The sequence below is a fragment of the Sorex fumeus genome, unplaced genomic scaffold (genome assembly GCF_029834395.1).
Source record: "Sorex fumeus unplaced genomic scaffold, SorFum_2.1 ptg000013l, whole genome shotgun sequence".
Lineage (NCBI taxonomy): Eukaryota > Metazoa > Chordata > Mammalia > Eulipotyphla > Soricidae > Sorex > Sorex fumeus.
The window spans coordinates 5,437,753-5,972,845 of NW_026606070.1; the positions used below are offsets into that span (position 1 = coordinate 5,437,753).

The following is a 535,093-nucleotide window of genomic DNA, read 5'->3' on the forward strand; positions in this document are numbered from 1 at the left end:
CGTTCTATTAAGAAAAAAGTAAGTGCGCCGTGGTGCGTTCTTGAAAGCCTTCTGCGATAAAAGGACGGAACTTCGCCCAGGAAAGTCACAATGTCAAGCTTAAATGCGTTCTCTGCCGGTATACTTTAGGGGGAAAAAAATACAAGCTGGAAAGCTGGTCGGGCAATTATATTACTGACAGAATTTTATGAGACAATATCAGAGGGGAAGTGCAGCCAGGCTCTGTCAAGCCACAGACTGCACAAAAATTATATATATATATATACGTATGTATATATATATATATATATATATATATATATATATATCCAGGGAAATAAATAAAGTTAGCAATGAAGAGGGTATTCACTGAATTGAATAAACTGCAGAAAAATGTCCTGGGTGGATACTTGTAGGCAGCTGTTGCTTTTCTTTTTTTTTTAATATTTTTTGTGTGGGTCACACCTGGCGATGCACAGGAGTTACTCCTGAGTGGAGATCCAGGGGTTACTCCTGGCTCTGAACTCAGGAATTACTCTTGGAGGTGCTTGGGGACCATATGGGATGCTGGGAATTGAACCCGGGTTGGCCACATGCAAGGCAAACGCCCTACCTGCTGTGGTATGGCTCCAGCCCTAAGGCTGGTGCTTTTACAGGAGAATAAGAACCTCAGTAATGGGTGAGATCAATTCCTCAAATGATGTATTTCAGCCTTCCACCCCACCCTAAAGGGCAGGTAGTAAAGTTTTGACCCCCCCAAAAAAAAACAATTTGTACTATTTGCACTGTGGGGAGAATTCAAGGAAGAACGGTGACTTTTGCTTCATGTCAGCTGTCACCATTAGTCATCACTGAGAAGAGACGCCTGGGGAAAGGATGCTTGGGTCTGGAGGTATCTCCAGTCTGGAATCTTAGGGAGATGGAGGCTGTGAACTCTGATTTTCCCTTTTCTGCTCTTTGCCCAGACCTTAAAAGGATGTATGTCCTCAGTATCTTAGACCCCATTCTCTTTTGGGAAAGGTGGACGTGGACCTTATCAACATGTCCTTTTTTTTTATTGGCTTGAAATACAAATTTTATTTGCACTCCCAAAAGGAATTTATCACATGGAGTTTTTTCCAAGAATAACAAATTTTAAATGTTCTAGGAATAATCACACTTCAAAAGTCAAAATATAAGCCCGAGACAACACAAGGGTTAAGGTGTTTGCCATGTATGCAGCCAATCCTACTTCTAGTCCCAGAATCCATATTGCCCCCTGAGCACTGCCAGGAGTGACCCCTGAGCACAGAGCCAGGAGTAAAAACTGAGCACAGCCAGAATGACTCAAAAACCAAATCAAACTATTAACATGATAATAGATGGATGTTTTTATTTATATTTTGCCGTAATGTTCAAAGAAGGAATGTTTTCACCCAAATAGTAAAGAATTCTATAAAATAACATTCAGGGCACACAGAGACAGGGGGGATGGGGGGATGGGGGTGGGAGGGATATTATCCATGGTGGTGGAAAATGGGCACTGGTGGAGGGATGGGTATCTGATCATTGTATAATTGAAACCAAAGCACAAAAAATTATAAATCTACAACTTTAAAAAAAATAAAATAAAATAAAGGGAAAAAAAAAACATTCAGGGCAGAAGAAATAGTCGAGTGGATAGGGCACTCGCCTTGCACATGGGTGACATGGATTCAATTCCTGGCATCCCATACGGTCCCTCAAGCCTGCCAGGAGTGATCCCTGAGCACAGACCAAGGAGTATGCCCTGATCACTGCCAGGTGTGGCCCCCAAATAAATAAAATAATACCTCAAGTCTCTTGGAAATAAAAAAAAAGTTGAGTACTATTATTCAGCTCTAATCTCTTGTCATTATTCCAGAGGTCCTCCTGAAATTGTTGATAAGCTAAACCCTAGAGCTGCCTGCCTCTCCTATCCCCTAACTAGACTTTTGCTTTATCCCATGTTTATTTATTTAGCAAGTACTTTGCTTGTTCCTGGCACTATGAATGCAAACACTCACTGTAGCCAAAAGCCAAGCCCTGCACTGTAACACTGTAGCACTGCCCTCCCGTTGTTCATGGATTTGCTCGAGCAGGCACCAGTAAAGTCTCACAACAAATTGTGAGACTTATTGTTACTGTTTTTGGCATATCAAATAAGCCACGGGGAGTTTGCCAGGCTTTTACCCTGCGGGCAAGATACTCTCAGTAGCTTGCCCAGCTCTACGAGAGGGGCAGAGGAATCGAACCCAGGTCTACTGCGTACAAGGCAAACGCTCTACTTGCTGTGCGGGAACAGGCAAATTCACAAAGGCAGGAAATAGAGCGTAGCTTCCAGGACTGAGGGAGTGAGGTGGAGACTTCATCCTTAAGAGGACAGAGTTTGTGTTGGGGGGATAGAAACTTTTGAAATGTAGCATGATAAGAGCCATTCACGCTGTGCATGTGTTTAAGGCTGCCGACAAGTATGCTTGAAAACAGCCAGAATGGAAAGTATCATGTTAAGCAAAATGACTCAGAAAGAAAGGGATAGACATAGAAAGATTGCATTCATCTGGGGAACATAAAGTAACAAAATAGGAAACTAACACCCAAGAATGGCCGAGATTAGTACCAGAAATTTTACTCCATGACTTGGAGGTCAACCACACTTACTAGGGGAAAAGGGAGCTCAGATAAAGAGGGAACACCAAATAAAGGTGTTGGGAGGATCCTCCCAAGATGGGAGAAGCATGCTGAAAGTAGACTGTAGACCAAACATGATTGCCACTCAATGTTTCTTTTGCAAACCACAACACCCAAAAGGAGAGAGAGAACAAAAGGGAGTGCCCTGCCACAGATGCAGGGTGGGATGGGGGGGTGGGGGTGGGAGGGATACTGGGATCCGTGGTGGTGGGAAATGGGCACTGGTGGAGGGATGGGTATTTGATCATTGTATAATTGAAACCCAAGCACAAAAATGTGGAAGTCTGCAACTGTACCTCATGATGTCTCACTATTAAAAATTTTTTTTAAATAAATAAATAAATAAATAAAATAAAACAGAAAGCTACCTGGAAAAAAAAGTGTAAGCTCTGAGGCTAAAGCTTTTTCCCAAGATCCTAAAAGGTTTCATGAAGCAGAAAATGTGTACCCCCATTTTAAAAAAGCACCGTGAGAAGTAATTTTGTGTAAATAAAATAATGGTAAAATTAAAAAAAAAAAAAAGAAAACAGCCAGAATGACAAATTTCAGGTGAGATGTATTTTCCCACAATTTTTGCAAAGGAGTTCAAACAAACCGAAAAGAAATCCTGGTGTGTTTGCTCACTCTCCCTCCCAGAAAGAAAACTGGGGGTGAAGGTTCTGTGGCGCTCTCTCTCTCTCTCTCTCTCTCTCTCTCTCTCTCTCTCTCTCTCTCTCTCTCTCTCTCTCTCTCTCTCTCTCTCTCGCTCCCCGGGAAGTTTTCTCAAGGTTCTTTATCATCTTCCATCCTGACACTAAGAACCTACTCCAATCGGGTTATTTCCAGAATATGGAGTATTATCAAACTTTCATTATCTTGGATGTTAACTGAAGCTCACTCCTCACAGCTGAGTAAATATCGCTCCAACAGGAAGCCTGATAGATGAATTGTCTTGGCTCCGAGATGTATTTGCATGTCAGAACTCAGACAAGTGTGACAGTTTCTTCCTCTAAGCTCCGCTTTTGAATAGTTTAGCGTGACTCAGGGCTTTATCTCTTTTCCTTCCCCTTCGGGATCTTCTTTCTCAAGAGTATTTGCCAGCTCTGGGAAGGAAATAACTCAAAGGGCTGGAGAGCGTACCTTGCATGCTTGAGGTTCCAAGTTCAATCCCTGGCCTCACCTACCCCTCCAAAACCCCCAACTCCAGCCAGTACTTCCTGGTGTAGCCCTGGTGAATCCCAGCTAAACTGGGCAGGAACTACGCCTCAGGGCCAAGCCAAGCACCCAACCCTCAGGCCTCCACAGCTGAACTGAGATTACTGGGCTTGACCCTGAGCACAGCTTGGCTCTTCCTCCCCATCCCTGAGCGGAGAGTCCATCTCTTCACAGACTCACGATGGAGTGAAGGGGGACATGTCTTAACTTGGACACTCAAGCCGGCTGAATTCGGTTTATGTTCTGTTTCTAACTTAACCAGATGTTCAAAAATTTATTTCAATTCCTCTCTATGCAAAAGGAGAGATTTTAGCATGCTCACTGTCAGAAATGAATTCCTCCCAACGTAGCACATTTCCAAAAATAAAATTTAACCAAGGGACTGGAGAGATGGCATACCAGGTCAGCTCTTGCCTTGCATGCAGCTAACCCGAGTTTGATCCCTGGCATCCCATAAGGTCCTCCAAGCCCTCTCGGGAGTATGTCCTGAGCACTTACATCCTATGTGGCCTCAAAACAAAAAATTTAAACCAAGCAAAATTACTTTGGTATTTCAGATATAAAATCACTTTATTGGGATACGAAATGAACCCAATTTACACTGTATCTACTTAAAGTCATATGTATTCTAGTCAAGTTGTTGAATTTATAGTTCATGTGACATTAAATTGGATGATGAGCATGTCATAATTATAAGAATTATAAAACTATAATTAAGACTTCTTTTTATGCAGTCATCTTATAATTCACATTATATCACGTTTGTCACTGATTCACTATTTTGCTGATCTTTTTGATTTTTTATTATATTACCTTTAACTATACAACATAATTATATATACGTATACATAAATAGTAAAATCATCATCACAATATGTTTAGTTAACAGCCATCATTACATAGCTATAAAAATGTTTCTTTCCTTGGTATGAGAACTTTTAAGAACTAATCTCTAAGAGACTTTCAGATATGCAATGCAGTGTGATTAACTGGAGTCTCCTTCCTGTCCATTCCATCTCCATGAAATTTATATTTAACATATAAACCTTTTGATTCTTCACCCACTTCCCCGCATCCCAGCAACCTAATCTGTTCTTAGTATTTCGGAGTTTAGTATTGTTGGATTGTTTGGCTTTCATATACGTAGAAGTGGGATCTTCATTATTCGTCTTTCTCTTTCTAATTTTACTTGACAAATATGCCCTAAGTGTCCATTCTTGGTCTTGCAAATGGAAAAGACTTTCTTCTTTTTTATTTAATTTCATTATTTTATTGTTATTGAACCACTTACAAAGTTGTTCATGATTGGGTTTCAGTCTTGCCATGTTCCTTCTTTTTATGGCTGAACACAATCCCACTGTATGTGTATGTTTGGCCACCATCTCTACATTTTACTCATCCATTTATCCATGATAGGCGAAATGGCTGTTTTCTTATCTTGACTACAGTAAAGAATGTTACGGTAAACATATAGGTGTGTATATCCTTCCAAATTCGTGTTCTTGCATTCTTCAGATATGTCATTCATTAAATTCCGGCCTCCACCTAGACCAGATCTAATATAATTTAAACTGGATAATTCAGAAATACTCTATTGGATTGTTCTATGCCTTCTAGGGTGTTTGGCAGCATCGCTGGTTTCTACCCACTGTGCTCCAGTAACTTGCTTCACCAAAAGTTGTAGCCATCCAAAATGTCTCTAAACATTATCAGATATTAGCTGGGGGCCAAACTGCCATGCCTGCCCTCACTGAAAATGCAGTTCCAGCCCTTGTTTCTAGTCATAGGACCAGCACTGAATCCTTCTGACCACCTCACATTCACCTCATTATCTCTAAACGATAACGGTTTATCCCATCTTCTGCCACTCTGTTTTTGTGGGTTTTATTTGGAGGCCAAACTCAGCAGAACTCAGACAACTGCATGTGGTGCCAGGGCTCAGTCAAGGTCAGCCTCATGCAAGACAAGCACCTTCACCCCCGTACTGTTTCTCCAGCCCCGCCTCTGCGTTTCAGAACACAGCTTTGGGGAATGGTCATTTTTGTCAAGTCTTCCCAATGTAGATAGTCCGTGCACATGATATTTTGAAATGTATCTGGAAGAGACTTGGTCCCCTAAAAGCCTCTTCATTCCTGAAAATATTAAACTAGAAATGCTGAAACAGATGACTTCGAGGAAGACTTATAGAATAGGTCTAGCTAAAATCTAAAGTGACTAGAAACTTTCACATCTCCAAATGTGCCTTTCCAAAATTCATTTAGAAATGTGGTTTTTAAAATTTTAATTTAAAAAGTGAGGCCACAGAGATAGTTCAATGGGTAAGGCATTTGCTTTGCATTGGCTGACCCAGGATCAATTCCTGGTTCCCCCAAGCTGACAGTGTGATCCCTGAGCACAGAACCAGGAATAAGTTCTGACCATCACTGAGTGTGGCCCAAAAAAACCAAAAAAAAAAATTTTTTTTTTTAAATTAAAAGCAAAATACGTAACCTTAAAAAAAAAAAAAAACCTTCCTGTTGTTTTAATGTGATTTCACTGAAAATTTTTTTTATCGATTTATTTCATTTTCTTGGTGTTTGGGCCACATCTGGCAATGCTCAGGGCTTACTCCTGGCTCAGTGCTAAACGTTCACTCCCCGTGGCACTCAGGGGACCATATTTGATGGCAGGGATTAAAATGGGGTCAGCGGTGTGCAAGACAAGTGCTTTAACTCCCATACTATCCTTCCGGATCTTTCAGTGAGAATTTAAGAGCAGAAAAATAACGTTTGTGTCACATCCTATATCCTAACCCTCTTGAACTTTACTAGCAAAAGTGAATCCTTTGTATAAACCATTTCTGACTCTGACGGCAACCTTGTCTGATTTCAGTCTGACTGAAAATATTTCTCACAGACTTGCCTCCACTGGCCTCCTCATCAACCTCATAAATCTCAGAGGACCCTTGAAAGACTACAATGTTATTTAAAATATTGGAAAAATCCTGATTTCAGGAAGCTGAGGCAAACTGTTTAACGTTTACCCCTCCCTGTCAAATTTCCCAGACTATCTAATGAGCTTTTCTAGGTGTTTCTTCTAATGTCCTGCCAAAGTAAACGTGTCTCCATTGACGGGGAACGAAAAGAAAGATTTCTACAACTTGATGCTATGCATTTCTGTCACTTGCAAATAAAGGGAAAGTCTCTACTGCAGGGAAATTAAAATCCATCTTCTTGTTTTAAACACTCACTACATGATTTAAGGAAGTATAATTTTTTAATACGTAAAAATTAACTGTGTCCATTCTTCCCATTGCTAGTAGGTATCCATTGTGTTTACCCAGGAAAGAAGTAGACAGAGAAAGGTCCAGAAGCTAAAATTGCAATTCTTTCGTCTCTACTACCTATCACAAGGCATTAGCGAACAAGGGCTGAAGCTGTGTGCTTAAGCCCAGACATGTATTGTTAAATGTGACATGCTCAATTTATCATTAGTTATGAAGTGAAAACGGATGAATACACATTCAATTTAGTTCAGCTGCTTTCTTCATTTATCACACTGTTTCATCATCCATCATCTTCCCCCACCCTTTTGATTTGAACAAATAACACACTTTCATAAGTTTAATCTAATTAATCATAATTGTAAGGTAATGTTCCCTTAATGAACCATACATCTGATTTTATAAAGTTTGTTGCAATTTTAATAAAATGTGTTCCAGATAGCATCTACAAATGTTCTCTTTGAAGCCCAACAAGCTAATCATTCCTCTGCCTAGCTCTGGTCTCTCAGCTGTGGGGATGTGTGCCTGGCCACACACAAACACACACACACAAACACACACCTCTTTCTAAGGTGGATGAAGAGACAGACAGTGACGCTGAGGGCCACTGGAGCGTGTTGGCCTTCTACAGAGCAACTCTTTCTGTACATTCAAGGGCGTTGCAGCATTTGGAAGTGAGCTAGAGAGCTAGAGAAAAAAATGGAGAGGAAAAAAAAGTAATGAAGAATGGAAAGGATTCCTTCTCTGTTAGGGTGATGAATATGAAGTCAGGCTTAGGTGATGACAACATAGACACAGAAATAGAAAGAATTGTCATTGTGGGTAGTAAATTATGCCCAGAATCCTCTCTTGGGAATATAATTGAATGGAAAATCTCATAGTAGAAACGGTTGTTTGAACACTCTTGAATGAGACAGAGAGAGAGAGAGAGAGAGAGAGAGAGAGAGAAAGCCCACTGGAGCACCACAGGGAGTGATCCCTGAGCACAGAGCCAGGAGTAAGTCCTGAGCACAGCCAAGTGGGGCCCAAACAAAATGTAATAATAATAATAATAATAATAATAACACAAATAACAATAACAACAATAGCAACAATGACAACAACAATAATAATAATAAGTAAGCACTGTCACAGTCATACCTTATTGCCTGAATAGGGCAGGAGGAATAGATTGAGCTTCCATTTGAACCTGCTTTGGTTTCGATGACAAAGGGCCAGGAGTAGCAAAAGCACCATTCATTCAAATCCATCACTCTGAAAATGACTGATGCCACAAGTGGCCCAGGAGCTGGCTCAAGGTCATGGGAGTTGATGGCAGCAGAGTAAAGACTGCGCCAGAGATCCCGAGTGGCAATGCAGTGTGGCCCACCTGGTTCCACCTTCACCTCCACTTGCAGGAAACCCATCGGCCTCAACTCTGCTTCTTCCCAGCCCTTCCCCTTTTTTTTTTTTTTTGCTTTTTGGATAACACCCGACGATGCTCAGGGGTTACTCCTGGCTCATGCACTCAGGAATTGCTCCTGGCGGTGCTCAGGGGACCATATGGGGTGCTGGGAATCGAACCTGTGTCGGCCATGTTGGCTGCGTGCAAGGCAAACGCCCTACCCGCTGTGCTATCGCTCCAGCTCCGCCCCTCCACTTTGTCTTGGAGAAGAGCAAAACCTCCGGAGAGCTCAGACCATCCTACTGCTAAAACAGCAGTCCCGTGGCACTTGACAAGACATGGGTCCCAACACTAGGAGCAGTGGCACCTGCTTCCAGAACACACCCTCATTTCTCCCTGCCTCCTGCAGAAGACGGAGCCCTGTTTGCTCCTGGGAGTCTCCTTAGACACCTCACCGGTGACTCTCCTACCACTGTCCCTGGCTCTCCCCTTGAACCATCCAGCCCGTGACGTTTCTATTTACAGGGGGTCGGGGGAGAGGTGGAAGCTCTATCCAGTGGTGCTCAAGGGCTCAGGAATTCTTCCCAGCTCTGTGCTCAGGGGTGAGCCCTGCTCAAGGGGTCCTACGCAGAGCCTGGATGGTACCAGTTGGTCACTAGTAAGGCAAGAGTCTTACTGCAGGGACTATGTCTCCAGCTCAGGGTGTGTTTTTTTTATTATTGATTGAGGTTCTGTGATTCACGGTCACGGTCACTGTCCTCCCGTTGTTCATCGATTTGCTCGAGCGGGCCCAGTAACGTCTCCATCATGAGACTTCTTGTTACTGTGTTTGGCATATTGAATACGTCACAGGTAGCTTGCCAGGCTCTGCCGGACAGGCGAGATACTCTCGGTAGCTTGCCTGGCTTCGAACTCGAGTTGGCCATGTTAGCTGCTTGCAAGGCAAACGCCCTACCGCTGTGCTATCGCTCCAGCCCAATACTGTAAATCTTTTGATTTCCTATGCACCACAGCCATCACCCCTGTATCTCCCTCCCTTCTCCAAGGACCCCAAAGCCCTGCCTTTTCAAGCCCCCAACCCCCATCTACTCATTGTGTGGTGGTGGAGTTCTCCAATTGTGTTGCCTTTGACCTTTTGTTGCTACCTTGCTGGATATCTCTAAATTGCTCATAGGAGACCCCAGGACACTTCTTCAATGCCTTTTGTCTTTTGATGACAGGCCATTGGCCAAAGTGAAGAATCAATTAACATAAATATAAAGAATAGGGATGATTAGTCATTCCCTCCCTATATGGTTTAAGGGCTGAAACCAGCCGCTAGCTCTGACATTGCCCTCAATAGAATTGGGTCCCTGCCCTAAAACTGATTGCAAATCTCATTCATTATCTACCTGGGAGCCCATCTCATTAGAGATCGATGCCCAAGAAATGATTCCACACTCACCAACCAAAGCATGCAGAGCAGGCTAAGATATTTTTAAGTGAAAAAATAAGCAGTTCTAATAAGCAGTCCTCTCTGCAAAGGGGCAGAGGGACGAGGCGAGGGAGATGGGCACGGAAGCAGCCCGTAGGTAGATGAAGACAAAGCAATGTCAGTGGTAAGTAAATAATCACGTAGTATAGTTTGAAAGGTTGGAACATCATTAAAGCAAAACTATTAGTGGTGATTTAAAAATGATAGTGTAGGGACTGAGAGAGCTTAGCGGGCTGGGGCTGTCGCTTTGCATGCAAGAGGTCTGTCTGGTTTTCCTCACACAGAACGGGCACTGCTGGAGGCGACTCCTTTAAGCACTGATGTAGGCAGGGGAGAGGAGGCCCCTCCCAAGGCGATGGCAAAACTTCCTGGGAAGAGACAGCCCAGTTGCTTCGAGAGCCTGATAAGACCCTCAGAAGAAAAAAAAAAAAAAGAAAAAAACAGGAACTGTTCTCACCCATCTATAGCAACTGACCCAGAGAAGCACTTGCAGACACAAAAGGCCAGAAAAGGAATTTCAGAGAAGACCATCACCACTCCCAATCCCCCTGGCCATGGCAACAGACTTAGACCGAGGTAGAAGCCACACACGGGGACAAGTTGGAGAACTGGCCTATCAAGGCCACCTTGAACAAAGGGAGTGTGCACATACGCTGCCCGAGTCCACGTGCTGCTTGCACCCATCTGGCCGAGCACATGCAGTTCCTGAGCACATGTGTCGCCTGCATCTCCCCTCTTGAGATGTGGACTTTCATGCTTTCGTGCCTAATGCTGGGATGTGTGTAGGGGCTTTCTCCACTCTTGAAGGAACCCGTGTTCTCTCTTGAGCACCTTACTCTCCACTCTCTCTCCCACTTTCTCTCCCTCTGATATAAGCAGGTAGACAGGGAAGGCCCCCTCCCAAAGCAATGACAAAAGCCAACCCTGCAGAAAATAGGAAAACAGGAACTAAGGCTTAATTAGACCCTCACCTGGCTCCAGCAACAGACCCAAAGAAGCTCCTGCAGGAACAAAAGGCCAGGGAAGGAATTTCAAAGGAGACCATCACCACTCCCATCCTCCCTGGTAACCTCCTTAGCAACGGACTTTTATCTGAGAAGAAGCCCCACATGGGGGCAGGTTGGAGAAACCTTATAAAGGCCACCTTGAACAAAGGAAGGGCGCCCATATGCTGCCCGAGCCCATGTGCTGCTTGCGCCCACATGACAGAGCACGTGTGGTGCCCGAGCACATGCGTCGCCCACATCTCCCCTCTTGAGATGTGTACTTTCAGCTTTCATGTCTAATGCTAGGATGTGTGTAGGGGCTCTCTCCACCCTTGGAGAAGCCCATGTTCTCTCTTGAGTACGTTTCTCTCTCACTCTCTCTCCCTCTCCAAAAATCCTCCAAATAAAATCTATTTATTTCACTGCTTGTCTACTTCTGAAATTCCTTTCTGCGAGGCTAGACAAGAACCCAGTAACCCTGGGTCACGGGTGGCAGAGGCGGGTGGGGAGAAAGTGACCGTCTTTCTCCTCCCCACTTCACATAAGTCACCCGTGGGGCCCACCCGACATCACCTCCTTCCCTTCAAAGCCTCCAAATAAAAACTATGTAATTTCACTGCCTGTCTACTCCTGAAATTCTTTTCTGTGAGTTGAGACAAGAACCCAGGAACCCTGGGTCCCGGGTGGCAGAGGGGGATTAGAGAAAGTGACTGTCTTTCTCCTCTCCACTTCACATGAGCCACCTGTGGGGTCCACCGACTTCAGCAAGAAGGCAGTAGTCCCAGAACAAAAATAAATAAATAAATAAATAAGTAAAATGACATTGTAGAATGTTAAAGATATTTAAAGGTATATTATTTTAAAATCACAGATGGAGCTGTAGAGCTAGGTAATAGGATGAGCACACACTCAACACGCAGGAAACCCAGGTAGGATCCTCACACTGCTTGGTCCCCAGAGCACTGCCAGGAGCAAACCCTGAGCACTGAGCCAGGAGTATCTGATGAACACCTCTGAAAGTGCCTCCCCACCACACAGCAGTCGGGGGAAAGAACTAGAGATACGCCTTTAATGGCAAAGCACATGCCTATTGAGGCAGACGATACTGGGTCTCTGTTCATGTGTGATTCCTACACTCTTTATTTCCAAGAAAGAAAATATTGAGTTAGAAAGATGCTCAGACTCAGAGTTATTGGAAAGTTTACTGGAAAGGAAAGAAAGGAAAGGAGAGAAAGGAAAAGAAACTCCCCATGGGGGGAGGACTTAGTATAGGACTAAGTAAAAAGTAAAAGTTTAGTATCAACTTTTTCAAGGCCCTTTGTGTTTCTTATTAATGGATAAACATTACAGAGAAGCAGGGAATCCCCAGGGTGGTCAGACTGATTGGAGTATTTCTGCATCTGCCTCAGATATTTTCCATTATCTCAGTCTCCCTGGGAGCCTAAGCTCCCGGGCAGAATTTTACGATGGAAGATTGTCAACTGCTGTTTATCAGCAAAGCCCAGGAATTTGTAGGAGGTCAAAAATGTAGGGAAAAAAAGGGACTGCTCACATCATCACAGCAGCTGGCAAGGGTAAACTGAGGCCTTCTGTCACTATCATGGTCAAGGCCCAGAGCCTGAAGACAGCACAAGGCCCCCATGGCTTAACTGTGTGTGGTATCACCCTACCACCCTAGCACACTGATCAATATCCTCCTTAAAAATAGATAATGAGGGCCAGAGAGAGAGTACAAGAGTAAGGCACTTAGACCCCCATCACCATGGATGATTCTCCTGAGCACCACCAGGAGTGATCCTTGAGCACAGAGCCAGGTGTAAGTCCTGAGCACTGCTAGGTATAACTCACAAACCAAACAAAAAATAAATTAGAAAATAGTATTGCAGAATTGCCTCATTTTTAATTTACGTAAATATGTTGCTCTTATAGATTGGATAAAAATACACTAAAATGTTAGCATCACTCTCTTCATATCTAAGAATTATGGTATTATAATTTATTGATTGTGTTCATAACGATCATGTGTTATAATGATCTGTTCGTTTCTCTGTAAAAGCAGGATTTGATCTATCTGGATTATTGCTATAGTCTCAGTGCTATTTATGTACTTATAACAACACTTGAGATATTTTTTAATGAATATTTTATGTTTGTGCTCATTAATGGTATTTTCTTACACTGAGAAATGAAGCAATAAGTATATTTTATTGTTATTTTATTGTTGTTGCTGTTCCTAGGGTCTCTGATTATTCCCTTCAAAAGCTTTCTTTTTGAAACAGTAGTCACCTAATGGTATAAGGAAACTAGTGGAAATACCATGTATCCAGAAATCAATACAGAAACGTACATATTTGCAAGTCAGATATCAGCACGGAATCAGTTTTGTGGTATTTTTCAATCAGTAGTTAACTGAACAACTACTAGGTACCAAGCTTCTAAAGTTCTTTGGGAAAGACGGGAGATGTATACAGTGAAGAACAAAGTGAAAAAGAACCTCCCTACCTCCAAAGAAATTGCCAATTTTATGAGAAAAAAAAAAACAGTGCTCATAAGCCTGTAATGCCACAGAAGACAGAATGAAATGTGATACAACAGAGCTACAAATTAAATGCCATGGAAGAAGAGAAAGGAGGGGTCAGATGCAATTGGGTAGGAGGGAGGGGAGAGGGCTCTCAGAGAGAGGCTGACACCCTTAAAAGAGCTAGAGTTGAATTTTGATAGATGAAGGAGAGGGAGGTCTCTTCTACATTTAACCTTGAATTAGAATAAAACTAATTCCCAATAGCCTGGCATTTAATCACTGCAGAATCAAAAGGCCACGCGGACTTGCTAAACATTCAGGGACAGATTTTTTTCCTCACCTAGAGGGCATGCAACAGCGACAACAAATTACAAACTTTGCCCCCTGGTTGGATGCTGGTCCAGCCCTCATCAGCCCAGCCTGAGCAAAAGCAGGGACAGGTTCTGGGCATTCATTTTTTCCCAAAGCGTTTATGACCATTTGAGCAGCTTATCATAATGTCTTCATTGTCCGTCTCTCCCTCTCTGGAATGAAAGTTGAAATAAGGCAAGGTCATTGGCTTACTCTGCTCACCTCCTTATCTGCATCTCCTACAGCAGTGCCTAGGACTTGGTAGGCGGTCATTAAATAGCTGTTTAATCAACAAGACTCCTACAAAGCAACCTGCATTCTAGATGAACGCCAGGCTTCAGACCCATTATAGGATCAAATGCCGTAAAGCATTGCTATAAAAAGCAAAGACCCAAATATATATAAATATATATTTATATAATAATTATATATAATAATAAATATATATAAATAAATATTTATTATATTTATTTACATATATTTATGTTTATGAGAAACAGCCTCGTTCCTGATGCCCCATTCGCTCTCAACGGGATGACCATCTCCGAATGCAACAGCTATGTGTACCTAGGTTGAGAAGTCAACACGACAAATGACCTGGCACCCGAGCTGCGCAGGAGGAAGAGAGCGGCTTGGAACGCCTTCAAGAACGTCGAAGAAATAGCTAAGAGGACGAAGAACCTCCGGCTCCAGGCACATCTCTTTGATTCCACTGTTCTTCCTGCATTAACATCTGCCTCAGAGACCTGGGCCCTACGCAAACAGGATGAGAACGCTATTTGGGTCTCCCCAGGAGGAATTGAAAGAGCTATACTTGGAATATCACGTTTCACTCAAATGAGAGAAAGAATCCGGAGTTCTGACCTTCATTGATGATCAAGAATCAGGGACGCTGTCTCGTTTGCCAAGGTGTCGAAAATCAGATGGGCTGGTCACGTAATGAGTTTTAGAGATGACCACTGGACTAGAGCTGTTACCAACTGGATCCCTCGGGATGTCAAAAGACTGCGTGGCCGCCCACCTAGCAGATGGTCAGACTTCTTCATCAAGATCATGAATGATCGGTTTGAGGCTCTTCGTGTTCCTAGAGCGAACAGACGCCATTGAGCTACACTAGCACGCGACAGGGACGAATGGGGACGTTACTGGTGCCCGCTCGATCAAATCAACGATTAACGGGAAGTCAAGTGATCAAGTGATATAAATAAATAAATTTATATATATTTATATATAAATATATATAAATATATATATAAAGCAAAGACCCAAATGCCTTAAAGCATTGGTATAAAAAAAAGTGGGAGCCGTTTGAAAATATGCTTACCCTCGGTTGGGTGTGGGTTATTGATGCAATATAACCAAGATCTAAGTTGAGTTTACTACTTTTAAAATAAGTTACTATATATCTTACCTACTCATTATGCCTCTCCTACTCTCTGAGCAAAATGTGTAATGTTTAAGGTCAATAGACAAGATTAAATTTTTTTTCAGACTATCAAAAAGAAATGGAAGATTTAAGTTAGGGATAATTGAATTAAGCCCCTGAGCTAAAATATTTTGATAAAATTTTCTTTTTTTTTTTCTTTTTGGGATACACCCAGCCATGCATCACTCACAAATTTCACACTGTTACTCCTGGCTCTGCACTCGGGTATTGCCTCTGATGGCGCTCAGAGGACATATGGGTTGTAAGGGATTGAACTCAGATTGGCCATGTGCAAGGCAAATGCCCTACCCACTGTACTCTTGCTCCAGCCCTCTTGACAAAATTTTCAGTAAAAACTAGAAATCGGATGAATAACAAGGATACTATATTATGAACAATATTTTTTGGTCTTGTTTTGGGGTCATACATGGTAGTGCTCAGAAGTTACTCCTGGCTCTGCACTCAGGAATTACTCCTGGTGGGCCTCAAGGGACCATAAGGGATGCCAGGGACTGGACCTGTGTTGGCCATATAAAAGGCAAGAGCCTCACACATTGTACTGTCTCTTTGGCCCTGAGATGAACAATTTGAGATCATTATAGGTATAGTTAAATAATTCATCCCTCACAGACTCCACACTGATCTCTTTTCAGCCTTCCAACAAAGCTCTTGAAAATATGATGCTGTAGATATAGAATTGCTGATAATTTACCCAAGGTCATAGAACTAGCAAGTATCACCTTGCTATTGTGAAAGTAGCTGATCATAGACTACCAAAAAAAAAATAATTAACTTATATTTTTCTCAGTACTTACAATGGCTGGAGCACAGCTCTATGTATTTCACACAGTTAACTTGTATAACCTTCCCCTAAAATCAATAAGATGATCCTGTTGCCTTTTTAAGAAACTTGAGACAGGTCGGCAACTTCTTCACAGTAACATCACTAATAAATGAGAAAACTTGAGGCCAGCAAGATAGCACAGTGTATAGGGCATTTAGTTTGCATGCAACAGGCCCAGGTACAATCCCCGGCATCCCATATTGTCCCCTGAGCACTGTGAGGAAAGATTCCTGAGCACAGAGCCAGGAGTAACCCCGAAACTTCAGGTGTGCCCCTCCCCACCAAAAAAAGATTAGGTTTCAAACACAGGAGCACACTTACCACTAACCTCCTCAGTTAATAGCTGTTATCACACATTGTAGGACTTTAACAGGTCACGTATGAGGAGCTGCAAAATCTACCACAGCTGGGACCCATGCATACCAAGAAGTGTTACCTGAACTTGCTGTTGCAGAACAAGACCTCTTCATTCTTGAGTCAAGTCCTCCCTCCACCACACTATCTCTCATTATTAGGGGGTGGAGGGTGTCCCAAGATGCCAGGAATAATTTACCAAGATGATAAAAAAAATTTAAATGCAGAGCAAACATCCAATTAAATCTTACCCTAAAAACTGAGTCAAAACTATAGGGCATGAGCCCTATAGTGATTGAGTGACAAAACTGTGCATAGAACCAAACACTTGTTGGGGAAGGAAACAGAATTCAGGACCAGCCAAGATGGTGTGGCTATAGAATTATGCTCAATGCATATCAGTATTCTGCTTACCATTTCTATCCTTGCAAAACTTTTGCAAAATTTTCCAATGCTACAAAGAAAAAATGGAAACAGATTCAAGAAATTTTCTTGTGGATCTAAAAGCTAATAAGTTCCTATGTTTTCTGTGTTTTGGTTATTGGAAATGAGCAGAAGAAGAACTCTGAAGGGTCTTAATCATAAGTAAAAAGATTTTATGCTCTCCATCTATTTCTTCTTGTTGCTGGAATTGAAAATCCTCAGAATATTAAAATTAGTCTGTGAAGGGCTGGGGCAGGTAGGGTGCTTACCTTGCATGCTGCTGACCCAGATCCAAAGCCCAACATCCCAAATGGTCCCCTGTGTACTTCCAGGAATAATTCGTGTGTGCATAGCCAGGAACAACCCCTGAGCACAACTGGGTATGGCCCAAAAATAAACCCCCAAAATTAGTCTTTGGTAAACTCAATGAATAGATAGTCAGGATTCAGCTTTCTAGTGTGTCTTCTTGTACAGCGAAGCCTCAGGAGAGAGCAAAGCACAGTTAGAAGACAACTGGGGTTCTACATGATTTGGTCTCACCTATCCAGTAACTATCTGGATGGTGGAAGTAGTTAAAACCACACTGCTGTTTTCTTTGGCCATTTCAACTCTTGCTGAGAGAGAGAGAGAGAGAGAGAGAGAGAGAGACAGACAGACAGACACACACACACACGCACACACACACACACACACACGCACAGAGAGAGAGAGAGAGAAACCACCTATTATGATTGTTCGTCCAACGTCTCCAGAATGTGAGAAATGGGTCCAAAATACTCAACTCCAGAAAACGCACGCTGGCATTATTATGAGCTGAATATCTTGACAGAAGCAAGCCCACCCAACTAGGCAGCTGCATCATTCTGAGGTTCCGGGTGCATAACCAAAGCAGGTTCTGTTCCCAGTCAAGCAAAGTATCCACAGTGGTGACTATTTCTCCAGCTTTCCAATCAATGATAATTCCCAACAGTGGCAACAATTCCCAGAATTTCCTGATTAGTTGGGACTCATCTTGATAGGCTCCCTCCAGCATGATTGGGATGTGCAAAGTACAAAGAAGCAGGATGCAACCCTGTGCCTCCTTCTTTCTCTTCACGAGTCTGGATCTTCCTGGCCTTCCCCTCCCCTCAGTCCCAGACACCCCAAGAGACATAAGGGAAGTTATCCTACTCCCATTCTCAAATACGGCTGGGTGGAGGATGGCAGCCGCCTTTTACAGCATTTATCTATTTGTGTGGGTATGCACTGCATCATCTCTGATGGTACTGGAGTTGATTTGTCACAACTATACAGAGAGATCTCCTGTCACAGTCTTTACAGAACTAAAGAAGAAGCGAATAAGCATCCACATCCACCTTGCCAGTGTAATAACTTAACACTTAACTTCCCGTTAGTCGTCGATTTGCTCGAGCGGGCGCCAGTAACGTCTCCATTTGTCCCTGTCGCGTGCTAGTGTAGCCCAATGGCATCTGTTCGCTCCAGGAACATGAAGGACCTCAAACCGATCGTTCATGATCTTGACGAAGAAGTCTGACCATCTGGTAGGTGGGCGGCCACGCGGTCTTTTGACATCCCGTGGAATCCAATCAGTAACAGCTCTAGTACAACGGTCGTCTTTAAATCTCATTATGTGACCAGCCCATCTGATTTTCGACACCTTGGCAAATGAGACAGCGTCCCTGATCCTTGATCGTCGACGGATGTCAGAACTCTGGATTCGTTCTCTCATTTGAGTGAAACGTGATATTCCAAGCATAGCTCTTTCTATTCTTCTTTGGGAGACCTGAATGGCGTTCTCATCTTGTTTGCGTAGGGCCCAGGTCTGTGAGGCATATGTTAATGCAGGAAGAACAGTGGAATCAAAGAGATGTGCCCGGAGCCGGAGGTTCTTCGTCCTCTTAGCTATTTCTTCGACGTTCTTGAAGGCGTTCCAAGTCGCTCTCTTCCTCCTGCGCAGCTCGGGTGCCAGGTCATTTGTCATGTTGATCTCTCGACCTAGGTACACATAGCTGTTGCATTCGGAGATGGTCGTTCCATTGAGAGCGAATGGGGTGTCAGGAACAAGGCTGTTTCTCATAAACATTGTCTTCGTAAGATTCAGCTGTAGTCCTACCTTTCCACACTCACGGTCAAAGTCGGCCAGCATTTGTGCCGCTTGGCTGATGTTTGGTGTTATTAAAACAATGTCATCAGCAAAGCGGAGGTGGTGTAGTTGCCGACCATCTATCTTCACTCCCATTCCTTCCCATTCCAGTCGTCGCATGACGTTCTCGAGGGTGGCACTGAAGAGTTTTGGTGAAATGGTATCACCCTGCCGCACCCCTCTCTTGACATCAACGATCACTTCTTTGTAGAATGGTGAGATCCTGGTAGTGAATCCGCAATACAGCTCACGGAGGATCCTGATGTATTGGGCTTGAATGCCCTGATTGGCTAGGGCTTCAATGACCGCTTCCATCTCAACAGAATCAAAGGCCTTCTTTAAATCAATGAACGTTAAACAGAGCGGCATCTTGAACTCCCGAGAAACTTCAATGAGCTTGGTTATCGTGTGGATATGGTCGATGGTGCTGAATCCTTTGCGGAACCCTGCTTGCTCGCATGGTTGTCCTTCATCTAGTGTTCTGCCAAACCTATTTAGGATGACTCGAGTGAACAACTTGTAGATGACAGACAATAGGCAGATCGGGCGATAGTTGCCAATGTCATGGATGTCTCCCTTCTTGAACAGTAGTACGGTCCTGCTGGTTTTCCATTGGGATGGAACCTTGCATTCAGACAGGTAGCGAGTGAAGAGCTGAGCCAGTGTATTGATGAGTACTGACGGCAGGTTCTTCAGGTGTTCAGGTCTGACCTTGTCTGGGCCGGGTGCTGTTTGTTTCTTTACCGATGAAATGGCGTGTTGGATTTCGGAACGGAGAACGTTGGGAATGACATATCCATCCTTTGGAATTTGGTATGTCGGCAAGTGGACATGGCTATCGAAGAGATTTGAGTAGAAGTCATGGATAATCTTCTCCATTGCCGTTCTGGAGGATGTGATGGATCCATCAGGACGTCGGAGGGCAGTCATCTTGGTCTTGTAGTTGGCGAAGGACAGGCGGGCGTTACGAATACTTTTCCCGGCTTCTGCCGCATCTACCAGTACTTCTGCTCTTCTCTCTTTGAGGTCTTCCTTGATCGCATCTCTGCACTGCTTTGCGAGCTCGGACGTTAGCTTGCGGTTGCCTGAGGCATGCGCCAAACCACGCTGGCGAATTAGCTCAAGGGTTTTCAAAGATAGGCGATTTTTTGTGGCTATCTCTCTCTTGGCGTTCCTCGCACATTCATGGAGGTGCTGAACCAGTCGATCGTATTCCTCATCAATGTTGTCAACAATGGCATCTTCCCATGTTGCTGCAATAGTACCAAAGAGTTCCCAGTTGGTGGTCATTCTGGGAGTTCTCTTTTCGAACTTTGCAGCCCTTTCTCCCCGCTCTGTGAAGTAGAATTTTGCACGAAGGAGACGGTGGTCTGATCCCGTTTGAAATTTTGGGACAACAGCGACATCAGTCAGGCAAAACCGTCGATTGAATATGATGTGGTCTATTTTGTTGTGGAATCGTCCACCGGGAGACTCCCATGTCCAACGTTTAGATTCTGCCTTCTGGAACTGTGAGTTACCATGAATGGTCTTGGTCGACATGATGAACTCAGACAGTCTCTCACCCTGTTCGTTCCATTCTAGGCCATGGGTCCCGATGTGAAGTTCTTCAGCTGATCTTCTCGGTCCTATCTTGGCATTAAAATCACCCACAATGATCTTGTAGAAGGTGTGGTCTTCTTTATAGAACTTCTCTAGCTCCATGTAGAACTTCTCGATTTCTCTTTCATCATAATGAGATGTTGGTGCATAGACAACGAAGATGGAAACTGCAGGCAGTGAGCCACATCTATTCAAATGTAAACGTCTGATTCGGGTTGTTAGGCATTCGAAAGAATCAATGCTCTTGGCCAAGTTTGTGTTGATAAGGACACCGACGCCTCCAACACCTCTTTTATCGCATGTTCCGAGGAAAAATTCTTCTCCAGTGTTGAAAACGGCATGGTGATATTCGTGCCTTCTTGTCTCGGTCAGACCAATGATGTCGTACTTGATCATTCGCGCTTGTACCATCAGGTCCTCGATGGATGCATCTGATGCTAGCGTACGTGCATTGAAAGTACAGACGATCATTTTTGTCTTCCTTCGTTGTGGCAGCCTAGGTCGGCCTTGAGATTTTGTCGGCCTCTCCTTTCTCATCCTTCTCAGTGCTGCCATGTCGGTGAAGCCTTCAGGGTCAGGTGAATGAGACCAGTTGTTACTGGTTTTGGCATATCGAATACACAGCGGATAGCTTGCCAGGCTCTTCCGTGCGGGCGGAATACTCTCGGTAGCTTGCCAGTCTTTCCGAGAGGGATAGAGGCTTTTGGGGTGACCTCTAATCACCCTTGTAGGTGTTGCCAGTGTAAATCACAGGAAATGTAATGTGTAGCAGACAACCCAGTCATGGGGCCCCATCAAGGCGATACCAGCAGGAGAGTCCCACCCCCTCACCAAACCATTTCCCTTGCCTTTTCCGTGGCCTTATTTTTATTGCCACAGTTTCATCTGCAGGTTTTATATACTTGCCCTAAGCAAGCAGCAGCAAGTCAAAGCCCTACTTCACCAATTACCTAAATTAGAAATATCTACAAAGAGAAGGGGACCCTCTTCAGTTCTAGACCTCCGGCACAAGCAACAGGGTTTTCTGGGCACATTTTCCCCACAGAATAATTATATCATCAAGAGTTACTCTTGGTTTCATACTTCTGCAAGGAACTTCTCTTACTTGATTGAACTATATGAAGTTGCCATTTTGTAGGGCAAAGATGGTCAAACACTGGCAATTTTATAAATTCAACTTCATATTTTTTTTTATTTTTAGTGAAACACCATGAGGTACAGTTGTAGATTTACAATTTTTTGTGCTTGGGTTTCGATTATACAATGATCAAATACCCATCCCTCCACCAGTGCCCATTTTCCACCACCATGGATAATATCCCTCCCACCCTCATCCCTCCCATCCCACCCTGCCTCTGTGGCAGGGCATTCCCTTTTGTTCTCTCACTCCTTTTGAGTGTTGTGGTCTGCAAAAGAGGCTTTGAGTGGCAAACATGTTCAGTCCATAGTCTACTTTCAACATGCATCTCCCTTCCTGGGAGGATCCTCCAAACACCCTTTATTTGGTGCTCCCTTCTCTAGCTGAGCTGCCCTTTCCCCTAGAATGCCTGGCTGGCCTCTAAGCTATGGAGTAATCCTCCTGGTATTGATCTCAGCTATTCTTGGGTATTAATCTCATTAGCAGTCCATCGCCTTAACCACTCGGCCACCTCGTCTAATCTCATATTTTGTTTCTTTGTATTCCCCAGATGAATGCAATCTTTCTATGTCTATCCCTCTCTTTCTGACTCATTTCGCTTAGCATGATACTTTCCATATTGTACCACTTGTATATAAATTTCATGACTTCATCTTTTCTAACAGCTACATAGTACTCCATCGTGTAGATGTACCAAAGTTTCTTTAACCAGTCATCTGTTCTTGGGCATTCAGGTTTCTTCCAGGTTCTGGCTATTGTAAAGAGTGCTGCAATGAACAAACAAGTGCAGATATCACTTCGACTGTACATTTTTGCCTCTCTGGGATATATTCCCAGGAATGGTATTGCTGGGTCAAATGGGAGCTCAATTTCTAATTTTTTGAGAATCATCCATACTGTTTACCAGAAAGGCTGAACCAGTCGACATTCCCACCAACAGTGAAACAGTGTCCCTTTCTCGCCATTTTGCCTCTCTGGGATATATTCCCAGGAATGGTATTGCTGGGTCAAATGGGAGCTCAATTTCTAATTTTTTGAGAATCATCCATACTGTTTTCCAGAAAGGCTGAACCAGTCGACATTCCCACCAACAGTGAAACAGTGTCCCTTTCTCGCCATATCTGCGCCAGCATCGGTTGCTTTTGTTCTTTTGGATGTGGGCCAGTCTCTGAGGTGTGAGATGGTATCTCATTGTGGTTTTGATCTGCATCTCCCTGATAATTAATGATGTAGAACATTTTCTCATGTGCTTTTTTGCCATTTGGATTTCATCAGACCAGAAACCATAAGGTACATTGAAGACAAAGTTGGCAAAACCCTCCATGACATTGAAGCTAATGGTATCTTCAAATATGCCACGCCACTGGCCGAGCAAGTGAAAACAGAGATAGATAAATGGGACTATCTTAAACTAAGAAGCTTCTGCACCTCCAAAGAAACAGTGACCAAAATACAAAGAAAGTCTACAGAATGGGAAAGGATATTCGCCAAACACGCATCTGACAAGGGGTTGATATCAAGGATATACAAAATACTGGTTGAACTCCACAAGAAGAAAACATCCAACCCCATCAAAAAATGGGGCAATGAAATGAACAGAAACTTTCTCAACTTCATATTTTGATATTTAATTTTTGTTATATGTTTTACATACACTTATATATGTAAATAGCATATATATAATTCAATGTCTATGTAATACTTTGGAACATATACAATATAATTCTAAATGACAGGCTCACAAAATAATTTCTAACAAACATTTCTTTATAATTTGTGAGAGTAGCTATAGAGTTTATTCATCTTTGCATTCCTTATGTCACTTATCATAATAATATACACACTTAGCTTCTCAATAAATGACTGTTAAAGAAAGAAGGAATGTTTATTTATATCTATAACTTGTTCCTTCAAAATACATAATGCTTCAACTTAGAGACTGAACTCATTCTAAAAAGGACTCATTATGTTTTTTAAAGCAACCAAAAATTTCCCCAAAAAATTATAAAAGGAAATTCTGGCAGGAGACAGTCACTTCAAAATATTTTAATGCATATCAACTTAAAATTCCAAGCTGCTCTAGCTCAATAGTCTGTCAAACTTGCTCTTCAAGTCCATAGTTTACCCTTGAACAAAACACTTGCTCACTTGTCTCTTTGCTTGCTTTTTCCACTCCGGTGAAGTCTGTGTTCTCTCTTGAACATGTATTTCTCTTTCTCTCTCCTCACATCTCAGTAAACTTCAATGAAAACTACCTTGCTTCACTAAAAACAAACAAACAAAAACAACAACAATAATAATAATAGTGATCTTTCAAATCTCTCTACTTGTTTAAGAACTGATGTGTCTGGGTAGCCAAATCAGGCTGAAATCCCCAATTCTATTCCTCTGATTTGGGCCAGTCTGAGTCATCTCCTTACCTGAGAGGTAATCATTCACCTTCTCAAAGAAGGATAATTAAAGTTAGTATTCACCCAAATTCAAGTAACTCATGGAAAACTTCAAAAACATTGAAAGATGAATGGATGAATTCAAGGATGTGTGTGTTTGTGCATGTTTATGTATATACATATATATATATATATGAAAAGAGCTACACAGTTGGATAAGAGACTCATGAGAGAAAGAAAAAGAAGGACATAAGTATATGATGGGTTCCTTTTGTTTCTACACAGATATTTATACCCTGTTGCCTCCAGTCTGATCCGGTGTCTGTAATAATACCTCATGCAATAGTCTTTTGTGCAAGATTCTGTTCTGCTGAGCACATTCTCCTGCTCAGAAGCAGTCTGAGCCCTGATGATTACTAAATAAGAACATAATTAATTATTTCTTCAACTGAATAGTCCTGGATTCTACCACAAATCAATCAGTTCTTCTAGCCTAAGAAGCTCTGACTCTATTTTAGCTCAATGAAAACAAAATCAATGAAGGCCAATTATAGCCCATCTCGTTAGAGTATGCAAATGGTGTGACATACAAATGAGAAGCCTTTGTCCTCACTGCATCAGGGCCTTCGGATCCAAGTGCGAGCTGCTACTGGCCCCTAGCTGTCCAGGGTGGCCATATCTGGGGTCTGCAAGTTGGAGGTTAAAAGGAAGTGCCCGAGTGATTTGGAAATCATCTGCCCCACAGGTAGGGGAAGGGTGTGGGATGGGGCTTTTGGTGGTGGAGAATGGGCACTGGTGAAGGTACAGGTGTTTCATTGTATGACCTAGACTTAAACCTGAAAGCTTTGTAACTGCTCTCACGGTGATACAATAAATACAATTAAAAAAAATGAAAAAAAAAAGTAAGGTGGAGTTCATGCAAAAGTCAATCAGCCTAATCAATGGCTGAATAAATAGCAGTACTCCTACATAAAATAAAAAAATAAAAATAAATAAATAAAAGGAAGTGCCCTTCACTCATGCCTATATCAAAATTGGGGGTGGGGGACGTTTGCTAAGTCTCAGGGCAGATTCCTTAGTTTTGATCTATAGTCCAGAAAACAAAAAAAAAAACTGCGTCTGAAAGTTGGTTTCCTTAAAAATCACAAACTTTGCAGCCTCAAAATTTGTGTCTACCTTCAACAGCAACAGCTGTTGTCTCAACGCTGGGTCTCACACACTTAGTCACAGTGCTCTCTGAGTTCACACACTTAAATTGTGGAACCAGCACACACTTCACTGTCCTTTGTCAGAGATTATTCACTTTTGCTGGTGCCACCACGTGTTGCTCAGCCTGATGGAAGAAAGACCAGAAATCAGCCTAAACCACTAACTAAGTCACATCCCAGGGGCCCCTCATGCCCAGAAAATTCATTCTTAATCACTTAATCACTTAACTTCCCGTTAGTCGTCGGTTTGCTCGAGCGGGCGCCAGTAACGTCTCCATCTGTCCCTGTCACGTGCTAGTGTAGCCCAACGGCATCTGTTCGCTCCGTGAACATGAAAGGCCTCAAACCGATCGTTCATGATCTTGACGAAGTCTGACCATCTGGTAGGTGGGCGGCCACGCGGTCTCTTGACATCCCGTGGAATCCAATCAGTAACAGCTCTAGTCCAACGGTCGTCTTTAAATCTCATTACGTGACCAGCCCATCTGATTTTCGACACCTTGGCAAACGAGACAGCATCCCTGATTCTTGATCGTCGACGGATGTCAGAACTCCGGATTCTTTCTCTCATTTGAGTGAAACGTGATATTCCAAACATAGCTCTTTCAATTCTTCTTTGGGAGACCTGAATAGCGTTCTCATCAATAGCGTTCCCGAGCTGGAGCGGGAGCGTGCCCGGCGGCAGGAGGAACGGCACAAGCGCTTTGGGATGCCCAGAAAATTCATTCTGAACAAGGAAAACATTTCTGTCACAAATCTCTAGGCTAGACATGTGGTTGATAAGCATGGCACACAGGGAAATGTAAAATAAACTCACTTACTCCCTGGGATTCCCAGACATCTCCCAGAGTCTGGCCTTCGGGCTGGAATTCCTAGGAAGATGGTTCTTTGGGGCCAGACTTTGTGTCTCTGGGGCTCCTATTAAAATGTAAAGCCATGGGCTGGAAAGAGGCCAGCAATTCCTGGTATTTACACACGTCTCCATCATCTTCCTATCAGTACTACTGGCACTATCATTTATTTGCTGTATTTCGCTGAATCTAAAAATGCTCTGACATTTATCTTTCTGGATTTGACCCCAGGTGAGAGCTGATGGTTTAAACCACTGCTGCAGTGCTGTAAGATTCCTGGCCCAGGGGCTGACAAACAGGACCCCCGCAGCGGATTATCTCCTGATCCCAGAGAGCTGAAAACATTGAGGGCAACCATGACTCTTGAGAACCTATGCTACGAAGTCATAGTTCTCTCTTTAAATCATCTCACTTCTTTTACTCAATAAATTTCTTTTTAAAAGAGAAATTTTTTCACCACCTTCTAAAAGGGAACTGTGTACATTGCAACAAGACTTTAAAAACGAGTTTAAATTCTAGATACTGTAACGAATCAAAGTCTAGTTTTAATTTACACCCCTTACTAGTGTATATATTATACTTCAATAAATTTTTTTGTTAAGTCTAAGAATTCTAACCACCAAGTCTTTGAGCCTACAGTTGCTTTCTTACGAAGGGAGGTACCAGATTTTTTTTTATTTGGTGTGGTTTGGTATGATTTGCAATTATTCAAGGGTTGTGTAATTGGTCAGGGAGGAAGTTGGACACAGAGAGCACACATCTTGCATGCAAAAGACCCTGAGCTGGCGCTTTAGAGTGTGGCCCCTGAGCAGTGCTGAGCGTGGCCCTTGGGGTTCTCAGCATTGCTCACCCAGAGCACAGGGGATGTGGCTCCCACTAAAAATAATCCAATCAAAGCACATTTTTTTTTAATTTTTATTAGTGAGACACCATGAGGTACAGTTGTAGACTTACAAATTTTGTGCTTGGGTTTCAATTATACAATGATCAAATACCCATCCCTCCACCAGTGCCCGTTTCCCACCACCACGGATCCCAGTATCCCTCCCACCCCCCATCCCCCCCACCCCACCCCGCCTCTGTGGCAGGGCATTCCCTTTTGCTCTCTTTCTCCTTTTGGGTGTTGTGGTTTGTAAAAGAGGCATTGAGTGGCAATCATGTTTGGCCTAAAGCACATTATTTTTTAAAATTTTTTTAATTTTTAAATGAATCACCGTGAGGTACAGTTACAAACTTACAAACTTTCCTGCTTGCGTTTCAGTCATACAATGGTCGAGTACCCATCCCTCCGCCAGTGCCCATTCTCCACCACCAATGATCCCAGTATCCCTCCCACCCCTCCACTCCATCCTCCCTACCCCACCCTGCCTCTGTGGCAAGGCATTCCCTTTTGCTCTCTCTCTCCTTTTGAGTGTTGTGGTTTGCAGTAGAGATATTAAGTGGCCATCATATTCGGCCTATAGTCTACTTTCGGCCTGTATCTCCCATCCTGAGCAGGTCCTCCAAGCACCCTTTACTAGGTGGTCCCATCTCTGTCTGAGCTGCCTTTCCCCCCAGCATGTGAGCCCCGCTACCAAGTCATAAAGCACATTATTTTCAGAACAAACTTTTCTTCTCAATTTCCTTTTCCTTTGAAGAAAATGTTCAGGGTCTCTGATTCCGTACGATGTGATGCCAAGTTCACGTGCCTCCTCAGAGGAGGGTTCTAACTCACCCTCACTCAGAGACACTGACAAACTACCACTACGTAGTTCAGGAAGAACTAACAGGTTATCAATTTGGAAATCTGAGGTGGGACCCAAGGAACCAAGAAGCAAGGAAAGACTCATGATGACAGGGAGGAAGTGTCACTATCGGAGAGATCTCCCCAGTCAGCTCAGAACAGGTCAAGACCTGTCACTTGGCCATGCCCATTGCTGAGAGCTGATGGCAACGGAAAGTTCACAAGGAACTTTCTACAACTCCCTGGATGAATGGGAACTGGGAGTCTTCCCCAGGATTTGAGTTTTCACTGAAATAACAATTTCTAGTTTAAAAAATATTTTATGGGGCTGGAGCGATAGCACAGCAGGTAGGGCATTTGCCTTGCATGCGGCCAACCCAGGTTCCATTCCCAGCATCCCATATGGTGCCCTGAGCATTGCCAGGAGTAATTCCTGAGTGCATGAGCCAGGAGTAACCCCTGTGCAAAGCCGGGTGTGACCCAAAAAGAAAAAATAAAAAAATAAATAAATAATATTTTATCTAGGATCTACAAGCTGTTCACTCAAGTCATCCTGAATAGGATTGGCAGAACACTAGATGAAGGACAACCATGCGAGCAAGCCGGGTTCCGCAAAGGATTCAGCATGATCGACCATTACCGACTGGATTCCACGGGACATCAAAAGACAACGTGGCCACCCACCTACAAAATGGTCAGACTTCTTCGTCAAGAGCCTGAACGATCCATTTGAGGCCCTTCATGTTCCTAGAACAAACGAACAGACACCATTGGGCTACACTAGTACGCGACAGGGACGAATGGAGATGTTATTGATGCCCGCTTGAGCAAATCAATGAGTAACGGGATGTCAAGTGATCAAGTGATCTAGGATTTGCAGAGCATCAGCTGAATGAAATGAGTCAGTGGGAGAGGGAGAGACACATATCTGGCTCATATATGGGCTACACATGAACAGAGTGAAGAAATAACAAATGTCCAAAGGCAGCAGAATCTGAGACCTGGTCTTCATAGGAAGCAAATCACTGCCAGATGGGTTAGGAAATAAGAGCAGGGGACACCAGGACATCAGAGGAGAGAAGCAGACACTGGTGGTGGGGGTGGGGTGGGAGAGTGGCAGGGGATATGCTGGAATATTCTAAGCCGGAGACCCTACTATTATCAGTATTGTAAACCATGATGCCTAAAGCAAAATTGAATTGAATAACTATGCATGTGAGAGGGCAAAAACATCAGGACATCTTGTTCTGGTGATCTGAGTTGCCTCCACTCAATATGCGAGCTTCCTCCTCTCTCTTGGAAGCTGCAGGCACTGATCCCCTCTCCTCACTCGGGATCAAAATACCACCAAGATGCCAGTATTTCCCCCATGAACTTAGAATTCTCGTCTCTATATGGATTTTTATTATTGTGTAATTAAGCGTGTTCCTTCTTTCTGACTAATGGGATGCTAATATGATTACTTGAGAAGAATAGAGGCTGGGGGCAGAAATCTCTTCATCACTACATGAATGTCCGTCACTGAGAAAGCAGCACAGGGAAAGTACCAAACTGAGGGAGGAGGAGGAAGAGGAGGAGGAGGAGGAGGAGGAGGAGGAGGAGGAGGAGGAGGAGGAGGAGGAGGAGGAGGAGGAGGAGGAGGAGGTGCTAGACTGCTGGGAACTATCAACATAAACATATCTAAGAAAAGGAAGGCTTGAACTAAAGCCATGGAAATTTGTTTGTAATTTCCCAAGTTAGTAGGACCCACAGCTCACTAGCCGCAGAGATAAATTCTATTTTGGTTGTTTTTATGGTTTGTTTTGGTTTTTGGTTTTGGTTTTTTGGCTTTTGGAGTTTGTTTGTTTGTTTGCGTGTTTGTTTTGCTTTTGGGCCACACCTGTGTGCAGGGCTTCTGCCTGGCTCTATGCTCAGAAATCATTCCTGACATTGTTCAGGGGGACCATATATGGTGCTGGAATGGAAGCCAGGTTAGTCATGTGTAAGGCAAGTGCCTTTACCTGCTATTCTGTCTCTCTGGCCCAAATTCTGAAAGATGTGAACCTTCAAGTCTTCTTATTTCCCCACATACAACATTGCAACCAAAATTTGCTTATAATATACTTTTTTTAATTAACAGGTATTATAAGAAACAGTAGATAGTAGAATCGGATTCAAAACTTCAGATACAGAAAGTGCAGTGAATATATTTAATCTTTTTTTTTTCAAGCAAATGATTTAACCAGAAAGGTTTTGAGGATAATTCTTTGACACTAAGTGCACCTTATTGTATCCTTATATTTTATGGGTACCATGCCCATCAGTGCTCAACCCAGCTATGTCCAGAAACCTCCAGTGCTCCACCCACTGTCCTTGGGGATACAGGCAGCACCTGAGATGGAACCTGGGGCCTTGAACTTGCTCGAATGTGAGTCATTGCTCCAGCTGTATCTCCTTTTTTTTCGGGGGGTGGGGGGAGTCACACCCATCAATGCACAGTGATTACTCCTGGCTTACGCACTCAGGAATTATTCCTGGTGGTGCTTGGGGGACCATATGGGATGCTGGGAATCGAATCCAGGTTGGTTGCATGCAAGGCAAATGCCCTCCCTGCTGTGCTATCGCTCCAGCCCCAGCTGTATCGTCTTTTTTTTTTTTTTTAAGACAAAAGCCACACACTTCCGTTAACATGATGTGTGACTTCTGAGCTACTGAATCCTTAGGAAGCAAGCCTGGGTGTGCTCCCATACATGGGATCTGAAAGCTGGTCTCCTTTTGCTTATGCGGGGAATGATACCCAGGGCCTCACACATGCAAAGCCTGCGCTCTACCCCTGAGTGATGTATCTGGCCTGTGGAAGGAAGCCGGTCTTCCTAACCCAAATGATGGAGTGGTGAATTAAACCTTTGGCCCACCACTCATCTTGTTCACTTCTTTTTTATTCCATTCATCATGTTGTGATTCTTTCCTTGAACCTATTCATCTCTTTTAATATGCAGCAAGCAAAATTGGTAATCACATTCTAAATAACAGTTGGTCAGTGCCAAGTGTACCCTTGCCCTTTTCATGTCATATTCCTGTTAATACATCTCTCAATTGTGTTCCCTGTTTTAAATAATAGCATTACAAATTGCTGACTCATATCCAATTTATGGTCTACAATATTTCAGCCAATTCTTTTAGTATCCTTGGATGCAAATCACCAGGGCTACACTCTTATATAGATGCCACTTATTTAAATGACCTTCCTCCAACTCTTCTTTTTTCCTTATCATTCTCCTGAAGTATGCATTACCTATTTCCAAAACTCCATTCACTTGAGCATGCAGAAAGATCTTTTTAAAAGACACCGAATATCCCATGGCCTTTTGATGTCATCATTGAATCTCTTTCCTATCTAACTAAAGGACAACACTCTGCTTCAGGCCTTTCTTAGTCCTGATAGAGGAGAAAGAAACCCTCGACCTGGAATTTGGAATTTGCAACTTGCATCTCATTTTCTGCTTTAGTAATTCCAACCTTCCTTTTTGGTCTTTTCTCCTTGAAGCTCCAGCTTTCTCTAGAATGTTTTTTTTTTTTATTTTAGAAGTTTATGTGCTCCTTTTATAAATCACTTCTATTTTAGCCTATCTTCCCAACTATTTTAGACATGCATATGAACCTGTCTTCCCTCTTGCCCCTGACAAAGTTCTAAGAAAGCATTTAAGAGAGCCGTAGCAATAGTAGAGTGGGCAAGACGCTTGACTTGCATCCCACCAGCCTGGATTTGGTCCCTGCACCTTATATAATCCCCTGAGCCTCACCAAGACTGAGCCCTGAGTGCCACCAGGTGTGAACCAATAATAAAAATATTTTTAAAAAGCAGTTTAAAAGATGTAGTGTCAGGGCTGGAGCAATAGCACAGCGGGTAGGGCATTTGCCTTGCACGCGGCCAACCCGGGTTCGATTCCTACCATCCCATTTGGTCCCCCGAGCACCGCCAGGGGTAATTCCTGAGTGCAGAGCCAGGAGTAACCCCTGTGCATTGCCGGGTGTGACCCAAAAAGCAAAAAAAAAAAAAAAAAAAAAAAAAAAAAAAAAAAAAAAAAACCTATGTTGGGGTCCAGAAGAGCAGTTTAATGGTTTATAAAATTTGCAGAAATTCCCACCAAAAGCAAGTGAAAAACCAAGCAGCAGACCTTGTAAGGTGGAAAAGCATGGTCATATTACACTAGTGGACTAGTGGAGTCTGTGCCCCAGAACACAGGTGAAAGCTATATTTTCTGATATCTGGTGGGGTTTGGGGGCAATTGCAGTCAGGAGTGTACAAAAGGAGAAATTTCAATGCCTGTTCTTTTGCAAAGCAGGATCTGGACAATCTCAAGGACACTAGTACATTTTGGCATACATTCCCATGACACGAACGTTGCCAAGAGAGACTCTGACATCTTGAATGCTCTCCACGCTATGCTGCGTCACAGACTCAGCTAACCCTTAGCAGATCCTGTTCTCTCATGTTAGCCTGCTTGATGCTAGAGTATTTGAAACACAGACAGGGACCTTTTTTCCTTATCAGTAATACCTGTCTTGTGAGCAAAGGTCACGAGTTCCACACCTGGTTATCACCACATGCTCTGCACATGACCCTGGCAGCTCTGTTGTCTATGGCACCAACGCCAACTTCTGGCCACACTGTAGTCAGGTATTCTTACCACATCCCAAGGGGTCAGGCCCTAGTGAGCACCGCAACTATATGGACACCCAAGGCTTCAGAAGTTCAAATCCTGGGGAGGTGGATGCATTTGGGAAAGTCACGGCAACCCTGGAAAGCACTTCAACTGGAATGTGTGTGAAGGTGACTTTGGCAAACACCACAGCCAGGCAACTATGCAATCTCCAGTCACCACAGCAAAGGGGAGAGAGGGGAAGGATTTAATAGACTCCAGGCTAGAGCGATGGTACAGCAGGTGGGGTACTTGCCTTGCATGGGGTCAATCCAGGTTCAGTCCCCGGCAACCCGTATGGTCCTCCAAGCACCACCAGGAGCAGATCCTGAGTGAAGAGCCAAGAGTTACCCTTGAGCATCACTGAATGTGTCCCCCACAAACACAAACAAAGAGGAATAGGCTGGAAGGTGGCCCCGAGGACTGGAGTATATGCTTGAATGCAGACATTATCATTCAGTCACTTGTGTGGTACCCCATGACTGAGCTTGGGAGAAGCCTTTTGAAACCACCAGGGAAAGCCCTAAATTAAAAAATATATTTTTATATAAATATATATATAGGGTGGGGGTAGGCCAAGACCCAGAGACTACAAAACCCAGCTCCCGGAAGCTCTTATTATCTCATTCTTACTTTGGACAACCTGGCAGGCTACTGAATATAACCGCCCACATGGCAGTCTGGCAAACTCCCCGTGGTGTACCCAATATGCCAAATACCAGTAACAAAGATGGGTCTCATTCTCCTAACCCTGAAAGAGCCTTGAATATGGCACTTTAAAATCTCAGGGCTAGGATGAAGGAGATGTTACTGGTGCCTGCTTGAGGCAATCAACGAACAATAGGATGATGGTGATTGTGATATATATGGGGTGGGGGTGGGGTGCTGTGCTCCTGGCAGCTCTTGGGAGGATCATGCAGAGGCAGTGATCAAACCTCGGCCCCTGTGTGCTTGGAGCCATCTCCCTCGCCCCATGCATGCTTGCTTTTACTGAAAATATTTTCTTTCTTTTTCTATATTCCCCACAACTTCACTTTTCTAAGATATCTCAGAGAAAGATTTTATATTGTCACCATAGGATCAATCTCCCTTAAAAAGGTCCCATAGGACGGGAGATGTGTGCTGAAAGTAGATAAAGGACCAAACCTGATAGCCTCTCAGTATCTATAATGCAAACCATAATGCCCCAAAAGTGGGTTGGAGCCATAGCACAGCGGGTAGGGCGTTTGCCTTGCATGCAGCCGATCTGGGTTCTATTCCTCTGTCCCTCTCGGAGAGCCTGGCAAGCTACTGAGAGTATCCCACCCGCAAGGCAGAGCCTGACAAGCTCCCTGTGGCGTATTTGTTATGCCAAAAACAGTAAAAACAAGTCTCACGATGGAGATGTTACTGGTGCCTGCTCGAGCAAATCGATGAACGATGGGAGAACAGTGCTACAGTGCTACAATACCCCAAAGTAGAGAGAGAGTATGGGGGAAATTGTGTGCCATAGAGGCAGAAGGAAGGCTGGGATGGGGTGGGGGGATACTGGAGACATTCGTGGTGGAAGATGCGCACTGGTGGAGGAATGGGTGTTGGATCATTGTATGACTCAAACTCAAACAGGAAAGCTTTGTAACTGTATTTCATGGTGACTCAATTTAAAAAAAAAAGGTCTCGTGGCTGGAGTGATAGCACAGTGAGTAGGGCGTTAGCCTTGCACACGGCAGACTCAGGTTCGATTATCAGCATCCTTATGGTCCCCCAAGCACTGCCAGGAGTAATTCCTAAGTGTAGAGCCAAGAGTTACCTCTATGCATCACCTGGTGTGACCCAAAAAGAAAATAATAATAATAATAATGATAATAATAATGTCTCATAGGCTTTGCCCAACTTTTCCCAAAAAAGACTATGGGCAGGCACTTGCCTTGTATGTGGCCCATCCCAATAAATACCCAACACTACATATGATCCCCCAAGGAGCACTAGGAATGAATCCTGAGCACAGAGTCATGAAAAGAACCCTGAGCACCACTGCATATATATATAAAAAAAAACAGAGAGGAAGAGGAAATTAGAGAGATGAACAGAGAGACCAGTGCAGTCAGTCTCCTGCCCCTGCGCCTGGCTGTTCCTCACCGGGGTCCCTTGGAGGGGAGCGGGTTGAGCTTTCCTCCCCACCCCGACCAGGGCTCCAGCAGCCGAAGACCTCCAGGACCAGCCACCACCATGCTGAGACCACTCTCCGCACACATGAAGGTACTGGCAGAGAGACAAAGCCACGTGGGTTCCGGGGCCGAGATCTCCAAGCCTACTCGGATTGGAGTCGAGCATCCTCCACCCAGATCCTCCAAATTCCAGTAGGCGGGGGTCACACCCACCACCTGGCCCCCTGGCGCCGTGTAATCCCATCAGCGGCCAAGACTCAGAGACTACAAAATGCAGCTCCCGGAACATCTTATCAGAACATCTGGACAAACTTGCAGGTTATCGAATATAGCCTGCCCACAGGGCAGAGTCTGGCAAACTCCCCGTGGTGCACCAAATATGCCAAATACCAGTAACAATGATGGGTCTCATTCTCCTAAAAAGCCTTGAATATAATCTCAGGGCTAGGATGAAAGAGACGTTACTGGGGCCTGCTCGAGGCAATCTACGATTAACAGGATGATGAATGAATGAATGAATGAACAGAGAGAGAGGGAAAGAGAGACTGGCATAGACATGTGGCTTACACTCTTGGCTACCCTTCATACCTGAAATAAAATCCTTCCAACTCCCACTCATGACCTTTCATTCTCTGACACATCAATACCCTCCTTCCTTCTCTTTTTGGTACTCGGACCTTGAACCTTGCTGTCCCCTGGAACACTCCTTGACCCTCTCTATTTTCTTTATTCTTATGAACACACCTGATATTTTTCATGCATGTAAACCTGACTACAATGAAAGCTCTTCAAAGGCAGGCTTCGTCTGTTCTGTCCTCTGCTGTAACTCCAGAAACAGTGCCCTGTGTCCAACTGGTACGCAAAAATATTTTTGAATGGCTTAATGATGAGATGGGCTGGAGTGATAGCACAGTGGTAGGGCGTTTGCTTTGCACATGGCTGGCCGGCCAACCCAGGTTCGATTCCTCCGCCCCTCTTGGAGAGCCCGGTAACCTACCAAGAGTATCTTGCCCTCACGGCAGAGCCTGGCAATCTCCCCATGACATATTCAATATGCCAAACACAGTAACAAGTCTCACAGTGGAGATGTTACTGGGCCCGCTTGAGCAAATTGATGAACAAGGGAAGGACAGTGCTACAGTGCTAATACTGAGATGGTCTCAGGTCTTTTTACCCAGTAATGTAGCACATTCCTTTGGGCACTCAAACTAAACCCCGAAGTGAGAAGAGACTGTGTGGAACACTTGCCTCTATGTGTATGCTACATTCTTGTGTACTTTATTCAAAAGAAAACATTTCGCCTTATCATGAATAATGCAACTTAATATCTGATGTGGAATACTACTTCGAACCTTTCATTGTCAGGTAACTGGGAAAATAATTTGCAGTTTACCTACCAAAAATTTATTTTGCTTTTCCCATGCTCTTTGCAAAGGTCAGAAAGGACAGCATTTGTCTGGGTTCCAGAGAGAAAAGAATTCCCATGGAATCATCGTTCTGAGTTGAATTATGAAACCTGGAAAAGCTGGAGAAGTAGGCCGAGAGGAAGGTCACTGCAGGATGTGCTTTTTCTCTTGGATTCACAACTGCATCTTCCAGAGAATGAAGTGACCACATTATAAACACATTGCAAATTCAATTAACATTGAGTCTAGACTGACATGTAAGCTAGGGGAAGGAGGCAGCAGAAAGGTAAGGACAGGGATTGTCTATGACACCCAGGAACCATTTTCCTAAACAGGGATACTGGGATCATTGGTGGTGGAGAATGGACACTGGTGGAGGGATGGGTACTCAATCATTGTATAACTGAAACCCAAGCACAACAACTTGTAAGTCTATAACTGCACCTCATGGCATTTCACTAATAAAACAAAAAATAAATTTAAAAAAACTCAAAAATGAAAATAAATAAATAAATTTAAAAATATATCTTTCCAAACCTGAAAATGCCTATTTCACTATCATTAAAAAATCAAGATTCCTTGGAAAAAAACCTGAGTGCCCGAGAACAGATGACTGGTTAAAGAAACTTTGGTACATTTACACAATGGAGTACTATGTAGCTGTTAGAAAAGATGAAGTCATGAAATTTACATACAAGTGGTACTACATGGAAAGTATCATGTTAAGTGAAATGAGTCAGAAAGAGCAGAATAGACACAGAAAGATTGCATTCATCTGAGGGACATAAAGCAACAAAATGGGAGACTAATACCCAGGAGTGGCTGAATTAGTGCCAGGAATTTTGCTCCATGACTTGGAGGCCAGTCACACTTGCTAGGGGAAAAGGAAGCTCAGATAAAGAAGAGAGCACCAAATAAAGGGTGTTGTGAGAATCCTCCCAGGGAGGGAGAAGCATGATGAAAGTAGACTATAGACCAAACATGACTGCCACTCAATGCCTCTCTTGCAAAACACAGGACCCAAAAGAAGAGAGAGAAAACAAGGGGGAATGCCCGGCCACAGAGGCAGGGTGGGATGGGGGGGATGGGGGGTGGGAGGGATTCTGGGATCATTGGTGGTGGAGAATGGGCACTGGTGGAGGGATGGGTACTTGATCATTGTATAACTGAAACCCAAGCACAAAAATTTGTAAGTCTATAACTGTACCTCATGGTGTTTCACTAATAAAAATTTTTTTAAAAAATCAAGATTCTAGAGACTCAGAAACAAATCTTGGAACCCAGCGGCTTTTGGCAGAAATCCCTCCAGACTTAGTTATTAAAATTTCAGAATTTCAAAATTGCACGGCCTCAGTCATAATCACTTCACTTAATCACTTAACTTCCCGTTAGTCGTCGATTTGCTCGAGCAGGCGCCAGTAACGTCTCCACTTGTCCCTGTCGCGTGCTAGTGTAGCCCAATGGCATCTGTTCGCTCTGGGAACACGAAGAGCCTCAAACCAATCGTTCATGATCTTGATGAAGAAGTCTGACCATCTGGTAGGTGGGCGGCCACGCAGTCTTTTGACATCCCGTGGAATCTAGTTGGTAACAGCTCTAGTCCAGCAGTCGTCTTTAAATCTCATTACATGACCAGCCCATCTGATTTTTGACACCTTGGCAAATGAGACAGTGTCCTTGATTCTTGATCGTCAACGGATGTCGGAACTCCGGATTCTTTCTCTCATTTGAGTGAAACGTGATATTCCAAGCATAGCTCTTTCAATTCTTCTTTGGGAGACCTGAATAGCTTTCTCATCCTGTTTGCGTAAGGCTCAGGTCTCTGAGGCATATGTCAATGCAGGAAGAACAGTGGAATCAAAGAGATGTGCCCGGAGCCGGAGGTTCTTCGTCCTCTTAGCTATTTCTTCGACGTTCTTGAAGGCATTCCAAGCCGCTCTCTTCCTCCTGCGCAGCTCAGGTGCCAGGTCATTTGTCATGTTGACTTCTCGACCTAGGTACACATAGCTGTTGCATTTGGAGATGGTCCTTCCGTTGAGAGCGAATGGGGCATCAGGAACGAGGCTGTTTCTCATAAACATTGTCTTCGTAAGATTCAGCTGTAGTCCTACCTTTCCACACTCACAGTCAAAGTTGGCCAGCATTTGTGCCGCTTGGCTGATGTTTGGTGTTATTAAAACAATGTCATCAGCAAAGCGGAGGTGGTGTAGTTGCCGACCATCTATCTTCACTCCCATTCCTTCCCATTCCAGTCGTCGCATGATGTTCTCCAGGGTGGCACTGAAGAGTTTCGGTGAAATGGTATCACCCTGCCGCACCCCTCTCTTGACATCAACGATCACTTCTTTGTAGAATGGTGAAATCCTGGTAGTGAATCCGCAATACAGCTCACTGAGGATCTTGATGTATTGGGCTTGAATGCCCTGATTGGCTAGGGCTTCAATGACCGCTTCCATCTCAACAGAATCAAAGGCCTTCTTTAAATCAATGAACGTTAAACAGAGCGGCATCTTGAACTCCCGAGAAACCTCAATGAGCTTGGTTATTGTGTGGATATGGTCGATGGTGCTGAATCCTTTGCGGAACCCGGCTTGCTCGCATGGTTGTCCTTCATCAAGTGTTCTGCCAATCCTATTTAGGATGACTCAAGTGAACAACTTGTAGATGACAGACAATAGGCAGATCGGGCAGATTGGACTACCTCCACTACCCAGCCACCGCCACACTCCAGGACGCTTTCCTGACCCGTGCGGCCACAAAGCCGCACAACACATCATAAGTCACTAAATACCCATCTTCCAGAATTGTCGTAACATATTTGATAGGGTTCAAATATGGTAACACCTACAAGGGGCGATTAGAGGTCGCCCCAAAAGCCTCTATCCCTCTCGGAAAGACTGGCAAGCTACCTAGAGTATTCCGCCCGCACGGAAGAGCCTGACAAGCTAGCCTTTGTGTATTCGATATGCCAAAACCAGTAACTACAACTGGTCTCATTCAGTCATAATAAGCAATAGAAAAAAAATTGTCTAATGTTGCCTTTTAGGCAGATCTGAGTGTTGGGGTAAAATCCCAAAGAATAATGGTGGAACTGATGTTGAAATATTGAATTCAATCAAAGTAGAGAGAGAGTAATGTGGAAACCATCTGCCTGCCCCACAGGTAGAGGGAGGGTGTGGGATGGGGGGGATACTGGAGTTTTTGGTGGTGGAAAATGTGCACTGGTGAAAGGACAGGTGTTTCATCATTGCATGACCGAGACTTAAACCCAAAAGCTTTGTAACTGCTCTCACAGTGATTCAATAAATAAATTTATTTAAAAAAAAAAGAAAAGAAAAAGGGGGGAAGGCATTTTTAGAGCAAAAGTTTAAAAAAAATCAAGATGTGATGTTTGATCATAATCCAGTTATGTGTGCCATTATTGTGAGGAAAAAAAGGTCAAGATGTATTGGTCTCTGGTCATACTCTTATAATGTCCATGGTACTAGGGAAAGGACATTAATGGCAGTGGGTGAAGAGCTGAAGGGGAGAAAGATGCATTTCTGGACCTCATGAAGATTACACTCTAGGCTTCTAACACAATTAGGCTCCTGACTATTGCCCTCCTTATATTGGTTAAAAGCAGAGTTGAGGGCTGGAGAGAGAGCACAGGGGCTAAGATGCTTCCCTTGCACGTAGCTGAATCCCAGTTCAGACCCTAGTACCTCATGGCTCGAGCGAGCACCACCAGGAGAGTGATATCTGACCACATAACACAGGACTAAGACTTGAGCACCACCATGTATGGCCCCATAAAACAAAAATACAACAGAGAGAGAGAGAGAAAGAGAGAGAGAGAGGAGGAGGAAGAGGGAGAGACAGAGACAGAGACAGAGACAGAGACAGAGACAGAGATGATTATGATCCAAGCTTCTGGAAACAATAAGGAGTCTAAAGAGTCTAAAGAGAACATAGACTCTGAAGATAGTTTTTTTTAGTATATTACAAAATAAACAGCCCCATTAAATTCATTATTACTAAATATTCCTGTCTGTGTGTGAGAGTGTGGGTTTTTTTCTTAATGAAATTTTAATAGGTGTGGTTTTTAAGAAATTCTTTTAAAGAACAGGAAGATTTTTTCCAGTAAGATTCCAGCACTGAAGGGAAATTGCCCTTCTAAGTAGTCTGGGGTTCCCCAGGTGCTGCCTTCAACATAACACAGGCTCAATAAACTACTCTTAGGATCAAGGCTAGGGCGATAGCACAGTGGGTAAGGTGTTTGCCTTGCATGCGGACAATCTGGCCGACCTGAGTTCTATTCCTCCGCCCCTCTCGGAGAGCCCAGCAAGCTACCAAGAGTATCTCACCCGCATGGCAGAGCCTGACAAGCTACCCGTGATGTATTCAATATGCCAAACACAGTAACAACAAGTCTCACAATGTTACTGGGCCCGCTTGAGCAAATCGATGAACAACGGGAGGGCAGGAACAGTGACAGGATCAAGATATGGAGGTAGCATGGTTTATGCTTCCAAACACCGATCTAGAGCAAGTTACCAGAGTTGCTCAACATTCACTCCAACCTCTACTTACCACAACTCTCTACAGCTCAAAGAAGTTACGGAGAAAACTTCATTTTCCTGTTTTACTTAAAGGTACGCTTAGGCTAGCCCTAGAGCCCAGCCTGAGCAGAGTGGAGGAGATTCTCGCCTGCTGGAGCGGACACAGCAGGCAGATGCTCTGTGGGCCCCATATTGGAGCAGTTTCCAAGCTCCTAAAATAGGGCCCTAGAGGAACCGAGTCTCCGCCCAGCCAAGACGAGGCAGCGGCTCTCTGACTGGCTCACAGCTAAGATCCTGGGACCTGAAAACACCAGAGAGCCTGCTGGCCTCCCGACCCCTCATTTCCTGATGCTGACAGAGACACTGGTCTCTCATCAGATTGGCTTGGTTGGTGTTTTGGTGATAGTTCTCAGGACACCACCACCTGCTCCTCTGAGCCTTCCTTTTTTTTTTTCTTTTTGGGTCACACCCAGCAATGCTCAGGGGTTACTCCTGGCTCTGCACTCAGGAATCACTCCTGGCAGTGCTTGAGGGACCATATAGGGTGCTGGGAATCGAACCCGGGTTGGCCGTGTGCAAGGCTAACTCCTTACCCGCTGTGCTATCGCTCCAGCCCCCTGAGCCTTCCATTTCTAAAGACATACAATTTACATTTCTTTTTCTTTTTTGCTTTTTGGGCCACACCCAACATTGCACAGGGGTTACCCCTGGCTCATGCACTCAGAAGTTACTCTGGGCAGTGCTTGGGGGACCCTATGGGATGCTGGGAATCGAACCCTGGTCAGCCGCGTGCAAGGCAAACGCCCTCCCCGCTGTGCTATTGCTCCAGTCCCAATTTACTTTTCTTATGCTAAATCTCCTGCTTAAACATAACTGAATTGTTGAGGCTAGAGAGATATTACAGCTGGTAAGGCAGTTGGACCAACCCCCGAGCACTGCTGGATGTGGGCCCAAACTCAAAGTAAATAAATAAAATAACTAAATTGGTTCCTCCTGTATTCAAAGAAATGCAGATTAATAGGGACCCTAACCCACAACTCTACTCAGAAGTTTACCCATCCCATCACTTAGTCTTCGTTTTATCCCTCTGTCAATAGAAAACATTCTCTAGGTCTTATCAAAACATTATTTTGTGTAGTAGTTTTAAATTATTTTTTTTTCTATGACACTACTTTAATGACTCCTAAAAAGGCACATAAAACCCCTTTTATGTCCTGGTCCTCTGTCTCTCCTCCATTCTTAGTCAGCTTCCATTTCCTGGGTCATAGTAAGCTCTTGAAGTAGAGCTGCTAATGCAACAGTAATAAAAGCAAGACGTGCCTTGAAAACATTGAACAGCTCTGGGTGTGGCACGTTGGAACCGGGAAACTCCATTTTAACTTTATTTAAAATGATTTTGGGTTTTTTTTTTTAAAAAAAAGCAACTTCATGCCTGAAAAACGTTCAAATCTAAGATTTTATACTTCAGTTTAACACAAGAGTACTAGAGACAACTGGTGAGATGTACATCAGACAGGGCCCTTGCCTTGCTTGCACGTAGTCCACTGGGGTTCGATCCCCAACAACCCATATGGCCCTGTGATCACTGCCAGGAATAACTCCTCAGTGCAGAACCAGGAGTAATCCCTGAGCATCAAAGGTTGTGGCCCTAAAACAAAATCAAACGCCATCCCACTTACCATGACTCCTCCATTCATTTAGACAGAGAGCTAGAGATAACTGAGTCAAACCCTGCAGAGCTGACTGAGAGAAAGAGGCCCCTAGTTCTCTGCAACTTTAAGTCAACAGCCACGTCCCGGCATGTGAAACGAAAATCACTATAATAACAACAATAATAATAATAATCACCGCTACTTGTTGAAAGCTTATACTATGCAAGATTAAACGCTGGAACAACAATATATTTCCAAATCTCAAGTCCCCAGAGACATCACTTCCTTCCCATGGAGGAAAACCTGGGGCAGTCAGTAAGTAAGTGGCTCAGGTTCTGACTCAGCTTCACTCCAAGTATAATCACCCCCCTAGCGTGTTGGCTCAGCCCACCCGGGAATTGGTGCCGCTCAACTTGGAGGGCTGATGGGGCGCCCAGAGCACTGCGCCTCGCCCGCTGGGAAATCTCGCTGCCCGTTCGCACACCTGGCTTTCTCCCTTCTGCTTTTTGTACTTGAGTGCGCCTCCCAGCTCTGCCACCCATTCTCTTGAATCTTGCGAAAACAATTTTGACTTCCTGAGCCTCAGTATCCTCGCGTATTATGGGAGCAGAATTGAGCCTGTCTGCGTCCTAAGAGTTATTGTAGGAGCTAAACCACAGGTTACCTTTGGGGGAGGGATATTGGCATTTGGGTATAAAGTGGAATCCATGAAGCATCCATAGCGACACTTTCACAAACCCATGTTAAAGGTAAAAATGGTAAAGGCCCTCCCGTTGTTCATCGGTTTGCTCGAGCGGGCCCAGTAACGTCTCCATCAGAGACTTTGTTGTTACTGTGTTTGGCATATCGAATACATCACGGGTAGTTTCCCAGGCTCTGCCATGCAGGCGAGATCCTCTCGGTAGCTTGCCGGGCTCTCTGAGAGGGGCAGAGGAATCAAAGTCAGGTGGGCATGTTGGCTGTGTGCAAGGCAAACGCCCTACCCTCTGTATTATTGCTCCAGCCCCAGTTATTGAATTTTTTGAGTGCTTTATAAAAATGGTGGCTGGTCCTGGAGGTCTTTGGCTGCCGGAGCCCTGGTTGGGGAGGGGAGGAAAGTTCAACCCACTCCCCTCCAAGGGGCCCCGGCGGCAAGGACAGTCAGGCGCCGGGGCAGGAGACTGCACTGTTCTCTTCCGGGAACTGGTTTTTATAGTCTCTGAGTCTTGGCCGCTGATGGGATTACACGGCGCCAGGGGGCCAGGTGGTGGGTGTGACCCCCGCCTACTGGAATTTGGAGGATCTAGGTGGAGGATGCTCAGCCCAAATCCGAGTAGGCTTGGAGATCTCGGCCCTGGAACCCGCGTGACTTTGTCCCTCTGCCAGTACCTTCATGTGTGCGGAGAGTGGTCTCAGCATGGTGGTGGCTGGTCCTGGAGGTCTTTGGCTGCCAGAGCCCTGGTCAAGGCGGGGAGGAAAGCTCAACCCACTCCCCTCCAAGGGGCCCCGGCGGCGAGGACAGTCAGGCGCGGGGGCAGGAGACTGGCAGAGGGACAAAGTCACGCGGGTTCTGGGGCCGAGATCTCCAAGTCTACTCAGATTTGGGCCGAGCATCCTCCACCTAGATCCTCCAAATTCCAGTAGGCAGGGGTCACACCCACCAACTGGCCCCCTGGCGCCGTGTAATCCCATCAGCGGCCAAGACTCAGAGACTATAAAAACCAGCTCCCGGAACTGCGCGGCCGCATTCGCAGCCGTGCGACATCTTATTATGACATCTTATTATCTCATTCCTACTTTGGACAAATTGGCAGGCTACCGAATGTAGCCTGCCCACATAGCAGAGTCTGGCAAACTCCCCGTGGCTTACCCAATATGCCAAATACCTGTAACAATAATGGGTCTCATTCTCCTAAAGAGCCTTGAATATAATCTCAGGGCTAGGATGAAGGAGACGTTACTGGGGCCTGCTCGAGGCAATCGACGAATAACAGGATGATTTGTGATTTGTGTGATTTTTATAAAAATGGGAAATTACTCTTTGTACAACGCATGGTGTGAAATGTTTTCTCCTATCCAGCAAGACATCTTCGGTTTTAGTGATAGCATCTTTCGCAGAGTGTTTTAGTTTAATGTGATTTTACTTGTTTGTCTTTGTTTTTGTTCCCCTTACTCTTGGAATCAAATCTCTGAATAGATCACAGGAGCCAACAGCATGAGATGCTTGGCCTATGTTTTTCTTTAAAGTGTTTTCTGATTTGATTTAAAGCTTATAGATGCAAGTCAGTTCCAGACTCCCAAAACTAACAGTTATATAATTTGATTTGATATCCCACGCTGATTTCTACCTCCCTGAATCAGAAGTACTTCGGGACATTCCACTGGTCCTGAGGCAAAGTCCCCTTGTAATAAACCGTGTTGTGCCACCACCCAAATCCCAACTTCAGAATGAAGGGAGTGTTGTCCACCAAGTCTGAGCTGTTGACCTCCAATATAATCACCTCAGGGTCTCCCCTCTTCCCAGGGTCAAACACATTCAGAGTGGATGCAGGGACCCAGTAGTCCAGTGTCTAACACCCAGTTAGCATCAATCCAAAGGGTTATGCAGCAACGGAAATGCTCCCCCAGGAGTTTGCCACTTTGAAGCCCCATTTGTCTTTTACCCAATCCCCACCCAGCAGGTTGTTAACCCCAACATAAGCTCTAATAAATTTTTAGACACTAGCGTTGGGTTGGAGCGATAGCACAGCAGGTAAGGCGTTTTCCTTGCACGCGGCCCACCCAGCCGACCCAGGTTCGATTCCTCTGCCCCTCCAGGAGAGTCCGGCAAGCTACCGAGAGTATCTAGCCCACACAGCAAAGCCTGGCAAGCTACTTGTGACGTACTCAATATGCCAAACACAGTAACAAGTGTCACAGTGGAGACGTTACTGGGCCCACTCAAGCAAATCAATGAACAATGGAGGACAGTGACAGTGACAGCATCTAGCTGGGAGTCCAGTTCTCAGAGAATCCGTTCAGTACCACAAATTCCAGAGCTTACATTCAAGTCTCTTCAAGTCAAAAATGCTACTTCCCAGATACCACAGTATTCTCTAAGTAGAGAATCATATCACTCAACCCAGTTGACAGCTGTGATTTTTATTTTTATTTTTATTTTGCTTTTTGGGTCAGACCTGGCGACACACAGGTCACTCCTGGCTCTGCACTCAGGAATCACCCCTGGCAGTGCTCAGGGGACCATATGGGATGCTGGGAATTGAACCTGGGTTGGCCGCGTGCAAGGCAAACACCCTCCCCACTGTGCTATTGCTCCAGCCCCGACAGCTGTGATTGTTATAAGGCTGAAAAATTCTTTAGTTCCCTAAAAAAGCAAAATTATTTTTAGGCCAGAAGAAAAGTACAGGGGTTAAGGTAATTGCCCAATTAGGACACTGCATCTGGTCCCTTGAGAACTGCCAGGAGTGACCCCATGAGCATAGAGCCAGAAGCCCTTAGCACATCCAGGTGTGGCAAAAAAAAAAAAAAAAATCTGCCACAGCAGCAGAACCACGCAGTGAAGAGTGATGAAGAACCAAATTATTTTCTAGCTACTTTGGTGCTGTTCCCAGCTTCCCCGTTAGGAAAGGCTGTAATTTTACTCACTTTCCAAGACAGGTGCTACAAATACATCTCTCTTCTCCTTGAGCACAAACCTGTCCCTAAGCTGAGTCTGCATCCTGACAGCGCACTGAGGGGTGATTCATCAGTCCCCCGGGATGCAGAAAATTGGTGAAATGGCCCCACGGAGAGGATTAGCAGAACCACCTGAGCAGGGCCACCGCGGGTTCGTGCAGGCAAGGCAGTATAGATGTAGCCCTAGTGGGCCAGTCTCACCCCCCACGGTGCTCACAGTGCTCCTCTGTCTTGTCAGAAGTGTAGTGATCGACCTCCCACTTCCCAGCCCTATCTGTGGGCAAGCAAGCAAAGACCCTGTAGGGGAAGTGATAAAGTCCCCATAGGAAACTCAAGATCTCTCCTGGGAAACATAATACAAATAAAGAAACACTGGCTTGAGGCTGGAGCAAGAGCACAGTGGGTAGGGCATTTGCCTTGCACACGGTCAACCCGGGTTCGATTCCCAACATTCCATAGGGTACCCTGAGCACCGCCAGGAATAGTTCCTGAGTGCATGAGCCAGGAATAACCCCTGTACATTGCCAGGTGTGACCCAAAAAGCAAAAAATAAATAAATAAATAAATAAAAATAAACGCTGGCTTATTGTTTTTTTAATTTAGGTCAAATTTTAACTCTAAGTAATTCATCAAATGGTTGTTTTATGCTTTAAATGGTGTACCGCTAGAAGAAATCAGTTGCCCTTCTCACTATCATTAAAAGGGCAGTTTTCATTCAAAAGGAAGAAAAGACAGCACAATTTAAAAAAAAAAATACTATTATCTGAGGCTGGAGAGATAATACCATGGGTAAGTTTCTTGCCTTGCATGTGGCTGACTAGAGTTCGATCCCTGGCACCCCATATGGCCTCCCCAATTTGCCAGGAGTGATCTCTGAGCTCAGAGCCAAGAGTAACTCTTGAGCATCACCTGGTGTGGCACAAAACAACAAACAAAAGGGAACTATCACCTACTATTTCCTCGGAGCACATTAACAAAAGAGCTATCCTGCCATCCCTGGTAGCAGCCTTCACCACTGTTAGCCACCCAGCACTACGTAGCAGCCATGGTGCTAAAGCTTGACATTATCTGACTTCATCCTAAGGACTAAACCACAGTGAAAGAACTAGAGGATGCCAGGATGAAGTAGATGGTCGTAAATTACGCAGTTAGAAAGAAATAGGAAAAGGGATTTCAATGAAGGATTAACTCGGCCCTAAATCTCTTCTCAACAGACCTCTTTTGACCTTCATGACAAAAACAAGGATTGCCCTCCTGTTGAGTTTCCCTCCCCGCCCCGACCAAGGCTCCGGCAGCCGAAGTTCTCCAGAACCAGCCACCACCATGCTGAGACCACTCTCCACACGCATGAAGGTACCGGCAGAGGAACAAAGGCATGCGGGTTCCCGGGGCTGAGATCTCCAAGCCTGCTCGGATCGGGGCTGAGCATCCTCCACCCAGATCTTCCATCTTCCAGTAGGCAGGTGTCACACCCACCGTCTAACCCCCAGTGCCATGTAATCCCATTGACAGCCAAGACTCGGAGACTATAAAACCCAGCTCCTGGAAGCGGATAATAAGACATATTATTATCTCATTCTTAGTTTGGACAACCTGGCAGACTACCAAATGTAACCTGGCCACACGGCAGAGTCTGGCAAACTCCCCGTGGCGTACCCAATATGCCAAATACCAGTAACAATGATGGGTCTCATTCTCCTAACCCTGAAAGAGCCTTGAATATGCACTTTTTAAAAAATCTCAGCCCTAGGACGAAGGAGATGTTACTGGGGCCTGCTCAAGGCAATCAACAAACAACAGGATGGTCGTGATCATGATCGCCCTCCTGTCTGGGCCAGCCTTTCTCTTTCCTCTGCTAGCTTTCTTTCGTAGGCCAGGAGGCTGGAAGGCAGAGACCTCCCAGTGCCAAGCTGGTTTCTCTTCAGACCCGGTGCTGCACTGGCCCAGCCCAAGTCTCCCTTCCATCTCTGGCAGGACCATTTCCACCTAGACACGCTTCCCAGTTACTACAGGCCCATTTCCTCTGTCTTGGATTCGAAAACAGGGCAGTCAGGGCTCCAATATACTCCCCACCTTTAAAGGTTTTGACTGAGTCTCCAATGAAGCCTGAGACACTAAGTTTTTCTCATTTACGAGCTGACCTTGCTCTCCATAGACACACAGTCACTACTGAGTAACTTGCTCAGTATTTCCGACTTCTAGAGGTTCTTTGCTTTTTATTTCCCCTTTGGGATAACCAGTTCTTCCTCGGACCCCTCTGCCTCCAGCACTGCCTCATGCAGTTCTCTGGAGAGTTGATCACCCCACAACATCGGGTAGAAAACTCTGAGAAAATATTGTCTTCTGCTAATCTTCTGTTCATGAAGGCCTTTGAATGTAAGTACTGTTCATGACACAACAGAAGGGCTGCCTAACTGCAGCACTAAATTACCTGCCTCTCATTCAAAAACAAAATCCAACCCCCCTCCCCATCCTCCAGAGCAGTTTCCCAGCGCTGAGTGATACCAGGGGTACCCTCAAGCGGTGGTGGCCAGAGGACCCAGAAGGACCCAGGGCAGCTGTAGCCTTAGGACACAGCTGGGGGGTGGGGGGGTGGAATTTTTTGTTTTTTCACTTAAAGAGATAAATTGTACAGATGGGGGCAGGGGTGCTGAATGATTTTTTTTTTTCCTGGTTTAATGTCATTCTCCCTTCTGAGAACTGGAAGTGCCCTGTAGCATTGTAGCACTGTCCTCCTGTTGTTCATTGATTTACTCGAGCGGGCCCAGTAACGTCTCCATTGTGAGACTTCGTTGTTACTGTGTTTGGCATATCGAATACGTCATGGGTAGTTTGCCAGGCTTTGCCATGCAGGCGAGATACTCTCGTAGCTTTCCGGGTTCTCTGAGAGGGGCGGAGGAATCGAACTCGGGTCGGCCAGGTCAGCCGCATGCAAGGCAAACGTCCTACCTACTGTGCTATCGCTCTAGCCCTATCCTGGGAAATTTGTCAATTGGAGGTAAAGGTAGGCGGTTATCATCCTACTGTTCTCTCACAGTCACCCACAGACTTCCCAACACTCTCCCCCCTCACACACACACAGACCACCAGTCTGAGCCAATACACCAAGAAAAAACAAAATTACCACATGTCCATACTTAAAATTCTTCTGAAACACGTAAAATGGAACCTAACATGATAGGTATAGAGGCATAATTGACTGACAGACAAGCTAAAAGAAAATAATATTTTGACATTAAAATTCTTTCTTTTCTATTTTCTTCCAAGAATTTTACTGCCATATCATAGCCATGGAAAGATACAATGGAGTGATGGAATTATCGCAGAAAGAAGACACATGCTCCATGTATATTGTCTTATTTTGGAACTAAAGTGGACCTGTATAATTTTAGCAGCATATTGTGTCCATGTTTTTTTTAAATCAATTTTTCTTAAGAGACAAAGGGTTAAGGAGAGGTTGCCAGCACAATTGGAGAACCTAAAAGCCAGATATTATTTTTGAGAGACTATAATAGCCTGGTGATCAGTTCAAGAAAATCACAGTCATTCAAGATGATGTCTTACATGTACTGGCTTCTCTGTAAAATGAATTTACCTTTTCATTATTATTTACTGAGTGAGACAGTATTTCATTTGTATGGATTTTATCCAGCAACTCAGGAGAAAAAAAAAACACAGAAAATCTAATAAAAAGATGAAGCTGCTCTACAATATTTTGAGTCTGTATCCTGCCTTTTGAGGTCATGTTTCTGTGTTTTTTATGATGTTCATTTTAAAAGATGAAAAAAATGTATACATTGAGAGTTATGCATTTCATGTATTTCAATTGGCAGCAAATTCAACATGACAAGTATGGAGACATACTTATGAAGAATGACAGCAACAAAATAGTGGCAAAAATAAAATCACAGTCTCACAAGCAGGTTGGTCTCATTGGTTTATCATTTGAGTAATAATGTAGAATCAATCCTGTCTGCCTAGTACAAGCATTTCAATTCTGCCATTTCAGGAATGGTGATGGGAATATAATACAGTTAGATCTGGCATGTGCTGCCATTCCTCATGCAGAAAGCAAACCCCTAGAAAGAATATTCATTAGTAAGTCACCCTCTCCAGAAAGGGATCTTTACTCACCCCACCTTTCCATTTCTCATCATCCCCTGTCAAGTCCTGGGGGACAGGGAACTTCATAATTAAACACCTTGTTTAGAGTACCATTTCATTATGAGCACATTGAGTCAGAGGTCACCAAAATCCCCAAAAGAACCATCTCTTGTGTAATCATCCTCCAGTACATGTGCCCCGAGGAGCTACAGAATCATTGGCAAGGCTCTATGGATCTATTGTAAATTTTCTCAATTAATAGAGACTGGAAGATAACTACTGGGAGCAGCCCAAGTCTCCATCAATGATGGAATGGATAAGCAAGATGAATTATACATACTGGAATATTACCCATTCTGAAAAGGAAGAAAATCCCAATATACACTAACCCTGGACAAACTGTGAAGGTCTTAGGCGAAGGGAAATAAACCAGCGACAAAGAGATGAATATTTTGTGAAAAAAGGAAAAGAAATAAGTACTTATGTGAGGTACTTAGAGTGGTCAATTCATAGAGATAAAAATTATAATATTGGTAGTCAAAAATTGAGGGGATCAGAGAGATGAAGAATTATTACAATAAATATGGAATGTCTGGTTCACAAAATGGAAAACATTATGGCAACAGATGGTAGGGTGGTACACCACCATAAATGCACTTAATACCACTCAACTATACATGTAAAAATGGTTACACTTTTATTTTATGGGTTGGTTTATTTGGGGAGAATGGGCTCCCAAGCATACTTAAGAAGTCCAGGAGCTGGGACCAAAGAGGTAGAGAGCTTGCCTTGTACATGGCCGACCCAGGTTCAATCCTCAGCATCCTATATGGTCCCTCAATCCCCACCAGGAGTGATTCCTGAGTGCAGAGCCAGGGGTTCCCCCTGAGCACAGGGTATGACCCTCAAAAAAAATTTTGAGTAGGGGGCGGCTGGAGCGATAACATAGCAGGTAGTGTGTCTGCCTTACCTGCAACCAAACCAGATTCGATTCCCAGCACCCCACATGGTCCCCTGAGCACTGCCAGGCATAATTCCTGAGTGCAGAGCCAGGAGTAACCCCTGTGCATCGCTGAGTGTGAACCAAGAGCAAAAAATTAAAAAATTAATCTTTTAAAAAGTGCAGGAGCCCCACTAGCAACTGTTGGCCAATCAGGTCACTGGTTCGAACAAGGCAAGGATGTGATGCTACTCAGGGCGAGCCTTGCCAGGGATATCTAGGCAACTTCTGTGGCACTCCAGGGCTCTACCAAGGAATTCTTGGGAAACACATAACACCCGTAATCAAACATGGCTTGGATGTTGTGCCCTAACCACTGTACTGTCTCCCAGTCCCCAGTTGTATGGATTTTTAACTTACGTATTTTTTTTTTATCGCAACTTAAATTGTAGAGAGGAGATGGGAACAATTCATGGTAGACCATGAGGTCATGAATTCCACCCCTGGCACCACCATATGCTGAGGACTGCTCAGGGCACTGCTGCTTTGATCCCCAACAACACAAGTACCATGCACCAAAGAACTCATCATGTTCTCTGGTGCACAGTAGGTACCAAGTATGTGCAAGTGCCATGCCCAAGCTTGAGTGAGCAATCACTGGTGAGAAACAACAACAACAAAACAGAAGCACCACTGCGAAGTGTGTCTGAGCCCAAAGAGAAGGGAAGTGGGGATTAAGATTAATTTAAATTAGAAAAATTAAAACAAAGAGGGAAACATAGCTTCTATCATAGAAATTTTTCTTGACTTTTTTTTCAACTTTTGATTTTGGGTTTTCATGATGGAATTTTTTTTTTTTTGCCATACCCAGCAGTGCTCAGGACTTACTCCTGACTTTGTGCTCAGGGAATCACTCTTGGTAATGTTTAGGGAACCATATGCAGTACCAAGGATAGAACCTGAGTTGACTGGAAACACAGCAAGTACCTCCACCTCTGTACTATCTCTTCGGCCTTAAATTCTAAGTGATAGTTTGAGCTGCAAATCAATATTCGAATTAAAATCAACAATAAAGCCTGAAGTAATTCTGAAAAAAATGACATTTGAGGCAACATAGCATCTCTCCACTTTAATTCAGAGATAATTTCAAAAAGTCAGTCCTAAAATCCTACTGGAAAGCACTGCTCCGTGGCCCACTTTGATATTTATTCAATGACATTAGCATTGCTATAAAATACACTAAGAAGAAAAAGCAAGATAGTATTTCAGAAAAAAATAATTTGTAGATTGCAACAACGCAAAATGTTCACTCAACATTAAGAAACCTAGATTATTTTAAATCCTAAAAATGGCTAATAGTTCATTGGAGTGGCAAAAGTATTTGTTTGGAAGAAAATAGCTAGGAAAGGAGAAATGTGCAGAAAGTTTCAATTTAATTTCAGTGGAATCCATTTTAAACAAGTGACCTGCGACACTTGTCCGCTACCCAAAAAATACCTCCCTTAGAAACCCCAGAGGCTAGAGAGATAGCTCAGCTCAGTGGGTTGTGTGCATGCTTTACATACATGAGACAATCCCCCCACCTCATGGAACCCCTAACATGCTGAGGGCAACCCCCAAGCCCAGAGAGAGGTGTGGACCCTAAAGACTCCAAGGCGTGGCCATGAGCAAAGCCAAAACAACAAACAAAATGAATAAAACCCCTTAAAACTTGGGGATCAGGGGCTGGAGCGATAGCACAGTGGGTAGGGTGTTTGTCTTGCATGCGGCCAATCTGGGTTTAATTCCCAGCATCCCATATGCACCCCACCCCCCACCCCCCGCCCAGCACTGCCAGGAGTGCAATACCACTCCTGGGAATATACCCTGGAGAGGCCAAAAAATATAGTTGAAGTGACATCTGCACTTGTTTGTTCATTGCAGCACTGTTTACAATAGCTAGAATATGGAAAAAACCTGAGTGCCCAAGAACAGATGACTGGTTAAAGAAACTTCGGTACATCTACACAATGGAGTACTATGTAGCAGTTAGGAAAAAATGAAGTCATGAAATTTACATACAAGTGGTACTACATGGAAAGTATAATGCTAAGTGAAATAAGTCAGAAAGAATGGGACAGACATAGAAAGATTGCATTCATCTGGGGAACATAAAGTAACAAAATAGGAGACTAACACCCAAGAATGGCCGAGATAAGTACCAGGATGATTACTCCATGGCTTTGAGGACAGCCGCACATGCTAGGGGAAAAGGCAGCTCAGACAGAAAAGGGAGCACCAAATAAAGGGTGCTGGGAAGATCTGCCCAGGATGGGAGATGCATGCTGAAAGTAGTCTATGGACTGAACATGATTGCCACCCAATGTCTCTTCTGCAGACCACAGCACCCAAAAGGAGAGATAGAACAAAAGGGAGTGCCCTGACACAGAGGCAGGGTGGGATGGGGGATTGGGGGTGGGAGGAATACTGGGATTGGTGGGGGTGGAGAATGGGCACTGGTGGTGGGATGGGTACTTGATCATTGTATAACTGAAACCCAAGCACAACAACTTGTAAGCCTACAACTGTACCTCATGGTGTTTCACTAATAAAAAAAAATGAATTGATTAAAAAAAAGAAAAGAAAAGAAAGATGAGTAAATCACCAAAAGATCTAGCGAACAGATGCAAAAAAAAAAAAAAAAAGATTCCCGAGTGCAGGGCCAGGAGTAACCCCTGAGCATGGCCAGGTGTGACCCAAAGAGCAAAAAGAACCTTTGGGATCAGGTGTCCGTGACTCAATGGTCATTTCATACTCAAAATCCAGAGCATCCTCCCCACGAGCCTTGAGGTCACCTGTATTTCCGCTGCTCTTTACTCTCTGCTCAAATCAGAAGTGCACCCCCCCCCACTCCAAGAAACGTGCCACGGCCCCCAATGTTTGGTGTTCGGGGAACTGATCCTATGAGTCAGAGCCGCAAGGCCACACCAGAGGCGAGTACCTGCCGTATGTTAATGTGACCTTCTCCGGAGCCACACGCTCTCTAGCTCCGACACATGTCTAATCACCAGGGAGTCGTGGAGCTACACGAATTTTTCACATTTGTCAGCTAAATCAGCGCACCAAATGCACAATGCAGCACTTAGAAACATTATGTGAATTTATTAAATTCTCTGGAGGACTTGGGGTCCATAAAGCAGTAAATTGATTACGGGGAACGGAGGCCATAATATTTTCATCAGCAACAAAAGCAGTCGTGTCCCCATATTGTTCGTGGCAAATGAAAAGAAGCTGTTCCTCGCTTCACCTAAGTCCATGGGCTGATCATGTAAAATAAACCTGGCACGGGAGAAGTTTCCGGAATATTCCAACGCGACCAATCTTTCCTGGGTCTTTTTTTTGAATGCCAAGTTTCCAGCACACTGATATATGAAAACATGTGAGATGTATAAGTGAGTTCCTGAATGCTTCCAGAATTTAACCCCTGCGAGCATCAGTTGATTGTCTTTCCCAAGTAATCGCTTCTTGGCATTGCCATCAAAATGAAGGACGTTCTTAGAGAGTCAGGGGATATGACAGGCTGGTGCAGATGCATTATTTTAACACTGAACATTCTTATAGCGGCTTCATGACCATGTGACTGGCAACCAGAACACATTCCAAAGCGAGGGCTGACAATTCTAATGTCTTCTAAACTGCCTTGCACACCAGGACTTATTGTGGGTGTTTACCTGCTGTAGGATCCTACAGTCTGCCCCTTGCTCCTTTTTTTTAAATTTTATTTATTTATTATTATTATTATTACTGTCACTGTCACTGTCCTCCTGTTGTTCATCGATTTACTCAAGCGGGCCCAGTAACATCTCCAGTGTGAGACTTTGTTGTTACTGTGTTTGGCATATCGAACACATCATGGATAGCTTGCCAGGCTCTGCCATGCGGGCGAGATCCTCTTGGTAGCTTGCCGGGCTCTCCGAGAGGGGTGGAGGAATCGAACTTGGGTCGGCCATGTTGGCTGCGTGCAAGGCAAACGCTCTACCCACTGTGCTATCGCTCCAGCCCATTATTATTACTATTATTATTATTATTATCATTTGCTTCTTGGGTCACACCTGGCAATACACAGGGGCTACTTCTGCCTCTGCACTCAGAAAATACTCCTGGTGTGCACAGGAGACCATATGGGATGCTGGGAATCAAACCCCAGTTGGCCAGGTGCAAGGCAAATGCCCTACCCACTGTACTATCACTCCAACCCCTGCTTCTTTCTTTTAAAGGCTTTGGAGTAATAACACCATGGGGAGGGCATTGGCCTTGCATGCACTGACCAGGTCTGAGACCCAACATCTCAAATGGTCCGCAGAACCCCACCAAGAGTGATGCCTGAGTGCAGAGCCAGGAGTAAGCCCTGAGCACTGCCAGATGTGGCCCCCAAACAAAAACAAAGAAACAATGAAATCTTAGAACGGAGCCAGAGAGATAGTTCAGGGGGGTAGGAACCTATTTGTATACAACCAACTCTGGTTCTATGACACTTAGTCACCACTGGTTCAATCCCTGGCACCATACATGGTCCCCTGAGCACTGCCAGGAATGACAACTGAACACAGAGCCAGGAGTGAGCCCTGATCACTGCCATGTGTAGTCCTAGAAATGCAAAGATAAAATAAACTGAAAACTTAGACTCTTGCAGAAAATAATTGCGCATCTTTCTATTGCTGCGAGAAACATCTTTCATATCCCGGATGTTTCTGGATATTGAGGAAAGAGCAAATCTAGATGTCACCCAGCAAGGGGGTTGTCAAAGGCTCTGGCGACACACGGTGTGTCTGAGACTCTGCAGGCATTCTGGAAAAGAGTAACACTCTAAAATACAGATATGGTCGGTCAACACGATCACGATCATGATCATCCTGTTGTTCGTTGATTGCCTCGAGCAGGCATCAGTAACGTCTCCTTCGTCCTAGCCCTGAGATTTTTTTAAAAGTGCCATATTCAAATATTCAAGGCTCTTTCAGGGTTAGGAGAATGAGACCCATCATTGTGTTTTTTTGTTGTTGTTATTTTTATTTTTTATTTATTTATTTTTCTTTTTTTATTAGTGAAACACCATGAAGTACAGTTATAGACTTACAAATTTTGTGCTTGGGTTTCAGTTATACAATGATCAAGTACCCATCCCTCCACCAGTGGCCATCATCCACCACCACAGGTCCCAGCATCCCCCCCACCCCCCCATCCCCCCCCCCCCCCTGTCCCACTCTGCCTCTGTGGCAGGGTATTCCCCCTTGTTTTCTCTCTCTTCTTTTGGGTACTGTGTTTTGCAAGAGAGGCATTGAGTGGCAATCATGTTTGGTCTATAGACTACTTTTAGCATGCTTCTCCCACCCTGGGAGGGTCCTCACAACACCCTTTATTTGATGCTCTCTTCTCTATCTGAGCTTCCGTTTCACCTAGCACGTGTGGCTGGCCTTCCATTCATGGAGCAAAATTCCTGGTACTAATCTCAGCCATTCCTGGGTGTTAGTCTCCCTTTTTGTTGCTTTATGTTCCCCAGATGAATGCAATCTTTCTGTGTCTATCCCGCTCTTTCTGACTCATTTCGCTTAACATGATACTTTCCATGTAGTACCACTTGTATGTAAATTTCATGACTTCATCTTTTCTAACAGCTACATAGTACTCCATTGTGTAAATGTACCAAAGTTTCTTTAACCAGTCATCTGCTCTTGGGCACTCAGGTTTTTTCCAGATTCTGGCTATTGTAAAGAGTGCTGCAATGAACAAACAATTGCAGATGTCACTTCGACTATACCTTTTTGCCTCTCTGGGATATATTCCCAGGAGTGCTATAGCTGGAGACCCATCATTGTTACTGGTATTTGGCATATTGGGTACGCCACGGGGAGTTTGCCAGACTCTGCCTTGTGGGCAGGTTACATTCGGTAGCCTGCCAAGTTGGCCAAAGCAAGTTGTCGGTCATCACCTCTTTTAAATCCATCTCTAGATTTTGATAAATCCCTAAATGGCCCAGGATTGTTTCTTCTGTGTCGGAAGCTGGTAGTGGGGGGTACAGCATCAGAGAAGAAGCAATGCAACGTCTTCTCCACTCATCTCTGGACAGGACAAGATCTCCGTGAGGCAAACAGGAGCTGGCAACAGAACTCCTCAGGTTTCTGGGGAGATGGAACCCTTTCTCACACCACAGTCCTTACGGTTTTTAGCTCTGAAGGAAAGCTGGGCCCCCATCGGTCTGAAAACAGATGGGCTAAAGGCTAACGGAGTCGGAAAGACTCGGCTTTATTAATTTGTGGATTCCCGGTGCTTGGCAGACTGCCTGGTACATAGTAGACCCCCAATAAGTGTTTATTAAACTCAATTGAAATATTAAGACAGCTCAGCAGTTTGTCAAGTTCTACCTATCAAAGTATTAAGAATTACTTTGTGAGTTGTTTTTAAACCTAGCAAATTGTACGCATAATTGTATTTCATAAGTAGTAAGTCACAGAGCTAAATCTAACCCTTCCAGTACATCTTAAAACTATATATTCAATCAACGCTTGACCCTGAACAAAAAAGTATCAACAGGGTCTGATTTTTTTCTTAGCATATGTGCTTACCCGTAATACCCGTAATGGTTTTCAGAACTAGGATTACCCAGGACACTGTGCCACCTCAGACATCTAATCTACTGGAGTTATTGATTTATTTGGTATATTTTTCTCCATATTGGTCACTGTTAAGATATTTTACAAAGAACTTATCTCCCTCTTTTTTCCTTGTTTTCATTTTATATGTAGGGTGTGGCTGCCTCCCCCATTTGTCTGGTGCCAAAATATCCTATCAATTACTCAGAAATTCATTTGAGATGAAAGCCATTCATCTCACAGTCACGCAATTCCATTTTTTTTTTTGAAGTCTTGTTACTATGTGAAACAGCACCACCTACCGGCATTTCTATCACATTGCACCCATGTATTAGGCCTGAAATTCATTTAAAATTGTCAACCTTTAGGAAACGTTGACAATGAACCATGAAAAAAACAATGGAAAAGTCTTCAAATAGCATGAATATCTAATATATATTACCTGAATATTCAATGAGGTGGATGAGACCAGTTGTAGTTACTGGTTTGGCATATCGAATACACAACGGATAGCTTGCCAGGCTCTTCCATGCGGGCGGAATACTCTCGGTAGCTTGCCAGTCTTTCCGAGAGGGATAGAGGCTTTTGGGGCGACCTCTAATCACCCTTGTAGGTGTTACTATATTTGAACCCTATCAAATATGGTACGACAATTCCGGAAGATGGGTATTCAGTGTCTTATGATGTGTCGCGCGGCCGCGAAGCGTCCTGGAAACCAGTAACTACAACTGGTCTCATTCACCTGACCCTGAAGGCTTCACTGACATGGCAGCGCTGAGAAGGATGAGAAAGGAGAGGCCGACAAAATCTCAAGGCCGAACTAGGCTGCCACAACGAAGGAAGACAAAAATGATCATCTGTACTTTCAATGCACGTACGCTAGCATCAGATGCATTCATTGAGGACCTGATGGTACAAGCGCGAATGATCAAGTATGACATCATTGGTCTGACCGAGACAAGAAGGCACGAATCTCACCATGCCGTTTTCGACACTGGAGAAGAATTGTTCCTCGGAACATGCGATAATAGAGGTGTTGGAGGCATCGGTGTCCTTGTCAACACAAACTTGGCCAAGAGCATTGATTCATTCGAATGCCTAACAACCCGAATCGGATGTTTACATTTGAATAGATGTGGCTCACTGCCTGCAGTTTCTATCTTCGTTGTCTACGCACCAACATCTCATTATGATGAAAGAGAAATCGAGAAGTTCTACATGGAGCTGGGGAAGTTCTATAAAGAAGACCACACCTTCTACAAGATCATTGTGGGTGATTTTAATGCCAAGATAGGACCGAGAAGATCAACTGAAGAACTTCACATCGGGACCCATGGCCTAGAATAGAACGAACAGGTTAAGAGACTGTCTGAGTTCATCATGTCGACCAAGACCATCCATGGTAACTCACAGTTCCAGAAGGTAGAATCTAAATGTTGGACATGGGAGTCTCCCGGTGGACGATTCCACAACAAAATAGACCACATCATATTCAATCGACGGTTTTGCCTGACCGATGTCGCTGTTGTCCCAAAATTTCGAACGGGATCAGACCACCGTCTCCTTCGTGCAAAATTCTACTTCACAGAGCGGGGAGAAAGGGCTGCAAAGATCAAAAAGAGAACTCCCAGAACGACCACCAACTGGGAACTCTTTGGCACTATTGCGACAACATGGGAAGATGCCATTGTTGACAACATTGACGAGGAATACGATCGACTGGTTCAGCACCTCCATGAATGTGCGAGGAACGCCAAGAGAGAGATAGCCACAAAAAATCGCCTATCTTCAAAAACTCTTGAGCTAATTCGCCAGCGTGGTTTGGCGCATGCCTCAGGCAACCGCAAGCTAACGTCCGAGCTCGCAAAGCAGTGCAGAGATGTGATCAAGGAAGACCTCAAAGAGAGTAGAGCAGAAGTGCTGGTAGATGCAGCAGAAGCTGGGAAAAGTATTCGTAACGCCCGCCTGTCCTTCGCCAACTACAAGACCAAGATGACTGCCCTCCGACGTCCTGATGGATCCATCACATCCTCCAGAACGGCAATGGAGAAGATTATCCATGACTTCTACTCAAATCTCTTCGATAGCCATGTCCACTTGCCGACAAACCAAATGCCACAGGATGGATATGTCGTTCCCAATGTTCTCCCTTCCGAAATCCGACACGCCATTTTGTCGGTAAAGAAACAAACAGCACCTGGCCCAGACAAGGTCAGACCTGAACACCTGAAGAACCTGCCATCAGTACTCATCAATACACTGGCTCGGCTCTTCACACGCTACCTGTCTGAATGCAAGGTTCGGTCCCAGTGGAAAACCAGCAGGACCGTACTACTGTTCAAGAAGGGAGACATCCATGACATTGGGAACTATCACCCGATCTGCCTATTGTCTGTTATCTACAAGTTGTTCACTAGAGTCATCCTAAATAGGATTGGCAGAACACTAGATGAAGGACAACCATGTGAGCAAGCAGGGTTCCGCAAAGGATTCAGCACCATTGACCATATCCACACAATAACCAAGCTCATTGAGGTTTCTCGGGAGTTCAAGATGCCGCTCTGTTTAACGTTCATTGATTTAAAGAAGGCCTTTGATTCTGTTGAGATGGAAGCGGTCATTGAAGCCCTAGCCAATCAGGGCATTCAAGCCCAATACATCAAGATCCTCCGTGAGCTGTATTGCGGATTCACTACGGAATGGGAAGGAATGGGAGTGAAGATAGATGATCAGCAACTACACCACCTCCACTTTGCTGATGACATTGCTTTAATAACACCAAACATCAGCCAAGCGGCACAAATGCTGGCCGACTTTGACCGTGAGTGTGGAAAGGTAGGACTACAGCTGAATCTTATGAAGACAATGTTTATGAGAAACAGCCTCGTTCCTGATGCCCCATTCGCTCTCAACAGAATGACCATCTCCGAATGCAACAGCTATGTGTACCTAGGTCAAGAAGTCAACATGACAAATGACCTGGCACCCGAGCTGCGCAGGAGGAAGAGAGCGGCTTGGAACGCCTTCAAGAGTGTCGAAGAAATAGTTAAGAGGACGAAGAACCTCCGGCTCCGGGCACATCTCTTTGATTCCACTGTTCTTCCTGCATTAACATATGCCTCAGAGACCTGGGCCCTATGCAAACAAGATGAGAACGCCATCCAGGTCTCCCAAAGAAGAATAGAAAGAGCTATGCTTGGAATATCACGTTTCGCTCAAATGAGAGAAAGAATCAGGAGTTCCGACATCCGTCGACGATCAAGAATCAGGGACCCTGTCTCATTTGCCAAGGTGTCAAAAATCAGATGGGCTGGTCACGTAATGAGATTTAAAGACAACCGCTGGACTAGAGCTGTTACTGACTGGATTCCACGGGATGTCAAAAGACCGCGTGGCCGCCCACCTACCAGATGGTCAGACTTCTTCGTCAAGATCATGAACGATCGGTTTGAGGCCCTTCATGTTCCCGGAGCGAACAGATGCCATTGGGCTACACTAGCACGCGACAGGGACAAATGGAGACGTTACTGGCGCCCGCTCGAGCAAATCGACGACTAACGGGACGTTAAGTGATTAAGTAATTAAGTGAATATTCAATATATAACACTCATCATGATCTTTGTCAAAAAAACTAAAACACTTGGAGGCTAGGGAGACACTCCACACTCCAAGTTACTCTTTCTTTTTTTTTTTTTTTTTTGCTATATTGGGTCACACCCATCGATGCACAGGGCTCACTCCTGGCTCTGTACTCAGGAATTATCCCTGGAAGTGTTCAGGGGACCATATGGGATGCTGGGAATAGAACCCGGCGTCGGCCACGTGCAAGGCAAACACTGTGCTATCGCTCCAGCGCCCCCAAGTAACTCTTTTTCAGTCCCCAGCGCTGCATTTCCCCCAAGCTTCATTGGCTGCAGCCCCAGAGGCCCCCCTGAAGCACCACGAAATTCTAAAAGACAAGTCTTCTTCTGATAACAGTGGTCCCCACGGGTGACTTATGTGAAGCAGGAGGAAAAAGACCGTCACTTTCTCCCCATCCGCCTTTACCATCCGGGACCCAGGGTTACTGGGTTCTTGTCTCGCCTCGCAGAAAGGAACTTCAGGAGTAGACAAACAGTGAAGTAAATAGATTGTATTTGGAGGGTTTTTGAAGGGGAGAGAGAGAGAGAGAGAGAGAGAGAGAGAGAGAGAGAGAGAGAGAGAGAGAGAGAGAAATGAGCTCAAGAGAGAACCCGGGGTTCTCCAAGGGGCGGAGAGAGCCCCTACACACATCCCAGCATTAAACACAAAAGCATGAAAGTTCACATCTCAAGAGGAGAGATGCAGGCGACACATGTGCTCGGGTACCACATGTGCTCAAGTACCACATGTGCTCGGCCACGTGGGCACAAGCAGCACACGGGTTCAGGCAGCATATGTGAGCCCTTCCTTTGTCCAAGGTGGCTTTTATCGGGTTTCTCCAACCTGCCCCCATGTGGGGCTTCTTCCTAGGTCAAAGTCCATTGCTAGGGAGGTGACCAGGGAGATTGGGAGTGGTGATGGTCTTCTTTGGGCTGAATCATGAACATTAGGATATTTGAGGAATTTTCTTTATGGGGAGGGGTCCAATCTCCTCAGGGTCAGTTGCTGCTCAAGGTCTTATCAGGCCTTACTTCCTGTTTTTCCTGTTTTCTACAAAATCAGCTTTTGCCATTGCCTTGGGAGGGAGCCTTCCCTATCCTGCCGACATCACTTCCATAAGATTATTGAAACGAAGTAATCTGTGTACTTGTCTTTAAAACGTGTTCAGCCATACTATGGCATATATAGCAAATTTATTTCCTACAAAACACTGATTGAGTCCGTGGTAAAGCACAAAGGGAGAAGGGGAGGGAAGAAAGGAGAAGAGAGGAGAGGAGAGGAGAGGAGAGGAGAGGAGAGGAGAGGAGAGGAGAGGAGAGGAGAGGAGAGGGGAGGGGAGGGGAGGGGAGGGGAGGGGAGGGGAGGGGAGGGGAGAGGAGGGGAGGAGGGGAGAGGAGGGGAGGAGAGGAGAGGAGAGGAGAGGAGAGGGGAGGGGAGGGGAGGGGAGGGGAGGGGAGAGAAGAGGAGAGAAGGGGTGTGTTTTCTTGAGGCACATAATTTACAAGCTAGAAGTGCCAGGAATCTACGCCCTCAGCCACTGAGGAGTTGGAATTGGTGGATTAAAGCCCCGGATTCTTGCAGCATCTTTGAGAAAGGAATTCTGAAAGGGCCCTTCCGTGCATCTCTCCCCAACCCATCCAGGGCTCTGGGTGGAGCAGGTGCACAGCCTCGTGGCCAGATCACGGGGGTTTTTCAGGCTCCTGCATGAAGCCGGGCCAGGATCAGCGTTGAAGTCCAGGTCAGGCAACACAGAGGCTGTGGGTACTGCCAGCTGCTCACATGCCCGGCAGATACTCCCACACATTCCACTACCAGACAAACACTCACACCCCCAGGGTCCTGCCCCTCCGCCCCCAGGCCCAGGCAGAGGGACTGAGTGACCGAGAATTAGCCTGGCTGCTCTTGGCATCCCCCTGTGTCCCCTATCATATGACTGGTGCCACAGGACTTAGCACATGACCCAAATCAAGCTCGAGTCCTTTTATTTGAGCGTCAAAGGGGTGAAGTCGCTTCTTATGTGGCTCACACTGTGTTCCATCTCTCACACTGAATATGGTTCCCTGAGCACCACCAGGAGTATAGCAAATTTATTTATCCGCAGTACCCCTGAGCCCACCAGAAGTGATCCCTGAGCACAGAGCCAGGAGTAATCCCTGAGCACTGTTAGCCATGACCCCAAGACATAGCAGCATTTCCTCTTTATGATGCTGGTTCTCTGGTGAGTTTTCTTCAAACCCAAACATCCAAATAGTCACAGGCGCTCTTAAACTTTTTTTATTTATTTTTTTTTTTTTGGTAACTTTTTCTGGCTCTGAGCTCAGGGATCTCTTCTGGTGGACTCAGGGGTACTGGGGGTTGAACCTGAGTCAGCAATATGCAAAGCAAGTAACATGTCCGCTGTACTATCTCTTCAATCTCAAACCTACTTTTTAATACCCATAAACTCTTTCAGCGGTCCCTGTCAAATCAAGGACAAGTTGAATCCAACATATTCATAATGCCAGCCACAAGATGGCACCTGAAGCATTCTTTCAGAGTCTTCTCAACCAAACCCGAGGGAGAGAAGAGTTCTAATGGCATTTCTGCCCCAAATGAGTCTGTAGTTTGCACCATTGTTTCGTTCCAGATGAATCCACACACTCTCCGGGGCCTACAGAACCACCTGGCACTTAGCAGTTGTTAGCAGACGGTGAGATTGATAACCAAGAGGCTGAAGAACAAATGTGAAAAGTGAGTTTTAGTCATTTCTTTTAGGATAGCAGACCTGCAGAGTATGCCCCAAATTTAGCCCTTTCAACATGCAGTACAATAGTTGAGCGCACCAAGAAATGAACCTACCCTACACCCATTCTTCCTGAAGAGCCAAACACAACTTCACCTTATTTTAAAACAGTTCTTCCCATCGACAACCTACAGTTACAAGTTTATGTCTCTGTCGGTAATCCAGATTTTACATCCAACAACTGGCCCGGGAAGTCTCCTGAAAAGGTGCTTTCCACTTTCTGTGCCAATCTACCACACATAAAGGCCACACGGAAACATACTCCATCTCACAGACTCTGAGTTTTATTTTAGCATAAGTTTAGGAGAGAGAACAAGGCCTCCTGAGAGAAAAACAAGACTCTGTCTACCAGAATGATAATGTGAACCCTTATTTCTTATCGGGGCCACTCCCCGCAGTGCTTGGGGGAAGGTCACTCCCCAAGATGCACTCGCTAACTAGTCCCACTAACTCTAGGCAATCCATTAGGCTCCTGGCTCGAACACCTGCTCGTGGGGGGTGGGGGCAGCCCCCTCAGCCATGTGACACTCCTCCAGGCAGACCTGGGAGGGGAAATGAACTCAATATCTAAGGATGCCTTTGCCTTCTCAGAAACCTGACTTTCATTAGAAAGCCTGGTTTTCAATAGAATAATTACATATGGATTTTGCTTGTAGGTTTGTCTGGAAGGTATACCCAGTGGTACCCAAGGCTTATTCCTGGCTCTATACTCAAGGAATACTCCTGGTGAAATCAGGGGACTATCTGGGGGACCAGGGATCCAACCCGGGTCAGCTGTGTGCAAGGAAAATGCCCTACTGGCCATACTATCACGCTGACCCACACATAGTACATTTTAAACCAACTCAGAACTAAATTTTTGTCTGTGTGTTTCAGGACCAAAGTAACAAATGCTATCAAGAGGAAACCATCCAGGGCAAGAAGAAAAATCACAGGAAAGAAATGCCTTAGGTATTATTTTGCAATTGTATCTCGTCACACTAGTTTGTGTATTATAGGAAAGCTTAGAAATAAACAATAGTGTTGGGACACGGTTTTTTATGTAGGAGTACTGCTATTTATTCAGCCACTGATTAGCTGATTGAATTAGGCATGAACTCCACCTTACTTTTTTTTCATTTTTTATAATTTTATTTATTGAATCACCGTGAGAGCAGTTACAAAGCTTTTGGGTCTAAGTCTCGGTCATACAATGAAACACCCGTACCTTCACCAGTGCCCATTCTCCACCCTCAACAACCCCAGTATGCCCCTATCCCACACCCTCCCCCTACCTGTGGGGCAGATGATTTCCACATTACTCTCTCTCTACTTTGATCACATTCAATATTTTGACATCAGACCTACCATTATTATGGTTGGGATTTTACCCCAACACTCAGATCTGCTGAAAAGGCAACAGTAGACAATTTGTTTTCTATTGCTGGTTATTAATAACATATGATGTCGTGCGGCTGCAGTAGTGGCCACGCGATTTTGAAATTTCAAAATTGTAACAATTAAATCTGGAAGGATTTCTGTCAAAACTTGCTAGGATCCGAGATTTGTTCCTGAGTCTCTTGGATCATGGCTGTTAAGCAGCTTGATCAGGAACCCGAAAGGCCGTTCATGGGCGGCAACTCGGGGTATCATTGGTATGGGGGAGGAAAGGGCCGGCTCCACCCCCATCTCGTGAAGCCCCAAGTATCTTGTCACTGCGAGTCCAAACCTGACTATTCAGTGGCCTCTGGAGGATGGTGGCCACCGGCCCGCCAGGAGGAACAGGCCAAGGCACGAAACCTATTCCCACCTGGGTTGGCCCAGCACCAGTAACCTATTGCAGGGACTGGACGCATTTCTGCCAAAAGTCGCTGGATTTCAAGATTTCTTTCTGAGTCTCTGGGATCATGGCCATTAAACAGCTTGACCAGAGTCAGAGAGGCCATTCGTGGGTGGCGACTCAGGGTCTCGTTAGGGTTGGGGGGGAAGGGCCGGCTCCACACCCATCCCGTGAGGCCCCATGTTTCTCGTCACTGCAGGCCCAAACCTGACTGTCCAATGGATGATGGCCACCGAGCCTTTTAGGGGGAGCAGGCGGAGGGACAGCACCCTTCCCCCCCTGGAATGGCCTGGAGACAGTAAACTTCTGCGGAGTCTGGACACCTTTCTGCCAAAAGCCACTGGGTTCCAAGATTTGTTTCTGAGTCTCTGGGATCATGGCGTTAAGCAGCTTGATCAGGAGCCAGAGAGGCCGTTCGTGGGCAGCGACTCGGGGTCTTGTTGGGACGAGGAGGAAAGGAGGACACAATTTTTTAAAGTCAAATGAATTTCACTGAGTTGAAGACTTTTTTTTTTTCAATTCTGGTATCTAAATTATATTACATTACATTTTATTTTATACTTGGATCTTGTTACGGTAATAATCATGTCTCACCTGCCATTAATAAATCTTTTAAAGCAATTCTGTTAATATGTTTTGGGGTTTACATGTTATAGGTAAGACCTACCTATGTAAATTTCCCCCTTGCACTTTGTATAAACACTGTGGCTTACAAAGTTGCTCATGATGATTTGTGATATTGATAAGTCATTCAATATTCAAACACCAGTCCCACCACCATTACACCTTCCCTCCACCATTGTCTCCAATTTTCCCAGCCACCTCTTAAGCCTGCTCCCATAGCAGGGCCTCAATAATTTATTTAAGTTGCTTGCTATCAATAATTTACCAACAGAATAATCAAAATATATTTCCTTAGAAGAAAGTTAACGAAAATTGTTGTATCTCACCATAGAGTCAGTAAGTCCTTGTATAAGAGATTACTAAAATGTTGTTGCATGTTAAGCCTTCTGTGTTTAGGTTTGTTAATTGAGATTGCCTTCTATGGGCTGGAGAGATAGCACAGCAGTAGGGCGTTTGCCTTACAAGCGGCCCACATGGCCGACCTGAGTTCGATTCCTCCTCCCCTCTCGGAGAGCCTGGCAAGCTACCGAGAGTATCTCACCCACATGGCAGAGCCTGGCAAGCTACCCATGACGTATTCAATATGCCAAACACAGTAACAACAAGTCTCATGATGGAGACATTACTGGGCCCGCTCGAGCAAATTGATGAACAACGGGAGGGCCGTGACTGTGAATGTGCCTTCTATATTATATCCCATCCAATCTGGTGTGCTACTACTGATCTATCAGTGTTGTAGAGTTTGAGGTGTTACACAGCCACAATTGCAGCTGCACACTCATAAGTACAGAATTTTCAAAGGAATGATACAGCTGGAGTTAAATTTTTAACTGGATGGTGGCTTTGGGGTGTATACATGACTGTTGGGGCTTCTGGAAATACAGGGAAATGGGGGGAGGTAGTTCATTCTGACTCAGTGAAGGCCTGGAGATTGCAGCCACAACGCCCACAATACCTGAATCTTTGAGCAGACTAATTTCTGGGAGAGGCTCAGCCTGAGACAGTGGAACCTGGCCATGGACATGGCAGTGATTGGAGTGTGGGACCTTTGGGCTGCTGGGGCCCTGTTTGGGAAAATCTGCCCCCCTCCGGGATGGCCCCAGATAACTCAGCCGTGCATGGGTCTCCAGAAGAACTTTCTGCTAATTGTTGATCTCTTTCAAGATTTATTTATGAGTCTCTGGATCATGGTTGATGAATGAGCTGACATGGCATTGGAGGAGGTTCCATCTAGGTTGAAGTCTTGAGAAAAAAATCTAGCATCACTAAATATTAGAGTAAGAAGTATCTAGAAAATTCCGCTTTGATCCCCTCCCAACAAACACGAGGCATTCAGTGTGGTGAAACGCACAACAGGTAGAACCAATGACTTACCCCAGGACATTGAAACTGACACCTCCCTTTCAGCTTCAGCCCTCCGCTATTTTGTGTTCCCCCACACCAAAAACTCTGCCATCCCCACTCATCGTTGTTTCACAGATTCTTCCCAGCACTCTTGTATAATTAAGCTGATTTTACGAAGGAATATCTGGCTTTGACACGGGTAAATGTCCCTGCCCCATGTCTGGAGAATGAGAGGCCAGTTTTCAATCCCAGGGTGTCTGACGCCAGAACTAAGTCTGGCACCCCCAACCATCAGTATCAGAGGCCACACTGAGGGCTGGGAGTACAAGGAAGAACAAGACACCGTGTCTGACCCTGAGGTGCTGGCCCTACTAACAAACAATACAAGCTCCTATTAGTCCTCTATTGTATCCTGCTGTCATACTCCTATCAAGTGAGAGACATGTCATTCTCCTTTGGAATCCACTGAATAGCTTATGCTCAAGCAATGTGACTTAGTGCAAAGATCACAGGACTGAGCGAACTCAGACCAGTTCTAGCCTCCACTCTGCTACCCCCTTATCAGTCCGGAGACTTGTATTGGCCCCTTTCTTATCTGCAGAATCCTCAGATACCCACCTATAATGCTCACAGGTCTACTGTGAACTTCTAAGAGCATTCTTTTTTTTTTAAACTGAATCACCATGAGCTACAGTTACAAAACTTTCATGTTTGAGTTTCAGTCATACAAAGATCGAACACCCATCCCTCCACCAGTGCACATTCTCCAGCACCGGTATCCCCCGCCTCCATCCTAACGCGCCCCCCCCCCCCCACCTCTATGGCAGACAATTTCCCTCTTACTCTCTCTCTACTCTGGGGCATTATGGTTAAGAGCAGGCTTTCAAGCCCTCAATTAAAGGATAAGAAATCATGAGATTATTCCATCAGATTTATATTACATTTTCCCCCACAAAGGTTTTCAAGTCTTTTTACAGAGAATTACAACCAGGGGCAGGAGTGATAGCACAGCAGGGAGGGCACTTGCCTTGCACACACAGACCCAAGATCCAAGATCAACCCCTGGCACCATCTATGATTTCACAAGCCCTGATGGGAGTACTGGAGTGACCCCTATGCAAAGAGATGGGAGAACCCCCTGAGAACTTCCAGGTGTGTCCCACAAATCAAAAAAAGAAATGGGGGTGGGGGGCTGGAGCGATAGTACAGTGGGTAGGGGTGCACGCGGCCAACTTGGGTTCAATTCCCAGCATCCCATATGGTCCCCCAAGCATCACCAGGAGTAATTCCTGAGTGCAGAGCAAGGAGGAATCCCTGAGCATTGCTGGGTGTGACCCAAAAACCCAAAAGCCAAACAAACAAATAATAACAAAAAACAAAAAGAGAAATGGAATCAAAGATCATAACATGGGGTCTGAGCAATAGTCCAGTGGGTCTGGCACATGTCTTGCATGTGGCCCACCTGGGTTTGATTCCCAGCACCTCATGTGAACCCAGGAGCCCACCAAGAGTGACCCATAGGTCCAAAGCCAGGAGTAAGCAGTGAGCACCACTGGGTGTGGTCCAAAAGCAACCTCCCACCACCAAAGAAATGATTATAACCAGAGACAACTTACAAAAGTAAGGCATAGGCTCCAGGTGGAGGAAAGAATGAGAAAAGGCAGGAAACACAAACCAACACAGCAGCACGGATCACGCGACGTTTAGGCTTATTAGTGGAGACACAAGAATTCAGCGCACAGGTGCACTCATGCGTTTGGAGGGGTCCACATCTGCAGCTGTGCCATGGAGTCCAGGGTTCGCCTCCGGTGATACTTAGCCTGCATCCTTGCTGCCCAGACCCAGAAGTCCTGGGGGTCCACCAAGGCCATGAGCAGTGGTGCTTAGGGCTATGTGGTACCAGGGGTATAACTTGGGCCTCGCACAGAAAGCAATGAGCCCCGGGGCTTTGTGTTGTCTCCCCTCCCTGTAACTATGCCTCTTATTTGAAAATGTGATGTATAAATCAATGATGGTTGGAGGAATCATTCATGATGGAAAATGTGTGCTGAAAGTAGATAAAAGTCTAATTATTTCTTTGTGGTCGGTTCTCCTTAGGTTTTAATTTCTTAACCTTGAGGTATTTCCAAGAATAGATTTTGGTCTGATTATGTCGGCTGCTAAAGCATTAGAACAACTTTGGTCTAATGGACTCTTTCATTTAATTAATTTTAGCAAAATAAACCTAGAAATTTCTTCATAACATTTGCTTGATGCATGATAAGTAATATTAAAAGAACAGTAGACTTTAAAAGATATCAAATCGTCTGCCATAGAGGCAGGGAGAGGGTTTCATGGGGGAGGGGATTGTATACTGGGGACATTGGTGGTGGAGAATGGACTCTGGTGGAGGGATGGGTGTTTGATCGTGGTATGACTGAAACTCAAACATGAAAGCTTTGTAACTGTTTCTCACAGCAATTCAATTAAAAAGAAAAGAAATTGTGTAGCCTTCTTGTTTATAAATCAAGTTTTAAATGATAAATGCTTGGTTTCTCCAACAAAGAAAGTCAGGCAGTACTCAGTATTCCAACAGTTGACAAGTGAGAGCTTGCAAAGCAAGAAAACAGAAATTTGTGGACTGTCCTCAAGGGAAAATTTCTATTTGCAGTTTTTTGTTTTATGGGCACATGGGACTTATGGGCAACAGGGCTTTTAAAAATTACACACTAAACGTGCTGATCGGTGGGAGAAGGGTACTGGGGATTAACCCGGGGTCTCACGCGTAGGAGGCAAGTGCCCCCTCACCACTGAGCTGTCTCTCCAGCCCCCTGTTGAGTTCATCAACCCCAGTTCCCACCAAGTTTCAGCCTTCGGAGTGTTTGGTGCCTTTCTTTTACTTTTTAATTATAGGAAAGTGATTCTTCTCTCAAGAAAGAACTCCCATCTAAGTCTAGAGAGAGAATGCATTTGTCATAACTATAAATTTATTTGAAGGAACAACTGGGCTTTACACGGGCCATCTGGAAAAGACAAATGTTCCACGCAACCATGTGGGAAATTTCACTGACAACATATGTAGCTAAATGGGCTGCCAGAAGGAGGAACTTGCATTACACACAAGGAAAGCATGTCAAGAATCACCTCAAAATAAATATAATCAATCTCCTACCCTAACCGAAATGTATGTAGATAAAGCATGCCATGCGCCTGTGAATGAAGTCAGCCACGAACACAGGCTCACAGGGAGATACACTGGATTCAATGCCACCGAGACAGCCTGAATCCTACCCTGATCAGCTCATGTTTAAAGAAACGTGTCTGCAACCTCCTTTGTTCCCACATCTGATTCTTGCTTGAAGGCTTGCTGAGGCACTGTGGACGAGTATTGGACAGGAAATCAAAAGATCCAGTCTCACCCACACACCCCACCACCACCACCTTCACTTACTTACTTAGCTTTGAACAAATCTAAATTTCAGAGGGGTCTAAAGTTTCTTCCCTATTGATACCTGTAGGGATTCACTGAACACACCATTAGCAGTTTGTATTAGCAGAATATTCTACAGCAAAGTAGAGTTCCAATAGACCATAACCATGGGATTCTTGAAACATCAACCATTTTTTATTTTTGGTTTTTGCTTCCACATTCCGTAGTGCTCAGGGTTTACTGTGGTTTTGTGCTCAGGGATCATTCCTGGCAGGGTTTGGAGGGCCATATGGGGTGCCAGGAAGTGAACCCGGATGGGATGCATACAAGGCAAGTGCACTACCCACTGTACTACCTCTCTGGCCCTGAAACATAACCCTTCTAACATATGCTCCAACAAGCGGATCTTCATGCATCTCAGCCCTCATACCTCATCCTAAGGAAAACCATTAGCCAACCTGGAAATCCAAAAGTCAACACCACTCTGGCCTTTTACCTTTATCAAAAGTTTGAAAACCATGGGCCCAAGACCTGAGAAATATTTTCAGACAACCTTATCACTTACCCCAAGACCACAACAGAAAACCTGAGATTTCCCAAGATGGGAGAAGCATCCAACATTGGAAAAATAAACATGTGTTTCTGCCTAATCAGAGGGCTCGTAGAAAAAGTGCTCCTTCAGTGACTTATGAGTGAATGAATGAATGTCCCTAAAATTTATGCTCAGAAATCTGGGTTATGAACTAGGTCTGAAATGTCATCAACAGGTTCACTCTGTTCGTTTCATCCATATATATAACATGGCCAAACAAAATCTAAATAGGAATTTATTAAGAAAGCAAAGAAATATAAAACCTGTGGTCAATTGTAATTTCCCATTCTTGTTCTATTTTTAAGCTGCTAATGTGGCATTATCTACTGTCTAAGTAAAAGATGAAGTTGAACTTTTGGTCTTCAGACATTGGCTAGTGTCTACGAAACAGAATTTTCTTCTAGTGATGTAGGCAGCTATTTCATGATTCCTTTAGGAGGAAGTGAGAGCAGAACTAGGAAATAGTGTTTCTTGGGCCAAAAGAAATCTCTGAAGAATTCACATAGAAATCTCTGAAGAATTCACATATCCACTGGGAAATGTGACACTTAAAAATATATATCTGATGCCAACATGGCTTCAGTGATTACTGTGCCTATCAGCTGAGTGACTTGTGCTGCCAAGGGACATGGTTCTAATCCAAACTACCTCACAGTACATTAAAAATAGCAGCTGGAATGAACCACGGGCTACCAAGAACACGGCAATGTTGAAGGAGAAAGACTATAAATAGAAGTGAGGATGGAAAGAAAACAAGTTCAAAGAAAGAGCCAACTTGCTTCTCTTCGATAAAGACTCGGGTTCTCCTTCCTAGGGTTCAATGGGAAATGAACTGCCTCTTCCACAGTCCTCCCCAGACCGGCCCTTTATACTCAGCTACCATACTGTTTTCCAAAAAGGGTGAACCCATCCACATTCCCACCAGAAGTAACGATGATTCCTTTTTCTATTTCTTTTTTGCAATTGAAAGCTTCCATAGTCTAAGCAGTCTCAGAGGGTTGATTTCAATGAAGCCACAGTTTTTCCCAACAGTTGAGTTGGAAAAAAACAGATACAGATCCTCCTGTTTTGCACTGACACCCCCAAATGTGGCTGTGGTGATGTGGAACCCCTTACTCCCTAACAGTGTTCCTGCTTTCCAAAAGAGCGGTCTTCTTCCAATTCCTTTCCTAAGCTGGAAAAACAAGACAAGTGAGAAAGCAATGACAGGAAACAGAGACAGCTTCTCTGGGGTTTCCTCCCACAGTTAGCTCACCAATAACACATTGAAGCCCTACAGCACAGCCATACATAGGAAAAGCAGGAATGTCCGATGAGTAGCCCAGCTGTGGCCATGGAGTCCAGGGCAGCAGCCTGGCGGAGATCTTTCACTGCCAAGGTGTGGAGCCCTCTCTTACAGCTGCCGGGAGGGTTTTTTTAAACTTGATTATTTTAATTTTTTAATTTATTTTTTAATTTTTTTAATTTTTTTATTTTTTTTAATTTTTATTAGTGAGACATCATGAGGTATAGTTGTAGACTTACAAATTTTTGTGTTTGGGGTTCAAATCAATACAATGATCAAATACCCATCCCTCCACCAGTGCCCATTTCCCACCACCATGGATGATTGTCACCCATTGCCTCTTTTGCAAACCACAACACCCAATAAGAGAGAGGAAACAAAAGGAAATGCCTTGCCACTGGGTGCCGGGAGTTTTTGCCTTTTGCACTTTCTTTTTTCTTTCAGGGTCACACCCGGCAATGCTCAGGGATTACTCCTGGTTCTACACGCTGGAATCACTTCTGGCGGGGCTCAGGGGACCACATGGGATGCCGGGGATCGAACCCGGGTCGACTGCATGCAAGGCAGGCATTCTACCCACTGCACTATCTCTCCAGCCCTGCATGTTCTTGTAAAAGTAGAAATAGATCCTCTTTGAATTTCTTTCATGGCGATAATAGAGATAGAAATGTTGGTCTTTCAGAACCTGAGTGGTGTGACATGAATTTTCAAGACGTAGGAGACACCTGCATTTATAAATTCCCTTAGGAAGCTCTAAATTACCCCTGTTGGGTTCAGATTCCCAAGTTCTCTGTTGAAATTTCCCAGAGTGCCTCATTAGATAAATTTGCATGTTCAGCATTGAACCTGGTGCTTCCCTTAGGCTGCGATGGGGAGGGTCAGGAAAAGATGGAGTAGAGATTTTGGTACCCAAATGTTTCTCCTTGTCACTAAACACAGAGTGAGATTCCTGCCGCGTTCCCCACCTGCCCCTGTGTGCTTACAATAGTTTAGCCTTGCCGGGGACGCCTTGGCTCCCCGCCCTGGCACTGACCAGAGATTTTATGCCTCACAGCTGCTGAAGGAAACCACACCTCTGAACATTCCGGTATTTATAGTAATTCCCACAGTGATTCGTCTGCTCTGTGCAGGAGTTTTTCATCAAGTAGAAGTTTCCAGAGGTTTATAGGCACAATTACCTATCTCTTTTTGTCTGAGGCTTGATTTTGTTATTATTGGATTTAGCTGAGTAGGTGGTACAGTCCAAAAAACTACTTTGAGGGAGACATTTGAGCATATAGACATTCAATAATAAAATCTATTGTAGATGTTGGTATTTAAATGACTAAAATTCAGTCCTACTGGGACTGCGAGATGTCTCAAGTGGTAGAACACAGTGTAGCATATACCAGGCTCAAGTGGACTGGGAGATACATACACTGGGCTCAGAGTGTCATCCCCAGCACCACAAGGGTCCCATCATCACTGTTGCGGGGTGTGTCACTATAAATAAGAAATTTTAAAAATTTAAAAAAATTTTAAAAAGTAGTACAAGGGTTAGGTGAGTAGTACATGGTAAGGAGCTTGCCTTACACAAAACTGATTCCAGTTCAATCTCATTCATATATGATCCCCTGAGCATCACCAGAAGTGATTTTTTTAATTTAATGAATTACCGTGAGATAGTTACAGACTTACAAACTTTCATGATTGTGTTTCAGTCAAATAATGTTGAAGTGCCCATTCTCCACCACTAATGTTCCCAATATCCCTCCCCTGATACCCTGCCTCTGTGGCAGGCATATCCCCTCTTACTCTGTCCCTCCTTTTGGGTGTTATGGTTCACAATACAGATACCAAGCATCCAACATGTTTGGTTCGTAGTCTACTTTCAACATGCATTTCCCATCCCAAGCGATCCCTCCAACCATCATTTACTTCATGGTCCTTTCTCCATCCCAGCTGTCCTTTCCCCCAGCACACGAGATCCTCTACTGGGGTTATTCTTGGGCACTAAGTGTGGAGTAATCCCTGAGCACTACTAAATGACAGAAGGAAGTAAGGAAGAGAGTATGATTATAGAAGAAACCAAACTAGTTAACATCTGGGTCTGAACTCCCTGTCTCCAGAACTATGAGAAAATCACCTTGCTCAAGCCGTATCCTACGGTGACCCTAAAAACATCCTAAAAGTTGACTACCTTCAGTCTCCAAGTAGCCATCATTCATAATGGGACAGATTCAGGCATGTTCACCAGATAGGAGGCAAGAAATGAATAGACAGACTTACTTCTTGATATGCCTCCCAAAGCAGAACTTATAAACAAAATCAGAAATAAATAGGACTGCATCAAATTAAAGAACTTTGGCATGGAGAAGAAACATGGGCTAAAAATAAGAGAGCAAATTGAACAGAGAAAATAAATATTTGCACTCAACATATCAGATAAAGGTTTGATATCCAGGATATAGAAAGTACTCACAAAGATCAACAATAACAACAAAATTCAAAAACCCCATCAAGAAATGGGGAGAGGAAATGAATAGAAAGGTGGATGGCCGGTAGGCATATGAAAAAAATGTACAGCATCACTTATCATCAGAAAAATTCAAGTCAAGGCAACAATGACTTGCTATCTCACACCAGCAAGAGTGGCACATATCAAAAATAGTAGGAACAATCTGTGTTGGCAGGGATGTAGTGAAAAAGAAACTCGTATCCACTTCTGGTGGGGATGTTGTCTGTTTCAACTCCTAGGAAAACAATATAGAGAGTTCTCAGTAAACTTAGACTTGAGCTGCCATATGACCCAGCAATTCCATTTTGGGGCATCTACCCCAGGGCATAAAAGCACTCTCTCAAACGGACATATGCAGATCACTATTCATTGCTGCACTCATCATAATAGTTATGGAATCAAAAATCAACCTAGGTGTCCAATATAGAGGAATGTATTGTGAAAATGCAATATATATGTACACACACAATGAAATAGTATGCAGCTGCAAGTAATGATGAAATCATGCGATTTGCTGCAATGTGATTGGAACTAGAAGATAACACGTTGAGTAAAGTAAGCCAGAAGAAAAAAGACAAACACAGGATGATCTCACTTGTCTGTGGTACATAGAATACTGGATGAGGAAATGTACTGTAGTAAAGCAGGGATACCCAGATCCCCTTGACCCCGTGTTTAGAGAGAGAACAGAGAAGGAAAGAAATGGAGGGAAGAAGAGAATGGGTGAGTGGGAGTGGGTGAACAGGCATCAGAGCTTCAGTTATATTCGTGTTACGGGCAAGTGGTAAAGACATATATCCAAAAGGCAGAGTGAACAACACTGAGATCTAAGCTGCAACCACTGAAACTCTGTAACGTGCCTGCCGAGTTGACGGGCAGGGATGGGGTGAGGGTTGGAATGGGGAAGGAAGATGGGAACACTGAAAGAGGGAAATTGACTGGTGGTAGGATTGCTCTTGGAATATTGTATGCCTAAAACTCAACTAACAATAACTTTGTAAATCACAGTTTAATTTTTCACTTGTTCACTTGACTTCCCGTTAATCGTCGATTTGCTCGAGCAGGCGCCAGTGACGTCTCCATTTGGCCCTGTCGCATGCTATTGTAGCCCAATGGCGTCTGTTCGTTCTAGGAACACGAAGAGCCTCAAACTGATCGTTCATGATCTTGATGAAGAAGTCTGACCATCTGGTAGGTGGGCGGCCACGCGGTCTTTTGATGTCCCATGGAATCCAGTCAGTAATGGCTGTAGTCCAACGGTCGTCTCTAAATCTCATTAGGTGACCAGTCCATCTGATTTTTGATGCCTTGGCAAATGAGACAGCGTCCATGATTCTTGATCATCGACGGAGGTCAGAACTCTGGATTCTTTCTCTCATTTGAGTAAAACGTGATATTCCAAGCATAGCTCTTTCAATTCCTCTAGCATTCTCATCCTGTTTACATAGGGCCCAGGTCTCTGACCCTAACCCTAACCCTAACCCTAACCCAATGGGCCCAATGTTCTCCCTTCCGAAATCCGACATGCCATTTCATTGGTAAAGAGACGAACAGCACCCAGCCCAGACAAGGTCAGACCTGAACACCTGAAGAACCTGCCATCAGTACTCATTAATACGCTGGCTCGGCTCTTCACACGCTACCCGTCTGAATGCAAGGTTCCGTCCCAATGGAAAACCAGCAGAACTGTACTACTGTACAAGAAGGGAGACATCCATGACATTGGCAACTATTGCCCAATCTGCCTATTGTCTGTCATCTACAAGTTGTTCACTCGAGTCATCCTGAATAAGATTGGCAGAACACTAGATGAAGGACAACCATGCGAGCAAGCCGGGTTCCGCAAAGGATTCAGCATCATCGACCATATCCACACGATAACCAAGATCATTGAGGTTTCTCGGGAGTTCAAGATGCTGCTCTGTCTAACATTCATTGATTTAAAGAAGGCCTTTGATTCTGTTGAGACGGAAGCGGTCATTGAAGCCCTAGCCAATCAGGGCATTCAAACTCAATACATCAGGATCCTCCGTGAACTGTATTACGGATTCACTACCAGGATCTCACCATTCTACAAGAAGTAATCATTGATGTCAAGTGAGGGGTTTGGCAGGGTGATACCATTTCACCAAACTCTTCAGTGCCACCCTCGAGAACATCATGCGACGACTGGAATGGGAAGAAATGGGAGTGAAGATAGATGGTCGGCAACTACACCACCTCTGCTTTGCTGATGACATTGTTCTAATAACACCAAACATTAGCCAAGCAGCACAAATGCTGGCCGACTTCAAACGTGAGTGTGGAAAGGTCGGACTACAGCTGAATCTTACGAAGACAATATTTATGAGAAACAGCCTTGTTCCTGACGCTGCATTTGCTCTCAATGGAATGACCATCTCCGAATGCAACAGTTACGTGTACCTAGGTCGAGAAGTCAACATGATGAATGACCTGGCACCTGAGTTGCGCAGGAGGAAGAGAGTGGCTTGGAACGCCTTCAAGAGCATTGAAGAAATAGCTAAGAGGATGAAGAACCTTCGGCTCCGGGCACATCTCTTTGATTCCACTGTTCTTCCTGCATTAACTTACGTCTCAGAGACCTGGGCTCTATGCAAACAGTTTAATTTTTAAGTAATATTTTTAACAGAAGCAGAGCTTGGGTCTGATCACAAAAATATACTAGACCCATCCAAATTAAAGAACATACCCCCTCCCCCAAAAAAAGTTGTTGATATACACTTCTCAAAATATTCAGGCATACCAGTTAAGGAAGAATTGAGGAATGATGATAAATGTAGCCACTCATTTGACAACATTAATCAAACAGTGTGGTGAGCAAAGGATGAAAGAAACAAAGAGGGAATGTTTGAGAATCGATGCAAATGAACACCCAGGAAGGAGGACAGGGAAAGAGCTCAGGCTCAAGAGCATACGCTTGGCATGTGTGAGGCCCTGAGTTCGATCCTCAGTCCAGCCCCCCAGCCCAGAGCCCCTAGTAATTTTTTTAAAAGAGGAACAGAGAGTGACAGGGCTGCTATTCCAGGTGGGAAGGGCACGGAAGAGCTCTGATGAGGGATGTTTGAGCAAAGGAAAGGGGGTGGGAGGGCTGGGGTGTGGCTCAGTGGTGCTCAGGACTTGCATGCATAAGATCTGGATTCTTTCTGGAACTGCAGCAGAAAGCGGGAGAGCACCTCGCAAATCTTTAGGAAATGCTTCTAATCAAAGCAACAAGACCCCTGAGACTAAAAAAAAAAAGTATAGATTATTTAAGGTGGATAGGGGGGTGACCCACACCCCGTGGTGCTCATGGCTTTCTCTTGGCTCTGCAATCACTCTTGGTGATGTTTGGGTAGTCATAATACAGTGCCAAGGGATTAAACCACACCTGCCGCATGCAAGTCAAGCACCTTACGCCTGGTCCCACTTCTGTTGCCCAGAAAAGGTTAGGTTTGTTTGTTGTTTGGTGGTGGTGGTGGTGGTGTTGGTTTGTTTTTGGTTTGGAAGCCCACACACAGTAGTTCTAAGGGGTAACCCCTGGCTCTTCACTCCGGAATCACTCCTGGAGGGCTCACGAGACCATACACGGTGCCCAGGATTGAACGTGGGTTGGCTCCATACAAAGCAGGTTGGCCCCTACCTGCTGTACAATCACTATGGCCCCAGGAAAGTTTTCTTAATCTCAGGAAAGAGTGAAAAGTGCAGAGAGTCCCGGCGGAAGAATTGCTGAGTGAGGAAAGCCAGCAGCCAGGCTGCTCGGGCCCCGGGCTGGGGTAAGGATTCTGGGTGTCACACTCTGCGCTCAGTGGGATGGAGCCCCCGGGAAGGCTTGCGAGTGGAGGCAACGTCATTCTGGTTAGGGCTTGATGTATTCAACTCATTGCTCCTGCCCAGACTCGCTGATGGTCAGTGTAGATCAAGGCTGGAAGGTGCTCCCACTGCTCAGGGGAGAGGTGACAAGGGCCAGAGGAGAGATGGGCTCGGAAGGCAGGAAGAGCGAGTGGGTCCAAAATAGAGACAGAGGGGGCTGGAGCGATAGCACAGTGGATAGGGCGTTTGCCTTGCACGCGACCAACCCAGGTTCGATTCCCAGTATCCCATAGCGTCCCCTGAGCACCGCCAGGAGTAATTCCTGAGTGTGGAGCCAGGAGTAACCCCTGAGCATCGCCGGGTGTGATGCAAAAAGCAAAATAAATAAATAAATAAATAAAAATAAATGTAGCCCCTTCCTCCACTGCCCCCAGAGCAAAGGAATCTCTTTGCTGTCTTTTTATTTTATTTAATTATTTTTTGGTAGGGCCACACCTGGAAATACCCAGGGGTCACTCCTGGTGGTGTTCAGGACCCTATGAAATGTGGGGGATCGAATCCAGGTCAGCCGCATGGAAGGAAAAGACCCTACGTGCTGTATACTATTGCTCTAATCCCTTCAGTGTCATCTTATATAATTAAATTTCCCCCCTTCTCTCCACCAATCCAACAGCAAGAATAGGAATGATTTAAGTGAATTGGTCTGGTTTTAAGACCAAACAACAGTAAAAATACAGCACTTCAGGGGCTAGAGTAATAGCATAGCGGGGAGGGCATTTGCCTTGCACGCGGCCCACCTGGGTTTGATTCCCAGCATCCCATATGGTCCCCTGAGCACCGCCAGGAGTAATTCCTGAGTGCAGAGCCAGAAGTAACCCCTGTGCATTGCCAAGTGTGACCCAAAAATGCAAAAAAAATAAGGACAGAAAGCCTCAAGGACAGCCAGGACTATGTGACGCTCCACCCTCTCCTCTAGGGGTTGGCCTGATTTGCTGTTTGTGTCCTCACACAGCCTGTCCAGGTCAGTAAGAACACGCTGATAGTGCGATGCCAGGCCTGCATTGGTTAAGGGATGCCTGCCCAAAGGTCACTGGCAAAACAGCCACGTCAATGACTTTGCTGAACAAGGAGGCCACAAAGTCAGAGGCCAACAGCCAGGTTGCAAAAATAAAAAGGTAAAATAAAACAAACCCACCCGTAAGGGCTCTCACTTCCCCGATGGTCCGGTCAAGACTAAGCATACTTTGGAAGCTGGCCTCACATGCTGGGGGGAAAGGCAGCTGAGACAGAGAAGGGACCACCAAGTAAACGATGCTCGGAGGGCTTGCTCGGGATGGGAGATGTGTGCTGAAAATAAACTACAGACCGATCCAGATGGCCATTTAATACCTGTATTGTAAACCACACACCCAAAAAGAGAGAGTAAAAGGGAATGCCCTGCCACAGAGGGGGGATGGGGTGAGGGTGGTGGGAGGGATACTGGGAACACTGGTGGTGGGAAATGGGCACTGGTGGAGGGATGGGTGCTTGATCATTGTATGGCTGAAACGTAAGCATGAAAGTTTGTAAGTCTGTAACTATACCTCATGGTGATTCATTAATAAAATACGAAATAACATAAAATAACAAAATAGGAGACTAACACCCAAGAATGGCCGAGATTAGTACCAGGAATTTTGCTCCATGGCTTGGAGGCCAGCCACACATGCTAGGGGAAAAGGGAGCTCAGACAGAGAAGAGAGCACCAAATAAAGGGTGTTGGGAGGATCCTCCCAGGATGGGAGAAGCATGCTAAAAGTAGACTACAGACCGAACATGATTGTCACCCATTGCCTCTTTTGCAAACCACAACACGCAATAAGAGAGAGAGAACAGAGGGGAATGCCGTGCCACAGAGACAGGGTGGGATGGGGGGATGGGGGGTGGGAGGAATACTGGGATCCGTGGTGGTAGAAAATGGGCACTGGTGGAGAGATGGGTATTTGATCATTGTATAATTGAAACCCAAGCACAAAAAATGTGTAAGTCTACAACTGTACCTCATGATGTCTCACTAATAAAAAATTTAAAAAAAAAATAAAAAGACTAAGCAAATTGCTGCAACAGAAAACAACCAATCTTGTGTGTGTGTGTGTGTGTGTGTGTGTGTGTGTGTGTGTGCCATAACAAAGCATAACAAAGAACTTGACTTGTTCCAGAACCAACAGAGGGTGAGGGTGAGGGGGGTCAAAGAAGGCCAAACACCTTTAGAAATATAGAATTTATTTAGTCACTGTAAAACAGTTTCACATTCTGTACATGGTTACCAGGAGATACAACGGTCCTAGCGTTCACGACGGCATCCCCATTGCTAGCAGACAGCACTTCTGCCGCGTGAGTCGGAAACATTTCCCCCCCTCGGAAAGAAATTAAGGCTCAGTTTCCAAAGGAATCTTCTGCCACTAATTCCTCTGGGTATGGAACTGGGAACATTTCCGAGTCAGCCACAAAGCGGTGGAGGGCGAGAGACTGGCCTTGCCCCGTCACCTGGCCATGCTCCCCACCCCACCCCCACCCCCAAGAGGCTCAGTGGGATTTGCTGTTGCTGTTGTAAACAAAAAGGCTCTTCCAGTGCGGGTGCGAGAGCCAGCGACAAACGCAGACAAGGCCGCGGAGAGAGACCTCTAGCAAACAGACAAGGAAAACTAAAGGCTTGAATCTGGCTGAAATGTGTTTATTAGACGTTACCTACATGTAAACGCACACGCTGGGACGTGGGCTGGGCTTTTCTTTGGTAACGCTTGCCCAAGGTGATTTCCCTGCTACCTCGCTTTGGGTGGGGGGCCTGGGGGGGGGGGGGACCTAGACAGACGCTTCCACTTTCAGATCAGGTGGTCGCAAAGCTGGGTGTCCTTCGAGGCACCCGCCCTCATTTTTCTTCCACCTGTGCAAACAGAGCCATTGGTGGGCACCTGGAACTAGAGGTCATCACACTGTCCGAGGGGGTGAAAGTAGTTTGTGTGTGTTTGGGGGGGGAGGGGAGGGTCACTGGGAGGGAAGTAAGGAAGCAGGAAATGTTATGGAGAGGAGAGGCCGGGGTCATTGCTTTTCAGAATCGCCGCCAGCTCACTGACTTCCTAACAGGACGGGTTCCCGTCAGGTTCTAGAAGCACTTCCTCCTGTGCCAATACTCCATTCCATCAAGCACAGCGCAGCAGGAAGAGTATCTGTTTTAAACTCAGTACACAACCTGGCAATTCCTGGGGTGAGGGCAGCAGAGACCCCCAAAAGCCCCGAGGGCACCTGTAGGTCCACCTCTGCATGATGAAGAGGTCAAGGAAGCATCCTGTAGACAAGATCAACAATAGCAATAATAATAATAATAAAATGGCGAAACAAAGTAAGGCTGCTCCCCCTTCACACACACACACACACACACACACACACACACACACACACACACGAGAAAAGCAGCACGTTCCAGGCCCAGGCTAAGAGCGAGTCATGGGAGCTGGGGTGTGCACAGGGCGGCCTTCAGTCTGATTCTGCTTTCGGGGAGGCGTCGCCCACGATCATCTTGCTGTAATTCTTCTGCTGCTCTTCCTTGAAAGTGTCCTTCACCTTTGCTCTCTTTAAGCCTCCATCCCTGGGAAGAGAAAGGCAAATTCGTAAGAGATGCACCCAATCAGGATCGCAAAGGGGTTCACTGTCACTGTCCTCCCGTTGTTCATCGATTTGCTCGAGCGGGCCCAGTAACATTGTGAGACTTGTTACTGTGTCTGGCATATCGAATACGTCCCGGGGAGCTTGCCAGGCTCTGCCGTGCGGGCGAGATACTCTCGGTAGCTGGCCAGCCTCTCCGAGAGGGGCGGAAGAATCGAACTCGGGTTGGCCATGTTGGCCGCTTGCAAGACAAATGCCCTACCCGCTGTACTATCGTTCCAGCCTTGCAAAGGGGTTACTTAATAAAGCTGCCAGCGGCCCTGGCACTTAACTGAAAGGTCAGCACAGGAGCAAAGAACATTGATTTGGCAGGAGGAGTGAGCCTGGTTTCCAGCATTCTGTGTCTGGGACTTTGAGAGAGGCCCAAGCTCTCTCGTTTTGGGGTAACAGTAAGTCCACTGCTTTCGTGACATAAAATTTTGTTACTAATAAATGAAACTGAGGCCGGAGTGATAGTAGAGTTGGGAGGGTGTTTGCCTTGCACGCAGCTGACCTGAATTGGATCCCTGGCATCCCATATGGTCCCCAGAGCACCGTCAGGAGTAATTCCTGAGTGCAGAGCCAGGAGGAACCCTTGAGCATTGCCGAGTATGACCCAAAAAGCTACACAAAACAAAACAAAAACAAAAACAAAAAACTAATAAATGAGGGGCTGGAGCCATAGCACAGCAGGTATGGCCTTTGCCTTGCATGCAGCTGACCTGGGTTCAATTCCCAGCATCCCATATGGTCCCTGGGCACCATCAGGAGGAATTCCTGAGTGCAGACCCAGGAGGAAGCCCTGTGCATTGCTGGGTGTGACCCAAAAAGAAAAAAAAAAGCCTAATAAATTAAACTGGGTCCAGAAGGGAAAGCTTAGTGAGTAACATCAGAAAGAAGAAGTCTTGAGAGTCTCAGTCAGATATGGCATGGAAAGCACATAGACCCACAGAGCAAGAACGAAATCAGGGCTGGAGCAACAGTATAGCAGGTAGGTCATTCGTCCTGCACACATCCTGTGCAGTCCTCAGAGCACCACTAGGAGTGATTCCTGAGCACAGAGTCAGGAGTAACCCGAGTACTGCTGGGTGTGTCCCCCAAACCCAAAATAAATAAACAAGCAAACAAAATTAAACGCTGAGATTTCTGGGAACAGACTAATGCAACCAGGGGGAAGAAGGTGGGAGGAGGCTGGGAAGTGGGAGGCTGGTAGGAGATGACCCGGGTCTGCGCGCAAGGAGTTGGGAGCTCCTACTGATGAACATCTAAGGCTGTCCTCCTGAAAGTTAAGCAATGCTGTCAGTCAAATGCTGGCAGCCAATATTACAGCGGCATAAATCAATGCTATAAGCCAATGTTATGTCAATAAATATAAAGACAAATAATGCAAGAAGTAAGGCCTTGACTCAGCATTATTTATTTATTCAGAAGTAAGGACTGCTGTAATCAACATTTGAACGCCGTATTTTAAAGAAGGAGCAAGAGAGATAATACTCCAGGTCGGGCTCTTGCCTGGCATGGGGTCAGCTCAGGTTTGAGCCCCAGCACCCCATCTGGTCCCTTAAGCCCCTCCATGAGCGATCCCTGAGTTCAGAGCCAGGGGAGAGCCCTGAGCACTGTCAAGTGTGGCTCAAAAATCAAAAATTGAAGACTGGTGATCACAGATCACCCGACTAGATAAAAGTAAATAAAATTTTTTTTATATTTACTTATCTGTTCCTTCTAGGAAAGAAAAATGTCAAGAAAATGTCTAGAAAATTTTTCTAGAAAAGAAAAATCTGGGTTTTTGTTGTTCATGTTGTTTTACTTTGTTTGCATCAAATTGACCTAGGTCATCCTAGAAAACAAGAAGCACAGCTTTAACTATGCATCCTAAAAGTGGTGAGGGCAAGGTAAGTGAGTGGGTCTGTTCTTTAAGATATCTGGATTCGGGGTTGAAGTGACAGCACAGCGGGTAGGGGGTTTGCCTTGCATGCGGCCGACCCGGGTTCGATTCCGAGCATCCCATATGGTCCCCTGAGCACCGCCAGGAGTAATTCCTGAGTGAAGAGCCAGGAGTAACCCCTGTGCATCACCGGGTGTGACCCAAAAAGAAAAAAAAAAGAGAGGAAAAAAAAAGATATCTGGATTCATTCGTCATTATTCAAGCATAACCTCAACGAGTTCCATTTCCTTTGAAAGCACTGCATTCTCTGAGGACCTATAACCGTCCACATTGCCGAACTGGCTCAGAATGAAACAGCAGAACTTGAAGTCGCCCGGCTGTGCTGACGTAAGCAGCATTCCTGAACGGTGAATCTCTGGATGAGAATCTCTGGACTCGTGAATCTCCAGATTGTCTCCAGGGCAATGAAAACAGGTCTGCCCGGGTTCTGAGGAAGCTGTTCCTTCTCTGGACAGTCCGGCGGGGTGGGGGGGGGGGGGGTCGGGGGGGGCGGGGAGGGAGAGGGGCAAAAAGCCCCAGAAAACTGGAAGGCTGGAAGCAGCCTCAAATCCCAGGGCTGCAATTGTTTCCTAATCCGGGGCCTTAGTAGTGTTCACTGCCCGGGAGCTTGGAGAGAACTTGCTTACTGCAGGTTGGCTCTTTAATTTTAACTGCACTGAGCACAGATGTTTACCGGGCGACGCTGCTGAACTGACCCTAGATCAGCTGGTGAACCCATTGCCACGCAGACAGCACTTGTGGCCTCCGGAGTTCTGGTTTCTGGAGTCCAGTCCAAGGTGCGGCCCCGCAGCAAGTTCTTAAAAACAGACTGCGGTGTGCAAATCTCCCAGTGCCCACGGGACGGGGAGGGGCTGTTGTGAAACAAGGCTGTAAACTGTCATATGCGCTCTCTTTATCTTTACCTCCCTCTTTCTTTCTTCTTTGCGTTGGTGGGGGAGCAACACCCAGCTACGCTCAGGGACTGCTCCTAGCTTTGTCTCCAGGGATGACAGAATTGCCAGGGGACCATGCAGTGCCAGGGAGTGACCCAGCAGCTGGCACGTGCCGTCACCCCCGTGCCTGGTCTCTGTCCCTGGCCTCTTGGCCAAAGGAGCTACATTCTGAACACCGAGACCTGAGGAGCAGGGAGGGAGACAGGAAGACAGTCGCCCCACCTGGCTGAGGTCCAGAGCGACACTTCCAACACTGGCCCCTGCTCAGTCACCGGATTCCCATCCAGGTCTGCAGCCCAGGCCCCCGAGCACAGCGTTCCTCAGGGGCCATATGGTCTCCGGGAGACCGCCAGGATATTCCAGAGGGGGCACAAATGAAAATCAGGGAAATGAGCTGCCAACTGGGGGCGGCACACAGGGAGGAACACAACTGGAAGGGGCCGGAGCCCAAGGAATCTGCTCACCGAGCCCCGGGGACTGAGGAGACCTCAAGTCTGTTTTCCCCAATTCCCTTTGCCGAGAGCAGGTGGAGGAGGTGGGCGGTAGCCATGTTAAAAAGCCAGTTTAGGGGCCGTGATCCAGAGACTCAGAAATAAAGCTCCCGGAAGAGGATAACATAGAACATCCAGAGCCCGCGCCAGGCTGTCTTTACTGGGAGCAACGTGTGTGTGTGTGTGGGGGGGGGAGTGGGGGGACAGTTGGGGGGGCAGCAAGGTCCCTCCCAAGCCCAGCAGAGCCCCGGCAGTTGGAAACTTCCAGAATCCAACTGCCGCCATTCTCATGGCTGCCCTCCACTCGCCCAGAAACCTCCAGGGACGCAAGTTCTGTGACTGAAATCTCCAGGTTCACATGGAGTCAGGACTGGGTGGTCTCCCCCCATCTCCCTGTGCTTCCGGGAACCTGGCAGTCACACCCACAAACTGCCTCTGGCACCATCTAAACCCATCAATGGCCATGATTCAGAGACTCACAAATAAATCTCGGAAAAGAGCAACACACTGCAGAGATGCCACCAGACCCCAAAGTCACCATCCAGTTAAAAATCTAACTCCAGGGCTGGAGCGATAGCAGGGCAGGTAGGACATTTGCCTTGCTTGCGATGGACCCGGGTTCAATCCCTGGCATCCCATATGGTCCCCTGAGCACTGCCAGGAGAAATTCCTGAGTGCAAAGCCAGGAGTAATCCATGTGCATCACCGGATATGACCCAAAAAGAGCCAAAAAAAAAAATTAACTCCAGCTCTAGCACCCTATTAAAAATTTTAGAATTCCTAAAGTGCATGACCACTTTCGTGGCCAGTTTTGTGACGTTTCGCACTTTATACCAAGAGTAGCACACCACATTTGATGGGGTATAAAGTAGAAGGCAACCGATCTTGATTAAGGTAGATAGAAAGATAGATAGATAGATAGATAGAAAGAAAGAAAGAAAGAAAGAAAGAAAGAAAGAAAGAAAGAAAGAAAATTAGCACACAGGCTCACCCTGTAAAATATGTTAGTGATCTCTTATACAAGGACTTATTGACTCCAAGGTGAGATACAACAATTTTCATGCATTTTCCCCTAAGGAAAACTTTTTGGATCAATTTTAGCAGATTACTCTTAACCAGCAATACAAAATTGATTATTTAGCATCTGCTTTTGAGGCAGGCTTGAGTAGTGGTGAGAAAATTCAAAATAATGGTGGTGGGAAGTAGTGGGATTGGTGTTGAAATACTGAATGTAATAAATTATTGTGAACAACTGTCACGATCACGATCACAACCATCCTGTTGTTCGTCGATTGCCTCGAGCAAGCCCCAGTAACGTCTCCTTTGTCCTAGCCCTGAGATTTTTTTTTTTTAAAGTGCCATATTCAAGGCTCTTTCAGGGTTAGGAGAATGAGACCCATCATTGTTACTGGTATTTGGCATATTGGGTATACCACGGGGAGTTTGCCAGACTCTGCCGTTTGGGCAGGTTACATTCGGTAGCCTGCCAGTTTGTCCAAAGTAGGAATGAGATGATAAGATGTCACGCTTTATTATTATTATTATTATTATTATTATTAATTTTTTAATTTTCAACTGTATGAAAATAAAATTTAAAAAAATACTTGGGGCAGGGACTACAACTCAGCAGTCAAGTGTAGGCCTGTCAGTGAGACCTGCACCACAGGAAAAATAAATAAGTAAATAATTAAATAGAATTACATATGACTTGACAAAGGAAATTAGAAATTAAGACAGTTGAGTTTTGTGAGGAGAATTTTTGTTGTTTGTTTTGTTGGCTTTAGGGTCAACAAAACTAAAGAAATTTTTCTCTTAATTTAAAAAAAATGATGGTACTTAGAAAAAATTATCCTACCATGGAAGTTCAGTCAATCCGCCTTGAACAGCAATTGCAGACTTGACTCTGTTGGCAAACTGAACTGCATCTTCACCTTCCTGGAAAAAAAAACAATTGACAAGAATATCCTGAGCAGAGAGTTTTCGAAATATCGCAGTATCATTTGGATTTGGTATAAATATAAGATTCGCGTTTCAGCTCAAATATGTTGCATTTTCAGTCAGTCTTAACAAATAACAAATAATTGTTTTTATCCAAAAAAAATGTAGTGTTAGGGTCAGAGTGAAGGTACCCACAGTGAGTAAGGCACTTGCCTTGCACACTACAGATCCAGGTTCTATCCCCAGCACCCATAGGGTCCCCTAAGACTTGCACGAGTCTCTGGGCACAGAGACAGGAGTAAGCTCTGAGTACTGTTCGGTGAGGCCCCAAAACAACAACAAACAGAAAAGAAAACACAGTGCTATATTATTTAATAATATGTGTTTTTTCGGCCATACCAGTGCCTGGGGATCACTCCCAGTCCTGTGTTCAGGGATCACTCCTGGTAGAGCCTGCTGGACTCTATGCTGTGCTATGTTCTGTAGCTTACCTCTCGGGTCATCGAGGACTGAACAGGGGTTGACCACAGGCAAAGCAAGAACCTTGATCTCTGGACAATCTCTCTGGCCCTGACTTAACTTTTCATCAGGCACACACTCTGATACTACTCTTTCTAAATATTATCCAAGAGATAAGAATCCCATCATGTTCCAGAAGTAATGAAAAACAACCTTTAATATCTAAAGTGATCTGATTTAAAGAGAGTGGCTCACTCAAACGCCTTCATCACTTAAAAATGACTTTTGTTGAGAAAGCAATAAAAGAAGTTGGGTTTCCCCTGATACAAAGAAGGGGGACCTAGTGACTCTGGGAAGAGAATGAATGCCTTGACCGCCTGAGACCAGAGCACCCAAGGGCAATGCTCTCTGAGGCTTACCTCTCGGGTCATCGGGGGCATGTACCACACGTCACAGACGATGGCCCAGCTGGTCATCATTCGGAGCAGGTAGCTGACCATGTTGTACTTGCTGCTGTTCCAAAACGCATCCCCAAACTGAGGATTATACTGAGGAAGGAGAAAGGGAAACCCATTCAGGTCATCTGAGCTGAGAGGCCCCGGGAAGTGACGTGGCTCTTCTGGACACACAGAGTTGGTGAAGTCCACCCAGCCAGTCACTGCCCCTGCTTCAGTGACTCTGCAATGTCAGCCTCGCCACGTAACCGGAAGTGGGGTGACAACCCGCACAGGGCCTGCTTTGCTTTCCCCTTTTCCTCTGTGTCCTCTAGGCTCAGTCCCCGGGTACACAACCATGCCCAGAGACGCAGAGAGGGGAGGGGGCCACATGGCCGAACATGAGAGGCGAAAAGTTCTCCTTAAAAATTCGTCAGTGCTATAAACCGAACATGATTTCCACTCAATGCCTTTTTTGCAAACCACAGCACCCAAAAGCAGAGAAAGAACAAAAGGGAATGCCCTGCCACAGAGGCAGGGTGGAATGGGGGGATTGGGGGGGGAGGGATACTGGGATCAGTGGTGGTGGGAAATGGGCACTGGTGGAGGGCTGGGTACTCGAACATTGTATAATTGAAACCCAAGCACAAAAATTTGTAAGTCTACAACTGTACCTCATGGTGTTTCACTGATAAATAAATAAGTAAATAAATAAATAAATGGGGGAAAAAAAAGAAAATTTGTCAGTGGAAGTTGTGTCCAAATAAAATTTACTTGGCCAAAGTGAGAGTATAATAGGTAGAGAATTTGCATTGCATGTAACTGACCCAGGTTCCAATCCAGGCATCCAATTTGGTCCCCCAAGCACCACCAGGGATAATTCCTGAGTGCAGAGCCAGGAGTAAGCCTTGAGCACCACCAGGTATAAGCCAAACCCCCCCTAAAAAAAATTACATATATGTGTGTGTGAGTGTGTGTATGTGTGTGTGTGTGATGTGTATGTATGTGTGTATTTACTACGCCTACTTTGGGCTGGAGCGATAGCACAGTGGTAGGGTGTTTGCCTTGCACACAGTCAACATGGCCGACCCAAGTTCGATTCCTCCGCCCCTCTCAGAGAGTCCAGCAAGCTACCGAGAGTATCTCGCCCGCACGGCAGAGCCTGGCAAGCTCCCCGTGATGTGTTCGATATGCCAGACACAGTAACAACAAGTCTCATAATGGAGATGTTACTGGGCCCACTCGAGCAAATCGATGAATAATGGGGGGATAGTGACAGTGACAGACCTTGGGTGTGGGGCAGGGGAGAAGTGTCACTGTACCTTGATCGCCACTGGGTGAATGGTCCCCCCGATCTCAAAGCTTCCCTTCTTGAACATCATAACCGAAGTGTTGTTGATGCAGGTTCCTGCAGAGAAAGGGGCACGTGCCTGAGCGTCTCCAGGGTCGGCCCATTTTAATATCCGAGAGAAATCCTTTTGATGTTAATGATTTAAAACACTCACATCCTATCAGACGGACAGACATTTTTGCTACTGTTTCACAAACCAATTCCTGCCCACCCACGGAGTGAGATGGATTTTGTTTGCTTGTCTGTTTGTCTGGGGCTACAAGTCGAAGCGCTGAGGGCTTTCTCCTGACTCAGCGGCTTCAAGGTTTCAACTCGGAACACGCCTTTGCCCATCCTTCTGTCTTCCTGACAACCTCTCTCAGACACGGCTCACCAGGTGGGACCGACCACTGCTGTGGAGGTGGGATCACCTGCCTCATGCTCATGGGGCCATCTGCTTCCTTCACACCATCACCCTCACGGCCTGTGGTCTAGCACCCACCCCCGCTGACTGAGCCCTGCCACATGGAAACCCCTCCTGACACCGTGTCAGCCAGCCTGTCCACCACGAAGAGACCCCAACTGGGTGTTTTTATAGCACGCACTTTATTTATTACTATAATACTATAATACAGCACAGAGAGTTGCTGTTTCATGTTTACATATTTATATATGCTATTTAACATTACACTTATCATATACTCATGCTATATCAAACTATAATTCTACCATTTTCATTTTAATGATTTAATATGTTCGTCTGTTGGTCTAATGTATACCTATTAATAATTCTTAGTTATTAATAAATAATACTATTATTAATGGTAAATATATTATTTTTATATTCTAGAAATGCAACTTCTTTACACAAGACCTTTCAAAAGCTGTGGGCAATAAATTCATTGCCCAGAAATGAGCCTTAAAACTTAAGAGGCATCATGCTCTCCTCCAAATCTCAGAAAAAAAGCAGCCAGAGAGTGAATATATTCAGAGAAGGGGGCGTCTTTCCTACACAGAGACCTGGAGTGCCAACTCTGCACCTGGCAGGTGGAATGCACACTCTGTTGGCAGGAGGCCTGGGTTCAACCTCCAGCAGAGCTCAACAGCCTGAGTACTGCGGGGAGTAGTCAGAAACCAAACAACCCAAAGAAGAATGCTCATTCTAGAACAATCCAACTCCTCGCACGCTGCTGCTGCCCACCGTTTGGGATCGACCAGTGTGTGGCAGGTAGGAGCCCGTCTCACCTTCAGGAAAGATCAAGATGGGTAGTTTCTTCTTATCAGCAATGTGTTCTTGTAGTCTGGGGAGAAAAATAAAAGATCAAAATTCTATACTCAAAGAGAGAAAGAGAGGGCAAAACAATTACCCTCTTTCGCCTTTTATACCTTCTGCTATATAGCACGGGATAAAATTTTAAAATGCTAAAATATAAAACTCTACGGCAAAAAAAAAAAAAGGAGGAAAAAAAGGGGAAAAGGGGGGAGAAAAAAATCCTCAAATTGGTCCCTTTCTTAAAAGGCGCCGACACTGGCCTTGGTTCCACTCCTCCTTGGTTCCACTCGACCCCCAATGGATACTGGATAATGCTGCCACTTACCTCTTGGTGACCAGGTGTCGGTCCTTCATTTCAGAGCGTTCGAACCACACATGGGGACAAGCCTTGACCATCGCCCTCTGAATGATTCCCATCAGTCCACCGTGCACTTGACCCACCTACAGGGTCCAGGAGATAAAGAGAAGAGTGTGAGGCTCAGCTGGCCACAGACGGCTTTTGTTTGGTCCTGCTCTGTTTTCCAGTACGTGCAGGTTCCTATTCTCCACTAGGAAAAAACAACCAACCAACCAACCAACAACAACAACAACAACAAAAAAAAAAAGAGTGACTCTCTACTCACTGGAGTTCTTGAAATTCTATTCAAAGGCCACGGACAGCCAAATGTCACCAAAAGTGTGGCCAAGTCACTTCACTAGCCGACCTCCACTGTTAGAAAGCAGACATTCTCCGGTTTAGTCAAGATCAGAGAAGTGCCAATGAAAATGACAACGAAACGCCCCCTTCTCACTGATGAAACTGGCACAGATTTGAAAGGCTGACAACATGCTCTGAGTGAAGGCAATGCAAAAGAGGACAACCTCTTCCCTCCTCCCCCCACACCCCCCCCCCCCCACACACACACACCACTTACTTGCTTGGAATAGGAGCAATCATAACACTTCTAGAAGGAAATTTGGCAACACCTATCAAAACTACATCAATTACATACTCTTTCATCCTTCAATTCAAAACCCTATTTTCTAGTAATTTACCCTGAAGATACACCTTCCAAAATATGAAAATACATGAGCACAGGGTTTTTCTTGTAGCACCATTCATGAGTGAAATATAGTAAAAACTCCAAACATAAAGAGAGTTAGACAGAACCATGGCACAGGGTCCCCAGCACAGGGCCGGGAGGAACCCCTTTGAGAAGGCTGGGGGTTGTCCAAAGACCAAAACAGAATAAACCTGAACACTACAATGACAGTATTTGATCATATATCCTGCCCATTTTAGTAAGAACAGCAGGAACTTCCAACTATACTGAATTCTCCCACAACTCTGCTTTCAGAACAAAGAACAGTTGCCTTTTTGAACTCAAGGAGAACTCTGTAGCTGGGAAAAGAACAATGGTAATTTCCGAGACTGATCAGGAGTAGTTTCACACACACACACACACACACACACACACACACATATAACACATATATATATATTATATCTGTACATATATATAGCCATTATATATGGTCAGTATATATAATATATATAAATGGTCACGGTCACGGTTGTTCATTGATTTGCTCGAGCGGGCCCAGTAACGTCTCCATTGTGACGATTGTTACTGTGTTTGGCATACTGAATACATCAGGGGTAGCTTGCCAGGCTTTGCTGTGTGGGTGAAATACTCTCGGTAGCTTGCCAGGCTCTCCGAGAGGGGTGGAGGAATTGAACCCGGCTCAGCCAGGCCAGCTGCGCGCAAGGCAAATGCCCTACCGCTGTGCTATTGCTCCAGCCATATATATATATATATATATATATATATATATATATATACACAACAATAAGAATCAGAAACCAATGACTTTGGAAACATGTGTGGGTAGGAGGGTGTGGGTAGGATGGACAAGGAAGGCAGTGTTATTTCTATAACTATTTTGACACTTGAAAGCATGTTAATGTCCTACATGTTCAAGCTATAAACCAGTAAGAATATAATACAAAAAAGAAAAAAAAACAGAAACAAATGAACTGACTCTATTTGGGTTGGGCTCAAATACATTAAGAACAAGCCTGAAAGAAGCGGGGAAGAACAATCCCATGAAAATGACAAAGACAGGGCTAGGGAGAGTCCAATGGGTGGAGCACTGTTTGGTTTTCGTGCCTGAGGTTGGGTTTGATCCCGAGCTCTGCACAGGGCTGGGAATGGCCCCGAGTCCTGTGCCAGGTGTGATCCAAAAGCCAAACCCAAACCAAACAAACCCAAACATCACAGAGACAGCTCTTGCTCACGCCTCCAGCCCATTTCTGGAAGGGGAGCAGGAGCAGAAAAATGCCCTCGAGCAACTGAGCAAAAATGCCCTTCCACAACTCAGCTGGTAGCCCTAAAACAGGGGAACCCTCTAAAACAACCGTGGGTAGAGAATTACGTTACTCGGACTGAGAGAGGAAGGAAGCAGGCTGACAGCTTAAGAAAACAGGGGAGGGCTGGAGAGATAGCACCGCGGGTAAGGCGTTTGCCTTGCACGCGGCCGACCCGGATTCGATTCTCAGCATCCCATATGCTCCCCTGAGCACTGCCAGGAGTAATTTCTGGGTGCGTGAGCCAGGAGTAACCCCTGTGCATCGCCGGGTGTGACCCAAAAAGAAAAAAAGAAAAAGAAAACAGGGGCACCGCCTATACTTTCAGGGATGCTTTGTTCCTCGAGAAGTTGCTCTGTTGGCGTGGAGCACCCAAAACACGAGGAAGCGGGAAGCCGGGTCCCAGGCTTGCCCCTGCAACTGCCTTTCACCGTTGAAAAATAACCAACGGAGGAGAAAGAGAAAAGGAGGCTGGCGTGAAGGGGCGGTGTGGACACACCAGGGGAAACCCACAGAGTCTGGAAGTAGCTGTGCTGGTGGGACTCAGATTTGCATACTGTGTAAACATTAAAGAGAAAAGATAGAAGAGTTTCCACGGTGGTGGCTTAGGGAGGTGATTGGGCAGAGATGCTGGGGCCTTTCTGATGCCACAGGCCGCAGGCACTGAGGCTGAGAGGCAAGATGAGACACAGCTCTGCAGGCCCTGCCAGGGACCCCTGGGGACCCCCGGCACTCTGCACCACACCCTGTCATGTGCTCGCCGGAGAACAGTGCTCCAGTGACGCACACGGAGAGGGGATGGAACAAATCGTTGGGAAAAAATTGTGGCAGAAAGCAGATCAAACAAGTGCCAGCCCCTGGAAAGGGTCTCTGGAGGCGCCTGATTTATCAGGCTGGGGTTTCAAGTGGCAGATTTTGGTTTCCGATCACATGTGACGTTCTTGAGAAAGCGCGGATGAAAAGGCAGGCGAGGGATTTAAAGAAAGGAAGTGGGGAGGGGGGGCTGGAGCGATAGCACAGTGGGGAGGGTGTTTGTCTTGCACGAAGCCAATTTGGGTTTGATCCCCAGCATCCCATATGGTCCCCTGAGTACCCTCAGGGGTAATTCCTGAGTGCAGAGCCAGGAGGAACCCCTGTGTGTGATTGCCGGGTGTGACCCAAAAAGCCAAAAAAGAAAACAGATTAAAAAATAAAAAAATAAAGGGAGGAAGGTGTTGATGTTTCCTGGTGGGACTAATTTAGTCCCTTGGATTTTGGGACTAAATCCGAGCAGCATCCTGGGGCTACTCCCCGGACGCTCGGTGGGGTCTTGCAGACTAATGGTTCCTGCTCTGGTCAACAATGGGTGGGGTGGGGGTGGAGCGGGGATGAGAGGGGACTTCAGGTGCCACGGCAACGGGAACTATGAGAACCACGGAGTGCCAGGGACCAATTTCAGGGTCCACGTGCCACAGCAAGTCCTCCAGCCCTGAGGGCTTCATCCTGGGCCCCCTGCAGTTGGATTTACGATGCCCGAGTACCACCTGTCCCCTTGTCAGAGCCCCAAGAGGAACTGAACCCTGGACACTGAGCAGCGGACCCAGAGAGGTCAGTGCTTGGCACGGACCCCCCAGTCCTGCGAGCTCCCCTGGCTGGGGCGGACACCGCACAAGGCTGGTCCAGTCAGGGGGCGCAAGGCAGGCTTTCAGGAGCAGGTGCACTTCTGAGGGGAGGAGGCCAACAGGACTGCCCAGGGCACAGCCCTGAGCCCGGTCGAGCCCGGAGGCAGGAACCAGAGGGAGTCTGCCTGACCTCCACGGGCCCGGAGAGAGGGTGCAGTGGGGAGAACATTGCCCTGCACATGGCAGACCCAGGTTCCGTACTGGACACCACAGATGGGTCCGCGAGCACGGAGCCGGGAGGGGGCCCTGAGCACTCGGGGAGTGATCCAAAAGCAAACGGAGCCAACACACACGGAAATCTGGAACAGAGCCATAGTACAGCGGTGAGGCACCTTGCCTTGACCCGAGTTGGATTCCCAGCGCCCCAAAGGGTCCCCCAAGTCCCGGCAGGAGCGATCCCTGAGTGAGAACCAGGAGGAAGCCCTGGGCACAGCTAGGCGTGGCCCCAAAGCAAAACAAACCAAAAAGACACCAGAAACAAAGACCTGGAAGTGAGAGAGGCCAGAGGGCAGAGGGCAAGGAGGCCCCCGGGCCGCTCACCCCCACCCCCACCCCCAACACCACCCTCGCAGCCACACCCCTTCTCCTCCAGCTGTCGCCCCCAGGAGAGCAGAGGCTCCTCCTACAAGTGGCCAGGCCCCCTGGGCGTGCAGCTGCCTCATGCCTCTGAATGCCAGACACACCCAATGACTAAGGGTGTATGTCAGGCTTAACGCAAACCTCTTCCTGCTTCCAGGGCGGGCTGTGGTACACAGGGATCTGAGAAGCAAGGTGGAACCAGCTTTATAACGAACTGCCAAGTGCAAATGTGTCCACATTCCAGACAGCTGTAACTACCTTCAATGTAGTATCTGTGTTCCGGCTTTGGCTTCAGTTTGGAGAAGCCACATCCCACAGTGCGTGGGGCTGACTCCTGGCCTCTCACTTCCGGGCAGAGCCCCGGGGAGCCAGGTGGAGCCAGGGATCGAACCCGGGCCTCCCTGAGCAGAGTCCGTGCTCTCTCACAAACAGACGGTGGAACTTACAAAGCTACAGCCACTGCTTTTGGAGGTGGCTATGGATATGAAACTACGAGTTCATGCTGAAAGTTTCTCACACACACACACACACACACACACACACACACACACACACACCTCGAACTATCAATGTGCATCTCTTACCATTGCATAGCACCCATCCGTGGTCAAGATCAAAACGTCTATCGGGGAGGTGTGGTTGGCCACGCAAATGCCTCCCTTCTGGGGTCGGTACTGCCTGCAATTACAAACAATCGTCAATACCGAGGCCGGAAGAACAACACAGCAGGACCCACCTGTTTCATTTCTCTTAATTTTTTTTTCCCAGGCTGGAGCTCAACCCCAGGGCCTCAAACACATGAGGCAGAAGCTTGTCCCACCTGCACTGGGACATGGCCTCAAAATCAAAAGCAAAGTCAGAACATAGACATTGTGTCAAGGTAGTTAAAAAAAATAAATAAGTAAAATGATTCAATTTGAACTTGGCTGCTCATTATCTCTACCAGTCCCCTTAAAATGATAATTTTTGAAAAACAGATTTACAGAAAAGTAAGGTAGAAAGGATTAGAATTCCTTTCCATTTTCGGGAAACTCCCCCTCACTCCTTTCACCCTCGGAGGAAGCAGGAAGCAAGACGCCCGGGGACTCTGGGGATCAAGGGGCCCAGCGCAGGACCCAGGCTCGCGAGTGAGTCCTTCCATGCTACGACCCCTGCTCTGTTCGCCCCATTCCCAAACTGCGACAAGGCCCTTCAGACTCTGACTCACGAGCCTGACGTCACCTCACCTGCCAGCTGGGGTGACTGTGACTCCCTCAAGGGGCAGCCCGAGACCACGGGCAGTGATGAAGTGTCGCCTGTTTACTAGGACACCTCCACATGTCCATGTTGCTCTTCAGAGGCGTTTTTATTCGCCTGTCTCTGGGGCACCTGACGGGGCTCCTGGCTCTGTGCTCTGGAATCCCTCCTGAAGGGGCTCAAGGGGCTCCACGAGGCTGGGCATGAAGCCCGGACTGGCACCTTGCCTGCGGGCCCACCCCCTTGGCCCCAGGAGCAAACACGTTGCGTGTCTTTCATGGGCGAGACCGTCGGCGTGGGGCATGGGCACACCGCAGGGTTCTCCTGCCACACTCCCTCCCACCCACCCACCCCCTGCCCATCCAGAGGCAGGTGCCTGGGGCTGGCGCTCACTTGTTGTGGTAGTGGATGGTGCCCGAGAGGGCGCGCACGCAGATCCGGCAGCACGTCAGGTGCACCAGCTCACTCAGCCGGTCTTTGAGCCTGTGGGAGAGAGAAGACGGGTCAAGGCCCGGTCCTGGGCCGTCCCGGGAATGAAGCACCCAGGGGCTCCTTCCCAGCGGCTCACACTGCATCCCGGGCCTGGCTCTCGCCTCGGGAAAGGCACTGAGAGCAAAGCTCACGGCAGGGGGCCTCCAGACCATCAGACCGTGAGATGCTCGGGGACCAGCAGGGTCAACTCTGGACCAACAGAGCCCAGAGTCTCTTTGGTCCTGGCTGGACGGACCTGAGGGTACTGAGACTCTCTAGCTTTGCTCTAAGTGTTTCTCCCTTCCTTTCCCACTTTTCATCTCTCTCTCTCTCTCTCTCTCTCTCTCTCTCTCTCTCTGTTTTTTTTTTTAATTTGCTTTTTGGGTCACACCCGGCGATGCTCAGAGGTTAAGTTCTGGCTCTGTACTCAGGCATTATTATTCCTGGCGGTGCTGACAGGACAGTATGGGATGCCTGGGATCGAACCCAGGTCGGCCGCATGCAAGGCAAACACCCTCCCCGCTGTGCTATCGCTCAGGCCCCTCTTCATCCCTTTATTGCTCTTTGACAAAGTAAGTTCCTCTGACTTAGAGGGAAGTATGAGAGATACGTGAAGACGAAGTGAGCAGAATTTGGAAACTGTGCGTGGAGGCCATAAATGTGATACGTTACACAGGAATCAAATATTCTCTCTGGGAGCATCACTCAGAAAAGGGGTGACCCCAGGTAAGGGTGGGGGTGGGGAGGCATGATGTTACCTGCTGTCTGGCAGCTGCCCGACCAGCGTGGTTCCTATGACCAACAAACTGATCCCAATGGAAGCCAAGGTAACCCTGGAAAAAAAAAAGAATTTTTAGATAGTAAAGCAAAGGTTAATTGCACCAGAGGTGGGAAATAAGAGTCTAAAGGTTCAGGGATGGGGCCGCCAAGGAGAAATCTAGGGACAGGGGTGGAGGACGTGGGCACCGCGGTGGTGGGTACAGGAATAACATGTGCCTACAGCAGCAAAAGGCGAAAGATAAATGCGATCTGAAGAGAAACGGGCTGGAGCGATAGCACAGTGGGAAGGGCTTTTGCCTTGTATGCAGCCGACCCAGGTTCGATTCCTCCATCCCTCTCTGAGAGCCCGGTGAGCTACCGAGAGTATCTTGCCCACACGGCAAAGCCTGGCAAGCTCCCTTTGGCTTATTCAATATGCCAAAACCAGTAACAACAAGTCTCACAAGCACCCCACTTGGTTTTCTCCACTTTTTAATAATGGGGAAAATTAAAAAAATTTGTTTTTTTGTTTGGTTTTGATTTGGGGGCTACACCTGGCAGTGTTCAGGACTTATTCCTGCATTAAGGAATCACTCCTGGCAGACTCGGGGGACCATATGGAAATGCCAGGGATCAAACTCAGCTGGACCGCATGCAAAGCAAGAATTGACCAGCTGTATTATCGCTCCAGCACTGGAAAATCAGAGTTTTATCAAAGTAGTTTCAAAGTTCTAGCCAATAGCAAGAGGCTGCCGGTTGATGGTTTTTCACAGTAAGACCAGCAAGGTCTATCACCACGTGGGCATCCCATAATGCTGTTCACTCTGCCGTGTTCACAGAACACAGAACTCAGCAAACAAGATCCCAGCAACTCCAGTCACCACTCAGGAATGACGGCGTGCTTTCTCATTTTCAGAAAGTGCTCTTAAGGGGCTGGAGCAATAGCACAGCGGGTAGGGCATTTGCCTTGCACGCGGCCGACTTGGGTTCGAATCCCAGCATCCCATATGGTCCCCTGAGCACCGACAGGAGTGATTCCTGAGTGCAAAGCCAGGAGTAACCCCTGAGCATCGCCGGGCGTGACCCAAAAAGCAAAAAAAAGAAAAAGAAAAAAGAAAGTGCTCTTAATATATGTCGAAATCAACTCAAAAGGAGAGAGCTATTTTCATAAATAGAATTACTCAAAAAGAAAAAGTAAAGTTTTAAAAGTCTTTTAAAATAAAGGAAACTTCCTCATACACCTTGTCAGGGCATTACATCTTGTTGGGCTTGGTTTAACGTTTGGTCGGAAATTGGTGGCTTTTCATTGGTGACAACTTTCAATAACAGTTTTGACCACTTTAAAATTGTTCCTGGGGGCTGGAGCCACAGCACAGCGGGGAGGGCATTTGCCTTGCATTCAGCGGACCCAGGTTCGATTCCCAGCATCCCATATGGTCCCCCAAGCACTGCCAGGAGTAATTCCTGTGTGCAGAGCCAGGAGTAACCCCTGTGCATCGCCAGGTGTGACCCCCCCCCCAAAAAAAAAGAGATTGTTTCTGAAATAATTTGAAGGTCGTGTTCTGATTTCTTAAGATTTTTTTATTGGTCACCAATTCAATAACTAGATCATTATTTAGTCCTATACAACAACCACACAAAGGCCTTAAACTCATGTTGTGAGGGGATGTAGCTCAGTAGCAGAGGGAGCACAGGCCTTGCATGTGTGAGGCCCAGGGTTCAATTCCGGGCATGGCACACATTCATACATTCACACAGACGCACTGTAGCACTGTCCTTCCGTTGTTCATCTATTTGCTTGAGCAGGCCCAGTAATGTCTCCATTGTGAGACTTGTTACTGTGTTTGGCATATCAAATACGTCACAAGTAGCTTGCTGGGCTCTCCGAGAGGGGTGGGGGATCGAACCTGGCTCAGCCAGGCCAGCCACGCACAAGGCAAACACCCTACCCGCTGTGCTATCGCTCCAGCCCCACACAGACACAACTTTGAAAATAAATATTGTCTCACCGTGTTGCTCTAAAAAGAATCACTTGTTCCTATCCATTAAATCAGAGATGGTTGTACTTTAATATTCAACAATCAGACTCAAAACTATCAATAATTTTTATTTGCTAGAGTAACAGGCCAGGAAATTCTGTTTTCCAGTCAAGTGAGCCACTTCTCATGTGACACAAATTTTCACTGTCAATCCATCTTACTGAGAGACTTGACACATGCAATTCACCCATTTCAAGTGTACAATTCAATGGCTTGGGGAACATTCAGAGTCGCATAAGCACGACCATCAAGTGGGATACAATCTAAAGGCTCGCTTCGGGAGCCAGAAAGAGAACTCAACGGACTGAGCTCATATTCTACATGCTGGAGGCTCAGGTCTGATCCCTGGCACCGTATGGTCCCCTGAACACAGGAGTGACCCCTGGGCAGAGGCAGAAGTAGCCCCCAAGCACTGTCAGATGTGGTCCCCAACAACCATCACCCCAAAATAGCTATTAAGAATCATTTAACAAAGCAATTCTCTCATATTAAACTGTTTACTCTTGAGGGGGAGCCTGATCTGCCCTTCAGGACTCTTTTCTGTCATGTCTGTCATTCCTCAAGCTACAACTACATACGAGAGGGACCGGAGCGATAGCACAGCGGGTAGAGCATTTGCCTTGCACACAGCCAACCGGCTTCTACCTCCACATCCCACATGGTCCCCCGAGCACCTCTAGGAGTAATTCCTTCCTGAGTGCAGAGCCAGGAGTGACCCCCAAAACAAAACCAAAACTAGACAAGAGAATCATGAAACCATCCAGCGGGCCCCCCAGCCTGGTGAAAGCTCACCCCCCCGGGAGAGCAGCTCAGGTACGTGGGCTGAGGAGTCCTCGTTCCTTCCTCAGGGGCCAAATGACAACTTTTTTGAAAAGTTTATATTTGTATATAATAGATAGGATGCACGTGAAGTGAAATATACATACTTAATCCTTATGAATGATAAAAGAGTAAGTGGAAGCTCTGAATAAATAAGATTCTAATCATCGAGACCTCAAATTCTGCCTTCCTGGATACCATGGATGACCGCGTGCGTGGACCCCACTCTGGGATCTCCAAACGAAGAGCCGACAGAGGCGTCTTTGACAGCCTGAACTTCGCATGGCGGTCACGGCTAAAACCATCATCCAAAGAGATGGGTCAGAGAAATAGTGTGGCAGGTAGGGCGTTGGCCTTGCACACTGCCGACCCAGGTTCCATCCCCAGCAACCCCTACAGCATCCCCCCAAGCTCCGCCAAGACTGATCCCTGAGCCCAGAGCCAGAAGTAAGTCCTAGGCACTGCCAGGCATGGCCAGAAATTAAAACGAGAGAGAGAGAGAGAGAGAGAGAGAGAGAGAGAGAGAGAGAGTCAGAGAGAGGAAGTCTGGGTCACTATTTCCCAAAGTGGAGGCCATTACCATCCTGGGGTGCACTGGAATAGCCCAGGAGGTGTGGGGGGGGGGGGGGGAGTAGTCGTAGCCTTGGGTGCAGTTGCTGGGCGGGAAGGCACATTCTCCCTATAATTATTCTCTTTCAAAGCGTAGATTTCCAGGGAGCTCCTGAGTAATTCTTTTTCTGAAAGGAGGGCAGGAGGCCAAAGGAGCCTGGAAGCCTCTCGTCTAGACTCCGGGAACACGAGCAGGAGCAAAGAGAAGAGCTTCTTAGAAATGTGTGCTTGCCCATCTTTAAGCAATCTTGTCCTTTGCAATAAATCTACAAGCGGCCAGCAGGGCCACCCTGGGGACCCGCAACGCGGCTTCAGCGCCTGCGCCAATTCCCATTGGCTGGTAGCAACTGCCTGAAGAGCGACACTGAGAGCACGCCAAGGCTGCGACCAGGGCAGTGAGGCCAGTGGCAGCTGTGATCTGGGCCCAGGCCCCCTCGTGCCACCACCATGCTGGCCAGACTGTGACTGCTGGCAGCTCCTCCCACGGGCTGTCACCTCTCCCACACCATGGCTGCTGGGAACGGGACTCACGTCAGCAGAAAGGTGCGATTTTAAAAATCATCCAGAATCAATGCGACTTCCTCAGACACCTTGTTATGTTGCTAAAACGCATTGCACTTGGTTTAATGCTTGTTGAAACTTGATGAACTTTCATGGGCAACAACTTTCTACCACATTTTTTTTTTTTTTTGCTTTTTGGGTCACACCTGGATTACTCCAGGCTCATGCACTCAGGAATTACTCCTAGCAGTCCTTGGGGGACCATATGGGATGCTAGAAATCAAACCCGGGTCGGCCAAGTGCAAGGCAAACACCTTACCCTCTGTGCTAACTCTCCATCCCCAGGTATTTATGTTTTGAAGACTTTTGTCTAATGACAAGAATTTCTTGGTGCCCAAACAAATATTTCTCCTATTGTTATTTGGTTTGAGTACCTGTGTATTCAATATCTAGTTTAGTAGGCGGAATTTTCCAGAAACTTCTGTGTATTCTTGCCTGATTCCTTTACCTCCTACCCACTAAAGCAGCTGCGCTGATTTTACTGTTTATTTTATGTCTATATTGATAACAAGGTTGTTTTTGAAATGATTTGAAGGTCTTGTTCGGTTTCATTAAGGTGCCAAGTCAGTCACTGAGTCAGCAAGTAGGTCATGGTTCAATCCTCTACACCAGTTCTGCGAAGGCTTTACACTCTTATCTTGATAACCTCTCAGTCTCTGTATTGCAAACCATAATGCCCAAAAGTAGAGAGAGAGTATGGGGGATAATTGTCTGCCATAGAGGCAGAGGGAGGGTTGGAAAGGAGGAGGGGTATACTGGGGACAGTGGTGGTGGGGAATGTGCACTGGTGGAGGGATGGGTGTTTGATCATGGTATGACTAAAACACAGACATGAAAGCTTTGTAACTGTATCTCACGGTGATTCAATAAAAATAAACAAAAACTAAAAAAATAATAAACTCTTATTTTGAGGGGATGCAGTTCAGTGGAACAATAGAGGTCTTGCATGCATAGTGCCCCAGGTTCAATCCCTAGCTTTGCAAACACCTGTGCGCGAGCACATGCACACACACACACACACACACACACACACACACACACACACGTTTAAAATTGAAAAATGATGTCTGGCCGTGTCCCCCTAAAGAGAAGCGTGTTTCCTCATCAGGTGGCACCACACTTAGACCCAGAAACCAAGCCCACGGCGGGGGAAGTTTGGTAAGAAGAGTGATTGATCCTAACGGAAATGGGCAGAACAAGGTCACTCTTCCCAGCAGTCCTTTCCAACCTCAACGTCTACTCTCAGGAAACGTTTTCCCGCCTGGTGTCACCACCGTGAGCAAAGCTGGTTTGGTGGGCAGGGAGCCCGGCGGGGGGTGGGGGAGGGGTCTGTAAGTCCTCTCTCTCCTTCTTCTGTTTTATTCCCTTTTTCTATGCTTCTCCAGGCATCAACAACAACGGGGAGGGCCAGAGGAGATGGAAGTGGGTCCTGTGCGCTGGGAACGCACTTTCCCTGGAGACGAAAGGCAAAGGGGGTCCCACTTCCAGGGGCTCACAACAGCGGTGCCCCTCGGGAGCGGGTAGGAACGCTCACCCGGGATTAAACCCCGCGCCCAGCACCCTACCTGAGCGGGAGGAGGATGCAGTAGCGCACCACGACGCCCAGCACCCACACCAGCGTGAGCCGCAGGCTGATGTACTGGAAGTTGATGTTGGTCCTCGTGAGGAGGTTCCAGGACACGAGCTCCTCTGAGGAGAAGCGCTGGGTCACCTCGTCTTCCACGATGGCTTCCAGCCCCTTCTTGGAGAAAAAGAAGACGTCGGACAGCTCAAAGTCCCTTCCGCTCAGTCCCTTCTCCATGGGCGACTCATCTCGTTGGATGATACCTTGGGAGAAGGGAACAAGCATCGAGACATGAGAAAGGCCTCGGGTCACAACAACGGACGGGTATGACTCTGTACAGAAGACAGCAAGTAAGTAGAGGAAGCGGTTCAATGTCACGTGGGCCCGGGCTGCCCTTTCCACCGGGCACCTTTCAGGAACAGAAGCCACTGTGGCAGGCAGGGGGTGACGTCACTAGGCGGCACCATGCAGACGAGGAACCTGGGCCCTCACGAACTCTCCTGTGTCCAACCCCCTCCACACCCCCAGCGACACGACATACGGAAGGACACACTCCCCAAGAACAGATTGAGAGAATAAATAGCAATACTCCTACTGCACTGGAGCACTGTCCTCCCGTTGTTCATCGATTTGCTCGAGCAGCCACCAGTAACGTCTCACAACAAATTGTGAGACTTGTTGTTACTGTGTTTGGCATAGCGAATACATCACGGGGAGCTTGCCAGGCTCTGCCGTGCGGGCGTGATACTCTCGGTAGCTTGCCGGGCTCTCTGAGAGGGGCGAAGGAATCGAACCCAGGTCAGCCACATGCAAGGCAAATGCCCTACCAAGTGTGCTATCACTCCTACATAAAAAAAAAAAAAGAACAGGTTGAGAGTGTGTAAAAGCCGACTTGTTCCCCCCTTATCCAAAGCAGAGGGGAAAGTGAGGGAGGTGAATTAGTATATTCTAATAACTTGAAAAGGGGAAACACAGGGCTGGAGAGGTAGCACAGCATGTAAGGTGCTTGCCTTTCTTGCTCAAGGCCCATTCAGGTTCGATCCTGGGCACTGCATGGGATCCTCTGTGACTGCCAGGAGTGATACCTGAGCACAGAGCCAGGGTAAGTCATGAGCACTCCCTGGTATGCCCCCAAAGGAAAAAAAAAAAACTAAAACTAAAATTCTAGGGAAAAAAAGTGATTACTGACACGGCTTTAAAAAACGAAAAGAAAAATTCATGAACAGAATTCATAGAAGAAACCTAGTAAATGACAAATTTACAATAAAGAAATGGAAAAAGGATAAAACTGTCCTCTTTGGACCGGAGCGATAGTACAGTGGGTAGGGAGTGTGGCTTGCCGGGTTCAACCCCCAGCATCCCATATGGTCCCCCGAGCCAGACGAGGGGTGATTCCTGAGCACAGAGCCAGGAGAAATCCCTGAGCATTATCAGGTGTGACCAAAAAAACTGAAAAATAAATAAATAAATAAATAAATATAGTTAAAGAGCCTCAAATTGGGCCAGAGCTTAATACAGTGGGAAGGGTATTTGCCTTGCACACAGCCAACCTGGGTTCGATTCCCGGCATCCCAGAGGGTCCCCCAAGCACCACCTGGAGTGATTCCTGAGTGCAGAGCCAGGAGTAATCCCTGAGCATTGCTGGGTGTGACACCCCACCCCCGCAAAAAAAGAGCCTCAAATCATCATTTTTTTTTTTTGCCTGCGACTATATGGTCGTGAGTTCGAATCACAGAGAGCACCGGCGCCAAGCACAACGCTGAGAACTCTGCTGTTTGGACTCATCTGTGCATGATCCCCAACACCACAGGGGTGGATGAGCATCAGACACAGGGTGCCACCCCCACGGCGCATAAGCTTTAAAAGATGTGTGATGTGAGCGCCACAGCCAGGAAATTGCGCGTATCTACCCCAAAACACCAGCTGGGTGAACAGCACAACCAGGACCGGGACCCTCAAGGGAGAGTGTGAGCCGTGGGGGCCCAAGCGCCAACCCCACAACTCGGGGGGTAGGGGACAGCCTCAATGAGCACCATGGACAGGGCGGGCACGAGTCTCACCGCTGCAGAACATTCCCAGCAGCTGTGAAGGGAAGGGAGCCAAAGAGAGAACGGGAGGAAGGAAAAGAAATGACCCAGATGCTCCGGTCCTCGGTGTGGGCGTGAGTGTGGCAGCAACTTTCTCCCAGATCGGTTTGCACAGACTGAAAGCGTCTCTGATGCGTCAACAGCTCCCACGCTGCGAATTCACCGAAGGAAAATAATCACCAAGGAAGGCAATGGTATTTGTGCCTGATTTTCCGCGATAACTGATTCAGATGACTGAGATATCATATACCATTAGGAGATGTTTGGGGGAGGAAATGGGATCAAGAGGGCTGGAGCGATAGTACAGCGGGTAGGGTGTTTGTTTGCCTTGCATGTGGCCGACCCGGGTTCTATTCCCAGCATCCCATATGGTCCCCTGAGCACCGCCAGGAGTAATTCCTGAGTGCAGAGCCAGGAGGAACCCCTGAGCACTGCCGGGTGTGACCCAAAAGGGAAAAAAAAAAATCAGTCGATACTAATAGCTTGATCTACCTACAAAATGCATCTATCTACACAGAGGGAAATGTTAGGGGGAATACGAGTGGTTATCTCTGGGCTATGTGATTATTTTCTTCTTTAAACTGTCACCATATTTTCCACAGGAGAAAAAACTTCAAGGTGTTTTAAGATGCACAATTATTTGTAAATTTTTAAAGGAACAACTGCCACCCAATTGCCCTAAATAAGAGTAATAGATAAGACGATCTCCAAAGGATGAAGAGTAGCCAGAATGTGACTCCCCAGTGGTCTTTTGGGGTGTCCGAAAAATCTTCCCCTGTTGGAACCAGCTTACTTCTTCATGAAAAAATTGAGATGCTGAGCTCACAGGACTGCGGCTTGTGTTTTGTGTGTGGGAGATGCCTGACATGGTCTCTGAGCTGTTGAGTGGCCCCTGAGCACCACGGGGGATGCACCGGCTCCGCCCACACCCCCCAAAAAATATTAAGGGGTTGGAGCAATAGCACAGTTGGTAGGGTGTTTTATCTTGCACTCAACCAACCGGGGTTCAATCCCCAGCATCCCATATGGTTCCCAGAGCACCGCCAGGAGTAATTCCTGAGTGCAGAGCCAGGAGGAACCCCTGAGCATTGCCCAGTGTGATCCCTCCCCCCAAAAATATTAAAAGTTAAAAGAACTTTGATTTCTCTCCTAGCCAGCTTGCTAGGAAATCAGTAAGTGGAGAATGGTGTGTCCTGTGAAGAAATTGCATGTGTCCCCATGGAAGGAGCAATGCTTTATGGGGGCGGGAAGGAGTGGCAGGAGAACGTACTGAGTAGGAAAAAGGGATCTGAGAGCAACGGAGCGACTGTGAGTAACAGCCAAGTCACTGGACTCGGTGTCTTCCTTGATTAAGATGGGCGGGACAGGGGGACGTGGGGGAGCACCACACCCAGCAGTGCTCAGGGGCTATTTCTAGCTCTGTGATCGGAAGTGATGCCTGCCAGAGTTCGGGAGACCATCCGTGGTGTCGGGGATCTTAGCCAGGGCCAATGCTGCCAAGACAGTCACACGCGGTGGAACCGCCTTCCCTCCCTCGGTCTCTCCAGCCCCGAGAACTATTTAGTTCCCTTGAGAACCTAAAGTTTTGTAAATTTAGTTTTGATGATTTTTGTTCGTCCCTACATGCAGACTTGATACCAAACACACTCTCCTCTAAGGAAAGTTTTTTTGAGCATTTTTAACGGTTTATTCATAACAAACAATACAAAATAAATTATTTTCATTCTGCTTTGGTACAGGGGTTGAGGTTCGGGATGGAAACATCCAAAAATATGTGGTGGGGAGGTGTAATGGGGGGCGGGATTGGTGTTCAAATATTAAATGTAATCAAATATTGTGTACTACTTTATAAAAATAAAATTGAATAAAAAAAAAAAAGAATCCGTGAAAACCACCAGAGAGATAGTGGCAGGGATGTGCCTTGCATGTGGCCAGCCTAGGTTCTATCCCCAACACTTCCATGAGTGATTCCTGAGTGCAGCAAGGAGTGATTCCTAAGCATCACCAGGTATGGACACCTCTCCAGCACCCCCAGAAGGAAAACCCTAAGAAAGGGAATTCTGCCCGAGGGATTAGTTTTATCCCTGGCACCCAATGTCATCTCCTAAACACCACCAGGAGTGGATACCCTGAGCACAGAGCCCAGGAGTGAGCCCTGAGCACTTCCGGTGTGTTACAAAACCCCCTCCAGCTCTTGGTTGAGTCAACGCAGAGCAGCTGACTTAACCCAAGGCACTGCCATGATTCAGCACTGCAAGAGCTTCGTTATTTAGCCCAAATAGAGATGTGTCTTTTGCGTCTAGATTGGGAAGGAAAAACAAGATTAGGCAAATCTCTGAATGAAATGCACTGGAGACAAGTGTCCAAAAATAACCTTGCTCAGGGAAAGCAGAGATCAGGGAGCAAGTTCAAGTTGCCTCACGGTATGGAACCGAGCCAGGAGAGACTGAAGTGTCACCAGAGCAAGGCCCCCAGCCTCTCACACACTTGGCAGACAACATGTTCACTTCTCCCCGGCCAACTTGACTCTGAGCAAGTCACATAAAACTGAGGCCAGATTTATATCTTCATTAATTTATGTGGGTAACTGCAATACTGCTAAGTAACAAGGAGTTAATTTCCCCAACAGAGCACAGAAAAAAATTACATGAAAATGTCAGGGGTTTGGGAGCACAGAGGTGAAGGCGTTTGCCTGGCATGTGGCAGACCAAGATTTGATCCCCAGCCTTGCATATGGCCCCCTGAGACCCAGTGGGAGTGATCCCTGAGCACAGAGACGAGAGCATTGCCAGGTGTGGTCCCCTTCCAGAAAAAAAAAAAAGGAAAAAAAAAAACCTTCTCCTTTTGTTTTGGGGTCACACCTTTTGATGCTCAGGAATTACTCCTGATGGTGCTTAGGGGCTGGTAGCACAGCGGTAGGGCGTTTGCCTTGCACGCAGCCAGCCTGGCCGAGCTGGGTTCGATTCCTCTGCCCCTCTCGGAGAGTCTGGCAAGTTACTGAGAGTATTCAATATGCCAAACACAGTAACAAGAAGTCTCACAATGGAGACGTTACTGGGCCCGCTCGAGCAAATCGATGAACAACGGGAGGACACTGTTTGTTTGACAGTGTTTGTTTGGTGCTTAGGGGACAATATGGGATGGTGGGGATCAAACCCAGGTCGGCTGCATGCAAGGCAAGGGTCCTACCCACTGTACTATCTCTCTGCACCCCCCCAAATACTTAAAAATAAATAAATAAAATTGGCCAAGACTATGGCAAGACAAGCCACCCCAGGTGGGAATAGGTTTCGTGCCTTGGCCTGTTTCCCCTGGTGGCTCAGTGGCCACCATCCTCCAAAGGCCATGGGACAGTCAGGTTTGGGCCCAAGACCCCCAAGTTGCCGCCCACAAATGAACTCTCTGGCTCCTGATCAAACTACTTAATGGCCATGATCCCAGAGACTCAGAAACAAATCTCAAAACCCAGCGGCTTTGGGGAGAAATAGGGTACCGGCACCAGGCCACCCCAGGTGGGAATAGGTTTTGTACGTTGGCCTGTTCCCCCCACCCCGGTGGCTCGGTTGCTGCCATCCCCCAGAGGCCACTGGAGAGTGAGGTTTGGGCCCACAATGACAAGACACACGGGGCCTCACGGGATGGGGGTGAGGCCCTCTCTTCCCCGCCCCATCAAGACCCCAAGTTGCCACCCACGAATGGCCTCTCTGGCTCCTGATCAAGCTGCTTAACAGCCATGATCCCAGAAACTCAGAAACAAATCTCGGAACCCAACAGATTTTGGCAGAAATCCCTCCAGATTTAATTGTTAAAAGTTTGGAATTCCAAAATTGTGTGGCCACTATTGCGGCCACGCGACATGATATGTTATTCATAATCAGCAATAGAAAACAAATTGTCTACTGTTGCCTTTTCGGCAGATCTGAGTGTTGGGGTAAAATCCCAAATAATAATGGTGGGCCTGGTGTTGAAATATTGAATGTGATCAAAGTAGAGAGAGAGTAATGTGGAAGCCATCTGTCCCACAGGTAGGGGGAGGGTGTGGGATGGAGGTTATACATGGGGTTTTGGTGGTGGAAAATGTGCACTGGTGAAGGGACAGGTGTTTCATCATTGTATGACCGAGATTTGGCTGGAGCGATAGCACAGCGGGTAGGGCGTTCGCCTTACAAGCGGCCAACATGGCCGACCCGAGTTCGATTCCTCCGCCCCTCTCGGAGAGCCCGGCAAGCTACCGAGAGTATTCGATATGCCAGACACAGTAACAACAAAGTCTCCAGTGGAGACGTTACTGGGCCCGCTCGAGCAAATCAACGATCAACGGGAGGGCCTTTACCTTTACCTTTACCTATGACCGAGATTTAAACCTGAAAGCTTTGTAACTTCTCTCATGGTGATTCAATAATTAAATTTATAAAAAGAAAGAAAAAAAAAGTGAGATGGAGTTCATGCCCAATTCAATCAGCCTAATCAATGGCTGAATAAATAACAATACTCCTACATTTAAAAAAAAGGGAAAAAAAGACTATGGCAAGCAACAAAAGAGTAAGACTCAATGACTAAGCATTTGAAATAACGTTTAGTTTTACTGTAATCTGAAAAACACACATTAAAACCACAGAGCAATATTGCTTCATACCCAAGAAACTTGATTTGAAATGTTTAATTTGACCAAAAAAAAATCAAAAAATCATATGGGGAAGATATGAAGCAATGATATAATTAGTGCAGCCACTTGATTTGTAGATATTCATGTCCAAGGATCGGAGAGATAGTTCAAATGGTAAACACAAGCCAAGCATGTATATGGCCCCAAGTTCAATCCTTAGCCTCACCAAAATAAGAAAATAAAAGATATTCATGAGACCCAAGACACAAAACAATTCCACTCCCCTGTATAGCTCAGAAAGTTTTTTTCTAGTAATTTCAAACATACAGAAAAACTGCATCATTAGGTCACATTATCAGGATTCACTCATTGTCAATATTGCATCATGTGATTTTATACTTCTATCTCTAGTATAAATAAATTTTTGTGAACCTCAAAAAAAAAGTGCAGACATTCTGCCTTTAACCCCTAAATATTTCACCATAGAGTTTCTTAGCAAAATCAAGAAAGCTGACATTACTGTTGACATTACTGCCACTTAAATATCTAATCTATAAGCCTTCCTCAAAAGTTGACAACTGTACAGCTGATAAAGTACTTGGTTTGCATGTGGCCATCCTGGGTTCAATCCCCACTGCTCCATATGGTGTCCTGACCCTGACCAGGAGTGGTCTCTGAGCCCTGAGCCAGGAGTAGGTCCTACGCACCACCGGGTAATGGCTCCCAAAACACCCAAACAAAACAATTACCTTCAAAATTTGATCACTGCGTCAAATAACCTTTTCAGCATAGGTTTCTGATCCTGGCTTCAACTCAAGCTGGCACATCACCTTCACAATGATCTCTTTCTGTATCGTTTCCTGTGATACAAAAAGCTTGGGACTGGAGTAATTGCCTTGCATGTGGTCAACCCGGGTTCGATTCCCGGCATCCCATAGGATTCCCCGAGTACCACCAGGAGTAATTCCTGAGTGCAGAGCCAGGAGTAAGCCCAGAGCACCACCTGGTGTGGCCCAAAATTCAAAAACAAAAAGAGGGGGGAAAAAGGGAGGGGAGGAAAGCTTCCCTCCTCAGACTCTTTGTTTTTCAAGACACTGGTCCTTTTTCCCAAGGCACACCATGAGGGGAGATGCTCAAGGGATGAAGGGCGGCTCTGCATGCTGCAGCTCTGGGCTCCATCCCCAGCCCCACAGTTTCCCCAAGAAACCCCTGAGCACAGCAGGAATGGCCCCCAAGCACCACCAGGCCTGGTTTCAAAACCGAATCGAAGTTTTCAGAGTAGATTTTATTTCTAGAACATCTCTTCGTCTCTTCTCTTGGGTTAATCTGCCGTTTCCTCTCGAACGGCTGTAGACAGCACATGAACAGGAGCTATGGAAGTGAGGTGACACCCAGGGCCATTTGCAACCCAAAGACCCTGGAGATGTTCAACATCACTGCGTGGTCTAAGGTGGTCCCTAAGGGTAGGGGTAATAGTATGGCAGGTAGGGTGCTTGCCTTGCACGCGGCTGAACTGGGTTCCATCCCGGGCATCCCATATGGTCCCCCAAGCACCACCAGGAGTAACTCCTGAGTGTAGAGCCAGGAGTAACGCCTGAGCATTAAAAAGCTACATAATCAACGTGCACAAATAGAAATCAGAATGACATTTCGCCAGGGCCAGAGCTAGTTCAAAGAGCAGAGCATATGAGAAGCCTGGCATCATCTGATCCCTGGCACATGGTTCCCTGAGCACCTCCAGGAGTGACCTCTGAGCACAGAGCTGGGGGTAGCCCCAGGCACCACCGAGTTGGGCCAAAAGCAAATACAAAAAGGATATTTCAGGCAGGAACCGTAGTACAGCTGGGAGGGCATTTGCCTTGCATTGGCTGACCCAGATTCAACTCTTGGCATCCCAGATGGACCCCGAGCACTGCCAGGAGTGAGCCCTGAGTACAGAGCCAGGAGTAAGCCTTGAGCATTGCCAGTTGTGGCGCAAAAGCAAAAATAAAACAAAACAAAAAAGATATTTGACCACACTGATGGCAAGAATAAAACAGAAGAATTCACTGAAATTATCACGATCACGATCACGACCATCCTGTTATTCATTGATTGCCTCGAGCATGCCCCAGTAACGTCTCCTTCATCCTAGCCCTGAGATTTTTAAGAAAGTGCCATATTCACGGCTCTTTAGGAGAATGAGACCCATCATTGTTACTGGTATTTGGCATATTGGGTACGCCATGGGGAGTTTGCCAGACTCTGCCTTGTGGGCAGGTTACATTCGGTAGCCTGCAGTTATATTTTGTATTAAATCTAGTCTATTAAAGGAGACACTAAATAAATAGCTGCAGAGAGAGGGGGAGAGATTAACTCACATTTAATTTGCCAAAAACGGAAGGAACAAACAACTCAGAACAGTATTGGAAGGTGTCATGGTAGATCTTGAATATTGGAAGACAATGCCACGTATGTGTGGAGAAAGTATCAACATAGACTTAAACAGTAAAATCAGAGTAGCTGCTTCAGTAGGTAGGGGGTGAAGGAGTCAGGCAAGAATCCACAGAAGTTTCTGGAAAATCCCACCTACTAAACTAGATGCTGAGTACACATATACTCAAGCCAAATAATAATAGGTGAAATACGTGTTTGGGCACCAAGAAATTCTCATTATTAGACAAAAGTCTTCAAAATATAAATACCTATCAGATTTAACGAGCATGACCATAATTCTGAGACCAGTTTTTCTTGTCAATAAAGCAACCCAGTCATTCATCATTTAATGCTGATCCTTCAGAATCACCCACAGATCTTAAATGGGAAAACTTTGGTTCCAGGGCTGGAGCGATAGCACAGCGGTAGGGCATTTGCCTTGCACGCAGCCAACATGGCCGACCCGAGTTCGATTCCTCCGCCCCTCTCGGAGAGCCCAGCAAGCTACCGAGAGTATCTCGCCCGCACAGCAGAGCCTGGCAAGCTCCCTGTGACGTATTCGATATGCCAGACACAGTAACAACGAAGTCTCCAATGGAGACGTTACTGGGCCCGCTCGAGCAAATCGATGATCAACAGGAGGGCCTTTACCTTTACCTTACCTTTACCTATTTCAAGTCAGAATTGAATCGAGTCTCTCCTATCACAAGTCAGCTTTAAAAAGAAAAAGATTAAAAAAAAAAAAAAGTAAAGTCGTAAATACGTGAACTTTGTTCTTACACCGAATACTCTGGCCAACCAGACATGGTCTGTGCATGAATGAAAGCAAAATTAGAACAACAGTTTCTATCAAACGCAAGAAATAAATTGCACAAGCTGCCCTGTGCCCCTGTTGCTTGCATCAAGATACTGGCACACAAGTAATGCCACTGTGAAAGGCCTGTTTGAAAAAATAATAATAATAATAATAATAATAGTAAAAAAAAGTAAAGGCCCTCCCGTTGATCATCGATTTGCTCGAGCGGGCCCAGTAACGTCTCCATTTTATATATTTATATATATATATGTACATATATATATATGTATGCAGAACCATCTCAAGCACAATTAACTACAAATTAGTTGAGTCAACTCTTGAAATAACTGCCCGTGTATAAATCACCTTCATTTTTCTAACCTCTAGGTACAAAGTCTTTCCCGACCCAGCTATGAAGCAATGGGGCGGAGAGGCAAAACTTGCTTTCTAGGCCAGCAACTGGGGACATCGTGGCCCACCTCAGACCAAAGTCGATCTAATACGCTGATAGGCAGAAGTTGATCCCTGATCTACCTTAGGCCAGATTCCAAAAGTCAGAAGCCCAGAGTTCAAAACACTTTCTCTCCTAGAAAGTTCAAGAAACAAGTGCCTTACCTTGCCCTAGCTCTCCAATCCTCGCCTAGCAACTTGTAAGCATGCGACACAGGTCTGAGGAGACCGCTCAACCTGCTGCGGTTCCTGCTGCTTCACTCTGAAAGTCCTGGGTTCGATCCTCAGCCCCGCATCTCCAGGAGTGACCCCAAAGATTGAGAGCCAAGCACTGCCAGGTGTGGCCCCCCAAACCCAAAAATTTAAACCAAGATAAATATAAGCTGTTAACTCCAGTTAGCTGTTTCCCCTTCCTGTGTATAGCATCCCCCAGACTGACCCCTCATGGCGGGGGATGGGGGTACACCTTCTCTCTACCCCCCTCTGCCTGCCTCTGGCCACCACCAATCAGTTCTGGCTCTGAGTTACGCATCCCCCTCCATGGAAGAGGCATCTGCCTTTCTCTGTCTGACTCATTTCTCTGAGCATAAAATGGAAGGGGTGGGGGTACTATTTTTTTTCTTTTTGGGTCACACCTTGCGATGCTCAGGGGTTACTCCTGGTTTGTGCACTCAGGAATTAGTCCTGGCAGTGTTCAGGGGACCATATGGGATGCTGGGAATCGAACCTTGGTCGGCCTCATGCAAGGCAAATGCCCTACTCGCTGAGCTATTGCTCCAGCCCCTCTTTTTCGCTTTTTTGTTGAATCACTGTGAAATGGATCCTTACAGCCATCTTATACTATTATAAGCAGTACAAAATAAATGATCTAGCATCTGCCGGTGGGGCAGGCTTGAACGGAGGTGGGAAACTTCTAAATAATGGTGATGGGAAGGTGTCATGCTGGTGGGATTGGTGCTGGAACACTGAATGTAATCAATCATTGTGAACAACTTTATCAAAATGAAAATTAAAAATTAAACAAAACAAAACAAACACAAGAAATCTTCCAGAGCCTGGAGCACACCTGATCTCCACTGGGTTAAGTTTCTGCCCTTCCTCCAATAAGCTCAAGCAAAGGCACCCCAGGCCCGGTCAGCTCGTGGGGCCCAGTTTGCTGGCTCAGTTGCAGTGATCCAGGGAGCGAGTCTGTCCTAGGACCACTCGGACATCAGCAGAGCCGTGTCCTGCCAGAGCCTTGTTCCAGTCGCATCCTGGAGAATGACGGCTAAGAGAATGATGACCCATGGAGCGTGCAGAGGCTTTCCAGTTTGTTCTGTTTTGTTTATTTATTTATTTATTTATTTTATGTAGGAGTACTGCTATTTATTCAGCCGCTGATTAGCTGATTGTTCTGGCTGCCGAGAGACATTCTAAAACCCAACCCTTCCTAGGGACCGCAGTGACAGCACCACGACGGGCAGGGCACATGCCTTGCATATGGCCGACTCCGGTGCCATCTCGTAGGGTTCCGCAACCCCGCCAGGAGTGAGCCGGAGTGCAGCAGAGCCAGAAGAAAGCCCTGAGCTCAGCAGGGTGTGGCCCCAAAACAAACCAAACCCCAACCCTTCCACCTTCATTAACCTGCACCACCGTCACCCCCAGCGTGGGCAGGAAACAGCCTCTGTCTCTGCGGCCTGTCAGCTGCCCGTGGTCGATTACTCAAGGTCTGAGTCCAGGTTCACTGGTGCAGAGAGACTGACCATGGAGCTAATGAATAAGGTTAAGTCTCGGGGCCCTCATCTGCCTGGCTCCTTCCCGTATTCCTAACCCGGGAGATGTGCGGGGGCGGGGGAAGCAGGGCCGGGGTGGGGGGTCCTTTAGCTTTTTCATCTTTGCTGATTGCACAATGCCTGTTCCTCCCTCTCCTTGCGTATTCTCTGATACCCATGCTGCTCCTCTGCCGGAACCCTGGGCAGGGTGCTCACTGTAAGAAAGATCACGAGCATCAAAGGCTATACACAACGTCACGCTCTGGGATTCCGCAACGCCGACTGGCACCACCAGCTCGGCCATGGGTGTGGCAGACCACATTTGGGCTCACATTTCGGGGACGCGAGTCACTGAAAATGAGGATGTTCTCTGGCTAGGGCAGGCCTGTGCCAACATCACTGCAGGGCAGGAAGAGGAAGGGATGTGCCCGACACGTCTCAAGACACCAACTTAATAAACAAACACTTACCACACTGGGGGAAAAGAGGAACTCAGAACACCCGCGGCTCACAAAGACGTGTGCTGCTGTCACCCCAAGAGAGAAACGCTCCTGGTGATGCACAGTCAAAGCCCGCACGGCTCGCCCCTGAGTTATCCTGGGGCCACGTCCGGCAGTACCCAGCCTACGCTAGAAATCCGGAGACGTCAGCTCCAAATCACTGAATGCCACAGTGTAGCTCACCCCCCCCCCCCCCCCACCAGGGAAACACACTCAGAACTCACGTTCACTGGCAGTTTGTCAAAAGCCACATTAACCACCACCTGTCTGGAGGGGAGAAGGGATGTGCCAAACCCAGTTCTCAGGAGCTTTTCCCACTCTGTGCTCGGGGGTTCCTCTGGGCAGTGCTCGAGGGACCATGTGAAGAGGCTCGAACCCGGACCTCTTGCATTGAGCTCTGGCCCTGCCCCCAACACGTTTCCTATCTGACCGCAGTATTGAATAATACGTCCTGTAACCCATCCGCCCCTGCACGGCAGGTCAAACACAGCCCACAGTCTAGGGGGTCTCTAACTTGTTTGGCTCATCACCCCCTTCACAGGAAAAAAAAAAATTCACAACGCTCAGTGGCCCCCTGGAAGTCAACCTTCTTCACACAAACAAACAACCAAATAACGTACCCCCAGCCGCGCCCAGGATACTGCCCTTCCCTGGGTCATTCCTTGGCTGATTCTTTCCACATTCACCCTGCCTGGGAAGCACCCCACCCTCCCCATCACAAAGCTGCTGACATGCCTCGAGTTTCCTACTATGAATGGTCCCAGTTCTAAGAAACTTCTTAGAATATGTGTTACTTTTGCATCACTGTAAAGACCAAATGTTGCAGTCCGACAATCTTTCGGAACCACCGTGTTCTCAGTTTACTTCCTAATCTCCTTTCTGGTTTTCTGTGGTAGGGGCGGGAGCGCTACACCAGTGGTGTTCAGGGGGTCCTCAGGGGATCCTCCTGGCTCTCGATCAGGGGACCATGTGCAGTGCCAGGGAACAAATGTGGGTCACCTACCAACGAGGCAGCAAGTGCCATGTCTCTTATACTATCTCTCCAGCCCCTTATCTTAATCTCTATCCCTTTGTCCTTTTATTTCCTTTAAAGAATGAGCTCTTTCATTCTTTAAAGAATAAATTCATTCTTTAAAGAATGGATTTATCAGCAATCCCCCCACCCCACCCATGCATAAATCATGATAATGATATGGGTTGTGAAGGAATTCCAGAAACCACTACCCAGAACTGATTTCTTTAGTAGCCTTCGCTGGGCTAATGCATTCTCCCAAAGAACTTGCACTTATTGGGGGGGTGGGGGGGGGGGGAGTCAGGAATGGAGAGACCCTACAATGAAAAGGTAAATCCCCACCAGGAATGATCCATGAGCAGAGTCAGAACTAGACCCTGAGTACAGCCAGATACGGGCCCCAAACAAACAAACAAACAACCAGCAGTAACAACAATGGCCTGGCCCAGTTTCCTGATCATATTTTGCTGACAAGTTATTTCTAACATAACTCTGACCTCAATTTCCACTGGGCTTGGAAATCTTTGGGGCGGGGGTGGGTGTTTGGGGATTTTTTTGGGGGGAAGGGGTTGTTCTGTTGTGGGTCACACATAGCGATGCTTGGGGGTTACTCCTGGCTCTGCACACAGGAATTGGTCCTGGAAGTGCTTAGGGAACCATATGGGATGCCGGGGATTGAATCCATGTCAGCCGTGTGCAAGGCACGTGCCCTCCCCGCTGCACTATGGCTCTGGTCCCCTGCCTGGAAACCTTTCTTTGGTGGATGCACAGAAACACTGGATAATGTCCTCCTTCGCATTAGCAACCAACTTTAATGTGAGTCATTCCTGGATTCCTTTTTCACGTTTTTTTCCTTTCCTTTTGGGTTACACCCAGCGATGCTCAGGGGTTACTCCTGTCTCTGCACTCAGGAATTACTCCTGGCAGTGCTCAGGGAACCATATGGGATGCTGGGGATGGAACCTGGCTCAGCTGTGTGTGCAAGGCAAACGCCCTACCTGCTGTGCTATCAGTCCAGCCCCAATTCCTGGATTTCTTCTAAATCCACTGATCAACCTTGGTCTCATTTACCAACATATCAGCCCTTCTTATCTTCCTCGTGACCATCCTTATCAATTATAAACTGGGCTACAGGTGGCTTGTGTTCTCCGGCACAGTGTGTCACGTTTGGGACCTCAATGACCTCATCTCACTCTTTTAGTCACCACATTCCTGTGCTTTGTCCCCCTTCTATCAAGCAAACAGGCTCTGGGCTGTGCCCGAGACCACCCCCTCCCAGCTCTGCCCGGGGCTGCCTTAGCCTCACGGCTCGTGTGTTCACTGAGTCGTTTAGGGAACAGATTTCCCCTCTCTCTCTCTCTCTCTCTCTCTCTCTCTCTCTCTCTCACACACACACACACACACACACACACACACACACATACACACACACACTCTCTCTCCCACTCTCTCTCCCTCTCTTTTTCTCTCTCTCTCACACACACACAGTTCTCCCGCTCTCTCTCCCATACTCTCTCCCACTCTCTCTCTCTTTCTCTCTCTCTCTCTCTCACACACACACATACACACACACTCTCTCTCCCACTCTCTCTCCCTCTTTTTCTCTCTCACACACACAGTTCTCCCGCTCTCTCTCCCATACTCTCTCTCTCTCTCACACACACACACACATACACACACACTCTCTCTCTCTCCCACTCTCTCTCCCTCTTTTTCTCTCTCTCTCACACACACACACACTCTCCCGCTCTCTCTCCCATACTCTCTCCCACTCTCTCTCTTTCTCTCTCTCTCTCTCTCACACACACACACTCTCTCTCTCTCCCAGTCTCTCTCCCTCTCTTTTTCTCTCTCTCTCTCACACACACACACTCTCCCGCTCTCTCTCCCATACTCTCTCCCAGTCTCTCTTTCTCGCTCTCTCACTCTCTCTTGCTCTCTCTCTCTCTCTCTCTCTCTCTCTCTCTGTGATCATGTGTCCTCTGAGTGGCCTCCCTCACTATAACTCTTGTTTCTTCATTTTAGGGCCGTCACCAGCAGTGCTCAGGAGCTCAGGAGCTACTCCCATCTCAGTGCTCAGTGGCTGCACCCAGCAATGCCTGGGGACTGTGTGGTTCCAGGAATTGAACCTGGGGTTCCTACATGCGAAGCATGCACTCTAGTATGTTGAGCGATCTCCCTGGCAAATAAAACTCCTTCACACGTAAAATAAAATAAAAACGGCCAGGGAGAGAATTCAACAGGCTGAGCACGAGATTCCCCCAAAACAGCCTGGAAGAGAAAGTCCCTCCAGCACGGAGGCAGGAGCAGCCCCGCGATGCACCAGCACGGGTGGGTCAAACAACGTGACCAAGATCAAAACAGGGGCCAGGTTTTGTTCTGGGGGGACGGGCGCAATATTACAGTGAATAGGGCACTTGCCTTGCCTGAGGCTAAGCCGGGTTCGATCCCCGGCATCCCTGATGGTCCCCGGAGTCTGCCAGGAGCCATCCCTGAGAGCAGAGCCAGGAGTGAGCCCTGAGCACAGCAGGGTGTGACCCCCAACGCTAAAATAAATAGAAAAGAGGGGCTGGGGGGAGCCGGCGTGAGAGCAGCTCCCCCCACAAAGCCCTGGTTTGATGGCCCACAGCCTCTGTGATCAATCCCCGAAGCCCTGCCAAGAGTCACGCCTGAGCACTTGTCAGGTGTGGCGACCCCCCAAAAGCAAGGGCCAGGAGAGAGAACAAAGGCTCTCTCAGGTTTCGTTCCCAAATCCACCTGGTCCCCGGCAACACCTGGGCCTTTGCACTTGAAGCACTGGCCCAAAGGGTCGAGAACCAGCGCGAGGCCTCCAGACTCTCCAACACCACTTGGGAGCCCCGGCCCCGCAAAAAAAGAAAGGAAAAAAAAAAAGATTTAAAATTAAGTTAAAATAAGCGCACTCCCATTGCCAAATAAGCCGTTCCTTCTTTCCCCATTCCCGAATTCCTCCAGATCCTCCTCCACAAGTCTGATTCAACACTGGCACCACCACAAAAATACTGGGCCAGAGAGAGAATCCAGGGAAGGCTCCCGCCTCGTACTCAGTTTACCCTACTTCCTCCATCCCTGACTCCTCACTGGGTTCCTGAGCGCCACCAGCCATGATCTCTGAGCACAGAGCCAGGAGTAAGCCCTGAGCAATCGCCTTCCTCTGCCAACGAAAATAATTCAGTGGCCTTTTCCTCCTAGGTAAAGTGAGGATTAAGGAAACCTCCCCTGCCTCCACGACGGGGTGTGGGAGCCAGTGTTTGACAGATCGTGGCGTTATTATTGCCAGCCTATTATTATTATTGTCCCTAAGACAGAGACGGAATGGAGGGAGTTTGATTGACGGGGGCCGTGGGCTGTGCGATGAGTCACGGCCGAGGGGGGAGGCTGGTCTGGGGAACAATTCCAAAGGAACGAGTTGGAGTTTTAATTTGAGAGGAACCTGATGCAACGTTTGCTCCTCTCAACCAACCAGAATGCCAGAATGAGCATTTCTTTTTTTTTTTTTATGTAGGAGTACTGCTATTTATTCAGACACTGATTAGCTGATTGAATTGGGCATGAACTCCAACGAAGGAGCATTTCTTGACGGAAACAGGGGACGCGTGGCTCAGTAGACCCTATCGTCTTGCCCCAGTTTGGGGACTGGCACATTTCTCCTCGACTCACGGATTCAAACCCTAGTTCCGAGACGCGAACCGCCTCCTGCAAAATGATGAGGAAACTGGGACAACGGGTGTGAAATCAGGAACACCACAGACCATTAGTGATGGCAGGGAGAAGGCTCTAACGCCCGCTTTTTTCTAAGCGTGTTCCTTTTTTTTTTCCTTTTGGGTCACACCTGGCGATGCACAGGGGTTACTCCTGGCTCTCACTCAGGACTCACCCCTGGCGGTGCTCAAGGAACCACATGGGATGCCGGGAATCGAACCCGGGTCAGCCGCATGCAAGGCAAACGCCCTACCCTACCCAAACGCTGTGCTATCATTCCAACCCCCTAAGTGTTTCAAAAAAAATTTTTTTTTCACCAAAATATAGAGCACAGGGTATTCATCCGCTGTTACTATTACATTATTCATCCGCTGTTAGTATTACATAAAAAAAAAAATAGAACAAGGTGAAGCAATAGTACAGAGAGTAGGGCAGTTGCCTTGCACATGACCCACATGGGTTTGACCCCTGGCATCCCATATGGTCCCCCAAGCCTACCAGGTGTGATCCCTGAGTACAGAGCCAGGAGTAGCCCCTGAGCATCGCCAGGCCCCAAATTAAGAAAAGAATAAAGACAAATAATAAACAAAATAATAAACCCGCTATTCGGGTCTCCCAAAGAGGAATCGAAAGAGCTATGCTTGGACAGTGTTTGCGGCGAGCACTGCAGGGTGAAGAGGAGTAGCTTCTTCATTTTCACTCAAATGAGAAAAAGAATCCAGAGCTCCGACCTCCGTCGACGGTCAAGAATCAGGGACGCTGTCTTGTTTGCCAAGGCGTCGAAAATCAGATGGGCTGGACACGCAATGAGATTTGGAGACAATGGCTGGACTAGAGCCGTTACCGACTGGATTCCACGGGATGTCAAAAGACCGCGTGGCCGCCCACCTACAAGATGGTCAGACTTCTTCGTCAAGACCCTGAACGATCGGTTTGAGGCTCTTTATGTGCCTAGAACGAACAGATGCCACTGGGCTACACTAGCACGGGGAAGAATGGAGACATTACTGGTGCCCGCTAGAACAAATCGATGATTAACAGGAAGTCAAGTGATCAATAAACAAAAGCAATAGAGCGAGGGCAATAGTATAGCAGCTATGCACTTGCCGTGCATGCAGCTAATCTGGGTTCGATCCCTGACACCCCAGATGGTATCCCAAGCACCACCGGAAATCATCTCTGAGCACAGAACCATGAGTAAGCCCTGAGCTCTGCCAGGTGTGACCCTCCCGACCAAAACAAAACCAAACCTCAAAAGACACAATATTTTGTTTGATGAACAGGTTTCATGAACCCTCCAGTCGGTAGGCTTCTTCCCCCTGCCTTCTGGATAGCAGACCCAGGACTGCACTCATGTGAAACAAGTGCTCGGCTGTGACTACCTGTTTTCCTGGGTGGGGAGCTTAGTCCCAGCAATTGAGGGCTTCCAACGTTCTTTGGCCCCATCTTATCCAACTGCAGTTACAACCGTCCATTAGTTGAGCTGACCTCCAACTTCTCTTCCTTTCCTGCCTGAGCCACCCCTTCCTGCTTACTCACCGTGGGCCAGAGGTAAATGCTGTGTCATTTCTTTTCAGCAGTTTAGAGCCTCTAGCGGCAAGTACCTGGCCCGCTGTACAAGGGTGTCCAAAGACAGCACAGGGCAAGCGGAGCTTCAAGAGCCAACAGGGCCGGAGCGATAGCACAGTGGGGAGGGCGTTTGCCTGCATGTGGCCGACCCAGGTTCGATTCCCAGCATCCCATAGGGTCCCCTGAGCACCGCCAGGAGTGGTTCCTGAGTGCAGAGCCAGGAGTGACCCCTGAGCGTCGCAAGGTGTGGCCCAAAGAGCAAAAAAAGAAAAAAGAGCTGAGCACATGCTTTGCACGATGGCGGGCCAGGTTCTGCCCATCCCCCCCACTTTGCTGACCCCTGAACACAGTGGGAATATGAGGCTTGGTTTGATGGAAGATCCTGTTGCCTTGCTTCCGCCTCTCCTACGGGAAGCTCCTCCTCTTCACCCTGCAGTGCTCGCCGCAAACACTGTCGTTCAGAGCGGATCCTACACAGTGTCCATCTCTAAGCCACCACAAAAACACAGACAGGGGCCAGAGAGACAGCACAGTGGGCGAGGTACTCGCCTTGCGTGTGGCCAAAACTAACAAACAAACAACAAATACAGACATCACATTCTGCCCCTGCAAGGACCTACCCATCAGAAAATGAAAATAATTATACCGATGGGAGTGGTGGTGGTGGGGGTGGGGGGGTCAAGGGGTTCATGTTTACTCTCTACGAGTCCTGGTTCCCAAAGAAGGAAAGAAAAATGAGAAAGGGCAGAAGAGGGCTTTTGCCTCCCAGAAGACAGCTGGCCCTGTCAGAGGCACTGCTGGAGGTCACCAGGGCACTGGTGAATGCCAGGCAATGCACACGACTTCTCCCTATCACGAAGCACCCAGAAAGCCCTCCATAGTGCCAAGGCTGAGGAACCCAGCCCAGAGAGAGAACAGATTCCAGTGGGAAACCTTCTTCTTGGCTCCCCTCCATCCCAGAGCTTCCCCCACACGCATGTCCAGCTGAGAGGGGGTCTCGCCTCTTTCCTCACCAGAGAAGCTGCATGCTTTCCTGCACACATCACTCTCGTCTCTCTTTGTCCCCACTCAACATTTTTCTAAGTATATTCATGTAAATGAAACTTGGCGGGGGGGGGGGGGGTGTTTTCTTCAGGCCACAGTTGGCAGAGCTCAGGACTTACTCCTGGCTCTGTGCTCTGGGATCACTCCTGGCAGGTCTGTGGAACCAGAGGGAGTGCTGGGGATCAAACCCAGGCTGGCCATGTGTACCATCTCTCCTACCAGTGAATAAATCTACTTTATTTTGCACGAGCACACACACACACAAACACACACACACACACACACACACACAAAACCTCTATTGGTTTTTGTTGTTGTTCATTTGGGTTTGGGGTTTTGTTTTCAGTGGAGGGGATGGCCGGGGGCTCCACCCGACAGTGCCCAGGGGTTACTCCTGGCCCTGCACTCTGGCAATGCTCAGGAAGGACCATATGAGATGGCCAGGATGGGACTCGAGTTGGCCACATGCAAGGCAGGCATCCTCCTGGCTGTGGGTCCAGCCCCACAGACTCTACTGTTTTGAGGCCGGAAGTGTCGCTCCGTGGGAAAGAGCTTTGCCGGACACGTGAGAGGCCCTGGGCTCAATCCCCAGCCACACTCGGAAAATGAGAAGGAAAAGAACACATCACTAACACGTCTCGAGTTCTGTGCTGGGTGTCTCGTCCACACACGTGTGGGTTCCCCGCCCCCATGAAACTAGTTCCCGGCTAGTGCGTGCTCTGCGTTGCTGGACCCCTAAGGTCCATCCCAGGACCACACAGTCCGTCCAGTAGGACCACTGGGCCCAGCCCCAAGAAACAAAGCAGCAAAACTAATGCCACTTGCGCTGAGAACGTCACCCACAGTCCTTGTCTAGCAAGGGCGAGGCCTGGGTTGGCGTCCGGGCACCAATGATGCAGGGTGAGGAGAACTGAATCCATTGGCCAGGCTATAAACTCGAGCTAAACGATTATGAGTATTTTATTTGGTTGGGCTTTTAATTTTTTTGTTTGAGATAAAACCTGAAAATACAAGTTTAACAAAAAAAAAAAAAGATACCACTGCCACAGGTCCTCAGAGATTTCTTATTAAGTTAAAAGATAACTACACTACTTTCGGCAGAAAAGTGAATGGACTATGCATTAATCCACAGCACCATGCCTCCCCAGGAGGGAAAGGGTGTCGCTCCCTTCCACCTTGCCATCGCCCCTCCCCCCCTCCTCCCTCCGGCAGCAAGGTGGCCGCCGCCTCAGAGCTCATTGGAAAGCCAGGTATGAGCCTGTGGTGATGGGACAACTGCAACCTCATGGGAAGGGGGGCATTCTCGGCTCGTCCTTCACGCCCTACCAAGGTCACAAGTTGCCCCCCATGAGCGGCAATCTGGCACAGCCATGGCTCCAGAGCCACAGAAACCAATCTCGTAATTATCTGGCTCTTGGCAGAAATCTCTCCAGACTTAATAAGTAAAATATCAGAAATCCAAAAATCGCAAAAGCAGCCGCGCGACATCATATGGTCCTCATAACCAGCTCTAGAAAACAAATTATTTCACTATGCCTTTTCAGCAGTTCTGATTGTTGGGTGGAAACTCTAAACAATAATGGCGCATCTTTTGTCGAAATAACGAATGTAATCAAAGTAGAGAGAGAGTTAAGTAGAAATCATCTGCCTCACAGGCATTGGGAGGGGTGGGAGGGGGGTATATTGGGGTTCATGGTGGAGAAAAATAAATACTGGGGAAGGGAAAGGTGTTCGATGATTGTATGACTGAGACTTAAACCTGAAAGCTTTGTAACTCTTCCCACAGTGACTCAATAAATAAATATAAAAAAAATAACTTAATTTAAGAAAATAAAAAATAACTACACTACTCTTTTGCTCGTGTACTCTTTGCCTTTATCCATATACATAAACCAAATCTGTTTGTGGTACTAAGTTTTAAATAAAAGTCACGTTCACTCTTCTCAACCCCGGTGACAGTTTCCCCGCGTGCTTCACACCAAGTAAATGCAGTTATTTCACTTAGGCTGCCGCCCAGGATAGACAAACCAGCGTCCACAAGCATTTCCCTCCAGGTGGATGACCAGGCTGCCTCATGCTGTTGGCTCTGTGTAAACACCACAACTGGGCAGGCCGCACACAGGGAGAAGGAAGAATTGTGGGACTAGAGTTTAGTAGGACGCGACTGCTATGGATTGCTAAATTGCTGTACAAAGTGGTTGAACAGCGTTTTCATTAGATTGCACTTAAGACAAGTAAAATTGACTCATCGTAGAATTTTCAGGGGCTGGAGCAATAACACAGCAGGTAGGGCGTTTGCCTTGCCCGTGGCCGACCCAGGTTCGATTCCCAGCATCCCATATGGTCCCCTGAGCACCGCCAGGGGTAATTTCTGAGTGCAAAGCCAGGAGTAACCCCTATGCATCACCAGGTGTGACAAGAAAGAAAGAAAGAAAGAAAGAAAGAAAGAAAGGAAGGAAGGAAGGAAGGAAGGAAGGAAGGAAGGAAGGGAGAAAGAAAGGAAGGAAGAAAGAACGAAAGAAAGAAAGAAAGAAAGAAAGAAAGAAAGAAAGAATTTTCAAACAAACTAGCCAAAAAAAAAAAAATCAAAACCAGAACCTGCTTCAATGACCATTAAATAGAAGGAAGAGGTAGGATGGAGCAATAGTGCAGTGGGTAAGGGTGCTTGACTTGTATGTGGCTGACCCAGGTTCGAGCCCTGGCATCCCATATAGCCCCTGAGCACCACCAGGAGTGATTCCTGAGTGCAGAGCCAGGAGTAACCTCTGTGCTCCGCCAGGTGTGACCCAAACACACACACACACACACACACACACACACACACACAACAGGAGGGTCAGAGAGACAGTACAATGAGTAGGAAGGGCACTTGCCTTGCATGCAGGAAACTGGCAGCCCCTGTGATCCCTGAGCACTGCCAGGAGTGGTCCCTGAGTGCAGAGCCAGGGTCAGTCTCGAGAACCGGGTGTGGCCCGAAAACCAAGAGGTGGGTGGAGCAAAGAGAGTGCCCACTGGGCTGCCCCATGCCATGCGTGCAGGAGGCCAGGTTCAGTCCGTCCCTGGCACTGTATGATCCCGGACACTGCCAGGAGGACCCACGAACCCAGTACCTAGAGAGCACCCCAACACCACTGAGTATGGACCCCCCAAAAAAGTAAAACACAGGCACACAAGAGGGGTGTGGGGGTAATTCAGTTAGGTCCTGACACTGGCTGTGGAGAGAAGGCTGGAGCCATAGCACAGCGGGTAGGGCGTTTGCCTTGCACAAGGCCCACCCGGGTTCGATTCCTCTGTCCCTCTCAGAGAGCCTGGCAAGCTACCAAGAGTATCCTGCCCGCACAGCAGAGCCTGGCAAGCTCCCGGTGGTGTATTCGATATGCCAAAAACAGTAACAACAAGTCTCACAATGGAGACGTTACTGGTGCCCGTTCGAGCAAACTGATGAACAACGAAGAGGACAGTGCTACAGAGCCACAATGCCTGGCACTGGCTGTGGAGAGATGACACCAGGTCCCAGGGCGGGGGGCAGTTTTTATGCTGTAGGAATGTGTCCCAGCACCCTCCCTCCTCAACTCCGGATGCCAGACAGGGGAGAGCTGTCACCTGGACGCTGAGGAACCAGCTAGGGACAGGGGGGCCCAGGAAGTCCTTTCTGAGTTCAATGCCCTCGCCAGAACGCAGAGGAGCATGTGCTGGGTGACACCTAGCAGCTCCCCATCCAGGAGAGCCACATGGAGTCCACGCCCAGGGCCAGGTGTGGATGAGGGCAGCCCCCTCCCCCATCCCCGTCCCCTTCCGGTCCCCTCCAGGAGTGCCACTGTCTCAGCACCAAGCACACTCAGCACCCTGAAATGCCTCCAGTTCCGGATTTTTGTTTGTTTTATGCCTCACCGGGCAGTGCTCAGGGCTTCCTCCTGGCAGGGATCCAGGGACCACAGGGGATGATGTCAGGGATCGAACCCATGCCAGCAGCAAGCAAGGCAGCATGCCCCCCACCCCACCTGCAGCACTATCTCTCTGGTCCCTCTTTAGGGCTTTTCCAGATACTTCTTTACAGGGCAGCGAGACTCTTTCATCACCTCCCTGCACTCGGGTCACTGAACTCCATCCTGATGCCCTTACAGGGACAGAGGGACCCTGGGCAAGGCCTGAAGTCCACCCCTGCATGTCGGAGAGAACAAGAGAGAAGTGCCTGGGTGCCATCAGGGCTGGTCCCTTGCCGAGAGGCTCCATCCTTAGTGACCCGGAGACTTTAACCGTCACCTAAGGTACCTTTCCGCATTCACCATCAAAAGCTTCTAGGCTGGTAGAAAGAAACCGTGGGCCCCCCAAATGGGAAGGAAACCCAGATACAGATATCCTGCTATAAATCACAATATCACAGACATGCACAGAATTACCTGCTCTGAGACCATTTTTTGTCCTACTAAGGACAAAAAGCCTGTATTCCTGCCCACCAAAAACTTTCAAGTGTCCAATAAAGCTGGTTCAAAAATAAACCTGCATTTGTGGGCAGGGAGAGATTCTCAATGCAGATGTCTTCTGTAAAAATGTTTTGAAAACATTAGGGAAATTTCAACATCGACTATGTATTACGTGGTGTCAAATCAATATAACTTTTAAAGAGACAGTGACACTGTGGGATTTGTGGTTGTTATGTTCTTTTTTTCATTTGGGGGCTTTATACCCAGCAGTGCTCAGGGGCTACTCCTAGCTCAGTGCTCCGGATCCCTGTACCAACGCATGCTCTCATCCTCTCAGCGATCTCCCTGGTCCTAAAGGTATTTTTTTTATTATTTTATAAGAAAATCCATAAAGCGGCACTTGCCTTTCATGTGACTGACTCTGGTTCTATTCCCAGGTGTGACCCCTGAGCACCAGTGGGTGTGGGCTAAAGCCAAAAGAAAAAGGCATGAAAAACGGACCAGAGGGCTGGAGTGGACGATTTGCATGTGGAAGGCCCCTGCGTGGTCCCCTGAGCACTGCCACATGTGGTCCCAAAACAAACCCCCAAAAAGGAAAGACATGAAATCCTGTCCCTGCCTGTCTTAAATTCTTTGCCAAAAATGAAGGCATGACAGATGACTCAAGTGTGGCCACATCTGGAAAAATGCTGCCTCTGGCTATTGGGGGCTGGGGGGAGCCATTTCTCTGTTGCATGTCTGTGTGATGATCACCCGCACCGTGTCTGGCAGGGTCCTCACTCTTGGGGTCAGGTGACAGGAAGCAGGTCACCATTTGGCCACAAAAAGGATAAGCTCTACTGACTGATCAAGTGTGTTCCTTCCCCTCTCTCAATAGCTCGGCGTGGGTCCTGCCTGTCCTCCGCACGGGACTCCATGAAGAGCGGTAACTTCCCTCTATCCTTGAGGACAAGACATTTCACACCGAGGCAACAGTAGGAAACCGGCTTTGCCCATCGGCCCGAGAAGATGACAGTCCTCAAAGCCCCGGCTCCTCTGAGCCTGCGGGGCTGAACGCGCCTGGTGGCGGGTTACCCACGCATCAGTCAGGCCTCACAGAAAGAATCCTGAAAGTCAAATCAGAAAAACAGCCGTCTGGATTCCCTCTGGGTAGATGCAACACGTCACGTCAGAAACTCCCACTTAGGGGCATGGAGGAGAGAACAGTGGGTAGGACGCTTTGCCTTGCATATGACTGACTTAGGTTCGATCCCCAGCATCCGATACGGTCCCCCGAGCATCACCAGGAGTGACTTCTGAGCACAGTCAGGAGTGAGCCTGGAGCATTGCTGGGTGTGACCCAAAAACAGAGAGGGGAGAGGGAGAGAGGGAAGGAGGGAGGGAGGGAGGGAGGGAGGGAGGGAGGGAGGGACGGAGGGAGGGAGGGACGGAGGGAGGGACAGAGAGGTAGAGAAGGAGGGAGAGGGAGAGGAGATGAGGGGGGAAGAGAGAGAGGGAGAGAGAGAAGGAGAGAGAGAGGGAGAGGGAGGGGGGAGAGAGAGAGAGAGAGAGAGAGAGAGAGCAAGTGAGAAACTCCCCCTTAGCATTTTGTCCATTTGAAGGGGTGGCCGTATGGGTGGGGGCAAAGCAAGAGGAAGAGAAGTGGTTGCAAACTTCACGGTAGGCTGAGTGACCTGGGCACTGCACACTGCGCAGCCCGAATCTCGCCTAAGCCACTGTCGTGGAGCAAGTGACTCAGCCACTGCGGCTGTGTCTGTCCTAGGTGTGACTCAGCCCCAGGCCGGCGAGCGCTGCTGGCCTTCACCTCTGCCTGCTGACTCGGGGCTGGCAATCTTTCAAAAAGACCTCAAGTCCCCATGCAGTTACAGAGGCGTGGACACGCTGCAGTCACGAAACCCACGGCAGGAACTGCATCGACGGCGGGGACAGCCAACGAGACTAGCTGATGGTGGTGATAACCAACGATGGTGGCTGACTCGGATCTGCGTGCCTTGTGCTCTGGAAAGTGGCCAGGTGCCAGAGGAGACTGAAGCCGCTGCGGCTCCTGGGAGGGGCAAGAGTCCTGCGCTGTTTACCTTTGGGCGGAAGTACAGTGACAGTGCTGGGACTGGCATCAGGCAGCACTGGGGGGCGGGGGAGAGGGCGTTGCTGGGCACAGGGCTGCCTGCCTTGCCCTGGGGGGAACTGAAGTGAAAGCTCTCGAACCCTCATCAGATCGCACATGGCACTGTGGGGGAGTGTTGGGGTTTCAGCAGCTAGCCTGAGACTTTGAGCACATCCCCTGCCCCAGGAGGCAAGACCCAGGGGGCCGGCTCCAGCACTCCCCACAGACGGGCACTCTGCTTAAGAATGAGGGACATTGGGGCTGGAACGACAGCACAGCGGGTAGGGCATTTGTCTTGCACGCGGCAGACCCAGGTTCAATTCCCAGCATCCCATATGGTCCCCTGAGCACCACCAGGGATAGTTCCTGAGTGCAGAGCCAGGAGGAACCCCTGAGCATCGCCGGGTGTGGCTCAAAAAGCAAAACAAACAAACAAAAAAAAAAGAATGAGGGACATGACTGTGCCCACCCACCCATATTGTTAACTCGGCCCTAAGAGCAGGATCTAGAAATCATTAACTGACATCTGCAGGAGCCCTACCTGAGAAACGCTGTCCGTGGGATTGGCCCCCTCCCTGAGTGTGGGATGCCCCCCGCCAGTGTACTATAAGATAAAAGGAGATAAGATAAAGGGACAGCTGCTGGACCACCAGACCTCCCCCCTCTGTGGCTTTCTTTCTCGGTGGCACGAACTCACCTTTCTGCAGGGGCAGGAACCCAGGAAGGGCCAAGGCAGAGGCTTCTCCCCTACCCACCCCCTCCCCTTTAGGGAGTAAGACCAGTGACTTTGGAGGTTCCTACTCCAGTTTGCCAGGGTAAACTGGCCAGGACCCCGACAGAGGAGCGCCAGGAGACAGGGCTGCCCAGGAGCTGGGCTGGAGGCAGCAGCGCTGGTGCAAATGAGCAGGACGGTCCCCACCCCCCACCTCTCCGCTTTCTCCAGTCTTGCGCACTTGGCTTAAGGCACTCACGTGTGGGGTAGGAACTCTCCTTCCTCACCGTGTTAACCATGGGGGGCCTTAGCAACCCCCCCCCCCACTCCCCAACAGGGAGCACTCAGGGGGCTGGGCAGGATCTGACCCCGGCTCCCGGGAAGCCCCTGAGAGCACAGCTGCGGTCTGGTTCTGTTTTGTGCTGGGGCCACACGTCACGTCACGTCACGTCACATCAGGGGATGACACCAGCCAGGCCTGAGTCCTCGGGCCCTTGGCAGTCTTTTTTTCTTTTTCTTTTTTTTTAATTTTATTTTAATGAATCATCGTGAGATACAGCTACAGACTTACAAACTTTCATGATTACATTTCAATCAAACAATGTTCGAGGGACTGGAGCGATAGCACAGAGGGTAGGGCGTTTGCCTTGCACGCAGCGGTCTGGGTTCGATCTCTGGCATCCCATATAGTTCCCCGAGCACCGCCAGGAGTGATTCCTGAGTGCAGAGCCAGGAGGAACCCCTGTGCATCTACGGGTGTGACCCAAAAAAGCAAAAAAAAAAAAAAAAACAAACACCCACAATGTTCAAGTACCCATCCCTCCACCTGTGCCTTGGCAGTCTTTGTAAGGGAAGCAAGCGGCTGAATGCAGTGACAGGCAGAGCTCAAGTCTTCAAGCACCGCGCACCCCACAACTGGAGAGGGCCCTGGAACGTGTCTTTCATTGGCCTTTCACCACGTTGCAGAGCAGCAGGGAGAGGTGTGGGGGCAGCAAACCGGCTTCACCCCTGTCCTCGCTGGCCTCATGGGACTCCACCCCTGGACGCTGACATCATCAGCTGCCCTGGCCGAGAGCTGAGATGTGGTAAGAGGGGGAACTCCTACCCCGGGTTCCATCACCCTCTGCCACCCTCGACATCAGGCCGACGAGCCCTCCAGGAAGAGTCACCCTCCCACGCAGGACGGCAGCCACGGGGAGGGAGGATGGAGGGAGGGGCATGCATGCCAGCCTCTGCAGGGGCATCACAAAGACAGCAGCATCCCAGGTCGGCCCTCGCTGTCCCTTCTAAGCAGTGAGCACAGATGCCCACCGCGCAGGAGTCAGATCTGGGTGCCCAGGATCTTGCTTAGTTCCTGCACCAGCCCGTTCCCAGCCTCACTGGCCAGGGTAAGAGGCGGCTGGGGGCGGGGGGGGGGGGGGGAGGGGCGATGGGCGCCCCCCTGGAGGGAAAGGCAAGGAGACAGGAAGGAGACATCTCCCGAAGGATGGAGAAAGAGCAGAGGAAACTCAAAGAGTCCAAAGTTAGAGGCAAAGGTGGCGGCAGATCTACACAATGGAATACTACGCAGCTGTTAGAAGAGATGAGATCATGAAATTTGCATATAAGTGAATGGACATGGAGAGTATCAGGTTAAGTGAAATGAGTCAGAGAGAGAGGGACAGACAAAGAAGGACTGCACTCATTTGTGGAATATAGCACTGTAGCACTGTCCTCCCATTGTTCCTCGATTTGCTCAAGCGGGCACCAGTAACATCTCCATTGTGAGACTTGTTACTGTTTCTGGCATATCGAATAGGTTACAGTTAGCTTGCCAGGCTTTGCCGTGCAGGTACGATACTCTCAGTAACTTGCCGGGCTCTCTGAGAGAGGCGGAGGAATCGAACGAGGGTCTGCCCGGGTCGGCTGCATGTAAGGCAAGCGCCCTACCCGCTGTGCTATTGCTCCAGGCCAAAAACAAAAAGATTCAGGCTGGAGAGAAAATATAGCAGATAAAGCGCTTCCTTGCATTCAACCCAGGTTTGATGCCCAGCATCCCATATGGTCCCCAAGCACCACCAGGAGTAACCTCTGAGCATCACCAGGTGTGACCCAAGACAAGTGCTCTATGGTTTTGTTTTTGGGTCCAATGCCTGGTAATCTATGCGGTCCCCTGAGCCCACCAGGAGTAAGCACTGAGTGCAGAGCGGGGGAATAAGCCCTGAGCACCACCGGGTGTGGTAAAAAAAAAAAAAAAGAAACAAACAAAAATGACTCCCTTATTGGCTCAAACAATGAAACTAGTCCTCCTGGACATTATCATTTTTAGTCTGAAAAATACATGCACCGTCACCCCATCTTCAGGACCCCAAGGAATTTCACTCTGGATCCAACCACACCTCAAAGGCTCCTCAGGTCCAAGCAGAAAATCAACAACAACGTTTCTTCTCTCCTTGAGACAAAGAAGATCAGAGCTGCAGGGAGGGCACTTGCCTTGCGCACTGACCACTGGGGTCCCTGGCATCCCATGCGGTCCCCTGAGTGTGGAGCCAGGAGAAAGCCCTGAGCACCTTCAGGTGTGGCTCAAAACCAAAACAAAACAAAAGACAGAGTAGATCACACATTCAAAGATGTACCTAAAACTGGAGTAGGACAGCGAACAATGAATGAAACATTGTATGACTGAAACCCAATCATGAACAACTTTGTAACTGTGTATCTCACCCGAGTCAATAAAAAATAAACAAACAAATTTTAACAAAAAAATAAAATGCTGATCTGAACACTGAAAATTTAAAAAGAAAAATGTGTCCTAGGGCAGAGACAGAGGCCAGTAAAACCCCAGGAGGCAGCGGTGGATCCTGGTGTCAGTCAGTGAAAAAAAACGGGCACCGGAGCACTAGTCAGGAAGGGAAAATATCAAATAAGAACGAACAGGGCCCCGGAGACAGCACAACAGGCAAGAGGCCAAAGTCTCATCTGAGCCGTGCCTGGACCTGAGTCTGTGGCATCAGCAGCCCTCGAGCATTGCCAGGCGGCGGGCCCCAAACCGGGAGGCGGGGAGGTCGGGCAGAGGGAAGTGAACTCAGAAAAACTGAAAAGGAGAAGATGTGCTCTGTCTTCTGGGAGGAGGTCACTAGCGATGTGAAAAATACCTGATCTCCGCAAATATGAATTTGCATGAATAATAATGCTACCGTGGTAATAATGCATTGCCCACGTATGCACGGCAACGCTCTACTCAATGCCTCAATCGCTTTGACATCTAAAACTGCACAAAAGGGGAGCCAGAGCAAGAGCACAAGGGGGAGGGTGTTTGCCCTGCACGCCGCCGACCCAGGTTCAATCCCTGGCATCCCATATGGTCCCCGAGTACCACCAGGAGTGATTCTTGGGTGCAGAGCCAGGGGTTGCCCCCTGATCACTGTCAGGTGTGGCCCCAAAACAACAACAATTACTCAAAATTACATGGGTATTTTCACTTTACTACTCAGTTATTCCCCAAATGATTGAAAACACACCCTGTCTACAATTCTTAGAATTCTGCCAAAGATAAATTCCTTCTACTAAAGTCTGTTTCGCTTTCTGACACCCTTTAATACCAAGCTAGACGGCTACAAAATTGTTTCGATTTTCTGACATCTTCTAATTTCATAGTCCTTTCTCCACTAAGAACCAAGTGTTCGAAAACAATTTTCAAAATTCTGAACCAAAGTGAAGGGGTTTATCAGGGCGAGGCAAAGCATGCAAACAGATGCAAGACTGGCTAGAAACAATGGTTTCTTAACTCACTTCTCACAAATCACAAATCACAAATCACAAATCATCCTGTTATTTGTCGATTGCCTTGAGCAGGCCCCAGTAACGTCTCCTTCATCCTAGCCCTGAGATTACATTCAAGGCTCTTTAGGAGAATGAGACCCATCATTGTTACTGGTATTTGGCATATTGGGTACACCAAGGGGAGTTTGCCAGACTCTGCCCTGTGGGCAGGTTACATTCGGTAACCTGCCAGTTTGTCCAAAGTAGGAATGAGATAATAAGATGTCATAATAAGATGTTGCGCGGCCGCGGATGCGGCCGTGCTGTTCCGGGATCTGGTTTTTATAGTCTCTGAGTCTTGGCCGCTGATGGGATTTCACGGTGCCAGGGGGCCAGTTGGTGGGTGTGACCCCCGCCTACTGGAATTTGGAGGATCTGGGTGGAGGATGCTTGACTCAAATCCGAGTACACTTGGAGATCTCGGCCCCGGAACCCGCGTGACTTTGTCCCTCTGCCAGTACCTTCATGTGTGTGGAGAGCGGTCTCAGCATGGTGGTGGCTGGTCCTGGAGGTCTTTGGCTGCCGGAGCCCTGGTCAGCGCGGGGAGGAAAGCTCAACCCGCTCCCCTCCAAGGGGTCCCGGCGAGCGAGGACAGTCAGGCGCGGGGGCAGAAGACTGCACTCTTCTCTTCCGGGATCACTTCTATCCAAACTAAAACAAGCCTCAGGCCGGAGCAATAGTCCAGCACATGACCAACCTGGGTTCAATCCCCAGCACCCTAAACGGAACCCTGAGCCCTGTCCGGAGTGATCCATGAGCACAGAGCCAGAAGAAAGCCAGGTGTGGCCTCAAAACAAAAACAAACCAGAAAGGTAATTGGAGCCAGAGCGCCAGTACAGCAGATAGGGCTTCTGCTTCGCACCTGGCCTTTCTGGGTTCAGCCCCCAGAACTGCAGACGGTCCCCACAGCCCACCAGGAGTGCTCCCTGAGCACAGAACCAGGAGTAAGCCCCAAACACACCAACCGGTGTGGCCGCCAAAACAAAACAAAGTACATAGAGCATCCCTTAAGAACACAAAGAGATAAGAGAAGGAACACATGGAGGGTGCGGGATCCCGGAGGAAAAGAAAAAAGAAAAAACAGGTTCCAAAAAGAGCCGAGAGCACCGGGAAGTTCCAGATGGAGTAGGCGCCGCATCCCGCCTCCCCCAGATGGAACCCTGGTGACCAGAAGCCTCTACAAACACAGCTCGAGTATGCGGGAACGAGGACTTTTTCTCAAATCTGCCGGACTACACCTCCCAGGTAACCTCTGATCCCGGAAGTCACGCCCACAGCCCGCCCCCCAGCGCCATCTTTGAAACGTTCAGAATAAGAGAAGGAACACATGGAGGGTGCGGGATCCCGGAGGAAAAGAAAAAAGAAAAAACAGGTTCCAAAAAGAGCCGAGAGCACCGGGAAGTTCCAGATGGAGTAGGCGCCGCATCCCGCCTCCCCCAGATGGAACCCTGGTGACCAGAAGCCTCTACAAACACAGCTCGAGTATGCGGGAACGAGGACTTTTTCTCAAAACCGCACTGCCGCTTATGCGGCCGCGCGACATCTCTCTATATACAAAGTGATCAATGAGAAGTAAACCACCCAATCTTTCTCCCTGAAAATCAGAGTTAAGTTTGGAGCATGGCCACAGCCCCAGAAACACAAGGACTTAATGCAGAAACCAGCAGCTTAGAGCAGAAAAGTGAACGGACGATGCGTTAACCCAGGCCATCATTTCTGCCCAGAGGAGAAAAGGGTGTTGCCCCATTCGCCCTCTCTTCTCTGGAAAGAAGGATGGCGGCCGCATGGGAGCCTTGTGGACAGCAGGTATGAGCCGGGGGTGTGGGGGCGACTAAAACCTCATGGGAAGGGGGGCGTTCTGGTCCGTCCTTCATGCCCTACCGAGGTCACCAGTTGCCCCCCACGAGCGGCTCTCCAGCACGGCCACAGCCCCAGAAGCACAAGGGCTTAATGCAGAACCCAGCAGCTTGGAGCAGAAAAGTGAAAGGACTATGCGTTAATCCAGGCAATCATTTCTGCCCAGAGGGGAAAGGGTGTTGCTCCCTTCCGCCCTCCTCCCTCTGGAAAGAAAGATGGCGGCCACATGGGAGCCTTGTGGACAGCAGGTATGAGCCGGGGGTGTGGGGGCGACTAAAACCTCATGGGAAGAGGGGCGTTCTGGTCCGTCCTTCACGCCCTACCGAGGTCACCAGTTGCCCCCCACGAGCGGCTCCCCAGCACGGCCACAGTCCCAGAAGCACAAGGACTTAATGCAGAACCCAGCAGCTTGGAGCAGAAAAGTGAAAGGACTATGCGTTAATCCAGGCCATCAAGTCTGCCGGAGGGGAAAGGGTGTTGCCCCATTCGCCCTCTCTTCTCTGGAAAGAAGGATGGCGGCCGCATGGGAGCCTTGTGGACAGCAGGTATGAGCCGGGGGTGTGGGGGCGACTAAAACCTCATGGGAAGGGGGGCGTTCCAGTCCGTCCTTCACGCCCTACCGAGGTCACCAGTCACCCCTCACGAGCGGCTCTCCAGCACGGCCACGGCCCCAGAAGCACAAGGACTTAATGCAGAACCCAGCAGCTTGGAGCAGAAAAGTGAACGGACTATGCGTTGATCCAGCCCATCAAGTCTGCTGGAGGGGAAAGGGTGTTGCCCCATTCGCCCTCTCCTCTCTGGAAAGAAAGATGGCGGCCACATGGGAGCCTTGTGGACAGCAGGTATGAGCCGGGAGTGTGGGGGTGACTAAAACCTCATGGGAAGGGGGGCGTTCCGGTCCGTCCTTCACGCCCTACCGAGGTCACCAGTTGCCCCCCACGAACGGCTCTCCAGCATGGCCACAGCCCCAGAAGCACAAGGGCTTAATGCAGAACGCAGCAGCTTGGAGCAGAAAAGTGAAAGGACTATGCGTTAATCCAGGCAATCATTTCTGCCCAGAGGGGAAAGGGTGTTGCTCCCTTCCGCCCTCCTCCCTCTGGAAAGAAAGATGGCGGCCACATGGGGGCCTTGTGGACAGCAGATATGAGCCGGGGGTGTGGGGGCGACTAAAACCTCATGGGAAGGGGGGCGTTCTGGTCCGTCCTTCACGCCCTACCGAGGTCACCAGTTGCCCCCCACGAGCGGCTCTCCAGCACAGCCACGGCCCCAGAAGCAGAAGGACTTAATGCAGAACCCAGCAGCTTGGAGCAGAAAAGTGAACGGACTATGCGTTGATCCAGCCCATCAAGTCTGCCGGAGGGGAAAGGGTGTTGCCCCATTCGCCCTCTCCTCTCTGGAAAGAAAGATGGCGGCCACATGGGAGCCTTGTGGACAGCAGGTATGAGCCGGGAGTGTGGGGGCGACTAAAACCTCATGGGAAGGGGGGCGTTTCGGTCCGCCCTTCACGCCCTACCGAGGCCACCAGTTGCCCCCACGAGCGGCTCTCCAGCACGGCCACAGCCCCAGAAGCACAATGACCTAATGCAGAACCCAGCAGCTTGGAGCAGAAAAGTGAAAGGACTATGCGTTGATCCAGGCAATCATTTCTGCCCAGAGGGGAAAGGGTGTTGCTCCCTTCCGCCCTCCTCCCTCTGGAAAGAAAGATGGCGGCCACATGGGAGCCTTGTGGACAGCAGGTATGAGCCGGGGGTGTGGGAGCGACTAAAACCTCATGGGAAGGGGGGCGTTCTGGTCCGTCCTTCACGCCCTACCGAGGTCACCATTTGCCCCCCGCGAGCGGCTCTCCAGCACGGCCACGGCCCCAGAAGCACAAGGACTTAATGCAGAACCCAGCAGCTTGGAGCAGAAAAGTGAACGGACTCTGCATTGATCCAGGCCATCAAGTCTGCCGGAGGGGAAAGGGTGTTGCCCCATTCGCCCTCTCCTCTTTGGAAAGAAAGATGGCGGCCACATGGGAGCCTTGTGGACAGCAGGTATGAGCCGGGAGTGTGGGGGCGACTAAAACCTCATGGGAAGGGGGGCGTTTCGGTCCGCCCTTCACGCCCTACCGAGGCCACCGGTTGCCCCCCGCGAGCGGCTCTCCAGCACGGCCAGGACTCCAGAACACAGAAACCAATTTCTTAACTATTTGACTTTCAGTAGAAATACTTCCAGGGTCAATAGGTAAAAGAGCAGAAATCCAAAACCAACATTTAATTCTTGAACCCAGCCGTAGAAAGCAAATCACTTCACAATGCTTTTTCAGCATGTCTGATTTGGGGGGGGGGGGGGTAAACTCTAAATAATAGTGGTGAATCTTTTATTGAAACAATGAATCTAATCAAAGCAGATAGAGTGTTAACTAGAATTCATCTGCTTCACAGGGACGGGGAGGGGTGGGGGGTGGGGTTTTATTGGGGTTCTTCATGGTAAAAAATAAGTATTGGTAAAGGGAAATGTGTTTGATATTTGCATGACTGAGACATAAACCTGAAAGCTTTGTAACCTTTCCCACAGTGATTCAATAAATAAAAAAAAAAAAAAAAAAAGAACACAAAGAAAAACCACCATATCTTATCTCCTTTACGGTGAAAACTCGCTCAGGTGGATGGTTCAGCAGGCTGGAGCACATGCTTTGCATGTGTGAGTCTCAAGTTGGAGCCCGGGTATCACATGATCCCCTAAGCTCCCCTGGGAAGGCACCACCAGGAGTCACAGCCCAGCACCAGCACCGAGCTGGGTGTGACCCCAACACAAACGAAAACTCAATCAAGCCTGCTCTCCAAGGCCATGTTCTCCCTTGAACACACTTCTTTTTTTTTTTTTTTTCTTTTTGGGTCACACCCAGCAATGCACAGGGGTTATTCCTGGCTCTGCACTCAAGAATCACTCCTGGCGGCGCTCAGGTGACCATATGGGATGCTGGGAATTGAACTCAGGTTGGCCGCGTGGAAGGCAAACGCCCTACCCGCTGTGCTATTGCTCCAGCCCCTTGAACACACTTCTTGCTTGCTTACAACCATGATTTGCCTCTTCCAGTCTGGAGAAAGCCATGTTCTCTCTTGAACACGTACTCTCTCTCTTTCCCCTCATATCACTCTAAGCAAGTTTTATGCATAAAAACTATGTTGCTTCACAAAAAAAAATAATAATAAATTAAAGAAAAGGAACAACAACTATTCAAAACCCAGGTAGATGCTATTTTGCATAAAAGGTAGAAAGACAAACCACCAGACGGCCAGAATACACGTCTCCATATATTTCAAGTTCTAACTGGGTAACCGTCCACCTACCCAAGCCCAGTATCTTCACAATCACAATGAAAAAGACTTACCACCAGAAGCTGAACTTTTGAGAACCAACTTCTTTGCAGTTCCTTTTTCAATTCGTATCGTGGCCCACTGTTCAAAAAAAAAAAAAAAAGAATTGTTCATTTAAACAGTTCCATAACACAACATTGAATCCTTAAAGCATGCTTCTGGGGCTGGAGCAATAGCACAGAGGGTAGGGCGTTTGCCTTGCACGTGGCTGACCTTGGTTCGATTCCCAGCATCCCATATGGTCCCCTGAGTACTGCCAGAGGTAATTTCTGAGTGCAGAGCCAGGAGTAACCACTGTGCACCGCCTCTGGGTATGACCCAAAAAGCAAATAAATAAATAAATAAATAAATAAGGATGTTTCTACAGAAATGAAATTCAACATTCTTCCTGACCCTACTTGAACACCAGAGATGCCCAGGGAATCTGCAATGAGACCCAGGCGTGCTCTCCTCTGACATACTGATGGTACCCTAATGAAATAAGGGACAGGTGTTGACCCGTTCAACGGGAAGAAGGTTTGAAGGCATGTTTTACCGGAGTTCCAATCGGGTCATAGAGACAGTCTGGGCTTTGTGCAATTTAATCCCTCAGATCCTCTGTTCCCTCATCTGTGAAATGAGGGTAAAGATGGCAGTGACAACAAGCTTCACAGCAAACAAGGAATTCTAGAGTAAGACAAGCAGTCAGGACCTAACTGCCCGGATCAGAAGTAGAAGCTGCAGAAAGTGACCCTGTGAGGGCTGGAAAATGAAAAGGAGCTGGGGAAACAGGAACTAAGATTATCTTGGGGGTAGGAGTGATAGTGCAGAGGGGAGGACATGTATCTTCCACGTGGCCAAAGTTCCATCCGAAGCATCCCATGTGGTCCCTCAAGCCCTGCCAGGAATAATCCCTGAGCATTGCAGGTATAGTCCAAAAACCAAAAAGGGGAAAAAGAGGTTCAGCTTAGGGATGGAGCCCAATGGCAGAGCACACATCTTACATGTATGAGACCCTGGCTTCTATCCCTGGTACGACCAAAAAAAAAAATCATAAGTAAAAACATCTGTCCATGTGGCCAATCACTTAGTAAGATAAACTTAGGGAAAATGTTACAATAACTTTATTAAAACATCAGGTTTCAGAGCATGTAGGACAGGAAAAAAGTAAAGTAAAGTAAAGGCCCTCCCGTTGTTCATCGATTTGCTCGAGCGGGCCCAGTAACGTCTCCATTGGAGACTTTGTTGTTACTGTGTCTGGCATATCGAATACTCTCGGTAGCTTGCCGGGCTCTCCGAGAGGGGCGGAGGAATCGAACTCGGGTCGGCCATGTTGGCTGCGTGCAAGGCAAACGCCCTACCGCTGTGCTATGTAGGACAGGAAAAAATAATTCCCATTTTGTTTCAAATGTGTGTGTGTGTGTGTGTGTGTGCAAGAAATATACTGAGGTCATTTATTTTCTTCTTTAAAATTTCAGGTGTATCTATAAAATGATCTGCCGTTACCATCAGCGGGCAGCAATTGCAAGGGGACCCCCCTCAGCACCCCAGGAAATCTAGCTGCTATTATTCTAGTTCAAGAAGTAGAGTGCTTCCGGGCCGCAGAGACAGCACAATGGGGCAGGCACTTGCCTTGCACACAGTTGATCCGAGTTCAATCCCCAGCACCCCCTATGGTCCCCAAGTCCTGCCTGAGCACCAAGCCAGTAGTAAGTGATCCCTGAGCACAGACCAGGAGTAACTCAAAACAAAACAAACAAAAATGTGGAATCCCAATGATTACAATTCCAGAAGCAAACTATCCCCAAATTGGACAGATTGGGGAAAAGTGAGAAAGAGTGAAAAATAAGAGATAAAAGGCATAATAAGGGGCCAGAGTGATAGTACAATGGGTAGGGCGTTTGCCTTGCACGCAGTCGACCTGAGTTCGATCCCCGGCATCCCATAGGATCCCCATGCAACGCTAAGAGTAATTTCTGAGTGCAGAGCAAGGAGTAACCCCTGAGCATCTCTGGGTGTGATACCGAAACAAAACAAAACAAAACAAAAAGGCATAATAATTTATAATGAGGACTTTAATACCCTTGGAAGAAAAAAGACAGCTGGTTTATTACTATTCAATAAAGTTGTTCATTACTGGGCTAAAACTTAACTGCTAAGCTCAGAATGGACAAAATGATTCAAAACTCCAAATATCAAACCAAAGCTAATGCAGAAGGCTGGAGCATGAGCTTCACATGCAGGAGACCCAGGTTCAACCTCCAGCACCTCACGGTTCCCTAAATCATGCTGGGAATAGGCCTTTAGCAAGACTAGATATAGCCCCAAACCAAATCAAGTAAGTAAAATAAGAAAAATAATCGATATTATCTCTTAAATTCAAAAATATATAGGGGTTGGAGCAATAGCACAGCGGGTGGGGCGTTTGCCTTGCACGAGGCCAACCCAAGTTTGATTCCCAGCATCCCATATGGTCCCCCGAGCACCGCTAGGAGTAATTCCTGAGTGCAGAGCCAAGGGTAACCCCCTGTGCATCGCCAGGTGTGAACCAAAAAGAATACATATATATACACACACACACACATATATATATATATAACTCATACATGCAGGGTGAATAAGTGCTGAGCCATAACCTGGCCCTTTGGTACGTACACGAAGGTGAAATGTAAGGCATGTCGGGAATTCCTCACGGCATTCCAAGAAGCAAGTAGAAACACGCCATTTGCCCCTAGAGAAGCCCCTGCATCGTCTCAGGGGTGAGCTCCAGGCAAGAACGTCAGGCTTGCCACCCACACCCATCTCCCCTAAAGGCTCCCTCCCTCCCTTTTCACTCACTGTGTGGAAACCCATTATCACCCACTATCAGGCACAACATCTAAACTAAAAACACTGCCAGTGATCCCAGTGATCCATCTCTGTCGCTTCTTTTACTGGGAGCGTCTGATTCGTCTGATTTGCAGCCAACGTAAAAGGCAGCTTCTGGAGAGGAAGACTCTTGTTCCCTGCGCTCCCCAGGGGAGGTATTTTTATTGAGTGTCTGGGGGAATCTGGACTGTGTCCCTCAGCCAATGTGTACTTGGACGCTCTGACTCCCAAAACCCGGGAGCGTGGGGGCACTGGGAGACGGGATCTTTAGGGGGCTTGATTCTGGTGGAATAAGATGTTTGCAGAGGGCCCTGCCCAGCCTTCCTGGTGCTCTTGGAAGAGGGAAGATGTGGCACAAAGGCCCAGCTGGGACGTGCAGACAGGAAGGGGTCGTGAGGTCACAGTGCAAAGTGCAGGAGGCAGGCCCGGGACAGAGGTCTGGGCCGGGGGCCAGCTTGCAAGAAGGCTAGAGTTGGGGCCTCGTGTTCAGGGGGCACCAGGTTCCTCCCCAGCACCAGACGGCCCCTGGCACTGGCAGAAGCAATCCTGAGCACTGAGCTGGGAGTATCCCTGAAGCACTGCCAGGTGTGACCTCAAAACTAATAAAACAAGCCAGGAGACAGGCCATGTTGGAAAAATGAAAAACAAAAACAAAAACAAATAAACAAACAAACAAAAACAGAGGCCAGACAGAACAAGGTTTAAGGCACTTGCTTTGCACATGACCAACCAGGGTTTGATCTCCAGCATCCCACACAGTTCCCTAGTCCCTGCTTGGAGTGATCACTGAGCACAATTCCAGGAGCATGCCCTGAGCACTGACAGGAGCTGACCTGAAAAAGGAAAAAAAGGAAAAAAAGAGAAAAAACAAATAAACCTGCCCACACTTGGATCTTGGACTTGTAGCCACCATTACAGAGAAAGAAGTTTCTGCTGTAAACTAGCGTGTGGTCTGGGACACTTTGCTAGGAGACTGAGTCAGGGCGATCACTGAACAGTCTGATGTGCCGCACACAGTCCCAGGTGTGATCGCCAGATGTGTTTCAGGACCCCTGACGTGGCCCTGAACCAGCCACTCCAAAGGTCTGTCTGGCAAGCACACTGGGGGCAGGAGGCCAAAACAGCGCAGCTGAGGGGACGGTGAAAGAAAATGGGTTTCTCCTCTGGGCAGCTTGCACAGTGAAAGGGACAAAGAGCTCGAAGGCCCCCGAGACAGCATCTCACACACCCCCCCCCCCCCCAACCCTTCACTACCTGGACAGAGCTACCTCGGACAAATGGTCTCACCTTCCCAATCTGTGCCGTAATCTTGAAGGCAGGGTTCAGATCAAGGGTTGTAGTAAAGATTAAAGGACACAATCCAGCCACAGTCACTACGCCAAAAGCCACCAGGTAGTGTTGGGTTCGAATTTCAGTTCCCCACTTTCGGAGAGACCAAATCCACACACGATAAGGCAAAAGCAAAGGAACTTTATTGCTAGCTCGAGCTAGGGTCCAAGTCTCCTCCAACACAGTGGAGACTTGACAAGGACCCCGACTCCAAGTCACAAGCAGTTTACATGGGTTTCAAAGTTTCAAAGTTAATTAAGCACCATGGTAACCGTGATCAGGCAACAATTAAACAACAGTTTCCAGTGATAGTACCAGTTCTATGCTTACATCGGCTACCCATTCCTTTTAAGGTTAACAAAAGATAATTTCTGGGGCACTTTAACTGAGGCATAATGATTTGACTGAGCCCATTTACTGGGCCCAGGAACTTCCCAGGTGGATTCAGGTTGGCTAGTGACACGTTGTTTCATTGCCGGGAAACAAAATCTTTTTCAGTTCCAAGAACTGGACCTAAGGCCCACCTGATTTTTCTCATTTCTGCCATCTGTCATGGCGTCGGTTTCAGCCTTACAGTAGAATAATGCCCACTTCCTCCTCCCCCTCCTCCCGGGCCCCTACTGCACTTGGCCATGGCGATGCCATGTCTCTCCCGTAAAGAGTGATTTCTCTGTCACTATGACCCTCCACTCAGTGCCCAAATCCAAGGCAGCTCCGGGAGGCCCGAACTGCCCCCCCTGTTCCAAGGCATCTCAGGGCATCTGCGTTAGGGACCACCCCACTGCACTCTGTCCAGAAGAGACCCCAAAGCGCTATGGGTGCCTTCTACTAAGTCCCACTAAACCTCCAATTGCATGCGCCCCTCCAACAAGTGCTGAAAGGCACTCTCAGTCAGGGCACATCAGGGGCATCAGCCAGCAGATACAGAGCTTGCCATGCACTCGGTCAACCCAGGTTCCATCCAGATGGCCCCCCAGGCCTGCCAGGAAGGAGCCCTGAGCGCAGAGGTGGGAGTAAGCCCCGAGCATGGCGGGGATGGCCCCCCCAAAAAAAAACAGAAAGGGTGAAATCTCATGTTTAAAGCTTGTAAAACTGGGGCCAGAGTGGTAGTACAGTGGGTAGGCAGTGGGTAGGAAGGAAGGGCTCAGAAGAGCATTTTCAACCTCTAACCCAGGCTCCCGTTTGATACACCTTAAAGCTGCACACAGCCCCTGCTGGATCTGGGACACGTACCCACTGACCACCCAGCAGTCTGGGTCTCCTCGCCCGGCAGTTTGCTCTTCACAGCTGGATACCCAACAAAAATGTCTAACGCTAAACACTTCTACTCCTCCAAGTCACTATCTACTCCTTGAAAATCATCGGGAGTACAGTTCAGTGGTACAGAGATTGCCTTGCCTTGCATATATGTGGCAAGGCATTTTATATATATATACATATATATATGTGTGTGTGTGTATATATATATATATATATATACATACATATATATATTCCATCTCTGGCACCAGAAAAAAAGAACAGAAAATCACGAAACATACTTTTAAAATTCACACCTTCGCCTTCAGGGGCTTGTCCTGCAGAGGCTAAGGATCACACCTAGAGATAACTATGTAGCTGGCAGCACCCGGAGGTGCTCTGAACAGGAGCAGCACCCAGACTATGGGCTCTACAGACTCAGGAGGGTACAGTGCTGAGGGACAGTCCAACAACTAGCGCGCTCACAGGCCACCCCATCCACGTTTGAACTCCCATTATTTGAGTTCATTGTCAGGAAAAAGCCATCCACTGTCAATAACACTTACAAAAGTAAACACGCAATGGACAAAAACCAAATGACTTTCTAAAACGGTATGTAAATGGTAACCAAGAAAAATTGGAAAACCTCCACTTCTAATCAAAAAGACCCAAACAATATTGTTGGGAATGGAATGCCAAAAAAAGAAACCACCATATTGGTTGAGAAGAGAGAAAGGAAGAAGGTATAACACCAGGGCTAAGCCTGGCACAGAAGTCTAAACAGAAGGAAAGGCTCCCGTCCCAAGTTATAGCTGTTCTCATGCTGAACCAGTGTCCAGGGGTTTGTGCCCATGGTCAGAAAAAGCAATCCTCTAATTCCAGGCTACAAAAAATGACTTGGAAGCACAGGACACTGTTCTTCTTAAAGGCAAGCCGTGAACTGTCACTTTCCTGTCCTGCATCTAAAACAGACATCACACTCTAGGGTTCCAGATCTTTCCTGAGGAGCCCCGCTGCCCCCAGACAGATTACACCAAAATATCAAAGTAGGATCTCAAAAATGAGCCATATTCAGAGTCAGAGAAAGAGTTCAGTGCGTAGAGTGCCCGCCTTGCATGTGGCTGACCCAATTCCAATACCTGACACCCGACATGGTCCTCTGAGTGCCACCAGGAGCAATCCCTGATCACAGAGCCATGAGTAAGCCCTGAGCACTGTAGGGTATCACCCTAAACAAAACAAACAAAACAAAAAAAAATCCACAATCTAATTCCATATACGATGAGAATCTGACAGTGGGAATACACCAGACAGTACTCAGGGGCTACTCCTGGCCGAGAACTTTTCTGACCTAACCATTTAATAAAGAGGGTGGTAACTCATGCGGCCTTCTACCTGATTCCCAAGCTCAGAGATGTAACCTTTGTTATAATCAGTATACCAGTGATACTGTGAGTTTGATAATATGCATTCGATAAATAAGGTCCCTGAAAGTTTCCTCAAGTCTAAATGGACAAAAGTGAAAAGTGAGGTCCTAGCAAATTGAAGGCTAGCCCCTGGTCAGGGGCAACCCCTTTCAAGTCAAGTAGAATTAACTACGGACTTACCACAGCTAGCCAGTCTCTCCCCGTAACTGTACCAGATTCTCTTTAATCTCTTTAGCTGTACCAGAATCACTAACAAAGAAAGAACGGAACCAAGTGAGCCAGTGTACACAATGCCCTCCTTTCTCACTCTGGACAGAGATGCCAATGGACACTGCTGATGGCAAAACAGGTCATTCGTGTTCTGAGAAAGAGTGAAAACCAGTTGAAGTAATAAGATCAAAAAGCAACTGGCTTCTAAGAAACTCACTGCATTCTGTGTGTCTAATTCACAATGTGAAGCCCATAAGAGATTAGAAAAAGAAAATATTGGGGCCAGAGCAATAATACAGCAGGTAGGGTATGTGTTTGCCTTCCTCAAGGCTGACCCAGGTTCCATCTCCAGCATCCCATATGGTCCCCAGGGCACCGCCAGGAGTAATTCCTGAGTAGTGAGCCAGGAGTAACCCGAGTATCGCTGGGTGTGACCCAAAAGTTAAAAATAACACTAATAACAAACACCAAGGAAAACCAATCCCACAAAAAGGAAGTGCAACAAAAATCTGGAATTAGCAGATCAGCAGGTAGGAAAGACATTAGGAAACTGATTATATATATATACACACACACATATATGTAATCAGTATACACACACATAAACATATGCATAGCCACCCTATGACTGAGACAAAAAGCACATAAAGGAAGTTCCTCAGGGCAGGCAAAAACTCGGTCAGAAATAATGAGAATCTACATTATACTGCAGAAGCTAAAAGAAACATAACCTTTCAACAAAATTTAAAAAAAAAAAGATATAAAACCAAATTTAAGAGACCTACCAGCCCCACCCCGGGGGGGGGGGGGTGTTGGAAAAGAAGCAAAAGAGAAAGGTATTTGGAGAGATGTTCAAACTTCCTGTTTAATTTTATTTATTTTTATTTATTATTGCTTTTTGGGTCACGCCTGGAGATGCACAGGGGTTACTCCTGGCTCTGCACTCAGGAGTTACTCCTAGCGGTGCTCAGGGGCCCATATGGGATGCTGGGAATCGAACCCGGGTCAGCCGCGTGCAAGGCAAACGCCCTACCCGTTGTGCTATCGCTCCAGCCCCCCAAAACTTACTGTTGTAATAGACAATCTTCTAAGCTGCTTGACATTTTAACTCACTGACACAACCCTATGGAAATGTATTCCTACTGACAGATGAGGAGAATGAGTCACAAGAAGTAACTTGCATGCCCGAGAGATAGTACAGTGTGTAGGTCACCTGCCTTGGCTGACCCAGGTTTGCTCCCCGGTGCGCCAGATGGTCCCCCCTCATGCCCACCAGGTATCATCCCTCAAGGAAGAGCTGGGAGTAAGCCCTGAGCACCGCAGGCTGTGGTCTCCAAACACATAAACACAAAGTAACTTCCCTAAGATCACACGTGGAGCCGCAGAGCTGGGACACTGGCAGCAACCTAAGGAGTCCCGTAGGCGGAGTCTGAATCCTACCCACCCAAACCTATCCACAGCGAGGGCTGCGGGGCTCAGCGTCCCCTCCGCCCCTGTCCTCCAGAGTGCCCCGACGCTTTACATGACCTAACACTGAAAGCAAGCAGCCCACGAGGTCTTTGCAGGGAATCCGAGAAAACCTTGCATGCGTGCGTGCGTGCGTGGAGGTCTTTGCAGGGAATCCGAGAAAATCCTGCGTGCATGCGTGCGTGCGTGCGTGGGGAACAGGGCACCGGTCGGTCGTGTGCCCGAGGACTTCCACCTAACGCCTGACTCTGCAGATGCGGAGAGCCTTGGTCAAAACCACACATCTCTAATGTCATGTCAAGTGTCACCGCTGAGACATCATTTCTATGACTTAATGTTTTAGACCTAATTTCCACTTGAAACGGGATCAGATTTCTTCCTACCAAGCCGCGCCAGTCATTTATTATTATTATTATTATTATTATTATTATTAATATGATGATGATGATGCCAGGTTGCCAAGGTTGCCAGGGCACCTCTACCCAAAGACCTGGGCGACCAGGGACATAAAGAACGCAGCTGATGGACAGACACGGACTCACGGTGACTGTCACCAGCCAACCCCAGCGCCCCGCAGCGTCTCCGGCCCCTGGCGGGGGTCTGAGCGCGCGTGTCCCCCCCCCACCCCCGCCCCCCGGGCTGCGGGAAGCTGCGGTCCCCGCGCGGGCCCGGCCACAAACCGCAACGCCCATCCCTCGCGAGCGAAACGGGTCCCCGCGCGCGCCCGCGGGCCCTCCCTTCCCCGCACTCGCCTCCAAAGTTTTCACCAGGATCTTCATGTAGATCTCGGAGATGCCCAGCGACACCCCGAAGGCGGACGGCAGCAGGATGAGGCCGAGCACCAGCGACAGCCAGGTGGACAGGATCTTGCCGGCCAGCTCGGCGCCCTCCATGGCCCGGCGCCGTCCGTGCCCGCGGAGTCCGCGCGGGCCCAGGAAGACACGGTTTCAAGCCAAAAAAAAAAAAAAATTATTATTATTATTTTTTTTTTCTGTAAAGAGGGGAAGGACCGAGCTTTGAGAACGACGGAGGCAATTTCCTTCCTTCCTCTTGGGGCTCCTGCGCTCGCCGCGGCCGGTGGAGGGTCCCGGGAGGCCGCGCAGAAGCGGCGGCCGAGCGCGCAGAGCGGCAGTGCCGGGCCGGGACGGCAGCGGGCGCCGAGCAAAGACCGGCGCGGGCACGAGCGCGCGGGCGCGCGGGCGGGGCGGGCGCGGGCACGAGCGCGCCGGAGGGGCGGGTCGGGAGCGGGCACGGGCGCGGCCGAGGCGCCTCGGGAGGCGCGGGCACGAGCAAGCGAGGAGCGAGCCGAGGCGGGCACGAGCAAGCGGGGACGCGGGCACGAGCAAGCGAGGAGCGAGCCGAGGCGGGCACGAGCAAGCGGGGGCGCGGGCACGAGCTCAGGGTGGGACCACGCGCCCAGGCCGGTGCGGCAGGAGCCAAGGGTCGGCGCAGGGGCGCGGGTCAAGGTCGGCGCGGGCACGAGCCGAGGGTCCGAGGCCCCGCCCTGCCTGGCCGTGCTAGCTGCAGGCTGCGCTCCCGGGAGTGGTGCGGGGACCCGGCTGGAACCCCCCCCCCACACACACACACTTTCCGACCCGCAGCCCCTGCCCCCGAGCGACCCCCCGCCTCCGCGGGACTCGCCCCAACGTCCTTCCCCGGTAGCGGCGCGTTTCCTCCCCTCCGGGTGCTAGAGCTGCTGGCTAGTCGCGATCGGGTCCGAATGCGCGGGGGATGAGAACCAGGAGGGACAGCCCTCCGTCCGCACCCCCGAGTCCCAGGAGGACAAAAACCAAAGCGAAACATTATATATATACATATATATGTATATATGTATATATTTATATATATATATATATATATATATATATATATATATATATACGTAGCACTGCCCTCCCGTTGTTCATCGATTTGCTCCAGCGGGCCCAGTAACGTCTCCATCGTGAGACTTGTTGTTACTGTATTTGTTAATGTTACTGTGTTTGGCAATTGAATACAATCACGGGTAGCTTGCCAGGTTTTGCCATGCCAGCGAGATACTCTCTGAGCTTGCCGGGCCCTCCAAGAGGGGTGAAGGAATTGAACCCGGGGTCCCCCGGGCCAGCTGCGTAGCTGCTGCAAAGCAAACGCCCTACCCGCTGTGCTATCACAGTCCGCACATGCCCCTCGCAAGCCAGCTGGTCCCTGCGGGTGACCCCCTCCCCCCTCCCCAAGCTGGTCTCCTGGAGGTCTGCCCCATTCTTAGAGAATGACCTGAAAAGGGGTGTGGAGACAAAACCCCTGGGACGGTCTGGCTCCAGCGCTTCCTTCTCACCGGCCTCTTGCACCTGGACCGTCTTCCAGCTGGACGGACTGACCGCCCAGCCACGGTGCTGCGGGCAGACGCTGCCCAGAAAGTTGCCCCTGGCAGGCGGGGAGGACGCGGGGTAAAGCAGGATGCTGTGAAGCCCCCACCCCACAAGGAATATGAAGCGGTTCTCCAGCTCGGGGGCGTCGTGAGACCCCCCACCTACCACATCACTAGCGGCAACACCACTAAAAAGGAGGAAAGAGATGTACTCCGCAGGGTTTCTCAAAACCAGACTGCTCTGTGGTCTGCCAGTTCACAAAATCAAGGGAAAACACTACTAATTGGATTCTGTTCAACAAGGGCACCCGGATTCTTTTTCAAGTCCTTGCTGAAAACAACTCTTTATTGAGCCCAAAACTTGATTCTGTTGACTCACTTGATACTATACATTCAGCCAGCACTCTCCCCTGCTTCCGTGTCCTCAAAGATGACTTAAGGACTAATAACGCCCCTCATAACGCCCCGGCAGACCCAAGTGCTGACCGCCCCTGACCAAACTCCAGGAACCTAACTCGAGGAAAGATAAGACATAATCCAGGATTAGCTTTCTTAGTTGTTCATTTAAATTTGGAGACCAAATCCAGCGATACTCAGGGGTGACTCCTGGCTCTGCACTCAGGAGTCACTCCTGGCGGTGCTCGGGGAACCATAAGGGATGCCAGGCATCGATTAACTTTCTTATTTTGATTTGGACTTTGCCTCTTATGGAAGAATCACTGTCCCGCGAAAAGTGATGAACTGGAAGTCTTACTCCAGCACAGATACCTATAAATGTGAGCATTGAGGCAGGACAGAGAGAGAGAGAGAGAGAGAGAGAGAGAGAGAGAGAGAGAGAGAGAGAGAGAGAGAGAGAGAGAGATAGTAGGGTAGGTGAGACACGTTCAATCCCTCACATGTATGGTTCCCTGATAAACAATGGGAGGACAGTGCTACAGTGCAAATTCTGAAAGTCCAGTGTCCTGGTTACTGTAGCGTCTCACTGTCTCCATGGGTTCTAGGAATCATTTTTTTCTTGCTTCTTATTTTTAGTAGTTCCTGAACTCATGGCCATCTCTTTCTCACCCATGTCTGCACATGTGTATCTCTTTGACTCTTAAAAAGGCAATTATCCTGAGCTAGGGAGTACCATAATCCAGGTTTATCTTGTCTCAAGACCCTTCATTTGATTATACTGAATCTCACATTTTTTTACCACACATGGTCATATTCAAAAGTTAGAATTTGGAGTCTATACAGACATCTCGATGTGCTGAGCATATGATTTACATGCAGGAATTTTGGGTTCAATACCCAAAACTGGGATTGAAGTAGTCCTTGAGCATCATCATGTGTCCCCAAAATGGGGGGGGGGGAATCCCCAAACTTCCACAGATACACAAGTCAGGATTTTGGTAGAACCCTTGTGAGTCTATAATTAACCTAGTTTTCTTTCCATCTCCAAACTGGGATAACAGCTGAAGCGTTTGTCCTTTGGAATAGAAGTTTGTATTTTTAAAATGTAGCTTGTCACAAGACAAGATCAGGTGCATGCAGGGTGGTTGTCAGAAAGGGCTGGAGCCATAGCACAGCGGTAGGGCATTTGCCTTGCACGCGGCCAACCCAGCCAACCCGGCCAACCCAAGTTCAATTCCTCCAGTCCTCTCGGAGACCCCGGCAAGCAACCGAGAGTATCTCGCCTGCACGGCAAAGCCTGGCAAGCTACCCGAGACGTATTCGATATGCCAGACACAGTAACAACAAGTCTCACAATGTTACTGGGCCCGCTCGAGCAAATCCACGAACAATGGGAGGACAGTACTACAGTACATTGTCACAAATGTTTGGTAATGAGGTTCTTTAACAGGCTCCCGTTTTTGTCCATTGGCCTGGAATATATTCCAATAATGCTTTCTTGGACACACCAAAATGTCATGGTTTTGTAACAATGAAAGCACAGTTCCAATGCTTCCTAAAGGCCACTCGTGCTGAGAGGGACACTTGAGGGACTGTGTTAGGCTGAGAAAGAGCGATGCAGGTTGGAAGACGGTGGCAGTGGGCGGTGGGCCATGTCCTCACTGCAACCATCCTGTCTGCAGGATCACGAGGAGGAGATTTTGTAAGGAAAGAACTGGGGGGAGAGGGTGGGCTGCCGACCAGAATGAACAATGAAATTCCTTGGTGACTTGGTCCCCTAAGGCACACTCCATCTTATCTCCAGACCTAAATAAAGTGAAAGGTGAGGCTTTGCAGGGAAGGCTGGAGCCGGGATAAACTGTCCTTATCTTTTGGCTTGGGGGCAAGGTCAGTTGACCTGGTCTAATATTGATCTTTGGCCTAGTTTTCAAGCCTGGCTGTCAGCTCTTCCTTCCATTTCTACACAAGTTGGAGTGTGGAGTTAAAAGTGACTGCTGGGGCTGGAGCCATAGTAAGGTAGGGTGTTTGCCTTGCAGGCGGCCGACCTGGGTTTGATTCCCTGCATTTCATATGGTTCCCTGAGCACAACCAGGAGTAATTCCTGAGTACAGAGCCAGGAGTAATTCCTGAGTGCAGAGCCAGGTGTGACCCAAAAAGAAAAAAATAGTGACTGCTGCCAGGGGCCCCAACAATAGTACAGCAGGTAGGGCATTTGCCTTGCACACAGCCAACCCGGGTTCCGTCCCTGGTATCCCATTTGGTCCACCGAGCACTGCCAGGAGTAATCCCTGAGTGCAGAACCAAGAGCATCACCATGTGTGACCCAAAAAGATAAAAAAAGAAAAAAAGTGACTTTTCAGCTGAAATAATCCATTATCTATACCTATGAAACCTTAACCAAGGGGGAAAGGTTTTTGCATGAGACAGAAACATTCCTGTTCCTTGTGTGTTTGGGGGCCACACCCAGCAGTGTTTAGTGCTCACTGCTGGCTCTGTGCTGGGATCACTCCGATGTTCCAGCCCTCAGGCGCCCTGAGACAGTTCTCTTCTATACTGGTTCTTCGCTTCCCCTCTGTGAGTTGCTACAAAGAGACTGGGTGCTGACTCAGCTCTGGCTGTTTCCTGCCAATGGAGTCATCGTGTGAGGTAAGGGTGGGATAGTACGAACTGACCTGGCAGGAGAAATGTCCCAATAAAGGTGAACTCCATTTTACCCTCTGGGGTACTCCCATGGGCATAATCCTCTACCCAAGACCAACTTGGGGAATGGCAGATACTTGCTTCTTTACAATTCTGCAGTTGGAACTTCCTGAGAAGCTCCAGAATTCTGAAGCTGTTTCGTCCAACTATATCCATAAAACCTGTCTCAAGAGTCCTGAGGATAGACCTGCCCGTGGAAGGCATTGTGTTTAAATCCCAGTGCAGGAGAGAAAACATCGAAATGGAATGAAACTGGAAATCCAGGCCACCACTCCCAAACATCGCAGATTCAACTGTCAGTTGAAGTGACTTCCAATGACAGGAGTGAGTGGATTTCCTGGGAACCCACTGGCAACCCCAGGCATTCAGGGGAACTCACAATCCCTGGTCAGCTCTGCAGTCTATGTTCAAGTCACCGTCTCCAGTTTACTTGGAAGAGAACTGTTTGAATCATTCATTAATATCAGTCAACTAAAAACACTAGTTCAGAAAGTCACAGCCAGATAGAAAATGTCAGAACTCATTCCCATCTAAAATCAAAAAGCTTCAACAGCAACAATGAAAATGACTATGCAACTGCCAGGAAATATGAAGCCTTGAAATTTGCTTACTTGAATGGACATGGAGAGTATCATGCTGAGCGAAATGAGTCAGAGGGAGAAGAACTGACATAGAATAATTGCACTATTTGCAGGATCACAATCACGATCATCCTGTTGTTCGTCGATTGCCTCGAGCAGGCCCCAGTAACGTCTCCTTCGCCCTAGCCCTGAGATTTTAAAAAGTGCCATATTCAAGGCTCTTCCAGGGTTAGGAGAATGAGACCCTTCATTGTTACTGGCATTTGGCATATTGGGTACGCCACGGGGAGCTTGCCAGACTCTGCCATGTGGGCAGGTTACATTCGGTAGACTGCCAGGTTGTCCAAAGTTAGAATGAGATAATAAGATGTCCTGCTTCCGGGAGCTGGGTTTTATAGTCTCTGGGTCTTGGCCGTTGATGGGATTACATGGCACCAGGGGCCAGTTGGTGGGTGTGACCCCTGCCTACTGGAAGATGAAGGATCTGGGTGGAGGATGCTCAGCCCCAATCCGAGCAGGCTTGGAGATCTCAGCCCCAGGACATGCATGCCTTTGTTCCTCTGTTGGTACCTTCATGCATGTGGAGAGTGGTCTCAGCATGGTTGTGGCTGGTTCTGGAGGTCTTCGGCTGCCGGGGCTCTGCTCGGGGCGGGGAGGGAAACTCAACCCACCCCCTTCCAAGGGATATATTAAAAAAAAGTATGAGATTAATACCCAAAGACAGTAGAAACAATGGCCAAGAAGAATGAAGATTGATCCATGGTTGGAAACTTGCCACAGGTATTGGGGGAAGAGGGCAGTTAGGGCAAAGAAGGGACCACAATGACAATGATAGTTGGAAACAATCACCCTGGACAAGAACTGAGGGCTAAAAAGAGGTCAAATGCTATATATGATAACCTTTTGGTACCTGTATTGCAAACCATAATGCCCAATGGTAAAAAGAGAGAAAGAGGGAAGGAGGAGAGGGCGGGTGGGAGGGAGGGAGGGAGGGAGGGAGGAAGGGAGGAAGGGAGGGAGAAGAAAAGTTTCTGCCACAGAGATAGTCTTGGGTGGGGGCCGGTGGGGGGCAGGAGGGAAACTGGGGACACTGGTGATCAGAAATGTACACTGGTGAAGGGATGGGTGTTGAAACATTATATGACTGAAACCCAATCTTGAACAACTTTGCATCTGTGTATCTCACGGTGATTCAATAAAAATAAAATAAAACAGCAACAATAAAAATGATTTTGAACCGGAGTCTGATCTCTATAAAACTGCAAATAATGGAAGCATATTCTTCTCTTCTCCTCCACTGCTCATCTGGCAAATAATTACAGTAGCAAATTAAGTTCACTTCTAATAAACATGACCAATTATTCTGCATAACACTTTAAGAGCTGATGTAATTATATAGATTCGCAACATTAGATTAGACTTAAGTGGCCTCTCTGGGCTCAGGATTCAGGCCACTTTTCATCCTCAACAGTCAGTCTCCACTGACCATTACTGCCTGGACAGGAGCCTGAAGTTATTAGAATAAGATCGTCCTTTCTTTGAGCACCTACGGGCCTCAGAGCTTTGTTTTTTTAGTTCACTTAGCCCAGAGAATTCTCCCAAAATTTTGGAGGAGAGAGTGATGAGGAAAACAGCCCCTGCTGTGTTTCAAACAGGTTAACGGCAGAGAGTGGAAGGAGTGAGTCTAGAGGACAGGACAGAACCACAGGATGCTTCAGGACTGTCTGTGCCACGTCCTCATCTTCCCGTGTGACCTCGGTGGCCTGGGTATGCCAAGTGTGCTCATGTCCTTGAGGTGGTCCAGATCCTGCTTTGCAGAATCACGTGCTTCGGAATCTCTGCTTCTGCCCCCTCCTGCCGGCTGCCTGCGGACGCCCCCATGAGGTATTCTAGAAAACGGGGCTCTCGCCTTGGTTCCGGCCCAGCTCTGAAGCAGGCGCTCGCGTGGGCCCACTCGTGCGAGAGAAGGGCCTTTTCCCACTTCTCAAGGCCTGCTGCGTGGCTTCATGCTGGGTTTCAGTAGGAGTTTTCACAAAAAGAGGATGTTCTGGTCATAGGACATTTCCCTTCTGTTTAGCACTGGGGTCCCCCACATGACAGCCTCAGGGCAAGGTGACTACATCCCACGGTGACACTCTGATTTGAGGTTAAGGAATAAGGTCAAATTTTATAGCGCAACTGAGGGCTTAAGAAATGCAAGTATGGGGCTGGAGCAATAGCACAGCGGGTCGGGTGTTTGTCTTGCACACGGCCAACCCGGGTTCGATTCCCAGCATCCCATATGGTCCCCTGAGCACTGCCAGGAGTAATTCCTAAGTGCATGAGCCAGGAGTATCCCCTGTGCAAAGCCGGGTGTGACCCAAAAAAGCAGACCGAACATGATTGTCACTCAATTCCTCTTTTGCAAACCACAGCACCCAACAGGAGAGAGAGAACAAAAGGGAATGCCCTGCCACAGAGGTAGGGTGGGATGTGGGGATGAGGGTGGGAAGGTTACTGGGATTAGTGGTGGTGGAGAATGGGCACTAGTAGAAGGATGGGTACTCGATCATTGTATAACTGAAGCCCAAGCTCTAAAATTTGTATGTCTACAACTGTCCCTCATGGTGTTTCACTAATAAAACTTAAAAAAAAAATTGCAAGTATGACAAGTGCCCAAGGGGGTTGTTCTAGTTTTATTTTGGAGATTCGGGCAACACCCAGAAGTACTCAGGGCTTAGTCCCAGCTCTGCTACAGTGCTTGGGGGATCAAGTGTGCTGCTCAAACTGGGGTCAGCTACATGAAAGGCGAGTAATTTGACCCCTGTCCTATCTCTCCAGCCTAATAGAGGTGATTCCAGTGTTGATTTCGGGGTCACACCCAGTCGTGCTCTGGGCTTACTTCTGTCTCTGTGCTCAGTGATCACTCCTGGCAGGCTTGGGGGACCTTATGGGGTACTGAGGATTGAATCTGGGTCTGCCACATGCAAGGCGAATGCTCTACCTCTGTACTATCTCTCCAAGCCCATTAGTGTTGAAATGGAGGAGTGGAGGTAGATCAAAAATAAACTCAAGACGAAACTTGTTGGGCCTCATAGGATGGGGGGGGGGGGGGGGAGCTGGTCCTATCCTCCCCCCAAACGAGACCCGAAGTCATCGCCCACGAACAGCCTTTCTGGCTCCTGATCAAGCTGCTTAATGGCCATGATCCCAGAGACTCAGGAGCAAATCTCAGAACCTAGCAGGTTTTGGCAGAAATCCCTCCAGATTTAAGTGTTAAATCTACTGCAGCCATGCGACATCATATGTTATTCATAACCAGCAATAGAAAACAAATTTTCTACTGTTGCCTTTTCGGCAGATCTGAGTGATGGGGTAATATCCCAAATAATAATGGTGGGTCTGGTGTCAAAATATTGAATGTGATCGAAGTAGAGAGAGAGTAATGTGGAAATCATCTACCCCACAGGTAGGGGGATGGTGTGGGATGGGGGTATACTGGGGTTGTTGGGGGTGGAGAATGGGCACTGGTGAAGGGACGGGTGTTTCATTGTATGACCGAGACTTAGACCCGAAAGTTTTGTAACTGCTCTCACAGTGATTCAATAAATAAAATCATAAAAAATGGGGGGGAAAAAAAGTAAGGTGGAGTTCATGCACAATTCAATCAGCTAATCAGTGGCTGAATAAATAGCAGTACTCCTACATTAAAAAAAAAAAAAAACCTCAAGACTTTCCTTGCAGATACCGCTGCCGCAAGCATGGTGAATGTACTGAAAACCCGTCGGACTTTTTGTAAGAAATGTGGCAAACATCAGCTCCACAAAGTCACACAGTACAAGAAGGGCAAGGATTCTCTGTAGGCCCAGGGAAAGCGTCATTATGACAGGAAGCAGAGTGGTTACGGAGGTCAGACTAAGCCTATTTTCTGGAAAAAGTCTAATACTACCAAGAAGATTGTATTGAGGCTTGAATGTGTCGAGCCCAACTGCAGGTCTAAGAGAATGCTGGCCATTAAGAGACGCAAGCACTTTGAACTGGGAGGTGATAAAAAGAGAAAGGGACCAGTGATCCAGTTCTAAGCTTCATCTTTTATTATGAAGACAGAAAGCATGGGCTGTGTTAGACTGATGGAACAATCCATGTTTTAGGAGGGAAATTAAGTAGTGTCATGAATAAACTTCCTGAGAGGGAAAAAAAAAAGTAACTGAGGAGGTGCCATGGAGATAGTCATGGTATTTGCCCTGCATGCAGCCGACCTGGATTCAATCCCTGGTGCCCCATATGGTCCCTCAAGCCCTGCCAGGAGTAACCCCTGAATGTAGAGCCAAGACTAAACTCTGAACACTGACAGGTGTAGCAGAGAGAAACAAGGATAAAAAAAAAAGACAGGAAAGAAGGAAGGAAGGAAGGAAGGAAGGAAGGAAGGAAGGAAGGAAGGGAGGAAGGAAGGGAGGGAGGGAGGGTGGGTGCTATTCAATCCTTGAGCTTCCACAGTACCCAAGAAACTGCTTTTTCACCCTGGAAACCTTAAAACAGACAGTGAATGGTTTCTCTTCATTGAGGTTCATTTTAATTTCTAATGTAGTGTAATTTCTAATGGAATGTAGTCTCACTTTTGAGACAAAATCTTAATAATATAACCAGTTCCAAAATTATCTTTTTCAAACACAAAGGAAGCAATACAAGAAATAGCTTGTATTAGTAGCTACTTACTACTAGCTAAGTTGTTCTTAGATTGATTTCATTAAAGAACTATGATTTCCAACTATTATAAATAGTTGAGTTTTAGACTTACAGTATTCCAGTAGCAGTCCTCCCACCCGAATCCACTTCCCACCCCCTGTGTTTCCAGTTCCTTCTCACTCCACAGTGATCCATCTTGGCAGGTGGGAAATGGTGCAGTTCTACTGAAGCCCAACAGAGCCTGGGTTGCACCGGGTCACACCAGGAGTTTGCAGGGGTTTAAGTTAAACTGTAGGCGTAGAGCTGAGTGGTATAGATAGGTCTTGGGGAGAATCCGTGTCTTGCCAGCAAGTCTGTGTGAGAATGTGTAGAGTTTCTTGGGGCAGAGGAGAAAGCAACTCCTACTAACAACGTAGGTGCAGCAGAATGTGGAGTTTGAGCCCCATCTTCATCATCAGGAAGGTTGAACAGGGGCTGAAGCGATAGCACAGTGAGGAGGGCATTTTCCTTGCACGCGGCGGACTCAGGTTCGATTCCCAGCATCCCACAGGGTTCCTCGAGCACCTCCAGGAGTAATTCCTGAGTGCAGAGCTAGGAGGAATTCCTCTGTGCATCACTAGGTGTGACCCCAAAAAAGCAAAAATTAAAAAGACAGATGGTTGAACATTTGCTCCATATCCCCCCATGACACCCTCAGAATCCTGTCCCTGCCGACCAATGCTCTCACTCCTGTGTTATGCTTCAACCACTCATTGGGCAAGATTAGATTTAGTGCTCTGAAATTGAAGCTGACGTAAAGATCAATATGAGAAAAGACAAGTGTCCTTTCCCCAAAGTCTAAACATAAAATCCAAAGAACAGCTTATCCTCATTTTGTTCGTTTGGGGTGGGGGGGGTTGGGAGGTGATGGAGGGAACCTAGGGACATGTGCTGGGAAATGTACACTGGTGGAGGGATGGGTGTTGGAACACTTTAGGACTGAAATCCAATCATGAATGGCTTTGTAATGCTCTATCCCACAGTGATTCAATAGAAAAAGGTTTTTTAAAAATTTGTTTGTTTGTTTGTTGTTTGTTCATTTGAGGCACTTGGGCACTGCTCAAGGCTATTTCAGGTTCAGTTTCAGAATCACTTCTGGTGGTGCTCCAGGGACCACAGAGGTGTTTGATGTGTGGAAGGATGAACCCTCCCAAAGCCTAATCCTCTATTTTGGTTGCTTTTGTTCGAGTGACCTGAACATGGCCTTGAAACCAGATCTTCATGGTTACAACTTGGTGAAGCCAATCAGAGTCAGGAGCACTGCGGCGAGCCCACCTCTGATGGGGACATGTGGGAAGTGCTTCGATTAGCAGAACTCTGCCTTGGGGACTGACCCTTACTTTTTTTTCCCACACAGCACCGGCTGCATCTCATGCCACTTTCAGCAGGGCATGGGCACAGCTGGGGGCTAAGTCCATCAACAATGAGGGGGGCAACTTAGTGTCCGAGAATAGGAAAATTCAGCCTTGTGGCACACACACACACACACACACACACACACACACACACACACACACACACGAATACTCCTTTCCCCTCCTGGGTCCCATTTCCCTGTGGACTGAGGGTGACTCTGGAGCACTCTCAGTGGGAAAGAACATGGAAAGAGCAGTAAAAGTTGTGAACTTTTGCCCAGAGTTGTGACTCACTTCCTCTCTGTGTGTGAGGCTACTCTTGAGGTGATTAGTTCCCTGAAATAGAAGTTCCTGTTGGGACCAAGGAAGTAGTTCCAAGGGCTGAACACACGCTTTGCTTGACTGAGAGTTCAGTCCCTGCTGCCCCACGGTCCCCTTAGCACTGCCAGGAGCGACAACCCCAACCCCCACTGCCCCAGCCTCAAGCACAGAGCCGAGAAGAGACTTTGAGCCCTGCAAGGAGTCAACCCTGAGCACAGAGCTAGGACTGAGACCTGAGCACTGCCTCCAAATCAAACACACTAGTTAATTAAACAGAGGCTCTCAAGGGAGAGGCGAATGGAATGAACTGATTCAGGCCTAGGAGACTCGGGAAGCAGGAGACCAGGATGCATCCTTCCTCACCTCACGCCCCTCCGTGGTCCCCGGACCACCACCGGAAGTGATCCTGAAAATGAGCCTGATGTAGCCCCTGAGCAGTGCCCAAGAGCCTCAAACAAACAAACAAGCCAACAGATCTATCTTCTCTTCCTGACTTCTCCTAATTCTGTCTTTTGTCGCCGTCAGGAAAATCGTGATCTTGGATTAGGTTCTTTTCTTTTGGTTGAAAGAATTCGGGCTTGGTTTCTTTTCTATTCTTTAAATTTTATTTTATTTTTATAAAGTTGTTTACAATAATTCATGACATTCATTATTCCAATGGGGCTGGAGTGATAGTCCAGCAGTTGGGTGTTTGCCTTGCACAAAGCCAGCCTGGCTGAGCCGGGTTCGATTCCTTCGCCCCTCTCGGAGAGCCCAGCAAGCTACCAAGAGTATCTCGTCCACACGGCAAAGCCTGGCAAGCTCCCCGTGACGTATTCAATATGCCAAACACAGTAACAACAAGTCTCATGATGAAGACGTTACTGGGCCCGCTCGAGCAAACTAATGAACAACGGGAGGACAGTGACAGTGATTATTCCAACATCCGTCCCACCCCCCTTACACCTTCCCAACACCATTATTTCAAATTTTTCCCAACCAGGAGCTTGGTTTTGTAAACTTGAAAATAAGTAAATAGCTGTAGGACTTATATTACAGCCCCAATACAGGTTCTAGTGGAATTGGGCTGGGCTGGACCTATAGTACTTTGAATAGGGTGTTTGCCTTTCATGCACAGAGCCACATTCAGTCCTCAGCATCCCATATGGTGGCCCAGCCAGGAGTAATTCCTGAGTGCAGAGTCAGGAGTAACTCCTGAGCATCACTGGGTATGATTAAATGAAGGGGAAAAAAAAGAATTAGGCAGCCTTTGTCTTTAAACTTGAGGTGTGAGTTCACAAACATTAAGGAGAAATCTCTTCTTCTTTTTTTTTTTTGGCTTTTTTTTTTGGTCAGGCACGCAATATTCAGGGGTTACTCCTGACTCTGCACTCAGGAATTACTCCTGGTGGTGCTCAGGGGGACTATTTGGGATGCTGGGGATCAAACACAGGTTGTTCGCATGCAAGGCAAATGCCCTACCCATTGTACTATTGCTCTAGCCCCAATGAAAAACCTCTTGAAGCAGAATTACAGAACTATTGAAATTGAATTAAAGAAAGATGTGCTTTCACAAATATTTGAAGTTCAATTATTTTATTTTAAACTAGTACAGGTATCTCAAATTTTAATGAAAACTAAGAAACATCATAAAAGAAAATATCTTGGAGCCAGAGAGAAAGAGACTTCATTCAAGATGATGAATATTCTTGTAATGATCCATTAATTATTTTCTTAGCATCTTTCCTCTTGTTTATTTTACTGCAATAGTATAGTATATAATACATATAACATAAAAAATAAGTATTAAGGAGCTGGAGCAATAATACAGTGGGTAAGGCACTTGGCTTGCATATGGTCAACCCAAGTTTGACCCCTAGTACCCCATATGGTCCTCCATCACTGCCAGGAGTGATTCCTGAGTGCAGAGCCAAGAGTAATCCCTGAGCAACACTGGTGTGGCCCGAAAAACAAATAAATGTTAATCAACTCTATGTTATCAGTAAGCTTCAGGTCAACCGCAAATACATAGTTTGGGAGGAATCCAAAGTTATACTTGAACTTTCTACTACACACGGATTGGGGACTCTGACCTCAGCATTTGTTCAGCATCATGAAAATTCAAAGAGTCTTTCCGGAATCACTTCCATGATTGGGTGGTGAGGTGGAGGGCTGTCTCGGCAAGTCTGAAATCCATAGATCCTCTATCAGAAGGGGGAGGCTAAACTCTCCGGCACAAGAAACTGTTGTCCACAGGTTAAATTTCTTTGGAAAAGTCAAAACTGTTTTTTAAAGACCATATAGACTCAGATGCACACACCTTCCTTGAAGTGCCTTAAAGGCCTTAAAGGCTGCTGAATAATACTTTAATCACATTCATGTTACATGTTTAAGAGGAAATACCTTTATATAAGGGTTTCCTTCAAGGTTTTAGGAAGATCCAATCTCCTTAACTATTTTTCACGGAGTAGAATTAAGTCTTCACAATAGTCATACCTTTATTTGCGTTGTCTTTGCAGGTGACCTCTCAGAACTGACCTTCCCCTCCCCCGACCACTTAATATCCTTTGTCTCGGCTGGTGATGCAGGAGCCGTGACAGCAGGTCTCTGTGCTGGTGCCCAGGTTCCTCAATATTTTCAAGGATGAAAATATTAAATAATTAAAATTCACTAATAAAGACTCATTACAAAGAATAACAAAGTTTCTTCATTATTCAAGATTCTTTAGTATTCAGTAGTTTGAATGCTAAAGAATCTCAGACTCGGAATTGAAATTAGAAAGGATTATTAGAAAGAGAACTAAATTAAATATGGCTGGTTGTGGGGGGGGGAGGGGGTGGTGGGGGTCTTTTATAGGAAAACTGGCACTTTGTGTACTTATCAAGTAACAAGAATGTTTACAGAAAATGCAAGGATTATACAAGGTGGTATGGCTAGCCTTTGGGCCTTTTAGATTATCTATTTGGTCATGGACCTTTTGGATTATCTATTTGGCCAGGGGCCTTGGGTGTTATCCACTGTCTCATTCCCTGGGAGCTTAAGGTCTGGGGCAGAATCTATGATTTTAAGATATTGTCCGGTACATATTCGATATGCCATAAACAGTAACAACAAGACTCACAATTTGTTGTGAGACGTTATGGGTGCCCACTTGAGCAAATCGATGAATAACTGGAGGACAGTACTACAGTGCTACAGTGAACTTCCCGTTTATCATAAAAAGCCCAAGAATTAGTGATGTTAAAGGTGAAGGAAAGAGGAGGAGGTGTGAAAGTACAGCAGGGAGGGTTTTATTTTGTGTGCAGATGACCTTGGTTTGATCCCCGGCATCCCATGTGACTCCCCAGCACTGCCAGGAGTAACTCCTGAGCATCACCAGGTGGGAGTGTGACCCAAAAAGAAAAAAAAAAGGCGAAGGATAGAGGCATTAGAAATGGTACTGCTAACAGCAGCTGGGAAGGGGAACCGAGACTTCTTTCAATGATGGGATAGTGGGCTCAGGGCAGGCTCAGGTTCTTATCCTCAGTCAACTGAGTGGCCAAACTTAGAAAAGAATTTCAGGGTAGGAAGGGGAAAGAATTCAGGGGACTGTCAGAGGCTGAGAGGTGTCTCCTGAAGGGTTCCAGAGAAAGGCAGAAATCTTTCCTCTTTCATATCTTTTTAACAAAAAGTTGGAGTGGCTGAGCAATTCTATATTGAGTTCCAAGAATGTGGACCATTAAAACGGGTGAGGATGCTGAGATGAGGACCTTCTGGAGTCTGGTGATTCCTGAGCACAGAGGCAGGACCATCACCTGAGCACTGTTAGGTGTGATCACTGAGATTATTGGGCAGAGCCAAGGCAGTCCACGTTATCAGGCAGTAACGAGATCCACCCTTGTGACATTCCATACCAACAATTCACGGCCTTAGGCCTTCATACTCCTAGTTTTTCCTGCTTATTTCCTTTGTGAACCTATCGCTGATAATATCTCTAATGTACATTTGAGTATTTGACAGTCTAGAAGAACGTGGAGGGGGACAAGATGATTTTTCTCCAGTGCCCATCATAGACATGTAAATGAAGTCAGGATGAAAAAAAAAAAAAAAGCAAAGTAGTTGGACCAGAAATACACTATAGCAGGTAAGGGTCTTGCCTAGCACACAGACAATCTGGGTCCTCAATACCATACATGGTCCCTTGAGCCCACCAGGAGTGATCCCTGAGTGCAGAATCAAGAGCAAGCCCTGAGCACAACCAGTCGTGACCCAAAAATAAAACAAAAAGCATCTTAGCTCCATGATATTGAAACTGGTCCAAAGACATTAGCAATAGCAAACCCCCAGACAAGGAATTTACCCTAAGTCTTTTTTTTTTTTTTTTTTTTTTTTTTTTGCTTTTGGGTCACACCCAGAGATGCACAGAGGTTACTCCTGGCTCTGCACTCAGGAATCACCCCTGGCAGTGCTCAGGGGACCATATGGGATGCTAGGAATGGAACCCGGGTTGGCCGCGTGCAAGGCAAACGCCCGACCCACTGTGGTATTGCTCCAGCCCCCAATTTACCCTAAGTCTTACCCTTCCTTCTTCTCAAAAGACTCAAGATGAGGACAAGTTTCTCATAGGCTAGTAGGTAAGAAGAGATGTGACTCCAGAGAACCACCCAGGAATTAACTCATTGTTCTAAAGCTCACAATAGGTCTGCAGCCCACTCTTCTTTTCCTGTTCTTTTGCTGCCTTTTGTTTTGGTTTGGGGGCCACAGCCAACAGTGCTCAAGTGTTGCTCCTGGCTCTGCGCTCAGGAATCACTCCTGGTAGACTTCGGGGCCCTACAGGATGCCCGGGATTGAACCTGGGCTAGCCACCTTCAAGGCAAGTGCCCCGCACGTTGTACTCTCTCCCCAGCCCTCTTCCCTGTCCTTTCCCTCCTCGTAACCAGGCAGAAAATGCAGTTGCTCTGAGAATATGAGTTTTCCACCTTCCACCTTGCAGGTATGCTGTCATAGAGATCTGTGCTGGCCTGGCACTGTGCTTTTTCTTTGGCGGGCCCTCGAGTGTGATGGAGCAGAACCAGATCTTCATGGTTACAACTTGGCGTGGCAGCCGGGAGCAGAGTCCTCTATAACAAGCCAACAGCAGAGCAGGAAACTTCTAGGTAACCCCCCATTTGACCACATTGCCCTGGGGACTGGTCTATCTTTCCTGGCCTGTGCCAGTGGTGCTCACACCCTCTCTGCAGGTCACAGAAATGGTCCATGGGCTTACATCTATGGACCATGTGTGGAACCTTTCTGTGCCTGTATCACTGTCATCCCGTTGTTCATCGATTTACTCGAACAGGCTCCCAATAACGTCTCCATTCGTCCCAGCCCTGAGATTTTAGTAGACTCTTCTTACTCTCGGGTCGGCCATGTGGCCGTATTCAATATGCCAAACACAGTAACAACAAGTCTCATGATGGAGATGTTACTGGGCCCGCTCGAGCAAATCGATGAGCAACGGGAGGACCGTGACCGTGACCGTGACCTCCTTACTCTGTGCCTGTAAACAGGGAAAAGTCACCTTGGATGTACACCCGAGAAACTCCCGTCCCTTCTATCTGAGCCCCTTTATCCCTGGGGATTTGGGGAAATTCTGTGGGACACATTATCGGAGTGGAAATAATAATGGACTTTACCCAAATCTGACCATTGACCATTTTGTGTGGTCACTTATTTCTATTATGTCCCAAGAAAAGTGGTGCACCGTGAAGGGAGAGTTCTGGTTCCAAATCATCCTGACCACTTGCGAGAACTCACAGAGGTGAAAGTCGGGTTAGAGTGCGAAGCAGAAACAATTGTGCTCAGATCCGGTTTAACGAGTTCACAAGCAGGACAAACTGCACCATTGTTGGATATCAACACCGTGTGTAACCTGACCACAGCTAGAGTGGGAGTGCTCCCCGCCCTTGCCCTCACCCCAGCCCTTTGGAGAGGCGACCGCTTCCTTATCCGTGTACCGGCTTTTCTCTGGGTTGTGTCTTCTATGGTCGGATTTTCAGGCTTGTCTGAATCTGAGAGTTTAGGGAGGTTTCTCTTGTCACATTTGTCTTTTAGCTTTAGATGTTGTCGGATCTAGGCTCTGTCTTTGCCATTACTGAGGGAAAAGTCAAAAGCGCCAAATATATATGAGGTTTGACAGTATGTTTCGGCTCCAAGAGAGAGAAGACATAGATAAAACTGGGAAAATGTTGACTCTTTCCTTTTGTCCTGCCTTATGGTAAGGAAATTTGGGATGACAACTAAGTTCAATTTCTGACTTTCTAACTCCCAATTATAACAATGGCGTTCTCATGCAAAAGGACTGACCACATTTATTAGAAGTAAACTTAATCTGGTACGCATGCTGCCCGAGCCCATGTGCTGATGTACCCACATGACCAAACACATGTGGTGTCCAAGCACATGTGTCGCTCGCATCTCTGCTCTTGAGATGTGTACTGGAGTTCTCTCTGCCTTTGGAGAAGCCTGCATTTTCTCTTGAGAGGAAGAAGAAGGAGGAGGAGGAGGAAAAGGAGGAGGAGGAGGAAGAGGAAAAGGAGGAGGAGGAGGAGGAGGAGGAGGAGGAGGAGGAGGAGGAGGAGGGAAGAAGGAGGAACAGGAGCAGGAGTTGGAGGAGGAGCAGGAGGAGAGAAAGAAAATAAGGAAGGAAGGAAGGAAGGAAGGAAGGAAGGAAGGAAGGAAGGAAGGAAGGAAGGAAGGAGAGAGAAAGAGAGAAAGAGAAAGAAAGAAAGAAAGAAAGAAAGAAAGAAAGAAAGAGAGAGAGAGAGAGAGAGAAAGAAAGAGAGAGAGAGAGAGAAAAGAGAAAGACTATTCCTAGGAGGAGGAGGAGGAAGAGGAGGAAGAGGAGGAGGAGGAGGAGGGAAGAAGGAGGAACAGGAGCAGGAGTTGGAGGAGGAGCAGGAGGAGAGAAAGAAAATAAGGAAAGAAGGAAGGAAGGAAGGAAGGAAGGAAGGAAGGAAGGAAAGAAGGAGGGAGGGAGGGAGGGAAGGAAGGAGAGAGAGAAAGAAAGAAAGAAAGAAAGAAAGAAAGAAAGAAAGAAAGAAAGAAAGAGAGAAAAGAGAAAGACTATTCCTATAATTAGATCAGCAGTGATATGGAAAGAAAAATGTGTTTGATCTTTTCATGTCTGGGTCGGCTTCTGAAGCACATGGCAGCTCCAGATCATTGCATGCTTGATAAGCTGACCGAGTGCTTGCTTTTTGTCCGTCCACCGGCCCCCACAGACAGAGAGTATCTTCCGTTCTTGGATTTCCTAAGGAACCGGCTTAAGTGCGTCCTAACAGGAGCCAAGGTGAGGGACATGTGTACGCAGCAGTTCATTAAGATCAATGCCAAGGTCCACACTGATAGAACACAAGTGGCAGGTTTTATGGATGCCATCAGTATTGATAAGATGGGAGAGAATTTCCAGCTAATCTCTGACATTAAAGGACGCTTTGCTGTTCATGGCTCTACTCCTGGGGAGGCAACAGGTCAGCTGTGCAAGGTGAGGGGGTTTTCTGTGTCCACCAAAGGCACCTCTCAGCGATGCTGATGCTGCACCATTTACTACCCAGATACCCGCGCTAAGGCGGATGATTCAGATTTGGGAGACTGGCAAGATTATGGATTTCATCAATTTTTTTTCTTTTTGTGTCACACCCGGCGATGCTCAGGGCTGACTCCTGACTCTGCACTCAGGAATCATCCTGGCAGTGCTCAGGGGCCCCTATGGGATGCTGGGAATCAAACCCGGGTCGGCTGCACTCAAGGCAAACGCCCTACCCACTGTGCTATCGCTCCAGCCCCTCCATCAAATTTGATACTGGTAAACTGTGCCTGGTGACTGGAGGTGTTAACTAGGGAAGAACTGGTGTGTTCACAACAGAAAGAGGCACCCTGGCACTGCCGATGGCTTCCATGTGAAGATGCCAACAGCAACAGCCTCGCCACTCACCTCTCCAGCGTTCCCGTGACTGCCAAGGCCACGAACAGTGGAATTCTCTTCCCCAAGGAAAAGGCATTGCTGAAGAGACAAAAGGTTGGCAGTCAAGCAGAACACTGGGCCAAAAAGACATTTTTAAGGGACAATGTTGGATGATGAAGGGTTCTATGCTTAAATGCAGCATTTTTTTTAAAAGTGTGTTTCAGTAACCTGCCTTTTTGGATTCCATCCTTAATTTTTTTTTTAATTTTTCTTGTAAACTAGAAAGAATCTTGAGGGTTTTTTTTTTCTGAGATCTGGCAGTGACTTTCCTTTTTCATTTGTTTTTATGTGGGAGCCCCATCTCATGATGCTCAGGGCTTACTTTGGCAGAGCTCAGGGAACTGTATGGGGTTCTGGGGAATCAAATCCAGGTTGGTCACAGGTAAGGCAAGCACCTTACCCGCTATACTATAGCCTTGGCCCCTGACTGGAACTTTCTGTGATTTTCATTGATCATATCTCCAGCTAATATCTCCAATTTATTTTTTTTCTAGTTGACTTGCACTGATTCGTTGTTCACACGGCTCTCTTCTAACGCCCCCACGAACTGGAGATGAAGAGTATCCAGGGAGCAGAGATGACCACTGATGACCATGCTTCCTCTGGAGGCCTAAAGCATCAGGACACTGTGAGCCTGGTACATCCCTAGCAACTCTCATCATCTGAAGATGCTTTCACACACACACACAAGCTGCATAACTCTCTTCTGGGTTCCAAGTTTACTTCCGTGTTTCACAAAGGTTCTTCTTCTGTGGAAGATTTTGGCCCGACCCCTTCCATGGGCTGACCTGTCTTCAGACGGGGAGCTGGTTCCGAGAAACAACCGGGCTGGTTCTCTGAACAGCTGTGACTGACTGAACCATGTAGCATCGCTACAGTGAAACAGGATGCAGGGAACTGCTGGACTCTGGGTGGGAGACACCAGATCTAGATGATAGTGGGACAATGGCTTCCTGCTGGTCCTCACACAATGAGTGACAGCAGAGCACCCCACATACCAACACTCTAGTCACAGCATTTTTTTAAATGTATTTATTTCACAATCACAAATCACAAATAATCCTGTTAATCGTCGATTGCCTCAAGCAGGCCCCAGTAACGTCTCCTTCATCCTAGCTCTGAGATTATATTCAAAGCTCTTGAGGAGAATGAGACCCATCATTGTTACTGGTATTTGGCATATTGGGTACGCCATGGGGAGTTTGCCAGACTCTGCCGTGTGGGCAGGCTACATTCGGTAGCCTGCCAGTTTGTCCAAAGTAGGAATGAGATAATAAGATGTCATAAAAAGATGTCGGCCGCGCGGTTCTGGGAGCTGGTTTTTATAGTCTCTGAGTCTTGGCCATTGATGGGATTACACGGTGCCAGGGGGCCAGTTGATGGCTGTGACCCCCACCTATTGGAATTTGGAGGATCTGGGTGGAGGATGCTCGGCCCCAATCCGAGTAGGCTTGGAGATCTCAGCCCCGGAATCCGTGTGACTTTGTCCCTCTGCCAGTACCTTCATGTGTGCGGAGAGTGGTCTCAGCATGGTGGTGGCTGGTCCTGGAGGTCTTTGGCTGCCGGAGCCCTGGTTGGGGCGGGGAGGAAAGTTCAACCTGCTCCCCTCCAAGGGGCCCCGGCGGTGAGGACAGTCAGGCGCGGGGGCAGGAGACTAATTATTTAATAGTAGAACATTTTATTTATTTATTTATTTATTTATTGTAATGAATCACCTTGAGATACAGTTACAGACTTACAAACTTTCGTGATTACAGTTCAGTCAAACAATGTTCAAGCACCCATCCCTCCACCAGTTCCCATTCTCTACCACCAATGTTCCCAGTATCCCTCCCGCCACCCCCACCCCATCTTCCCCCTGCCTCTGTTGCAAGCACATTCCCTCTTACTCTCTCTCTCCTCTTGGGTGTTGTGGTTCGCAATACAGGTAGTAAGTGGCCAATCATGTTCAGTCCTAGTGTACTCTCAGCACACGTCTCCCATCCTGAGCAAGCTCCCTAAGTATCATTTACTTAGTGGTCCCTTCTCTATCTCAGCTATCTTTTTGTCACAGTTTTTATGAACAGGTCTGTGCTCACTCCACACCATCAGAAAGCCCCTCTCGTCCCCTTCAGCAGTGGAAGCAGCCCGGAAGGGAACTAGTGGACGCAATGGTTGCTGATGGAAAACCTACGGCAGCCAAGGTGCAGGGAAAACCCAAAGGGCCAGTGTTGGGGTCTTAGCAGCTAACCTGAGACTTTGACCACATCCCCTGCCCCTGGAAGCAAGAGCCCGAGAGAGGACCTGGTTACAAAGATCCAGGGGGCCGGCTCCAGCACTCCCCATACATTGGCACTCTGGTTGAGGGAGGGACATGACTGCACTCACCTACCCATATCAATAACCCTGTCCTAAGAGCAGGATAGGTAAATCAGAAGCATGCTGTGTGAGGGAAATATGCTGTACTGGGATTGCCCCATCCCCAGGGGTAGGGGCCAATAAACGGAGATCTGCTTGACCAGCAGACTTCCCCACTCTGCGGCTTTCTTTCTTGGCGGCCAGGAAGCTGGTGCACAGAGGGCCAGGGCAGAGGCTTCTCCCTACCCATTCCCTCCCCTTTAGGGAGTAAGTCCGGTGACTTGGGGGGGTAGGGGGTTCATACTCCAGTTTGTCGGGGTCGACTGGCCAGGCCCCGACAGGCCAGGAGACGCAGGGTTTGGAACCACAGTTGCAGTGGGGGCAGGAACAGCAGAGGGGCAAACCCCAAAAGGTGAGAAGCTCCTCAGGAGAGCAAAAAAACCCCCCTGACATAGATGACCCCAGCTTATATAGGCCGGCCCCCACCCCTACCCCTTTGCTCTCCGAGTGGGTGAGAAGTGGCTGGCCCCCAGCCAGCCAGAGAGCATAAGGGATGAACAAATTTTATTAGCTGGCCGCTTCCTCTTCACTTCCTCTGGAACGTTTCTCAGGAAAATTTCAAGGGAGACATTGTATTATTGTATTCTCTCTCTCTCTCTCTCTCTCTCTCTCCTCTCTCCTTCTCTCTCTTTCTCTCTCTCCTCTCTCCTCTTTCTCTCCTCTTTCTCTCTTTATCTCTCCTTCTCTCTTCTCCTCTCCTCTCCTCTCCTCTCCTCTCCTCTCTTCTCTTCTCTCTCTCTCTCTCTGGATTCATTCCTGGTGGGGCCCAGGACATATTGTTGACTGGGATCAGATTCATGTCAGCTGCAGGCAAGGCAAGTGACCAACCCACTATATTCTGTACTGTCTCTTTGGCCCCCTTCTTCCCTCATTTTAGAAATAATAGAGAAGGCCAGTCAAATGCCCTGTGCCTCTAGGGCAATAGTAAAAGTGAGGACCCCAGCACAGAGTTTGTGACATCTAGGGAAGGGGATAGAGATTAGGATAAAGGAGACTAAAGCTGGAGGAGGATAATTAGAAGAATGGTGAAAGTTTGCATTAAAAAACCACTGAGAGGCAGAGACTGACACCGCATGATCTCTCTCATATGTGCAGAGAAAATGGAAACAAAGAACAGGAGGCTGGTACCCAGTGGGAAAGATGCCACCTGAGGGTCTGGGGGAGGAAAGAAAGGGGGTAGCATCTACGGTGGGGGGAAGGGATCAACCCGGAAGAGGAGATGGTGCTGAGAGCTGTGTTCCCTAGGAGACCCTCTCAGCAACTGTACTGTGAACCACAGTGCAAAACCATATATATTTTAAAGAGTGGCCCTTGTAGTCGATTGCCTCGAGCAGGCCCCAGTAACGTCTCTTTCATCCTAGCACTGAGATTATATTCAGGGCTCTTTAGGAGAATGAGACCCATCATTGTTACTGGTATTTGGCATATTTAGTAGGCCACGGGGAGTTTGCCAGACTCTGCCCTGTGGGCAGGCTACATTCGACAGCCTGCAAGTTTGTCCAAAGTAGGAATGAGATAATAAGATGTCGCGCGGCCGCGAATGCGGCCGCGTGGTTCCGGGATCTGTATTTTATAGTCTCTGAGTCTTGGCCGCTGATGGGATTACACGGCCCTTGTAGAAGCAGACTGGTGGATGGGAGGCAAAAACTGGTAAAGGGATTGGTGTTGAAACCCAATCGTGAATAACTTTGTCATCTCATGGTGACTAAAAAAACTTTTAAAATAAAAACAAATCCTTCTGACAGGTCCTGGAGAGATGGCTCAAAGCGTTGAGGCACGTGCTTTGTGTGTGTGTGTGTGTGTGTGTGTGTGTGTGTGTGTGTGTGTGTGAGTGCAAGGCGCAGGAAGGGGGTGAGGGGAATCCCCAGAACCACATATGGTCCCATGAGCACTATCAGGAATGAGTGACCCCTGAGCACAGAACCAGGAGTAGCTGCACCAGGTGTGCCCTGAAGAACAGAAGGGAAAAGAAACCAATCACAGGTCTGGGAGAGAAGTCAGAGGGTAGGAGATTTGTCTGCTACCTGCCTGCCTACTCTGAGGTGTCCAGGTCCTCTGAACCACCATCAGGGGGTCCGGTCAGGTCCTGAGCACCCCTGGGCTGAGTATGGCCCGGCGTTCACCTGGCTCCATGAGCACTGCTGGGGATATGCCCCTTCACACTAAGAGACCATTCAGTTGTCACTGTCACTGTCCTCCCATTGTTCATCGATTTGCTCAAGCGGGCCCAGTAACGTCTCCATTGGAGACTTTGTTGTTTCTGTGTTTGGCATATCGAATACGTCACGGGGAGCTTGCCAGGCTCTGCCGTGTGGGCGAGATACTCTCGGTAGCTTGCCGGGCTCTCCGAGAGGGGCGGAGGAATCGAACTTGGGTCGGCCATGTTGGCTGCGTGCAAGGCAAATGCCCTACCGCTGTGTATCATTCAGTTAGAGGGACTTTTTCTTCCTCCAACTATTTTTTATCAGTTTATCCCCAGTAATATTCAACTTTACATAACAACTTTCCCCCAAATGTTTCTCCAATTTTAGAAGAATTATTACATTATTGTCATAGTCATTTTTTAAAATAAATTCACTGTTTGTGTTGGACAATAGCAACTTTTAACTTGGATGACATCACTAAATCAAGTCTTCAGAACTTACCAGAAATGGGTAAATCCACTTATGTCTAGTAGAAATACTGCATATACCCAACACACACACACACACACACACACACTCACACACACACACACACACACACACACACACACACACCCATGCATGAACGAAAGGTGCTAGTGGCTTGGTGATCCAGGGGTGGTTTCATGATGTGTAATTCTCTAATGGTACAATCAATCACACAGCAAAATATATTCCTGATTAGAAAACTTGTCATAGAGATTGATTGTCTGCTTCCCATCCTTACAGTAGTCACATTTAGGAAAACAAAAACTTTAAACAAATTTAAAAGACCACATATATCTCTGAGTTTTATAAACATATGGACAAGCAGTACCAAACAGGCACAAGTTTCCTCTGGTTTGTTTTGTTTGGGGCCAGAGCCAGCGGTTGCAGGAGAGTTCTGGGGATCAACCCAGGGTCCTGCCTACAAAGCGCACGCTCTAGCCCTTCGATTCGTCTCGCTGGCCTGACACTACATTTGCAGTATGATTTAGGGTCTTATGCTCTCAAGCTCTCAAGGCTAGAGCAAAGTAAAAGTGGATTAAGGGCCAGAGAGATCATTTACTGGGTTGGAGTGCCTGCTCTGCATACGAGAGCTGTGTGTTAAATCCCCAAGCATCTCTGGGAGTGACCGCCATGCTCCAAGACAGGACTGGCCCCTGAGCACCACTAAATGCGCCCTTCACCAAAGATGTAACAGATTAATAGTGTAGAAGAACAGCGTCCAGAGAGATAGTACAGTAGGTAGGGCACTTTGCCAACCCGGGTTCAATTCCCAGCAGCCATATGGTCCCCTGAGCACCACTCCTGGATCATTCCTGAGTCATGAACCAGGAGTAACTCCTGAACATCACCAGTGTGCCCCCCACAAAAAAATAGTGTAAAGGAACAGTTAAGGACCAGAGAGATAGTTAAGAGTTTAGGTTTTGCCTTGTACCTCACTGACCCTGGGTTGAATCCCTGGTATACTACATATGAACCCCCAAGACCCACCAGGAGTAGGTCTTGCACCCCAAGCCAAAAATAGCAACGTAAATCTCTCAATTAGTTCATCAACTAAATAAAATGAACAGTCAAGGACCGGAAATATGGCTCAAAGGGTTAGATCACATGCTTAATGTGCAGAATTTGAGACGCCACGTGAAGCAACCCCTGAGCACTGAGTGGGAGGAAGCCCCCCTCAGGCTGTGGCCAAAAAATGACAATCAGATTTATTCCAGACTCAGACTTGGGGTCTTTATTTCTGCCAGTTCACAAACTAAGTGGGAAGAGGTCAGAGATATAGTATGGGGCTAAACCACATGTTTTGTGTTTGTTTCCCAACACCACATGGTCCCCCGAGCATCACCCCTAGGAGGAGCCTCTGGGTGTCCTGAGCACAGCTGCAGAGTCCCTAAAAGATCCACAAACAGATCTCCACACAAAAATGAGCAGGGCCAAATGGGGAGTGCGGGGGTTCAGATGTAAGATGCGGGTTCAGGTGTAAGATGTGGGTTCAGGTGTAAGATGCGGGTTCAGGTGTAAGATGCAGGTTCAGGTGTAAGATGCAGGTTCAGGTGTAAGATGTGAGTTCAGATGTAAAATGTGGGTTCAGGTGTTAAGATGCATGCCTTGTATACAGTTGGCTGGACCTTGGTCCCTAGCGCCACAGGGTCTTGGCGGTCCTCGAGCACTGCACAGGGTTGGCCTGGGGAATCCCTGCACACCAGTGTCCGAGCATCCCTACGTCTTTGAGTCTTTGTATTGAATAGCCAGGAACCCCTCCCCACCCCCACCCACTAAAATAGTTCAAGTTTGCCTTCAAATAATGGATTGTTATCACCGTCCTGTAGTATTTAGTGCTAAAGTTCGCTCCTGTATATTGGAACCCAGAGCAACTTGCTGACAACAGCTCAAAAGAAAACAGTCTGCCGATTAATTAGTAGGCTCAATGTACTCTGGACTCTGTTAAAAGTCTCTTCAACTCCCATGGTGACTGCTAGAGCACAGTCCTGGGCTTTACAGTGCGACGTCTATTGCTCTGCATCTCTTTCCTCGCCTCATCAAGCCAGAGTTTAGTTGTCTAAAGCTTGATGCAGAGGCTGGCACCGGACACTTGCCAGGATGACTTCGATGCTCTGGTTATTTCCACTCTTCTTTTTGCTTGGGGACCACATCTGGCAATCCTCAGAGATTAATTCAATCAATACTCAGATTAATTCCAGCTTGGTGCTTTGGGGTTGCTCCTGGCAGGGCTCGGGGATGAAATTCAAAGCACATGCTCCAACCCTTCAGATATTTGCCTGACTCATGTTTCCACTATTTTCTTATTTGGTTGAGTTTTAGCTTGACTTCGTTTTGGTTTGGGGGCCACACCAACCTCTGTGCTCAGGGCTACTCCTAGTTCTGTGCTCACAGATGGAGCTCAAGGGACTCTAAAAAGCCAAAGATCAAACTCAGGCCTTCTGTATGCAGAGTATGCACTTAGCCCAATAAGCATTCGCTCCTGTCCCCCACTATTTTTTTAATATGGTTGTTCACAAACATTTATTACATTCAATATCTAACACCAAACCCACCACCATTACACCTTGCCATCACCATTATTTCGAATTTTACCACCACCACCCAAGCCTGCCCAAAGGGCAGATCCTAAATAATTTATTTTGTATTGCTTAAGAGTAATCTGCTGAAAATGATTCCAAAAGTTTTTCTTAGAGAAAAGTATATGAAGATTGTTGTATCTCACCTTGGAACTGTTAAGCCCTTGTATAAGAGATTACTAACATGTTACAAGTTGAGATTTGTGTGCAAATATATATATATATATATATACATATATATATATGATCAAGATCAGTTGTATTCTACTTTACACCCTATCCAATGTGGCATGCTACTCCTTGTCCATCAGTAGTGTAGAGAATGAAATATCATGCGGCAACTCCAGGAATCCCAAAATTTTAAATAGGGTAATAGAGATGGGGTTAAATTTTTAGCTGGATGGTGACTCTGGGGTCCAGAGGCATTTCTACAGCTTGTGACTCTCTTCCAAGGTTTATTTGTGAGTCTCTGGACCATTAATGAGCTTATATGGTGCCAGAGGCAGTTCGTGGCATGACTGCCAGGCTCCCTGAAGCACAGGGAGAAGGGGGAGGGGCTCATTCCCCACTCTGAGATCCTGGAGATTTCCGTTACAAAATCCACAAATCTGAGGTTCTTTTTTTTTTTTTAGAAGATTCATTCCCCCCACACCATTCGTCTAGTTAGTTAAAAAACAATATCTTTTCATCATGCTTACATTTAAGTCCATCAGATATTATTCTCCCTAAAACAGAACTAATAACAATTTGGGCGGCACTTCAACATAAATACAAAGAAAACTGGTAACACAATGTGCCTATGAGTCAACAATCAAGATGATCATATTGGGGCTGGAGAGAGAGTTCAACACGCTGGAGCACACGGTTTGCATGCAAGAGACCTGAGTTTCATCCCCAGAACCACATGATCCCTCTAACACAGGAAAGAGTATGGCCTGCAGGGAACCCAGCCATATTTTCAGCAGTCCCTAATTCCTCTCTGAATCCTTCTACTCTGAATTTAATATTACCTCCCCCTGACTTTGGGTGAGGGGTGTCCTCACACATAGTGGTACTCAGGGTTTACTCCTGCTCTGCACTCAGGGATCGATCCTGGAAGTCTCAGGGAACAATATGTGGTACCAGAGCTCAAACCTGGGTTGGTCACATGCAAGGCAAATATCCTACCTGCTGTACTATCACTACCAATCCCTTAATTCAATATTTTGTAAAGTATATAAATATTTTATTTCCTCAGTGAAGATATTATTTTTTATGAACACTGATTTTGAATTCTTTATTTTAAGTATGATAATATATACATATATGTGTTTTTTTAAGAGATCTGGTGCCCTGATTTGAATATCATGGAGTATCATGGGGAAATGGTGATTTTCTCTGAAAGAAAAGAACTTAAATCTAGAGAAAGCCCTTTCCTGCAACTAGAAAAGGCATACCTTAATAGTCTGCTGTGGGCTGGAGAGATAATACGGCAGATAAGGTGCTTGCCTTGCATGTGGCTGTCCTGGGTTCAATCTCCAGCATCAGGTGATCCCCTGAGCCTGCCAGGAGTAATTCCTGAGTGCAGAGCCAAAAGTAAGCACTGAGTAGTTCTGAGTGTGCCCCCTGGCCCCCAAAAGAGTCTATTATTAGAGATATTAACAAAAGATGGGAGAGAGAGTGCAGGATTCATGGCTCTTGTCTTGTACATGGCTGACACATTTAATCCCCAGCACCACTAATGGTCCCTGGGCACTAACAGAAGTGAATGAATTTAAGAGATTATCATCTCGCTTATTGCTGTCTGACGTCTCAACCTAGTTAATGTTGCTCTTATCTGCCATTACGAAAGTGCACCACTGGGGCAGGAATGATAATACAGCGGGCAGGGTGCTTGCCTTGCACACAGCTGATCCAGGGTCAGTCCCCAGCACCCCATATGGTCACCCATGCCCTGAGCACTGTCTGTGTGTCCTAGAAATAAACACAAAGGTGCATCTTTGGGGTCAAGGAGACATCACTGCTGCTGGTTGGTGCCTGCTGTTAGCCTGAGAATGAACCACCCACGTCCGTCTCTCTAGTTCTCCTCTTGTCCCCATACCACCTGGATGCCCTGCCCACGTTCTCTAAACAGTGTCAGAGTCAGTGAGGTCACAGGTTTCTTACTGGTGAGTCAGATTCTAGTCACTCTTCTAGAAAATCTACTCTAGTCACCCTCCTCAGTATTCCTCACGTCTCTTGAGCAACATACTGACACCCCCTCCCATCAGATTTATTACTTCTCATGACTATGCATCATTCCATGAATTCCCTTAAGCTATTTTTTTTGTTCTTATGAGACTTAGCAATTAAGCTAAAGATCATGAGGGTCTGGGAAGGGCTCAGCAGGAGAGTACTTGCCATGCATGTGTGAGGTTCTTAATTCAATTCAGGGAGTGAGGGGAGAAAGAAAGAAAGAAAGAAAGAAAGAAAGAAAGAAAGAAAGAAAGAAAGAAAGAAAGAAAGAAAGAAAGAAAGAAAGAAAGGAAGGAAGGAAACAGAGAGAGAGAGGAAGGAAGGAAGGAAGGAAGGAAGGAAGGAAGGAAGGAAGGAAGGAAGGAAGGAAGGAAGGCAGGCCAGCAGGCTATTCATTCTTTCCATTCTCAAGGATGTTCTTTTTTTTTTTAATAATTTATTTTTTATTGAATCACTGTGGGAAAAGTTACAGAGCTTTCGGGTTTAGGTCTCAGTCATGTAAATATCAAACACATTTCCCTTTACCAATACTTATTTTTAACCGCGAACCCCAATAGAATCCCACCTCCCACCCCTCCCAGTTCCTGTGAGGCAGATGAGTTCTAGTTAATACTCTATCTACTTTGACTAGATACATTGTTTCGATAGAAGATGCACAATTATTGTTTAGAGTTTACGACCCCCCCCCCAATCAGATATGCTGAAACAGCGTTGTGAAATGATTTGCTTTCTACAGCTGGGTTTAAGAATAAAATGATGTTGCGAGGCCGCAATAGCGGCCGCCCGGTTTTGAATTTCTGCTATTTTACTTATTAACCCTGGAAGTATTTCTATTAAAAGTTAGATAGTTAAGAGATTGGTTTCTGTGCTCTGGAGTCGTGGCCATGCTGGAGAGCCGCTCGTGGGGGGCAGCTGGTGACCTCGGTGGGGCGTGAAGGACGGCCCAGAACGCCCCCCTTCCCATGAGGCCCCTGCCGCCCCCCACCCCCGGCTCAAACCTGCTGTCCACAAGGCTCCCGTGCAGCCGCCATCTTTCTTTCCAGAGAGGAGCGGGCAAAGGAGCAACACCCTTTCCCCTCCGGGCAGGCATGCTGGCGAGGTTTAACACATAGTCCATTTGCTTTTCTGCTCCAAGCGGGTGGCTCTCTGTGCTAAGTCCTTCTCAAGGATGTTCTTATTTCCAGTTCTGGTGAGTCAATATGTCTCACCCCGTACACTATATGAGATATTTTCAAGTAATTTTACGGAAAAGTCCACTCATTCGTCAAGTAAATATGGAGTGCATACTATCCATGCCAGGCATTTTAATATATCTTGAAGGTTTACAGAATTAAAATGTCCAGTGTAAGGTGACAAAAGGACAATTTTGTCACCTTAAAAGTGGCCCAGAATAACAGGAAAACCAAGAAGAATCCACTTCTACCTTTTTCAGTTCACTTTCCATTCCGTTTTCAGATTCATCATTCTGCAAATGAGCATCAATGTACTTACTTTAGTTTAATCTCATTTTTTCCCGATTCTGGGGAAGCAGGGAAGGGAGAGGCAGAACAGGGCATCAAACTTAGGGCCTCATACATGCTAGCATGTGCTCTGCCACTTGAGCCATCTTGCAGGCTCTTAGTAACTTGTGTTTTTAGTGGTTTTTTTTTTTATTTTTTAAGTACCAGAGGTCAAACCAAGAAGCCTAGGTTTAACCCTTTTCCTCACACATACAAAACATGCTCTCAGCCATTGTGCTATCTCTCCCACCAGAGATTTATGTCTTTAATGTTTATGTCTCCAATTCTATTACAGATTCCTTTAGAACAAACGCTGTATTTATTTTGCTATCCATTGTACCTTCAGTAGTAGCTGCCGTGAGGTTTGATTGAAAGCAGATATTCAATAGTTGTAAATTCATGAATACAATAAAAATATAAGGCAGAATCCCTGTTCTTCAAGAACTTAGAATCTTTTTTTTTTTTTGGGATGTCTTTGGGGGGTGTTTTGTGCCATGCTGAGGAGTGGTCAGGGCCTACTCTGGAAGTGAACCTCAGGCCTCCAGCATGCAAAGCACATGCAATTGAGCAAACACGTAGAATCTTTTTGAGCAAAGACACAAACTCAGGAAGCGCCTCACAATGGCAGGATCAATAATTAAGAACTAAGCTCATTTTGTTCCCCAAACACTGAACGGCACTTTGGATCTAGGCACTCACGCAGGGAATGAAAGCAGGAGCCTGGTTCTATCTCGGCGGCTGAGAGGCCCTGCAGTACTAACATCAGAGCCCAAGTTGAATCTCTGGTTCACCCACGTGTGAGGAGCCTGATCTGGTCAGCTCTGTCATCTGTGACCCGGATGTTGAAAATAATTTGAGGCTCTCAAAGCCAGAAAGGGTGCGTGGGCTCTGGCAATGATGCGTGGAAGCACCACAGAGACCCAGCCAGCATCACTACCATCACTATGGACGACACTGAGAGTGTGGACCCCATGAACACACGTGCCGGCTCCACCATGAAGAGAGTACGGATCTCAGTGAGCACTGCCGCCCCGAGCCACTCTGCTGCACAGTCCCACAGCACCTCAGGCAGGTGAGGAGCAGCCACCAGCCACCACAGCAGCGACAGCCAGAGGAAGGGGGGCGGGAATCAGTGAGGTAAACAAGGAGTGATTCCAAGGCCACATGCAACAGGGTCGAGGAGAAGGCTACTCTTTGCGTGCTGAACCCCATATTTCATCCCTGGCACAACATGGCCCTTGAACAGCAGAGTAAACGCTTTAGCAGGCTGTGCACCTCCCCCATGGAAGTAACGAACAAGATGAGTAATTCGATGGGTTGGGGTTGGTAGAGCAAATGGTAGAGCAAATGCTTTGGAAGTATAAGGCCTTGTTTTCAGTCCCGCAGTACTGCAAACTATACATTAAAATATTTGGAGGGGCGGTGTTAGATTCAAGGGTACAGTGGGCAGGGCATTTGCCTTGCATGTGGGCAGCCCGGCTTCCATCCCAAGCACCCACATGGTCCCCCGAGCACCATTAGGAGTGATTTCTTTTCTTTTCTTTTCTTTTTTGGGTCACACCCAGCAATGCACAGGGGTTAATTCTGGCTCTGCACTCAGGAATTACTCCTGGTGGTGCTTGGGGGACCATATGGGATGCTGGGAATTGAACCCGGGTCTGGCGCATGCAAGGCAAACGCCCTACTCACTGTGCTATCTTTCCAGCCCCTAGGACTAATTTCTTAATCCAGAGTCAGGAGTAATCCCTGAGCGTCGTTGAGTGTGCCCTCCCCCCCGCCCCCACCAACACACATACACACACATACACAGACCACCAAAAATATGTATTTTTGTTTTAATCTTCACCTCCATTTGGTGCAGTAGGATGAGCAGGAGTAGTATTGGTCACGAGACTAGCCCTGGGCTCTCAGAGATGAGAGGCTGGGACACGGCTGACAGGGCTGGCACAAACACACTTTATATGCCGGAGCTTGGCTGTGACCCTGGGCACTGCAGGATCCCCCAAGCAAAGCCAAGAGTAGCCCCTCGGTGTGACCTCCCCAAAATTAAACAGGAAAAAAAACCCTCAAATTGGGAGAGAGAGTGCAGAGGTAAGGCACTTGCCTATCATGGTGTGTCCCCAGTTCAATTCCCAGCATCCCCTCTGGTTCCCCCAGCACCATCAGGATGATCCCTGAGCACAGAACAAAGAATCAACCCTGAGCGTGGTTCAAAAACAAAAGGAAAAAAAGACAGAGGCCCCAGAGAGTCAATCCATCTCATCACCTTCTGAGGTAAACAATGATAACACTCTCATTCGACACCAGCACTGCCCACCATGATGTTAACTCTCCAACCTCTAGAACTCTGAAGTCAATGTTTCTGGTTAATAATTTCCCTAGTTCGTGGTGTTTTTGTTATAGCAGACTAAGTTGACTAAGACAAGGACATAGGAAAATAAAGTTTGGGGGAAAAGAATGTGATCTTGACCGGAAGTGGAGAAAAGAAAATAGAAGACTAGGTAGAGAAGACAGACTTTTCAGGGTTTTTTCCCCTTCTGGCCACAGCCTGCAGTGCCCAGGGCTTACTCCTGGCTCTGGGTCAGGGATTACTCCTGGGAGCTCAGGGGACCATACGGGGTGCCATGGCTTGAAGCCAGTCAGCTGCATGAAAGACAAGTGCTCTACCCACTGTCCTATCTCTTTGATCCCATTCCCCAGTAGTTTTTATAAGGTGAAAAGGGTTCTGGGGGACCAGGGGGGCAAAAGTGTCAGAAAAACATACCCCTACATACCTACTTGGTGAAATTTGTATAACAAGATGGTATCTATTGATTTAAAATAGCAAAATGTGAATAAAACAGCTATAGTCCCAAGCACTTCCTGAAATTGTTGTTTGGAAACTACTAATGTGGAAACATCTTTGCAGTCTGCTTCAAAAGGCAGGTGCTTCAGAACATTTCCTGTGCTTATGAATTAAACATGCATTTAGTCTATTCATGTTTATGAAAGCACATGTTTGCATTTGCTTTCTTCTCACTTCATTTACTTATCTATTTTGATATATTAGTTGTATGAAATGGGTTTCCAGAAATGGAAATCCAATTTATGGCATTTCATCTCTAGGAGATAAGGATTTGGTTGACTAAAACCTTTGAGAACTGTGAAAATTCTGGGCATGAATATTTCATCTAAACTCCTGCAGTAAGAAACTGAACTAAACTTTAAATCAGCTCTAAAGAAGGTGACTGAGCAGCTCTAGCTCCTATTTGGTTATTGTCTTGAAAATTCCTGGGTACAAAAATAATTTACTATTCATTCCAACTAACACTGGCATTATAGAACTCTTTGGGGAGTAGCGGCTGGGCACTGGAGTCATACCCAGCAATTGCTTGAGGGCTACTCTTGGTTTAGTACCCACTGGGTGACCAGTTCAGAGAGTTCCTGCATGCAAAGCTTGCACTCTAGCCTTTGAACTGTCTCAACAATCTTGGACCTCCCTTTCTTAAATAATTTACCAGAAAAAAAAAACCCGATATGACTTTAAGCCCTTCCTCTGTGCATATCGCCAACTCAGGATTATGTTTCTCAAGGATCCAAAAATCATTCCTTGAAATGTAATCATCAGAAGCCTAGCAGATAAAATATAGGAGTTAAGGTACTTGCCTTGTATGCAGCTAACCCTGATTGGATCCCTAGCACCACAAATGGTCCCCTGAATACTACCAGGAGTTATCCCTGATCCAGAGCCAAGAGTGAGCCCTGAGCACAGCCAGAGATGACACAAAACCAAACAAAAACCACAAGATGTAATGATCATTCCATCTGTCCCAGTCTCTGTGGAAAGAGTTCCTAACTAGCAGGCAGCCAGTCTAACGGCTTTTCCAGCGACTGACCTTTCGTTTTTTAACTTTCCTCCATGCTTCCCCCCTTCCTTCTTCCTCATCCCCCCTTTACAATGGCTGGCCCCTCCTCAGAGAAGAAAAGGAATGGATCTCAGCTCTTCCAATTGCTGTCATACTTATTGAATAAAACTTGTTTTGTTGCTTTCGTGTCTTGCTTTGTTATCTCTGATACTTTGATCACCAAGAACTAATAAAAGCATAAATCAAAGGTCACCTTGAAATGAGAAATGAGAAGAACTCGTGTTGCAAAGATAAAATAGTTAAGGTCCTCATAAATATATACCGCTCTTCAGCTTGCAGTGGGATTGTCTCCTGATACACCCACCTTAAATGGAAAGCGACATGAATTGGGGCCTGGAGGGATAGTTCAACAGGGTAGAGCAATCTCCTCTGCATGTGGCAGGTCCATTCTATCCCTGGCAACACAGTTTCCCAAACACTGCCAGGAGTGAGCACTGAGCATGCTTTTAGGAGCCTCCCCTGTGCACCTAGCTGGAGCTCTGGCCCCCAAACCAATCAGACCCTGTTCCTTGGGGACCAGAGAGATGGCTCAATGGACTGCAACCCAGCATGTTTTGCATACAGGAGGCCCAGATTCAATCGTATACCAAGTGGTTCCTAAACTCTATAAGGAGGGACCCCTTCATCCCAGCAAGATGTTGGGAGTAGCCCCTGAGCGCCACTGATTATGGCCAAACCTCCCCTCCAAAGTCATGCATTGAAATGCATTTAATACCGCTAACCTCATGAACTTCAGAGCTTAGCCTCGCTTCTTTTAAGCATGCTTAGAGTAAGTACATTAGCTTATAATTGAGCAAAATCATATAACACCGAATTATTTATGCACTTGTTTGGGTTTGGGGGCCACACCTGGCTCAGGGCTTACTGATGTATATGAAATCATCACACTGTAGACCTTATAGTTATACAGTTTAATTTTTCTATTATACTTTAATAAAGTTGAGGGAATTCAGAATGACTTTGTTAGAAGGCACTTCCCTTGCACACAGCCAACCTGAGTTCTGTTCCCGGCACCTCATATGATCCCCTGAGCCTGCAAGGACTAATTCCTGAGTGCAGAGCCAGGAGTAAGCCCTGAGCACTGCTGGGTGCGACTTCAACCCCCCCCCCCCCACACCAAAACAAGATTTGTTGGGACTTGTATTATGGTCAACGTAAATATTCATTCTGGATCACTGGATCATTGTCTAGAATTGGGGGGGGGTTGTTTTGGGTCCACCCCTAGAGGTGACTCAGGAATTACTCCTGGCAGTATTCGGGGGACAATATGGGATGCTGGGGATCAAACCCTGTTCAGCCTCATTCAAGGCAAACACCCTACCTACTATACTGCTGCTCTGGGCCCTAGGGGATTTTTTAAAAGGTATATATTTTAAAATGTGATCTTTGTGGCTTAGAAAAATCTTCACAGGTGGTAGGTCTTGTGGACATTTGGAATCATTGAAAAGCAAACACAAAGACAAGTTTAGATGTGCAAGGAACATACTGGGGAAATATCTCTGGCAGATAAAATAGCAGGAAGGGATATTAAGAAGGGAGAAGCGGGGCTGGAATAGCACAGCTAGTAGGACTAGCAATAGCACAGCTAGTAGGGCGTTTGCCTTGCATGCAGGAGACCCAGGTTTGATTCCCTGCATTCCATATGGTCCCCTGAGCGCTGTCAGGTGTAATTCCTGAGTGCAAAGCCAGAAGAAACCCCTGACCCCACCCTCCAAAAAAAGCTTCCACATGCCATGGACATTTGTTACCTGGGAACGGACAAAGGAAGGAAATTTCCAAATGTTTGGCCAAATGTTTGGCTGCAGAACAAGCAAGAACCTTTGCTAGGATGGAGAGTCCTCGGCTCAAGATCCCTGCTCCAGGAAGCCAGTGTTTCACATGAATGGCCCAAGGTCAGGGGACAAGTCTCTATCCAAGAGTAAGGCCCTGATTTAGTTCCCATCATTGAAAACTAATAGTAACAAAGCATGGTCTATTTGGGGCTACGCATGGCTGGAGCAATAGCACAGCGGGTAGGGCGTTTGCCTTGCATGCAGCTAACCCTGGTTCGAACCCCGACATCCCATAGGGTCCCCTGAGCACCACTAGGAGTAATTCCTGAGTGCAGAGCCAGAAGTAACCCCTGTGCATTGCTGGGTGTGACCCAAAAAAACAAAAACAATAACAAAACAAAACAATGGTCTATAGGAGCAGCCAAGACAGAGGTGGTTGGTCAAAGCCTACAGTTCCCAGAGCGGCTTAAGGAGGTGCTTCCGCATGCCAACCACCCCATCATGAAGGTCACATGAATCAACGTACCCATGGGTATCACATACTCCATGCAACTTTTTGTTTTGGATTTGTTTGGAGATTTTTTTGGCCACAGAGAGGGCGCGAGTGCTCAAGTTTACTCCTGGCTCCGTGCTCAGAGATCACTCCTGGCAAAGTCAGAAAATCATAGGAGATGTTGGGGATAGAACCTGAGTGATAAAGAAAGTGCCCTAACTCTGTCAGTTCTCAGATTCCCACTTTGAAGAAGTAACATAGGTATGACATGCTGCTAAGATAACATTCTCCTTTATGATAACCACCTCTAGCACATTTGCTCAATGTTTGTTGTGCTGTACTTGTAAACCATCATTTTCTATATTCCTTTCCTTAGAAGAACATGTCAAATGCAAAAATGAAAGAAAAGTTTCCTTTGAAATGCTTGCTTTTTACATTAACTCAAATGCTTCATATATTTGATAGAGACACATATTGTATCCCAATTTAAGGAAGTCGACACATCTTCCTGAAACTAACACTCCTCGGTCTAGTATAATTTAATTAAGCATCCCAATGTTTTTCTTGTTTGGACAGTTACTCTTCTTTAGGCTGATCTTATTTGACTTACTAGGTCAGCAGGCTATACAATTCACAAAAATTACACTGTATATTGTAGTGGGCTCTATCCTTTTAGGTTAGACACCTACTGTCTTCCACAGGCATTGCAGACATAGAATAAGTTTCTTATTAGCGGAAAAAACTGTAAATGTTAGTACTGATTGATTCTGTGCAGCTATGTCTTTTCTCCATTTCAAGATACCCATCATTATAGCTAAAAAAGCATAGTAACTTTTTTCGGAGCCCTTAATTTTCTATTAGCAAGCAGGACCAGAGAGATGGCTCGGTGGATTGAAGGTGTGAGCACAGGAGCGCCGCTGGGTGTGGGAAAAGCCCTAAAGAAATCAGAGGGCTTTTAAACCTAAACTTCAGAATATTCCAGTACAGCCCCTCGTGGGGTATGAACCATTGACGGAAAGTTCAGTACCTGAACTAGGTACTGATCTCTGTGTTTTGGGGTCACACCTGGCTGTGCTCGGGGTGACCACATGGAGTGCGCGCCAGAGCCCTGGTCGACCGCGCGCGTCCCCACCCGCCCGGAGTATTGATACCTCTGTTAGCAATGTTTAGGTGCATGCATGTCAGGACACCCTTAGTGCAGGCCACACCCAGACCGCTGCGCAAAAGAGGATCACCCATTAGACAAGTGCGGGGTCCTCAACCGCAGCATCAGAGCGCCCCCAAGCGCCAAGAACCTCCGATAGCGCGGGTAGAGGGGTCAGCGCATCTCTTGCGCGGCCCTGGGCGAAGCGCGCGGTGGGCAGTGCGCCGGCCTAGGCCCCGCCCATGGCTCTGCCCGGGCCCGCCTCCTCTCTCGGCCTAGGCCCCGCCCCTCGCTCTGCCCCGGCCCGTTTCCTTATTCGGCCGAGGCCCCGCCCCTCGGCCTCCTCCCTCGGCCTAGGCCCCGCCCTTCACTCGCTCCAAGACCGCCTCCTCCTTCGGTGTAGGCTCCGCGCCCTCCCTCTACCCAGGCCCAACCCCCTTCTTCGACCTAGGCCACACCCCCTCTCTGCGTAGGCCCCGCCTCCTTCCTCTGTCTAGGCTACCTGCCCAAGCCCTCCTCCTTCCTCCCGCCCCTCGCTCTGCCCAGGCTTTCTGCTAGTCTCGGCCTAGGCCACGCCTCCTGGCTCGGCCCAGGCCCGCCTCCTTCGTGGACCTAGGCTCCGCCTCCTCCTCGTCATTGGTCATGCCTCTCGCCCCGCCCAGACCGGCCTCCTCCCTCTGCCTGCTAGGCCCCGCCCCTCGTTCAGCCCGGGCCCGCCTTCTTCCTCTGCCTTTGTCCCCGCCCTTCTCCCCGCCCAGACCCACCTTCTTCCGCTCCTCCTAGGCCCCGCCCCCGCCTGGCCCAGGCCCCGCCCCCGGCGCCCCCCTTAAGGCTCCGGCCGGACGTGCCCCGCCCCCGCCGTCGCGCGGCGCAGACGGCGGAAGCATGGAGGGCGAGAGCACGTCGGCGGTGCTGTCGGGCTTTGTGCTCGGCGCGCTCGCCTTCCAGCACTTCAACACCGACTCGGACACGGTGAGCCGGGGGCGGGGGCGGGGGGCCGCGTTGGCCGGGGGAGCGGGCCCGCGCGGGCGCCTTCCTCCCGCCGGCGCCGCGTGCCGGCCCGCCAGCCCCGGGGCAGCCGTCGAGCAGCGGTGGCTCCCGGGAGCCCACCCCGGCGCCGCTCGGCTCGGGCGTGCGCGAACGGAGAGTTGGCGGAGCTGCCCCGGTGCCCGCCAACTCCCCAGCTCCTCTGCAGCTCCCCAGCTCTGCACCCCGCGGTTTCCAGCGGGGCAGCTGCTGTGCACGGTGCAAGGAGTTGGACAGATCGAAGGCAGCAGGTGTTGCATGCCCCGCGGCTTAGGGGCATCCTCTTTTGGGCCGGGGTGAGCTTCGGGGATGAAAAGTTTTTGTCGGGTCTGCGATGCTGGTTTGCTTCCGTAGCAGATTAAAGCGAAAAAGGGCTTGGCTAGTTAGCTGGTGTATCCTCCGATGATCAGGTATTGCATTTCAGGCTCTTTCATCACTCCCACCCAGACTCAAAAAATACTTCTGGGTGAGTGAATTCGTGAAGTTGCTTGGGTACTAATGCTTGTTTTCCAAAACTTTCATTTTTAGGAAATTCAGAGCAACGCTCGGAAACATTGAGCCCCAAAAGTAGTGTTAGGGTGAGGGCTTAGTAGACAGTTGCACACAGTGGTTTTTTTTTTTTTTCAGAGGGGAGGATTAGTTTGCAGAAATAAACACCATGATTTTAACAAACCATTGTTTGTCAGTGTTTCTAATGGCAGTACATATGCAGGCATATTTGGTTTTGGGGGGGATCAGAGGGCGGGAACCACACATGCCTGGCTCTGTGCTCAGTAGTCACTCCTCCTGGTGGAGCTTGGGGGACCGTATGGGGTGCTGGGGATTGAACCCGGGTCTTGGCATGATTTTCATTCTGAAAATAAAGATTGTTGTCCTTTCATTTTCAGAGGTATCCAGTGGCTCCCAGAACCGTGCTGTGAGTCCAGAGGTGGTTGTTGGGATGTTCCGTTGCTGGTGGTAGTCCAGTGTGTGGTCCCTTAAAACTGTGTGTGGTCCTCTCAGAGAGAAAGCAACCACGAGTTGATTCTGGCTTTCAGCTTTTTTTGCTTCCAGATAGGTTGAAGTCACAACGTCATTTGCAGTTTTTCCTCTGCTTCTTTTCATATAACTGCCCATGTTCTCCCAATTAAACTGGAAGTGTACCTGTTCTTTCTTTTGTGTACTTGTCACTCGGGAGCACGATTGCATGTACAGGGTGAAAAACTTGGGCTAGATTAGTTGGTTCAGTAACTGAATGGTAGTTCTTTTTGTTTTTATTTTGTTTGGGGGCCACAGCCGGCAGTGCTTAGGTCTCCTTTTGGCAGAGTTCTGGGGATCATATGGGGTGCAGGAATTAAACCCAGGTCTGCCACATGCAGGATAAGCTTCTTAACCACTCTGCTACCTCTCCGGCCCGGTAACTGAATGGGAAGTTTTCACATGTATTTCATGTGTTGCTTATTTTCATTCACACAGGAAGGATTTCTCCTCGGAGAAGTGAAAGGTGAAGCCAAGAATAGCATCACTGATTCCCAAATGGATGATGTTGAAGTCGTTTATACAATTGGTACGTGGTTTATTTTTGTTTCCCTTTTCTTTTTTTTTCAGTTTATGTTGAGAGGGATCAGCTTAAATTTTTAATTGTTAAAAAAAAAATACAGGCGGGGCTGGAGTGATAGCACAGAGGGTAGGCCGTTTGCCTTGCATGCGACCGACCCGGGTTCGATTCCCAGCATCCCATAGGATCCCCTGAGTACCGCCAGGAGCAATTTTTGAGTGCAGAGCCAGGAATAACCCCTGTTTTGGGTCACACCTGGTATCGCCAGGTGTGACCCAAAAAGCAAAAATAGTAATAATAATAAAAAATACAGGGCCAGGTATTAGCAGGAGATCCTTGTATTTGTGAGGACCTGAGTTTGCTGCTGGGGGGGGGGGGGCAGGTGGGAGGGGAGGGAGGATAAAGTTCAGTTGGAAAATTAGATTTTTTTTAAAAATTTATTTGCATGCGGCGGGGGGGGGGGGGGGGTTTGGGCCACACCCAGCAATGCTTGGGGCTCCTGGCTCTACACTCAGGAATTACTCTTGGCGGTGCTTAGGGCACCATATGGGATGCTGGGGTTCGAACCCTGGTCTGCTGTGGGCACGGCTAGCACCCTCCCTGCTGTGCTATCACTCCAGTCCCCTGCTGCTAGGAATCTTAATACATTGTTTAAGTTCTCTATAAACGTTTGCTAATTGTTTTTGTGGCCTTGTTCCACTCCTGCCCGGGCCACCAGGTTGGTCTGGCTCTTCCTATTCATTCATGGCTTTATGATTTATGAACAGTGTGTCGTATCCTCTGTGAGGGTCCCCAAGGCCCGGAAGGCAGAGGGACAAGAAGCTTTATTCATCCTCACTGTACACTGCGCTGTGGGTCAGGGCTTCGAAGCCTCAGCCCAGAATGCAGCAGTGACCAGATTTATACTGTGTAGCTGCATTCCAATAAGTGGGAGAACAGAGCGTCAGTTAAAGCATGCAGGGCTCACTGTGATCCATAGTTACACAGAGTGTTGTACATGTATGAGGGGGAAAGATATGGTTATGGACATAGGATCAGATATGCAGGACATGATTTCTCTTACGTTGCTGGCGGCAGGATGAGGGGGGTCATCATCTTCTAGTGGGGAAGGGGGCACACCCAGCGGTGGTCAGGTCTTACTCCTGGCTCTGCACACAGGGATCACTCATGGGATGCCTGGAATCGAACCCGGGTTGGCCACATCCAAGGCATTACCCGCTCTAGTATTCTCTGGCCATCAGAGCACACTTCCATCATCGAGTCAGTCCAGGTGGCTGCTTGACAAAGGGGTTACCTGGTGAGTACAGATGGGTGCGTGTTATTCTCAGGAATAAACGTTTTAACTCTTGTTGGCCCAGCAGTGTAGAGCGTGAGACTGAAGTTTACCAATTCAATAGCGTTAGTCTCTGTGAGGTAGGGTGTGGCATTCATCTTAACCCAGCTCCGGGAAGGGGTCTCAGATGTCCTGCCTGTTGGTCCCTGCTCAGTTACCAACTTGCCCCCTGCACTCCCAGGGCGGTGATTTTAGATTTAACTGTACATCAAGATAAGGCATTTCTGAAACCAAAAGAATGTTTTCGTAGGGCCAAGGAGAACAAACCTGCCGTTTAAACTTTACTTATCGTCTATAAAGGCAACTGCAAAACGTTTGAAGAATAGATAGTACTAGATCTGTCCTCGCAAATTATTTTTCAGAATGATTAAGCTATCATATTTTGTTTGCCACTTTTTGGGGGGTTGTTGTTTGTTTGTTTTTGCAGTTCCTGGGGTGAAACCTGGGGCCTCACACATACATGTGAAGTATACACTCAGCCGTATCCCAGGCCTCCCTGTCTTTCACTTTAGAATGTTACAAGTGGAAGTATATAGGCATATGAAGGTACTGTGTGTAAACTGAATTTAGACTGACCCAACACTAGAGTGTCCTTTGTGGCAGCCATTCTTGATTTCATGGGTTTTGTTGTTGTTTTTTAACTTAGTAATACACAGCCATAGTACAGCAGGTAGGATGCTTGCCTTGCATGTGGCTGACCTGGCATCACCCCGGGCATCCCAGATGGTCCCCCAAGCCCACCAGGTGTGATGATCCCTGAGCACTGCTGGGTGTGGCCCAAAAATAAACCAACAAAATATCCACCGAAGAGCGCAGTGGGCTGGCGTGCGTCCCTACATGCCGGCTGACTGCCTTGGAGCCCGGTAAGGTATGCTCCCCTGAGCACAGAGCTGGGAGAAGCCCCTCAGGACCAGTGGCATGGCTGGAAAGCCACACAATGCAACAAAACACATATGTGCACGTATTTCATTTACACGAGGAGTATCGTGATACAGAGAGTTCAGTATCTCCCTAGATAGTAGAGTGGAATCCTTTATGGTCCAGCTTGTCATTCTTTCTCACGCTTGTATATTCCCACTGTACGGGTGTGCCATCACTTACTTTCCTGGCTCTGAATGACTGTGTTTTTCTGTTAATCGGAAACAGTATGATGCCAATTTAGTCTAGTGAGAGCAGCAGCCTGGTGCACTCCAAAGCCAAACACTGGCACACAGCGTTTAGCCAAAAGGGGAGACCTTTGGCGTTACCCAGAGCACCTGGCTCTCGTCGCTGCCTGCTCTTTTGCCGCAGGACTTATAAACAGGAAGACGAGGAGTCGCTTGAAACTTAACCATCTCTTAAAACGTAGCACTTGGGTCTTGGAACAAAAGAGGCTAGAAATGTTGAAAGAAAAAAGGAATTTCCGGGACAGGGGGCTACACGCTAACTGTCCGTGCATTTCCTTCACTGAGTGCTTTGCACTGTGTGTCTGGGACCCTGAAAGGTGAGCAGGCAGCTTCTGCTGCTGTCCTTGTGCAGGTGACCTTCAGATTCACCCCTGCAGAGCGCGAGTCCCGCCGGACATCTGGTCGACCCGAGAGGCCTATGGAGAAGAGAGGAGAGGAGAGGGGAGGGGAGGGGAGGGGAGGGGAGGGGAGAGGAGAGGAGAGGTGTTAGATTGTAAGATTCACCCCTGCAGAGCAGTGAGTGAGCAGGTCAGCAGTCCTGGCCCAAGGGGTCGCTTCTTTGGCCATTATGTTTGGCCCACACCCAGTGCTGCGCAGGGCCCATGCGGCGCCTTTCTGCAGTAGTACCTAGTCTTAGTCTCCCCCAGCGCCTAAAACCTTCCATGCGCCACCTCAGCACTGTCCTGAGATGTCGGCACCACTCCTGGTGGCTCTCACTCAGTGAAGCTCAGGGCTGTGCCTGGCTGCCAGGGTAGGACCTGGCCCGGCATGTCCTCCATTTGGTGCTGTCCCCAGCCTGGCCGTAAGGCCTTCAGAGGGGCTGACCGGGAAGAGTCCAGTACCCTTAGCCATGCCACAACTTACCTCATCCACACCTGTATACTTCTGGTCCTCCAATATTTTCTTGTATCATTCAGCAGCATTTTATTGTATTATTGATGGGGGGTGGGGAGGAGGACTCTATCCCTGTGTTTAAATGAAAAGAAAGCAACATTATTTGAGGATCCGCTATATTTGTGGATCTTCTTTCTTTGCTCGAAGGCTGCTTTCTAAGAACCAGCCCTCAAGGGTAGAAGGTGCTGTGTGCTGGACAGCAAAGGGGCTGTCTGTTTCCTCAGGGTTATTTCTGCCAGGGATCGATCTGAGAAAAACTTGTATTTGCCATCAGGTCGGTGTCTAGAATAAAATTTGATGAGAAGACAAAGTATAAGACAAAGAAGCCAGTGGATGCTTAATAATAGAATGAAATTTTACCTGAGAGGGAGATGGGGAAGAGAAACATAATGAGGAAGAGGACTGGGTGTTTTTAAAGCAAAAAAAAAAAAAAAGTATCTTAGTCATTGATAAGTTTTAGAGCCTAGCACAGAGCACATAGCTGACAATAAATACCTGCCATTGAAGCCAAGCATTTTAATTTTTTTCATTCAAGCTTCATACACCCAAGTAGAACTGGAATCCATGTTCAGTGATTATTAAAACTCATTATCGGAGGCCAGAGCAGTAGTATAGCAGAAATGGCGTTTGCCATGCATGCGGTTGACCTGGGTTCGATCCCCGGCATCCCATATGGTCTCCGAACACTGCCAGGAGTGATTCCTGAATGCAGAGCCAGGAGTAGCCCCTGAGCATTGCTTTGTGTGACCCCAAACAACAGCAACCACAGCACCTAAATACCATGTCTAGCTCTCTGGGCAGGATGGGGGCGGGGGTGGGGGGCTGAGTCCAGGCTTTGTCTATATGCCAGGAGAACCGTGTTTCCCCAGCACTACCAAGAGTGACCTGATCCCGGAGCACAGACTCAGGAGTAACCCTTGAGCACCATCGGGGGTTGTCCCAAAGCAAGAACAGCAAATGGGAAAGGAAGTAGAGAATTTTGAAAATGAAGAAATAAGAGAAAGTGTGTGAAGATGATGGTTGCTTTTCCTAGAGATGAAAACATTTGACATTGGACTAAAACTTCTTACAAGCTGGGTGTCTGTTTTGTAGCTGTTGCATCCTTTAGGAAACGACTGTTGTTTGTTTCCATTTCGGTAAAATTAGAGTAAGACTTTTGTTTTTTAATTTTTTTTTAAATTATAACACTGATTGCCCAAATTGCTCGTAATCCAGTTGTTTCAGGCATTAAATGTTCCAGTCACCAGGATGACCTTCCCTCCACCAGTTTCCAACCATCATCCCGCCTACCCCCTTGTAGGCACAAATAAATATGCTTCATATCATTTGTTACAACAGAAAGACAAATGGAATTGTCGAAACTTAGAGCAGTGAGAGTCAGTTTGTTATAACTGTTATAGCTCACATTGATGTTTACTAAAGTCATTATCTGAGGATTTCTGGGGCTGCTTGGTGCTAGCTGAGCCTTCTGTGTTATTTATTTATTTATTTGTTTATTTATTGCTTTTTTGGGGTCACACCCAGCAATGCTCAGGGGTTGCTCCCGGCCCTGCAGTCAGGAATTACTCCTGGCGATGCTAGTTTGGGGGATCGAATGCCAGGGACCAAACCCAGGTTGGCTGTGTGGAAGGCCAACACCCTACCCACTGTACTATCGTTCCAGCCCCGCCTTCTGTGTTACTGTTCAGGCTCATGGAGCTTGGGTTCTTCTCTGCAACTGTCCACCAGGTTTGCTCTGGTCCCCCTGGGCTGACAGCGCTGTAAAATTTGGAGGTCCGGGAGCCATAGATCTGGAATAATTTGCTGGCTTGGCAGTGTGACGAGGTTCAGTTGCGGAGCCGGGCAGGTTCTTGGTTGGAGGGTGTCGGGTGCGGCTAAGGGCTGCTGGGCCTTCAGGCAGAGGGGGAAATCCCCTCCCCACCCCCATTCTGAGAAGGCCCTGGAGCTCTCAGCACTGATCTGCCTGCCTGGGAAGATTCGGTGGCACCGTGTTCTTTAGGAGATGTGGAGCCGGGCCGTTCCTCTGCCAGCAAGGTGGAGGGTGTCAGGAGTAAGGCTTTGGAAACGAATTAAAATCCAGCTTTTTTTGCCATGTTGGGAATGGGAGCCAGGGCCTCACATGTGAAAGGCGTTGGCAACTTCAACCTAACTGGTTTTGCCTTTTTTTTTTTTCAAATGTAGGAATACTGCTCTGTTTCAACTCAATTCAGTCATTGATTAAGCTGATTGAATTGGGCATGAACTCCACCTTTTTTTTTTTTTTTGCTTTTTTGGGGTCACGCCCAGCAGTGTTCAGGAGTTACTCCTGGCTCATGCACTCCAGCCCCTATTTTGCCTTTATTTAAGCCCATTTGGAGGGAATGAAACACAGCATTCAGGCTCTGGGTTTGAGTTTTGTTCTGCCGCCGGTTCAGTTGAGCCCCTTAAATCTGTTGCCTCATCCTTAAAAGAAGGCCCGACGCGTGCATCTGCCTCCTAGACTTGTGAGGGTAACTGTTTGATGTGATGTGACAGGGGTGTTGCTCAACCAGAAACAATGCAGTAGATATGGCAAGCAAAAAAGCGAGGAAGTGAGATTACAAATGTGAATTGCCCAACAGATGTGATTCCAGCAGGAATGTAATCATGACTAAAACTCTTTTTGTTTTTCCAGACATTCAGAAATATATCCCGTGCTATCAGCTTTTTAGGTAAGTAGTAAGAGCACCTGAATGAGTTATTAAAATTAACTCTTTGCAAGTGAAATCATTTTTAAATTTTATTTTTGTTTGGGGGCCACACCCGGCGATGCTCAGGGGCTCTCCTGGCTGTGCCCAGGGAACCTCGTGGCATCCCGGGTTGAACCGCAGCGCCCACATGCAGAGCACAGAGCCCCATGGAGAGCTGCCTCTCTCGAGTGACTTGTCTTCATACTGACAAGCTGTCCAATTACAGTTCTACATGATAGTATCAGCTAGAATGAAAGGGCTTTTAAAAAAAAATCCTGGGGCCAGAGTGATCGTTGTACAGAGGGCAGAGTGCTTGCCTTGCATCAGGCTGACTGGATTTGCTCTCTGGCACTCCACGCCATCCCCAGAACCCCAATAGTGAACCCTGAGTCAGAGCCAAGAGTAAGCCCTGAACACGGCCAGGTGTGACCCCGAAAACAAGGGGAGGGAAAAATCTTTGCAAAATAAACAAAATCCTGAAAATTCACTTCTCGTTTTAGCTCTGTCTCCTTGCTTTTTCCCTGTCATGATGTATGCAAATTTAGTTGGTCTCCTCTGCACTCCCAGGTACTAATTGACCTCGAGCCTTTTGGTGCTCGCACGGGTGACTTTTCTGCCAGACGGAGCAGTCCTGATTACACAGTGCTGGGGCCTTCGCACAGATACCCGCCCTCTGCACACTCTCCCTGGCCACAGGGCACAACATTTGGGCGGTGCTCAGGGCTTCCTCCTGGCTCTGTGCCTGGCGGGCTCGGGGACCATATGGAGTACCCGAGATCAAGCCCAGGTCTGCCGTGGGCAAGGCAATCACCCTACCCTCGGTACTATCGCTCTAGCCCCCATATTTTTTGATCACTAAAATAAATGCATTCTTAAAGGGTGATTGTAGGCCGGAGAATAAAAACAATGTTAAGGTTTGTCTCAATGTCGAAAGTACAGTAAGATTTTCTTTCTCTTGTTTTTGATTTGGGGGCCATACCTGGCAGTGCTCAGGGCTTCCTTTCATTCCATTCCTTCCTTCCACTCAGGAGTTGCTCCTGGCAGTGCTTAGGGGACCATGTGTGGTGTCAGGAGTTGAACCTGGATCTGGCATGCTCCAGGCAAGCTCCCTGCCTGCTGTGCTAGCTCTCCAGCCCCGAGGTACCCTGTGTTTTAAGCGTAGTGGAGGGATACGCAGTGGAGGGATTCGCAGCGGACTCCCCCATCCCGCAGAGCCTCAGGTGGTCACCAGCTGGCCCCCTGCAGTTAAGGTTTGCCAGCCCTGCTCTGATTGCTTCTTGGAGGTTTCCACTGGAACGCACTGAGCTGAGCATTCCTGAAAACTGCCCGTCACGGCCCCAAACTCAATGAAAATGCTCCCCCCGAAGCTATAAAGGCGGCACATGTGGCCTGGGCTATGCATGAGAGTTGGCTCAGACCCAGTCACCGCCGCAGCCATCAGTGCTTGGGGCTGGGGAGATGGATCAGTGGACTGGAGCGCTGCGTGCTTTGCCTTGTTTGTTTGGGGGCTACACCCAGTGATGCTCAGGCGTTACTCCTGGCAGTGCTCGGAACCATATGGGATGCTGGGGATCGAACCCGCAAGGCAAGCGCGCTCCTCATCGTAGCTGCTTTGGGAACTCCTGGAGTTGTCCCCCAAACAGTATCCCTGCCTGCTCAGAGGATATACAGTTACATCCCGCAGAAAGGATGTACACAAATATTATTATTCTCCTCAGAACTGGGGCTCAATTCATGCAAGGAAAGTGCTCTGCCCCGGAGCCACGCCCCATGTCCTAGTTTCCCCCGCAGGCTTCAGGGCTGCCCAGTGTCCCAGGGGATGCAGCTCAGCAGTCGCCCACACTGGAGAGAGAAGGAAAGGCATCAGATCTTGTCGTTAGAATTCTCACATTGGAACAGGGAGAGAAAGTAGAAGGATCTGTTTGATCAGCTAAATATTTTTCTCCTTTTGGCAACACTTTACGTTAGCAAACCCTGCTTTTATTTGACTTGTTTGCCCTTGAAAATTTTGTTTTGTTTTGGGGGGTCACACCCAGTGATGCTCAGGGGCTACTCCTGTCTCTGCACTCAGGAATCACACCTGTTGGTGCTTGGGGGACCATATGGGATGCCAGAGATAGACCTCGGATCAAGGCGGGGTGAGCATCCGTGCCAGGGATTCCTCGGGTCTACCACATACATACAGGTTTAGAATTGCCTTTACACTAGAGATTGCTGCTTCAAGAAATAAAAGAGGACATGAAGTAATTGAGATACATTCCCCTGCTTATGGGAGAATTAACATTATCAAAATGACTATAGTCCCCGAAGCATTATACAGTCCCTATAAGGATATATTTCAAAGAAATAGATCAAACACCCCAGAAATTCATATGGAACAATAACCCCCCATGAATAGCTAAAGGAATCCTTGGGAAATAGATGGGTGGCATCACCTTCTTTAACTTCAAACTACTACAAAGCTGTAGTAATTAAAACAGCATGGTATTGGAAGAAAGACAGACCCGCAGACCAGTGGAATAGATTTGAATATCCTGACACAGATCCCCAGATATTTGATCACTTAATGTTTGATAAAGGAGTAAGAAGCATGAAGTGGAGCAAGGAAAGCCTCTTCAACAGATGGTGCTGGGGAAACTGAGCGGCTACATGCAAAAAAATGAATTCAGACTTCTTTCTAATGCCAGGCATGAAAATCAGATCAAAGTGGATTAAAGACCTCAGTATCAGACCTGAGTCCATAAGGTAAATGGGAAAAAAAATGTAGTCAGACCCCTCCATGACATTGAAGCTAAAGACATCTTCAAAGATGAAACACCTTTGACCAAGCAAGTGGAAGTAAAGATAAACAAATGGAATTACATTAAACTAAGAAGCTTCTGCACCTCAGAAGAAATGGTGACCAAGATACAAAGACAGCCCATGGAATGGGAAAAATTATTTACCCAGTGCCCTACTGACAAAGGGTTAATATCAAATTTATATAAGGCTCAGGTAGAACTTTACAAGAAAAAAATCCAACCTTATCAAAAAATAGAAGAAATGAACAAAAACTTCCTTCAAAGAAGAAATACAAATGGCCAAATGGTATATGAAAGAATGCTCTACATCACTAATCATCAGGGAGATGCAAATCAAAACAGCAGTGAGATATCACGAGGTCATACCACAGAGACTGGCACACATCAAAATGAACAAGAGCAACCAGTGCTGGCACAGATGCAGGGAGAAAGGAGCTCTCCTTCATTGTTGGTGGGAATGCCAACTGGTCCAGCCTTTTGGAAAACAGTATGGTCATTCCTCAAAAAAGCTAGAAATTGAGCCTCCATTTAGCCCAGCAATACCGCTTCTGGGAATATACTTTCGGGACCCAAAAATGCACAGCAGAAATGCCATCTGCACTTCTGTGTTCATTGCAGCACTATTCATAATAGCCCGAATCTGAAAACAACCCGAGTGCCCAAAACAAATGGCTGAGTAAAGAAATTGCTATGTCTACACAATGGAATACGACACAGCCACCAGGGAAAAAAACAAAGTCATGAAATTTGCTTGTCAATGGATGGACATGAAGAGTACCATGCTCAGTGAAACGAGTCCAAAGGAGAGACACAGATTGATTGCACTCATCTTGTGAGATATTAAATAAGTAAATAATATGAGACTAATACCTACGGACAGTGGAATCAGGAGGACTGGTCCATGGATGGAAGCTTAACAGAAGTGGTATTAGAATTGAGAAGGGGTCACTATAACAGTGACAGTTGAAAATGATCACCCTGTACAAGAAGTGAGTGCTGAAAGGAGGTAAAGGGATATTCAGGATAACCTGTCAGTACCTGTACTTCAAACCATAAAGGACAGAGACAGAATGAAGAAAAATGCCTGCCATAGAGGCAGGCTGGGGCAGAGGTGGCGGGAGGGTAACTGGGGACACTGGTGGTGGGAAATGTGCACTGATGAAGCAACAGTGTTGGAACTTCTATGACTGAGACCAAACCATGAGCAACTTTGTAACTTTATATCTCATGGTGATTCAGTGAAGCATTTCAAATAAAAAAGAATTACCTTTTCATGCTCCCTAAGTCTTTGACATTCTAATGATAGAATGAACAGTAACCTAAACTGAAGAAGCTGACAACTCGTAAATGGCTTATTTTCATTTGAGATTTCTTTTTTTCTTTTTTTGATTAACAATGAATTAAATTATTTTTGTGACTTTTTCATTACTCATAAAACATGCCCTTTTGAATGTTATCTTTTTTTTAAAAAAAAAAGTTTTAATAAGTAAAGTGGTCTGCCTGTGTCAGCGTAAAAATACCCATGTAGTTTTTGGTTTTATTTTGGGGAGGGTCACACCTAGTGGTGCGTGAGGTGACACTCTGGGCTCAGCAGTCAAGCGTTACTTCTGGCCGGTGCTTTGGGAACCATTTGGTGCCAGGGATTGAATTTGGTTCTCCCACATGGAAAGCATGCTCTCACCCTTTGAACTCTCTCTCCCCAGCTTAAGTGCCTAAATTTAACAGATTGTTTTAGTTACCAAAGGAAACCACACACACACACACACACACACACACACACACACACACACACAGACACACACACACACACACACACACAGAGACACACACAGAGACACACACATTTTTCTCTTGATGTTAATCCAGTCCTTTTTATTCTTTATAGACCTCATATTTGTGTTTAAAATTCATTTGAAAGATTTCTCGAGAATATCATCTGACAAAAGATTTATGGATTTGGGTTAGGAGTAGCTAAAGTCAAAAGTCCTAGTGAAGAGGCAGGAGAAATAATATAGTGGGTAGGGCACTTGCCTTGCATGCATCTGAGCTGGGCACCACATATGGTCCCCTGAGCACCACCAGGAGTGACCCTTGAGCACAGAGCCAGGAGTAAGCCGTGGGCACTGCAGGCTTGGGGAGATGGCTTAGCGGGATGACAATTCCTCGGTCCCGGTCCTGACACTGTTCAGTCCCTTCACATCCCACCACAGGGGCTGAGATGGCTCCCTAAGAACTGCTGGGTGTGACCCCACCCAAACATAGCTAATGAAATTAATTGGTATTTTTAAATTTGAAATACTTTTAATTTTGACTTTTACAGCTTTTACAATTCTTCTGGTGAAGTAAATGTACAAGCACTGAAGAACATACTATCACGTGCTAAAACGGTATTATCTGACTTCTTTTTGGTACTGTATATGTGATTTTTTAGCTCCTAAAATCCATGCTATTTTCTGACGGAACTTTTACATTTGCCCTTATACTGTCTTACAAAACAGGCAAGAAACATCTCATTCCTTCCAAGTTCAAAAGGCTTACACCGAAAGGGAAACTTGTCATAAAAGCTATTCATATGGGGCGCACGCACGCACGCGCGCGCACACACACACACACACACACACACACACACACACACTTCATCTCGAGCCAGAGAAATAGTACAGAGGTTAAGGTGCTTGCTCGCACACGTCTGGCCCCAGTTTGATTCCAGCACTGCATACGGTCCCCGAACACCACTGGATGTGGCCCCTAAATCAGAAAAGAGAAAGGAAAAACTTTTCATCTTGTTCCTTGACTATTCTTTACAGTGATCTCTTTTTCTTTACACCACTTTCATGTCCCATTTATCCTAGGACTTAAACTGTTATTATTTCATTTGGCTCCCATCACTATATTTTATCGCACCTAATTTGACTTTTCCATAGCACAGTTGGCCTCGTGAAACAGTAAGTGAGGGATGCGAGTGATAGTACAGAGGATAGAATACCTGTTTTTCATGTGGCATTTAGTCCCTGGCATCCCTTATGGCCCCCTGAGCACCACAAGGAGTAATTTCTGAGTGCAGAACAGGAATAACCCCTGAGCACTGGGTGTGGCCCAGAAGCCAAAAACAAACAAACAAAATTGTGGCCCTTCACTGGTGCCAGAGAGACAGTCCCAAGGGTGGGTGCTTATAAGGCATGCTGCCAGCCCAGGTTTGATCCCTGGCATCCCTTATGGTTCCCTGAGTAGCACCATGTGTGACCTCAGAAAACAAAATTATTAAGTAATGAAAATAGATCCCCTGCCCTGCCCCCCCCCCCAAAAAATTTCTGTGTACTCTTTTTTCCTCTTAAAAAGTTAGGTAGCACACCAGTACATTAGTACAGTTGTTAGGGTGTTTGCCTTGCATGTGGCTGACTCAGGTTCAAACCCAAGCCGCCCATATGATCACCCCAGCACTACCAGTTTAATTCCTGAGCGCCAAAGCCGGTAGTAACACCTACATATTGCCGGGTGTAGCCCCAAAACCAGGGGAGAAAAAGGTTTGGAAAAGGAGGTGGAGAGGTAGTACAGTGGGTAGGCCATCTGTCTCGGTTTGATCCCGAGGGTCCCCTGAGCACTGTCAGGAGTTATCCCTGAGCACAGAGCCAGGAATAAGCCCTCAGCACAATTGGGTATGACTCTACCCCAATTTCTATTTTTTTTTTTTGAAAAAGCATAATTGTAAAAAGAATCTTGAGTTCCAATTTAATTTTGGGGCTTTCCCTTAATTGAGGTTTAGTTTATTTACAGTGTTTCTGTATTTAAAAAAAGGGGGGTGGGCTGGAGCAAATAGCACAGCGGGCAGGGCGTTTGCCTTGAATGCAGCCAATCCGGGTTCGATTCCCAGCATCCCATATGGTCCCCTGACCACCACCAGGAGTAATTCCTGAGTGCAGAGCCAGAAGTAACCCCTGAGCATTGCAAAAAATAAAAAGAATAAAAGGTGGGGAGGGGGGTTGTTGTTTGTTTTGTTTACATCTTTTTTCTTTTTTTTCTTGGTGGGGGTGGGTAGGGCTGGCCCCGCCTGGCCTGCTCCTGCCTCCACTCTCAAGGGTCAGCCCACTGTTGCCTGAGGGGTCCCAGATAGTGCTCGGGGGATGATGTGCAGTGCCCGAGAGTCAAAATAGGGAAGCAGCCGCCGCCGTGTGCAAGGCAAGTTTGCTGCCCTCGTACTCTCCTGCCACCAGAAGTGGCTTCGCCTTAAATGCTCAGAAGTCACTTCATTTCTTCAGTTTAATAAGCATAAAACAGTTGCTACAAGTTGGGCAGCTCCGAGCTACTCCTGGCTCGGTGCTCGGGGGATTTGCAGGTGTAGGGTCTTGCTCAGCCTACCCCTCTGCTGGGTCTCCAGCTCTAGAGATGAAGTCCTGGGTACTGCTGGGCGTGGTACTGCTGGGTCCTCCTGGCTCTGTGCTCAGGAATCACTGCTGGGGGGAGGGGGGTACCATCCACTGTGCCGGGGATCAGATCTGGGTCCGCTGCATGCGAGGCAGGAGCCTTAAGCCCTGCTCTGTCTCTCCAGCCTTTAGGCAGCTCTTACTTTGTTTGGGGACCACAAACACAGTAATCCTCAGGGCCTGTTCCTGGCTCTCTGCCACCAAGGGACCACTGTTGGTGGCGCTGGGCATTCAAGCCGGGGTCATCCACATGTGAGGCAAGATTTGAAGATTTGAAGGGCAGATTTCGAATCTTTGAAGACTTGAAGCTAGCAACTCCCATTACAAGTAAATTGAGAGGAAATGAGGAAGTTTTTCTCCCTCATCTTTCTTTAGTGAAGTTAATATAGCTCCGTAACTGGGAGGTAAATAACATGTAGATAGCCTAAATATTCTAAATTATCAAGAAAAGTCGTTTTCTTCAAGGCCTCCATTTTTGTTGCTTAATGATGACAGATAACGCAGTAATTGTAACCACTGGTGTTTTCTTTCAGAATGTAGTTGGTTGGTACAAATTCCGACGTCATTCAGACCAGACCATGACATTTAGAGAAAGATTGCTTCACCAAAATTTGCAGACATTTATTTCAACCCAGGAACTTGTTTTTCTACTGTTAACACCAAGTATTATAACAGAAAGCTGCTCTACTCATCAGCTGGAACATGCCCTATACAGACTTCAGAAAGGGTGAGTATTGCCTAGTCACTCACAGTCTTCAGCTCAAAGGAAAATAAACCCAGGGGTCAGAGAGAAAGTACAGCGGGCAGGGCGCTTGCCTTGCATGTGCCTGACCTGGGCTCAGTCCCCAGCATCCTGTATGGTCCCCCGAGCACTGCCCGGAGTAATTCCTCAGTGCAGAACCAGTAGAGAGCCCTGAGCATCACTGGGTATAGCCAAGAAAAAAAAACAAAAAGAAAAATATACCCCAATATTTTTGTTATACTTTCTGCAGTTACCAACTACTTTCCGGTTATTACTGTATTGGATTATCACAATAAAAAATCTTCTGAAATTAGTCTTTATCAATGCATGAAGTTTTACAGGATACAGTTTCTTTTTTTCTCTCTTTCTCTCTTTTTTTTTGGTGCTTGGGGGTTACTCTTGGTACACAGAGGTCACTCCTAGTATATGTTCGAGGGACCATAGGGGATTCAGGGGATTGAATCTGGGTCTACCCTACCCGCTCTGCATGTCTCCAGCACAGGACCCTGTCACACCTCTTGGAAGTTGCCACACCCACTTGGCCCACTCTGGCTCCTCCCTGGTTCCCTCTCCCCCCATGCCCACAGCTCTGTGGTTTGATTCATGGTTCTCAGCCATTTCCTCTGTGTGTGACTCACACTTGTTTTTTGGAGGCGGGGTGGTGGGGGGGACAGCAGGGACCCCTCCAAGCAGTGCTTAGGCACAGGTGATTTTTCTGCCAGATGGAGCAGCCCTTAACACGCGGTATGGGGCACAATCACCCACCCTCTGCACAGTCTCCCTGACCACAGGGCACAACATTTGGGCGGTACTCAGGGCTTGCTCCTGGCTCTGTGCTCAGGGATCACCCCTGGTGGGTTCATGGCACCCCCAGGGTGCCGGGAATCAAACCTGGGTCAACCACCTCCAAGGCCAGCAGCCTCCCACACTGTTCTGTTGCTCCGGCCCTAATAGTGCACAGCCTTGAAAAGCCTCCAGTCACTTCTTTGAATCTTGGGATTTTGTTTTTAATTTTGTAGGGAAAGAATAATCTGTGCGAATAGATATACATTCGTATCTTTGGCTGTAGCTCTAAGTGTTTCTTTCTTCAGGCTTTTCCACAGGATCCCATTGGTGGTGGCCAACCTGGGCATGTCCGAACAGGTGGGCTATAAGACGGTGTCAGGCTCCTGCGTGTCCGCGGGTTTCCACCGGGCGGTGACGACACACAGGTAAGAGACCACAACCGCCCCAGTCTTGCTCTCGCTCCGCCTTTGACTTGATTTCCCGTCTCAGGGCGGCAGGGCTGAGAGGGAAAGGAGCACCAGGAAAGGGAAAGGAGCACCGGCCCCGCACTCCGGCCGTTCTCTGCATTTGCTTCCTTCTCTCTTTCCTGGTCTTTGCCAGTTTGAAGACACACACAGAGGACTGTTGCATACCCTGAGAATTTAACGTCTTTTCCATCTTAGATGTTAATAACTAGCCTTAAAGTGTTAACTATTGTATTTTCCTCCCCAATGCAGCAATTCAGATGAAAGACATTAATGGCTAGTAAATAAGATCCAAAAATGAGACTTGATGGGGGTGGGCTGGGGCTCTCGAAGCACTCCCTGGTTTATGGGTCAGGCCTGGGTTCAGTTCCTAGCACCACCGAAAGGAAAGAAACCGGCGGAAGACACAGTACATTCCATAGTCAGCGGAGGGAGGGTGATTTGCAGTTTGGGGCCGACAGTGCTGGGGCTGGAACCAGGATCTCCCAGACACAAAAGCCCGCTTGCCAGCCCTTAGAGCTATCTCCCTGGTGCCATAGTTTTCTGTTTTGGTTTTTAATTTTTATTGATTTAATTGAATTTTATTGAATCACTGTGAGATAGTTACAAGCTTTGATATTTGGGTTACAATCACACAATGATCAAACACCCATCCCTCCACCAGTTCACATTCCCCACCGCCAATACCTCCGGTATAGCCCCCTTTTCCCACCCTCCTCCTGCCTCCATGGCAGACATGATTCCCCATACTCTCTCTCTCTCTCTACTTTTGGGCATTGTGGTTTGCAATAGAGACACTGAGAGGTTATCATGTTTGGTACTTCATCTACTTTCTGCACACATCTCCCATCCCGACCGATTCCTCCAGCCATCATTTTCTTGGTGATTCCTTGTCTATTCCAGCTACCTTTTCCCCTTTGCTCATGAGGCAGGCTTCCAGCTATGGTTCCATAGTTTTCAATTTTTTAAGAAACGTTTTGTCTGGGGCTGGAGCGATAGCACAGCGGGTAGGGTGTTTGCCTTGCATGCAGCCAACCTGGGTTCGATTCCCAGCATCCCATATGATTCCCTGAGCTCCACCAGGAATGATTCCTGAGTGCAAAGCCAGGAGTAACCCCTGAGCATCACCGGGTGTGACCCACAAAGAAAAAAAACAAAGAAACGAATTGTCAAAAATAACAGATACTACAGAATATTTGGTAGAGTAAGTTTAATGAAAATGAACTACACTTTATTTTTGTGCTCCCACAGTGCTTAACAATGTTTCGTCGGACCTGAAGGGAAATACAGCGAAGCTGGGGACAGAGAGAGAGTGCAGAGAGGGGCCACTTCCCTTGCACACAGCCAGCCTGGATTTGACCCCTGGCATCTGCTGTGCCACCCCTACCCCCAGCCCCGCCCCCCCAGCACTGCCAGGAGTGATTCTGATCCCTGAGTGCAGACAGGCGTGAGCCCTGTCTGGGTGTGGTTGCACTGGCTCCCGCTGCCCCCCGACACACACATACACAAAGAAAAAATGTAGAGCAGGGAAGGTGCTTGCCTTGCACTTGCTCAAAGCTGTTGGGCTTTGTATGATCCATAATCCCCATGTATAATCCACTGAGCCCTGGCAAGAGTGATCCGTGAATGCAGAGCCAGGGGTAAACCACAAGCACTCTGCTGGCTTTTGTTCAAAACAAACAAATGTTTCTTTGGGGGCCAGAACTGGCAGTTCTCAGAAATTACTCCTGGCGGTACTCAGGGGTATACAGAGTGCCGGAGACTGAACCCAGGTCTGACGAGTACCAGGCCAGTGCCCTGCCCATTGTACTATCACTCCAGTCCAAAACAATGTCTTGGAGCAGTTTCAAACAGCATTTCTTTGATAACTAAGATGCAAATTTAAATTTCCATTTCTCGCAAAGTGGGATGTTTCGTAACCCATGTCTTAATATTTCTTTATCAAAACAGTATGATAAATTTAATGTTGCCCCTCAACCAATGATTTAAGCTTTATTTTTGAATTGGTCCCCAGTACTAAGAAACCTTTCCCCCTTTTCTTTCTTTCTTTCTTTCTTTCTTTCTTTCTTTCATTTATTTATTTATTTTTTTTTTGCGTTTTGGGTCACACCCGGCGATGCTCAGGGGTTACTCCTGGCTCTTCACGAGGGATCACTCACGGCGGTGCTCAGAGGACCATATGGGTTGCTGGGGATGGAACCCAGGCCAGCCCCATGCAGGGCAAGCGCCCCAGCTGCTGTACTAGCTCTCCAGCCCCAGGTTTTTGGTTTGTTTTTGAACGAGAAAACCCAGCAGTGTCGAGGGGCTATTCCTACCTCAGCTCAGACGTCTCTCCTGGTGGTGCTGTTGCCTCGGTCTTCCCCAAGCAAAGCTCACACTCCAGCCCATGACGCGGGTGCTCTGGGCCCGCACCATGAAAATGAGTTACATACCTTCCTCTGAGGCAATGCTTGTTTATTTTTTACAGCTCTGCATTTTTTAAAGAAGATGGATCTTTACAGGAGATACAAAAGATAAATGAAATGTATGCTTCTTTACAAGAAGAATTAAAGGTACGTTAAATGTCACTTAGAAGAACAACTGAAAGTTCATGTCAAAATGATCATGAATCTTTTAGGCGTAAACTGACTTTTGAGTAGACTTGTAGTTTTGTATTAGTTTGCCGTGGGTCTTAGAGCAGACTCTCCGTGGTCTGCGAGATACTGCCTTCACTCAAAACTCGGCAGTGCCACGTGAGATCTTTCTCTTTATAAGACAGAAATCGTGGGTGCCGTAGAGAGCCACAATGAGACCACAGTGAGACCTGAGACTTCTGCTGAGTGACGTGTCCTCTCTCCGTACTTCCTTAGCCAGAGGAGATCGTGGCAATGGGCGGGAAATACTCCTATGGAGGCTAGGAAGGAAAGGGAAGAGTCAGGAACACAGTATCTACTAATTCTCTCTCACTGGCCAATTCAGTTCCCTTGAGAAGTAGACTCGGGGTGGGGTTACACATGCAGGAGACCGTGTGGGCCCCTGGAGCACAAAGGGAAGGAAGCCAGGGGAGCAGGAGATTGGCGCTGCAGCCTGAGAGAGGAATCAGGATGGTCAGCAGGTAGGAAGCACTGGCGGGGCAGCGAGAAGGGCCAGGCTGGTGGGTCACTGAGCAGAGATCTGCACTCCAGAGGGAGGTTGAGAGGTCGGATGCCGTGGCCACCAGACTCACTGAAGGAACACAGAGAAACGGGGCTTGATTTATTTTATAGGCTGCAAAGACTGTACTTTCGAAAATTAGTTATTATTAATGTAAGAATTTTAGAAGATAGAGAAATATCCAGAGTCCTGCTGTAGCATGACCATTTTTGTTTTGCACCTTCTCCACTTTTCCCCCAATGTTTTGACACAGTTGACAGTGATGGGCACATAAGCATTTGGCTCGTGGTTTTAAGGTTTGTTTTTGTTTTTGTTTTTAAGACACCATGATTTACAAAGTAATTCAGAGCTGGGTTTTAAGCATGCCCCAGTTCTAGCCCCAGTCCCACCACCAGGATCAGCTTCCCTCCTCCCCTCGGCCCCTTATCTCAGGCCCCTCCCACACCCCCACACCCCCACACCCCCACACCCCACCCTGTCCTCCCTGCCTCTCTGACAGGCGCATCTTTAAGTTTGGGTGTTGGGGTTTGGCTCCCCTGCTTTCGATGGTGTTGAGTACAGCTCGTAGAGAGCTGTGTACTCCTTTATACCACCAAGGAGTGGTAACTTTTTATAGTTCAGGTAACGTTTTTTTAATTTTATGCATCAGGTAAACAGCTTTCATTTAGCTTCATTGTCTGGTTCTTTCTTATGCCGGGGATCTCGTAGTGTAGTGTAGCAGGACCCTGTTAAAAGGACGGACTCGGGGGGCTGGAACGATAGCACAGCGGGTAGGGTGTTTGCCTTGCACGCAGCCAACATGGCCAACACAGGTTCGATTCCCAGCATCCCATATGGTCCCCCAAGCACCGCCAGGAGCAATTCCTGAGTGCATGAGCCAGGAGTAACCCCTGAGCATCGCCGGGTGTGACCCAAAAAGGAAAAAAAAAAAAAAGGACGGACTCGGTTAGAATAGGGACACACCATAGTTCAGAACTTTGTCTCCCTTATCTTCGTGGGAGAGTTGTATGTGGCCTGGTGAAGCCCTGGCTTTGAGTCCTCATACCTTGTAAAAAAGAAAAAATTAAAATTTACTGATTGACTACATACTAGTATTGTTTGGTTCATTTAATGTGAAGGTTATTAAGGGGTTACTGGTGGCAGTCAGCCGGGCAGACATCCAAAAAGTAAATGAAATCGACTTTTGATGTCACACTAACTTAGAAGTAACGTAAATTTCTATTATTTATATTCTCAAAATGAAACCAGAGTCAAAAGATTCTAGTACTTATTACTGCAGACACATAGGCCAGTCGTATTTCAAATGCAGTTTCTCTCTCAGGAAGGAAAATCTTTCTCATTTTCTTGGCTAACAATAGAACAATTCTCCTTTTCTTTTCTTTTTTCTCTTTTGGCCTGGCTCAGTGCTCAAGGGTTTCTCCAGGTGGTCATGGGGTTCCCTGAGCTGCCGGGGGTCAGATTGGGCCCCACGTGCAGGCATGCACTGCAGTCCTTGAGCTGCGTTCTGGCCCCACATTTTCATTGTAGTTTTTTGTCAGTTTCTTGACGTTACGTTTGCGGTAACTGACTCTCAGAACAGCACTGTTGTTGCTGTCTCTGTGGCAAGGAGTGTGGTTGCGTCTGGGGATCCCGCCTGGGCCCCACACGTGCAAGTCACATGCTCCAACACCACAACCAGCCCCACGGCACTGCATGCCTGTTTCAGTACGAGTTACATGGGGTTTTTTTTTTCCTTAATTTATTATTGAAGAAATAACTGGTAGGATAAAGCTACATGAAAATGGGAAGTTAATATAGCTACTACAAAGCATTTTATGGACTGAGGAGGTTGGTTCTTTTTTTTCGCTTTTTGGGTCACACCTGGCGATGCACAGGGGTTACTCCTGGCTCTGCTTGGGGAACCATATGGGATGCTGGGAATTGAACCTGGGTTGGCCATGTGCAAGGCAAACGCCTTACCCACTGTGCTATTGCTCCAGCCCAAATGAGGTTGGTTCTTGGTGTCAGCATCCTCCCCCACAAAGGAAGGATGTAAAACAAAATAATATAAAATAAAAGCATTTTATTACCTATAGAACACAAGGGATTATTGTTAGTGAATTCCTATAGGAAATGGTGAGATAAAATTATAAAGGCAAATAATATTACACACAGAATTTATATTATTTGTGAACTGAGACCGTTCTCAGCTTAGAATTTTATTCATACCCTTGCATTATTTTATTTTGCAGAGTATATGCATGAAAGTAGAACAAAGTGAGCAAGCAGTGGAGAGACTGCTCAGGGACGTCAACAGATTAAAAGGGGAAGTGAGAAAGAGAAGACAAGCACAGAGTGAAGAAGGTAAAGAGAGTATTTATGCATCACTGCTTTGTGAAAACCTGAATTTAGATGAGGCATCTGGTCAACCTGATGAAGCTGCCCTTCATAAGATTGGAATGTAAAGGTTTTTTTTTTTTTTTCCCAGTTTTTATTGAAACTTATTTAGAAAGACATGAGGGGAAAGAGAGAAGTGTGTACTTACTGGAGAACATGGGTGATGAACTGTTTCCAGAGTGGAAAGCGACAAGGAAGCGAGACAGGTGTTCACGGGAGAGTGGGGCTTGAATAATAAGCTGGAAGTAGTTGTTTAGTTAGTCCTGAAATGACCGTGGTCCCATTGCAGCAGTCCTGTGCTGTTGTGTACCATTGGTATTAAGGACTCTGATAGATTTGGGCCGGAGAGCGGGCAAGTCACATGCCTTGCACACAGCCGACCAGGTTTAGTCCCCAGCACCCTTCTTGGTCCCCCAGCCCTGCCAAAAGTAATCTCTGAGGGGCACAGCAGATAGGGTGTTTGCCTTGGACGCGGCTGACCCGGGTTCAATTCCCAGCATCCCATATGGTCTCCAGAGCACCGCCAGAAGTAACTCCTGAGTGCAAAGCCAGGAGTAACCCCTTTGCATCACTGGGTGTGGCCCAAAAAGAAAAAAAAAAGTAACCCCTGAGCACAGAACTGGGAATAAGCCCAGAGTATGGCCGGGTGTGCTCGATTTTAACAAATTTGATCTTAGAATATCAGCATATAAACTAGAATTAAGGATTATGCATGCCGTTCTTCTTTCGCTAATTGGATGGATGCAATCATGTGGAGTTTCTGATCCTCAGAACTGTTTCTCTGTCCAGGAAAGAAAGCCGTGCAGGACGAGCCCCGGGAGAACGAGTGGCTCTGCCAAGCCCTGCGGACCTTCTTCCCCACCTGCGCGCTTCTGCACTCCTGTGTGGTCTCCCTGCGGGGCCGGCGGCTCTCAGCCAGTGCCTGCACGGCCACCCACCCACTGCCCGTGGCCGACAGCCTGACCCTGATGGTGGAGTGCCCCGACGTCCCCGAGCTGGGCCCCGAGCCCCGGCCGGCCAAGCGGCCAGCCCGAGAGGCCAGCACCCAGTGGCGAGTGAAGAGGAGCCGGCGAGGCCGAGCGAGCCCCCCGGATGCCAGCAGCAGCCCCGAGAGCGACGACGGGGACGGGCAGCCTGGCAGGAGCCGCTACCCGCACTCACCCACCTTCTGAGGCTGGGCAACGGTCACCCCCTCCATCTCTCTGCTGGGCACCGTTATCTGCAGGACTTCTGCGATCCTTTCCAGCACATTTATTACAGAAAGGACTTTTTTTTATAAAACGGATGGTTTTACATTTTACAATCCAAACCTTTTTTTTTTTGTCCCCTTAAAAGCTGAAATGGCTTTTTTACAAAAAAAAAAAGTGTTTGGAATTAAAAGAAATCAGCCTTATTTTTTTACAACAGAAGTCTAAGGTGAATGTGTTTCATTTTTATTGATATCACTAAGATTCCGACTCCCACGGTACTGGAACAGGAATCATCTCTCGGTGCTGAGAGGCCTCTCCTCAGAACAGACCTGAGTGGGTTGGGTGCCTGATACCCAGTGCGCCTGTGAACCATGTTTGGGTTAGCTGTTGGTCAGGGGGCTAGGAAAGGGGACACCCGAGCATCACTGCCACTCTAGCCCTTCCCGCTATTTCCCAAGCCCCAAACAACATACTGTGCAGGGCAGAACTCCATGGGTCAGCAGGCCATGGTCTTCAGCCCCATGTATTAATCCAGTGAGCAGCTAAAGCTGGCTTAGAGACTACCTAGTGACCCTCCTTTCCTTAATGGTGAGGTTTCCGTGAAGTTCTTGTCAAATGAAATCTTTGTTTCACTGAGTGAACAGAAGGCTGAAAACATACACTGACCATTGTCTTTCTCTTTGTTACTTCCGGAGTGAACCTGCTCGTAATGACCTGTGGTATCTGTTATCGTGGGTTCCTTATAAAGCCCACGTAATTCTTGGGATGATTTATGCAGGTCAGTTTCAGCTGGGATTGTTTTACTGTGTTGTACAGAGGAGGGAAACGAGGTCATTGGTCTGAGCCCTGATTTTCTTTCATTTTTGGGTTTGTGTGTGTGTGTCTGTGTTGGGATAGAGGGTGCCCAGCAGTGCTGGGGCTACTGCCAGCTCAGGACTCAGGACCATGCAGCCCCAGGAATTGAATCTGGGGTTCTCCTAGAGCTTGCACTTAACACCCTTGAGATCTCTCTGCATCCCCTGAGCCCTTCGAAATAAAAACAGTCATACAGAAGGTATCACTTAGAACATTGTAATTGAATGCAATCTGGTCAAGAATTGCAGTAGCAACACAGTCTATATGTGTAAATGTCTTCTAAAATGCTTGAGGGTGGTGTAGTTTTTGTTTTTGGTGTGTTTGGTGGAGCTTAAGAGAAACCTGGAACTCCTCACAAGCAAGACTAGTGCTTTACCACAGTCACATCCCTCCCTGGCCAGAACAAGACTTTTCAGAGTGCTTATATACGTGTCAAACTGAAGTATAAACACTCTCTTCATATAAGCTCAGTTTGCTGTGAACATTTAAGGAGGTACGAGATTATTTAGCAGACTTTTGCATAATGATCCGCCTGGGCTTGGGCCACACCTGGTGATGCTCATTCCTGACTGTATGCTCTGGGGTCGGTGCTTTGGAGGACCACATGCAGTGTCGAAGTTCAAACTGGAGTTGGCTGTGTGTGAGGAGGCAGCTGCTTTAACCCTGTACTATCTCTGGCCCCTGGTCTATCTTTCTTGAGGTCAATGCTAAACTGAATCAAAAAAGCACAGACAGGACAGTATACAGATGGCTTATAACTGAGTCTGAGTATTCACTGAGGAGGAATGGGGACAGTTATAGAGCATTTTCCCTCAATTTCTCTTCTCCTTTGCAGACTGTCTATGGATCAGTCCTATTTTAAGAACGCTTCAAATTTTAAGAGTTTAAAACAGTGCAGAGAGTCTGATTAAACTTTTCACGTTTTTAATATTCTCCTTACCACTGGGATACGATAATGACAAAAGACTGTCTATGGATCAGTCCTATTTTAAGAACACTTACCACTCAGACTAGTCCACAAATGGGGGACTGGGACAGTACCACTCTACCCGCCACAGAACATTTCCACAGAGCCACTGTCCCAGTGATTCCACGTCAATGTATCAATAGGATGTGTCCATTGTCCAAGCACTCCTCTTTCCTGCACTCATGTCCCTAAGATCCCACTTATAAGAATCTGAACCTAACATAAAACTCCATTACCATCCCTTCCATGTTTACTATTTTAATCAATGGTGTATTATTTGTGGACTCCATACAAGTGACAACTGTACAGTACTGATACATGGAAAATGTGATGAGTACTAATATTGTAAATGTTTTGGTTCAGTTTGGAGAGGAAAATTCACCCCTAAAACACTTTCTAACTTCAAAATTTAAGAGTTTAAAACAGTGCAGAGAGTCTGATTAAACTTTTCACGTTTTTAATTTTCTAGTTTATTAAATATTAGATTTTGGGTCAATATTAGTATCATACCACTTTATTATAAAACATTTGCTGATAACCGTTTACTCCCGGTATCTAATATTACAAACTTTAGGGTCTTTGAGATATGCAGGGTCCTTGTATGTAACTGGCATAAACCCTATAAAGAGAAAAATCAAAGTCATTCACAGGAAAAGAGCAAAATCCTCATCTGCTCAATTCAGAATTTCAGATGCTCTTACCCATGATTTGCGCTCTTTTGATAGCTTTTGTGATTTCTTTTTGTTTCTTCCCACAAAGACCTGTGAAGGAAAATGCTTGGTTATTCAAGCATGGAACAGTTGTGGGAGGTCAAGGCAGGGTGAGAAACCTGGCCAGAACCAGATGGACATGTGGCTCGCGGGCTGGACAGCTTCAGAAGCTCCCACACAAAGCCAGATCCGCGGCCATAGCACAGTGGGGAGGGGGGCTTGTCTTGGACACAGCCAACTAGGGGCTCATCCCGGGGACCCTTCTGGTCCCCGGTCTCCACTGAGTACCCTGAGCACGGAGCCAGAAGTAACCCCAAAACAAAAAATAAAAGCAAGCAGCAGGTCAGACGACCGATGGCTCCAGGCTTCTGGTTTTCAGACACCGGCACCAGGCACTGGTGGCTCCCACCTCCATGTGGCTTAATGAAAACGCTGCAGTCCCGTGTTACCGCTGACTGACGAGGACCTTCCTCCATGGGGCCGCCCTCTGCTCAGCTTGGTGCCAGTAACTCCTCTACCTTACTCTTTCTCAGTAAAGGGATTTTGGGTGGTGCTTTCTGCCCAAGGCTGGCAGTGCTCTGCAGGGCTTTGGGGACCGTGTGGGGCCTGCATGGAACCCCCTTGGCTGCAGGGCGCTGAGGGCATGCATTCTAGCCTTCTGTGTTCCCTCACAACCCCTGAGCATTCTTCTGCTCTTTTGGTGCTGGTGGTTTGGGGACCACCCCCTCTCCTGCCCTCCACAGTGTGTGTGTATGTGTGTGTGTGTGAGTGTGTGTGGTGCTAATTTATTACAGGAAGGGTCATGTGTTCACAGTGGCGTAGGCATTTCTGTCAATGTCACATCAGCTCACCTGACCACCACCACTGGGTCCAAACCCCCTCCCGTGTCCCCGTCTCACCTCCAAGCCCACCAACCCTCTTGTCCAAAGCTGGTATTTTTACGCTATTTTTTTTATGCTTGGTGAATTGGGCATAAAGCATAAAAGGATATGCAAAGTAGTTCCCTTCTGGTCTAAGAAGTGGCTTTTTCAAAGTGTGAGTCGGAGTTTTAACACTCTTCGGAAATGGTCTGGCTTTCATACCTATACACTTTTATTTATCTACACTCAAGTTACCATGAAAGAAAAGAAAATACCTGTTATGTGCCTTCCATAAATACATCCGGTAAATGGAGAAATAAACTGTGACAAAAGCTGTTTTGAGTTTTATTTGGAAAAGAAAAAAAAAACTGTATTAATACATTTCTTATTCAACCTCAACTGTGTAATTTTCAGAAAACTTTCACCTTTAAATCAAGTTTTGGTTTCAAAATTTCATAAAATATAAATAAAAATATCCTATCAATTATACCCTATTAAATGTAATATGTGTTACATATTATATCCTTATTCTATCAATTACATCTTATCCTATCAATGTCATCTTTTTTTTTTTGGTGTCTGATTTTTTTTTCCCCTTTATTTTATTTTATTTTTTTTTAAGTTGTAGATTTACAATTTTTTGTGCTTTGGTTTCAATTATACAATGATCAGATACCCATCCCTCCACCAGTGCCCATTTTCCACCACCATGGATAATATCCCTCCCACCCCCATCCCCCCATCCCCCCTGTCTCTGTGGCAGGGCAATCCCCTGTGTTCTCTCTCTCCTTTTGGGTGTTGTGGTCTGCAAAAGAGGCATTGAGTGGCAAACATGTTCAGTCCTCAATGTCATCTTTTAAAGTATCATTACTAAAGTTAACATCAGTGTCCAAAGATTCTACAGAAGATTAATAAGCATATTCTTTCCATTATTAAAGTTATTTTTATGAGCTTTCCACAGAAATTGTTCTAAGTACTGCTAGTTAGAACAAGGTAATAAACACTTCAGGGTGCAGATTATAATTACCAGTAAAAGCCCATTAAAATTAGTATTTGTAAAAGATTCTGCATTTGAATTTTATTATCATAGAAAAATAATGATTTCCAAATTAAGTTATTAAAGGTAAAGGAAAAAGAATAAATTTAGAATCGTCTTAATTCTCCCTACATCTTTTGACATTCCAATTACAGAACAAAATTAACCAAGTCCACCACACTAAACTAATACCTAACTCTTTCTTCCCCCTCACCTTAAAACCCAATCAACTCCTAAATATTTCTCATTTAACTTGATTTTTTAGAATTAGCAATGACTAAATTATGTTTTTGTAATTCATTGCTCACATCATTTAAGTGAAGTTTATGGATCAGAGGCAGTGACGCTATATGCCTAAAGTGATACTGTCACTGTCACTGTTCTCCCGCTGTTCATCGATTTGCTCGAGCGGGCCCAACATCTCCACTGTGACACTTGTTACTGTGTTTGGCGTATCGAATATGTCACGGGTTGCTTGCTAGGCTTTGCCGAGCGGGCGAGGTACTCTCGGTAGCTTGCTGGGCTCACTTGGGTTGGCCGTGTCGGCCGCATGCAAGGCAAATGCCCTACCGGCTGTGCTATCGCTCCAGCCCAAAGTGATACTAATACTATATAATCATGATACCATGAAAGAATGAACTGCAAATTAGAAATGTGAATTTATAATACAGATCAATTCCACTAAAAGCATTTTTTAAACTATTCAACTCCAAAAACGGACAGTGCTAGTCAACCACTGCTAAAACATCTGGGTCAAAGAGAAAAGGGAGAAACAAGAAACACAAAGCTAAGAGGTTGTTTTGGTTTTTTGTTTTTTTTTTTTTTTTTTGGAAATAGAATTTATTTATTCAGGACTTGGAAGCTACCCTCACAAGTATTTGGCAGAGACTCTTAGGCAGTCAAGAGGGGAGGAAGGGAAAGCAGAAAGTTTAAGCAATGGTGATCCACTCAGCTCCAGTGACTCTTAGGAGGATGAGAAGCTCTCTTGTTTCATGTTAACTTAGAAATAGGGTATTTTGTGGCCTGCAAGTAGATTTGGCTTCCTCTAATTGATCCTGAGTTGGAAACACTAAAAGCTGTTAGACACTGAATGGATACCTGACCATTCTGAACCATTTGCTGCAGATGTTGTGATTTAAACAGGTTCCCAGACCTGTTGCTGCAGAAGTTGTGGGTCAGAGTGTGGGTCAGAGGTCAAAGCCTATTGTCATTTATGTTCTAACCATTATCTGACTCTTCAGCCTCTCAGTGTAGAGGTTTGACAAGTCTAAGGGTTTTCTTTTCTTTTGCCTTATTTTATTTTTTTCTTTGTCTTTCGGTTTGGGCTAATACCTGGCAGTGCTCAGTAGTCACTCTTCCAAGGCTCCTGAGAATTAGTACTCTTGGCCTTTGAGCTGTCTCCCTGCAACCTCCCACACCCCCCTCTCCGGCCATGGATTCCTTTGCACAGAAGCTTTTAAGTTTGATGTAGTCCCACGGTTTATTTTTGCTCTGTTGCCTATGCTTTCTGTGTTAAGTTAAAAAAAAAAAACACACACACTCTGTAAACCCTTTTTTTTTTTTTTTGAGCAGGGGGGCCATATGGCCAAAGCTAAGAGTTTTAATAGGCAGAACCACAGAAGTCTTACTTGAAATAAAGGCTGTAACTTACACAAAAGTATACACAGATTTGAAATTATAAAGTTGCCAAAACAAATGGTTCTATACAAAACCTATTAAAAAACAAAGATTCTCTTTAGTTAAGTCAAATAATGGAGAAAAATCCTAAGATCAAGTATCATGGTGAAGGAAAATCAGATCTCACCTGTACATTCTTATAATCAACACGTTTTCCACACAAGGTACATTTTTTCAGAGGCTCCTTATAAGGATTTTCCATTGGAATGGGCTAGGACAAAGAGAAGAAATTTGATAAAGCCTGATGTAAAAAAAATCTGAATTAAAATTAAAAAAAAATTTTAAAACCGAACCTTAAGGAAACCATATTGAAATCTTCTCAAAATGCCTAGTTATATCTTGTAGCTATATCTTATATTTGGGGGTTGGGTGGGTGTAGCCACACCCAGCAATGTTTAATGAGTCCCGGCTGTGCACTCAGGAAGTCACTCCTGACAGTGTTCAGGGAATGATATGGGATGCTGGGGATCAAGCTCAGGACCCAGCATTGCTCGGTGCTTACTCTTGGTTCTACACGCTGGGACCACTCCTGGAGAGGTTTGGGGGAGCCATACATGGAGCCAGGGAATGAACTTGGGTTGGCCATGTGCAAAGCAAGCACCATGTCTGCCGAACTGTTGCTTTCAGCCACATGATATGGAATTCTTAATCAGTATGATCCCTAGATCCACTCCCCAAATTTCCAGATGTTAAATCACTATTGTACTTTTCCTCCAGTGTTCTGGGCTACACCCAGTAATATGGGGGTAGAGGGTGGGCTACTTCTGGCTCAGTACTGGGTGTCTCCCACCGTGCTCAGCGGACCATGTGGTGTCAGGGACAGAACCAGAGGTCTCCTGCCAGCATAGCATTGCTCAGCCCAGTGAGCTAACTGGCCAACAGACTAGTGATAGTATTCTTGTCCTTCAACTTAAATCTATTCAAAAACTAAACAGTTTGGAAATATCTAGAACACCGCATTAAAAGGAAGGGAAATTCTTACCAGGTCTTCCTTGTCAGTTACCTGCTGATACTGTGAACAGCTCCGCAACACTGAAATGAAATAAAACAGCAAATCAATGTGTGTGTTTTTTAAGCGTAAAGGATTATTATATATATTATATAAAAAGATATATATTTTATTATATATTTTTATTATATATTTTATTATATATTTTTATTATATACTATTTAAATACAATCCATAAATCTTTCAGTCATTTCCTGCGGTGGTTCCTTCCCGGCCCATGCTTCACCTTACAGCTACTCTGGTTTGATCTTCATCTTCAAGACGGCACTAAAAAGGCCAGAGATGGCATAGCAGGTAAGATGCTTGCCCTGCACATCGCTCACCGGGTTCAATCCTGGGCCCCACATATGGTCCCCCGATCCCAGCCAGAAGTGATCCCTGAGTGCAGAGTCAGAACCACGTATAGCCCAAAAACCAAACTATAAGATGGCACCAATTCTAACTTCCACACAGCACACACACATGGATCTGAGAATCTTACAGCCCCACAGGAGCTACAAATCATTCCTTTACATCGAAAAAGACATGTTTATGGAGCAAGATGGGAGCAATATATTTTATTAAATATAATCGAAAGGTTTTATATTCATGAGACAATACCAGTGAAAAACCTTTGAGTTGAAGCAGACATATTGTCTCAGGAAGAGTTTTCTAAGTGTTACTAAGGCTTATTAAGAGTTTAGGGTTTTTCCAGAGTTTGGGATGAAAGCATATACTCCCTACTCATAGCCCAATATTCTATTTCTGAAATTACCCTTTCACTCTGTGGTTGCAGATTTTAATGCATATGCTAAAGGGCCCTGACCCATCGTTGTTACTGAATATAATCTCAGGGCTAGGATGAAGGAGACTTACTGGGGCCTGCTCGAGGCAATCGACGAATAACAGGATTTGTGATTTGTGATTTGATGCTAAAGGGAGAAGTAACAAAATGTAATAAATAAGGAATAAGGAGCAGACCCCCTACACCATTAATGATAGGAAAGTATGACGGAAACAACGGGCAGAAGTGGTAAATCCAGGCCCTGTGCTCCAATCTGGGCCAGGTTTGGGAACTCAGAGACATCTGGAATGCAGTCCTGGGTGGTTCTGGAAAGGTCCCTTCCTCTGCCAAGTTCGTCCTGGGCTCTTAAGACAAGGCACTTAGCCCCTTCTCCTGCCACTTCTTGTTTAGAATACCGTCAAGGGCCATTACACTCCCACCCATTTTGAAGAAACTTAATCTAGAACGAGCTTTTCAGCTCTGACCACCTGCGCCGGGATGGGTTCTTGTTTGCAGGGGCTTCCTACAGAACTGCGCTGGCCCACGCTAGCGACCCTTGGCTCCTACAGAAGTGCCATTTAAAAATGGGGGCTGGAGCGATAGCACAAAGGGTAGGGTGTTTGCCTTGCATGCAGCCTACCCGGGTTCGAGTCCCAGCATCCCATCTGGTCTCCCTGAGCACCGCCAGGAGTGATTTCTGCGTGCATGATCCAGGAGTAACCCCTGTGCATCCCCGTGTGTGACCCAAAAAGAGGAAAAAAAAAAAATTCAGTCCGGCTGGAACGATAGCACAGCGGGGATGGCATCTGCCTGTCACGTGGCACACCGGGTTCGATCCCCAACATCCCATATGGTCCCCCGAGCACCTCCAGGAGTAATTCCTGAGTGCATAAGCCAGGAGTAACCCCTGTGCATTGACCCAAAAAGCAAAAAAAAAAAAAAAAAACTTAAAAATTAAAATAAATGAGGAATTATGCACTCTTACTGTAAATAAAGGGGCTCTCGGTTCGACTTTGCACCCTTGCACCCATGCATCTCTAATTTCGCTACCAGCAAAGTGAAAAGGTTGAGCCCCCAGTTTAGCTGGGAGGGGCAGAGGAGGTGTCTGACCCACCGAATTGGCGGCGGGTCAACGCGTGCATCCCTGCAACGGGCGCTGGAAAACGTACCCTGGTGCGTGGCGGGCACGGAGAGGGGCGCTGCAGCCCCGGCGAAGCGCGTCCAGCGGCTGCCCCCGAGCCGCCCGCAGACGGCCACCAGCGCCGCCATGGCCCCGGAAGTCCTTCTGGTCTCCTCCCCGTCCCGCGCTCCGCGAGCTTCCACGCGAAGGTTCCGGGGCCGAAGTCGGAGCGCAGCGAGCGGCGGCCCGAGGGGCGGGGCGCTCCCGGCGCCTGCGCGGACGCCTCTTCCGGTTCCCAGCCGCGGACTCCTGTGATTGGTGGAGAGGAAGGCGGGCTGGTTCAAGAGTGCCGGCACTTCCGGCCGGGCGCGGAGACGCTGCCTTGGCGCGGGCTGTCGGCTGTGGCGCGGCTGCTGGCGACCCCGGCTCGTCGTCGTCGTCGTCGTCGTCGTCGTCATCGTCGTTGTCGTCACCCACCACTGGCCCCGGGTTAGGCGGCCGGCGGCGGCGTCCGCCATGGAGGAAGGAGTTTCCCGCATCCGCCGGCGGGTGTCTGTCCGCAAAAGGAACCGCCTGAGCTTCGGCCGCAGCCCTGTCAGCCCCGCCGCGGCGGATCCCGAGGAGGAGGAGGAAAAAGAAGATGAAGAAGAAGAAGGAGACATGGGGGCCGGGAGCCCCCGGCGGAAGCTGCTGGGCGCGCGCTCGGGCGTCGGCCGTGTCAGCCCCGCCGCGGCGGAGCTCAAGCCGGCCGCTGAGGAAGAGGAGGAAGGAGAAGACATGGGGACTGGGAGCCGCCGGCGGACGCCCCTGGGCGCGCAGTGGGCCGAGGTACGGGCCCCGCCCCAGAGACCCTCGCCCCGTGCCCGAGCTCGAGGCCGGGTTCGCCGCCGCGCGCGTCTGACTGGACCGGGAGCCGGTCTGAGGGGCGCGCCTGCCCTGCCCGCGCTCCCGGCGGGGCTTCTTCGTTTCCTTCTCGTCCTGGCTGCCGCCCGAGCTTGGTCGTCCCCTGGCTAGAGGGATGCGACGACGCTGTAGGGAGGGCCCCCGGGGTGTGGAAGGTGCCTGTGCGGGCAGGTGAGGGCCTCCTGCACCGCACCAAGACAAACCCGCCCCCTGTCACCGCCCGGTTGGGAGCTGCATGACGGCTTTGTTTCCCCCCCCCCCGCTCCCCGCGGTGGTAACAGAAATCAGACCGAGAAGTCGCGGGACAACTCTTCTGGCGCCAGATCCGACTCTGTTTATCACTCTTGCTGCCTTTTGCTTTGCGATGAGCAGACTCCCTCCTTTTACCACCAACACCCCCCCCCCAAATTCCAAAGGTCTTGAAACAGAATCCCCCCACCCCCTCTGTGTCCAGTGATCCTTGCATGATTGGGAAGAGAGGCGCTTCCACTGACAGGGTAGGGCGTTAGCCGTGCACACAGCCAAACCCAGTTGGCTCCTGCCATTCGGGATGGTCCCCAGAGCTCTCCAGGAGTAACCCCTGAGCATCGCAGAGTACGATGATGCTGTGTAGCACTGTGGCACCGTCCTCCCATTGTTCATCGATTTGCTCAAGCGGGCCCACTAACTGTCTCCATTGTGAGACTTGTTACTGTGTTTGGCATATTGAAAACACCACGGATCTCTTGCCAGGCTCTGGTTTCTCTTCAGATCATATGATGATGCAAAAGCCTAAAAGAAAGAAATTTAGAATGGCATTCCATCCCAATAGATGGAGTTTGGGGCGTTGTGTTACCTTTTTTTTAAGGAATTAGCTAAAGCTAAAGGCCCTCCCGTTGTTCGTCGATTTGCTCGATCGGGCCCAGTAACGTCTCCATTGGAGACTTTGTTGTTACTGTGTCTGGGATATCGAATACCTCACAGGGAGCTTGGGGTTCTGGGTCTGGAGAGATGATAAAACCAGGATTAAATGCACTTGCCTTGAACTAACCCCGTCCCCCACCCTGGTCCAGAGTCCAGCATCACTGGGAAACAAAAAAGAAAATTAAGATCCCATTGCCAGAGAAAGAGCTCAGAGGGCTGGAGCACATGCTTTGTAAGATAAAGAACAAACCCTAGGAGTCCCCAGGGGCCTCAAGAATGCCGGGAGAGATCCCCTTGTCCCCAGTAGATCCCCTGTGCAATGCAGAATTTGTCCCCAAGCACCAACCCTGCACCTGCCCCACCCAAAAAAGAATTAGGATCCCAGCATCACTGTACATTAGGATTGACATTTGGACAAGTCACGTAACCTTTCTGGACCTCCATTTCTCTATCTTCAGTGGGAATAATACCTGTTTCATAAAGTAGTTTACATTTCAGTCTGTGAGCCTTATGAAACCAAATTAATACTGATAAAGCCCTAGACTTAAATGATTAATTGTGGGGTCTCTTCCAAGCTGGGGGGTACCGGTACTGGGGGTACTCCTGCAATACTCAGCCCAACTGTGTGTGCCCAAGTATTCAGTGCTTGAGGCCAGAGATGAGGACTACAGCTGACGATGCTGGGTGGGTAGAGGTGGGGGCAGTGCTCTATTTGGAATCTCACTGAACTTCCTGTACTCCTGGATGCAAGGCATCCCCTTGTCCCCTGAGCCATCTCCCTGACCCTCTGAGACTTACTGTAGTTAGAATTGATCATAAACCTTTCTTGTTTTCTCTCTAGTATAATAACAGTGAAGAGGACATGTTTGGTGACTATGATAGCTTTGCTGAAAACTCTATATTAGCTCAAGTTGATGATCTGGAGCAAAAACATACGCACATTCCTGAGCATAGGACACACAGTCCAGACCTCACCACTGAAGAGCTTCTCTCAAAAGACATCAAGCCCTGCAAACTCAGCATTCCCAATGGAGGCAATGTGACGGGATTAATAGTGGATGATGCACGCATAGAGAACCACAGCGGGCTCCAGGAGGGCTCAGAGGAACCTGAAGTTGATGTTCTGTTTGATATACCTTCTTCTCAGGTTTTGTATTTTGAAAACTTGGAGAACTCTCCAGATACTTGGGACAATCCAACTGCTGCTGAAAAGAGGACCCAGAACCTGTCCTGCCAGCCGGCTGCCAGGAAGAAGTCTCCACAAGTTAATGTCTCTTCTTCCCATGTGCAACCCACTTCTGATGTGAACAGGAGAAAAAGTCTCAAAGATCATCTCAAAAGTGCCATGACTGACAATGCCAGGGCCCAAACACCAATATTTTCTAGGACTAAGCAGCTCAAAGAGACTCTATTAAACGAGGAAATTAATGTTGCTAAGAAAACAATTGAGTCATCATCAAATGACCTTGGTCCTTTCTATTCGTTACCCAGTAAAGTCAGAGACCTTTATGTTCAATTCAAGGGAATTGAAAAACTATATGGTAATGCTCTGTTGCTGGAATGAAGAAGTCACCCTCATAGCTGTAATATTAGTGTGAATCAGGAGAAACAGATCATTTCCAAAGTTGTTTTTATTGTTGTTTTGTTCAGGGCCCTTTGCTCAGGATTGATCCCAGGCCTCCTGCATGCAAAATAAGCACTCCAGGTTGTTGCACTGTCTCTGGCCCCATGGTCATATTTTTCAACTTAAACTACCAGTCTAGGGTGATTGTACAACAATTAAGGCACTTGCCTTGCATGTATCCTACTCAAGCACCTACCTTATATGGTTCCCAGAGCCCAGCCAGGAGTAATTTCTGAGCACCACCATGGGCGACCTAGAAAAATCAAAAAGACAGTATTTGTCTTTAACATTTCATCCCTTTCTTGCTATGATATTAAACCTCTTCCCTTACTTGATGGTCCACATTTCTCAAATTGGTAATTTTTGCTATCTCCCTTTCCTCGGCTAATTTTCAGCCCACCCCCCCCCAAAAAAAAAAGAAAATGACTGGTATCTTAACTTAGGAATGTTTTCTTCAGTTTTTACCAGTCACATAATTTATACTATCCAACACACATTCATTATCTCTCTTTGGTGTGAGGTTGGGCTACATCTAGTGATGCTCAGTCCTTACTCCTGGCTCTGCACTCAGGAATCACTCCTGAATGATTCAGGATATTGGGCACCAGACCCAAGTAAACCACATGCAAGGCCAGTGCCCTACCTGCTGTACTATCACTCCGGCCCTCATTACCTCATTTTTCTTAACTCTATGAAGCATATATGCATAAATTTGCTTTTTATTTTTGGGCTGCCAAGAGTTAAAAGATTGCACAGATTCCTTCAGCTTTTACCTGCCTCATGGTTCAGGTTCATATATATAAACACTGCCATGATAAATATACTACATATAATTTTTATGTAACTTTGCTTTTTATATGTCTAGAGAACCAAAAGCTCAAAGGCAAGTGTGTGCTTAATTTGGGTACTATTTTTCAAAGAAGATGTTAGCATTTTATGCTCTCATAAGCCAAAATGCTTGCCAGTTAGTCTCCCCAACTCTAGATTCTCCAGAAATCTAGTCTAGATAGTCTGGATTCTTTTTTGGTTTTTGTTTTGTTTAGGAGACACATCCTGCAGTGCTCAGGGGTGACTCCTGGCTGTGCACTCAGGAATTACTTCTAGTGGTGCTCAGGAGACCATATGGGATGCAGGAATCAAACCTGGGTCAGCCACATGCAAGACATACTCTACTTGCTGTACTCCATACTCTAGTTGCTCCAACTCCTGGATTCTTTTTCTTTCTTTCTTTCTTTACTTTTGGTGCCAAATAGCAAATCCAAGGCCTTACAGTGGGAGTGTATAGTCTGCCACTGGGCCCTATTCTTGATTTATGGGTACTTTATTGTTAGTTACTTTTGTTGTTTATTTTACTAATCTCATAGCAGTTGAACATCCTCTTGTGTGATTTTTTAGCAATTTGCATTTCTCCCTTCTATAAAGTATTTGATCAATTTTGAAATTTTTTTATAGTTCTGAGGCTATCCCTAGCAGTGCTCAGGACTTGCACTCCTGACTCTGACTAGGGATCATTCCAGACAGTGCTCAGGTATCATGGTGCCAAGGAGTGAACTGGCATCTGCCACATGCGAGGCAAACTCTACTGCTTTCTTAGTTCTCTGGATCCTTTTTATCATATCCCCTCCCTCACTCCTCTCTTAGTGTTCGGCTGCAGATGTACAATTTTAAACCTTTGGATAATTTACTTTGCCAAGTTACTCAACAGAGTTTGTCATACTAGTTTTCACACCATGTTTAGGATCTATTCTGATTCCTCTTTCTTTTCCTGCCTTGCTAAATTGCAGAACCCTAGATGTGTCAGTTAATGATCCCAATTTTTATGATTCGGTAGTCTCTCAGTTACCAGTCAAGGTACTGATTCCCTTGAGAACTAGTCAGATAATGTAATTTTTTGCACCTTATGTGGTGCCAAGCACCACAGATGGTTTTTCTCCTTTCTCTCCACAGTGGTGTTTGGGTGAAGGAAGGGAGGAAGCTTATATATACAGCTTCTGCAGAATCTAAAAGGAAGGCCTTCAGTTCACACTACTGGCCTTTAGCTCGGATGTTCAGAAGAGCAGCCCTCTTGTCTAGCTGCCACTGTGCTGGAATCTCATGTCAGGTCTGTAGCTGGCAAACAGGTGAACTAGAGTTCAGGAGAGCTGAAGTTGAGGAGCAAAGGCCTTGTATACACTGTGACTAGTGACTCCTAAGCATTGGCTATGGCCCCTGTAATTCTTTTTTCTGAAGTTCACATAATTTATCCTACTTTTCAGTTCTAGAAATCTTTATTATCAAATCTACATGAATTACAGAGTTGCAACATTCATGATTCAGTTTCAGGTGTATAGCGTTTCAACACTAATCCCTTCACTAGTGTCCCTCCACCAGTGTCCCCAGTTTTCCCAGCACCACTTATTGAAAAGACTTTGCTTGTTCCACTTCATATTTTGCTCCTTTATCCAAGGTTAACTGACCTGAGGATCTCTTACTGGATTTTCAGTTCTATTGCAATGATCGGTGGGTCTCTTTAGTAGATAACAGATAAACTTATTGCCTATATCCCCTGACTTATGCCCTCATCAACTGCACATTACACAAAGATGGGAAATTTTTGGCCTTTATCTGGTGTATGATTACACTTATTATGAGGAGACAGGGTGCAACTGTCTCCATAGATAAGGAAAAATAACACTTGTTTTTTTATTTCCTAGAATGGCAGCATACATGCTTAACTTTGAGTTCTGTTCAAGAAAGAAAAAATTTAATATATTCCTTACCAACAAGCGGCGGAAAAACCCTCGTGGCTGAGATATTAATGCTCCAGGAACTACTGTGTCATCGGAAAGATGTTTTAATGATTCTCCCATATGTTGCAATTGTCCAAGAGAAGGTCTGATTCTTTTTTAAACTAGTGGTATTTGCTAACATTATTTTGAAACCAACTATAAAAACTAGTATATATGTAACTTTTTATGGAGAAGAGAGCCTTTTAGCAATGGAGAAAGTATTTTTAAGAGATGCAAAAGCATTATAGCCAACTTCTTGAAAATTTTTTCAAATTCTAATTACCTGTTGCAGAATTTTTTTCTCTAAAATGGTGGGTTAAGCTATTTTATTTTATTTTTTATTTATTTATTTATTGCTTTTTGAGTCAGATCTGGTGAAGCACAGCGGCTATTCCTGGTTCTGCACTCAGGAATTACCCCTGGCGGTGCTCAGGAGACCATATGGAATGCTGGGAATCGAACCCGGGTCAGCTGTGTGCAAGGCAAATGCCCTACCCGCTGTGCTATTCTCCAGCCCCAAGCTATTTTAAATGTTATATTGATATTTAACCTGCTCTTTCAAACTAAAACTAACCAAGTATTTTGCCAGCAAATTAATTCCTCTGATGCTTTATTATTATTTTAAATCAGTGGGATTTTTTATCAAAAATTTATTTTCACATTCTGTAGTTTAAAATTTACATTTAGTAGCAGAGGGCAAAGCAGCAAGAGTACAGTGGGTAGGTTTCTTTCCTTGCATGTGACTAACCCGGGTTCGAACTCCAGCACCACATACAGTTCCCTGAGCACTGCCAGGAGTGATCCCTGAGCATGAGCCAGGAATAAGCCCTGGGCACCACCAGGTGTGGCCCCCAAATCAAATAAAAATAGATAAAATTTACATTTATTTTACAAAGAGCAACATAATAGTCCTTATGTATATTTTGTCTGACTTTTAGATTTTTAAAGCATATATGGACGCTTATTAACTCATGTTCTAGATTTCAGGTTTGTCAAGTTTTGGTATAGAGTTGGGATTCTTTGTTGAAGAATATGCTGGAAGTAAAGGAAGATTTCCACCAGTTAAAAGAAGGGAGAAGAAATCACTCTATATTGCCACTATTGAAAAGGGCCATAGTTTGGTGAACTCCTTGATCGAGACTGAAAGGATTAGCTGTCTGGGTCTGGTTGTTGTAGATGAGGTTGGTTGCTACTTTTGTAATTTATCAATACACTTATTATTTTTTTTTGTAGGTTTGCTCAATATCTCCACAAGAGTAAATAATTTGATATTAGACAATACAGGTGAAGAATTTTCATGTTTAGTGATCTTAAATTCCATGTGATAGCAAGTGTTTTTTGAAATGTGAATAGTGATGTGGATGTGTTTAATTTTATAATAGTACTTATGAACTTTTTACCTTAAATTTCATTAAATGACCATGAAATAATGTTTATATACTCTAGTTGCTATATCTAAAATGTGTGAGTTATAAAGCCAGAATGATTTTGTGTCACACTAATATGTTTTATATGGGTATTGCATGCAGATTTAATTTCCTTCTTTTTCTTTTTAAATCTCCAAGTTGCACATGATTGGCGAAGGAAGTCGTGGGGCCATACTTGAAATGACCCTGGCAAAAATTCTCTATACTAGCAGTAAGTATTTCTTCAAATGGAGTCGCTAATTAATTTATAACAAACTATATAGACTTAATTCTCCCACAAGGTAGATTATGTAAATTAGACCTAAGATTAAGCTTTCTGCCTTAGCTTTTCTGTGTGGCTTGATTTGTGGAGAGGGGAGGGGCGGCCTCCTGGCAGTGCTCAGAGGACCATGCCGAGCCCTTGAAACCCCATTCATAGCACAAGCACCCCAGCCCTGGGAGCTGTCTCCAGTCCCTTCCTGGGCTTCCCATCTCAAAACTAAGCTTGTAAGTGTTTTTCTCCTTGTTTCCTGTGGTGATGACCTGGGGCCACACAGGTGTGGTTGTGGTGCTTGCTCACGTAGCAGGAGTGTCACTGAGAGTTTCACTCTGGCTTACTCAGCCCTGGCTGTGTGCTGCTAAATGCTCTGTTGAGCCCAGGGGACCCTGACAGCAGAGAAACCAGAATGCTTTGTGGGTCATACATGTAGGTACTCGGGATCAAACCCATGACTTCCTGCTCATAAGGCTGGCATTCAGCCATTAAGCCATCCTCCAGCCCTCGGCTTACAAGTTCTTAGATGAAGAGAGTAAATTTTGAAAGTATTAGGCTTCATGTTTTGAACACCTCTGTCCATTATTCTCCCTTTACTAACTGCATGTTCTTAAGCCCAGAGTTCGCCTCTCTTTCTTTATCTCTGTATTTGTATTTTACTTACTGTCTCTTTTCCCAAATCACTCAGGAAGAGCCGAGAACAGGACGAGGTTGCTAAAATTTCTATCATAGTATTTAATAGTTAACCCTTTTACCTTGCTTTTTAGAGACAACTCAGATTATTGGTATGAGTGCAACGTTGAACAATGTTGAAGACCTACAACAGTTCCTTCAAGCAGAATATTATACCAGTCAGTTTAGACCAGTATGTACCTAAGGTTTGCTCTGTATTGATGTACCTTGTTATGGACCATTTTTTGTTTGCTTTGCCTGGCTGTGTTCTCAGACTGTTCAAGGCTCTGTCCATAGGAATGACCCCTGGCACTACTTGGGGCGCCAAATGCAGAGTTGAGGATCAAACTGGGGTCAGCTGCATGCAGGCATCTTCCCTCCTGTACTGTCTCTAACTTGATGTTTTTCATCTCATTTTAGACGTAAGACTATTTAAATATATGGCTATTTTGATATATGGCTATTTAGCTCAGCAGTACTTCTTTAAGGGTATTACTTTCTGTTTTGACCTAAAAAGAAGAGACTTCAGAAAATGGCAAAGAAAAACATCTCACCTATGTTGTCATTATGTACTTGATGAATTGGGGGTCTTGTACCTAGATCATTAATCCATTTTGAGTTTATTTTCTGTGTATGATATTTAAGAGTAGTCTAGCTTCACTCTGCCATGTTCTCCCAACACCATTATTTGAAGAGATTCCTCATTTTTTATTTATAAATGCCTTTGTATAGTCCTATGTCATAAATGAAATATAGCAAATGTGTAAGCTTATTTCTGAGCTTTACAATATGGGCTGGAGCAGTAGCACAGCAGGTAGGGCGTTTGCCTTGCATGCGGTCAACCCAGGTTCGATTCCTCCACCCCTCTCGGAGAACCCAGCAAACCACCAAGAGTATCCCGCCTGCATGGCAGAGCCTGGCAAGCTCCCCATGGCATATTTGATATGCCAAAACAGTAACAACAAGTCTTACAATGGAGACGTTACTGGTGCCCACTAGAGCAAATCGATGAACAATGGGAGGACAATGCTACAGTGCTACAGTATGTTCCATTGACCCGGATGTCTTTTTATCCTTGTACCATCTGGTTTTAATTGCTGGCACTTTGTAGTATCATTTGAAGTCACAGAACATGATCCCTCCAATTTTTAGAGTTGCCATAGCTCTATGAGGTCTTTGATGATTCCATATAAATCTAGTACTTTTTGTACTATTTCCTTTTAAAAATGTCTTTGGAATCTTGATGGAATTACATTAAGTCTATATTGCTTTTCATAGAGTACAGTTTGTTGTTACAACAGTATTGGGTATCAAACCCATGTCTTAGACATCCGAACAAATACTCTATCACTGAACTCATTCCAGTCCTGGGAATGCACATTTTGGTGATATTAATTCTCTCTGAGTACAGAATATTCTTCTAACTCTTAATGTCTTGTTCTGTGTCTTTTAACACTCTGTAGTTTTCATAATACATATATTTAACCTCCTCTGTTATATTTATTCTTAAATATTTGATTCTTAATTTCTTCTCACTCATTTTTATGTACTGATTTTGTAACTAATGCCTTTGCTATAATCTTTGATTGTTTCTCATAATTTTAGTGGAATTTTTAGGGTTTTCTCTATTTTATATCTTTTATAAATAATGATCAGTTCTAATCAGTTTGTAATTGGCTAAGATCTGTATTAGCGTAGAAGCCTTATATTGTTCCTGATTTAAAGAAAAGAAAGCTTTCAAGATTAGAGATGCAACTTGGTGGTAGAGCACATGCCTTGCATGAATAGGGTTCATTTCCAGTGGTGCCCCAAGAACCTAGCTGTGCTGGGGATTACATCTTCTCTCTGGCCCATATAGCTCTCGCATTTTACAACATTTTGCGAACTTGAAAACTCTGAAAGAGGAATTGCATGTGGTGTTAATTGGAAGTGTCTCTTTCATTCCAGGTTGAATTAAAAGAGTACCTGAAGATAAACGATACAATATACAAGGTTGACAGCAGGGCTGAGACGGGCATGACTTTCTCGCGTCTTCTTGATCACAAGGTAACACTGGTCACCTTTGAGCATGGGTGTCCCAGGCATTGTGCTCAAGTTCCCTGGAGGATCACAGGAGATCCGTATGGGTGTCCTGGGAAACAGCTGATGTTTGGGGACTAGGGGAGCGTCATAAAAACTACTACTGGTTCTGTGTCATTGTTTTCTTTTTCATAGTGAAATATATCTAACAAAGCCCCATAACCTGAGAGAAAATTGGGACTTAACATGTTAGTGTTTAACAGGTTTCATTTTGGGGCGAGGGCCATAGTACAACCGGTGAGGCACTTGCCTGTAACACAGCCAAACTTGGCATCCCATATGCCCCTTGGCCCCCACCCATCCCCCAGCACTGCCAGGAGTGATTCCTGAATGCAGAGCCAGGAGCAAGCCCTGAGCATTGCTGGTGTGGCCCAAAAACAAAACAAAAATGTAGATATATAGGTTTTATCTTTTAAATGAGAAGTTCAAGATGATGCCGGGTTTTTTTACCTTTCAAAGCACACTGGTGAGATACCAGGCTTTTGTGGTCGCTAACTAACTGTTCTACCTCTTGTGCAGTATTCTGACACCCTGAAAAAGATGGACCCTGATCACTTGGTAGCATTGGTGACCGAAGTCATTCCCAACTATTCCTGCTTAGTTTTTTGTCCCACAAAGAAGAACTGTGAGAATGTAGCAGAAATGATATGCAAATTTTTAAGCAAGTATGTCAATCTTTTATTATATTTTTTATTTGGGGAGTTTAAGGGCTCAGATCTGGTGGTGTTTGGGAGTTCCTCAGCTTGGTGCTCAGATGTCGCTCTTGGCAGTAATAGGGGGAACCATGCAGTGCCTGAGATCAAGTGTTGTTGGCCTCCCCCACCTGCAAAGCATGCACATCCTATCCACCTATTTCCTGGCTTGTGTTTGATTTTAACATAACGGCAAATAATATTTCCATTTACAAAATAAGGCTTACATCCCTCTACTAAAATGACCATTATAGAAGACAGGGGAGGACTGGGAAAAAGTAAAATAAAATAAAATATCCCATTGTCTGATTTAATATTTCTTTTTATATCTTAGACCAGACCCTCTTAAATTTTTCTACCCACAACACTACTTTTTTGCCAGAAAAAAAAAATGGCAGTAGAGTGAGTACTGCCAGAAATACCTCTGATTCATTATGTGTTTGATTTTTTTTTATAAAGTAGATTTTATTTATTTATTTATTTATTTTGCTTTTTGAGTCACACCTGGCAATGCACAGGGGTCACTCCTGGCTCTGCACTCAGGAATTAATTACTCCTGGTAGTGTTCAGGGGACCATATGGGATGCTGGGAATCGAACCCGGGTTGGCCACGTGCAAGGCAAATGCCCTACCCGCTGTGCTGTCTCTCCAGCCCCATGTGTTTGATTTTGAATTAATCATTGCATGCCTGTCACATTTTTACTTCCTTCCCATGTTCAATTTTGTGGCCCTATTATGGAATCTCAACCCAGTTTAAGAAGCTAGGTCTTAGACTCTACTTGTTTACTACTATTTAGAAGTTTCTTATAGTCAATTTGTGTTTGTACTTTGTTTTACTTTCCTTCCTCTTATAAAAGGCATTTAAAATAATAGATGTTTCTAGATATGAAGACACTGTTGAATATTATCAGCACTTCTGAAAGACTAATGTTTAAACAGTGTTGCATATAACAGATGATTTAATAATACTTATGTATCCATCTTCCAAGAGGAAAGTGTCCTAAAAACTGCTGGTTGATTTTGGGTTTTTTTGTTTGTTTGTTTGTTTGTTTGTTTTGCGGTTACATTTGTCATTGTGACATTTAGTGCAAGGTCTGGATCTGGCATTTTTAGACTCATAACCAGTGAAGGAATGAGGGCTGTGGTATGGCTCAGAAGTGAAATATATGCCTTAGATGCATGCGACCTGGGTTCAATCCTGAAACTAGGAAAAATAAAAAATACAAAGGGACTTCGGAGGTGGCTTAGATGTGTCAGAGCACATGCTGTGTGTGTATGTCTGTGTGTCTGTGTGAAAGGCCTGAGTTCAGCGGGGACCCAGGATCTCCCAGCATTGTTGGGAGTGGTCCCAAAATAAAGACAACAAAAGACATCCATGAACACTGGGAAATTACAAGTAGATTGTTGCTTATGTGGGAAAATGTGGAATTTTTTCCCTAAACATTTGTTAGATTTTCACCAAAGAGACACTGCCACTGGTTTTTAGTTCATCAAATAAAAACCAAAAACCTAAGAACACCTTATATTTTGCATCAATAGGTATAATAGGTTTTTACAAAACAAGGCTCACGTCCATCTACTAAAATGACCATGATAGAAGACGGGAGGACTGGGCAAAAGTAAAATAAAATAAAATGCCTTGGTGAAATAGTTGGGTCTGTAAGGTCAAGGGCCATATTTCTAACAGATCTCTCTCCTAGAGACTATCTGAAACATAAGGAGAAAGAAAAATCTGAAGTGATGAAGAACTTGAAGATCATCAGCAGTGGCCACCTGTGTCCCGTTTTGAAGCGCACCATCCCGTTTGGCATTGCGTACCACCACAGCGGGTTAACGAGTGATGAGCGGAAGCTCCTGGAGGAGGCCTATTCTACAGGCGTTCTCTGCCTCTTCACCTGCACATCCACACTAGCAGCCGGTGTCAACCTGCCAGCCCGAAGGTGAGTGGGAAGTAACCAGAGCAGTAATCAGAACCTCTCGGCTTGGGCTTGCCCAGAGCCGTTCGTGTCATTCTCTTCTGGGTCGTGGGAATTTGTGAACTGTCTTCTCACTTGGGTTGTGTTGATTGTTGTGTGGTCTTGAGAATCAATGGCTAAAACCACTGCTGAACATCACAAGAATCTTAGTATTTGTGCATTTTTCTACTCTACCTCATCTATGTTGTTGCAGCTACCTAGAAATTGAGTTCTCGATTATCGATTTTCTCATCTTCCAATCAATAGTTGCTAAATTTACTGTAATTTTCACTTTTTTGTGTTGGTTTTTTTCCTTTCGCTTACCACTGCCTTCTATATCCCACATCCTTCTTACTTTTTTGTATGTTTGCTTGTTTTGTTTGTTGTCTATTTTGTTTGGGTGCCACACCCAGCAGTGCTCAGGGCTGACTCCTGGCTCTGCACTCAGGAATCACTCCTGGTGGTGCTCAAGGGACCATGTGGGATGCCGGGGATTGAACTCAGGTCAGGCTCATGCAAGGCAAACGCCCTCCCCACCGTACCATCGCTCCAGCCCTCCCCATTCTTCTTCTATGATTCATTTTTTTACTTGATCATCCTTGAGGGATTTGGAGGGAGGAGTGAGGGAGAGGGTTGGCTCCTAAACAAGTGTTCCTACGGGCCTGAAGTTGCAGTGATCGAGCTGGTGGTTCTGTTATAGGGCAGAGGACTAGATGTTGGGCCGTCAGGCTATCCGGTGCCCTGGGGACCACGTGGTGCCAAGGATCAAAGTCAGTGCATATACTGCAGCCTTTAAACTATCTCCTCCAGGGGACCAGAGCGATAGTATAGCAGGTAGGGCGTTTGCTTTTCACATGGTCAACCCAGGTTCGATCCCCAGCATCCCATATGGTCCCCCAAGCACCACCAGGAGTAATTCCTGAGTGCAAAGCCAAGAATAACCCCTGAGCATCGCTGGGTGTGACTCCAAAAGCCAAAATAAATAAATAAATAAACTATCTCCCCCACCCTGAGGAATTATTTGTTCAATTCTATATTCAAGGTAAGTTGGTTTTAAATATTTGCATAGTTGATGATGTCTTTATTTACTTGAATTTTTTTTATCTGCCTTTATTTTCTATAGATTCTGATTTTTTTTTTTAAATATATATATTTCTGGGGCTAGAAGGGTAGCATGGTGGGTTGGACATTTGCCTTGTACCTGGCTAACCAGAGTTCAATCTCAGGCATCTCATATGGTCCCCTGATCACCACCAGGAGTGATTCCTGAGTGTGGAGCTAGATGTCATCTTTGAACACCACTGGATGTGGCCCAAAAAAAAACCAAAAAAGAACCAATACACTTCTAAGAGGGGAGTGACAATATCAGCAGGGGAAGGCAGTGATTTAAAAAATAAAGAGTAACAAGGATTTTCCTTTTTGTGTGTTTTCCGATCTCCCTGCCCTGTGCTACTGTCGCCACATCCAGGCCTCAGTGACGCACCCTCATTGCTCTTGCTGTTCTCTAGCGGGGTGCTTGCTGAGTGATGCACATTTTGCTCCCCCCACCCTTTATTTAAACACTGTGATTTACAAAGTTGTTCGTTATACCATTGTTATAGACATTCAATGTTCCAACATCAATCCCAGCTTCAATGGGAGCTTCCCTCCATAAATTGTCAACTAAGGACTGGAGCGATAGCACAGCGGGTAGGGCATTTGCCTTGCACGCAGCCGACCCAGGTTTGATTCCTCCATCCCTCTCGGAGAGTCCGGCAAGTTACCGAGAGTAACCTGCACTCACAGCAAAGCCTGACAAGCTCCCCATGGCATATTCAATATGGCAAACACAGTAACAACAAGTCTCACAATGGAGACGTGAGCAAATCACGATGCCCGCTTGAGCAAATCAATGAAAAACGGGAGGACAGTGCTACAGTGAAGTACTACATTACAACTAAATGCCTTTGAATTATTTGAATTATCAGATAGTACCTTGGTAAAATAAAATTTGTGAAAATTGTTCAATTGTTCTGTTTAACCTTGGGAACATTAAGTCCTTCTCTGACAGCTTACTAAGCTGTAGTTGTTAGTTGAGCCTTCTGGGTTAATGTTTTTGTTTGTTGAGTTAGTTGGTGTCTATGCTCTTGCCCAACTAATTTGGTGTGTTCCTACTGGGATGTCAGAATTGTAGAGTTTAGAGGTGCCTTTGTGGCTCCATGTTCCAAAAACTCCAGAATATTTCACTGCACAGTGAACTTACATGGTGATAGTTGTAGGATGTGGGTGTTCCTGGGGCTTCCGGAAGTACGGTGGGGGCTGGGGAAGGCTGCCCACCCCCACTCTGAGAAGACCCCAGAGTGTTCAGCCAAGGACCAGTGTACCTGGAATTTCCGGCAGTCTGGTGACTCTCAGAGTTTAGTTGGCGTTGTGGCAGCAGTGGAGGGTGAGTGCAGCTGCAGGGGCTTCAGGAGGAAGCGCCCCCCATACACTTATACCTTGAGGGCCCCTGAGATCAGCTGGGAGACCAGTAAACCTGTGAAATTTTGCAGCTTCTTGATCTCTTCTGAGATTGAGTACTGGGTCTGTAAAGCTGGGCCAATGGCTGAGCTTACATGGCGGCAGTTGTGGGGTGTGGGTGCCTCATATTTTGCTCTTGATGCTTGCACACTTTGCACGTACGTTGTTGCCGAGCACTGGGGATTGCACACTTAGTCTGGAGCTGGGACCACGTGCAGCCGTGCCACTGGGTCGCACTCTGCACCTGAGGTGGTCCTCAGTGGCTGCAGGGTGGACAGACTTCCACAGAGCTATGAGCTATGTTATTTCTTCTAATTTACCTTGTATTGAGTAAATTTGTTTTTAACTATAACTATATTCATTGTTCTATTTCCCTGGTTTTTTAAAGATGAATTTAGAGTGCTTTTTCTTTGAGTGGGGATAAAAATTTTCTTGATTTCAAAGAACTCTTCTTATTGCCCTTTTATAATCTCTCAGTTATGAATATAATATCTTATAATACTTACTGTGGATACTAGTTAGAAACCTTTTTTAATTTCCATACTTAAAAACTTGTCAAACCCACACATGCCAGCTGGGTTTGACCCCCAACACTGCCGGTAAAAATACTTTTTTTCTGTTCCCTGTACTGCTTCTATCAAACTTGTGCTTTGTATGTTGTTCTTTTCTTTTCCCTTCTCCTTTTTGTTCTGTGCTTTGTTTTGTTTTGGTTTTTTGTACCATGTCCAGTGGTGCTCAGGGGCTGCTCCTAGACCATTGCTCAGGGATCATTCCTGAGGTGTTGTGAGGTGTTGGGGAGCCGTGTGATACTGGGGCCCACTGAGTTCTCTCTCCGGCCTGCTTTCTGTTACTGTTGTGGTGCCAGGCACACACGGCTGGTCACAGCTCTGGTTGTGGTGTCCGGGCAACACAGCTGGTCACAACTCTGTGTGCTCTGGTTGCAGTGCTCAACAGGGCAGTGGAGTGGGGGGCGCAAGTCTTGAATACACCCGGGTCATAGTGGTGCAGAGTAGTGCCAGAGCGGAACGCAGGGCCTTCCATCCCCAGGACTGTTTTTTTTTTCATGCCACTAGTTTTCTTCAGGTGTCTGGAAACTAGACTATCCGTTGGGATTTATTATAAGGGGATAGTTGGTAGGTTGGGTAAATAGATTTCTTTTCTCCCCTTTTAACAGGAAAGCTGGCATGGGCACTCCTATAAAATATGAATAGGGTTGAAATGACTATTTCTCCCCCCCTTTTTTTTTTAATTGAATCACCGTGAGATATAGTAAATTACCGTTTTTAGAGGTCAGAAGGCAGTTGCAATCTGTAGTGTTGTACAGTTGCCATATATATTATGAATATGCTTATGGTATTAGTGCATGATCAGATTTTTGCTTACGGCATTAAAAATCAGAAACCATTGGAGAGCTTTGCTGCAGGGATGGTCTGGAGGCGGCTGCTACACTGTGCCTTGAATGTGGCGAGGCGGCTTGAGTTCAGATCATGATCCCAGTGATGGCTAATTCCGTGGCTTTAGGTAGGCCCCTTATCTGTATTCCGGCCTGCTTGTTTGTCAGAAAATAAAGGCAAGTTTGAGTGTTAAGAGTTTTCTAAGGGAAACACACATAAAGAACTTAGAACTCAGAGATTCTTGGGAAGTAGGAGCTACCTATTATATTCAGTTCATGTCATTGAGTAATACTGGAAATGAAATTACAAGTTTTAAAAATTGATGCCATGGGGGACCAGGGATGTAGCTCAATAGTAGAGCACTAGACTTGGATGTGTGAGGCTGTGGGTTCAATCCTAGCATGACAAAATAAATAGTGTGCGTACGTTTTAGAAAATAGATACTATAATCAATTTTTCATTTTATTAATTCCATAGAGTCATTTTAAGAGCCCCCTATGTTGCAAGGGAATTTTTAAAGAGGAACCAGTATAAGCAGATGGTTGGCAGAGCTGGCCGTGCTGGAATAGACACTGTTGGGGAGAGCATCCTCATACTGCAAGAGAAAGACAGACAACAGGTGATGGTCTGGTTGGTGGACCTGCTCCTCCTCCTCCTTCCCCTCCTCCTGCTCCTCCTTTCCCTCCTCTTCCTTCTCCTCTTCCACCTTATCTTCCTCCTTCTACTGCTCATCTTCCTTCTCCTCCTTCCTCTTTCTCCTCCTCCTTCTCCTCCTCCTCCCTTTCCCCTCAACCCCCCAGAGGTGGCCGGGGCTTACTCTTGCCTTTCTGCTCAGGGATCACTCTTTACCAGTAATTTCCCCCTGGAGGATCGTATGGCATGCTGGGGATTGAGCTCAGGTCAGCCTCGTGCAAGTCAAGCACACTACCTGCTGGACTATCTCTCAAGTCCCATCTGCTTTTTCTGTGTATGGGGCCCCCCTCAGTGGTACTCAAGCTCAGCCCTCATTGGTGCACTTCACTTTGCGAGGGTGAAGGAGAGATACAGTACCAGGAACTGAACTAAGGTCTCAAGACCAGAGGGAGGTTAGAGAAGGTAGGGCACTTTTGTTGGACATAGCCAACCCGGATTGGATCCCAGGCACCACATATGGCCCCCAAACCTCTGCCAGGAGTGACCTCTGAGCATAGAGTCAGGAGTAAGCCTTGTGCACCACCAGTTGTGGGGGGGGGGGGGGGGGGGGATTGATAAATAAGACATGTGTTAGAATTCAAGGAGTAATTTCCCAGCCCCTATCTTTTTTCATCCCTTTTTTTTTTTTCCAGTTTTGTGGGAGCCAAACCTGGCAATGCTCGGGATATTCCTGACCCTGCACTCAGGAATTACTCCTGGCAGTATTTGGGGGATCATATTGGGTTCTGAGGATCAAGCCCAGGTCAGTTGCATATAAGGCAAGAAACCTACCTGCTGTACTATCTCTCCAGCCCCTGATCCCTGTTTTCTGTTCTTGGTCTCTACTTCTTTTATGTGATCTGTCTGCACTGCACTGTCCTCCCATTGTTCATCAATTTGCTCGAGTGGGCACCAGTAACGTCTCCATTGTGAGACTTGTTGTTACTGTTTTTTGGCATATTGAATACACCACGGGAGCTTGCCAGGCTCTGCCGTGTGGGCAGAATACTCTCGGTAGCTTGCAGTCTCTCTGAGAGGGAAGGCAGAATCAAACCCGGGTTGGCCGCGTGCAAGGCAAACGCCCTACCTGCTGTACTATCGCTCCAGCCCTTTTACAAGATCATCTTTCAAAAATTATTAACATTCCTTTAGATAATGCTTCTTCTATGATTTTAGGAAGAATAGTTTAAATACTTTTGCGTTTTAGACAGTATTTTAAAACTACTTTCCTTCTTGAATGTTCTTTTATTTTCATGAAGATACCTGCTAACTATTGGGGGAGTGGGGGGTGGGCAAACCTTGATACTCAGCTTACTCCTGGTCTGTCGCAGGAGTCCCTCCTACTGATGCTCAGGCCACCATCTCTGGTGCTGGGGATTGAAACGGGGCCAGATGCTGGCAAAGCAGGTGCTTTACCCCATAATATTTCTCTGCCCTTACCTGCTAGATTATGTTTTCAGTTATATTTTAATCACCGTGATTAAAATAACACCGTTACGGGGAAGTTCCACGCACGCACCTTCCCACTCCACGTCCTGTAACAGCGTGACCCTCCACCATGTTTCAGCATCCGCCGAAATATCCCAGCCCCATCTCCCTGGCATGGTAGGCTTACTTTAGATTGTTATCAGGTTCTGTCGCCTTCAGCCATTTGTCATTCCCTTACTGTGCTCCTTTCTATCCCACACCTGAGAGATCATTCTGCGTCCATCTGTCTCCTGGCTGACATCACTCAGCATGATCTCCTCCAGATTTATTCACTTAGCAGCAAATTGCAAGATCTCAATTTTTCTTATAGCCAAGTAGTATTCCACTGTGTATGTGTACCATGTGTCTTTATCCAGTTGTCTGCTCTTGGAAATTTTAGCTACCGTAAATAGTGCTGCCATGCACATAGGAGCACAGTGACCAGAGCGATAGTACAGTGGGAAGCCTTGCATGCAGTGATCCCTGGCACCCTAAATAGTCTCCTGTGCCTACCAGGAGTGATCCCTAAGTACAGAGCCTGGAATAAGCCCTGAGCACTGCCAGGTGTGGCCAAAAGGCCAAAAGAAAAAAAACTGTAAACAAGAAAAAGAACATAGAAGCACAAATACTTGGTTTTGTGGTACCTGCTAAAAATTCTTATTCTGTTATATTTTTTTCTCTTTCCTGCCTTTACAAAACTTAAGCCAAATGTAAAATCTTTATATGTGATACCATTTATCTTTTATAAACGGTTATCATTTCACTTTAATTTTTTTAGGTATTGGAATTAATAAGCCGACCATTGGAAAACTGTTATAGCCATCTTGTTCAGGAATTCACCAAAGGAATCCAAAGTTTGTTTCTCTCTTTGGTTGGTTTGAAGGTACTCTTGAGTCTTATTACTATTACCTTAGAATGAGAACTATAAGGCATGGGAAAAATGTTAACTATTAAATCTAATGTGGATAAAGGACAGTGTGTGCAATCATGGATTTTGAATCTAGATATATATATGTACATTTTTAATCCTTTGAATATATAAAAAGTATGGAATTTGGCTGGAGCAATAGTACAGTGGGTAGAACATTTGCCTTGCATCCGGCCGACCCAGGTTCAATTGCCAGCATCCCATATGGTCCCCTGAGCACCACCAGGAGTAATTCCTGATGCAGAGCCAGGAGTAACCCCTGAGCATCGCCAGGTGTGACCCAAAAAGCCAAATAAAATAAAACCGAATCTCTAAGTTAGTAAAGTAATAACTAATAAAGTACCATTATAGAAAATATATAATGATCCATTATGTGAATGTTACAAAAGTATGATTTCTTTGTTTTTGTGTGTTTCAAAGTGTAATCTCAACATAATATTTGAAGGCCACATAACCGAAATAATTGAAACTGTAGTGAAACCATAGGTAAGGGGGCCTACATACCTTTATATGTGCATCTGTATAGACTATCCAAATTTTTATTTAGCTTTCAAGTTTTGGAAATTAGTCATTATCTTTAGAGTAATAATACATTGAGAGTGATGAATTAAGGAAATTGCTCTGATGATCTTCTGAATTATTTCAGATTGCAACAAAGCTGGGTGATATATATCACTTTATGAATGGTACATTTTTGGGTGTTCAGCAGAAGATTTTATTGAAGGAAAAAAGTCTCTGGGAAATAACCATTGAATCACTTAGACTCCTAACAGAAAAAGGACTTCTGCAAAGAGACACTGTTTCGACAGAAGAACAGCCTCTCCAAAAAGACTCTCTTTATCAGTCTGAAGAGTCTGAATATAATTTCCGCATTACAAAGTTGGGGAAAGCTTCTTTCAAGGGTAAGAATTTGCCTAACTCTCATTAGTCTGAGGAAATGCATTGGGGAAAAAAAATTATTCTGTTACTTTAAATTAGATTTATAGCCTCATATTAAAAATTAAATCTTTTAAGCTACTAGACCGCTCCCATTTTTTTAGGCCTTTTTGGGCTCTCCTGACAGTGTTAGTGCCCAGGGCAGGGCAGGGATAGAGCTTGGGCTCTGGCGTGCAAAGAGCCATTTCCCCAGCCTTTTCTACTCTCAAAGTTGAGATGTTGGGCCAGAGCAGTAGTGCAGCGGGTAGAGCATTTACATTGCTTGTGTTCGACCCAGGTTCAGTTCCCGGTACCACTTGTGGTCTCCTGAGCCTGCCAGCAGTGATCCCTGAGAAGTGCTGGGGGTCTGGCCCCCAAACAATAAGTAAATAAATAAAAGAGAGCTGCCCCATTTTTCTTACAGTGCTGTCGTTATCCATGTTATGAATCCCATCATTTATTTAACCTGATGGATGCATTTGCATCTGTTTCTCTTTTCCTTTTTTCTCATTTTTAATAAACATGGCCAAGTAGACATCTTTATTTATATGTGTTCTGGTATGCGTCGAAGTACTTTTCTGAGTTACATTCTCTGAAATAGGGTAGTTTAAGTCAGAAGGTATATACTTGGGTGGGGGGCGCTGTGGGTGGGGACTGAGCTAAAAGTAGCCCCCTACTGCTCAGGGGCCATTGAACCTCCCTGAATACTATCAAAGTAAACTTGGAAACAAATATTATATGTTTTGATTACTGGACAAGTGCTGGTTTATGTGGAAAAAAAATCAATGAATGCCAGGATTATGAGGCAGGACTTTGATATTGATATATATACATATATCATATTAATATCTGATAACTCTCATTATAAGTAGTGGGTTCTTTTTATCGAAATACCATAAGGTACACAGTTACAAAGTTGTTCATGATCGGGTTTCGGTCATACAGCGTTCACCAGTGCACAGTCCCCACCACCAATGTTCCCAGGTTCCCTCCCGCCACTCCCCCGCCAGCCTGCCTCTACAACAGACACTTTCCTTCTTTCTCTTTCCTCTTGGGCATTATGGTTTGCAGTAGAGGTACTGAAAGGTGATCACACATATCCCTTTACCTGCTTTCAGCACGCAGTTCCTGTCCAGAGTGATCATTTCCAGCTATCATAATGGTCTCTTGTCTGTCCTATGGGTTTTTATTTGTGCCTTAGTAAAATGTTTCTCCTAGTTTCACTGGTCCTTGAGTATAAAAAAGGCACCCACCACAATGCTAAATCACATAAAACATTTTGAAGATGGTCTTGCTGTATTAAGACTTTCTTTAAAAGTATTCCTTTTGGAATATTGAATGCATTAAAAAAAAAATAAAAAATAAATAAATTTGCAACTGTTTAAAAAAATAAATAGAAGTCACCCTCTCCCCCTCTAGTAATAACGGAAGAAGAAACGTTTATTTTCTCTCCTTTAGGTACCATCGATTTGGCTTACTGTGACGTTCTCTACAGAGACTTGAAGAAGGGTCTCGAAGGGCTTGTGCTGGAAAGCCTTCTTCATCTCATCTACCTCACAACTCCCTATGACATGGCCTCTCAGTGTGACCCTGACTGGATTGTATACTTCAGTCTGGTGAAAATATTACTCTATTTATTTGGGGGGGGGGGGTTAACACCTCCCTAAGAGGTGCTTAGGGACTGCTCAGGCCTCCTGCAAAGAAAGCATGTACCCCAGCTCATGGAATGCTCTCTCTGCCTCTCCCCCCACCCCCATGAAAGATTCTTTAACACAGGCTACTTATTTCCTAATGATGCTTTAGTCAAGTGGCTATTCACTTTGTTTTTCTCTATGAAATATAATTTGAAATTGAAGCATTGTCTTTCACATTTCTATTTTAACAGTAATATGACAGCAGCTTTTTGATTAACTAGAATATTACTTTTGTGTTAAATATAAAGGTGTTATGGGGCCGGAACTATATTACAATGGGGAGGACATTTACCCTGCCATGGCTAATCTGGGTTTGATCGCCAGCATCCCATACAGTCCCCTCTGCACCACCGAGAGTGATTCCTGAGTACTGCATCAGGAATAACCCCTGAGCATTGATGGCTTTAGGGCTCTCTCTTCTCCTCCCCCCGAAAAAGGTACAGAAAAAGAAGAGTCATTCCTGGTCCCATGCTTCTCAGGCATTCATTGTTACGACTTGTTGTCCATCTTTTGTTATCATGTAAAGAAAATTACATTCCTATCAGTACCTGAAATGTAAGAGAACAGTGGAAGTCAGATGCGATGATGAAGGATTTGAGCACCTGACAGTTTTGTCAGAGCCCAGCACCAAATGCAATCATGTTAATGCCTGGGAAGGACTATCTGATTTATCACCAACAGTAGGTGAAATCAACTCGTACAAAATCAAGTAATAGACCATGGTCTATTTTGTGGATAGGCTAGATGCAAGGATGCCTGAAAGAGTATGCAGCTTTTATTTGCAGAAAATTTGCGTTCGTTTGGGGTTAAGAGTGGTGTGGGTTGGCGGTGGGCAGAGCTCAGGGGACCGTATAGGGCTCTGGGAGTTGAACCCGGTCAGCCTCATGCAAGGGAAGCCCCCTAAGTGCTGTACTATTGCTCTGCTCCTCACTTTCTTTTTAATGTCAGAGTTGCTCGTTGTTGAGGTTTTTTGGGTTTTGTTTTCATGTGCTATTTGAGCCACACTCAGCCATGACTGGGTGCTTCTCTCGAAATCGTGCTCAGGGCCCGCAGGTGATCAGATCCTGGACAACTGCATGCTGAATCTTTACCCCGAGTAAAACAGGGATGGGATGGGATCTGGTGGCATGGCTGTGGTGGGCGTCATGTTGCTCTGTTTTGAGAGAAAAACCCGTGCAGTCTGGGTAATGACTGGTGAAAAGATTATCTGGCGCCAGCAAGAGGTGGCTTATGGGTGTGACCCCTGGGTCGCCAGAGACTCCAGGGGTAAATTTTTAAAGTCAATTTTATTTTTCCTAACGCAACCTTTTTTATACAGTTCAACCAACTCAGCCCAGCAGAACAAAAAGTAGCTGCTATCATCGGCATCTCTGAAAGTTTTATTGGGAAGAAAGCATCAGGCCAAGTCATCAGGAAGGTACCTATCTCATAACCAGCCGTTTGTGGGGCTTTGGTGACATTGAATGCACTGTAACATCACCCCAGTCTCAGAGAGAGTCAAACATTCTGCCTGATGACAGGGGGTCGGAGACAGGCTGCTTCAGGGATTTTGTTGTGGTCATCTTTTGTTCTCCTCTAACAATCATCAGTCTGCACTTGAAAATGCAAGTGGATAAGCTCACACTCCTTTGTGTGCCAGCCTAAATTTCTGTGTTTTAAAATTTAGTCAGTGAGCCTGAAATAAGTGTCTAACACATATAGTGACTTGAAGTACAAGTACAAGTCCCTTTGCTCTTCAAACCCGTATTTTTCTCACTTGATTTGTCTCTGGAGAAGCTGTGTTCTCTCTCAGACAGGTACTTCTCTCTTTCTTGCCCCTGATATCTTTTAAATAAGTTTCAGTAAAAGCTATCTTGCTTCACAAAAAAAGAAAAAAAAAACAGTAAAAGAAAAGTAGAAGTCATTCTTAGGCAAGCATATGTTCAGATTCCCTCTCCTCCCTCTCCTCCCCCTGCTCCTGATATTCTTATTTCATTTTCTTTGGCAATTCAGTCTTTAGTAAAATCTAGTTATCTCATTACCGATATGTATAATTACATGTTTGGGGGCTGGAGTGATAATATAGCGGGTAGGGCGTTTGCCTTGCACGTGTCTTACACAGGTTCATTCCCGGCGTCCCATATGGTCCCCTAAGCACTGCCAGGAGTAATTCCTGATTGCAGAGCCAGGAGTAACCCTTGGGCATGGCCAGATGTGACCCAGAAAGTAACCAAAAAATAAAAAATTACATATTATTTTATATATATTCAATTTGTATATATATGTATGTGTGGAGGCCTGGATATAATGTATATATCATGGAGTGCCCAGAAAGTAACCAAAAAATAAAAAATTACATATCATTTTATGTATATTCAAATTGTATATCTATGTATGTGTGGAGGCCTGGATATAATGTATATATCATGGGGTGCCAGGGCACAGAGCTCCCCAGAGTGCTCAGAGCCCAGGGTCATTCTTGGCAATCCTGTACCGAGCAGTGCGGTGGGGACCTTTCGGTGTTCGGGCTTGGTGATGTGGAATTACTCTGGGGGTGCTCAGGGAGTGCCGGGAATCAAACTGGCAGTCTCCAGCACACACCTCAAGCCTCCGAGCTCTCTCCCCAGCTCCTTTCCCACTGTGTTTCTAATTTATATGGTTGTTTCTAATTTCATTTTCAAAAAAGGGGAAGGAAATGTTATTTACATTTAAACTGACATGGCACAAATGTCTGTGTTCTGCCTCATCATAAAATGATATCTAAACAGTCCTTTGGTTTTGTGTTATCACAGTACTAATAACTAAATATTCTTAATTACAAATAGATTACTTTATAATGTTTTGAAAAAAAAGTCTTTTTTTTTTTTAATGAATCACTGTGAAATATAGTTACACACTTAAAAACTTTCATGGCTACGTTTCAGTCATGCAGTGATCGAGTACCCATCCCTCCACCAGTGCACCAGTGCCTGAGAAGTCTTATGGAGAGTACCACATCTGGCAGTACTTGGGGGTTACTCCCAACTCTGTGCTTAGTTAGGGGTCTCTCCAAATGGTGCTCAGAACACCACGTAGTACTGCTAGGATCAAACCTTGGGCCTCCTGCATGCAAAGCAGTGTCTCAAACCCAACATATTTGCTTAAAATCTAATTGATTTCTGGAGCCAGAGAGATAGTACAGTGAGTAGGGTGTTTGCCTTGCACGCCACTGACCCGGGTTTGATCTCCAGCATCCCCCATGGTCCCCTGAGCTTCACCAGAAGCGATTCCTGAGTACAGAACCCGTGAGCATTGCCATGTGCAGCCCAAAAAAACATAAGCAAAGAAAAAATTCTAATTGATGTCTCCATTTTGAAAAAGACCTCCCTAGCTTTTTGGGTCACACCTGGTGATGCTCAGGGGTTACTCCTGGCTCTGCACTCAGGAATCACTCCTGGCAGTGCTCAGGGGACTATATGGGATGCCGGAGATCGAACCTGGGTTGGCCACATGCAAGACAAACGCCATCCCTACTGGACTTTCGCTCCAGCCCCAAAAGAAGAATTCTTTAAGGGATCAGAGGGATAATACAGCAGATAGGGCACTTCCCTCATATACAACCAACCCAGGTTCAATCCCCAGTACCACACAGGGTTCCTCAGCCCTGCCAGGAGTAATCCCAGTGCACAGAGCCAGGAGTAAGTCCTGAGCTCCACTGAATATGGTCCAAAAACAAAGCAAAATATTTCTTATAGAGGATCTTAAAATTCACATAAATCATCTCATCCAGGTATCATCTGCCATACTGTATGTTTTTATCATTTTTCGAAAAAGCATACTAAATAAAATCTAAAGTGACTTGATTTATAGTTAATAATGAAGATACAAGTAAGTTGAGAAATTTAAAATCTCATCTTTTCTTACTTTTTCAACAGTCATTCGTTTCAGCCTCATGCTTTTAAAGAGTGAGCCTGTAGCATAGAATCGTGAGTATAGAATCACGAGTTCACACAGAATCGTGATTTCACACAGATTTCAATAGACCATTCTTAAGTTTCACTGGAGTAGAGGATAGAATTTCATATTTGGGTTTTTGGGGTTTTTTTCTCTTTGAAATTCCCTTCTGTTTTCCCTCTGATCTTAAACTCAAGTTATTCATTGTCTCGGTTAGCTTGGCATTAGCTATGAACTACTATGTTTTACACAAAATCTGTCTTTAACCACCGCAGGAGAAGCAGACCCACAGTATAGAGACCACCCCTATGGGCATTTTCTCTCTGACTGTGGCCGTGTTCCTTAGGGTGACTGTTGAGAGTCATAAGCTCTTGTGTTTACGTTAGCTTACCTTTCTCTAGACATGACTTTATTTATACTTAGTTTACATATTTTGGACACAATTACTGAAATAGCTTAATTTATCATCCCAATCTCACATGTACAACATCTGAATACCAAGTCACGTGAAGTTCTCGCCAGCTTCTCTATCTCTGGATTCTGCCATGACAAAATCAGACACACTGGACGGGTAGAACACAAGAAACACACTCTCTGGGGTCTGCAGTGACGCTGCTGCCCAGGCCAGCTCCTCCCGGACACTGCACAAGGAACCCTCCAGACTCTTCCTGGCTGCTGGTGTCCCCTGCCTTGTAGGTGCAGCCCCTACCTGGGACCCGTCTTCACGACCTCGCTTCTCTGGGTCACATGGTGCCCACTGCTGTTCTTTTAAGGATCCAGTTATTGAATAGCTTTCAAGAGCCCACTGTTCTTGCAGGCATCTAGGATGAGTTCGTCATGAGATCCCTGGCTAAATACGTCTATGAAAGCCCTGTTAGCAAATATGATCATGTTCATGGGTACCAGGAGTTGAGGCAGGATATAATTTAACCCACTCTTCACCCTGTAGAAAGAAAGATAATATGAATTGGAAGCAGTTATAACTGAAACCATTCTACCCTTCTTCATTCACGTGAGCTCTTGTCCTGTTTGGAAGTCATGTACATGGTTTTTGTTTTTGTTTTTGTTTTTCTTTTTGGGTCACTCCTGGCAATATTCAGGGGTTATTCCTGACTCTGCACTCAGGAATTACTCCTGGCAATACTTGGGGGCCATATGGTATTCTGGGGATCGAACCTGGGTCAGTCAAGTGCAAGGCAAACGCTGTACCCACTGTACTATCTTATCAGGCCCCAGAAGTCATGTACATGTTTAACTGTTCTAATACTTAAGTGTATCTGGTTGTGTCTTATGTAGAAGGTGGACAAGGACATTGTCAACAGACTGTACCTGTCTTTTGTTCTTTACACTTTGCTGAAAGACACCAACATTTGGAGTGTGGCTGAGAAGTTTAATATGCCTCGAGGATATATACAGAGCCTTCTGACCGGAGCGGCCACCTTCTCATCTTGTGTGTTACATTTTTGTGAGGTAATTCCCCTAAATAGATAACAGTTGCTTCATGCATCCTATTTTAACTGTTACTAAACTTATAAGCCAATTCATGTTTGTTTATTACTCACTCTGCAATTACAAAGCACTAAAAAATCAATTTAAAAAAAATATATATGTGTATGTATATGGGTTGGAGCGATAGCACAGCGGTAGGGCGTTTGCCTTGCATGCAGCCAACATGGCCGACTCGAGTTTGATTCCTCCGCCCCTCTCAGAGAGCCCGGCAAGCTACCGAGAGTATCTCACCCGCACGGCAGAGCCTGGCAAGCTCCCCATAATGTACTCAATATGCCAAACACAGTAACAAGTCTCATGATGGAGACGTTACTGGGCCTGCTCGAGCAAATCGATGAACAATGGGAGGACCGTGATGTGTGTGTGTGTGTGTGTGTGTGTGTGTGTGTGTGTGTGTGTATTGCTTTTGGGTTACACCTGGCGATGCTCAGGGGTTACTCCTGACTTTGCTCTCAGAAATTACTCCTGCAGTGCTCAGGGAACCATATGGGATGCTGGAAATTGAACACGGGTTGGCCGCGTGCAAGGCAAATGCCCTACCTGCTGTGCTATCGCTCCAGCCCCCTATATGTTGCTTACAAAAATACTACATGCTTATGCCAAAGGAACAAAATGACAGAATCAACTAAAATCTATAATGAGCTAGTAGAAAGCACATAGAAAGTAGAAAAACATATAGCAGGTAGAAAAAGAGTGCCCTACCCTTGGAACTACTAGTAGTGGTTTCATGTATTTAAAAATTAATTCTCAGGGCTACAGCGAGCACTTCCAGGAGTTACTACTGAGTGCAAAGCCAGGAGCAACCCATGAGCATCGCCAGGTGTGGCCCAAAAACCAAATCAAAGTTAATTCTCTTAAAAGGATATATTTCTATTGAGGTAGATTTGGTGCCCTATGAATGATATAACTAACACCTTAGAGAAGCAGAAATCATTGCATGGTGTAGTCTCATACTTCCATAACTGATATTTTACAATTATCAGAAATTTGTCATATTTCACTTTTTTTGCTAAAGTTTTCTTTTTGTTTTGGTTTGGTTTTTGACCCACACCTGGCAGTGCTCGGGACTTGTTTCTGGCTCTTCGTTCACAGATCATTCCCTGCAGTGCTCAGGGAACCATATGTGGTGCCAGGGATTGAACGTGGGTAATTGGGTTCATGTCACGCAAGGCCTTACCCACTAAACTCTTTTTTTTATTATTATACTAAATAGCATCTTACATTTTGATGCTTCCATACTTAATATTTTAATATAAATTTCAAGAGTAGAAATTGTTTTCAGTGATTTGGGAAAGAGAACTGCATTCATTTTCTGATTTTTGGATTAATAATCAAAACAACTTATTGTCATTTTTCAATTTCTAATCTTTTTTTTTTCCCTCATCCCCAGATCAATTCATCAAATTCATCAGTTTCTGCCTTGTTTTATGTTAACAGTTTTGCTTCATCATCATTTACCTCTCAGAGGCTCCTACCACACAAACTAGACTTTGAAATAACTTAGCAGCTCTACATCCTGTGTCTTTCTTTGTTCCCTGTAGGAGCTGGAGGAGTTTTGGGTTTACAGAGCCCTTTTGGTAGAACTTACCAAGAAGTTGACGTACTGTGTAAAGGCTGAGCTAATCCCTCTCATGGAAGTGTCTGGAGTTTTAGAGGTTAGTAGCTTTCCAGTTTCCCAGCCACAGTGAGTTCATCAGGAAAACCAGGTATTACTCTTTTCTGAAGCCTTATCACGAGATAAGTGGCAATACTTACTGCTCTTTTGTCATGGGTACCCCCACTCCCATCTTTTAAATAAACCGTCATCACAGCCTTCCCCAAGTCCACGATGGATTGGAAGAAGCTGGTGTAAAATGCACATTGCGGGGTGGGGTGCGAGGGGATCACTGTAAGTAAAGATGACTCTCAAGTACATGTGCAACGGCTTCTCCTTCGCACTCTTCCTGCCCTGCTCTATGCGCGGCCAGAGCAGTAGCACAGCGGGCAGGGAGTGATCCCTGAACAGAGTCAGGAGTAAACCCTGAGCACCCCCATGTGTGGCCAAAAAAAATCAAAGAATGACCTCTCACTTTAGACTCAGGGTTCACAGTAGTAGCAATTTAATGAAAACAACAAATATTTCCCTGACAGTAAGGAAAAAAGAGACCTCAGCTAGTTTCTCAGCCATTTCTAACCAAGTCTAGATAACCCTAGCGAAGGTACTTCATCAGTTTCTCATTCCTGACTAGGCACAGCAAGTTGGCTCCGGCCGCCTAGAAAGTTCTGTGCTCTTGCAGTCAGATAGGAACCGTCCTTTAAAGGATTCGCATCAAGATTCACATTTCCCTTGGTTTGGTTTAGTTTTGGTGTTCTGTTTTTGTTTGCTCTTTTAGTTTTGAGGCTATACTCGGCAACACTCCTTGCTCTGCACTCAGGAATTATCCTGGTCGTGTTCGGGGGACGTTATGGGATGCTGGGGATCAAACCTGGGTCAGCTGTGTGCAAGGCTGCAAGTATCCTTCTAATAAATTTTTATTTTACTTTTTTTTGTTTTTTTTTAAAATTCTAGGGTCGAGCGAAGCAGCTATACAGTGCTGGTTATAAAAGTCTAGTGCACTTAGCTAATGCAAATCCTGAAGAACTAATAAGGACAATTGATCATTTGTCGAGACGCCAGGCCAAGCAAATTGTATCATCAGCAAAGGTAAGCAAGCAAATTGATTTTTAACCTTTATGGTATTTTATGAAGTTATCGTCTTATACTTTAGACATTATTTTTATTTATTTTATCTGTATGCTTTTTTTTTTTAACTACATCGGGCAGTGCTCAGGGGTTATTCCTGCCACTGCACTCAGGGGTCACTACTGGCAGGGCTCAAGGGACAATATGGGATGCCAGGGATCAAACACAGGTCAACTGCATGCAAGTCAAGCACTCTACCCACTGTACTGTCTCTCCAACCCCTACCTTAGACATTAATCAAAAGTTTTTTTTTTAATTGTAGAATCAGAAGAATACACTTGCAATATGTGAATAAAAATATTTGATCTGTTATGGTATAAGATTTTCCATAAAGGAAAATAAAAACACTAATTAAAAGTAGGTCATCTCAGGAGCCATTGAATTATAGAGCCCTCTGGTGCTCATGGACTTCTGTCTCCCCCACCTTTCACACAGAAGTTCCTCTTTGTTGTTGGCTTTTTTGTTTTATTTATTGGGGACTACTCATGGCCGTGTGCTCAGGGATCACTCCCAACAGTACTCAGGATCCATGTAATGCCAGGTTTCAACCAGGTGGGTTTTTTTTCCCAAGGTGATAGTTCAAGTTTACTAGAAACTACAAAAGGTCAAAGGTGGTACCTACTATGCTCATCAGCTGTCCTGCCCCAAAGTACACCCAGGCGAGGAAGATGACCCCTCCCCAACCCCTACAGGAAAGACTGCGCCAATCCCAAACCACATCTGGGGAAGTCTAAGGTCTCATGTTTAAAGCATGACAAGAGCAACGAGAGATTTGTTCTTATGACTGCTTATTGCAGTCCCCAAACAGTGGCCCAGGGCTCGCTTCTGCTTAGAGAAGTATTCTTTGCTCTTCGGGACTTCAGGCCTGATGCTGTTACTACCAGGCTTCCAGCCAGCTGGGTGCGCTTCACCATGTTTGTCAGTGAACTGGCAGGCCTGAACTGATCCATGGAGTGGCCAACAGGGAGGTCATTTACAGGGACCTGCCGAAAGGTGCCCTTATCGTCAGTATACAAAGATCCCTGGAAGAGATGCCTGCATCAGCCCCTAAGGCACCATGATCCTGAGCACCGGTTCGCCCGGGGTCCAACCCCAAGGGAACGTTCCTGAACCCCAGTCCTCCTCGTTTCTTGAGCATTTTGATCCATGCCAGGTGACAAAAGTGAGACTCTACAGAAGCACCAATCACTTGGCAATTGAGCTTCTTAAATTCTTCTTCCCAGTCACTGAAAACAGTGTGCTTCCACTGTTATAATTTCTTTTGATGCTCACATGACCTCAGATTTGTCCCGTCTAAGCCCCTGCAAGTTGGTTCCTGTATTTTCTTACTGTTCTAATCATAACTGGGATATTTTTTGCTTTCCGACCTTATATGTCAGAGTCTAAAACCACCTGGTAATTTGCACAAGAAAATTTAATAGCGATGTAATGGCTGCAACAACTGTAACCAGCTGAGGGTTCCAGTGGGTTGTACGGGATAAACAGCTTTAAAGAATGCGAGGAGAGAAGGCTCAATCTCCAGCCGCGCTCTCCCGAACAGACCTCGCTTGCTGGTCTCAGTGTTTCTACGCCTGTTTCTACTCCAGAGAAGCCAGAAGCCAGAGTGTTCTCTCTCTCTCTCTCTCTCTCTCTCTCTCTCTATATATATATATATATATATATATATATATATATATATATATATATACCTCTCTCTTCTCCCTCTCTCTCCTCATAGCTTTCCAAAAAAGTTAGAATAAAACCTACATTGCTTTAAAAATAAACCCCAACTGCGAGAGAATCCAGCCTCTCCCACACCCCCTTGGCAGATGGAATTCAGGCTTCATGGCCATAATGGCAGGTGTGTTGGCATCAGAATTATAGCCAAGGCTGGCAAGCTGCTCCTGAGGGTGCCTACAAGCCTGCCAGGAAGCACCCTGGCAGGTTCCCTGGAACTTGGAGGCCAGCTTGGGCACTGTGGAACTTCCAGAAAACTCTGTGCAGGGGTGCCTTTGAAACTCACTACTGTGAGGACCACCAGGTACGGCGTAGTGGGCCCTGGGAGAGCGCCTGCTCCTCCTGCTGTCCCTTGGGCCTGCACTGTCACCTGGCGCTGTCTCTGTTGACAGAGGAGAATGGTTTCCATGTTCAGCTGTATTTCCCCTGGGAATGAAGGGTGCTGGCAAGCAGTGATGTTAAGAAAGAACAGGCTGTTCCAGGCCCCATTAGCCATGGAATTGGGCCTTCTTCTGGGGTGCCCTAGTTCCTCTTTGTGCAGAGGGTACTTCTAGCCCATGTGTGAGGCCTGGGCTTTCCGGCCTGACGGTGACGATTGTCCCTTTGTCAGAGTCCTCTCACCAGACTGCCTGCACCTGGTCTGTTTCTTTCTCAATGCAGGTGTGAGCTGTTCGAGCCCATGAACTCATACTGACCATGTCCTAATTTTTCCAGGTACATACTGTGACCTAACAAAATTTTATTTCTAAATTTAGTGATGTAACCTTGCTTATATTTTTGTGGCACAGTTATTCTGGAAGGTTTCAGCTAGATGCTTTGGAGGGATCCAGAGACACGCCTACTGGTCCTGAGGTCCCCAAGACTGGACTCAGCGATGCTCGGGGAACTTGGTGGTGGTCCAGATTGAACTGAAGTCAACAGCATGCAGGGCATGTGCCTCAAACCCCATGCTCTCATGGGCCCTATTTTATTTTTGAACTTAAAACAATTTTTGGAGGGCATATCTTTATCATAGCTCCGTTTCATTCTCTTAATTTTCTTTTTCTCTCAATAATACTGAATTTTTTGGTCAATTCTGTTCTTCCTTCAGCACCTCTTAGTTTTTATTTCTGATCTGAATTTGTCTACTCTTTCCTGAGTCTACTCAATTTTCATTTTATTTCCTTGGTTCTGTTCTTAGTTTGGGACATCCAGTACAGGGCACGTGTCTCCCCTAACCCCCACATCCCCAGGTGCTTTTTTGAATTTATTTAATTCAGTTTAGAATATTGTGCTAGTTTTTGCACTCATGACTGGTTTTTTTTTTTTAATGAATCACTGTGAGATACAGTTACAAAGCTTTCATGTTTGAGTTTCAGTCATACAATGAGCGAACACCCATTCCACCACCAATGTCCCCAGTATCCCTCCCGCCACCTCCTACCTACCCTTCCCCCTGCCTCTGTGGAAGACAGTTTCCTTTTTACTCTCTCTCCACTTTTTGGCATGATGGTTTGCAATACAGATACTGGGAGGCTATCATGTTTGGTCCTTTATCTACTTTCAGCACACATCTCCCATCCCAAGCGATCCCTCCAATCATCATTGACTTAGTGATCCTGTCTCTATTCCAGCTGCCTTCTCCCCCAGCTCATGAGGCAGGCTTCCAACCATGGAGCAATACTCCTGGCCCTTGTCTCTACTGTCCTTGGGTGTTAGTCTGATGTTGTTATTTTATGCACTCATGATTTTTTTAATCTGTTTTTATGTGGTGGTTTTGCACAGTTGAGGACAGCTTATGCCTTTGCCTTTTTTCTTGCACAGTGATGACCTCCTGGAATGGTTTATGAGAATTCTGACTCAGAGTCTCCTGGGTTCATGTTCACGGTTTAGTTCTATCATGGATGACTTGGTGTGTGAGAGGAGTGCAAGGACAGAGAGTGCCTGCTTCTTTTTTGTTTTGTTTTATTTTGCTTTTTGGTAATACCCAGTAGTACTCAGGGGTTCCCCTATCTCTGCGCTCAGGGATCACTCCTTGCAGCGCTCGGGGGACCATATGCAATGCCAGGGATCAAACCCAGGTCGGCCACAGGCAAGACAAATGCCCTACCCACTGTACTATCGCTGCCGCCTCCAAAGAGGAGTTTCTTGATTTCTGCGATATTCTCTTGATCTCCAGTATTGTCATTTATTCCCCTCTTCCCCTTTGTATTTTGCTGCCTCACTTCTCAGCTCTCAAAGGGCCCCTCTGCCTTTTCCCCGTCTCCTCCCCAGAAGCTTTGTCCTTCCCAGCCTCCTTCTCGATCTCCACATTCTCCTGTTCCTTGCTGCAAACAGTGCTCTCGTCTGCTCTTGGAGGAGGGCAGCCTCTCTTAATCAGGGTGATTGTAGTAACTCGTAGACCCTCTTTTTTCCCTTCTTTTCCAGCTTTTTATTTGGAATGGGAACCTGAGAAATGGTTCTGCTGTAAAAATCGGTGGATTTTTTTTTTTTAACTACAGTTTCTAATGGTTTAATACAGGTTCTGAAGAATTATCTACTTGTTCTTGTTGATTTGTGGAAACGTTTTTTGAGGCCCTGTGCTGTGCAGTACTGTAAATGATAGTTTCATGTGTGCAACATGCCAACACCACACTCCCCACCAGAGTGCCCATTTCTTCTCCCCAGTCTTAGGGTGCTCCCTCCTTCCACCCCCAGCACGCCCCCCCCAGCCCCCGCCTTTGGCAAGCTCAGCTCTGTAAACCAGTCAGTCCTCATGTTCTGTTGCCTTTGGTAATTTGTTATTCCCTTACTATGTTTCTTCCTGCTTCTCCTCCACCGCCCCCTCCTCCTCCTCTTCTCCTCTTCTTTTATTTTGGGGGAGGCCACACCTGGCTGTGCTCAGGGATCACTCCTGGTGGGACTCTGGGGACTGCATGGGGAGTGGGGGATCGAACCCAGGTCAGCCGTGTGGAAGGCAAGCGCCTACCTGCTGTCTATCCAGCCCCCTACTTTGTAGCCCACCATGGTAATACTTCGAGAATGTGCTGGGAGATTATTTTTACATGATCACCCACAGAAAAGCTTCCCTGATTACACCTGGACCTCTTTCATATATACTGCTATGCAGTATATCAAGTTGGTAATATGTACCTTTTTCACTTTGTTACATTTAAGTTTTTCCTCCATGTGCTTTTCCTAACTTTTTATTACAGAAATTTTGTAACAGAACTGGTATAAATAGTTCAATATAGGCAAAAAATAGCTGCAGCTAAGACTAATTTTTTTTACTTTAGAAGAAAGGAGGAAATCCTTACTCAGCAAATAATCGTTGATATCTACTATGTGCCATGTTTATAAATAGTTTCTTTGCCCGTTATTTCTCTTGAAATTAGCCATGTTAATTTTAGGTGACTAAATGAAATTTTTCTTTGACATACTGGTAGATCTTTAAAAGCACACTGATATTTGAGGAATAATAAAAATGCATATATAAAGGAATACATTTTCAAAAGCTAAATTTTTGTGGAATTGTCTTTGATTTTATAGGTCAGAAGTTAATTTTTTAAGTGGCTGAGTCATCAGTAAGGCTAATCCTTGAGAGTATTAAAGCTCCTTTATTTTTGGTTTGCCAGAGGTCACAAGCAGTTGAAATGGCTCTAACGGACGCCTTCGTTTCATTTGCTATAATATCTTGTTCTCAAGTGGCCATTTTTCAATCCGCTTATTAGCTTTAAGCCTAGAATGCTGATGACTCAGGTATCTAATGGACAATAATAAAAATGTTAGCTACTCTCTGGCGTTGTATATTTTAGCCTCATCTCCTGGTTCTTTTTCATTCTAGATGCTGTTACATGAGAAAGCGGAGGCTTTGCAAGAAGAGGTAGAAGAGTTACTGAGACTGCCTTCCGATTTCCCTGGCTTGCTGGCCTCTCCCACTGAGAAGGCATAAAACTACCTGAGCATTTTCAAATATGAGTTTATTGCATATATGTTTTATTAAACACTCCCCATTATTTAAAATACAAAAATACATTTTAAATTATATTCTAAGAACTGTGTATGTGCTTGAATATGCCTCTCACTCATATTTCCAATAACTTTCCCACTAAGAATCCATCCTCTTCAATACCTACACATGAATTCTCTGCTCAAATATTTATAATGCCCACCTCACAGGCCTGAGCAGTAGTACAGCAGGTAGGATGCCTGCCTTGCATGCAGTCAACCCAGGTTTGATCCCCGGCACCCCATATAGTAGTGCCCCAAGCCCGCCAGGAGTGACCCCTGAATGCAGAGCCAGGAGTAAATCCTGAGCATCACCAGTGTGGCTGAAAAACCAAAAAGGAAAAAAAGTCCACCATAAAATGAAATTCGACCCCTCAACATATTTATTTTTGTAGCCAGATCTTTAATTATTTTCTCACCTATGCCTTCCAATAAATTGGATTATTTGGACTGAAGCAATAGCACATACATGTCTTGCATGTAGCCATCCTAGCTTTAATCCCCAGTATCCCATATGGTCTACCAAGCCCTGCCAGGAGTGATCCCTGAGCAACACCAGGTGTGACCCAAAATTGAGAACAATAATAAATATAACCTGCTACCAAGAGTATTGCGCCCCGCACGGCAGAGCCTGGCAAGCTACCCGTGAGGTACTCGATATGCCAAACACAGTAACAAGTCTCACAATGGAGATGTTACTGGGCCCGCTTGAGCGAATCGATGAACATCGGGAGGACAGTGATACAGTGAAAGATTTATAGCTCAAGTATAGATAGCTAGTTACAGATAAGAAAAAGAGATGACTTGATAGTTATTTGTGAATACTGAATGATTCTCTCCAGTCTAAGATACATCCCATATACTAACAAACAGTGTTATTTTTTTGTTTGTTTTTGGTTTGGGACCACACTCAGTGATGCTCAGGGCTTACTCCTGATCACTCAGGGATCACTCCTGGCAGTGCCCTCAGGACCAAATACAGTATCAGAGTCGGCTATAAGCCAGGCAAGTTCCTTACCCACGGCACTATCTCTCTAGCCTCCTATCTGAGTCAGACCATTAGACCATGATAACACAGGAGCCAGCTACTGGCATGATCTAGCACAGATCCCACGTGAGAATGCTGAGCTCGACGGATGCCCGTGAGAAATGCAGATGTCAGAGCTGCCTGCCATTTTGGAAGGCCCAGGTGGAGCAGATGACAATTCCCAGCTCATCTCTGCCTTTCACTGCCCAGAACGAGCCAATCTGTGAATCAGGACTTCCTGCCCAAAGTTCCCATGGGGAGAGAGATGCTGAGAGGGGACAGTGAAAGATCCCAGGCTGTGCTGGACAGACTCTGCTCAGGGTGGTCTGTACCACACCACTGGCCATGGATTCTCTGGTGTTCGGGGGCCACATCCAGCAGGGCTTACCCGTAGTTCTGTGCTCAGGAATTACTCTGGCTCTGTGTTCAGGAGTCACTCCTGGTAGGCTCAGGGGATGTTAGGAGTGCTGGGGATAAAACCCGGTTGGCTGTGTGCAGGGCAGATGCCCTCCCCGCTGTACTATCACTCCAGCCTCATGTATTCTTTCATGCATTCTCTCTTGTTTGTTCTAGTAATATCATCTTTAGTCTGAGAAAGCAAAGCAAAGCAATTAAACATGCAGCTCAAGCTATTGTACCGCAGTGTCCAGCATGTACAATCTGGAAGACGTGAGTTTAGTTTCTTCAGTTTGGTTCTTCTTCTCCAAAGCAAAGCTGTATGTTCACATTTATACCTGGGCTCTAAATAAGACAAAGGTGAGAGGGTATCTGGCAGGGGCTGGGTGGAAAGGTGGGGAAATGGGGAGCAATGGTCAAAGGAAGCAAACTTCCAGTTAGAAATTCTGGGGTTCTAGTGGAGAACACAGGCACTGTGATCAGCAGCGCTGTTGCATACTTGGCAGTTGGCAAGGATGCAATTTCCTAGGGGCCTCGACCAGCAGTGCTGGGGGTACACACTCCCAGCGGCACCCCGTCCAGCATGCAGGGCTTTGCTAGGAAATGTGCCCCATCACATTCTCCCTGGGACTTCTAGCCCTGACCCCAACACATACATACACACACACACACACACACACACACACACACACTGATTAAATGAGGGTCTGGTGCTATCAGTTTCTTCGTTGAGACAATGATTTTCAAGTAGATTCTCATAGCAAATTATCACATTATGTGCCTTAAAATGTTAATAATATTTCTATAAAATGGGGTGACAATTTTAAACCAAATCAATACAATATCTGGTGTATAGGCAAATTAATCACACACACACAAACACACACACACACACACATACATACACACCTGTCAAGGAACCATATGGGGTGCCGGGGATGAAACCCAGATCAGAAGCATGCAAGGCAAGAGGCCTACCTAACCCTTGTACTATCACTCCTGTAGCTCACAGTGATTCGATTAAAAAAAAAAAATTTTTTTTTTAAAAAAGAGGGACAAATATGACCCCACCAAAAGAATATATGTGTGAACCTCGCAGCTAGGAGTGTGTGCAAGCCCCTAACATCACAAGAGCAGAAAGGGAGAGGCATAGAGGATGGGGATTAAAAACTAAGATAGAAAATATAAAAATGGGGCCAGAACAATAAAACAGTGGTTAGAGCACTTGCCTTGAAAGCAGCAAACCGGGATTTGATCCCCAGAACCCCTATAAGGTCCCCTAAACTCCCTAAGAGTGATCCCTGAGTTCAGAGCCAGGAGTAAGCTCTGAGAACTGCCAGGTATGGCACAAAAAAAAAAAAGAAAGAAAGAAAATATGAAAATGATGCTATTTGCATACAAATATGTCCTCATCTAGCGACTTGAAATAACCTACATTAGGTACATAGGTTTGACATTTTCCTTAGCCAAGCAGTATGATATGGCTTCTCTGAGAATAGTTACAAAAACAACTAGAAAGGTCCACTAATGAGGTAAATAAAAAATAGAATTCTGGGTGTCTCTGGGTGGCTAAAGTCCTGCTCATGGTGCGGATGAGGCAACTTGAAAGAGACATCGACGTGTCAAGCCTCTAAGGCACCATAATAATTCACGCATAATAATTCTAGCAGATGCAGGCAAATAAGATCTTAGTGGCAGGAAATTTTTGTTTCCAAAAGCTCTGCTCTTGGAAACGGGGTATAAAGAAGGACCCAGGTAGAAGAAATAGGCAGGCCAAGGCGGAAACAGCCGCGAGGTGGCCGTGGGGCCCAGGTTCTGGTGTGGGTCTCAAGGGGGTTGGTGGAGACGGGTTCTGGTCCTTGGCCTCAGTACTGGGCCTCTGTGTTTCCAGGCTACTTTCCTCAGCTGGGGGCTGAGGTCCAAAAGCCATACATCAGTGGTTGGGGGTCAGAGGCGCACACTCCAGCCTCATTCATCCCTGGAGTCCTCCCTCCCCGCCCGTCCTCCCAGCGGGCTCAAAACACCTTTCCTCCATTGCGACAATATGGATCGACATCGTCCTTGTGATAGAGAAGGTCCCATTTGTGTAGAAAGTTCTGCTGCTTGGGGGTAGCGCACTCTTACTTACATATGTATGGGGAATTTACACGGCTGTGAATCCCAACTAAATGGGACAGATTATGTGTAGGTTTCTATGCTGCACTAAGGGCTAGAATTAAGAGGCTGAGCAGATGGGAGGTGGGGAGGGAGGGGAGGGAGGTGTCTCACATAGCAAATACAATGATTTTGTATTAGGTCTCAGAAAAAGCGGGGGGGGGGGGGGCGAAGAGATAGTACAGTGTGTAGGGTGCTTGCCTTATACGCAGCTGATGGGGGTTCAATCCCCGGCGTCCCATATGGTCCCCTGAGCACCACCGGGAGTGATTCCTGAGTGCAGGGCCAGAAGTATTCCTGAGCATCACTGGGTATGACCCAAAAATGAAAAGAAAGGAAGAAGGAAAGAAAGGGAGGGAGGGAGGGAGAGAGAGAGGGAGGGAAGGATGAAGGGAGGGAAGGAGGGAGGGAGGGAGGGAGGGAGGGAAAAAGTGGGGATTGCTTATACATCATCGATAAAGTTCATTTTAAAAGTTGGTGTTCAAGTTATTCAGAACTAAAGTATTTGCTAAACTTTCAAGTAGTTAATGACAGCTTTGAGAGCATGACTCTTTACAAGTGCTCCAGTGTCCAAACTCACCTCCAGAAGAATCTGGGTGGAGCCGAAGCCTTTCAGCACTCTACTCAACACTTTCAACACATGTGTGTTTCCTTCCAAGTGCTGCTTGAACACACAGAACCTTCCCAAGTTCTTAGATAAGTTGAAATCTAGTAAGTCAGATGTATAGCACCTCCACTTAAAATCTCAAGGAAGCGGGCTGCGGAGGTGAGACAGAGATTAAGACCTTGCATGCATTCAATGCCATGTCCATCGAGCATGGCCAGCAGTGACCCCTGAGCGCAGAGTCAGCAGTAAGCCCTGAGCAGGGCCAGGTGGGGCGCCCAAACCGAAGGGGGAAAAGGAGAAAAAATAGAAACCAACCAAGTGTCTCAGAGTATCTGGACAACCCCAACACCTGCATGCATTGGGGGTGGGACGGGGCTGAGTGATGCTCAGGGACCGTTCCTGACGGGCAGGAAACTCTCCAACAAACGGTTTGGGGGGAAAGATCATTGTGTAACACCAAACACAAAATGAACTCAAGAGACATCAAAAATATGGATATTAAAAATAAAGTATTAAAAAATAAAATATTTTCTGTTTTGAAAGGGGAAAAAAAAAAAAAGACCTGGGCATCAGGTCCCAAATAATAAAATACACAGAAGAAAACACAGATTCCCTCCGGGACCGAGCATCAGAGATATAAATGGAGACTCAACTGAGCACAGGCAGCATCGGGAAATATGGATTTTTTTCCCCTCACTTTACAGATGCGGAAGTTGAGAATCACTTACCTCAAGTTGAGGGAGGTTAAAAATGATTCCACGGGGCTGGAGAGATAGCACAGCAGGTAGGGTGTTTGCCTTGCACGCGGCCGACCCAGGTTCAATTCCCAGCATTCTGTATGGTCCCCTGAGCACCGCCAGGAGTAACTCCTGAGTGCAGAGCCAGGAGGAACCCCTGTGCACTGCCAGGTGTGACCCCCCAAAAAAAATTCCACACCAGATCCCGCACCCTCTCCGAGCTATAAAACTAGGATGCCTGCCAAAGGGCTCTAACTGAGATGTCTGTAGGCTAGAGCTTGTTATGAAAATAGGTGTGGGCTAAGGAGACATCTCGAAGGCGGGAGTGCATGCCCTGGGTATGCCAGGTGCGTGCCCGCTGCACCCACAGGTATGGTCCTGGTGAGCCTGAGAGCCTCCAACGTCCCGGGGCCCAGCACCAAAGTGACCAGTCCACACAGCTGAACTGAGTACCACTGGGAGTGAGCACTGGGCTCCCTGAGCACTGCTTTTGAGGGTTCCCCGAGGCCCTGTAAATGCCAGGTGTCTGGAATCAGCATTCCATTGTGGGAGCGCCCCAATGCCTGGGTGACTTTTTAAACTGCAAACAGCTCATTTTCTTAAGTATATTTTTCTTTAGGTTGTAAGAAATGGACAGCATTGACGCTCCATCATTCAGGTATCGTCTAGCTGTATGAGTCAAGACCTGCCCCTTCTTATTGTAAAACAGGAATGGTTTGGAGGCACCACTTCTAGCTTGTAGTTATTCCCGGGTAAAGAATATCTTCGGGGCCTGAGCGCTAGGACAGCAGGTAAGGCATTTGACTTGCACACGGCTGACTCAGGTTCAACTCCCAGTACCCCATATGGTCCCCCAAGCCAGCCAGGAGTGATCCCTGAGCACAGGGTCAGGAGTAAGCCCTGAGCACTGCTGGGTGTAGCTTAAAAAGAAAAAAAAGAATACCTTGAATATCTTCATACTTGGCAAATATGATTAAAACAAGGTGTCTAATTGCATGGTGTCTCTGCCATGACAATCCCTATTGCTGTTCACCTATTCCTTCTGTGTCACCTGGACATCGTCAAGCAAAGCAACTTAGGGTCCAGGATCTAAAATATTGTTTCATCTCAGCCCAAAGATTGTCCCTCGTGCAAGCTTTGTTTTCTCACTTCCTCACTGATGTTCTCCCAGTTTCCGTATTAGGAACTCACGTGAGGACTGCCCACACTGGCTGTCCACTGCTCGGGAGGTCACGGGAACTCACGAACAGAAAACTTGCACTTTTCAAGTGACACAAATGCTCCAAAGAAATAAGTATGGACTTTGCCCAACCACAGCAAAGACCTGAGGCCTGTGTGAGTGATGGTCGAGCAACTGGGAGAGATGGTATAGTGGCCAGGATGCCTCAGCCGCATTCCCCAACACCAATTATAGCCCCAAACTGCAGAGCTGGGGGACTTCTGGGGTTCGGGGTCACTTGTAGCATGCTCAGGGGACTGTGTGTGGTGCCAGGGATGAAAGCAGAGTTGGCACGTGCCAGGCAAGAGCCTTACCCCTGCACTAGCTCTCTGCAACAGTTGTTGGTGTCCTCTGGTTACTGAGCGAATGTCCACTAGGTGACTTCTAAGTGCCCCCTGCTCCACCCATGCAGTAGACAAGAACCACCACCACTTTGCTGCCATGGAATGGATGATGGAGCAGCTGAGGGCAATATGGAGCACTGGTCATACCGCGCTGAATTCTAGCAAGTTCCCTGAAGTGAGAAGGCGCCAGCAGGAACCCCAGCACCCGGAGACAGTTCATGGAAGGCTTCTTGGGAGAAGACTTGTTGCATCTTAGTTGACACTGCCATCGGCCTGGCCTGCTGTCGCTTACGCTGATCCTCCAGTGAAACGACCCTCGGGTGCGGTTCTGTTGCAGAATAGGGTTGCAAAATGAGGGTATCAGGCACTTGGCAGAGGGCTTGTTGGAATCCGAGAGAATACAGAGAAGATACTCTTGAGTAAATCCTAAGCGCACCGTTCTTCTGGGGGGCGAGGAGGAGGAGAGGGGAGGAGGCGCACCCGGCGATGCGTTGCTGGGGGTCACTCCTGGCTCCGCGCACAGGAGTCGCTCCCTTGGCCCTCCCCGCTGTCCCATCCCCGGTCCCCATCCCGGGGATGCGATCGAGGAGGACAGACGGCAGGAAAGCTCGGCCCACAGGAGTCCGGCGCGCGGAGAGCCCGGGTCCCCGCGAGCCTGCAGAGGTGACCCCGCGGTCGCTAAGGGGACCTGGCATCTGGGGGACGCCGCCCCGGCCCGGCTCGGAGTCCGATGCCGAGCGCGGGTGCCCGGCTGGCGGGGGGCGATGCTCGCGGGGCCGGACCCGGGCGGGGCGTTGCCGGCCGCTGCGGGAGGGACCCGGGCCCCGGGCTCCGGGGCGCGGGCGAGGAAGTGGGTGTGCGCGGCGGGGCGGGCCGGGGGCGGGCCGGGGCGGACCCTGCGGGGCCAGGCCGGCCGGGCCGGGCAGGGCAGGGCCCGGGCAGCCAGGTGGGGCCGCGATGCTGCCGCCGCCGCTGCTGCTGCTGCCCGCGCTGCTGGGCGCCCTGGCCGGGGACGCGGCGCGCCTGCACCTGGACACCGCGCGGCCGCTGCGCCGGGCCGGCCCCGCCTTCCTGTCCGTCACCCTGGACGCCAACCTGGCCACGCACCCCAAGTTCCTCGCCTTCCTGGGGTGAGCGACGGCGGGGACCCCGCGCCCTGCCTCTCCGTCCCTGCCTCTGTCTCTGCCTCTCTGTCTCTGCCTCTGTCTCTGCCTCTCTGTCTCTCTGCCTCTGCCTCTCTGTCTCTGCCTCTGTCTCTGCCTCTCTGCCTCTCTGTCTCTCTGTCTCTGCCTCTCTGTCTCTGCCTCTGTCTCTGCCTCTCTGTCTCTGCCTCTGCCTCTCTGTCTCTGCCTCTGTCTCTGCCTCTCTGCCTCTCTGTCTCTGCCTCTGTCTCTGTCTCTCTGCCTCTGCCTCTCTTTGCCTCTGTTTCTGTCTGTTTCTGCCTCTGTTTCTCTGCCTCTGCCTCTGTCTCTCTCTGCCTCTCTGCCTCTCTGCCTCTCTGTCTCTGTCTCTCTCTTCTCTCTCTGTTACTGCCCAGCCAGACTCTCTCTCTGTCTCTCTCCTCTCTCTCTCTCTGTCTTTCTTTCTCTTTCTCTCTGTCTCACTCGCTGTCTCTCTCTCTCTCTCTCTCTCTCTCTCTCTCTCTCTCTCTCTCCCCCCCCCCCCCCTTGCTCCCTCATTCCTTCGCTCCCTCTCCCTCCATCCTTTCAGCACTGTGTCTGAGCGTTTTAAGATCAGGCATCTCGGGGACATTTACTTGAAAGTTTCTCAGGCGCCAGCAGGGGCGTTCAGAGCGACCAGCAGGAGCAAGTCCGTGAGCGCTGGAATTTGTGGCACTGGAAGATTTGAACCAGGCTTCCAGCACTTCAATTCTATTGGGAAGATTTTCCTTTCTTTCTTCGTGTGTGTGTGTGTGTGTGTGTGTGTGTGTGTGTGTGTGTGTGTGTGTGATTTGATTTTGAGGCACACCTGGGGTGCTCAGGACTTATACTCAGGGATCACCCCTGGTGGATGAAAGGGACCGTGCCTAGGATGGAACCCTGACACAAGTGCTCTGCCCACTGTACTACCTCTCCAGGCCCAGGATTATGATGATTTTATGGAAAAGACCTCAAGCAGAATAAGCATTGCAGCATGGCTGTAGAATTGTACCAGTTCTATGATTCAGGATTACTTTTTAGCTCAGTCTAGTTTAAGAACAGTTTTAGGTTCATGGGGGCGCTGGAGCGATAGCACAGCGGGTAGGGCGTCTGCCTTGCACGCAGCCTACATGGCCGACTCGAGTTCGATTCCTCCGCCCCTCTCGGAGAGCCCGGCAAGCAACAGAGAGTATTCGATCTGCCAGACACAGTAACAACAAAGTCTCCAATGGAGACGTTACTGGGCCCGCTCGAGCAAATCGACGATCAACGGGAGGGCCTTTAGGTTCATAGTAAAATTGACCGCTCTCCTATTACCCAATTAAAAATAAAAGCAAGGAGTGGTAGTACAGCAGGTAGAGCTTGTCTTGCACGTGGCCAACCCGGGTTCCACCGGAGGGCGTCCCATCTGGTCTCCTGTGCACCACCAGGGGTAATTATTGGGTGTAGAGCCAGAAGTAACCCTTGAGATGGCTGGGTGTGGTCCAAAAAGCAAACAGAACTCCCCAAAAAGAAAACAAACTAACCGTTGGGGTTGGAGAGACAGTTCAGAGGCTGAGGTTCTCGCCTGACCTGCTGAGACATCCCACCCCACACCCCACACCCTCCCGCACCCAGGTAGTCAGCACTGAGCACTGTGGCTGAGAGAAGAGTAGAGACCCCGATAGGAAGTATCAAACCTGCAGTGACTCCCAGAATGTTAAGAAAACAATCTCTCCGAAAGAAGCTGCACGTCAGAATGATGGAATCTGGTGCAAAGTCACTGGGTCCCTGGGTCCCCTGCAGGCTGACCCCAACCTCGGGAGCAGGGCAGGTGTGGGGGTCCCTGGCCCTGCTGAACAGAGACGCCACACCCCAGTGACCTGCACAGCTGTGGGGTTACAGACACCTCCATGACATCTTTGAGAGGCCATCCGCTCACGGCCATGGCTCATTTTACGGTCCAAGTCTGCGGATCCAAGCAGGGAGCCGGGTATCGGAGAGATGGGTACCACCAGGCCACCCAGTCCTCATTCCCAGCCCGGCCCAAGCTGAGCAACTTGGTTTTGACAAACCCTGTGGCATTCCTGCGTCTCTGTGTCCTCTTCTAGATAAGGAAGCTTCGAAAAACTTTGTGTAGGATGGTTATGTTGGCCTGACGAGAGAAGAAATACTGTGGGGGCCGGGTGTATGCCTTGAACGTGGTTGACCCAGTTTTGATTCCCAACATCTCATATGGTTCCCCAAGCACTGTCAGGAATAATTTCTGAGTGTAGAGCCAGGAGTAGCCCCGAGCATCACCAGGTGTGACCCCAAAAGCCAAAAAAAAAAAAAAATAGACGCTGTGTTTAGCGCTCTGGTTTTGACACAGAAAAATGTTTAAATAAATTGTTGCATCCTGGGAAAAGGCATCTATTAACCATCAGTTTCTGTATGTGTGTGTGTTTTATTTAATGTTTTAGTACTAATGTACTTTTTTTTTAATTGAATCATAGTGAGAATCACAGTTACAAAGTTGTGTTCATGATTGGTTTTCAGGCATATAATGTTCCAACACCCTTCTCTACAGCAGTGTGTATTTCCTACCACAAATGTTCCCAGTTTCCCTCTCACCCCACCCCCACGCACCTGTGCGCGCATGCGTGTGTGTGTGTGTGTGTGTGTGTGTGTGTGTGTGTGTGTGTGTTAAACTCCTAAACTCCTGGCAGGAAAGAGAGAATTTCCTGATAAGGAGCAGTCCTCATCTTTGCCCTTCAGCTCTTTAGCGATAGGAAGCTGATTGGAAGAGACTGGAGAGCGTCTGACCCTCAACGCCTTGCTGAGAACAGACGGATTAAATGACTTCTGCTTTGGGATTTGGGCCATCTGGGCAGTGCTTGGAACCTTCTCCTAACTGCGCTCAGGGATCACTCCCAGCAATACTTGGTGTTCGCCCTGGCCCAGTAGGTGACCTTGTGCTGAAGTGAGAAGTCTCCTCTCCCGCTGTGGCACTCTGCTCCCCCGCTCCCGATGAAGGAAGGGTGCTTGGGGGTTCCTGCCAGAGCCACAGGCCCAGATATCCCGCCCATCTCCAGTCCTGATTGACTGCCAGTTGAACCAAGTACTTAACCCACATCTAAGTACATGGGGACTCTTCAGTCTACAATAGCGAGGATACTCTCTTGGCCCTTAAGCAAGTCTCTTAATCCTGCCTTGAACTCTGCAGACCCAGCTCCGACCACCACCTTTTATTTTCAGGGGTTACTCTTAGCTCTGCACTCAGGAATTACTCCTGGCCACATGGGATGTCAGGGATGGAGCCTGGGTTGGCCATGGACAAGGCAAACGCCCTACCCGCCGTCCTGTCTCTCCAGCCCTCTCCACCTATGAACGCCAAACGCTGCTTTGCTTATTTACAAAACATCACCCTGTCCCCCAGGCATCTTCAAGCACTTTCTAGAAGCCCTTGATACTCCCTCAGTGAGACTTAGCCCATCGGGATCTGCTGTGCCTTTGTGCTGGTGGCTCCCGGGGTGGAGGGTGAGAAGGGCCTTATGTCAGCAAAGTTCCTCAGAAGTCTAGATGGACAAAGATGGCTTGAGCTGAGCAGATGGAAGCAAAAGTAAGAAGGGAGGGGCTGGAGAGATAGCACAGCTGGTAGGGCGTTTGCCTTGCACGCAGCTGACCCAGGTTCGATTCCCAGCATCCCAAATGGTCCCCTGAGCACCGCCAGGAGTAATTCCTGAGTGCATGAACCAGGAGCAACCCCTGTGCGTCGCCGGGTGTGACCCAAAAAGCAAAAAAAAAAAAAAAGTAAGAAGGGAAAATAAAAGGAACTGATACCAACTGTCGCCCTGCCAGAAGTCAGGTCATTGTTCGGTTTGCTTTGGTCTCTTTTGGGGGGCCACACCCGCTAGTGCTCAAAATTTACTCCTCACTCTGCTCTCGGGGATCACTCCAATGGGACTCTGACCTCTGGTGGCATGCTGTGGATCGAACCCGGGTCAGCCGTGTGCAGTCCTACCTGCTGTACCATCTCTCTGGCCCTAAAAGTATTTTTTTTTTAATTTAGTGGTATTTGGGCCATTTACTTCTGGCTCTGCACTCAGGATCACCGTGGGTGTGCACAGTGGGTCATATGGGATGCCGGGGATTGAACCGGGTTGGCTGTGTGAGAAGGTAAGCACCCTCCCCACTGTACTATCGCTCCGGCCCTAATTTTTTTTTTAATTTATTTTTTTAATTTTTATTAGTGAGACACCATGAGGTACGGTTGTAGACTTACAAATTTTTGTGCTTGGGCTTCAATTATACAATGATCAAATACCCATCCCTCCACCAGTGCCCATTTCCCACCACCACGGATCCCAGTATCCCTCCCCCTCCATCCCTCCCATCCCACCCTGCCTCTGTGGAAGGGCATTCCCTTTTGTTCTCTCTCTCCATTGGTTGTTGTGGTAGTTAAATATTTTTATTCCTCACAATTTACGAGCCAGCCATGTGCCATCTTAACTTCGTACCATCTCCTGCGTGCTCTTGTCCCTTGCTAGCTTGACTGACTCCCCGTTACGGCGCCTTCCAACCTAGACAGATGGGTGGCTCTCTGGGAGGAGGGGAGTTGAAGACGTGCCCTTTTCGGATCTCTGTGGGATGAATCCTCGTGCTGTGGCCAGTTGCAGTGGCCCACAGAGTTATGGCTAGTCCGCAGAATTCCTCATATCTGAACAATCGGCCCTGTCAGCCGGCACCGGCCCAGACACGTCGGCCGGCACATTCTGCCCTGGGGTCGGACCTGAGCTCAGCTCATTTTTACGTCAAATGTCAAACAAAAATATCTGCAGACTAGGCTCCCGCCACGACTGTTATGGAAACGGATGGTCGCAACTGCCTTTAAGTTTGTTGTGTGTCATGTCCTTGTGCTGATGGATTTTTTTTCCCTTTCCTGTTCCTGTCTATTATTACTGAAATTCTGTGCCTTTGATCACCTGTAGGTTTTGACATGTTTTACAGCTGTTTTAAACTGGGTTTTGTCCTCGGAGGGCAACAGCGTGCTGTTTTCACAACATGAGAAGGTTCCATTGCGCAGAAGACAACAAAGCCACGTCCTTAATTCCAGCACTGTGAAACAAACGTGGGATTGTCCTTCTCGGGCGACAGGGGCGGCGGGCTGCGTTTTCATTCTGCACATTTGCCCTCACTTGCCCTTGCAGCCGCTGGGCTCCATTGTTCAAATATACTTAGCAAATATTTATTAAAGCATCGACAGCGTGGCAGGTATTTATCTAGGTGTTTATCTGTCTATAGAGATAGTCTGATTAGGCAGACCTGCCTTTTGACTTTCACTGAGTCCAAATCAAGAAGCGAGAGCCAGGGGCCAGAGCGATAGTCCAGCGGGCAGGATGTTAGCACGCGGCCAACTAGGGTTTGATTCCCAGCATCCCTTTTGGTCTCCTGAGCACTGCCAGGAGTAATTCCTGAGTGCAGAGCCAGGAATAACTCCTGTGACCCAAAAAGAAAAAAAAAAAAAAGACGCCAGAGCCAGAGAGATAAGGGACTTGCCTTGACCGTGGCCAACCCGAGTTCAACCAGAGTACCACGCCTCTGTGGCAGGGCATTCCCTTTTGCTCTCTCTCTCTCCTTTCGGGTGTTGTGACTTGCAGTAGAGGTATTAAGTGGTTCTTTTTTTTAATCCCGAAAATGACTACGATCATTCTATGTCTTTCCCTCCAACTCATTTCATTTTTTTTTTTTGCTTGATTTTTTAAAATTAACCATTAAAGAACCATGATTTACAAGTTAGTGAGAGTTACGCTTTAGACATATCATGTTCTAACACCAATACCACCACCAGCGTCAACTTCCATCCCCCGCGTGTTTGCTTTAATTGGTGATATCTTCGTCTTTCTGGGAGAGAGGAATCTATGAATCTCTAGGATTCCAGTCCATCACATTTAGTGTTATACTGAGCACATGATGGGTATTGTCAGGAGCACCTGGGGCTTGGTGAGACTCACATTTAAAATTCTTCAGATTCAGGGGCTGGAGCAATAGCACGGCGGGTAGGGCATTTGCCTTGCACACGGCTATCCCAGGTTCGATTTCCAGCATCCCATATGGTTCCCCGAACACCGCCAGGAGTAATTCCTGAGTGTAGAGCCAGGAGTAACCCCTGTGCATCGCTGAGTGTGACCCAAAAAGCAAATGAAAAGAAAGCAAAACAAAAAAAATTCTTCAGATTCAAGGAATTAGAATTTTCTACAGTTCTATGTTATGTGGCTTACATTTGAAAAGGTTTTCCATAAAAGGGAGATTATGGAGGGGAGGAGGAATTCTAATTTTTTTTTTTGAGCAATACCCAGTAATACCCAGTCTGGTTGTTCCAGACTCTGTGCCCAGGAGTGCCCCCGGGCATTCCCCAGGGGACCACCAGGAGTTGGGATTGAACCTGGATTGGCCCAATCTTCAATCATTTATGAACTTTGCTGGAGTCAAAATATTGAAGATAATCTATCTTTCAGAGAAACAGTATAGTCTTGCCTATAGTTTTTACTTTCTTACCTCTTTCATCAATTATAAAACACTTTGGTGGGGTGGGGTGGGGGGATGGGAGGGAACCTGGGGACACTGATGGTGGGAAATGTGCACAGGGGGAGGGATGGGTGTTGGAACACTGTAGGACTGAAGTCCAATCAGGAACAGCTTTATAGCAATAAACTAATTTTTTAAAAGGTTATGAGGTTTTAAGAAACATTTTTTCTTAAATTCCCTTTCCATTTTCTTCTTTGTTGTTCATGTTGCTGCAATGACCAGAAATTGTACAAGCTGTGGACCGATAGATCTCTCTCTCCCACTCCCTCCCTCTCTCTCTCTCTCTCCCTCCCTTTCTCCTCTCTCCTTTTTCTTTCCTTTCTCCTTTCTTTTTCGGACCTTCCTTCCTTCTCTTTTTCTTCCCCCTTCCTTTATTCCTTTCCTTCTTTTCTTCCTCTCCCTCCCATCTTTCCTTCCTTGGGATTTCCTTCCAGGTCTCATGCACGCAGCATCTGCTTCCCCACATAGCCAAACCCCCACCTTTTCCCCCTGGGGTGTCAGACTGTGGTGCTGGCCAGGTTTGCTGTGTGGCCCACACATGCATTTGCCAGAGGTCACAACTTCCTGGCTTGCCTTGGCGGGCCGGACGCTTGCCTTGAGTGCAGCCTACTCGGGCTCCATCCCTGCACCCCACATGCATCCCACATGGTCCCTTACTGCCAGGAGTGACTCCTAGTGCAGAGCTGGGGGGAAGCCCTGAGCATCTCGTGGATTCTGTCTTCAGGTTGGGCTGTGACCTTCGGCTGCAGGCAGGTGCTCTTAGCCTCGAGGCCATCAGGTTTGAGTTTTCTGAAAGCCCTGGGCACTTTGCTGCCCATCAGGTTCAAACGGAAGTTCCTGCCGGAGTTAGAGCACCAAATTCCCCTTCCTGCAGCAATCTGCAAGATTCAGATGGAAATCAGCCCCTCCAAGCCCCCTTGGAGAAATTTGACTTCTCACTCTACAGATTCTGCAGCTAGATACTAAAATTCTGTTCCCAGAGAGAAGGGCATAGACCTGTGTAACTGCATTGACAAAGGAGCAGTAACGTGTGTCTCTTGCTTTCTTCGCAACAGTTCTCTGAGGCTCCAGACTTTGGCCAGAGGCTTGTCTCCGGCATACCTGAGGTTTGGAGGCACCAAGACGGACTTTCTGATTTTTGATCCCCAGAAGGAAGCAACCTCCGAAGAGAAAAGTTACTGGCAATCTCAAGACAGCCAAGGTAAAACTTTCTGCTCTTTCATTAAAACAAAAGATTGGTCATTGATCGACTCTTAGCAGAATGCTTGTCCTCCCCACCCCTCCCTGCCCTGTGTCCTCTGCCTGGCCCTGGGCACCCAGGGGTGTTCTCAGAATGCAAGGGTTCGTTTCTGTGTGTCAGTGCACGCCCTGGCTTTAGTTTGGACCACGGACGAGGAAATGAGCCCGTGTTTGTCCCACTCCCTCGGACTTATTTCGGTTAACAGGATAGATACCCTGCAGTGCTGCCCGTGTGTGGGAGCACGATGCAGAGTTCATCTTTCCTCATTGCTGAGTCATATTCCATGTGTCTACAGACCACAGTTTCTTGATCCACGCATCAATTGTTGGCACTTGGGTTGCTTCCTGATCTTGACTAATATAAATAGCCCTGCGGTGATACAGCAAGCCTGTATATTTCTTAGTGTTTTTCATTTGCGGTGAATACAGCAAATGTATTGAACCTATGTTTGTGTTCATGGTATTGATGCGAAGGAGTGGAGTCTGAAGGCATCTGATAGCTTGATAGCTCTGTTATTCGTGTGTGTGTGTGTGTGTTGGGTGCTGGGTGCTTATGTCTCGTGCTTGTAAGGTATGTGCTTTGTTACTGAGCCATACCCCTGCATGGATTGTTGTTGTTACTGTTACTGTCTTTGGCATATTGAACAGGTAGCTTTCCAGGCTTTGCCGTGTGGGCGAGATATTCTCGGTAGCTTGCCGGGCTCTCCGAGAGGGGCGGAGGAATCGAACTCAGGTCAGCCATGTGCAAGGCAAACGCCCTACCTGCTGTGCTATTGTTTATTTATTTATTTATTTATTTATTTGCTTTTTGGGTCACACCCAGCGATGCTCAGGGCTTACTCTGCACTCAGGAATCACCCCTGGAGGTGCTCAGGGGACCATATGGGATGCTGGGAATCGAACCCGGGTCGGCCATGTGCAAGGCAAACGCCCTACCCGCCGTGGTATTGCTCCAGTCCCTGGATGGCTTGTTTATTTTTGGAGACAACTCTTTACCGTTTTCTATAGAGTAAATCCTTTCGATGACAAAATCATGTGTTTTGAACGCACCTGAATCGGTTATGAGCATTCTCAGGAAAAAGTGTGATCACTCGCCCCTGACGATTCGAGAGAGGGGAAAGGTTCCCACTGAGCCGGGAGACAAAGGGGGGGCGGGGAGCAGGGGGCTGGCTGTGTGGCCCCCTCGCCTTGTTTCCGGGCAGGGAAGCACATGGAAGAGGGTTATTCTGAGCATCGCTGATGGGTCACTGTGCCCTCAGCGGGGCAAGCTTGTGGCTTCAGGGCAGGATGTGTAGAGAAAGGCAGAGGGTAGTTGTGTGCTGAGCAGAAGGGCGTTTCCAGCAGAAGACAACGAGAAGGGAAGCCCTGCTCTGGAGGTAGAGTGGAGACGGGCAGTTTCCCACAGAGATGCAAGAGTTTCTCATCAGGGCCACCCCTAGTCATGCTTGCCGGGTAGTGCAGGCCAGAGGGCTCTTGAGGGATGAAATGGGGCTCAGCCAACAGTGCCTGGGGGACCCCCAAGTCTGTGCCTCAGGCTTCCTGGAGGCCACCCGATAATCAGGGATCAAACTCAGGGCCTTGCATATGCTCTACCACCTGAACCATCTCTCTGGCCCCTATATTCTGCTTCTGAAAATATAGTTTTCTCCAATTCTTTTTCTTTTCTTTTTGGCTTTTTGGGTCACACCCGGCGATGCACAGGGGATACTCCTGGCTCTGCACTCAGGAATTACTCGGGGAACCATATGGGATGCTGGGAATCGAACCCGAGTCACTGTGTGCAAGTCAAACACCCTACCTGCTGTGCTATCGCTCCAGCCCCTCCAATTATTTTTCAAGTGCAATGACTGAGAGCACAGTTAGCAATCCCAGAGAATAGAAAATACAATTTTCTAATTCCAACCCCATCACCAGAGTGTCTGCGTCCCTCCACCCAAGCCTCAAAGTCCCCTCCCCTTCCCCAGCCCCCCCCGCCAATGTACACACACCCTTGGCCAACTCTGTAGTTGTGTGAGCTGACTCCTAGACTCTGTTGCCATTGTTGTGTGTCTCTCTGTGCCACGTAGAAGAGAGACTCATTTTGTGTTTGTCGTTCTCCCTCCCACTGAGTTCGCCCAGCATGATACCCTCTCTTTCCTTTCACCTCACCATGGATTGCAAGGATCTCATCTCTTCTTGTGCGGGTAGTATTCCACCCCGCCTCTGCCTGGGATTCCTTCCCCAAACAAATGGACTTTAAAATATTTTATCAGGGGGCCGGAGCGATAGCACAGCGGGTAGGGCATTTGCCTTGCATGAGGCCAACCTGGGTTTGATCCCCGGCATCCCATATGGCTCCCCCAAGCACCGCCAGGAGTAATTCCTGAGTGCAAAGCCAGGAATAACCCCTGAGCATCGCTGGATGTGACCCAAAAAGAAAAAAAATTATCAGGCAGTGGTTCTCAAAATCTAAGGGCCAGAGAGATAGAACAGTGGGCAGGACACTGGCCTTGCGTGTAGCCTGCCTGGGTTCAATCCTTGGCACCGCATGTGGTGCCCTGGAACCAAGCAGGAGTGATCTCCGAGCACAGAGCCAGGAGTAAGCCCTGAGTACGGCCCGGTGTGTCACCAAACAACAACAAAAAAATCACGTGCCTACACATGGTTACTGGCATGAGCTTTGATATTCAGATCCTTGGGCCTCCACATTAGGTTCTGATTTTAGAATCAGAGCCTAAATCCCTTAGGTTCGTGTAGATGCTTTAGGTGATGGTGACCCTGAAATTCTCCGGGCTTCCTGGAGAACCCTGCCGGAGGGACAGGAGGATGTGCCCTGTGTCTTTCCTAAGCTTACGTGGAAAGTTACATCTTCTTCAGATGGAAATTACATCCATGCCTTCATTAGAAGCAGTCAGTGGCAAGCCTTGCTTGCGGCCTGTCAGTCTCCTGGGTCCCGGGGTCAGTTCCATGGCTGCAGACGTCCAGCCAGTGACCATCTCTGACTGACGCAGCTGGGCTCTGTGGCTGGAGTCTTGGAGACTCTTGGGAAGCTGTGGGGAGGAAGGGAAACACAAACCCAGCAGGGCTTAGAAAGAGAGTACAGAGGATGGGGTACTGTCTTGCATGCAGCCAATCTGGATTCGATCCCTGGCATCTCATATGGCCCCCTGAGCACCACCAGGAGCAATTCCTGAGTGCAAAATCAGGAGTAACCCCTGAGCATCGCCAGGTGTGGCCTATAAACAATGGGGTAGGAGCAATAGTACAGCGGGTAGTGCGTTTGCCTTACACCACCCCAGGTTCAATCCCCGGTACCCCATCTGGTCTGCTGAACCCCACCAGGAGTGGTCCCTGAGCACAGATCCAAAAGTAAATCCCAGCACCACCAGGCATGGCCCAAAAACAAAGAAAAACACCAAAACAGCAGCCAGAGATAGTATAAGTTTGAGGCACTTGCCCTGCATGCAGTTAACCAGGTTCCATCCCTGGCACTGCATATGGTCCCCTGAGCCCCACCAGGAGTGACCCCTGAGCACAGAGGCAGGAGTGACCTCCGAGTAAAGTTCTCTGTGACCCAACACACACACACACACACACAGACACACACATGCACACACAGTATATATCCTTGATTTATAATAATGTGAATAATGTATATATTTGTGAGTAATATTAAATTTCTCCTCTATTACCTGTTCTCCTTCCCATTTGCTCTTTTGTGGGGACCCAGTCCTGGTGTTGCTGGGGGTGTGGGCTCTGGTGTTGGGACCCAGGCGATACTCGGACTCCTGTGCTCCCGACCATCACACCAGTCCCCTGCCTCATTCTCTTCAATGGGAAGTGTTGGCACGTCATTGGTAACGGAAGCGAACACCATCAAATCGTAATTTTTTTCTTTCTTTTTAAATTTCTTTTAAAAATTTTATTTTTTTTTACTTCTTAAATTTATTTTTAAAACTTTAAACACTTTGGTTTGAAAAGTTGTTTATAATACAGTGTTTTCAGACATTCAGTATTCCAACCGATCCCAACAAACCTTCCCTCCACCACTGCCCCCAGTTTCCCACCCTCCCCCATAAACTTGCCCCCTTCATCTGGCCCCAAATGATTTATTTTATATATAGGGACTGGAGCGATAGCATAGTGGGTAGGGCGTTTGCCTTGCACGAGGCATACCTGGATTTGATTCTTCCGCCCCTCTTGGAGAGCCTGGCAAGCTACTGAGAGTATCTCACCCGCACGGCCAAGCCTAGCAAGCTAGCCGTGATGTATTTCATATGCCAAAATCAGTAACAACAAGTCTCACAATGGAGACATTACCGGTGCCCACTCGAGCAAATCCATGAACAACGGGAGGACAGTACTAGTGCTACAGTGCTTGTTACAACCAAATGGTAAGTGGAATTGTCAAAAATAGTTCAGTAAAAGAAAGTTTGTGAAAATTGTTATTATCTCACAATGGGGTTATTCAGGTCATTGTCTGAAGATTTGCTGAGCTGTTTGGTGCTCGTTGAGCCTTGGGTGATTGTTTTTGCTTATTGAGCTCAGTGGGCTTCTGTGCTACTTTCTGATCCAATTTGCTATGCTCCTACTTGAGCTGTTGGTTTTGTGGAATTTGGAGGCATTTGCAGCCACATGCTTCAGGAACTCCGGGAGCTATAGAACAGCCCACCTGCCTCCCAAAAGGGCCCCAGAGTTTTCAGCCTGAAGACTGGTGTACTCTGGAGTTTCGCTGGCTTGGCTGCCACCTCTTCCAAGATTAGTTGTGAAGCTGTGAAGCTGGTCTGTCTACATGGCAGATATGGGTGAGGTTGCCTGGCTTTCCAGCAGTACGAGGGCTTGGGGAAGGCTGCCAAGAAGACCCGGGAGTTTCCAAGCCTCAAACCCTTGTAGCTGGGAGTTGTGTTGGCTTGGCGTCTCTGCAGAGATCAACTGTGCAGCTGAGGCCGGGCCATTTAAAAGGGCTCAGTACCTGTGAAGAGGGGCAAGTGGGAGAATTCTCTGGGCATCACAAGTTGGAATCACTGGTGTTCAGACTTGGCCCTTTCCCCACCGGTCACATGGGTTCAGTGGGTCAGATGAGTTTAGACGGGAAGCAGGCCTGCTCCCGATTGATTTCTCCCTCATGAGCCAGGGCAGGGGATGGGACTTGCATGACCCACGTGTCCCTGAGACTTCCTTTGTGAGCACGGGGATCAATGAGCCCCTGGCTGCCAGAGAGACAGACTGGGCTGCTTCCCAGGGAAGAAAGCCATTGGCAGGCCAGCCAGGCTGTCTGTGTCTGCTGATAAAGAAGCTCATTTTGCATGATATGTCACTGGCAGAGTTTCCAAGAGCGCATGTTGTGATCACCGCGTGTGTGGGGAGGCCAAATTGGAGAGAAGACAAGTCAGCATTTCCTCTCCTATCCCGAGGGCCAGAGAAACGCCCCCAAGGCCAAGGGAGTTCACTGCAACAAGTCTGTGGATGTGAACCATAAGAGAGCTGAGGGTGGGTTCTTCCCTGGGCTTCACAAGTGCCAGTGTCTGAAGAACAGTCTGAACTGTTAAATTCCACCCCACATGTGTCTCTGTCCCCAGCACACGCATGAGTTTCTCAGGAAGCCTGTTGTGCTCTACCCAGGTTTGGATGGTGGCTTATTGGGACACCAGAGGTGACATGTGCCATAGAATGCATAGTCATCCAATCTAAAACCACTTACCAGAGTCTCTTTTAAAATTTTATGTTAAGTAAGTGCTATTTGCAATAGCACTTATAATCTCAGGGCTAGGATGAAAGAGACGTTACTGGAGCCTGCTCGAGGCAATCGACGATTAACAGGATGATGAATGAATGAATGAATGAATGAAGTGCTATTTGCAAAGTTACTGGTGGTTGGGACCAGAGCAATAATATAGCCGGGAGGGCCATTGCCTTGCACCCACTGGCCTGGGTTTGATCCTCAGCATCCCTTATAGTCCTCCAAGCACTTCCAGGAGAAATCACTGAGTGCAGAGTCAGGAGTGACCCCTGAGCATCTCTGGGTGTGGCCCAAAAATCCAAAAAAAAAAAAAAAGTTATTGGTAGTTGAACTTTGGGCATACAATATTTCAATATCAATCCTACCATCAGTGTCACCTTCCCTCCACCAGTGTCCCCATATTCTCTCCCCACCCCTCCTGTCAACTTGACAGGCACATTACAGAGTTCCACTGGTCGAAGCTTAGAGGTCATGTTTTCCGTGTTGTTGAGTCGGTGTTTGGATATACGGCCACACCCCTCTCCCATATCATCCATACAACTGAAGCCCCAGTGCCTGTTCACCTCTTCTCTCCCGTTCTCTTCTTCCCCCCTGGATTTCTTTCCTTCTCTGCCCCTCTCCTCTCTAAACACTGGGATCGAGGGCAACTTAGGCCTCCCCCTTTACTGCAGTACATTTCCTCAGTGTTCTAGAAACCTCAGATAAGTGAGATCATCTTGTGTTTGTTAGCCTTTCTTCTTCCACTTACCAGAATCCTAATGATCCTCTTTTAGCCAGACGAAGAGCTAACTCTTTTTATTTATTTATTTATTTATTTATTTATTTTGCTTTTTGCTGGTGATGCACAGGGGTTACTCCTGGCTCTGCACTCAGGAATTACCCCCTGGCAATGCTCAGGACACCATATGGGATGCTGGGATTCGAACCCGGTCAGCCGCATTTAAGGCAAATGCCCTACCCGCTGTGCTGTCGCTCCAGCCCCAGGAGCTAACTCATTTTCACTAGGCACCTAGATTCTCTCAATCTTTTCCAGTTGCAGATATTTGCAAATCTCGAGCCCTCCCATTGGATGTGGAGAAGAGGTTACAGCTGGAATGGCCCTCCCAGGAACTACTGCTGCTCCGAGAACAGTACGAGAAAAAGTTCAATATCACCACATACTCAAGTAAGGAATGCATGACAGCTGCAATGTCCAGCCCCCAGTACTGAGCCCTTTCGGACCTTCCCTGCCTCGTGTGACCCCGGCAGTGGTTGGGTAAAGCGCTGAGATACTCACATGTTGTCGAGGGTAAATGGGATATCTGGAATCCCAAACTCCTTTTGTTTTCATGTAATTTTTCCCCACTTTTCTTTAACTGACTTTGCGTACCCATCACAGAGTGTACGCAGTAAGAGATACATTGAGCTTGTAGGGTGGCTGTCCTGGGGACGTCTCGCTATAGATCTCAGACTACAGTGCTCATGCCGGATTAGTCTTTCCTAACCCTAGCAGAGTCCTTATCCAGCTGTTACTCTTAGGATCGTGACAGCATCTGTCCATGACCAAGCTCTTAACTTATAGTTAAGCATTATGGCACTTTGGCCTGGCCCATTTCGATGCCAGGGTAGCACATAGCTCACAGCTTGCCCTGGGTCCATTCAGTCCCTCATCGGGAACCTACTTTTGGGGTGCTAATAAACGTCAAATATATTTTCTATACGTAAACGGATCTTGTCATAAATCAGTTAATCTCCAACTCCATTAAAGGGGCAACAGAACATCAACCACCCACAGCATTAAGTATCATTTGAAACAAATTACTGTGGCACGGACTATCAGAACTCCCCATGGATTTTAGGGAATCCATAGCCCAGTTTTTTCTGGGCAGGAGCAGGGGAATCATGTTAGACATTATTCTAGCTAACCTTTAGAGAAACACAATCTTGCATGATCTTTCTGGAGCCTACATGGCCAGTTTCCGGCATCTTTTCCTTCCCCTGCGACTTGGGCCTTCATAGTTTCTCCTTCCTTCCTTTGCAAACTATAACCGGGTGAGTTTAACTCCAACAACAGCATGAAAATACAGGACAATACAAGTTCTTTAGCTGCGTTTGGAAGCATTCAGCTTCTGATTGGAGTTTTCTATTTTCATTTCCCTGTCGTGGTAACCGCTCCAACCATACTCATTTGGCCTGTGTGCCTACAGTTAGAGTGCCGAGAGTCTCAGGTACGGAGAGGTGACCGACCCCTGGCCCCGACTGGCTTCACCCAAGCGACTCTCAGCAGCACCCACTAGTGGGAGAAAATAGCGAACGCCTCTTGTGGCAAGAACACACTAGTTGGGCGGAGTGATAGTACAGCGGGTAGGGCGTTTGCCTTGCACACGGCGAACCCAGGTTCGATCCCCGGCATTCCATCTGGCCTCCAAGCATCGCCAGGAGTAATTTCTGGGCATTGCCGGGTCTGACCCAAAAGGCAAAAAAAATTAAAAAAAAAGAAAAAAAAAGAACACATTAGTTGCTTCTTTCGTGTCCTGCTTCCTTAAAACAGGTGTCCTGGAAGATTTAACGATATTTCCTAATCCTCGGGCCTCTTGATGCATTTCACATAAACAGACAGGACAGAGATACTTCTCAGAAGAACATGAACTCACAACTATAAACCTGTCAGGCAGGAAAGGGAAACTTTGTCATAGATGGAATTTGGGTGTGACTGCAGGAGGACACCATCATTACAGTAATCACACTTAACAAGCTTCTCCTCACTGGCCTTCCCCTCTCCTCTGTGCTCTCCAACCCCTCCCCACCCAGCACCCACCCTCAGGCAAATGTGCCTAGTCTGGTGTCCGGGAGAACCACAGGGCCAGCCTGGGCCAGCACCGAATGTGTCATTTTTTGGGGTTTTTTTTTTTTTTGCTTTTTTTTTTCGGTCACACCCAGCGATGCACAAGGGTTCCTCCTGGCTCTGCACTCAGGAATTACTCCTGGCAGTGCTTGGGGGACCATATGGGATGCTGGGAATCGAACCCGGGTCATCTGCATGCAAGGAAAAAACCCTACCCACTGTACCATCGCTCCAGCCCCCCCAGAGTGTCATTTAGATGGTTTTCATCCCCGGGATCTCTACCCCCTCAGAGATCAGGGACCAGATCTTGATGGTGAATCAAATAAGAACTGGGAGTGTTTTGCTGCTCATTGTGAAAAGGCTGTAGGCTACATGGGCTTGTTTGTTTGTTTGTTTGTTTGTTTCTCTTCTCTCTTCTCTTTCTGGTTGGTTTGTTATTGAGATGCCTCGGGTGCTGACTCTTTTTGGGTTTGATTTGGTTTCTGTTTTTTTCGGCCACACAAGGTCTGATGCTCAGGTTTTACCCCTGGTTCTACACTCAGGAATTACTCCTGGCGGGCTCCGGGGACCATATGGGATGTTGGGGATTGAATCTGGGTCATCCGCATGCAAGGCAAGTGCCCTACCCACTGTATTTTCTTTCTTTCTTTTTTTAATTTTTTTTTTTATTGAATCACCATGTGATACAGTTACAAAGCTTTCATGTTTGAGTTTTGGTCATACAATGATCAAATACCCATCCCTCCATCCGAGCACATTTTCCATCACCAAAATCCCCAAAATCACGCCCCCCCCCCCCCATCCCAACTCTTTCCTTGCCTGTGTAGCAGACAGTTTTCACAATACTCTCTCTTTCTACTTTGATTACATTCAATATTTCGACACCAGTCTCACCACCACTCAAACCTGCCGAAAAGGCAATGCTAGACAATTTGTTTTGTATTGCTTGTTATGGATAGCATATAGTAGTCCTGGGATTCTAGAATTTTTATAATCAAGGTCTGGTGAGGTCTCTGCAGCCAGCTGCTTGGTTCCGAGATTTGTTTGTGTATCTCTGGATCACGGCCAGTTAGGAGCTTACTAAGTAGCCAACTTTGACCCAATGTACTTTCACTCCGGCCCCTTTTGATTTTAGCCCAGAAAGTTGAAGATTGGACTTAGTCATTTCTGCTAACAAAGGACTAAGTGGCGGTCGGAGAGAGGTCAGTGGGCTGGACTAATGCTCCGCCCGCAGAAGGACTGGCTTTGGCCCAGCACCACCCACAGCTGGCCAGCGGGTACCGAGCACTGGGGAACCGAAGGACACAGAAAACAAATGACAAAATATGCAGAAAACTGCAGTATTTATACATGAGATCTTGGTTGCAGCTCACATTACATTAAAGTTGCTACTTTCATTTTGACATCTGAGTATTTATCTCGGCACTACCTATGATCACTCCTGAGCACAGAGCCTGGAAGAGCCCAGAGCTCTGACAGACGCAGCCCCCAACCAAAAACAAAATGAAATAAGGTAAAATAAAGTAACATCATTGCCACTCTTAAAAAAAAAAAAGTGACAGTAGGGGCAGAATAATAGTAGGGTAGGGCTCTTGCTTTGTACAATAGCACACCTGGGTTCCATCCCCAGCATCCCATATGGTCCTCTGAGCACCAACAGGAGTAATTCCTGGTGCAGAGCCAGGAGTAAGCTCTGAGCACTGCTGGTTGTGGCCCAACCCCTCCCCAATCCCTGATACCCCCCACCCAAAAAAAAGTGACAATAGGTTAGAATCATGATGAAGTTCTATTGAACATTTCCTAGGGGGTCTTTTTTATTTTTTGCAAGTGTTTTGGGGGGATGGTTGGAAGGGACCACACCCAGCAGTGCTCAGGGGCTGCTCCTAGCACTGTGCTCAGGCGTTACTCCTGAAGATGGTTAGGGTGGTGCTATGGGTCAAGCCAAGATCAGGGTGTCTAAGGCAACTGCCTTAACCCAACTATCCCTCCCATTCTTTGTGGGTTTAGGGTTTTTTGGGGGGGAGGGGAAAAAGGTGACACAACCAGCATACTCAGGGGTTCCTCCTGGCTCTGCACGCAGGAATCACTCCTGGTGGTGCTCAGGACACCATATGGGATGTCAGGGATTGAACTTGGGTCAGCTGGGTGCAAGGCAAATGCCCTATCCACTATACTATCTCTGCAGCTCCTTCTGGTCCCTTGTTTTATTTTTATTTGATTTTGGGGGCCACAGTTGTCTGTGTTCAGGGGTTACTTCTGGCTTTGAGCTCAGGAAACACTCCGGACAGAACTTGGGGCTGCCAGGGATCGGATCCAGGTTGGCCGCGTGCAAGGCAAATGCCCTATCCACTGTACTACCTCTCCACCCCACACTTGTTCTGCTTCCAAATTCCTAAGTCATACACGAGTTTTTATGTTTTATTTGAAATAGAATTAAATTTACCAATATTTAGTGGGGCTGGAGCGGTAGCACAGTGGGTAGGGCGTTTGCCTTGCATGCAGCTGATCCAGGTTCGATTCTTCTGTCCCTCTGGGAGAGCCCAGCAAGCTACCAAGAGTATCCCACCCAAATGGCAGAGCCTGGCAAGCTCCCCATGGCGAATTCGATATGCCAAAAACAGTAACAACAAGTCTCACAATGAAGACGTTACTGGTGCCCGCTCGAGCAAATCAGTGAACAATGGGAGGACAGTGCTACCGTGCAGTGCAGTATTTAGGGACGGTGTTTGTGAGCAGAGCTGGGTGGTTAAAGGGGCTTATGGCATCCCAGGATGGGCTTTCCATCTGTGCTGAGCACTGAGGCACCAAGGCAACTGGGCAACACCCCCAATTCCCTGGAACTCAAGACCTGAGTGCCAGATCAAAACTTCTAGAATATTCCACAGGTCTCCATTCCATAGTTGGAGCAAATAAACTCACCATGATAGATTTTTTTAATTTCCCAGTCTGATTGTGTTCTCCTTTCCTCACAATCGTATTTGTTCGTGAGAACTGGGGTTCCTTCCCTTGAACAGCAGAAGTGGTCACTCATTCTACAACTGGGGCCAGAAGCCTCCTCCCTGCGCTGCTATTAACGACCATTAAGCTCACCACTCACCTTTCCTTTGCTTGTGGTTTTTTGGACCACACCCGGCGATGCTCAGGAGTGACTCCTGGCTCTATGCTCAGGCATTACTCCTGGTGGTGCTCAGGAGACCATTTGGGGAGCCAGGAAGGGGTCAGCACCAGGCAGGTGCTCTACCCACCGTGCTCTCTCTCCAGCCCCCGAACCGTGCCCTTCTCCTTTCAGAGAGCGCTGTGGATATGCTGTATATGTTCGCGAATTGCTCAGGCCTGGACTTGATCTTTGGTCTAAACGCACTCCAGCGCACAGCCGACTTGCAGTGGAACAGTTCCAACGCGGAGCTGCTCCTGGAATATTGCTCGTCCAAGGGGTACAATATTTCTTGGGAACTTGGCAATGGTGAGTACTCCTGGGACCATTTCATTTAAAAGGAGGTTTCTAGCAGCATTATTGCTCCCTACTTATAACCGTTTTTAATATTAGCAAGGACGTTCCTGCCTCAGCACTTTTGCCCCAGTGCTGGGCAGAGCCACTCCGGGCAGGAGCACGCCTTCCCTCGGCCAGATTCTGGTGAGATTCAGCTCAGTTCTCTTTGCACGTAGCACAGGTCCCTGGAACCGGCGATTCCCAGGGCTCCTGGGCTCCCTGCAGAGCCTTGGGGTCACCTTGGGCCTGTTTCTCCTGAGAGGCTGGACTCCCGCAATGGACCCTTTGGTTCCTTTCTCTGTTTCTCATCTTGTGAATGAATCTCAATCCCTGGCTCCCTGGCCAAATTCCCGTAGGTCTCTGAGTCCAGTTGAAGTGCTACTGAGTCCTTCGGAGTATAGTTGTTTGTTTCTCTCAAGTGGGAGTGATCCCTCTAGCATTTGTGATATGATTAACATATAAATTTTGCAGTAATGTATATTCTACTTCTACATACAGTAGCCACAATATAAAAAGCTGTTGTGTTTTTTGAGGGTGTTTTGGGGGAAGCAGGGGCCATGCATGACTAGAGGTGTTCAGGGCTTACGCCTGGCTCTGCACTCAGGGATCACTCTTAGGAGTGCTCAGGGGACCATACGAGGTGCCACTTACAAGACAAGCACCTTAGTTGCTGTACTATCTCTTTTTTTTTCTTTTTGGGTCACACCCGGCAATGCTCAGATGCACAGGGGTTACTCCTGTCTCTGCACTCAGGAATTACTCCTGGCGGTGTTTGGAGGACCATATGGGATGCTGGGGATCAAACCTGGGTTGTCCGTATGCAAGGCAAACGCCCGACCGCTGTCCTATCACTCCGGCCCCTTGAGATTATTTTAATATACCCTCATACCTCTATTTGAAAACTATTTTTTTAATTTAAATTTTATAATGCTGCTGTCGTGTTTGTGTTAAGATGAAAATTTTTTCTAGGCAAATCATTATTCGGAGAAATGCTCTTTTTCAGAACCTAACAGCTTCAGGAAGAAGTCTGGTGTTTTCGTCGATGGCTTTCAGTTAGGAGAAGATTTTGTTGAGTTGCACAAACTTCTAGCGAAGTCCACTTTCAACAACGCAAAGCTCTATGGTCCGGATATCGGCCAGCCTCGGGGAAAGACTGTGAAGATGTTGCAGAGGTGAGAGTGGGAAGATGCAGGACCACTTCTCTGAGAAGTAGTACTTCTCCGGGCCGAGCAGTAGGATGGGGGAGGGCATTTGCCTTGCATGCTGCCAACTGAGGCTTGATCTCCAGCATCCGAAAGCTCGCCAGGAGTGATCCCTGAGCACGGAGCCAGGAGCAACCCCTAAGCATCACCAGGTGTGACCCAAAAACCTTATAAGAAAGGAAGGAAAAGGAGGGAGGGAGGGAGGGAGGGAGGGAGGGAGGAAGGAAGGAAGGAAGGAAGGAAGGAAGGAAGGAAGGAAGGAAGGAAGGAAGGAAACTATTGTCCTTGGGGAAGAAGCCCCCTAGGCCAGTGCTGCTGAGTCACTTGCTGCCTAACTGAATAGTCTCTTGGGTTTTTGTTTTGTTTTGTTTCGTTTTTTAGATTTTTATTAGTGAAACACCATGAGGTACAGTTGTAGATTCACAAATTTTTGTGCTTGGGTTTCAGTTATAAAGTGATCTTGTTTGTTTTTGAAGGCCTCCTAAGCGAGACTGAGCAGGTTTTCAGGGGTCCCGCAGATGATTCTCTGTCAGCTGAGCCATTAGCCTGGGGAACCCTGTGCTCTGGGTGCTGCAGTATTGGGGGTATCAGGGCTTCCCCCCTGGTTCTGGAGGCCTCTGGGACCACCTACAGCTGTGCCCTGGGGCCTTCAAGCCTTTACCCCACTGATGTTTGGGGGACACGTGGTACCAGGATTGGAAACTGGGTAGAATAATGTTCCACGGGAGATGGGGAGGCAGATAGCACTTAAGGTGAAATGTGTATTAAAATGAGGCAGTTGGGCTAGAGAAATAATATATTGGGGTAAAGTGCTTGCCTTGCAGGCAGCTGACTCAAGTTCGATCCCCAACAGCCCTTATGGTCCCCCGAGTACCTCCAGGAGTAATTTCTGAGTGCAGAGCCAGGAGTGACCCCTGAGTATCACTGGATGTGGCCTCAAAGCCAGAACTAAATGAATAATAAAATGAGGAAGTTGGGGCTGGAGCGATAGCACAGTGGATAGAGCGTTTTCCTTGCATGCGGCCAAACCTGGTTCTATCTCCAGCATCCCATATGGTTCCCAGAGTACCACCAGGAGTAATTCCTGAGTGCAGAGCCAGGAGTAACCCCTGAGCATCACTGGGTGTGACACAAAATGCAAAAAAAAAGGAAGTTGGTGTGGGATTTGACACTGCCGGGAGTGATCCTTGAGCACAGGACCAAGGAGTAAGCCCAGAGCACCACCGGAAAGTCCCAAAACAAAGAGGAAGTGCATGTGGGTCTGATCCTAAGGAGGAAAGGGCGTTTCGAGGGAATAGAGCTTCTGAGCGTCTATATGGTAGGAATTGTGCATCCGAACACTGCTAACAAGGAACGCTTTCTCCTAGTTTCCTGAAGGCCGGAGGAGCCGTGATTGACTCTGTCACGTGGCACCAGTGAGTCTGTATCTTCTGATTTCCAAGAACACATGCCTCTTTTGCTTTTTATCTCATTTGCCCAAGCTTGCTTCTGATTCACTGCCAGGTGACCTAATAGTTCAAGTAGGAAATAGTCTCAAACATGATTGTATTAGAATTGTACTGTGAGTCAAGCAAAAACTTAGCCTTATTTTAAACAATGCGGTGGTTTCTATAAGATACACATGCCCCATAATTTAACGCAAGGAGCAGTGAGTGGTTATAATAAATATTCTTACCGAAGAATGATAAACCCTTGCTTGAGGGCACTATTGTAGCTGTGTCCTCTTAAGACCCAGAAATAGACCCTTTCACCTGCCTCTCTGCCCAGTAGGATTCCTGCTTTTTCTAACAAGGGAACGGGAAGAGGGAGGAAGGAGAGAGTGCTGAGCCGTCCAAGGTTACAACCAGAAATTCAGGTGTGTCTGTTTTCTCATTGTTTTTGGGATCCTTTAGTTACTACCTGAATGGACGAGTTGCCACCGAAGAAGAGTTTCTAAGTCCTGACGTTTTGGACACTTTCATTTTATCTGTGCAAAAAATTTTCGAGGTAATAGTCTTTTTTCCCCCTTTTGGACCTAAAACATGAGTCCTTGTTTTACAGTCCAGCTACTAATAAATTCTGTGTGTAAATGAGCACATTTTTCTAGTTGGTCCAAATGACACCGGAACCCACCCACCTTGGTGCCCCCAGCGGTGGTCTTACCTTTGCTGTTGATAAGAAATGAAGTTTCTTATCTGGATTGCCTTTGTGTGGGTAGGTGGGTGGAGGCGTTTGTTGCATTGTGGGTCATACCCAACAGTGCTCAGGGGCTATTCCTGGCTCTGGGCTCATGAAAGACCATATGTGGTGCCAGTGATTTGAACTGGGGTCTGCAGAATGCAAGGCAAGTGCCTTACCCTCTCTCTGTGCTGTCTCTAGCCCTAGAAGTGAACCACACAATTCAGTTGGTGGGGTGGGGGGCTGGGGGTTTTAAATGGAGACATGTTAGGGTCCTTGGGGGAGGGAGGTGGTACACTGTTGATGGCTGTGGTGTTGGAATGATGTGCATGAAGCGCCATCATTCACACTTTAGTGAATCACAGAACTTCTATCAGTTTTTTTTAAAGACTTCTAAGAACCTTTTAGTAAATTGAAAACTGTCATCAACTGTAAAATGGGACAATTGACATTCCCCCTACCTTGGTAATCCAGTCACTTTTGCCTGAGGCTGGGGCCAGAGCCATAGTCCAGCAGGTAGAGAGCACTTGCCTTGCATGTGGCCAACTTGGGTTCCATCCCCAGCATCCCAGATGTGTGGAGTATGTGAAGGGCATTTGCCTTGCACATGGCGGACCCAAGTTCTATCCGCACCATCCCATATGGTCCCCCAAGCACTGCCAGGAGTAATTCCTGAGTGCAGAGCCAGGAGGAACACCTGAGCATTGCCAGGTGTGACCCAAAAAGCAACTGTCACTGTCACTGTCCTCCCGTTGTTCATCGATTTGCTCGAGCGGACCCAGTAATGTCTCCATTTTTTTGAGACTTGTTGTTACTGTGTTTGGCATATTGAATACGTCATGGATAGCTTGCCAGGCTTTGTCGTGAGGGCGAGATACTCTCGGTAGCTCTCTGAGAGGGGCGGAGGAATCGAACCTGGCTCGGCCGGGCTGGCTGTGCACAAGGCAAACGCCCTACTGCTGTACTATCGCTCCAGCCCCCCCCAAAGCAAAAAATAAATAAATAAATTACCTGAGACCTAAAGGAGTAGGAACATAGTTTGCAGTGATGGGGGACCGTGATTATGGAAATAAGGGTTCAGATTGCTAATCTTCAGTGCACATAGTTGTCTGGCTGGCTTGAAGTTACCACGGAGATTTTCCTGTTCTCAGGTTGTGAAGGAGACCACACCCCACAAGAAGGTTTGGCTGGGGGAGACCAGCTCTGCCTATGGGGGTGGAGCGCCCCGGCTGTCCGACACCTTCGCTGCGGGCTTCATGTGAGTGACGGGCCCTTGCCCCACACCTGGTTCTTTTCTGCTCAGCAGAAACGCCGCATCAGTCAGAATGTGGGTCAGAGACGGTTTCTGGGCTGACGCCTAAGATCATGCCAGATTTTGTGAGAAGATGCTGCTGAGTCCTCTTGTTTCCCAAACCCGAGGAAAGCTGCCGTCTCTCTGTTCCAGGTGGCTGGACAAGTTGGGCCTGTCGGCCAAAATGGGCATAGAAGTGGTGATGAGACAAGTGCTCTTCGGGGCCGGAAACTACCATCTGGTGGACCAGAACTTCGAGCCTATGCCTGTGAGTGAGCTGTTTGCCCTTCTGGAAGAGTCCATTCTCTGGGCCAACTCAGTACTCTCAGTAAAGCAAACCAGGGAACTCTGAATTGTGGAAGAAGCCTGATAGAGCATGCATTCCAACATTTTTGTGTCTAAAGAGAGAAAATTTAGACATAGGGGTAATTATGTATGTGGACCATGAGGGGCATACTTTAATGCTTTTCCGTACTTTATTTATTTATTATTTGGATTTGGCGTCACACGTGCCAGCAGTGCTCAGGGCTTTCTCCAGGCTCTGCACTCAGGGATCACTCCTGGTGGGCTCAGGGGACCATATGGGATGCTGGCAATCAAACCTGGGTCAGCTAACATGAAAGGCATTTGGCTTACCCGCTGTACTGCCTGTCCAAGAGGCGCGCGCGCGTGTGTGTGTGTGTGTTTTAAAAGAACTAATTTGAAATTTTATGACTCAAATTTTATGAGGTAAAGTTGGATCAAAACTGTTCTGCAAAATAAATCATTATATATTCTATAGGAATGATCTTAGGCGTCATTCCTACTTTGGACAAACTTGCAGGCTATCGAATGTAGCCTGCCCACAGGGCAGAGTCTGGCAAACTCCCCGTGGCGTACCAAATATGCCAAATACCAGTAACAATGATGGGTCTCATTCTCCTAAAGAGCCTTGAATATAATTTCAGGGTTAGGATGAAAGAGACGTTACTGGGGCCTGCTCGAGGCAATTGACGAATAACAGGATGATGAAATGAAAATTAAATGAAATGAAATATTCTATAGAGGGCTGGAGCAGTAGCACAGTGGGTAGGGTGTTTGCTTTACATGCTGCTGACCGGGCCAACCCGGGTTCAATTCCTCTACCCCTCTCAGAGAGCCCAGCAAGCTACCAAGAGAATCTCGCCTGCACAGCAAAGCCTGGCAAGCTCCCCGTGACGTACTCAATATGCCAAACACAGTAACAAGTCTCACAATGGAGATGTTACTGGGCCCACTCGAGCAATCGATGAACAATGGGAGGGCAGTGCTACAGTGCTACAGTGCTATAGTCTATAGAATTCAAAGCTTCACAGCTGTTTTGTCATAAATTTTGACTTTTTGTTGTGCTTTGGGCCATACCCAGCAGTGCTCAGGGCTTTCTCCTGGTTCTGCTCGCAGCGATCACTCCTGGCAATGCTTGAGACATAAACGTGGTGCCGAGTATTGAACCTGGGTTAGCTACATGCAAGGCAAGCATCCTACCCCCTGTACTATCATTCCGACCCCTTATAAATTTTACTGTAAGACAAGCTGGTACTGTACATTTGTTATTTAAAATCTCACTGTAGGGGCTAGAGCGATAGCACAGCAGGTAGGGTGTTTGCTTTGCGTGTGGCTGACTCGGGTTCGATTCCCAGCATCCCATATGGCCCCCCAAGCAGCGCCAGGAGTAATTCCTGAGTGCAGAGCCAGGAGTAACTCCTGTGCATTTCCAGGTGTGACCCAAAAAGCAAAAAAAAATAATAAATAAATAAAAACAAAAACAAACCAATAAAATCTCACTGTAGGGGCTGGAGTGATAGTACAGTGGGTAGGGTGTTTGCCTTGCACATGGCTGACCTGGGTTTGATCCCCGGCATTCCATATATTTCCCCAAGTAGAGCCAGGAGTAACCCCTGAGCATTGGCAGGCCAGGTACAACCCTAAAAGACAAAAAAAAACCAATTTAAATAATAAAATAAAAATCTCACTGTAAAAATTGGCTCTCTCGTGGGGTTGGAGATAAAATACAGAGGTTAAGGTGCTCATCTTGCACGCAGCCAATCTTGATTCTGTCCCAGCATTTATATGGTCCTCCAAGCCCCTCCGGGAGTGATCCCTGAGCACAGAGCGGGGATTGAACCCCGAGAAGTGCCAGTACTGCCCAGCCCCCATGAGTTGACTATTTTGTTAATAATAGCTAAAATATTTATTAACAAAGTCTCATTTCCACCCCACCTCTGACTGTACCTGGCACTAAATCTGGAAAAAAATAGTCTGGAACCAAAAAGACAGTGCAAGGTGGAAGGTTCTTGCCTTGGACGTGCTGAGCTGGGTTTGACCCCTGCACTACATCCGGTCCTCCAAGGGCCCCCAGAAGCGATCCCTGAGCTCAGAGTCAAGTGTAAGCCTTGGACACAGCCATGTGTGGCCCCCAAATCAAAAAACTAAGAAGAAGAAGAAAGACACAGGAACATGTGAATGTCAGAATGAAAGCCAGAATAATATAATTAGAGCAAGCCTGACTTGGATTTTTATAGTCTAAGATGGCATCGAAGGATATCTATTTTTTAAAAATAATTCTTTGGGGCGACAGAGTATAGCCCGAAACCCAAAAGAAGAAAGAAAAGATATTACCCTCAGATCATGCTGGTATTATGAATGAATCCTACCTCTGTGATAAATAGATAATTTGTACGACAATTATTTGCTTGACGTTGTTGTTGAATAGAGAAATAAGATCCTTTTCCCCCCCCTCTCGTCTCGCCAACCTGCACCACTAGGACTACTGGTTATCTCTTCTCTTCAAGAAACTGGTGGGCAGCACTGTGTTCGAAGCACGAGTGGACAAGCCGGACAGCGGCAAGCTTCGAGTTTATCTTCACTGCACAAGCACTAACCAGTAAGGAGGTCACTCGCTCTGCACAGTGACAGCACGTGACTTTCTGCTCTAATGATCTTTTGTTCTATCTCCAGCCAGTGGGTTGAAGGTGTGCCAAGGTTTTGATTTTAATTGTTGGTGTTTTTTTTTTTAATTTATAGTGATTGGGAGGCAGGGTCTAGAAAAGCAGCTTGAACATAAGCTCTTTCATCCAACAAAGATTTGTACAAAGATTTTTTTATTTTTCTAATGCAAAATGCAGTTTTACCTTGAATGTAAAGACCAGACTAGAAATGTTGGGACTACAGCGATAGTACGACAGGTAGGGTCTTGCATGCAGCCAACCCAGTTTTAGTCCCTAGCACCCACTGAATGTGCCAGGATTGATCCTTGAATACAGAGCCAGGAGTAAGAGAGACTTTTATAGTTCAGTACTCTGAAAAAATGAATCTCTCTCTCTCTCTCTCTCTCTCTCTCTCTCTCTCTCTCTCTCTCTCTCTCTTTCTGTGTGTATGTGTGTGTCTTTCAATCTGTCCTTTCTAATAAGAGGGTATTAAACGGTTCATTTTAGTCTCCAAAGGCAAGAGATGATGAAATGTTTTGAAAGGGTACAATCTGAAAACCTTTCATAGATTTAATTTCTTTCATGTTTCAGTATTTTCATAAGACTAGAAAAAGCCTTCATATTATTTGGTTTATAAGTTGAATTCCCGTGAATCCACAAAATTTATTTTTCTCATTTAACTGCCCTGTGTGGTAGACCGGCTTCCCAGAAACTCAACCTGGTGACGTAGCAAAGATCACTCCAGCCCAGGAAAAGGTAGTGTTGGAGCAAGCTTTGCGATCAGGGCTTCAAAATAGCATCACTTGGGGCCGGAGCGACAGTACGGAGGGTAGGCTGCTTGGCTTGGACGCAGCAGACCCAGGTTTGGTTCCCGGCATCCCATATCGTCCCCCTAGCACCGCTAGGAGTAATTCCTGAGTGCAGAGCCAGGAGTATCCCCTGGGTGTGACCCAAAAAGCAAAACAACAACAACAGCAACAAAAGCAAAATAGCATCACTTGAGGCACTGCTCTGCTGCCCACATCACTATATGCAATGGACGCTCTTTCCTCTCTTCCCCGCCCCTCCTCTCCCCTTCCCTCTGCTCTTCCTCTCTTCTCCTACCCTGTTCCAAATGCAACTTTTTCGCTTCATTCTTCACCTCCTCTTGAAATTCTTTGCAGCGAGGAAGGCGGGTGATGCTGTAGCACGCAGACAAGGGCTGACTTTCCTTTTCCTGCACAGACCCACAATCCGCAGCTCCTCGAGACGTTGGGCGGTGGGGCCCAGCACCTGTACCACATAGAGCAAACGGGTCCTGATGCAGCTTGACAGCTGCTATGGGGCTGGCAGGCCATGAGCACTTTACCAGCCCTAAATGAAGAGTCATAAAAGGAAGGCTACATAAGTAACAAAATGGGAGACTAACACCCAAGAGTGGCTGGGATTAGTACCAGGAGGTTTGCTCCATGGCTTGGAGGCCAGCCACACGTGCTAGGGGAAAAGGGAGCTCAGATAGAGAAGGGAGCACCAAATCAAGGGTGTTGGGAGGATCCTCCCAGGATGGGAAAAGCATGCTTAAAGTAGACTATAGACCAAACATGATTGCCACTCAATGCCTCTTTTGCAAACCACAGCACTCAAAAGGAGAGAGAGAACAAAAGGGAATGCCCTGCCACAGAGGCAGGGTGGGATGGGGGGACGGGGGGTGGGAGGGATGCTGGGACACGTGGTGGTGGGAAATGGGCACTGGTGGAGGGATGGGTGTTTGATCATTGTATAACTGAAACCCAAGCACAAAAATTTGTAAGTCTACAACTGTACCTCATGGTGTTTCACTAATTAAAAAAAAAAAAAAAAAAGGAAGGCTACAAAGGGGTCGTTATCCCGGGAGGTGATGCTAAAACTTCCTGTCAGTGGTTGATATTTTAATTGTTTCTATAGATAACAAGTTTTACTGAGTTGCATATTTGCTTCCAGTCCCAGGTACAAAGAAGGAGACTTAACGCTCTATGCCTTAAACCTGCATAATGTGACCAAGCGCTTGCAGTTGCCCAGTCATTTGTTTGACAAACAAGTGGACAAGTACCTCTTGAAACCTTCAGGACCTAGTGGATTACTTTCCAAGTGAGTAGTTTGCCTTGTGCATTTTATGCTGTCCGCAAATGTTGAGCAGAATAGAGACCATTGCTAGCAAAATCAAAGTTGGCTATTTTTAGTTACAATGATTTTTTTTTATTTTATAAAAAAAAAAATTTAGGGGCTGGAGCAATAGCACAGCGGGTAGGGCGTTAGCCTTGCATGTGGCTGACCCGGGTTTGATTCCCAGCATCCCATATGGTCCCCTGAGCACCGCCAGGGATAATTCCTGAGTGCAGAGCCAGGAGGAACCCCTATGCATTGCCAGGTGTGACCCAAAAAAGCCAAAAAAAAATTTAGAAGCACCATGATTTACCAAGTTGTAACACAATTGCACAGTGGTTTCAGTGTTCCAACACCAGTCCCACCCCAGTGACCCATTTCCCACCCACCACCCCAACCTGCCTCTTTGTAGGCACAAGCAGATTTGCTTCATATTACCATAACACAAAGGCAAATGGAATTATCCAAATACGGGGGGCGGGGGGGGGGGGGGCTGTAGCCATAATACAGCAGGCAGGGTGCTTATTTGCCTTGCACGCGGCCGACCCAGGTTCGATCCCCGGCATCCCATATGCTCCCCGGAGCACTGCCAGGAGTAAGTCCTGAGTGTAGAGTCAGGAGTTACCCCCGAGCATTGCCATGTGTGACCCTCCCCACCCCACCCCACCCCGTAAGAGTAAGTTCGTGATGATTATTCTAGCTCCCGGTGGTGTTACTAAAGTCACGGTGCTGGTGTGTGCTAGCTGGGCCTTCTGTGGCTTGTCCAGGCCCATTGAGGCTTGTAGGGGCGGGGGCGTCTTCCACGCAATTTTCCCATCAGATTTGCTGTGATCCTGCTGGACTGGGTGAAGCACTTGCCTTGCATTCGGCCAACCCAAGTCCAGCCCCCAAAACCATACATGGTCCCCCGAGCACCAGGAGTGCTCCCTGCAGAAGCCAGAGCTCCTGAAAAAAATAAAAACTAAAATGGATAATCTGGGGCTGGAGCGATAGCACAGCAGGTAGGGCATTTGCCTTGCACGTGGCTCACCCGGGTTCGATTCCCATCATCCCATAGGGTCCCCCGAGCACCGCCAGGAGTAATTCCTGAGTGCATGAGCCAGGAGTAACCCCCGTGCATCGCCGGTGTGACCCAAAAAGCAGGAAAAAAAAAGGGATAATTTGGGTAGGGGAGATCGCCCTAGAGGTCATTTATACAAGCTTTGTGTGGCCCAGGCCTGGCTTTGATCCCCGGCACTGCCTGAGCATCAGCATCACCAGGAGTAGACACAAAGCAAAGCAAACATTCCCAACAGCAGCCACAGGTGTGTGGCCCAGGAGTAAGAAGCCTGGTCCACAGGTCGAGGCCAGGAGGTATTCTGACAGCTCTCGCTTTCCCAGCTGACTCAGGATAATGATTCTATGGAGGGTGCTCAAATCCCCTCTTCTCCCTGTTTCCTGTGGAACATTCAGCTGCCTCCTGGCCTGCACTAGTGACTCCTCCTGGCTCGCGTGGGCTTTTGAGTTCGCTACCCAATCCGGCGCGATGCCCACTACCCATATTTTCTTTGTATTTTGTTTTTTTGTTTGTTTGTTTGTTTTGGGGGGGAGTGGTCACACCCGGCGATGCACAGGGGTTACTCCTGGCTCTGCACTCAGGAACTACTCCTGGTGTGCTGGGGAACCATATGGATAGGATGCTGGGGATCAAACCCAGGTCTGCCACATGCCAGGCAAATGCCCTCCCCGCTATACTATTGCTCCAGCCCCCCCCCCCCATTTTCTTTTAAGGGCAGTGGATTGCCATCCCTCCAGGCTGAATATGCCCATTTCTTCCGGAATTCTTGTCTTCGTTGTATTTATCGGCCCTGTTGCAGGCGGATCATACATTTCATGCTTTCTAAATGGAAATTGACAAAGTATCGTTAAAGTTCCCTTACCCTAAATCTATTTGATAAGTATATGCTTTTTCCTCTTATACTTTTCTCCTTTTTAAATATTGCCTGAAGGCAAGAGGCGGGTGGAGGGAGGGGGTAACCCGGAGACAGTGGGGGTGTAAGCAAACACGGAAGGAAAGTGTGGTATTGGATCATTACAGGCCTGAAGCCCCATCAATATTGTAAATCGCAGTGCTTCAAATTAAAAAAAAAAAATCTTTGTTAATTTTTGCAAAAAGTAGCCCAGAGAAGCGTGATGAACACACACTCAGCCCAGAGAAGCGTTATGAACAGAGAAACACATCATTGAACAATTGTTCACCAGAAAGAAAAATCCTTTGACGAGAAGAACACCTACTGCCTACAGAGGGTCCTTCGGAGCAAGTGTTTCATAGATATTCGACCGGATATTTATTAAAAAACATTTTCTTAAAATTTAGTCTCAGGGTGCTGGAGAGATAGCACAGCGGGTAGGGCGTTTGCCTTGCACACGGGCAACCCAGGTTCAGTCCTCAGCATCCCATATGGTCCCCCGAGCACCGCCAGGAGTAATTCCTGAGTGCAGAGCCAGGAGTAACCCCTGAGCATCGCTGGGTGTGACCCAAAAAGCAAAAAACAACAAAAAAAAAATAAAATTTAGACTCAGGAAATAGTAAGCACTCGAGCACATGGCTCATATGTGCTGAATCTGGCTTTGCCCCCTGTCTCTACCTCGCTCCCAGCATTGCAGTTACAGTTCTGCAATACTGAGTAAGCCCTGAGCTTATATATATATTGGTTTGGGGGTCACACCTGGCGGTGCTCAGGACTTATTCCTGGTTCTGTGCTCAGGGATCACTCCCAGTGGGTTCAGGGGACTAGATGGGGTCCAGAGGATAGAACCCAGGTCTGCCGCATTAAAGGCAAGCCCTTATGGCTGAACTACCCAGCCCCAGTAGTTCCTCTTTATCTGGATAAATTTTATCCAGCACACCTTATTCTGCCAATTTCTTCTCACTTTACTTCGCCCAAAACTTGACAAGCTCATCCTCTATGTCTTTGTCATCGTGTTGCTGACTTCAAAATATGACACAAGATACTGCTCTCCAATCAACCTTGCCCCATCACCCCATTGCTATGATGCTTTAAGCTCATGCTAGCATCTTGACACCTTCCTCTAGCCCTATTTAGAGCAGATTAAACACTCCAGCTGGATGCTCTAATACAACTGTATTTCATCGTCTTCACCTACAGTCATATTGTTATAATGGCCCAATTACCATTAAACTCTGCGGCTTCTCCAAAAGTATTTCCGACACTCCCTGTGTGCTTTCATACGAGGTCCTTCATCTCATGCGCACAGCGCTTGCGGCTGTCATTTGGAGAGAAGCACTCTGTTTGTGGTTTCCTGATGACGGTGTGGCATTTTCTTCTTTGCGTCTTCTAAATACTTCTAAGCACTGAACCACACCCCATACCCGCAGACTGAGTCCCGTTGCTGTGAGGGCTTGCCAGCCCACATCCTGAGCAGATGCCTGACAAGAAAGACATAAGGAACCAAGTGATAGTACAGTGGGTACACATGCTTGCCTTGCGTGTGGATGACCTGGGCTCCATCCCTGGTACCCCATACGGCCCCCTGAGTCCTGCCAGAGTGATCCCTGAGTGCAGAACCAGGAGTAAGACCCAGAGCACCATCAGGTATGACCCCAAATGTCACCCCCCACCACCAGAAAAAAGTAAAGAAAGATATGAGGTATAGAAATGGAGCTGACCCTCTAACGCAGATTAAACAGCCATCAGTTCTTCACTGACTGAAACTTAGTGAGAATAGAGTATGAGAACTTAAAAAATTTTAAATGTAAAGAGAACTGAAGAGGTAATCCAGGAGGTACGGCACTGCACCTGAGCACTGCCAGATGTGGCACAAATACCACCCTGCCCACCCCCCACAAGTGGGGCTGTAAAAATGCTAAATTGTAAACAATCAAATGTCTCACACCAGACATTTAAGTAACCTATGTGTTCGAGCAATGAAATCCTGTGAAACTTTTAAAATGATGTAGTGAATGGGCAAGAAAAAAAAATCAAATCTTGACATGCTTATTGACCATAGGTATAACAGGCTTATTTATAGTAAAAAATATATGTTGATATGTATATCTTTTCTAACAGCTGCATAATATTCCACTGTGTAGATATACCAGCGTTTCTTTTTTTTTTAATTTTTTTTTATGTTATACAAATAAGGTTGTTTTATTGACATTAAATAAGACAGCAAAAAAGTTAGGGTATAGATGAGAAACAACATTTCTTATTCAGTAAAGAGGTACAGTGCAGAATAAATTAAATAGAACCAACAAAAGATGAATACTCCAATGTTTTAACATCATAAGGCTAAAAGGCATATAAGTAAAGTGAAGCAAATACTGACGACTAAATGGGAGTTTATATTATGCTCCTATACTAATAATACTTCTTTTATTTTTCTTCAGTGTCTTAGGGACGGTTTTTTTTTTTCTTTTTTTATTAGTGAAACACCATGAGGTACAGTGGTAGATTTACAATTTTTTGTGCTTGGGTTTGATTATACAATGATCAAATACCCATCCCTCCACCAGTGCCCATTTTCCACCACCATGGATAATATCCCCCCCACCCCCATCCCCCCATCCCCCCCCTGCCTCTGTGGCAGGGCAATCCCCTGTGTTCTCTCTCTCCTTTTGGGTGTTGTGGTCTGCAAAAGAGGCATTGAGTGGCAAACATGTTCAGTCCATAGTCTGCTTTCGACATGCATCTCCCCACCTGGGAGGATCCTCCAAACACCCTTTATTTGGTGCTCGCTTCTCTATCTGAGCTGCCCTTTCCTCTAGAATGCCCGACTGGCCACTAAGCTATGGAGTAATCCTCCTGGTGCTGATCTCAGCTATTCTTGAGTATTAATCTCATATTTTGTTACTTTATATCCCCCAGATGAATGCAATCTTTCTTTGTCTATCCCTCTCTTTCTGACTCATTTCACTTAACATGATACTTTCCATGTTGTACCACTTGTATGTAAATTTCATGACTTCATCTTTTCCAACAGCTACATAGTACTCCATTGTGTATATGTACCAAAGTTTCTTTAACCAGTCATCTGTTCTTGGGCATTCAGGTTTCTTCCAGTTTCTGGCTATTGTAAAGAGTGCTGCAATGAACAAACAAGGGCAGATGTCACTTCGACTATACATTTTTGCCTCTCTGGGATATATTCCCAGGAGTGGTATTGATACCAGCGTTTCTTTAACCATTCATCTGTTCTCAGGCACTCAGTTTTTTTCCAAATTCTGGGTATTGTAAACAGTGCTGCAATGAACATACAAGTGCAGATGTCATTTTGACTATACATTTTTGTCTCTCCAGGATATATTCCCAGGAGTGCTATTGCTGGGTCAAATGGGAGCTCAGTTTCTAATTTTTTTGAGAATCGTCCATACCGTTTTCCAAAAGGGCTGAACCAGTCGGCATTCCCACCAGCAGTGTAGGAGGGTCCCTTTCTCACCACATTCGCGCCAGCACCGTTGCTTTTGTTCTTTTGGATGTGGGCCAGTCTCTGTGGTGTGAGATGATATCTCATAGTTGTTTTGATCTGCATCTCCCTGATGATTAGTGATGAAGAGCATTTTTTTCATGTGCCTTTGGCCATTCAGATTTCTTCTTTGAGAAAGTTTCTGTTCACTTCTTTGCCCCATTTTCTGATGAGGTTGGATGTTTTCTTGCAGAGTTCAACCAGTGCCTTATAAATGTATACATAAGAAATACTTGCCCATAATTTTTCCCATTTTTAACTCAGTTTTGAATTCCAAATGAGAAGTACAAAAAATATTAAATTTTTTGTAAACTATGGTTTAGTCAAATAAAATCTTTATTTTTTCCTTTTTAACCATGGTGACATACAGTGGTTGTTTGTACTGTTTCACTATAAACTGGCAACTTACCACACCAGCCCTCTTCTAAAAAGGTCAGACCTGTTGATATTTTCTTTCTAAGAGTAGATGGGACTTGGGACTGAAGAGATGGTTTAGCAGGTAGGAGGGTGCTTGCCTTGCACATGGCCAACCAGGGTGCAATCCCTGGCATCCCGTTTGGTCCTCCAAGTCTGCCAGGAGTAATTCCTGAGTGTAGAGTCAGGAGTAACCTCTGAGTACCACTGATTGTCTGATTGTGATCCCAAAACCAGAAACAAGAAAAGAAAGGAAGGAAAGAAGGAGAGAGGGAAGGTTGGAGGGAGAGAGGGAGGGAAGAAGGAAGGAAGGAGAGCAAAGATGGGACTGACTTGGAATGTCATTGCCCTTTGCAGATCCGTTCAACTCAATGGGCAGGTTCTGAAGATGGTGGATGATGAGACGCTGCCGGCCCTGCCGGAGAAGCCCCTGCGCCCTGGAAGTGCCCTGGGCTTGCCAGCTTTCTCCTACGGGTTCTTTGTGATAAGAAACGCCAAAGTGGCTGCTTGTGTTTGAAAATGAAAGGCACGCAATTGTCCTGAGATTCACTTTTCCAAGCCTGTTGGGAATAAAGCAAAACACAAGTTATAGGAAGACAAAAAATACCTTACCAAAAACGGTGGGAGTTTTGGCCACTGGCACAGGCTCAGTACTAGCCAAATTTGGCACAATCTCTGTTCTCCCAGAGTAGTCCACTGCTAGTAATAGTAAGTTAGTGATACCTTATGCCAAACACCATTCCATATATTACTTTTATTTAAGTTATTAAAAATGTACATGAATGTCCCCCCATGAATGTTGATAGGAGGCAAGTAAGTGAAGGATATGAATTTTAAGAAAATGCTGAGCTGTTTTACTTTCTCAAAAACGTTATTAGGTGGACAGAGAGAGAGCACAATGGGTAGTGCTTTGCATGTGGGAAGCCCACGTTTGATCTCTGACACCACATATAATCCTCCAAGCATTTCCAGGAGAGACCCCCAAGAACCAAGCTTTGAATAGCCCCTGAGGTATGGTCCTCGAGCCAAAACAAACAAAAATATTGTTAAAAAATTATTGGAATTTTTTTTCCTCTATGCACTGTCCCTTTGGGCTCCCATTTGAAACTGTTTGTTTTGTTTGGAGGGGGGCTTGAAATCTTTGGGAGCAGAGTGGAGGGACATCCATCAGCACTACTGCCACAGTTCTTTCTAGTAGTGACGAGACACACTGTTTTCTCTTGCATCTCAGTTTTTAGAAGTAGAATCATCTCTCTATTTTTGTCTGCTATGAGCCGTCTCCATTAAATGGAAACACATTTATAAGAGCTAAAGCTAGAGCTTTGAATGATTCAGTACCCTTTTAACTTTTATATGTATGTGGTTTTTATATTTTCACAACAGAAATAAAGTAATTTTTATAGCCTCTGTATTGTGTGATTGTACTTTTTACATGCCATAAGCCTACAGATTCCTAGCCTTGGAAGCCTTGTTTTCCCTCATTGCTTTGTTTATTGCCTTCTGTCTTTATTTGTCCATATTATCAAGAGTTGTGTGTGAAGAAAAGAGATTATCAGAGATTATCAAGGACTCCGTTACTTGATCTTTCGCGCTTGTACCATCAGGTCCTCAATGGATGCATCTGATGCTAGCGTACGTGCATTGAAAGTACAGACGATCATTTTTGTCTTCCTTCGTTGTGGCAGCCTAGTTCAGCCTTGAGATTTTATCGGCCTCTCCTTTCTCATCCTTCTCAGTGCTGCCATGTTGGTGAAGCCTTCAGGGTCAGGTGAATGAGACCCATTGTAGTTACTGGTTTTGGCATATCGAATACACAACGGATAGCTTGCCAGGCTCTGCTGTGCGGGCAGAATACTCTCGGTAGCTTGCCAGTCTTTCTGAGAGGGAGTGATTATTAAGTGATCAAGAACTCCATCAAGTATGTTCAGTCAGGAGTAAAACCTTGTCTACTCATCCTTTTTCTGTCCCATCTGCGACTTAATAAATTCAGATTTCTCCCTTCCGTTATTATGATGGTGTCCTAAGTGCTCTCTTGAGCTGTGCTTAGAGGCAGATAATGGCCCAGAGGCTTGTGCAGGATGGCTGTAGTGGCTGCAGCCCCTGTTCAACTCCCCACGACACATAGGACCCCTCTGAGCAGCTCTAGGGCTCACTTCTGAGCATCACTGGATGTGGCCCAAACCCCCCACATGCCCCAAAAGAATTCATTTGTTTGGGGGTCCAGACCCAGTGGTCTCAGGGAATACTCCTGGCTCTGCACTCGGGGACTCTTCCTGGTGGGCTCAGGGAAGCGTGTGAGATGCTGAGGGCTGAACAGCGTCAGCCTGTGCCCACTTGTCTTATCTCCAGCCCCTGCAGGAAAGAATTCTTAAGCAGTTCCACATTGACCAGGTACGTCCCTATGCAGCACCTAGTTCTTCAGCCTCAATTCTTTCTCATCCTTTCTCTGATGGGCCACACCCAGCAGTGCTCAGGGGACCGTGGGTGTTGGGCCTCACCCTCAGGACCCTCGGGACTCTCACGTGCTGTGTGTGCTGCAGTCCTTGGTCCACTGCCTCCTCCAGCCTCGCTCCAGCCCTTTGAATCTCGCTCAGGTGGCTCTTTCAGGGCTCCGATTACCTTCCCACAGGTTGACACCTGAGCTTTACAGGGCTCTCTCTCTCTCTCCCTCTCCCTCTCTCTCTCTCTCTCTCTCTCTCTCTCTGTCTCTCTCTCTCTTTCTGTCTCTCTCTCTCCTCCTCCTCCTCCTCTCTCCCTCCCCTGTGCCCCTGCATCTTTGCTCTGTGCCTTCTACTCTCAGTCTAAACGATTGTTCAAACTTTCTCCTGTGTGACCAGCTTTTGTCTGTTAAGACTCAGCTCAAACATCAGTTTTGCAACGCCCTTACCCTTCAAGTAGACTTTATTAGAGCAGTATGTTCCTCTAGCAGTTTGGATGCCACTCTGATAGCCCTCTTTTCATTTGTTTCTGTGTTTTCACTTTTTGGAGAATATTGGATGCCTCCTGAGTTAGCCTTGTTATAACAAGGAGGAGTGTGTTGATTACAGTCCTCTAATGCCTTTTTTTGTTTGTTTTATTTTGTTTTAGTGCTCACGGCTAACTTTTCTTTGGGGAGGGGGTCATACCCAGTAATGCTCAGGGGTTACTCCTGGTTCAACACTCAGGAATTACTCCTGCTAGTGTTCCAGAGACCCGAATTCGATTCCTCTGCCCCTCTCGGAGAGCCCGGCAAGCTACCGAGTATCTCACCCGCATGGCAGAGCCTGGAAAGCTACCCATGATGTATTCGATATGCCAAACACAGTAACAACAAAGTCTCCAATGGAGATGTTACTGGGCTTGTTCGAGCAAATCGATGAACAACGGGAGAACAGTGACAGTGACAGTGCTCCAGGGACCGTATGGGATGCTGAGGATGCCCAGGTGTGACAAAAAAAAGCCAAAAAAAAAAAAAAAAGACCAAAGACTTTGTTTAAAATTGTCTTAAAACCTAGGGCAATGATGATTCTAATTTTGATGCTTTTATAACTTCAACATCACATTCTGGGAAATTAAATGATCTTTTATTTTTAGTTTTTGGGTCACTTCCGGCAGTGCTCAGGGGTTACTCCTGACTCTGCACTCAGGAACTACTCCTGGCAGTGCTCTGGGGACCATATTCTTGGCATCCCATATGTCCCCAGGAGTGACTTCTGAGTGCAGAGCCAGGAGTAACCCCTGAGCATCACCAGGTGTGACCCAGAAAAGCAGAAGAAGAAGGAGAAGGTGGAGGAGGAGGAGGAGGAGGAGGAGGAGGAGGAGGAGGAGGAGGAGGAGGAGGAGGAGAAGGAAAGAAGGAGAAGAAGAAGACCATGGAACAACCCATGAAGACACAGGTCCCCAAGGAGTACCAGCACCTCAGAAACTCTTCACTGACTATAACAAGGTTGCAAGAACTCCAGTGAAATAGTTGTGGAAACTCACATCCCTTTACGCTCATCCCGCTGGGCAAAATCTCCTAACTTTTATAACTGGGGAGTTCAGGAAGGACAACTCCATGCCAGACGGCTGCGTTAGCAAGATTGTCATTCTGGAAATTTCCTCATCCCCAGGGGCAGGGTTGCACAGCATGAGTCAGATTGCCTTGTTTGCTCTGTCTGCGTATTTGGGTTGTTGAGGAGCTGCAGTCCCTGGGTCACTCAGCAACATCCTTCATCATCCAGGCTTCAGATTGACTTGATCCTCTCTAGAAGGGCACTGCAGCTCCCCAGGATTCGGAACTCGAAGCTGCCCTCCTGGAGCTGGTCACCCACGCAGTGAACTCAGTGTCTGGGGCCTGGGTAGGAGAAGTGGCCCTCTTCAACCCAGAGCAAACCTCATGTTTACGGGGCAACTGGTGCTGAAATTCTCTTACACGATCTGCTTCCTGTTCCTGCACACTTCCTGGTGAGCCGGCTCTCCACGGGGGCTGTGGTTTAAAAACTGTAATCAGTAAAACTAAAAGCAAGATAATCTATTTTTAACTTCTCTTTCTAAAAAATTTTTATTTGGGGCCACACCGGGTAAGGCTCTGGGCGGACTCCTGGCTCTGCACTCAGAAATCACAGCCGTGCTCAGGGGACCATATGGGACGCCGAGGATTGAACCCGGGCTGCCCACTGGACTATCTCTCCAGCCCTCTATCTATTTCTAACTTTTCAAACAGTAACTTCGCAAAGACTCTTGGTGCCAATAAGCTTCAGGATACCATCTTGTCTTTGAGATGTTTTACTTATTTTTTGCTCTCACAAGTTATCTAGCCATCTGATTGGAAGCATTCGCCTGTTCCAGTTTGACTGGCACTTCTGCTGTTGTTGTTAAGAGGCGGGATTTGTTGCTGTAGAGGTGGGGTGGGGCGGGGAGGGCAGGGCTGGGCTGGGGGCAGGGGCTGGGGGCGCGCAGCTCCCAGGCTCTCAAGAATGCAATGCCCACTGTTAGTCCAGACCCCCAAAATTCAGGATGCACTCGACCCCACGGCCAGCTGGGATAAGCTTCTCCTCAGCCTGTGTCCTCAGACTCCTTGACTCTAAGCTCGGCTGATTCCTGGGACTGAGCTTGGGCCTGCGCAGAGCTTCAGTTGCATGCAGTTTGGTGCGGAGGGACAAGTTGGCTTGGCCACGCAGACCTTGGCACCACGCCCTGAGGCAAGGGGATGGGAGGGGTCACACCCAGAGATGCTCAGGGGTTACTCCTGGCTCTGCACTCAGGAATGACTCCTGATGGTGCTCAGGAGACCATATGGGATGCTGGGGATTGAACCCGGGTCGGCCATGTGCCAGGCAAAAGCCCTACCTGCTGTGCTATCACTCGGCCCCCACCCTGGGGCTTTCCAAAGCCCCCCTGCATCCCAGTCCTGCATGCGTGTTTGGAGCCTGAGGTTGGGGCCAGCGTGAGAGGAATGTCCACGGCCCAGGACTCTCTCTGAAGTTCCTTATTACAGTCCACAGAGGTCACAGGTGACGTCCACTCCCGAGGGGCCGCTGGCTAGCTGAGCCACCACCCGGGTCCCACGGGCACAGCACACGCTAGTCAGCTGCTCCAGAGACTACCTGGGACTTGAGAGAAGGAAGAGAGGACACAGCAAGGATTTCTATTAGAAACTAGAGCTGGGGCTGGAGTGATAGCACAGCGAGTAGGGCATTTGCCTTGCACGCGGCCGACTCTGGTTCAATTCGCAGAATCTCATATGTTCCCCTGAGCACCACCAGGAGTAATTCCTGAGTGCAGAGCCAGGAGTAACCCCTGTGCATTGCCGGGTGTGACCCCAAAAAGCAAAAAAAAAAAAGTAGAAACTAGAGTTTCTATACCTTTAAGTACTCTCTGACATTACTATATGTTGAAGACAAATAATATCTACATGATTAGATGATATGTAGAGTATTTTTGTATAATATTGTAGTACAATGATAATAATAAAAGGAGAAAAAATAGACATGAACTAACCCTGACTCTGTGTAAAAAGCAAACAGTAAGAGGCTGTTGAAGGTAAGACCCCAGGAACATTTTTTTTTTTTCCTTTTGGATCACATCCAGTGATGCTCAGGGGTTACTCTTGGCTTTGCACTCAGGAATTATTCCTGGCGATGCTCAGGGGAACATATGGGATGCTGGGAATTGAACCCAGGTCAGCTGCATGCAAGGCAAACACCCTACCCGCTGTGCTATCGCTCCAGTCCCAACTTTTTCCCCCCACTTTTCCCTCTCCTCCCCTTCAATTTCTCAAAGATCAACCAGAGTCACATCCTTGGCAGTGATGCTGACACATTGGGTTGTGGTGTTGGGGACCACAAGTGGCAGTGCCCAGGTTCACACTCGACACGTGGCCAGAGACCAAACATTCAGTCTCATGCCGAGCCAGGCGCTACGGGGAGCCACTTCCCAGGACCCCTCACTTGAGTGCTTAATTGTGCCCAGATTTGTCCTTTTAACCATGAAAAAAACCCTGGAAAACCACTCCAGCAAGTCACGGACTGCTCAGGACAGAAATAGAACAGTGGTGGGCCAGAGAAACAGTACAGAGGGGAGGGCATTTTCTTTGCACCTGGCTGACCTGGATTCCATAACCGGCATCCCACATGGTCCAGAGCACCGCCAGGAGAGATCCCTGAGTGCAGAGCCAGGAGTCTGCCCTGAGAACCAATGGGTGTGGCCCACCTTCACCCCCACCAATATAAGTCATAGTGGCAGGAGAAATAGTTCAGAGGGCAGAGTACTTGCCTTGCAGGTGGCCAACCCAGGTTCAATTCTCAGGGGCTGGAGCAATAGCACAGTGGGTAGGGCGTTTGCCTTGCATGCGGCTGACCCAGGTTTGATTCCCAGCATCCTAAATGGTCCCCCGAGCACGGCCAGGAGTAATTCCTGAGTGCATGAGTGAGGAGTAACCCCTGTACATCACTGGGTGTGACCCAAAAAGCAAAAAAAAAAAAAAAAAAGAAGAAGAAAAGAAAAGAATTCTCAGCACTCCATTTGGTCCCCTGAGCCTGCCAGGAGTGATCCCTGAGTGCAGAGCCCCGAGTAAGCCCTGAGCACTGCCGGGGGTGGCCCACCACCACCAAAAAGAAAAAGAAAAAATAGAACATTTTGCACTGAAAAAGACCTCAAGCTGCTTACTGGACAGTATCACCAGCAGAGATGGACTGAAGCAGCTCAGCCTCTGAATCTAGTCTCCGTGCTCTTCGTGACCTCACCAGAAATACACATCCTGGAGTTTCTCCCCATTCTTTGCAATGCAGGTACGTTCTTTGTTCCTCAATCACACATTCTCATTCATCCCTCATGAAGATGCACGCATTTCCTGAACAGCTACTAGGAAATGCATAAGCTGTTATGCATATCTCTGCTGGGCATAACACAGACGCCCTATTCCCTCTCTTGGAAGCTTTCTGCAGTTCTTGCCGGCACACATCCTCCCAACGTAAGTTGGTTCTTTTTTTTTTTTTTCCCTTTTGGGTCACACCAGCAATGCTCAGGGATCACTCCTGGCTCTGCACTCAGGAATTACTCCTGGCAGTGCTTGAGGGACCATGTGGGATGCTGGGGATCGAACCCGGGTTGGCCGCGTGCAAGGCAAACGCCCGACCCGCTGTGCTATCGCTCCAGCCCCAAGTTGTTTCATTTTTATTTAGTTGTTCCTGGGATTATTCTAGGAGGACAAAACTATGTAGACATTTTCTTAAAAAAAAATTAAAAAAAAAAACCTGCTGGGGCTAGAATGATAGTACAGCAGGTAGGGTACTTGCCTGACCCTGGGTTTGATTCCTGCATCCCAAAGGGTTCCCCGAGCAATGCCAGGAGTGATTCCTGAGTGCAGAGCCAGCTGTAACCCCCAAATGAAAAACATTACAAAGACAAATGCTACCCAAGCCACATCCCAGCTGTCACCTGGAAGCCCTCGTTGTCCTGTCTAGAGCGGCTGCACCCCCACTTCTGAAGCTTTCTGCCCAGCTGTGTGCTGATGGGAGCTGGGAACCCACCTCTTGTGCCCTGGCGCTGGGAGACCCACCGCAGGCCCAGCAGCCCTGCAGAATCCAGTCCCACGGGGTTGTCCTACCCCACCCAGCCCACACTCCACAGACTGACGGGGAGTGACAGGGTCTTAGTTCAGTGTCAGATTGACCCCACAGAAGCCTGGGCAAGTTCCTGAGCACCACAAGGTGTGACCCCACCCCACCCAACCCAGTCCCCCCTACCCTGCAAAGTGAAAGGTCCTCATAAGCAACCCACTCTAGGACCCTTCCGACCAGGGAGAATTCCTGTTTTCTCTCCCTATTCCCCATTTTGGATTTTTGTTTGTTTGTTTTGTTTTGTTTTTGGCTCGTTGAGTCACACCCCGCGACGCTCAGGGCTTACTCCTGGCACTGCACTCAGGAATTACTCCTGGTGGTGATGGCGGTGGGCCCCGCAGGTGGCTTATGTGAGGCTGGGAGGAGAGAGATGATCACTTTCTCCCCATCCGTCTCTGCCACCCGTGACCCAGGGTTTACCGGGTTCTTGTCTCACCTCGCAGAAAAGAATTTCAGGAGTAGACAAGCAGTAAAGTAAGTAGCACTATCCTCCCGTTGTTCATCGATTTGCTCGAGCAGGCCCAGTAACGTCTCCATTGTGAGACTTGTTGTTACTGTGTTTGGCATATCGAATACGTCACGGGGAGCTTTCCAGGCTTGTTGTTACTGTGTTTGGCATATTGAGTACGTCACAGGGAGCTTGCCAGGCTTTGCTGTGAGGGCAAGATACTCTCGGTAGCTTGCCGGGCTCTCCGAGAGGGGTGGAGGAATCGAACCCGGCTCATCCAGATAACAGGTTTTATTTGGATGTTTTGAAGGGAAGGAGGGAGAGAACGTGAGAGAGAGTAGAGACTAACATGCTCAAGAGAGAACGCGGGCTTCTGCAAGGGTGGAGAGAGCCCTTAGACACATCCCAGCATTAGACATGAAAGCATGAAAGTCCACATCTCAAGAGGGAGATGCGGGTGACACATGTGGTCGGCCATGTGGGCACAAACAGTCCATGGGCAATATATGCAACCCCTTCCTTTGTTCAAGGTGGCTTTTATAGGGTTGGCTTAGAAACTTCAGGGCTAGTAATCTTCCCAGGAAATCTACTGCAATTGCCTTGGAAGGGGGCCTTTCTATCTGCCTGGCTGCCTACATCAGTGATGCTTGGGGACCATCTGGGATGCTGGGGATCAAACCCAGGTTGGCCACATGCAAGGCAAACACCCTACCTGCTGTATTTCTCCCGGCCCCACCCCATTTTGTTATTAGTGGTGGGTGTTTGTTGTGCTCAGGATTTACTCCTGGCTGGACTGGGGGGGAGGAGAGACCAAATGGGGTACTGGGGATCAATCAGAGGTTGTCCCCCTGCAAGGGAAGTTCCCTACCCCTGCACTATCTTGCCCCCATTTCTTTCCCTCTTTTTTTTTTTTTTTTTTTTTGCTTTTTGCATCTCACCTGGTGATGCACAGGAGTTATTCCTGGCTCATGCACTCAGGAATTACTCTGGCAGTGCTCAGGGGTCACTGGGTCAGCTGTGTGCAAAGCAAATGCCCTCCCTGCTGTGCTATCATTCCAGCCCTCTTTCCCTCTTTAAAACTACTCAGGTATGGCCAACTTAGCTCATCTCTTGTTTCCAATCTTCTTCAGTTGCAGAGAAAAACAACAGTAGTCTAGTATGGAGAAACACAATCAGGAGGTGGTGTGTTTTGTCCTTTACAGATCACGATCAGGATCATCCTTTTGCTCGTCGATTGCCTTGAGCAGGCCCCAGTAACGGCTCCTTCGTCCTAGCCCTGAGATTTTAAAAAGTGCCATATTCAAGGCTCTTTCAGGGTTAGGAGAATGAGACCCATCATTGCTACTGGTATTTGGCATATTGGGTACGCCATGGGGTATTTGCCAGACTCCGCCGTGTGGGCAGGTAACATTCGAAAACCTGCCAGGTTGTCCAAAGTAAGAATGAGATAATAAGATGTCTCGCGGCCACAAATGCGGCCACGCGCTTCCAGGAGCTGGGTTTTACAGATACGTAATAAAATTCCCCACTGTCTACAATTAAGAACTGAATTAAAAACCTTCAAAAGGGGGCTAAAGTGACAGTACGGTGAGGAGGATGCTTGCCTTACACACGGTTGAATCAGGTTGGATCTCCAGCATCCCATATGGTACCCACACACCCGTCCTCCTACCCGCCAATACCACCAGAGGTAATCCTTGAGTGCAGAGCCAAGAATAACCTTGAGTATGCCCCCCCAAAAAAAACCCCAAAATTCAAAAACAAAAACAAAACCCATCCTGTTCTTCTGGGCAGGGACAAAGTCCTGATCTTGTCCTTCTGCACAAAGTCTGAGATAAGAAAAGGCTGAACCAACATTTAGGCTTCTATTTGCAGATAAGATGTAGCTTTACTCCAGGGCCCAGCCCTCCAGGGAACTTATCAATCACTGCCGAACCTGCCCACCTGCAACCCACCCTTCCCAAATATACTTCTAAAAGAGGAAAACTTAGTTTCCTCTTGCCAGCCTGCTGTGAGCTGTCCCATTTTTGACGGCCCTCCCCGCTCCTGTGAATTCCTGAACTCTTTCTCTGAACAGGAAGTCAACAACTATACAACATCATACAATCCAGCCCCAGAGCATAGGCTCACCTGGAGACTAAGATAATGGGCGATACATAAGGTCGCTGAGCAGACCACTCTGTATGGTCATTGCAGTCTCTGGAACATTCTTGTGAATTGATAAGAAATGCAAAGAGCCCAATTTTCTTTCTTTTTTTTCTTTCTTAATGAATTACCGTGAGATAGAGTTACAGACTTACAAACTTTCATGCTTACGTTTCAGTCATACAATGATGGAGTACCCATCCCTTCACCAGTGCCTGTTCTCCACCACCAATGATCCCAGTATCGCTTGTTTTTTTGTTTGTTCCCCCCCCCCTTGGTTTTTTGTTTTGTTTTGCTTTTTGGGTCACACCCGGCAATGCACAGGGGTTTGCTTTTTGGGTCACACCTGGCCCTGCACTCAGGAGTTACTCCTGGCAGTGCTCAGGGGACCATTTGGGATGCTGGGAATCGAACCCAGGTCGGCCGCGTGCAAGGCAAACGCCCTACCCGCTGTGCTATCTCTCCAGCCCCTCGCCCACTTGGTTTTAAAATAAGTTTTTTTCTTTCAGTTTTTGGGTCCCCATACCACTAGCACTGGGCTAGTGCTGACTCTGGACTCAGGGATCACCCCTGGTAGGCTCAGGGGGACCATCTAAGGTACAGGGGATCAAACCCAGGTCAGCCACATGCAAGGCAAGTGCCTACCCCCTCTACTATTGCTCAGACCCCAAAGGTTGTTAGGAAGCAGCAGGTAGATAGGGAAGGGCCCCATGGCAATGGACTCCTGGGAAGTAATGCAACCAATATCCCCGGGGTGCAAAACCCCACAAGTGGATTCAGAAACTCAGGCCTCAAAAGACTTTACCCGGCACCAACATGGGCCCAGAGCAGGCTGGACCCCCTCAGAGAGAAGCTCCAGCGGGAACAGAGACCAGGGAAGAAATACCGAAGAGGACCCCCAATGGATCCCAACTCTACCCCTTGGCAACCACCCTAGCAACAGACCCTTACTTAGGGAGAAGCCCCCTGTGGGCAGCGTGGGTGCAACCCCAGGAACGCCAACTGGCAGGTGCTGCCCAGATCCACATGCTGCCTGTGCCCATGTTTGCTGCGGGGATGTCTGAGCACGTGTCACCTACATCCCCCCTCTGGAGACATGGACTTTGATCTCCTGCTGGGATGTGTCCTGGGGTTCCCTCTCCGCTCTGGAGTATGTTACTCTCCCTGATGTAGGCAGGTAGATAGGGAAAGGCCCTTGGCAATGAAACTTGGATGAACAAAGTTTCATGGAAGAAGAGCTCTAGGACTGACCCACCTTGTGGATACAGAAAACAAAAGACCTAATAAGACCATTGGCAGACCCTGAGGATAGAGGTTCCCTCCCCATGAAGTTCCTCAAACCCTCCTACCGCTCCCTTAATCTGATTAAAATGTGATCCAGCCAAAACAAGACCATCACCACTCCCATCCTCCCTGGTAACCTCCTTAGCAACCGGTCTCTTACTAGGAAGAAACCCCACGTGGGGGAAGGTTGGAGAAATCCTCCTATAAAGGCCACCTTGAACAAAGGAAGCACACGCATGTGCTGCCCTAGCCCATGTGTGCTTGTGTCCAGGTGGCCGAGCACATGTGGTACCCGAGCACATGTGTCACCCGCATCTCCCCTCTTGAGATGTGTACTTTCCTGCTTTTGTGTCTAATGCTAGGATGCGAGTAGCGGCTCTCTCCGCCCTTGGAGAAGCCCGTGTTCTCTCTTGAGTACGTGACTCTCTCACTTTCACCCCCGACACACCTTAAAAATCCTCCAAATAAAATCTGTTACTTCACTGCTTGTCTACTCCTGAAATTCTTTTCTGTGAGCGAGACAAGAACCCAATAACCCTGGGCTCTGGGTGGCAGAGGTGGTTGGGGAGAAAGTGACCATCGTTCTCCTCCCCGCTTCACATAAGTCACCCGTGGGGCCCACCGACATCATCCCCACTCCTCTTCTTCCTCAAAACTTCCAAATAAGGGCTGGAGTGATAGCACAGCCCATAAGGTCCCCTGAGCACTGCCAGGAGCAATTCCTGAGTGCAGAGCCAGGAGTAACCCCTGAGCATTGCCGCATGTGACCCAAAAAGTCAAAAAAAAAACAACAACAAAACCTACCTCCCAAATAAAATGCTCATCTCCTCCTGAATTTTTTTCTTTTTCTTTTTGGGTCACACCTGGTAATGTTCAGGGGTTACTCCTGGCTCATGCAATCAGGAACTACTTCTGGCGGTGCTCAGGGGACCATATGGGATGCTGGGAGTCAAACCCGGGTCGTCCACGTGCAAAGCAAATGCCCAACCCACTGTGCTATCACACAGCCCTTCTCCTGAAATTCTTTTCTGTGAGGGGAAGGCAGGAATCCAAAAGGCCTGGGGAATTATATTTTGTAGTTAGAAACATATTTTGCTTTGAAATTTTACAGAAGAGTTGACCAAAATGTATATATAGCCTAAAAATACCTGAAGTGAATAAGTGTCTGATGTTTTCTGAAGGTTTTATATGATAAATAACTTGTGGAATAATAAGCTCATGATAGCATTCTTCATTACAAAACTAACCAATATATAATGACTAAATTCATTATGTTTTAATGAGAGACCAAGTTGCCATTAGAGAGAAAATTATTCACAACGAGTGTATAATGTAAAGGTAAAAGACAGCTCATTAAAAAAATGTTAAAAATTGATTAAAATAAAATTCATGGGGCTGGAGCGATAGCACAGCGGGTAGGGCGTTTGCCTTGCACTTGGCCAACCCGGGTTCGATTCCCAGCATCCCATATGGTCCCCTGAGCACCGCCAGGAGTAACTCCTGAGTGCAGAGCCAGGAGTAACCCCTGTGCATCGCCAGGTGTGACCCAGAAAGCAAAATAAATGAATAAATATTCATTAAATTATTCAATCGGACAGATACAGATACAATGACAGGAAAATATAATATACTCTTCAATAAAAGTACTGAATGGAAGTTTATTCAAATGATAAAACAAAACAAAAGGCCTGGGGAAGGCCTAGGAGTGACTTTCCTTCCCTGCAAGGAGCAAGTCCTAGATTTCACCAGGCAGTGCGGGGGGGGGGGGGGGGGGGGGGGGGGGGAGGGGGGGGGGAGGTGGACAGAGAGAAAGTAGGAGATTCCCTTCTCCAGGCTGCCACCGCCTCCTTCACGAAGGTCACCCAGGGACCCCACCGGCATCATTACCTTTTTCTCCTTTAATTTTGGGATCACACGCCGTGGTGCTCTGGGACCACTTCTGATGGGCTTGGGGGACCAGACGTGGAGCCAGGGATTGAACCTGGTATTACCGGGGGCTCAGAAAAGTGGGGAACAAAGGGGATAGACTGAAGAAAGAGTGTGCCCACCTCTTTGCTGGACCCATCTCAGCCACCAGCGCTGGGCCTAGATCAGGTCAGTCTTAACTTTTTTTTTTTTTTTTCAATTTTTGAGTCACATCCAACAATGCTTGGGGTTATTCCTGGTTCTGTGCTCTGGCAGTGCTTGGGGGACCATATGGGATGCTGGGGATCGAACCCTGGTTGGCTGCGTGCAAGGAAAGCATCTTACCCACTGCACTAAATCTCCAGCCTTCCCCCCTTCCCCCTGAATGTGCTTCTATCAGTGATAGGAGGCTGACCTCACTTGTAGAAATAGGAGAACTTTACTGGGATGCGCTGGGGACAGACCCTACAAGCCCCTGAGGCTGGAGTAGAGCCCCGCCCGAGGAGGGACTAAGCAAGTGGGAAAGTTAACAAAGACAGTGTGAAGGACAGAGCCTGGGGCCTCCAGGCAAGGGATGGGCCTTACGCCCTGGCCTCAGAGGGGCACAGTGAGTGACCTTTGACTCCGGGAGTCCAGTGGCCAGGGGGCGGCCATCTGGTCCCAAGGACACCTTCCAGTCAGGTCCGTCTGAACCTCAGCACAGGTATCATGGCTCTGTGGCTTTCCCTCGCAGAGAAGAATTTCCAGAGCAGGCGAATGGTGAAGCAAGGAAGTTTTTATTGAAACGTACGGCAAAGCCTGGCAAGCTCCCCGTGGCGTACTCGATATGCCAAACACAGTAACAACAAGTCTCACAATGGAGACGTTATGGGGCCCGTCGAGCAAATCGATGAACAACGGGAGGACAGTACTACAGTGCTACAGTCTTATCAAGCTGTCGGGGGAAGAAAGAAGCGTGTGTTCGAGAGAAAATGGGCTTCTAGGGTGCAAAGAGGCAAACATACGGTCACACACACACAAACACACACACACACTCCTTTCTTTACTGATCACACACACACACACACACACACACACACCATCTTGCTTGTAAGATCCATGGTCGGGGCAACCTGGGCTAGACAAGCACCCCCAGCAGCTTTTGAGAGGGACTTTTATACAGTTCTCCCAAATGGGCTTTTTCCTGCAGTTTTGTACACATAAGAGTTAATAGGCAGGGGGTGAGGGAGTGATAATTCAGTGGGCAGGGTAGATTTGTTTGTTTTGCTTAATTATACCAAATTTTATATTTTATATAAAATTTTATATACACATTTATATATATATATATCACAGTGGGTAGGGTGTTTGCCTTGCACGCGGAAGACCCAGGTTTGACTCCTCCACCCCTCTCGGAGAGCCTGGCAAGCTACCGAGATGTATTCAATATGCAAAAAATAGTAACAACATGTCTCACAATTTGTTGTGAGATGTTACTGGTACCCGCTCAAGCAAATCGATGAACAATGGGAGAACAGTGACTCATGTGTGTGTGTGTGTGTGTGTGTGTGTATATATACATATGTATATATATGTATATATGTGTATATGTTAGTTTTGTTTAATTTATACCAGATCTCCTTACACCCAACCAGTCTGGGTTCATTCTCAGGCACCTCATACTGTCCCCAAGCCCCACCAAGGTGCAAAGCAGGGAATGAGCCCTGAGCACAGCGGGTGTCCCTCCCCCGCCAAATGAGTTCATCTGGGCGTGACACGGGACAGCCTTGCACTGTGTACCCGCTCTTCAGAGTCTCCCAGGCTCTCCCTAGCTTCTCCCCTTCTGTTGGGCCCACCCTTCCCTGGTTGAACCTTGGATTTCTGCATCTGGGTGGTGCCTGGGATTGCAGTCTCTAAAGAGCTCAGGTTTTGTTTGTCCAAGGGGTGTGGTCTTCATGCCTTTGGGTTACTTCCAGGTTAGGAAATTCACTTCAGTTTTTGTTTGTTAAGTTTTTGTTTTGGGGTCACACCAGGCGACGCACAGGCGTTACTCCTGGTTCATACACTCAGGAATCACTCCTGGCAGTGCTTGGGGGACCATATGGGATGTTGGGAATCGAGCCGGGGTCGCCTGCGTGCAAGGCAAACGCCCTATCCGCTGTGCTATCATTCCAGTCCCTTGCTTAAGTTTTTATTACAATTTTTTTTTTCTTTTTGGGTCACACCTAGAATGCTCAGGGGTTACTCCTGGCTCTGCACTCAGGAATTACTCCTGGCGGTGCTCAGGGAACCATATGGGATGTTGGGAACCTGGGTCGGCCAAGTGCAAGGCAAATGCCCCTACCCCCTGTGCTACTGCTCCAGCCCCAAGTTTTTATTACTATTTCCCCAAAGTACATTACCCGGACGCCCTTCCCTATCTGCCTACCGCATTGCAACTGGCTCGGCCGTGTGCAAGGTCAGTGCCCTTCCTTCCCCGCTGAACCCTCGCTCTGGACCCTGCTATTTTTTTTGTTCTAATGGTTTCTGGACCACACCCAGCCGTGCAGGGTTTTCTCCTGATCCCTCCGGGCTGCGCTCCGGCAACTGTGCGGGATGCCAGGGGTGGAGCCCCCCGCCCGGCAGGTGCTCGCAGGCACCCCACCCGCTGGATTATCGCTGCAGCTCCCCCTCAGTCACAGGTTCGGCTGCGCGGTACCGGTTTAGCTTAAAGAGCCGCGGGCTGAGCTGGAGCGATAGCACAGCGGATAGGACGTTTGCCTTGCACGCGGCCAACCTGAGTTCGATTCCCAGAATCCCGTATGGTCCCCCGAGCACCGCCAAGCACCGCCAGGAGTAATTCCTGAGTGCAAAACCAGGAGCAACCCCTGTGCATCGCCAGGTGTGACCCCAAAAAGCAAAAAAAAAAAAAAGATGCGCGGGCTCAGGGGGCTGGAGCACACGCTCCGCATGCGGGCCCCTGGGTCCAGGCGCTCCCAAACAGGCCCGACAAGAATCCTTGGCTGCAAAGAGCTGTCCGGGCCGGTTTCCGTGGCCTCGCGTGTAAGTGGACACCGGCCTCTCCCAAAGGTTCGAGCCGCAGCGGACGGCCGGGCCGCGGGCGCGACTGCGCAGGCGCGGGCCTCCGTGACGTCAGCGCGCAGCCCCGCGCCGTGACGTCACGCCCGCGGAGCCATGCTGGGCGCGGCGGGCGCGGGGCTCGCGCGGAGCCTGCGGGCGGCGGGGGCCGTCGGGCCGCCCCGCTGCTGGGGCCGCGCGGTGGTCGCGGCGCGCGGGGCGGGGGACGGCCGGGCCGGGGCCGGGCCGGGGGCGCGCGGGCGGCCGCTGAGCCTGTCGGCCGCGGCCGTGGTGGAGGCGGCGCCGCGCCCGCTGCAGCCCTACCTGCGCCTCATGCGGCTGGACAAGCCCATCGGTGAGTGGCCGGCGCGCGGGGGACGCGGGCAAGCGCGGCGGGACGCCCCTCTCGTTGCACCTGACACGCACACGCGTCTCTCATTGCACCTGTATCACACACACACACACACACACACACACCTTTCTTTATTGATCACACACACTACACCTGTCTGAACACACACAACCTCTCATTGCACCTGTCCGAAGTCTAAGCTCTTAAGCATGCGCGCTCGCGCACACACACACACACACACACCTTTCTTTACTGATCACACACACACACTACACCTGTCTGAACACACACAACCTCTCATTGCACCTGTCCGAAGTCTAAGCTCTTAAGCATGCGCACACACACACACACACACACACACACACATACACACACACACCTTTCATCATACGTGTCCAAACACACAGCCTCTCATTGCACCGGTCACACACACACACACACACACACACACACACACACCTTTCTTTACTGATCACACACACTACACCTGTCTGAACACACACACAGTCTCTTATTGCACCTGTCACACACATGCACACACACACACACCTCTCTCATTGCACCGGTCACACACACACACACACACACACCTTTCTTTACTGATCACACACACACACACTACACCTGTCTGAACACACACACAGCCTCTCATTGCACCTGTCACACACATGCACACACACACTCCACTCATTGCACCGGTCACACACACACACAAACACAAACCTTTCTTTACTGATCACACACACACACACACACACACACTACATCTGTCTGAATACACACACAACCTCTTATTGCACCTGTTCGAAGTCTAAGCTCTTAAGCAGGCACACTCGCGCACACACCCCTTTCATCACACCTGTCCGGACACACTGCCTCTCATTGCACCTGTCACACACACGCACACACCTCCCTCTCATTGCACACACACACAACTTTCTTTACTGATCACACACACACATTACACCTGTCTGAACACACACACAACCTCTCATTGCACCTGTCCCAAGTCTAAGCTCTTAAGCATGCACACACGCACACACCCCTTTCATTGCACCTGTCCCAACACACACACACACACGCGCACACACACACACACACACGCACATTGGCTCATTTCTCCAGTAAAGTGGAAGTGCCACGTATCTGGGATATGTATGAGTCCATATATTTCTGAAATTATTGTGACATATTCGATATGCCAAACACAGTAACAACAAATCTCACAATGGAGACGTTACTGGGCCCGCTCGAGCAAATCGATGAACAACGGGAGGACAGTGCTACTGAGACTGAGCGTGGAAATTCCTAAAACATTGATTCGTAGGGCTAGAGGGAGCAATAGCAATTCCCTGGTTTCCAAGAATCTCCACCCCGGTGGGAAGACAGACTCTTGAATGTATGGGGAAAACGTGGGCTCCACATGAAGTGGGGGGCCAATGGGGTGGGGTGGGGGGGTGACTACTACTGTTGCTGCTATCTGTACGGCTGATCGAGACCAGCTACATGACTGCAGGAAATTTCTAGAACTGGCCCCAGAGCTCTAGTAGGGCGGGCTGGGCATTTTCCGGGCATGCGGCCGATTCAGGCGGTCAGGTGCAGTTCCTCACATCCCAGATGGCCCCTGGAGCACCATCAGGAATGATCCCTGAGTCCAGAGCCAGGAGTAAGCCCTGAGCATGGAGGAGCGTGTTCCCCATCCCCCAAAAATCGTTTCTAGAACTGATTGACTATCAAAGAAAAGATCATTTTTGCAAAAGAGAAAAGATCCAGATTTTTGCAAATATTTTTTCCTCCCGAAGACCCAGGAGTAGATCAGTGAGGATGTGCCACCGGGTCTGTAGGCTAGTGGGCGAGCGCAGGGCATCAGGGGGATAGAACAGGGAACTCTGACTTTCCCGTCCAGGAAGTCCCCTCTCTGCTGGGCACCTTCCACACTCCTGTATGTGACCACTGGAGCTGTCACACGTTTATGGCCAGGGAGAGGGGCAGAGAATGCTGTGCTGGTTGTGTCTTTCTTGTGGCCAGCCCCCGGTGTTTCCCTCCGACACTGCCAGGAGTGAGCTCTGAGCACAGCGCTGGGAGTCAGCCCTGAGCCCAGAGCCGGGAGTCAGCTGTGAGCATCACAGAGTGGGGCTCCCAACTCAAGATGAATAGAGTAAGTCACCATGGCTTTTACGGGAAATGCCCTCTAATGAAACAGGCCCTAGAAGCTCTTTTCATTCCATGTCCAGTGGTTTCGTTGTTTTTGTTAATCAGCATATCACTTAAATAAACTGTAGACCCAAAGAGCCTCACGTACATTTATAGGATAAAGATTTGGGAAGTACAAAGATATAAATTGAGAGCACGTCTCTCACCCCATTTCTCAGCCACCTCGTTGCTCTCCTCAGAAGAAACAGTTTTCCTGTTTCTGTTTGGTTTGGGGGTCACACCTGGGGGTCCTCAGCCCTTGCCTTGGGTTCTGTGCTCAGGAATCCCTCGAGGTGGGACCAGGGGCCCAGATGTGGTCAGCTGCCTGCCCACTCTCTGTCCAGCCCCAGCTTCAAAGGCTCCCTTCCGGAGACGGTGTTTGAGTATGCTGACAGGCAGAATGGATCTTTGTTTCATATGTGTGCGTATATGTGGACATAGACATACAGTCAGCACAATTTCCACTCTCCACTTCAGCTGAGCTGTCAGGTCAGAGAGCTTGTCTCCTAGTATGTCTGTCACCTAGCTTTGAATTTTACTGATCAGAAGACTGAAAAGCATTATCTTGGTGTGATTTCAGTGTGTATTTTTGGGGGAGGGGGTCAACCCAGCGATGCACAGAGGTTACTCCTGGCTCTGCACTCAGAAATGACCCCTGGCGTTGCTCAGGGGACCATATGGGATGCTGGGAATCCAACCCCGGTCGACCGCATGCAAGGCAAATGCCCTACCCGCTGTGCTCTCTAGCCCTCATTGTGTATTTTTCAAAATCAAGTATATTCTTTCATTTGTATGGAAGCTATTTGTACTCCTTTTCTCCGTGAACTATCGTGTCCTCTCTTTTTAAGGTGTTTTTTGGGGTGTCACACCCAGTGATGCTCAGGGGTGACTCCAGGCTCTGCGCTCAAGAATTACATCTAGCAGTGCTTGGAGGACCGTATGGGATGCCGGGGATTGACCCAGGTTGGCCGTGTGCAAGGCAAACACCCTCCCCCGCTGTATTATTGCTCCAGCCCCCTTTTTTAAAATTTTATTTATTTTTTTTTCTTATTATATTTATTTATTGAATCACTCTGGGAAAAGTTACTAAGCTCTCAGGTTTAAGTCTCGGTCGTACAATGATCCAACACCTTTCCCTTCACCAGTACTCATTTTTCACCACCAAGAACCCCAGTATACCCCCCCTCAAACCCCTCCCAATGCCTGTGAGGCAGATGATTTCTACTTAACTCTTCTCTGCATTGATTACATTCATTATTTCGACAAAAGATGCACCATTATTGTTTAGAATTTCTCCCCAATCAGAATTGCTGAAAAGGCATTGTGAAATATTTTGTTTTCTGTAGCTGGTTATAAGAATCATATAATGTCACGTGGCCACGATTTTGCATTTCTGCAAAGAGCCAGATAATGATGAGATTGGTTTCTGTGTGTCTGGTGTTATGACTGTGACCAGCCCCCTTTTTTAATTTCAACAAAAATTTCAATTTTTGTTGTTGTTTTTGGACCACACCTGCCAGTGCTCAGAGGTTACTTCTGGCAGTGCTCAGAGGACTGTAAGGGATGCTGGGGATCGAACCCAGGACAGCCGTGTGCAAGGCCAATGCCCAGCCAGCTATGCTATTGCTCCAGCCCCCTCTCTTGTTACACATTTTTTTCCCTATTTGACCACTGATGTCATTTCTTCTAGGTGCTGCCCCCGTTAGCAGGACGAGTCCTCAGCATGACTTGCCATTTTTCATTTTGTTTTCCCAGCCGTGACGTCAGTTGCGGGCGTGGCGTGTAAGCAAAGGGAGACAACACCTGCGTTTTGTCCCCGTCTTGTTTCGCCTAGGAACCTGGCTGCTGTACCTGCCGTGTACCTGGAGCATTGCCCTGGCCGCGGAGCCGGGCTGCCTGCCCGACGGGCACATGCTGGCCCTCTTTGGCACTGGAGCCGTTCTGATGCGTGGAGCCGGCTGCACCATCAACGACATGTGGGACCGGGACTACGACAGGAAGGTAGCCGCGGCCGGGGCGGGAAGCGGGAGCCGCCCCTGATGTGTTGCAAACTGAGGTCGGTGGGCCCCACAAGAGGTGGCTCATGTGGAATGGGGAGGAGAAGACGGTCACTTTCTCCCCGTCCCCCTCTGACATCCGGGACCCAGAGTTACTGGGTTCCTGTCTCGTTTGCGCTTGCAAGAAAGGAATTTCAGGAGTAGACAAGCAGTGAAGTAAATAGATTTTATTTGGAGGGTGTGTGAAGGTGTGGAGGTAGAGAGAGAGAGAGACAGCCAGACAGAGATAAAGAGAAACATGCTCAAAAGAGAACGCGTGCTTCTCCAAGGAGGGAGAGAGCCCCTAGACACATCTTAGACACGAAAGCATGAAAGTACACGTCTCAAGAGGGGATATGCGGGCGACACATGTGCTCAGGTATCACATGGGCTTGGCCACACAGGCACAAGCAGCACACGGGCTTGGGCAGCATATGTGTGTCCGAGGCTTTTTTTTTTTTTTTTTTTTGCTTTTTGGGTCACACCTGGCGATGCACAGGGGTTACTCCTGGCTCTGCCCTCAGGAGTCACCCCCGGCCATGCTCAGGGGACCATATGGGATGCTGGGAATTGAACCTGGGTCGGCGGCTGTGTGCAAGGCAAACGCCCTACCCGCTGTGCTATCTCTCCAGCCCCTGTTCAAGGTGGCTTTTATAGGCTATTCTTGGGTTGTCTTGATCAGAAAGTTCTAGAGTCTTCTCTGGGCTGGATTACATTTTAATCAGATTAAGGGAGAGGTCCAGGGTTTGAGGAACTTCATGGGGAAGAGTCCAGCCTCCTCATAGTCTGCTGAAGGTCATCACTGTCACTGTCACTGTCATCCTGGTGTTCATTGATTTCCTCGAGCAGGCACCAGTAACGTCTCCTTCGTCCTAGCCCTGAGATTTTAGAAAGTGCCACATTCGAGGCTCTTTTCAGGGTCAGGAGAATGAGACCCATCATTGTTACTGGTTTTTGGCATATTGAATACGCCACGGGGAATTTTCCAAACTCTGCCGTGTGGGCAGGATACATTTGGTAGCCGGCCAGGTTCTCCAGAGTAAGAACTAGATAAGAAGATGTCCAGGAGCTGGGTTTTATAGTCTCTGGGTCTAGGCCATTGATGGGATTACACGGCACCAGGGGCAGTTGGTGGGTGTAACACCTACATATTGGAAGATGGGGGATCTGGGTGGAGGAGGCCCAGTCCCAATCCGAGCAGGCTGGGAGATCTATGCCCCGGGTCCCGCACACCTGGGTTCCTTTTCTGGTTTCTTCATGCGGGAGGCTCATCCTAGCATGTGGAGAGGGGTCTCAGCATGGCTGTGGCTGGGTCCCAGAGGTCTTCAGCTGCCAGGGCTCTGCTCAGGGCGGAGAGGGAAACTCAGCCCTCTTTTATGGACACTAAAATAAAAGAAATTTATTTTCTTTTTATGTCTCACAATTTATGAATTTATGTTCAGTCGCCTTTTTTAGATGACTGTTCGGGCAGTTGGCTTGATTTAGCCCCCAGCATTGTTTGCTTATTTTCAGTTGAAAAAAAAATCATACGAAATATGTTAATAATAGAAAACAAGGGGCCAGAGTGATAGTACAGTGGGTAAATTGTTTGCCTTGCACACAGCCAACTGGGGTTCGATCCCCAGCATCCCATATGGTCCCCCGAGTACCACCAGGAGTAATTTCTGAGTGCAGAGCCAGGAGTAACCCCAGAACACGAATGTGGCCTCCAAACAACATAATTACAGATAATCTTAATTGCTGCCTTTATATCTCAGAAAATGCTCATTGTGAGAGCTTTTTATTGTCTCACAGGAAGTAACTTGAGTTCCAGGAAAAGGATTAAGTAATTTGCAAAAATTCACACAGCCAGCAAATGTTGGATTTGGGTTCGGTTATCGGGCCCCTCGATACCGGATCCCGGGTTCCTAAGTTCTAGCAATGTTGAAATGTGTGAGTGGGGGGGGGGCGTTAGTTTGCAATAATCATACCTCATGATTTCTCATGGAAGATGCAGGCGATTCTGTGTCCCCGGGTCCGTGTCATGTTTATGATTGCACATTTGTGGGGGCCGCATCAGTGGCTCTGAGATCCGGCAGGCTGGGCTGACCGAGAGCCCCGCAGCTGCCCGTGGGTTGTGCATGAGTTCTCTGCAGAAGTGGGATGCGGCTCAGCAAGGTGACAGCTCCATCTGTTCCTAAGCGGATGACAGAATCTCACACACACACACACACACACACACACACACACACACACACACACTCGTGTAAGAAACCCAGGGATTCCACCTGTCCGTCTTCACATCTGATCTGATAGCGTTGTTTTCTTAACTGAACACACACACACACACACACACACACACACACACACACACACCCGTGTAAGAAACCGAGGGATTCCACCTGTCTGTCTTCACATCTGATCTGATAGCGTTGTTTTCTTAACTGAACACACACACACACACACACACACACACACACACTCGTGTAAGAAACCCAGGGATTCCACCTGTCTGTCTTCACATCTGATCTGATAGCGTTGTTTTCTTAACTGAACATCCCCTGCAGAATTCTCACTGTTTCCCTCTTTCTCTATGGAAATTGGACCTTTTGCTTATCTCGGTAGCAAATAGATAAGGAAGCTGATTTATTTTGTTTGGAGATAAGAAATGAGCTATGGGGATTTCTAGATCTTTTCCAGGGTGTTTTATTTCTTGGCATGATTTCACATTTTGTTATCCCTATTGTGTGTGGGGGGACTGGGGGCGCGCGCGCGGTGTTTTCTAGTTCTTTCTCAAGGTAATTCATTTCTTGGCATTACTTTACATTTTGATATCCCTCTTACCTGTGTGTGAGTGCGTGCGCATGTGTGTGTTTTGCATGAGTGGCTCACAGTGGCAGTCTCTTGATGAAACTATTAGATCAGTCACTGGGCCATTGTTCTGTTGACTGAGGATAAGATGTCCTTTTCTTTCTGTGTTTTTGTGCAGGTCACCAGAACAGCAAGCCGTCCTCTGGCTGCCGGAGACATTTCCACTCTTCAGTCCTTCGTCTTCCTCGGGGGACAGCTCACCTTGGCCTTGGGTGTTCTTCTGTGTCTGAACTACTACAGGTACAGGAGACGTGCTTTTGTCACTGGGTGGCAGTGCCGTTAGCCGCCTCTCACAGAGCCACGTCCCGACTACCATGTCGTCTGTGCGTGTAGGTCACCAAGTATAAGGCAGCTGGTTCACAGTGCACCCTGGTACCGCTCCCGGCCTGCAGAGCTCCGGCCTCAGCCCGTTCCTTCACTTTGAAGGATGCATCCCCAGGTGGGGCACTGTCCCAGGGTTTGTGGTGCACGTGTGTGACTGTTGAGGAAGCCGAAGGAGAAGTGAGGATGTTCGTTTCGCGAGAAGAGGCGCGTTGGTGACAGAGTGTCTGCTGGGCGGAGACAGAGCAGGCCGGAGCGTGTGCTGGCATATGGGGCCCTGGCTCACCCTTGCCAACTCGAGGTCTCCGAGCTTACAGCTGGGAGTCACTGCTGAGCACTGCAGGTGTCCCCTCAGAGAGAGGCAAGAGGCGACAGTGCTTCATTGAGGAGCAGTGAGACGAAGTGGAGGGGATCAGGGGTTCCTGCACTCACAGCGGCAGCTGGAGTCAGCCTGGCCGCCCTCCGCCCCCCTCATGCCCACATGCACCAAGGGCAGTGCATGGGTGGCCTCAGACTGGGAAGGCACCTCGGGAAGGGAGGCAGGCGCCCTGGGGGTGTCTGAGCAGTGCCACCAGCTGTGTGACGGTTGGCCATCTGCCTCATCTGCTTGGGTGTCGGTGTCCTCACCTGCAAAAAAGAAAGACATTGGGCCAAAGTAATAGTGCAGTGGGGAGGGCGTTTGCCTTGCATGCAGCTGACCCGGGGTTTGATCCCATACTGGTCCCCCAAGCACCGCCAGGAGTGCAGAGCCAGGAGTCACCCCTGAACATCACCAAGTGTGGACCCCCACAAAAAAATACAGATGCTGGGCTGGATTGATAGTAGAATGGTGAAGGCATTTGCCTTGCACGTGTCTGACCCAAGCTCAATTCCCCGCATCCCATATGGTCCCCTGTAAAATCTTAGCACGCCGAAGGTTGTGTTATCCTACAGTCCCCGAGCCCCTCCATGAGTGATTCCTGAGTGCAGAGCCAGGAGTAACCCCTGAGCATTGCTGAGTGTGGCCCAAAAAGCAAAAAAATACACACACACACACACACACACACACACACACACACACACACACATGCTAAAACTCTCTGCGCTTCAGATTGTGGTAAAGATTATGAATTATACGTCAAACACTTACGACATTGCCGGTATACGTGGGTGTGCTGCATGCATTGGCTATTACTATTTTAGTTGTTTTAGAACATTTAAGATATTTTTAGGATGAGGATTTTATCTTAACAAGTACACAGTTTACGATTTAAGAATTGTTTTCTGTGAGTTATTACCTTACTTGGTGATCTCTAAGAATGGGTGGTTTTACCCTTTTTAATTTTTTCTTTTTTTTTCTGGATTTCAGCATCGTGCTGGGAGCAGCATCTCTGCTTCTCGTTGTCACCTACCCTCTGATGAAAAGGGTCACCTACTGGCCCCAGCTCGCCTTGGGTGAGTTTGAAATGGCCACAGCCGCGTCCTTCCTTCCTTCCTTCCTTCTCCATAGACTGGACTTTCCCGTCTGCGTAACGGGCGGCTGAGAGCAAATGCCATCTCTGTGACATTCTCCGAACCAAGAATAGATTGTTCTTAGCTTGGAGACGGGGACGGCTGGCTCAAGGGACCAGAGAGTGTGATCCCAGGAGGAGAGGGAGTGCCCTCACCCCACGGCTGCCTGCGGGGCCTCCCACAGGATCTCACTGGGAGAGCTGTAGGCACCTGGTGCCCGGTGCCTTAGAATGAATTGCGGAAATACCCACTCCTGGACTTTCCAGTTCCCAGAGTAATTTCCAGTACTCTTAGAACTCTGCTAGTTGTTTGAACCTTTTTTTTATTTTCTGGTAAATGTCACTGTCACTTTCCTCCCGTTGTTCACCGATTTGCTAGAGCGGGCCTAGTAACATTGTGAGACTTGTTACTGTGTTTGGCATATCGACTACGTCACGGGGAGCTGGCCAGGCTTTGCCACGTGGGCGAGATACTCTTGGTAGCTTGCCGGGCTCTCCGAGAGGGACGCAGGAATCGAACTCGGGTTGGCCCTGTTAGCCACGTGCAAGGCAAACGCCCTACCTGCTGTGCTATATCGCTCCGGCCCAAGGAACTGATGTGGGCTTAACTTGTGGGGAAGTATCAGTAGAATATTGACCTTTTTCGCAAGTTCCCTCCTTCAGTGTTCGTTTCTTTTTTGTCATTTAATACAAGAAAGTAGAAAGAGGCTGTAGAGTTAGTACAATCAATGGGCAGGGCGCTTTTGCACACAACCCACAAGCAACCCAGGTTCAATCTCCAACACCCCTTATGGTGCTCCAAGCCCACTGGAGTGGCCCCTGAGCCGGGAGTGAGCCCCGAGCACTGTTGGGTGTGGCCCAAAGGAGTGGGGATCTGGGGGAGGGAAGAGAGCAATGGCCTTGTCTGAGATTCTGGGTTTGATTGCCCATATTGGAGGGGATGAAATAAAACATACTCTGGCCTCAGGACTGGAGCGATAGTACAGCGGGTAGGGGGTTTGCCTTGCAAGCGGCCAACATGGCCAACCCGAGTTCGATTCTTCTGCCCCTCTCGGAGAGCCCGGCAAGCTACCGAGAGTATCTCGCCTGCACGGCAGAGCCTGGCAAGCTCCCCATGACGTATTCGATATGCCAAACACAGTAACAACAAGGTCTCCAATGGAGACGTTACTGGGCCCGCTCGAGCAAATCGATGAACAACGGGAGGTCAGTGACAGTGACTCTGGCTCTGGCCTCGGGATCGTTGGGCAGAAGAAGCTAAGAAGTATTTCTTGAACCCTGTCCCACTGCCTTACCCCAGGAATTGCCCAGAGCACTGGAGAGAGAGGGCTGCAGGCTGAGGGGGCACCGAGAGGGTCCCTGACCGCAGGGGAGGAGAGCAACGAGCAGGAGGGATTCTCTGTAGAGATAAGCTGCGTAGCAGAAGTGGGGCACCACTCTCCCCCCCCCCCCCGCCACACACACACACACACACACACACACACACGCACACGCGTGCACGTGCCCGTGTTCAGGGCACACCTCGGTGTGGTGCTGGGGATGAAGTCAGGGTCCCCTGCAAGGCGAGCACCCTGTCTCCCTGGTCCTGGACCCCTCGAGTGTGAGCCCTCCAGCACCTAGCAGTGTTCAGAGCGTAAATCACTTCTGGCGGGGCCGGAGCAATAGCACAGCGGGTGGGGCATTTGCCTTGCACACAGCTGACCCGGGTTCGATTCCCAGCATCCCATAGGGTCCCCCCACCCCGAGCACCGCCAGGAGCAATTCCTGAGTGCATGAGCCAGGAGTAAGCCCTGTACATCGCTGGGTGTGACCCAAAAAGCAAATAAATAAATAAATAAGTAACTAGATAAATAAATCACTCCTGGCTCTGTGCTCAGGGCTCGGGGGGAACCATATGGGGATCAGACGCCCGCTGTACTGTGACTCCAGGCCGGGGGATGTTTCTTTTCAATCCTTGGGAGGATGAGCAGATAGGAAGGAATCTCTTCAGTGCCAGTGCCCCCCAGGGCTGCACCCAGGGCTGGGGGGGTGGGGCAGTGGTGTCAGGGTGGTGCTTTGGCCCCGGGGCGCTCCTGGCACTGTGCTGGGCTCGCCAAGTGCCTCTGTCTGAACTCTTGTGTCTGTGCCTCTTGAGGACGCAGGGTGGTCGAGGAAAGGGCCTGGAATTTTCACTTAGGCCTAAGCATAGACTCAGGGGCGGCCACTGGCTCCTGCCTGCCCAGCACCTGGCTGGACAGGATAAACAGGGCCATGAAAACTGCCTTTTTGGTTTTGGTTTGTGGTCCATACCCGGCAATGCTCAGGGGCTTGCTTCTGGCTCTGCACTCAGGGGACTATATGGGGCTGCCAGGGATCAAACCTGGGTCCACCACATGCGTGGCAAATGCCCTTCCCGCTGTCCTGTCTCTCTTGCCCGAGACCTCCTTTCTCCTCTCAGCAAGATGTTACTCTTCCTCTTGCTTGTGTTATTTTAACTATTAATTGCTTTGAGCCTGGTTCCATGGCCTCCCCAACCCCCCGCCCACCATTGCACTTATTTTTGTTTGCTTTATTTATTTATTTATTTATTTTTTGCGCTGTATCACTGTCATCCTGTCGTTCATCACTTTGCTTGAGCGGGTACCAGTAACGTCTGCATTCGTCCTAGCCCTGAAATTTTTTTTTAAATTTTATTTATTTATTTTTAATTTTTAATAGTGAGACATCATGAGGTACAGTTGCAGACTTACACATTTTTGTGCTTGGGTTTCAATTATACAATGATCAAATACCATCCCTCCACCAGTGCCCACTTCCCACCACCACGGATCCCAGTATCCCTCCCATCCCCCATCCCCCTCATCCCACCTTGTCTCTGTGGCAGTGCATTCCCCTCTGTTCTCTCTTTCCTTTTGGGTGTTATGGTTTGTAAAAGAAACATTGAGTGGCAATCATGTTTGGTCTATAGTCTACTTTCAGCATGCTTCTCCCATCCTGGGAGGATCCTCCCAACACCTTTATTTGGTGTTCCCCTCTTTATCTGAGCTCCCTTTTCCCCTAGTATGTGTGGTTGGCCTCCAAGTCATGGAGTAAAATTCCTGGTACTAATCTTGGCCATTCTTGGGTGTTAGTTTCCTATTTTGTACTTTATGTTCCCCAGATGAATGCAATCTTTCTATGTCTATCCCTCTCTTTCTGACTCATTTTGCTTAGCATGACACTTTCCATGTAGTACCACTTGTATGTAAATTTCATGACTTCATCTTTTCTAACAGCTACATAGTACTCCATTGCGTAGATGTACCAAAGTTTCTTTAACCAGTCATCTATTCTCGGGCACTCAGGTTTTTTCCAGATTCTGGCTATTGTAAAGAGTGCTGCAATAAACAGGCAATTGCAGATGTCACTTCGACTATACTTTTTTGCCTCTCTGGGATATATTCCTAGGCGTGGTATTGCTGGATCAAATGGGAGCTCAGTTTCTAATTTTTTGAGAATCATCCATACTGTTTTCCAAAAGGTTAGCCCTGAAATTTTAGCAGCCTCTCCTTACTCGTCCTTCCCAGTGGCTCCACATTGGAGGCTCTTTCAGGGACAGGGGAATGAGACCCATCATTGTTACTGTTATTGGTTTATCAAATACGCCACGGGGAGCTTGCCAGGCTCTGCTGTGTGGGTGGGATACTCTCGGTAACTTGCCCAGCTGTCCGAGAGGGAGAACTAGACAAGAGGAGGTCGCGTGGCTGCGAATATGGCTGCATGCTTCCGGGAGCTTTGCTTTATAGTCTCTGGATCTTGGCCGTTGATGGGATTACACAGTGCTGGGGGCAGTTGGTGGGTGTTACTGCCTAGCTACGGAAAAATGGGGGATCTGGGTGGAGGAGGCCCAGTCCCAATTGGATCAGACTTGGAGACCTCAGCCCCAGGTCCTGTACACCTGGCTTCCTCTGCCGGTTCCTTTATGGGTGAGGCTTGTCCGAGCATGTGAGGAGTGGACCAGAGCATGGCTGTGGCTGGTTCCAGAGGTCTTTGGCTGCCTGGGCTCTGCCCAGGGCGGGGAGGGAAACTCAACCTGCCTGACTCCAAGGGGCCCCGGTGAAGACAGCCTGGCGTGCAGACTGATTATTATTTTTTAAAATGAATTAATTTTTGCTTTTTAGCTCACACCTGGCGATGCTTAGGAGTTACTCCTGGCTCTGCACTCAGAAATCACTCCTGGCAGTGCTCGGGGGACCCTATGGGATGCTGGGAATCGAACCCAGATTGGCCATGTGCAAGGCAAATGCCCAACCTGCTGTACTATCGCTCCAGCCCTTTTTTGTTTGTTTAGAAAATAACTACCATGAAGCGTGGAGAGAATGTAAGGAAGAAACTGAGCATGGACCCAGACGTGCATGTGTGTGGCCACCCTGTCCCCCCGGGCTCTGTCTCACTGTCCCCCTCTCTGTGTGGCCTCCGTAGGGCTGACCTTCAACTGGGGGGCGTTGCTCGGCTGGTCGGCTGTCAAGGGCTCCTGCGACCCCTCCATCTGCCTGCCCCTATATTTCTCCGGAATCATGTGGACCCTGATATACGACACCATCTATGCCCACCAGGTAAAGCCACTGCATCTTGACATTTGCTTTTCACCTTCGAGACAATCAGCATCTCCCACGGTACTTGGTTGAAGTGTGAAATAGCGTACTCTGGCGTATGGCTTGCAGATTGATGGTCACAGTGCGTTACTAGATCATTTGCCGCCAAGAGATAGAAATTTTCTTTCTCTGGTTCTGATAACGTTTTTATTAATTTAGGCACTGTGATTTACAGCAATAATGGGGCTTTTTTGGTTTGGGTTCAGTTTGGTTTGGTTTTTTTGGGGGGGTGGGGGGGGCTTTTTGGGTCACACCCAGCGATGCACAGGGGTTACTCCTGGCTCAAGCACTCAGGAATTACCCCTGGCAGTGCTCAGGGGACCATATGGGATGCTGGGAAACGAACCTGGTTTGGCTGCGTGCAAGGCAAACCCCTCCCTGCTGTGCTATGGCTCCATCCTGGGTTCAGTTTGGTTTGGAATTGAGGCCACACCCAGCTGTGCTCCGGGCTCCCTCCTGGCTCTTTTTTGTTTGTTTTAGAAAATAACTACTACTCTGTGCACGAGGATCAAACCTGGGTCGGTTGTGTGCAGGGCGCCTGCCCTCCCCACCGTGCGTCTCTCCGGCCCCAAACAGCAGGGCTGTGAATGGTGGGTTTCTCGCCCAGATTGTTCTAGCACCGCAGCTTCCACCTGTGTCCATTTCCCCCCCCATCATGTCCTGGGGTCCCGCCATTCTGCCCCCCTCGTTCCCCCATGGCAAGCTCCCCAGTGGAGATCAGCCCTGATGAGAATTCTGGGTCCCGAGAGGTCATACAGTGGTTAGGGCACTTGTCTGGCACAGGACAGGAGTGATTTCCTGAGCACAGAGCCAGGAGTGCTCCCCGAGTACAGAGCCAGGATTACGCCCCGAGCACAGAGCCAGGAGTGGTTTCCAAGCACGGAGCCAGGAGTACGCCCTGAGCACAGAGCCAGGAGTGGTTCCCGAGCACAGAGTCAGGAGTTAACCCCGAGCACTGCCAGGAGTGATCACTGAGCACAGAGCCAGGAGTACGCCCTGAGCACAGAGCCAGGAGTGGTTCCTGAGCACAGAGTCAGGAGTTAACCCCGAGCACTGCCAGGAGTGATCACTGAGCACAGAGCCAGGATTCCGCCCCGAGCACAGAGTCAGGAGTTAACCCTGAACACTGCCAGTAGTGATTCCCGCACACAGAGCCAGGAGGAAGCCCTGAGCACTGCCGGGAGGAAGCTCATAAACGAGAGAGAGAGAGAGAGAGAGAGAGAGAGAGAGAGAGACTGACTGCTCCAGCATGACCAGCTCTAGTCATGATCCTATATATCCCGTTTCAGAACCTGCCCAGTAGCGGGATGTCTCTGCGCTTGGCACCTTGATCCACAGACCCCCTCTCCCCCAGCCTGCCCACTACCAGTCTGTTCCATATCTTTGGTGGTCTTGGCTGTGGCAAATAATACTGTGGTGAATATCAGGTGTGTGTAGTGTATCTTGACGCGTTTTTGTTTGGTTTAATTTTTTTATTTTATAAAGTAGCTCACAAAATTTCATTACATTCGCTTTTCAAACACCAATCCCACCCCCATGACACCTTCCCACCACCAAATTTCAGATGTTTCCATCCTGCCCCAAAGCAGAACCAAAGTAATGTATTTTGTATGGTTTGTTATGAAAAACCGCTGAAAATGCCACAAAAAATTATCCTTAGAGGAAAGAGTGTGGAGGTTGTTGTATTTCACCCACAGGCCATTAAGAGATCACTATACATGTTGTTAATGGTTGGGCCTTGTGTGCTTTATATATGTATATATATATGTATATATATATATAAAATTTACATTTCCCTCTAAGATTGGTTGCCGATTGGTTGCCTCCTACTTTGAACACTATCAGTTGTGATGCAGTAATATTGGAGTGTGGGTAGGGTGTGTGGTTTGAAGTATTGTGTGGCCGCAGTCAAGGAATAGATTTACTCATGGGTGATGCTTGCCCAAGCGTGTGGAGAGCGGCCATTTTTTTTTTAATTTGGTTTTGAGTCACACCTGGCAATATTTGGGGCTCACTCCTGGCTCATGCACTCAGGAATCTCTCCTGGCAGTGCTCAAGGGACCATATGGGATGCCGGGGATGGAACCTGGGTCATCCGCGTGCAAGGCAAACGCCCTACCCACTCTGCTTTCGCTCCAGCCCCACGTGTATGTTGTTTCACCTTGATTCTCTCTGGGGAACATTTGGATCCTGCCTGATGGTACTCGGGCTACTCCTGGGTCAGTGCTCATAGGGCATGTATTCCTGGGGGAACTTGGGCTTAGGCATGCAGAGACATGGGACCAGCAGCTCTCTTCTACCTGGCCTTTTTTTTTTTTTTTAACTTTGGTTTATTTGCTGCTTTTAAGGATTTTTATAGTAAGCCGATGAAAGGGCTAGCCCTTTTTTGCCTAAAAAGAAAAGCAGTGTGTTGTGATAAAAAAATAAATAAATCATTAAGGGGCTGGAGTGATAGTACAGAGGGTAGGGTGTTTGCCTTGCACCCGAGTTCAATCCCCAACATCCCATGTGGTCCCCCAAGCACCGCCAGGAGTGATTCCTGAGTGCAGAGTCAGCTGTAACCACTCCAGCCCCACAATAGATTATTATTATTATTTTTTCTTTTTTTGCTTTTTTGGGTCACACCCGGGAATGCACAGGGGTTATCCTGGCTCTGCACTCAGAATTTCACCTGGTGGTGTGGTGCTCAGGGGACCACATGGGATGCTGGGAATCGAACCTGGGTTGGCCACATGCAAAGCAAACGCCCTACCTACTGTGCTATTGCTCCAGCCCCCGCAATAGATTTTTTGAACCATGGGGCAAAACAAAAAAAAAAAGTCACTAGGGCTGAGCGATAGCACAGCGGGTAGGGCGTTTGCCTTGCACGCGGCCAATCCGGGTTCAATCCCCAGCAACCCATATGGTCCCTGAGCACCGCCAGGAAGTGCAGAGCCAGGCGTAACCCCTGGGCATCGCCAGGTGTGACCCAAAAAGCAAAAAAAAAAAAAAAGAGAAAAAGAAAATCATTGGCCAAGCTCAGGAGGCTCATCCGGCGATGCCCGTGCGTCTGCGTCGGTTGAAGAGGGGGTGTGGGGATGGCCGCGGGGGTCCCAGACCCCTGAGCGGTGCATCCAGGGCTGTGGGTGGGCCGTGTGAGGGCTAAGCCTCAGTAACCGCTGTTTCTTGTCTGCCCCCAGGACAGGAGGGATGATGCATTGATCGGCCTCAAGTCCACGGCGCTGCTGTTCCGGGACCACACCAAGCTGTGGCTGGGGGGCTTCAGCACGGCCATGCTGGGGGCGCTGGGACTGGTGGGCGTCAACAGCGGCCAGACCACCCCTTACTACGCAGCTCTGGCGGCCGCCGGTGCCCATCTGGCTCACCAGGTGGGACCCTTGGTAGATTCCGCCTTGCTCCCCTCGGCCCGGCTCGGAGATCCTGTCCACCCAGGCCTGGGTCTGGCCACGGGCTTGGTGCGGCTGCTCTGAGCCCAACCTTCCAACCTTCCACACAGCTCTTCCCGCCTGAATCGATTCAAGGCCAGGAAATATTGTAGCCACGTCCGAGGGTACCGCTCGCAGTTGAATTACTCCAAAAAAAGAGGGGCCGAGAGTGAGAAGTAGAACTTGGTAGGGGTCTCGCCTTGCATGACACAGACCTGGGTTCAATCCCCAGTACCCTGGGTGGTCCCTTGAGCCCCTCGAGGGAGTGGCCCCTGAGCACTGAGCCACCAGGAGTATGCCCTGCACAGTCAGTTGTGTGCATACCCCTACCCCCGCCCCCCCCCCAAAAAAAAATTAACCAAGAAAACAGATTACAAATTTGTATTTTTCAAATGAGGGATTTAGGTGAAGGTGGTGTACTCACTAAAATTCAGAAACACCTCGAGGTTCTGCCAGGGAGACAGGGAGTGGAGGAGTTTCGCCCCCCACCCCCACTGCCCTTCTGCCAGGGAAACGGGGAAGTTCCCCCCACCCGCTACCGCCCGCATGCCCAGCTCCCCTGTGCCTTATTGACTCCTTAAGATGAATGCCCTAAATCTAATTTGTTTCCATTAGATTTTTTTTTTTGAATTGGGCCTTTTAGTGTACAACATCAAGCGGACAAAGAAAAGCAGTTTTCCTTAACCAACGTCTCACACAGCCGTAGTCAACTACTTTAGACTCAGGGGACTTAGAAGTGAATTTCTTAAAAGCTGGAGATGGAATAAACAGGTCGGTTCCTGGGAGTGTCAGGTGGGCCCTGATGGGTCACGTAAGGGTCCTGAGGCTGGTGCCATTGTCCTCTGATGCCCCGAGGCCTGAAGCCGTAGGCCAGGGAATGTCCCCTCAGGACACTCCAGAACTGTCTGTGGAGGAATGGGAGGTTTCTCCACGCTGGGACACAGATGCACTCAAAGCTTCCGTGGCTCCCATTCCCGCACTTACAGGCGGCTTTTTCTCTCCCTTAGCCCCTTCTTCACTTCCCAGAGGAGCCTTTTCCCCTTACTCATCACCAAGAATGCGTCATCCATCCTTCAATGACTTCCAGCTTTAAAGGCTGGGCATTCTCTTGGCACTTGTCTGAATGTTAGTGTCAAAAACAGTCCCCATTTATTTGGTTTGTTTTTTGTTTGGGGGCCATACCCAGAGATGCTCGTGGCTGACTCCTGGCTCTGTGCCTAGGTATCACTCCTGGCGGTGCTCAGGGGACCATATGAGATGCCAGGGATCAAACCTGGGTGGCCTGGGTTGAAGGCCATCCCCCTCCCCGCCGTCTGTTGCTCTGGCCCATAAACAGCTCCATCTTGTGGTGTTCCTGTTTACCAGCAATGCACATCACCTTCCTCTTCAGGAAAGATGGTTTTATCTCCCTTTGAAGAAGAGATTTTGCATGTTTTCTTGGCCTCAATTTGGTTTCCCTCAGTTTGGTTTCACAGAGTTTATTTTCATTAAGCTTCACATTTTTCAGCTGTTCAGACACACTTTCGGTGCCCTTCACCTGCTGATGTTCAGAAGGTGGTTGTAGCCAGTGTCCTTGTTAGATATCTTGGTCACATGCTTTTCTCAGGCCACACCTGGCGGTGCTCATGGCTGACTCCCGGCACTGTGCTCCGGATCACTCCTGAAAGGGCTTAGTGGACGCTGGGGATTGAACTTGGGTCAGCGCCGTGCGAGGCCTGCTTCCTACGTGCTGTGCTCTCGCTCTGGGTCACCTTGGCTACATTTTTTAATATTTCCTAATAACTTATGATCTCCGAGACACTCATCTGAACTGTAGTCCTGTAGAAACTTGGAAATTTTAGTCGGAGCCAGCGGCTGGAAGGACCAAGGAATGTCCTTCTTGGGTAGTAAAGAGGAATTCTCGAAATAAAAATACAAAGAACGTTGGCTTTCCTCTCAGATGCCCGGGAAGGAGTTCCCAGCATACCCTGGAGGAATGGGAGGTTTTTCCATGCCAGGACACTGGTACACTAAAAGCTTCCTCTGCCCCATTCCTGCGAGGCGGTCCGCCGTGGGCTCTGCATTCTGAGAGGATGAAGGATCGGGTGGTGCAAGTACGGACTCAGGACTAACACGGGGTTCTGTTCTTCTGTTACAGATTTACACTCTCGATATCCACAGACCCGAGGATTGTTGGGGAAAGTTTGCCTCCAACCGAACAGTAGGATTAATCTTGTTTTCAGGGATCGTCCTTGGGAATTTGTGGAAAGATAAGAAGACAGATGAAACAGAAAAGTAACGAAAATTAGCAAGTGGAATTTTGCTAGGAATTCCTAAACAGACTTTATTATAGATCACTCTTGGTACCTGAGAGTTCGATAACTTAAAATCATTAGATTTTAATATGCAATTTTATGATATGTTAAAAATTGAGAATCAGATGAGAGAGATTTAGAGCCTATTTGCCCATATTTCAGTTATGATATTTGTAGGAAAAGTATTCCCTGCTGCTGAGATCAGGAACTTCACCGTGACTTTTGAGATGGCCTTAAATATTTAAATTGATGCATTCTGTTTAGTGTAATTGTCACTTACAGTTGCAGGAACTGTATGAATTTCAGCACTTGGAAAATGATAGATGTATGTATCTCTCATCAAAATGAATGTAGCGAACTGGACTTCCATTAGAGAAAAGTGGAAACTGCTAAGAAAGTTGGAATTTATTCTTTATGATGGCGTTTTCTGTTTTTATTTTTATATTTTAGGAGAACTTAAAATAAGCAAATAAAAGTTTTGCATATTGTACTCTACTGTGTATGACTTTTACTTGGGAGATCTGGTCTTTTAAAGCACTGAAAATCTTAATCTCGAAAGATAATCAGTGGAGAATTACAATGTTTTCCTTTATTTGATTAAGATGGTGAATAACATTCATATGGAACAAATCTTGGAGCTGATAAATCTTTTGCAGCCATTTGTAATAACTAGGAGACAGGAAAATCTAGGTAAAATTTCAGACTCCCTTGCTGTCAAAAGATGGCTTGAACCGAATTATTCCAGTTGTTCTTCCTCCCCCTGGGTTGAAAGAACATAAAAGTAGTGTAAAGAGGCAGATGGGGGAGAAAAAACAAACCCAAGATTAAGTAAATGATTGGCCCTTTGAGGTCAGAGCAATCGTACAGTGAGCTGGGCCTTGCACGTGGCCGACCCGGGCTCGATCTCTGCCACCCCACACAGTTCCTAAGCTCCACCATGAGTGATCCCTGAGCACAGAGGCAGGAGTAAGCCCTGAGCACTACCTAGTGTGACCCAAAAGCAAACACAAAAATTACGAATAGCCTCTGAAGTCATCCAATAGCTTAGGTTTGTGAGTGACACAGCCGCCATGTGCCCGAGTGCCCGGCCTTAGAGGCGGAGTTCCCGGTCCTGGGAAACCTCAGTGCCAGGCCCATGCCCCTGAGCTTCGGTGAGCGGGAGACTGGCAAGAGGAAGTGTGAAGCAACACGGTACATTATCTCTCCTAAGTTTATGACGAAGGTGGGGCTGGAGTAAAAGCTACTGGAAATCCCTTTCCTGGAATCCGTGAACTTTGCCCTCTTGCAGACTGCAAACGCTTTGTCAATCAGGTCATACCTCACACTGCCCCCTGGGGCTGGTCTCTCCCTGCATGGGGGTGCTGCACCCAGGTCCCCCAACTCCCTGTCCTATAGCTGCTGGCAGGGCGAGGCCCTGGGGGTGTGGGAAACTTGCCTGTAATGCTGCCCGCTGGCAGACCACAGAAAGTGATAAATCACCCACACCACTTCCTTATCTGCCTGACATCAGTTGTCTGCCAAAGGCTTGGCTCACAAACTCAACTTGGATTACCCCAACCTTCACTGGGTTACCCCAACATTCACGTATCACAGTCCTCACCTCTACAAACACAGAAAGCAACTAATTGGTGAGGTCTTTCAAGTGGTCATCCCGTCCACGTGACACGGGGTGAGGGAGGGACTAATCCATCAGAACAGGTGTCCCTGGACGCCACATGATGTACACACAAACCAACAGACCATGCAAGTTGTTTCAGTTTTCTTGATGCAGAAAATTTTTCATTCCATTGGCCCTTTGGGGGTGTCGCCGGATACCAGCCATAGTGTAATCATTTCAAATAAACATTTTCTCTGGACCAGACCACTTTTGATCAGCTTGTTTGATTCAGGGCTGAAGGGATAGAACAGCGCTGGGGCATGTGTGAGCCTTGCATGCAGCCCACCCGGATTCCAGCCGCAGCCCCCAGGTCCCTGAGTGCAGAGCCAGGAGTGAGCCCTGGGCACTGCCACGTGTGGCCCCAAAACAAAAATATTTAAGTCAGCAACTCAGAGCTTATAAACTTCTTGCTAATAGTTACGTCTAGAAGGAAAATGAGATGGGCATGATTTCTACATTCATCTCACAGACGTCTTATCTGCAGCCTCAGCAGAAATCCAGCCAGCGCACATCCTGATGTCAGACCCAAGGCCTCCAGAGCTGTGAGAGAATTAATTTGTGGTTTTTTTTAAATTTATTTTTGGTTTTAGGGCATGGCCAGCAGTGCCAGAGATGAAACCTGGGTCTAAGGCAGCCTTAGCAAATTAATACAAAATCTTCGTGCTGGTGCAGAAAAGACACCTTGCAAATATGACTGACTAGAAAGCTTCCTTCCCATCCCAATCCTAAAGCCCATGCGTTGGTTCTTTCAGGGTCTACTACAGTGGTATGTTAATCAAACCTGTGTGAGTCCCATATGTTAATAAAGCCTATGTGATTCTTGTAACAACAAATATGTTACTTTTTAGAATGGAGAGGGAAGCCTTTGTACATAGGATTGAAAAGGATCTTGAGGGCTGGAGTGATTGTACAGCCCGTAGGGCGTTTGTCTTGCTCACAGCTGACCTGGGTTCAATCCCAAGCATACTACGTGGTCCCCTGAGCACTGCCAGGAGTGATTCCTCCGTGCAGAGCCAGGCGTAACCCTGGGCATCTCCAGGTGTGACCCAAAAACTCAAAAAGAGAAAAAAAGTAAAAAAGGATCTTGAAGGGGGCTGGTGAACTTGATTTGTTTTGTTAAGTATGATGAAATTAAAAGGGCCTACAACATCACTTCTAATACAATTGTACATTGGAATCGCTAGAATGGACTTAAAAATAAAGGGTGATGCGTCTCCCTGAGATTTTTTTGACGTCATTGTCCTGGTGTGGCCCTCAGCCCTGTTTTTAGGAGTTTCAGAAAGGCTTTAGGAGGCTGGAGCGATAGCACAGCAGGTAGGGCATTTGCCTTGCATGTGGCTGACCTGGGTTTGATTCCCAGCATCCCCTATGGTCCCCTGGGCACCGTCAGGAGTAATTCCTGAGTGCAGAGCCAGGAGGAACCCCTGTGCATTGCCAGGTGTGACCCAAAAAGCACTGTAGCACTGTCCTCCCGTTGTTCATCGATTTGCTCGAGTGGGCACCAGTAACGTCTCACAACAAATTGTGAGATTTGTTGTTACTGTTTTTGGCATATTGAATACGTCATGGGTAGCTTGCCAGGCTTTGCTGTGCGGGAGAGATACTCTTTGACAAGAAAGAAAGAAAGAAAGAAAGAAAGAAAGGAAGGAAGGAAGGAAGGAAGGAAGGAAGGAAGGAAGGAAGGAAAGAAAGAAAGAAAGAAAGAAAGAAAGAAAGAAAGAAAGAAAGAAAGAAAGAAAGAAAGAAAGAAAGGCTTTAGGTGTTCTGTAAGCTCTCTAGGTTTGGGTGGAGATACAGTAAAGCAGACAAGGGGCTTGCCTCGCATGCTGCTGACTTGGGTTTAATCTCTAGAACCCGGTATGCCCCCCAAGCCCCACCAGGAGTGAGAAAGCCCGGAGCACAGCTGAGTGTGGCCCCCGGTGATCCAGTTTGAGGTTGAAAGAGGCGAGAGTGAGACGCTCAGGAGAAAGCGGCGGCTCTTCTCCTCTCTGCCTCCAGAGGGCGCCAGGCTCACGCCTTGATTTTTACTCTGTGGACTTTTGCCCTCCAAAGTGTAAGCCCGCGCGTGAATGAGTCAGGAGGGACAGATATAGAATGACTGCATTTATTTGTGGAATAATAAAAAAAACAGTATGACACTAATATCCAATGCCAGGGGAAAACGGGCCAGGAGGACTGGCCAATGGTGAGTGGATGGTATGGGAGGTGGAGGGTATTAAGAGAGAGGAGGGTCCGTTATGACAATACCAGTTGAAAATGATCACTCTGGACAAGAACTGGGTGTTGAAAGCAGGTCAAGGGGTACACATGATAATCTTTCTGCATCTGTATCGCAAACCATGATGCCTAGAATGAGAGAGTAAGAGAGAAAGAGAGAGAGGGAGAGAGGGAGAAAGAGAGAGGGAGAGAGGGAGAGAGAGAGGAAAGGTGCATGCTATAGAGGCAGTTTGGGGTGGGGGTGGCTTGAAGGGGTGGGAGGGAAACTGGGGACACTGGTGCTGAAAAATTATACTGGTGGAGGGATGGGTGTTGGAACAGTGTATGACAGAAACACAATCATGAGCAGTTTTTTAATGCTCTATCTCACAGTGATTTAATAAAAAAATTAAATTAAAACCATTTAAAAAAAAGAATTGGCGACCATGAATTAAGTTATTGAAATGAGGATAGTTGAAGATATTAGTAACAAGTAAAAATTATAATTTTTTTAAAAACTCAAAGCAACCCTACAAGAGTGTGGAATGACTAGCTGCCCTCCAGATTCCAGAGTCCTGCTTGGGAGCAGAGGAAATAGCTGAGAGAATTCAAGCCCTGGAGAAACTGGTCAGATCCACCAGCCTGAATATCTTCCTGTGGACGACCCCAGACAAGTTACCGAGTCTGGCTGTGGTTTGATTGCTCACAGGGGGATTCAACAGGTACCCTTACCAAGAGCTTCAAAATCTGGGGCTGGAGAGATAGTCCAGATGGTAGGGCCCTTCCTTGCACGCGGCTCACTCGGGTTTGATCCCCAGCATCTCATAGGGTCCCCCAAGCACCACCAGGAATGATTCCTGAGTGCAGAGCCAGGAGTTACCCTGAGGATCGCAGGGTGTGACCCTGAAACAAAGCAAAACAAAAAAAAACTTCAAAATCTGCTTTCATCTGCGAGAACAGATTTTCAATGAAAAGTAGGAGTCACTACATCTGCACTTGTTTGTTCATTGCAGCACTCTTTACAATAGCCAGAATCTGGAAAAAAAACTGAGTGCCCGAGAACAGATGACAGACTGGTTAAAGAAACTTTGGTACATCTACACAATGGAGTACTATGCAGCTGTTAGAAAAGATGAAGTCATGAAATTCATATACAAGTGGTACTACATGGAAAGTATCATGCTAAGAGAAATGAGTCAGAAAGAGAGGGATAGATATAGAAAGACTGGGAGACTAACACCCAAGAATAGCCGAGATAAGTACCAGGAGGTTCACTCCATGGCTTGGAGGTCAGCCTCACATGCTAGGGGAGAAGGCAGCTCAGATAGAGAAGGGAGCACCAAATAAAGGGTGTTGGGAGGTTCCTCTCAGGATGGGAGATGCGTGATGAGAGTAGATTATAGACTGAACATGATTGCCACTCAATGTCTCTTTTGCAAACCACAGCACTCAAAAGGAGAGAGATAACAAGGGGAAATCCCCTGCCACAGAGGTGGGGTAGGATGGGGGGGGGGAGGGATACTGGGATCATTGGTGGTGGAGAATGGGCACTGGTGGAGGGATGGGTATTTAATCATTGTATAACTGAAACCCAAGCACAAAAATTTGTAAGTCTACAACTGTACCTCATGGTGTTTCTACTAGTAAAAATTTAAGGAAAAAATTTTAAAAAATAAAATGGGGGGAAAAAAAGTAGCAGTCACTAAATTCCCCAATATGACACCATAAGCACAACATTGCAAATTGTTTAGGATTTACTGAATCACTGTATCTCTGTCATTCTGTTGTTCATTGATTTCCTCGAGCAGGCACCAGTAACATCTCCATTCGTCCTAGCCCTAAGATTTTAGCAAGTGCCACTTCGGAGGCTCCTTCAGGGTCAGGGGACTGAGACCCATCATTTTTACTGGATTTTGGCATATTGAATACACCAGGGGGAGCTTGCCAGACTCTACCATGTGGGCAGGATACATTCGGTAGCCTGTCAGGTTTTCCAAGAGTGAGCACTAGACAGTAAGAGGTTGCGCGGCCACAAATGCGGCCACATGCTTTTGGGAGCTGGGTTTTATAGTCCCTGGTTCTTGGCTGTTGATGGGATAACACGGCACCTGCGGCACATGGTGGGTGTAACACCTAGCTACTGGAAGATGGGGGATCTGGGTGGAGGAGTCACAGTCCCGATCCGAGCAGGCTTGGAGATCTCAGCCCTGGGTCCCACACACCTGGGTTCCCCTGCCAGTTCCCTCATGAGTGAGGCTCATCCGAACATGGAGAGTGGTCTTAAGCATAGCTGTGGCGGGTTCCAGAGGTCTTCAGCTGCCGGGGCACTGCTCAGGGCAGGGAGGGAAACTCAACCTGCACCCCCCCCCCCAGGGGCCCTGGTGAGGACAGCCAGGCTTGCATTTACTACATGTGCTAAACTAACCCAGTGTCAGGTACAACCATTATAAATAGTATTGTTGGGGACCAGAGCGTCAGTATGGAGGGGAGGGCACTTGCCTCACTCGTGGCTAACTGGGTTGAATTGCCATAAGGTCCCTCGATCCCCATCAAGAGTGATCCCTGAGCATAGAGCCAGGTATAAGCAATGAGTATTGCTGGGTGTACCCACCCCCACACCAAATAGAAATAGTACTGTTGTGGGGAGTGGGGGTGAGAGGGAGGGAGGTTGGGGTCCTTGCAGAAGGGAGTTGGGTACGCCGGTGAGGGGTGTGGTGTTAGAATTATGTGCCTGAGAAACCATTATTAATAGTATAATAAACCACAGAATCGCAAATTAAAAAAAATTTTTTTTAATTACAAAATTTAAAAAGAGGGGCAGGAGCGATAGTACAGTGGGGAGGATGTTTGCCTTGCACGCGGCCGACCCAGGTTTGATCCCTGTCACCCCATGTGGTCCCCTCCAAGCACCGCCCAAGAGTAATTTCTGAGTGCATAGCTAGGAGTAACCCCTGAGCATTGCTGGGTGTGAACCAAAAAGAAAAAAAATTAAAAAGAGAAATAGTACTATTAAAGAACACACAAAAACTTACAACATGACTCATAAGAGTATAGTTTCAGAGTGCACATTATTCACAAATCACAAATCACAAATCATCCTGTTATTCGTCGATTGCCTCGAGCAGGCCCCAGTAACGTCTCCTTCATCCTAGCCCTGAGATTATATTCAAGGCTCTTTAGGAGAATGAGACCCATCATTGTTACTGGTATTTGGCATATTGGGAACGCCACGGGGAGTTTGCCAGACTCTGCCGTGTGGGCAGGCTACATTCGGTAGCCTGCCAGTTTGTCCAAAGTAGGAATGAGATAATAAGATGTCATAATAAGATGTCTCCTGCCCCCGCGCCTGGCTGTCCTCGCCGCAGCCCCTTGGAGGGGAGCGGGTTGAGCTTTCCTCCCCGCCCCGACCAGGGCTCCAGCAGCTGAAGACCTCCAGGACCAGCCACCACCATGCTGAGACCACTCTCCGCATACATGAAGGTACTGGCAGAGGGACAAAGCCACGCGGGTTCCGGGGCCGAGATCTCCACACCTACTCGGATTGGGGTCGAGCATCCTCCACCCAGATCCTCCAAATTCCAGTAGGCGGGGGTCACACCCACCAACTGGCCCCCTGGCACCGTGTAATCCCATCAGTGGCCAAGACTCAGAGACTATAAAAACCAGCAGGAAAGGAAAGTCCTAGATCTTATGCAGGCCTGTTTAGTCTTTGTCCTTCTCACAGAAAAGAATTTCAGAAGTAGATGAGCAACGAAGAAAAAAAACATTTTATTTGGTGTTATTTTTTTTTTTTTCTTTATGGGTCACACCCGGCAATGCTCAGGGGTTACTTCCGGCTCTGCACTCAGGAATTACTCCTGGCGGTGCTCAGGGGACCATATGGGATGCTAGGAATTGAACCTGGGTTGGCCACGTGCAAGGCAAATGCCCTACCCACTGTGCTATCACTCCAGCCTCATTATTTATTTATTTATTTATTTATTTTTGGGTCACACCTGGCAATGCACAGGGATTACTCCTGGTTCTGCATTCAGGAATTACCCCTGGCAGTGCTCGGGGGGCCATGCTGGGTATTGAACCTGGGTCAGGCCGGCCCGCTTGCAAGGCAAATGCCCTACCCGCTGAACTATAGCTCCAGCCCCTTATTTGGTGGCTTTAAGGAAGGGGGGAAAAGGGAAAGAGAGAGAGAGTAACGCGTTCAGGAGAGAGTGGGGGCTGCTCCAATGGCAGGAAGAGACTGAGTACACATTTCAAGAGATGAAATCTCGCACCACATGTGCTTGGGCGCCACATGTGCTTGGCCACATGGACACAAACAGCACACAGGCTGGGGAGCATATGCATGTGCTTCCTTTGTCAAGTTGGTTTTAATAGGGTTTCTCCCAAACTGCCCCACCTGGGAGTTTCTGCCTAAGCAAGAGTTCATTGCTAGAGTGGTTGCCAAGGGAGTCGAGATGAACGTGGTTGACGGTCTTCTTTGGAAATTCCTATAAAGGGAAAGGGAAAGCCCTTTGTTCCGGCTGCTGATTCTCGGAGTCGGGGTGGGAGGACAGCCTTCTTTGGGGCTTTTGGCACGAAGTTAGGGTCTTACCAGGCCTTCCTTCCTTTGTCCACAACAGCTTTAGGGCTGGTTGGTTGCTACTTTCTGGGAATTCCATTGCCACGGGGACCCTTTCCTATCTCTCTGACTGCCTTATATATGGGGCTGGAGTGATAGCACAGCCATAGGGTGTTTGCCTTGCATGCTGCCGGCCTGGCTGACCCAGGTTTGATTCCTCTGACCCTTTCGGAGAGCCTGGCAAGCTACCGAGAGTATCTTGCCCGCATGGCAAAGCCTGGCAAGCTCCCCGTGATGTATTCGATATGCCAAACACAGTAACAACAGGTCTCACAATGGAGACGTTACTGGGCCCGCTTGAGCAAATCGACGAATAGGAGGACAGTGCTACAGTGCCTTATATATGACATTATGTTCGCCACTGAATGTCACTCCCACCTACCACACAGTGGTAGGCTTTTACAAGACTAACCCTCCCAGCTTCCTTGGTCTCTTTTGGCAATCACTGTTCTCATAGTTTAGGAGTTCATTTTTGTTTTATTTATTATTTATTTATTTATTTTTGTTTCTGTTTTCCGCATTTGAGTGAAATCATTTTTTTTTTTTGGTCCTTATCAGTCTGACTTATTTTCCCAAGCATAATAAGTACTCTCTAGGACCATTTTTTTTTTTAATAAATGGCAGGGTTTTGTTATTCATTCTTGAGTCCAATAGTATTTCCTTGTGTATATATATCCCACATCTTAAATTCAGTCATCTCTCTGTTGACATTTGAGTACTTTTCAATTCTTGGCTGTTGTCGATAATGCTGGGAGAAACATGGACAGGCAGATGGCTTAGCGACTGGCCCCCGTGGTGCGGTGCTGGGATGGAGCTCGATTCTGTTTCCACAGCGGCTGCTCGCTTGTCATTGCCACTCATAATGTCCAAGAGCTGCCGTCACTTCACATCCCCTCTACCACTTGCTTGGCTGCTGATAAAAACCCTTTGTCACGGGCATGAGATTATTTTGTCTTCCAAGTCGTAGTAAAGGAAACAAAATAGTATTTCAGAAAACAATGACTGTTTAACGTCTGTGACTGCCAAGTATAATGCATATCCCAAAAGCTTAAATATTTTCAGGTTCAGATTTCACTCCTTGGGTTTTGGGGTGTCAGAATGAATTGAGGGCAGGGAGAAGACTAGGTGCTGGTTGGAGAGAATCAGCTTGGAATGAAAACTGCACCAGGGACCATCCAGCCTTCAGCCCCCCTAAGGATGGCTGGGGAGTTACCTGTCTTGCAGACATGAGGTTTTGTGTTTAATCCCACGTGACATCACCCTGATGTCGGTGGACCTCATGGGTGGCTCACATGAGTTGAGAGGAGAGAAAGATGGTCACTTTCTCTCGATCTACCTCTGCCACCTGGGACCCAGGGTTACTGGGTTCTTGCCTTGTTTGCAGAAAAGAATTTCAGGAGTAGACAAGCAGTGAAGTAAAACAGAATTTATTTGGAGGTTTTTTGAAAGTGTGGAAGTGTGAAGGGGAGAGAGAGAGAGAGAGAGAGAGAGAGAGAGAGAGAGAGAGAGAGAGAGAGAGAGTAATGTACTCAAGAGAGAACGTGGGCTTCTCCAAGGGCGGAAAGAGACCCTACACATATCCCAGCATTAGATAGGAAAGCATGAAAGTAAACATCTCAAGAGGGGATATGTGGGAAAAGCATGTGCTCGGGCACCACATGTACTCTAGGCCACGTGGGCATAAGCAGCACACAGGCTCCAGCAGCATATACACGCACTTCGCTTGTTTAAGGTGGCTTTTATAGGCTCTTCTTGATCCGGAAGTTCTGGAGTCTTCTTGGGGCTGAATCACTAAAGTTAATTGGATTAAAGGAGAGGTCCCAAGATTTTAGAGGAGAACTTCATGGGTAGGAGTCAAATCTCCTCAGGGTCTTTGTTTTCTTTATCTACAGAGTGGATCAGTCTTAAAATTTTCTTCCCAGAAGTTTTGTTGACCTAAGTTTCATTGCCAAGGGCCTTTCCCTGTCTGCCTGCCTACATCAACCCCACATGCCAAGTATAATCTAGGCAGTCCTGTCCTTTGTGATCCTTGGTGACCCAACAGAGTCACCAAGACTCTGTTGGTGACTCAGAGAGAGAGAGAGAGAGAGAGAGAGAGAGAGCATCAACAGAGTGCTCTCCAGCACGCTACTGCCAAGTGTGTGAAGCCACATTTCACACCATCACACCAAACGCCAAAGTGTTGGGCTTTCACAGCTGAGAAAAGGGCTGGGGAAGGAAAGAGAAGAAAACTCACCTGCAGGGAAGGATCCTTGCCTCCGGACCTGCTTCCGAGGCCCATGAGTCACTTGGCTTCTGGCAAAGGGCATCCTTTCTCTGGGCCACTACGTGGTCATCTGTTACACAGACTAAAGCCACAGATGAGCACCTGTTAGGACAGCTCATTAGTTTAGTGCCTTTCACATTTTGTTTTGTTCTCTTTTGTGCTTTTCTACTTGGAGACCTCCTTCCACCACATCCTTTTCCCTGCCCCTCCCAGCACCCAGTGGGGTAGCTGATGTGCATTCTGTCCCCACTTTGTGTGTTAGTGACCCAAAGATGCTGAAGGTGCTAGAGGGAGTATTTTTTTTTCTTTTTGGGTCACACCCAGCCGATGCTCAGGGCTTACTCCTGGCTCTTCACTCAGGAATCACTCCTGGTGGCGCTTGAGGGACCATATGGGATGCTGGGGATCGAACCCGGGTTGGCCGAGAGCAAGGCAAACGCCCTACCTGCTGTGCCATCGCTCCAGCCCCTAGAAGGAGTATTCTAACCCAGATTTTCACATTTGAACTCTTGGCCTGTTTATTTCTATCAAACAATTCTCCCATTTTGAGCTAATCATGAGGAAAGTTTTAAATTCACCTTCTTTTCTTTTTAAAATAAAATACTACTTATGGACACTCATCACTTGTGGCTGTCAGCCCCATAAGCCCAAAAGAAGGACAGGGAATACGTCAGCAGGAGTTCTTTGCTTTGTGAACAATGTCTGACTTTCTACTCGCTTACTTTCTTGGCCCCTCGGCTGTGGCAATTGTTTTGTGCCATCGCTTTTCTCTCTGAGGGTTCACACACAGTGTTCACAGTGCTGGCTTCTTTGCAGGTGCTTATAGAGACACTAAACCTTGCGAGTGGTATCTCATAGACCTAGGGCAGCTGTGAGTAGATTTCATTTCAGAAATAGCCTAACTGGGGCTGGAGCGATAGAACAGAGGGTAAGGCACTTGCCTTACCTGCCGCTGACCTGAGTTCGATCCCCAGCACTTCACATGGTCCTCTGAGCACCACCAGAGTAATCCCTGAGTGGAGAGCCAGGAACAGCTCCTAAGCATCACCAGCTGTGCCCCCAAAACCTAAAACCTTAAAAAGAAAAGAAAAGAAAAGAAAAGAAAAAGTAAAGAAATCCCCTTTGTTAGTTGGAGAGATAGTACAGGGGTTAATGCATATGCCTTGCATGCTGCTGATAGGGACAAAAGGGGAACAGGCAGGGTGACATTAGGAATTTGGGCCAGGGCACATTATTAAAACTAGAAATATCTGGCAAAGACTAGGGAGAGAGTAGTGAGGTGTAAGAAGGTTAGCCTGGGGCCGCACGACATCTTATCAGGACATCTTTTTATGACATCTTATTATCTCATTCCTACTTTGGACAAACTTGCAGGCTATCGAATGTAGCCTGCCCACAGGGCAGAGTCTGGCAAACTCCCCCTGGTGCACCAAATATGCCAAATACCAGTAACAATGATGGGTCTCATTCTCCTAAAGAGCCTTGAATATAATCTCAGGGCTAGGATGAAAGAGACGTTACTGGGGCCTGCTCGAGGCAATCGATGAATAACAGGATGATGAAAAAATGAAATGATGATAAACAGGGTCACACCTTCCCCATGTTCTTACCGTGGTTAAACTGTCACGACACATCTGCCAGGAACGCCCTGTCCCCCTTCCCCCCCCCCCCCAACCCCTGGTAACACTGAGCTGTGATCTACCTTGCAATAAGCGTCACTTCAAAGCAGACCAAAAAGGGCATTTTTTCCCACAGGCTTCCTATATCTCCCTTGGTGTAATCATCCCTGCCCACGTCCGGTAAAGAATCACTAAGGAAGAAATGACACCCCACCACACCCCACAGTTGACACACCACTTTTGCCAGTAAGTCAAGTTGTAAAACTGTTTTAAAACTGTCGTATTTCTCCCTGGAGCCCAACATACTTCCGTGGCCGGATATGTCCAACGGCATTCTTGTGGGGAGCAGGGAGTAGTCACCACTGCCCAACACCCAGGGTCCACAGCTGGAGGGACAGCTCTGCTGGACCGTGAGAACAGGAGGGGCTGGAGACATCATCAAGGCCACGAGCGTCTGTGACTTGGGGTAAATTGGGAGGGAAAATATTTTTCAAATAACACTTTTTGTGTGTGTAGATCACACCTGGAGATGCACAGGAGTTCCTCCTGGCTCTGCACTCAGGAACTACTCAAGGCGGTGCTCGGTGGACCATATGGGATGCTGGGAATCGAACCGGGGTCGGCCGTGTGCAAGGCAAATGCCCTCCCAGCTGTGCTATGGCTCCAGCCCCCCAAATAACACTTTCACTGTTAGTGCTGGTTCTCGGACCAAAGGCCTCCCTTTGTGAAGCTGATCCTCGGGGGCTAAGCAGATTTCCGTAAAGCTCCACTAGGTGAACAGAGAGGAAAGCAGAGATCAGTCCCTTCACCAGGAATCTCCCCACCCCTGCAGTCCTTCCCCCCCCCACACACACACCCCTGAGGGTCCCCCGTTCCCCGTTTCCTATTCAAGGGCAGCCCCGAGCTCCTTCTGAGGGGCTTCGGAATGCCAAGCCCAGTTCAAAAAGCGCTGAGCTCTTGATTTCGTGTGTAAGAAAACCAGGAATTCTTCAATCATAATTAAAACCTACTATTGCTCTATGGAAATGGAAATGCAAGTGAAGAGGGCTGGGGAGAGAGTCCCACAGGCTGAAGGGGAGGTAGGGACAACCCCACGCCCAGTGTCAGGGACCCTGGTGCCCTCCACCTCTGACCCCCGGCTCAGGGTTCACCCTCTCGGCCAACTCCTCTGGCCCTTCCTTTTCTAAAACTACATATTCGCCATGGACAAGCTGGTGAACTTCCTTTTTCTCTTTTTCTGCTTTTTCTCTTTCCTGGAAGACAACTATTTTTTTTTTCTTCTTCACTGCAAATCTCACGATGGAGACGTTCCTGGGCCCACTCGAGCAAATTGATGAACAATGGGAGGACAGTGCTACAGTACAGTGCTTTGCTTTGTCATCTGCCCGTCCCCTCTAGATGTGAAGCTCGGTGGGGAGGGGGCTGTTTCCCAGCAGGATTGTTTCTTTTTTTTTTTTTAAGTGGGTTATCTTTTCATCACATATTTTTGTATTATTTCTTTTTCTTTCTTTCTTTTTTTTTTATTAGTGAAACATCATGAAGTACAGTTGTAGATTTACAAATTTTGTGCTTGGGTTTTGATTATACAATGATCAAATACCCATCCCTCCACCAGTGCCCATTTTCCACCACCATGGATCCCAAGGGAGCACCAAATAAAGGGTGTTTGGAGGATCCTCCCAGGAGGGGAGATGCACGTTGAAAGCAGACTATGGACTGAACATGATCGCCACTCAGTGCCTCTTTTGCAGACCACAACACCCAAAAGGAGAGAGAGAGAACATAAGGGAATACCCTGCCACAGAGGCAGGGTGGGATGGGGGGATGGGGGTGGGAGGGATATTAGGGTTGATTCTTTATCTCCAGTGTCTGGAGGGAAAAACGCACAGAGAGTTGGTCAATATTTGTTAAGTGACTCATGCATGCAGCGCTTCTTAACAGCATACTACACTCACGTTAATCAGTATCATTGTCGCAGGCATCCTTCTCCCGGAATCATTCCTTTTCCTAGAAGGCAATAATGAAGAGCTATGGTTGTGTCACCCTTTATCAGTAGCATAAAGGGGTGGGTCAAGTTGTTCCAAGGGACTTCATGAAAGGCTCATTCCTTTTTGCAGGGAGGGGAAGATTCACACCCAGCTATGCTCAGGGCTCACTCCTGGCTCTGTGTTCTGGAATCACTTCCTGGGGTGTGGGAGTCAAACCTGGTTCACCTGTGTGCAAGGCAAGCGCGTTTTCTGCTGGACTATCACGTCCCAGATGTGACTAAGATTAAAAGAGGGTATTGGAAGGGGGCTTTAAGCCAATACAACTGACACTCTTTTTTGGGGGAGAGGGAGGGTCACACCCGGCGATGCACAGGGGTTACTCCTGGCTCTGCACTCAGGAATTGATCCTGGCGGTGCTCGGGGGGAACCATATGGGATGCTGGGAATCGAATCTGGGTTGGCTATGTGCAATGCAAACGCCCTACCCGCTGTGCTATTGATCCAGCCCAACAACTGACACTCTTCAAAGAAGAGATTAGGGATGCTGGGAATCGAAACCGGGTTGGCCATGTGCAACGCAAACGCCCTACCCGCTGTGCTATCGATCCAGCCCCACAACTGACAGTCTTAAGAGATTAGAGGTGCTGGGAGTTGGTTCAGTGGCTCAACTTGCACCGAGAGTTCAATCCCCAGCACCCCACAGGCACGGCCGCAGTCTTGGGGGTCGTGCAGTTTCAGCCTGGCAGCCCATGGTCCATGACCACCCCCTGGAGCTGTGAGCGATTTCCGCCTCATTCCACCAAAAGCCACAAGTGAAAGGTGCGGGTCCCTCAGTACTGCCACTGAACTGGTCTGAGCACTGCAGGTAGAGTTTCAGCTCCCATGAGCTGGTGCGGGAAACATACGACCACGCGAGCAAGCACCCCCTGCAGTGTGTGAACACCACCCACCCAACTTTCCAGCCCCTGCCCATCAGCACAGTCAAGCATCGGTGACACCCAGGCATGCAGCAACAAAGGGAAGGGAAGGGAGAGGAAACTTTAATAAGGAAAAACAGGGCAGATTGGAAAGATAGCCCAGGGCTGAGGGCACCTGCCTGGCAGTGCTCCATCACACACAGTCCACCGAGCACAGAGCCCCGAGCACCGCCAGGGGTCACCCAGTCAACCGCAACTGAATTGTTAAAGACATCTGAATAAAGAGATAATTGCCTTTTTAAAATGATTAGATCCAAAGGCAAAGACCCCAAACAAGCCAAGAAGAAAAGTCCAAGACACTCACTGGGTCCAGCTCCCAGAACTATTACGGGGTAGCCGAGTGATAGGAAATACTCAGGGGTTACTGCTGACTCTGCACTCAGGAATCACTCATGGTGGTGCTCAGGGTGCCCTAAATCGTGCCAGAGATGGAACCCAGTTCCACCGTGTGCAAGTCAAGCATTTTACCTGCTGTGCTATGGCCCGGGCCCAAGGAAGTGATCATCACTCAATGCGTAAAAATCAGACAATAAGAAGCCAGAGAGAGAGAGTAGAGTGGGTAGGGGTGTTTTCCTTGCACAGCTGACCAGGATTTGATCCCCAGCACCCCAGAGAGGTCCCCCAAACCCCCCAGAAGTGATTTCTGAGTATAGAATCAGGAGCAAGTCCCAAAGCACTCCTCGGTGTGGCCCAAAAACAAAAAAGAAAATTGGACAGCCGGTGAAAGACAAGAGAGAAAACGTATTTCAGTGCTGAATCACAGGCTTAAGCATCTCGAACTTCAAAACAGCTGCCGTTTGGTGTTTCATTGTATGACCGAGACTTAAACCCAAAAGCTTTGTAAATGCTCTCATGGTGATTTGCCCGGCAAGCTACCGAGAGTATTCGATATGCCAGACACAGTAACAACAAAGTCTCCAATGGAGACGTTACTGGGCCCGCTCGAGCAAATCGACAAAATTATAAAAAATTTAAAAAAATGTTAGGTGGAGTTTATGCATAATTTAATCAGCTAATCAGTGGCTGAATAAATAGCAGTACTCCTACATTAAAAAAAAAAAAGACTCTTCTGAGCCTTTTTGGCTTTCATGGAAGACTTACCTGTGAGGGCCTTGAATTGTGATAAAGGTGTCATTCATTCACAGCCATCTGGTCCCTTTAAAAATAAGACATCCGCTTCCAAAATGGTAAAAAAAAGAACACACACACACACACACACACACACACACACACACAGAGCTGCCGTTTGCCTCTGCGCCTGTAGTTCCATGCTGGAGAGACGTGCGCCTACAGGGTTCGTGTACAAAGCAGGGGCATGGGTGTATTCGTGACTGGCTTAATTCTCACAACTCAAGTGCAGAAGTGTCAGAGTTCTTGGAAGAAACTGGGGAACATACTCAGATCTACCGCAACTGTGCAGCTGTTGGCCTCAGCACTCTGAACTTCTTAGCCCACTCCATGGCCTGGACCGGAGAGAAATGAGGCGAGACAGCAGATATGCAGCCCCTCAGGTCTTCCACGCTAACACTGGCCCAGGTCCAGAGTCCATGCCCAAAACTACCAGTCAACTGCCCCTTTCTGTGCAGTGACACAAACATAAAGGGATCAAAAAGACTTAGTGATTAAAGACTGCATTTCAACCAGGGTTGAGCACAAAAGAAACACTTTCATGGTTAAGAAAGACCAAACACAGGAAGTGGGTATCCCCCAAACTGTGAAGTGAGAGCACCCAAAACACCCAAGACAGCATCTGGGGGGCTGGGGCAATAGCACAGAGGGTAGGGCGTTTGCCTGGCACGCAGCCGACCCAGGTTCGATTCCCAGCATCCCATATGGTCCCCTGAGCACTGCCAGGAGTGATTCCTGAGTGCAAAGCCAGGAGTAACCCCTGAGCATCGCCGGGTGTGACCCAAAAAGAAAAAAAAAAGACAGCGTCTGGGATCTCCTGAAAATATTCCCATGACTGCAAAGGTTAACCCTTATGAGGAGGTCCCTAGGAGGGAGAAACTGCAAATTGACACCAGGACATTCAGAACTGTCCATTTCAGAATGGATTCCACTTCCGCCTCCATCCCTTTGTCTTTTTCCAAGACTCTTATAGATTCTTTGGGGGGGGGTGGAGGGGGAAAGGCAGGAGGGTCACACCCGGAGATACTCAGGGCTTACTCCTGGCTCTGCACTCAGGAATTACTCCTGGCGGTACTCGGGAGACCCTATGGGATGCTAGGAACAGAACCTGGGTCTGCCATGTGCAAGGCAAACGCCCTCCCCGCTGTGCTATCACTCCAGCCCCAACTCTTATAGAGTCTTATGAGGGAAGCGGTTATAGATTCTTAGGAGGAAAATGGTTATAGATTCTTAGGAGGGAAGTGGTTATGGATTCTTATGAGGAAAGCAGTCGGAGCTGTACCCAGCTGTTCTCAGGCTTCTCTTGCTCTGTGCTCAGGGATCCCTCCTGACAATGCTCAGGAACCATATGCAGTTCCAGAGATTAAAGTGGGATTGGCCACATGCAAGGCAAGCTCCCTAACCTTTGTACTATCTCTCCAGGCCCTAGTTAGAGAATCTTCCTGTGTGTGTGTGTGTAGATAGATAGATAGATAGATAGATAGATAGATAGATAGATAGATAGACAGACAGACAGACAGACAGACAGACAGGTAGATAATGGGACAGACAGGACCCTATCTGATTAAGATGCTTTAGTCAGATGCATTTTCTTTGTTCCTTTTCTTTCTTTTCCTTTCCTTTCCTTTCCCTCCCTCCCTCCCTCCCTCCTTCCCTCCCTCCCTCCTCCCTTCTTTCCTCCCTCTCTCCCTCTCTCCCTCTTTCCCTCCCTCCCTCCCTCCCTCCCTCCCTTCCTTCCTTCCTTCCTTCCTTCCTTCCTTCCTTCCTTCCTTCCTTCCTTCCTTGCTCTCTTTCTAGCAAAAGACTTTTTACTGAAGGAAATTTAAAGAGAGATGTGAGGGGAGAAAAAGAAAGGAAGAAAGGATATGTGTTTAGGAGAGAACACAGGCTTCTCCAGAGGGGGAAAAAGCAGAGAAGAGAAAGAGGGGAAAAAAAGTTTCCTTAGAGAAAAGTGTATGAAGATTGTTGTATCTCACCCTGGAGCGATTCATTAAGCCCTTGTCTAAGAGATTACTAACATGTTGTTACAGGTTGAACCTGTGTGCTAATATATATTTATTTTTTTCTTTTTTTTCAAATTGAGATTGGTTGTCTTCTACTTCATATTCCATCAAATGTAGTGTGCTACTCTTGGTACCTCAATGGTGTCTAGTATGAGATGTCACTCTAGGAATTCTACAATTTTAAGTAGGGGGATACAGCTAGAGTTACATTTTTAACTGGATGGTGACTTGGGGGGTCCAGAGGCATCTCTGCTGCTTGTGACTCTCTTCTGAGATTTATTTGCGAGTCTCTGGATCGTTTGCTGTTAATGAGCTTATATGGTGCCAGAGGCAGTTTGTGGGCGTGACTGCCAGGCTCCTGGAAGCACAGGAATATGGGGGGAGGTTGCCCATCCCTTACGCCATGTGAACCTGGAGATTTCAATCATAAAACCTGCATACCTGAGAGTTAAACGAGTTTTAAATCTTGTTTACTATTTTGAAAGAACAACTCTCGAGTCCATTGAGCATCTATATTGTTTTCTTCATTTCTGTATCATTGATTTCTGCTCTAGTTTTTAGCATTTCCTTCCTTCTACTTATTTTGTGATTCATTTATTGTTCTTTTTTCTTTTTTTCAAATGGTCAGATGTGGTAATTAATTTGAGATTGTTCTTTTTTTTTCTTCTGAATAAGCGTGTGCTGCTATAAGCTTTTATTTTCTTGCTGTTTTTGCTGTTTCCTTTATATTTTGATAGTTTATATTTTCATTCTCATTTTTTTAGGAAACAAACTTGGGACTTTGCTAAGCAGAGTATGTACTCCAAACCTTTGAATCATCTCCCAGGCCCAAAAAACTTTATTTCTTGAGATACGTGTGCTTGGAAGATAACTAACAGTGCAGAAATACCACCTTTATTCTTGGGAACAGGAGAGGAGAAAAAATATACAGGTGCTAACAAAAGAGGAAATAATCTTTTATGATATAACAAAACAAGAGAGCCTCATATCACAATCTATCAAAATCTCCACCTTGTTTCAAACAAACTTTTTACAAGGAACTAACGCTAAAAAAATTGGAATTACAGGGAAAAATAGAATTTCCCAAGCCAAATACAGACATAAACAAGTAAGTACTTATTGGAGCAGAAAGTCTTTCTATCTAAGGACAGTTTGAGATTCTTATTTTCCACTGAAAATCATCTCTCACAATCTAAAGCCCCAATAAAATCCAGAGGAAGTCTGTTTTCCTGTCATAGCAGGATATTCTCAAGATTATTCACTTTTTCCTCATAGATAGAATGATTCACTGCACTATTTAAATCCAGGAACATGTTGAGATAAGAATCCTTGTATCTTGAGTTCAGAGCAGATGATGAAGCTAAAGAAACATGAGTAACCCTTGTGGGAATTACTAGTTAACACCTGTTCATCTTTGTTTTCTAAGGAAAAGGCTCTAGAGAAATTTAAATGCCTTGAGAAGACAATCTGGAAGGAAGATTTCTTTGGCTTTCTCAATGACAAATCATTCACAAGACTGTGTTACTGAGATCCAAGGCAGGCTTATAAAAGACCTTGTGTTTGCTTCTTCCTTCTCTGGCTCTCTGGTTATTGCTGCTGTATCTCACATCTATCACGATCATCCTGTTGTTCATGGATTGCCTCAAGCAGGCACCAGTAACGTCTCCTTCATTTTAGCCCTGAGATTTTAAAAAGTGCCATATCCAAGGCTCTTTCAGGGTTAGGAGAATGAGACCCATCATTGTTACTGGTATTTGGCATATTGGGTACGCCACGGGGAGTTTGCTAGACTCTGCCATGTGGGCAGGTTACATTCGGTAGCCTGCCAGGTTGTCCAAAGTAAGAACGAGATAATAAGATGTCGCACACACAGCTGCAAATGCGGCTGCGCGCTTCTGGTAGCCGGGTTTTATAGTCCCTGGGTCTTGGCCGTTGATGGGATTATTTGGCGTCAGGGGCAGTTGGTGGGTGTGACCCCTGCCTACTGGAAGATGGAGGATCTGGGTGGAGGATACTCAGCCCCCATCCTAGCAGGCTTGGAGATCTCAGCCCTGGGACCCGCATGCCTTTGTTCCTCTGCCGGTTCCTTCATGCGTGTGGAGAGTGGTCTCAGCATGGTTGTGGCTGGTTCTGGAGGACCTCCAGAACCAGCCACAATCTCACATCGAAAGCCTTTAAAATCTATGAAGCAAGGTCAAGGTCCTTTGCTATCTCAGCTGCCATCCCCTTGCAGGTTATACACGAGATTTCTCAACTGCCGGCATCCTAAGTTCAGGGCAAGGTTATGATGCAAGACCCTTTCTTTGCAATTCTTACAAGACAGTAAAATGTGTCCACATTTATTGGCAGTTGATTTGGTTGAATGGTGTCATTAGACAGAATAAGTCATCGCTTCTTGAAATCTGGTGGTCCTGAGGGTAACCATCATCCTTATATGATGTTTGCAGTCAAAACTCAGAGACCAGTCCCGCAACTGTCAGCTTTGGTGGGTCCACACTGCTTTAAAGTAATCTCTTACTGCCAGCTTCTGGCCCACTCTCCAGAGGGAAATGGTGGCTTGGGAGGCAGAAGCCTGAAGGAGCTGTATTATGAGCCAAAACCCATTGATTCTGAGATTTATGTGCTTTTGACACACCATTCCAAAAGTCTGCCTTCATCTCAGAGCACCGTACTGTGCATGGAGCAAGTTTACATTTATTTGCTGATGATTAACTAAAGACCCTTGCTCCAGGCAGCCAACTCTACTTTTTCTTTGCTTAGTTCTTTTCACATGACGCGAAGAATCAGCAAAGCTGATCTCTAATGATAGAAATCAGACCTGTGATCGTGACTGACTGAGGAGGAGTTGACTTAAATGCGGCACACGAGAACATTTGTTGTTATTGTATTGTGGCGTCCTAGGGTCACTCTCTGGCGCTCAGCTTGGTGGCTTGGTGGGGGGCCTACCAGGGTCACACCTGGAAACACTTGGCGATCCATGTGGTGCTGGAAATTGAACCCCGAGCCTCACCATTCTACCCCTGAACTGCATATCCCCAGTCTGTGAGGGAACTCCCAAAGTTGTTCCAAATACTCTCTCTTAAAAGAAATACACATCTGTCAAAGTATGCAGTTACTGGGGCGGGAGCCTCAGTACAGCAGGGAGGGCACTTGCTTTGCGCGAGGCCAGCCTGGGTTCTATCCTCAGCATCCCAATGGCCCTGAGCATGGCCAGAAGTGATCCCTGAACGCAAGAGTCAAACCTTGAGTACCTCCAGGTGTGACCCAAAAACAACAATAAAAATATTCATTATGTGTATGTTATTAGGGGCTGGAGCGACAGTTTGCCCTGCACGTGGCCAACCCAAGTTCAATTCCCAGCACCCCATATTATCCCTTGAGCACTGCCAGGAGTGACCCCTTCCTTAACCAGAGCCAGGAGTAAGCCCTGAGCACCTCCAGGTGAGCCTGCCCCCCCCAAAAATAAACCAACCCCCAAATCCCATAATATTAGAAATACCTTCATTGCCTTTGAAAAGTTCTCACAAGGACCACGTCATTCTAAGGACTGAACATCCTAACTTCCTTTAAGTTGAAATTGAATTTGAATTCTCTTCTGTCTTTTGTGCCTGCCCTCGGATATAAGAACTCCTTAGGTAATAGACTAGATGGCCCAAGTGTGTCCCTGGTCATTCTCCTTTGTCCTCGCAGTCAAGGTCATCCTTGTTGGCTCAATTTAGGATTTTGTTTTAAAACACTTTCCCCCAGCTTTGGTCCGCTTTGGGGACCTCTATCGAGGAATCAAAGTATCAAAATGTTTTAGTCCTTAAAGTTTGATACCAACCTTAACCTGTTTGTTGTATATCTGATGTCAGTTTTCTCTGACTGACCATGGTTAACATCAGAATAAGTTCACGCCGCCTTCCCTTCTCTGACCAGTTTCTTCTGTGGCTAGAATTTGATACTTACTTCCTCCACTTTTGGAGAAAACTCTGTTTAAAAATGGCTGGCTCCGGGATGGGGTGGGGGGGGGGGAGGCGGTGAGAGGGATACTGGGATCTGTGGTGGTGGAGGATGGGCACTGGTGGAGGGATGGGTACTCGATCATTGTATAACTGAAACCCAAGCACAAAAATTTGTAAGTCTACAACTGTACCTCATGGTGTTTCACTAATAAAAAATTTTTTAAAAAATGGCTGGCTCCTAGGAGCTAGGTTTGGTTTGCATGCTCAGGGTTTACTTCTGGCGGGGCTCAGGGAGCGTAGACAGGATGCCAGGCATCAAATCAGTTTAGCTGCGTGTGAGGCTTACCTGCTGGTCTCTCTCCCTAGAGACAATCACAGCATTATCACAGAAATGTCGTAAAGATTTTTTTTCCTATGCTACACCCTGCATTGTAAGTATTAATCAAGCTTATGTTTGTGAAACATTAACCTACCAGATTATATCAAGTAACAAATAAATGATAGTTCTTACTAATAGAGCAAATAATGGGCCTGGGGGCTGGCGTGATAGCACAGCAGGTAGGGCGTTCCTTCCTTCGCCTGACCATTGCCTTGCATGCAGCTGACCTGGGTTAGATTCCCAGCATTTCATATGGTCCCCGGAGCACTGCCAGGAGTAATTTCTGAGTGCAGAGACAGGAGGAACCCCTGTGCATAGCTGGGTGTGACCCCAAAAGAAAATAATAATAATAATAATGATAATAATAATAATAATGGGCCTGAATTTGACATCTACATTTACTTAATTTTCTATTTCACATAATGACGATGTCTAGGATCTTGGTTATTAATGCGTGAGTTCAATTCTCGCCATTCCCCACCCACCTCCCTCGACTTTAAATATCTTTTTTTTTTCTTTTTGGGTCATACCCCGGCAGAGCCTGGCAAGCTACCTGTGATGTATTCAATATGCCAGACACAGTAACAACAAAGTCTCCAATGGAGACGTTACTGGGCCCACTTGAGCAAATCGATGAACAATGGGAGGACAGTGACTATGACTATGAGTCGTACCCAGAGATGCAAAGGGGTTACTCCTGGTTGATGCACTCAAGAATTACTCCTGGCAGTGCTCAGGGGACCATATAGGATGCTGGGAATCGGGTCATCTGTGCTACCTGCTGTGCTATTGCTCTAGCCTCCTCAGTTTTAAATATCTTAACGAGGGGGCTGGAGCCATAGTACAGGGGGTAAGGCATTGTCTTGCGTGCGGCCAACCCAGGCCCAATCCCTGGCACCCAGATGGTCCCCTGAGCCCAGCAGGAATGATCTCTGAGCACAGAAACTGGCTGTAGACCCAACCCCCCTAAAAATAAATAAATAAAATAAATATCTTAAGAAACATATGGGATGAAGTCCAATCCTGTTCCTTCACCCAAAAGTTCTAGACAAAATACTATGTTATACTATATATTGTATCTAGAATTGCTATGTATTGTACTTAGAAGTATCAATGCAAATGACATCAGAGCAAGAACCAAATGCTGGACCAAAATCATCTATACAAAGGACTGAAACTCAGACAGCATCTCACTGCCAGAACCTCGTCTGATGAGTTGTTTTTAATCAGTGAACACCTGCCCCCCGGCACACAAGAAATTAGAGGACAGTGACTTAGCGGGGATCAAAACCCTTCTTAAGCTTTCTGATCAGCTCTTCCCTCCTCTTGAAGGAGCTCGTGAAGAACATGGCAGGGAAGGGGTCACAGCTATCTTGTTACTGTGTGATCTGCTTACAAAACGTATCTTTTCTCTTACAATCATATATATATTACTTACATACTTAAAGTTTTTTTTATTGAATCACTGTGAGATACAAACATAAGTTGTTCATGATTTTCAATCATAGAATGTTCCAACCCCCGTCCCTTCACCAACGTACACCACCAGCGTAACCAGTTTGTCACCTGCCCCCACCCTCACCCCTGCAGTCTGCCTCTATGGCAGATCTCTCTCTCCCCCTCTCTCCCTCTCTCCCTCCCTCTCTCTGTCCTCCCTTTCCCTCTCCCTCCCTCTCTCTCCCCTTCCCTCTCTCCCTCTCCCTCCCTCTCTCTCACTCCTTCCTTCCCTCTCTCTCCCCCTCCCCCTCTTTCCCTCTATCTCCCTCCCTCCCTCTCTCTCCCTCCCTCCCTCTCTTTCTCTCTCCCTCTGTTTCCCTCCCTCCCTCTCTCCCTCCCTCTCCCTCCCTCTTCTCTCATACCCTCCCTCCCTCCTCCCTCCCTCTCTTCCTCCCTCCCTCCCTCCCTCCCTCCCTCCCTCCCTCCCTCCCTCTCTTCTCTCTCTCTCTCTCTTTCTCTCTCTCTCTCTCTATCTCTCATTTTCCATTTAGGCACATTGGTTTGCAATACTGGCACAAAAAGGGTATCATGCACATCACTTTGCCTTTCCGTAGGAACTGGGGCCGGGAGGACTGGTCCAGCACAGGAAGCTCGCTAGCAAGCAGAAAGGAGGCGACTGGGAAGGGATCCCTGTGACAATGGCACCGGGAAAGGACCAGAACTGAAGCCTCAGTCCTGCAGGCTCTCAGTGAGACTCGTCCCAAGGTAAGAAACTCTCACTTCTAGAGGCAGATTGGTGGGTGCGAGGCTAAGGGGGGGTAGCATGGGTGGCGGAAGTGAGCCCTGGTGAAGGGATGGGTGTTGAGACACTGCACGCGTGAATAACTTGATAATTTCAGGGTGCCTACATTTATTTAAAAAACAAACAAAAAAAGATTTCAGCAACAAAGCAGAAACAGCCGGGAAGGCTGCAGCTGCCGGAGACCCGAAACCCCAGGCGTGGGGTGCAGACTCGGTTGGCTGGCAGCGGGCTCCTGCAGAAACACAGAAACTTGCTGCTTCCACCTTTTCAGGCAAGGGGCTCTTGCAGCTGGGGGAGGGTGTCACAGACTCCTTCAGTTTTGATTTCCCAGCAACCACGTGGGAAGGCGAAACCGCTCCACGGTGCCTGGGCCTGCAGCCCATCTCTGCAGCCCACTAGGAAACGTTGCGGGGGGGGGGGGGGGGGGGGGGAGGGAGGGAGAATCTTGATTAATTAGCACGGGATGAAAATGCGGCCAGGAGTGCCCGAGGAACCTCCGGACTATTTCCTCTCACCGCATGTAACTCTACAGTGATCTCAATATTTTAAAAGCGTAATTTTAAAAGCTACTAGGGCTGGAGGGTAAGGCCCTGCCAGGGGTCCCTCCTGAGCACAGATTCAGGAGTAGCTCCAATGCCCCCAACTACCCTACACCCCACCAGCCGCGAACGGGCTGTTAGAAGCATACTGCAACAGAAAGAAAGGAAGGACTAGCAACACTTCTGACCAAAAAAAAAAAAAAAAGTGCCACATCCTGAGTGATCAGTGTTTTCCTTTCTTGGTATGTGTTTGTGTTATGGTGTTACTCCTGCTCTGTACTCAGGAATCACACCTGGCGGAGCTGTGGAACCGTCTGGGATGCCCTGGCTCAAGCCAGACCGCATGTAAGGCAGGTGCCCTGCCCATTCTACTATCACTCCCCTTTGGGGTCTTGGTCAGATGAACTTTTCAAACAGACTTCCCCTTTGGAGAGGCTGCTCCATGCTCACTCAGCAGGAGGCAGTGAACAGAAGGAGCACCTGTTTCTTCTCTCTCTCTCTCTCTCTCTCTCTCTCTCTCTCTCTCTCTCTCTCTCTCTTCTTTTTGGGTCACACCCAGTGGTGCTCAAGGATTACTTCTGGCTCTGCATTCAGGAATTACTCCTGGCGGTGCTCGGGGGAAACTATGTGGGATTCTGGGAATGGAACCCGGGTTGGCCCCGTGCAAGGCAAATGCCCTCCCCACTGTGCTATCGCTCTAGCCCCTCTTCTCTTTCTTAGTGATCCTGCAGGTACAAGGCACCAGTGACCAGTGCCCCAGGAAGAGCACAGAGAAGCAGAAGGACCAGGTAAGGAAGACCCTCAGAGTGTTGTTTAGCTGCTGTAGGACATTTTACCCCTGTAGACCTAATGTCCCCTCCAAAGCATCGTCCCCAATCCTCTGTGACTTTCCAAAGCCTGGCACAAGCGCAACCTTGGCTCTGAACCCTCTCACGCTGGGGTCTGAGTTTCCCCATTACCTGTGCAGTGACCCACCACAGCAACCAGCTGGGAAAAAAATAAAAAAACGAGAATTTTTCAAAGAAATGGAGGATCCTGTACCTCTCTCGGGACTAGTGGTAGTGGGTTGCTCAGCATTTTCCAGTTTTCCTTTTAATGAGAACATCATGCACTACAGCCTAAAAGTAAACACTGAATCATGGATGATTAAAATAAAGACTTTGAGGGGCTGGAGCAATAGCACAGCGGGTAGGGCGCTTGCCTTGCACGCGGCCAACCCGGGTTCAATTCCCAGCATCCCATAGGGTCCCCTGAGCACCGCCGGGGTGATTCTTGAGTGCAGAGTCAGGAGTAACCTCTGTGCATTGCTGGGTGTGACCCAAAAAGCAATAAATAAATAAATAAATAAATAAATTAAATAAAAATAAAATAAAGACTTTGAGACCTTTTATCTCATTTTGTCTCCAGAATTTGTCAAAGACAGAGGGCAAAGAGCACCAGTCACAGAAGCCGAAATGACGACTTCAAGTGCTGGAGGCAACCGAGTTCTCTTTAAACTTCTCAGCACCTTGTTTCTGTCTCATTGTGTCTCCTGAGACGAGAATAAATGCGGGGTGGGGCGGGGTGAGCTGGCAGGGTGATAGTACAGCAGGTAAGGCACTTGCCTTGCGTGCAGCTGACTCAGGCTTGGTCCCTGACACCCAAACATCTCCAGGAGGTGAACCCTGAGCACAGAGCCAGGAGTGAGCCCTGAGCACTGCTGACTGTGGCCCAAAGACCAAGAAAAGAGAAGATGTGTTCGTCTCCCTGCACCTTGCCCAATACCTTGCACACAGGGTGATGAATCATTGTCTTGCTGCAAGATAAAAAATGAGACACTAATAGAAGGGTCCGGACTGTCGCCACAATCTGGGCATGCTGGGTAAGACTTTCCTGTCCTGTCTCCCTCTTTGCTTGAACAGTCACTGGATTGCACGCTCAGAGAGCAGGGACCAGGTTTACAGAATCAAGATCATGGCAGGGGGCATTTTGAGGTGTGTGTGTGTGTGTGTGTGTGTGTGTGTGTGTGTGTGTGTGTGTGTGTGTGTAAATATCCTAAGATTCACGACAACCCATATTTTCATGAGGGCCACTCCCAAGCTGTGCTGGGGCGCTTCAGAATCACATCCAGTGTCCAGAGAGTCAATCTCAGGGATTTGGCCTCTGCCATCTGTGCTGTCTCCCCAGCACAATGCATTAAATACAGAACACAACCAAAGACTGTGTGTTATTATTGTATCTTGCAACTTTGATAAGCCTGTTTATTAGATACAACTATTGTTTTTTGGCTATATTTTGTGTGTGTATGTGTGTGTATGTGCATGTGTAGTCTATAAACAGGGCTGGAGCCATAGCACAGCAGTAGGGCATTTGCCTTGCACGTGGCCGGCCCAGTCAATATGGGTTCGATTCCTCCACCCCTTTTAGAGAGCCTGGCAAGCTACCGAGAGTATCTTGTCCTTACAGCAAAGTCCGGCAAGCTCCCAGTGACGTATTTGATATGCCAAACACAGTAACAACAAGTCTCACAATGGAGACATTACTGGGCCCGCTCGAGCAAATCCATGAACAATGGGAGGACGGTGCTACAGTGCTATCTATAAACAGAGAATTTTACTTCTCCCTCTTCTATTTAAATGCCTTTTATTTTATCTTCTTGCCTAAGTTCTCTGACTAGAACAAGTGGTAAGAGTAGGCATTCTGGCCTTATTTGTGACCTTAGAGGGTTTTTGTGTTTTCTTTATTTGGTGGCCCCCTAAGGCAGTGTTCACGGAGTCTGAGGGTCATGCCCAGCAGTGTTGGGCCAGTTGTACCAACAGTTCTGTGCTAGGGCCCCAGACGCGTGCTGCTTGGATGATCAGAGACCTGGGCAGTGTTCAGGGGCTTCTTGGCATTGCTCTAGTGACCAGGTGCTATTGGGCATCTAATCCACATGGGGACACCCTAATATACACCCTAACCCTTGGGTCACCTCCTGAACCCCAGAGTTTGATTTTTCACCACTGAGTATGATATTAGCGTTGGCCTTTTCATACAAGGCTTTTACTGTGTGGTTATTTCCTTCCAATCCTAATCTGTCCAGGGAGTTGAAGGCTATTGAATTTTGTTATGTGATTTTTTTTCTCTATCAATTAAAACAATTGTGTACTGTTTATCACCATTCTGTTATTGTGGCGTATTACCTTAATTTCATCCCTTCTATTCCAGGGATAAATCCCACTTGGTTATGGTGAATAATCTTTATAACATCTTGGTGAATTCAGGATTTTTGATATTTTTTTGGGGGGGTGGTGTTTTGTTGAAGATATTTGTATCAATATTAATCAAGAATTTGGCCTGTAATTGTTTTTCCTCTAAACTTTGTGATTTCATTTTCAGGGTAGTATTAAACTCATAAACTGAACTTGAGAGTAGTCTTTCTCTTTAATTTTTGAGAAAAATTTGCTAGATATTGGTGTTAGTTCTTCTTTAAATGGTGATACAATTCTCCAGTGAGGGGGCCCGAGAGACAGTACGGGGGTAGAGCACATGCCTTACACATGACTGACTTAGTTCAGTCTCCAGACACCCCATCTGGGTGATATCTGAGCACAGAGCCAAGAGCAAGCTCTGAATATCTCCCGGAGTGACTCTAAGGCAAATCCAACAACAACAAAATTCTACCCAGGAGTGAGGCCAGGGCCATAGTACAGGGATTAGGGTGTTTCCATACCACTGACCCGGGTTCAATCCCTGACACTCCATGTAATTCTCCTAAGCCCTGCCAGGAGAGAACCTTGAGTGCAGAGCTAGGAGTAAGCCCTAAGCACCCTGGTGTGACCTCAAAGCAGCAACAGAAAATTCCAGCCAGTAGTATGTCCAAGGGTCCCTGGTGTGGATTAAAAAACAAAAAAGCAACAAAAAATAGCAACAAGAAATTCTCTAGTGAAACCAGTTAGCCTGGGCTTATGTCTGCTAGGTCTTTGATGACCTATTCAGCTTCTATTATCAGAAATAAGTTCAGATACATTTTTTTAATTCTTCATAATTAAGTCTTAGATGGTTGTAAGTTTGTACGAATTTATTCTTTGAGGCCCTCAAACTGCTATGTGTCTCTTATGATTTCTTTTTATTTCTGCGACATTAGTTGTAATAACTCCCTTTACTTCTGATTTTGGTTACTTGATCTCTTTTTTTAATTCTATATAAGTAAATTATTTTTATGTATTTTATTTTAAATTTTGTTGGCTTTTGGGCCACATCTGGCTCTGCACTCAGGAATCACTCCTCATGGTGCTCAGGGGACCATGTGGGATATTGGGGATGGGACCCAGGTTGGCCCCTTGCAAGGAAATACCCTCCCCACTGAACTATAAACTCCAGTCTCCAAGTCGATTATCTTTTATCTTTTTCAAAGAAGTCAACTGAGTATCATGGACTTTCCCCCCTATCTCTTGCCTGTGCTGTGTTTTATTTCTTGCTCTAATCTTTTTTATTCTTTCTGGTAAATTAGGACTTTGACTTCTAGTTCCTTGAGATGTAAAATTATATTGTTGAGCTCTTTCTTTCTTTCTTTCTTTCTTTCTTTCTTTCTTTCTTTTTATGAACAAATTTTTATTCGGGTTTGATGGCATCCAGGTCAGTTATTATATGCTACGTTTCCATGCTCATTTATCTCAAGATAAATGAAGCACGATATTCTACAATCTCTTCTGACTTAAGACCTTTGCCTTGTTTGTTAAAAAATGTAACTTTCTAGCCTGTGGTTTGGGGAGTTTCTAGATAAATGAAACGGAAGACTAGGTGCAAAGCTGCAGGGTTCTGGCGGGTGAAATGCTTTGGGGACGCTCAGGCTCCCCGACGCCCATCGAGAGGGTGGTCAGGACCATCTGTGGAGTCTCTGCACCCTGACAGGAGCTTAATCCCTCTCTCTCCTCACACCTGCTCGTGAGGGTTTGTGATTCTGCCCAGTCAGACAGACAGAGCTTGGGTTGGTGGCATGGTGACCATCACTACACACGCACCTGCGCCTGCCTTGTCTTTGCTTCTGTGCTCAGAGAGAAGAAGCCCTGGGCAGTGTCTCTAGAGAAGCGACCAGCTGACAGGCTGCAGAGGTTTCTGCTGTTCAGTGCTGTCTCCACCTTGTTGATCTCCTCTCACTTCCTCTCCCTACCCCCTGCCCAGCAGCCACTGTTCCTTTTCTTCTTGCCCACTCCACTTCCTCATTCAAAGGAAGGCGAGAGGAATAATACTTCGTGGGCTTCAGAGCCAAGGTCTCACTAACGCCTCCCTAAGTATCACGTTCCTCATTTTCATCGGGGAGGTGGAGCGAGATTCACAGAGTGAAGTATCTTGCATGGTCAGTGTTGAATGTGGAGACGATAGGAAGAAGAGATTAGACCTCAAAGTGAGTTTTTCTGCATCCCATATAGAGACTTTTCCCGTTGTAGCTGTTTCTCCCATGCATTCAACAAACAGTGACTTGTCCTTGTCCATGGACAGAACTCAGTGATCGACAAATAAGATCTATAAGATCGACATGACAAGGCCTATAATACAGGAAATTACTCGTAATAGAGGAATTACCCAACCCATAGTTACAACATATCAATAAAAACTAGGGCCCGAGCGATACTACAGCAGGGAGGGTGTTTGCCTTGCAGGCAGCCGACCTGGATTCAATCCCCAGCATCCCATCCCTCAAGCACCACCAGGAGTAATTCCTGAGTGCAGAGCCAGGAGTAACCCCTGAGCATGCCAGGTGTGACTCCAAAACAAACAAACACACAGTGAAAACTGCTACAGAGCTGTAAATACCGTGGACACACACAGCTTCAAGGAGTCCTGAAGTTGAGAGAGATCTCACATTTAGGGCAGGATTTCAGCAGGAAATAAAAAGTGAAAAGACATCGAATGTATCTTTCAGTGGTAGATAGTAAGTCTTTTAGGTTCTTCAGGAGAGGCATTGATAACCACTCAAATCGCAGCACAAAAATAGACACAAACAAGACATAAATGAGCATAAATGAGCTGTGTTCAAATAATACCTGATTTACCAAAAAAATTAAAACTTGAATTTCACCTGGGAGCTATCATGTCAGACCCCAGCAAAAAAGAAAGGCTGAGATTAAAGTAGGGAAGACTGATATTAAGGGCATCCAGGTAGGAAAGGAAGAAATCAAGCGCTCACTATTCGCAGATGATATGATACTATACTTAGAGAACCCTAAAACCTCTACCAAGAAACTCCTAGAAACAATAGACTTGTATAGTAAAGTTGCAGGCTATAAAATCAATACCCAAAAGTACATGGCTTTCCTATACTCAAATAATGAAGAAAAGAAAGTGACATGAAGAAAACAATCCCATTCACAATTGTGCCCCAGAAAATCAAGTACCTAGGAATCAGCTTAACTAAGGAAGTAAAGGACCTGTACAAAGAAAACTACAAAACACTACTTCAGGAAATAAAAGAGGACACGAGGAAATGGAAAAATATCCCCTGTTCATGGATCGGGAGAATTAACATTGTCAAAATGGCAATACTTCCCAAAGCACTGTACAAATTCAATGCAATCCCTATTACAATACCCATGACATTCTTCAAAGAAATGGAGCAAACACTCCTGAAATTTATATGGAACAATAAGCCTCCACGAATAGCTAAAGCAATTCTTGGGAAAAAGAAAATGGGAGGAATCAACCTCCCTAACTTCAAACTCTACTACAAAGCAGTAATAATTAAAACAGCATGGTACTGAAACAAAGGCAGAGCTGTAGACCAATGGAACAGGGTTGAATATACTGACATCTCCCCCCAAGCATATGATCATCTAATCTTTGATAAGGGGGCAAGAAAAGTGAAGTGGAGCAAGGAAATCCTCTTTAACAAATTGTGCTGGCAAAACTGGATGGCTACATGCAAAAAAGTGGGCTCAGATCTCTGTCTAACGCCATGTACAAAAGTAAGATCAAAGTGGATTGAAGACCTCAACATCAGACCGGAATCCATAAGGTACATTGGAGACAAAGTTGGCAAAACCCTCCATGACATTGAAGCTAATGGTATCTTCAAAGATGTCACGCCACTGGCCAAGCAAGTGAAAACAAAGATAGACAAATGGGACTATCTTAAACTAAGAAGCTTCTGCACATCCAAAGAAACAGTGACCAAAATACAAAGACAGTCTACAGAATGGGAAAGGATATTTGCCAAATACACATCTGACAAGGGGTTGATATCAAGGATATACAAAGTACTGGTTGAACTCCACAAGAAGAAAACATCCAACCCCAACAAAAAATGGTGAAAGATGAAATGAACAGAAACTTTCTTAAAGAAGAAATCCGAATGGCTAAAAGGCACATGAGAAAATGCTCCACATCATTAATCATCAGGTAGATGCAGATCAAAACCACAATGAGATATCATTTCACACCACAGAGACTGGCCCACATCCACAAGAACAAAAGCAACCGGTGCTGGCGCAGATGTGGCAAGAAAAGGATCCTCCTTCACTGCTGGTGGGGATGCCGACTGGTTCAGCCCTTTCGGAAAACAGTATGGACGATTCTCCAAAAATTAGAAATTGAGCTCCCATTTGACCCAGCAACACCACTCCTGGGAATATATCCCAGAGAGGCAAAAAAGTATACTCGAAGTGACATCTGCACTTGTTTATTCATTGCAGCACTCTTTACAACAGCCAGAATCTGGAAAAGACCTGAGTGCCTGAGAACAGATGACTGGCTAAAGAGACTTTGGTACATCTACACAGTGGAGTACTATCTAGCTGTTAGAAAAGATGAAGTCATGAAATTTACATACAAGTGGTATTACATGGAAAGTATCATGCTAAGCGAAACGAATCAGAAAGAGAGAGATAGACATAGAAAGATTGCATTCATCTGGGGAACATAAAGTAACAAAATAGGAGACTAACACCCAAGAATAGCCGAGATTAGTACCAGGAGGTTTGCTCCATGGCTTGGAGGCCAGCCACACATGCTTGGGGAAAAGGCAGCTCAGATAGAGAAGGGAGCACCAAATAAAGGGTGTTGGGAGAATCCTCCCAGGGTGGGAGAAGCATGCTGAAAGTAGACTATAGACCAAACATGATTGCCACTCAATGCCTCTTTTGCAAATCACAACACCCAAAAGGAGAGAGAGAACAAAAGGGAATGCCCTGCCACAGAGGCAGCGTGGGGTTGGGGGGGATGGGGAGTGGGAGGGATACTGGGATCATTGGGGGTGGAGAATGGGCACTGGTGGAGGGATGGGTACTCGATCATTGTATAATTGAAACCCAAGCACAAAAACTTGTAAGTCTACACTGTACCTCATGGTGTCTCACTAATAAAAATTAAAAAAATAAAAATAAGTAGGAAAGACTGGCTCTTTTTTTAGTAGATTATTTATCTATTATTTTTTACCTCTTCATCTTTGTTTTTTTTTTTATAAAATAGTTCACAATATTTGATTACATTCAATAGTCTAACACCAATCCTATCACCATTATACCTTCCCACAACCATATTTTGGATTTTTCCATCCCGAACCCCAACCCCTGCCTCAAATCAGAACCAAAATAGTTTATTCTGTATTGTTTGTTAGGGCTGGAGCAATAGCAAGCGGTTAGGGCGTTTGCCTTGCATGAGGCCTATCCGGGTTTGATTCCCAGTATTCCATACAGTCTCCTGAGCACTGTCAGGAGTATTCTTGAGTGCAGAGCCAGGAGTAACCCTTGTGCATCGCTGGGTATGACCCAGAAAGCAAATATATGTTTATATGTGTATATATATACACACACACATATAAGTACATATATAAATACACACACACACACACACACACACACACACACATATATATTTCCCTCTAAGATTGGTTGGGGAAGGCTGGTTTTTGTTCTAGAAAGAGCATCATGGGAAATGTTCTGAGAATTCTAGGTAGATGAAAATAGTTATATTCTCACTCTCCTTTTCCTTTGAGTTGTTCAAAGAAATTTGAACTACGGTGGACATATGGTTTCATACATTCTACAAGATAAGTAGCTGGTCTAAGAACTTCCACACAATTCTTTTCTGTCCCTTATTCAACTCGCTCTCTCATTTTCATTTTTTTCTCGGTATTCCTGCCTGTTCATTTTGGGTATAAAGTTTCCAGATTTGGTAAATTAAAATATAGAATGCTCAGTTTAATTTTAATTTAAGACAGGCAACAAATGCATGCTTGCCATACAATATTCTATGATGTGGATGTTGTTCCTCTTACTATTGCCCCATAATCTCTGATGTTATCTTCTTAAGCTATAATTTTTTGGGTCAGAGAGCTATAACAGAGGGGTGGGGTGCAGGCAAGTATCTTGACCCCTGTACTGTCTCTAGCCATTAATAAGACGTCTTTAGCTCACTATTTGTCTCCTGATATTCTTTTTTGTAGAGTAGAAGATGAACCTGGAAAACCTGGGCAGTATCAACATTTCTTTCCTTACGAAGAGCAACTTCTGTCCCTATGTCAACTTAAACCTTCCTGTACTTTGGATGAAAGTGTTGCAGGCAGATACATAGTGGATCCCTGGTATTGAGATTTGGGGAAATAATAAGACTTTTGAAAAATTGCCCAGTCTGGAAATTGCCCAAAGGCCTGGAGAACATCCTTTGAGGTGAAAATCTTGAGCTCTTTGGAAAGAGAGAAACTGAATCCTGCTTAATCACTGTGTGTGACCCTTTTGGTTATTGGAAGGTTCCGTTTGATAAGATTTTGTTGATCTTTGCAGTGAGGTTTATTAGAGATATTAGTCTGTATTTTTTTCCAGCAGTATCTTTGCTTTTGATATTAGGTAATAACTGACAATCATTGACAATCATAGACAATCATAAACAACCATTGACAATCATAGTAGCTGTTAGAAAATACAAAATTTAAAAAGATCTGTACACACCAATGTTCACTGCTATTCTTAGTACAATAGTGAGGATATGGGTACAACCCAAATGTCCAAAGACAGAAAATGGATAAAGAAATTGTGGTATATGTGTACTCAATAAAATATTATGCATCTTTTAAAAAAAAGGAAAAATATTGCAGTTTACTGCAACTTACATGGAACTGGAGGGCTCCATGTTAAGTGAAATTAGTCAAAAGAAGAATGACAAATACTAAATGCTTTCACTTATGTATAGAATATCAAGAATCAGAATAGGGAAATGGATTGTGTTGAATAATTATGTACCCTTGGTCTTGAATTACAAAACCAAGATTACTGGGGAGCAGAAAGAGAGGAAGTAGGGTGTGAAGGCAGACAAGACATGGCCCGGGGACACTGGTGAAGGTCTTGGGCATTTGGATGGTGATGAGGTGAGGTGACTGTCTACATCAAACCCATAATCATCAATACTATTGTAAGCACATGGCTAGAATAATTAAATTTAAAAATAAGAATAATTTAATCTCCCCTGCACATAGCCAACTCTGGTTCAATTCCCGACATCACCTATAGTTCCCTGAGCACCTCCAGGAGTGATACCTGGACACCGAGCTGGGAGTGAGCCCTGCGCACAGGAGTGGCCCCAAACCAAGAATAAATGAATAATCATAGTAAAATGAGTTTGCCAAGTGGGTGGGATGGGTGGAGTGGGTGGGGACCTTGAGACTCTCTTGGAAGGAAGCTGACAACGTGGGTGTGGAGTTGAAACATAGTATTCATGAAATTCTATTATTAACTCTATTATTACCAGTACTCTAAACTACAGTGCCTAAAAAAAAAGCCAAAAGACGAGGAAACAGAGTGACTTCAGAGGAATTCTAGCAATAAAGCGCCGCATGTGAGTGATGAGTAATCTTTCCCTCTTCACCATTGATGTATGTCTTCCAGTCTCCAGGTTTCCCTGTACCGAACCGGGCATCACATTTCCAAGGAGCTGTCCTGAAATCAGTTCAGTGGCTTCTATTTTAATTTTTAATTTTGATTTTTTGATTTTTGGGGGAGTCACATCCAGCAGTACTCAGTGCACTCAGGAATTATTCCTGGCGATGCTTAGGGGGACTATATGGGTCCAGTTGGGCCGACTGCGTGCAAGGCAAATGCCCTCCCCATTGTACTATGACTCTGGTCCCAGGTGGCTTCTTCCAGGAAAGCTGTTCTGCCCAGGGCCCAGAGGCTCCTATCTGGGCCACCCAACTGCTCTTCTATCAACCTTTTGGAGAAATAGACTCCCAGACGGGGAATGCTCGGGGCTAACTCCTGGTTCTGTGCTCAGGCATCACTCCTAGAGGTGCACAGCGGGCCCTAGATGGTGCCAGGGTTGGAACCTGGGTCAGTTATGTGCAAGGCATTCTCACACTGTCCTATCTCTCCAGCCCGATTATTCTCAGCCTACTCCACCTGTTCCAGTTATCAAAAACCACGAAGGTTTCCCCTCCCAAAACTGATGGGAAAGTGGGAGCAATTAAAAGCAATAAAATTTTTTAAAGGGTCCTTTCGTCCATTTCCTTGGCACATGTATGGGCCTCTTTTGACTTACTAGTTTCATAATTTCGTTTAGTTTTATTTGATCCTTTCCTTTTTTCTTCCTCAAAAAGCATTCCCACCCTTTTTTTAATTTTTTGAACTCGCCACATATTTTCCATACAAACACGTATTTTCCTTTCTTGTAAAACCCTTAAATTCAGGGTCAGAGATAAAGAAGAGCTGGTCCGCCATGTGGTCCCCAAAGCCTTGCCAGGAGTGGCCCCTGAGCACACAACCAACGGTAAACCCAAGCCCTGCCAGGAGTAGCTCCAAAGCAAAAAAGTCAAATCCCTTTTTTCTTCTTTTTTTGGTCATGCTTGCTTGTGCTCAGGACTTACTCCTGGCTCTGCACTCAAGGATCACTCCTGGTGGGCTTGGGGGACCTTACAGGATGCCGGGGATAGAACCCAGTTCAGCTGCAAAGCAAGATAAGAGCCCTACCCACTGTCATATGGTTCTGGTCCCTCAAAATATATTTTTGTTTCCCATCTGCCTGAGGCTACGGCTCTGTGTTCAGTGTGGATGTGTGTCCCCAGGAGATTAGGACTGGGAAAAGAAATCAGTCCCAATCGCAACCTGGGTTCAGCCTCCTATCTTTTAAACCTAGGAAAATAAATTTTTAGAGGAAGATATTATAAAGTACTTCTGGGGGTTTTCCAAAATGCCCCAATACGGGGCTTTTTATGTGGATAATATTGTAAAAGAGGAAGGATTTTGAAATTTTGCGGTTTTCCCTCATATTCTTATTATGACTTCTTGTTCCTCTGCAAGTTTATCTCTTCTGCGAGGTTCAGCCTTCTGAGCCGAATCAAACCCAATTCCTGCATCTCCAAACGGGGTCAGTCTTTGTGCTTCGGGCCTGGCAAAAGGACAGGTAATAAAGAACATTGCCTTAGAATATATCTTGTCTTTATTATTTCCTGAAATTTACTGCCATGGGCTCCTTATCTGCTTGTCTGCCCCGGATTCCACTTCCCTGTGAACTTTAAGTAGTGTTCAACCGCTGTCTTCATGGGACTGGTGGGGCCCTAGTTTCCACACTGTGCTGGTTCTCAGAGTAGATTTTTACCCACCTGGCCCCAACACTATGAATATAGGGATAGTTACTTTCCTAGTAACTCAAAATTTGGGGATGCTATAAAAACAATAGAGCTACCTCAATGAAAACAAAAATTTAAATGGTCCTTTGTCCAGGAATTGCTGTATGCTTTACTCTAACCTGTTGCCTTGGTTATTATTAAGAAGCTAGGATATTCTAAACTTGATTCTCTGGCAGTGGGGCTGGAGTGATAGCACAGTGGTGGGGCGTTTGCCTTGCACGCAGCCAGCCCAGCCGAGCGGGGTTTGATTCCTCTGCCCCTCTCAGAGAGCCCAGCAAGCTCCCGAGAGTATCTCGCCCGCACGGCAAAGCCTGGCAAGCTACCCATGGCGTGTTCGATATGCCAAAAACAGTAACAACAAGTCTCATAATGAAGATGTTACTGGGCCCGCTCAAGCAAATCGATGAACAACGGGAGGACAGTGACAGTGATTCTCTGGCAGTGGGGCTGGAGCGATAGCACTGCAGGTAGGGTGTTTGCCTTGCATGTGGCAGACCCGGGTTTATGGCAGAGCTTGGAAAGCTCCCTGTGCCGTAGTCAATATGCCAAAAATAGTAACAATAAGTCTTAGGATGGAGACATTACTGGTGCCCGCTCGAGCAAATCGATGAACAATGGGAGGACAGTGCTATGGTGCTGCAAATTCTCTGGAAACTAGAGGAAATCATCCTGTGGTTATCTTTGCAAGAAAGGCTGATTTTCAAGGAAACAATAGCAGTCCAACATCTGGTATGTCCACAGGGACATTTCTCCAATTCATAACTTAAAAGAACTGGCCATAGCGTCACGAAAACTGGCCCCATAAAATTAAAAACGTGACTGTAAATTCAATAAATTCTATTGGTGTTGTCGAGAAGAAGTGATTCACTGCAAGAAGGAAATACGCAACGAAGGAGAGGTGGCTGATGAAATGTTGTAGGTGAAGTGGAAGGGAGTGAAGAAAGGAGGAGCCTGGAGAGAGGGAAGGCGCCATCTCTAGCACCTGCAGAAGAGAAGGACCTAGAGGTTGGACAGATACAACCTGCCACGCACGGCACCTTCTCAGCACAGAGGCTGGTACCCGTGGCCTCAGGCTGGTGTGAGTAGTTTGCTTCTTGCAGGAAAAAGGAAAATTAGTCTTGATCTCCGCCCAGGTTCCCAGATCCCCTAAAGAAAAGAATTTCAGGACGGAGATGAACAGGGAAGTAAAATATCTTTACTTGAGATATATTGCTGTGACGTCACTGATTCAGAGACTCAGAAAACTAGAAGAATTTTGAGTTCATTAACCAGCAACGACATGAGGCTCCAGGCCCAAATCATGCAGCTACCATGGCAGTTTCTCCCGGGCTTTTAAAGGGTTCAATATATCAGAAATAAGTGTTAAGCAAGCAGGGAGGAGATACACAGAAGCAGATAAACGGGTCAGAGTGTCAGCATAATGGTTTAGTCACTGTCACATGGGAAGGGCCTATCACTAGAGAAGCGGGTGAGATAAATGTGGGTAGATAAGGCAGTACAGCGGGTAGGGCATTTGCTGTGCCCACAGCTGACCCTGCTTTGACCCCCGCCACCCCATAAGGTCCCCAGAGCACCAGGGATAACCACTGAGCATCTCTGGATGTGACCCCCCAAAATAAAACAAAGCAATTAATAGATGAGGGTTACTTCTGGAGATCGTCTAAGGGCAAAATGATTTGAGGACAAGATGGTTACCCCAGTGCTAAGCTATTCCAGTATGAGGAGGGAGAGACAGGGGGACACTGGAAGAGAGAGTGTGAGCTTCTCCAGAGGGGGAGACCCAAGGGTCCACATATGAGCTGAGATCCCAGCCAACCCCAAGACGAGGAAACGCCCTATTTGCTTTGCAAAGTTAGGTTTGTTGATCTTTTTTCCCCAAACTTCCATTGGCTTTTTTCAAATTACCCCTGGTTGGATATTCGATTTAGATAAGAACCTGTTGCTAGTCGGTGCTGGCACGGATGTGGCGAGAAAGGGACCTTCCTTCACTGCTGGTGGGAATGCCGACTGGCCCAACCCTTTTGGAAAACAGTATGGACGATTCTCAAAAAATCAGAATTTGATCTCCCATTTGACCCAGCAATACCACTCCTGGGAATATATCCCATAGAGGCAAAAAAGTATAGTCAAAGTGACATCTGCAATTGTTTGTTCATTGTAGCACTCTTTACAATAGCCAGAATCTGGAAAATACCTGAGTGCCTGAGAACAGATGACTGGTTAAAGAAACTTTGGTACATTTACACAACGGAGTACTATGTAGCTGTTAGAGAAGACGAACTCATGAAATTTACATACAAGTGGTATTACATGGAAAGTATCATGTTAAGTGAAATGAGTCAGAAACAGCGGGATAGACACAGAAAGATTGCATTCATCTGGAGAACATAAAGCAACAAAATGGGAGACTAACACCCAGGAATGGCCAAGACTAGTACCAGGAATTTTGCTCCATGACTTGGAGGCCAGCCACACGTGCTAGGGGAAAAGGAAGCTCAGATAGAGAAGGGAGCACCAAATAAAGGGTGTTGTGAGGATCCTCTAGGGTGGGAGAAGTATGTTGAAAGTAGACTGTAGACCAAACATGATTGCCACTCAATGCCTCTCTTGCAAAACACAGGACCCAAAAGAAGAGAGAGAGAACAAGGGGGAATGCCCTGCCACAGAGGCAGGGTGGGATGGAGGGGATGGGAGGTGGGAGGGATGCTGGGACCCGTGGTGGTGGAGGATGGGAGCTGGTGGAGGTATGGGTACTTGATCATTGTATAACTGAAACCCAAGCACACAAATTTGTAAGTCTATAACTGTACCTCATGGTGATTCACTAATAAAAAAAAATTTTTAAAAAACATAATAAAAAAAACCTGTTGCTAGGATATTGTCAAAGGGATGAGCTTTTTGGTGTTTTGTTGTTGCTTTTTTATCACAGTCTTTTTATTTATTTATTTTTCTCTTGCAGTTTCTCCTTTCAGAGTTCCAGAGATGCTGTGCACCTTTGATTCTGCATTTCAAAGGGTTTCCAGTCTCCATGCATTTATGCTACCTTGGACTGGAGACAAAGTGACCTGTTTAATTCACATGGAGTCACTAATGCTTGCTGACTTAACTATTAGTCATCTTTGCTGCAAACAGAGTATACTCCAACAGACGCTAAACACAGGAAGCATACTTCCCAGGCTGTGAAAACAATGAATGCAGTAGCAACAGGACTGAGTGGGAAAGAGACTTTACATTCACAACTCAGTTAGTTCACTACTCAGTTAGTTCAATTCAGTTTGCTCACTAGTAACTGATTCCTCCCACAGAGTAAAACTCACCTGAATGTACCAAATGACGTAACAGCAAAATACATAAAGCAACTACTAATAAACATGAAGAAAGATATTAACAGCAACACAGTAATAGTAGGAGTTTGTTTTGGAGGGTGTGGGGGACACAACTGGCTGTGCTCAGGGCTTATTCCTGGCTCTGTATTCAGAGATCACTTCTAGCGGGGCTCAGGGGATCAAATGTGGTGCTGAGGAACGAAGCCAGGTTGGCCAGGTACAAGACAAGCACCCCACCTGCTAACCTGCTGTATTATCACCTTTTAGCCACTGCCCTCCCGTTGTTCATCGATTTGCTCAAGCGGGCCCAGTAATGTCTCCATTGTGACAATTATTACTGTGTTTGCCATGAGTAGGAAATTTTAATATCCTTTAATTTAGACATCTCCCCTCCTCTCCCTGCCCCCCCCCCCGCCGCAAGAGGAAATAGTAGCCTTAAAGAACAAAATGGAAGATCAGTATATAGATCAGTATAGGGTTCTATGTCCCTAAAAGCTAAGTTCACATTTTCCTCCATGGCACCAGGGCAGAGACCATGTGCAAGGACATGAAACAAGTGTCCACAAAATTGTAACGATAGAAATCATATCAAGTATCTCTCCAGATCGTAAGGATCTGACTGTAGACATAAACCAGAGGAAGGAAGCTGAGTAAAACCTCAAATACTTGAAAAGTAATCAACATATTCATGAAGTCATTGGGTCAAAGAGGAGATCAAAACGATTAATGTGAAACCAATGAGAATAAAGACACAAGCTCCCAGAACTGAGGGAAGTGCTGAATAATACCAGCTTCAGGAAGCAGGAAAAGTGTCAAAACTCAACTGATGTAGGTGGACCACACAGGTGGCTCACGTGAATCAGGAGGAGAGAAAGACGGTCACTTTCTCCTGATTCGCCTCTGCCACCTGGGACCCCGGGTTACTGGGTTCTTGTCTCACTCGAAGAAAAGAATTTCAGGAGTAGACAAGTAAAACAGATTTTATTTGGAGGGTTTTTGAAGGGAAGGAGGAGGAGAGAGAATATGTGTGTGTGTGTGTGTGTGTGTGTATGTGTGTGTGTGTGAGAGAGAGAGAGCGAGAAAGAGAGAGAGAGAGAGAGAGAGAGAGTAAGTAACTCATTCAAGAGAACTGCGGCTTCTCCAAGGATGGAGAGAGCCCCTACACACATGCCAGCATTAGACACGAAAACATGAAAGTACAGATGTCAAGAGGGGAGGTGTGGGTGCCACATGTGCTCAGGCACACGGGTACAAGCAGCACATGGGTTCAGGCAGCATATCGGTGCCCTTCCTTTGTTCTAGGTGGTTTTTATAGGCTCTTCGCGGGTTGTCTTGATCTGGAACATTTCTGGAATCTTCTGGGGCTGAATCACTAAAGTTAATCGGATTAAGGGAGAGGGTCAAGTGTTTGAGGAACTTCTTGGTGAGGGGTCCAATGTCCTCAGGGTCTTGCTGCTGAAGATCTTATCAGGTCTCTGTTTCCCGTTTCCAACATGGATTCGTCGATTGCCTCGAGCAGGCCCCCAGTAACGTCTCTTTCATCCTAGCCCTGAGATTATATTCAAGGCTCTTTAGAAGAATGAGACCCATCATTGTTACTGGTATTTGGCATATTTGGTACGCCATGGGGAGTTTGCCAGACTCTGCCCTGTGGGCAGGCTACATTCGATAGCCTGCAAGTTTGTCCAAAGTAGGAATGAGATAATAAGATGTCATAAAAAGATGTTCTGATAAGATGTCGCGCGGCCGCGAATGCGGCCACGAGGTTCAGGGAGCTGGATTTTATAGTCTCTGAGTCTTGGCTGCTGATGGGATTACACGGCGCCAGGGGGCCAGGTGTTGGTTTTAACCCCCCCCCCCCCCCCCCCCCGCCTACTGGAATTTGGAGGATCTGGGTGGAGGATGCTCAACTCCAATCCGAGTAGGCTTGGAGATCTCCACCATGGATAAGTCTTAGAATTTTTGTTGACCTAAGTTTCATTGCCGAGGGCCTTTCCATGACTATCTGCCTACATCACCAACCTCCCATCTCGAGAAGGTACAAAAAGAGTAATATATGAAGCCCAAAATAAGTAGGAGAGAAATAATACAAATTATAACAATTACTGGAGTAAACTTTTTTTCAAAACAATTTGAAAGATGAATTAAATCTGGAACAGATTTTTCAAAACTGTAAACAAGATTGACAAACCCTTAGCTAGACTGTTTTTACTTTTTTGTTGTTTTGTTTTGTTATGTTGGGTGGGGGGTGCGGGCTACACCCAGCACTGCCCTGGTTTTATTAATCCCTGAAACTCAGGAATTACTCCTGGCGGTGCTCAGGGGACCACATAAGATGCTGGGAATCGAACCCAGGCTGGCTGCGTGCAAGGCAAACACCCTACCTGCTGCTCCAGCTCCTGACTGTTTTTACTTTTAAGTAAAATAGACACTTCCATACTTTAAATGTCTTGTTTAGTGCTGGTCCAGGGCCCTGTGGGTCGCAGCAGGAAGTGCTTCTCTTCCACCTGGTTTCACAGGGAAGCAAACACACCTTCTGGTTCCTCTTTGATGAAAGACTTACCTGCGAGTTACTAAGTCTCAAGGTTGTGAGATCACCATATAATCCGGTGTAAGTTTTCAGTTCTATAAAGAAATTCTCTCTCAATGGCATGGAAACTTCTTATATGTATGTTGTTCAGCTATTGGGTTGTATTATCCCGCTTATCTGAACAATGCTTTAGCTCATAAAATACTGTGTTGTTTATTGGTCTCAATGACTTTTTTCTGGCTAATTGCGAGAAAGATATTTGGAAATTGCTCATTTTAATAGTATATTTGTTATGTTTTCCCAAGCTGCAATATTTAGCAGTTACATTCTCTGCTGGATACTTTATGACTGTTCCATGCTTGCTTTCATTTGTCCCTTTTATCACACTATATAAAGATGTTCTACTTTGGACAAACTTGCAGGCTATCGAATGTAGCCTGCCCACAGGGCAGAGTCTGGCAAACTCCCCGTGGCGTACTCAATATGCCAAATACCAGTAACAATGATGGGTCTCATTCTCCTAAAGAGCCTTGAATATAATCTCAGGGCTAGGATGAAAGAGACGTTACTGGGGCCTGCTCGAGGCAATCGACGAATAACAGGATGATGAAAAATGAAATGAAAAAAAGATGTTCATTATTCCCTGTACTTTTTACACAGAAAATCTCTTATCTTATCTGATTTTGCCCCTATCATTTATTTTTCACTTCCTCAATGTTCCTTCGCCTATCATTTGGCTTCCACTTTTTCCTATTGTTTATCTCAATCATGATATCAATGATCAAACTAGTAGCAGATTTCTAGGAAGTCAAACTTTGTTTTACTGACCCAGGGATTGACATTTTCTGCTTAAGATCCTTTCCTCTTTATTTCCCGTCTCAGTGGAGGCAGAGTTCTTCCGTTTTGCTTTGTTCTCTGAACAGTCTCCAACAATCCTCTGAACCATGGGCCACCTCCCCTCACCTCAGCGTGGCATCTCCTCAGACCCTGGACCTGTCTGCAACCTGAACAGCAGCACCTTCCCTTTCTCCAGCCTCAGAGGACCTAGCAGATGGCTCCCAGGTCGCTGGCCCCCTATGATGATGACGGCTTGCAGGAGTGGGCCTCCCCTACCCACCGCCCACCTCCCGGCTCATATTTGAGCTATCAGTCTTATCTGTAACTAAGCTCATGGCTGAATTCACCTACATTTTTCTACCTATAGCATAGAATTTTCCTTGAAAGTTAAATGTGTCAAGGGTATGGTGCCAACATCAGGTCAATCTGTACCTGTGAGGAGAGTGCATCAGCAGCCTGATGGCACCTTCAGACTTCCAGATACCCCAAAATTCCTGCTGTGCCTTTGGCCAGACCCCAAAAACTTGGGCAAAGTTTACCAAGAAAGTAAAAGGCCAAAAGTTAACTATGTGGGAAACACACCCACAAACCACCTCCGGCTCAGCTATATAATTGGAGGCATGGCCTCTCTGGTTCCTGATTGAACTGCTTAATGGCCATGATCCCAGAGACTCAGAAACAAATCTAAAACCCAGCGGCTTTTGGCAGAAATGCGTCCAGTCCCTGCAGTAGGTTACCGGTGCTGGGCCAACCCAGGTGGGAATAGGTTCCATGCCTTGGCCTGTTCCTCCTGGTGGCCCAGTGGCCATTATCTCCAGAGGCCACTGGACAGTCAGGTTTTGGCCTGCAATGACGAGACACGCAGGGCCTCATGGGATGAGGGTGGAGCCGGTCCTGTCCTCCCCACCCCAATGAGACTCCAAGTTATCGCCCACTAACGACCTCTCTGGCTCCTGATCAAGCTGCTTAACAGCCATGATCCCAGAGACTCAGAAACAAATCTCGAAACCCAGTGGCTTTTGGAAGAAATGCATCCGGACCAAGCAGTAGGTTTTGTCGCCAGGCCACCCCAGAGGGGAAAAGATGTTGTCCCTCCGCCTGCTTCCCCCTGGCTGCTCGGTGGCCGTCATCTTCCAGAGGCCATTGGACAGTCAGGTTTGGGCCCTCAGTAATGAGACAGGTGGGGCCTCATGGGATGAGGGTAGAGCTGGTCCTGTCCTCCTCACCCCAACGAGACCCCAAGTCCACCCACGAACGGCCTTTCTGGCTCCTGATCAAGCTACTTAACAGCCATGATCCTAGAGACTCAGGAGCAAATCTCGGAACCCAGCAGGTTTTGGCAGAAATCCCTCCAGATTTTCATTTCATTTCATTTCATCATCCTGTTAATCGTCGATTGCCTCGAGCAGGCCCCAGTAACGTCTCTTTCATCCTAGCCCTGAGATTATATTCAAGGCTCTTTAGGAGAATGAGACCCATCATTGTTACTGGTATTTGGCATATTTGGTAGGCCACGGGGAGTTTGCCAGACTCTGCCCTGTGGGCAGGCTACATTCAATAGCCTGCAAGTTTGTCCAAAGTAGGAATGAGATAATAAGATGTCATAAAAAGATGTCCTGATAAGATGTCGCGCGGCCGCGAATGCGGCCACGTGGTTCCGGGAGCTGGATTTTATAGTCTCTGAGTCTTGGCCGCTGATGGGATTACACGGCGCCAGGGGGCCAGGTGGTGGGTGTGACCCCCGCCTACTGGAATTTGGAGGATCTGGGTGGAGGATGCTCAACTCCAATCCGAGTAGGCTTGGAGGTCTCGGCCCCGGAACCCGCGTGGCTTTGTCCCTCTGCCAGTACCTTCATGTGTGCGGAGAGTGGTCTCAGCATGGTGGTGACCTCCACCTCCAGATTTAAGTGTTAAAATTTCAGAATTTCAAAATCATGCAGCCACTACTGCAGCCACAAGACATCATATGTTATTCATAACCAGCAATAGAAAGCAAATTGCCTACTGTTGCCTTTTCAGCAGATCTGAGTGTTGGGGTAAAATTTCAAATAATAATGGTGGGTCTAGTGTCAAAATATTGAATGTGATCAAAGTAGAGAGTAATGTGGAAATCATCTGCCCCACAGGTAAGGGGAGGGTGTGGGATGAGGGTATACTGGGGTTGTTGGGGTTGGAGAATGGGCACTGGATGTTTCATTGTATGACCAAGATTTAGACCCGAAAGCTTTGTAATTGCTCTCACTGTGATTCAATAAATAAAATTATAAAAAATGGGGAAAAAAAGAAAGTTAAACATGTCAATAGCACTGTATAGCACTGTCCTCCTGTTCGTTATTCATCGATTTGTTCGAGCGGGCACAAGTAACGTCTCCATTGTGAGAGACTTGTTACTGTTTTTGGCATATCGAATACGTCACATTTAGTTCGCCAGGCTTTGCCATTCTGGCAGTGTTGGCAGCTTGTACAGTTGATGTCAGGTCTGTGCTAGTAGGAAGCCAACTCAAAGGAGCCCCGGGCCACAGAGAGGAGCCCCGGATCCTGGGGGTGAGCCCTGGAACAAACACTTATTCCTGAAATCGGTTGCAACAGGAGTTCCCCAACATGGGGCAAGTGTCCCTTTTTGCTTAACCCTCTGCCTGCATCTGAAAGTCTTAGGTGATGTAACAACTGGCCAGTGTCTTGGTCTAGAAATGCCGGGCATTTCGTCCTCCTGGTGCATGCTACTTCCGCAGTCCCTTCTCACCAGGACTCCTTTCTGCCACTTCTCTAACTCTGTGGGGAAGAGAGGGAAGCGGTGCTTGCCTTGCAAACTTCTCTATGTGCAAATTTGTTTTCTAATCCTGGCGGCCAAGCCATGGAGGAAGCTGAAGCGCAGAGTCTCCCCGAACCAGAGCCAGAGCGAAGCCCAGGCCAGTGGCCACGCTTGGAGCCATCCAGCAGGGTTGTTTGAAATGCAGCTGCTGAGAGGCTGACCCGGGAACAACACCTCCACAGATCACCCCAGGCTAGTGTGTCCCACTGGCATGCAAGGGCCAGTGCTACTCGGTCCTTTTCGAAAGTGGCAATGGCCCTCAAGTAGTCTGGCCAACGTCAAGGGCTTAGTATACCCAACCCGACCATTTCCTAGGAAACTGATCACCAACCACAGTCTCAACCTATCCTTGGACCCAGAGCTCGCAAAGGAAAGAGGAGCCCTGTGAGTTAAACTGTGACTGGGCCACACTCTTTAATCCTAAAAAGAGAAATGATGGCCAGGGAGATGGTTCAGAGACAGCTAGCTGACTTGCCCAGCATGTGTGAGGCCCTCTGTGCTAGAGGGGTGTGGGGGCAGACAGACAGACTGAGAGACGTAGTGGGGAAGGGCCACACCTTGGGGTATGGAAGGAAAAGGTCATACCCACCTCCAGGTTACTGTCTACTCCCAGCTCTGTGCTATAAAGGGGTTGTTGCTATAAAGGGGTTGTTATCAGTCTGAAAAGTGCTCAGGGGACCATGTAGTGCTGGGACTTGGATCCAGGACTTCCACATCCAAGGCACAAGTTGAACCTTGAGTGTCTCCCAGCCTCCCCTGAAGGTATTTTCTGTGCAGGCTGGAAAGTGGGTCTCACTACCCAGGAACAATGTCACCTGTTATTTATTTATTTATTTATTTATTTTGGGTTTCTGAATCATACCCGGCGATGCACAGGGGCTACTTCTGGCTCATGCACTCAGGAATTACTACTGTCAGGACTCGGGGGACCATATGGGATGCTGGGAATCGAACCCAGGTTGGCTGCGTGCAAGGCAAACGCCCCACCTGCTGTGCTATTGCTCCAGCTCCTCACTTGTTTTTTGTTGTTGTTGTTGTTGTTGTCGTTGGGTTTTTTTGTTTGTTTGTTTTGCTTTTTGGGTCACACCCAGCGATGCTCAGGGATTACTCCTGGCTCTGCACTCAGGAATTGCTCCTGGTGGTGCTCGGTAGACCATATGGGATGCTGGGGATCGAACCCGGGTCGGCCACATGCAAGGCAAACGCCCTACCCGCTGTACTATCGCTCGGGCCCCAATGTCACCTGTTTACTTGGTCTAAAGACCTAGATCTATGGCAGTTAATATTCACACCCTTGTCTTCCAAAATGAGGCCAAATTATGATGTTGCTAATGTGCTTTAGTCATTTTTTTTTCCTTGTCAGTGCGTGACTGTGAGTACACTAGGAAATGCCCCTCTGGCCGGTGAGATAAGTCAGGCCACAGGTAAACCTTTTTTGTTTTTCCCATTTACCTACCAGCAAGAAACTCCCTCTGTCCACATTTCCAAGGAGAGGACACGGAACAGAATTTCAGGGATGTGAGTCATACCTGTTTCATACTCAAACACCTTGAGAGAAACCGCAACTCACCGGAGGCTTCCTGGTAAATGAAGGACAGGTCGCCTTTGTTAAGCACATACATTTCTAATCCACAATTAGATGGAGATGGTGTATATATATATATATATATATATATATACATATATATATATATTATTTTTTTTTTTGCATTACTGTGTCCAGATTGAGGCGATAGCAAAGCGGTAGGGTGTTTGCCTTGCATGTGGCCGGCCCGGCTGAGCTGGGTTCAGTTCCTCCACCCCTCTTGGAGAGCCCAGCAAGCTACCGAGAGTATCTTGCCCTCACGGCAAAGCCTGGCAAGCTCCCCTTGACGTATTCAATATGCCAAACACAGTAACAACAAGTCTCATGATGGAGATGTTACTGGGGCCCGCTCGAGCAAATCGATGAACAACCGGAGGACAGTGCTACATTGTGTCTCTGCATTTAAACGGTCACTCATTCCTTCTCTCATTCCTCTGTCCAGCTCCTGTCTACCCTCTGACTGGGCTAGGCAAGAGGCCTGATGATGAGGCGGGTGCTTTGCATGCACCCACTGTGACCTCCACACCACGCTGGGAGCAGCCTCTCAGCACCTTAGGGGGAGAGCCCCCAGCCTGAACCTGCCTTACCAAACACCATCTTCTTGTTTTCTATCACGGCTCATCACTCTGCATCCTTCGTTGTAGGTGATGCTGCCATGTCCCGGGCTCCCTGAAGCCCATCTCACCATCCACAAACCAAGCCCGCTCACATTCAGCCGTCCTGTAATGCCAGTGGCCCTGCATGAGAGATAGCCCAGTGGTTAGAGCCTGCTGCCCGGGTTTGGTCTCTGGTCTCCCCTGCACCCCTGGGTGTGGCCAGCGAGGTCCCAGAGCCCCGCAGGGAGACCCCCCCCTAGGGGACCACCAGCTCCTCGGCCCTCTCATTGAGCAGCTGCTCTGCTGGGCCACTGCATTTGCTGATGGGCCCGACCTGAGCACTTCGGGGAGTCCCGCCTCATGCCTGCATTATGCCCCTGCCCCGCCCCCCCATCTTCCAGCCCTGCCCATCTCTGCTCGCAGCCCTTGATCTGGAACCTCCCACTCACCTGACGAGAGGGAAGGTTGAGCACCTTTTAGTCTCACTATTTTTTTAACGTAATTTTTTACATTTCTATTTATTTATTTATTTTTGCTTTTTTGGGGGGATCACACCCGGCGATGCTCAGGGGTTCTTCCTGACTCTGCACTCAGGAATTACTCCTGGCGGTGCTCGGGGGACCCTATAGGATGCTGGGAATTGAACCCAGGTCGGCCACGTGAGAGCAAACGCACTACCCACTGTGCTATCACTCCAGCCCCGGTTAAAGTCTTTTGAAATGGTCACCAGACACACAGAAACCAATTTTGTAATTATCTGGCTGTTTGCAGAAATCCAAAATCATTATATGATTCTCATAACCACCTATAGAAAACAAAGTATGTCACAATGCCTTTTCAGCAATTCTGATTGTTGTGTGTGTGGGGGGGAATTCTAAACAATAATGGTGCATAAAGGTAAAGGTAAAGGCCCTCCCGTTGATCGTCGATTTGCTCAAGCGGGCCCAGTAACGTCTCCATTGGAGACTTTGTTGTTACTGTGTCTGGCATATCGAATACTCTCGGTAGCTTGCCGGGCTCTCCGAGAGGGGCGGAGGAATCGAACTTGGGTCGGCCATGTTGGCCGCTTGTAAAGCGAACGCCCTACCACTGTGCTTTTGTCAAAATAATGAATGCAATCAATGTAGAAAAGAGTTAAGTGGAAATCATCTGACTCACAGGCATTGGGAGGGGTGGGAGAGGGGTTGGTATTGGGGTTCTTGGTAGTGAAAAATGAGTACTGGTAAGGGGAGAGGTGTTTGATCATGGTATGACCGAGACTTAAACCTGAAAGCTTATTAACTTTTCCCACAGTGATTCAATAAATAAATATAAGAAGAAAAATAAATAAATAAATAAAACTACGAAAAAGAAAAAAAGTAAGGTGGAGTTCATGTCCAAATCAATCAGCTAATCAGTGGCTAAATAGCAGTACTCCTACATTTAAGAAAGAAAAAAAAGGAAAAAAAATGGGAACCACTCCAGGGCTCCACCCTGGCTCCTCCCCTGCCGATTACAGCCCAGTACTAGCAGTCACAGAGCACTTGGCGAACTGCTCTACTCACGCCGGGTGCTGCCTGCCTGCCTGCCTCTGAGTGTGTGGTGAGTATTCCTGCAGCACAGAAGGCTTTGCATGTTGCAACCCTGTCCTTTTTCTTATTCGTCCTCTTTCAAGAAAATTCTCTTTTTCAAAAACACTAAGCTGTATTGGTTATAGATATGCAAATGTGACCCAGAAAAAGTCACCATGGAATCAATACGGTAGACCTAGCATGATTGGATGGTGGGTATTGATCATTTGCCAGGGTGAAGTGTACTAACACCCAAGAATCTACACCTGCAGTTGTCTTTTATTTTTTATCTTATTTGGGGGGTGGGGGTTTGGCTGAAGCGATAGCACAGTGGGTAAGGTGTTTGCCTTGCACACAGTGACCCAGGTTCGATTTCTCCGCCCCTCTCAGAGAGCCCGGCAAGCTACCGAGAGTATCTCGCCCACATGGCAAAGCCTGGCAAGCTCCCCGTGAAGTATTCTATATGCCAAAAACAACAATGACAAGTCTCACAATTTGTTGTGAGATGTTACTGGTGCCCGCTCGAGCAAATCGATGAACAACGGGAGGACAGTGCTACAGTGCTACATTTTTGGGTCACACCCAGCAATGCTCAGGGGTTACTCCTGGCTCATGTACTCAGGAATTACTCCTGGCGGTGCTCGGGGGACCATATGGGATGCTGGGAATCGAACCCGGGTTGGCCGCATGTAAGGCAAAGGCCCTACCCGCTGTGCTATGGCTCCAACCCCTGCAATTGTCTTTTAAATTAAAATTGGGTGCACTGATTCTTGGAAGAACTGGATAGGTAAGAGGCAGGGCCAGAAATACTCTTAGAAAAGGTACTACTAGAAAGACATATTTTAAGAGGAGAAAAAAAAGTTCTGGATCATTAAAGAAATCATTGTATCACCTTTAAGGTTACTGTGTTCCAAATAAGTATTTCAAAGTCCTTCCTCAAATTCTCTCTCCTTTGTAACTGGCTTCAAAGTTACAGATTTATTTATTGATTTTTGGTTGTAGGAATGAATTTTGCTGGTGAGGAGTTATGATTTCTGTTTCAGTCACTTTAAGTTAATGGTTATTGGCAGAATTAATTTTTTTTTTTGTATAACAACAACAAAAACCTTTTGAAAGCGTTCTGATCTGGCCGTATGCTACTGGTGCCGGTGTGGTCCCGGGTGGCTTCTGTGGAGTGTGGAGAAGAGGAGGGCGGCCTGGGGAAGGAAGGGTACGTGCTACTTTTTCTCTTACCTCTGGCAGCCAGAGCCCCTGGGGAAATGGCTCCTTGCAGGCAAGTCAGTCCTACGCCTCCCCAAGGTCTTTTGGGTCCCTTTCTTTCCTCACAGGAAAGAATTTCAGGAGGAGACAAGCCGTGGAGTTAAAACAGGTTTTATTTTGGAAGTTTTGAGGACTGGGCGAAAGAGAGAGAGAGAGAGAGAGAGAGAGAGAGAGAGAGAGAGAGAGAGAGAGAGAGAGAGAGAGAGAGAAACAGAGACAGAGACAGAACCAGAGACAGAGACAGAACAAGTGCTCAAGAGAGAATGTGGGGACCAGAGTGATAGTACAGTGGGTAGAGCATTTGCTTTGCACATGGCTGACCTGGGTTGAATTTCCGGCATCCCATATGGTCCCCTGGAGCACTTCCAGGAGTAATTCCTGAGTGCAGAGCCAGGAGTAACCCCTGAGCATTGCCGAGTGTGATCCAAAAAGAGAGAGAGAGAGAGAGAAGGGAAAGGGGAGAGGGGGAGAGAGGGAGGAACAGGAACAGAGAAGTATCCTTTTTGGAAAGTTCCACCCCTGGCCCCAGGTGGACACTCGCTTTCTGCCCAGTTTCAGAGTAAGAGAGAAAGGGAGAGAGAGAATGAGGGAGAGAGGGAGAGAGAGAATGAGAGAGAGTGAGAGAGAGGGGAGAGAAGGAGAGAGGGAGGGAGAGAGAAGGAGAGAAAGGGAGAGAGGAGAGAGTGGGGGAGAGAGGGAAAGAGAAAGAAAGAGAGAGAGCGAGAGAGCGAGAGACAGCGAGCATGTGGGCTTGCCCAGAGTGAGCGGGAGCTGCAGGACCATCCCATCATTGTCTACGGAGTCTAAGTTCAGCTCTCGCGAGGGCAGTCGCAGTGGACAGGTCGCAGCCGGCAGCTGGGCGGGCACAACAGGCGAGCACACTCCCTTGATCCGGGTGGCTCCGAGGGTTTCTCCCAAACTGCCCACGTGGGGCTTCTACCTAGATAAGAGTCCATTGCTAGGGTGGTTGTCAAGAGATAGAGTTGGGTGGACTTGCTAGTCCTCTGGGAAATTCTTTCCCTGGTCTTTGTTCCTGCTGGAGCTTGTCTCGGAGGGGGTCCCACCTGCTCTGGTCTGGGTGGGCACCAGGTGCTGGTCTCACCAGGTCTAATTCCTGCACTTGCAAGGTAGGTGGCAAGGCCCTCAGGGGAGTTGGTTGTGTTACTTCCCAAGAGTTCATTGCCATGGGGAGGGAGGGGGAGGGCGGGCGTCGGGCAGGAGACGGGGACCCGGTCCTCTCTGCTGCCTGCCTGCCTGCTTCCCTACTGCCCTGGGCTGTGGGCCTGTTACATTATCAATATGAAAGGCAGCGCCCCAGGATTCCATGAGTTAGGAATGGCAGATTGGTTGATCTCATTTGCTTATTACCAGGAAAAAAAGGCTTTATTGGGCTGGAGCGATAGCACAGCGGGTAGGGTTTTTGCCTTGCACTCGGCCGACCCAAGTTCGATTCCCAGCATCCCCCATATGGTCCCCCGAGCACCGCCAGGAGTAAGTCCTGAGTGCAGAGCCAGGAGTAACCCTTGTGAATCATTGGGTGTGACCCAAAAAGAGAAAAAAAAAAAGAAAAGGCTTTATTGTCTCTTATTTGCAGTATCATTGCATCACTGTCATCCTGTTGGTCATCGATTTCCTCGAGCAGGCACCAGTAACATCTCCTTCGTCCTAGCCCTGAGATTTTAAAAAGTGCCACATTCGAGGCTCTTTCAGGGTCAGGAGAATGAGATCCATCATTGTTACTGGTTTTTGGCATATTGGGTACGCCACGGGGAGTTTGCCAGACTCTGCCGTGTGGGCAGGATACTTTTGGTAGCCTGCCAGGTTCTCCAGAGTAAGACCTAGAAAATAAGATGGTTCCGGGAACAGGGTTTTATAGCCTCTGGGTCTTGGCCGTTGATGGGATTACGCAGCACGGGGGGGCGTTGGTGGGTGTGACGCCTGGAAAGTGGGGGATCTGGGGATCTGGGTGGAGGAGGCCCCAGTCCCAATCTGAGCAGGGAGCAGGCTTGGAGATCTACACCCCTGGTCCCACACTTGCAGTTGGCTTTTCTTAAAGTTGGTTGCCAGGAAGGAAGAAGAGTTGGGAGGTAGTATTTCTCATATCTACCTGTCTAGAGACTAGGAATGCAATGAAATAGCTAAGTAGCCCAGAGTTTATCTCATCGCCTGGGGCCCAGGGATGCTGTGGGATCCCCTGCAGCAAACAATTCAAAGACCCAGGCTGCATTCACATTTCACCCTGTCAATTAAGATCGTGCAAGATGAACTAAAGTTTAAAGGACTCTGTTTCAAACCAGATATGGTTTGCAGACCTACATCAATAAGACTTAATTTTCCTTCTATGGGAACTGATTGTCTCTTTACAGGAGTCCGGCATGCTTCTTGCCATAACAGACACCGGTGGTGGGTGAATTCCAGGATCTCTGAGGGGTTGAAACAGCTGGCACGGATGATAGCTCTCAAAGTTTAGGGTCTGAATTTTACAAACTTTTCACCTTCTTTGGTTCTTCTGTATGTGAATGATGATTCCTTAAACTATAAAAGATTATTTAAAAAAATAACAAATTATAGAGAGAAATATATATATACATATATATACATATGTGTATATATGTATATATATATATATATCTTGAAGAGCCCGGCAACCTACTGAGAGTATCAGCCTGGCAAGCTCCCTGTGGCATATTTGATATGCCAAAAACAGTAACAGTAACGGGTTTCTTCCCCCTGACCCCGAAAGAGTCTCCAATACACTGGGTTTTACTAGAATGACTTGGGTTTTACTAGGAAGGTGAGAGCAGAGACAGGCATTCGTGAATTTAGTGACCGCTTCTCTTTGCCTAGATCACATCTGGAAGTTTTAGGGGAAAGGAGGATTTCCTAATTAAGTTATTGCAAAGACAGTAGTCTCTTTCCTGAATTACATTTGTCAACAATTATGGTTTTATGGCCTCACAGCTATTGGGCCATTGTATTTAATTGCAGTTCCGGCATTGCTGGTTTGTTCGGGGGCACTGTACTATAAGACTTATTAACATCTTACAAGGTATCGGGTGGGACTTTTTTTGTCCCAAATAGTCCCATATTCACTGTTTTAAGTTTTGACCATTGATTTTATTTATTGTTTTATTTTGTTCTGGGGCTACATTTGGTGATGCTCCGGGCTCACTTCTGACTCTGCACTCAGGAATTACTCCTAGCAGTCCTCTGGGGATTTTATGGGGTGCTGGGGATTAAACCTGGGTTGGCCACTTGCAAGGGACGCACAACACCTACTGTACTATTGGTCGTTTCTGACCTTTGATTTTAGAATCAATGACCAATGCACGTGGGTTTTTTTTGGGGGGGGTGGGAGGGGGGTCACACCCGGCAATGCACATGGATTATTCCTGGCTCTACACTCAGGAATTACTCCTGGCGGTGCTCAGGGGACCATATGGAATGCTGGGGATCGAACCCAGGTCGGCCGCGTACAAGGCAAATGCCCTCCTTGCTGTGCTATCGACCAATGCTATCTTAATCTTTATATCCATCTATATTGTGGGAAACAGGAAGAGAACTCTTTCTCATACACCCCCTAAAACAAAATTTAAAAGCATTCTAACTAAGTTTACTGCTTACCAAAAATCAACCAAGTCACTTCCAGCAGTTTGCAAATACAGAGGCAATGAAACTCTAGCTGTATTCACTCATCAGGCAAGTCATCTTAATCACACAATTCAAATTTTGGGTCCAGCAAAATTTAAAATACAGACCTGAGGTGGAGAGTCATTTACAGGGGTGAAGGTACTTACTTGCCCTACATACAGTCAACCCCAATTCGATCCCCAACGCTGCCTACGTACTGCCAGGATGACTCTGGAGCACAGAGACAGGAGAAAGCCCTGAGCAACATAGGATGTGCCCCTCTCCCTCCCAAAATAAAACCCCAACAAAATAAGTAAATTTTAATTAAATACAATCCTGTGCTTTACAGGTCTCAGGTTCTTTTAGTCAAGATATTAAACACGAGGTGGTACAGAATTGCTATTCTGTGGAAAAAACCAAAGACCATAGGGAAAGACCATTTCTGTCCAGTCCAGGAGCTGGTGAGACCCTCCCTCTCTTTTTGGGGTTCCTCCCAACTGAACTCTTATCATAGACGAGAATTTCAAGAAAGGGAAGCAATCTTGTCTAGACTGCAAAAGAAACAGTGGCCTACTCAGGAGCATCCATATTAAAACAGAATCCAAATACTGGGGGTGAAGCACCTATATTTGGACATTTGGGAAAATAGCAGGAATTTCTGAAAAGAGCCACCATGTGAGCATTAGGATCTGTGATAGGCATTTCTGTTTTGTGTGAATGATAATAAATATTTTCTATATATGTTTTCTGTATATATTTTTTATCTGCACAACTAGGTGTATATGTGTATACATACATATAAATAGATTGCTGAATATTATGCTACATGAAGTGTACACATAAAAATTTTTAATGTAGTAGCCCTGCTAGAACTGTAAAAAAGAGAAAGTACTATGTTGATTTTGAGATCCCTCTCATACCTTGTTGAATAACTTACTGTACATTTTTTATCTTGGGTTAATTTTTTACATTCTCTTGGCTTCTTGGATCACACACGCAGCGATGCTCAGGGGTTACTCCTGGCTCTGCACTCAGGAATTACTCCTGGAAGTGCTCAGGGAACCATATGGAATGCCGGGGATTGAACCTGGGTCAGCCGCGTGCAAGGCAAACGCCCTTCGAACACAACTGTACTATTGCTCCAGCCCTGTATGCTGTGTAAACTCACACAAGAGGGGGCACGGCACCCACAGCGGCGGTGGCTCTATCTCTCCCGCCACCCGCGTTCGGTAGTCTCACCCTTCTCCCACCCCCGGAGAGGTCGATGGCGATGGTCAGGCAGAGGAAGGAACGAGGGCCAGGCTGGTAGGTATTAGTCGTAGTTTATTCTGATTCTCTCCTCATCTCTCCTTCTGTCTCTGCCCCCACCCTCCCCGCCCAATCTACCGTCTCCTTATATCTCTCTCCAAGAGGAATTGGGGGAACAATTACATAGGTTCGGTCACAATCAATAGGGGTAGAGATCAACAGGGGTAGAAATCTTAGCCTCAGGGAAGGCCGCTCCTAGGACAGATCCTTCCTCAGCAGGAGGACCCACCCTAGAGCAGAATCCCATGGGCGTGCCTCTCCTCTCCTTGTCCGACAAGCATATAAGAATATGATATAAATCATTTTGTATGGATACAGTAAGAAATATCTTAAACTTATAGAATTGCTCTCCTAGGGCCATCTCGATCTCAGACTACGGTGCTCATGCCAGATAGTCTTTCCCACCCCTAGCAGGATCCTAGTCTTGTCGTTTCCTTTGGATCATGACAGCATTTGTCCATGATCAAACTCTTAACTTATAGTTAAGAATCGTGGCACTTTGGCCTGGCCCATTTCGCTGCCAGGGTAGCTCACCGCTTTCCCTGGGTCCATTCAGTCCCTCGTTGGGACCCTGCCTTTGGGGTGTTAGGAACGAAGGGCAACTGAGGCTTAAATCGAGAAAGCAGATGCCCGGGAGTGAATAATATTCAAGGCCAATCAAATCCTAAGTTACAAAGCATAATGTTAACGGTCTTCCTGTATCTATACAAAAAGGATATTACTTTAAAGTAAACTGTTCATAAGGCATAAGGAGAGGAAAAAGGCAATATTTCACTCATACATATAAAATCATAGATTTCTGGGAAACTGATCTTACAAATTAACAAAGTCTGATTAAGGGGAAAGCTGATTAACTGGGTGGGAAGGAGAGCATAGGGAAGACTGTTTACATGTTTACATGTAAACACAATGGAAGTGGAAGTGCTTCAGGAGCACTGTGATGGGTGTAACCAGATTGATGGGTGTAACCAGATAAACCTAAGCTTCTTGTAGAGGGACAAAGCAATGTTACCCAACAGTATGCTTTTTGCTTTTTTCTTTCTTTTCTTTCTTTTTACAGTTACAAAGCTTTCATGTTTGAGATTCGGCTACACAGTGATCGATCACCCATCCCTCCACCAGTGCAAACTTTTCACCACCAATGTCCCCATTATCCCCCCCACTTCCATCCCAATCTTTCCCCTGCCTTTATGGCAGACAATTTCTCAGATACTCTCTCTACTTTTGGGCATTATATTTTGCTCGAATTTTTTCGCCACCATTCAAAGCCTGCCCTCTAGAGCCCTGTATTTTTTTTTTTTTAAGTTTTTGAGTAATTTATGAATGGTAGCAATTTTAATTCTATCTTGGGACCCTTTCCTTAAGTTATTCTATTAAGTATTATTTTTGTGATACTCGTGATGCTTTTCCTTTTTCTTTTTTTATTGAATCATTGTGAGATACAGTTAAAATGCTTTCATGTTTGAGTTGCAGTTATACAATGATCAAACACCCATCTCTCCACCAATGCACATTCTCCACCACCAATGTGTCCAGTATCTCCCCCCCCCCCACCATCCCAGTCCTCCCCCTGTCTCCATGGCAATTTCCCCCATACTCTCTCTCTCTACTTTTGGCTTTATGATTTGCAATACAAATACTGAGACGCTATCACATTTGGTCCTTTATCTACTTTTGGCTCACCTATCCCATCCTGAATGACCCCTCCAACCATCATTGACTTAGTGGTCCCCTCTTGTTCCAGCTGCCTTCTCTCCCCGATCACGAGGCAGGCTTCCAGCTATGGAGCAATCTTTCTGGCCTTTGTGTCTACTGTCCTTGTGTGTCAGTCTCATATTATGTTATTTTATATGATGTTTTTTCATAGTGGCCTTTTATCAGAATGAAGATGATTAGTTCCTCCAACATTTGCATCCCAAGTGGATATTGGTTTTGTTGAACGGTCTTTTTTGCATATAATTGATGGATATATATCATTGTTTTATCAGAGATGAATTACATGAGCAGAAACATATCATTGCAATGAGAAGATCACTTAATGTTAATTTGTAGATATGGGCTTGATACATACATTAAAAAACAATAGGATGTACGTTTCTTTCCAAGAATTGTCTTCGTGATTTTAAAAATTATTGCTGGGACTGGAGCAATAGCACAGCGGAAAGGGCGTTTGCCTTGCACGCGACTGACCTGGGTTTGATTCCCAGCATTCCATATGGTCCCCCGAGTACCACCAGGAGTAATTCCTGAGTGCGTGAGTCAGGAGTAGGCCCTGTGCATCACCAGGTGTGACCCAAAATGCAAAAAAAAAAAAAAAAAAATTATTGCTTTTTTATTGCTAGAAAAAAGGAAAGGACATTTAGGAGCCAGAGAATGAGTATAGAGGGTAGGGTGTCTGCCTTGCATGCAGTCAGCCAGGATTTGATCCCCAGCATCCCACATAGTTTCCTGAGCACCACCAGGAGTCATCCCTAAGTGTAAAGCCAGGGGTAAACCCTGAGAATAGCCAGGTATGGCACCAAAACCAAAATAAGTAAAAAAAAAAAAATAGGATGCCACATAACAAATGGATGGATATACATCAAAGATGCCATAACAGCAAGTTTGGAGAGATAGTACAGCAGGTAGGGCACTTGCCTTGCAAACAGTCAATTTAGGTTTGATCCCTGGCAATACATGGTTTCCTGAGTTCACCAGAAGCAATCCCTGAGCCAGAGTCAGGAGTTATTCCTGAGCACTGTCAGGTGTGGTTCAATCTCCCTCTATCCACCTATCTCATATATATAAAAAGAAATAAAGTATGATAGGGGAAATTTGAAAATAGAAGGAAATGTGTGTTTTATCCTTGGCATAAGACTTAAATTCCACTGTTTGGCTATTCAAATTACCATGGTGGATAGGTTTCCTGTAATGCAGTGAGTCTCAACCCTTCCTGCACCTTAAACCACCCAGGAAGCTTTGAAAATGCCCATCTTGAAGGGTACTGGCTTCTCCCAAGACAGTGGATCAAAGTGAGAGTAAAGTCACGTAGTTGGCATTTTAAAAAGTCAGCTTATCTTTTCCTGGGTTATATATCCAAACTCTTTATCTTTGTTGCTGTAATGAGGAAGCAGTTTTACGTATAACTAGACTCTGAAGTGTACTGCTTCATCCTTCGTTATCACGGAGGGTGGGTTTTGAGAAGACTTAATAGCAAACTTTTCCAGGTTTTCTGATGTAGAACTCTGAGTCTTTGATCAGTCCTACGGTCTCATGCAATTTATTAGTGCATGCCCAGATGCACTGTTTGGCAAAACAGTCTGCTTGAAGTGGACTCCTTAAATCTCATTTTCTTCATAAATTGGCTAATTTTTTCTCAAGTTCACCGTTGACTCTTTGCTAAAGAAATCACAGAACTGGTTTCTGAAGAAAACACATGCTTCTTCCCAGTTCTACTTTTTAACTTATCTGCATGTTGGATCAGGCTGGTCACTAGCCCCTCCCTCACCCGAGATAGCCATCTATGCAGGCATGTGACCTGGCTGTGTTCTTTAATATTCACAACAATATATTGGCCTCAGATGCCTTTCCTCCTGTGGACTTTTTCTTACACGCACTATGCAACCCAAATTGAGAATCTACTCAGGTTCTTACCAAGGTTCAGCCTTATAGCAGTCCATCTGATGAAATATTGGCATGGAGAATTGGCATGGGTTTCTCTTTTCAATCTTGAATCAGTTGAGATTATCTACGAGGCAAGTACATTGCTGGGATGGCTTTATTGTCTCCTAGATGGTTTTGGAGATACAAGTTAAGAATTAAGCTTCGGGGGATGGAGCAATAGTATAGCCTCTAGGGCGCTTTGCTGGCACAGGGCTGACCCGGGTTGGTCCCCCAACATCCCTGCGCACCGCCAGGAGTAATTCCTGAGTGTAGACCAAGAAGTAACCCTTTAGCACTGCCAGGTGTGCCCCCCCACAAGCAAAACAAACAACAAACAAAACAAAAATTATGTTGTGACCCTATGCCGGGAAGTAAGTTCTATTGATGCAGAGAAGCCATCAAGGGCTTTGATCACTCATATTAATTTTTTATTTTATGGACATGGCCAACCCCCTAAATATTTATGATCCCTATTAGCTTTGCCTGGTAGAAAGTCTACATCAGCACAGTCTGGGAAACGAAGCATGGGCTAAAGTTGCTCAGTGCTTTATTTTCCCTCCGTCTGTTTACTTTTCACTTTTTATCTTCTGATGTATTTTTTTTTTTATGTAGGAGTACTGCTAGAATGTCTTAGATCTTATACACAAATGGGAGTATGCACCGGGGTTCTCAGCCTTGACATTGGATTTCTTGTATTATTTGAGCGAGGGGGAAGTCGGGGGAGGAGTGAGGAAAGGTGAGATGTGCCTCCGCTAGAAGCCAACAGTGAATCCCTACCCCTGTGCAGTGACCCGATATTGCCACATGTTGGGGAAGGAACAACCCTGAAAATAACTGAAACACAACAGTATGGAGTGTGTAAGAGAGGAAGTTTCGCCCACCCTCTTGAGTTTCCGGTTGTCTCTGAAAAGGAAACAGCAAAGACAAATTAACACAAGGGTGGGGGGAAGCATATACATTTTGTCCAGTTTTTACATATATATGAGAATCTTCACAAGAACACAAGGACCCAAAGAAATAGCCAGCACGGGAAGTAGTACTACAGGGAGAAGAGATCACAAGGTTTTTTTCATTCTCTGCGCTGAAATTCTGATGTAGAAAGACTTTTCTCTTGCCTTGAGAGTAAAGGGCGTCCGGGAGGAGGTCAGAATGTTTTCTCAAACACCTTCAAGCTTCAGGTAATCAACGAGCCTGTGTCGTGCTAGGGCCCATGTGGTACACACGTGCCCAGCATGAGCCAGCCCCTGTGTTTGATCCTCAGCCCTGCATGCATTGCCCTCAGCATCCTTAGGGCCTGACCCTCTGGCCTCCGATTATTGCTGGGACCCAAGCCTCACAGAGACCTGCACTGCCTGGGCAAGCAAGGGTTACTTAGACCGCCCTACACATTCAGTGTTTTTTCTGAGCCAAGTCCCTTTTTGCTTTCTTAATCAAAGAAGGGCCACGGGACTTCTCTGTTATGGAAAAAAAATTCCTGCTGACCACTGTCAAAAACGCAAATTCAGGAAACACTTTTGACCAGCCATGTATTTACATGTAAACGTCAAAATGTAAAAATGTAAAAAATGAAATGTAAATGTAAAAGCGATGGCTGGAATGGCCGGCCTCGACTTCTCGGGGATGGTGTCTGAGCACCAGCCGAGCACCAGCCGTCACCGACCATCAGGGTTCCAGCTCCTCACATCTCAGGAGTCCACAGCTGCCCACACAGAGACGCCAGCAGGAGCAGCTTCTCCCACCCTGGCTTCTTTCCAGAAACTTCCCAGATATAGCTTCCGGCAGCAGCTTCTTAATCCTGGGCCTTAGTCACCTGCAGGGCTTCCTCAACAGCTAAGAGGAGATAGCCCAGTCTGAGCGTTACTTCCTGGAGCACGACCTTAGTCACTTGGCCCTCTTAGTCCTGGTGGGGCAATGCTGCTATCCACCTGGGAACATACCCACCAGGACCAGCAAATATTCATCACTACACCCCTGCGCCTCCCCACCCCCCGTCTTTTGGGGTAACTGAGCAAAATCTAGGTGCCAGCGGTCACTGGGATATGTGCCAGGCCTTTGTGTACTGATGATTCATTCACTCAGGAGGCTGAGCAACCTGCCGGCTGTTACAAGCACAGATTTCACCTCTCTGGCTGATTCATTCCGGAACATTCAATAGTCTTTTTCCAAGGATGTGGAGTTTGCCCATCCCTAATGATAGGAGCCTTGCGGGCCTTTGGTACCTTTCCACAGGAGAGCTTGGGCGGATGCTGAGTGTTCCTCTCTCAGAGCTGCCATCTTTTCTCCTCACATCCCTCTGCTACTGCCCACAGTTATTCTTTCTCTGTCAAGAGGGGCAAATATTCCCCCAATCTGATGAGGGACTAAAGCCATGGCAGTTAGCTGGCTGTGTCTTTTGCTGGCCTGATCTGCCCTCGTTTCCTAATGCTCCCTCGCTGCCTCATGGATGACCTCCGCAAAACACAGCTGCCACCTTTGTAGGCAGAGGTAGAGCTTGGAGTAGTCGAAGTCCCTGGAGTGATCCTTAATAGGACTCCTCCCTTTGCATGGACACGCAGCACCAAGAAAGCACACGTAGGGTCTGTGAGACAATAACTGACTCACCCTCACTTAGCCCAGTACTCTGGTCAGAGCTATAAGCTCCACTAGCTGTACTAAACATCTTGCAGACAGCACCACTTCCTACTATGGCAGTGGAGGTTGATTTTTGCATATCCAGGCTTATCTACCAGATATCAGTAGCACTTCACTCCAAATGTAACCATCAAAAATGTCTCCAGGGGGCTGGAGCAATAGCACAGTGGGTAGGGTGTTTGCCTTGCACGCGGCTGACCCCGGTTCGATTCCCAGCATTCCATATGGTCCCCTGAGCACTTCCAGGAATAATTCCTGAGTGCATGAGCCAGGAGTAGCTCCTGTGCATTGCCGGGTGTGACCCAAAAACCAAAAACCAAAAAAAAAAAAAAAGTCTCCACCAGTTACTGCCATATGTGTTTTTTTTTTTTGGGGGGTGGGGACTTGGGGCATACCTGGTGATGCTGGGGGGTGACTACTGTTGTTTCTACACTCAGGAAGTAATACTGGCGATGTTCAGGGGTGCTCCACCAGTGCACATTCTCCACCACCAATGTCCCCAGTATACCCCCCCTTTCCAATCCTCCCTCTGCCTCCATGGCAGACAATTTCCCCCATACTCTCTCTCTACTTTGGGGCATTATGGTTTGCAATACAGATACTGAGAGGCCATCACGTTTGGTCCTTTATCTACTTTCAGCACACATCTTCCATCCCGAGAGATCCCTCCAACCATCACTGTCTCAGTGATCCCTTCTCTATCCCAGCTGCCTTCTCCCCCAGCTCACGAGGCAGGCTGCCATCTATGGACCAATCTCCTGGCCCTTGGGTCTACTGCCCTTGGGTGTCAGTGTCATGTTGGGTTAATGAAATGCCTTTTCGACACGTCCCAACCTTCTCCTTAGAAGACAGCATTCACTATTTGGGCTTTGTTTTCACAGGAAGTGCCGTTTTGAACTTGAACTGAAACATGAACCCAATCGTCACTCAGCCGGGCTATGGCATGAGCGCCCCCATGTCCAGTGACTGGCAGACAGGCACCTTCGACTGCTGCAGCGACATGGGAGTTTGTGAGTGCAGTGACTTCTCCCCTCACCCCTGCTGCAGTGCCCGCCCCAAGAAGCACCAGCCTCTGCCTCCACCCTGCTGCCCTCTCGCACTCTTGACTCACTGTGGGGGATTTAACCACTGGATGGGGGTATTTGACCTCTACACAGCGAACCCTCTTGTGTTCATTTTATTTTATTTTATTTTGGGGTCACACCTGGCGATGCTCAAGGGTTACTCCTGGCTTTGCACTCAGGAGTCACTCCTGGCAGTGCTCAGGGGACCATATGGGATGCTGGGAATCGAACCTGGGTCAGCCGCATGCAAGACAGACATGCAAGACAGACGCCCTACCCGCTGTGCTATCGCTCCAGCCCCACTTGTGTTCATTTTAAAAAAGTAAGGAGACACATTTTTAAAAACCAGATTTTACATCAAAACCTAGTTTTCCATCTGGATTTAACTTCTTTGGGGCATTTGAAAGACCCAGGAAAGAGAAGTTAATATCTTCAAAAAACAAAGGTCAGATAATCCCATTATAAGACACAGGTAACTATAATGGTCTCCATCCACTAGCCTAATCTTGTGCTTTTACAAATATTTTAATGGTGTTTTAATTTTTTTTCCTTTCTGTTGCTATTATTTTTTCTATTTGCTTTTTTTTTAAGTTTTTTTTTTTTTTTAGTTTTTTTTTGTGTTTGGGGACCACACTCCTCTGTGCTCAGGGCTTTCTCCTGGCTCTGCACTCAGGGATTATTCCTGGCAAGACTCAATGGACTATGTGAGATGCATAAGATTGAATCAGAGCCTGTTGTGAGCAAGACAAGTGCCCTATCCACTGTATATTGCTCTGAGCCTTTTTTTTTTCTTTTTGGGGTCACACTCTGTGATGCTCATTACTCTTGGCTTTGCACTCAGGAATTACTCCTGGCGGTGCTCAGGGGACCATATGGGATGCTGGGAATCGAACCCAGGTCAGCCCCGTGCAAGGCAAACGCCCTACCCACTGTGCTATCCCTCCAGCCCCTCTGAGCTAATTTTTGTTTGTTTATCTGTTTGTTTTCTTTCTCCTTCTAGTTGTTTTTGGGTCAGGAGCTACTCCCAACTCTGTGTTCAGGAGTGCCCGTGGCCAGTGCTCAGGGGACCTTGGGACCATGCAGTGGCAGGGCTCAAACCTGGGCCTTCTGCACGCTAGCCTGCGCTCAGACTGTTAGGCGCCTGCTGCACCGTGCAGTGACTTCTGTCACTGTTTTGGGGTGTCCGGGCCGTGCTCTGCGCTGTAGCATCCACCCCGCCCCACCGTCCCCAACCCCCCCCCCCCCCCCCCGTTTACACAGAGACACCCCAGTCGGCCCTGGGAGGGGCAGCAGCCTCCCACGTGCAGGGCGGGCATTCCACCCGGACTTTATTCCGTGTTTTCAGCCTGGTCCCCCTTTGCCAACCCGCAGCCAGGGCTGTCTAGTTTTTTACCCGCCCGGAGTTGGGGCCTAGTGGGTCCCAATCCGTCACCTCTGTCAATCTCCCCTTTCAATCTCCCTCCAATCTGCTTTGCGCTTTTTTTTTCCAAATTTGGCTTTGGGGTGGCACCCCCTGTGGGTCCTCGGGGCTCCCTCCCGGTGGGTGGGAACCCGGGCATTGCCCTGCGCACTGTCCTGTGCGCCCTGGGCCCATTTCCCTGCGCGCTTTCTGCTCGCCGTTCTCTGGGCCTGCGGAACCCCCGGTTCCTGTTTCCAGTTCCCGTCCTTGGGGGTCTGGGGACTTCCATCTCAGAGGCCTGCAGATTTGGGGGGGCGGGGGGGTTTGGAGACACCATTGAGGACAGAGCTGGGCAGGCGGCGGGGAAGCCCCTGACGGCGCGCGCTTCCCCTCTCCAGGCCTGTGCGGGACCTTCTGCACGCTGTGCCTATCCTGCCAGATCGCCTCCGACATGGACGAGTGCTGCCTGTGCGGGGCCAGCGTGGCCATGAGGACCCTGTACCGCACCCGCTACGGCATCCCGGTGAGTCCCCGCCGCGCCCGGCCACCTGCGTCCCCGCCCGCCGCACGCGAGCCGGTCCAGCGCCTGGCCTTGAGCGCAGCCCCGGGCAGGAGCCTGGTGACGCTGTCCCCTTGGACAGCGCGGTGGTACAGCCACCTGCGTCCCCTCCTGCTGGACGCGAGCCGGTCCCGCACCCACCCTGAGCGCAGCCCCGGGCAGGTGTCCCCTTGGACAGCTGGGTGATAAAGCCTTTGGCTGAGCCCATTGATGCGTCTCTCTGAGGGGGCCGGAGTGAGGAGGGCATGCATGGCATCCCCCCCACCCCCCACCCCAGCTTACACAGAGAGACCCAGTCGGCCCTGGGAGGGGCGGGAGGGGGGGGGGCAGCCTCCCACGTGCAGGGAGGGCATTCCACCCGGACCTTATTCCGTGTTTTCAGCCTGGTCCGCCTTTGCCAACCCGCAGCCTAGTCCGGGCCCTCTGCTCACAGCCAAGCAGGAAGGCTCTGCACATCTGCACGGCGGGGAGGCTCTTAGTGAGCCTGGGTCTAGCGTGGACCCCTGCGAACTGAAGTCTTAGTTGGTGTCCCAGAAGCAGCCCCCAGGCACGCAGTGGGGATCCCGGGGCAAGCTGGCATCCTGGTGTTGGTCCAGCTGCTTCACTCAGCCCGGAGAACAATGCCCAGACACCCTGCGACAGGCCAAGCCTGAGGCCCGCCTTTAAGGAGCTTGCAGCCTTTTCCTAGGAATGTGGTTTAGCCTAATTTCAGATTGGTGAAATGGTTTGAAGACTTCCTGAATACACTTCCAGTACTAAAATTTTCCCACGTGTTCTATTTTCTCTTCCATCTGTCTTTCTACCTCTATCCCTCAATCTCCTAGTCTATTGTTTTCACTCATTTGAAGGTAAGGTAACAGACAGGATGTCCTAGAACTTAAAGTCCAGTGTGTATCTTTTCCCCCCCTTGTTTTCATTAACTGAAGACCTGTGAAATTTTTTTATTGCCCCACGTTGCTCAGGGGTCACTCCTGGCTCTGCACTCAGGAACCACTCCTGGTGGTGCTGGGGGGACCATATGGGACGCTGGGGATCGAACCCAGGTCAGCCGCGTGCAAGGCAAACGCCCTACCCGCTGTGTTATCATTCCGGCCACAGGACCTGTGAATTTTTGTGTGTTTCTCTTTAAAACAAGGTCATTCTCTGACCTAAACCACATTACAAAGATCAAAATTGGGGATTTAATATTGATGCCATACTAGTAATCTATCGGTTTTTGTTTGAGGAGCCACATCTGGTAATCCTCAGGGCTAACTGCTGGCTCTGTGTTCAGAGGTGCTTGAGGTGCTGGGAATTCAACCTGGTCCGCTGATGGGAGGCGAACTTGCTACTGTACTTGCTGGCCCCATCTATGCGTCTTTTTTAGCTTCACCAGTTATCCTAATGACATTCCTTACATGAAAAGAATTCCGCCTAGGGCTAGAGAGATGATACTGAAATAAGGAGCTTGTCTTGCACATGGCCGAGGGTAGTTCTATTCCGAGCACAACATAGGGTCCTCTGAGCACTATGAAAGCCAAAGCGGGGGGTGGGGGGAGAGAGAGAGAGAGGCAGACAGACAGAGAGAAGGAGAGAGAGAGAGAAAGAGAAGGAAGTCTTATCAATTTGGGATCACAAATTGTGTTCTGCTTTCATGCCTCATTTGCCTTCTGCAATGTGGAAAAATTTTTTTCTATGCATACTAGTTGGCTATTTTGTACACTCATCAGTTTGGTTTATCAAATATTTCCTACTGATTAGGCTTAGGTTATAGTAAGGAACTCCACCCAAGAGTGGAATTTCTTGATCATGGGTGATGTTCACTTTGATTATATGGTTAAGGTAGTTTCTCCTTCATGAGCTGGAGAGGTAGTACAGCCTGCCTTGGATGCAGCCAGCCGGAGTTCAATCCCCAGCACCCAATATGGTCCCCTCCCTGAGCCTGCAGGAGTGATCCCTGAGCACAGAGCCAAGAGTAAGCCCTAGGCTCAACAGGGTATGGTCTAATAAACAAACATAATATCTCTCCCAAATCTCTGCTGTAAAGTTGCTTTCTTGGAGCTGGAGCAATAGCACAACTGGTAGGGCGTTTGCCTGGCATGCGGCCGACCTGGGTTCGATTCCCAGCATCCCATATGGTCCCCTGAGCAGAACCAGGAATAACTCCTGAGTGCAGAGCCAGGAGTAGCCCCTGTGCAATGCTGAGTGTGACCCAAAAAGCAAAAAAAAAAATTAGTTGCTTTCTTTCCTTTCTAATAAATAAGAACTTGGTAGGCATATACGAATAGTCTGTTTCCTGTCAGATTTTCCCTACTAACATCCTCTTGAGATTCTTGCCTGAATTGATTCTTAGGCTGCCCATGGTGGAAGTAAGGAACACTCTACTGGGAGATGGTAGCTTCAAAATAACTTGTTTAAAGCACAATATATCTGGGCCAGTAATAAGTAACTACAGAGAGAAATAAAGCAAGGGGGAAAACAAAAGAACTTCAGACCTGCGTAAGAAAGTAGACCTCAGTGAATGCATGGATGACCCCTGGGTAAGGTCCAGCTCCCACAGGCTCTATTGGAGCTTCGAAGAACAAGTAATTTGAGGTGTTCTAGAATAAGGAAGTGGCCAGAGAGGCAAGAAAAGAGTGCAAGGCAGAGGGAAGAAGGGCAACAGAAGCGAAACCTTCTAGAATTACAAGAATGAACTTGTACAGTGGGTGAGCATGAAAGCCGCTGAAGTGCTTTCAAGAAAGAAGGGACGTGAGCCGGTCTTCTTTCTAAAGATTCAGCTCTGCCTCATTCACTTTACCAGGGACCAAGAACAAGGGACCATGTTCCCTCACTGAGAAAAGGGTCCTCATGGTACTTCTCTCCCCTCTTTGTTCCCCCCCCCCCCCCGCACCACACACACACACACACACACACACACACACACACACACACACACACCCCATAAAATAGTAATCATCCATCAATGGAGATAATGTACACAAAGGGGCCCAGCTAGCACTAAGCGCTAGATAAATAACGAGTTACTTTTGATCTTATCTCAGATCTTGACTGGGCTGTTTTCTCCGGTGGGCGTGTGCTGGGGGCCAGGGCTCCTTTTCTGCTGTATGTTTGCTCAGCTGCCAACTTGCCCCAGAATTCCCTGCCACTCTCATCCATGCTAAGCCACGGGCAGGGTAGCACTTGGAGCTTCTTTTTTTTTTTTTTAATTTTTATTAGTGAAACACCATGAGGTACAGTTGTAGACTTACAAATTTTTGTGCTTGGGTTTCAGTTATACAATGATCGAGTGCCCATCCCTCCACCAGTGCCCATTCTCCACCACCACTAATCCCAGTATTCCTCCCACCCCCACACCCCATCCCCCCACCCCACCCCGCCTCTGTGGCAGGGCATTCCCTTTTGTTATCTTTCTCCTTTTGGGTGCTGTGGTTTGCAAGAGAGGCATTGAGTGGCAATCATGTTTGGTCTATAGTCTACTTTCAACATACTTCTCCCATCCAGGGAGGATCCTCCCAACACCCTTTATTTGGTGCTCCCTTCTTTATCTGAGCTGCCTTTTCCCCTAGCGTGTGAGGCTGGCCTCCAAGCCGTGGAGTGAACCTCCTGGTACTTATCTCGGCTATTCTTGGGTGTTAGTCTCCTATTTTGTTACCTTATGTAGCACCTGGAGCTTCTTTAGTTTAAATACTTTGCAAGATGCCATGTACTCAGAATTAGGCATGTGGGTGATAGTCTCAAATACTCTTAGGACCCCAAAATAGGACAGAGGAAGGGCCAGGTCGCTCACTGGGTGCTAGAGAGAAAGTTTCTGGGGGCAGCTTGCCAAAGAGGTAATTTCTGGACTCTGGTAATTTTTTTGGCAACCTCTCATCTGTCATGAGGAAGTAATGCAAGAGGATTTCTAGGGTCACGGCCGGGCCTAAGATGAGGCCATTTCCTGGCACGCATCAAATCAGTTTGTTTGTTGGAGTGTTATCTCTAACCTTCCTCACTGAGCAGATAATCGCTGGCACTTCCTAAGATTGATTTGTATAATTCAGGTTCTGTTTTGCTTCCCTTTTGCATCTATGCAAACTTGGATGAGACGGCCACAAGGTGTCCTCTCTGCCCTGCCTGGTCTTCGGGACACATTCAACCCATCAGTCTTCACACAGTTCCCACAGGAGGGAAGGAGAAAGGGAACAATCACAGAATGAGTAGAGACTCTGGGCTTGAATGTTATTTTAATATGTATGTGCTCATTTATACATGCCTATGCTTCGTGGTGCAAAAATTCTTAGCACCACTTTATAGAAACACACTAGAGATGATAACAGCTTGCAGCCCCAGAACTTGCTGATTCTGGAATCTGGACTTGGATTTGTTCTAACTCCAAAGCTTTGGCTTTTCCTGTTTTCTCATCTTGTTTGTCTGTGTAGTCAAACGTGTGTGTGCCATAATCCATGCATTAATGGTCTCAGTCAATGATTCCATAATAGTGTACATAAGACTATTTTTTTAAATTAATGCTTTGGAGGATCAGAGGCATAGTACAGTGAGCAAGGCACTTTTCTTGTACTTGGCTGACCCAGGTTCCATCCCTGGCACCCCAAATGGTCTCTCAAGCCCCACCAAAAATGATCTATGAGCACAGAGCCAGGAGTAATCCCTGGGCACTGATGGGTATGACCCCAAAACAAACAAACAACAAAACCCAAATAATATAAAAAAAAATGTTTGGGGGTTTAGCTATTATTTTATTTATCTATTTATTTATTGTCGAGGATGCACCCAGTGATGCTGAGCCAGGGAGCAAATCCAGGCTTCATCCCAGCCATGCCTGGGCTCCCAGCACAGTATCTGCTTCCAATCACCCAAGAAGGTGATGCTGAGGATGATGACACTCTGTGGGAAAGCACAGGCCTGGAAAGAATGAGACTCAGGATTCAGTCTTGACACCAATAAACATAAAGACCCAAACAGAGGGGCTGGAGAGATTGTTTAGAGGACAGTATGCTTTCCTTGCAAGCAGCCAACCCAGGTTCGATCCTTGGCATCCCACATGGTTCCCTGAGCACAGTCAAAAGTAGTGCTGAACTCTTTACAATAGCCAGAATCTGGAAAAAAACCTGAGTGATCGAGAACAGATGACTGGTTAAAGAAACTTTGGTACATTTACACAATGGAGTACTATGTAGCTGTTAGAAAAGATAAAGTACTATACATGTACTACTTTCCATGTTAAGCAAAATGAGTCAGAAAGAGGGGGATAGACATAGAAAGATTGCATTCATCTGGGGAACATAAAGTAACAAAATAGGAGACTAACACCCAAAAATGGCTGAGATTAGTACCAGGAATTTTACTTCATGCCTTGGAGGCCAACCACACATGCTAAGGGAAAAGGGAGCTCAGATAGAGAAGGGAGCACCAAATAAAGGGTGTTGGGAGGATCCTCCCAGGATGGGAGAAGCATGCTGAAAGTAGACTATAGACCAAACATGATTGTCACCCATTGCCTCTTTTTCCAACCACAACACCCAATAAGAGAGAGAGAACAAAAGGGAATGCCATGCCACAGAGGCAGGGTGGGATGGGGGGGGGGGGGGTTGGGGGTGGGAGGGATACTGGGATCCGTGGTGGTGGGAAATGGGCACTGGTGGAGGGATGGGTATTTGATCATTGTATAATTGAAACCCAAGCACAAAAATTTGTAAGTTAAAAAAAAAAAAGTAGTGCTGATAGTGACTCCTGAATGCAGAGCCAGAATAAGCCCTGAGTGTCACTGGGTGTGACCTGAAAACAAAGCAAACAAACAAAAAAATTCAAACAAAATGGTGAGTGCAGAATTTTTATTATTTCCTGAGGAATTGCTCTCATGAAGGCATTCCTTATCATTATTAACTTCAGTGAGGATTAGATTAATTCCTCTCCCTGCTAAGGGAATGTTTGATCTTCTTTAAACTCTCTATTCACATATAAAACAGGTTGGAACCAGGATATGTCTGACACTAAACTCTAGGTCTCCATCATTTTCTTAGCACAGGATCACGACGATCACGACCATCCTGTTGTTCGTCGATTGCCTCGAGCAGGCCCCAGTAACGTCTCCTTCGTCCTAGCCCTGAGATTTTTTAAAAAGTGCCATATTCAAGGCTCTTTCAGGGTTAGGAGATGAGACCCATCATTGTTACTGGTATTTGGCATATTGCGTACGCCACGGGGAGTTTGCCAGACTCTGCTGTGTGGGCAGGTTACATTCGGTAACCTGCCGGGTTTGTCCAAAGTAAGAATGAGATAAGATATAGCACGGCTGCATTTGTGGCCACACACTTCCGGGAGCTGGGTTTTATAGTCTCTGGATCTTGGCCATTGATGGGATTACATGGCGCCAGGGAGCCAGTTTTTGGGTGTGACCCCTGCCTACTGGAAGGTGGAGGATCTGGGTGGAGGATGCTCAGCCCAGCCCCAATCCGAGCAGGCTTGAAGATCTCAGCCCCGGGACCCGCATGCCTTTGTTCCTCTGCCAGTACCTTCATACTTGTGGAGAGTGATCTCAGCATGGTGATGGCTGGTTCTGGAGGTCTTCGGCTGCCGGAGCCCTGGTCAGGGCAGGGAGGGAAACTCAACTCGCTCCCTCCAAGGGGCCCCAGCGAGGACAGCCAGGCAGGGGGCGGGGGGGGCAAGCACACGATATTGGTGTCTTTTCCCTAAACACTTCCGAAGGTAAAAGACAGGTATGGGCATGCTTGAAAGAGAACAGGAATTAGATCTTATTCAATAAGACTATTTTCTCCTGCGTGGCCTTCTGATGTGTATTCACTAGGTGTTGACTTAAGGAAGGTTGAAAAGATAAAAAGAAGGAAAAGTAAATACGGAAGTAAAGATTAAGAATAAACTGGTGCTGAAAGAAAGGGCTAAAGAATTCAAATTATTTATGAGGTAGGTGGGGGAAATGAAGGCTGAAAGACTGGATTCTCTTCAGGCAGCATATCCATTCCTTTCTCAGGTGAAGTTCATATTAGATTTTTTTGTTTGTTTGTTTGCTTGGGTTAGTGAGGAAGTAGCTCTTCAGCACACTAGTCTGATATGGGGAAGGTTCTAGTTTGATCCCTGGCATTGGAAAAGGAAAAAAAGAAAAAGAAACTGGGTGTTTGTGTCTCCAATTCTGTGTTCGGGGATCAGGGACCACTCCTGGTGATACTCAGCCTGGCCAGGTGGCTCAGTGCCAGGGTCTGAGGGGCCATACTGCTAGGGCCCAATTGTGCTGGGGTCATTTGGTCCACACCAGCCATGCCGTGCCAGAGTCAGAGGGTCACCACATTCAGAATGCTCCAGCTATTATTCCAGTCTCCCTGACCTCACATCAGAAGATGTTTGACTCCCACTTGAGAGCAGAGCTATAGTACAGTAGGTAGAGCATTTGCTGTGCTTACATCCAAGCCAGGTTTCATCCCTACATCCCTGCATGCACAGCCAGGAGTCAGCCCTGGGGAGCACCATTAGGTGTGGCCCCCAAACCAGTATATACATCTATACTTTTAAAAAACCTTCACTATTGGGGCTGGAGTGATAGCACAGCGGGTAGGACGTTTGCCTTGCACGCGGCTGACCCAGGTTCAATTCCCAGCATCCCATATGGTCCTCTGAGCACTGCCAGGGGTAGTTCCTGAGTGCAGAGCCAGGAGTGACCCCTGTGTATTGCTGGGTGTGACCCAAAGAGCAAAAACATTTAAAAAATTTAAAAATTTAAAAAATAAGAACCTTCACTATTTAATTGTCTGCTGGAGTGATAGCACAGCAGGTAGGGCGTTTGTCTTGCACGTGGCTGACCCGGGTTCGATTCCTCTGTCCCTCTCGGAGAGCCCGGCAAGCTACCGGGAGTATCTCACCTGCACAGCAGAGCCTGGCAAGCTCCCCATGGAGTATTAGATATGGAAAAAACAGTAACAACAAGTCTCACAATGGAGACGTTACTGGTGCCCACTCGAGCAGATCAATGAACAACGGGAGGACAGTGCTATATAGTGCTATATCCCATACACTTGTTCTGTTAGATGAGAATTAAAATCATTGTAGCAATGAAAAACCCATGAAAATAACTCACTCAAAAAAAGAAAAGGAAAGGAAAGAAAGAAAAAAAGGGTGGAAAAGGAAAAAAGAACTTACCCATAATTTCACCATTTAAGAAACCCTAACTTTTATTTACTGACTTTTCTCCCTCTCTTTTCCACTGTTGTGCTCAGCAATACATTGGGAATTGTATTAAACTCCATAATTTCTTTTTAAAGTGCTTGGGATTGGGGCTGGAGCAATAGCACAGCGGATAGGGCATTTGCCTTACACGCAGCCACCCAGGTTCGATTCCCAGCATCCCATATGGTCCCCTGAGCACCGCCAGGGTTGATTCCTGAGTGCAGATCCGGGAATAACACCTGTGCATCACCTGGTGTGACCCAAAAAGCAAAAAAATAAATAAATAAAAAATAATAAAGTGCTTGGGATGAAGAAATGGTACAGTAAGCAGGATGCTTGCCTCACATGTAACAGACCCAAATACAACCCCCAGCACTCCTTACGGTCCCCTGAGCACTGCCAGGAGTGATCCCTGAGCACAGAGCCAGTAGTAAGTTCTGAGCACCACTGGGCATGGACCCCAAACCAAAACTAACACACACACAAAATAAGTGCCCTTCAAAATTGGAGTACAAAATTATTCCTGTTGAGACACTTGGTCACAAAGCCTTGCTGTCCCCCAGGGTCCCCGGGAAGAAGAACTGGCCCTGCCAGGCACCTCCATGTGCTGGTCAGGAGATACTGCTGTCTCCAGGGACAGGGCCCAGAAACCTAGCCACGTCCTGCATTCCACAATTCTTCCAAACACTAGTCATTGTCTGCTTTCTGCTATTCTCCATAATTTTTTTTTTTATTCCACTTTCATTCTGGACCTCTTCCTTTGCAGAGGAACTGTGAGAGGTCAAGATGCGGAGAAAGACCCATGGTGGGGGCTGGGCTGGCCCTGCTCTCAAGTCTTAGAAGTGCACCCCATCCCCCACGGGCACACTCCCCACTCCCCCCGCCCTTCCCCGGGAGCTTGAAAGGGAACATTTCGAGGTGGGCCTGAAATGGACCTAAATGCTAAGGCATTTATTAACAAAGGTCAAGTTTGGGGCTGGACAGGTAGCACAGTGGGCAGACGGCTAGGAGTGATTCCTGAGCCCACCCGGCGTGCCCCCCCCCACCCCCCGGGGAAATCAGAAAGCCCAAGTTTTGCTCCCAATTTGTAACTTGATTTTAGCAGGTCGTTTCACTTCGCCAGATTATTAGGAAAGTGGGAAGAACAGAAGTCACCGAAGAGGTCTGGATCTATAGGCTACGTGTTAATTCATTTGCTTGCTTTTTTTTTTTTTTTCAAACAGGGATCTATTTGCAATGACTTCTTGATAATGGGATGTTTCCCTTGCTGCGCACTTTGTCAACTCAAGCGAGATATTAATAGAAGAAAGCAAATGAATGCTTTTTAGAAGGTTCTTGGTAAGTTGGTGGGAATTCATCAGTGTGTGAGTATGAAGACAAGTTCTCCAGCATCTCTCTCTCATTTCCTTGGTGCAAATGTATGAGATATGCCAAACCATGAAAGGGCAGATAGTATTTCATTACGAGTCTATGCCAATTAGTGGGTATTCAATCAGTTTCCCAGTGCCTGAGTTGGACAGGAACGAATTTTGTGGTTTATTAAGATGTCTGTGACATGCAGAGTAGCTATATACTATACCAAATAAACATTCAACATGCAACATACTAACCCTAGTTTAAGGTAGTTGAGACATGTAAGTGACAAAATACTCTTTGTTTTTTTTGGGGGGGGGGGGCTTTTTGGGTCACACCCAGTGATGCTCAGGGGTTACTCCTGGCTGCTCTGCACTCAGAAATAACTCCTGGCGGTGCTCAGGGGACCCTATGGGATGCTGGGAATCGAACCCGGGTTGGCCGCGAGCAAGGCAAACGCCCTACCCGCTGTTCTATCACTCCAGCCCTAACACTTTTTTTGGTAAGCGTAGATCTTGGATTCACTGCTGCCAGCAGTTACCAATAAGATACTTTAGTGGGTATAATGATGTGACATGCCTGGTTTTCTGTTCTTTTCAATGCCACAGTCCTCTAAAGTGGTGGGAAGCTATTTCAACGTCCTCAAATGGTGACAGTTCCAAAGCCCTCACTGAAGCCGTCTCAGGCATCTTGTCAAAGTTGGGCTACTACACATTCCCCCAATGTCCCATGCTGCCCAGGTCACCATCTCCAGCACTTCAGTCCTTTCTGCTTTCCCCCAAGCACAAGGACAGTGGCCCACCCAGTCCTGTCTTTTAGATCTTCCTGTGAAACTTGTCGCCACTGTTTGGTTTTGACTTGGAAATGCCTATTTTGTGTAAAATTTCCACTTCCTGAGAGGACTTTGGGACCTCTGTGACTAATCAGGAAGAGCACTCAACTGCAAGATGGATGTTGGCTCAGTTATCTCTCAGCTTTGTCCCTAGACGTGGCACAGAAATGTCCTCCTCTTCATAAACCAGGCTTCCCTCGGCAGCATCTTCGTACCCCTGTAGGGGGGTCTCTGTTGGCTTTCTGAGGGCTGTGAATACATCCAGACCACCCAAGGGCATCACTCACTCCCAGTGAGGGTCAAGGGGGACATCACATTTCCTCCTTACAGTCTGCTCCCTGAGAACTGTCTCTTTTGAGCAATGACCTTTCTCTCAAGTTCTACTTTACCATTTATTTTTTTTTAATTTTTTAATTTTTTGCCTTTTTGGGTCACACCCAGCAATGCACAGGGGCTACTCCTGGCTCTGCACTCAGGAGTTACTCCTGGCGGTGCTCAGGGGACCATATGGGATGCTGGGAATCGAACCCGGGTGCAAGGCAAATGCCCTACCCGATGTGCTATCTCTCCAGCCCCTAATTTACCATTTTGAACCAGAATTTAATGCCAGAGTAATTCCCCAAGGGAATTCATAGTGTGATGGTTTACTGGTCTGGTCCTGTACACTAGTGTTTCTCAACCTCTCCCCCACCATGACACTTTTCTGCCTCCTTCTTGACCCCCGTCCTACTTATTGACTTGACCCCCCCCCCAGCATAGCCTTAAAGTACCCTGGGGGTACCCTGAGAAGGGTTGGGGGGATATGATCTTTGGCAGCGAAATGCTAATCTAGAAACTGAAAACGAAAATTGTCTCAGATTCTTTGCCTTTTTTTTTTTTGAGACCAAAACTGCATTTTATTTTTATTCTTATTTTTTTAAATTTTTATTAGTGAGACATCATGAGGTACAGTTGTAGACTTACAAATTTTTGTGCTTGGGTTATGGGCACTGGTGGAGGGATGGGTATTTGATCATTGTATATCTTTGCCTTTTTTTTTTTTAGTTGCCAGCTGTCTATCTTCACTCCCATTCCAGTCGTCACATGATTTTTTTTTTATTAGTGAAACACCATGAGGTACAGTTGTAGACTTCCAAATTTTTGTGCTTGGGTTTCCTTTTCAAGGTTCTTTCCTTCCTCCAGACGTTTGACATTGACGTTTGGTGGTGGATGTAAGTCTGCCAATAACAGAGCATTCTATTGGCTCACCTCCAGCCCTAGCAAAATGCCCACCTTTCAGCAGGCATTTAGTAAATATTGGTAAAGGTAAAGGCCCTCCCGTTGATCATCGATTTGCTCGAGCGGGCCCAGTAACGTCTCCATTGGAGACTTTGTTGTTACTGTGTCTGGCATATCGAATACTCTCGGTAGCTTGCCGGGCTCTCCGAGAGGGGCGGAGGAATCGAACTCGGGTCGGCCATGTTGGCTGCGTGCAAGGTAGACGCCCTACCCGCTGTGCTGAATAACTGAACGCCTCTTTCGATGAAGAAAATATGAGAAATATAAAGACTTTTTGAATGTTAACTCATGGCGGCTATGACTGTCCTCAAAATTGCCCTAGACAGAAGACAGTTATTGGATGTAGCAAAATTTGCAGCAGTTTGGTAATAGAATAGATCCTCCAAATTCAAGTAGGCAGGGTCACACCCGCCAACTGGCCCCCTGGTGCCGTGTAATCCCATCAACGGCCAAGACTCAGAGACTACAAAACCCAGCTCCTGGAAGCATGCGGCCGCAACATCTTATTATGACATTTTATTATCTCATTTCTACTTTGGACAAAATGGCAGGCTACCGAATGTAACCTGCCCACATGGCAGAGTCTGGCAAACTCCCCGTGGTATACTCAATATGCCAAATACCAGTAACAATGAAGGGTCTCATTCTCCTAACTCTGACAGAGCCTTGAATATGGCACTTTTTAAAAATCTCAGGGCTAGGACGAAGGAGACATTACTGGGGCCTGCTCGAGGCCATCGACGAACAACAGGATGGTTGTGATTGTGATTGGTAATAGAACAGGAGTAGAACGGAAGCTTTGACTTCTTCCCCCAATTACCTACTCACACTTGCAAGTGCTCCAACACTGAGTAACATCTCCAGTGCCAAGCTTTGGCATTTGGAACAAGGCACTAGAGCATAGCATGAAAGTAAATAATCCTCATGTGTGTATTCATCTGTGCTTATTTTCTTTCCCTTCCCCCCGATTTCTCCAGATGAAACGCAGAATGGGGAACGAAGGCTGAAGTAAGGCTCCACAGCTGTTCGTGCTATTTTCCCTCACATCTTAGGAAAAAATTCAACGAATCAAATGGTTTCTAATGGCTTCGGAGCACTTTTGATTTCAAGAATTTGGAGGGACAAATATATTTCTTGCTGTATTTTCCAAAATGTCTGCCTCTACCACTCACGCTGGTGGTATTGGAACATGAAATGTTTGACGCAGCCCTACAATGAATGACTTTGTAAATCACAGTGTTTGTAATAAAAATCTATTTTCGAATGTCTATCGTTTATTTTTTTTTCACTTCTCTAACAGATTTATTTATTTATTTATTTATTTTTTGCTTTTTGGGTCACACCCGGAGATGCACAGGAGTTACTCCTGGTTTATGCACTCAGGAATTACTCCTGGTGGTGCTTGGGGGACCATATGGGATTCTGGGAATCGAACCTAGGTAGGCTGCGTGCAAGGCAAACACCCTACCCGCTGTGTTATTGCTCCAGCCCCCAACAGATTTATTTTCTGAAAGAAATGAATTTTTTTTTTTTTGCTTTTTGGGTCACACCCGGCAATGCACAGGGATTACTCGTGGCTCTGCACTCAGGAATTACTCCTGGCGGTGCTCAGGAGACCATATGGGATGCTGGGAATCGAACTTGGGTCGGCCGCGTGCAAGGCAAACGCCCTACCCGCTGTGCTATTGCTCCAGCCCCAATGAATAAATTTTAAGGAGAAAAAACATGGGTAGAGAGGCTTGGAGAAAATAAATACAAATGTAGACTGAGTTGCTAACGGTTTTAGAACCACAACAAACCAGTACAGAGAATATGTCCTGTACAAGACACACGCTAAAGGTTCAGAGATTGAGGTGTTTCCTTCAGTGGGGCTGAAGGTTTCAGGCTCTGGTTAGTCCGGATTTAGGCTGCAGTCCTTGTTTTGAATGGATCACTGGGTGTGGCACAGTTCTTGCCAAAATCGGACTTAAAATGCAGAAGGGCCATCTGACCCAGGTAGAAGTAAAAGTAGTGTTTGGTTTCTCGTGTCACGTAACTAACAAAGTTCCTCCCAACGATGCAGTGCCTGGTGGGATGGTACTTCTTATCAAACACCTTTTTTTTAATTTTATTATTATTTTTAATTGAATCACTGTGAGATAGAGCATTACAAAATTGATCATGATTGCGTGTCAGTCATACAATGTGCCAACACAAAGGGTGTCTTTTTAACGTGGTCCACTATGTCCTCCTCAGTGATGTATTTCCCTTGGGTCACTCACTCCAGAGTTCAGTCGCATCCCCACCCCTCACCACATATCTGCATTTTTGATCACTGCCTCCATGGAGAAGCAGGGGTTGCAACAGTCTCCTGGGGAAGGGGCTGGCATCATACTGAAGCTGTGCTGTATCTCAAAATATCTATCAGTTTAAAGCTAATCAAATACCTAACAATGGTTGTAGCTTCCAGTGCTGCTTCATGGAAAATGCAATATGCTTCCCAGAGAGCCAGAGAGCTAGTATAGTGGGTAGGGTGTTTGCCTTTCCTGCAACAGACCTGAGTTCGATCCCTGGCATCCCATATAGTCCTCTAGGCACTGCCAGGAGTGGTTTCTGCATGCAGAGCCAGAAGAATGCCTAAACATTGCCAGGTATGGCAACAAAAGCAAAAAAAAAAAAAATTAAAATTAAATGCACCCGAGGTAAGGTAAGGTAAAGGTAAGGTAAAGGCCCTCCCGTTGATCGTTGATTTGCTCGAGCGGGCCCAGTAACGTCTCCATTGGAGACTTTGTTGTTACTGTGTCTGGCATATTGAATACGTCACGGGGAGCTTGCCAGGCTCTGCCGTGCGGGCGAGACACTCTCGGTAGCTTGCCGGGCTCTCCGAGAGGGGCGGAGGAATCGAACTCGGGTTGGCCATGTTGGTCGCTTGTAAGGCGAACGCCCTACCGCTGTGCTATCGCTCCAGCCACATATCAAAGTTGAGTGAGGTGTTTATAAAAGGCTTTATTTGAGTTTCCTTCCCCCCACCCTTTGAATGAGTTTGGAAATGCCCTTAATAAAAACCTGCAGGAAATTTATCAAGTCGCCTTGTGCTTCAGGCCATATCCCCCTTGAACACACATCTTATTTGCATGCCTCTTTGCTTATTTCCATTCGAAAGAAGCCTGTGTTCTCTTCTAAATAAATTTCCCTTCTTTCCCTTTCACATCTTTCTAAGCAAGTTTTATCCATTAAAAACTAAGCTGGCACTGGTGGAAGGATGGGTACTCAATCATTGTATAACTGAAACCGAAGCACAAAAATTTGTAAGTCTACAACTGTACCTCATGGTGTTTCACTGATAAATTTTTTTTTAAAAATTAATTAAAAAATAAATAAAAAGAGAGGTATGGAAAAATGACAAAAAAAAAACTAAGCTGATTCACCAACAACAGAAAAAAAAAGAGATTTGTCAATAAAACCTGTTATTATTTTAAATGTTTTTTTCTGGTGAATCCAGATATTAGTCTATACCACCCTTTGAGAACCAAAAATGACATTGTGGGCATTGTAAAAATGCCCCTCAAAAGCCTTTAAAATAAATCTATGCTGGGTTATATTTGAGGACAATGCAGAATTTCCTGTAGATTACCGAGACAAGAGAAATCACTTTGTAAATCACAGTGCTTTGGTAATAAATAAGACATTATATGCCTGAATCTCCACTGTGGGTCACTTTGTAAATCCTGGTGCCTAGGTAATAAGTAAGATATATTCTGCCTGAAACTCTACTATGGGTCACTTTGTAAATCATGGTGCTTTAGTAGTAAACAAGGTATCAGATGCCTAAAACTGAGACTAGAGAATTTCTGTCAGGTACTTTTTTTTTTTTTTATGTAGGAGTACTGCTATTTATTTTTTTTTCTTTTTTTTTTATTAGTGAAAAACCATGAGGTACAGTTATAGGCTTACAAATTTTGTGCTTGGGTTTCAGTTATACAATGATCAAGTGCCCATCCCTCCACCAGTGCCCGTCATCCATCCCCATGGGTCCCAGCATCCCCCTCCCACCCTCATCCCCCCCCCCCCCCCCGTCCCATCCTGCCTCTGTGGCAGGGTATTCCCCCTTGTTCTCTCTCTCTTCTTTTGGGTACTGTGTTTTGCAAGAGAGGCTTTGAGTGGCAATCATGTTTGGTCTATCGACTACTTTTAGCATGCTTCTCCCACCCTGGGAAGACCCTCACAACACCCTTCATTTGGTACTCTCTTCTCTATCTGAGCTTCCTTTTCACCTAGAGCCTGTGCCTGGCCTTCCATTCATGGAGCAAAATTCCTGGTGCTAATCTGAGCCATTCCTGGGTGTTACTCTCCCTTTTTGTTGCTTTATGTTCCCCAGATGAATGCAATCTTTCTGTGTCTATCCCGCTCTTTCTGACTCATTTCGCTTAACATGATACTTTCCATGTAGTACTGCTATTTATTCAGCCACTGATTAGCTCATTGAATTGGGCATGAACTCCACCGTACCTTTTTTTTATATATATAATTTTATTTATTGAATCACCGTGAGAGCAGTTACAAAGCTTTCAGATCTAAGTCTCGGTCATACAATGAAACACCCGTCCCTTCACCAGTGCCCATTCTCCACCACCAAAAACCCCAGTATACCCCCATCCCACATCCTCCCCCTACCTGTGGGGCAGATGATTTCCACATTACTCTTTCTCTACTTTGATCACTCTGTCAGGTACTTCACAGCGATTCACTGAGTTGAAGTTCCCAATGGACATTTCTCTCTTGTTTGTCTTGCTGTTGGGTCACACCCATAGTGTTCCCACTCACTCCTGCCTCTGTGCTCAGGGGTGATTCCAGGTAAGTGCTTGGGGAACCATATGTGATGCAGGGGATCAGACTGGGGTCAATCAACCGCATTCGGAGCGAGTCCCTTCATCCCTGTCCTCGCTCTCCAGCCCCTCATTGGACACTTGTCCTTTCCAAAACCACCTGCCACAAGTCAGCCGCAGGGGCCTCCATTCTCTCTGTAACACATCGGTGTAGGGGTTCGCTTTTTACGATAGGAACGTGGTTGGCAGGGAACACGGGTACAGCACAATGATCTGCTATTTGTAAATGTTTGTCAAAGGATCCCACTGTACATTGAGTTAACACCCATCACTGTGCATTACTCACAGTTTTTATTTTCTTGTGACGAGAAACATTAAGGTCCACTATCTTAGCAACTTTCAAGTCCATAATGCAGTAAGAATGAAAGATATCACGCCACGCCTTAAAACAGCTCAGGACGATCAATCGGAGAGTGGGAAGTTTGTGACTTTTGACCACCTTTGCCCCTGCCCGCTCTGCACTGTCGCCCAAGCCTCCTCCAGCAACCGCCAACCTCTTCAACTAAGCTATGGGTTCTGATGTCAGTGGGCCCTGTGGGTGGCTTATGTGAAGCGAGGAGGAGAAAGACGGTCACTCTCTCCCCATCTGCCTCTGCCACTAGGGACCCAGGGTTACTGGGTTCTTGGCTCGCCTTGCGCACAAGAATTTCAGGAGAAGACAAATGGTGAAGTAAAACAGGCTTTATCTGGAGGGTTTTGAAAGGGAGGAGACGAGAGAGAGAGAGAGAGAGAGAGAGAGAGAGAGAGAGAGAGAGAGAGAGAGAGACCCAAATGGGAGTGTGGGCTTTCCTTAAAGGAAGAAGCCCTGAATGAATGACCTTCATGACTTTATGTGCATATTCTTAGAGTGCCTTAGTCTGAAGTTTTCTGATGAGGTGGGGGTTGATCAGGGATTGTACCAGAGGAACAGCTTTAAAGTTTCCGGTGAATCTCTTTCAAGTCCTTAATTGTGTCTCTAATCTCTGCTGAAGTTCGTCATCTCTGTAGGGTTTCAGCAGTCCCTAGCCTCCTCAGGGCCTGTTAGGGACTGTCGCCAGGAGGGGTCTTATCAGGCCTAATTCCTGTTTTCTGCAAGGTCACTTTCTCGAAACTTCAAGACTATTACTTCCCAGGAAATTTTCTACCAATGCCTTGGGAGGGGGCCTTCCCGATGTGCCTGCCTGCCTACATTAGTTCAATTGGGGGGTTTCTTGGTTGTTACTGTCGTTGTTTTGTTTTGTTTTGTTTTGCTTAACATTTCACCTATAACTAAGAATGCGCAGTATTTATCTTACTCTGACCAGCTTTGCTTCAAGTACTAACCTTCAAGTCTTTCTATGTTACTACAATTATCTGGACTCCCTTCCTTCTTCGGGTGAGAAGAACACACCTGACTTCCTCTTGGCTCTGTGCTCAAACATAAAAGCTTTGTAACTGTAGCTCCCGGTGATTCAAAAAAAAAAAAAAGAAAAGAAAAGAAAAAAAGAAAGAAAGAAAAGAAACTATTCCGTTCTACCTATTTCCTCTTTCTTTACCTTCTCCCCGCCCTACCCCACCCTCACTCCCACGAGAAACTTAGTTTCTCTTCCTCTTTTTCTTCGTAAAAATTAAAAAAAAAATTGGGGCGGGGGTGTTTCTGTTTTTGAACCACACCTGGTGTTGCTAAGGGATTACTCCTGGATCTGCACTCAGAAATTATCAGGGGACCATCTGGGATGCTACATGTAAAAAACACAGGTTGGCCATGTGCAAGGCATTGCCCTACCTGCTGTACTATCTCTCTGGACCCAATATATTTTATTTTGTACTTTAATTAATTTATTTTTTTAATTGAGTCACCATTTGGCATTGGAGTGATAGTACAGCAGGTAAAGTGATTGCTTTGCATGCATTCAGCCTGGAGCGATAGCACAGCGGTAGGGCGTTTGCCTTGCACGCAGCCCACATGACCGACCCGAGTTCGATTCCTCCGCCCCTCTCGGAGAGCCCGGCAAGCTACCGAGAGTCTCTCGCCCGCACGGCAGAGCCTGGCAAGCTCCCCGTGACGTATTCGATCTGCCAAACACAGTAACAACAAAGTCTCCAATGGAGACGTTACTGGGCCCGCTCGAGCAAATCGACGAACAACGGGAGGGCATTCAGCCTGAGAAACATGAATGTTCCTCTGAGCCCCACCAGGAGTGACCCGTGAGCACAGAATCAGGAATAAGCCCTGAGTACTGCCAGGTGGGGCCTCAAACACTCCTCCCCCCCACACACAAAAAAAAGAGAAGAAAGAGAGTTAGGTACTTCTAGTCAAAATTTGACAAGCTTGGCTAATCGGGGCTTTAAGCACACCCGTGAATGATGTGCGAGTCCTCATAGAATCATCATAGAAGCATCACTTCAACATGTAAACATTGATTTTTTAAGTCTATCAGATAGGACAGGGTAGGGCCAGGGCAATTGTACAGCAGGGAGGGCACTTGCCTTGCACATGACCGACCAGGTTTCGATCCCCAGCACCCCATATTGCTCTCTGAGCACAAAGTCATGAGTCCTGCATACCACAGGGTGTCGCCTCCCTCTCTGCAAAGAAAAAGACAGGCCAATAAGCTAAGACTGAGGACTTAAGTACTTGTACCTGCCCCTGTGGTCCTGCCTTGTCTTTCTTTCCACTACCGACCTCTTTGGTGAGATCAGCCATCTCCGGCGTGTATGGGGAGCACTCCTCCACATCCGTCTGTCCTTCTAACCCATCCCAGGCTTGGCATCATGGCTGTGTGACCTTTTTCTCAAACCTTAACAGCTGCTACACGGAATTACAATGAACCAGAAAAAAAAATACAAAACCACACTAAACAAAGTATATAAAATACTTGAAACCGTCCTGGTCATACATATTTGACTCAACTGTGTATGTAAGATTGTGTCAGAAACAAATATCTTTAGGATACATTGGTGGGGAAATTATTGGGGGAAGAATTTAATATGAATTACACTCAGCCTAGGAGGTTGGCTCTCTTGCTCACAGATGTAACAAATATTATGGCTTCAACTTGATTTGAAACCCAAGCACAGATAAGGGAATCAACTTGTCCAAGATTGAACAGTGAGTATCTTAGGGGCTTGTTCAAGGTGGCAACAATGATTTTATTCTGGCCATTCTCTAGGCTATCATCTTTCCTCCTCTCCTTGATCTGTTTGCAACTCAGGAAAGTAAATGCAGGGGCTGGAGTGATAGTACAGCGGGTAGGACGTTTGCCTTGTATGCAGCCGACTTGGGTTCGATTCCCAGCATCCATATGGTCCCCCGAGCACCGCCAGGAGTGATTCCTGAGTACAAAAGCCAGGAGAAACCTCTGTGTATCGCCGGGTGTGATCCCCCCCCAAAAAAAGGAAAGTAAATGCAGAAGTTCTGAACTGAAGAGACTGCATATGGACAGATCTTAGAATCTTTTTCTTAACTTTAAACACCATGGTTTACTAAGTGTTGCATAGCACAGTTGTTTCAGCCATTCAATGTCCCAACATCAATCTCACCACCAGTATGACCTTCCCTCCACCCATTGTACCCAGTTTCCCAGGCACCCCCAAGTTTGCCTCCTTAGTGGGCACAAAATTATTTTATATTGCTTGTGAAATAGCAAATAGAATTATCATAAATAGTTCAGAAACTGAAATTTTGTGAAAATTGCTATTATTTCATAATGATGTTATTAAAAAGTATTTAGTAAATCTATTTGCTCGAGCGGGCCCAGTAACGTCTCCATTGGAGACTTTGTTGTTACTGTGTCTGGCATATCGAATACTCTCGGTAGCTTGCCGGGCTCTCCGAGAGGGGCGGAGGAATTGAACTCGGGTCGGCCATGTTGGCCACTTGTAAGGCGAACGCCCTACCCGCTGTGCTATAGCGTTCGCCTTACAAGCGGCCAACATGGCCGACCCGAGTTCGATTCCTCCGCCCCTCTCGGAGAGCCCGGCAAGCTACCGAGAGTATTCGATATGCCAGACACAGTAACAACAAAGTCTCCAATGGAGACGTTACTGGGCCCGCTCGAGCAAATCGACGATCAACGGGAGGGCCTTTACCTTTTACCTTAGTAAATCTAAGGATTTACTAAACGGTTGCTAGTTGAGATCTTTAGAACTTTGAAACTATTTCTGGGAGCTGGAACAATAACACAGTGGGTAAGGTGTTTGCCATGCACACGGTCAACCTCGGTTCGATTCCCAGCATCCCATATGGTCCCCTGAGCACCGCCAGGAGTAATTTCTGAGTGTATGAGCCAGGAGTAACCCCTGTGTATCATTGCCAGGTGTGACCCAAAAAGGAGAAAAAAAAAAGAAAAGAAACTATTCCTGGACACTGATTGTGAAATCAAGAAACTGAGAGGAAGTGGTAAGTAGGCAGTAGAGTTTGGTGAATCTCCAGAAGACATAAAAGAGGTGGAGGAATTAGATTAATGACTAATTAGGATTTAAAAACCAGAGGAAGTTGGGGATTAGAGAGGTAGTACAGCAGGTAGGAACTTTGCCTTGCACACAACTAATCTGGGTTCAGTCCTCGGCACCCCATAGGATCCTCACAGCACCAGCAGGAGTGATTCCTGAGCACAGAGGCAGGAAAAAGCCCAAGTATAGCCTAATGGAGCCCAAACTCCAATTACATTGATGTTCAGAAACATCAAAAGCAACGGATTTAAGACGGGCATTGGCATCAGAAACAAAAGCTGAAAGAAACAAGAAGAGATTGTCCAAAAGCCGAGGGCATGAGTCCTGGGTAAGGCATCGCTCTCCAAAGGGCCCAGCACAATGAGAGTAGGACATCTACAACTAGACAAACGCTTTGTGAAATTCCAGGCATTGGCACAGAAAAAACAACAACAACAACAACAACACTTCCTCCCTCAAATTAGGTTTCTGGGATAACCAGAATCAGATTGACCGGGTCATGGCAGATCCTCAAGCCATGCCTTCAGCCTTCCAATAGGAAGTCAAAAGACCCGAGTACCTTGTACACACAGGCGGCTTATTATAATTAAGAAAAGGAGAAACATAAACGCAGGGCCTGCGACACACCTCGGGGCCCACTCTCTCTTTGCAGGAGCAAATTAGGATTTTGTTTTATGTTTCGTTTGTTTTGGCTTTTGGATCACACCCAGTTTTGATCAGGAGTTACTCCCGGCTCTGCACTCGGGAATTACTCCTGACATTGCTGAAGGGGCCCTGTGGGATGCCGGGAGTCAAACCTCATTGGCTGCATGCAAGGTAAGCAATTTACCCACTGTACTATCTCTCCTACACCCACAAATTGGAATTTTGGACTTACCATTTCCTGTGTATTTTTCAGTACATTCGCAAGTACTGATGGCCAATGTGAATTTGACTCTGAAATATCTATCGTCATAAAATACATATCATCACATAAAACTTCTCTAAGTACCTTTTTGCCAAGTGTAATCCTCTGGCTTTGCATTTTTTCTTACGACGTTGAGGTCACACATGCTGATGCAGACGTCTGAGGCTCATTTACTTTTATTGCATGATAATCATAGCGTTTGACCTAAATTTTATCAGGCATCATACACTTGATTAGTTGTCTGGTACACTCTCACCTGTCCCTTGGTTTCAAAGTTTCTGTGTATTGTGATGTGGCAATACTGATAAAAATGTACCACTATATGTCATGGTGAGGGGAATTGTGGGGTATTGGCTAAGGTGGGGGGCACACTACTGCCAAGTGTGGATTGTGTGCTGGCTGTGGGCATGCTTGTGTGAATGTTGTGTGTGTGGTTGTGTGGATGTTGTATGTACGAAACGCTGCCATGAACAGTATTGCAAATCAGTGGCTAAATTTTAAAAAAAATAGGGGAACATAAAGTAACAAAATAGGAGACTAACACCCAAGAATGGCTGAGATTTGTACCAAGAATTTTACTCCATGGCTTGGAGGCCAGCCACACATACTAGGGGAAAAGGGAGCTCAGATAGAGAAGGGAGCACCAAATAAAGAGTGTTGAGAGGAACCTCCCAGGATGGGAAAAGCATGCTGAAAGTAGACTATAGACCAAACATGATCATCACCCATTGCCTCGTTTTCAAACCACAACACCCAATAAGAGAGAGAGAACAAAAGGGAGAGCCCTGCCACAGAGGCAGGGTGGGATGGGGGGGATGGGGGTGGGAAGGATACTGGGATCCGTGGTGGTGGGAAATGGGCACTGGCGGAGGGATGGGTATTTGATCATTGTATAATTGAAACCGAAAAATAAATAAATAAATAAATAAATAGGATAAAATAATAAACACATTTAAAAAGATTGTCTAGCCAGAGTTTTTGTTTGTCTTAAACCCTGATCATATCCGCGTGATGCTCCATAAGTAGCAAGTCTGTAAACTTGTGCAGCGTTGCAAGGAGCAACTGAGGGGTGACTGGGGTTGAGGATGGTGCCAGGAGGCTTACCCTGACAGTGAGTATCTCCTCCCCTCCAGAGCTTCCCCTTCTGATTTCCTGCCAGCAGGACCTCTCCCCTCCCTTTCCCCCAGCAGCCGGCCATGGCATCCGGTCACCTCGGTCACCTCTCACCTCAGTCACCTCGCAGAGGACGATTGAGCAAACAGGACCCCTGGCCAAGAAGGAATGACAAACCACAACATCCAAAAGCCTTTTTTGCAAGCTTGTGCTGAATATCCCCACGAAAAGTTTGTTCCCTGTTTCCCACAAAAAGTTGGTTCTCTGTTTCGGGGCTGGAGCAATAGCACAGCGGGTAGGGTGTTTGCCTTGCACGCAGCCGACCTAGGTTCGATCCCTGGCATCCCATATGGTCCCCCGAGCACCGCCAGAAGTAATTCCTGAGTGCATGAACCAGGAGTAACTCCTGTGCATCTCCGGGTGTGACCCAAAAAGCAAAAAAAAAAAAAGTTGGTTCCCTGTTTCTTGAGGTATATAAACCTGACCTTGCTTGCAATAAATGCAGGCTTCTCCCTGCAGAGGCTCCAGGAGTGCGAGTCTTTCTTGCGGTTCCTTGATCTCACTCTCCCTCAAAAGGGGACAGCCTTTGTTGTCCCCTTGGCTGTCCCCTGCTACTGTGTGCAAGCGGCAGGGGGAGGTGGGCTCCCATGACCCTCCCGTGACCCCAGTGTGCAAACACCGTACCTTATGGAAAGGAAGAGGGATGGGAAGGAAACTTAGGCTGCTGGAGGGGGTGTCGGAGCCTAGCACGCCTGAAAGGCAGTTATGAATACTTTTGTGATTCACAATGACACATTTAAAACATTCCAATTAAAAATAAATTTTGAAAAATCTAATTGGGACTGGAGCGATAGCACAGTGGGGAGGACATTTGCCTTGCACGTGGCCAACCTGGGTTCTATCTCCAGCATCCCATATGGTCCCCTGAGTAATTCCTGAATGTAGAGCCAGGAGTAAAGCCTGACCATCACCAGGAGTGACCCCTCAAAAAATTTATTAAAAAAATCTGATCGGGGGGGGGGGGGGCTGGAGTAATAGCACAGCGGGTAGGGCATTTGCCTTGCACGCCACCGACCTGAGTTCGATTCCCAGCATCCCATATGGTTTCCTGAGCACTGCCAGGAGTAATTCCTGAGTGCATGAGCCAGGAGTAACCCCTGTGCATCGCCAGGTGTGACCCAAAAATAAAAAAAAAATCTGATTATTTTGTGTCTTAAGTATTTAATGCAGTTATTGATAAGCTGGGGTTATCTGCCTACTGATTCTGACTCTCAGTTTACATCATTTTCTATTTCTTTTTCCCCATCTGTTGAGTCAGATCATCCTTCCACCTCACCCCTCTCTTGGGGAAATATATTGTAAACAGAATTCCAAATTTATTAAACTATGAAGCAAGAGGGAAGCATACCTTATTTTTTTCTTTTTTTTTTTAATGTACAGAGGACTGTAACATGTATTTTCCATACCATTCTGTCTTAGGAAGTTAGATTTGAATGTGATTCGCCAAAATGAGAGTGAAAGCCAGGTCAAAGGATGACCCGGAATCAAGCAAACCCTGCAGAGAAATCAAGAGAAGTTTCCGGGACACAGGGACACAGACAGTCTACACAACACCTGGACATTGGCGCCAAGAGGGAGAAAGTTTAGAAGGGTGAGCGGAAGGAATCAACACCGAAACCGCAACTAATACTAAGAAACATAATTAAAGAGGGGAAAGGAAGAAGATCAAGAAAAGTGAATAGAAACTGCAGAGCTCAACAAATGTCCTGATTCATCAATTAACTAATTTCGCGATCTTTGCTACATTGTTCAAACATTTCACTGCTCATAAAATAAGACTAATAATATTGTTTGCGCAGAGGGCTGTTCAGAGAACTTAGTTAATAATTATACAGCGATTGGAAAAGCAACCCCCAGTCATTGGCAAGGCCTTTGTTAAATGGATATGATAAGATGAATTACATGCAGTAAATTGCTAAAGGCTTCAATGGATAAAAGAACAGAATGAGATGGAAAATTTGACCATTATTAAAAATGTGTAAGTAAACATAGAGATGACAGAATTGAAACTGACAGATGGAGCCGAGAAAGAAAAGCATCTGAAGACTCTCACGAGTCAGGAAATCCAAAGTACTAGCCAACGAAGTAGAAAGGACCAGAATAAAGGTCTACTTACAGCATTTCAAGTCACAGAGACTGGGGATGTGACTCAGTGATTAAATATTTTCCTTTAATGGAGTCACTGTGAGACATGCAGTTTAAAAGTTGTTTATGATGGAGTCTCAGTCATACAATGTGTATTCAAAAAATAAATTCAAAGCCGCAGCCCTCTCTTGCCACCTGCGTGCGGTGGTCTGGCCACTTCCCCCACTCTGGACAGCTGATGGCAATGGGCGGACGGATGAAGGAGAAAACGAAGGCCAGGCTCGTTGGTGATCAGTTGCAGTTTATTCCAATCTTATCTGGATTCTCCTCCTCCTCCTGCCCCTCTTACAGCCTTAGTTATATTTCCCAATCATGAGGGGCTGGGGTAGAAATTACACATAGGTGTGATCATACAATCAACAGATGTAAAGTCCTTCCCTCAGGGGGAAGCTTCTCCTAGAACAAATTCTCATCCAGAAAGATGACCCACCTAAGGGTGAAATACCACCTTAGGGGTGATTTTCTCCTTTCCCTAGTCCAACAACCATTTAAACATTCATCTTAATTCTACTTCTTGATAATATTAGTCATTTTGTATGGACACAGTAAGAGATACATTAAGATTGTGGGGTGACTCTCCTGGGAACATCTCGCTACAGATCTCAGACCACTGTGCTCAGGCCAGATTAGTCTTTCCTAACCCTAGAAGGGCAATTGAGGCTTAAGTCGAGAAAACATATGCCCAGGAGTGAATATTATTTGGAGTCCATTAACTCCCATGTTACAGAAGCATAAAATTAACTGTCTTCCTGTGTCTACACAAAAGAGACATTGCTATAAAGTAAACTATGCAAAAGGACATAAGGGAAGGAGAAAAAGCAATATTTCACTTACAAATACAAATCCAGAGATTTCTGAGGAATTTGACTTTACAAGTCACAGGAACTGCTTAGGGGAAATAGGTGATTAACTGGTTGGGGAAGCAGAGCACAGAGAAGAGGTTAAAGATAAATAGAGAGGAATGGGAGTGCCTTGAGAGCACTGTGAGGGGTGTGACCCAATAAACCTAAGCTCCCTGAGGCCAGGGAGAAAGTACAAACCAATGTTTTCCTACAATACAGTGTCACAACCCCCATCTCATTCACCAATGCACATTCCCACCACCCTTCAGTCTGTCTCTATGGGAGATAGGAGACACTTCTCTCTCTCTCTCTCTCTCTCTCTCTCTCTCTCTCTCTCTCTCTCTCTCTCCCCTCTGTCATGAGCCTTATTTTTCTGTCTCTCTTCTGTTTCTCTCTCCCTCTCCCTCTTCTCTCTTTCCCTCCCCTCTCTCCCTCCCTCTTCTCTCTCTCTCTCTCTCTCTCTCTCTCTCTCTCTCTCTCTCTCTCTCAATATCTAGACTCTCCCCAAAGGGAGTTCTCAAGTTCCAGAAAGAAAGTTGAACCTGTTATACGTCTGGAATATGCAGATAGTGTAGCACTGCACTGTCGCACTGTCCTCCCATTGTTCATCGATTTGCTCAAGCGGGCCCAGTAACATCTCCATTGTGAGACTTGTTGTTACTGTGTTTGGCATATCGAATACATCATGGGGAGCTTGCCAGGTTCTGCTGTGCGGGTGGGATACTCTCAGTAGTTTGCCAGGCTCTCCGAGAAGGGCGGAGGAATCGAACCCAGGTCACCCAGGTCGGCCACGTGCAAGGCAAACACCCTACCCGCTGTGCTATCACTCCAGCCCCCAGGATAGTGTAACCCCAAGAAAAAGAGTTTTTCTCTTGCTATGGAAAAGCATTGACTCTGGAGTTAGAAATTTCCACTGAAGATTCAGTTCACTCGGGAGAGCAATCTGACCCACTCTGCAGTGAGCACTGCCAGGAAGCCTCTGTCACTGTCACTGTCCTCCCGTTGCTCATCGACTTGCTTGAGCGGCCCAGTAATATCTGCATTGTGACAATTGTTACCGTGTTTGGCATATTGAATACGTCACGGGGAGCTTGCCAGGCTTTGCCATGCAGGCAAGATACTCTCGATAGCTTGCCGGGCTCTCCGAGAGGAGCAGAGGAATCGAACTCAGGTCGGCCATGTTCGCCACTTGCAAGGCAAACGCCCTACCCGCTGTGCTATCGCTCTAGCCCGTCCAGGAAGCCATATTTTCCAATTGTGTTGGAAGTTCCCAGCTTTCTGGGAATATAATTCCACCAGACAGAAACTAGCTTACGTTTCTGGCAAAAACTAGAAGTGGATGAAGGTCTAATTACAGAAATAGATTTTCACAGAAACTAGTTTGTGATATGGAATTCTATTTCACCAAGCGATTATACATCATTTGGATTTTATTTGTTTCATTTCTCTTCCCCCTCTGCCAGTGTTTGGAGAGGAAGACAGTTACGTGAGCTGGATTATTTCTCTGGTACTGTCAAAAAGTGCTCTTGCACATGCAGAAGGCACAGAGGGTATAGACTCTCAATCTGCTAGTCCCATTAAGCTAATTATTTGCATTTTTGTTTGCATGCTTTAGCTATAAAACAAAGTATAATTAACCAAAATAATCTTTGCCATCTGCATCCTTTTGGGACGTTAGTTAATCTGAAAACTATCATGACTTCCAGCAATGTTTATAGCCATAGGTCCAAGCAGAGAAAATGAAAAAGCATTTTATACATGGCCTGATATAAGCCTGTTAAGGAATAGAAGCTTGCCTTCATTTATATCTGGAAATGCCTAATTTTTCTATAAAAAATAAAGATATATAAAATATTTGGATCAGAAAATACCCATTGAGGGGCTGGAGAGATAGTACAGTGGGTAGGGCATTTGCCTTGCATGCGGCCGACCCGGGTTCAATTCCCAGCATCTCATATGATCCCCTGAGCACCTCCAGGAGTAACTCCTGAGTGCAGAGCCAAAAATGATCCCTGTGCTCTGCTGGGTGTGACCCAAAAGCAAAACAAAACAAAACAAAAATACCCCCATTGATAATAGTTTTTACAAGAATCTAGCTTTTTGTAGGCTATGAATGAGAGCTTTACACATTATAGACACTGATTATAAAAATTTATCTAATAAAGTAAAGCTCCAGGCTCAAAGTACAACCGTAGGAGGGGCCAGGGGGCCTCTCGTGACCCCCAGTACTGCGGGTGGGGCGGGTGTCCCTGGCACTGCAGGGCCCAAACAGTATCAAGTACTCAGGGATGGTCCCGGGCCACCCATCCTGGCTGACCCAGAGGACTTGAGGGTAGTCCCCAGGCCCTTGAGCGCTCCTTGGGATCTTCCCCTACAAAAAGAATGAAAAGAACTTTTTAATTACTCACAATGTTTTAATATTCACCATATAAGTCACATACCATAAAACGTGTTCCCATTCAAAGTACATCAACCGAGCATGGGTTTGGGAGTATTCACTGAGTTACGCAACCATCCCCACGAATCGCAGAGGATTTTCTTTTTCAGAATACTTTTCCTTTAGAAAAACTTACCAGTTGTCTTTTCATCTCCACTTCCACTACCAATCTGCTTCTTATTTTGATTCAGTACTTTTTGTTGTTGTATTTTCTCCTCATCCAAATAAACCACCAAATTAAGTGATGCACGTTTATGTGCATACAGGAGAATAGTAAGTTAGAAACCATGGAATAAGAAAGGAAAGAATTTAAAAAAAGAAAAAAAATAAAGGAAAGAACTGGGCATTTGCCTTGCATGCGACTGACCCAGGTTTAATCCTGAACACCCCATGTGGTCCCCCAAGGCTGCCAGAAGTGATATCTGAATGCAGAGCCAGGGGAAAGCCCTGAACACCACCTAATATGCATCCCCCTCCAAAAAGAGGGAAATAAAGAAAGGAAAGAATTAAGATACTTAACTTTGGAAAATAGTAGCGTGTGGTTGGGGAGTGAGTGAGTGGTGCGCTCGTGTGTATGCATGCGTGTGTGTGTGTGTGTGTGTGTGTGTGTGTGTGTGTGTGTGTGTGTACTAGGGAATCAAGCTACATACTCTATTACTAAGCCACATCCATGGCACTCAAAACTGTATCTGGACCGAATACTCCAAAGTGAAAAAAACAAAAGAATTTTATATAACCCTATCATGTTTTATCACATTATTAGGTATTATTAATTCTGAAATGATTAGGTGTTAGCAATTCTGAAACCATCTTGTATATACATACCAAAGTTGAGACAAATAGGTATATTTTTATATTGTGGATAGAAAGTGTTACTTTTTTGAACAAAAACTTACAAGTAAGGCAAGAAGAAAGCTTAGAATTAACTCTTGGGTTGAATTCGAAGTATTAGTATGAAGTGATTTTGAATGATAAAGATGAATTTATTACGCCTATGTAAACATCTGTACACTTACTGATTATATGTGCAAATATACACCTATGTCCTAGCTTTACTGGTGGAGCCTGGAAATAATGACAACCCAAAGGCAGGGAACCCACCTAGCACCCAGATCTTGGTTTATAAATAGAATCATCTAGTGAAAGGGCTCAGGGTCAGAGAACAAAAGTTACCAGGTAGACCTGGAGCATCTTGTGATGTCCAAGAGTCAGGAAGTTCTCAGAAAGGACAGGATATGGCCGCATCCGCCCCCTCCTCTGGTGGGAGCTCTGCTCCGACTGCTGGCTTCCTCTTAGCCTTGGTCCTGGGCCCCCTCTCCACTTCCGGAGGTTGCTCAAGCAGGTTTATCCTTCCAAGGAGCATCCTCAGGCTTCCTTCTTACCGAATCACTGTGACACCAGAGAACTGTCCTAGTCTCGAACCAACATTCTCTTCTAACTCCATTTTTTCCTCTTCCCATGGCTACAGGACACTTCAGCCAACTACAGCCAAGGGCTGGATCCAGTTCACTGCTAATTTTGTAAGTAAAGGTTTATTGGAATGAATGCAGTGGCCAGCATTCACATATTATCGATGGTATCTTGCACAATGATAGAGCAAGATGCCGAGACATGGGCCATGAAGCCAAGAATACTTTCTAACTGGCCCCTTATAAAAGTTAGACGACCCTGTTCTGAGAAAACAAAATAAAATAACATTTCTTTTTTTACAGAACGAAAGCACAAGCATCATAGAAAGTTTCAGAAATATAAAAAAATATAAACATAAAAAAACAAATTCTCATTATTGCTAGTTGAAATATATTCACTACTTTTTTGTATTTTTCCTTCTTATTAATTTGTAATTTTCAAGTTTCTGTATTTGCATAGAAAAATCTTTTTTTTATTTTTTTTTTTTTGGGTCATACCTGGCGATGCTCAGGAGTTCCTCCTGGCACTGAACTCAGGAATTACTCCTGTTCATGCTCAGGGGACCATATGGGATGCTAGGAATCGAACCCGGGTTGGCCACATGCAAGGCAAATGCCCTACCCACTGTGCTATCACTCCAGCCCCTAGAAAATCTTTTTATGGGATCAGAAAGGTAATACAGCAGGCAGGGCACTTGCCTGGTATGTGATCTACCTGGGTTCAATCCCCAGTATTCCATATGGTCCCCCAAGCACCACCAGGGTAATTCCTGAATGCAGAACCAGGAATGACCCCTGAGCACTGACGACTGTGGCCCCAATATCTATCTATCTATATATCTATCTATCTTTCTATCTTTCTATATATATTTTTTTAAAAAGGATGGTGATGCAGACAGATAGTGCAGTGGATAAGGCATTTGCCTTGCATGCGGCCAACCCAGGTTTGATCCCTGACACCCATATGGTCCCCCAAGCTCATCAGGAATAACCCCTGTGTGCAGAACTGATAAACCCTGACTCTTTTTCATTTTTGCAGAGTTAGTGGAGGCTTGGAATGAATTGAAAGTATTACTAGGATGCATTTTATTACAAAATGTCGAGTTAAACTAGGTGATAGACATTTTTTGTGCTTGTTTTAAACCCCTCCACTCCGTAGTCATTTTTTGCTGAAGCACAGCAGATTCTCCTCCAGAAAGGACAGGGCTGTCCAACTGGCCAGGGATACGATCAGCCCCTCTGGCTGCACCCACCATCTCTCCTTCCTCTTTCTTTTTCACAGATGTTACCACCACCTCCACTTCCTGTAAATATTCACAAGCCTGACCCCACCTTGGTGGGAACCCTGAGACTGGTCAGGGCCCTGCGCTGACCCCCATAACCATAGGAATTGTGGGTGAAGGGATTCACTAGTGAAATGAATAGTTCAGGGGCAGAAGCAATACTACAGAGGGTAGGGTGTTTGCCTTGTACGCGGCCGGCCTGGGTTCAATCCCTGGCATCCCATATGGACCCCCAAGAACCTCCAGGAGTAATTCCTGAGTGCAGAGCCAGGAGTAACCTTTGAGCATTGCTGGGTGTGACCGAAAAAGAAAGAAAGAAAGAAAGAAAGAAAGAAAGAAAGAAAGAAAGAAAGAAAGAAAGAGTTTATGGTGAATGACCATATAATATCTGCATGACTCTTTGTTTTGTTAGTTTGAGCTACACCCAGCAGTGCTCCCTGCCTGCTCCTGGCTCTGTGTTCGGGAGTGATGCCGATATGCTTGGGGGGGGGGGGGCAAATGCAGTCATGGGGTATCAAACCAGGGTCATAGCCAGCCAACGAAGCCATATGCAAGTGCTTCTGCTCTCGTGTTATAGCACCAGTGTCATGTTGGTTTTGAACAATTGTGTACTGGCAATTGTAAAAACTTGATTTTTTTTCTTAAAAAAGTTTATATGTAGTCCATATGATTATAAGAAATGGAGGGAAAGGGGGAAATGAATTTAACACATATGCCCAATTTTGTCGCTGTATGACAGGGTGATCAGTAAAAGACTGTTATGAAATAAAAATTCCTCCTTAAGGGGAAAACAATCCTAGTAGCACAGGGGGAATACAAATTGAAGAGGGAGAAGAGCACTGTAAAATTTCTGACACTCAAAGAAGAGCTTGTCTCAGATCAGGACGGGGCCTCCTCCCCCCAGCACCCCAGTTTTCCAGTAGCGTGACAGTTACACCCACAAACTGCACCCCACCACCCCGTGCCATGTAATCTCATCAAGGGCCAAGACCCAGAGACTATAAACCAAGGCTCCCAGAAGAGAACACTACAGAATTTTCTGGAGCGCATGGCCATATTCACGGCCGCAAATGACCTCTTATACTCTAACCCACTTACTTACCAAAAGTAGTACACATGTGTTTGGTTTTAACATACTTGCTTGCATTCTCTTATATTCGGGCTTAAAAAAGTTTATATGTAGTCCATATGATTATAAGAATGAAATACAACAGCCTTCACACACTTCCTTCTTATTGTGGTGGGAAAGTGCTCTAGTGGTGGGATTGGTATTTGAATGTTATCTGTAATGAGCTACTCTGAACTACTTTTATGAAAATAAAATGTATAAAAATTGAAAGAAAAAAAAAGAAAGAAAAGCTTGTCTGTGGATTTTTTTTTTCTATTTAAATGAGCACCTATGGGTAAGAAATTACCTTGGAGCTATCTGGAGCCTTAAAGCAAGCCCAGGAGGCCCGCAGAACTGACACGGGTCTGTGAAGCACGCAGGGAACTCAGAAAAACTTTTATAATGGCTGACAAGGAATCCTGGCCAAGGCACTTGGACTCTCAAAACATTGTTCCTGTATCCAGGTGGAGTCGGCATCCTACGTGGAGCCACAGATGACGTGGCGGGAGAGACGGGAGAGAGTCTGTGACTGGCCCTGCCCCATCTCCCAGGAAGGACTGAGGGGAGGGGCAGGAGGTGGTGCATTGCAGGGACATTAGCGTCCCACCAGCCCCTCTGGGCAATTGTCAAACTGTCCCCAGAGTCCACTCGGTCTAATGGGTGTGGGAACATGACCCCACTAGGTTTTCTGGGAACCATGGACTCAGGCTGGAGGGAGGAACTGTTCTTTGTTCATCATCTACCTTCCCAGAAAAGAAATTCAGGAGCAAACAGTGAAGTGAAATCATTTGAGAGAGACAGACAGACAGAGATAGAGGCAAAGAGAGACAGAGACAGAGAGAGACAGACAGAGATACTGGGCTACTCCAGAGGGGAGAGAGACCGGAGTGGGGTGCACTGCACTTGCCTTCACAAGGCTGGTTTCACAGAAGGTTCCCCAACCCCCCCCCCACCCCAACCTGAGGATCTGGTGTATGTGGAGTATGTTTCTAGGCTCTTCTCAGGGGGAGGAGCTCCGAGTGCTCCGTGCTCTTCTTCCTAATTCCTGTATTTTTCCTTTTACCCCCACTCTCATCTCTCCTCCCCTGGGTCCTGGGTGTTGGCCAGGCTTCCATGTGCAGCCCTCTTGGAACTCAGTTCCTGCATCCCCAAGGGGGTGGCAGCCTTCAAGTTTTCTGGTCTATTTGGGGGCTGGTGGCAACACAAGTTCTTTAGATCACATCCTGCTTTTATTATTTCCTAGGAACCTCATTGCCAGAATCTGATCCCCATCCACCCATCTGCCTTCCAGGGAATGGAGACCCATAGGAATCCATTAGAACACTGAATTGGATAGACTATAGCTTGCACATGTAAGAATGATCATTTTGTGATGCTCCTGTTTTTTAAATGAAAGTAGAGGTTGCTGTGATTGATATATTACAATCCACTGAAAGTATTACTAGCATTTGTTAAAACAGAATGTGAAGTGAAAATAGATTACCGTATTTTTTTTTTAATTATTGCATGTTTTCTCAATTTGTTGCATTGGAGATCAAAGAAAACTTCTTCCCTCTGGTCTCCTGTTAATTGAGTAATCAGATAAATATCAGGTAGATTTATAGACAAAAAATAGATTCAATTACATGCACATGGGAAACCTCTATAGAGACAATGAAACCAGGTCAAAAATCAAGATTAGATAAGGACAACTCTTCTTGCCCAGAGCCTGAACATTGGGCCACCTACCCATCCCCTCAGAGTCCAACCCTTGCTCAGTTTAGGTCTGTAGATAAGTCTGAGCATGCCTCAGGGGACCAGCCCCCCTGGACATTCCATGGTTTGTTCTAGAGTGTACTGGTCAGCAGCTGCCCTTCCTTCCTTCTTCCTTCCTGTAGAGTCTCTCAGTGACCCTGCCAACACCATGGCTGGGGAGAGGAGGACTCTGTGAGCGCCAGGGATCTAACCTGGGCCAACTGCATGCAAGGTGAGTGCCCTACTCTCCGTATCACTCTGATCCTATTTTTTTGCAACCTTAATTTTTTTTCCTGATTGACCTTTTGGTTCTGTATTCATCAGGAAATGGGGGCTGAGTTATAAACAAAATAGAACACTTTGAAGGAACAAACATAGTCAATATATCAAAAATGATGGCCACAGATTTTTCCCCCTCTGACTTCAGGCATTTAAGGAAATTCTGTTCCTTCAAGGCTTCTTGCAAAACTGGTTTCAAGGTTAAGATTTCCCTAAACTGCTTCCTGGCCAAGAAGATCAGCATTGTTCCCTCGAATATAAATGATGATCTAGCTGGATAGAGTATTCTTGATAAAGAGTTTATTTTGGGAGACTGGTTTTTTGTTTGTTGTTGGTTTTCTTTTTTTTTTTTAAACTATATCCCTTCATTCTCTTCTGGGCTTTTCTTTGTATGTAAGTTCCTGTTTTGATCTTGTTGCTTTCTGTATTCTATTTCTATCTTTGGCTTTTGTCATTCTAACTACATTGTGTCTTAGAATTTTTGTATTTGAGTCTATTTTTTCTGGAGTCATTTGGGTCTCCTGGATCTCTGGGCCTGCTTTCCTCAACTCTGAAAAATTCTTATCTATGTTTATTTTTGGCTTTTAGGGTCAATTTTTGGCTGTTATGCTCATGGATTACTCCTGGCTCTGCACTCAGGAATTAATCCTAATGGTGCTTGGGGGACCATGTGGGATGCTGGGGATCAAACCAAGGTTGGCCGCATGCAGGGCAAATGCCCTGTCTGCTGTACTATCCTCAAGCCAAACTATTATTTATTAAATTTACCTTCTTCATGGACTCCAGTGATTTTTAACTTTGTTTCTCTTGAGCTTACCCTATAGTTCTCTGGTATGCAACTGTTGATTTATTTTCAGACTTTTCTATCATCTATTGTTTTCTGGAGGTTTCCTGCATCTCATCATAAAGCTACTTCATCTTTTCCTTGGCTGCTGGTATTCAGAGCCTCGGCTGAGTTGTTTATGTCACTGACCATCATCTTCCTTCCTGTCATTTCTGATTGTAGTGTTCTTTCGGGTCCGACACTTTCTTGTGCTTTGCTATCTGTGCCCTTTGTGTCCCTAAGCTCATGCTAGCCCTCAGCATGGTGTCACTGACGTCATTCTGGGAGGGTATACAGAGTTGGTGTTGGTTGAGCTCTCTGTTATGGTTTTCACTCGTTGAACTTGGTGGGCTTCTACACACCTTCCCTGTCGGGTGTGCTGTGCTGAGGGTGAATTTTTGTAGTTAGCACACCCAGAAGTTTCTGGAGAATTTAACTTAGAGTTGCTCTTCATCTTCCCTGCCTGTCTTCATCCGATGGTCACTGTCACTGTCATCCTGTTGTTCATCAATTTCCTCAAACAGGCACCAGTAAAGTCTCCTTCTCCCTAACCCTGAAATTTTAGAAAGTGCCACATTCGAGGTTCTTTCAGGGTCAGGGGAATGAGACCCATCATTGTTACTGGGTTTTGGCATATTGAATACACCACGGGGAGTTTGCCAGACTCTGCCATGTGGGCAGGATACTCTCAGTAGCCTGCCGGGTTCTCCAAGAGTGAGAACTAGATAATAAGATGTTATAAAACTATAAACTCGATTCCGGAAGCTTGGTTTTGTAGTCTCCAGGTCTTGGCCATTGATGGGATAACATGGCGCCGGGGGAAGTTGGTGGGTGTAATGCCTAGTCACTGGAAGATGGGGGATCTGGGTGGAGGAGGCCCAGTCCAGATTTGAGCAGGCTTGGAGATATCAGCCCCGGGTCCTGCACACCTAGGTTCCTCTGCCAGTTCCTTCATGCATGAGGCTCGTCCGATGATTTATCCAATGATAAATGTTACAAATTGTAGGAAACATTACAGCTCTCCTCCAGCACCCTTGAACCATTCCATGCCAGGGGCTGAATTGCCCGTTTTGTGAACTGGTGCTCCAGGTGGTTAAGGAAATGGTAAAATTCTGGGCTTACAGGACCTTCTTTCCTCATCTTGAAATAATTCATGAACTGGAGGGCATTTGCCTTGCATGTAGCTGACCCGGGTTAAATCCCTGACATCCCATATGGTCCCCCAAGCACTGCCAGGAGTAATTCCTGAGCTCAGAGCCAGGAGAAACCCTTGAGCATTGCTGGGTGGGATCCAAAAAAGAAAAAAGAAAGAAAGAAAGAAAGAAAGAAAGGAAGGAAGGAAGGAAGGAAGAAAGAAAGAAAGAAAGAAAGAAAGAAAGAAAGAAAGAAAGAAAAAGAAATAATACACATGATACCAAAGTCACACATCCTGGGGACACCTAGTCTGTTTTTTTCTTAATTTTTTTTGTATTTCAGCTATGATTGTTTAGCAAAAGTACTGGAAATCATTGTATACTCAAAAGAATTATCAAAGAAAGAAAGGTAGAGAAGCACAGAACTAGGATTTTCACCCGGAGTCTTCATGCCAAGTTCCCAGTCAGAGAAAAGCTTTGGGAAAGACTCTCAGCAGAAGAGACAGTACAGGGGGTGAGACACGCGCCTCGCATGTGCTGTGCCCTGATCCGGGATCCAGTCCCTGATACGACACTACATCAGGTCCTCAGATCACTGCCAGAGGTCACCCCTGGGTGCAGAGCCAGGAAGAGTCCCTGAGAACCACAAGGTATGGCCCAGTGCCCTTCTATCACCTCCCCCCCCCAAGAAAGACTCTTTTTTTGGAGTCAGTATCCTTCATTCTCAATCCTTTTCCTAGCATAATTATCACCAGTCCATGAAGACAACCATCTGCTTATAACCTGTTACTTGGAAGCCATCTTCATCTACTTTAAGTGATGGATGGTTTCGCCTCTTATCTTGGACCAGTAGCCCATGCCCTAGTCCATGCAAGTATCCCTCCCGACGCTTCCCCCAGCTTTGACAGGCACAGCTGCAGGTCTGGATGGAATTAAGTCTAGTGACTAGGAGTTAGGCCCCTCCCATTTTTCACACCTGGTCCCAGCTAAGAACCTCACTGTCTGGCCACAAGACAAAGAGTAGCTTCATGTCATAACGTCATACCTTTTTCCCCCTTATTTCTTTATTAATGTCAAAACTGGACATGTAACAGCACTCTTTTTTCAGGAATGCTCTTTTTATTTGGAGGTTCTTTTTCTTTTCTGAGATAAGACAGTGGGCAGGACACTTGCCTTGCATATAACCTGCTCGAGTTGACTCCAGGCACCCTGGATGATCCCACAATCCCAGCCAGGAGTGATCCTTGAACACAGAGCCAGGAGTAAGCCCTAAACACCCCAGGTAGGACCCCCCCCCCCCCACACACACACCACCACCACCAAAAAAAAAAAAGAAGAAAAAGAAACCAATCACTTTTTTTCACTATTCAGTTCTTTTTGGCTTTTTGGGTCATACCTAGCAATGCACAGGGGTTACTCCTGGCTCTGCACTCAGTGATTACTCCTGGCAGTGCTCAAGTGACTCTGTGGGATGCTGAACCCAGGTTGGCTGCAGGCAAGGCAAGCACCTTACTTGCTCTACCTGCTATATTCTCACCCCAGCACACATAAAGTAAAATTTAAAAAAAAAAAATGTAAAAACCTGAGCACCAGTGTCTGGGAAGGGGCTCGGTGGCAGAGGGCCTGGCTCTGGATGTGAGGACACAGCGTGATCCCAGCCACATCCTCACACAGCAAGTCACAGCTCTGCCACTGCAACCAAGATTGCATCCTCTGACACCCCACCATGGTAAAGGGAAGGAAAGAGGAAGGAGAGAAAAAGAAGCAGAGCACTGCTTTATCACTGACCGTGGCCTATCCCTCTGCTTCCTGACTTTATGTACCATATAGTGTAGGATGACATTGCTTTGTCCTTTCTCCCTTTCTCCACAAGGAACTTAGGTTTATCAGGTTACACCCATCACGGTGCTACTGAATCACTCTCATTCCTTCATTTATCTATAACCACTTCTCTCTGCTCTCCTCCCCAACCAGTTAATCAGCTTTCCCCCTAATCAGACTCTATTAACTTGTAAGGTTAGATTCCTCAGAAATCTATGATTTTATATGTAAGAGTGAAATATTGCCTTTCTCCTCTCCTTATGCCTTATGAACAGTTTACTTTTAAGCAATGCCCTTTTTGTATAGATACAGGAAGACTGTTAACATTATGCTTTGTAACTTAGGATTTAATTGACTTTGAATATGATTCACTCCTGGGCATCTGCTTTCTCGACTTAAACCTCAGTTGCCCTTAGTTCCTAACACCCCAAAAGCAAGGTCCCAATGAGGGACTGAATGGACCCAGGGCAAGCGGTGAGCTACCCTGGCATCGAAAGGGGCCAGGCCAAAGTGCCACGATTCTTAACTATAAGTTAGGAGTTTGATCATAGACAAATGCTGTCATGATCCAAAAGTAACGATGAGACTAGGATCCTGCTAGGGGTAGGAAAGACTATCTGACCTGAGCACTGTAGTCTGAGATTGAGATGGCCCTAGGAGGGCAATTCTCTAAGTTAAAGGTATTTCTTACTGTATCCATACAAAATGATTTATATTATATATTCCTATATTGCTCGAGCGGGCCCAGTAACGTCTCCATTGGAGACTTTGTTGTTACTGTGTCTGGCATATCGAATACTCTCGGTAGCTTGCTGGGCTCTCCGAGAGGGGCGGAGGAATCGAACTCGGGTCGGCCATGTTGGCCGCTTGTAAGGCGAACGCCCTACCCGCTGTGCTATCGCTCCAGCCCTATATATTTGTTGGACAAGGAGAGGAGAAACACACCCAGGTGATTCTGCTCTAGGGTGGGTTTATCTGATAATGACAATCTGTCCTAGAAGGGGCTTTCCCCAAGGGAAAGAATTCTACCCCTATTGATTGTGACCACACCTATGTGTAATTGTTACCCCAACCCCTCATGCTTTGGGATTTAACTAGACTGTAAGAGTGGGCTGAGGGATCGAAATCAGAATCGAGACTCCAGAGAAGGAGGATGAAGGGGCATGGAGAAGGAGAATGAAGTAGCATGGGGGAGGAAGAAGCAGAGGAAGAGGCAGAGGACAGAGACAGGAATAAATGGAGAGAGGATTGGAATAAACTGCAACTAAGACCAACCAGCCTGGCCCTCGTTTCCTTCCTTCACCTGCCCATCACCATCGACCTCCCTGGAGTGGGGGAAGCAGCGTGAGACTACCGAACGCTGGCGGAGGGAGAGACAGAGCCACCGCCGCTGCTGCTGTGCTGTCTTCTTGAGGCAATATTAACTTACAATACAATTTCAGAGTCCTAGAAGGATATGACCTTACAAATGAACAGTTACTGATTGGGGAGGGGGCGGGAATCTGATTAACTGGTTGGGGAGGAGAGCAGAGAGAAGTGGTTACAGATAAACGAAGGAATGGGAATGATTCGGTAGCACTGTGATGGATGCAACCTGATAAACCTAAGTTCCTTGTGGAGAAAGGGAAAAAGGACAAAGCAATGTCATCCTACATCATATGAGTGCACTTTTCAGTATTTGTCGTTCTTCTGATTCATTCCACTTAACATGACCGTCTAGTGCTATTCATGTTGTAGCAAAATGCAAGATCATTTTTTCTTAGAGCTGAGTTTCATTCCATTACTTACACACACACACACACACACACACACACACACACACACACACACCTCACATCTTTCTTTTTGCTTAGAAGACCTGGTATCTGGGGGTGAGGGGAATAAGCTCCAAGGTTGCTTTCAATGATGTTGAATATACCATATGCTGTGAATCCCAGTTGGCTGCATGCCAGGTAAGTGCCTGACCCTGTGCTATACCCTCTAGATCCTGACTGTTGTAAATAGAGCTGCAATAAATTAGGTGTGCATAGATGTTTTCAAGTTAATGTTTTTGTGCTCTTGGTATAGAAGCAAAGAATGGAATTGCTGATACTTGTGATTTTAGTTTGTAAGGAAGTCTCCGTGTAGTGGGGAAATTTGGAGCAGAAGCTAGAAACTAGAAACAGTATCTCTGAGCGACCCATTCTGAAAACTGGGCAAAAATTAATAGTCATAAATCATAGAGTATAGCCAGAGCAGAAGGACCAGATCGATATGTTTGCTTGAGCAGAAATGGAATGGGATCACAGAAACAATTAGTAAAGGTTTATGTGGAACTTAAAATAGAATGCTCCCCTCACTGATTGTATCAAGCATTTGTTATGTTAGCACTGTGTATGTTAGATGAGAAAAATGTTCCCATAAAATTAGGAATTATGAGGACCAGAGCAACAGCAATAGTACAGCAGGTTGGGCTCTTGTCTTGAACACAGCCAGCTTGGGTTCAATCCCCGGCATCCTGTATGGCTCCCCGAGTACCACCAGGAGTGATTCCTGAGTGCAGAACCAGGAGGAACCCCTGAGCATCATCAGATGTGACCCAAACCCCACTTCTCCACCCCACCCAACCCCAAAATACCAAGAATCAAAATTCTGTATCTGAACTATTGAGTTTGTGCCCCACCCATTTTGGCATGAACCAGTGGAATGAGGATATGTAAGTAAAGATAGGTCTCCCTCTGATCTCACATGTGTTTGCCCCTGGTTCTTGGTCAGATTTCTGTAACATCATACTGTTTCTCATAGAGGCTGAACCAGATGTCATTCCCACCAACAGTGAATGTGGGTTCCCTTTTCACTACATCCCTGCTAATGCCAGTTGCTTCTGGGCTTTTAGGTGCATGCTATTCTCACTTCTGTGAAATGATAGATGATTGTCATTTTGATTGGCATCTTACTGATCATCAGTAATGATGAGCACTTCCTCATACACCTGTTACCATCTACATATCTTTTTTAGGAAAGTGCCTGTTTGGGGAATCTCTGTTCTCCCCATTTTTGGATGAGGATGTTTTCTATGGCTGCTGTTGAGTTTCGTGCTTGCTTTATGTATCTTGGATATTATCCCTTTGTCATGTGTATGGTGTCAGAGATTATATCGCTAATAATCTCAGAAACGGGATTTCACCCATGTCAGTTTGACCACAACGTCCCTCCTCCTCCTGCTTTTTCTTTTTTCTTTTCACTTTGACTATATATTGAGGAATGTTCCTTTGGCTCCCATTTTGTTGACAGTTATTATCATGAATTAGTGGTGGATCTTGTCAAAAGTTTTATCTGCATTTATTGAGATGATCACATAGTTCTCATGTTTTCGTTTATTGATATGGTATATTATGTTAATTGACTTGCAAATGTTAAACCATCCTTGCATCCCCAACCCCAGGATGAACCCACTTGGTCATGGTGTATGGTCTTTTTGATGAGTTGTTGAATTCTATTGCTAGTATATTGTTGAGAATCTTTGTGTCTGTGTTCATCAGGGATATCGGACTGAAATTTTATTTTTTTGTGGCTGGAGCGATAGCACAGCGGTAGGTGTTTGTTTGCTTTGCCAACCCGGCCAACCCGGGTTTGATTCCTCCGCCCCTCTCGGGTGAGGAGGTAGCTTGTCGGACACGCCCGCATGGCAAAGCGTGGCAAGCTACCCGTGACGTATTCGATATGTCAAACACAGTAACAATAAGTCTTACAATGGAGACATTAATGAGCCCGCTCGAGCAAATCAATGAACAAGGTAAGGACAGTGCTACAGTGCTATTTTGGTCACACCCAGTGATGTACAGTGATGCACACTCCTGGCTCTGCACTCAGGAATTACTCCTGGCAGTGCTCAGGAAATCATATGGGATGCTGGGAATCGAACCCAGGTCGGCCGCATGCAAGGCAAATGCCCTACCCGCTGTGCTATCCCTCCAGCCCCACCTCCTGCTTTTTTTTTTTTGAGCTACATCACATCCAGTTTCTTTTTAACATCCTTCAAAAAATTTTGTTCATAGTCTTTATGTTTATGATTCTGCAATTTAAACCTTTAAGAAGTTAAACCAACCTCCAAGGTGGCTTGGAATGGCAACGTTTTCCTGCTAGAGCAAAGCTAGAGCAGAACGACACAGCAAGAACATGCGGTGGTGGGCCGGAGAGATAGCACAGTGGGTAGGGCATTTGCCTTGCATGCGGCCGACCCGGGTTCAATCCCTGGCATCCCATATGGTCCCCCAAGCATCGCCAGGAGTAATTCCTGAGTGCAAAGCCAGGAGTAACCCCTGAGCATTGCTGGGTGTGACCCAAAAAGCAAAAAAAAAAAGAACATGCGGTGGTACGTGGAGCGCCTATGTGCCCAGTTCGGAGCTTTATTTGACTGGATTCGTAGCTGCCAATTCCTAGACACTTAAGATTTCTATACTTCAATTTTCCCTGTCAATCAAATGGAGGCAATAACTGTTCCAAACTCAAGGAAGATGCCCTCACCACATTACAGCCCAAGTGCAAGAACAGGAGGAAGCCCTGAGCACCGCGAGGTGTGGCCCCCAAGCAAACCAACCAACCAACCAACCAACAAAACATTATGTCTAATTAGGCCCAATTTCAGAAAACTTTTTTCCCCCCAAGAACAACTGCTTCTAAGTTCCCCAGTAAGAAGATGGCAATAAGGTTCCACCAAATCATAGCTGCTTGCTGGATAAAAGGAAGAAAACAATTGTTTTCGGTTCTTAAATTCTTCAAGGCAGCTCAAACCAGTCAGACAAACTAACAAATCAAATATCCTTCTCCTTAGAAAATGTGGGTGGTCCACACACCGCAGAAAGAACACCCCTTTCCTCTCTGGTAGGAAATGGTTTCGTTTTCAAGTAATAGAAACAGAATAAACAATTGGCTGATCTAGCCAATAAAACCTCTGAACCTGCTCTTCGTTACAACCAGTTCTCTTTTACTTCTTCCTCCCACAGGTCCTCCCCTTCACTCCTCGCACAGACCTCATCTTTGAAACAGTGAGTTCTATGATGTTATCTACTTCTTTAAAAGCTTACTGGGGGTGGGGGGAGACTTTCTTATTTGCTCTGCAGTTTTTTTCTTAGTGAATTGCTTTAAATTTAGAAAATGTCCAGTTCAACAGGTCTGTAGCAAGAATGTGGGATATGACCTGTGAGGGAGCCTGAAAGTTTCACCCAGGGATAAATATAGGTTTGGTAGAGTGTGCCCCGATTTGGCCATTATTTCACGAGTTTTCTTTAGGTTGTTGTTCTTTTCTAATTTCACTATTTTTCGATGCACATACATATATTCTTAGGTTGGTCTCATTTCTTTGTGCTTTGCAATGCTTCACTTGATTTTATCTCTTTCAAATATTTATGGACAGGAGGACTTTGTAGATTTAGTAACTGAATCATAAGAACCCTTGGATTTCCAGGACAAAAGTTTTTTAAAAAGACCGAATGCTTTAGAACTAAATTCTGGTGTTTTACTTACCTGCTTAAAGAGATAGGCTGGGACCATAGCACAGTTTGTAGTCACTTGCCTTGCAGGTGACCTACCTGAATTCGATCCCCGGCATCCCATATGGTCCCTGAGCACTACCAGGAGTGATTTCTGAGTGCAGAGCTAGGAGTAACCCGGGAGCTCAGCTGAGTGTGGCCAAAAAAATAAAAAAATAAAAAAAAATAAAGAGAAAGTTTGCTGTTCTCGTATCATATTTGATAACGATGAAAGAAGAGATTATGAATGACCATATTTCCAAAAAATCAATATCAAAAACACCAGAGAGAAGAAATTTAAGCAATTTTAAGCAATATATTTAGTCGCTAAATTGATTGATAATAATAATATTGACTTTTTCCTGTCTTGGAGATTCTCCTGCATCTCAAGCAGGATGTGGTCAGTTCCCTTCCCTTTGGGGAAGCCCCCGTTCTCTCTGAACATGTCCTCTCACTGTCCCTGTCTCTGTTGTCTCTCTTTCTCTTACACACACACACACACACACACACACACACACTCAATCCTGGCTCATGGGAGTACAGGCCCCCTTCTCAAGGCATTCCATAGCTGAGGAGAGGGGCACCAGGCTGGTTGTGCACTAACGTGTGAAAGCAGAAGCAAGTCCCTGGAGGTTAGAGTGAGGGAGTCCCATGGAGGGAGCTTCTCAAGGAACGTGTGTCACAAAAAAAACTCAGGCCAGAGCCACTTGGCAGAGTCCAATAAACCAACTTTGCAAAGGCAATGGGGTAGACATGTTCTGGGGTTCACCTGAACCTTCACCTGAGGTTTGAACTCTCAGCTCTCTGTCTCTCTCTGTCTCTGTCTCTCTCTGTCTCTGTCTCTATGTCTCTCTCTGACTGTCTCTCTGTCTCTGTCTCTTTCTCTCTCTGTCTGTCTCTCTCTCTCTCTCTCTTTCTCTCTCTCTCTCTCCCCCTCTCCTCAACTCATATTCCGAGGAAGAATTTGGCAGGGGGTGGGGGTGGGGGTGTTAGAGAGGTCCACAGACTGGACCAAGTGCTGTCTCCCCCACGTCCCGAATCAAAAGTGGTGCTTAGCACCGAGCCAGGAGCAGCCTCCGAGCATCACCAGATGAGATGAAGGGGAAAAAAATGGAGCCTGGACAATAGTACAGTGGGTAGGGTGCTTGCCTTGCACACACCTGACCTGGGTTCAATCTCGGCATCCCATACAGTCTCCCCCGCCCACCAGGAGTGACCCCTGAGCACTGCCAGTCAGTGCAAACCTCTGAGTGGGAGACCAGGGTAGGGCTTGGAGGTTCCAGGAAAGCTTTCAAACACTTTCCAGTGCTAAAGAGAGCTCAAGGAAGTTTTCCGACTTCCTGCTACCTGGAAAGGGATAGCACAGTGGTAGGGCGTTTGCCTTGCACGCAGCCAACATGGCCAACCCGAGTTCCATTCCTCCGCCGCTCTCGGAGAGCCCGGCAAACTACCGAGAGTATCTCGCCCGCACGGCAGAGCCTGGCAAGCCCCCCGTGAGGTACTCGATATGCCAAACACAGTAACAACAAAGTCTCCAATGGAGACGTTACTGGGCCCGCTCGAGCAAATCAATGAACAACGGGAGGACAGTGACAGTGACAGAGGCTGGAGGGACACACAGGAGTGAAGGGACTTGTCCTGAATATATCCCCCCCCCCCAGGTTAAATCCTCAGCGCCCCATGTGGTCCCCTAAGCCCCCAGCCAGGCGTAAACCCTGAGCACAGCCAGGTGTGGCCTCCAAACCAACCAAACAAAAGAGTATTAAATGTTTAATAGCTGCACCCAAGATATTTGCGGTTATTTGGAACATGATTACACTTGCTTCTGTCCTCTATTTTGTTGCCACGTAAGGACCCCCAGAAATCTTAAAAAGGATACTCAACCGAGCTGCCAGAGCTTCTGCTTTCTTTGGTCTTACTAAGAAGGAAGCATGGTGCTGTTTGCCTGCAAAGCCTCCGAAGAGAGGCGACAGCACTGCTTGAGAGTAACATCAGCTGGTCGGGCTGTCAGAGGCAGCCTAAGGAATCAGTAACCCGCAGACCTCACAGTAACCCACAGAGAAACACCCACCCCACCCCCAGCTGGGCTCCGCCCAAACCCTTTGGGGCCCCGACTGAGCGTCCCCTTCTGGGAAGAGCTCTGGTCCAGGAAACAGAAACTTAAGCACCTGGAGGTTACACCTGAGGATGCTCGCGCGTGCGCCCAGAGTCCGCTCCCTGCGCGAGGCCAGGGCAGGGGGCTCCCTGCACTGGGGGCGGTGCCTGGGGAACTGTGTGTTGGGGGGGGTCGGGGAGCCCCATCCTGGGGGCAGGACCGCACCCAGAGGCGCAGATAAAGAGTGACTAACACCTACGGGCCTTTTCCGGGGCAGGTATGGACTCACCCAGGGTGGTTGTGTTGGTATGGTGGTGCTGGGATTACAGTACATTGGGGTTTGTCTGTTTTATGGATTTACCACGGGGTTGTAAGACCAGGAAGCTGGGCGCACCCTCAGCCCCGCACCCCGGGTTGTCCTCAGCCACAGTCCCGCCCGCGGGTCACTGGGGGCTTACAGTGAGTTTTGTTTTCTTGTTGCCATGAACTTATATTCTCTCTCTCTCTCTCTCTCTCTCTCTCTCTCTCTCTCTCTCTCTCTCTCTCTCTCTCTCTCTCTCTCTCTCTCTCTTTCTCCTCTCCTTCCCTCCCTCCCTCTCTCCTATTGTGCATCATGGATTGCAATACAATCATGCTTGGTCCTTTGCCAACCTTCAGCACACATCTCCCTTCCAGAGCCGTCCCTCCAACCATGTTTGTCATAATGGTCCCGTCTCTATCCCAACTGACCTCTCCCCCAACCTTTGACATAGGCTTCCAACCGTGGACCATTCCTCCCGCCCCTTGTTTCCATTGTCCTTGGGTGTTACTCAGAATGTGTACATTTTATGACATGCAAAGCCTATCCCATTAAAGCTATTTTAAGAAGCACAAGAGCTGCCCAGTTTCCTGGATTTCAGGGAGCCAGTGGGGCCACCACCCAGTAGTGCTCAAGGCTTACACCTGGTCCTGTGCCCAAAGGTCACTCATGGGGGCACTTGGGGGTTCATATGCTGGGGATCAAACTGAGATTGGTCATGGGCAAGGCAAATTCTTGAACCCCTGGCTCTGTACTCAGGGATTGCTCCTGGCAGTGCTTGGGGGACCGTATAGGATGCCTTGGGTGGAACTGCCTCCCGCTGTCCTATCTCTCAGACCCCCTCTACCGCCTTCTGAACTTTTAGGCCTCTTGGTGCCAGAACCACAATATAGCAGTAGGGCATTTGCCTAGCATGTGGCAGGCCCGGATTCAATCTCTGGCATCCCATATGGTCCCCCCCGCCCGAGAACCCCCTTTATGCAGAGCCAGAGTAACCCCTGAGCATCTCTGGGTGTAGCAAAAACAAACAATTACTGACAGCTAAAAAAAAAAAAAAACACTTTTAGGTCCCAAGAAACATTCCAGGGAATCTTTTACTCTCCCGCAGTCTGTCCTCAAAGTCATCATTTCCCCCATGTACTCCAACTCTGTTCTATTGGCAAATTGTGTTTATAGATCAAGATTGGGCTGGAGCGATAGCACGGCAGGTAGGGCGTTTGCCTTGCACTCGGCCAGAAGGGTCAACCCAAGTTTGATTCCTCCACCCCTCTCGGAGAGCCCAGCAAGCTACCGAGAGTATCTCGCCCGCACGGCAAAGCTTGGCAAGCTACCCGTGACATATTCGATATGCCAAACACAGTAACAAGTGTCACAATGGAGACGTCACTGGGCCCGCTCAAGCAAATTGATGAACAACGGGAGGACAGTGACATTGACAGTGACAGATCAAGATTTGGGCCAATATCGGTTGAGAGCTGCAGAGAGAAGTGCAGGGTCAGGAATGCGGCCTTGCACTGGCCCTCAACCAGGGCAGCCCTGGACGTCCCAAGGCTCCTCCTGGTGTTCCTGTTGAACTGTCCAGGCTGCCCGCCCAGTCAAGCACCATCAGGCATGGCCCCAGTGCAGCCTGGGCGTTACTTGGGCGGTAGCCCCGAAACTGGGTTGCTCTCCCTTCTAGAACAAAGCTCAATGAATAAATCTAGGAAATGGATTTATGTTTACAGACATTTCCGTGTGTGTGTGTGTGTGTGTGTGTGTGTGTGTGTGTGTGTGTGTAAAATGCAAAGCTGCTTTTGGTAACCGGACAGCTTCCTGTAAACGCATCTAATTTTTCTTAACCATGGCCTGTTTATCAACATCTGCCCTGACACGTTTGCTCAGGAAGCTCACGACACCTTCCCCATAGGCGTCTGTCCTTTCCACGTCAACTCGGTTACACGAAGAGTTAGAGTACCACAAGCTCTCCAACCCTCACCTCCGTCGAGACCCTTGCCCACAAGCCCCTCGCTGTTCTTTCTGTCCAGCTGCCCACCCTGGGCACGGCGTGTGGCCTGCACACCCTGTCGAGGGCTGGATAGAACAACTGCTTCACTTTTCTGTGCTTGCATGTGATTTCCTGCTGTGTGTGGGGGCGGGGTCCTCAGAGACCCCCCCAAGGGAACGCACGTGTGTGTGTGTGTGTGTGTGTGTGTGTGTGTGTGTGTGTGTGTGTGTAAAATGCAAAACTGCTTTTGGTAACTGGACAGCTTGCACCAGTGTGGGTGCAAGCACGAGCTTATACCTCCAACCCCATCCAGTAACAGGATCATTCTAGCCTCCCTCCCATCCATATATGTTCTTTTTTTCCCATGAGAGATGAAAAGCCTTAATCTCATTTTCCACCATGTAATTATCAAATCAAATCTAATGTGTATTTAGATAGAATGTATATATAATTACTTAATCGAATATTGCTAACTCGTATTTCTCAATGTAGGCAGAGAATTTGAGCTCTCATTCACTGATATGTTTGGTTAATGTATGTATATTTATATTTTAGTGTCTTGGTTAGTTCTAATATTCAGTAAGTGAGTAATAGGTGAATGCCTCAATCTCATTATCTTATTATCTCATTCTTACATTGGACAATCTGGCAGGCTACCCAATGTTACCTGCACACACGGCAGAGTCTTGGCAAACTCCCCATGGCGTACCCAATATGCCAAATACCAGTAACAACGATGGGTCTCATTCTTCTAACCCTGAAAGATCCTTGAATATGGCACTTTTTAAAATCTCAGGGCTAGGACCAAGGAGACGTTTCTGGGGCCTGCTCGAGGCAATCGACGAACAACAGGATGATCATGATCGTGACCTCAATCTCAAAAAAAAAAAAATTGCTAACCTATACCTCTGTGAAAAATAAGTTTGCTAACCATAGCATAAAATATGTGTAAATGTTTTTTTGTTCTTTGTCTTACATGTTAGGATGAAACGACTGCTTTCCAAAGTTGTAACTTCTAGTTCATCAGTACCACCCGCTGCAGGACAGATAAAGTTAGGCTTACAAATGCTTCATGTGCAAAGCCTGAACTGGAAGAAATTAAGAGGGAAAAGTAGAAGCAGACACAGGGAAATTTAGAGGCAGGACCTCTGAATCACCCCTTCTAGAAGTTGGGTAAGACAAAGGGTCCATAAATCATAAACTACAGTAGGCTCAGGGCAGGGTGCAAGAGTGCTCAGGTTATCTGAACAACGAAGGCATCAGAGAGATAATTAGCACTTGTCCATATAAAACTGAAAGCAAATTGCCTTAATCACTGATAGGATCGATTATTATATATGTTAACAACCATGGTAGCACCACAATGTTAGATGTCACTGTCACTGTGACTGTCCTCCCGTTGTTCATCGATTTGCTTGAGCGGGCCCAGTAACATTGTGAAACTTGTTACTGTGTTTGGCCTATGGAATACGTCACGGGTAGCTTTCCGGGCTTTGCCGTGCGGGCAAGATCCTCTCGGTAGCTTGCCAGGGATGGAAAATATTTCCCTTCGAGGCAGGTAGCTTGAAACTGGCCTCTGGAAGTTTTTTTATGAGCTGTGTTTGTGGCTTGATCCTTTATGGCCGTATCCAGGTGGAGTCCGCATGTGTAAATAAACTCCCTTTTACTTCTTCAATGCCAAAAAATAATATATTGTTTCCAGGACCAGGAAGATAGTCCAGATGGTGGACTGCTTGTTTTGCATGTGGAAGCCCTGGGTGGGACCCCTAGCACCAAATGTTCCTCCAAGTACTGCTGGGAATAAGCTCAACCACTGAGCCTGCACAAACCCCAAGTGCCACCTGGCATAGCCCAAAAACCCACAGAAAAGGTTTTCCCACATGACAGATCACTTTTTCCTTCCCCACGTCCTTCACTGCTGTCCTAATACTAACTCTCTGTGAATGTTTCCAGTCTCTCCGGTGTTCCTTTCCCATTCTGGTTGATTTTGACTGACCCCTTCCATGTTGCCTTGATTTGTAAAGCATCGGCTTGCTTCACAGAGTCAGAGACACACAAAAGACACACCTGGAAAAGCATCTCCCCACCCTATTATTCAGTTTCTACTGTCCTAGTCTTCCCCCTCTCATTTACCCTCAACAGAACCAGCTGCATTTGCGTCCAGATTATTCCGAAGTGCACTTTGGAGCAGATGCACGCTTTCTTTTTTTTCCTGTAATTTCTCAGCAAGGAATGTCACACAGTATGCTGCTGTGTGTCACTTTCTTCACTTTTCATCCTTCAAACCATGATGAGTTTGGAGGTTTGGCGGAGGGCTCTCAAACAGTGCTCAGGCCGCCAGGAAGTTCCCTCCCAGTGGTGCTCTGAGCAATGGGCAGGTCAGGGCCCAGCCCAGCAATGCAATGCCACACCCTTCCAGCCCTCTGGGCCACCCTGCAGTGTTTGGGGCCCTTCGGGACTGTGCCCAATGGGGCCGGGCTAAACTCAGGATCTTGTGCGTGCCAGATGTGGGCTCCAGCCCTCTGCGCTAGCTCCGTGGCTCAAGCCCATCCTCAGTTCATGGAGACTGTCCTCCATTCTTTTTAAAATGTTTGCAATAGGGGGGAAAAAAATCTCTGCCATGAGCCCTGTCATAACTCTCCTGGACATAAAGCCCTGAATTAATTGCAGTAGTTTATCAAAACACACAATGTTACTATGAATACGCCCCTGCATATTTATGTGTGTCTGTGTGTGTCTGTGTGTGTTTCCATTCTTAGACTTAGACTACAATGAATTTGTAGGGATGGGATTATTGATAGTAAGTAGGAAGAGTAATGGAATCAGTAGTAAATGTTGTTTGTTCTGTTGGGGGGAGGTGCTCAGGGCTTGCTCCTGGCTCTACTCTGGGGTCACTCCTGGTGGTGCTCAGGGGAACTAGATGAGGTGCCAGGGATTCTAACAGGTCTGTGGGGTGCAAGGCAGGGCCTTCCTGCTGTATCATACACAGACTGTGCCATATCCTACTGGGATAAACACTATCTCTGAGAAGTGACTATTCAGAGTCCCGTTGGCTCTTACAGGCTACTTCCCACCACCATTGGCTGGTTGGTTTCCCAGGCGTTTGTGGGGCCCTGATCCCCGTGTGAAGGGCGGGCACAGCGCTGCGGGGAGAAACACCTGCTCATCTCACCAGGCCAGTGGCTTTCTCCCCCGGGGCCCTGTGCTCAGAAAGGCGGAGCCAGAACGTTCTCCGGTGATTCCCCCAGCAGTGCCCAGTGAGCCGCTGCACGCCAACAGCCACCACCTGCTCGCCCCTTACTCAGGCAACGCTTTGTTTTTCAGCCCCTCGGTCTCCACGGACCCTGCGTCGAAAATGCAAGCACCCGTGCAGCCGACACAGCCCGTGGTGATCGTGACCCAGCCCAACTACGGGGCGGCACCCCAGATGTCCAACTGGCAGACGGGCATGTGCGACTGCTTCAGCGACTGCGGAGTCTGTAAGTGCGCGCTCGCACGTGTGTGCGTGTGTGCGTGTGTGCACGTCTGTGCGCACGTGTCAACCATGTGAGTGTGTGTGCTTGTGTGTGTGACCACCGCTGACCTTAACAGATGCGTGAGGACCAGGAGACAGGCCAGGGGTCAAGCACTTGCCTTGCAGGAGGCCACGGGGGGTTCGATCCCCAGCACCACATAGGGTTCCCCAAGCATCACCAGGAGTGATCCCTGAATACAGAGCCGGGGGTAGGCCCTGAGCACCACGGGTATGGCCGGATGCTCTTTCCATGCCAAGAGCAACCCTGCTTCAAGATTGACACACACTCCAGGAACAGTCCTATTCCTGGAGTCAGCTCAGGAGTTAAATAGCACCCAGTGCAGGTGGCCAACCCAGATTCAATCCCCAGCATCCCAAAATCAAAATAAAGAAATAAAATAGAAGCCTACTTTCCAAGGTACAGTTCTTTTTGAAAGGACTGGGTAGGAAGAAGGAAAAGCTACTATAAAGATGAGCAAGAGGGGTTGGAGCAATAGCACAGCGGGTAGGGCGTCTGCCTTGCACATGGCCAACCCGGGTTCAATTCCCAGCATCCCATATGGTCCCCCGAGCACCGCCAGGAGAAATTCCCTAGTGTAGAGTCAGGAGAAATTCCTGTACATCTCCGGGTGTGACTCAAAAAGAAAACAAAATACCTGAATAAAAGTGCTGAGGCCAGGCTTGGTGGCAGGATGCATGGCAGAGCGCGCTCCCGGGGCTGCTGTGTGCTCGGGCAGCAATAGCTACACTGTGTGTGGGCGCGAGTAACGGGCTCTGCTCTCCCGCCCGCAGGTCTCTGCGGCCTGTTCTGTTACGAGTGCCTTGCCTGCCAGGTGGCAGGTGACATGAATGAATGCTGCCTGTGCGGGACCAGTGTCGCCATGAGGACCCTCTACCGGACCCGCTACGGCATCCCCGTGAGTCTCCTACCGTGAAGTCTCCCACCACTCTCAAAATAATGCTTACGAACAGGGAGCATTTGGTGCTGACCTCCTCTGAGTTTTCTACAAATTTCCTAGACGTGAACTCTTGTAGTCAGTGGCTGCAAAAAATCCTCTGGCTACAGTTTCTTTGAAAACACTAGAAGATAAACAACTTTGGGGTTGGAGAGATCGCACAGTGGGGAGGACGTTTGCCTTGCACGCAGCGGACCCGGGTTCAATTCCCAGCATCCCATATTGTCCCCCAAGCACCACCAGGAGAGATGCCTGAGTGCAGAGCCAGGAGTAACCCCTGTGCATCCGCGGGTGTGATCCTCGCCCCTCAAAAAAAAGTGTTGTGCCTGTGGTTTGGACATTTGATTCTGTCATTCACTAACAACACTGATGTACCTGAATCCCTTGACGTGGCTCCGTTTTTCTCATCTACCTCTTCTCCCCCGTTTCCCTTCACCGTTTCTTTCCTTCTCCTCCCTGTATTCTGGGGCCAAGGTTGATTCAGGTATTCCCCCTCTAAAACACTGCATTTCCTCAGAGTTACTCTACCACATAGAAGTGATTTCCTGTTTGTCCTTCTTCTGGCTTACTTCACTCAACATGGTAACTTCCAGTTCCATGCATGTTGCAGCAAATTTTATGATTTCATCATTTCTTAGAGTTGTCCAAGAATTCTGAGATTTCATTTCCTGAAACTCCTTTATTTTACCGTCCTGTTCATCATTTGGTTGGATGTCTTCTATTTTCACAGTATAGGAACTGCTGTCATAAAGACACCAAGATTTTGTGGAAGAATTCACAAATGCTCCCACACGTTGTCCTCTCTAGTTTCATCCAAATGAGTTCAAGAACCAATACATTTTGCTTCTCTTTCGAACTCATGTGAAAACCCCTGTTTCCAAGTAGATGGATTGTACATTTTTTTTTCTTTTGTGTCTTCACAGGGATCCATTTGTGACGACTTTCTGGTGACCCTTTGCTGTCCTCTTTGTTCTCTTTGCCAAATTAAGAGAGACATCAATAGAAGGAGAGCCATGCACGCTTTTTAAAAAACTCACGGTAAGTTCCAGAATCTATGGATTTTTGTTCCAAATATAAATGAGATGTTGCAAATGAGGCAATCTTTTGAATAACAAATCGGTCCTAGCAATTCTCAGGTCTCACACATGTTGTCTTATAATAAAGTAGACTTGAATTTTGTCTTCTGAAGAAGACATCTCTTTTCATTCTCTCGTGTGATGTAACACAGCACCAAAGCTTGGGCAGCATTAACAACAAAAATTGATTTCTTGTACCGTAGTGAAAGGGAGATACCTAGATCACCCTTGACCTCAGTGTTTACAGAGGAGAAGTACAGGGAAGGAAAGAAGTCAAGGAGGAAGAAGAAAATGGGAAGTAACGGGTAAAAAGGCACCAGGGCTTCAGTTATGCTGGTGGTCCGGGTGAGGGGTACAGTCAGATATCCAAAACACAGACTCAGGGGCCAGCACAGTGGATAGGGCGTTTGCCTTGCATGCAGCCTGGGTTCGATCCCTGGCATCCCCTAAGGTACCCTGAGCACCGCCAAAAGTAATTCCTGAGTGTAGAGTCAGAAGTAACCCCTGAGGTGTGACCCAAACAGAAAAAAAAAAAAGTCGACTGAAAACATTGCATCTAAGCTGCAACCACGGGAACTCTGTAACGTGTCTATCAAGTTCACAGGCGAAATGGAGAAGGAGTTGGGAGGAAATCTGGGAACACTGGTGGAGGGAAGATCACCTTGGTGGTGATTGGTGGAGGTGGGGAAGTTCAAGATCTACTGACAGACAGCTGAGATCCTCTGTGAGGTTCTTGCCTCACTCACCTTCTAGTCCCTGCCCCCTCCAGAGTTCAGAGAACTCCCAGAGGTCACCTCTCTTACAAGCAGTTCCTGAGGGGCGCCCTCACTATTTGATCTCTTATGAAACTGATCATCTCCCTAAGGTTTGATCTCCTAAAACTATCAGATTAGGTCTAGGGTTCAACACACACACACACACACACACACACACACACACACACACACACATTAATTATATAACAATATTTTAAGTCATATTTTAGTAAAGTAGATGAATGGTGACTTTTCTAAATTTCTCAGAATCTCCTTGGTTTATCGATAAAGCATTTTCTACTTCTAAAATGCCAGAGAGAAGGAAGACGTAGAAAATGTGCTCCTTTCCAAGACAAACTGACAGAAGAAACTAGCAATTACTAAACAATAGAGCAAACAAAAATTACCTGTTAAGAGAACTGACTGGGGCATAAAGCATTCACCAACAATGAGGGAAGGTTGAGCAGAAAATCCCTGTTGGAAAAGGTGAAGTCTGAAGGAGGGATATAGGATTTATTTTTTGAAATGTGATTTTGAATTTCACCTTTCAAAATTTAGTCATGTTCAACTGTGTTTTCCAAGATTTTCAGAAATAGCTCTCAAAGATTTAGTAAAATAGGAGTTGAAATCAATACATGAGTCCAGTATAGGATATATCTTGAGTATGGACAGAAAACATTAGGATTTTCATTGTTGGCAATATTTACTTCCTTTCTCGAGTGAAGGAGGACTTTTGTAAAATAACTCTTGGGAGATCTGTTAACACATTAATTCATTTGAAATTAAAGTATCAAATACCTAATATTATGTAGGTCTTGGTGCCATGAGGTAGAGGAATAATTAATCTTCTTCTCCTGTTAAACAAGCCCCTAAATAAAACACAGAGTTTAACTACCAATACCTTTAGTCAAAGTGCTATTTTATGATCAGAGAAAAAAAAGAGTCTTTCTCCTTTTACTGCTTTGAAGTATCTATCTCAGTGTTCCTAGCTTTGACTCAGCTGGGACCATACAATATTGATCAACCAAAAAAATACTCCCAACTTTAGAGATCAAATAACTGAAATGGGAGAATAAAGAGATAAATACCAAATGGTAATATGTTTTTGTTAAAAATAGATTGAGCACTGAGTACAACCTGGTGTGACCCAATAACTAATTAAAAAAAAGAAATTGATTAAATAAATGAAACAAAAATGGCTTGCAACAAAGGAACAAAGGACTCAACTATTAAAAAAAAAAGCTCACAATAACCAACATTGGAAAAATTTGAGAACTAAATCTAAATAGGGTAATGCTGGATTATAACTCAATTAAATACCTGAGTTCTGCTATGAATACATGATCAAGTAAACAGACAAGTGGAAACTAGACAAACATCTCAGAACTACAGAAAAAAATTCTGCTTATAGATACCCCTCCTTCAAGTACACGGAGCACTCATCACCCTAGTCCTTCTGAGTGAAGTGAGTTTGTATAGTCAATTTTTTCCCTAAGAATATAATATCTAAGAAAGGGGTTGAGGAGAGAGAAAGGGAACCTTTACAATGGAAAAAACTATCAAAACGACTTAAGAGATTGTTAAAATTAACCTTATCCAGGTTGTTTGACGCCCCCCCCCACTGTGCACCTCAAATCCAAGTGTAGCTCCCCCAAGAAGTTAATTTGATTATGATAAATTCTACCTAGACCCCTTAAAGGGTGTGATGTGAATGGCACTTTATCTTGGTATTCTTTCCTCTCCATCCTACAATTCTAGTCTACTCTTGAGAAATAAACATCAGACCAATCCAAACTGAGGCATAGTCTCTGGCTTGGCAAGCATTCCTCAGAACTGCCAAGGTCATTGAAAACAGGGAGCATCCAAGAAATGATCACAATCGCGGGTCATGGGCCCAAGGGAAGTTGATGCCTTTGAAGGCACGCGCTTTCCTGGATGGGATCTCAGAGCAAGAAAGGGGCACTTGAGCAACCTGTATAAAGTATGCACTTGGACGACTCATAATGCATCAACATTGCTTCCTGGGGATGAGAAATCTACAGCCATACATGTTGATGGGCGAGAGGATGCACGGAGCACAGGGAACTCTCTGGACTGTCTTTGCAACGCTTCTAAAATCTAAATAATTATAAGTCAAGTTTAGGTGGGTTGAGAATACGCAACTTACTTTTGTGTGTCTTTATAGGTGAAGAGTTCTTCACGAAGTGACTAAAATCAGAAGACCTCCTCAGCTTGACTACTTCTCCACCTTTCGCAATTGAAATCTGATCGATATGTCTAACCATAATAATGATGCTATTATGAATTTTTCCTTTGGGTCACAGCCAGCTGTGCTCAGGGGTTACTTCTGGCTCTGCACTCAGGGACCACTACTGGAGGTGCTTGGAGGAACCATATAGGATCCGAAAGATCAAACCAGACTCAGCCCATACAAGACAAATGCCCTCCCCACTATACTGTCACTCTGGCCCTGGATTTTTTAGTTTTTTAAATTTCCCTTAGTTTTACTAAACCGTCCAGCTTAGTTTCTCCTTCCTTTCCTATTCTTACATGTCTGTCTTATGAATTTTGTATTTCATCTAAATTTAGACCTAATAAAAGATGCTACTAATTTTAACCTTTATTTCTTTGCTCTCAATAACATATCTAAAGTCATTGGTTAATTTTACAAGTCAGTTCCACAATTTTGTCTAGTACTTTGCTTTCTTTACAAGAGATTTTTGTCCACGCAACACCCGTCTCTTTCATCTAAGAACTTTGTGAGTGGATTGGGGTAGAGGGTGGGAAAGCTATAGAGAGCTAATAAAAGACACATAATGTCCTTTAGCCAAAAGTTTGCTTTCATGTTTGTCCTATGAATATTACAAAGCAATATTTACTGATTTCCAGCTGCCTATCTGATGCTTTGTGTTTTTTTTTTTAAATTTTTTTGTTCCAGGCATCATACCTAAGTTTCACATGCAAGGAAAGTGCTCTACCACTCTCTTTCTTTTTTAATAGGACGCATCAAGCAAGTAATAAAAACTCAATTCTCAAATTCAATGTGGCTTAATTCAACACGACTTAGTTTCATTATCTTCCAATACAGACGTACATACATAGAAACATCTGTTGATGTTTTTTGTTCTGTCCCTGTGCAACAACGTCCTGATGAAAATCTTTTCTCCTCATCACTTTTAATTTTCCTCCTACACCTTTTTTTTTTTTTTTTGGAGAGTCAGGGCTAACTCCTGCCTCTGTGCTCAGGGATCACTTCTGTTGGGGCTCAGGGGACCATATGTGGTTCCAGAGATCAAATTCATGTTGGCTACATGCAAGGCAAGGCCTACCTCCCTTACTATTACCCTAGACCCTACTATTACTCTAGACCTTCCTCCTTTTGCTTCTGATAGGATCTTCTTTTCTCCATGAGTCTAGCTAAGGTCTGTCAATCTTGTTTATTCTTTACGGGAGTGAGGGAGTGAGGGAGCTATTCATTCCATTGATCTTTTGTATATTCTTGTATAGTTTTTTTAAAATAAATTTGTATATTCTTTGGTATATTCTTTTATAATTAAAAAGGCATATTCTTTTGTAATTTTTTAATTTAAGAAAACCTTGATTTACGAAGTTATCTGTAGTTGAGTTTTAGTCATATACTATTTCAGCACCAATCCAACCACAGTTGTTCCCTGCCCCTCATCTGCCATCTGGTGGTCGCAGCTTAATCTCAGGCTTTCTGTGCTGCGGGGTCTGTGCTTGGATGTGTAACTCTCCCACCCTCGTACATTGTCAACCGAACTGCAGCCCAGACCCCTCTTCCCTATTACTTCCCTTTCTCATCTTCTTCCATGGCAACCCCCAGATTTCTTTCCTTCTTTTTTCCTTCTTTCTGAGCACTGGGGTCAAGGGTATCCCCCCTTAACTGCTTTCCCCCTTCCCTCATCCAGTATTCTATATGCACAGATAAGTAAGATCACTTGTGTTTGTCTTTCTTCTGCTGGCTTACTTCACGCGACATGTTATCTTCCGGTTCCAACCAGGTTGCAACTTGCTTGATTTCATTTTTCCTGTCAGCTGGGCAGCAGTTCATTGTGTGTATACACCACATCTTCAGAATCCATCCACCTGCCATCAGACGCCCAGGCTGATTCCATATCTTAGCTACTGTGCTGAGTGCAGCAGTGAAAAACGGAGTGCATCTGTTCTTTTGAGAGAGTGTTTGTGAAGTCCTGGGGATAGATGCCCCATTTGGAACCACTGGGTCATATGGCAGCTCGATTCTAAGTTCACTGAGGACTTTCTGTACTGTTTTCCACGGAGTTGAACCAGACAACACGCCCACCAGCAGTAAATCAAAGTCCCTTTCCCACCACATCCTTGCCAACACAGACTTTTTCCTACTATTTTTGATATGTGCCATTCTCACTCAAGTTAGATGATATTTCATTATAAATCTCACGATCTTTGTGTTCTGTATCACATCCACTCCAGTTTTTATTATTTTCATCATTCCATTTACTTGAGTGCTTTCTTGAAATGCAAGATTGGGCACTTTATTCCAGGCTCCGTGTGTGTGTGTGTGTGTGTGTGTGTGTGTGTGTGTGTGTGGAAACATTCTATAATCTTCAATTGGATCTGGTTCAGCTGTGTGTGTGTGTGTGTGTGTGTGTGTGTGTGTGTGTGTTTTAGGAAACATTCTATAACCTTCCGATTGGATTTGGTTCAGCTGACGTGTGTGTGTGTGTGTGTGTGTGTGTGTGTGTGTGTGTGTGTTAGGAAACATTCTATAACCTTCCAATTGGATCTGGCCCTGGACTGTGACCTTCAGAAGTGTCAGCCTCGCTTTTCTTCTCGTAAACGAGACTGGGGGGCTCCACTCCCCCGTTGGCAGTGCCTCATTCCATGGCGCAGAGTTAAGCAACCTTTCTATCCTGTCCTTTCTTCACCCCCTGTATCACTGCATTCTAGCAAGTTCTTCCCTGTCCTCCCATCACAGAACAAGAGCTTCCCCAAATCTCAGACTGCACACGAGGCCTGGCCTTTCCCTCCACATTAGCTTGCAGGGATTGTGGGCAGTGCTGGGGATCCGTGCACAACTAACTGCCCAACACTGTCCGACCGTGAGGATGCACGTGAGGTTGGATAATCACAAGCAAGAGGAAAACAGCCATCCCGTTCTTCCTCAGGACCGTCCTCCCTGGAACCACGGTTTCCGCTGTCGGAGTCAGCGCAGAGGCCTCCAAGGCTGCCGCCCTCGGGTTAGGCACAAGTGCCCCCAGCCCACCCTTCCAATGAACCTTGCCTGAGCCAAGAATGCTGTCCTCTCATTAAACGTCTATTTCCAAGAGCCAAAGAATGTGGGGTCCATGACCCTGTGAATGCAATTTTCTGGTAGAGCTAAGAAAAAAAGCTTCCAAATATATTTGGCTTACTGGTCCCTTTTGAGGAAAAAAATAAATAACTCATCCCTCCTACCCCATTCCCAGAAAGCTACCTTCTTCAAGCAAGGCTAGCACCTTACCCTTGGATCTTTTGCTGCACCCCTGGGAGCAGTATGCCCACTTTGGGGAAAACTGAGCTAAAAAAGCCACTGACGGTTAGCCTGACAATGTTTTTTCTTCTGAAGATGAAGTGATGATTCAAACTCTATACACCTTGGAGTGAAAAGTGAAGTTGGCCACCAACTTGTAATTTGCAAGTCCTTCCCCCATTTCTCTATACAGCAAGGCAGAAATTACCTTCTCTTGTGGGCAAGTGTCTCATCACTCTGCTAAGTTACACATACTCTCCTTTAGCTTTCTGGCGCTTGGGCTTGGCTAAAAGGCACTGGGACTAATGCCCAAGTTTCTCGTACAGGGTATCAACTCAGTGTCGATGGAGAGGGAGAAGGATCAACAACGTTCACTAATTAAAAACAACACTCCTTTTATTCGGCTCACTTCACCGTTTATTAGAATAATCACATTTGGAGGCACAAGCACTTCAATTTTACATGACTACAAAGTTATCACAAATCCCAAACCTTTTAGCCACAGATATTTCACTCAGTTTAAAGAAAAAGCCTTCAAAACATCTGAGTTAATTTGATACATGGAGAACCTGAATATATAAGAACTACATTATTTCCAAATGCTGCACTTCTTGCTCTACAAATGTCGGCTTTAAATGGAATCTGGCATAAAAGGGACTGAAATAGTAACGTCAGGATGCAAATGCTTTGGAGCGTGAAGTTGACCTGGACAACGTGGAGAAGGATGTAGTGTGCACCCACGCTCGGGAGGACTCACTGGGCCATCTGGGCCTCCATGGCCTGGGCCGTCCACTCTGGCGCCGTCTGGCTGATTTTTTCCAGGAGTTTATTCACCTGGAAACAAAGTGACTGGATCTGTTTGTCCCAAGTTGGCAGGGCTTCTCTTGCTAAAGAAAGAAGGAACAAAATGCAGAGCTGAAGTCACCCTCCTCTGTACTACTCAGAAAGGTGAGTTAAAATATACATACAGTGGTAGTGATTTTTACTCCAAAATCATGACTAATAAAATCAAACTAAGAGTCAAGCAAAGTGGCCAAATCATAAAAAAAAAGTCATTTTATGGCTTAAACCATTAAAACAAACCCATACATTGACGGAAACAAATTATTACTTAAGAAAACAGAATAGACCAAGCACAGCTCCCACAAAGGCAGAGAGGGCCGGGATCCCTGCACCACTGCCCTGAGTGGTCTGACACTGCCACCTACTGGGGAGGCAAGTCCACTCGCAAGGTCAAGGTTGTTCCTACTACACTCTGAACAACATTTAAGCAAAACCCCAAACAATCTCATCAGGAATCCACAGGGTTTTTCTCTACCTAGCACCAGGTAAGAGAGAGTGATCATGTCGGGGCCAGGAGACACTGAGGGACCGGGGTGGTCCCAAGTTCGATCCCCAGCACTACTGGGCGCCCCCAAGCACCACACCGAGAGCAGGCCCCAAACAAGCAGTGGCAGAACCGTGGCACCTGCAGAGTGGAAGACCATCACTCAGCCTTAGAATACTGATCACACGCTACAGTATGAACGAAAACCGGAAAGAACTATGTTGAGAGATAACGTTATAGTCCCATGATTCCAAGCCTGTCTTCACAGAAAGACAATCTTTATCGACACATATGCCCATATACATATAAGCGTAGCTACGCAAATCTGTATCTAGAGTCATCTACACATATACCAATATTTAAGCATGTAAGGACAGATATTTACCCATATATATACCCACCTGTATATAGATATTGCCATTTCCAAGTCTCTAGATATATACCTATATTCATCTATACAGTCATCCATATATACATAATATATCCCCAGAATAAATCCAGAAAAAACAAAATGCAGATTGGTGGTTGCCAGGGCCCAAGCAGAGGAAGGTTTGGCAAATAACTGCCTAATTAGGGTGGAGTTCCTTTCCGGGAGCTGAAACTTTGTTTTGTTTTGAGGCCATTCCCGCTGGTGCTCAAGGGACCATGCATCAAAGCAGGGCTGTCCTGGTTAAACCACATACAGGAAATGCTTTAACCCCTGTACTGTCTCTCCAGCCCCAAAAACATTTGGGCACTAAGCTGGCATTACCCACTACATCCCACTGATCACTGAAACAACATCTGGGAGCCCAGGGCGCTGCGCTCGGTTCCAATGCCCAGAATCTCCCAGACCGAGGGTGTGTGCAGATACCCCGCGTGCAAGCCTGGGCAACACAACCAAGGGAAAGAAGGAAGTAAAAAGAAGGGTAAGAGTCAGATAAAATGATTTATGTCATATAAATTTCAAGACAATGAAATAAATTGCAACGGGAAGGTAAGAGCTGATTTACAGAGAGGAACATTCACTACTAGTCTATTTCCGAGACACTGTCCTTGACCACCGGAGCCAGGCGGAGTACAGAAACAAATCCAAAGTAGTCCTGGAACATTCTGTCAGTGATGAGCCACACAGAACAGCTGTCCCTAAATGAGCCTCTCTGTAGAGTGAACGATACCGAATAGGGTTGAGCGCAGAGCCAGGAAGATGCCCTGGGAACATCCAGGCATGGCCCCATAAAACGAAAAAGAAAGAGGTACCAAGGACCATATAGGACCCTGAAAGACCATGATTTTGTTTCACAAGCAGTGGGGAAGGCCATTTGTTAGAGCCCAAAGACGAGAGCAATGTGATTTCAAGTTTTTTCTCTATTTATTTGTATTTTTAAGAGACTGCAATCACTCTGGTCAGTTTGAGACATTGGACTAGGAAGGGGCATGTGGTAACGAGAGGAAAATCGTGAAGTGGCTAATTCTCACCCAGGAGGATTTACAAAAACTCAGAGTGAGCTGGTGGTAGGGAGAAATATAAAGACCATGTGGACTCCAGATAACTATCAACGGAAAAATGGAAAGAACTGTCACCAGGGAAGAAAAGTGACCAAGGATAAGCAATACTCAAGGAGGGCTGGAGTGACAGGCTAGCAGGTTGGGCGCTTGCCTAGAATGTGGTTGACCCGGGTTTGACCCCCGACATCCCATATGGTCCCCACAGCCCCGCCAGAAGGATTCCTGAGTGAAGAGCCAGGAGTAGCCCCTGAGCACCACCAGGTGTGGGCACCCCCATCTCAAAAAATTTGAAGGAAATGAACAATGCAGTTTGGGGGTGAACCACTGGCAGGCAGGAAGGAAAAATTTGTTCATTCTGAGATACTTACAGGATAATCAGGTGGGAAACTCCCATCCGTTAATGAGAGCCACTAGGTTGGGAGTTCAAGAGAAATGTACACTTGAAAGGTGAATCTAAACATTGCCTACCTCAAGACAGTAACAGAATCCAAAAGAATAGATGATACCACCTAAAACAACTTGGTAGAGTGAGGAGGAAAGGGCCTTGGAAAAACACCTGATAAGGCAGAAATGCATCTGGACCCCACAGTAGATTACTGTCGCCAGGTAACTCCAGGGGGGAAAGGGTGTTGTCCCTCCGCCTGCTCTCCCTAGGCGGCTTGGTGGCCGCCATCCTCTAGAGGCCATTGGACAGTCAGGTTTGGGCCCTCAGTGACGATACACGTGGGGCCTCACAGAATGGGGGTGGAGCTGGCCCTTTCCTCCCTGTCCCAACGAGACCCCAAGTCGCTACCCAAGAACGGCCTTTCAGGCTCCTGATCAAGCTGCTTAACAGCCATGATCCCAGAGACTCAGGAACAAATCTTGGAACACAGCAGGTTTTGGCAGAAATCCCTCCAGCTTTAAGTGTTAAAATTTCGGAATTTCAAAATCGCGCAGCCACTACTGCAGCCACGCGGCATCATATGTTCTTCATAACCAGCAATAGAAAACAAATTGTCCACTGTTGCCTTTTCAGCAGATCTGAATGTTGGGGTAAAATCCCAAATAATAATGGTGGGTCTGGTGTCAAAATATTGAATGTAATCAAAATAGAGAGAGAGTAATGTGGAAATCATCTGCCCCACAGGTAGGGGGAGGGTTTGGGATGGGGGATATTCTGGGGTTTTTGGTGGTGGAGAAGGGGCACTGGTAAAGGTACAAGTGTTTCATTGTATGACTGAGACTTAAACCCGAAAGCTTTGTAACTGCTCTCACTGTGATTCAATAAATAAAATTATAAAAAATGGGGAAAAAAAGAAAAAAAAATACCTGATATAAGCAACCACAGTGTGACACTGTTGTTTCGGGGGCCGGGTTGTTGTGGGGGTGGGCCACAACTGGCGTGCTCAGGGTTTACTCCTGGCTCCCGGCTCAGGGATCACTCTTGGTGGTGCTCATGTGATCATGTGCAGTACGGGAGATGGAACTGGGCCAGCGGCAGCCAATCCGTCTCTCCGTGGCTCTCAGTATGTCTTCATCACAAATATACGACCATGCACGGCCAGTTCAATCTGACAGAAATAAGCAAACCCTCTTACTTTCAAAGTGAACTATCCCATCAATCTGATCGATGAATCCATTCATCAGTTCTTCTGTTATCATTTGTGATGCTATCTTTTCTGCCTTTAAACACAGAAACAAAAAACTCTTAGTAATATTATGGTAGGGCTGGAGCGATAGCACAGCGGGTAGGGCGTTCACCTTACACGCGGCCAACATGGCCGACCCGAGTTCGATTCCTCCGCCCCTCTCGGAGAGCCCGGCAAGCTACCGAGAGTATTCGATATGCCAGACACAGTAACAACAAAGTCTCCAATGGAGACGTTACTGGGCCCACTCGAGCAAATCGACGATCAACGGGAGGGCCTTTACCTTTACCAATATTATGGTATCAAACATTCACACAAGACAAAAGAACTGACTGAAAGAGCTTGGTTCGGCTCGCCAGCGCTAAACTTTACTTCTATGTTCATCTATTTCCTGTTCATATTTTATTGCTCATTAGAATCTGTTTTTCTTATTCAGAGATAATGAATTTTTAAAAAAGTTTTCTTATCAAAATTTTTCTATGCTCCCGTCCCTCGGACCCGGGGCTAGGATTCCACCGTGCAAGTGTCTGGAGGCGTCCCCCGGACGCTGGGAGGAAAAGTTGATCTGAGCCTGTCTGCCTGTCCCCTTCTGTCGCCCAAGCCGAGCCGGTCTCTTTTCCCCCACCCCCCAGTTCAATCAAATCAAGAAATATTACCCCTACACATACACAACAGCATGAAGAAACAACACAAATCCCCGCCACAGGGGGATACTTACGAGGAAGTAAGTACAGAAGCCTCAGTAGGTGCTAGCCACTTTAGGGACCTCTCTGACAAGGAACTCAGATATGAAGTCATCAAGATGTTCAATCAACTCGATGAAACAGTCACGCAGATATCTGCTAAATTGAAAGAGGACATGAAAGAAACAATCAATCACACAATTGACAAAATACAGCAAGAAATGAGAGCCGAAATTGGAAAGCTTCGCACAGAAATGGCACACATCACAGATTCCACAGATGAAGTCAAATCCTCACTCACTGCCCTCAAAAATAGAATGACCACAGCTGAGGAAAGAATCAGGGACTTGGAAGATCAGCTGCACCAAGCCAACAGACAACAACAAACAATGGCAAGAGACCTCAAAATAGCTCAAGAGCGAATCAGAGTCCTATGAGACTATTCCAGAAGAAACAACATAAGAATCATTGGACTATCAGAAGCTCAGGGAAACAATCCCAGTGAAAAAACCATGCTTAAACAAATTATCACCGAAAAATTCCCAGAGCTCCACAATACAGCCATTCAGATTGAAGAAGCCTGAAGGGTGCCAGCTAAAAGAGACCCCAACAGAAACACTCCAAGACACATTATAATTAGAATTTTCAATGCTGCCGATAGAGACACAATACTGCAAGCAGCAAGGGCAAAAAAGGAAATCACATACAAAGGAGCACCCCTGAGATTCACAGCAGACCTATCAGAGGAAACCCTACAAGCCCGAAGGCAGTGGCGAGATATAGTCAAAAAACTCACTGAAATGAATGCTTCACCAAGAATACTCTATCTGGCTAAGCTCTCACTCAAAATAGACGGAATGCTACACTATTTTCTAGATAAACAGCAGCTCAGGAACTTCATAGACTCAAAACCAAATCTAAAACAAGGACTAAAGGGGCTACTATAAGACAAGACAAACCCTACAACCACAACACACCCGCACAGAAACATGACACAAAACCCCATAACCATACTCTCTCTCAATGTCAATGGTCTAAATTCATCATTGAAGAGACACAGAGTGGCAAAATGGATACAGAGACAGAACCCAACATTCTACTGCCTACAAGGAACTCATCTCAACACTCAGAGCAAACACAGACTCAAAGTCAAAGGATGGAAAACAATCCTGCAAGCAAACAGCTCCTGTAAAAAAGCTGGGGTGGCCATACTAGTATCCGACAACATTAATTTCACCTTGAAAAAGACTAGAAGGGACAGTGAACGCCATTTTCTATTCATCAAGGGATATGTACAACAGGAAGAAATCACACTCTTAAATGTATATGCACCTAATGAGGGAACAGCTAAATATTTAAAACAACTGCTAACAGATTTTAAGGAGGACATTGCAAGCAACACAATAGTACTTGGAGACTTCAACATTGCCCTATCACCTCTGGACAGATCAACAAGAACAAAACCCAGCAAGGAATCATTGGCTTTGAAAGAAGAAATAGGAGAGGGCTTATAGACCTATACAGGGCTTTACACCCCCAAAAGAAAGAATACACATTCTTCTCCAGTGCACACGGAACATTTTCCAAAATAGACCATGTGCTAGGACACAAAACATACCTCAACAGAATCAGGAATATAGAAATAGTATCAGCCATCTTTTCAGACCATGATGCACTGAGGATAGAAGTGAATCACACACAGACACGGAGAACCAAATCAAACACCTGGAAATTAAACAACTTGATGCTGAACAACGAGTGGGTCAGGAACAAAGTAAAGGACGAAATCAAAAGATACTTGAAAAAAATGAGAATGAATACACGAGCTACCAGAACCTATGGGATGCAGCGAAAGCTGTATTAAGGGGAAAATTTATAGCTCTGCAAGCATATCTTGGGTCTGTAGAAATAGTGCACATAAACAACTTGACCTCACAGCTCAAGTCCTTAGAAAAGGATCAACAGAAAGAGCCTAAATCAGGCAGAAGGAAAGAGATCATAAAACTTAGAGCAGAAATCAATGACATGGAAACCAAAGAAACAATCTGAAAGATCAATGAAACCAAGAGCTGGTTCTTTGAGAAAATAAACAAGATAGATAGACCACTCGCAACACTCACAAAGAAACAGAGAGAGAGAACCCTAATAAACCGAATCAGAAATGAGAAGGGGGATATCACAACAGAAACCAAAGAAATCCAAAAGATCATCAGAGACTACTTTGAAAGTCTGTACGCCACGAAACAAGAGAACCTAGAAGAAATGGACAAATTCCTGGACTCCTATAATCTCCCAAAGCTGAATCAAGAAGACCTGGAGTATCTGAATAGACCTATTAACATCAACGAAATAGAAACTGCAATCAAAAGTCTTCCCAAAAACAAAAGCCCAGACCCAGATGGATTCACTAGCGAATTTTTCCAAACATTTAAAGAGGACCTGCTGCCAGTCCTTCTCAAGCTCTTTCAGGAAATTGAAAAAACAGAAACTTTCCCAAACAGTTTCTATGAAGCCCATATCTCTCTAATACCAAAAGGAAACAAAGACACCACGAGAAAAGAAAACTACAGGCCGATATCCCTGATGAACACGGATGCGAAGATTCTCAATAAAATACTAGCAAATAGAATTCAACTACTCATCAAAAAGATCATACACCATGACCAAGTAGGATTCATCCCGGGGATGCAAGGCTGTTTTAACACTCAGAAATCAATCAACGTAATCCACCATATCAACAAAAGAAAAGATAAAAATCATATGATCATATCAGTAGATGCAGAGAAAGCATTTGACAAGATCCAGCACCCATTTATGATGAAAACCCTAGACAAAATGGGGATAGAGGGGACTTTTCTCAATATAGTTAAAGCCATCTACCACAAGCCTACAGCAAGCATCGTCCTCAATGGCGAAAAACTGAGAGCCTTCCCTCTAAGATCAGGGACGAGACAAGGATGTCCATTCTCTCCACTGCTGTTCAATATAGTACTGGAAGTACTTGCAATAGCGATTAGGCAAGAAAAAGATATTAGGGGCATCCAGGTAGGAAAGGAAGAAATCAAGCTCTCACTATTCGCAGATGATATGATACTATAGTTGGAAAACCCTAAGACCTCTATCAAGAAACATCTAGAAACAATAGGCTTGTACAGTAAAGTGGCAGGCTATAAAATCAATACCCAAAAGTCCATGGCTTTCCTATATGCAAATAGTGAAAGAGAAGAAAGAGACATGAAGAAAACAATCCCATTCACAATTGTGCCCCAGAAAATCAAGTACCTAGGAATCACCTTAACTAAGGAAGTAAAGGACCTGTACAAAGAAAACTACAAAACTCTAATTCAGGAAATAAAAGAGGATACGAGGAAATGGAAAAATATCCCGTGTTCATGTATCAGGAAAATTAACATTGTCAAAATGGGAATACTTCCCAAAGCACTGTATAAATTCAACGCAATTCCTATTAGGATACCCATGACATTCTTCAAAGAATTGGAGCAAACACTCCTGAAATTTATATGGCACAATAAGCCCCCACAAATAGCTAAAGCAATTCTTGGGAAAAAGAAAATGGGAGGAATCAACCTCCCTAACTTCAAACTCTACTACAAAGCAGTAATAATTAAAACAGCATGGTACTGGAACAAAGGCAGAGCTGTAGACCAATTGAACAGGGTTGAATATACTGACTCCCCCCCCCCCCCCCGCCCAAGCATACGAGCATCTAATCTTCGATAAGGGGGCAAGAAAAGTGAAGTGGAGCAGGGATAGCCTCTTTAACAAATTATGTTGGCAAAACTGGATGGCTACATGCAAAAAAATGGGCTCAGATCTCTGCCTAACTCCATGTACAAAAGTAAGATCTAAGTGGATTAAAGACCTCAATATCAGACCGGAATCTATAAGATACATTGAGGGAAATGTTGGCAAAACCCTTCATGAAATAGAAGCTAATGGTGTCTTCAAAGATGTAACACCGCTGGCCAGCAAGTGAAAACAGAGATAGACAAATGGGACTATCTTAAACTAAGAAGCTTCTGCACCTCAAAACAAACAGTGACCAAAATACAAAGACAGTCTACAGAATGGGAAAGGATATTCGCCAACTACACATCTGATAAGGGGTTAATTTCAAGGATAAACAAAGTACTGGTTCAACTCCACAAAAAGAAAACATTCAACCCCATCAAAAAATGGGGAGATGAAATGAATAGAAATTTTGACAAAGAAGAAATCCGAATGGCTAAAAGACACATGAGAAAATGTTCCACATCATTAATCATCAGGGAGATGCAGATCAAAACCACAATGAGATATCACTTCACACCACAGAGACTGGCCCATATTCACAAGAACAAAAGCAACCGGTGCTGGCGCGGATGTGGTGAGAAAGGGACACTCCTTCACTGTTGGTGGGAATGCCGACTGGTTCAGCCCTTTTGGAAAACAGTATGCATGATTCTCAAAAAATTAGAAATTGAGCTCCCATTTTACCCAGCAATACCACTCCTGGGAATATATCCTAGAGAGGTAAAAAAGTATAGCCGAAGTGACATCTGCAATTGTCTGTTTATTGCAGCACTTTTTACAATAGCCAGAATCTGGAAAAAACCTGAGTGCCCGAGAACAGATGACTGGTTAAAGAAACTTTGGTACATTTACGCAATGGAGTACTATGTAGCTGTTAGAAAAGACGAAGTCATGAAATTTACATACAAGTGGTACTACATGGAAAGTATCATGTTAAGCGAAATGACTCAGAAAGAAAGGGATAGACATAGAAAGATTGCATTCATCTGGGGAACATAAAGTAAAAAAATAGGAAACTAACACCCAAGAATGGCAGAGATTAGTACCAGGAATTTTACTCAATGACCTGGAGGCCAACCACACATGTTAGGGGAAAAGGGAGCTCAGAAAGAGAAGGGAACACCAAATAAAGGGTGTTGGGAGGATCCTCCCAGGATGGGAGAAGCATGCTGAAAGTAGACTATCGACCAAACATGATTGCCACTCAATGCCTCTCTTGCAAACCACAGAACCCAAAAGGAGAGAGAGGGAAATGCCCTGCCACAGAGGCAGGGTGGGATGGGGGCTGCGGGGTGGCAGGGATACTGGGATCCGTGGTGGTGGGAAATGCGCACTGGTGGAGGGATGGGTGTTTGATCATTGTATAATTGAAACCCAAGCACAAAAATGTGTAAGTTTGCAGCTGTACCTCATGATGTCTCACTATAAAAAAAAAGTTTGGGTCTCTAGATTTCAAAAATAAATAAATAAATAAAATATGTATTCTATTACATATTTTGAGCAGAATAAAACATGCAACATTTAAAAATATTTTTCCTATGCTCAAAATCTAACATTTTTTTCTTCTCATTAAAAATGACTCTATGGGGCTGGAGAGATAACACAGCAGGTAGGGCGTTTGCCTTGCACGCGGCTGACCCAGGTTCGATTCCCAGCATCTCATATAGTCCCCTGAGTACCGCCAGGAGTAATTCCTGAGTGCAGAGCCAGGAGTAACCCCTGTGCATCGCCAGGTGTGACCCCCCCCCAAAAAAAAGACTCTAAAATTACTAAGTGGTGACTTAGTAATTTTAGTATTCTATTTTTACCATAATCCTAAATCCATCGTATTTTGTAATTAGTATTTACCATTAAAAATATATTCAATTTACTTAGTTACAACAACAGACCATAGCTTAAACCCTGTAGAAAACACGTTTTAATAGCAACGTAAGCATTGGTACTCAAATTATTGCACTCCTTTACTACATATTGGATGCGTATGAGTAAAGGAACTGTGTCAGAAAATCCTAAACTAAAAATTCTCTGAGAGAGAGAAGGCGATGGCACCATATTGCACGACTTTAGAGTTCCACTCTGTAGAAGTCCAGGGTGTTCTTGGACATGGGTTTCTCTCTCACCTCTCACACTTCTCTTAGTCAATTTTGTGAAATCAAAACAATTTTGATTCACTAAAAAAAAAAAAAGTTTTTTAAGTAATAAAAAGTGATTTCCTGGAGCTGGAGTGTAGGGCGTTTGATTGCACACGGCCAACCCAGGTTCCATTCCCAGCATCTCATATGGTCTCTTGAGCACCACCAGGAGTAATTCCTGAGTGCAGAGCCAGGAGTAACCCCCGAGCATCGCCGGGTGTGACCCAAAAAGCAAAAATAAATAAATAAATAAAAATAAAAGGTGATTTCCTTACTTTTATCATAATTTAAAATTGAAAAAAAATTCTTTGCCACACCTAGCAGTTCTCAGGGCTTACTCCTTGCACTGCACTCAGGTATTACTCCTGGCAGTGCATGGACAGAATTCTGAGGTGCCGGAGACCAAACCCAGGAGCTGCATGCAAGGCAAGCATCCTGACCAGTCTACAATCACTCTGACTCCCCAAGTTAAGAGAACATTTATAACTGCTAATTGAAATGCTACCCGAATGCTACTGGCATTATTTTGAATTGAGAGTATGTTTTGTAAATGGTACCTGAAATACCTTCTAAATACTCCCAGTCAGACTAGAGTGATAGTACAGCTTGCCTCGCATGTGACTGACACAAATTCAACCTGTGGCACCCCACAGAGTCACAAAAACCCATCAGGAATGATTCCTAAGTGCAGAGCCAGGAGTAAGCCTTGAACACTGCTGGGTGTGCCCCCAAAACAAAAAAATAGAATACTACCAATGTCCTGCTGGAATTTATAACAATCAACCAACTCCTGATCGTGACTAAGAATGAAAACAATTCTGTAATAAACTCAGGTCAACTTCTTTAGCTAAATCAAGCATAGAAGTTACAACAGAATAGGATGGAGTGTAACTGCTGTCCTTCTCTCAGAATCTAAATGACATTCACCTATGAGTCAAGCTAGAGCTTGTATTTTAAAAGGCAGGTATGAAAATCTCAAGGTAGAAGTCAGAAACCACTTGATTTAAACAGACACTGAAAAGATTCTCACAAAATTGATAGCAAAACCTGGAAACGCCGTGAGTTCTATTTCAGGTCCCTTCCTTTATTATAAACTATAATTTATTCAGAAGAGGAACAGAGAGGAAGCTCCAGGGCTTGGAACAACGTACCATGCATGCAGACCTGAGGAGCCTGGCGCCAGCACTCCATGGTCCCACACCCCACGTCCCCGAGGATGGAACTGGAAGGCCCAGGGTCAGGCAACTCCACCACAGTACCAGTTCAACACTCAAGAAATGATTTACTTTCATTTACCAGATTCTCTTTAATATGTATTTTGTTGAACACATCCTATTTATCTTTTTGGAAATAGCTGTCGATGTTTAAAAATTGTATCTTTTAATTTGGTCATTTTAGATTCTTCTGTTTGTTGCAAAGTTAGGAATCAAACCCAGAGCCTCACATGTTTCTTTTGCTTTTTACCTTAGTGGCTAGGGGACAGTGGGGTGGCAGGAACTGAACCCGGGGATCATGCATGCAAAGTACACATTCCAGCTCTCTAGAGTCATCGCCCCAGCCCTAATTTCCATTTCGTGTTCTTGTTATCTTATATCGGAAACAATACCTTAGCTGCAGGGATTTCCAGAAGAGCTCCAAGTTCTTCAAAGGCAATATTACTAAATAATTTGCTTGTAGATAACAAATTGTCTTCAATAACAGCTCTGTCTAAAATGCTAGAACCTGGGGCTGGATCAATAGCACAGCAGGTAGGGCGTTTGCCTTGCATGCAGCCAACCTAGGTTCGATTCCCAGCATCCCATATGGTCCCCCAAACACCGCCAGGAGTAATTCCTGAGTGCATAAACCAGGAGTAACTCCTGTGCATTGCCGGGTGTGACCCAAAAAGAAAAAAAAAATGCTAGAACCTTCATTTCATAGACATAAGACAGTTACATTTAAAATTCATTTTACACTCTTAGATGCATCTTACATTTCTGAAATTTCTAGATACCAAGTAACTCATAATCACTATTCCTTTTGTAGAAGGTTTAAAAGTAACGAAAATTCTTACTTGATAATTAGGAAATCAGATAAATACAAATACCATATTTAGACAGGAAGCCATAGGTAACTCCTGACTAGCTGAACTCTCTTAACACTGCCTTTAGGGTTCTGCTTCCTTGAGGGCAGGCTAATGGATGTATCCACATTCCTTGCTACTAGTCACATGAGTAAACAGCAACAAAATGTCCTGCAAATGTTCTCTGAGCTCGATGAGGCGCCACAGTCACCTTGCTGTGCTACAGAACACATTCAGTTCGTCATTTCTCTATTCTCTGAACTCATTAAGTTCCAGTCATCTCTCTATTCTTTTGGACACTGCAGCAGCACCTTCCTCTGCGGTGCAGCGAGGAACGTTTGGGTGACCATGGGAGATCAGGCCGACCACCCTCCTGTGAGGTAGCACAGGGCCCTCTCCTCAAGGTATTAGATTCCTGGGCAGAAAAATGAGAACCAACTGGTAGCTTTTTATTATTTTTTTTATTTTTTTATGTAGGAATACTGCTATTTATTCAGACACTGATAAGCTGATTGAATTGGGCTTGAACTCCACCTTACTTTTTTTTTCATTTTTTATAATTTTATTTTTTGAATCACCGTGAGAGCAGTTACAAAGCTTTCAGTTCAAGCCTCAGTCATACAATGAAACACCCGTCCCTTCACCAGTGCCCATTCTCCACCTCCAACAACCCCAGTATACCCCCATCCCACACCCTCCTCCTACCTGTGGGGCAGATGATTTCCACATTACTCTCTCTCTCTATTTTGATTACATTCAATATTTTGACACCAGACCCACCATTAACATTTGGGATTTTACCCCAACACTCAGATCTGCTGAAAAGGCAACAGTAGACAATTTGTTTTCTATTGCTAGTTATGAATAACATATGATGTCGCGTGGCTGCAGTAGTGGCTGCGTGATTTTGAAATTCCGAAATTTTAACACTTAAATCTGGAAGGATTTCTGCCAAAACCTGCTGGGTTCTGAGATTTGTTTTTGAGTCTCTTGGATCATGGCTGTTAAGCAGCTTGATCAGGAGCCAGAAAGGCCGTTTGTGGCCGCGACTCAAGGTCTTGTTGGGACCGGGAGGAAAGGGCCGGCTCCACCCCATCCTATGAGGCCCCACCTGTCTCATCACTGCGTTCCCAAACCTGACTGTCCAATGGCCTCTGGAGAATGGTGGTCACCGAGCCGCCAAGGGGGAGCAGGCAGAGGGACAGCACCATTTTCCTCCTGGGGTGGCCCGGTGACAGTAACCTACTGCATGGTCCAGACACATTTCTGCCAAAAGCCACTGAGTTTCAAGATTTGTTTCTGAGTCTCTGAGATCATGGCCGTTAAGCAGCTTGATCAGGAGCCAGAGAGTCCGTTCATGGGCAAAGACTCAGGGTCTCATCAGGATGGGGAGGAAAGGGCCGGCTAAACTCCCATCCCATGAGGCCCCATGTGTCTCGTCACTGCGGGCCCAAACCTGACTGTCCAGTGGTCTCTGGAGTATGGCGGGCACAGGTCCGCCAGGGGGAACAGGCCAAAGCACGAAACTATTCCCACCTTGGGTGGCCCAGCACTGGTAAGCTACTGCAGGGACTGGACGCATTTCTGCCAAAAGCTGCTGGGTTCCACAATTTGTTTCTGAGTCTCTGGGATCATGGCCATTAAACGGCTTGATCAGGAGCCAGAGAGGCCATTTGTTGGCCGTGATTCAGGGTCTCTTGGGGTGGGAGGGAAGGGCTGGCTCCACCCCCATCCCATGAGACCCCACGTGTCTCATCACTGAGGGCCCAAACCTGATGGTCCAATGGCCTCTGGTGAATGGCAGCCACCGTGCTGCCAAGGTGGAGCAGGTGGAGGGACAGCGCGCTTTCCCCCCTGTGGTGGCCCTGCGACAGTAACCTACTGCTCGGTCTGGATGCATTTCTGCCAAAAGCTGCTGGGTTTCGAAACTTGTTCCTGAGTCTCTGAGATCATGGCCATTAAGCAGCTTGATCAGGAGCCAGAATGGCCGTTCTTGGGCAGTGACTCGAGGTCTCGTTGAGACAGGAGGAAAGGGCCGGCTCTATCCCCATCCTGTGAGGTCCCACCTGTCTCATAACTGTGGGCCCAAACCTGACTGTCCAGTGGCCTCTAGAGGATGGCAGCAACCAGGCCACCAGGGGGAACAGGCCAAGGCACAAAACCTATTCCCACCTGAGGTGGCCTGGCGCCTGTAACCTACTGCAGGGACTGGATGCATTTCTGCCAAAAGCCATTGGGTTTCGAGATTTTTTTCTCAGTCTCTGGGATCATGGCCATTAAGCAGTTTGATAAGGAACCAGAGAGGCCATGTCTCCAAGCATATAGCTGAGCCGGAGGTGGTTTGTGGGTGTGTCTCCCACATACCTAACTTTTGGCCATTTACTTTCTTGGTAAACTTTGCCCCAAGTTTTTGGGGTCTGGCCAAAGGCACATCAGCAATTTTGGGTATCTGAAAGTCTGATGGTGCCATCAGACTGCTGATGCACTCGCCTCACAGGTACAGATTGACCTGCTGGTGGCACCACACCCCCACCAACTGGTAGCTTTTTAAAGGGTAATTAAATTAAATATATTTAAGAGTAAAGGTAAAGGTAAAGGCCCTCCCGTTGATCATCGATTTGCTCGAGCGGGCCCAGTAACGTCTCCATTGGGGTCTTTGTTGTTACTGTGTTTGGCATATCGAATACTCTCGGTAGCTTGCCGGGCTCTCCGAGAGGGGCGGAGGAATCGAACTCGGGTTGGCCATGTTGGCCGCTTGTAAGGCGAACGCCCTACCCGCTGTGCTATCGCTCCAGTCAAGAGAATGTCAATATAATCTTTAAATGATCTGATGTAACTCAAGACTGTAAGAGTAGGTCATGAGTTTAACTGTCAGGGCTGAGGCAATAGCACAGCGGGGAGGTCGTTTGCCTTGCAAGTGGCTGACCCGGGTTCAATCCCAGGGATCCCATATGGTCCCCCAAGCACTGCCGGGAGTAATTCCTGAGTGCAGAGCCAGGACTAACCCTTGAGCATCGCTGGGTGTGACCTCCCCACCCCTCAAAAAAAAGAGGTCAACTACATGAATAATCATTCACAGTTAAATTCTCTTCAATATAAAAGAGGGGCCATAGTGACAGTCCAGTGGGTAGTTGCGTTGCCTTGCAAGCAGCCAAGCCAGGTTCAATGCCTTGCACCCCTTATGGTCCCCCGAGCACTGCCAGGAATGATCCCTAAGCATTGCCAGTTGTACCCCTCCTCCCCAGAAAAATATTCAAAGCTGTGGGATTTAAAAGATCTGCAAATTTATCAAGAACGTTTCCATGTCTGTATTAATAATATTTATATTTCTGTATATTTATATTTCCGCTGTGTATTCGATATGCCAAAACCAGTAACTACAACTGGTCTCATTCACCTGACCCTGAAGGCTTCACCGACATGGCAGCACTGAGAAGGATGAGAAAGGAGAGGCCGACAAAATCTCAAGGCCGACCTAGGCTGCCACAACGAAGGAAGACAAAAATGATCGTCTGTACTTTCAATGCACGTACGCTAGCATCAGATGCATCCATCGAGGACCTGATGGTACAAGCGCGAATGATCAAGTACGACATCATTGGTCTGACCGAGACAAGAAGGCACGAATCTCACCATGCCGTTTTCGACACTGGAGAAGAATTGTTCCTCGGAACATGCGATAAAAGAGGTGTTGGAGGCGTCGGTGTCCTTGTCAACACAAACTTGGCCAAGAGCATTGATTCATTCGAATGCCTAACAACCCGAATCGGACGTTTACATTTGAATAGATGTGGCTCACTGCCTGCAGTTTCTATCTTCGTTGTCTACGCACCAACATCTCATTATGATGAAAGAGAAATCGAGAAGTTCTACATGGAGCTAGAGAAGTTCTATAAAGAAGACCACACCTTCTACAAGATCATTGTGGGTGATTTTAATGCCAAGATAGGACCGAGAAGATCAGCTGAAGAACTTCACATCGGGACCCATGGCCTAGAATGGAACGAACAGGGTGAGAGACTGTCTGAGTTCATCATGTCGACCAAGACCATTCATGGTAACTCACAGTTCCAGAAGGCAGAATCTAAACGATGGACATGGGAGTCTCCCGGTGGACGATTCCACAACGAAATAGACCACATCATATTCAATCGACGGTTTTGCCTGACTGATGTCGCTATTGTCCCAAAATTTCGAACGGGATCGGACCACCGTCTCCTTCGTGCAAAATTCTACTTCACAGAGCGGGGAGAAAGGGCTGCAAAGTTCAAAAAGAGAACTCCCAGAATGACCACCAACTGGGAACTCTTTGGTACTATTGCGGCAACATGGGAAGATGCCATTGTTGACAACATTGACGAGGAATACGATCGACTGGTTCAGCACCTCCATGAATGTGCGAGGAACGCCAAGAGAGAGATAGCCACAAAAAGTCGCCTATCTTCGAAAACTCTTGAGCTAATTCGCCAGCGTGGTTTGGCGCATGCCTCAGGCAACCGCAAGCTAACGTCCGAGCTTGCAAAGCAGTGCAGAGATGCGATCAAGGAAGACCTCAAAGAGAGACGAGCAGAAGTACTGGTAGATGCAGCAGAAGCCGGGAAAAGTATTCGTAACGCCCGCCTGTCCTTCGCCAACTATAAGACCAAGATGACTGCCCTCCGACGTCCTGATGGATCCATCACATCCTCCAGAACGGCAATGGAGAAGATTATCCATGACTTCTACTCAAATCTCTTCGATAGCCATGTCCACTTGCCGACATACCAAATTCCACAGGATGGATATGTCGTTCCTAACGTTCTCCCTTCCGAAATCCGACACGCCATTTCGTCGGTAAAGAAGCAAACAGCACCCGGCCCAGACAAGGTCAGACCTGAACACCTGAAGAACCTGCCGTCAGTACTCATCAATACACTGGCTCGGCTCTTCACTCGCTACCTGTCTGAATGCAAGGTTCCGTCCCAATGGAAAACCAGCAGGACCATACTACTGTTCAAGAAGGGAGACATCCATGACATTGGCAACTATCGCCCGATCTGCCTATTGTCTGTCATCTACAAGCTGTTCACTCGAGTCATCCTGAATAGGATTGGCAGAACACTAGATGAAGGACAACCATGCGAGCAAGCAGGGTTCCGCAAAGGATTCAGCACCATCGACCATATCCACACGGTAACCAAGCTCATTGAGGTTTCTCGGGAGTTCAAGATGCCGCTCTGCTTAACGTTCATTGATTTAAAGAAGGCCTTTGATTCTGTTGAGACGGAAGCGGTCATTGAAGCCCTAGCCAATCAGGGCATTCAAGCCCAATACATCAGGATCCTCCGTGAGCTGTATTGCGGATTCACTACCAGGATCTCACCATTCTACAAAGAAGTGATCGTTGATGTCAAGAGAGGGGTGCGGCAGGGTGATACCATTTCACCGAAACTCTTCAGTGCCACCCTCGAGAACATCATGCGACGACTGGAATGGGAAGGAATGGGAGTGAAGATAGATGGTCGGCAACTACACCACCTCCGCTTTGCTGATGACATTGTTTTAATAACACCAAACATCAGCCAAGCGGCACAAATGCTGGCCGACTTTGACCGTGAGTGTGGAAAGGTAGGACTACAGCTGAATCTTACGAAGACAATGTTTATGAGAAACGGCCTTGTTCCTGACGCCCCATTCGCTCTCAGTGGAACGACCATCTCCGAATGCAACAGCTATGTGTACCTAGGTCGAGAGGTCAACATGACAAATGACCTGACACCCGAGCTGCGCAGGAGGAAGAGAGCGGCTTGGAACGCCTTCAAGAACGTCGAAGAAATAGCTAAGAGGACGAAGAACCTCCGGCTCCGGGCACATCTCTTTGATTCCACTGTTCTTCCTGCATTAACATATGCCTCAGAGACCTGGGCCCTACGCAAACAAGATGAGAATGCCATTCAGGTCTCCCAAAGAAGAATAGAAAGAGCTATGCTTGGAATATCACGTTTCACTCAAATGAGAGAACGAATCCGGAGTTCTGACATCCGTCGACGATCAAGGATCAGGGACACTGTCTCATATGCCAAGGTGTCGAAAATCAGATGGGCTGGTCACGTAATGAGATTTAAAGACGACCGTTGGACTAGAGCTGTTACTGATTGGATTCCACGGGATGTCAAGAGACCGCGTGGCCGCCCACCTACCAGATGGTCAGACTTCTTTGTCAAGATCATGAACGATCGGTTTGAGGCCCTCCATGTTCCCGGAGCGAAGAGATGCCATTGGGCTACACTAGCACGCGACAGGGACAAATGGAGACGTTACTGGTGCCCGCTCGAGCAAATCGACGACTAACGGGAAGTTAAGTGATTAAGTGATTCTGTATAATAATATTTCTGTATTTGTATTAATGTGTTTATGAACTACTCTAAAATCTCTACAAACACATATACACAAAATAACTGATATTATGAACAAGCACGTCACTCTTTCTCCTTAGTCAAGCAAATATATGCCTTAATTAGGAAGCATGACACCAGGCCTATTCTTATTGGCAACACTCATCCAGAACAGCCCTGGGCAAGAGACTGTGCCAAATTTTGCTCTGTGCAAAACAGGACTGGCTTAGTGTGCTCCTCGACACAGTGATGCTTACGATCAGTTAAGGTACTGATTGAGTGGCACACCTTCAGAAACAAATAACAGGCACTATAAACACAGCCTATAATTCTTTTCTCCTTCGCTTCTAAAAAAATGCATTTTTTCCACAAATACTTTCTACTAGAGCTATTCGGCTTTTCCAGTCCATCTCTGCAAATGATACCATCCCCAGGAAATATATTCCTGTTTTATCAGGTGTTGTAGGAAACACTGTGGCAGGGCTGGAGAGAGGGTCGAGTGAGTAAGGAGTTTGCCTTTGCATGCGGCCACCTGGGTTCAATCCCTGGCACCATGTACAGCCCCGAGCCTCCCACATGATGACTTAGCACAGAACCCAGAGTACGCCCTGAACCCCCATCAGTGTCATTGCCCCTCTTCCCCCAGGAGCCCCCCAAAACCCTGCTCTGGGAGGTATCCAAGTTAGACCCTTTCAGAAGGCGTGTCCAGGATCGCGAGTGTCGTTGCCTTCTGGTGAGGCATCAGCGTGGCCGCGAACTCCTGCAGCTGATTTCCTTGGATGATCTGGTCCAGGTACATTTTCTCTAGGATCCCGTAGGTTACAAGTTGCTGACACCTCTCGTCCTTGAAGAGGGTAGCAAGCATCCGAGAACGCTGCTGTCCTATTGAAAAGGTTTGGTGTCATGCTTCCTAATTAAGGCATATATTTGCCTGACTCAGGAAAGAGTGAAATGCTTGTTCATAATATCAGTTATTTTATGTATATGTGTCTGTAGAGATTTTAGAGTAGTTTAATAATAACACATTAATACGCTGCTATCCTATGTGAGAATGAAATATTCTCACAACCAATTTCTTTTGCAGAAAACAATCTTTCTTGTGACTCCACTAATCTCCTCAAATATAGTCAATTCTCTGTATTCGTGGGAGTTGTGTTCCAAATGTTGCTGTCAAATTCTGAACGAACAGCAACTTTGAATTTATGAAAACCCACTGGATGCTCCTCGGGGCAGTTATGGGGCTGGATTCCTGAGTCTTGGTCCGAACACTCTATCACGTGAGCTCCGTGAAGCTCCGCCCCGTTTCTGAGTAAAGGCACCTTACTGAATATACACCTGCTGACTCATCCCTAATAATGGAAAATATTAAGTCCTCAATCAGAAAATTGCAATCCCACTTCTGTATTTCTTTTTTTCTAGCTTTTTGGGTCACACCCAGTGATGCTCAGGGGTTACTCCTGGTTCTGCACCCAGGAATTACTCCTGGCGGTGGCTTAGGGGACCATGTGCATGCAAAGCAAACATCCTACTCGCTGTACTATTGCTGCAGCCCCCAAATAGGTATATTTTTATATTGTGGATAGAAAGTGTTACTTTTTTGAACAAAAACTTACAAGGAAGGCAAGAAGAAAGCTTAGAATTAACTCTTGGGTTGAATTCAAAGTATTAGTATGAAGTGATTTTGAATGATAAGGATGAATTGATTATGCCTATGTAAACATCTGTACACTTACTGATTATATGTGCAAATATATACCTATGTCCTAGCTTTGCCGGTGGAGCCTGGAAATAATGACAACCCAAAGGCAGGGAACCCACCTAGCACCCAGATCTTGGTTTATGAATAGAATCATCTAGTGAAAGGGCTCAGGGTCAGAGGACAAAAGTTACCAGGTAGACCTGGAGCATCTTGTGATGTCCAAGAGTCAGGAAGTTCTCAGAAAGGACAGGATATGGCCGCATCCGCCCCCTCTTCTGGTGGGAGCTCTGCTCCGACTGCGGGCTTCCTCTTAGCCTTGGTCCTGGGCCCCCTCTCCATTTCCGGAGGTTGCTCAAGCAGGTTTATCCTCCCAAGGAGCATCCTCAGGCTTCCTTCTTACCGAATCACTGTGACACCAGAGAACTGTCCTAGTCTCGAACCAACATTCTCTTCTAACTCCATTTTTTCCTCCTCCCATGGCTACAGGACACTTCAGCCAACTACAGCCAAGGGCTGGATCCAGTTCACTGCTAATTTTGTAAGTAAAGGTTTATTGGAATGAATGCAGTGGCCAGCATTTACATATTATTGATGGTATCTTGCACAATGATAGAGCAAGATGCTGAGACATGGGCCATGAAGCCAAGAATACTTTCTAACTGGCCCCTTATAAAAGTTAGATGACCCTGTTCTGAGAAAACAAAATAAAATAACTTTTTTTTTTTTTTTGCTTTTTGAGTCACATCCGGCGATGCTCAGGGGTTACTCCTGGCTTTGCACTCAGGAATTACTCCTGGCAGTGCTCAGGGGACCATATGGGATGCTGGGACTAGAACCCGGGTGGGTCACATGCAAGGCAAATGCCCTACCCGCTGTGCTATCGCTCCAGCCCCTAACATTTTTTTTTTATAGAACAAAAGCACCATAGGAATTGTGGGTGAAGGGATTCACCAGTGAAATGAATAGTTCAGGGGCCGAAGCAATACTACAGCGGGTAGGGTGTTTGCCTCGCACACGGCCGACCTGGGCTCAATCCCTGGCATCCCATATGGACCCCCAAGCACCTCCAGGAGTAATTCCTGGATGCAGAGCCAGGAGTAACCTCTGAGCATTGCTGGGTGTGACCCAAAAAGAAAAAAAAAAGAATAGTTTGTGGTGAATGACCATAGAACATCTGCATGACTCTTTGTTTTATTGGTTTGAGCTACACCCAGCAGTACTCCCTGCCTGCTCCTGGCTCTGTGTTCAAGAATGATGCCAATATTCTTGGGGGGGCCAACTGCGGTCATGGGGTATCAAACCAGGGTCACAGCCAGTCACTGAAGTGTTATGCAAGTGTTTCCCCTTTCATGTTATAGCACCAGTGTCATGTTGGTTTCGAACAATTGTGTACTGGCAATTGTAAAAACTCAATTTTTTTCCTTAAAAAAGTTTATATGTAGTCCATATGATTATAAGAAATGGAGGGAGAGGGGGAAATGAATTTAACCCATAAGCCCAATTTTGTTGCTGTATGACAGGGTGATCAGTAAAAGGCTTTCAGAAGTAAAACTTCCTCCTTAAGGGGAAAATAATCCTAGTATCAGAGGGGTAATGGAAATTGAAGAGGGAGAAGAGCAATGTAAAATTTGTCTCTCTGTCTCTGTCTGTCTCTGTCTCTGTCTCTGTCTCTCTCTCGCTCTCTCTCTCTCTCTGTCTCTCTCAGGACAGCCTAAGGGATCAGTAACCCACAGAGCAAAAGAAACACCCGCCCCATTCGCAGCCGGGCTCCGCCCAACCCCTCTGGGGCCCAGGGGCCCCAACTGAGCGTCCCCTTCTGGGAAGGGCTGTGGTCCCAGGAAACAGAAACTTAAGCGCCTGGAGGTTGCAGCAGAGGATGCTCGCACGTGCGCCCCGGCGCCCCGAGTCCAAGTCCGAGTCCGCTCCCTGAGCGAGCCCAGGGCAGAAGGCTCTTTGGTGGTATGCTGGTGCTGGAGTCACAGTACATTGGGGTTCTGTTGTTTTATGAATGTACCAGGGGGCTGCAAGGCCGGAAATCTGAGGGCACCCTCAGCCTGGGTCTCAGCCCTGCACCCGGGGCTGTCCTCAACCACCGCCCCGCCCGCGGGTCACTGGGGCTTATAGTGAGTTTTCTTGTCTTGTTGCCATGAACTTCTATTCTCTCTCTCTCTCTCTCTCTCTCTCTCTCTCTCTCTCTCTCTCTCTCTCTCTCTCTCTCTCTCTCTCTCCCCACTCGTGAGATAGTTACAAAGCTTTCATGATCCAGTTTCAGTCATACAATGTTCCAACACCCATCCCTCCACCAGTGCACATTTCCGATCACCAATATCCCCAATTTTCCTCCTGCCACATTCTCCACCCCACCCCCAACCTGCCTTGATAACAGGCACTTTCTTCTTCCTCCCTCCCTTCTTCCCTCCTTCCTTCTCTCCCTCTCTCCCCTCTCTCTCTCTCTCTCTCTCTCTCTCTCTCTCTCTCTCTCTCTCTCTCTCTCTCTCCTGCTCCCTCTCCTCAACTCATATTCTGAGAAAGAATTTGGCTGGGGGGGGGGGGGGGGGTTGTGGTGGTGGAGGTGGTAGAGAGGTCCACAGGCTGGACCAAATGCTGTCCCCCCCCCCCCCCACAGTCCCGAATCAAAAGTGGTGCTTAGCACCGAGCCAGGAGCAGCCTCCGAGCATCACCAGATGAGATGAAGGAAAAATAAAAAAGTAAAAAGTGGAGCCTGGACAATAGAACAATGGGTAGGGTGCTTGTCTTGCACTGGGTTCGATCCCAGCATCTCATACAGTTTCCCGAGCCCACCAGGAGTGATCCCTGAGCACTGCCAGTCAAAGTGCAAAACTCTGAGGGGAGACCAGGGAAGGGCTTGGAGGTTCCAGAAAAGCTTTCAAACACTTTCCAGTGCTAAAGAGAGCTCAAGGAAGATTTCCGACTTCTGCTACCTGGAAAGGTTCAAGCGATTAGAGGCTGGAGAGACACACAGGAGTGAAGGGACTTGTCCTGAACATCCCCCCCCCCCTCCAAGGTTGAATCCTCAGCGCCCCATGTGGTCCCCTGAGCCCCCAGCCAGGCGTAAACCCTGAGCACAGCCAGGAGTGGCCTCCAAACCAACCAAACAAAAAGTATTAAATGTTTAGTAGCTGCACCCAAGATATTTGCGGTTATTTGAAACATGATTACACTTGCTTCTGTCTTCTATTTTGTTGCCCCAGAAATCTGAAATAGGATACCCAACCGAGCTGCCAGAGCGTTTGCTTTCTTTGATTTTACTAAGAAGGAAGCATGGTGCTGTTTGCCTGCAAAGAGGATGGAAAGTGAAGGGGGGCTCTCAAACAGTGCTCAGGCTGCCTCTTGTCTCCGAAGAGAGGAGACAGCGCCGCTTGAGAGTGTCACAGGGCGCCTAAGGGATCAGTAAACCACAGAGCGCTAGAAACACCCACCCCACCCCCAGCCGGGCTCCGCCCAAACCCTCCAGGGCCCCGACTGAGCATCCCCTTCTGGGAAGGGCTCTGGTCCCAGGAAACAGAAACAGGCTCCCTGAGGTTGCGGCTGAGGATGCTCGCGCGTGCGCCCTGAGTCCGCTCCCTGCGCGAGCCCAGGGCAGGGGCCTCCCGGCATCTGGGGGTCGGCTGCCTGGCGGACTGTTGGGGGGGGGGGGGGTCGGGCATCAGAGGCACGTGGACAAGGCCCCGACGGCTGGCACGTGGCTCCTTCCCACACGGATGCAGGATGCGACCTCCGCTCCGGGGCAGGACAGCACCCAGAGGCGCAGATAAGGAGCTGCATTTGCGTCCGGTTGACTCTGAAGTGCACCTTGGAGCAGATGCACGCTTTCTTTTTTTTTTTTCCCTGTAATTTCTCAGCGAGGAATGTTACACAATATGCTGTTGTGTAACACGCTCTTCACTTTCCATCCTTCAAACCATGATGAGTTTGGAGGTTTGGCGGGGGGCTCTCAAACAGTGCTCAGGCTGCCAGAGAGGTCACTCCCAGTGGTGCTCTGAGCAATGGGCAGGTCAATGCCCAGCCCAGCAACCCGATGCCACGCGCTTCGGGCCCCCTGGGCCACCCTGCAGTGTTTCGGGCCCTTCAGGACTGTGCCCAATGGGGCCGGGCTAAACTCAGGATCTTGTGCGTGCCAGATGTGGGCTCCAGCCCTCTGCGCTAGCTCCGTGGCTCAAGCCCATCCTCAGTTCATGGAAACTGTCCTCCATTCTTTTTAAAATGTTTGCAATAGGGGAAAAAAATCTCTGCCACGCGCCCTGTCATAACTCTCCTGGACATAAAGCTCTGAATTAATTGCAGTAGGGCTGGAGCGATAGCACAGCGGTAGGGCGTTCGCCCGTCTCAGAGAGCCCGGCAAGCTACCGAGAGTATTCGATATGCCAGACACAGTAACAACATAGTCTCCAATGGAGACGTTACTGGGCCCGCTCGAGCAAATCGACGATCAACGGGAGGGCCTTTACCTTTACCTTTTTTATCAAAACACACAATGTTACTATGAATACGTCCCTATATATTTATGTGTGTATGTGTGTGTGTGTGTGTGTGTTTTATTCTTATTCTTAGACTAAGATGAATCTGTAGGCTGGAGAGATAGCACAATGGATAAGGAGTTTACCTTGCACGCAGCCGACCCAGTGGGCCCAGGTTCGATTCCTCTGTCCCTCTGAGAGTATCTCGCCCCCACAGCAAAGCCTGGCAATCTATCTGTGATGTATTTGATATGCCTAACACAGTAACAAGTCTCACAAGGCAGGCGTTACTGGGCCCCCTCGATGACCAACAGGAGGACAGTGACAATGACTGATAGTAAGTAGGAAGAGTAATGCAATCAGTAGTAAAAATTGTTTGTTCTGTTGGGGGGAGGTGCTCAGGGCTTGCTCCTGGCTCCGTGCTCTGGGGTCACTCCTGGTGGTGCTCAGGGGAACTAGATGAGGTGCCAGGGATTCTAACAGGTCTGTGGAGTGCAAGGCAGGGCCTTCCTGCTGTATCATACACAGACTGTGCCATATCCCACTGGGATAAACACTATCTCTGAGAAGTGACTAGTCCGAGTCCCATTGTCTCTTATCGGCTACTTCCCACCACCATTGGCTTGTTGGTTTCTCTGGGGTCTGTGGGGCCCTGGTCCCTGTGTGAGGGGCGGGGACAGTGGAGAACCGCCTGCTCATCTCACTGGCCACTGGCTTCCTCCCCCGGGGGCCCTGCGCTCAGAAAGGCGGAGCCAGAATGTTCTTCAGTGATTCCCCTAGAACTGCCCAGTGAGCTCCTGCATGCCAACAGCCACCACCTGCTCGCCCCTTACTCAGGCAACGCTTTGTTCTTCAGCCCCTCGGCCTCCACAGACCCTGCGTCGAAAATGCAAGCGCCCGCGCCACCGTCACATCCCGTGGTGATCGTGACCCAGCCCAACTATGGGGCAGCACCCCAGATGTCCAACTGGCAGACAGGCATTTTAGACTGCTTCAGCGACTTCGGAGTCTGTAAGTGGGCGCATGCACGCACGTGAGTATGTGCGTGTGTGCGTGTGCACGCGTGTGTGCGTGGGTGCGTATGTGTGCGTGCGTGCGCGTGTGTGTGTGTGTGTGTGTGTGTGTGTGTGTGTGTGTGTGACCACTGCTGACCCCTGACGGCCGCGTCAGGACCAGGAGACAGGCCAGGGGTCAAGCACTTGCCTTGCTGGTGGCCACGGGGGTTCGATCCCCAGCACCGCATAGGGTGCCCCAAGCATCACCAGGAGTGGTCCCTGAATACAGAGCCGGGGGTAGGCCCTGAGCACCACGGGTGTGGCCGGTTGCTCTTTCCATGCCAAGAGCAACCCTGCTTCAAGATTGACACACACTCCAGGAACAGTCCTATTCCTGGAGTCAGCTCAGGAGTTGAATAGCACCCAGTGCAGGTGGTCAACCCAGATTCAATCCCCAGCATCCCATAGGGTTCCCCAAGCACTGCCAGGACTGCTTCCTGAGCGTCGCCAGGTGTGGCCCCAAAATAAAAAAAAAATAAATACAATAGAAGCCTACTTTCCAAGGTACAGTTCTTTTTGAAAGGACGGGGTAGGAAGAAGGAAAGGCTACTCTGAAGCTGAACAAAAGAGGGGCTGGAGCGATAGTACAGCAGGAAAGGGCGTTTGCCTTGCACACGGCCAACCTGGGTTCAATCCCCTGCATCTTGGCATCCCATATGGTCCTCCGAGTGCCGCCAGGAGAAATTCCCGAGTGTAGAGTCAGGAGAAATTCCTGTGCATCGCCGGGTGTGACTCGAAAAGAAAACAAAATAGCTGAATAAAAGTGCTGAGGCCAGGCTTGGTGGCAGGATGCATGGCAGAGCGCGCTCCCGGGGCTGCTGTGTGCTCGGGCAGCAATAGTTACACCGTGTGTGGGTGCGAGTAACGGGCTCTGCTCTCCCGCCCGCAGGTCTCTGCGGCATGTTCTGTTTCGAATACCTTGCCTGCCAGGTGGCAACTGACATGGGTGAATGCTGCCTGTGCGGGACCAGTGTCGCCATGAGGACCCTCTACCGGACCCGCTACGGCATCCCCGTGAGTCTCCTACCGTGAAATCTCCCACCACTCTCAAAATAATGCTTACGAACAGGGAGCATTTGGTGCTGACCTCCTCTGAGTTTTCTACAAATTTCCTAGACGTAAACTCTTGTAGTCAGTGGCTGCAAAAAATCCTCTGGCTACAATTTCTTCGAAAACACTAGAAGATAAACAACTTTGGGGTTGGAGAGATCGCACAGTGGGGAGGACGTTTGCCTTGCACGCAGCGGACCCGGGTTCGATTCCCAGCATCCCGTATTGTCTGTCCCCCAAGCACTGCCAGGAGAGATGCCTGAGTGCAGAGCCAGGAGTAACCCCCGTGCATCCTCGGGTGTGACCCTCCCCCCTCAAAAAAAAGCTAGAAGATAAACAACTTTGATCTTTGAGCTGATTCTTTGGCTGTTTCCTCTACTTCCTTACATCAGGCTGCCCATGGTGACTTTCGCCTTTTCAGTTTTATCTCCACTGTGGAAGATGAGGATTTAGTTCTATTTTTAATCCCTTACTAGCACATGTGTGTGTGCGTGCAAGTGGATACAAACACATACACACACACCTTCCTTTATCGACCCTACCTGCTATAATAGATTTATATGAAATCACTATCACTAGTGATTTGGCTAAATTTCAGGGGTTTGGGAGACACATACCGGTAGTGCTCAGGGCTTACTCCTTGTTCTGCACTCAGGGGTTACTTTTATTTATTTTTTTTTTTTTGCTTTTTTGGTCACACCCGGCAATGCACAGGGGTTACTACTGGCTCTGCACTCAGGAATTACCCCTGGCGGTGCTCAGGGGAACATATGGGATGCTGGGAATCGAACCCGGGTCGGCCGCATGCAAAGCAAATGCCCTACCCGCTGTGCTATTCCTCCAGCCCCAGGGGTTACTTCTTGTGGTGTTCAGGAGATCGTATGGGTGGTAGGGATTCAACCCCAGTTGGCTGTGTGCAAAGCAAGAGCCCTACCTCTGTACTATTGCTCCAGTCACTAAATTCAGTATTTACCTTACAACAGCTATATCTTGGGAGCTGAGTCATAAGAGTACGCTATGCTCACTTTTCCTGCTACTCTTTGTTTTTCCTTTTATTAATAAATTTTGGAGCTTGTGTGTGTGTGTGTCTGTGTGTCTGTGTGTTTGTTTGGGCACACCTGGCCCTGTGCTCAAAAATCATGCTGGGGTAGAACCTGGACACGCACTCAGCCCATTGAGCTGTATCTCCTGCCCAGCTCTGGGCCGTTTCCCGTGTATGTTTTCATTTACTTAGGAAAACGAAACAAAAAAAAAACCTCCACAAACTGGCAGATTCCTACACTCCATTCAGCACCTGGTTTTCTCCGGTGAAATCCCTCTTGCCTCCACTTTTGAGCAGCTTACTCCTTACTCCGACATCCCTTGGGGCTGGGCAATGTGTCAGCGTCTCTCCTCTGTTGGACTCGTTTTTCTCACTTCCCACCTCTTCCTCTTCGTTTATCCCTCGGTTGGGTGAGGCAGCAGAGTCTCCAGCAAAGGGTGAAGACGGGCAACCACAACCGAGATTTTTTTTTTCTCCAAACTTTCATCTTATTCAACCCCTGTGATTTACAAAGTCATTCGCGGTTGGGTGTTTGACATACAGTGTTCCATCACCAATTCTACCACCAATGTCAACGCCCCTCCCACCCCCCAACCTGCCATCGTGACTGGAACCTTTTAAATTTGGATCTCACGATTTCAGTGTTGTGCCTGTGGTTTGGACATTTGATTCTGTCATTCACTAACAACACTGATGTACCTGAATCCCTTGACGCCGCCCCCGTTTTTCTCGTCTACCTCTTCTCTCCCCTTTCCCTTCACCGTTTTTTTCCTTCTCCTCCCTGTATTCTGGGGCCAAGGTTGATCTGGGTATTCCCCCTCTAAAACACTGCATTTCCTCAGAGTTACTCTACCACATAGAAGTGATGTCCTGTTTGTCCTTCTTCTGGCTTACTTCACTCAACACGGTAACTTCCAGTTTCATGCATGTTGCAACAAATTTTATGATTTCTTCATTTCTTAAAGTTGCCCAAGAATTCTGAGATTTCATTTCCTGAAACTCCTTCATTTCATCATCCTGTTCATCGTTTGGTTGGATATCTTTTATTTTCACGGTATAGGAACTGCTGTCATAAAGACACCAACATTTTGTGGAAGAATTCACAAATGCTTTCCTCCATAGCTTCATCCAAAATGAGTTCAAGAACCAATACATTTTGCTTCTCTTTCGAACTCATGTGAAAACCCCTGTTTCCAAGTAGATGGATTGTACATTTTTTTTCTTTTGTGTCTTCACAGGGATCCATTTGTAATGACTTCCTGGCGACCTATTTCTGTCCTCTTTGTTCTCTTTGCCAAATTAAGAGAGACATCAATAGAAGGAGAGCCATGCGCGCTTTTTAAAAAACTTAAGGTAAGTTCCAGAATCTATGTATGGGTTTTTGTTCAAAGTATAAATGAGATGTTGGAAATGAGGCAATCTTTTGAATAATAAACAAGTCCTAGCAATTCTCAGGTCTCCCACGTGTTGTCTTATAATAAAGTAGACTTGAATTTTGTCTTCTGAAGAAGACGCCTCTTTTCATTCTCTCAGGCTGACAGAACAGAGCACCATAGCTTGCACCGCATTAATAACAAAAACTGATTTCTTGTACCGTAAAACTAACATCAGACCAATCCAAACTGAGGCATGGTCTCTGGCTTGGCAAGCATTCCTCAGAACTGCCAAGGTCATTGAAAACAGGGAGCATCCAAGAAATGATCACAATCGCGGGTCATGGGCCCAAGGGAAGTTGATGCCTTTGAAGGCACGCGCTTTCCTGGATGGGATCTCAGAGCAAGAAAGGGGCACTTGAGCAACCTGTATAAAGTATGCACTTGGACGACTCATAATGCATCAACGTTGCTTCCTGGGGATGAGAAATCTACAGCCATACATGTTGATGGGGAGAGGATGCGCGGAGCACATGGAACTCTCTGGACTGTCTGCAACGTTTCTAGAATCTAAATGATTATAAGTCAAGTTAAGGTGGGTTGAGAATACTCAACTTATTTTTGTGTGTGTCTTTATAGGTGAAGAGTTCTTCACGAAGTGACTAAAATCAGAAGACCTCCTCAGCTTGACTACTTCTCCACCTTTCGCAATTGAAATCTGATCGATATGTCTAACCATAATAATGATGCTATTATGAATTTTTCCTTTGGGAGGGTCACAGCCAGCTGTGCTCAGGGGTTACTTCTGGCTCTGCACTCAGGGACCACTCCTGGAGGTGCTTCGAGGAACCATATAGGATCCGAAAGATCAAACCAGACTCATCCCATACAAGACAAATGCCCTCCCCACTATACTGTCACTCTGGCCCTGGATTTTTTAGTTGTTTAAATTTCCCTTAGTTTTACTAAACCGTCCAGCTTAGTTTCTCCTTGCTTTCCTATTCTTACATGTCTGGCTTATGAATTTTGTATTTCATCTAAATTTAGACTTAATAAAAGATGCTACTAATTTTAATCTTTGTTTCTTTGCTCTCAATAACATATATAGGGGGTATGGTGCCGCCAGCAGGTCGATCTGTACCTGTGAGGCGAGTGCATCAGCAGCCTGATGGCTCCTTCAGACTTCCAGATACCCCAAAATTGCTGCTGTGCCTTTGGCCAGACCCCAAAACCTTGGGGCAAAGTTTACCAAGAAAGTAAACGGCCAAAAGTTAGGTATGTGGGAGACACACCCACAAACCATCTCGGACTCAGCTATATAATTGGAGGCATGTCCTCTCTGGTTCCTGATTGAACTGCTTAACAGCCATAATCCCAGAGACTCAAAACAAATCTCGAAACTCGAAGGCTTTTGGGAAGAAATGCGTCCAGTCCCTGCAGTAGGCTACTGGTGCTGGGCCACCCCAGGTGGGAATAGGTTTTGTGCCTTGGCCTGCTCCCCCTCGGCGGCCCGGTGGCCATCATCCTTCAGAGGTCCTGGACAATCAGGTTTGGTGAGACATGCAGTGATGAGACACGTCGGGCCTCACAGGATAGGGGTGGAGCCGGCCCTTTCCTCCCCGTGCCAACGAGACCCCAAGTCGCAGCCTATGAACAGCCTCTCTGGCTCCTGATCAAGTTGCTTAATGGTCATGATTCCAGGGACTCAGAAACAAATCTTGAAACACAATGGCTTTTGGAAGAAATGTGTGTGGGCCACGCGGTAGATTACCGGCTCTGGGCCACCCCAGGTGGGAATAGGTTTTGTGCCTTGGCCTGTTCCCCGTTGGCGGCCTGGTGGCCACCATCTTCCAGAAGCCACTGGACAATGAGGTTTGGGTTCGCAGAGACTAGACATGCAGGGCCTCACAGGATGGGAGTGGAGCCGGCCCTTTCCTCCTCATCCCAACGAGACCCTGAGTCGCCGCCCACAAACAGCCTCTCTGGCTCCTGATCAAGCTGCTTAATGGCCATGATCCCAGAGACTGAGAAACAAGTCTCAAAACCCATCAGCTTTTGGCAGAAATGCGTGGGGGCCACACAGTAGGTTACTTTTGCAGGGCCACCCCAGGGGGTAAAGGGTGTTGTCCCTCCACCTGCTCCCCCTAGGTGGCTTGGTGGCCCCCATCTTCCAGAGGCAATTGGACAGTTAGGTTTGGGCCCGCAGTGACAAGACAGGTTGGGCCTCACAGGATGGGAGTGGAGCCGGCCCTTTCCTCCCCACCCCAATGAGACTGCAAGTCACCGCCCAGAAATGGCCGCTCTGGCTCCTGATCAGGATCCCAGAGACTCAGGAACAGATCTCGGAACCTAGCAGGTTTTGGCAGGAAATCTCTCCAGATTTGTTAAAATTTTGGAATTTCAAAATTGTGCAGCCACTAGTGCAACCGTGTGACATCATATATTATTCATGACCAGCAATAGAAAACAAATTGTCTACTGTTGCCTTTTTGGCAGATCTGAGAGTTGGGGTAAAATTCCAAATGTTAATGGTGGGTCTGGTGTCAAAATATTGAATGTAATCAAAATAGAGCGAGAACGATGTGGAAATCATCTACCCCACAGGTAGGAGGAGGGTGTAGGATGGGGGTATACCGTGGTTTTTGGGCGTGGAGAATGGGCACAGGTGACAGTTCGGGTGTATGACCGAGACTTAAACCCAAAAGCTTTGTAACTGCTCTCATGGTGATTCAATAAATAAAATTATAAAAAATGAAAAAAAAAGTAAGGTGGAGTTCATGCCCAATTCAATGAGCTAATCAGTGGCTGAATAAATAGCAGTATTCCTACATAAAAAAAATATATGTATATATATATATATATATATATATATAAAGTCATTAATTTTACAAGTTGGTCCCACTATGTGTTTAGTACTTTGCTTTCTTTACAAGAGATTTTGTCCACGCAACGCCCGTCTCTTTCATCTAAGAACTTTGTGAGTGGGGTGGGATGGAGGGCGGGAAGACTACAGAGAGCTAATAAAAGACACATAATGTCCTTTAGCCAAAATTTTGCTTCCATGTTTGTACTATGAATATTACAAAGCAATATTTACTGATTTCCAACAGCTTATCTGAGGCTTTAGTTTTAAAAAAATTCAATAGGACTTAATTCAACTCGACCTCGTTTCATTATCTTCCAATACAGATGTACATACACAGAAACATCTTTCATGTTTTTTTGTTCTGTCGCTGTGCAACAATGTCCTGATGAAAATCTTTCCTCCTCATCACTTTTAATTTTCCTCCTACACTTCTTTTTTTTTTTTGAGAGTCAGGACTAAATCCTGCCTCTGTGCTCAGGGATCACTTCTGTTGGGGCTCAGGGGACCATATGTGGCTCCAGGGATCAAATTCATGTTGGCTACACGCAAGGCAAGGCCTACCTGCCTTTCTATTACTCTAGACCCAATCTTCTGTATACACCCTGGAGTGAAAAGTGAAATTGGCCACCAACTTGTAATTTGCAAGTCCTTCCCCCATTTCTCTATACAGCAAGGCAGAAATTACCTTCTTTTGTGGGCAAGTGTCTCATCTCTCTGCTAAGTTACACATACTCTCCTTCAGCTTTGTGGCGCTTGGGCTTGGCCAAAAGGCACTGGGGCTAATGCCCACGTTTCTCGTACAGGGTATCAACTCAGTGTCGATGGAGAGGGAGAAGGATCAACAACGTTCACTAATTAAAAACAACACTCCTTTTATTCGGCTCACTTCACCGTTTATTAGAATAATCACATTTGGAGGCACAAAGCACTTCAATTTTACATGACTACAAAGTTATCACAAATCCCAAACCTTTTAGCCACAGATATTTCACTCAGTTTAAAGAAAAAGCTTTCAAAACATCTGAGTTAATTTGATACACGGAGAACCTGAATATATGAGAACTACATTATTTCCAAATGCTGCACTTCTTGCTCTACGAATGTCGGCTTTAAATGCAATCCGGCATAAAAGGGACTGAAATAGTAACGTCAGGATGCAAATGCTTTGGAGCGTGAAGTTGACCTGGACAACGTGGAGAAGGATGTAGTGTGCACCCACGCTCGGGAGGACTCACTGGGCCATCTGGGCCTCCATGGCCTGGGCCGTCCATTCTGGCGCCGTCTGGCTGATTTTCTCCAGGAGGTTATTCACCTGGAAACAAAGTGACTGGATCTGCTTGTCCCACGTTGGCAGGGCTTCTCTTGCTAAAGAAAGAAGGAACAAAATGCAGAGCTGAAGTCACCCTCCTCTGAACTACTCAGAAAGGTGAATTAAAATATACATACAGTGGTAGTGATTTTTACTCCAAAATCATGACTAATATAATCAAGCTAAGAGTCAAGCAAAGTGGCCAAATCATAAAAAGTCAGCTTATGGCTTAAACCATTAAAAAAAACCTATACATTCACAGATACAAATTATTAATATTTTCATTACTCAAGAAAACACAATAGACCAAGCACAGCTCCCACAAAGGCAGAGAGGGCCGGGATCCTGCACTGCTGCCCTAAGCGGTGTGACACTGCCACCTAGTGGGGAGGCAAGTCCACTCGCAAGGTCAAGGTTGTTCCTACTTCACTCTGAACAACATTTAGATATTTAAGAAAAAACCCCAAACAATCTCATCAAGAATCTACAGGGTTTTTCTCTACCCAGCACTAGGTATGAGAGAATGATCATGTGGGAGCCAGGAGACACTGAGAGGCCGGAATGGTCCCAAGTTCGATCCACAGCACTGCTGGGTGCCCCAGAGCAGGCCCCAAACAAGCAGTGGCAGAACCGTGGTACCTGCAGAGTGGAAGACCGTCACTCAGCCTCAGAATACTGATTACACGCTACAGTATGAACGAAAACCGGAAAGAACTGTGTTGAGGGAGAATGCTATCGTCCCATGACTCCAAACCTGTCTTCACAGAAAGACAATCTTTATCGACACACATGCCCATATACATCCAAGCGTAGCTCCTCATACCTGTATCTAGAGTCATCTACACATATACCCATATTTAAGGATAGAAGGACAGATAAATCCACATTTAAACATCTATATACCCACATGTATGTATCTAGATATGACCAGAGTGGCCAGGGCCCAGGCAGAGGAAGGAATTGCAAATAACTGCCTAATTAAGGATGGAGTTCCTTTCCGGGAGCTGAAACTCTGCTTTGTTCTGGGGCCATTCCCAGCGGTGCTCAAGGGACCCCGCATCAAAGCAGGGCTGTCCTGGTTAAACCACATACAGGAAGTGCTTTAACCCCTGTACCGTCTCTCCAGCCTGAAAAACGTTTGGGCACTAAGCTGGCATCACCCACTACATCCCACGAGCTGAATCACTGATCACTGAAACGATGGGTCTGGGAGCCCAGGGGGGCGGTGCTCGGCTCCAATGCCCAGAATCTCCGAGACTGAGGGTGGGCTCGGAGGCGCCGGGCGTGCGACCCCACAGCAGGTGTGTGCAGACAGCCCGCGCGCAAGCCTGGGCAACACAACCAAGGGGAAAGAAGGGAGTAAAAAGAAGGGCACGAGTCAGATAAAATGGTTTCTGTCATATGAATTTCAAGACAATGAAAATCAATTGCAATGGGAAGGTAAGAGCTGCTTTACAGAGAGGAACATTCGCAACTCGTCTATTCCTGAGATACCGTCCTTGACCACTGGAGCCAGGCGGAGTACAGAAATAGTCCTGGAACATTCTGTCGGTGACGGGCCACAAAAAAACAGTTTTCCCTAAATGAGCCTCTCTGTAGAGTGGATGATACCGAATAGGGTTGAGCGCAGAGCCAGGAAGACACTCTGGGCACAGCCAGGTGTGACCTCATAAAACAAAAAGAAAGAGGTACCAAGGACCGTGCAGGGCCCTGGGAGACTGATTTTGTCTCATGACCTTTGGGGAAGGCCATTTGCTAGAGCCCAAGGACGAGAGCAACGTGATTTCAAGTTTTTCCTCTATTTGTATTTTTAAGAGACTGCAATCGCTCTGGTCAGTCCGAGACACTGGACTAGGAACAGGCATGTGGTGATACGAGGGGAAAATAGTGAAGTCGCGAATTCTCACCCAGGAGGGTTTACGAAAACTCAAGAGTGGGCTGGGGGCAGGGAAAAATGTACAAAGCACGTGGACTCCAGATAACTATCAAAGGAAAAACAGAAAGAACTCTCAGCAGGGGAGAAAAGCCATCAAGGATAAGACTATTCAAGGAGGGCTGGAGTGACAGGCCAGCAGGTTGGGCGCTTACCTAGAATGTGGCCGACCCAGGTTGGATCCCCGACATCCCGTATGGTCCCCACAGCCCCGCCAGGAGGATTCCTGAGTGCAGAGCCAGGAATAGCCCCTGAGCACCACGAGGTGCGGGCACCCTCAACTCAAAAAATTTGAAGGAAATGAACAATGCAGTGTTGGGGTGACTGACTGGCAGGCAGGAAGGGGAAATCCGTTTATTCTGAGATACTTACGGGACCATCAGGTGGGAAACTCCCATCCGTTAATGAGAGCCACTAGGTTGGGAGTTCAAGAGAAACGTACACTTGAAAGATGAATCTAAACATCGCCTACCTCGAGACAGTAACTGAATCCAAAGGAACAAATGACACCACCTAGAACAGCTTGGTGGAGTGAGGAGAAAAGGGCCTTGGAAAAACACCTGGTATAAGCAACCACATACGACACTGTTGTTTCAGGGGCTGGGTTGTTGTTAGGGTGGGCCACCCTGGCGTGCTCGGGGCTTACCCCTGGCTCCCGCCTCAGGGATCACTCTTGGTGGTGCTCATGGGAACATGTGCAGGACGGGAGATGGAACTGGGCCAGCAGCAGGCAAGGCAGCGCCCCAATCCCTGTGCTCTCCCTGGCCCTCAACACGTCCTCATCACAAATATACGACCGGACACGGCCAGTTCGATCTGACAGAAAAAAACCGTCTTACTTTCAAAATGAACTATCCCATCAATCTGATCGATGAATCCATTCATCCGTCCTTCTGTTATCATCTGTGATGCTATCTTTTCTGCCTTCAAACACAGAAACAAAAAACTCTCAGTAATATTATGGTATCAAACATTCACACAAGACAAAAGAACTGTCTGAAAGAGCTTGGTTCAGCTCGCCAGCGCTAAACTTTACTTCTCTGTTCATCTATTTCCTGTTCACGTTTTATTGTTCAACGTCTTTTACTAGTAACTTAAGCATTGGTCCTCAAATTATTCCACTCCTTTACTACATACTGGATGCGTATGAGTAAAGGAACTGTGTCAGAAAATCCTAAACTAAAATTTCTCTGAGAGAGAGAAGGGGATGGCACCATGTTGCACGATTTTAGAGGTCCACTCTGCAGAAGGCCAGGCTCTCTCTTGGACATGGGTTTCTCTCTCACCTCTCACACTTCTCTTAGTCAATTTTGTGAAATCAAAACAATTTTGCTTTACTAAGGAAGAAAACCAAGCTTTTCAAGTAATAAAAAGTGATTTCCTTACTCTTATAATAATTTAAAATTGAAAAAAAAAATTCTTTGGCACACCTAGTTCTCAGGGCTTACTCCTTGCACTGCACTCGGGCATTACTCTTGGCAGTGTGTGGACAGACTTCTGGGGAGCCAGAGAGCCGCATCAAGGCAAGCATCCTGACCAGTGAACAATCACTCTGGCCCTCCAAATTAAGAGAATATTTATACTGCTAATTGAAATGCTACCCGAATGCTACTGGCATTATTTTGAATTGAGAGTATGTTTTGTTAATGGTACCTGAAATACCTTCTAAATAGTATCAGTCAAGACTAGAGTGATAGTACAGCTTGCCTTGCAGGAGGCCAACACAAGTTCAAACTGTGGCACCCCACAGAGTCACAAAAACCCACCAGGAATGATCTAAGTGCAGAGCCAGGAGTAATCCTTGAGCACTGCTGGGCATGCCCCCAAAACAAAAAATACTACCAGTATCCTGCTGAAATTTATAATAATCAACCAACTCCTGATCGTGACTAAGAATGAAACCAATTCTGTAAGAAATTCAGGTCAACTTCTTTAGCTAAATCAAGCACAGAAGTTATAAAAGAATAGGATGGAGTGTTAACTGCTGTCGTTCTCTCAGAATCGAAATGACATTCACCCATGAGTCAAGCTAGAGCAGGTATGAAAATCTCAAGTTAGAAGTCAGAAACCACTTGATTTAAACAGACACTAAAAACATTCTCACAAAATTTATAGCAAAACCTGAAAACTCCTTGAGTTCTATTTCAGGTCCCTATCTTTATTATAAACTATACTTTTTTCAGAAGAGGAACGGGGAGAGAGCTTCAGGGCTTGGAGCAGCGTGTAGTGTATTGCAGACCCGAGGAGCCTGGGGCCAGCACTCCATGGTCCCACACCCCACGTCCCCGAGGATGGAACTGGAAGGCCCAGGGTCAGGCAACTCCACCACAGCACAAGTTCAACACTCAAGAAATGATTTACTTTCTTTTACCGGAATCTCTTAAATATGCATTCTGTTGAACACATCCTATTTATCTTTTTGGAAATAGCTGTCGATGTTTAAAAATTGCATTTTTTAATTTGGTCATTTTAGATTCTTCTGTTTGTTGCAAAGTTAGGAATCAAACCCAGAGCCTCACATGTTTCTTTTGCTTTTTACCTTAGTGGCTAGGGGACAGTGGGGTGGCAGGAACTGAACCCGTGGACCATGCATGCAAAGTACGTACTCCAGCTCTCTAGAATCATCGCCCCAGCCCTAATTTCCATTTCGTGTTCTTGTTATCTTATATTGGAAACAATACCTTGGCTGCAGGGATTTCCAGAAGAGCTCCAAGTTCTTCAAAGGTAATATTATTATACAATTTGCTTGCAGATAACAAATTGTGTTCAATAACAGCTCTGTCCAAAATGCTAGAACCTTCATTTCATAAGACATAAGACAGTTACATTTAAAATTCACTTTACACTCTTAGATGTATCTTACATTTCTGAAATTTCTAGATATTAAGTAACTCATAATCACTATTCCTTTTCTAGATGGTTTAAAAGTAACCAAAATTCTTACTTGATAATTAGGAAATCAGATAAATACAAATACCATATTTAGACAGGAAGCCATAGGTAACTCCTGACTAGCTGAAGTCTCTTAACACTGCCTTTAGGGTTCTGCTTCCTTGGGGGCAGGCTAATGGATGTATTCACATTCCTTGCTATGAGTCACATGAATAAACAGCAACAAAATGTCCTGCAAATGTTCTCTGAGCTCGATGAGGCGCCACAGTCCCCTTGCTGTGCTACAGAACACATTCAGTTCGTCATTTCTCTATTCTCTGAACTCATTAAGTTCCAGTCATCTCTCTATTCTTTTGGACACTGCAGCAGCACCTTCCTCTGCGGTGCAGCGAGGAACGTTCGGGTGACCATGGGAGATCAGGCCGACCACCCTCCTGTGAGGTAGCACAGGGCCCTCTCCTCAAAGGTATTAGACTCAGGGCTGGAGAGATAGCACAGCGGGTAGGGCGTTTGCCTTGCACGCGGCCAACCTGGGTTCAACTCCCAGCATCCCATATGGTCCCCTGAGAACCGCCAGGAGTAACTCCTGAGTGCAGAGCCAGGAGGAACCTCTGTGCATCGCCAGGTGTGACCCAAAAAGCAAAAAAAATGGTATTAGACTCCTGGGCAGAAAAGTGAAAACCAACTGGTAGCTTTTTAAAGGGCAATTAAATTAAAAATATTTAAGAGAATGTCAACATAATCCTTCAATAATCTGATTTAACTCAAGACTGTAAGAGTGGGTCAAGAGTAACTGTCAGGACTGAAGCGATAGCACAGCGGGGAGGGCATTTGCCTTGCAAGTGGCTGACCCCAGGTTCAATCCCAGGGATCCCATATGGTCCCCCAAGCACTGACGGGAGTAATTCCTGAGGCAGAGCCAGGAGCCTCTGATCTGGGTGTGACCTCCTCACATCCTCAAAAAAAAAAAAAAGGTTAACTACATGGATAATCATTCACAGTTAAATTCTCTTCAATATAAAAGAGGGGCCAGAGAGACAGTCCAGTGGGTAGTTGCGTTGCCTTGCAGGCAGCCGAGCCAGGTTCAATGCCTTGCACCCCTTATGGTCCCCCAAGCACTGCCAGGAATGATCCCTAAGCATTGCCAGTTGTACCCCTCCTCCCCAGAAAAATATTCAAAGCTGTGGGGTTTAAAAGATCTGCAAATTTATCAAGGACGTTTCCACGTCTGTATCAATAATACTTCTGTATCTGTATTAATGTGTTATTATTACGAACCACTCTAAAATCTCTACTGTGCTAAATCTCTATAGCACAGCAGGTAGGGCATCTGCCTTGCACGCGGCCGACCCGGGTTCGATTCCCAGCATCCCATATGGTCCCCTGAGCACCGCCAGGAGTGATTCCTGAGTGCAGAGCCAGAAGTAACCCCTGTGCATCGCTGGGTGTGACCCAAAAAGCCAAACAAAAAAGAAAAACACAAACAAAAAAAAAAACCGCATTGTTCCACAAATACTTACTACTAGAGCCATTTTGTATTTCCAATCCATCTCTGAAAATGATACCATCCCCAGGAAATATATTCCTGTTTTATCAGGTGTTGTATAAAACACCATGGCAGGACTGGAGAGAGGGTCGAGTGAGTAAGGAGTTTGCCTCTGCACGCAGCCACCAGGGTTCAATCCCTGGCACCATGTACAGCCCCAAGCCTCCCACATGATCCCGAGCACAGAGCTCAGAGTATGCCCTGAACCCCATTGGTGTCGTTTCCCCCTCCGCCCCCAGGAGCCCCCCAAAACCCTGCTCTGGGAGGTATCCAAATTAGACCCTTTCATAAGGAACGTCCAGGATTGCGAGCATATCCTGGGAGCGCACGGTCACTACCGTCGGCTGTCGTTGCCTTCTGGTGAGGCATCAGCATGGCCGCGAACTCCTGCAGCTGATTTCCTCGGATGATCCGGTCCAGGTACATTTTCTCCAGGATCCCGTAAGCAGCAAGTTGCTGACACCTCTCGTCCTTGAAGAGGGTAGCAAGCATCCGAGAACGCTGCTGTCCTACGGAAACAAGCGCCAAATCGTCTCACCATCCATTTCTTCAGCAGAAAACAATCTTTCTTGTGACTCCACTAATCTCCTCAAATACAGTCAATTCTCTGTATTCATGATAGCTGCGTTCCATACGTTGCTGTCAAATTCAGAATTGACAGCGACTCTGAATTTATGAAAACCCACTGACTTCTCCTCGGGGCAGTATGAGGCTGGATTCCTGCGTCTTGGTCCGATTCCTCTCTCACGTGAGCTCCCTGAAGCTCCGCCCCGTTTCTGGGTGAAGGCACCTTACTGAATATACACCTGCTGACTCATCCCTAATGATGCTATATAAAGACAGTCATGACAGTCAACTTTTTAAAATGACACATGAAAAATACGTGGGGGCCAAAGTGAGAGCTCAGCGGGTAGGGCGCTTGCCCTGCATGCAGCCAACCCGGTGTGATCCCTGGCATGGTCCCCCCAAGCCCACCAGGAGTGACTCCTGAGTACAGAGCCAGGACTAAACCCTGAGCACCCCCCATCCTCCAACCCCCACCTCCCCAAAAAAAACCCACAGTAAGCTGTGGTGCTAAGTTCTGGTGCTGTACATTTAGGAAGCTAAGCACCACGTCACACCCACCGCGGGCACTAGGTAATGTTTTCCAGCAGGTTCCACATGTGTGTGAGGGAACAAGGGCTCATGGTCGCTGCTGTCTGGAGGGCAACACAGATAATGTACGACTTCTACCCAGAGTTAATTGTACGTGTCCTTTAAGAACTTCAACTAGGTGCTAAAGAGACAGTACAGCGAGTAGGGTGCTTGCCTTGAGGCAGCCAATCCAAGTTCAACCCTTGGCACCCCATATGGTCCCCAAAGTAAGCTCGAGCACTGCAGGATGTGGGCACCCTCTCAAAGTTAAACTCTTTCTATGAGCACATAAATCACTATAGTATTATACCTGACTAAATCAAATTGGTGATGGTAAAACCAAACTCCAAAAAATGATGAAAAGATTAAGTTACATGTGTTGGTTTATAAAAATCACTAAGATACAGAGCTAAATAGAAAAAATAGTAAGTTACAACTATGCAGATCTTGCGACCATTTGTATAAAGGATATACATAAACATACACACATTATACTGAAAGAAGTACAAATAATAAGTAATAATTCCTTGGGTATCTAGTCTATTTCCAGTTACAAGAACAAAAACTAAAGTAGTCTCCACGCCTCCTCCAGATGGAACCCCGGTGACCATGAGCCTCTACAAGCATAGCTCGAGTATGCGGGAACCAGGACTTTTCCTCCAAACTGCCAGGACCTTCCCGGCTCCCAGGTCACCTCTGATTCCGGAAGTCATGCCCACAACCCGCCCCCTAGCGCCATCTTTACAGCACACAGCCACAGAGAAGAAAGACCGCATGGGGGGGCTCCACAGCTCCCGGAGAAGACACCAGGTCCCAAAAAGAGCCGAGATCACCGGGAATTCCCAGATGGGGTAGGTGGCTCATCCCACTTCCTCCAGATGGAACCCCAGTGACCAGAAGCCTCTACAAGCATAGCTCGAGTATGTGGGAACCAGGACCTTTATTTCAAATCGCATGGCCGCTCATGCGGCCACGCGACATCTCCCTATATACAAAGTGATCAATGGAAAGTAAATCATCCAATGTTTCTCCCTGAAAATCAGGCTTAACTCTTATACAAACCACGACACCCAATAGGAGAGAGAGAACAAAAGGGAATGCCCTGCCACAGAGGCAGGGTGGGATGGGGAGGAGGTGGGGGGTGAGAGGGATACTTGGATCCGTGGTGGTGGGAAATGGTCACTGGTGGAGGGATGGGTATTCAAAATAAATAAGCCCTCCCGTTGATCGTCGATTTGCTCGAGCGGGCCCAGTAACGTCTCCATTGGAGACTTTGTTGTTACTGTGTCTGGCATATCGAATACTCTCGGTAGCTTGCCGGGCTCTCCGAGAGGGGCGGAGGAATCGAACTCGGGTCGGCCATGTTGGCCGCTTGTAAGGCGAACGCCCTACCCGCTGTGATATATTAAAAAAAAAAAGTAGTCTTCAATCGAAAGTAGTATGTAGGGGCTGGAGTGATAGCACAGCGGGTAGGGCATTTGCCTTGCACGCAGCCAACCTGGGTTCAATTCCCAGCATCCCATATGGACCCTGAGCACCGCCAGGAGTGACTCCTGAGGGCAAAGCCAAATGTGACCCAAAAAAAGCAAAAAAGGAAAAAAAAAAAGAAAGTAATATGTAGCTGAAAAAGCCATTAGGCTCTGAACTACAAAGTTCAGGAATAAACATTTCAGGGAGTCAGAGGGCAAGATGACACTCAGGAGCCCCAAAGTGTGAGCTCTGCCAAAGCACAGTTCCCTGAGCACTGCTGGGGCAACTTCTGAGCACCCACCTGGGAAGCTCCGGAGCACTGCTGGGTGGAGGCCCCAAACCTAATAATGATAATGAAGAACATCCAAATGACCGAGAAAAGGAATGGCTTAGAATTACCAGTTTTTCCTTGCAATATCCACCCTGCCTTTAAGTTGAGGTTGGAGCAATAGCACAGCGGTAGGGCGTTTGCCTTGCACGTGGCCAACACGTCCGACCCGAGTTCGATTCCTCTGCCTCTCTCGGAGAGCCCGGCAAGCTACCAAGAGTATCTCGCCTGCACAGCAAAGCCTGGCAAGCTACCCGTGACGTACTCAATATGCCAAACACAGTAACAAGTCTCCCAATGTTACTGGGCCCGTTCGAGCAAACTGATGAACAACGGGAGGACAGTGACAGTGACTTACATGCTATAAAGTTGTAAAAAGAAACTACACAGTCATTTTTTTAAAACTTACTGAAGAAATAGAAAAATGCCAGGTGTAAAACTCAGAATGAAAACTTTAAAAAAAAAAAATCCCAATAGCAATGAGTTGATATGACACCAATTTATACATTTTTGTTTTTCCATCTGTGCAATTCTCACTTAATCTGATATCCTTTTAGGGATATTTTAGAAAAACTAAATTTCCTATTACCTGTTACTACACCTGTGGGTAACAGACACATGCATATTTAAAACTTAAGTTAACAATCAATTTAATGCTGTTTTGCACTAAAATAAATGTTTAAATTTTGTTTTGGTCTTGGCCACACCCAGCAATGCTCAGAGTCACTCCTAGCTCTATACTCAGGAATTACTCCTGACAGTGCTCAGGGGACCATATGGGATTCAGAGGATGCAACCCAGGTGGGCCTCATGCAAGGCAAACGACCTACCTGCTGTAGGTGGTAAATGCCACACTGTTTTCTGTCCCTATTTGTTTTATTCTGCGGCCACACCCAGCAGTGCTCAGGGCATAATCCTGGTTCTGGGCTCAGAACCATCCTGGTAGGCTTGGGGACCATACCACAATCGAACCCAGGTAGGATGCATGCAAGGCAAACACACAACCCACTGTACTATCACTAAATTTTGCCATAATATTAGTAAGACATCCTTTTGAAAAGCAATTCCTTGCTAAATTCTATAATGAGCCTTGAAATCACTAAACGAAGATAACCACTCATTGAAACATAAATTCAGTATTTACCTGCTGATGCTAAGATGGTACAGTGCAAAGCATGCTTTAAGGCCTCGAGTCTTTCACTTTCATGGACTATTGTCTTGTAGGAGAGCTCATTGTACCTCTGTGCGGCTTCAATGAATTTCCTCCTATAATCAAGAACACGTGCATAGCATACCTACAGAGGGAAATGTTCCCATTAGGAAGAAAATTTTAAAGTAAAAGCAAAAAATTCTAAAATGGAGTTGATATTTAATAGCGTTTATCCTGCAACTTAGAATAGAAGGAATTCTCCGAAACAAAATGAGCGCAACAGAGTTGTTACCTTATAATGTATCTGTAGCTGTTCGTTGGTGGACTCGTTCTGGAGCAATGATGCTCGATTTATATAAGCCTCGGCCTGGACTGGGTCATCATCCTCCAGGTATAGCCTCGCAATTTTCAGGTAAGTCTCCAGCTTATAATCTACATTGTACTGCCTAGGATATAACAGAAAAACACAGAGGAATTATTTTACCAAAAATAACAGTAACACAGCGGGTAGGGCGTTCGCCTTACACGCGGCCAACATGGCCGACCCGAGTTCGATTCCTCCGTCCCTCTCGGAGAGCCTGGCAAGCTACCGAGAGTATTCGATATGCCAGACACAGTAACAACAAAGTCTCCAATGGAGACGTTACTGGGCCCGCTCGAGCAAATCGACGATCAACGGGAGGGCCTTTACCTTTACCTTTACCTTTAATAGTAACAAAATCAATTACAGCAATACACTGTAATAAAAGTTACAGAAATACAGTCTCTCTCTAAATATCTTATTGCACTTAGTATTCCCAGACCACTTCACTCTGGAAAGGGCTGGGTGCTGAAAGCAGGCAATGTGACTTGCATGCTACCCTTTCAGCAACATTAGTGTAACCACAGTGCCTAAAAGGAAAAAAAGAAGAAAAAAAGTGGCTGTCATAGCGGCAGGCTAGGGCGTGAGAGGGAAACAGGACATTGGTGAAGGGACGTGGACACTGGTAAAGGAATTGGAGTTGGCTCTGAAAAGCAAAATCTAACATTTGCATATGAAGAAAGGCTTTTCATAAATGGAAAGCCTTTCTTTTTTCTTTTCTTTTTTTTTTTTGGTTTTTGGGCCTCACGTGGCCATGGTGGTGCTCAGGGTACCATATGGAATGCCGGGGATCAAACCCAGGTCTGCTGCATGCTAAGGCCTTCCCCTTGTACTATCTCGACACCAGCAGCTGCACAACCAGGCACAATTCTAACAGTCTGAAATGTCTGTAGACAGAGTCCTTGTTCCCAGGCGGGCAGAGTGTACCCAGTCCATACAGTGACGGCCAGGAACACAGAACTGAGTGCATGTGTGTGTTTATAACTGAGTGTGTGTGTGTGTGTGTGTGTGTGTGTGTGTGTGTGTGTGTGTGGAGTGAGCACTCGGGGACTCCTGCTGCAATATTCTTACAGAAGAGGACTCAGTCATCATCTGAGGTGTGAGTGGAGGACAGAGGAAGAGACAAGAGTGTGAGAAAAAACGTGCCTGGGTGAATGGACTAGAGAAGTCAGTATCTAGCAGGAAAGGGTTTTACGCGTATAACAGGTGAATTGATGAATTTTTTGCCTTTATTAATGTTTCTGATAAGGCAAACAACATTTATACCTTGTCTTTTGTGCATTTGTGAAACCAGGCAGTGATGCTCCTTTAGAAAAGCTCCAGGCCGGAGCCAGAGAGATAAACAAGAAAATCTCCCACCCCCTCCCAGACTAGAGAAACAGTCCAGCAGGGAGGGCGCCTGCCTCCACACGGCCGGCTGGGGTCAACCCCAGCACCCCTTAAGGATCCTCAACACAGAAGCAGGAGTAATTACGGAGCCCTGTGCATGCAGCCCCCAAACACACACACAAAAACACATCCAAGTTAGAACATGTCAAAGCCTCCAGCGTATAAAGCCGAGGCCAAGCACGGCTCAGGAGGCTGCACGGCACCGGAGTCAGCCGTCCACCCCAGTCCTGCCTCTCCCTCTGTCGCTCTTCTCCACCCTCGCTGGACGCCTCGTCAAGCACCTCAAATGAACTCTCTCAGGGCCTTTGTACCAACCATCCTCGCCAAAATGACCCGCTGAAACCTTAGGTCATTCATTCCGCTGATTCCTCCAAGCCTTTGAGAAGGAAGTATCAGGACCAACCTGCCATGACAGTCACCCTATTTAATGATTTCACTTGTCCCCTACTTTTTTTTCCTGTAACACTCATCACCTTCTAATACAGCACAAAATTTGTCACTGTTTCTGCACTAAAATAGAACAGAAAAAGTGCAAGTGAGTAAATACTACATATCCTATTATACAGCCATGCAATATTCACTATTTACTATACTTTTGTCCTGTTTCCAATGGAATTCCCACCAATACTTGGGCTGCATTTCTCCAGTCTTCTTCCTTCTCATATATAGATGCAAGATGCTGTCTTATGGAAGCAACCTGGAATAATAAGTATGTGTGTTATTAGCAATTAGGTACGTTATTCTACTATTGAAAGTTATTCAAACTAAGCTGATGGGTAAAGAGTTCAAGTTTATCTAACACTACCCAAATAATTCAGTTTCAATATTGAGATTTGCTTTTGTGTTACTGATTTATAATGTCTTCCTATGTTCTTAATCTAATTCATTTTACTGAATTTTGAATTATCTGAATATTGCCATTTGTTTGGTTCATAAAATTAAACTATAATATATAAACAAGGATCAGCTGGTGTTAAAACATCTTAATACTATTTTACACTGTAAAATGCTATGTACTGCTATGTACTGCTTTGACAAGAATGAACTTAAATGAGTATCTCCTTTAAAATCTTTAAAATATCTCTCAAAATAACGGCTGTTATCTCAAGTTTAAAAAAAAAAAAACATTGCACCAGTACCTTACCTGCTCCTCAAAGGAAATGACTCTGGGCTGGATCTTCTCCAAGGTGAAATGATAAATGTCTTTGGCGGTGCCATCAGGCAGGTTAGGGACGTGTGCGCAGAAATCAGTCAGCAGCTGCCGAGAGATCACCAGGCTGACATTCTCGTTCACCACTTGTTAAAAACAAGAGGGGTAAGAAAACATGAACAACAGATCTACTGTAAACAACCTTTAAACTAATTATAAAAACAATCGATATTAGCACAACTTTCACTGTATTGTTCAGGAATTTTCACACCCCTAGCACCTTGTATTTCATAATCAGTTTTCCTCAATCTGAATCATTTTGATGACCATGATTTCAGATCATTGTAGATCCAAGACTACACCCAAACAGTAAGATTACTGCAACTTTTCCAAGAAACAAATGGTTAGGAAGAAGGGTTTATCTTGTTTTGTGTTGACTATACCCAGAAGTGCTCAGGGCTCACTCCCACCTGAGCTCTGGGATCACTCTGGGGGGCTCAGAGGAGCATACATGGTGCTGGGGATCAAACCCAGGTTGGCCGTGTGCAAGGCAAGTGCAAAAGAGTAAAATACTATCTCTCTGGCACCTAGGAAAAAGCTTTTAACAGTTGAAAATTCTACATTCTTCCTCTGTTAAAATCTTCTAGGAAGTGGAGGAAGAGAAACACCTATATTTTTATTTACATACTATTACTCCACCCACCCAGTTACAGAAAGGAGTTGAAGGACAGTGAAATAATTTCCATGAAAATTAAACAGAGCTGGGGCTGGAGTAATATTACAGCGGGGAGAGCGTTTGCCTTGCAAGCGACCGACCCAGGTTCGATTCCCAGCATCCCATATGGTCCACCGAGCACCACCAGGAGTCATTCCTGAGTGCAGAGCCAAGAGCAACTCCTGAGCATCGCCGGGTGTGACCCAAAAAACCAAAAAAGGAGAAAAAAATTAAACAAAGCATACAGAAACAGCTACTACCACTCCTATTCTCCAGAAAAGAAAAAAAAAAAAACACGGCAAATTGGAAGCTAAGTAGGTACTGGAAATACGGATGCATTTTACCAAGTCATTCACAAACAAGTATGAGGTATACACCTCATACATACAGTGGCAGGTAAGATGAAAGTTCTAGAATCACACTGTAACCACCACTCTCAGTTATATGCTCCCAGACAACAAATTTCACTTTTCCGTGATTAGGTCCCTGAGCCATCAACTGTGAGTAAGGAATCGTGAATCTAAAATGCAATCTATACAAAGCGCTTTAAACCAGGCTGGCTTTTTAGGGCTGGAGTCTCCAGGCACTTGCCCTGTGCTCTGTGCCTGCCAGCACCACCTATGGTCCCCCGGGCACCGCCAGGTATCACGGCTGAGCACAGAGCCATTTACACGGCCCTGAGCATCTCCAGTGTGGCCCGAAAAACAACATAAAAACCCAGGGCTTTTCACAATTTTCCATTTGTGGTCCCTTTTTAAGCAAGAAATTTTCACTCAAGCCCAGATAAAAGGTATATAAAAGAGGTATACAAACTGAACACTTATTTATAATAAAGCATAAAGAAATTTATTTTCAAAGAGTTCTAAGATTTTTTTTTAATAACCCCTACATTCAGTTACACAACCTGTACAGGATGACAATTCAGTTTAAGATTAAGAAGAAAAGTGGGATTTCCCCTCCTCCCCCTTTTGGGTCACACCCAAAAGTGATGCTCAGAGGTTACTCCTGTCTCTGCACTCAGGAATTACTCCTGACAGTGCTTGGAGGAACAAATGGGATGCCCCGCTCACCCCCACCCTGGTCAGCCACGTGCTAGGTAAATGCCCTACAGGTTGTACTATCGCTCCAGCCCAAGAAGCAAAAACAATACCTGGCAAGCAACCCCCAAGACATTACTGTCTCTACTTTGGGGTGTGCGCTTGGGCCATAGGTGGCAGTACCCAGGGGGCTGAGGTGTGCTGGGCCTGAAACAGTGTCTATCAGTCAGAGACAGGACAGTGAGTAGGATGCTTGCACTCTGCCAAATTGGATTCAATCCCCAGCACCCCAGATGGTCTCCCAACCCTGCCAGAAGTGATCCTGGGAGTAAGCCCTGAGGACTGCTGGATGTGATCCCTGACCCCCCCCAAAAAAAAAGTCAAGCACATAAGCCCTGTACTATCTCTCCGGCACTATTCATCAACTATGAACACTGCTTAGACCCTATGCATCCAACTGGAAACACTGCTTAGGTAATTAAGGCTTAAATCAGCAATCTCCAGAAATATAAATGATGATTTCTAAAAAATTATCTGATCAACTGACACCACAGCCCAATAAATCCTCCTCAGACAATGACTTCAATAACATCACTGTGAGAGAAAACAAGTATAACAAATTGATTTTTTTTGGTTCATCTCATCTCAGAACCCAATTTTTGGAGACAATACTTTATAAATCTTATAACATCTTTATAAAATATATTCAATGGAATTCATTATTAGGTAGTACTAGATATAACTGAGAAGTTTTATTAGAAGTGCCTTACAAGACTTACTCCAAGTTATTGCAAATACTTCTCACGGAAATGTTAGTAAATAAGGATTAGAAACCAGAAAACTTAACTTTCCAGTTTGTGCTCCTTTACTGACTAATTGAATGTTCCAGTTTAAAAAAAATTAGTTCATGACTGAGACCTAAACCCGAAAGCTCTGTAACTTTTCCCACAGTGATTCAATAAAGAAATAAATTATTTTAAAAAAAAGTTAATCCTGAAACTTATTTTATAATGATCTTACAGTGCTACCTACAACTGTATTTTTTTATATACGCCTATATATTCACAGACATACTAAAAGCACTCCCATGTATTATGAACACTACGACTCAGTTTTCCTCTAGCCTGCACTCTGAATAAGCTTCCAGACAACCACATGCTTGGCGTGAGGGAGTTGGGAAGAATGTCATGGACATAAGGTATTTCCAGGTTCCAGTGCAAAGAAATGTCCTTGGATTCTGACACGGGAAGGATGAGGCCTACACGGCAGAAAAGGGATAACCTGTTTATCTCCTCTGGCATCAAATTACACAGAGATGTGGGATGATTTATACAGACCCAATCTGAAACCCAACGAAGTTTTTACAGCAAGGGACAGAACAGCGCCAAGGGGGTGGAGACAGAGAGAAACGCTCATCAGTAAAGACACCCCAGGGTGCTGGCAGAGCTGGTGAAGGCAGAGAGAGGGGTAAGTCCAGAAGGGTCTCACTCCTGTGTGGAATGTAAAGAAACACAGTGAGGGAATGACAAACGGCCAGTGGGAACAGAGCCTGAGGGCTGGACTGCGGAACTCGGTTTGCTGAGCGGGAGATGTGGGGGTGGTTAACAGCACCACAAATCACCGTATCGAAAGAAAATTTGGAAGGAAAAGAAAATTTGGAAGGAAAAGAAAAACCAAGACCCCTCAAGCAGGTAGCAGTTAAGAGGAGACTTGGAAGGTGCGGGCTGTAGAGGGTACTCACTAGACTCAGACCCCCGGGCCAGAGAGTACTGGGGGAGGGCGCTTGCCTTGCACAGGCCAAAGAGACCTCATCGGGTCCCCCAAATCCTACCGGGCTGATCCCAGAGCCAGAAGGACGAGCTGAGCACTTCCAGGTGAGCCCCCAAATATAAACACCAGAGACCCCGATTCTACCTTCAAGGCTGGAATGGGGAGCAGAAGAGAGGGTACAAACGGGGGTCTGAGGTGTTGAGGCACTGTTTCCAAGACCCTAGGGACCCCATACTAGATCTCCAGCTTCAGGGTCAGCGTGAAGGCACAGTGGGAAGGGCGCCTACCTTGCCCACGGCCAACCCAAGGATGATCTCTGTTAAGATTTTATAAATATGAACAGAATATTTTCCATTCTTTCCTAATGGATGTTTGACTCCTTTTTCTCAACCCAACACGCGGCTGAAGTATTTTATTCTGAATCTCTGGCGTCTGTCCTCTTCCTTGAGGGGTGGGAGGCAAGGGGAGTAGACTAGGTAATCAGACACCCCCTCTACCAAAGACGACGTTTTAGAGTCTCCCCCCAGTGTCAGGGGACCAGATGGAGCTGTCTGCAGGCAAGGCAAACGCTCCAACCCCTGCCCTGGAGCTCTGGCTGAGTGTACTTATCACGGAAAACGTTACTCGGGTGGAGGGAGGGCTATTGGAACATTGTACCACTGAAATCCAACCATGGGCAGCTTTGTAAGGTCTACTTCACAGTGATTCAATAAAAATAAATAAAATCAAACAATAATATAATAAAATTTTTAAAGTGTTACTTCTGGGGCAATAGCACAGCAGGTAGGGCATTTGCCTTGCACGCGGCCAACCTGGGTTCGGTTCCCAGCATCCTATATGATCCCCTGAGCACCGCCAGGGGTAATTTCTTTCTTTCTTTCTTTCTTTCTTTCTTTCTTTCTTTCTTTCGTTCGTTCGTTCTTTTTATGTAGGAGTACTGCTATTCAGCTACTGATTAGCTGATTGAATTGGGCATGAACTCCACCTTACTTTTTTTCCCCCATTTTTTATAATTTTATTTATTGAATCACCGTGAGAGCAGTTACAAAGCTTTCGGGTCTAAGTCTCGGTCATAGAATGAAACACCCGTCCCTTCACCAGTGCCCATTCTTTATCCCCAACAACCCCAGTATACCCCCATCCCACACCATCCCCCTACCTGTGGGGCAGGTGATTTCCACATTACTCTCTCTCTACTTTGATCACATTCAGTATTTTGACACCAGACCCACCATTATTATTTGGGATTTTACCCCAACACTCAGATCTGCCGAAAAGGCAACAGTAGACAATTTGTTTTCTATTTCTGGCTATGAATAACATATGATGTCGTGTGACTGCAGTAGTGGCTGCGCCATTTTGAAATTCCGAAATTTTAACACTTAAATCTGGAGGGATTTCTGCCAAAACCTGCCGGGTTCCAAGATTTGTTCACGAGTCTCTGGGATCATGGCTGTTAAGCAGCTTGATCAGGAGCCAGAAAGGCCATTCATGGGCGGCGACTCAGGGTCTCGCTGGGGTAGGGAGGAAAGGGCCAGTTCCACCCCCCTTCCCGTGAGGCCCCACAATGTCTCGTCACTGAGGGCCCAAACCTGACTGTCCGGGGGCCTCTGAAGGATAGCGGCCACCAAGCCACTTAGGGGAGCAGGTGGAGGGACAACACCCTTTCCCATCGGGGTAATTTCCGAGCGCAGAGCCAGGAGTAACTCCTGTACATCGCCGGGTGTGACCCAAAAAGGAAAAAAAGAAAAAGTGTAACTTCTGCTTTACAACTGAAATCTGTAGTCTTTTATTTAATATGCCATACTATTGTTGTATTTAAGACGCTTCTGTTAGAGTTGCAGTAGGGGACATTAGATGGTGACAGTCCTCTCTTTAATCATCAGGGTTCTGCTCAACAATGCTCACTTTGTAGAAACACGAAGTGTGTGCCTAATGTGTGTGACATGCTTCAATCAACTTGAAAAGCAAAAAAACGTGTTTAAAAAGAATGTTCTGGCTCCCCCCCTCAGGATTAGCCTGTGTTCTGAGATCTCCCCCTCCCCCCCAGCACGCCCACATTTCTCTAGGCAAATTTCTTTACATAAGAGTTCTTTAAATATTTAGCTTCATTTTTTTTAAGTTTTTAACATGAATAACCTCTGCACTGTAGCACTGCCCTCCCGTTGTTCATCGATTCGCTTGAGCGGGCCCAGTAACGTCTCCAGTGTGAGACTTATTGTTACTGTTTTGGGCATATCCAATACGCCACAGGGAGCTTGCCAGGCTCTAGCGTGCTAGTGGGATATTCTCGGTAGCTTGCCAGGCTCTACGAGAGGGGTGGAGGAATTGAACCCGGGTTGGCCACGTGCAAGGCAAACTCCCTACCTGCAGATCTATCGCTGGAGCCCTCTAACACGCATGAAACATGTATACTCTAGGAATTACTCTAACCACTTTTACTATCTGTACTAACCCATGTAGTTTTTCAAGAATTCTATAGTTTGTAATAATATTTTACAGATAAAGGAGGGGCCGAAGAGATAATACAGAGGGTAAGGAGTTTGCACTCATGCAGTCAACACATGTTTGATCTCTTGCACTGCACAGAGTCGCCTGAGCCTGGTAGGAGGGACCCTGAGCACAGAGGGAGGGAGGAGAAGGCAAAAGGAGGCGCCAAGGTGTATGACGTACCCAAAATAACAGCTAATAAAACAGACTGGGATTTGAATCCAGGCTATCTCTCTATTCCACAACATTCTCTCTCATCAGTTACTGTATTAATAGCAACACAAGACCATTACTGGCAACACAACAAGATAATTCACTGACTACTAATCAAGTTTTAGAAGTTTACATTCTCAGGGGGCCGGAGTGATAGCACAGCGGGTAGGGCGTTTGCCTTGCACGCGGCGGACCTGGGTTCAATCCCCAACATCCCATATGGGCCCCCAAGCACCGCCAGGAGTAATTCCTGAGTGCAGAGCCAGGAATAACCCCTGAGCATCGCTGGGTGTGACCCAAAAAGAAAAAAAAAAAAAAGAAAAGTTTACATTCTGGAGTCAGCAGTGTGGCTCACTGGCGAGCACAGACTTCACAAGCCTAAGACCCAGGGTACACACACCACAGAGTTCAAATGAAGGAATCCTTTGATCTCAATGAAGAGTTCATTTAGTTTCAGGACTAATTAAAATGACATTCTGACATAAAACAAGACTGGAGCAAACTTTAAAATTTTAACTCATTAACTCGGCAAACACCGAGTTTTCAGTTACTTACTTGCTTCCACAAAAGCTTTCAAAGCTTCTAGTTGCTCTGCCCCAGATAACTGAATGGCTTTTTCCAAGATCTGACGGTACCTAAAACAATATCAAATAAAACATGTTCAGAGGGCATTACACAATCTCCTGCTACCTCTGAAGCTGATTTCTATTTACCCTGGTTTGTTTAGTGTATCACAGAACATTTTTGTGTTTCCAGTTAATCTGGGCCCAGGGATATGACTCGCAGTGTTTTCTGCCTGCAGGAGCCCGGGTTAAAGCCCTGGCACTGCACAATTCCCAAAGTACTGAGTTGAAGTAGCTCCCAGTCCGGCCTAGGGTGACACAAAAAAACAAACCAAAAGAGAGATTCACAATCTATATTTGTGAAATACCGTTTCTTCTGGCTTCCTTTGTAGTAGAATAGCCTGTACGAAGTTTTCAAGGCCATCAGAAGAAAAAAATCAATCTCTAAGTTACTGGGTCTACAGTTTCTTTTTCTTGAAAGTTTTAGGGGTTTTGTTCCTTTGTTGTCGTTGGGGGAGGGTGAGATGGAGATTTCCAGGTGGTACTCGGAGTCATGGAGGCAGTACTGCTCAGGCCTAAGAGATGACACCCGAGCAGTGCTGAGGGCCTCCGAGTTACCCTGGGGGACACACAGTGCCAGGGATCAACTCTGGGTTGACACACAATGCACATGCTTAACCCCTGTAGTATCTCCCAGCACTGAAAGTTTTAGGTTTAAATCAAAATAAATGTAAGAGCACAGAGCAGATAGATAGTACAGCAAACTAGCGCTTGCCTTGCAGGCGGCCAACACAGGTTCATTCCCCAGCATCCCACTGGGTTCCCCTGAGCACCACCAGGAATGACCCTTGGACACAGAGCCAGAGTAAGCGCTGAGTACTGCCAAGTGTGACCCCAAAAACCAAACACAACACAAAAGAACAAATAAAAAGTACATCGCTTGTCCGGGGCTGGAGCGATAGCACAGTGGGTATAGGGTGTCTGTATTGCACGTGGCCGACCTGGGTTCAATCCCCGGCATCCCATATGGTCCCCTGAGCACTGCCAGGAGTAATTCCTGAGTGCAGAGCCAGGCATAACCCCTGTGCATCGCCAGGTGTGACCCAAAAAAGCAAAAAAAAAAAAAGTACATCGCTTGTCAAGTGCCTAAAAAGATAAATCATATTTTATGCCAAATACCAGTAACAATGATGGGTCTCATTCTCCTAAAGAGCCGTGAATATAACTTCAGGGCTAGGATGAAAGAGACGTTACTGGGGCCTGCTCGAGGCAATCGACGATTAACAGGATGATGAAATGAAATGAAATGAATATTTTATTCAATTCCATAGACATAGACACAGAAAAAGTTACTTGAGATAACTCAAAATAATTTCCTCTTGTGAAACAGATGACTGAAGGGGTCACCAACAACAGGACAATGCTGACCTGGCAATGAAGCTAAACATGAATGACTGTCTTCCTATGCGCGGAGCCAACCTCACCAAGACAAATGTCTAACAGACACCCTTTTCTCTGTCACTGTCTACTCTTTATCTGCAGGTAGGCCTAGTAACGAACTGCTCTGAAAAGAGGGAAAGCTAAACGCAAAACAGAGATGGCCAACTCTTTCCTAGCGTGGAAACTCCAGGCCGAAGTGCAGGTGCTTGTCTTGCATTCCGCTGGCCCCAGTTCAAGCATCGCCAGGAGTGATCCCTGAGCGCAGAGCCAGAAGTAAGCCCTAAACACGGCCAGGTGTGCCCCAAAAGACAAAAATTTTAAAAATAAATAAAAGTTATGGTGGTCCAGGCAACTGGCAAACACCACATGTCAGGACACTTTGCTCCTTGAAATTCACGAAAGCAACTGCCCTCAGTAGAACAGATAACCAGAGAATTAGATTTGGAAAAGGCTTTGGGATTAGAGTCTATCCATGTTGGCTGCGAGGGTGTGTGGAGCTGGGGGGAATGTCCATTTTTAAACAGTTCTAGCCCACTCTGTTATTAGGAAATCCTGAATCAAAACACACCGCTGTAAAAGTCTTTTCTTCTTTACAAAACAACCTTTATAACAGTCCAAAGCAGCTGTAAGGCTCCCAGCACTCTTCTTTCTCCACACTAACTACTTATAAATCAAACCTTAAAGGCCAGGGCCAGAGCAATAGCACAGTGGTTTGCATGAGGCTGACCCGGGTTCCATCCCTGACACCACTTATGGTACCCAGAGCGAGTCCCACCAGGAGTGAATCCTGAGCACTGAACCCAAAACCAAGACCAGCAATATGCGGGAAAAAAAAAAAAAAATATATATATATACACATATTTATATATCAAACCTTTATTCCGCAAAGGCCTATCTGTCCAGGGAACGTGAAAGAAACAAAGAAAAAGCCCTATTGCTGTGGATTTAACTCAGCAAGAACCTATGATCCAGGCTCTCCTCCTACCCGTCATCGAGAGACTGCCTCCTGTTGGAGACAAGTAAACAAGCGCCCAGCCTGCCTTCCACACCACAGGCCGCTAGTCAAGAACTGCAACCGGGAGGGTCTTACATGTGGGCAGGAGTCAGCTCAACTCTCCCCTCGGGAAGAAATCACGCCAGAATGCAGTTACTCAGAATTCAGGAGGTTTTAAAACATGTGAGTAAAAAAAGCTACCATAGGGCCAGAGAGGAGGGAACAGCCGGGAAGGCGCTTCCTGACTTTGCAAGCAGCTGAAGGTTTGATCCTCAGCCTCCCACCTGGTGTTCAGGGCACAGAGGCAGGAGTGAACTCTGAGCTCTGCCAGGTGTGGGCCCAGAAAATGGGAGCGGTGGGAGGGGGAATGGATTAAGAATTCCTATCCTAAAGATGTCACTGTCACTGTCCTCCCATTGTTCATCGGTTTGCTCAAGCGGGCCCAGTATCATCTCCATTGTGACACTTGTTACTGTGTTTGGCATATCGAACACGTCATGGGGAGCTTGCCAGGCTTTGCCATGCGGGCGAGATGATGTCATGAAATATGCGGATAAGTAGATGGTCATGGAAAGTATCATGCTGAGTGAAATGAGTCAGACATGGGGCTGGAGCAATAGCACACAGCGGGTAGGGCGTTAGCCTTGGACGCAGCAGACCTGGGTTCAATTCCCAGCATCCCATGTGGTCCCCATCGCATCACCAGGAGTTAGCCCTGAGTGAAGAGCCAGGAGTAACCCCTGTGCATCGCCGGGTGTGACCCAAAAAGCAAAAAAATAAATAAATAAATAATGAGTCAGACAGAGAGGGACAGACATAGAAATGACTGCACTCATTGGTGGGATATAAAGTCACATAATACGAGACTGACACCCAAGGACAGTAGACGCAAGGGCCAGAAAGATTGCCCCATGGTTGGAAGCCTGTCCCATGAGCTGGGGGAGAAGGCAGCTGGGAGAGAGAAGGCATCACTGAGTCACTGATGGCTGGAGGGAATCGGTGGGGTTGGGAGATGCGTGCTGAAAGTAGATAAAGGACCAAACGCTGTCACGGCCTCTCAGCATCCGTATTGCAAACCATAATGCCCCAAAGTAGAGGGAAAGTACGTAGAGGGACATTGTCTGCCACGGAGGCAGGGGAGGGTCGGGATGGGAGAGGGGAGGGGCATACTGGGGACACTGGTGGTGGGGAATGTGCACTGGTGGAGGGATGGGTGTTTGGTCACGGTATGCCTGAAACTCAAACATCAAAGCTTTTGTAACTGCAGCTCACGGTGATTCACTAAAAAATAAAAAAAAAAAATACGTGCTATCCTGATCCTTATATTCTCACAGGGTGGGGGTGGGGGGGCTGGAGGGGGGTCACAGTGCAGCCCCAAGAAGCTGCACCCCAGCCCCCTGCGGGGCTGCCCGCCGACGGTTGCGGCCAGGCGTCCAGGGGCCGGGCCGGGGGCGTCGGTTCGGGCGGGTGCACGACGGTCTGGGCCGCGGCCCTGCACCCACCACCCACTGCACGGTCCGGGCCAGGAGGACCGCGACCCCCGGGCCGGCCCCGGGTCTGGGCTCCGCACGCAGCCCAGCGAGCGCTCCGCTCCGCTCTGACACCCGCAGGGGGCCCGGCGGGGTCTGGGGGGGAGGGGGCAGGGGCGCGGGAGACGCCCGGGGGCGCGAGCACTCGGCGCGGAGTCCCCAGGCCCCCCTGCAGCCCTGGGCTGCTCCCCGACAGCCGCCGGCAAAAGCAGGCCCGCCCCCCTCGGCACGTTCCCGGCCTCGCCGGCGGCGGCCCCGAAGCACCGGCTCGCGGCTCCCCCTCCGGCTCGCCCACCCCCGCCCGCGACCCCCGGGGGGACTCACTTGCCCGCCAGGTCCTTGTGAGAGCCGCTGGAGTTCATGAGCTGGGCCAAGTCCTGGCGCACGGCCGCCGCCATCTTTCTTCCAGCTCGGCCCGGGCCTCGCACGGCCGGAACCGGAAGGCAGTGGAGGCCTCCGCGCCGCAGCTAGAGGGGACTTCGCGGCGAGCCACCGAGTCGCGCCTGGGTGGGCCAGAGCGCCGCCGGAAGACGCTGGCTGCTAAGGTCGGCCTCCGGAGGAGGGGTGAGTGGGGGGGTGGATGCCCGCGACGCCGCCGCTCTCTCCAGCCTCAGGCCCCGCCCACGTCTCTCCGGCGGGGGTCAGGTTCGCTGGCTCTGGCGTGGGATTGGCGGGGAAACGCCGAAGGGGCGGGTGCAACGCCAGGAAGTGCCCGGGACGGAAATCTACCGCCCTCATTTTGAGTTCCGCCTCTCGGCTCTCTGCTTGAACGTTCCTCGTACCTTTGGCGGCCAGGTGTGGTCAGCGCTTACTCCTGGCTCGGGGACCAGATGGGCTGCCGGGGATGGAACCCGGCCACGCGGTTGCCAGGCGAGCATGTTCCCCGCAGTATTATCTCTCCAGAAATACCCCCCAAGTTGTATTTTTTCCCAATTGATCACAGGTTGATCAATAATATCTAATGGTAATTAGATATTCCCAATCTGCCTCCTACGTGCAGATGGTCATACATCACCTTGTCAAGTACCATTTAACATCGGTGCTCCTAGAGAAATTATTAATAAAAAATATCCTTTTATTATAAAACCCTACCACTTGCATACCAAATTGTATCATTACTGTACCTTTATGTGTAATTGTCGTCACTGGTTTTGTACACAGTGTTTTTTTTTTTCTGCAAATAAAAGCAAGTATCGGTTTTTTTTTTAATCATTTCTTGCCTGTTTTCACAAAAGATAACACTCATATTAGTCAGCAGTTGTTTTTTTTTTTTCACTTCCCGAGTCTTACCATGTAAATTCAGAAAATTACTCATACTTTTATTTTAAAAGTAGATTAGTGCAAATGATGAGGACATGCCATCATTTAGTTAATCCTTCTGTTGCAGGCCAGAGGTAGGGGGCCTGGTGATGTATGCTGGGAAGAACATTGTCTGGAACCTAAATAAGCCCAAAGGCATGAAGACCTTTGGTACAAAATAATCATCTTAGGGTATCTGGGGGCTATAAGGAGTGCCTGGGATCAACAGGATGGCAGGTATGGCATTTGCCTTGCACACAGCTAGCCCTGGTTCCGTCACAGCATGGCATCCTATATGGCCCCCGGTCCCCTGAGCAATGCCAGGAGTACTTCCTGAGTGCAAAGCCAGGAGTAAACACTGAGTATCACCAGATGTGGCCCCAAAACAAAAACAAATTAACCCAGTCGTCCGCATGCAAGGCAAGCACCTGAACTGATGTACTATCACTCTGGCCAAAAAATCCTAAATCTTACCTTGACATTCCCAGGTCTGCCTTCCCTTACAGAAAAGAATTACAGGAAGAGAGAAATAGTGAAGTAAGAAAAGTGTATTTGGCTAAAAATGAAAATAGGAAAGGAGAGAGGTAGTTAAGGACTGCCTTTGTCCCGAATTCTTTACGCAAGTAGGAATTAACGGGGCTTTTCCTGGGGAAGAAAGCATTGACCTTCTGGCTGTCTGTTCCTGCATTCCTAGGAGAGTCTTTGTCCGAGCATTCTTGGTCCCTCTCCTCCCAGGCATATAGCAGCCTTTCTGTCACCGATTCTGCATCTCAATGTCTTTCTGGCAGGACCTCCTGTGATCCCTGAGCACAGAGCCAGGAGTAAGCCCTGAGTACCATGAGGGTGTGTGTGTGTGTGTGTGTGTGTGTGTGTGTGTGTGTGTGTGTGTGTGTTTTGGGCGGCAGAGGGAAGAAAAAGAAATAAAAGATTTAGTACTTTCCTGCAAAGAGAAACTCCCTCCAAGAAACTATCTAGTTTCTTCAAAGGCAGATATTTTCATTCTCTTCTGAGTAGGACAGTGGGCACATTTCTTCAGAACATGAAAATCGGGAGTAGAAAGATATTACAGTGCCTAAGGTGCTCGCCTGACATGAGTCAACGCAGACTCGACCCCCAGCACCCCACATAGTCCCCCAAGCCAATCAGGAGTGAGCCCTCATCATTGCTGGGTATGCCCCCAAACAAAAACAAACCAGAAAATCTGGACCATTAAAATCTTGGGTCCAGGCCCAACTAAGCAAGACAGAGAGGGGAGAGGGGGTCCCCTGGCCCGGCACAAGCCCCTCTTTCAAGCTCCGCATCACGTGCCAGGATTCACCTTTCCTTGGCACGATTGACGTTAGCAGGTTGCTCCTGCCAAGGAAAGTCCACATGCCTCTCCCCCAGCAGTTTCTAGCCTTCCACCCACCCCAGCAAGACAGGGACATAGAACATACATGCAGAAGTTCTCGACCTCTATTCTTCTAGTTAGAGAAACAAAAACAATGACCAGGAAAACAGTCTTATTGCCAGAGGAAACGCAGATGAAGTCTGCCCGGCACCCAAACTGACTTTAGTGATTTGTCTTCTCTTTTTAGGTGGCTTGACTATCCATCAGAGACTTGGGGTATGTTCAAAGTGATACTGATCTACAGTCTCATCTTAGAGAGTTTGGGATCAAGGGACCACAATGATAGTTGGAAATGATCACTTTGGACAAGAACTGAATGCTGAAAGGAGTGCTGAAAGGTTATACATGATAACCTTTCAGTGCCTGAACTGTAAACCATACTTCCCAAAAGGGGGGAGAGAGAGAGAGAGAGAGAGAGAGAGAGACAGAGACAGAGACAGAGACAGAGACAGAGAGACAGAGACAGAGAGGGCGAGAGAAAGAGGGAGAGAGAAAGAGAGAGAGAGAAAGAGAGAGAGAGAGATGTCTGCCATAGAGGCTGGCTGGGCAGGGTCAGTGGTGGTAGACAGGTGTCATAACATTGTATGACAGACAATCAGAACAACTTAAAGTTTGGGACACTGATATGGAATTGAGGTTATTTTGGATATTAGAAAAGAGTATGCACAAACCAAAGTGTCAAGTCTCACTCAAGGCTGCATCCCTGTTTTGGTCACTGAACTTTGAGGTCATTCAGAGATGGTTGGACATAACGCACAAAAGGAAAAGGAGAGAGAGAGCAAGAAGGAAAGTGCCTCCTATATAGGCAGGCTGGGGTGGGGGATGGGGGGTTGGGGGATGGTGGTTGGGAAACGGGACATTGGTGGTGGGGAATGTACACTGGTGGACAGACGCGTGCTGGATCATTGCATGACTAAACCCAATTATGAACAGCTTTGTAATGCTCAGTCTCATGCAGATTCAATTTTTTAAAAATTTAAAAAGTAAATGTGGTGTTCATGCTCTATTCAATCAGTTTAATCAATGGCCTAAAAAATAGCAGTACTCCTACATTTAAAAAAAAATGAGAGGGGCTGGAGGGTAGGGCGTTTGCCTTGCACGCGGCCGACCTGGGTTCGATTTCCAGCATCCCTTATGGTCCCCTGAGCACCGCAAGGAGTAACTCCTGAGTGCAGAGCCAGGAGGAATCCCTGTGCATCGCCAGGTGTGACCCAAAAATAAAAAAAAAAAAGAGAGAGAGAGAGATGGTTGGATAGAAGGTATTTCTCTGTTCATTTCCCTCCCAGCCTACAAAAAAGCCACACACATACAAAGAGTATGCACAACTAAGAGTATGCAAGATAAAGAAAAAGAAAAATGGTGATAGGGTCGAAGCTATAGTACAGCGGGGAGGGCATTTGCCTTGCACGCGGCTGCCCCGAGTTTGATCCCCGGCGTTCCATATGGTCCCCCTAGCACTGCCAGGAGTAATTCCTGAGTGCAGAGTCATGAATAACCTCTGAGCATTGCCGGTTGTGACCCAAAAAGAAAAAAAATGGTCATAGCTATACTTATATAGATTTATAAGTAACTAGCACCCTCCTGGGTGCTAGCATTGTCTTATAATAGACTTCCAAAGAAACATCTAGATAATATTTTGGAATCTGGGGCAGAGCAATAGTCAGCAGGGAAGGAATTGGCCTTGAGCATGACTGGCCCAGGTTCGATCCCCAGCATCCCATATGGTCCCCTGGGCACCACCAGGAGTAAGCCCTGAGCATTGTCAGATGTGACCCAAATAGCCAAAAAAAAAAAAAAAAAAGGAATCCTGTAAGTATCATGATTTACAATCATACAGGATAGATGTTTTAGGCATATAATATTGTGCCACAATAATATTGTGCCACACCCACCACTAGAATGTTAATGTCCGTCATTGATCGCCCCACCAAAATAAATGCATGGCAAACTCAGTTACCTTGGAAGAATCTCAAAGTATGTTTTAATTGCACATTGCCTATTCCTTTCCTAAGATTCTTTATACTCCACATAAGAGGGTTATCTGGTCTTTGTCCTTCTTCTGATTCACTTTGCTTAGCATGATGCATTCCAGTTCCACCCAAGTTGCAGGAAAATGCAAGATTACATCCTTCTTATAGTTGAGTAGTATTTCATTGTGTATATATACCATAATTTCTTTATCTGTTGTTGGACATTTAGGTTGTGGAAACTAATCTACTTAAGAAAATTGTATTAATTTATCTACACTTTATATGCAGTAGTGTACTTGACATAAATAGTCACTCAGTAATATACTTTGTTTTGTCTATTAATTAGACCGTTGAAGAAATAACTAAGAGGACAAAGACCCTCCAGCTCTGAGCACATCTCTTCGATTCCACTGTTCTTCCTGCATTAACATATGCCTCAGAGACCTGGGCCCTACAAAAACAGGATGAGAACGCTATTCGGGTCTCTCAAAGAGGAATCAAGAGCTATGCTTGGAGTATCACGCTTCACTCAAATGATAGAATCCGGAGTGCCGATCTCCGTCAACGCTCAAGAATCAGGGACGCTGTCTCATTTGCCAAGGTATCAAAAATCGAATGGGCTGGACATGTCATGAGGTTTACAGACGACCGCTTGACTAGAGCCATTACTGACTGGATTCCAAGAGATGTCAAAAGATCGCGTGGACGCGATCAAGATGGTCAGACTTCTTCATCAAGACCCTGAATGATCGGTTTGAGGCTCTGCATGTTCCTAGAACAAGCAGATGCCATTGGGCTACGCTAGCACGCAACAGGGATGAACGGAGACGTTACTGGCACCCACTCGAGTAAATCGATGAATAACGGGGTATCAAGTGATCAAGTGATTAATTCTATCTAATTCATACTCTATCCAGTGCTATACTGCTAACATTTCATGTGTTTACTGATAATTTTCTTAAAATCTCTTTCATTTCATTTTTACTTGTTATTTTTGGTTACAACTGGCTGTGCTCATGGCTCTCACTTCTGGTGGGGATTGGGGGACCATATGGGGTTTCCAGGGATCCAACCTGGGTCAGCCACATGCAAGACAAATGCTCTACCCATTGTACTATCTTCCTGGCCCACCTTCATTTACTTTAAAAGTCCTATTTATGGGGCTGGAGCGATAGCACAGTGGGTAGGGCGTTTGCCTTGCACGCAGCCAACATGGTCGACCCAGGTTCGATTCCCAGCATCCCATATGGTCCCCCAAGCACCGCCAGGAGCAATTCCTGAGTGCATGAGCCAGGAGTAACCCCTGAGCATCGCCGGGTGTGACCCAAAAAGCAAAAAAAAAAAAAATCCTATTTATTAGGAGTTATTTCTTACTTGGCAGTGCTCAGGAGCTACTGCATGCTTTATGCTCAGGGGTCACCCTGGTTGTGTGCAGGGGACTATATGTGGTTCCAGGTATTGAACAGGGACAAATGCATTCAAGTCTAGCACTTTGACCCTATACCACATCTCTGGCCCTGAAAGTTCAGTTGTTTGACTTATTGTCCTTCATTTTCTCTACTGTTGCTATTCAAATGTAATGAATGAAAAATAAACGGACCAAACTTGCTTAGTCCTCCTCGCTGTGTCTTAGTGGCTTGATATCCACATGTGACTGGCAGTTACAGAACTAGGCAATGAGATAATGTGACTACAGGACACTTGCACCACTGAGAAGACGCAACTAAATAGAAATACTGCATTTTGCTCACCACTATATTCCCCCCACTGACTGGCATGATGGTTGGGATCTAGTAGATGAGGAAGAAATGCTTGCTGAAACACTGTGTTAGTTCATCTGGAATAGATATTCCTATTCCTATGATAGCCACAAGGTATCATACAAATACAAAAGCAAATATTCTGTTTGGATATCCAGGTATTTGAATTAGCAGTGATTCTTAGAAACCCAAATGCTTTCTTTGAAGAAGTTAAAGCTTACATTGCATTTTAAAACTGAATCATGATTTTATGTATATATTTTAGTCATTAAACACTTCACCATTTCGCGGACATTGTTCTAAGTGCTTTAGACATAGGATTTCATTATTCTTTAAAATAACCTTTGAGAGTCGGAATATTAGAACAATGGGAAGGGCACTTCCTTGTATGCTGCTGACCAGGGTTCAATCCCAGGCATCCCATGTAGTTTTCTGAGCACTTGAATGTAGAGCTAGGGTTAACCCCTGAGTATCACTAGGTGTAGCACCAAAACAAAACAAAACAAAAAAAATCCAGGACCACAAACCTGCAAACTATTTTTTTTTTTTTGCTTTTTTGGGTCATACCAGGCGATGCACAGGGGTTACTCCTGGCTCTGCACTCAGGAGTTACTCCTGGCAGTGCTCAGGGGACCATATGGGACACTGGGAATCAAACCCAGGTCGGCCACGTGCAAGGCAAATGCCCTACCCTCTGTGCTATCTCTCCAGGCCCCAAACCTGCAAACTATATTCTATATTCCTGGTCTTATTAGTCTCCCACCACCACCAATTTTTGAACTTCTTTCTTCATCTTTTATTTTTTTAATCAATCTTTTTAGTTATATACCATTTTTTATAGTTACTTACAGCAGATTTTTCAGGCTTGGGCTGACCCGAGTTTGATTCCTCCGCCCCTCGGAGAACCCTGCAAGATACCAAGAGTATTCTACCCACCCAGCAAAGCCTGGCAAGCTCCCCGTGACGTATTCGATGTGCCAAACACAGTAACAACAAGTCTCACAACGGAGACGTTACTGGGCCCGCTAGAGCAAATCGATGAACAACGGGAGGACAGTGCAGCGCAGTGTAGCCTGTTCCCACCTCTAATCCTGTAATCCTACATCTCCATTCCTCCACCACTGACCCCAGATTTCCTCTCACAATCTCCAACCTGACTCATTTGTTCTGGTTTTGAGGTCACCACCAACAGTGCTCAGAGCTTTCTCCAGCTGTCTCTATGTTCAGGGATCATTCCTGGCAGGCACAGGGAACCATATGTGGTGCTGGGAACCAAATCCAATGCAAGGCAAGTGCCCTACCTGTGTATTATCTCTCTGGTCCACTCTACCTGACACATTGACAGGATTTTTTTTTTGGGGGGGGTCACATCCGGTGATGCACAGGGGGTTACTCCTGGCTCTGTACTCAGGAATTACCCCTGGCGGTGCTCAGGGGACCATATGGGATGCTGGGAATTAAACCCGGGTCGGCCGCATGCAAGGCAAACGCCCTACCGGCTGTGCTATTGCTCCAGCCCCAACAGTTAGTTTTTTTGTTTTGGGGACACACCTGGTGGTGCTCAGGGCTTATTCTGCATTCAGGGATCATTCCTGGCATGGCTTGACGGACCACATGGAGCGCTGGGGATTGAGCCTGGGGAAACCATGTGTGGTGCAGGGGACCAAACTGGTCGGTTGTGTACAAAACACATGTCTTAACCGCTGTGCTGTCTCTCCTGCCCAAGTATTTCTTTTTAACTTTTTTTGTTTGTTGTTTTTTTTTGGGGGGCCACACCTGGTGATGCTCAGGGCTACTCCTGGGTCTGTGCTCATCCTGGGTGAGGAGTCAAGGAACCATATGAGAGTGTCAGGAATTAAACCCAGGTTGACCATGGACAAGGCAAGTGCTCACTCCGTTGGCCCCTCCTTTATGGCGCTTTGAGAGATGGCACTGTTTGTCTTAGGTTTTGGCTTTAAAATTGTTCTGTCTCTGTGGAATACAGTGGGAGAAAGATGTTCCCATTTGGGGGTTAGTTTCCCCATAACCCAGCTGAATTTGTGTAACCTATCACATTCTCTTCTTTTTTTTTTTTTTTTTAAGGGAGGGACTCACACAGGACGCTGCTTAGTGGTGACTTCTGCTTCTGCACTTATGTCTCACTCCTGGCAGTGCTCTGGGGACCATATGGGACGCTGAGGATCAAACGTGGGTGGGCCACATGCAAGGCAAATGCCCTCCCAGCTGTACTGTTGCTCTGGGCTCCACAATTTCGTCTTTCTTCCAGGAGTGCCTGATAGTACTTTAGTGCATTTAATCAGGTAAATGTTTTCTCATGCTAGTTCTCAAGACTCTTCGACTCACTGATCTCCAATAAAGCCTGTAGTTTATTCCATTTTCTCATTTTTCTTGTATTTCAGGCAGCAAGACGTGGAGTCCCTGATCATGCCTATTGAGAAGAGTATTATCAGGAATCTCCGAAGGCATTTGAGACCCGTTTCAAGCCAGACCAGCCTGAAAAACCATCACAATGCCAAGTTCCAGGTCCAGAGCGTGGCCAGCCTTGCTATGAATTCGAAAAGAAGACTGAGCTCAACCCCTTAGCAACCACAACCTTAGCAAAGGTGGGGCTGGGGCAGTTGGGTTAAACTGTATATAAACTAACTTGGCAGGGGAAAGGGAAGCGCATTTGCCGGCAGCTCTCACTGGCAGGTGGACTTGCTTACTTTAGGGAACATTTTCCCCATTCTGGGAAAATGGTTGGCACACATCCCTACTTGCGGATGTATACTTGCTTTCCACTCTGGAGAGACCTGTGTTCTCTGTCTCTGTCTCTCTCTTTCAGCTGTGGGGCACACAGGGTGATGCTCAAGGTTTATTCCTGACTCCGCCCACAGAAATCACTCTTGGCAGTGCTCAGAGGACCATTTGGGATACAGAATCGAACCTAGGTTTGCCAGATGCAAGGCAAAAGCCCTATGGGCGGTACTGTCACTCTAGTCCCACCTGTGTTGTTATCTCTTGATCACTTCTGTTTATTTCCCAAATAAACTTGTCTGACTTGACTATTTGTCTCCTGAAATTCTTTTCTATTCGGGAAGGTGATGGGCCTGGAAAGTCAGAGCAAGATCTAGACTGACTTTTCTGTGAAGAGCGATTCCTCCGGCCCGGGTTCCAGGACTGCCCCAGACATCAGGTGGCACATTGAAAATGTTGGATACCTCTAATTCCACAGCACTGATAAACCAGGAGTAGCACACCAGATTGGCGGGGACAGAATGCAGAAGGCATCCAACCTTAACAGAGTATCGCCACAGAAGACGTAACCTGTAACAACATTTTAGTAATCTCATACAAGTGCTTAATAGCTCCATGGGGAGACACAACTGATCTTCACTTTCTTCTGAGGAAACGTTTTTGACCTTTTTTTTTTTTTTTTTTTTTTTTTTTTTTTTTGCTTCTTTGGGTCATACCCGGTGATGCTTAGTGGTTACTCCTGACTTTGCACTCAGGAATTACTCCTGGCGGTGCTCGGGGGACCCTATGGGATTCTGGGAATCAAACCCGGGTTGGCCACGTGCAAGGCAAACACCCTACCCGCTGTGCTATCACTCCAGCCCCTTGACCATTCTTTTAGGTAATTATAGCAAGCAATATAATTTAAACTATTTTTTTGGGGAAGTCACACCAGGCAATGCACAGGAATTACTCCTGCCTCATGCACACAGTAATTACTTCTGGTGGTGCTCGGGAGACCATATGGGATGCTGGGAATCGAACCTGGGTCAGCAACGTGCAAGGCAAACGCCCTACCTGCTGTGCTATTGCTCCAGCCCCAATTTAAACTACTGAGGGCCTGCAATGGGTCAGGCTTAAGGGGTCGTTGGGAAAAATGGAAATAATGGTGATGGGAAGGGAAACCACAATGGTGGTGGGACTGGTGTTGGTATATTAAATGTTTGTAACAAATAAACAAAGAAAGAAATCAGGTGGCAGGGGTCATCTCCCAGGAACCCAGGTTTGCCGACCACATCGCCCCATGGTCCCCTGAGCACCGCCAGGAGCAATTCCTGAGTGCAGAGCCAGGAGTAACCCCTGTGCATTGCTGGGCGTGACCCAAAAAGCAAAAACCAAACCAAACCAAACCAAAGTGAGTTTATTTATAAACAATAAAAGATAATTTGGAGCAGCCAAAGCCATAGAACTGCAGGTAGGGCTCTTGCCTGTCTTGCAAGTGGCCAATATGATTCATCGCCAGGACCTCACCTGGTCCCCTAGCACTGCCAGGAGTGACCCTGAGCAAGCACAGAGCCAGGAGTAAGTCCTGAGCACCGTCCCGGTGCCCCCAAAGAATTTAGATTGTGCACTCATGTAATTCCCCCCTCCACCACAAACAAAACCTTTCACCCATCTATGACTTTTGGAAAGGATGTCACTGGGGGAAGAGGTGACCCCGTCTTCCCCTAACAGCCAGGAGCATCCTACTTCCTGTTGGAGGTGCTACGCTGTTGGGTCTTATAGTTTGTTGGCTGAGTCTATGTGGGACTTCTCTACCTTCTGACCTCAAGTAAAGGTTCTACTTCCTGGTTGTCTCAAGTTTGAGGTGGGAGCGCTGGGTGGTATCTACTATGACATAATGGAGCTTGTATTCAGGCACAGACTGCCTCGCTGGCTGCATGACCTCCTCAGAATGCTGGGGTGTTAGCTTTATCCTCCATGGCCCATTAGCAATGACAGACTAAGTACGCTGACTTGCACCACTCTCTGATGCACCTGCTGTTATTTTGTCTCTGCAGCTCTCTGAGAGGTTACTGACTGAATGAATCTCCCAACACCTATCTATCTATCTATCTATCTATCTATCTATCTATCTGTCTGTCTATCCGACTCCACACTTGGGTATATTTTTCCTTCTGATAGAATAAAGGACGGTGTGAGAAAATAAAAAGGAAATGGTAACCAAACGCCAAAAAATGTATCCTTTTTAACTGTATATTGCAAAAGAAAAATCCTTCAAAATAAATTGAAGTCTGAGTATTCTCTCCTTCAAAATGAGCTGGAAGGGCTGGAGCAATAGCACAGCGGGTAGGGCGGTTGCCTTGCACGATGCCGACCCGGGTTCAATTCCCAGCATCCCATATGGTCCCCTGTGCACCACCAGGGGTAATTCCTGAGTGCATGATCCAGGAGTAACCCCAGTGCATTGCCGGGTGTGACCCAAAAGGCAAAAAACAAAACAAAACAAAATGAGCTGAAGTCTGGGTATTCTCCAGGGGAGGCTTTAGAGGCACCCCTGCAAAATGATTACCCCCAAAAAAAATGAGCTGAAGTCTGGGTTTTAGAGGCACCTCTGCAAAACAAGAAAAAAATGAACTGAAGTCTGGGTATTCTCCCAGGGAGGCTTTAGAGGCACGTCTGCCAAAAAAAAAAAGAGGCGGGGGGGGGGGGGGGGGATGGGACAGATTTGACCTGCGGGATCATTTTCCCTACCCCGGAGCACCTCAAAGGGCGCCGGCACGCCGGGAAAGACGCGGCTCAC

The 535,093-nt window shown here is 46.9% G+C and overlaps 10 protein-coding genes, 1 long non-coding RNA gene and 2 pseudogenes across 14 annotated transcripts; 9 read left to right on the forward strand and 4 right to left on the reverse strand.

Moving 5' to 3' along the window:
* Positions 1 to 81,729: 81,729 nt before the first annotated feature.
* On the reverse strand, positions 81,730 to 150,507 carry GPAT3 (glycerol-3-phosphate acyltransferase 3). The gene is made up of 12 exons (XM_056111282.1): positions 150,083 to 150,507; positions 140,826 to 140,892; positions 104,606 to 104,867; positions 99,012 to 99,086; positions 98,176 to 98,265; positions 97,131 to 97,224; positions 92,285 to 92,400; positions 91,932 to 91,987; positions 90,679 to 90,764; positions 89,342 to 89,470; positions 88,381 to 88,460; positions 81,730 to 83,101 (listed from the first exon to the last, which is right to left on the reverse strand). Exons 1-12 carry the CDS (start codon positions 150,221 to 150,223, stop codon positions 82,990 to 82,992), a joined length of 1,308 nt encoding a protein of 435 aa, XP_055967257.1. The 5' UTR covers positions 150,224 to 150,507; the 3' UTR covers positions 81,730 to 82,989.
* Positions 150,508 to 159,070: 8,563 nt separating this feature from the next.
* LOC130020757 (60S ribosomal protein L36a-like) lies at positions 159,071 to 159,525 on the forward strand (annotated as a pseudogene).
* A 9,356-nt stretch (positions 159,526 to 168,881) lies between these two features.
* On the forward strand, positions 168,882 to 189,155 carry LOC130020546 (40S ribosomal protein S4-like; annotated as a pseudogene).
* A 91-nt stretch (positions 189,156 to 189,246) lies between these two features.
* ABRAXAS1 (abraxas 1, BRCA1 A complex subunit) lies at positions 189,247 to 212,930 on the forward strand. The gene is made up of 9 exons (XM_056111141.1): positions 189,247 to 189,344; positions 190,854 to 190,944; positions 196,982 to 197,018; positions 202,158 to 202,224; positions 204,792 to 204,985; positions 206,092 to 206,211; positions 208,718 to 208,802; positions 211,614 to 211,725; positions 212,548 to 212,930. Exons 1-9 carry the CDS (start codon positions 189,258 to 189,260, stop codon positions 212,928 to 212,930), a joined length of 1,176 nt encoding a protein of 391 aa, XP_055967116.1. The 5' UTR covers positions 189,247 to 189,257.
* A 2,286-nt stretch (positions 212,931 to 215,216) lies between these two features.
* MRPS18C (mitochondrial ribosomal protein S18C) lies at positions 215,217 to 222,103 on the reverse strand. The gene is made up of 6 exons (XM_056111435.1): positions 221,995 to 222,103; positions 220,036 to 220,085; positions 219,181 to 219,264; positions 216,616 to 216,673; positions 215,472 to 215,531; positions 215,217 to 215,389 (listed from the first exon to the last, which is right to left on the reverse strand). Exons 1-6 carry the CDS (start codon positions 222,092 to 222,094, stop codon positions 215,313 to 215,315), a joined length of 429 nt encoding a protein of 142 aa, XP_055967410.1. The 5' UTR covers positions 222,095 to 222,103; the 3' UTR covers positions 215,217 to 215,312.
* A 358-nt stretch (positions 222,104 to 222,461) lies between these two features.
* On the forward strand, positions 222,462 to 258,590 carry HELQ (helicase, POLQ like). Of its 3 annotated transcripts, XM_056111279.1 has the most exons (18): positions 222,462 to 222,773; positions 224,593 to 225,292; positions 228,069 to 228,247; positions 229,124 to 229,324; positions 229,709 to 229,781; positions 230,591 to 230,688; positions 232,443 to 232,541; positions 233,094 to 233,239; positions 234,967 to 235,206; positions 239,592 to 239,733; positions 242,032 to 242,136; positions 242,828 to 243,083; positions 244,555 to 244,712; positions 246,109 to 246,207; positions 249,999 to 250,172; positions 251,753 to 251,866; positions 252,760 to 252,894; positions 258,452 to 258,590. In XM_056111279.1, the coding sequence occupies exons 1-18, from the start codon at positions 222,462 to 222,464 to the stop codon at positions 258,557 to 258,559; spliced, it is 3,339 nt and encodes a 1,112-aa protein (XP_055967254.1). In that variant the 3' UTR covers positions 258,560 to 258,590. The 3 variants fall into 3 exon arrangements, with proteins under 3 accessions (XP_055967254.1, XP_055967255.1, XP_055967256.1); XM_056111280.1 differs by lacking the exons at positions 222,462 to 222,773; positions 224,593 to 225,292 and adding an exon at positions 225,304 to 225,375; XM_056111281.1 differs by lacking the exons at positions 222,462 to 222,773; positions 224,593 to 225,292; positions 228,069 to 228,247 and having other exon boundaries at positions 229,259 to 229,324; positions 230,591 to 230,701.
* A 7,466-nt stretch (positions 258,591 to 266,056) lies between these two features.
* Positions 266,057 to 302,179, forward strand: HPSE (heparanase). Its single transcript, XM_056111142.1, has 12 exons — positions 266,057 to 266,229; positions 273,840 to 273,985; positions 280,782 to 280,907; positions 285,856 to 286,029; positions 287,060 to 287,228; positions 288,626 to 288,673; positions 289,151 to 289,244; positions 290,567 to 290,673; positions 290,860 to 290,974; positions 293,490 to 293,608; positions 295,611 to 295,757; positions 302,010 to 302,179. Exons 1-12 carry the CDS (start codon positions 266,057 to 266,059, stop codon positions 302,167 to 302,169), a joined length of 1,578 nt encoding a protein of 525 aa, XP_055967117.1. The 3' UTR covers positions 302,170 to 302,179.
* A 16,489-nt stretch (positions 302,180 to 318,668) lies between these two features.
* Positions 318,669 to 338,615, forward strand: COQ2 (coenzyme Q2, polyprenyltransferase). Its single transcript, XM_056111143.1, has 7 exons — positions 318,669 to 318,906; positions 322,931 to 323,097; positions 326,101 to 326,222; positions 327,652 to 327,737; positions 332,234 to 332,367; positions 335,586 to 335,774; positions 337,969 to 338,615. The coding sequence occupies exons 1-7, from the start codon at positions 318,669 to 318,671 to the stop codon at positions 338,107 to 338,109; spliced, it is 1,077 nt and encodes a 358-aa protein (XP_055967118.1). The 3' UTR covers positions 338,110 to 338,615.
* Positions 338,616 to 389,464: 50,849 nt separating this feature from the next.
* LOC130020780 (placenta-specific gene 8 protein-like) lies at positions 389,465 to 417,845 on the forward strand. Its single transcript, XM_056111482.1, has 5 exons — positions 389,465 to 389,516; positions 402,838 to 402,966; positions 404,818 to 404,942; positions 414,359 to 414,473; positions 417,576 to 417,845. Exons 2-4 carry the CDS (start codon positions 402,867 to 402,869, stop codon positions 414,461 to 414,463), a joined length of 330 nt encoding a protein of 109 aa, XP_055967457.1. The 5' UTR covers positions 389,465 to 389,516; positions 402,838 to 402,866; the 3' UTR covers positions 414,464 to 414,473; positions 417,576 to 417,845.
* Positions 417,846 to 447,940: 30,095 nt separating this feature from the next.
* On the forward strand, positions 447,941 to 461,959 carry LOC130020774 (placenta-specific gene 8 protein-like). Its single transcript, XM_056111455.1, has 5 exons — positions 447,941 to 447,997; positions 456,182 to 456,336; positions 457,164 to 457,288; positions 458,251 to 458,365; positions 461,344 to 461,959. The coding sequence occupies exons 2-4, from the start codon at positions 456,213 to 456,215 to the stop codon at positions 458,353 to 458,355; spliced, it is 354 nt and encodes a 117-aa protein (XP_055967430.1). The 5' UTR covers positions 447,941 to 447,997; positions 456,182 to 456,212; the 3' UTR covers positions 458,356 to 458,365; positions 461,344 to 461,959.
* A 3,120-nt stretch (positions 461,960 to 465,079) lies between these two features.
* On the reverse strand, positions 465,080 to 477,467 carry LOC130020782 (uncharacterized). Its single transcript, XR_008792020.1, has 3 exons — positions 477,351 to 477,467; positions 469,066 to 469,150; positions 465,080 to 465,557 (listed from the first exon to the last, which is right to left on the reverse strand). It is a non-coding gene; the product is annotated as an uncharacterized LOC130020782 (long non-coding RNA).
* Positions 477,468 to 491,244: 13,777 nt separating this feature from the next.
* Positions 491,245 to 494,847, forward strand: LOC130020798 (placenta-specific gene 8 protein-like). Its single transcript, XM_056111499.1, has 3 exons — positions 491,245 to 491,368; positions 492,302 to 492,426; positions 494,743 to 494,847. Exons 1-3 carry the CDS (start codon positions 491,245 to 491,247, stop codon positions 494,845 to 494,847), a joined length of 354 nt encoding a protein of 117 aa, XP_055967474.1.
* Positions 494,848 to 498,614: 3,767 nt separating this feature from the next.
* On the reverse strand, positions 498,615 to 523,687 carry COPS4 (COP9 signalosome subunit 4). Of its 2 annotated transcripts, XM_056111264.1 has the most exons (10): positions 523,481 to 523,681; positions 519,186 to 519,265; positions 512,400 to 512,551; positions 511,849 to 511,952; positions 509,798 to 509,951; positions 509,500 to 509,650; positions 505,762 to 505,932; positions 503,667 to 503,782; positions 501,825 to 501,909; positions 498,615 to 499,108 (listed from the first exon to the last, which is right to left on the reverse strand). In XM_056111264.1, the coding sequence occupies exons 1-10, from the start codon at positions 523,552 to 523,554 to the stop codon at positions 498,975 to 498,977; spliced, it is 1,221 nt and encodes a 406-aa protein (XP_055967239.1). In that variant the 5' UTR covers positions 523,555 to 523,681; the 3' UTR covers positions 498,615 to 498,974. The 2 variants fall into 2 exon arrangements, with proteins under 2 accessions (XP_055967239.1, XP_055967240.1); XM_056111265.1 differs by lacking the exon at positions 501,825 to 501,909 and having other exon boundaries at positions 523,481 to 523,687.
* Between the last annotated feature and the right edge of the window lie 11,406 nt (positions 523,688 to 535,093).

What these genes read in the sequence shown, in the direction of transcription:
- GPAT3 (XM_056111282.1), bottom strand. Translation starts at nt 150,223, where the DNA reads ATGGAGGGCGCCGAGCTGGCCGGCAAGATCCTGTCCACCTGGCTGTCG. An exon ending in ACCATCCACTACCACAACAA is followed by an intron (nt 97,225 to 98,175) that starts GTGAGCGCCAGC and finishes TTGTAATTGCAG; the next exon opens with GCAGTACCGACCCCAGAAGG. An exon ending in CGGATGGGTGCTATGCAATG is followed by an intron (nt 92,401 to 97,130) that starts GTAAGAGATGCA and finishes TGGACCCTGTAG; the next exon opens with GTGGGTCAAGTGCACGGTGG.
- ABRAXAS1 (XM_056111141.1), top strand. Translation starts at nt 189,258, where the DNA reads ATGGAGGGCGAGAGCACGTCGGCGGTGCTGTCGGGCTTTGTGCTCGGC. An exon ending in TACTATCACGTGCTAAAACG is followed by an intron (nt 202,225 to 204,791) that starts GTATTATCTGAC and finishes GTTTTCTTTCAG; the next exon opens with AATGTAGTTGGTTGGTACAA. An exon ending in CTTTACAAGAAGAATTAAAG is followed by an intron (nt 208,803 to 211,613) that starts GTACGTTAAATG and finishes TTTATTTTGCAG; the next exon opens with AGTATATGCATGAAAGTAGA.
- MRPS18C (XM_056111435.1), bottom strand. Translation starts at nt 222,094, where the DNA reads ATGGCGGCGCTGGTGGCCGTCTGCGGGCGGCTCGGGGGCAGCCGCTGG. An exon ending in TTATGGAAGGCACATAACAG is followed by an intron (nt 215,532 to 216,615) that starts GTATTTTCTTTT and finishes TTTCCTTCACAG; the next exon opens with GTCTTTGTGGGAAGAAACAA. An exon ending in CAAAAGAGCGCAAATCATGG is followed by an intron (nt 215,390 to 215,471) that starts GTAAGAGCATCT and finishes TTCTCTTTATAG; the next exon opens with GGTTTATGCCAGTTACATAC.
- HELQ (XM_056111279.1), top strand. Translation starts at nt 222,462, where the DNA reads ATGGAGGAAGGAGTTTCCCGCATCCGCCGGCGGGTGTCTGTCCGCAAA. An exon ending in TGGGCGCGCAGTGGGCCGAG is followed by an intron (nt 222,774 to 224,592) that starts GTACGGGCCCCG and finishes TTTTCTCTCTAG; the next exon opens with TATAATAACAGTGAAGAGGA. An exon ending in GGATTGTATACTTCAGTCTG is followed by an intron (nt 244,713 to 246,108) that starts GTGAAAATATTA and finishes TTTTTTATACAG; the next exon opens with TTCAACCAACTCAGCCCAGC.
- HPSE (XM_056111142.1), top strand. Translation starts at nt 266,057, where the DNA reads ATGCTGCCGCCGCCGCTGCTGCTGCTGCCCGCGCTGCTGGGCGCCCTG. An exon ending in AGAACTTCGAGCCTATGCCT is followed by an intron (nt 290,975 to 293,489) that starts GTGAGTGAGCTG and finishes CTGCACCACTAG; the next exon opens with GACTACTGGTTATCTCTTCT. An exon ending in CACTGCACAAGCACTAACCA is followed by an intron (nt 293,609 to 295,610) that starts GTAAGGAGGTCA and finishes ATTTGCTTCCAG; the next exon opens with TCCCAGGTACAAAGAAGGAG.
- COQ2 (XM_056111143.1), top strand. Translation starts at nt 318,669, where the DNA reads ATGCTGGGCGCGGCGGGCGCGGGGCTCGCGCGGAGCCTGCGGGCGGCG. An exon ending in GCGGCTGGACAAGCCCATCG is followed by an intron (nt 318,907 to 322,930) that starts GTGAGTGGCCGG and finishes TGTTTCGCCTAG; the next exon opens with GAACCTGGCTGCTGTACCTG. An exon ending in ACCGGGACTACGACAGGAAG is followed by an intron (nt 323,098 to 326,100) that starts GTAGCCGCGGCC and finishes GTTTTTGTGCAG; the next exon opens with GTCACCAGAACAGCAAGCCG.
- LOC130020780 (XM_056111482.1), top strand. Translation starts at nt 402,867, where the DNA reads ATGAACCCAATCGTCACTCAGCCGGGCTATGGCATGAGCGCCCCCATG. An exon ending in CTGCAGCGACATGGGAGTTT is followed by an intron (nt 402,967 to 404,817) that starts GTGAGTGCAGTG and finishes TCCCCTCTCCAG; the next exon opens with GCCTGTGCGGGACCTTCTGC. An exon ending in GCACCCGCTACGGCATCCCG is followed by an intron (nt 404,943 to 414,358) that starts GTGAGTCCCCGC and finishes TTTTTCAAACAG; the next exon opens with GGATCTATTTGCAATGACTT.
- LOC130020774 (XM_056111455.1), top strand. Translation starts at nt 456,213, where the DNA reads ATGCAAGCACCCGTGCAGCCGACACAGCCCGTGGTGATCGTGACCCAG. An exon ending in CTTCAGCGACTGCGGAGTCT is followed by an intron (nt 456,337 to 457,163) that starts GTAAGTGCGCGC and finishes TCCCGCCCGCAG; the next exon opens with GTCTCTGCGGCCTGTTCTGT. An exon ending in GGACCCGCTACGGCATCCCC is followed by an intron (nt 457,289 to 458,250) that starts GTGAGTCTCCTA and finishes GTGTCTTCACAG; the next exon opens with GGATCCATTTGTGACGACTT.
- LOC130020798 (XM_056111499.1), top strand. Translation starts at nt 491,245, where the DNA reads ATGCAAGCGCCCGCGCCACCGTCACATCCCGTGGTGATCGTGACCCAG. An exon ending in CTTCAGCGACTTCGGAGTCT is followed by an intron (nt 491,369 to 492,301) that starts GTAAGTGGGCGC and finishes TCCCGCCCGCAG; the next exon opens with GTCTCTGCGGCATGTTCTGT. An exon ending in GGACCCGCTACGGCATCCCC is followed by an intron (nt 492,427 to 494,742) that starts GTGAGTCTCCTA and finishes GTGTCTTCACAG; the next exon opens with GGATCCATTTGTAATGACTT.
- COPS4 (XM_056111264.1), bottom strand. Translation starts at nt 523,554, where the DNA reads ATGGCGGCGGCCGTGCGCCAGGACTTGGCCCAGCTCATGAACTCCAGC. An exon ending in CACAAGGACCTGGCGGGCAA is followed by an intron (nt 519,266 to 523,480) that starts GTGAGTCCCCCC and finishes ATATTGTTTTAG; the next exon opens with GTACCGTCAGATCTTGGAAA. An exon ending in CCATTGGAAACAGGACAAAA is followed by an intron (nt 509,952 to 511,848) that starts GTATAGTAAATA and finishes GTTATATCCTAG; the next exon opens with GCAGTACAATGTAGATTATA.